This window comes from Denticeps clupeoides, chromosome 19 (genome assembly GCF_900700375.1).
Source record: "Denticeps clupeoides chromosome 19, fDenClu1.1, whole genome shotgun sequence".
NCBI lineage: Eukaryota > Metazoa > Chordata > Actinopteri > Clupeiformes > Denticipitidae > Denticeps > Denticeps clupeoides.
In genome coordinates, this window is record NC_041725.1 from 11,714,448 (window position 1) to 12,291,163 (window position 576,716).

At 45.0% G+C, this 576,716-nt stretch overlaps 12 protein-coding genes and 1 long non-coding RNA gene across 41 annotated transcripts in view; 6 read left to right on the forward strand and 7 right to left on the reverse strand.

The window, feature by feature from the left end:
- Positions 1-8,762: 8,762 nt before the first annotated feature.
- LOC114769166 (olfactory receptor 52B2-like) lies at positions 8,763-10,333 on the reverse strand. The gene is made up of 2 exons (XM_028961948.1): positions 10,274-10,333; positions 8,763-9,918 (listed from the first exon to the last, which is right to left on the reverse strand). Exon 2 carries the CDS (start codon positions 9,888-9,890, stop codon positions 8,952-8,954), a length of 939 nt encoding a protein of 312 aa, XP_028817781.1. The 5' UTR covers positions 9,891-9,918; positions 10,274-10,333; the 3' UTR covers positions 8,763-8,951.
- Positions 10,334-16,851: 6,518 nt separating this feature from the next.
- On the forward strand, positions 16,852-17,956 carry LOC114769104 (olfactory receptor 52E4-like). Its single transcript, XM_028961847.1, has 2 exons — positions 16,852-16,885; positions 17,022-17,956. Exon 2 carries the CDS (start codon positions 17,024-17,026, stop codon positions 17,954-17,956), a length of 933 nt encoding a protein of 310 aa, XP_028817680.1. The 5' UTR covers positions 16,852-16,885; positions 17,022-17,023.
- A 4,443-nt stretch (positions 17,957-22,399) lies between these two features.
- Positions 22,400-23,499, forward strand: LOC114769158 (olfactory receptor 52E4-like). The gene is made up of 2 exons (XM_028961937.1): positions 22,400-22,418; positions 22,548-23,499. The coding sequence occupies exon 2, from the start codon at positions 22,550-22,552 to the stop codon at positions 23,480-23,482; it is 933 nt and encodes a 310-aa protein (XP_028817770.1). The 5' UTR covers positions 22,400-22,418; positions 22,548-22,549; the 3' UTR covers positions 23,483-23,499.
- A 2,625-nt stretch (positions 23,500-26,124) lies between these two features.
- LOC114769633 (olfactory receptor 52J3-like) lies at positions 26,125-27,182 on the forward strand. Its single transcript, XM_028962823.1, has 3 exons — positions 26,125-26,163; positions 26,248-26,589; positions 26,719-27,182. Exons 2-3 carry the CDS (start codon positions 26,250-26,252, stop codon positions 27,180-27,182), a joined length of 804 nt encoding a protein of 267 aa, XP_028818656.1. The 5' UTR covers positions 26,125-26,163; positions 26,248-26,249.
- A 1,332-nt stretch (positions 27,183-28,514) lies between these two features.
- chrna10a (cholinergic receptor, nicotinic, alpha 10a) lies at positions 28,515-33,895 on the reverse strand. The gene is made up of 5 exons (XM_028963007.1): positions 33,733-33,895; positions 31,192-31,337; positions 30,892-31,046; positions 30,278-30,810; positions 28,515-29,829 (listed from the first exon to the last, which is right to left on the reverse strand). The coding sequence occupies exons 1-5, from the start codon at positions 33,860-33,862 to the stop codon at positions 29,165-29,167; spliced, it is 1,629 nt and encodes a 542-aa protein (XP_028818840.1). The 5' UTR covers positions 33,863-33,895; the 3' UTR covers positions 28,515-29,164.
- A 1,796-nt stretch (positions 33,896-35,691) lies between these two features.
- Positions 35,692-38,685, reverse strand: LOC114769726 (rho-related GTP-binding protein RhoG-like). Its single transcript, XM_028963009.1, has 3 exons — positions 38,573-38,685; positions 37,521-37,605; positions 35,692-36,423 (listed from the first exon to the last, which is right to left on the reverse strand). Exon 3 carries the CDS (start codon positions 36,407-36,409, stop codon positions 35,831-35,833), a length of 579 nt encoding a protein of 192 aa, XP_028818842.1. The 5' UTR covers positions 36,410-36,423; positions 37,521-37,605; positions 38,573-38,685; the 3' UTR covers positions 35,692-35,830.
- On the forward strand, positions 38,645-64,359 carry stim1a (stromal interaction molecule 1a). 5 transcript variants are annotated; one of them, XM_028963002.1, is made up of 14 exons: positions 38,645-38,933; positions 39,482-39,611; positions 43,704-43,834; positions 46,565-46,679; positions 48,163-48,274; positions 48,373-48,488; positions 51,560-51,737; positions 55,323-55,500; positions 58,630-58,797; positions 58,899-58,999; positions 59,571-59,803; positions 60,748-60,828; positions 61,413-61,794; positions 62,506-64,359. In XM_028963002.1, exons 2-14 carry the CDS (start codon positions 39,494-39,496, stop codon positions 62,993-62,995), a joined length of 2,403 nt encoding a protein of 800 aa, XP_028818835.1. In that variant the 5' UTR covers positions 38,645-38,933; positions 39,482-39,493; the 3' UTR covers positions 62,996-64,359. The 5 variants fall into 5 exon arrangements, with proteins under 5 accessions (XP_028818835.1, XP_028818836.1, XP_028818838.1 ...); XM_028963003.1 differs by having other exon boundaries at positions 39,485-39,611; XM_028963005.1 differs by having other exon boundaries at positions 61,413-61,476; positions 62,506-62,995.
- Positions 64,360-64,853: 494 nt separating this feature from the next.
- si:dkey-24p1.6 (protein sel-1 homolog 3) lies at positions 64,854-70,561 on the forward strand. Of its 3 annotated transcripts, XM_028961767.1 has the most exons (23): positions 64,856-65,091; positions 65,223-65,706; positions 65,784-65,910; positions 66,142-66,263; positions 66,340-66,455; positions 66,536-66,597; positions 66,668-66,800; positions 66,905-67,034; positions 67,172-67,309; positions 67,437-67,636; positions 67,721-67,900; positions 67,975-68,094; positions 68,173-68,313; positions 68,401-68,463; positions 68,534-68,707; positions 68,793-68,920; positions 69,009-69,092; positions 69,181-69,271; positions 69,606-69,693; positions 69,770-69,879; positions 69,955-70,082; positions 70,173-70,272; positions 70,349-70,561. In XM_028961767.1, exons 1-23 carry the CDS (start codon positions 65,032-65,034, stop codon positions 70,430-70,432), a joined length of 3,063 nt encoding a protein of 1,020 aa, XP_028817600.1. In that variant the 5' UTR covers positions 64,856-65,031; the 3' UTR covers positions 70,433-70,561. The 3 variants fall into 3 exon arrangements, 2 of the variants coding, with proteins under 2 accessions (XP_028817599.1, XP_028817600.1); XM_028961766.1 differs by having other exon boundaries at positions 64,855-65,091; positions 68,173-68,463; XR_003743186.1 differs by lacking the exons at positions 69,606-69,693; positions 70,173-70,272; positions 70,349-70,561 and having other exon boundaries at positions 64,854-65,091; positions 68,173-68,463.
- A 537-nt stretch (positions 70,562-71,098) lies between these two features.
- trpc2a (transient receptor potential cation channel subfamily C member 2a) lies at positions 71,099-77,948 on the reverse strand. Its single transcript, XM_028962971.1, has 13 exons — positions 77,810-77,948; positions 76,885-77,577; positions 75,831-76,031; positions 75,586-75,750; positions 75,333-75,507; positions 74,529-74,729; positions 74,239-74,401; positions 74,060-74,152; positions 73,291-73,483; positions 72,818-72,945; positions 72,670-72,742; positions 72,317-72,443; positions 71,099-72,182 (listed from the first exon to the last, which is right to left on the reverse strand). Exons 1-13 carry the CDS (start codon positions 77,822-77,824, stop codon positions 71,773-71,775), a joined length of 2,637 nt encoding a protein of 878 aa, XP_028818804.1. The 5' UTR covers positions 77,825-77,948; the 3' UTR covers positions 71,099-71,772.
- A 6,836-nt stretch (positions 77,949-84,784) lies between these two features.
- On the forward strand, positions 84,785-408,187 carry robo2 (roundabout, axon guidance receptor, homolog 2 (Drosophila)). Of its 13 annotated transcripts, XM_028962515.1 has the most exons (31): positions 84,785-84,912; positions 88,102-88,242; positions 258,750-259,076; positions 346,201-346,358; positions 347,851-347,971; positions 348,802-348,940; positions 356,844-356,980; positions 358,735-358,746; positions 363,212-363,336; positions 365,347-365,515; positions 368,100-368,305; positions 369,697-369,778; positions 369,852-370,017; positions 370,103-370,269; positions 371,567-371,688; positions 373,426-373,657; positions 375,985-376,109; positions 376,193-376,364; positions 377,562-377,747; positions 378,760-378,786; positions 381,634-381,676; positions 386,910-387,037; positions 387,989-388,264; positions 389,078-389,203; positions 392,789-392,948; positions 394,517-394,771; positions 395,721-395,935; positions 402,260-402,418; positions 402,606-402,872; positions 404,404-404,604; positions 405,452-408,187. In XM_028962515.1, coding segments are annotated over exons 2-31 (4,632 nt in total). In that variant the 5' UTR covers positions 84,785-84,912; positions 88,102-88,115; the 3' UTR covers positions 405,454-408,187. The 13 variants fall into 13 exon arrangements, with proteins under 13 accessions (XP_028818348.1, XP_028818356.1, XP_028818352.1 ...); XM_028962523.1 differs by lacking the exon at positions 389,078-389,203; XM_028962519.1 differs by lacking the exon at positions 378,760-378,786.
- On the reverse strand, positions 130,926-142,279 carry LOC114769478 (uncharacterized). 5 transcript variants are annotated; one of them, XR_003743220.1, is made up of 5 exons: positions 141,671-142,270; positions 133,888-133,971; positions 133,689-133,759; positions 131,524-131,863; positions 130,926-131,427 (listed from the first exon to the last, which is right to left on the reverse strand). XR_003743220.1 is itself a non-coding variant. In XM_028962530.1 (2 exons), the coding sequence occupies exons 1-2, from the start codon at positions 142,227-142,229 to the stop codon at positions 133,930-133,932; spliced, it is 768 nt and encodes a 255-aa protein (XP_028818363.1). In that variant the 5' UTR covers positions 142,230-142,279; the 3' UTR covers positions 133,783-133,929. The 5 variants fall into 5 exon arrangements, 1 of the variants encoding a protein (XP_028818363.1); XR_003743218.1 differs by having other exon boundaries at positions 141,504-142,270; XR_003743219.1 differs by having other exon boundaries at positions 133,888-133,968; positions 141,671-142,269.
- Positions 383,622-394,748, reverse strand: LOC114769479 (uncharacterized). Its single transcript, XR_003743222.1, has 3 exons — positions 394,563-394,748; positions 385,698-385,816; positions 383,622-385,270 (listed from the first exon to the last, which is right to left on the reverse strand). It is a non-coding gene; the product is annotated as an uncharacterized LOC114769479 (long non-coding RNA).
- A 21,012-nt stretch (positions 408,188-429,199) lies between the features above and the next one.
- robo1 (roundabout, axon guidance receptor, homolog 1 (Drosophila)) overlaps positions 429,200-576,716 on the reverse strand; it is a 217,170-nt gene continuing 69,653 nt past the window's right edge. Inside the window, exons 3-32 of one of the 7 annotated variants that reach the window (XM_028961526.1) lie at positions 568,666-568,752; positions 533,777-534,103; positions 471,999-472,156; positions 467,200-467,320; positions 466,567-466,705; positions 466,285-466,412; positions 462,755-462,763; positions 461,128-461,252; positions 460,261-460,432; positions 459,173-459,378; positions 458,133-458,214; positions 457,735-457,903; positions 457,263-457,429; positions 457,044-457,165; positions 455,298-455,532; positions 453,190-453,311; positions 450,217-450,388; positions 448,301-448,504; positions 445,077-445,103; positions 443,854-443,896; positions 441,254-441,408; positions 438,439-438,807; positions 437,779-437,892; positions 436,434-436,569; positions 435,614-435,844; positions 434,654-435,147; positions 434,153-434,314; positions 430,964-431,239; positions 429,997-430,205; positions 429,200-429,645 (exon numbers count right to left, since the gene is read on the reverse strand). In XM_028961526.1, coding sequence (XP_028817359.1) covers positions 429,631-429,645; positions 429,997-430,205; positions 430,964-431,239; positions 434,153-434,314; positions 434,654-435,147; positions 435,614-435,844; positions 436,434-436,569; positions 437,779-437,892; positions 438,439-438,807; positions 441,254-441,408; positions 443,854-443,896; positions 445,077-445,103; positions 448,301-448,504; positions 450,217-450,388; positions 453,190-453,311; positions 455,298-455,532; positions 457,044-457,165; positions 457,263-457,429; positions 457,735-457,903; positions 458,133-458,214; positions 459,173-459,378; positions 460,261-460,432; positions 461,128-461,252; positions 462,755-462,763; positions 466,285-466,412; positions 466,567-466,705; positions 467,200-467,320; positions 471,999-472,156; positions 533,777-534,103; positions 568,666-568,752 — 4,976 coding nt within the window. In that variant the 3' untranslated portion in view covers positions 429,200-429,630. Of the gene's footprint in view, positions 429,646-429,996; positions 430,206-430,963; positions 431,240-434,152; positions 434,315-434,653; positions 435,148-435,613; positions 435,845-436,433; positions 436,570-437,778; positions 437,893-438,438; positions 438,808-441,253; positions 441,409-443,853; positions 443,897-445,076; positions 445,104-448,300; positions 448,505-450,216; positions 450,389-453,189; positions 453,312-455,297; positions 455,533-457,043; positions 457,166-457,262; positions 457,430-457,734; positions 457,904-458,132; positions 458,215-459,172; positions 459,379-460,260; positions 460,433-461,127; positions 461,253-462,754; positions 462,764-466,284; positions 466,413-466,566; positions 466,706-467,199; positions 467,321-471,998; positions 472,157-505,276; positions 505,370-533,776; positions 534,104-556,179; positions 556,794-559,258; positions 559,605-568,665; positions 568,753-576,716 lie in introns of those variants that run through there. The other 6 variants (XM_028961524.1, XM_028961529.1, XM_028961527.1 and 3 more) reach the window with 6 other exon arrangements.

A 576,716-nucleotide genomic window follows, 5' to 3' on the forward strand; every position in this document is an offset into this window, starting at 1 on the left:
CAAGCAGCAAAGAGTCATACCATGAATTGTTTGCACATATAAATGTTAATATTATATTAAGGTATACATTTGTATATTTGCTCTATATAAAAGTTTCTGAAGGAGTCATTTCTTGTCATCCAAAATTAATGGCTTCTGTCAATTTTCTCACTGATATTTAAATTTAATACCTTCAATAATTTAAATGGTCTTTTGGAAAAGGCATTGGGAAAATATGGAAAGAAAGGGCACATAAGCATCAGAATCTGCCCCTGGGGAATAAGGAATAAGGTCCTGGTCTATTGCATCTTTACATCACTTGCAGAATGTGTCACAAGATTCCATCATGTGACTGGGAGTAACACAGAAACAAGGTTGAGTGACGTCATCACGACTCGGCTCCTCTCTCCTCGAACCCAGTAAGACCGTTCCTGCCCATCTCCAATCCTATATCCTGAACTCTTCCCTTTCATCTTGTACCGTCCTCTATTGTGCCCTAAACGCCAGTTCGCATTCGCAGAGTAACTTACAGAGGAACTTACTTGCCTCCTGCGTTCCACCGCACCGAGGTTCCTTGTCTCCTCCAACACGCGCTCACGTTCTGATTCCGGTAGCCATGACAGAATGCATTATGGCAAGCCAGCAATACTTTGGGCAATGCTCAATCATGCATTCATGTGGATGATTCTTTGACATGTGACTTTTGACAAACTGTCCACTGTCACGGTCCACGGAACCTGAACCTGAGCGTGTGTAGGAGGAGACGAGGAACCCTGGTGTGGTGCAACGCAATGGGGTAAATTCCCTCTGACTTACTATGCGAACACGAACCGGCGTGAGCCGCAATACCACAAGGATGTTGTCGTTTGCGCTAAAGTACAATTTAGGTCAAGGCAGGACGAAGTTGAGAAGAGAGGATAGGAGAACATCAGGAACGGTCTTACTTTGGGATGAAGGAGAGGAGCCGAGTCTATTTGACGTGTGTCAATCAATGACTGAGCAGCTGGCAGTGGCCATCTTGCCAATTTATAGAAGTCACGTTACCTCATTTCCGTGTTGCTCCCAGTCACATGGATGGAATCATGTGACAGTACCCCCCCTCTCCAGGGCCGACCCCGATGGCACCTGTGGGCACCTGGTGGGCTAAGATGGCGGGTTGAAATCCATAACAGACTTCAAATGGGCTATGTCTGGTGGCAGAGGAAACCTGCAGGTTATGGGCCAGCTCCACCCAAAGGAGGTAACCGGGCCAGGTGCATTGATGGTCTGACGCAAAGCACCGCAGGCATCATACCAGCTGTTGGTTGGTTCTCTCCACCTGGCCATTGGTCTGAGGGTGGTAGCCAGAGGAGAGACTGCAGGTGGAACCAATGAGGCGGCAGAAGGTCTTCCACACAGCTGAGACAAATTGGGGTCCCCGATTGGAGACAATGTCCTGGGAGAACCCATGAAGGCAGACGACGTGTTGGAGCATGAGGTAGGCAGTTGTGGCACAGGATGGTAGGCCGGGCAGGGCAACCAAGTGGACCGCCTTGGAGAAGCAATCCACTATGGTCAGGATGATGGTCATTTCGTTGGCTTCAGGGAGACCGGTGATGAAGTCAAAGGCAAGATGGGTCCAGGGACACTGATGAATGGGAAAGGACGCAGAGGACCAACAGCGGGAGTGTTGGGAGTCTTGGCCCAGGCACAGATGTCACAGGAGTCCACGTAGGCCTGTACATCCCACCATAATGAAGGCCACCAGAATGCCCGACGAATGAAGGAGAGGGTCCTTTGCCATCCTGGATGGCCCGAGAGCACAGAGGAGTGTCCCCAGTGTAGCACATCGGTGTTGGGGATGTACAAGCTCCCTGGTGGGATGTTGGCTTGGCCAGGGTCGGACGTCTGGGCAGCCGGGCCTTAGTCTCCAGGGACCACCGGAGAGGACCCAAGATGTGATGAGGTGGGAGAATGGGTTCGGGGTCAGAGGATAAGGAATCTGGAGCGTGCTGTCAGGACAGTGCATCAGCTTTTTGGTTCCTGGAACCAGGATGGTAAGATAGATGGAAGTTGAATTGTTCGAAGAAAAGGGCCCGCCTCGCCTGACCTGGATTGAGTTGCTTGGAGGCTTTGATAGTGATTAGGTTTTGATGATCGGTCCAGCAGCTCACGGTCCCCCACCCCGTAACGGCGCTGTGTCAGAGTGAACTTCCGTGAGAAGAAGCAACATGGGTGCAGTTTCTGGTCTAGACCGCATTGTGAGAGGACAGTGCCAGCACTCACCTCTGACGCGTCCACGGAAGTGAAGGACTTGGAAGTTGAAAGACAGGAGCAGTGGTGAAACCAAAGCACAGGGACTTGAAGGCATGGATGGCATCTGTAGTCAGGAGAAAAGGGCGTGTAGAAGGCTTGGTGAGAGCAGTAAGTGATGCTGCGACTGTACTGTAGCCATGGATGACGCGATGATAGAAATTCGCAAACCCAAGAAACCGTTGCAGCTGTTTCAGCGTCGTGGGTAGGGGCCATGATGCCACTGCTTCCAGCTTCTTGGGCTCCATGGCCACACCCTGGTGCGAGATGGTAAAAGCCAGGAACGTGGTGGAGCACTGGTGGAAGGCACCTTATCGAGATGGTTTGGGGTGAGCTGGAACATACAGTGAAGGCAAACGGGCCAACAAGTGCTAAACACCTCTGGGAACTCCTTCAAGACAGTTGGAAAACCATTTCAGGTGACAACCTCTTGAAGCTCATCGAGAGAATGCCAAGAGTGTGCAAAGCAGTTATTAGAGCAAAGGGTGGCTATTTAGAAGAAACTACAATATAAAACATGTTTTCAGTTATTTCACCTTTTCAGTTATTTAACCTACACATAACTCCACATGTGTTCATTCATAGTTTTGATGCCTTCAGTGAGAATCATGGTCTTGAAAATAAAGAATACACATTAAATGAGAAGGTGTGTCAGACACAGTCTCAGTGTTTAAATCCAATCTCAAAATCTGATTTCTCTGGCGTTTTGTTAAAGTCCTAGACACTCATTTCACTTCACTTTGACACAGTGTCAATTATAAAGTCCAGTTTATCACAGAGTCCCTGTCAGGATTGACTGCAGCTGGGCTCATCACCTGTGTCCAATCCTGATGGCGCATGAAAGCCGGAGATTTCCGCCCCTTCAGAATCTCCGCCATTTTCGTGAACTTGACCTGGCAACATTGTAGTGTTAGCATTTTGAGTTCTGGCAATCGCCACACGCCTGCGGGTTTGTTTACATTGTCCCCCTTTTATTTCCCTTTTCGGGCACCGCGCCATTGTTTATTTGTATTTATTTATAGTTTATTTGTAATATAACCCCTTCCCAGCATGTCCTGCCACTACGCTTCCTTCCCCCGTCAGCACGCAAGCGTGACAGAATGCTGGAGATTCAGCCAAAAATGCAGAGGAAGAAAGAAGCAGAGGAGAAGCAACGGCACGAAGGATGCAGCCCGGTGCGACGAACGCGGACGCCAGGGGAGAGACTCGGCACCCGTTCTAGTGGAACGCTTTCTCCCTGATGAGCCATGGCGCGAGGCGTCGCGTGATGACGTCACCCCCAGGAGAATCCCTGAAACACGGAAGCGACAACGTCGGCAGGTGAGTGGGCAGAGCAAAGACAATGGCGTCGGCAGCAGCGAGGAAGTGACGTGGGCAGAGAGAGCAGAGGATGCGACCCCCACGATCTTTACCATGTCAAGCCAGGAACTCTGCGCTCTGCTGGCAAGGCTCCTCGTGGACTGGGACGACATGGACGATGACAATGAAAGCACTGGAGACACGAGTTGGGCTCCGCCCATTGCACCAGTCCACGATCGTCGCAAGGTCCATGGGGACCCACGTCATTTCCAGGGGGTGAGAAGCAACAATGGCGGCGTCCCTCCAGCGAGGAGGTGGGCAGACTCCGGCGCGAATGGCCAGAGTACTGCCCATGGGAGTTGATCGCACCCTGGGTCCAGAATGGCAGCAGGGTGGACGACCCTCGGAGTCACCGGTGGGAGGACACGAATGACAAAAGCGACGCATGACATGGATTTTCGTTGGGCGGTCAGCGCCGGGATGGCTCCACCCAGCACGCGCATCTGAGATTGTCGCGACGTCCGTGAAGACCCACATGTCTTCCGGGGGTATGAGGGCGACACGGACTACGACAAGGATGACACTGGTCCAGGATCGTCGCGAGGTCCGTGGAGACCCACGTCACTCCCAGAGGTGCGACAACAGCGAGGAGGAAGGCGGCGATGCGGGGGTAAGCTGGTGGAACAGGGCGAGGTCGCCAGCCAGCAACTGCATTGCCGGAACTGCATTGCCTTACCAGCTCCAGTCCCCGACCCGCCTTCCCTCTGCTCGGTCGTTCGCCAGCTGAACGGCAGTGCATCACCAGTGCCCCTGCATGCTGGAGAAGACGTCCACAACCCCCCACGCCCACCACCATCTCCAACCAACGAGCCCAGCCCCGTGTGGGACAGCCCAATGGCCCCGGGACCCTTCAGTGGGGCAGCAGACACGGATAAGATCACCATCATCCTCGTGTGTCTGACTGGGTCAGCATGGGGCTGGGGCGCAGCCCTCTGGCAGCAGGGACAGACTTCCCGAGGTTTCGGGACTTCCTGCAGATACTGTGGGCGGAGTTTGATCGGCCAGAGCCTGAGCCAGGGATCGAACTCAGCCCCTCCACCACATCCAGTGCCAGGCAGGATCCAGGTCAATAAGACCCAGCACTGGCAGGCGACGAAAAGGTCCTGCCCCCTGAGGAGGTCCCAGAGAGGGAGCCAGACAACCCTCTCTTCTGTTTGTCTCTGTCTGTGTGTGTGCGTAGCAATTGTGTCCGTATGTCGCCCCCACTTCCCCTCTTTGTGTCCACCAGATGGCGACCCAGCAGCAGAGCCGAACCCCAGGGAGGAAGTTCCTAACCTGACTGCACTGGTCCAAGGCGAGGTGGGCAAGCCCCAAGGTACCCCTAAGTCCAGCCGGGGGGGGTGCTCCCCCAAATAATTTTTTGGAGGGTGGCAATTTGGGTTGGGGGCTCCTACTGAGGGGAGGGTAGGTGGGGAAGTGACAGAGCTGGATCCTCCGGTAGCCGGTACGGAGGGCGGGCCAGGCATTGGCCTGCGTCTGCCTCCAGAGGGGTGGAGCACCATAAAGCCCCCTGGAAGGCATGAGGACCCAGCTGGGACAGGCAGGAAGAGGGCCTGCTTGTCCCAATGGACGCAGAAGGGGCTAGCTGGATATTCTGGCAATGCCCCCCCCTTGCCAGCAGGGACGTGCAGCGAGAGGGGCTGCATGGTCCCAGAAGCACCAGCCTGGGGACGTGCGGAGACGTGGAGAGGGATCGGCCCTGATTTTTGTCTGCAAGTCCGAGAGTCCGGGGCAGCCATGCAGGACCACGCCGGGGAGCCAGCCCAAGGGACCGGGGCCGCCACGCCTGACCACGCCGGGGAGCCAACCCGAGGGACCGGGGCCGCCACACCAGACCATGCCAGGGAACCAGCCCGAGGGACCGGGTCCTCCACCCTAGTTAGGGTACCGGGCCACTGTAGCACCAATATAACACTATTTCAGTATCGGTCGTACAGTGCCTCCGTCTGGCGCTGCTTCTGTTTGTTTTCTCCGAGACACGGAATCAAGCTGGGTGGGACACTCCAGTGAAGAGACCAGCAGATAAATCCTGGTTCCTGACAACTGCTTAACAAGGACATAGCATGAAACGAACCAGAGGGTCACCACAGCCACCACCACCATTACAACTACAGCTTCAGGGATCTTCAAGTGGACCAGAAACACCATAATGGATATGTAATGTAGACCATGACACTGGACTACATTCTGGACTTCTCCACCCCTACAACTATAGTACTTATTATTATTTTTTATTTATTATTATCCATGTTCTTTCTTTCCTATTCTACAAATCATCACAAACCCTTCACTGACACCATTTGCAGGCTCACTCTACCCTGGAAGGGGGTCCCTCTCTGTTTCACTCCTTCCCAAGGTTTCTTCCTTTCTTTTTTTCTCTCTCCTACAGTTTTTCCTTGTGTGCAGAAGGGTCAAGTGTGGTGGGTGTCAACTGTAGGGTTTGTCAAAGCCCATTGAGAAATACTGTTTGTGTTTTTGGGCTATATAAGAAATAAATGTTGTTGTTGTTGTTGGTATGTCCAAAGGCCTCCCAAGTAGTGTTCTCCCAGTGTGGTTCATTACCATGTTTGTAAGTTGTGCTGAGATATCCCTTGATTATTATGTGATGTCATCCAACCATGGTAAACAAAACAGTAATTATCGTAATTAACACTAAAAGTGGAACAATACTGTTGCTACAACACACACAGAACATTAACAAATAAGCATGTGTAATGCAAAATGTAACCTGGATGTAGATGCAGAATGTGTCACTTTTGTCCAGCAATTTTAATATTTAATGTAAATATAGGACTACAATCCACCCAATGCAGAAAACATACCAGGCAGATCCACTACCTCAGCCAGATAAGACCAGCAAGCCTTATCTGGAGTAAGAAGTGTATTTTAAAACATTAAAATACATTTCTGGAGTAAGAAGTTATTTTAAAACATTACAAAATATATAGAATGCTATATTGAAGAGTTTTATGTATTGTGGTGCATGGTTACATGTGCCAAAGTCAGCATGTCATCTATCTAATGAAGGATGGCCCCTCACTCACTTTTCAACTTCTCAGTCCAAATCAGAGGCCGCCAGATCCCATCCTGGGACATTGGGTGTGACTTATTGCAAGGCGTGCACGCACACACACACACGCACACACACCATGCAGTCACATACTCATTTAATATTCACAACAGATATTCATAAAAACAATGTGACCTATTCAAAACATTCAAATCTCTAAAAAGGTTGGTTGGGCAGGTTGCAAAAGTGTGCACACTCTTAAACTACATTTTCTAACGATTCATGTTGGAATATTTTAAAGGCTGTCAAAGTATGTGAGGTGTCTTCTCTTAAGCCCATATTGTTTGTGATTTTGGGCTAAATAAGAAATAAATGTTGCTGTTGTTGTAGTATTTTGTGAACACTTCTTATATCCACTGTATATACATTAATCTATACTTAATAACAATGACAGAACAGAAACATTAATGTTTGAGGTAAAAGGGACAATTTGTCCAGAAGCCAAACAATTGTTTAATTTGAACTAATTCAGTCTTCAGAGTGTATACTGCAAAAAACATTGTGGCTTGGAGGCTTTCATGACATCTTTATGGGTCATGACCTCCAAATCCAAGGGACTTGAATGAAAGGCCATTCCCACCTTCTCCCACTGCATGTTGATCTTTTATTGCCATCTAGTGGAGAAAATAATAAATTCTATTCTTTGTTTGTGATGCAATTATTTAACAAAACCCCCCAAAAAAGATCAGTAGTCAAATACAATACAAAAGCTTAGCTCATTTTAAATAAATAAATCCCTTTTAACGTGAAACTAGATATTTAAAAACAGATTTGTTTGAAATATTCATAAGAATATTTAATTGAAACTCTGTTGTCTGTCCAAAGGTTCTCCCCATCTTTAGAAAATGCTTATGATTATAGTTATTAATATTTATAATGAGAATGGCTACAAATCAGTAAAAAGCATATTGTGAATCAGATTTGTTGAAGAATGTTAGCGGCTCTATAAATGTGTGTGACTTATTTTCATTTGTATTTGAGTAAATAGTGGTATCAAGGGTTACCTGCAGTTTACGCAAAAACCGATGAAGATGCATTGCGCAATTTTGATTGACGTCTTGTTGTCAAGAGGCTGAAGTGAATATGAAAACAACATGTCACTGTTGTCTTCAACAGCATTCTCCCTCTGAGGTTCATTATTGTGCATGTAAGCAGCAGTGAGAGGTCCTATGGGAATGTCTTTCTTTTTTCACCAGGCAGTGATTATCAGAGCTGAGTAATTATCATGAACAACAACACAGAACACTCCTGACGTTGCCAGCTTTTGATAAACATTTTATTTAGGCTTTCTAATTCTAACAGTTCTTCATTATATGTATAGATAAGCAGTGAATGATTTCAGTGTAATAGCTTCTGTGTTACTGTGTATATAAAATGCACAGACAGAATTCGTTGGAAAATCTGCCACAGTTCCTTCCAGGCCACCCTAGTTGGGGTTCCAGCCCAGTGCAGTGCAGTTACAGTAACATTGAGGTCCAGCTATTGGGTACACCCTGATTGAGCTTTGAGGAACCATGCTACTTTTGCTCAGTAATGGAGTACATCTAGGAGAAGAGGAAGCAGATATGTCAGCCGGCGCCAATATGGTGGAGGTGCCATGTTCCCAGGAGCAGCATTACGAATGTATTATGTCAACCACGTCAAATAGTGGATCAAGCTGGCACATGTGTCATTCATGGCCACAACATCACCCTGCTGAAACCAATTGAATTTAAAAAGAAATTGATAAAAAAAGATGTGCATATGGCAACCAAGACTATTAACATATCAAAGATGTGATGCCACAATGAATAAATAGTGCACACAAATACAATAGAAATTCTATACTAATTTCCATACATGACATCCCAAAGATAAAAATAAAAAATACATCCCGTACCATAAAGTTTCACACTAGATCAGAAAAGAATGAGAATGAGAGGAGGCCAATCAATTGACAAACAGGGACCTGCATAACCTAAAAAAATTAGAACTGTAAACCAAAATAAAAGATTTGTACAAAACTATCATGAAAACATACTGTATAACCGGTAGAAAGAGAACTTTTATATAATGGGATAATTTACTATATTTTCAGCCCACCCTGTATAAGAATGAAAGTTGTCTTCTAAACCGTACTGGTAAATAAATATTTTAGAAACATTAGAAATGTTTTAGTTATTTGCTATGGTTATTTAATGCAAGTATATATAGCTTGATGTTTTTTTATATATATATATTTTGTACATACATATCTAATTACTTCTTTGCCTCAAACCAGACGTAACTTTTTCTTCACCATTTTTATGAATTTGGTTTTGACTTCTTTAGTATTGATTCCATAAATAATTGGATTTAACATTGGGGGAAATATTAGAGTTGAAACTGCAATAAATTTACGTAGCTGAGGGGAAAGATACGGTAGTCTATATGAAATGATTGTAAAGAGGCCTAAACACTCGATAAGAAAAAACACTATTAAGTGTGTAGCACAGGTCTGCAGCGCTTTGGTCTTTGCATCTGTGCTTTTGCTTCTAAAGCAAGCCATCAGAATCCTCAAGTATGAGTACAGGATTAAGCCAACGATGAATGGCTGTGTGAAAGCCAGCGTCAACAGCCCATAGATGTTGTTGACCGTCGTGTCAGCGCACACCAGTTTCAGGAGGGAAGGATTGTCGCAGTAAGTGTGTGCTATAACAGACCTGCACCTAGGTAGCCGCAAGAGGAGATAAAAAAGAACCCCAATCATAAGCAGATTAAAAAGCCACATTAGCATGATGATTCTAATGAGGTGGGATATCGTCATTATTGACCCATACCTCAGAGGGAAACATATAGCAATGTATCTGTCGTATGCCATTGCGGCTAAAATGAACACGGCTCCTGTCCCATAGATGTGCATGACAAAGGCTTGGGTCACACAGACTGGGAACTCAATGGTTCTGTTATTTAACAAAAATTCTTTGAGAACTTGTGGGAATAGGGCAGAAGAACCCATAAGGTCATTGATGGGCAGGTTGATCAAGAGAAGGTACATGGGCTGATGAAGGCTCCTATTTAAAATGATGGTGAAAATCAAGAGAAGGTTGCAGAAGACAATGACCATGTATCCAAATGTGGCAAAGAGAAATGCAGGAAAGGTGGCCTCCTCGGACAAACCAAAGCCCTCCAGTATCAATAGAGATGAGAGATTAGTGATGTTGTTCATCATTGCAATTTAATGTTGCCACATTTTGACACTGCAAAGGAAAATGGCACGTTAATTTAATGTTTTACATAGTGCAACAACTTCTGAATAGAAAATGGTTTCTGTTGACTTTAAATATGGATTTTCTTTACATACATAACAGATATATTCAGATATATACAAAAACATAAATGCTGAGTAAACAATGACACTGTGCGATGAATGGATTTGTCACAGATGCTAAATTAAAATGAGTTTGAAATGAGCACAAACCCAGGACACAGAGGAAAATTCTAAATAGCAATAAACCAGTCAAAATACAGAAAGCCAACGTCAAATAGTGGATCAAACTGGCAAACTGTTTCACTAAACAAGCCTATTCAAGGCAGGAGTGAGGAGAAACCAACCTTGAGGATAAATTTGTGGGCACAAACCAACTTCCCTCAGCTTGACAAAGTTCTGTGGATGCAGAATGAAACGTCTCTACATTAAAGAAAGAAAGTCCAGTTGCCATGACTCAACTTTCAGACATACAGAAAGCCAACTGCACACTGTACATTTATCAGCCTCTGGGCTGCAGAGTTCTATATGAATGTCTGGAGGGGGTTCTAATTCTCAGTTAGTTCCAACCTGGTGTTCTGATTGGACAACAGAAATCGTGGGCGTGACTGAGAAGCATGTGTTTAAAGTTGAATCCGTCTTCTTACAGGGTTGCCGGCTGAATGACCTTGAAGAGAGATGGAACTACTTCATCATAAAAGCTCAACATAACATTTATCATGTCTGTATTTTCAAGTTCTTTGTTGTCACCACAGCCGTGATGAATAAATATTAGGCCAGTCAATCAAACATTTTAGAACACCTAATTCTGCCAAAAATAATGCACTGAAGGCACCCTAGAAAAGGTAAAATGAATGCAGGAAAATACAAAAATACAGAGACATCATGAGAGACAATTTGATTCCATCTGCAAAAGAACTAAGGCTTTGGAGATGTTCTTCCTAGCAAGACAATGACCCAAAGCATACAGCTAATGCTACACAGAGACTAAAAAAATGGGTCTGATATGACTGTCCTGCATATCTTAATTTGAAGAATCAATAAACATGATTATACAATTAAACACAATTATAAAGAAAAAATCTACTACCTATTCAAGCAAAACCATTTTAGCCCAGTTGTAGTGATTCAAGATGGAGTTATATCTCAGTGAGCAGCAGGATAGCAGTATATATGTCGTGTGCCATAGCAACAAGGATCACAAGGTCTACAGGTCCATAAAAATGTACAAGAACAGTGCACATGCAGAATATGGCATAAAAATGGTCTCCGACGAGTGCCTGTAGATAACAAATGGGGAAAATGCTGTGGCCCCCATCATGTCATTGAGGCCCATGTTGAACACAAAATAAAAATATTTCATGAATTAATGTTTTGAAATAATAAAGCAAATATGTGTACTTAATGCATCATTGAATCGTTGGCTTATATTGTGCTTTTGTTATATAACCACAAGATGCCAGAAGCAGAAAAGCCCATCTAATTGTTGAGATTTCCTCTGTTGTTATTTTCTCTTCGGAAGCTCATGGTGGTAACAAACTGGCTTGAGGACAAGGCGCTGCTCTGAATGATAAGATCCACTTGTAGGAGGCTTTTGAGAACATGACAGTGGACAATTACTGCAAATGCACTATGGGGCTTGCCCTGCAGCAGAATACTCCATGAAACCAGGACCTTGGCAGCGGTGAGTGGATGGGGTGACGTGGCACTGTGGACCACGTCCCATTGGAGTCCAGGAGAAGCTGGTTGCCACAACATGAGAAAAATTCATCTTTTTTTAGGTTGGTAGTAGCCTAGTGGGTAACGCACTCGCCTATGAACCCCAAATCCCACTTACTACCATTGTGTCCCTGAGCAAGACACTTAACCCTAAATTGCTCCAGGGGATTGAAAATCAGTAGTAACAGGATCAGGACGTCTGATAAATGCTGTAAATGTAAATGTTTTTAACTATTAGCTTCACTAACAAGAGCCTTATGTTCACACAAATGTTCAGACCCAATCCACATTGTAGCATGAATGTGGAAATACCTAAACTAATGATTATTAAACATAATTGTGAGCACAACGTTTGTTTTTGTATGTTATGATCTCCAGACATCATCATCCGGGATTGTTTTCAGATTTCACAGTGACATCTTTTCCATCTACATGAGCTTGTGTGAAACTTGTTTTCAGTAGAAATAGGTTGGCACAGGCTAATTTAATTATCTGTTTTTTTTATGTTCTGCCTCTGTCTCTGATGTATCTAATAGAAACATTCCAACCAGATAAACAGACCCACATGTCCATAATGGTGTCCCAAAGGTCAGTAAAGGGCATCAGAAATCTACTGAGATCTACCATATAAAAACAAACACTAAGTAGTCTCAAGCAGAATATAGAAACCACTTTTAGCATGAAGTACACATTCCAATTTAACAAAGTAAATTCATGCTAAATATAACACAATGTCTGCAGCTCTAGAGCAAAATTAAGACACCAAAAGAACACACGCTCTTGTCTCAATTTATGGATATTTCAGTTTTAAATGTGCATGTTCATATGTAAGATATATTATGAACTTCAAATTAAATTTAACACCTGAACATTTTTGCAACAGTTTTATAACATGTAATTGGAAAAGCACAACACAACAATTCTAAGCAACTGTCTAAACAAGTATTTACTCATTGTTGTTTGATACAACAATTAAGATTTGAATGTAGCATCCAAACCAGTAAGACATATTGTGGTTCAGCAGTGGCTAGTAGTGGCTCCTAAACTGAGGATGACATTTGATTCAGCTGATTATTAGTCTGTATCTTACATTTTTGGTGGTTTACTGTTGAAATTAATCAAATAATGTGCATAATGGCTGCTATAACCATTTATATATAACCATTTTAAAGAGGTGGTTTATGCACATTTCAAAAAGTTTTTTTTTATGATTAAATTACATCATTGAATATTTCTCCACATTCTATAAATATATAGTCCCATAATAAATGAATAATATTTTCACAATCTGAATTCAAGTACTCACTTTAGCAAAGCCAAAGCATCAAACAAATAATAATTAGCATGGGTTACCTAAATCTCAAAAGGCTAATTATAATACAGTATCGCAACAACCTCCCATAGGATTTATCATAGTTTTTTGGCATACACTGATGCAAGCCTCAATAACAAGAAACTCTCAGATGACTAATAAGAGCTATAATGTAATAATGAGTTATACCATAAACCTATTATTTCATCTTGATTGACATAAAGCCTATTTGTTTGTAAATGTTATTGAAGATTGAAGGCTTGATTGTAATTTTTAAACTAACAAAGTTAAATGTAAACTATTTTGCTGCAAGCTACATGACAATTGAAGTTTCATATTTGCATAAAAAGGAATAAGATGCTTGTAGGGAACATGGAACATGGATGTGTAGAGGGGTGTTAAGTGACAATTGTGACTAGATGGATGGGCTGAGACAACTACTACAAAAATGTTTTAAACAAAACAAAAACCATTTAAACAAAATCATATTAAAAAAATATTTCAGATTCTGATCCATTCAAGTTCAGGTTACAGTGAGCTTTATTGTAATTTCAGCTATATACAGTGAATTCGGAAATTATTCACAGTGCATCACTTTTTCTACATTTTACTTGAAGTTTAGGCAAAATTCTTAAAAATAAAAAATCACATGTAATCACATGTGACAGTTCAAGTATTCACAGGCTTAAGCTGATATAAGGTTCCACAGTTGACAGTTCATGTTAGAACACAAACACAGCGTGAAGTCAAAGGAATTGTCTGTAGACCTCTGAGCCACAATTCTGGGGAAGGGTACAAAAATATTTCTGCTGCTTTGAATGTCCCAATGAACACAGTGGCCTCCATCATTCATAAGTGGAAGAAGTACAAAACCATGACTCTTCCAAGACCTGGCCGGACACCTGCAGCAATCCAACATCCTGATCTGTATGGTAGATTGGCCAGATGGAAATTTTCTTCATTTCAAGGTACTTAAGGGACTTCATAGTAGTAAGCTAGCTGCTTGCAAAAACGACATATTCTTTGTTTTTACTCATAGATTGACAAGAAACGCAGAGCTTGTCCATGTTCTTGTAGTTAGTCATCTTACTTTTCATGGTGCTTTTTCTCCAGATGACTGGTGAATAGGGTTGGCAACTTTTTCAACCTCAAATGAGGAACACTTTCTTGCGGGTGCGTGTGCAGAGCAGCACCTAAATTTAGGCGCTTAATACATAATGACACTGTTCTGTGAGGATGTACTTTTTTCTCACTGAGACCAAGTCAAGACCGAGATCAAATAGCGTTGATACCAAGACAAGACTGAGACCAAATAGCATTGAGATTAAGACCACAAAAAATTGAACTACAACACTACTAAGCACACAGCCAAGCTATTAAAGGAGTGGCTTCAGGACAGCTATACGAATTTCCTTGAGTGGCCCAGCCACAGCCCAGATTTGAATCCGAACATCCCCGCAGAGCTCTTAAAAATGGCTGTGCGCCGACGCCTCCCATCCAACCTGATAGAGCTTGAGAGTCAGAACTAGTGTATTGGAAATGTCTTCCTTTTGAAGGAGTGTCGCTGTGTCTGAATAGGTGTGCGAAGGTGGGCACTTTCTGGCAGTGAGGGCCTGAATGCTTTACAATGCTGGTGGCTTTTGTGAAGGTTAGCGTTGAAGATCTTTTGTGAGGCTAGCTTTCTTTCTATTTGGGTTCATGTATTCCTATATATGAAATATGTCCATGAAATATTAGTAAAATAAGACATGAAATGCCACAAATGTTTAAATTAACAAATTATAATGATTTTTTTCTTCTTTGACAAAAGGCATGGGCAATAGGTCAACAGGTAGCAACACTCTTTAGTTTGAGGGTTTGAAGCATCTTTGTTTCCTGCTGTTGTTTCCCTTCCTTAACCTGCTTGTGTCTAACACCGGAGTCCTCTTCCTCATCATCACAGTACAAAGCCTACTGCCAGTATTCTGACTTTGGGAGGTGCTTATGTTTATTACATGTCCCGTTTCTGTACCTCATTCCCCATGATGCGACAATGCCTTTTGTTTGAATTCAGTTGTATGTGGACTGAATACAGAATAAATATGTCCAAAAATTTAGTAAAATATTAAATTTTTATTAGAGGTGGGCATAGATTAATTTTCTTAATCTACATTAATATCACTGTAATCTTGGAATTAATCTAGATTACTCTAGTGTAAACAAAATTAATCTAGATTAATCTAGATTAAAATGGCTCATTTGAATTCTGACGAAGGCATTCAGATTATGTGTGCTACCCAAATAATGACTAAAAGTAAGTCTTTGAGAACGGGCTTCTCAAGCCAGGTGGTGCATTAGACCAGGGGCTCATCTCCTGTTTCCAAAATGCATTACAAACTGCTTGAGAAAGCTGTTCTACTATGATAATTGGTGATGAAAATAAATTATGTTCAATAAGATGTACTTGTGTTTACCAACTGTTTATTCAGTTAAATAGCTGCATCCATGTTACCACGTCACGTTTGATGTGGTCATTTCACAGTTTGAAGACTCGTTCTCGCCCCCTACAGTGCAATTCGGCTAGGTATACATCCTCGCTAAAATATCAAGGTGAAAGTCATCATAGTGTAGCGATTCTTCTTCTGCGTTGTGTAACTTTTTGATTTCGTTTCTTGAACCACAAATGATGAGCTGACACCCAAGAGATTTTCTGTGCAAAGTGTATTCTGTACAAAAAGCAAGGTCGCGTCAGAACATCACGTCAGAACATCGCGTCTTTCTGCACCTCTCTCTACTCTCACAACTAACGCCGTGTGTCCAAGAGAACTGAACATTAACATAAAGCATTCACAATTTACAATACTGCATACCTGTAGAAAAAGCAAGGTCGCGTCAGAACATCGCATCACACATCGCGTATTTCTGCACCTCTCTCTACAATATACAGTATTAAAAGAACATAAAAAAAATATTCACAAAATAACATACATTGCAAAATATTCCTAATATGTACATAAATTAAAATGAAAGAAATAACTTTTTGCACACAAACTCCACGCACCTCTCACAACTCACGCCATGTGTCCAAGAGACCTAAACCGGATCTCAAAAACAAAATAAAAGTCTTTAGGAAATAAGAAAATAAAAGACACAAGAAAGAAGAAACATACTTATAAATGTAGTGTAACCATTTAACTTGCGTAGTATAGACCCAGCTCCCAACCCAACTCTGAATAGATTAACGGCAATATTTTTTTAATGCCCGATAAGAGTCTCACGTTAACGCAGCACATTAACGCCGTTAACGGCCCACCACTAATTTTTATATGTACTAATTAAGTTTTCAGTCTGAAACATTTGAATATATGATTATAATTTTCATAATTTTCTTTTATAAAAGAGGTACTTATAGCAAAAATCACAGAAAGTTATTTTATAAGTTATAAATGATTCATGAATAATAGTGCATTGGGTGTGAATGACTAGTTAATATCTGAATAGCAGCAAAAGCAGCTGTCAAGACCACACCTCTACAGCACTGGGTGTCTGTGTGTTCACTGTGGTTTTACTACTCTGTAATCATGGGCTGAAATATGCATTCACAGTATGTAAAAACTTGTTGATTTAAAAGACATTTATTGGTGGCAAATAAAGCAGCCATTTAGACGACAGCCAGAGCTGGTGGATTGGAAATGTAGAAGAAGGGGTGGAGCTTTGTCTGAACGTGGTCTACAGTGCAGACACATGATGTTTAGCTGTATCATACATGCAAAAGTGGGACACGGAGACTTGCAATGTCCTGGCTGCAGTGTCAGTGCACATTAAAGAATTCCCAAACTGATGTTTTCCCCGGGAGACAGAAGATGTATGCCCTATATAAAGAAATCATCAATGCATACCAATTCAGACTATCAGGACTTCCAATTCTTCCATTAAGAGATTTTCTGAGGTTAACCTTAGTATTTCTTCACAATATAATTAATGCCTTTATGCGTAGTATTTATAATAAGGAATTGTGTGACTTACTAACCTTGACTAATTTTCTAATTAATTAATTGTCTTATTGTTTTTTTCTTTGACAAAAGGCATGGACAATATGTCAACATACAGCAACGTCCTTCATTTAGAGGCTTTGGTGCCGTCTGAATTGTTTGTGATTCCTGTATTTTTTCTGATGCTGCTTGCCTACCTTACCCTGCTTGTGTCTAATATTGGCGTCCTCATCCTCATCATCACAGAGCGAAGTCTACATCAACCCATGTACCTTCTCTTCTGTAATCTGTCCATCAACGATATAACCGGCAGTTCTGTGTTATTGCCTCGTCTTCTGGCTGACTTGGTGTCAACACAAAGGTTGATCACTTATGGAGAATGTGCCACACAAGTATTTATGATCCACATGTTTGGCACGGCTTCACATGTTCTGCTAATTATAATGGCAGTAGATAGGTATGTGGCTATATGTCAGCCCTTGAGATACAGTGCAATAATGTCTACGAGAACTGTAATCATTATGTCTGCAGCTGCTTGGGGAGTGACAATTGCTTTAATATTTATTTTAGTTGGCCTGACACTGAGACTGTCACGATGCAGGTCATATGTTATGAATTCTTACTGCGATAATGCAGCGTTGTTCAAATTATCCTGTGAGGATGTGTCTGTCAATAACATCTATGGGTTGACTTTTACTGTGGTGCTTTTTACCTTCTCAATTTCCAGCATTGCCTTCACATATACTAAAATTGCAGTTGTGTGTTGGACAAAGAAGAGTAAAGATTTAAACAGCAAGGCCATGCAAACATGTGCCAGTCACCTTGTCCTTTATTTGGTAATGATGTGGACAGGGTTAATAACTATCATTTTGCACAGGTTTTCAAATTATCCATATTTGCGAAAGCTGATCCACATTTTATTTTATGTTGTTCCTGGTAACTTAAATCCAGTCATTTATGGACTACAAAGCAAAGCTCTGAGGCAGAAAATAGTACAGATATTCCATAGAAAAGTCATTCACGAATAGAAAGACAACATTTATAAGGAATTTATTTTGTATAAACAACATTTAAAAAAGTAGGTTTGCTATGTGATGTTTTATACTGTATGTGCACTGCAAATTTTCATATTCAGTGCACTGCGAATTTTCATATTCAGTATACTTTTATTCATATATTCATTCACTCTACTGAAGACTATCTTCTGTTATAGCATTATCACAACATCACAAGTTTTCTGTTATTTCAATATCCAAATGACTCGTGTTCTTCCAGGATTGAAGAATGACAAATGACAAATCTCTGTGTGACAATGCATTTACTGGTCACATTTTAAATAACGATTTTACAGAATTTACAATCTGGGTGAAACCCAATTGAAATATTACAATTCTGGTTGAAATGTCTGAATTTCAGATGATTTATGTGAATGTACGATAGATTAAAATACATCCTCTTCAGATTTCAAATGCTCTTGTCACATCTCTGGGTGGTGTGGGGAAGAAAGCGCAGAATCCAGACATGTTCCTGATTAAAGGGATTTTAATAACTACAAAAAAGGGACGTGGGTCAAAAAACAGGAACAAGGCAGAACTGAAACAAACAAATAGGACGGTAGCATAAAGCCAGGAGAAATCAAACAAAGAAAGTAAGGGAGTTTCTCCGTGTCAATGCAGCCAAGTCCTCCAGCAGCTGATCATGCAGGATTGTGCCACTCCGGGACGCCCCAAACTCCATGACTGGCGGAGGAGCAGATGGCAGCAGCAACCCCAGGGCACCTGGCATCAGAGAAACTGGACCCTGTGGCAAGGCCTCCTGACGTAGTCTAGGATGGCAGGGGGTCCGGTCCCTCAGGGTACCTGCACAAAACTAGAGGTGTGAACCTTCACTGGTCTCACGATTCGATTACGACTATCAGTGCCACGAAATCGATGCATCGCGATGCAACCATGAAATACGACCTTCGCCTGCCCCCGACTTTGAGAATTGCCTGACCCCCTTGAACTTGGACTGGAACTTCCTGGCCATGACCTCTGCCTGCCCCTGACCTTGAGGCTGCCTGATACTTCGGTTAAGACGTGAATCCATGCTCCCCTACCTTCCTGCCGACCAATACGTCCTCCCGTCCAGTCCACGCTCCCGGACCATCCTGAAACCCGCTGTCTTCCGGTTCTCCTCCGCCCCGGTACTTCCCACAGATCCCGAACTCACTCCCCAACTGCTTCCTCCCTGTCCTCATTCCCCGCCAGTCTCTCCATCACCGACCTAACGCGTCCAGTGTCCTCTCCCGGTACGACGGCTTGTCCACCCGCCCATAGCATGTCTGCAAGTGCGTCACCGGATTCCCCTTGTGACAAAAACATTTCTAAAAACCCGCATTCCAGTCCGAGGACTTCTGACCACCCTATTAGAACCCTTATCCAGAGCGACTTCAAATCAGTAGTTACAGGGACAGTCCCCCCCGGAGCAACTTAGGGTTAAGTGTCTTGCTCAGGGACACAATGGTAGTAAGTGGTATTTGAACCTGGGTCTTCTGGTTTATAGGCGAGTGTACCCGCTAGGCTACAACCACCCATTCGAACTAACGCTCCAAACCAGAGTCAGTGAATCGGCCGGTTAATTCCTCCACAGCCGAAAAATCTGCGTGTTTTCCTAAATGTCGTGTCGTAGATCTCTGGACACTCCTCCGTTTCCGCTTCGTGTGTGTGTGTGTGTGTGTGTGTGTGTGTTTCGAAGTGGCAGAAAGGAAACGCGGCCGCTGGGGTTCTATTTGTCGCGCGAGAATCTGTCACGGCCGCCGGGTGCCGCGCAGCGTTAACATGCCGATCCGGAGCGGTTATTGGAATGACCGCCCCACTGGAGTTGGACCCAGGTCCGCCTTACTGGCTACCAGAGGGTCAAGCATGGTCACTTCCCCAGATACCCACACATAAGTGTAGCCCATGGTTTTTGTACAAAATGCACCTAATGATGTCGCACTGTAACCAGCGCATAACGAACAGTATGGTAGCAGTCGTGTTTTGTTGCGCTCACTATCCCAGTACTTTCAACCATAAGTAAATGTCATGATTTTTATGCAATAATAAAAGAAATAAACACCATTCACAAAAAAGGATTGCAAGTGCAAGAGCTGTTCAATATTCTCCATGCAGTTGTTGGAAATGACGCAAAGATGAATGAAGCAAGAACTAATAGAATACTTTTGTGTTCATTTTTACATCAAATCACCAAGCAACTGCAAAGTTTCACACGTTTGTAAGCCACGGCGGTCGGTGGGGTTACTTTTCTAGGGGAGGGCTGTGAAATTCATGAGAAAGGGGAAGTAAGTTTGACGACATAAGGGGAGACATTTCAGAGACGACCGTCTGAGCTCCCGCTCTCTGAACGGCGAAGCAGAATTGCCAAAGCACTCTTTGTACATATCGACATTTGTAGCCACTGCAGGACCATAGAGAGTCTTGGGGAACTTAATGTTAAATAATCTCACAAAATGAAATGTTCATGCCAGAGGACCTTTAAGACCAGAGGTGTTACCACGGGTGGGCTGGGGTGGACACTGCTCCCCCAGCTCTGCCCACCCTGCAATATGCTCTGTCTGTCCAATGAACACTTGGAGTTGTTTTTCCAGTTGGCCTGTTTAATTCAGGGATGTATCCGTCCGTGCCTCCTCCACTAGATAGGAACCTCTGCTCACAAGTCAAATATTTAGCAGCATATTTTGAACCTTTTCAAAATAACTTTCTTCTTTTATTTTCTGGTATGTAACACCAAAGTCGGTGGCTTATTCAAAAGTAGACATCTTCGACCTCTGCCCAGCACCGCTGCTACCAACATGGAGCACGACAGTTTCCTCTCTTAGATCCTGATTTATTCACCATTTTCCGTGTCTTCATGCTCTGTGAAGATTAAAACTTGTTTCGCTAAACATTGCTTTGTCAGTGATTAGTTACACATCATCTCTCACTTCATGATACTTTAGTGTAATAACGTCCACTATATTATAATGATTTGAATTCATTCCAATAATTAAGAAAATGTTTGGTTTTATTAGCCTAATTCTCGTAGACTTAAGTTTCACTTTAAGGGGAACTCTGTAAGGAATGCTTTATTGTTGAGGACCGTATTAAGGTGAACACAGGCAGTGCTTTATTAAGTAGAAGATCCAGGAGTCAAACTCGGCGTCTAGGATTTGTTTCAGATTTGATCCAGGCTCCACACATTTACTTTGAGTTGGAAATCGATCCCATTGTGCTGGTATTGATCCGGTACTGATACCAACTTGGTTGTTTGGATTGATCCGCCCATTCCTAACCAAAACTACTTTACATCATGGAGTTCACATCACAGAGGACCTCTCCTGCGGTGTGAACACAGCAGAGCTGAGGAATAAGTCTTAGCAGAGGCTATATTTCGTGACAGTCCTCAGATAAAATAGCATCTCCCCAAACCTGCTGGTGTTCCATCGCTGTTTCATTGAGAGCATCCTGTACTAATGTGTGGTTTTCCAAAGTGGAAAACATCCTAAAAGGCTCCTCACGCCCTGCTTATGACCTATTCCAACTGCCACCATCGGGCAAAAGATACTGGAGCATGAAAACAAGGACCAGCAGACTGAAGAATAGTTTCTATCCTGTCGTTATCAGGTCGCTGAATGCCTTTACCTTTATACAACGTGATAATGTGCATAAAAAAGTGCAATAGATACAACCTCATGCAATATGTCTTGAGGTGTCATCTATGCTGAATGACTGTTGTATATTATTATGACTGTTGTAAAAATATTCTTCTATTCAGTTCTTCTTTTTAAAATTCTTTGGTGCCACAAAGACTGTGCTAATTCCACTGTAACTGTTACATTGACAATAAAGATATTCTGATTTCTCTCTGTTGTGTTTTACTGGTTCTGGTGTGTGGGCCCCAGGTACGTGGAATAATGGGACACAGTCATGTCACTTTGGGACATCATTGCGGTCCGTCTATTGCCATCCCCAGGTAAAAGATGGGAGATGGAAGGGCAGAAAAACACATGTGGCACACAGACATAAATCACATAGCATGTACACAAACTTAGAAAACAATGATCTACAAAAAACGATCTGATTAACATAATATAACTAAAATAAATGCAGGATTGCACCTTTACCTGCTCGTGCATGGGAAATGGAAATGAGAGAAGGAAGTGACACAACTGCTTAAATAGGCAGGACAGCATAGAATCATGGGAAATGTAGTCCCAGCAAAATAAACTGATTAAATAAACAATTACAACCAAAACCAAAAAAGGATTTTGTTTAATTATACACAATATCCATATATACAGCAATGCAACCGCTACGCTGCCAAGTAATTTTTGGATAAGTGAAAACGCACATGAAAGAATCCCCAAACTGACGTTATTCCCTGGAGACACAAGATGTTGCCCTGTATAAAAAGAAATCATCAAAGCAGACCATTTCAAATATCCGATCTTTGCATTAAGAGCTCTCTGAGGTAAGCATGAGTATTTCTTCCCAATATAATTAAATGCATTTGTACATACTATTAATGATAAGGCATTTTGTGACTTACTAAACCTCAACTTGTTTTCTAATTAATGCATTTTTTTTTCTTTGACAAAAGGCATGGACAATACGTCAACGTATAGCAACGTCCTTCATTTAGAGGATTTGGTGACGTCTGAAGCGTCTGTGTTTCCTGTGTTTTTCCTGCTGCTATTCGCTTATCTTACCCTGCTTGTGTCTAATACTGGACTCTTAATCCTCATCATCACAGAGCGAAGCCTTCATCAACCCATGTACCTTCTCTTCTGTAATCTGTCCATCAATGACATAATTGGCAATTCTGTGTTATTGCCTCGTCTTCTGTCTGACATGGTTTCAACACAAAAGTTGATCACTTATGGAGAATGTGCCACACAAGTTTTTCTGACCCACACATTTGGCACGGCATCCCACATTTTGCTAATTATTATGGCAGTAGATAGGTATGTGGCTATATGTCAGCCCTTAAGATACAGTGCAATAATGTCTACGAGAACTGTAATCGTGATGACCGCATTTGCTTGGGGAGCGACACTTGTTTTAATATTTATTTTAGTTGGCCTGACACTGAGGCTGTCACGATGCAGGTCACATCTTATGAATTCTTACTGCGATAATGCATCGTTGTTCAAATTATCCTGTGAGGATGTGTCTGTCAATAACATCTATGGGTTGACTTTTACTGTGGTGCTTTTTTCCTCATCAATGATCAGCATTGCCTTCACTTATACTAGAATTGCAGTTGTGTGTTGGACCAAAAAGAGTAAAGATTTAAACAGCAAGGCCATGCAAACATGTGCCAGTCACCTTGTCCTTTATTTAATAATGCTGTGCACCGGGTTCCTTACTGTCATCTTACACAGGTTTTCTGACTTTCCATATTTGAGGAAACTGGCCCACATTTTATTTCACGTTGTTCCTGGTAACTTAAATCCAGTCATTTATGGACTACAAAGCAAAGCTCTGAGGCAGAAAATAGTACAGATATTCCATAGAAAAGTCATTCACGAATAGAAACACAACATTTGTAAGGATTTTATTTTGTATAAACAATATTTTATGTGATGTTTTATACTGTATATGCACTGCATATACAGTATAAACATTAACATTATTAATGTTCTTGCTTATGTGCTTGTTTTGCTACCTAAAGATCATATCCTGCATTCCAGTAAAAACAGGCACAATCTAATGTAATAAATGGTCTCTCTGCTGAAGACTCTCTGCTCTAATACAATTGTGAACATATTATGTATATTATGTAAATGACCTGTCTGCTTCCAGGATGGAATAAAGAATGACATAAACCATAAATCTGTGCATTATAATGCAATGTATTTGTCACTATTTTAAAATCTGCAACATTCATAATTCTGTCCCACAGGCTGTTAAACATTTTTGTAGATTTTACAGATCATGGGAAGTTCTGTATATATTTGCACATGGGTTGAACAGTTTGAGTTTGAGGTTATATTTTTTATATGATTTAAGTTAATGTGTCATAGATTTGCATATATCTTTGTTAATGGATCTTCCATATTCCTCTTTCACACCAACCACCTGCATGTCCTTTCTCACCACATCCATAAACCTTCTACACCTTGTTCTTTTCCTCTTGCTTGACAGCTGTGTCCTCTGCATTCTCATCCCAGCAGAGTTTGCATCTCACAACTGCACATTTCCACACCTCCACAATCTCTCCAAAATGTCCAACACAAGCTGTCTCTCTAATGCACGCATTCCTAAACCTGGCCATCCTTTTCACTCCCAGTGTAAATCTGCACATCTCCAGCACATCTCCATATTGTCTTTTCTTTAATTCCATCTTTCTCCAACCGTTCAATGCTGGTCTCGTTACTGTCTTGTAAACCTTCCCTCTGCTGGTTACTGCCTGTCACATTCCACTCTGGCCACTCTCGTCCACCCGTTCCACCCTGCCTGCACTCTCTTCTTCACCTCTCTTTCACACTTCCTATTACTCTGCACTCGTGAGTCCAAGAATGTGAATGTGTCCAGCTCTACTCCCTGTAATCTGTCCATCCCTCTGTCCTACTTCTTATTCACACACATGTATTCATTTGCATTTATTTTAATGGAACTTATCAGACGTTCCAGAGCGACTTACAATCAGTAATTACAGGGACAGCCCACCCGGAGACACTCGGAGTGTCTTTCTCCGGGACACAATGGTAGTAAGTGGCCTGATAGGGATTTCACTGCTGTCACACTGCCCTCATATGTAACCTTCACCACTTTCACACATTTCACTGTCACTTCTGACTTACTTATAAGATACCACAGCTTCTGTCTAGGCACCCTGCCATTCTTTTTCTAAGCCCAAGAAGTGCAGCTTCTTCTGACACTTTCTTTAGTTCTCAATTATGGCAGTTTTATCATACGCCCTTATCCAGAGCAACTTACAATCAGTAGTTACAGGGACAGCCCCCCCTGGAGACACTCAGGGTTAAGTGTCTTGCTCAGGGACAAATGGTAGTAAGTTGGTTTTGAACCTGTGACATTATGGTCTTCTGGTTCACTTCCCCATCAACACCCTGAGTATAAACGTTGCATTTTTGGTACTGGCCTGAAACCATACTGCTGCTCACTCTTATTAACCTTGCTTCCACCACACTTTCCCATTATGTCATGCTGGGAGTGATCAGCTTCTTACCCCTGTAGTTTCTTCAGCTTGGTACCAGTTAACTTTTTAACTTCTCTGGGATCCTTGCTCTTTCCAAGATTGCAGTATATAATCTTGTTTAAACCTCCACCTCCTTTTCTAACATCTGCCACACCTCCACAGATGTGGCGACTCAACCATTATCCTTTCCATTTTTAATCTTCATAAGAGCAGTTCTTACTTCTTCACACCTCATCCATTTAATTCACCAGCTCAGCACACTCTCCCTGGATGTAAATACATGTCCAGAGCCATTCTTCATCGCCTTGATCTGTTGCACATCGTTTTACAGCTTGGCCCCTCTTCCTAGCCAATCTGTACATATACATTTTTCTCCCTCCTTAGTGTCCAACCTCTCATACAACACTCTGTATGCCTGAACTCTAGCCTTCACTGCCTCTCTCTTGAGCTTGTAACTACTGTCTAGTTTATTCATCTCTGTGAGTATCCCAACCTCTTCTTCTGGATACTCTCCTCTTCTGGATATGCTTTCCCATTCTACCACCAGACCTCTGTCTACCAGGCAACTCTTTCCCGCCACCTCACTTCCTCCTCCAGGATATAATCCAGCAAATCCAGCAAAACCAGCAGTAGCCCAATATACTTGGACATCCAGCATGGCAAATTCTATAGTTGTCTGCATATTGATATGGCAAAGGCTTTACACTGCTTGGTGTGCTCGATGTGTTCTCTTTGGATGATTTTTGGCTAACACAGGTGTCTAGTAACTCCCTTTGAAGCGCTATGCACTGCATAGAATGCTGTTATCATTGTGTTTTGTGTATTTCTTCCAGGTCATAAGGGTGTTTTTTTGCCTTCATGCAGTTTATTTTGAAAAGTGGAGCTGTGCATACAAGAATTCCCCAGATGATGCGCTCCACTGGAGATATTGGTTGTTATTCTTTGCTCTCAGGGAAAAAAAAAGAAACGCCCTATATAAAAAAAATCATCATAGCACAAGATGTCAGACTGTCAAGATTTTGAATCTGAACCTTGCATGAGCAGCATTTCTGAGGTTAGCATTATGAAATGTATGAAATGTTTTACTTACCTCAAATGCATTTTAAATTAACAGATTTATTTTTATTCCTTCCAAAAGGCATGGACAATAGGTCAACATATAGCAACATTCTTCATTTAGATGCTCTGGTGACGTCTGAAGCGTCTGTGTTTCCTGTGTTTTTCCTGCTGCTACTCGCTTACCTTACCCTGCTTGTATCTAACGCTGGGGTCCTCATCCTCATCATCAAAGAGCGAAGTCTTCATCAACCCATGTACCTTCTCTTCTGTAATCTGTCCATCAATGATATGATTGGCAACTCTGTGTTATTGCCTCGTCTTCTGTCTGACATGGTTTCAACTGAAAAGTTGATCACTTATGGAGAATGTGCCACACAAGTATTTATGGGCCACATAAATGGCATGGCATCCCACATTTTGCTAATTATAATGGCAGTAGATAGGTATGTGGCTATATGTCAGCCCTTGAGATACAGTGCAATAATGACGACAAGAACTGTAATCATTATGTCTGCAGCTGCTTGGGGAGTGACAATAGCTTTCATATTTATTTTAGTTGGCCTGACGCTGAGGCTGTCACGATGCAGGTCATATCTTATGAATTCTTACTGCGATAATGCATCATTGTTCAAATTATCCTGTGAGGATTTGTCTGTCAATAACATCTATGGGTTGTTTTTCACTGTGATGCTTTTTTGCTCATCAATGGGCAGCATTGCTGTCACATACATTAGAATAGCAATTGTGTGTTGGAAAAAGAAGAGTAAAGATTTAAACAGCAAGGCCATGCAAACATGTGCCAGTCACCTTGTCCTTTATTTGATAATGTTGTGCACAGGGCTCCTTACCATAACTTTGCACAGGTTTACTGAATTTCCATTTTTGAGGAAACTGGCCCAAATTTTATTTCAAATTGTTCCTGGTAACTTAAATCCAGTCATTTATGGAATACAAACCAAAGCTCTAAGACAGAAAATTGCACAGATATTCCATAGAAAGGTCCTTCAGGAATAGATGGATGTAGATATTAGGATGTTGATGGAAACTATATTTCAGGATGTTGATTGATATTTGTTTTATGTATGCAGTGCAACAATAAACCTGAATATTTTTAAACTCATATTCTGTGTTTCTGTAATACAACATATCAGTTTTTGCTATGCTATTGTTATGTAAAGTTATCATTGCAGAGTTTGATTCATTATAAAAAGCTAAAAAATGTAATTGTATGTAGTCTATCTATGATAACGTGTAACTTGCTCCATGCTAAGAAAAACTGCTCTATGTATGAGGGTCAACACCTCATAGAGATAAATCATTTATTCAGATTGGTATAGCTTAAAGCCCTATGCTATAATGTAGATGTCTTTTAGTATGTCATTTGGAGGCCTAATATAATATATTAATAAGTATTTTTTTTTTTTTTTTTTGGGGGGGGGGGGGGGCAATTGATTTCTTAACCATTCAGTAACATTTTGTGTAAATAGTAAATATACAAAGTTGCCTCCTCTAAAAAAAAACATTAATGGGCCTTTAGGGAAGTGGATAATGTTGATGTATTAATGGAGTCACTTTTTAATTAACCTCCAGAGACTTCGGTACTCTCCAGGCTGTTTGAAACACTGTCATTTGCTAATGTGTGACAACACAGACAGAGACGGCGGTCCAGGATGCTCTGGTCAATGAATTGGTGACCGCGATTATTAGATTATTACAATCTTGCATTGTAGCAATGGGCAGTGGTGGCCGGATTGAGGCTGGGTGATGGCAACCCAAACACCCTCCACGTCCCTCTGTACATTGGCCAATCCAGCCATGACAGACCATATGGAAACGGGACTTGGGTAACATCTGCTGGATCAATTATAAGGTCTAGTCTTCTGTCACAACACAGACAGAGACTGAGGACCAGATGTGGTCCAAAGAGATGCACATGGAACCAAGAGAACGACTTAGACTTAGACACAAATCAAGATATGGGCTAGATGAAGGCTCAGACTTGAGACATTACGCTCATATGCTATACAGCAACAGAGACAGGACGCTGATCATGAACAGGTGATGGAGGTTGCCAGTGCTGCCAGGATGACATAATGAAGGAAAAACTTTAAAACTAGTCTGGCAAAAAATTCTTCTGGACTGTGATTAATTGAATTGTGTTTTGGCCTCTGGTGCAAGACAAAGTCAAAATGAATGTCTCTGGAGACCTAAGAAGGATGCTGGATAACATGTGTACCAATATGTGTAGTAAGTGTGTAGGAAGTGTGTCCAGTTCCTGGAGATTGGTGAACGACTGAACATTATACTGACTTTTCTGTCATGTAGTACAGGAGGCATAACACACAATGCGGAGATGATGGCGCTTTATTAGCATGAGTAAATGATCAAAACACCAAGGAGGCGTGAACACATAACAGTTACGTGAAGGGTCTCTATGTGATGTCCTCATAATATGACAGGGCGGTGGTTGGCCTAGCAGGTAAGGAAATAAACCCGTAATCAGAATGTCAAATCCCGAACTGCCAAGGTGCTTCTGAGGTGCCACTGAGCAAAGTACCGGGTGCCTGTCATGAGTGCTCACTAAGGGTGATGGGAGAAATGTGGTGTGTCACATGTGACAACTAATCACATTCAATGACTAAAAGGTACTCAAGGCACTCAAGTCTGTCATATTAAATTTCAGAGAAGATTTAGCTGGGCATAAAATACAACACAGGGTGAGAAATGTACTTCTACAACATTAATAAAAATCTAAAAATGGTAATTGCTGTCTTCAAGACCCCAGTACGTCAGTTGCTATGTCCATAGAGCATTTACAAATGACAGAAAACAAAGCAAAATGCTGTATTGCTGTATCACAAATGACCGGAACAGGCGTAGACACTATTAATGCACTCTGATTGACAGGAAGTCACATATTTATGGTTAGGTGTGGTTAGAACATAGTTTGGCAGTCTTTACTGCTCGAAGTGATCAGTAGAGTGCCATCAGCGTGCTCAGATGGCTTTACCCATAATTAACAAGCTCATGAAGAACACCATGACGAAGAAGATCCACATGAAGCAGCGATCCAACACCTTGGCCACTTTCTTCCACTCTCCAGTTCTTTTCTGTGTTGCCCTTTGGTCGCGGTAGCAGTTTGCGATGTAGTGAACGTTTCTCAGAAGTTGCTGCTGCCGACACAAGCACTGCTGCTCTTTCCCACCATCTCCCATGTGTCCACCTCCACTTCCGCTGGCTGTGCCTGGCTTCGTGTCCCCGGCCGAGCTTTCTCCACAGTCCAAGCTCATAAACGGCATCCACTGGTTTTCTGCACCAGATTCACTAGGACTCACATCTTCAGTTTCCTCAGATATTTTCCTCGCCAGGTCTTTGTTGGGTCTCTCCACATTTAGCACCAAGTCCTCCCGACCTGTCTGACCATTCATGATGCAGTTGGACTTCCTCGGAGTTGGTGGTGCTTGTTTCTTGACTGGTAGGGTCATGCAGTTTTCACCCACTTCATACACAAAGCAGATACGGGCCAGGTACTGCAGAATGAACTTCTTAGCCCATCTAGGGACTGGCTTGGCATCGGGGCCACAGTGGTGGATGTTCATGATGAAGATGGTCAGGGCTGTGGAGGCAGTTATCATTGTCATGGTTGCAATGTAGTATTTACCTGCAGGAAATCAACAAGGGCATGTTAATAATTTAATACGTTAATAAAATCTGAAAGAAACCACCCTTTCAATCACTCTGGACTCAATTCTCAGAACTCTTTACTCTTTTTTTACTCTTGCACAAATATTTTTGCTTTTCTCTTTATACTCATTTGCACACCTTCACCCTACCTGTTACACATATTTTATATTTTATGTTAAAGACTTAAAAGTTTAATATTTTGTTGTGTTTGCAATATTTGCATTTTGGTTCATTGTATACTTGCAATATTTGCAATACTGTGGTCTGTAGCTAGTTGCTAAGTTGCATTTAGTTAGCAAAACTACCGTGTATGACTATGTATGTGACAAATAAAATTTGAATTTGAATACAAGTAATTTCGAGCAATTTTTTAGAACTTGACTGGGCAAGACTGTACCTGAAATTAACAAAGAAAGTAAACTCACCGATGAGCGGCACGTTCTCTGATGGTGGCATGATCTCAGCGACGAGCAGCTGAAAGACAGTGAGCGCCAGCATCACTGTGACACCCAAGGACACTTTCTCTCCTGAGTCAGCGGGCAGGTAGAAGCCCAGAGGGGCCAGGAAAGAAATCATCACGCAAGGGATGAGGAGGTTGAAGACGTAGAAGGACGCTCGTCTCTTGAGCTTAAGGGTGTAGGTGACGTCGGGGTAAGGGTCAGCACAGCAGCCATAAAGAATGATATTCTTTATGGCTGGCATACCCAGGACCTCCCATTCTACGTTGTCTATGAGATCAGCCAGGTCTGCTGTCTCCATGGCATTTAAAATGTCCAGTTGGTGGCCGTTGTAGGTCCACGAGCCATATGTCAAACGGCACTGCTGAGCATCGAAGGGAAAGTAGGAAACATCCACTTTACAGGAACTTTTTGTGATGGCAGGAGAGTCCCATGTGATTTTACCATCATGTCGGATTACGACATTTGTGTCCATTGTTCCTGTGAACTGGTCGTCAGCACTGAAATAATTTAAATGATTTAATATCTTGCACAAAAATCATCACCCCTGAGTTTTGTTCAGAAGCTCCATTTCAACCTACCTGTTGTATAGGACTATATCAGGTCTCCATACATAACTTCCAGGTATACGGATGGTATCGAGTCCATCATAACCATCTTTATTCCAGGTTAGATGCACATCTACCCATTCCTGCCGGATCCATAAATATGCTGTTAGAATCTGGTTACGTTCATCCTGGAGGAGAGAGAGGAACATAATGCACACAAAAAGTCACACAAAGCTGTACATAGTTGTTAATGAAATCTTCTTAATTAAATTGGTGGGAACTTTCAAGGTGGCAGATTTTTTCGAGAGGTCAGAACAAATGACAAGGTCTTACCATATCAATGATCTGTGAGAGGGTGATCTGCAAGGTCACGTTGAGGATGTCTTCTGTATCTTCCACCGGACGCAGAGCGCTCGTGTAGTTACTGAACAAATCATTCAGAAGCTTCTGGGCATATTTTGCATGGGCTCCCCAGCAGGCTACAAAACAGACAGATGACTAAAGGAGGGGTCTTGTAACTATTATACAGTGGTGTGAAAAACTATTTGCCCCCTTCCTGATTTCTTATTCTTTTGCATGTTTGTCACACAAAATGTTTCTGATCATCAAACACATTTAACTATTAGTCAAAGATAACACAAGTAAACACAAAATGCAGTTTTTAAATTATGTTTTTTTTATTATTTAGGGAGAAAAAAAATCCAAACCTACATGGCCCTGTGTGAAAAAGTAATTGCCCCCTGAACCTAATAACTGGTTGGGCCACCCTTAGCAGCAATAACTGCAATCAAGCGTTTGCGATAACTTGCAACGAGTCTTTTACAGCGCTCTGGAGGAATTTGGCCCACTCATCTTTGCAGAATTGTTGTAATTCAGCTTTATTTAAACATGAACTGCCTTTTTAAGGTCATGCCACAACATCTCAATAGGATTCAGGTCAGGACTTTGACTAGGCCACTCCAAAGTCTTCATTTTGTCTTTCTTCAGCCATTCAGAGGTGGATTTGCTGGTGTGTTTTGGTATTTTCCCAAAAGTCTTGGCAATTATTGAGATATTTTTAGCAAAATTGAGACAAGCCTTAATGTTCTTTTTGCTTAAAAGTGGTTTGCGCCTTGGAAATCTGCCATGCAGGCCGTTTTTGCCCAGTCTCTCTCTTATGGTGGAGTCGTGAACACTGACCTTAATTGAGGCAAGTGAGGCCTGCAGTTCTATAGATGTCGTCCTGGGGTCTTTTGTGGCCTCTCGGATGAGTTGTCTCTGCGCTCTTGGGGTAATTTTGGTCGGCCAGCCACTCCTGGGAAGGTTCACCACTGTTCCATGTTTTTGCCATTTGTGGATAATGGCTCTCACTGTGGTTCGCTGGAGTCCCAAAGCTTTAGAAATGGTTTTATAACCTTTACCAGACTGATAGATCTCAATTACTTTTGTTCTCATTTGTTCCTGAATCTCTTTGGATCTTGGCATGATGTCTCGCTTTTGAGGTGCTTTTGGTCTACTTCTCTGTGTCAGGTAGCTCCTATTTAAGTGATTTCTGGAGTGAAACAGGTGTGGCAGTAATCAGACCTGGGGGTGACTACAGAAATTGAACTCAGGTGTGATAAACCACAGTTAAGTCATTTTTTCGCAAAAAAAGTTTTTTTTCTCCCATAATAACATAAACCTTCATTTAAAAACTGCATTTTGAGTTCAATTATGTTATCTTTGACTAATAGTTAACAGTTTTTGATGAGCAGAAACATTTAAGTGTGACAAACATGCTAAACAATAAGAAATCAGGAAGGGGGCAAATAGTTTTTCACACCACTGTACATTACATCACAAACCATTTTGCCCGGTACTCTGGACCAGAGTTTCATGTTTGCGTTGTCATGTGCTCTTTTATTGCCTTGATTGTTTTGACCTGTTATTATTAGTAAAAATGTATTCTTGCCATGTCATGTCCTTGTTCTGTCACTCGTCTTTTTAAACCTTAATTCATGTGTTAGTGTGAGGGACCCCTGTTTCATTAGTTTAAATCCCCATGTTTGTGAGTCATGCATTTGCATCTTTCAAACGCCCTTGACAGGTAAAACTGGTCAGAACTTACTTATTCATAAACTGCCTATAGTGTGGATTTTACACAGTTTAACAATGACAAATAAGTGAGGTAAGAACAATTTTTTAGCAAAAATATAATAATAGGTATCTATAATTCCCAGTCATTTCCAAAGAATGGTCAATTTTGTGTAAAGCGTGTCTAATATTAAAACATCTCAAATGGTTATAAGGGCGATGTTCCTATGCAGATGGTGGAATATGGAACATGCTGGGACATTTAGAGTTTTCTATTGAAGCATGTTGTGAACAATTAAAGAAATTACTTTTAGAAACCTACTGAAAATAAATTATTTGAAACTGATGGAAAACCAGCCATGATTCAAAGTAACATCTGTAGCAGCTGTTAGCCATGGTCTTTATGGATTGAAGTTGTCCAGATGGCACCAGCGCTTTGCTATTTAGATAAAACCTTGTGGGACATAAATACGGATTTCAGGCTTAAGCCGCCCAGTGGGAAGATGAAAATGCTGAGAATCAGATAAAGGGCCAGAAACATGTACTGCCAATATTACAAAACAAAAAGAGTCAATGGATTCAGAAATGCACCTCTTGGTTCCATTAATATTTTAAGAATTAAAAAGGCTTAACCTTTGCTGTAACATCTAAGAATGATATAATTTCAAACTGTGGACACATTAAAACTAGATTTGTGCATACCTGAAAATACATCCGTAAAGTTTTATCTTTTTTGGTGTGCAAATAAGTGTGCTTAGCTTTTGCCAAAGGAAAACTGACATTAAAAAAAATGATAGAATCAGAAGAGTAGTTGTACCGTACCTGGTATGAAATTCATACATAGAATAAACTGGACAGATGTTTGTATTCCCAGTGGTTTCATCCTGCTGAAAACGACAGACACGCCTTCCTGTGGTAAACGTGGGATGTAGACTAAGGGGATGTTTGTCATCAGGAGCTTGTTGGAGGGCTAAAGAGGGGCGGGGTAAAGAATTAGTGAGGCTAAGAGCTCATATGCTGGCAAACATGGAACACAAAGCCCACAGCAGGGGTAAACCTGCTCACGCACTCTGCACCAAACATTGCTCTTCCTTGGGTGCTCAGTACCAAGGAGAGCTCCATCAGTCACCCTGACCATAGGCTAGGACCATATCAAAGGGTAAAACTCTAGAGGACCAATTAAATCTAACCCTATATTAAGTTTTCAGTTAGTTTACCTAGTAGGTTTTTAAAGAAACCATATAAATATGTTTGTCTTTTCACTCATTTACCCCTCGATGTACAGTCATAAGTATATGTAAGTTTAAAACCCAGCTGAGACCCAGACTGGGCTGACACTCGACACTGCTGAGTGTCATAATAAAGTGGCACTTTTCATCTCATGGGCCAGTGGTGGCCTAGTGGTTAAGTTAAATGCTTATTTCTCAAATATCCCAGCACACTACAATGTTGTGGTGTCATCAGTGAAGGATGCTGAATCTTGCTCATAGTAAATGTGTGTTTGATGGGCCTTTGCAGGTCGCGTTCGGTGTTCTGTTCTCTCAGCACTTGTGCTGTATAAATATCACCAAGTCAAAAGGGGGCTGAAAGTGAAACCACTATGCTGGTGTGTGTTGAGATCTGCTGCAGAGCGGCCAGGGCAATTTTTAGCAGGCTATAAAGTGATAAAAAAAGTGAAAGCTTGTAGTGCTCACTAATTCTTAACCTAATCCCTATAGACTTGCCTCTGAACTAGACGACCGCAAAGTCACAGGTTCAAACCCCACCTACTACCATTGTGTCCCTGAGCCAGACACTTAACCCTGAGTGTCTCCAGGGGGGGACTGTCCCCGTAACTACTGACTGTAAGATGCTCTGGATAAGGGCGTCTCATTAAATGCCATGAATGTAAATGAATTTTATTCTGGTCTGGAAAATGGAAATGCTGAGCACTGCAGTGAAAGAAGCTGAGCTTTACTTTATTGAGAGGATCTCTGAACAGGGAAGTGAAAGCTGGATTTTTTTGAGTGATGTTTCAGTTTATTATACCTGCATGCAGAGAGCAGAGCCGACCGAATACATGTATTTGAACATAATGTATATGTGATTACGATAAATCTGTGGATCCTTCATAACACTATTGGTGTTATATATTTTTATATTTTGGTAGAAAAAAATGCCTGGTCTGATTTCACTGGCAAATTAGGCATCAGGCAGTCAGCAAATTTTTCTCAGGCAAATGATGCCGAGCAGCTGAGATGGTGAATTTTGTCGCTTGGCACGAGCACATGAGGTGGGGCAAACGGGAACAGTTGCCCTGCAGCATTACCCTCCTAACAAGTCACGTGACAACGTCAATGTGAAAGTAGAACAGTTATGGTCACAGGGACCATATAGGTATAGATGCCTATTCACTAATAGAGACGAACGAGGCTCTTTTAAAGCCCGAGACTTTCTCATGTGGGCCAGAGGAAATTACAAAGTTGCACAAGAGTGGAAGCGACGTGGAGAAATGAGTGGCATGGATAATACAGCTCCCGATATATTGTTCGAAAAGGGGAAGCGGTCGCCCTGTTCTCCTTTTCTGCTCTCTTCTTCTCCATGTCTCTCTCTCACATGCTGACTAAAAGACAATCATTGAAGAAGAGAAAAAAAAATAAAACTCCGCGTGCGTAGATGAAAAATGGTCCCTCTTCGGTAGAGGGACACACTTTAAAAACGACACTTCAGCCGTGTCGCGATGCAGGACTTTATTCGTGTTTTAACACCGCCTAGCTGTTAACCGCTAGCATTAGCGAGGAGAGAGATGCCACAAGATAATGAAGCAGAGAGAGCGCACACACACACACACACACACACACACACACACACACAAATCTACTGAGAATACATGAACACGTTAGTCGTATCCCGTTGCAAGCAAAGTCAGGTTGTAACTCGACTACAAGAGGACGCAGGGCTTTTTTTTGCTCGTTTCTGGCACGGGATTGAGAAAAGCACGCACGGCCTCCATGAACACCTCCTTGATGCCCTCCTGGCTGAGGGCAGAACATTCTAGATACTTGATGGCCTGTATCTGCTTGGCCAGCGCCGAGCCCTGCTGCTGGGTGATGACGGCCTGGTTCCGGTCCTTCAGCATCTTCAGGACCTCGGGATCGTTGCGGAGGTCCTTCTTGGTGCCCACCAGCAGGATGGGCACGCTGGGGCAGTGGTGGGTCACCTCAGGGTGCCACTTGTGCTTGACGTTCTCGTAGGAGGTGGGGCTGGAGATGGAGAAGCAGATTACGAAGACGTTAGTCTGCGGGTAAGACAGCGTGCGCAGCCGATCGTATTCCTCCTGCCCGGCGGTGTCCCACAGGTTGAGGCTAATAGTCCTGCTGTCCACAGTCACTTGGGAGCTGTAGTTGTCAAACACCGTCGGGATGTATTCACTGGGGAAGGCACTGGTCGTGTACGAAATCAGAAGGCAGGTCTTCCCCACCGCGCCGTCTCCCACCACCACGCACTTTATCGTCTGCATACTGTCTTACGCGGCTGAAATAAAAACGGTAAAACGTTAAACACCAACTTTCTGAAACCAACCTCAAGAGCGCACCGGCAGGAGGGTCCGGACTGCAAGCTCCCTACGGACACCCCCACTACTTTTTTTTTTAGATTGTGCAGAACGTTAGGGCCCACTGAGACGTACTGTCTGTCCATGTACTTGCAGGATTTGAATCACCGAATCATAAACCGATGAGTTTACCGTGAGGCTCAATCTACTTGAATGGTGCCTCAGCAGCCGGTTCAGGCTATTGGCGTGGAAAAGCGCGAGAGCTGCACACAACCTTCCTCTGTCACACGTACATTTAGAGCAGCGAGAGAGCACTTCTCACAAAACGCTCGAAGCCATTGCTTTGTCAGGCAGTGATGGCTCTATCGCCTCTATCTATATATGGCTTACTGAGAAATGTATGTTACAAAGTGCGGCCTTTGTACACTTCAGCTCACAAGAGATAGAGAGAGCGAGAGAGAGCGAGAGATAGAGAGGGAGGGAGGGGTGCCGTCCTGTCTGAATAGGAACTGCTCATCGCAATATTCCGGTTTGTTACAAAATACCCGAATTTTTATGAGCAGTTGGACAGTTTGCCATGATTTCTCTCTCTCTCTCTCTCTCTCTTTTATAGCTGACATTGATTGATTTATTGTTCTTTGACATGGTACAGCCCTCTGACTTAATCGCTACAGATGTCAGAAGTCGGTGTGGGTGAGGATAGGACGGGTTTACTCAAATCAGCAGAATCAAACTTCATATTCAGTCAAAAGGGCTTAGAAAAGGGCGGCATGCTGAGATGTTCATAACTCTACAGCGTCTATTAGATGCCATTCATTTGTTTAGCTTTGTTCCACTTTTTGTCAAGGGTAAAAGTTCAAAAATGATGACTTAAAATTGACTATTTATTTTAAATAAAGTGGTTTGGCAGGAAAAAAAACGTTAAAATATTGCTGAACAGTTCCCACAAATATTTATCCATTCTCACTGAACATGAAAACTGAAGACAATAGTCTGTTCATTTTAATTAAAACTGACATAAAATATATATAAATGTGTATATGTGAATGCACATACACTGATAGGAATGAGAACTCACCAAACATACTCCTTTTCCGAAGTCAGCGTCCTGGTGTGTCAGGAACTGCGACTGAGCCGCTCTTACTTTAGACGCAAGCCGAAGTCTGGAGGAAGTGAGTACAGTTCACAAAGAGGAAGTTGAATGCAAAAAAAGTAAACCACAGTCTAATTGGACAATGGGTTCATCTTTTTCTTTTAAATATAGAATAGCTGAATGGTTTCCAGAAATTGGATTGTCAGAATCAGCAGTGAGCAATTGTTTGAATTTATTAATGTACACTTAAACTTTACACACTAAATTATTATTGTCATTATATAACCATGTTTAGTAAAAAAAAAATCTTGTTATTACTATTATAATTACTACTAGTATTAGTAGTTGTAGTAGTAGTAAAAGTAATAACAGTGGTAGATTTTGTGACATAAACCATAAAACCATCATATTATTATTAGTGGTGGCATTGTAATTTTTGGAATATCAACAGCACTTAATTCCCTGATGGGTGAAATCTTTATTAAATTCCTGCAGCACATTGCAGGGAAAATAGGTGTATGGATTTTGATGCAAGGTGCATTCCGGTGAGAACATGCCTGGCTGCAACCTTCCCTCCCTTCTTGACTTGTACAAGGCTGCATCCTTGAAAAGGGCAAAGGGGATTTTGGCCGATCCATCTCACCCTGGTTACAAATTCTCTCAGACTCTCTCCTCTGGCAGAAACCACACATCTCAAGGCCAGTTTCTTCCCCACTGCAGTTCGACTCACCAATAAGACTTGAGATGTTCACTGGCTCACTCTTAAACCATTCACTGCACATTTTTTGCACGCCTTGTAGGCTAGCCATACCTCTAGTAAGATCCAGACTGGTGGATCCTATGTGGCGACAACTCACTGGAGCAGCCGAATATACACAACGTTTTTCTTTATATAGGTACTATTGAATTGTCAACCTATTCGCACCGACCACCAAAGCAAATCACTTGAATACAACGCGCTTTGCCAATAAGCGTCGTTCTGACAAGTGGCCACAAGGTGGCAGGCTTTCGTCCCCTACACACTCCGTCGTTCGCACCTCCCCTCCGGAGCAGCAGATGGCGCTGCGGAACATCAGCAGGACCCGACACACGCCTGGCTCGCTGCAGCCGGAGACAGAAGTGGGAGGCGGCGGCGGACTCGGGCGCAGCCCGCTGCGGAACACGGAGCGGCTGCTGTTATCCGCGGCGCTGACTGGGAAGAAGGAAAAAAAAAACAAGAAACGAACAAATGCGGCGCCCTTTTCCCCGCGTCTTTTGCTGACTCCTCCTCCCGGTTGCGAGCTCAGAGGAAGCGGCCGCCGAGCTGGTGATGAGAGTCCCGCCGCACCTTCCAGTGCAGCGGAGCGGCGAGCCCAGCTAAGGAGCCCGTACCAGCGCGCTGTCGGCGGCGCCGGGGAGGTAACGTCCCACCCCATCCTACCCTCCGTCACCGACGGAAGGGACCGAGCCGGCCGACGGGCGTTTGGTGGCGCGTTAGCGAGCTAGCGGTGCGCCCGTCGGTCGGTGTTGCAACCTCCGCGGCGTGTAGACGAGTTGGGACGAGCAGCTGAAGAGATTCCTGTGATTTATTATTATTATTATAATTAATATTGTTATTTTCATTACCCCCCCCGGCGCCAAGAAAAGAGGTATAAAAAATAAATAAATAACGGCGACCGTGTCTATATTTCAGGTGAAAGAGACTAGCCCGGCTGAAATATGGCGCGCCGCGGTATATATCGTGACGCTTCTGATCCTCCTCGAACCCCCCCCCCAAGACCGAGTTCCATTCAACAGCGAGTAGTAACGCCAAGCAGCGCGGCCGATCACGCTCCCCGTTACGTTTCTTTTATCCCGTGTAACCGATTGATTGTCTCTCTCTCGAGTTTTTTTCATTTCGTGTAATGCGTGTGTGTGTGTGTGTGTGTGTGTGTGTGTGTGTGTGTCTGTCTCTGACTTTAAAACAGCAGCCTCCCGCCATGGATTTCAACTTGGTGCCCTTGTGGATTTTGTGTATGTGCCTCCTGGGGAAAACCCAGGCAGAGAAGCCAGGCCATGCCAACGGAGACCAGCAAAATGGCAACAGTGGCGTGTCAGGTAAGGGAAAATGGTAAAAAATAATAAAATAAAATAAAAAAAAACCCACGCCCGTGATCTGGATGACTTTATGCACGTTATCGTGATGCGGCGTTAAAGGTTGTGCAGAGTGAAAACTACGCCGTGCGGGATCTAAATCTGGCCAGGCTGAGAATAGTCGGCACTGTTCTCAGCGCCGAGATGCCGGACCGTTTCTCCCTCTCCCCGTCTCTCCGCTCACGCCAGCACGCTCTTCCGTTCGCGTTACCGAGGCCGAGAATGTACGCCACCTCAAACATGAGGCTTCTCCACTTTCTCGCACTTCTTGAGAGTGATAATAGTGGATTTACGTTTAGACAATTTTATGGCACCATGTTGACAGGAGAGCCGGGCCTTGCGAAAAACGATAACCAGTAGCAGAAGTTTACCCAACAAAAAGCCCATAATTACTTTTTTATTTTTGCTCCGTTAGCTGTAGCAATAAACGGAATTTGTGTGCCCTCGCTGTTTGATGTTTGCTTGCCGCAAATCATTTGCCAAATTAATAAGAGCAGCAGTTTTGTTGTTAGTCTTGCGATTGATCCGTTTGCTTTGTGCAGTATGAGTGCAACGAGTGTAAAACTTTAATTATTTATCCTTAGTCACCATAACCATGACTAATCTCTACAAAAATAATAGAAAATTAGACTAGAAAATAGTGTGTGTGGGTTCTCAATTTGGCCTGTCTTTCCACAGTCCGGCCACATAGAAGGGATGCAGTTAATTAACATGGTTATTTGACTCTGTTAGATATAATTCTTGAGTTTCTTTTTTGCAGCGCAGAAATTGTGCGCGATTGTGCGCAAGCTGGCCCACAGTTTTCCACCGACCCGTATTTGCAAGACCCAAGCGGGTCTTATATTGCAACATGTCGTTCTCAGGAAGTTACGTCAGCACTGTTACATGGTCAGAACATTCGTGAGGTTTGAGCAAAAAAAAATGAAATAAAAATCCTTAAGCTAATAACGTACATTTTTTTTAGTTTTTATTTTTGGTAGTCATCTCTGTGCTCGTGTTACTTTACCCTCGTTACTTTACCCTAATGCTGGACATTATGAGCATTTACATTTCATTTACATTTACATATTTACATTTACGGCATTTGGCAGACGCCCTTATCCAGAGCGACTTACAACGTGCTTTCAAGTTACCATCGATGAAGAGATCAATTCCGGTTCACTAGGACCCCAACTATGAATACATCTATTTAATTCACTCTGTTGTAGATTCTGTACACAAAGTTTGACAAGAAAATTACAATTTAATCTAAATATTCTTTAAAGAGGAAGGTCTTGAGCTGCCGTTTGAAGGTGCTCAGTGACTGAGCTGTTCTGACCTCGAGGGGAAGTTCATTCCACCACCGAGGGGCCAAGACGGAGAAGAGTCTGGATGAATGTTTTCCTTTTACCTTCAGAGATGGAGGGACCAGGCGAGCAGTACTGGAGGCTCGGAGTAGACGAGGTGCAGTGCGAGGTGTAATGAGGGCTGTGAGGTAGGATGGTGCTGCTCCATGTTTGGCTTTGTAGGCCAGCATCAGTATTTTGAACCTGATGCGTGCAGCTACTGGGAGCCAGTGAAGGGAACGTAGCAGAGGGGTGGTATGGGAGAATTTGGGAAGGTTGAAGATCAGTCGTGCTGCTGCATTTTGTATGAGTTGTAGAGGTCGGATGGTACATAGAGGTAGACCAGCTAGAAGGGAGTTGCAGTAGTCCAGTCGTGAGATTACTAAGGACTGAACCAGTAGTTGGGTGGCCTGGGTTGACAGGTAAGGGCGGATTCGTCTGATATTGTAGAGAAGGAATCTACATGAGCGGGAAAGATTGCTGATGTGAGTTGAGAAGGAGAGTTGGTTGTCTATTGTTACGCCAAGGTTGCGGGCTGTTGCAGAAGGAGAGAGCTGCGAGTTGTCTAGGTAAATAGCAAGATCCTGATGTGGTGAAGAATCTGCTGGAATGAATATTAGTTCAGTTTTGGTGGGATTGAGTTGGAGGTGATGGGCTGCCATCCAAGACGAGATGTCTGTTAGACATGCAGAGATTTTGGAAGCAGCATGTAGATCAGAGGGAGGAAAGGAGAAGAGGAGTTGTGTGTCGTCAGCATAGCAGTGGTAGGATAATCATTTTGGGAGTGCATAAGTTAAAATATGGCTGCCAGTTGGTCACTTCCAATACAGATCTTAAGATTGTGGTTTCATGGGTCTTGTTTTTTTTTTTTTCTACGGGACTGTTATATAAATGTGGCCGCCTGTGTATCAGCAAGGTTAAAGTTGGTGTGGCGTCGTCTCGGGCTGCTCGCAGGAAACACCGCAGCGCTCAGGCATGCAGCGGCTCTTTTTTTTTTTTTTTTTTTTTTAACGTTTTTTTTTTTTTTCTTGCTTTGCTGCACGTTGTTGCGTAAGCTGCGCGTGCGACGCGTTGCACCGGTACGTCGTTCTACTCCATTTGTAAAAGTTCCCATTTCCCCATTTCCATCCCTGTCATGTTGACCAGTTGTCTGGTTTAGTTGTTGGTTTTAGTTTACGTTCTGGTCCTCTGTAACATTTGTCACATGTTAAGGTGTGACTACAGATGATTTTCACCATAACTGGCCTATGTATTGCCTAGCAGAGCGAGTAGATCGGCCGGTGATTATAGGCCTAACTTACAACTCATTGACCTGCTGATACAAGGCCTGTCACGGTCCGTTTAGAGCTGACAAGGCTGCGGTGACTGCAAACGGTTCACCGCACCAGCAATGAGGTTATTTGTGATTTTACTTTACTGGGAGCAAAGTTTCCTGCAGGATTGTGTTTCAGTGAACGGTTCAGTCATGTTTTTTGGGGTCAGCGTGTAATCCCGTTTGAGAAAAGGGGGCCGTTGTCGGGACGTCCACCTTGGTCTGTCACTCGCAGATGATCGCTAGCGGCTGCCAGGCCTTGAACATGGACTCCTTGCTGAGACCTTGGTGTGTTACAGCTGTCGTAATTCTGTAAGGAGAGTGTGTGTGTGTGTGTGTGTGTGTTACCCTTTCCTCCTGAAATGGATAGAAAGGCCACACAGGGAAAAGGTGCCCTGTGTGAACAATGGTCTGTTCTTTTCACCTGATCAAGAAATAATCAGAAGAAACTTGACTCGCAGGAAGGGGCGAGTCTCTGACGTCAAAGCCAGCGAATCTTTGCAGGCCAGACAAGAATGGGAAGTAAAGAAGACCTGTGGCACATGTATTTATTTACACCTTGCCTTTTGAGCCACAGTGATATTCACTTACAACTAGGCCTTCACACAAACGTGGGACGTGGACCGGATGGGAACCTCGTTTAATGCACCACAATTGAGAGAGTTCCTACAAGGAATATGGCTTCCTTGGTACCCCCCTGAAGGCAAACAGTCTTTCCGATGGCTTTCTGCCCGGACACAAGAGGATTGTTGAGTTTTTTTTTTTTTTTCTTTTCTCCTCCTCCTATTTTCAATGAAACAAGTTATGATATGTAACCTGCACAACCTGAGGGTCAGGTTACCGCTGGTGGCCTTCTCAAAAGCATACCACCTTCCTCCATGGTAACTTCAACAGCTGTACAGCTTTATGATGCTATGAATAGTTTTGGTTAATTCTGCGGCTATTTTTAGGTGGCCTTGCGGTGTGCTCTGTTAACAGGAAATTTCTTGTCCTGAGGAGTAGCATTTGAAGCCAGGTTGGCCCCTTCTGCACAATAGGCGTCCTAGTGAAAGTGAAGTGATTGACATTGTGAATCACAGCACAGCACACAGTGTGTGGCACCTTGGCAGTTCGGGGATTCGAACCGGCAACCTTGTGATTATGGGGCCACTTCCTTACCCGCTAGGCCACCACTCCCCCAGCACCTTAAGGTGTCCTGCATCTGTAAAGCCAAATGAAGCTTGAGGAGGAGGGCCGATGTGCTTTCAGTTTGATAAATTAGCCATTATGAGTAATTTGAACTTTAATAATAAATCATATTAAATAAATAGATATTGTAATAGATTAGAATTGGCAATCGTTTTTTGGGTCTTAACAAGTAGAGCAGTATGAGCGCAAGAGCCTCACATCATCTCACATTTCTGTGCTTCTTCTCTGCAGACTTCTGTCGCATTGACAAGCCTCTGTGCCAGGATGAGAACGCCATCCTCAGCTTCGAGGCCATCCGCAGCATCCACAAGCAGATGGACGACGATGCGAATGGAAATGTGGACGTGGTGGAGACAGATGGGGTGAGCGCCTCGCTTCGCTCTGCTTTCTGCCCGTACTGCACTCTGCTGTTATTATTTCAGTCCTGTGGCCTATGTTTTTTTTTTTTTTTTTTTTTTGCTTATTATGCAAGACTTCATGAGGACCCCCCCCCTGCAGTAATTCCCGTTCCGGATCCACCACTAAGAAGGCCAAAGATAACGAGGTTTTCCCTTAACCGAGCTTCCTTTTAATACACTAATACGCACAGAGCGGGTGCGGGAATTAGGCCTTGATGAGATTTAGGACTTGAAAGTGTTGCCTGGTTTAACAAGCATCATGCACATTTCTGATCTCTGGAGGTTTATTATAGTCTCACAACTATAGTTAAATTGTGGCAGTGTAATTAATCAGCCACCACTAGACGCACAGTATATATATATATATACACACACACACACACACACACACACACACTCTCATGTGTGGTAATAATTATAATCTTATGAAGAAAATGCAAACATTTCACTAAATTGGTACATGTGCAGTTGACCCTACATTCAAAACATTTCTCTACAAAAAAAAAAAAAAAACTTCTCCTCCATTGTTTTTAAAACCGCATTCCCCGCCTCTTCCCTTCTTTCGGGACAGGGCTGCGTAGCCCGGCATTCCTGCAGGGAGATAAAGGTCAGGTCCAGTTACATTCTGCAGCCCCGGCTCTCCCGTCCAAATGCGGGGCTACGCCTCGCCCTGCAGCTGCCACGCGGCCTCAGCGGCGACTGGGCGACCGTGCTCCGGGTGTAAGGTGGACAGAGGTCTGTCGATGTCAGCAGTTGGTTATGATCCAGCCATACCTGCAGAACATAAAAAAATTCCGAGGCTATGCATCTGCCCCACTTTTTTTTTTTTTTGATATTTCTCCATTTTTTTTATGCACATGGCTGCTTAACTGGTGGGTTTATTCCGTGTAAGTGAATACTGGCGTGGATCATCTAACAGTTGGAAAGGCACCATGGCTACCAACGATTACGCTTGAATGTCGAGTTTTGTCTGGCCTTGCTGTAATGGAGCCTTTCGTCAAGGGGAATATGTTTTTGAAGCCTGTGAGAAAAGAAGGAATCCTTGCTGTCTGCCGAGCCTTTCTGAAATGAACAGCGTTCCCCCGAGCGGGTGCCCGCCTGGCCTCGCTGCCTGGTGTAGGCAGTGTGTTGTGTGGGCGTGTCTTGCCGCAGCAACCCTTTTTGCGATCAGCGCGGGGGTACAGTCACCTTGCCAGCATCCTGGCGCCCGTGCTTCATTTTCTGCTGATGGCATGAAAAGAATTGCAACCCTGCGGCCATGGTAGGGAAATATAGGGACAGGCTTTTGACGACAACGTCACTGTGAAATCAGACCTCTTTCAGCCAACATTTGACATTTGCACAGCACCAGGTTGCATTTGCCCGGTTCACCTGGTGTGGAAGCTTTTATTGGTCTTTTATTGGTTTGTATTTATGGCTGGAGACAACTTCTGCTCAGTTCTTGGGATTAATGCCTGAGCATGTCCAAACAAGAGATGGCATCCTGGTGCTTGAACAAAACCTGAGCCAGATGTATAGGTGTTCATTTGTGAAAACTTAGATTTAACACATGACCGTTGGTGAATCTGTGATGGGATCCCCAAAATAAACTTTTTTTTTTTTAAATTTTTTACAGCATTTTGGTTTCTGTTGTACATCAATATTGGGCACCAGTAAGTCGAAAAATCTCAATATATTAGTTTCAATATCTCACAGCATAGAGTAGCTGAAAGAAACGGTTTACAGCAACATATATACACCAATACTGTATACATACTTTTTTTTATGCTTGCATAAAAACATATTGAAATTATTTGACATTATTTTTCAAACAATGGTCAGCAGATGCTATGTCCCTTGCCTCACTAGTCTCTACTTGTGCAAGATATTACTATTTGACTTTCTCTATCTGTTAAAAAAAAATAAGACTAATGCACTGCTCTTCCACTTCAGTAAACTGTATTTGCAGCATTTATGTTTTGACGCAGGAAAATAAATGTACGAACGAGCCCATTTAAGCATAATACTTTCAACTTCATTTCTTTCCCTCAGACTTTCACTATCAGTGCGAACTCTTCCTCACAACTGTTAACATTTAACTACACCCCTGCCTTCAGCTGACTGAACTTCCCATGAACTCGGCCATGGGCGACCATCTGGCTCACGACTGGGACCTTCCATACTTTCACGGCAAACATGGCCTTTGCCCGCCTTTCCGGTTTTCGTTCCACGGTACCTGACGTCCGCCGTAATGTAGACGTCTGCTCCTATTTCTGCTGCAGCATCTGGACTATTTATGAGACTGCGTCCTGGACCTCACCATAGCCTGCAAAGTCCTTTACTGCTTCTGAATCCAGAGTGGAACATGCTTCCCGACATGCCTTTACTGTCCTAATGGCCTTTATTGAAGTCTTGTAGCGCTCCGGAAATTTGTCTTCCAGCCATTAAATCGTCAGTGGGAAATGTCGCACGAACATTAGCCTCTCTTTATGTAGGTGACATTTATTGCGGTGTTACTTTTCATAAGATGTTTTATAAGTTTGGCTCACTGGATCAGCCTCCCAGACTGCACTGCATGCCAGAAATTCCTTTCTGGGTGCAATCATTTTGCCCCCCCTCCCCTCCCCTTTCAGACTGAAAGCCCTGCGTTGTCCGCTTTTGTTCTTTGTGCTCAAATGTCTGAGATTGACCTTTTTGTATTTTCATATTCCACAGTTCTTAAGGGAGGACCTGAATTACCATGACCCCAAAGCCAAGCACAATAGTTTTCATGGAGATGACCAGTTCATCAGCGTGGAGGACCTGTGGAATGTGTGGAAAAGCTCCGCAGGTACAGATCAATCGCTGCATCTGTGGTTGCATAACCGTTTGTGTTAGAGGGTCTGCTTTCTCTGTTTCACCGTGATACTTTTTCTTTGGGTAGCTTGTTAGTGAAATAAAGCATGGTTTGGTGCTTGAGGGAATCGGTCAGCCTTATCAGGTAATGTGACGTTCAGGACACGGTAACTTTGTACAGGCAGCAGCCCACTCAGTAGGTGACATCACCGAGACTGTCGTCACCTCGGCGCCATTAATAGCGCTCTCATGGACACAGCCCCTCTTATCTTGAGATGCCAATTCAAGCCTTTCACCGTCCACTTTAACTCTCGTCTGATAACTGTTCCGGTTGTAGTTTTACTCTTCATGCCTGTCGTCCCCTGGGTGAGAGACTCAGACGTACAACTGTGATATGCTTTGCTGCATATGGCGCTGTTGTTGGTAAAACCCTTATCTTGTTCTAAAACGAATGGGGCAATAGTTTGAATAGTTCGCATGGTGCTATATAACACATCTACAGTATCTTATATTCTTCTTGAAGTAATCGAGGGATGAGAACGTTTTGGCCGGAGTTGAGGTACTGCACTGTACTCTTCTCAGCAGAAACATTGTTCAGGAAGTGAAAACGCAATTATTAAAAAGTGAGAAAGATATTCATCAAAAACCAAACAAGACTGAACACACAGAACGAGTTGGTGCCAAATAGGCGCTTGTAACTATTTTGGAAGTTTAAACGTGATGTTTAATCTCCACTGTGTTTTTAAAGAAATGTTTTAAGATGAAATTAAGCTTCCCTGTATTCAGAAGGTTGCCGGTTCGAGGTGCCACTGAGCAAAGCAACGTCCCCACACACTGCTCCCCGGGTGCCTGTCATGGCTGTCCACTGCTCACCAAGTATGATGGTTAAATGCAGAGGACCCATTTCGTTGTGTTCACTTTCTCTTTATTTCCTGCACAGTTTGCAAAATGTCACTTGTGATTTTATATAATCTTGACTTGTAGATGTATTACAGCATTTGTAGGGGTGATGGTGGCCATCAGTCCAGAGGCTTTTGAGAAACTGTATCTGATTAGTAATGTTTATAGTAATTGCAGTAACTTGTAAGACTAGATATTCTTTGTCAAATGCAACATGTGCAAGTAGAACATGATGTGAAATGTCTCGTGAACATCTCAGCGCTGCCCCTACAGTGACACTGGTAGCCAGCAGGAAACCAGAGCTGGCAGGCGGCGCATTAACACATGGCAGACCCTTCTCGCTTGAATCCTTGCCAGGGCCCGCTCTGACGACTGGATCGCTTACGCTGTTTTTCTTGCGGCCCAGCCAACGTGTGCCTTCAACATATTTGTTATGATAGAGGAAGCTTCTCTGGGCGTTTTGGTTTTCACATGGCGGGGTTCCTATGAAGAAGGCCCTAATGGGACGTCTGTCTCTTATAAATGAAATAATTTATGCAATGATGTCCCCATGCCACCGTTTTTTCTGTGTTTTTCAGTGTATAACTGGACTGTGGACGAGGTGGTGGAATGGCTTATCGCCTACGTGGAGCTGCCACAGTATGAGGACGTGTTCCGTAAAATGAATTTCAATGGGAGCGCGATGCCCAGGTAAGTTCGGGTCGCTCTGCTGCACAGACCTTACTTTTAACCAACCTACTTAATGTATACAGTTTGGTGCTTCTGTACTTCTGATTTCCCTCTTTTAGGTTTGCTGTGAAGAACGCCACTCTGACCGTTTCAGTCCTGAAGATTCTGGACCGGAATCACGGCCAAAAGCTGCATCTCAAGTCACTAGACACCGTTCTGTTTGGACCTCCTTTAAGTGAGTAGGCCTTCTAGGCGGCCATGGCTATTTCCCTTTATCAAGGAAACATGAACTTCCTAGCTGATGACTAAGCAAAAAAAGCAAGCCGTGGTGGAGAAGTTCGATAAAACGAAGACACTGTGGTATTTTGTTTGTAAAACGGGTTATTCGGCGCAAGACCTTCAGCAATTGTCGGTGAAACATCTCAGTTCTTGAGTGTCCCTTTTATAAAGGCATCCAGTTTCACTGGGTGGGTGAGGATTTAGCAACCGCATGGCTAAACGTCGGAAAGCACTGTCTGTTGCAAATAGGACTGTTTGCGACAGTGTGCTTGTGATTTGACAGCCAGCACGAACTAAAATGTGGTAAGGGAATAAAGGACGCTGTAAAAGTGTGCTTCACAGCCATGGTGGAGTTATCATTTTGTTTCTGATATTAGAATGTGTGACCCCTGTGACACACTAGGGTTAAAACACGGAATTGTGGGTAGGAGAAGGAAAAGGAAAGGAGAAGCGTGTGAGAGCGGCGCAAAGTCTGTGTCCTTTATAATGAACCAGAACCACAGCCGGGTCCAGAAACCCCATCTCGGAGTTAGTCGTGCTTCCACGCCCACTCCGAAGGACGAGAGGAGACAAGCCGGCTGCAGAGCCAACGCTGACGGGCTCCCCAATACCAGTTTGTTACAATATGCAACCGGAAACGGGGCTTGAGGCAAGGGGGCTATGGATGGCTGCTTAAATTATTGTTTGGACTTCTCCCAAGGGAACGTGACAAGAGAAGAAAGGCTTTCATTGCTGCCTTCTCTTCTCCCCCCTGCATTGTGTCGCTATTGCGTCAACGGCAATACAATACTGAACGCTATGTACCTCCCTGGTTTGGAAAGTAATGGTACGAAAAAGCGCCGTAATTGCCTTATAATGGTCTTTGTGGTTGGGCCAAATCTACGCTCACCTCATACGGTTAAATTCAGAATTAGGCGTGCACGCTGAGCAGCAGGCAGAAGCATCTCGGTATTCTGGGCATACCTCTCTGGCGCAACGAAACAAACCGAGGCTGCACCTCTCCTCGCCGCGCTCGGGCTCTCTCTCTGCCCCACCCCCACCATGCTCTCGCTGAAACACAGGAAACCAGTATGACAGCTCTTAGGTTTGGCAGGAAACTAGTATGTCTGCTTCCCAGTGCACTTATTTATTTACTTATTTGTTGGTTTATTTTTACGATTATTTATTTTATTTATGTATTTATTTATTTAGATGAATAACACTCCCTGGTTTGTCATGCTGGAATATGTCCAGTCAGCAGCTGCAGGTCACAGGTCCAGTAATGGCCGAGCAATGCAGCGGCTCTTCCTGGCGTCCGATCTGATAACGCTGCGGCGTCAGGCAGCTGCACCAGCTGTTCAGCGCTGCAGGCCGGGTGAGACCGTAGGGACTCCGTTTGGGTTTTGAGAGACAGCAAGTTGAAGAGCTCTTGGGCCTGACGTGTAATGAGAGATGAAATTCATTGCTTTCCTGCATTCCTTTTCAAAAAGGTTATTTGCACCAAGACGCCAGACGTGGAGGTTTAAGGAAGAACTGTCTGGAGTTTCTATTCCCCATCGATTGCAAACTGACACAGACACCAAGGTTGCTCCTCAGAGCCCGTACTGTCTGGGGGAACGACTGCGGGGCGTATTAATGGTTTAAAGAGACGGCGCCTGTGTGTGTGTGTGTGTGTGTGTGTGTGTGTGTGCGTCGGTGGATGGATTAGGCGGAATTTAGACAGAATAACGGTGGCCTGTGTCTGGCATGTCTCATTGTGTCAGTCGGGTGAAGTGGGCCGACCGCTTAAGACCCCAGCAGAACCGGGGCCAGCCTGCAGATGACAGTGGCACGGAGAAGCCACAGGCCTCCTGCCAGCAGCCCCAAAGGCCGTCGCGTCTCCCCAGAGCACCATGACCAGGCACCTTGCCTCACAGGCCCGTCGACTGTCAAAAGGTTCTGTAGTGAGGGAACAAAGATCAGAGTCTGAATCTCGTTATTTACACCCCCTCCTGCCTGATATTTTCTCTTCAAAAAGTTGTCTGATCTCAGAAGGCTGCCGGCTCATGGCTGCGTTCAAATAAAACTCCAGTGTGCACTTGATTGTGATGGGCGACCGGGCCATTGAAAGTGTAATTGATGTTCTGGCACTTGTGACTTTGAACCCACTTAGTCACAAACTCATGATTCAGTTGTTCAGGCTTCCGCAGGAGGATGAAATGTTGCTGTGCGCGGCGGAGCCTCGGCTTTTAGCGTTGGCCTCTGTTGATTATTAAAACGATGCGTTATGCAAGTCCTGAGTTTAATGATTAACCTCTCCACATGTTACAGAGCCGTGCTTTGCGGTAATTTGTGGGTCAAAAACGGGTTTTAAAAAAAAAATTTGGCACATTGTGAAGGTGAAGCCTGTGTTTTTTTTTTTTTTTTATTTCCTCCATGATGAATGGAGAAAGCAAAGGACCGGTAGTCACCATTAGCCTTCATTAGTGGCATGAGCTCAGTCCTGAATAGCGAGACTTGTTTGTACCTGGGCATGATAGGCAAAATACTCAGTGTCATGCAAATAAGCACACACGTGTTCAACCTCTTCTTTGCTAACCTGTGAATCAAGGAACGAATGTTTTAACGTTCCATGTCCAACGTTATAACCTCGTAGTTTCATCAGCCGTTTTAAGTCCTTGAAGGCCACATAAATGTACCCTTGCTAGTCACAACTTTAATTAAACTTTTTGGGTGGGGGTTGGGGTTGGTATTATGATTCTCCTTGGCTGTCCAGAGGACACCCGGTAAATAGCGAGAGCAGGCCTCAGTGGAAATGTCACAGCGCCATGGTGTTCATTAACATCAGTTAGCAGATGGAAATAGACGGTGCTAATCTGGTTTATCTTGGTCTTTCGGCTTGAATTTGGCACCTCTGTCACATGATATGACAAAAAATATGCAGGTTTGGTTGCGTTGTGGAATATAAGAATCATCCAAATTATTTCATGGTTTGCACGGCTTCTTATATTTTTGTATATAAAATATTTTATATAATATTTTTTAAAACCTGATTCCTCTGTCCTACAGTGAACAGACATAACCACTTGAAGGACTTCATGCTGGTAGTGTCCATAGTCATCGGAATGGGCGGCTGCTGGTTTGCCTACATTCAGAACCGCTACTCGAAGGACCACATGAAGAAGATGATGAAGGACCTGGAGGGACTGCAGAGGGCTGAGCAGAGCCTGCACGACCTGCAGCAGAAGTGAGCTTTGTGTTTCCTCTCAGGCTTCGCTTTGCTACGTTTGACACCTGACCTTGTCAGACATGCCCTTTCAGACATGCCTGAAACCCCTTGTTTTAGGTGATTGGTGGTGCATGGGTGTAGAGGATATAGCACAATGTTCATGCCGTTCACGAAGTTGGTTCATAACTTGGTAAATTATTGGGTCTCTTGAGATTCTTGCCATCTAGGATCTGGTTAACGTACCTTTTCAGGCAATTGCGTTGTGTCTCTCTCTCTCTCACCCACCCACTCACACACATACACACAGGCTGTATGGGAATTGTCCAGAAAATGATGGAAGGCTCTGGACTTCAAAGGCCCTAATACACCAGTGGTGTTTTTGGCTGCATTGCTACAAGGCTTGCATAATGCAGATAACAGTCCATCTATTATTAGTTAACAGAGCTATACAGCAAAATGTGAAATGGCGTGCCCCCACTGCTTTAAATGTAATGAAACAACATCAGGAGTTTACGGTGTGCATATGTTATTCTATGGAATCGGATCTATATTTGCAAACATCAGAAAGAACACCGTTCTCTTCAGCAGGTTCAATGTATTCTAATAAAGCCACCTTCTGACCCAAGCATTAAGTGGGCCAGTTGGCGTAATGGATGGGCAGCCCTTCCTGTGTACAGGAAGTCCTCAGAGACAGGATGCACGCTGTAGATGTTTAAATATGAGAAACCAGGGCCCCATCAGGGTCATCATGTGTATGGGTGTTGTCTCATAAAGCACCAGCTTTCTCGCTTCACCACACCATAACACTATATGGTTACACCCTTTTTTTTTTCTTTTTTTTTGTCTTCAGAGTCTGAATAGTGTTGACCCTGTAGAACAATCTAACCTCGGGGTGTAAACTGAAATGTTTCACTGTATTGGTATGTAAATATTGCACATAGCTCTGTAATAACTGTCTGTAATAACTAGGGTGTTAGTAGCCTAGTGGGTAACACACTCACCTATGAACCAGGAGACCCGGGTTCAAATCCCGCTTACTACCAGTGTGTCCCTGAGCAAGACACTTAACCCTAAATTGCTCCAGGGGGGGACTGTCCCTGTCACTACTAATTGTAAGTCGCTCTGGATAAGGGCGTCTGATAAATGCTGTAAAAAATAAAACGTCATGTATGACAGTCTGCCATGTTTGCACATTTACTTTGTAAAATAAGGTGAATACTCTTGAGTGTTGTTGTTCTAATGGAGGGCGTCCCACAACCACATAATGCACAAACTAAATTCTGTCTTTTGGTCCTTCTTGGTTTAAGTTACGGGTCGCCACAGCAGACTGTCTGCCCAGTCGACAGTGCAAGAATCTTCTTCTGGGTGCCTGTCCTAACTTTGTGGGGAGTTGCTGCAGCGTTCGTTACTCTTTGGTTGTGTGTACTGCACGACTGTCACTGAGTGTGTGAAGTACAGTTTGTTCAATGACAGCGAGGTGATTGGTGTCCGGTTTTTTTCCATCCCCAGGCCAGATCACCTTTCAGTGGCTCTCAGCTGCTGCGCCGACACGGCCCTCAGTCTCAGCTCTTGCCCTCTAAGCACCCTGCCCCCTGCTGACCAAACAGTGCAACAGGACAAAGTCTCTGCAGTAATTTCTATTCCACTTTATGTTCTGAAAGAGTTTATACTGACCTAGTCTGTTGTCTCCAGAAAAGCCTTGTGGATGGATGGCTTTGCTTTGATCCTATGTTTATGACTTTCCTCATGGGAGAGCGCAACTTACGTTGTTATTGGATTTGGTGGGAGGGACTGTGACAGTTGTCTTTATATGGTCAAGTTGGCAGCTTCTAAATGGCATGGTGCTACAGTGCAGCTTCAGTGGTCCTCCACCCCCCCTCCCCCCCCCCCCCCCCTTTAGGGGGAAGGATAATCTTGTCAAACTCAGGGCAGGCCATCCGATTACCGAATGCTGTGCCACGATCACTTCCCCTCTGCTGCTCCCTGGGATTTCAGGCTATTTTGGGCTCTTTCTGGCAGCTGCCCCTGTTGCTCCATAGATGTCATCCATTGTTTTTACTTGCTGCCAGGAGAGACCGGTTCACAATCGGGTTGATTTGTGAACATGCATAATGGGCTAAATCACTTGCAGTTTTAGGGTTGCTGCATTGGAGCATAACGGTGGTTCTCAAGCATTTCAACCACTTGGGTCAACCAGTGGGTGGGATGATTCTATTCTAATTTCAAAACCTCGAAGTAATCTAAACCCGCACGCCACTTTGTTTATTCCGACATGAGTTTTGTGGTATTTTCTGAAGCTGATTTTCCCTGGCCACCACTGCGTTATCCATGCAATTACGTCTTTTTTTACACTATGGTTCCCCTTAACATTTTCCTCCCTGTCCCCTGGTTCTCAATGTTTTTGTGTTTGGAATTTGAATGGTTGATCTTTATTATGAATTGCAAAAAAAAAGGATACATTTCTTCAGATTTTTTTCACCCCACCTGTCATGTGAAAGTGAAGTGCTGTGTTTCACAATGACAATCACATTATGGTGACCCAACGAAATGTGTCCTCTGCACTTAACCATCACCCTTGATGATCAGTGGGCAGCCATGAAAGGCACCTTGGCGGTTTGGGATTCAAACCAGGGCCAGGGTGTGGGAAACCTTTGACCGCGATTTTAATAAACGTATAAACGACACATTGTTGACCAAGTAAAGAGCTGTCGTCATGTGCACGTTGGAATAATGTGGCGAGCATTCGCTCAGCGCTGATTCTTGCTCGAATAACAGCTTTGTGCTATTTGTACAAGTTGGTAGCCGAAGTTACAACACGCCCATTTTTTTTACTTACTGACGAATGAGAACGCAGCTGCTCTTACTCCCTGGCACTGGACAATGGAGACAGGGCCGAACCACCCACCTACACTTAACCCCCATGTAACACATATCTCAATATGAGGTTGAGGTTGAAGTTTATTGTCATATGTACAAAGTACAGCGTACAGAGCTTGAAAACCCCTCCCACGTAGACAGAACAAAGTGCAGCAGAAATAAATAACATATGCAACATTGAATTATCTACATCCATCCCGCTAATTTCCCCGCACATTTCCAAGCCTTTTTCCAAACTGAAGGCTGATCAACGCGGCTCCCACTAAAAGTGAATGTAAATATTAACACTAATGCCATTTTTATGTATGCATATGTACACTTCTGGTGCCCTCCCGGCCCGTCTGACAAAGTCTGCACACCCCATTGCCTTTGACAGGTGACATGCCTCTGTCATGCTTTGTTGAGGTTTGAGTTCTCTTTCATGCACAATGCAATGACCTTCTGGGAAGTTTGCTCATAAAAGCAGAAGCTAATATAGCGGTTGCTTCCTCCAGGCCTACTTTTTTTTTGTGTGTATTGTGCATCCCACTGTTGCCACAGGTACTCGAAGGCCCTCCAGTGGGTCAGCATGCTGAATACAACTGGTTAAACAGCATTTTCATGATGCAGCCTATATCTTTTATTCATTGTGGTTTTTGTACAAGTCTCTGGTTAAGACATGTAGCAGTTATATTTATGTCTTCCACATTTTAATAATTTCTCAACATTTATTCGCTGCCACTTCAGGCTACAGATAGCCCAGGAGGAGCACCGTACGGTGGAAGTGGAAAAGGTGAACCTGGAGCAGAAGCTACGGGACGAGATCAACTCAGCCAAGCAGGAGGCTCAGCGGCTGAAGGAGCTGCGTGAGGGCACCGAAAATGAGCTGAGTCGCCGTAAATATGCAGAGGAGGAGCTGGAGCAGGTAACACGGCCCTCCACACAACAGACATGAAGGTGTGGTGCGTAAAAGGCAGCAGTTGGCAGGAACTAGGCCAACCTATTGCCTTTCTTTCTAAACTATACATTTAAGTGACCTTAAGTTCTTATTGTTACATGATGAGCAAAACTGGAGAATCCAGTGTTATGTGTTCCCTGACTAATCGTGCACTCTAATCATTTGGTTATGACCCAAACAGTGTAATTGTGAAACTTACTTTGGTAAATGCAGCCATTAGTGCTCTTCCTGTGGGATTGGCAGGAAGACTGCATGGTTCTATACACACACACAAATGCCCACCCCTATAATGAGCCCTACCATGCAGGAGAAGCAATTTTTTTTTTTTAAATCCTCTCCTCCATGGGTCATGAAAAGGGTGTTTTTAGGTTGCCATCTGACACCTGTGGAACTTCTGTGGCTTTTGATTGACCTTAATTGTACAGTAAAACTGAGAAGTAGGGAAGAACAATTGAAGAAGTCATTTTACACACACCTTTCTGCTGTTATTTATGCAGTTTACCGTGTTACCCATATCCTATTTCAACCTGATTAAAATGGAAGAGTGAAGCAATCAGTCTGTGAAGCTTTGTCAAAGTTTATTGGTTTCTCCTCTTATCAAATGAAGACTTACTCAACTCTTCCTTCCTATCCTCATCCTTTTCATGGGATTTAAGTCTTAAATTGCGTTCATAGCTGCTTGAAGTAAAAGTGTAACCTTGTTCCTTTTCAATTGATTCACTCGGTACAATGCAATAAGTATGGGGCAACCACGCCTGTGCATGCCTAGCTGAAGGCATGAGATGAGGCAATGGGGAGGGGCCACACCCCCTATTTAAACCACCTGTTGCTGTTATCTCCCTCAGTCCTTAAACGTCACCTTGCTTAAGGACCCTTTCCTTGCCTGTCTAGCCTCATTTAGCTGCTGCTCACTGTTTTGCTGGGGTTTTACCATTTTCAGCGAGTCTCTTCACATGTTTGACGGACAACAGCCTCTTTTGGTGAGTGTTTTTTTTTGTCCTGAGTGCAGATTTTGGTGAAAGTCAGTTTTGGGCAGTGAATGGGAAACCCACTGTTGGTTTCTGTCCTCAGAGCTGTGTCTTTTTCCAGCCACACAAAGGATTGCCACAATGCATGCCAGGTCTAGATGCTGAATAGTGGCGATGATGAAACTGCATGTGACTTCTGTCGGGGGTGAGCTGCAGGGGTGCACGATGACCCTCTGCTCTCCGATTCCACTGGGCCTTTCCAGCCTGAGGAGGAAGGGGATGGTGCTCCTGAGCGAATTCTGGACTGGGCCGAGACTATGGAGACGTGTGAAATGGAGGCTTTGTCCCCCATCTAGCCATGTGATTTCTCAGCCTGACTGAGTTTAAACTTTGTCTAACTTGAGTCTCAAATTAGGAGGCAGTGGATTTATCCTTCATCACCCTGTTTTGTTGAGCAACTGCTAAACTGGAGGTGGAGTGGCCTTCACCCCACTTACGCAAAAGACAACAAGATTTGCGTTTTTTTTTTTGTTTTTTTTTTTTGCACCCAGCTTCACCCACTCGAAATTGTTTGTCTTTGTTACCGGACTTCATCATGGCTCTCACCCAGTCTTGGTTCAACCTCTTTAACCTCTTTGCAGTTCCTGGATCGTGGTGGGTCTGCTCAATCTCCTAATGATGAAGCCTTCACTGGCCGCTTCTCTCATCCCGAGTCATAATCATGGGGTCGTGGGTGCTGCCACACTACCTCTTAAAGCACTGTGGCATCTCCTTTGAACAGCAGAAAAGATTCATTGGGCTCAGCCACTAATTTGATGCCATATTTGCAAAGTTCGTTTTGCAGAGGCTCTTCGCAACGTTATTCCCAGATGGGATGAGAAGCCAAGGAATCCGCCTACAATCCGTAAATCAGTACCGGTGCCTCCACCTCAGGTGAAGCGCGCTGCTCCAAATTTAACTGCAGGGATTGTTCAGAAGAAACATGCCTCCTGTCACTCAGCCTCCGAATGGACTCCAAGGCAAGAGGGAAGCCGTCTTGAGTGGAGAAGACCAGTTGTGTGAAGGCAAACGTGTGGGGTGTGCAAAAAAAGGTGTTTCTGCAGTTCTGCAATCCAATCCAGGTCTGCTTTTCCTGCAAGCCATATGCATTCCGTTGTTCATGTGATCAGCTGTTCATCTAATTTGTGAAGCCATCATGAGGCCAGCCTTGTTCAAACAGCGAATGTCACATTGGATTGTGGAGGCCATCTCCTTTTCTTATTATAGCTGGGACTGGTCTCAGCGGAGGGGGTTAGCATGCACTCTGCTAGAGCTGTGTCCTCGTCCTGGGCACTTTTTCATCAGTGGGAGACAGCCCAATATCAGCCACCTGGGCTTTGCTGCATACTTTTGTGTGATTTTTTTATCGCCTGGATGTGGTTTCCTTGGCAATGGCTATTAGTGCTTTCTGCCAACTCTGGGAACTTTTAGTCTCACCTTTTCATCTGTTTCGGTTCTACTTGTGTTGTACTGAGTGAATCGGCTGAAGAGGAACGTCAGGTTATGCATATTACGAGGTTCAACACTACATCGCCTTGCCCTGACACTGCTTAGCTCTGCGAAGAGCGGTTCTGAACTAAGGCGAGATGACCGCAACAGGTTGTTTAATTAAAGGGCGTGGCATAACCTGAATTTAACATTGTTGAAACCCCTGCGAATGAAACCTAGCTGCTAGTTGTCCTCCTTTAAGACTGCTATTTGGATTGTTGATCCAATTTTGATCCCAGCACCGCGTGAGGTAGAACAGTTAATTTTTGCACAGAATTCCTCTGTGCAATTTCCTGATTTGTAGCACTTCTTAAATAGCTCCCCATGAGTCAGGAGTCAGGACCCAGGATGGATGCCCTGTACAGTTCCTTTTGTTGACTGTCTGGTGACAAAGGCAGTTGCTTATCTTTCATGAGCCTATGAGATGAAGGCATGATGTGACCTTCTTTTGACCCCTCTTCAGAATAGCTTTACTAGAGAATTGACTATAATAATACATATTGGAATGGGGTTGAGACTGCTGTCATAAACATGATGGAAGAAAAGACCTTGAATCTTTTGCCCAGAATAGAGTTGAACTTGCGTGCATGTTCCTGTAAAGGTTCGCATGGCTCTGAAGAAGGCAGAAAAGGAGCTGGAGTCACGGGGCAGCTGGTCCCCACCAGAGGCCCTGCAGAAGTGGCTGCAGCTCACTCATGAGGTCGAGGTGCAGTACTACAACATCAAGAAGCAGAATGCCGAACGCCAGCTGCAGCTGGCTAAAGAAGGGGTGAGTAGTCATGGAGACTAGTCTCGGTCTGCTGATACAGAGAGTCTTGTGTTCCTTGTGGACCCAAGGTGTGTTCTATCTTCTCTCCTCAACATTCTCAGGCGGAGAAAATAAAGAAGAAGAGGAATACCCTTTTTGGGACTTTCCACGTGGCGCACAGCTCGTCACTGGATGATGTGGATCACAAGATTCTGGCAGCCAAGTGAGTGTCTTGAGATGGTCAGGAAATTCACTCTATACAAAAAGTTTGTTTGTATTATGAGTTTTATTGTGACCTGAATGAACTCTGTGAAGATTGAGTCTTTTTTACATTTGTTACACAAGTTTGCTGATGAGGACATGCAGTCTGTTTAAAAGCGCTTTGACTATGTTGGTTTCGAACATGGCCAAACTCACTGAAATGGAACCACACTTTGTTCAGAAAGGGTTTGTTTGGAATAATCTAATGGGATTGATGCTCCAGTGTATTAGTGGGCTGGTACGCTTGGCACACTGGCACAGCCGTAGGCTTTTGGCACTTGCGTTACGTGAAGGCACACCTTCTGATGCAATGGTTTTTAATTCCTGGACTGCAATGAAAGAATTTAAATAGTCTTTTTTTATTATTATTACACAATGTTTTACAAAAGTCAAATAAGTCTACTTGTTTTGCGGAGATATTTATATAAGCCAGCATGCTAAGCAGCTAACTTTCCGTACCATGGTTTCCGACCTTCAATTGTCAGGTAAACATACTCATTCCTGGATTTGAGCTTGTGCCTCTTTCTCTGCAGACAAGCTTTGGGTGAGGTGACCGCTGCGCTGAGGGAGAGGCTGCAGCGGTGGCAGCAGATCGAAATGCTGACCGGCTTCACCATAGTCAGTAACCCTGGGCTCCCGTCTCTGGCCACAGCCCTCAACGTGGACCCTAGCTTCATGGGCGGCCGTGCCACGCCTCAGCACTTCATCATGTCTGAGGACACGGACGACATGGACGAGGACATCTTGGCGCCGGGAGCTCTGCAATGTAAGGACTCGCCCGAATCTGAGGGCCACAAGGCCCGGTTTGCCAAAGGGCCACACAGACATTCTAAAGGGCACCTGGGAATGTCCAAACAAGCTTGATTACTGTGAAATCTGCCAGAATATTGTGTTCACTGCTGGGATGGTAAAGGGATTAACCACTGACTCTTTTTGAGTGCCATGTTCTACTGAAAGCATTTGGAATTGTTATGGATTATTCAGTCTATGCAAAGCTTTATTGCAGTTGTAGGCTTTTCCCCCTTCAAAGGGACTGTTTAGCGTGCACCCGCCAATGGACTTTGACGTTTCCTTTTTTGGATTCCATCAAAACTGTTTAGAACATTTTTTTTATTTTTTATTTTATTTGGAACTTTACCAACACCAGTTGTCTATCACTCTCTCTTCTTTAAGCAACCAAAAATATCCTGAATTAATAAAATGATGACTTGTTTAATCTAAAGTGATTTCCTTACTGTCCAGAATGTGATATCTGAAAAATATATCAAATATATTGTAGTTTTGTCTTGCACGCTATCTTGGTTAATCTTGGTAATCTTGCACTGAAGTAGAAACGTATTAAGCTTTATGACCCTTCAGAACTGATCTTCTCATTTTGCTATCTTAACTAGGTGTGTCTGTTAGCCTTTTAGCGTATGGTTTATACGCTGAATTTGATTTGGACTGCATAATGTCCCCTCATTTAGTTCTCTGAGTGTGTGTGTGTGTGTGTTTATATGTATTGATATGGAGTGGTATTCTAAATAGTTATTTTCTAATTATTGCACATTGCAGAAGAACTGGTATGTGTATCAGCATGAACCAGCCCATTTGTACGTCTTAATTCATATTTTATAACAACCCCTTCCTCGTCCCCTTTTTTTTTTTCTTTTCGTTTTCTGTTCTTCCCCCTTTGCTCCTGATTGGTCACTGGCCACTGGTCCTTTCCAGATGCCGCCTGGCTCATGGGACGTCGAGCAAGTGACCTGTGGTCCGTCGGTTCTGACTCTCAATCCTTGTGGAAGTACACTGGTTGGCCTGATTAATCAATGCTATTCTCTTCCACTTTGAACCTACAAGCTCCTCGTTTCCTCACTCTTTCCTGTCCCCAAGGCAGCCTTTGTTCAGTCCCACAGAGCATGCAAGGTCTTCCAAGAGCTCGGGAGCTTTCTTTGGCTCCTGTTGCTATGGCTTGCTTCTCAGACAGCTTCTCTTGTTATATTTCCGTCATCCAATGTACCTGTTCTCCACTCCTTAGTCATGGCCATTTATTGTACTCCGCAGTGAAATGTAATACTATGCATGTACTGACCCCTCACGTCTTGATTAAATATTTTTGATAGAGATAATTTTCAGCAAAGCCTTTACATATATTCTGTAGTTCTCCCATCAGCCAGAAACCAGTTTTTAATAGCATGTTATGTTTTCTCCTCTGACCCCAAGTGATGTTCCATGGGTGGACTGTATCCCCACCACAACTCTTTCTTTGTTTTCCCCCAAACACCGGCTTGTGCTTATTGACACCTTCCCTTTCTGTACAAGTTAACCAATTGCTCCGTACTTCATATGTGACTAGTTTTCAAATGTAATAATATTGTTCTGTGCTGTGTCCACAGCTCCTAGCATGATGTCCCTGCGCCAACGCCATGTTGATCCACAGATGACCATGGGCTCCCAGAGGTTGGTAGAGGGCTGCCTTTTGGCAGGGCATCATGCAGAAGCTAGCTCGCACCAGTCCCGCCCTAGGCCCACCCTGCACCAGTTTCGCAGCCAGTCCTTTGGGCAGTTTGATTCCATGGGCCTCACTCCTCTGTCGTCCGCTGTGTCGCATCCCTCCATCATCTGCACTTCTTCACAGCCACACTCTTCCTCTGCCTACAGTTCCTGTGTCCCCCACCCTCCCCACTATCACTCGTCTTATTTCCAGCCATTGGACCCCATCCCAGATTTTCCCACTGATGCCACCCCAACATCTGTGCGCCGCTCCGGCAGTTTTGGGTACCTCTCAGCCTGCTCCGGTCCAAGCGCTTGACGTGGGAGTGCAGTTTCTCCTCACCTTAACTTTGTGGTTCTCTTGTGGTGTTGTGTTGCAGTAGTGTTGTTGGTTGGTGGTTTTTTTTTTTTTTCTTAAGCATTTCAAGGGGTGAGAACCGTATGGGCATAAATAACATTTAAGGGCGAGATTTAGATATACATATCTTGATCAGATCCGTAATCATTTAAAAATGATTAAACTATAATGAACTAAATTACTTTGTTTTATGAACAATGCCATTCATGTGTTTTTATAAGGTTCAAGGGGTTTGCAAAATGTCACTCACACCCATATGGTTCACACCACGGTTTGACATGCTCATTTGCTGTTTCCATAATACAATGTATTCTGCCATTTTCAGCATGACCTTACCCTTCATCAAAATCCTTGTTGCATTTTATTTTTCCTGTGTGCATCGCTTATATGTGTGATTCGTGAATTCTAATATCCCTTGGAACAGTAGGGTCCCAGGGTTCCAGTTGAATTTCTGTGGAACAGTGGGAGGCACACATGCTTGTGTTTTGTGTTAGTTGTGATCACATTTGCTTGCCAACATTGTCGAGTTTAGGCCATTTGGAAAGCATATTGAAAGATCGTGATTGCCTGCCCCTGTTTCAAATACTTGTTCAGTTAGCTCTGAAGTCACCAAAATCTAAATTCATTGTCCTTTGCAGGGATCTCAACCGGTCTGACTCAGACTCGTCCCTCTGCATCTCCCAGACTGGAGAGCAGTTGCGCATGTCTGCCTCCTTTGGCTCCAAAGGGCTCATCATGAAGCCCATCTCACTTCACGGCAACAACGGGGGCAGCCGCATTCAAGATGCTGGGACCTCACTAGATGGAGGCTCTGAAAGCCCCATCCTCATGAAAAAGGTCCATGGCATTGAGAAGTCTGCCAGCCTTGGGGAAATCAACAGCACCCAGGCGAGCCTCTCCATGTCGGGGTCATCCCGTTCACTCAGCCCCAACTCCACAGACCTCGACACACCCTCGCCCACAGGCCAGCCGGGCATCGTGGGAATCAAGGGCAACAGCCGCATCCCCCAGGTCTCCTCGAAGAAGAGCCCTCTGGAGGAGGACAGCGCGTCCACAGGCGAAGACACTGACTCGGCTGCCAGCCGCAAGAAACACACCTTCAAGATATTTAAGAAGCAGAAGAAATAACAAGGGCTGTGGACTGCTTTAGAGTTGTCAGTGGTGTTGATTTATATATATATATATATATATATATATTCCACCCCACCCCTCTTTTATTCACTGGTTACAAATGGCTACTGTTGTCTTTTGAAGGTTTCGAAAGGCGCTTTTTTTTTTTCCAGGGATCTTTGGGAGCAACTAGTTATTTAAAATTTTTTTTATAATTTCATTATTGAATCTTTCTGCCAATGTGTATAGGGGAATCTAAGGCACTATTTAGCAGGAACCAATGCCAGTCCACCCACCCCACCCCAATTTAGAAACCTTTTTTGTTTCTTTTTTTGCTTTTGTCTGTATCTGTTTGCATGATTTTGATTGGAATCTTGTTGAATGCTGTTAGGTGTTGGCTTGGTTCACATCCATATCGCTGGTGTTCTTTTACTCCCATCTCCCCCTGATATGCCTCCTGTTAGTCTGTGGTGAGGGAGGCAGAAAAGGGCTGAACTATATTGTTGGCCTCCCTGCTGTGTTACGCTAACTCTCGAGTAGACAGCATTGCAAAGACATACAAACAGGTATAAAGCTCACATGTACCAAAAAAAAATAAAAAATCCTAGTCCTAACTAGACTTTGCATGGCCTTCAGTGAACTCACTTAAAACTGCCTTGAGACCAAATCATTCTTGGAAGTTGACAAAATAAAATCTTGAATATGCATAGTCATGTATATATGTTTAAAAAAGAATGTTTAAAAAAAGGGCCTTTAATTACATGATGTAATTTCTTTTGTGGGGAATATTGTTTCTAGTATACTTATACTCTAGTATACTTTTAAGTTTTTCTCTTTCTGATTTGCATTAGAAACCTTTCCCTCTACAGAGCAATTCTGTGAAAGACCTAATCAGATGTTGAGTTTACAGTTTTAAGCTGCAGGACGGGATCGGTCGGCACCCTGAAAAATGTGTATATAAAATGTGTAAGTCATCCGTATCCATAAAAGTGCCAAACCAAAGACTTCACACCTGAGACCCCTGTACTGTTAAAGAACTGGAATTTGTTTACAGCGATTCAGACTTATGGACACACATGGTGTTTTTAAATGTTGGTGTTGCGCAGGGCAAGTTTTCACCTTTGTGCTTGTTTTCTTGATCGGTTGTGTCTTTTAAAGCTTCTTCAGTTAAGTATTGGTTAAAATAATAAGCACACTTAAAAGAAATTCAAAATATTGGAAGTGGATGGCCCTGTGCATCATTTGTCGTTCGGGATTTAAAACAAATAAATAAAATAAAAATTCTATTGCTGCATAAGACACCAGCAGCTCAGCTGTAGACACACTTCTGCCTGGAGCCGGTGGTACAGATGACGGGTGTTAAAAAGTAAAAAAAAAAAAAAGGCGTTTCATCTCGCAACTTTTACTACAGTGTGTCATTTGTACCTCATTTGCACGCAAAAAGCAGCGCTAAATGGATCTTGCCGTCAGTGAGCGTGCGCGCGCGTGCCAGTCTGTCCGTTCCCAGTGAAATGCGCTGCACCCTGTCAATGCATGTTACCTGCTGCAAACCACTGTGCTGGGTCATAGGACACAGTGTTCCCCATCTCGAATCATATATTTATATCAGATTTCTCCTTTTTGAGCTTCTATTTATGATTACTTACATTTGTACAGGGGAGGGGTGGGAAAAAAAAAAGATGAGTTTTGCATCTTCTGTCATGTTCTACACAGTTGTCCAGAGTTTTATGGCACTCCTGCATGATAGCAATAAATAGTTTTAAAAGAGGTCTGTTTCTGTCTTTTTATTTGGCCGCAAAGAATGCCCCGGAACCGCGTACCTAATAAAGTGGCAGTGTAACGTGTCCCTTGTTTGAGTTGTGAGAAGTTGTGGAGGCCGAGCAGGGAAGCGGCCAATCCGCGCTGGGCCGCGGCGGCGGTAGGTTTGCCTTGACAGGCGCGGCTGCGAGCTCTGTTTACCCACCAGGAGCAGGATCTGAGTCAGGACGCAGGAGTGCTATTCCAACAAGGTGCTGTAGCTCAGCAGGGAAATTATTAAACTTTTTTTTTGAGCCATGAATGGGTTAAAATGGAGAAGTTGCCTTCTGCCAACGCTGATGCGACTTTCTGTGTTTGTAAGTATTCCTGAAACCTTGAAATATACTAACTTAACATATTTATTTAGCTTAATAAAACTTGCTGTATATACTGTATATATTTGAAATGATTAAGTTCAATATATTTATTTTGTTACTTTCTCACTGAGATAACCATCACGGAATGCCTCAGCACTCGCAGCCAAGATGATGTAAGGTTTCTTAACCCTCCTGAGGAAGTTCAGCCAAGCTACTCTCTGCAAGTCCTCTACGCCTGTTCCGACATGGCCACGGTTCACGTGGAGGCACTTGTCACTTTTGACACGGGAGAGACCGTCGCCGTCTTCGGGCGACGCTGGCACTGTGAAGCAGGCCTGCCGAAGGTCCGGACGCTGGGCTTGAAGCTGCCTGACTGGCTGGTGTACCAGCCAGACTGGAAGATCCCTGACTCGGACTGGGCCCTGAGTGGCATGCTGCGTGCCTGGGTTGGCCAGAATGGATACTTGTCTGCCGCAGCTCACGCCGTCACCCTCCTGAATGTTCGGGGGCCCTTCAGTAGGCCACCGAAGCAGCACCGGCTCTGTCTGTCCTGGGGTATGGAAATAGTGTGGAGAACACACAGGTCCACCATCTTGCAATGCCCGAAGGAACAAGGTAAAGGCCGTTGAAATTTAAACCGTTCAGGTTTGTTCATTAATATGTCCAACTAAATCAGATTCTGGTGCCCACAGAGGTGGCTGTTTTCCTGCCTCTGTTGTATGCCTCAACTGGAGAACGTTTCGGTATCACCAGGGTTCTCCATCCATTCCGCAACAAGAACCTGGAACGGTGGCGTTTTCGAGCGGTTTCGTATCCTTGGTACGCCTTAGTAACTCTCACTTCATGTTTGTGCGCAAAGGTTATGTCAGATACCTGGAGCAGTGGTGGCCTAGCGGGTGAGGAAGGTTGTGGGTACCAACCTTCCTTACCCGGGCACCTGTCACTGCTGACTAAGGGAGATGGTTAAAAGCAGAGGACACATTTCGTTGTCTCACTGTGTGCTGCGCTGCAGTGTATCACTTTCACATTCTTTTTTTTTTTTTTGCTCAGGTGTGCCTTTTCCATGTGGATTTTCCAGGCCCATCCGTGCAGGCAACGACTGTGTGGAATTTTACACCACATAGATACTGAGAATAATTATGCAACCCCTTCTATCTTTCTCAAAGACACTGGTAGGGCTTCCACCTTTATCAGAATGACCTCAAAATGGAAGGGGGTACAGAGTATTTCTTCGCACCATCCTTGCAGGTCATCTGCACGTCCAGTTCCATGGAAAAGCAGGGACATCGTCCGCGTTCCTTTCCCAGTCCACCGTGCCACTTCATCAGTGGTGTCGCATCAGGTTGGAGGTGGATGGTCGAGTGGTGAGGTTCTGTCATAGAAAACGAAAATATCCGTGCCTGCTATCACCCTCGTATCGTCATTGCAAAACACTCTTCTTCAGGCAAATCTCACCGTGGTGTGTTTGGACGGCCAGCAGCCATTAGTATATACGATGGAGCACAGGTACTAGCGGTTCGCACAGAGTGCATGTTGCAGCTTGGAAATGGAACTTAGAAATCATTTTATTCAACAGGTTCAACATTGCAGTAACCCTGGACGACACCACTGGATATTTTGTCATTGGCGGAGGTGAATTTGTGCACGGCATCGAAGGTTACTATGGGCCCGTGACGTATTACCGAAACCGGAAGCTCTCAGAGACAGAGGTATGAGCTTGGCAGCAACTTAGGCACATTCCAATTCATATACTGTATTCATATACTATACATACTATAGTATATATACTATTCATATTCTGTTTTCTGTACAGAAAGAGGTGTACATTGAACCCCCTGTTAAAATGCTGCAACAGTGGCTCCAAACCTGTCATGAGTTCAAGTCTGATGTGAAAACAAAAATTGCTGGATGCTCAGAAAGAGTCAAAAGCAAAAGACCACCTGGTAATAACCCATCTGTCCACTAGATGGCATAAATGGCAGAGAAATGAACTAAGATCAAATCATGATGTTATTAGAGCGTCACAGTTTGTTTGTTTGTTTATTTATTTTATTTTACTTACTTATTTTTTAATTCCCAGACACTTGTATGGATGTGTACAGTAAGTGGGCAGAACATTCTCTACCCACAATTCCTCAGTCTGAGCCTTGGGAAGCGCCACGTGGGCCTCAACGGCGCTACGCAGAGCGACTAACTGAGATCTTGACCAGTAAATACGGTAAAGCCATATATGTAGGATCAATTGAATCAAGCATTCAAATGTTTTTTTTTTTTATTCAGAAATCTCACAGATAGTGGAGCAAATGTATTGATAGTCAGGGGTTACCTTTTTTTTTAATAAATAGGTGCCACTGATCCATCCACCATCAGCAGGGCTCTTTACTCCCTGTCCCTTCGTAAGATGTCTCAGGATGGGGAGAGCTGTGTTGCTCGCAGGGTTATTCCTCTCCTCCTTCAGGCTGGATGCCTTGGAAACAATGATGCCCTCCACCTGTCCTCTGTCCTTTACAGCAGTGGCTTTGGGGTGAAGAGGGATCCAAGAAAGGTCTGTGAAGATGGAGCCTGTACGGACTCTGGTGAGATTGTGTGTGACCTCTTCTCGTATCTGTGTTGGCTCTGTCATCTGCAGGCCTGGCTACTGGCTTTGCTGGCTGCACAGCAGGACTGGAGACTGGCTCTACTCCGTCTTGGGTACCTGCACCATGTGGGGGAGCAGAACATCTCGCCGGATCCCGACCTGGCCTATGCCTATTATTCCAACATCGCCAAACAAACTTCTCAGGATCGGCAGAATGTTACTTCGAAACAGGTATTCGAAACAGCTGGAAAAAAAAAGATGAACCGCGTCACACTTTTTACTCTGCCTTCTGCTGTTGAATACAGACATACGTGGAGGAAGTTTACCTGAACAATGACGAGGTGCTGAAGACTCAAACCAATGAAAATGACGACCTCTTCCACTGGTTAAAACTCCAGGCGAGGAATGGAGTGGCTGGGGCAGAGGTAAAAATGGGGCCTTTTTACGTCATTATCCACAATTGCCAGGGGCGATCTGGTCATTTGTCTTGTGATTTCCTGCAGCAAGCGATGGGACGGATGCTGTTCTGGGGTCAGAAGGGGGTGTCTACAGACATCCAGACAGCTGTTAAACACTATGAAAGAGGAGCCACCAGACTGGAGGACCCAGTGTCCATGTACGACTTCGCCATAGTCCTGCTCATGGTCAGGCACCTCGTTCTTCACTCGGTTCTGGTTTCTCATGCCAGTCACACACTTAAAGTACAACTGAACTTTTATGTGATTTTGAAGGGCCGGGGAGTCAAACAGGACATTCCCCGGGCTGTCTTCTACCTGAAAAAAGCAGTAGCACAGGTAGGAGGGAACGTGTTAGCATGTGAATTTTAAAAGCCTGCATCTTCAGACATGAGTGAATCCCGTGCAGGGATTCGGTCCCGCGATGAATGCTCTGGCCTGGTACTACGAGCGCTACGAGAAGGACTATGAGCAGGCGGTCCAGCTGTGGGAGCAGGCTGATGCTCTGGGCAGCTCTGATGCAGCTATGAACCTTGGGGTCATGTACTCTCAGGGCCTGTATCCGGGGCAATCGGCGGACCAGGTCGGCTCATGATTTTCTGTGCTCACCTCCCCCAGACGTAAGCAGTGGCCGAGACTTACCGACTGCTTCCTCCGGTCGCCCTCAGGTCAGGGCGTATCGCTACTTCCTGAAGTCTGCAGAGAGACGACACGTGGATGGAGCAATCCATCTGGCCCAAGTGTGGGTCCGAGGTCTTCCCGGCCATGTGAAGAGGATGCCGTTAAACGCTGTATTGTAAGTTCTTCACTGGTCCGACCAGTTTGGTTATTCACATTAAATGATGGCTTTTCACGTTTTACCATCTTTCATCTTTCGAGCTTAGATGGGTGAAGTGGGCATCTGAACAGAACGGGTACCTGGGCAAAGTCTTGAGAAAAGGTCTGGATGCCTATTTCAAAGAAGACTGGTGAGAACATTGTTCACAACTTTTGCAAAAGCTGGACAGTTCAAAAGCTGTTTGATTAAGATAATTCCCCTCCTCTGTCCTAAAACAGGTTGACGGCTCTCGTTTATTACATGATAGCAGCAGAGTCAGGATTTGCTGCGGCCCAGTTTAACGTGGCGTACTTGTGCGAGCTCAACCCTGTAAGTTTATAGCTGATGTGTGTGTTTTTATATGATTGGTCATTTGGACCAAGTTCATTTTATTCATTCATTCATTCATTCATTCATTTATTCATTCATTCATTCATTCATTCATTCATTCATTTATTTATTTTATAAGCACTGATAAGAAAAAACAAAAAAAATCTTTATGTTTAATTATACAAGATGGACATTTTAATAAATTGAGATATTTAATAAAGTGATGTCATGTGGCATTTATAACCAGAAGGGAGTCTGGATGCAGTGACGTCGTACATTTATTATTTTTGCAATACACCAAATATGCGTGATGCTCATCATTGACTCTCGACAGGGGGGGTTTCTGACACCCACCTTTGTGAAACAGTGCATGTGGAGGTACTACAACCTCACCATTCAAAGCCAGTACCCAGATTCCCACGGTAACCCTGCATGGATTAGTTCTCTGTTGTAATACAGGGTGTTGTGTAATGATCCATGTGCACATTTCTCCTTCAGCCTTCATCAAGATGGGGGACTTGCTATGCGGCTATGATGGGTTAAATTTTAAAGACGTGCAGAGGGCTGCAGAGATGTACAAGCGCGCTGCTCTCCACGGCAACCCACAGGTATGGCCGAGTTTTCTGCGTTGTGATTTGATGTGGGCTGCAGGGTTAATACCTTTTGGCTTTTTATCCACACAGGGCTGGTACAGCCTTGGCGCCCTTATCCAGGCGGGAGAGACCTTGCCGGTCCCTGTGCTGCTGCAGCTGGACCTGCTGAAGCCCTACCTATCGAGCGAACATGAACTTCTCACTGCTCTGTACCGCAGGCACGTCCTCAGACCAGAGATTAGTTCTTAAGGTTCCTTAAGCAATCTTAATTTAAAAAAACCCTCACTTGCACCTTCTTCTTTCTGTAGATGTAGGGACTCAAACAGCACAGACGCCTACCTGCCCTGTACTCTGGCTCTCCTGAGTGCTCACCTGCACCCCAAAGGGACAGCTGATGTTGTTTTTAAGGTCTGCATGACAGTAGCCTACACCTAGTTTATACTGATGTTGTAACGTAATCTGTCTTTTCTCTGGTTGCATTTAGATCTCCAGCACCGTGGCTGTGGCACTTGTCACTATACTTTTTTTCATAAGAAGACACACAGTATTCCCAGGCCAGACCACATGACACCATACAATGTTCAGCGTTTGGTGGATATCACACTACCGCCATTAGGATTTTGTTCAATGTTATTTTCTTATTATTGGGTTGAATTTCATCCTAATTTCACTTTGTTGACAATAAAGTTTTGGTATATTACAAAGAATTTGTCTTTTTGGTTTATTCCTTGTGAATGTTCCCTGCACCTCCTCTGAATGCTGAAAACCGGACTCTGAAGGCCACACTGCACTGCATCCCTGAGCGGGGTCATCCATCTTGCTCGCAGTCTCCCCCCTTCCCCCTGGGGTCAGGGTGCCCCGGGTAATGTGTGGCAGCCGCATGGTAGCAGAGGGAGTGCCCGGCACAGGCACAAACAGCATGTGTGCAGCAAGCTGAGACCTGTACGCTGCCACACAGGAGCGGGGGAGGCCCAAGGCAATCCTTTCTAATTGAAACAACAAAGAAGTGCTGGCTAATGAGAGGACAGAGAAACAGATTCAGACCGAATGAGCCGAAAGGATGATGTCTGGTCCTATTAGAAAGATTTTTTCAGCTGAATGTAAGAAAATATACACAAGTACACAATAAAATTTCCACTACAGTAGTGCTCATTAACTATTTTATAATTGCCATTATATTTTATTTTGGTTATAAATTATTCATTTAAATGTAAAAAAAAAAACATTTGCCACAGAGAAATGTCCTCTAATGTATATAATCCACACAACAGGTCAAGTTACCTTCAGCATGGCCCACAAGCAGTAGTCCTATACACTTTCTAAATACCCATTGAAAATAATGACTAAAATTGACATTTTTAGTCATTATTAAAAGTATGCATATTTATCGCCTAAAGTAGCATTAGAAAGCGGAATAAAAAGTTAATTCGCTTACCACTTTTTATCATGATTATACAGTGTTGGGGATTTAAAATGAGATTGTCAACATTTCCATGAACAACTCAAGAAATGTAACTAAATATATTTGACCATATACTAGATGACAGCTCTTAAATGAGAATAACAAAACATGAACTTTAAAAAAAAAGCTTATAATGGTGGCAACCCTCGGCATGACCTGAGAAATTACTTCAGCTGTAAGCTAAAAAAAACTATTGAAAATATTGAATCTCAAATAAAGAAAAAAAATTAATAGTGCCAGCAGCATTCGGGCAGGTAGGTGACCACTGGCAGTGAAATTAATTCATAACCGCGGTACAGAAACTGCGGCATGTTTTTTTCTGAAACTAAGGAAGTGGTTCTAGGAAAACATACCACGCATCTGGGCATCACCTCCAGAATGTGGATGGAGCAATAAAAGATTTAAGAAATGGATCATGGATTTTTACACTCATCTTTGATGTGTTGTTACTCTCCCTCATCAACAGCAATGCTTTTCTCAGATGCATCATTCTGTCTTGTGCTCTCTGTGTCTCTCTCAGTTTGACCCTCCTTTGTCAAAGACACCATGCTGGGATCTACAGATACCTCTGAGGAGGACCCCGTCTCCTCCTCCCTGCCTTCCTCTTCCTCGTTCTGGAATGCTGTACCCTCTCCCTCCTCATGCGGGGTTGTGTTTTTTAGCGCGCCACCCATAGCCATTTTGTTGTCAAAGCCACGGAATTGGTTCTTTGCCCCCATAATGTACTGGTGGAAGAAATCGCTGCCGCTAGTCTTGGAGCTATACTCATTCTGGACGATAGTCTGGTGGAGGTCCTTCATCTCCAAGTGGAGTCGTCCGACAATCTTGCTCAGTTCTGTGATTCTGTTTCCAACATCTGTTAGGAATGAAGACACAAAAAAGCTCTAATTTAACTTCGTCCATTGGTTTCTAAACTTTTTCCTTGGCTCTGGTTTCCATCTTTCAGACCAAACAAACATTGAAATAATGATATGTCTGTACAAGCCATGCCTTTGTTTTTAGTCTCCTCAAACTCCCGCCGCGCTGCCTCGATGTAGCGCTGCACCAGAACCCGGACCACCTGCAGGCGGTATGGCACACGGCCCTGCTCTTCGCCGAGGCCCAGGGTCCTGCCAGTCTGTTGAGGTCAACATGGGCCAATCACATTTCAACCACCAATTCTCTCCTTCTAGAATGATGCATTTTGAAATAGTTCTATTTCTATATTAATCTTTTGTATTTTAAACTGTTGCACATATTGATCACTATACTTTTAAAGGGAGAGGGGTGAAACACACTGTATGTGGAAATGATCTGTAACTGTGATTGAGAATCAGCTTTGAGTAATCGCCATGGTAACCTACCATAGACTGGATTGGAGGATAGTCTGGAGCTTTCTTGTTACTGTAGCAGCAGCATATCCTTCGAAAGGCACCCCTAAAGAGAATATGAATAATGCTCAAATCACCAGTGCTGCAGTCTGACCTAAAATGGTTAAATGTAAATACCCACCTCAAGAAATAAAAAAAGGCTTTTGGGGATGGAATGATGTTAAAAGGCACTGGCATAGTGAGACCCTCTCTGAAGTAGCTCAGGTACAGCTTGGAACGAGCAAACTTCCACTCAACATCAGCATCGTCCTACCCCGGAAAGATTCATTACATACAGATGCCTGCAGACAACTATATATACAATTTATTTATATATTGTAACATAAAATGATAATGTTTGAGTTGCATTACAACAGTTAACAATGATTTTATTTATCCTTTAACAAAGACATTCTTTAACTGAGACATGGAGACAAATGCATGCTTCAGAGCAATCTGCAATCATAAACCATGGTTAAAGTGAGCTGTTCTTTTGGTTTTATAAAGATTGTTTGAACTAAATACACAGGACTCACTATACATTAACATAAAAAGTGTAGGAGGTAGTTCATGGTTTAAGCAGCATAGCAATGAAATCATTCAGCTCATGCTCACCTCAATCTTCTGGAAGGAATTGGTGATCATAGCTATGAGCATGTTGAGGAGCACAATGACAATGACCAGTGTAAATATGCCATAGAGGATTCTCCCAATGAACTCTGCCAGTACATAGTCGGGCATGTCAACAAACTTTGGGTCAGCCATGCCAAACATAGTCCAAAAGAGGAAGTTAAAGGTAACATTAAACCTGGAAAAGAGTGGCAGGAGGGAAAGACAGGATGTATCAACGACTAATTCACTTATTTTTGGAGCATTGCTGGAAGTGTGAGATTGCTGGAAGTGTGAGATGTTTTGGTCATTAACAGAAACAGGCTTCAGTTAAATAAAAAAAGGAACCTATGCAAATAACCAAATACTTTTATACTATTATGTATGTAATATGCCTTGTTACTTTTAACTAATTAACCTCACCAACGTGGATATAATAAATTGATTAAAATGTATAAACTTGCAATTTAGACAGTGACCTTAACAACAGTGTAAGTATGTTTTGCTATTATACCACTATTAATATAATATTATTTATACACTGTATTAATATATAGCATAACAAAGTCTCTACATAAATACAGTATATAAATAAGACCTCATAACCATGTAGGATTTCAAGGTATTCAAGTTCAAATTAAAGTAGTCAAGAAACCTCTGTATTTTTATAATGAGAGGGAGCAGAGGCTTGTTGCTTCCTGCTTTTATCAGTACAACAAATTTGGCTGATTAGCAGGGTGGGATTCCAATCTCATGAAGATCACTCATACTCTACCTCCCAAGCTCCGGTGAGACGATATATGGTACATATACATTGTTGATTCCACAGAGGAAGGCCGTCCCAATAATCATTAGCAGAAACATAAACCTAAATGATACAACAAGCAGTTTTTGAGTCAACCATGACATCAGTAGAGATCTGTGCACAATGAGCTGTCATCTGCTGTGTCTCACCGCATCATGTCATCAATCATCTTCCCAATGGAGATCTGCAGGGTACCCAGGGATTCGTGGGCGGGGAGGATGTACGCCAAACGGGTGAAGCTCAACATGCTGGTCACGGCGAAGAGGACCTCGGAGATGAGCTGTGGATCCTCCTGGCGCCAATCTTTCCGATCTTCAAACACACCACAGAAAGCCAGTTCCATAAGCCATGGTCACACTTTGTCACAGTTATATAACATGTTGATTTGATTGGCTACTGTAAAACGAAAGGAAGCATATCCAAGAGTCCCTGTCTTTACCTGTGTTGGTGAAGTAACTGCACTCATGCACTGCGTTTGGATCCTGACACAGGAAATACCCCTTCAGCACGATGAGTATGCGCAGTGCAAACGAGGCCAGGTACATACTGAGCACCATCATATCCAGAATGTTCCACATGTCCAGGAAGTAGCTTTTAAGGCCTTCAATCCACACTTCCTTGCATTCAAACCAGAAGAAACCTGAGGAATCATACAAGCATTTCATTTTTTTTCAAGATTAGAGGTTCTTAATTTTTTTTTTCATGAAGAACACATGAGAATATTTGTCATTCCATGAACCACTATACTATACTACCTGATTATGGTGTCCTGATCAGTCCAAGATGAAACCAATTAGGCTGGATTGATCAGGACTCCATAAGAGCATTCAGTTTGCACCCAGGCAGCCAGACTGCATTAACGTGGACAAGACTTGTGCCTTTGTGTTCATTTTGCTCCTGTCCTTGGACACACACCTTTGTGTTTCCTTTTTCTGGCCTTCGTTCCTGTTTCGTGTATGTTTAATAAAGTCCCTTTTTCCAAAATGTCCAGCTCCTGTGCTCATTTCCCCATCCAGCCCTCAGTTGCTACCCTCCATTGTTCATATTACAATCCAACATATGTACCACATTTCATTTAAACACACAGCAGCTGTGAATATTTATTCAATTAATTAATACTAATATTTAGTATCTAATAATTAGATACTAACATTTAGGGCATGGGCAAAATCTTTAAAAGATAAATATGAGGCTTCAGAAAACTTGCTGAAACTGAGTTACCCACATACTTAATAATGCTTACCAACCACCCAGACCATGTGTAGGGAGCTGTGCAGAATGTTTTGTGTGCGGGAGGCAAAGTCCTCACGATAGATCTCCATAAATATGGACTCTCCCAAAAGTGTGATGATGAACCACATGTAAGAGGCAGAATGCAGCAGGAACTTGATCACAGGGACCTTCAGCGTTTTCCCGATCTGTTAAGAAAGCAACATAGACAACTTTTCAGCGAGGCTGAAACTATACAGTTCTACAGGTATGAAAATATTATAGACCTTCGATTTTGGGGCCACCCAGTAGATGAGGCAGAGGAAGGGCATTGCGATGAAGATCCCGAGAGAAACCAGAAGCTTCCATGCTGTGGTGCTCCCCCTCCATCCGGAAAGATTTCCACACCAAATGGAGGACAGCACTTGCTGGCATATGGGATGAGTCACAAACTGCCGGGGCAGAAAACAGAATAAAGCTGAAGCCATCAGCACCACCGAGTTTTCCTCCGCCTCTCCCTCCACCTCTCTACCTGTTTCTGGTTGTAGTGAACAGCCAAACGGAGTCGGGCCAGGTTGGGGATGCCTTCCTCAAACGTTTGCTCACCCAGTTCGTCCTCGCTGTCCTCGTCGCAGTTATTGAGGATGGTGGTGACTTCGCTCTGGTTACGGCACATACTGAGCAGCTCCACGGCAAATTCCTGGCACAGCTTATCCAGACTGAGGTACTGGGGCTGAACAACCACACACACCATCGATGAAGAAACCTTTGTAAAATGTTCTGGTGTAACTTCTCAGAAAGTGTCTCATGCAAGTGAATCATACCAATAGCAAAATTTAAAGACCCCCTATTTAGATTTTTTTGGCTTTTCTTGTAGGTCTTATTGGTCCCCTAATCCTATATATAAAGCCACTTTTAGCCACACAATGAGATTTCCACAGGACACACCATTTCTGTGAGAAAGGGGAGGTAACCCTTATGATGTCATAAGGAGAGACATTCCAGATCCAACTGCCTGAGAGGCCCTTCTCTGAACGGTGAAGCAGAATGGCCAAAGCGCTCTTTACACCTATCACCATTTCTATCCACCGCAGGACCACAGACAGGCTGGGGGAACTACTAATAATGTTAAACACAAAGTGAAAATTTCATAATGGGGACTTTTAAGTTTTAACTTGAGGTATGATAACAATATTACACTTCATGTTATGCCACAGAGGTGGTAGTAGAAGACTTCAAAGTCCCAGGTTCAAACCACATTTTCTACCATTATGTCCCTGAGCAAGACACGTAACCCCGGGTGTCTCCAGGGGGACTGTCCCTGTATCTATTGATTATAAAGCAGGCTGGTTAAGGGCATCTGATAAATGATGTACATGTAAATGTTAACTGAATTCTATTGTCAGTATTGGCCTGGAACCACAGCACCCTTCAAAATATAAATTATGTTTAATTACATAATTGTAATGGCTCATATATGATTTTATCAAGCCAAAACCTCAGCTCAAGACAGTGTTGACTCATATCTCATATAAGCATTCTTGGTTCTAGGTGCATGCTGGGCCATCTGGCTGCCTCACACTCACCTTGAACTCGGGCTCTTTCTTGGACAGCTTGAGAAGCTCACGGCTGAGGTGAAAAGCATCGAGCATAGCGTCCTCTGAGGTGACAGACAGATAGGCACGGCTGGCAATGCCCCTGTAGGTGTTGATGCGGGAGAGAGAAAATTTGAGGAGGTCATACTGGCGCCCATTGTGGCACTCCAGGCAGGTGCAGGAGATGTCATGAGGCAAAGGGATGTCGTGGCCCTTCTGGGTCAACATGGTAACAATCTCAAACAGGTCTTTCTGGCATGCCAGTGTCAGGGGGGTCACGCCAGGTGCAAACTGCGAGTTGTCAATGGAGCGGTCAAAGATAGCTAAAGAGAAGGAGCGCACGTCCATCTTGTTGCCCTTCTCCAGGTCCAGACGATCCAGCAGGCACTTCACCACTCGCGGCTGGTTGGTGTCCACGGCAACAAGGAGAGCCTCGTGAATCTGACGAAAGTCAAACTTTACTCCCTGCAGTAGGGTGGACATGGTGGCCTCATTGCCCAGGCGGATGGACAGGTTCAGGGCCTCTCTCCATTGCCTGTCCTCAGAGTCATCCAGCTGCCGTATGATACCGTCCCCCGCAGACAGAAGTCTATTGACCTGGGCCGCGTTGTCTTCATGAATGGCAGCAATAAGATCGGGGGGAAAGTGCAACTTCTTGTTCACAATTTCCCTCCATTGATCTGGCTGTTGGATGAACAACATAAATACAGTGGCAGGTTAATGTCACATTTAAAACAATATATCGAAAAATAAATTCACATTTTCACACATTGCAGCAGGTATTTTCATCAGGAATTTACCGAAACATAATTTCAATGATATTTTGATGTAAATAAGACTTGCAACATGAATCTAATTTATTTTCACATTCCAAATTTGTAATGCAAATTAGTCACTCAACATCACAGAAGCTTACCGTGATGTTTTCCATGTCTCTTGGCGTCACATTAAATAAAAGTACTGTTTTTTAAATTCTCGTTGATGTCAATAGTTCACTTCATCCAAAAACTTGAGATATGTGAAGCTCTTGGTAGCTGGTAGTAAGAAGACTGACCTGTGCTCTCTGTGGTACCCTGCCCTGTTATTCATAGTGCTCTTCTGGGAAATTCTCCTTCTCTGTGTGCACACCGCACTCAGAACAAATAACAGACACCTGCCTTTGGGAGTAGGTTAATTAACACCCAAAAGTTTCATACCTCATTAAGGACATTTAATCGTCAGCTCTTTACATGCGTTAGTGCAAACTGAAAAATGCTAAATGTACAAAGGTTCATTTACAGCATTTTATAACACATCATTAAGCAATTCTGTGATGAAACTGGATTATTTGTGGCAAATATTTTAAAATGATTTCTGTCAAGAAATTAGAAATTCACATTTATGGATTATGCTGCAAGGATGGTTATTCATCTACTGTCCACTAGGTGGAAATGAAAGTCAACTATTTTACATGCAGGTTTATGCCACCAAATGTCATAGGTACATGATTACAAAGTGACCCAGTTAAACTGAGACCTAATGAACCTGTGACATGTATTCCCTGCCTCTTGTGACCCACATAAAACTGCAAAGTTCAAGCTTCAATTGCACTACTCTTCAGTTCAATCCCACAGACCGTGGCAACTGGTCAAAAGTGATTTACTGCAGATTAATATGACCTTAATATATAACATGAGTAGAACTATATTTGCCCAAGAAAAAAACATTAGCAATGTCCCGTTGGCATCCACGAGGACAGCGCATGAATTCATGCATATACTGAATCAGGTGCTGCATGGGTGGCGCAAGGCAATTTAACATGCAAACAGTGTAGACCATCTTCATGAATAATGCAAGCCTTATGCTGATAACTATATTATACTGGCAACTACAACAACAACAAAAAAATGGCATTGCAATAAAGAAGTGCCATTAAACAAATGCCTTTCAGCTGCAAACAAGTAACATCATGGTGACCATAGCTTTCCATTTAGAGTGATGTGTGTCCCATTTCAATGAGGTGCTCCATATTTGGCAGTTAAGCACAATCTGTAAGATCGGTAAGTGATGGATGCAGCCCATTATTTCAGCCAAGTCTTTATTTTAATTACCCCATTACTTATTTGCAAAGAATTAGAAGTCAGCATTAAAAGTTTTTTTTTCTCCAAGAACCACTATCTTGTTTACTTGTCAAATCAAAAGCCTACCTTTCTTTTTAATTGACTATGACCTTCTGGCACATTTTTCAGATTTATTTTAAGAAGCACACGCCACGTCCTCTGGGATGTGGCAAATTAATTACGCTGATGGAGTCCGGCGCCCTCTCTGAGCACCCTGTGGAAGCATGAGAGGGAGTGGCGCTACCTCTGCAATTGTAATGAGCGGCCATACATCACCCTAGTGACAGGTGTACATTTCATTAACTGTAAAAAAAATCTGCTGATAATATACAATATTAGAAAACATGTGGTTATAGATGTCAGGTGGTTTTTAAATATAGTCGATTAAAAGTAAATTTACAACATTGTGGGCACTTGGAGAATGAAAAATACCTCATGCAATAAATAATCACATTTACCATTGAACTATGTATTAATAATATTTTTATTGTAATTATACTTGTCCAGATGTGTGCAAGATTGCATAAGTAGTTTTTCGTTTGTAGCAACATCATGTGATTCAAATATGATTCATACATTTACTGATTATCACTTCCAAATGAAACATAAAGCTCATAGATAAAAACTGTAAATTTTTATGCTATGAATCATATGCTGTGAAGCACGCTGATATTGTTTGACCTTTCTTGGACATGGCAGTAAAAGGACAAGCATTGCAATGGAAATATCAGTCTGAACTGCACCTCGGTCTACTTCAATTTTTTAAAGAAACGTAGCAGACTGTGATTATCTTGGTGTGATAGAATGTTCATTTTATTAATAACAGTGTTATGGAAATTGTGATTGGTTATATTATGTTTTCAGCACCCAGGTTTAGTCCAACGATGCTGCATGTTGTATTGCATTCTTTTAATGTTCAAAATGAAACATCTGATAGCTGCGCAAGGTAATGAAAGCAGATGGATAACGCTTGAGAGCTATGGATAACGCCGTGTTGTTGCTGCTGATCTAAAATGTAAATGCACCTTCTGGGCGCCACCATACTAAGCCCTAGTGGACAAGTGTACTCTAAAATGTATAAAGTACATTCCAATCCAATTCATCATACTTGCCCATGTTTAAGTGCCCTGGCCTCAGGATTGCTTGCGATATATTGTTCTCTGCCATGACTGTAATGATAATAAATGATCCAGTGGGTACTAGCTAAGACAATGCTTAGTGTGAGTTGTAATGAAGAGTCAAAGAATTATTATGCTGTAACATTCCCCTAATGCTTAGTAAATAATTGAACAATAAGATAAATATGCCTGTGTCTGCTGAGCCGTCACCATAATATATATTTTCATTCATCTTTCTGTTCACCTCTTCAGACACATCCTCTAATTACAGATTTAAACATGTAACACGTGCCAGGCTGCAAATGCCACACTGATATTTAAAAAAGGGCCTAAACTGGCCTCTTAAATGATTTGCATGGTACAAAGGTTATTTGTTGCTTTATTCAGATTTTTTGGCAGTTTTTTTGCAGTTGATGGGCAAATCTACAGTACAATAATCAACATAAATCTCAGCTGCTATTTCATATTATGAGTAGGGACACAGAATTGGAGCTGCATTCTAAATTCCATTAATGATCTCCCCCAAAGAGAACAGAAAACACTCTGAGGATTAAAGGGCCTCTTCTGGACCAAAACAAAGTCAAACAGAGAAAGCCATAAAGAATCCCCTCCTGCGAACTGAGATAAGGACATCCACTCCATACAAAACCGCAGAAGCCCCCTACGTGTCCCAACGATGCCCAGAGAACTTCTGGCCTTCTTACCTTGTTATCCTTGCTCCTGACTTGTTTACGACCATGCGTTTCTAGATCTCGCTTCCCGGATTCTTCTTGTCAGCTCCTTTCTGACTCGAATGTTCCCGACCAACCACAACGTCCCTGTTGATGAGAGCACTCTGTATTTTTGAACGACTCGCGCCACCCTCCACATCTCAGAATCAGAATCAGAATCGGAATCGTATTTATTGGCCAAGTAAGTGCAAGCACATACAAGGAATTTGATTCCGGTAGATGGTGTCTCTCAAGTACAATGTTGGAAAAAAACAAAAAAACAAAACAACAAGAAGTTGTGGATTGTTTGTGATTTATAAATAACTATATATATATACTTTTTATGAATAAATAGGCAAAAAACAAACTAAATCTTATATACAAGTGAACATAAAGCGCAGTGTGCAATGATGGAGGTGATTTACAGTATCAGCTGTTTAGGAGAGAGATGGCGAGGGGGAAGAAACTGTTCTTTTGTCGGCTGGTCCTGGTCTGCAGGCTTCTATAACGTCTGCCAGAGGGCAGCAGGTCAAAAAGTTTGAGGGGTCTGAGATGATTTCCCTTGCCCTTTTCCTGGATCTTGAGAGGTACAGGTCCTGGATGGAGGGCAGGGGGGCACCGGTGATCCTTTCTGCTGTCCGTACAGTCCGCTGCAGTCTGATCCTCTCCTGTTTAGTGGCTGCTCCATACCAGGCGGTGATGGAGGAGCACAGGACAGACTCTATGACCGCAGTGTAGAACTGGATCAGCAGCTTGCCTCAGGAAGTACATCCTCTGCTGGGTCTTTTTTAGGATGGAGGAGATGTTGGTCTCCCACTTCAGGTCCAGGAACTTGAAGGTCTCCAACCTACTACCTTCCAGTACAACTACGCCACGGTAAATCCAGCTCTCTTGCTCTCACAGTGTGCTTGGTCCTCACATGCTTTAAACAATCCATCATCATCCCCATACCCAAGAACAGTAAACCCTTGTGTTTGAATGACTGCACTAACATCAGCAGTCAGGAAGGTGTTTAAGAGTTTGCCTACCGCCCCAACAGGTCTACAGAGGACGCCATCTCCCATGTCCTGCAGTCCACCCTCATCTATGTGGACAAGAAGCAGGGGAACTATGTAAGATTGCTGTTTTTTGTATTCAACACTGTAGTTCCAGCAGAATTTTTACCACATTGAAGTATTTGGGACTCAACATCCAACTGTGCGCATGGGTTTTAGACCACAGGTGGTGAGACTTGGGAACTGCTCCTTGTCAAAGAGGGTGGTTCTCGATGCATTCCGCTACCTGTTGTACTACTATAACTATACATGTGACAAATAAAAATCTTTAATCTTGCTTTGACTCCCGCTGCGGAGTCATCCCCCACCAAGTCCTTCACTTCTAACATGCTCTTGCTCATCTGCTGCTGATCCTCTCTATATTCTCTGTGCCACCTTGTCCTCTTGCGCCTGCACAGGTGCTTCAGGACAGCCTTGGTCTGAACACGTGCTTCAGGACCGCCTCGGTCTGAACATGTGCTTCAGGACCGCCATTGGAAGGTAGTCCCATGGGAGTGTCGGCCGCGACTCCAGCACCCATGCCTCTCCCCCGCTTCACGCTTTTGGACAACATCTCTCTGTCCGACTGGGCTGGGCACCCTCACCCATGCCATGTTCACTGCCACGCGCATGTCCGAACCACGCCCATGTCTAACCAAGCCATGCCCACACCAAACCAAGCCATGCCATGTATTTCACCTCCACTGGCAGGGGTTCCCTGCTGTTACTATGACCTCACCACAGTGGTCGACAACAACCAGGCAGCAGGACTGACCCTGCACAGATGACCTGGTAATTGACCTCCTCCCTGGTACACTTCCCCCACAGGGCCGTGTGAACTGACTGTCTCTACCAGAATGACAGGCCATGGAGGATGCCATGATGCATTGCCAGCAGCATCATCAGGCCATCCACATCTGCTGCAGCAAATCCCCTTGATGGCTCGGCACTGTCCTGAAGGAGAACCAGTACTCATCTGTGGTCAAGAGGTCAGCAGAACCAAAATCTTGCCCCGGCCCTCCTGTAGAACAACCCTCTTTCAGTCATTGGCCAAGGCCTCAACCTAATATGTGGTCGTAAAGTTGGCATAAACATAAAGTTGGCATAGCAAATTTGGGCAGAGAGCAGAGTCAGAGGAGAAGAGAAAAAGTAGGAACTTTCCATGTCTTATGTATAATCATCTGTCAGACTGGTTAAGATGAAATATGTCACCTAACAGTTATCAAGATAGCTGTATGAATATGAGCGTGAATGAAACATACCTCCCTTTCCGCTTTTATTTTGTTTGGAACAGATTTTAGAACTTGTATACAATGAAACTCCCAAAGGAATTTCTCCTGAGTTTGATGCATTTAAACAGCTAAAACAGGTCACTACACTGAGGTCTAATTTAATGTAATTTAATGTAATGTAATTAAAATTACCATGAGATTTACTCACCGGATGAATTGTCAAACATCTGGAATTATTAATAATTTACTAAAAGTCAAGTGCTTATGAATCAATTCCCAAATTGACTCATTACAACATATTAAGGCTCAATTTACCCTGTGCATATTAAATATGATTTATGTTAACAGGGTGATTTAGTCTTAGATTAGGTTTAATCTGTGTCTGCAACACTGTGGCCTATAAAAAGTGTTTCAATAATCAGTAATCATAAATTCATTTGAGATCACACATTGTTATCAGCCATAGCATTATTTCCACTCATGTCTGAAATGGACCAATCAACTCTCCAGTCAAAGCTTTCAGCATCGTGTTAGGCCTTTGCTATCCTCTAAACGTATGATTTGCTCTGTTTTCATTTTAATTATTAGTTTACAAAACCAACCAGTCACAGTGCATTTAGTTGTTCCTACAGCACTAGTTGTTTTATATCTTCCACCATGAATAAATACTGTCAGCATGTTAGTCAAAATTCTCAGGTTGTAGATCACCTATAGGTGCTCTGTGGAATCTGCTGACAGAAACTGTTCGTATATCAGGAGTAGTTCAGCTTGCTCCACAGTTAGAACTGATGGAACATTTGCATCTTTTTTAGTGTTTATGTCCTGCACATTTATAGATTTTGATTGCCTGGTACCTAAATTGCCAATCGGAGTCCCAATGTGACATGAATTATTCTAAATGCATAATTTAGAAAAAAGTCAACATGCGATAATTGCCTTGTGTCACACTGTTAACAAAGAATTCCAACATTGTGAAAATAAACGTCAACAAAAGAAATAGAATATTCTGTATATTACAACGATGCACTTATTGTGGCATCCAGTAAATGAGATGAGGTATGGCACACACAACTGAAATGATGCTTCCTGCCCACTGTGCAGTAAGTGCTCTGTTTAAAAAGGGCCCATGGCAATTACCCTCGTTCGCTTATGGACCCGTGCTTATCATGTTGCGGAGGGAGGTGTATCAGTCTGTGAACGCTTATCTTGTTTTGGAAATTCCCATTAACAGCTTTTGCTGAAGTGATATTGAAGCGCTGCGTTTGTGTATTAGACGCATTAAAAGCAAGTTAATTTGAGAGTCGGAGTTAGTGAGCAACAAATTGGGACAAATGAAGCACGCAGAGGCCCCGCAGTTTCAGAGAGTGCACAATCGAATCACCTTAATTAAGTCTGTTGAAATGGCACAGGCTTTTACTTGCCTTGTATTGGATTACCAGGAATACGGCCTTTCCACGACAATCGGAATTATCAAGGCAATCGTTATGTTCCCTCTTGTCTCTCTCTCTTTCGTTGTCCCTCTCCCTCCCTCTTCCTTCCTCTCCCTCGCGCACTCTCCATTCTCTTGCGCTGCTGATGCTCATGCTGAGGAGGAGAGAGAGAGGGAGAGAGAAAGCATTGGTGTGTCTGTGGTGAAAGAGACGGAGTGGGAGTAAAAGAGAGAGACAGAGAGAGAGAGAGAGAGAGAGAGAGCAGGAAACATCATCTGGCCGAGCAGAAAGCTGCTCCTCCTGGCGCTCTCAGACTTGTGGGATACTGTGCAAGTGCAATACACTTCAGAGTGGGTTCGTTCGAGACTGTGGTGCGACAGGCCCCCACTGTTAAAGGTAAGATATTGCAAACATGCTCATTACGTGATAATTTGTGATAAGTAATAATCAGGGAATTAAATATGATATATTACAATGTTTTAAAAGACCTGCTCCTGTGTGCAATAATAAATTATTACTATTAGTAATAATCAGGGAAAATGAACACGACTGTTGGGTTTAGAAACGTTGGCATCTGTAGTTACTGTTGGACTGTGTAACTAAAGTTTGCTAATAATGTATTACTTCTTCTGAACTTAAGTTGTCCATCTTGGAACCAAGTAATCTTGTCCCTAGACAGTCAACACGGGTTACGTCGGAATGCGCAAAACTAGTTAAAAGCCCAATTGTGCCAGTGCTAATGGCACTGCAGAGGTGCAACTGGAGCATTTCCTCTTGCACCGGGGAGGGCATGATTGCTCCCTGCGACGATGTCGCCATCGAAAGGCTCAGCGTCCCGGAGCCCCCGCAGCAGGGTCTGATACAATGTGGCGTGCTTTGGCTGGTGGTTGCCATGTTTGAGACAGCTTGTTGAAATGTTTGCTCGAAGTGGCAGCTTACTCCAGACCTCGGAGGATCCCCCCCCCCTTCCTCGTCGCCTCTTGGCGCCGTAGGACTCCTGCATAATTATGCTTTGACAGCATATCTGACAGCACGTCTGTGAAACCCGTTGCGAAGGGCTTGTACTGCCGGGTGTAGTTGATCCAAGACCCAGAGCAGCGCTGCTGCCTGTCACGCCTGCTCATGCAAAGTGATCAGAGAAATTGACAAGGGCATTGCCCCACTCTGTCATCAGAAAAGTCTTGCGCCGCTGTGCACGGCAACGCCAAATCGCAAACAGGTTGCTGCATTAGATGTTCGCCATGTTGATTTAGCCAAACATCAGGCAGAGGAAGCGTAGGGTAAGGAGGAGGAAAGTAATGCTCGAGCCTGCCGGTCGCCACTCGTTCTACTCCAATCTGTTTCGTCCGGGCAGCTTTCCAGCGCTGGCCCTGGCGCACAGCACAGCCACTGACCATCATTTCCCCCCCTCGGAACTGTAAATGACTATTGATGGAAAATATAATCAGTGGAGAATGGCATAAATATGGTCACGGCCTAGAGAGTGGGCTACACTTTTGAAGATGATGCATCAGAGGAGCCAGAGAGCTCCAAGGTAATTGAATAAAAACAGAGAGGCAAACAGGACTTGATGGTGGTTGGGCTTAGAGAACATCTCAGGCGCTGCAGCGCTGCCCCATTAGCCAATGTTTAGTTGTTCGGCAGGGCTTGTGCAATGGAAAATGTGAGCTTATTTTATACCACGCAAGGTCCAAATGTAAATCGTGTTTTCAAAGCACTATTGCATTTTTGAACCTGATCTGCTTTTGCAATATGCTGTAGCTCCATCAAACAAAGTATTTATTCCAGAAGTTACTTTAAAATATTAATTATGTTTAACATTTACATAACATGAAAAGATTTGACTTTACTTTTGACTTTAATGGGAGATCCTTGGATGAATTAAAGCAAAGCAAGTGAAGCAAAGGAGTTTTATGAATAATATAAAACTATTAACTCTGCTAGGTGAAATCTAATGAATACCACCTTTACTTCCTCATTTCACATATATTTGGTCACATCCCCATTCATGAATTAAGTCTAGTCCTTCACTAAAATCAGTTTGGAATAGAGAACATAATTGTATCAAGGACCCACTATATTTGGTTGTGAAATAAATTTCTGTCCTTACTTCAAATGACCAGGTTGTTAACCGTGCTGCTAGTTGTTCAGAAAGGACACTTGTACGTGTCACCCGTCACAATTATAGTGTGATGGAAACAGGTGATTAAAACAGGTGCTGTGACAGTTCTGCTCCTCTAGCTCCTCATTGTCCACCTGGGTCTATTGGCATGCTGGAAGCACATGTGCAAATGTTTTGTTCATTAGATTCTTCTTGGGGTGGCCAATTCAGGGAAATGAATGGACTTGTGGGAAAGTTTAACTCCATCGATCCATTCAGACTGTCCCCAGTCTGTAAATATCTGAGTGGACCTGCTCTGAGCAATGAGCAATTGCACTTATCGGGTCATGCCATGCAATGAACATTGCTCAGGACTCTTTCTGGACAAGGCCTTTAGCTTTAGTGTTAGGGTGCCCATTTGAATTGATGATAGCATGCCAGGGCCAGGGTTTCTGCTGAATAGGGGCCCGTCAGGTTGTGAATGATGTATTGATTGGGGGCGTGTTGTGTACAGCACTAAAGTTATGCTGTAGCAGCAGAACTTGGCAGAAGGGAACGATGCACTGAGCAGTGTGGAAAATGAGCAGGTGACGAGAAGGTGGTTGGTGTAATTTGAGATATTGCTCAACCGCAAGCACTGAGCCAAAGAATTTTCTGCCAGACTCCTCATGTCCATTGTAATTAGCATTTCTTCCTTCCATTTCTAATGACAGCAGAAATACATGCTAATATTATAACCATGTATTTATGCATTTAATACAGCAAAAAACTGTTCATCTTTAAAATACTTGTTGAGTTATTGAAATTTTTTTATTGAAGCTTCAGCAAGCTTTAAATCAACCTTTAGTCATTTACAAATAGTCTCATGTATTCTTTTCTCTAATAAAGGAAATCTAAAGTAAAGCAGCACTATAACCAATTGTTCATTCAAATAATAATGCACTCCTCACATACTACATGTGAACAGACAATGCAAAATTTAGTGTACCTGTATATTATAAATATTTTCAAAATATGAATTGATGAAAATTAACTGATTAATTCCATACATGGAATTAGAAGTGCTGATGTTTCCACTGGGTAACTGAAGATATAAACAACATAGAGAGAACATACGGTTCTCATTTGTTAGTCATGCATAACAACATCACCGTCATGGTTTTTAATGTTATAACATCTCGTTAAACACCCACATTGTGAAAGCAGACGGCTACCTCGCATTATGATGCATGGCCCTGCCACACTTTTACCTCCATTATCACTGCGGAGGAAAGTGTTTGATGGTGGCAGGCACAATTAGATTTTAGTCTAACTGCACGGTGGACATATATTAATTACTAGATAATGCTCGATTCAGTAGCACTCGTGAGTAGGTAATAACCTTACACTTAAAAATGCTAGGGGAGGAGAGTGGCCAGCCTGTGATATATTGCACTCATGGTACATAGTAATTACTGCAGTTTAATTATTCCCACACCTTCCAGCATCAAATGTTGCCATGGCGGCCGGACCGGGGCGATCTGCTCTCTTTCTCAGGACACCCGGTTTCGTCGTCCACCTCGTCCTCCTCCTCCCCCCTCTCTTCTGGATCCTCGGCCTGCAGACAGTGGAGGCTCAAGGTCAAGGTAAGAAGTTGGATGTTTCCTGTTTATGTGAAGCTGGTGGGTCGAATGCGCATTTGTTCGACTTTGCGGGCTTTTTATTTTATTTGGATGAAATTGTTTGTTTTAATGATCTCAGCGCGGCCCTACTGTGGGTTTCAGCGGATCCGTTAGAGGAGATTGATTGGATAGGTGGCTCTTACGATGCCAGACCTCGTTTCTCACTCGTCTAAGTGGCCGCTGCACAGCCGCGAGCTGCAGTACTTTTTGGGGGCACTTTTTTCATCGGCATCTCCCAGGAAGACAAGGCCACTGTGCCCTCTACTGTCACACCCCTCCAGCCGGCTCACAGCTATCCCCACAGCCAGGCTTATTTATAGCACGGTGGGAACGGTCGTACACAACCTGGTGAAGGGACAAAAACAAACACACACACACACGACACAGGCACACTTTCACAAACACCAACCAGACAAACAGAAAGACACGTGCAGGAATGCACATAACGCACCAGCAAGTCCACTCAGGCACTAAAGGCGATTTGAGAACTTACGCCTTACTCTTCACTGCCAAGTTTGGAGTGGGAAATTTAAGTAGCGACAAGGTTAATGTGCCCTTTGTGCGGCTGGACAGAAGAGTTGAAAGGAGAGTGAGCGCTTAAGCATTCCGCTCTCACTGCGCTAGGCCTGATTAATGGGCCTCAACTGTGGCACATGCCAGGGTAAAATTTACCAGGGAGAGTGAGGCTGACGGTGGAGGACAAGTGATTAAAGAAAGAGAAAAAAATAGCCAAACAAGGTGAAAACCCTATAGGTGACCATGGTTTATGAGCACAGATGCTGAGGAAATCTGATTATCAGCTAGACATAAGCTATTTAATAATTATTGTGCTAAAGTGTTAAACAATGTAGAAAATTAGTGCACACCAAAGTTAATGACATCTAGTGTTATATCAGAGTTTTTTCTTTGTGTAATTGCAAATATTATCAAGCTAATATTTGCATATTACATTAAAGATAGGTTGCACCCTATACAATATGTATTTCTTATATAGCCCAAATGCACATACAGTATGTCTCAGTGGGCTTTGACAAGCCCTGCGGTTGACACCCCCACAATTGACTCTTCTGCACACAAGGGAAAACTCCACTAAAAAAACTCTAGGAGAGAGAAAAAAAGAAAGGAGAAAACCTTGGAAAGTGATACAGAGAGGGACCCCTTTGAGTGACCCTGCAATAGGTGTCAGTGCAGAGTTGGTGATTTGTTCAAGAAAAGGAAAAAAAAACAGGTGTAGAGGTGGAAAAGTTGAAGTGCAGTATAGAGCATCTGTCCATATTTTGAGGTTCTGGACAGAGTTGGTTTTAGTCCAGTCTCATGGTGTACATTGCACATCCATTATAATCCTACTGGTCCACTTGAAGATCCCTGAAGATTTAACCGTTATGGTGGTGGTGGCTGTGGTGACCCTCTGATACGTTTCATGCTGAGTCATCTCATCAGTAGCTCATTGGCAGGGACCAGGATCCCTCTATTGGTCTCTTCATTGGACTCTAGAGTTGGTCTGGGTGCACTATTCAGTGCCTCAGAGAGAACAAACAGAAACAGCAGCAAACGGTGGCATTGTACAACTGGTACAGAAGTACAGTACAGGCCAAAGGTTTGGACACACCTTCCCATTCAATGTGTTTTCTTTATTTTCATGACCATCTAGATTGGTAGATTCTCACTGAAGGCAAAACTATGAATGAACACATGTGGAGTTATGTACTTAACAAAAAAGGTGAAATAAATATTCTAGTTTCTTTAAAATAGCCAGCCTTTGCTCTGATTACTGCTTTACACACTCTTGACAGTCATCACCTTCAGGTCGTCACCTGAAATGGTTTTCCAACAGTCTTGAAGGAGTTCCCAGAGGTGTTTAGCACTTGTTGGCCCCTTTGCCTTCACTCTGCGGTCCAGCTCACCCCAAACCATCTGGATTGGGTTCAGGTCCGATGACTGAGGAGACCAGGTCTCCACTTTTTGATAAGTACATAACTCCACATGTGTTCATTCATAGTTTTGATGCCTGTACTGTATGTGGTTATACTGGAATATTTGTGCACAGTGGCCTGGTACCCTAACTAGGACAGCCTTACCAGTGGTGGAGGAAGTACTGAAGCTTAGTACTTAAGTAAAAGTACAAGTGACCTGCAAAATATCTACTCAAGTAAAAGTAGAAGTGCTACATCAACAATCTTACTTAAGTAAAAGTTATAAGTACTTACTTTTAAATTTACTTTAAAGTATTTTTTAAGTAAAAGTACTCACACAATGGTTTGTCTCAACATCTGGGGTGTGCCATTTTGTAAAAGCATATACTGACTTATGCCTGTACTGATGTCATTGCTCGTAATAATTACAAGCAATTATACAGTATATGTGTATTGGAAAGTTTGGTGTGCTTATTGTGCATGCACTCTGCAATACTGTGTGTACCTTAGAATTATGTGGATGACAAGTTATCTACTAGGTATTACCCACTAATATACCATTAAGATAAACCAATCAGGACATGATATATCTTTAAATCATTTATGTACTTGCAAAACTATTTCAACATTTCTGTTAAGAGCAGTAAAAGGGAAACACAACACTTAAGTAAAGTACAGATACATAAAAATGTACTTGTACAAATACTTCGTTACATTCCACCACTGAGCCTTACTAACCCTGAACTGAACACTGTCTAAGCCTGACAGGGTGACTGTGTGATAAAGTGGGCTTAATAATTGACACTGTGTCTGGGACTTTAACAGAAGGCCAGAGAGAACAGATGTGTTTTCAGTTTAGATTTAAACACCGAAACTGTGTCAGAGTCTCGAACACTGACTGTCAAGTCGTTCCACAACAGGAGAAGGTTCTGCTCCCAGTTGTGACCTTCAGTACTTTGGGTACCAGTAGTAACCCTGCACCCTTCGAACGCAGGGGGCGTGGTGGATTGTGAATAAATAAAAGTTCACTCAGGTACTGTGGTGCGAGACCATTATGTGCTCTCTAAGTCAAAAGTAGGATTTTGTAGTCAGCCCTAAATTTGATGGGTAGCCAGCACAGTGATTGTAAAACCGGGGTGATGTGATGTGCATTTTCGGATTCTGATTCTAGCTGTGGAATTCTGAGCTAGCTGGAGTTTACTCATGCACCTATTCAACTGCATTGAGATCATATTTTTTATCATTGCAGTATTTCTAAGGTGAAAGGATCACGTGATCCTACATGCAACCTGAATGAGAGACCTGTATCAGTGAGGTCACCAAGATCCTTTACTTCTTTACTTGGTGAGATAGGCTATCCAGTTTACGTTTGGCTGCCCAAGTACAAGAGCCTCTGTCTTATCAGAGTTTAACTGAAGAAAGTTGGTGAGCATCCACTGTCTGATGTCCTTCAGACAATTCTCTATTCTGTTCAGCTGCTGCCTCTCATCTGGCATTGCTGATAGATACAATTGTGTGTCGTCAGCATAGCAGTAAAAATGAATACCATGTTTACGAATGAAGTGACCTCTAGGTAACATGTATAAGGAAAATACAGAGCCAAGACAGAACCTTGTGGAACACCAGTCTCCATTTACTATGTGAAGATGAATCGACATTAATGTCCACAAACTGATAGTGATCAGTCAAATATGACCTGAACCAGGAGAGGACTATTCCCTTAATCCCAACAATATTCTCTAACCTGTTGAGGAGAATAGTGTGATCAATAGTGACAAACGCTGTGCTAATTAACCAATTTAACCACTTTAACCAGCTCTGTCTCAGTGCTATGATGAGGTCTAAATCCCAGCTGATACATTTTGAATGTTGTTGCTGCTGACAGCAACCTTTTATAAAATTTCCAATATAAACGGGAGGTTGGATATCGGTCTATAATTCGAAGGCTGACTGCGAAGATCACATTTTTTTAATCATCGTTAAAAAGCATTCCGGTGTTCCACTGTAACCCTCTGTTCTGGATATTAACTGGGTAGTCTAATGTGAGACACATTCATTTATCTATTTTGATTTAATTGATTCATTTATATATTTATCTCTTCTAACAATATGCTCTTTTTAGGAGTTCGACGTGTAGACATTATGTATCCCTAAAACTTGCCACTATTGTGATGTATCACAATGACAACCACTTCACTTTCAAAATTAATGTATTCATATATATTATCCCCCCTTCCCCCCTAAATTTACACTCTGAAGTTCTGAATGTTCCTTTTTCACCTTTTGGTTTATTTTTAGCATCTTTGTCTGAGTTAGAAAAGATGGATTGCTGTCGGTGCCAGGCTGGCTGTCAGGACCATAAAATCGGTGCCAGGCGCCTGAGAAGTTTACAAGGGCATTAAATTGTATTGCAAAGCTGCAGGGATGGAGGCTGGCTTTGCTTGAAAACACATGCCGAACCTACATGACAGCTGCTGTGGTCTAATGTATGATTCTTACCGAGTTGCCTTCACTCATATGTTCTTCTGACCTTTGCGGATGTCACATATCGATTGACGGGGTTGCACATGGTGTCATTTTTGGAAGTGGTTTGGGGAGGGTGCTACCATTTATTTATTTATTTTTAAAGCACAAGGCAGGATGAAAACAGGCCATCCATCCAAGGAGGTCTCCCCTTCTGTCCGCAGCAGCCAGAGCCGCTGGAGGATAACTGCATTAAGGCTGATCCATCTTCGTTTCCCAGGCATGTTGGCTCCAGCGTGGCTCTGCCCCATGACTCTTCGGGCAGAGGAAGTACTTTACCATCCCTCGCAGCGGGGCTTTGCAGAGCCATCCGGTCAGGCTGACCTCCGTCATACCTGCTTGGGAGGGCATTGCTTCCATCAGGTTGAACCACCGTCCAGGCTCTGGCAGGACAATCACTCAACATCTCAGTGCTTGAGGGTGCTCAGAGAATAAGATGGATGTCCATTTATCTGGCCTAGGGCTGTCAGAGCATCCTTTTATTTCTGTTAAAGGTCACCACCAATCCAAATTTTCTTTCTGCAAGATTGCAGTTTTCTTTGTGGTTTTGTCTAGTGCATTAACCCTGGGACAGGCTGGAACTGATGCCTTCAAAACAACTTCCTGTGCCATTCTATATTTTTATGCTGCTACCAGAGAATCACCAAGCAACGTCATTATAATCTAACGTTTATGTTCTGCATTGTATCGTTTATAAGCCCTATGTGCTATAGTTTATTGGTTAATTATCCATTGATATTAACTCAAATTTACAAAGTATGCCATGTGCCATGTTGACTTTGTAAAGGCAATTGCCTAGATGTATACAGGAACATCATATTTCCTGCTCAAAGTGGCCATGCAAATTTACTGTCAGCATGAGGTCCTAGAACGTCCTGGTCTAGTGACAATCTTAATTTTAGCGAGCGCTGTAAAAGCAATTAAGGATTTTTCAGATGCCAATTAAACTGTCTTTGAAGTCTAAATTGGGATGGGAGGGTCATTTTTTTAAAGGATTAAGAACAAATTGTTCACATGACCAGCAAACTGTCTAATCCTATTCATAGCGTTATTTTTAACCGCAAGTAAGCCTCAAAAGTGTGCTGCGCCTCGACAGCTCACTGTGGTAACGGTTCATGTTTTCGCGTGTTTGTTTTAGTAATCGCCACGAACGCCGCCATCTGTGCCGCGTCTGAGCTGAGCTGCTCTGCTGCTGATGGAGATTTGTGTATAATGGTGGGTGCGGGGTGACTGGTGACTCGCTAGGACTTGTCGTACGCTGTTTGCCCACGTGGAAGTGCTGTGCCGAGCGTACCTGTTTTAATGGTGCGATCAGACACGAGGTGATTTATTTCTTGTGGTGTTAGTAGACTCAGACAGCTGCCCTGGCAGATGTGCTCTCTCTCCAGGCTCCAGCGAAGACAAACGCTCAAGTACACACACACACACACACACACACACACACACACACACACACACACACACACACACACACACACACACTCACACGTTCTCAGGTGCACAGCAGTGAGCCACTGGCTTTTATTTATGGCACCTTCACATGCGGGCTGGCTTCTGCATTTCAGAACATCTGCATCCCACGTCAGCCTGTTTTTAATGCTCGGCTGAGCTGGCGACCCTGGTGCATGGACTGCTGCTCTGACTTCTAACAGTTTATTAAGTTCATTCAGGATAATTAGTTACCAAAATTTACATCATCATGGGTAAAGAAAATTGGGTCACCTTGAGCTGGTTTTCCATAATTCTCCAGTATTAGAGAAATGAACAATATTGTTCAAAGCAATAATCCCCTATCTGGAGTCTCCAAAACTGGTGTTCAAACCAGGATTTTTTTAGGATTATTTTATAGGATAACTAGGAGTCCTCATTTTATTTAGCAGTATGACATATTTGAGGTTACAGGAGGACAAAACTTTTTGTTGATCAGTCTTTGTTGTCAGTCCAAGATTCTATGTATGTGTGTGTTTGTGTGTTTGCACATACATTTTCTTTTGTCATCTCCTCTCAGTCTGAATAAGCTGTCCTGTGCACGCAGCTCTGCCCTGAGTGGGTGCTGAAGATCCCCATCTGTGTGTGGGTGACAGGGTCCTCGCCTTGCTGCCGTCTGTCGAGCTCTCCCCTAAGTGTCGGCAGAAAAGGTGTTAAATCTCTGCTGGTGTCCTTTGTAAAATAACACTGCCAGAGATGGCATTGTGTCAAGGTGAACAAACTGCCGGGAAGCTGAAGCATGGCTCTGCTTTTTTGTTGTAAGGCCGCGAGTTCCAGGCTTGAGGACAGACTATAGTAAAACGTTCAAACTTTATTCTGAGGCCAAAATTATAATTATGGAACATTTTGCTAAACATCTTCCCAATATTTGCAGCATTGATGAAACTTTTCCCCAGTGCTACTTAGTAGCCTTTTGCACAGTTTGTAATATGAAATACATTATTTTCTTGCTTTATTTTCAAACATACTAAACAATGGAGTGGACAAATATTAGCGCTATGCAAATTTTTGCTTTCAAGAAATACCTAGAGTAATTAATGTCACAACCATGGTGGCATGACGAGGCAGGTGAGCGGAGATGATGAGAGGAGACGACGAGGACGCAATCGCACAACGTCACGAAAACGGGGTTTAATGGGTGTAGAACAGGACAGGGGAGACATTCGATAACATGGTAAACATGTAACATAACAAAGACCCGACGGCGACCAGAAACAAACAGGGCAGCTTTATACATTAGACACAGTGAAAACGATTAGGGAACATTACACAGGACTAAAGTGAAACCTTCCGGACCGGGTCATGACAATTAACCAATCACCTTTGAAACCAACAGGTGTTGACTGCCATCTCCAAGCAGTTCACAGTGTCCAGAAGGGCTGTACTTTGCTAACTGAGAAAAACTGTGAGAATCAATATTTAGAGAACTCTGGAGAGGAAAATAAAGAGATGTCAGCAAGAAACCCCAGGCATTTGCCAAGATGATTGTTGGTGACCTGGCCTCTTTTGGAGTCAATATTTCAAGGAATAAAGTTGTGATGGATCTTCATTGTGGTGGGCTTCATTCCAGAAGAACCCCTTTACTCAAAGAGTGGCACATCAGAGCCTGATGGAAGTTTGTCTGTGAACATTTGATAAGGAAAAATCACTTTTTCATTGCTTTGGTCTGATGAGAGCAAACTTGAACTGTTTGGGAACATGGATGATGTTTGATGATGTTTGGTGAAGAAGAGGGAGAGACCTTCAACCCTAGAAACACAGTCCCCATATTTAAACATGGTGGTGGGAACATCATGCCACGGGACTGTTTTGCAGCCACAGACACAGGGAGCCTTGTTCAGGTCCATGGCATCATGAAATTATGTTGACATTTTGGTCGCCTCTGGGTCTTTCAACAAGACAATGACCCAAAGCATACATTGAAATTAGTTCCTCAAGGACACCAAAATCATGAATTGGCCAAAATCCTAGTAAAGACCTACCTAGTAAAGAATTGTTGTCAAAAATGGTACACTTGTTTTTCTTGTTTCAACTCGGTGAATCAATAAAATATCCAAATTAAACTGAGTGGACATTATTATTTATAGTATTGTTTCCAAATGAGAAACACTTGTTGTTAATGATGTGTTGTCTAATTTCATTTGGCCTCATCTGTAGATGACTTGGAACCTCAAAACAAGCTTCACAACCATTAGAACTGCATTTTGTTTTACTTACACCACAAAAATGGAGACAGATGTAAAGACGTTTTTGGGTCAATTTTGTAGTCACATTTATATTATTTCCACAAAGCGCTTTCACTTGCATTTGTAGTTCAAAAGGCATAAACACTCAAACTAAAGTATAAGAAAAAGTCATAAAAAGGCTGTCTTTAGATATGATTATGGTAGCAGCACAATGAAGCAAAAACCCACCGCAAAGCACTTTAGGGTCTGAGTGGAACTCTAAACTCATATCCTGATAACAAACACAGAGTGAAATCATGTAGAGCAGTCAAGGAACGCTAAAACGATTGTGGGACCCAAATGGCCGGAATGGCTTTATTGTTGGGGGCACCCCAGTGAAAGCAGATGCCTTTTATATCAAATGAAGCCCTTGTTGGTGGACTACGAATTGAGGACATCAGGTACTAAGTCATCTCCCTACTATTTGCCGGATTCATCATGGAAATTGCTTGGGATTGGCCATTAAACATTTTTTTTTCTGAGCATAAATGGAAATCTGATTGATATTATGAAGCGAACTGCTGAGCAATGGCATTTCAAAACAAACATGAACAAGAGCGCCTAGACCCACATCTACCAGACTCTGTGGGTCAATTTGTAAAGTGTACTGCTCTTGAGATATTAATGCCGTGCAGACATTTTTCAATGCGTTTGTGCTAGCAATAGCTTCATATACCCCATATGTTGAACCATAAATTCTGTTTTTTCTCCTATTTGAGAGGGGCAAAGGGGGGGTGGGATGATTGGTCATGACAAATAGTGCAATTACTTTTGTTTTCCCTTTCCTAACCTCTGCTTTTGTTGAGCCATGGCTCATATTAACTCAATAGCGAATGATGGATTCTCCGCAGATGACACTATAGCACATGAGCTCAGGCCCACTGGTGTGCTGAGCTGTGCCAGGCAAATGAATTCGGTTCAGATTTATTCAGATATTTTCCTATTTGCTCTGGATCATAATCAGATTTTAAATATATATAAAACATTTAATATTGTCTGAAAGCCTAAGCTGCAAGAAAAACAGAGTGAGATGTTGTCAGCAAGATAGCAAAGTGAAAGACCAAAGTGACCATCAGCATTAAATGTTATGAGATTTCTGCCATTCAATCAGTGGAATTAATTGAGGTTCATATTTTTTTTGTAAACTTAACATTTTACACAATTTTTGTTGAATTTATACATTTTGCAAATGATGAAAAGGAACTTGAGTGTAAGTAATAATGTTTAATTATGATTCATTTGCAAGCATCCAATTAGTAAATACATTATAACATTTATATAACATTTATATACATTTTAATACATTATAACACACAATTAAAGCTTTTAACTGCTGTTACAGTGGAGGTGTAAAGCTTTGACTGCCATAGCTTCCATTTCTTTCATGACCCAAGAATTTTTGTGTCTGAGAACTATTAATCTTTACAAAATATTGCATAAAACTTACCCATCAAATCATGGTGTTAATGGATATTGCGATTTAAATTTAGAGAAAGGCTTCTCATCACTAGAACTAGCGTTTAATGTCTGGCAATAAAAACGGCAGGTTCACGGCCAGTTTCCTTCTTTTAGCTGAGCACTCAGCTTTTCTCCAGTGGCTCAGTGAGCTGCTGTCAAAATCTCCTGAAGATGAAGTTGTCTTTATTGACAGCAATTGTCCATTCTGCATTCTGGTCACAGCACTCTGTCCTGTCTCTCTGTCATATTGTGACTCATAGTTCATGGCTCCCTGACAACTTTACACTGTTCTGCTGTCAGTTTTAGGAGATTCCTCATCCCTACTTCATTATAAAGTAAAAGAACCAACATGACATAAAAGTATATTAGAGACCATAGCTGCACACTGCTCAATAGAGTCACCATTATGATGTTATTATCAGCCTTAACCACATTATAACCAGTGACATTAAAATGGAACCTGTCAAAAGGTGGGACATATTAGAGGGTGGAAGATGATACTAGAACACTGGTTTAGAACATTATAAAAAAAAACAGGATGTGTGGGGTTTTTCCTGATCTGCAGAGGTTAACGCAGACGTAAATGAGTTTGAGGAAGAACAATCGTAAGTCGGCGTGAGGGTCATAGTTTGCCAAGGATTATTGACCTATATGAAGCCCAGCCCATCAGGACCAAAACCACAGAAGAGCTACTGTTTCACAAATAAATGAAAACCCATTGGACCACACGATGCATCACAGCTGGCAGGGAAGCAGTGGACCAGTCAGAATTTCTATGATGATCAGAAGGTGGGCTGGTCTGATGACGCGCAGGTAGGAGATATTTTGGAGGCAATAAATGGATGCAAATACGACACATTTGGTTGTTATAACTGCTTTGTTAAATCTTGATGGATGCATGACCACTAGTATATTTACTTTAAGTCATCTCATATATGTTGACCTGACCTATAGCTTATAGCAGAGGCTATACATTACATTATATGTATTGTATAATTATTTCTGCTTGTATACTTTTGGTATATATATTTTTGACAGGCATTAGGGGTAAGAATTGCATATGAATGCAATTTAATTAGACACTGAAAATCTTCAACGTGTGTGAGCTCACAGAATGTGAACCACTGAGGTCCCCTTGTGTTTGTTAAATGCAAAAACACCCATAAGAAGTCCAGCAGAAACTATCCCAGCAACAGACCTCCAGAAGAAACTATGGAGCAAAGTATATTTAGATATATTAAGTAATATTTGAATATATATATTTTAATTTTTTGTAAATATATACTACCATTTATTGCCTGCTGTATTTATTATGTAATGTAATGTATTATCCCCTCATGTAATCATACTGCTATTATTACCATGACATAATAAACTGATTTAGGCCATTTCTATGTCATAAATGGGTAAAGTTATTAAGCTCTGTTTTTTTCCACCGGAATTCTGTACTCTTCACAACACACAAATAAAATCATTCTTAACACAAGGTGGCGCCCTTGTTTGAGTTTTTTTCTCACTCTGTGGCCTTCGCTCATTGTTGAAGGCATTGAATTTAACTGAATCTGCAGAGCTCATTTCTGAGAGCTGAGCAGCTACAGCAGTCGTGGTAAAGCAGCATGCATGTGTGTGTGTGTGTGTGTGTGGGTGTGTGTGTGTTGTAAAATTCTTAATAATCAGTGTTTACAAACTTCAGTAAAGACTTCACAGTCCCAACAGCAATTTTATTGTGACACCAATAATAAAAGTATTATGCATCCTATTATACATGTCCATGCTCTGTGTTATGTGTTATGTATTATCGTAAAAGAACGTGATTTTATGAAACAGCCAGGCTGCTGACATCACTGTGCTGTGAAGCTTCTTTAAACCGATCTTCTGATCCAAGGCTGTGAATGTGAAGATGTGCTGAAGAAGGCCGAAGAAGTGCTGAAAGACGCCATTCAACCTCAAATGGCTTCATCGTCACATTCATAGAACTGCCGTTTTGCAGAGAGCATGTTTATATCATTGTTTATTGCTGTGACCTTGTGCATGTGTGTGCGTGAGTGTGAACCCACCCATGCCAGTCTCTTCTACCACCCATGCCCAGCCTCATGAAACATTATGGGGCTGTACACTCGTACATGCCAATTGTGATGAAGCTGTGTGTGTGTGTGTGTGTGTTTGCTTCCAGCAAACCCCAGCAGATCAGACTCTGAATACACACACCGAATGCCAAGCACCATTAACTTCTCACAGTCTGCAGCTGGGCACTGGGAACGCCGACTCCTTCCCTAATGGCGTCGGTGATGGGCTATATTTCCATGTAAATGAAGGAGTCTTGTAAGCGAATAAGAGAAATAAGGTTTTTTGACTTTTTGCACTGTGCTTTTTGCTTCATGAGCTGATGAGAGCGAAGTGGAAAAACAAGGCGTGGCTGATGCACCATCAGCTGTGGATTTAAAGGGACGTTTCACACTATGTGCAATGTGCCTTATTAACAATGTGCCTGTGGAGGACACCGCTGTTCACATTTTTCTCTTCTATAAAAGGACATTTTCCCGCTTAATAAAAAATGTTCTCAATTCCGTGATCTGATTGAAGCTCACGTTCGTTTCCACGGGTAAACACAGGAAGCTATGATGAAACATGCCACTTCCCTCAGGGCAATGTTACAATTATACAATAAAAGCTTCTGGACGACCCTTGACCTTCGCAATGGGTGTCTTAGTGCTGCCCATAGCTCCCCTGAGACCCTGACCCGTGTCCCTCGCCCCCCACAGTCCACCACCTCGGGCTCCTCCCCCCAGCCTCTGATGTGTGTACATTTGCCCCTGATGCCATTACGTCTGGCGCCTGTGCGTTATTGTCTGAGTATGATGTGCTTTTGATGCCGGCGTTGTGCTGGGGTTTTTACATTTGTTTTGCTCTGAGCCCATTTTCTCTTCCTGTCGGGGCGGAGACGTCTCCGGGGTGACATTTGGAGGGATCTTAAACACATCACGCCCTCATCAGCTGTTGCCGGGCCCTCAGATTAATGGGACTGATGGAATGATTATGCAGGGCTGTACATCATGTCTGTCTGCCTGCTGCTGCTCCTGTCAATACAACCCTGCCCCCCCACCAACGCCCCTCCCCAGCCCGCCGTTCACCCGCCATCGGGGTCCTTACTTTTTGTCCTCGGTTTCTCCTGCGCCACACTTTTATACACTTTGTAAAAAGCTGTGGTATAAACCCCCCGGGTCCCATTCCCCCATACTGAGCATGAAGCCGCACCACTATTTTGCATCCTGCACTCCGAGCGGCATCATAAGGCATGGAAGGCAGTTTATAAATACATGGTTTCATTAATAATTTACACATCCAAAATGATTACTAGACATGCCTGTCAGGGTGAAGTACCAGACTGCCTGAGTTCTGCTGCTTTTTGGTAAAAAAAAACGAACACTGATGTCTTTCACCTTGCTCTGGGCGAAGTGAATTAGGACATAGTACACAACAAGAACTTCTTCTACTGGTCCCAAAACTGAATATCAGCTTCGTGGGCTTTATGTATGTCACACCTGCATGCTGCACGCCACATCATTTGTCTTTGCTGTCCTGAACAAGGTGCATTAGGCCTGTTGTGTGCATTTTGTGTGGGTCGTTAAGCTACCTCAGACAATGCCCCGAAAACAGCCTACAGTACATAATAATAAAACTGGATAAGAGGATGATCCATTGTTCATGAAGAAGATAAAAGGTTTTGAGGAATTTTCACTGGAGTGGTCCTCCGTGCGTGATTGTGCGAGAGGTGTGTTGTGTAGATTTTGTCTGTGGCCATTACTTGCACCAGAACCACATCATCTTTAATGGGTTATATTGCAGTAACAATAAACTCAGCTGAAAGGGATGCTTTTTTGGGAGGTTATTCTTTTGGGCTCAGTCTTTCAAACCACTGCTTCAGATTCCTGCAGAATAAAATGAAGCACAGGCTTATGTCTTCTGGCCATTCTTTGCTACAGAATTTGGCTCGTTATTCTCTCTCACAAATGCATGCAGAAATGGTCCCATCTGCATGTTGAGGTTCTAGCTGGGACTTGAAGTCTACAACAGAGTTATACCAAAAAGGCGGAGGGGGGGGGGGGGGGGGGGGGTGGGGCGGTGGGGCTGCTGCTCTCCTTCTGAAATCACTGCTGGATTGCAAAAACTTAATTTAGACATGCCAGAGCTCTGTGATTGAAGGAAAATATATGGCCCTGCAGAGCTGCTCAGACTGTAAAGCCAATGATCCATATAAGAATAAAACCACATTATCAGAATCACAGCCCATTTCTTCAGCCAGAGGGAAGATTGAAATGGAGCAGAATTTACAACCACCTGCTGAAATGGCTTGATGTGCGATTTGACCAAATTTGACAGAGCGTCCAACATGAGTTAAATTAATTCATCCTGGTTCTAAACCCTCATTTTAAGTTCTGAGTCTTGGAAACTTTATGCCTGCAACAAGTCCTGTTGGTAGGCAATCTACTATACACTCGACAACCTTCCAGAATCTTCATAATCATTTTTGCTTGCATTAGAGCTTGCTTGCCTTTTTATTTTATTTTATAACTAGTCCTTTAACTATGCACAGTCCAAACAGGGTGTTCAAGAAGCGTTTCACTGTGTGTTGTACTGCAATAACTGTGCATATGACAAATAAAATCTTGAATCAACAACGAAATAATACCACGAATTGATTAGCGGATGACTGTTTGAGTGGGTGACCCCGCTTTTTTTTTACAAGACTAATTAAAAGACATATTGTCAGTGGCGGAGAATGGCACACTTGCAGACATGGTGACGGCTGTGGTGCACACTGAAGCAGCAGGAAGAGGGGACGTGGAGCAAAGCCACTTTGACACTGGAGAGCGACCGCGGGTGAGGGGGAGACGGAACGACCAGAGGCGCGGGGAGAGGGACAGTACCGTTCAGCAGCAATGCTTTGGAGTATACAAAGGTTTAATTGGCAGGCTTAATCGGAGGCGCTGAGGCGAGGGTCATACATGATGGCATCTGGTGTGTCAGGGGCTGAGGTTTTTTGGATCGTCCGGCAGTATTTGGCCAAGTCCAGAAGGGCCGTTGAAAAATCGTTGTCAAAAAAAAAGGAAGGATCGGCTTGAAGCAAGGTCCAGAATTCGCAAAAAGTTTTGCGTCGATGCAGAAAAATCTAACAAAGAACCAGCAGCTTCCAAGATTGCCACCCGCCTTTTAACCAGGGTGTTGACCCCATCTGATCCCCATGTGGTCCCGGGGGAGGGATGGCAGCCGTGACAGATTCTTTTTCATTTTAGGTGGCACACGACACCTCGTGATAACCTTGAATTTTAAAGCTTTTAGACATTGTGTGATTAACAAGCAGAATATTTCTATCATAATGAAAGAAAAAAAAAATCGCACAGCCCGTGATGTTGTACTATAAACTGATAAAACTGATAGAGACCATTTTGATCATAGAGAAGACTGGTCCTGGGACTTGTGTCACTGACCACTGTACTACAGTGCTGTCAGCTGTAAAACATCTAAAGTAAAGTAATAACCAGCACCAGTCCAGACAGCACCAAACAGTACAACAGGTGCTGATTTACTTTCTGAAAAAGCTATTAAATCACTCAGTCTGTCATGACCTCAGTATGTCACTCGGTCATACTGTATTGCTTTTCCCTTACTTACAGACCATGTAGACTATTTGCTTTTAGCATCATCACAACATCTTAGGTATGGCCTGGAAGTCCTCAACGTGTGCTAATTCTCCTCCAAGAGACCTAAATATAACATTCAGTTCGCTACATCTACAGGTCTGTTTCCAGCTGTAGGATGAAAGTGGAGGCAGCATCAGAAATCAATGACTGTTCGCTCAATGAAGAAACCCATAATTGCTTAAACAGACCTCACTTCCCTTTAGCCAGCTCGTGAAAAGAGCTGTCTAGAACAATGACCCTGTTTTATTTTTCAGTAGCCTCGTACAAACCGGATTCCAAAAAAGTTGGGACACTAAACAAATTCTGAATAAAGACTGAATGCAATGATGTGGAGATAACAAATGTCAATATTTTATTTGTAATAGAACGTAGATGACAGATCAAATGTTTAATCCGAGTAAATGTATCATTTTAAAGGAAAAATGTGTTGATTCAAAATTTCACGGTTTCAACAAATCCCCAAAAAGTTCAGAACAATTAGCAATAAGAGGCTGGAAAAAGTAAATTTGAGCATAACGAAGAGCTGGAAGACCAATTAACACTAATTAGGTCAATTGACATAAATGTTGCCTATAAAAAGAGCTTCTCAGAGTGGCAGTGTCTCTCAGAAGCCAAGATGGGTAGAGGATCACCAATTCCCACAATGTTGCGCAGAAAGATAGTGGAGCAATATCAGAAAGGTGTTACCCAGCGATAAATTGCAAATACTTTGCATCTATCATCATCAAGTGTGCATAACATCATCCGAAGATTCAGAGAATCTGGAACAATCTCTGTGCATAAGGGTCAAGGCTGAAAAACCATACTGGATGCCCGTGCTCTCTGGCCCCTTAAACGACACTGCACCACAACCAGGAATGCTACTAAAGGAAATCACAGAATGGGCTCAGGAATACTTCCAGAAACCATTGTCAGTGAACACAATCCACTGTGCCAGCTGAAACTCTACAGTGCAAAGAAGAAGCCATTTCTAAGCAAGATCCACAAGCTCAGGCATTTTCACTGGGCCAGGGATCATTTAAAATGGAGGGTGGCAAAATGGAAGACTGTTCTGTGGTCAGACGAAGCACGATTCAAAGTTCTTTTTGGAAATCTGGGACGCCATGTCATCCGGACCAAAGAGGACAAGAACAACCCAAGTTGTTATCAATGTTCAGTTCAGAAGCCTGCATCTCTGATGGTATGGGGTAGCATGGGTGCGTGTGGCATGGGCAGCTTGCATGTCTGGAAAGGCACCATCAATGCAGAAAAATATATTCCGGTTCTAGAACAACATATTCACCCATCCAGACGTCATCTCTTTCAGGGAAGACCCTGCATTTTTCAACGAGATAATGCCAGACCACATTCTGCATCAATCACAACATCGTGGCTGCGTAGGAGAAGGATCCGGGTACTGAAATGACCAGTCTGCAGTCCAGTAGAGAACATTGGCGCATCATAAAGAGGAAGGTGCGACACAGAAGGCCCAAGACGATTGAACAGTTAGAGGCCTGTATTAGACAAGAATGGGAGAGCATTCCTATTTCTAAACTTGAGAAACTGGTCTCCTCGGTCCCCAGACGTCTGTTGAGTGTTGTAAGAAGAAGGGGAGATGCCACACAGTGGTGAAAATGGCCTTGTCCCAACTTTTTGGGGATTTGCCGAATTTTTCCCTTAAAATAATACATTTTCTCAGTTTAAACTTTTGTTCCGTGATTTATGTTCTATTCTGAATAAAATATTAGAAGTTGGCGCCTCCACATTATTGCGTTCAGTTTTTATTCACAATTTGTGTAGTGTCCCAACTTTTTGGAATCCGGTGTGTAAACCAACATCATGCACTGTTACAAATCCGACTGTGTTGCTGCTTTAGTGGTATAGTGGTGAGTGTATCCAACCAGTTTACCCGGGTTTGATTCCCAGCCAATGCAGTCAACCTTTATGGGCCAGCGGTGGACTACAATATAAGGAAGTGGACTCGTAATCGGAAGGTTGCAGGTTCGAATCTTCAAGATTCCGGGCGCCTTTCATGCCTGCCCACTGCTTCTTTCAGTGGGGTGTTGGACATGATTACTGCATATATGTGAAATTCTACAGAATTGTCTGTAATTTATTTACTCTTATTATTTATCTATATGTTATAATTTTTGCATATTTGTTTTAAAATATCTTTATTGCCTTTTTGTAGTTGTAAATTACTTTGACATGCTCCTGTTTATGAAATGTGTTACATAATTAAACGCACATGCCTTGCCAAGTCATAAATCTTACTGACTTATTGTCGAATATTCTAATTTAGAGCTTGATTTAAGGAATCATAATTAACATCATTACCAAGATATTATGTAATGTTTGATTACATGTGAGAATGTACTTTTTTATTACAAATGATTGTTTCCCCAAGAACATAACTGCAGTATTCACACCAATGCAGGTACACGTGTGTGAAAATTAAGTCCAAGATTTCAAGAATATCCATTTTAAAAAGAATATCCATTTTATTTTGTTATTTGTTAAGAACGGTGCACTGCAGGTATCTTGCATTTTCATGTCACCTGTCAACAAAACACCAGGCCTCATAAATCAGAGCTGCCCACAGCACCAGTTTCCACATCTGTGCGTGAGCGAACCCGCATGTATGGTAATGTGCCAGAGTGAGGGGCTGACATTAGAATTTAGTGATGACTAGCATTTATACTTCCTAAAAAGTGTGACGAAAGTGCCGTTACTTCGCGATGATTGGAAATAAATTAGCAATTTTAAATGCGATAGTTCATTCCAGAATAACTGTGCACATCCTGGTACTTATGGATTTGTAAAGTACCTGGTGGATTTGTAAAGTACTGACTAAATACAATCCAAATTAAACATTTGTTCACAAAGTCTGCTTTTTAAAAACACTATGATGAAGTTATCTTCCATATGAACACAGATGGGTGAGATATCTAAGGGAAGGCTGAACAAATAAGCAGAGAAGTCAACAAATGCTCACTGGCAGATATGCTGTATGCATTATATGTTAAAAAAACAGCTAGTTTTTGGAGAATGGGCTAGAAGAAGCTGATCAATTAATTGGGCCAGTTTTTGGCACTTTGACATAAACAGCATTTCCTTTAAATTTATCATTATTATTAATATAAAAAACACATAAAAACATAAACATCATGACAAATCAAATACAAACTTTTCAACTTTTGAAACATCAGTACTGAAAATTGAAAAGTCCCAGATATATGCACCAATAAAATACTAATACTGTTATAATATCAAAACTGTTAGAACTGGTACAAAAAAATTCTTGTTTTGTACTGTTACTGATCTGCCACAGCCTTGTGTGTTTTGTCTGCTGCCTGTAACAGCTGGAAAGCACTTACCTGGAACAATGAAGAACTTCTGTAACAGAGCACAACACGGATCAGTACAGATTTTAATGTTTGTTTTTTTTTTTACAATTTTGGGAATTTTTAAAAAATATTTCATTATTCTTAATGACTTTTTTTGTAATTGTAAAATTACTTTGACATGCTCCTGTGTATGAAATGTTCAATATAATCTGCCATGCCTTGTAATGTCATAATTGACCAATATTGACCAATATCCTTATTTAGGGTTATGTGATGTTTGATTACACGTGATAATGTATTGTTTTATTACAAATGCTGCCCCAAGGACATAACTGGCTCAAAAGCAGTATTTGGACCAATGCAGATACACATATGTGAAAATGAAGTCCAAGATTTCATGTCATGCATTTTCATGTCACCTGTCAACAAAAGACCAGGCCTTATAAATCAGAGCTGCCCGCAGCCTTGGGGTAACAGTACCAATTTCCAGTCTGTGCGTGAGTGAACCCGCATGTATGGTAATGTGCCAGAGTGAGGGGCTGACATCAGAATTCAGTGATGACTAGCATTTATACTTCCTGAAAGGGTGCTGAGAGTGCTGTTATTTCCAGATGACCGGAAATAAATTTGCACGTCTCTTGCCCAATCATGCACAGCCACAGTAACTATTGCATCCATCAACTGAGCCATCCTCCTGTCTCCAAAACACAGCACACAGTGACAGATTAAACGTGAAGGCAGTGATTGCCTCCGTCTGTCCTGAAGTTACTCCCCAAACGCCGGGACCCGGCAAACTGCATGGACAGCATAGGCATGTGCATGAGAAATGTTCATCAGCAATTAGATGGATTGAAACTGATATGTTACGACAGCGAAGGCTGTAACCGCCAACATGTCTGGGATGGATTCGTCATCCAGACACATTATTCAGCGCATTCTCTGGGACACCTGCACGCTACTTTACTTCAACAGCATCCTAATAATAGCAAGTTATATTTGGGTAAAACATTCATTAAAAGACAGGATAATATAAAATTGAGAAAAACTAACTTGGAATGCCTAACATGTTCATTAACTAATGTAAAATGACAGTTTGCATTACAACACTAAAATATAGGCACTTTGTAGGGCATTTGTTCACAAAACAAATGAATACTATTAGAGTGTCAGTATACACATGGCTGTTTCACAAAAAAGCTTTGGGCTGGTTGGTGTGCGGCCTCTGCAATAAAGATCATTGTAGCTTCTGCTTGGTAATAACTGTGCTTGTGTAATCAGGCTTTCTCCCTGGCAGGACAATCAATGGCTAAACAGTCCACTGAACTGAATTAGACGGCAATCTCAATCTGAAACACTTTAACAAGCCCCGCTATGAATATTTCACCTGCATGGCAGCAAACGCAGCAAAAATCAATAGGCCCGTTTCACATTTGCACACCTACACACACGCACAGACACACCACCAGATAAATGTAACCAGGAACCCGGCAGTACACCAAGTAATAATTTTCCATTAACATAATCAATAGTAATAGGTTTTGCTACTCTCATTCACACTGAAATGTATTTAAGGAGTCATTGGAAAATTGCTGGGTGGCAAAAATGCTAAACTTCCCAGAGACACATTATTGCCACACAGCTTAACTGCGGCGAACATAATGTATGGACTGTATGAATTATTTTTTCTACACACTGTCTGTCTCTTTTCAACTGCTCATCGCAACATTGCCGCAGCGGACCAACCAGCCTGGTCGTCCACAAAAATACTTTTTTACAGGCACCAAGAGTGTCCCCAGTGACTTGGTTGTCTAACACTTTTTGTTTCCCCTCTAAAGTGAAAGACGAAAGCTTGGTCATATTTTTTTTTTTGGCAAAATTATAATTTTTAAACAATATTTGTATGAAATAATACAACAACAAAATTTCAAACTAGCCCAATAGGGGGCGCTTTTGCTCTTGTTTTGGGACCTTGTTGCTTCACCAGTTTACCTTCCCTTATTTTTGCTGTTTATTGCATTGTTTAGACATCTGGACTATTATTATCTATCTATATGTTATAAGATACAATCCAATTTATAGGTACTATATAATAATAATAATAATAATAATATTGTGAATATAATATTATAAAGTCCATTTCTGTTAATTAATCTCATTCATACTTTATTACCCGATAATCACTGGGTCACTGAGTGGCACAATGTGATATTCTCAATGTCTAGAGCATAGCTCCACCCTTGCAAGGGCTTTGGGCAATCAGGGACACTGGCACCCCAAATCTAACTCTGCAGACACACCCTTCTGGTTTGTGTTGTTTGTCCAACAGGAGCATTTTTCCAATATTTCGTAGTGAAGCGTCATTATGAAGTGCAAGCATTCATTATCCCAAAGAATAATGAAAAAGAGAATAAAAACGGAGAGAGGACCTGCTGCAGTATTCACTTCATTGCTCTTGGAAGCAAAATGGAAAATATTCTTGGGTCTTTGTCATGGAGGTGCCGTTCCCATCAATAATCAGAGGCTCTTCTGCTGAGTGACAAAGTCAAAAAGGCAAATGGTGTTGGGATTTATCTCTTAGTCAGAGTCCCTTTGGACCCTTTGCTTTGATGTCGACTCTTTCTTCTCAGAAATGGAAAGGGGTGCAAACAGTAAAAGCCTCCTCTCTTCTGCCTTTCTTTCCCTCACTCGCTCGCCAGTCTCCACCTCCTCCTGTCTCTCTCTCCAGCTTTGTACCGAAGCGAGGGATGAGCAGCGTGACAAAGTCAATGGGACAGAAGGATCAGGGCTCAGAGGACTGGATTTACAATGATTGTTTAATTAGCCTTTCTTCGCTGGCTCTCCAAGGCAAACAGGGGAGATGAAAACACGCACACACACACACACACACACACATGCTGATACACACAATTATTTTTTGGCCACAGCATCTCACTCGCAGATTGTGGATTGCTCCTCAGATACTGGCAGAGTTGTTAATAGTGTCATTATCATTGTTGAGATTTCTCTTCTCCTGGATGCCAAGATTTCCCTCAGAGCTTAACAAGTTTACTTGTTCGGTTTGTAGAGTGAGGCAGCTGGTGGGGTCGCAACAGTGGTCATCAGTCTTTATACTAGTCCCATAATATGATTTAAATCTAGCTCGTCCTTGTTTTTATTACGTATGGATCACATGAGTGATGATAATGGAAATTTCCTGGACATAACATCAGTAAATTTAACTAATACAGTACTCTACACAGGGGTGCATGGTGCTTGAATGATCAAAATAAGTAGCAAGATATCAAAACACGAACAGAAATCTACTGCAAAAATGTGTTACTGTTATGCAAAAAAACCTGGCTGTGAATAGAGAGCAGTCATGAAAAGGCTATAATGACCGTCAGACAGTTTTGTCACATCACAAAAAAATCTAAATATAGAAGTTGCATTGGATATTTGTTAAAAAAAGGAAATAAATAAAGACAACAAACAGCATGAAAGTCATATTTTAAAAAACAATTTACACATAACGTCAGGTTATATGATGAAGCCCCCGACCCTTCAGCGGCTCTGGTGATACGAACCAGAGCAGCAGTCTCTCTGTTGGCTTGACTAAATGTAATTCACTCTCAGTAGCTGATTTACTGCAGATTGGAGAGTAATTCCCACTTGTCGTTTGTCGAGAGAAATTGACAGCGGAGGTGTGCTGTGACATCTGTATGTTGCAGGGAACTCTGGGTAATCCGGCCCATTTGTAAGAAACAGCACCTTGACAGTGCTGCTGGCTCACTTGCGGTTAGAACGGATTATTTCCCAGCTTTTGAAATTGCTGACTATTGTAAGAACGTAGTGCTTCACACAAACACACACACACACATACACACACACAAAATAATTGAATTCCTAGGAGCCTTAAACTGAAAGTGCCTTGATTTGTAACAATCCTGTTTTTTCTTCTATAAATCTAATGAGTTCATCCTTTCAGCAGCATTTTTGAGTTGCATTAAAACGAAGCACCGACACAATATCTGACTTCTCACTTCATACACCAGACCTTTATAAAACTAACAGCAAATATTTCCCGCAACCTTCATTCATAATTTATCAGAATTCCAGAACGCATTATTAGTGCTATCGGCCCCTGTGAAAAATTTATGCAATATCATCCCGTCGCATGAATGCAATATTGCCCAGGCCCCATCACCTACGTGGGCATTTGCTTCACCCTTCTCCTGGAAAAGATGCCTGCGAGGGGAGAAGAGAGGGTGAGGGTGAGGTAATTTGAGTGAAGGCGTCGCGGGATTGTTATTGAATCTGAAATAAAAGAACCTCGGCTCCTAATATAACATCAGAGGTTGTTCTCCTGCAGGGCAGTGTTCGTTATTGCGGCTGCCTGGGCAAGAGAGGGGTCCGGGGGGAGATGCGGCGTGGGGGCTGTCTGTGGCCTGTAATTATGGCTCTCTTGGCGAGGTGTGACAGGGCAGGGTGAGGGGCAAATGGACGTGCCCACCTCTCTTCCTCCATCTGCCTCTCCTGTGGATGGAGCCAAACTCACACTGAGACACACTCTCTCTCTCTCTCTCTCTCTCTCTCTCTCTCTCAGTTTCTAGTAGGAAACCTGGGGTCAGCAGATTTTACTTCCTAAAATTTTCTAACTTCCTATAATGTTCTCTATTTGCTCTTCATCCTCGCAGCTGACCAATGAAAATGATACTTTTCTTACATGCATCTCCTACATGCATGTTTATGTACACTGCATATATACATACGGAATGGTGTATCATATGCAGAGATATATTTACAGTACTTGAGTAGTATTTTGCTGAGAAAGGGTTTTGCTTGCATAATTTTCTAATATTTATCTAAATGTGGCTGTATGCAGTCTAAGAAAACAAATATCTATAAAAACTCCAACTGAACCAAGCATAAAGGACCATCAAAAACGACCCATAATAAACTACTCTGCCACTTGCAGTACTGCTGTAAACTAATGGTGGATTATTGTGTTTAAAACATTAATTACATACACTACATTAATGACACAATTTAATACATTATTAATTAATCAGGAATAGTAGTTCAAAAATTTTCCTGACTAATTTCATTCTAAACCCATCCCTGCAGAGTAAACCTCAAAATCATGTTATCACAGTGTGTGTGTGTGTGTGTGTGTGTGTGTTTTCACCCTCCGGGGAATCTTGAAAGTTAAAGTGTGAGACGTGTACAGTTCACTAAATGAAGTGTTTCACTGAGAACACGAACTGTCTGCTGCCGCAGATCTGCGGTGATGGCGAGGGCCGGCCAAGCAGCCAAGATCAAAGTCATCGCAATTATTGCAATCAGGACACTTTAGAAAGAGCCTTTCCTCTGCTAACCTTCCCCCGTCCCTCGCGTCCCCCTTCACTGTTTAATAACGACAACTGTAATAGCCCGGAATTGATATTTTAAATGCCAGTTGTGAGGCTTCATTAAAAGTGGTGTCAGAGGCAATAACAAATACGCTGAAATGGTGGACAGGACCGAGGCGAAAACGTGTTAAATAATGATTTTAATCAAATTCCCGCGATCACATTACACCCGCGGCCCCCACCCAAAAGCCATTTCCCTGGCCTGAGTGGCATGTACACCTCATATTTTTCTTAAGCGCGCCGCAGCCTGCATTAGTTTCCTCTCGGGCCGACCTGTCAGAGCGGGGCTCCGAGGGCCGCGTTAATACGGAATGATCACATTTTCACTCGTAATCAATATCGCTCCGTGACGGCGGCCTCAGATTTTTCACTCATTCCTTCGTCTCGCTGAGGGAATGATGTGTTGCCTCGCCCGCTGACGCCAGGCCCCTCCCGGCGAGTGCCAGATGGAAATGGCATTTTTAACAAGTGGCCCAGGAAGCTATTGATTGTCGTGCCATTTGTGACCACTGCCGCCTCTGTTATGTGCCCCGGGAACGGACATGCCGGCACCTCCCGTTCCTGAAATGGGAAAAAAGGCTGCAGCCAAAAACAATCAGAGTAACACGGCACAGGAAGAGCAATATTAAGGCAACCGGCATGACCTTCCTCCCGGCTCTTTTTTTCCTGGTTCAAATAATCCATGAACGTGTACCAGTGTAATGGCCAGTGGTGGCCTGGTGGGTAAGGAAGCGGACCCGTAAACGGAAGGTTGCCGGTCTGAATCCTGAGGCGCCGAGGCGTCACCGTCCCCACACACTGCTCCCTGGGCGCCTGTCATGGCTGCCCACTGCTCACTAAGGGCAATGGGTTAAATGCAGAGGACATTTAGTTGTGTCATCGTGTGCAGTGCTTGCTGTGTATCACAATGACAGTGACTTCACTTTCTTCTTCAGTCTCTTTTCATGTGGATTTTGTTGCAGGTTTGTGTGTGTAAATGTGTGTAAATTCTTTTTCACATTGAATGTCACTAAGCAATATTAGTCAAAAGCATGTATATGCACGAGAAACAAAGCTCCCATAATGCCCTTCTGCAGTTATGCCCTTATTGTGCAGTCGGTCTGAGTGTCTCAGTTAGTCCCCATGTAACAGGATGTTAAACTGTATTTAAACACACTGCGGCCTTAATCGCTTAAATACTGGCTGTGTGTGTGTTTAGGAGTACATTTATGTTTTGCTGTAGTCTTGGTGTATGATGAATAAATGTCATCCAATTCAAAGACCAAACATTGAAAAAAAAATTCAAACCTTAATTTTTTCTTTATCAGAGAAAATATTTTTATTGATGAATAATAAAAAACAAACCCATTCAAAAAATGATTTGTTGGGTTAACTTAATTCAATTATGACACCTATTTCCACACATTTGAATTATGCTGTTTGAAACTACTTTGAAATAGCATAAGTAAAATGTGTGGGAATAGGTGTCATAATTGAATTAAATTAACCGTAAAAAATCATTTTTTTGAGTTTAAACATGTGACCTTACTGTAGACAGGAAGGGAAAACGTGGCTTGTTCTCTGCAGAGCAATGCAAGGCCTTTCTGTTTTCACATTTGTGAACTGTGGTTAATTTCCTTATTGTAAGACCTCAGCCTCTGCTTTTAGACCTTGTCTGGTGCGTCTGTAATCTACTCCACAATCACGGGTCTCCTGTCTGAGTTTAAACGCTGGCGCCCATCTCTCGTCCTGTACGTCTTCGCAGATACACGCAGTGGCCAATCCGTGTGCGTAACAGGTGTAAAAACGAAAAGGTGAAGCGGAGCACGAAAGCAGACAAGCGGGCAGTTGACACAGCGTGACACTCTGTGAAAGAATGCCCCACACACTCACACACACACACACACACACTCACTCTTTCATCTAGCAGGTAAGAGCATGTGGGCGTGGTTGTTGTACAGCACCGTGTGTGTCAGCTGCAGATAGCTGTACTCCCCAAAACATTTGGTCAGTGACACAGTGATGCCCTTCTGTCACCTGGAGACAAGGTGAAGTTACAGAGGTCTTGGATGTCAGACGGCAAGCATCGGGGTGATGTGACTTGGATGAGACAGGCTGTCTGTCACCTTATCGTTCAAAACCAGAGACATTTTAAGAGTTAACTATTTTTCTTCTTCACCAACACTTTCCTCATTCCCGGTTCGTCAAACAACGACGCTTGGTCAGGGCCCTTCTGCTTCGTTTATTACCAATTAATTCCAATGCAATCCCATCCGGCTCTCTACCAGGCTCTCTGGGATCGGCACAGGTAGTGAGAATGTGTTGTCTTTACATGTGTGCAGATAATGGACGCTCAAGATTTTAAGCATATAAGTAATAAAATGTAAGTCAATCTATAAAAATCGCCTATAAAACTCCTCTCTTCTCACTTCTGCATCTCATCTCTGTACATTCTCTCCCTTCGCTTTAACTGCTTCCACAGGCCAGTCTTTATTAAATGGGGGCCAAATCATTTGTCTAACAAATCTGTATAAACAGACAGACTATGGTCTCATCATCTTTTCACAGAATTTGGAAAAATAGTACACTGAGAAAATAGCAGGTAAAGTAAATGAATAAACATGAATAAAACAGTCCATATTTGAATAGTGGGTGGAAAGTTTTATTTTATATAATTTCACCAACTGTATGTGGTATCAGAATAATCCTTTTCATTTCCTGCTTCCTCAAAGGGCTGGGTTTCCCTAACATTCATGTTGAGAAACCCCATGAAGTCAGGAGACAGTCTAAGCAGTGATGTTCCTCTTCATTATTTCATCTGACTAGAGATTTTCCTGCCAAAATTTGCCAGTCTTCCCATCATCTTCTTTTGGCAAAACGTATTCTTTTAGTCTTCAGTCATTTTATTTGTGATTTTCTTCTTGAGCAACTTCCATAGAGGCTGTCTGGGTATTCACAGAGAGGCCAGTTTCAGAAGATGGCTCCAAATTTAAAAATAACATTTGTTATAAGAAAAGGAGAAATTCAAACTGGCACCACATGAATGAAGCACGGAGAAATGATTTCTCCTCCACACAGGCTCACCGAAGTACAACAGAATGTTATGCTTTATTAACTCCTCGGTGGATATCAGTTGTCTGCCCAATCTAATTAATTTCGATATTTCTTTGATGGAAAACAGGAGTCATGCCAGATATTTTTCCCCTATCATCAAATGAGAAAATTCATTTTTTTAATAAAACAAAATCAACTTTTTACAATACATATACAGACAAAGTGGATCTATCTATCTATCTATGTTTTTTTTTCATTATTACAGTGAAATGCATACAATATGTACATGGATAACTTGAATTAGGGGACTAATTAATGCTTTTTCATGCTTTTTTAAATTAATTTTTAGAATAAAATGTTTGAGCCACTTCTCGCCTTCCACAGAAACACCTCCTGTAGCGTGGTTCCAACCTGGGAGGCGTGTACCCTCATGTTTATAAACATGCTGCTGAACAATCACTTATCAATGCACCACTGACTTGGTTAAAAGTGCAATGATCCAACCAGCATGCAATGCACATAACTGTTATTTATAGGACCCGAGTGCATGTTGAGAAAATGACCAGTGCACCACCAGAAATTTGGTGAAAAGCACTTAAGTTGTCAAAATAGGGCCCTCTGTGTGGAAACTGCATGGTGTCTCCCTGTGTTGATATGAGTTTCAGCAATGAAGGCTCTAAGAATCGTTGACCCTTGATTGATCCTGGGCCATTTGTATCTTGTTCCTGCTATGGATGGGACTCACACTCATTCTTCTCATGAAATCTGTGATTTAGTGCATCTCGGCATTCATCATGTTGTCCTATCTTAATACAATAACCTAAATGAAAATGGATAATACACGACAGACTTGTATGCCTGGCTTTGGAACTGCATAAAAGGTGTGGCCATTTGGAAATGTAAAATTAAGATCATTATGCAAAGCAGAGCCTAACAATGACAGATTACAAAAATGACAGTCATTGTCTCTGTGGTCTGTAACAAACCCCTCCGCCAAAATGACAGAGGCTACAAATTCTCCCCTCTAGAGCAAAAAAAAAAAAAAAACCCTTCTGGCACATTGATTTTCTGCTGCTGTGGATGGCCCTCTCCCAGAGTGCACTGCAGGTGTCTGTCCCCTGCACTGTGGTCTGCGTCGGGCTTTGTTAATGTTTTCTGTTACCAGCTCTACCGCGCGCAAGGCCACCGCTGCAGATCAACACGGCGAACCCGAAGCGAAAATAGCCGCGGCTATTTCAATTTTCCTCTGGTATTCTTTGCTCACCTGTTTTTTTCCTCCTGGTGGGTCAGGAGGAAGCCACCAGCAGGACCCTGTCCAATCATAAATCTGCCCCGGCACGACACAGAGGAGGCCCTTATTGAGCGGAGCGAGCGGCCCGGCTCTGCTGCTTAAGCACGCTTTGAATCCATCATCCTGTGTCCTTTGGACTCCTCTCTCCACTGTGTCATCCACCATCACAGCCGGCCCAACCGCTCGCTGGCTCCCTGGAAGACTCCTTCACCGGAGGAAAAAAATACAACCCCTCCACCTTATTTCATTTTCCTACCCTCACTATGATATTCTGTTGCCAGGCCTCTGCAGCCAGGAAGCCATTTATTTGCAGCATGGCGAGGACCCTGGAGCGTGTTCTTCAGACAGATGGGTGGTGAAACTTTGGCTATCCCTTCCGTGCACCTCTAAAGTGAGCTTATTTTATTAGTGCCCTTGGCAGAAGTGGGTTAGGGCGCTAGGAGGAATGCGGCTTCCAGTACAGGAAGAGGACTGTCCTACCATCTCAGCCCATTGCAGGTCATTACCAAGAATAGTTCTGGTGGACCCACTAGAACCCACTATTGTACAGATCAACGGTGTTCTCGTTCTCTTACTTTTCTCTATTTTCTTGTTTTTTTTTGGTGGTGTTATTGATACAAATGTTGCCTCGGCCGATTCATTTACCACTGCGGGTGTAAACAGACAAATTAGCCTATTAGGCACGCTAGCATTTGATACGTGCGATAATAAAAGCCTAATGATTTTCCTGCACCATCGTTCCGTCGCCCGCAGAGGTGATGTAGCACCTGTTCCCGGCATTCGTTCACGTCACGAACCACCGTCCACCCCCGGAGTTTTGCTCTCCACCAGATCAACAACAGAACCCCCAGCTTCAGGCTCTGGATTGGACCTGGATATGGCAGAACGCTTCACCTACGTGGCCCTCCTGTGGTGCGCGTAGTTACGCGTGGAGCCAGCCATGATAAGTTAGCACGGACTACCTGCGGCTCCACTCCTCCTTGCCAGATGGTGCGTGCGGCGGGCCTTCACCTGGATAAACAGATTTGCTGGGCCTTATTGTGTTAGCAGAGGCTGTAAACTCCGCCCCTTCCCCTGGAGACACAGCTGGCAAGGAACAAAATGGCACGTCTGATCCCCAATTTTGCAGTTAGGTGGGGGGTGTCAGGTGTGAGGACAGCTGACAAAGAAAGTGAGAAACCTGAGAAAATGAGATGTGACAGGATGGGGATTTGATAAGGTAAAGATCAGGAGTCCCTCGTCTTTGCATTGCACTATAAAATATAATGTATTATTTATCTGGAATATACTAAGGATCTGGGCTAGGTTGGACTCAGCCATGTGCCCAACGTCCTGGGATATGCTCTGGCATGTGTGATCTCCTTAATAAGCAATGATGGAAAGTGAGTGAGGGAATATTCTTAAGATGAAAACATCTAAAGAAGGCTACAGATAGCAGAGCAACTGACCATTCTGTTGCTTTTGTTGTTCTTTATTTAGTATTTGTATTTCTATTATTTATATTTCTCATGCATAGCTTCATTCCGTTTTGCAGATTGGTTTAGTTTAGTCTTTCTGTTCTTTTGCTAATTCCAATGATCCAAATCCTCCTTCCAATGATTTCTTGATCTGGTTGAAAAGTTCACCAGTTGACAGTGCAGACTGTGTTACATACAGTGAATTAACATCTACTCTACTCAACCTAACCTGCCTCTGGTGACCAGTCTGATGTCAAAGTCACAATGTCAAAGTCATGGAGTTGAAATTTGGAGCTCTGGAAGTTCTGTTTGATTTACACAAGCCTGGTTTATGTGAAAATACTCTTGGACATACAGTACTCTTCAAAATGTTAGGGTCAGTTAGAGGTCCATTATTTTTATATCATTTTTGATGGTCCATTAAAAGACATCAGATGGGTCAAAACCCCTGTCCAGACATTTCTCATGTTGTAAATGTCCCTGGTAGCCATTTTATGCCTTTATGTATAGAGAACAACCGAAACAGATAAATTGTCCCCTGTGGCTTATTTTGCTATGTGTCCCTTTTTTTTTAACTAAGATGTTTCCTAATGAAATGTGGGATTGGAATTTGAATGTTGTTCACTTTAGCTTCCTATGAAAGCCTCCTCCACTTGGCCTCAACCTTGGACTCAAGAAAACAAGGCACCTGTTTGGGAGAAGCCTTATCGCAAGAAAACAAAACAGTACTTCAACCTTCCAGAAATTGAGTCACTGACCTTGAAGCCACTTCATGGGAACATCCCATGGGAACCAGTAAAGCTGGCTGAATTGTCTGTTTATCCATGTCCTTTTCAGGTCTCCCATCAATCTGCAGCTAGGTAATGCTCATTACCTTGAATAGAACATCCTACTGTCCATCAATGTTTCATTTGGGAATTAGGGGCCAAGTTCTCACATAAGGCTTCATGTATTCTTTAATGTCAGATTCCCTAGTCCACCCATCATGATGCAAGAATGAAAGCACAGAGGCAATGTATGGCATTGTAAAAGCCATGGTCCCAAGAGGTCTGTAGAGCTGACCATGGATGTGATACCCTCAAGCTTTCAGTCATCCTCCCCTCCTCCCCATTTAAAAGTAAAAAAAAAATAAAAAAATTTCAGAATGTAATTACACACAAAGAAAGATAACTGAACTTCCTGGTTTGTTGTCTGAGTGAACAAACCCATGCTCTGGCTCTGACTGGGTTGATCATGTGTGTAGGGTCAACGTTTGTTGTGTAAGTTAAAAGCCGTAATAAAGACTGGAAAGAAGATATCATGCTTCTGGGTAGTGCTTACAGTCTTCCTGTATGATTTGATTGCACATGATGCCAAAAAAGGTTCCCAACATAAAAGGTTGAACACAATTACAAATAATTTCCGTTTGTGCGTATGTCCCTCAGCAGCGTTAAGCGCTGTCTTCATTTATATGCCATCACACAACGTCCCTGTCATGTTTTGCCACTTTTTTCCCGTGATTTGTAAGTGTGATGCTTCACTGGGCTGCCAGTGGCAGGGGGTCTCACTGGCCGGGCGGCTCTGCTGCTGACATTGGACTCATGAGAGGATGAGTGGCAGCATCTGCTGGAAGCAGTCTGCCCAGCGCAGGAGGGTGGTTAGCACTCTGGGCCTGGGTCTGAGCTGCTCCGTCCGGCTGTCAGCGTGTGATACCAGCGGGCTGGGAGCTGGTGGACGGGATGAAAACCCAAATGTGGCCTCTGTGGCTTCACTCGCAGACACACACACACTCAGAGGCAGGCGGAGAAAGGAGGACAGCATGGGTCCCGCTTGCCCCTGTTCAACGCTATGAAAATAACTGCAAGCAAGAGATAAAGGGCTAGAGTGGAAAGTTCTGGAACCTCCAGTTCATGCTCTGTAGCTATTCAACTCCTGCTACCAGCCATGCAGAGAAGTTTACTAGACAAAGTTGCAGGAAAGTTGTACCGTCATCCCTGGATTCTCCTCAGGAGCATGAAAGGTGCCAAAAGTTTTATGCATGGAAAAAAAGGAATCTTGAGTGTCATTGCTCATTAATTAGCTAATTACATCCCCAACTGTTTTGCCTCCAGGGCTCTGCTTTATTGACCTGGAGGCCATGCCTTCCAGCTGCTGTTTGATATCAGGCTCTCTGTCTTCTTGCGATAAATATGCTCTGAATCAACACTGTAATCACTTTTTGGTGCAAGGTCCTTTTAATGGGTTTCTGATTTTTTTAATCATTGGTATTCATTATTAAAACAGTAGTAATTTAACTAGACAATATTAAGATATTACTGCTTATGGGTGTATTGATTCAATTTAGAATGAATATATTCATATTTAAATCTGAATTAGGGCTGTCAATGGATTAAAAGTTGTAACCAATTAATCACAATAAATTTTAATGCATGTTTTAAAATCTGACAGAGACATGTGTGGGAAAGAGGCTCAGGTGGAAAAACGATCTGGCCATTTTCTAAAATTAAACACCATGCAGAGAGGTAGAAAATACAATGGAATTAAAAGTTAGAGCAAATTAGTTAGATATTCAGTGTGGCAAGGGCTGATTCAGAGGATGCATCCAAAAATGCTGTAAATCGGGTCACATGGTACAGTGTGCATTTAAATATTTTAATCTGGTCGTGCTGATTTCCACAAAAGAAGACACAGCAGGCAGATCACATGCTTGTTGCTAGAAATGTTTCACACAAGGAACAGTTTTTTGTTATGCTTCTGTTTATAGCCCAAGTGGCTTCTCAATATGTGGACTTAGTAGAAAACACAAGAATAACACACAGAGTTGCCAACTCTCTGTGCATATAATCATCAGTCAAGTGGCCAATGCGGCTTCGCTAAGGCTGCAAGAGGCTCATTACAGAAAGTAAGTAAGGAGTCTGGATTGATGCCACGAAGAAATTCGGAAGCCAGTGTGACTGCAGGGAGCCTGGGTCGATGCCCATCAAGAAACACAAAAGCCATTCGGCCCGTAGGGGAGCCCCTAACTTCCCGACATGTTTGCTCAGATGGGAGCGGAGAGCTCAGCGGAGAGTGGCGCACGGATCCGTTGACTGTGTCGGAGCCTGTTAGCTGATGGAATTAGCCATCATTCATTAGCACATTAATGAACCACCAAGCAGCATGGAAGCACGCTGCAGATCTTGCCATCTGCAGACAGGCAGCTCAGCTGGGCCGGCGGTGTGAAAAGGAAAGGGAGGGAAATGCCACGGTGAGGTTCGAGAGTGGCTAATCCCAGCAGTTAAGTGAGTTCCTAGGCCCTCGTGCATTGCGCCAGATGAGGAAGTCAAGTTTTTTTTTTTTTTTTTCTGTCTGAGCATTATGATTCTGTTATGAGAGCCTCCTTGCTTAGCAGGGGAATCTCCAGTCTGCCATTGAACCGATAATCGCATTTAATGTCCTGCCGCTCAGAGCGGGCCGGCAGTCTTTGCTGTGCCTTTTCAGCACTTTTCCACTTTAATTACTGACACCAATCAAAACTTGGGCGGAGGTCTGACAATACTGCACATGCTCAGTGTCTTCATGTTTGAAATGTTACACTCCCTCAGGGCTGACTCCCACTGGTAAACATTTTATGGGTAGGAAAATGTGTATAATAACCTGGTTATTACATATATTCTCATATTTTGAAGACATGGGTAATGACCCAGCCTACTATTTCTTTCTAGCAGACACTTAAATAAAACAACTGAGAGCTGTTCTGTAGAGAGCTGCAAACCCACTATTACATATTCCGTGTTATGTAATAGGTGGTCATGTTTTATTCCAGTAAATTTTTCCAAGAAAGGGGTGGAGATGAAAGTGAACCCTTTGTTAAACGAGGTTACATAGGCTCACATGTCAAATTATAAGAAAGCCGGTGTTGATGTAAGACTTGATGCAAGGTCTTTTGCCTCACTGTTAATTGAGCTGAAGACAACAAGAAACTGTATCTTTGGCTTCAGCCTTTTCAAACATGGTAGCAAGCTTTTGTTCTTAATTTTTTGACAAACTACTTTATATGCATGATGGACACATCCCTGCACTAAGAAACTTTTTGCAATGTGCACTGCGGCCGTACAGCACATAATCACTGACTGAAATAGAGTGTGTTTTATCTCGCATAATCTGCTCCTCTGCAGATGTGCTGTCGACCTCACCGGTGTGTCCATCAGTATCCAGAGGAGAGGTCTCGTCCTGATGAGTTTCACCGCTCCCTCTCCACCGCCCCACACTCATTGAATTTCGCCGCGCAGCGCTGCCGGATCGAAATTAAAAGTGGGGAGAGAGGTGAACAAAAGGAGCCCAGCAGCCTGTTACTCTCTTCACTTTTGCCCCCAGCTTCAGTAAGTGCCTACACGGTAAACTCGTGGCACGTGTTCGCTAACATCACCCTGAGAACACAATAGATGCTTTCAGAGTAGTTATACGAATGCAGTAACAGAAACTAGCCATCTAGCTAATTTCACCCAACGTTCGCGTTTCTCCAGGAGGGACTGTGTATGAAACCACATCAACGGGTTCATATAAATGTTGTATTTACACCAAGAGAATCAAATTATACAGGTGGGGTCACAAAAGTGAATACATGCAAAAGATACCCATCATGTGATGTTTTTTTAGCTCAGAAACCCGGAGATTTCTGCAAACCTTGCTGGACACAATTTCCAGGTCTCAAAAAAAGGACATGTCCGGGAAAAAGAGGACATCTGGTCACCTTATAGCTGGCTCTTCTAGCTAGAGCCAATTAGCATGGCAGCCTGCTGTTCACGTGTATTTCAGGAACCTCACTCGCTCAGCACCCTTAAATGCTTCGTCCTGTCACTCAGGGTTGTGGCTGCTGAGTCCAGCCCATCCCGGGACCGGAGAACCCAGAGGAAACCTGTGCCAGCATGGGAGGCCACGTTGCTAGCATAGAAAATGCATTTGGTGTTAGCCAGTGCTTCATAGGCCAGTCTTATTTGTGCTAGCATTAGCGTCATTGAATGAAACCCTGTAGTGATGCAATAGAACCACCACCTCTATTGATTTATATAAGGTTAAAAGAAGTTGGGAGAGGTAGATTGACCTAGTAAGGCCAGCTAGTATTTGTTCATTTTCTATCGCTCTCTCATATTCTTCAGAAGCTCACGTAGCAGAGGATTTGAAGGTAGGTCCAGACTCCCATTATGGACCCTGTTTGCTTTTCACTACAAGATAGTTCTCTACTCGACCCAGAGATCCATCTTAAACAAACTTACAAGGCTTAGCAACAAATCAATACCTACCACGATCAATACAAAAGAAGGCAAAGGCCTTTTTTTCATGCTAGCAAACTTGTTCTTGGGGGACAAAAAAATCCATTTTCTCTCTTCTGTTTTATAACCACTTAATTATATTTGCTGAAATACTACTGACCCATTTTCACCCTCATGGCCAACGGCCGCATAGCTTGCCGTCTGCTGCGCTTTCAAGGCGGGAATTGAGAATTCCGTAAACAGTAAGTAACTGTGGTTCTTTTTCACTGATGGAAGAATTCTCAAGGCAGTGTAGGATTCATTTATTTTCAAATGAGACAAGCTATATGTTGCTTAAACTTGCCATAAAATGTTAACCACAAGTTGTATATGTGAGCTATTAACCACGTACTATGATGAAACTTTTCTTGCCCCCAATGACTGTAAATCATAGGATTTTCTCATCTGATCTGACAATCAAAACTATAATGTGACAATCTGATAGATCCCTCCAGCAGAAAAACAGCGATTGTAGAATTTTTTTTAACCTTATCAGGTAATCAAGTTATTTCACCCGTTAGTCCTCCTATCCACTTGCACTCCAGACAGGTGGATAACCTTCACTTGACCAACATCATCATCAACCTCATCATATGACCCGTTCATGGTAACCGAAGGAAAGGAACGCTGGGTCACAGGGACACAGCTGTATGGGTCTGCACACGTGTAGCCCTAAAGCCGCCCTCTCCGCTTTTTGACATTGGCTGTTACGACCAGTGCCAGATGAGTTCTCCATGACAGCTGGATTCAGGCTGGTCAATCCTCCTGGGTCTACCTGTCAGCCTGCGTTTCCCTCTGCTGTCTAAAGCAGCGTTGGCAGTCCCTCTGTCCCTCCCCTCGGCTCCCGACTTTCTCGTCACCCCCCTCCTCCTGGTCTCTGTATCCCCACAACGGCTTTTTCCCTTTCCCACTTGCTGTGTGTCTGTCTCTCGTCCTCTACACGTCTACTTATCTCCCTTCCTCTCCCTCTTTCTCTCTGTTTCTCCCTTCATGTCGTCATGTTGACTGAGGCTGCCACGTCCAGATTTCCCCGTCTTCAGGATCCCTAAGTAAACCCTTCTCGCAGCCGTCCTGTTGTTTTCCAGCTCTATCCATCACTCCATCCCTTCTCCTCTGGGTTCTCCATTCAGTGAGGAGCAGGAAAAAGCTGGGGTTTTTCAGTCAAGTATAAATTCCTTTTCCCACAGATATTAGTTAATGTGCCTTTATTTCTGCTTCAACAAGGACTACGTTCTTTATTTAAAATGACCAGCTTGTTAACATTCTAACATTACTTTGGCTCTCATGTAATTTTATAGCCTAATCCCAAATCCCAATAATTCGTCAGGCATGCCTGCTTTATTCTGATTAATTGTTGTTGCGCAGGGTGATATGTGAACAAACAACAGGCCGCCGGCTCATCAATCACCAAAATTCACTGCAGGGGTGCACATATCAAACACAACATTGGTGTTATTAATGATGCCTGTGTTTAAACAATTAATCAGCTGTACTACTTCATCAGCAAACAAGTAACACACACACACACGCACATTATTTTTTCATTAAAATTGTTTGTGGTAGTGCATCATATTCAATATTAAGAACAAACTCCGACAGTGTTTTTTTTTTTCTAGATGAAAACAGTGCAGCAACTGTGGTAGCATGTTCCTGGTGAAGTTCTGTGCTGGTCTTAATGTCTAATCCCAGCAGGCTGACTGGGATTGTGTCTGCCGTGCTCGTGTGGCTGCTCTCATCACCATCAGCAGTAATGTGGAGTGTGTGATAAAGTCTTGCGCCGTTTGATGATCAAGGTCGGTGATGTATGATAATGCATGCAGAACCTCCAGAATTCCATCCAGCGGAATCCATTTCACCATCAGAAGTTAAAGCTCTTCGAGACTCCAGAAGAACTGTCCTCATTAAAGAAGTGAACTGCTCTGGGGTCAGAGTGTCGGCAAATCAAATAAATTGTAATTCATTTTTCTTTTTTGCATTTGACTCCTGAGCCATTTCCTCCTTGATAGATGCTCACATTTGCCAATACAAAGTTCTTCAGTAGAGCCCGTATGCCTACTGTGCTCCGTATTTCAATAAATGGTATTTATAGAGGCAGCGCTGCAACAGTATCAGCAAAAAAAATGCATGAAGCGAATATAATAGATTTCTGAAGAATGGTGTTCATTACCACCCCTGCACATATCAGTGGGGCCCCAGTTGCGAAGTGACGGGCCACGATCATTCTTTCTCCGGCGATGACCGCCGTGGCTTGTTTGGCGTTAATCCATTTTTCTTCCGGTGTTTACTTCATGCTTCTATCTGGGAAAACTGAATCAAACTGTCATCCGGCAACACGCGCCCTAATCTGGAGGCACATCAGCCTCCATGAGCAGTCAGACCACGTCCCGACAGTGGGACGGTGATCTATCGTCCATGATGGGGAATTGATTAGCGTGTATTTACTCCAGCCAGCGTGGAACAGACAACGAGTGACCAACCTGTCATTGTGGATTCATTTCAGTTGGAAGGGCAGATTTCTCACCTTTTGAAAATGATGCACGTCCTTGTGAAGTGGGGTACTAAAAAAAAAAAATCATATTTCTGGCAGCTTCTACGACAGTTTTTCTTTTTTGAAAGTCCATCCTCCTGTTGCATCCCTCCCAAAACCAGATTTTTTTTAAATACTGCCAAACAGTGTTGATCAAACCCATGCATATTTATTTATTTATTTGTTTGTTTGTGTGGGGTTTTTTTTGTGTGTCTGTGCTTTTTTCCCCCCCTTTCTCTTTTTCTGTTAATCTTTCTGGAACAGCTGTGTGACAGGGATTAGGAGGCGATGGAGAGTGCTACCGCTGGTGATTGGATGCGGAACTGTTTAGCAATAAATACTGAATTCCATCTGGAGGGAGAGGGTGAGAGAAGGAGAGAGAAAGGGAGGGGAAGAGGCTGTTGAGAGACCAGAGGCACTCAGAAATTATCATCGTCCACCAGCAACAGCGAGGCTGCGTGCCACGTCCACACCCTAAAACACACGACTTCTGAATGGACTCGTTTCAAAGAACCAATAAAGTCCTCGCTTTTGATGGAGGCAAACAGCAGGCTATTTGATTTTAATTTATTTTCCATGCTAGATATTTGTTAATAATGAGATTCTGCATATAAATATACAATTAAATAACAGTGGAATAAACTGCAAATGAATGCTTTGTATGATGCATATTTATGCAAGAAGCTGAAGAGTGGTGCATAGTTTTTGTTATGTTCATTCGTTCATTATCATGGATTCAGCCATCAAATTAACCTTTGCCCGAAGGCTGGACCAAACCTTATCCTGCACTCAAATCCACATAAGAAGGCAATCTCATTTGGACTTGTACACATTGTGAGGTAATCAATTCTTCACTCAGCTCGTTCAAAATGTTAAAGAGCCTTCCAAACTATTGAACAGACTCATCATACGGTGAGGTTACACTAGATCTGCTGTTAATGCATCTCATTGTGGAGGACATCGTGGATCCTTGCTGACAGCCTGACCTTTTCAGTGGTGGATGGTGTGTCAGTGTGTGTGTGTTATAGGCATGTTAGTAGGACTGATGTGTCGGCTTGAATGCAAACCAGCAAGAGCCGACTGTTCATTTGAAAGCACTTGACTGTAACTATTAAAAGAAAACACAAACACAGACATGTGACAATTACGTACCATGATAATGATGTGACAAATGCATACCATGATGGTGCTGAAGACTACTTTTGTCCATTTGGGTTGACGTGAAATCATTTTCAGACACTTCAGCAATCTCCTGTAGAAGTAGCTATCATCACCCTTGAAGACACCATTCCCATTAGAATAGGAATGTTTCTTCACTGGTTCAAGGTGAACATTCACAGTCACTTTCTTTAGATCTTTTGGTGATGATTCCATTTAATGGGACAAGTACAGTTAAGTTCCTTTAATTGTTGCCCCTCATTGGGACATTCTATAAATTATGAAATTATAGATCCATAAAATTCATATTGCATCAGATGTCCAAATCTGAATTGATTCCTCAATTCGGGTATGAATTAAAAAAGTCTGAATAAAAAACATCAAAAGAATCACAAAATGATCTTAGCCCACTCTGATGTACTAAATTTCCATAATGGAACAGAAGTTCCACTTGGCAGTTTCTCCCTTCTCCCTGACACTGCTTCACAGTGTAAACATGGTTAATATCAATGCTCTGCTTCACTCTCAATAAAGAAGACAAGTCACTCACACATGATAATGCATTTATTTCAGAAGTCAGAAGTTGGACAATACTGTGTGTACAATTGATTTGTGTGTGGCAAAAATTTGGGGATTTGAAGTCAAGGATGGTGAGATAAGAAGTCATAAGAAGTTCTTGCTGGGAATTCCAACTGAATTTTACAAAGTGAGGTCTTCATTCTGACTTCTCCTAATGTCGTCTGGAAAACCACACAAGTACCTTTACCAGAATCTTCATAAAGAGTCACTTTTATTTCCTGTTATTGGAAGAGCTCCAAACTGTAAATGAATTGGCAAGACAGTGATAGAGGAGAGGGGTGGGTGGTTGCAGTTATCAATGGTGTTTCCTTTGATTAAAGGGACAAATGGATGTGATTAACACCCCCCTGATTGTACTGTCAGTCTTCCAAATGGACGGACCGCTGCCATGCACTGCTTGGCTGTCCTGCTGCAAATGGCCCACAGTGGATGCCTGGCCGTCCATCTCGAGTACTCACTCATCCTAATGAACCTACTATATCTTCCTCTAAGACGTCTTCGTGTCAGGGTAGGAATGAGCACCCATGGGATGGAGGGAGATAGTGGGGTGGAAACTGAAGTCTTTTTATCCCGGTAGCACCATGATCTTGTCCTGAGAAGTTGAATTTAAAGTAGATTAAATGTCATTTGTCCCATAATAAATTACATCAATCGCTAGTACTAGTTAAGTTGTGATAAGTTGTTCTCCTTTACACATTATTAACCAAAAAAAGACATTTGAACTCTTGGAATAATTTTTTGGACTTATTTTGTAATGGTGAAACAATGTTATGAATGGCAAGTAATGTGCCTCAGGTCTCTTATTTGATATGGCCTATATTGTAAAATGCATCTGAAAAGCTCGCCGGATGAAGAACATCATACAATTGCATTGTCCTCATTTATCTGACTCCATTCATTATTAGAAATGTATTTAAATTCATCTGATGTTACCTGGACATACAGGGGCACAACAGAAGTTGCAAGAATGAATGTAAATGATGGAGGAGGAAAAGAAGAGCCTGCAACCTTCAAGAGAAACTCTTTAATACTTGACATTTGACTCCTAAAAAGGTTGCCACAGACCAACCAGATTATCCTTTAATGTTCCAAGCAGAATATATATTGTGGTCATCCTCCCACAACAAGACTTTCCTGTCATGGCACCTCAGGCCATTTGTTGGCCTTTTGGCACCCTGGTTATTCTTCATGTTTATGAGGGGAAGGCCACAGCTTGGAGATAAAGTGGGGGTCTTCATGGACCTGGAATTTTACACATTAATCCTAGAGGTTTGTGATGTGACAACTTGCATATGTCAAGGAGAAGAGAGATACACTGTCTTTGTTCCTGTCATAATTTTTTGGTCGGTCATGGGTTGTATGTAGTTGTAAACAAAAAAACAGGAAAACTATGTCACTGTTTTGAAAGTGAAGTGATTGTCATTGTGAAACACTGGAGCACAGCACACGGTGACACAACTAAATGTGTCCTCTGCTTTTAACCATCACCCTTGGTGAGTAGTGGGCAGCCATGACAGACGCCCGGGGAGCAGTGTGTGGGGACGGTGCTTTACTCAGTGGCACTTCAGTGGAACCTTGGTAGACGGGATTCGAACCAGCAACCTTCTGATTATTCATTCAAGTTTTGGCACCTGCAATTTACAGGCGTCACTAAACATGAGTAAATTATTAATCTTAATTTGACTATGAATGAACAGACTCATCAGGGTCAAATATGTAGTTCATCATGTTCATTATGAGGTTTACCTCTACCTTTGTTCATGTTTTTAATGGTTAATGTAAGGTTAATGTAACAAGATATTTTCTGTTCTTAAAAATTCCACTGAGGAGGCAAACTGGTGCAAAGAGAGGAAATGGAGACAAAAAACGAAAAAAAAAACGAAAAGTTTGGAGGCTGGTGGTTAAAGCCTGTACGAGTGGCCGTCAGCAACAGAAAATACATGTTTTGAGAGCAGATGGATGTTGTGCAACGTATTATGTTGATGTGGTGAACATCATGCATGCAGGAGCTCCTGTGCCAGTCCGTATGTCTGGTTCTGATTAGTTTCGGTATGAAACGATCTTTAGATATCAATATTTTATTGCTATTGCTTTTTCTGGACTCTATGTTTTATCGCCTGTCAATCCTTCCTGCCCTGTTTGCCGTTCACAGCCTTAATCAAGTCATTCCTTCATGTCACTTATTATTAGATTTGAATAATGGATCTCGTTATATGCAATTTTAATACAAAATTGATCTGCGTCAAAGCAGAATCTATTCCATTTGAATGATGCTGTGCAGTCTGCCTCTTTAGAGCTGCTTTTTATTGACCACGCTTATTTTAAATTCCTCTCGTGTCATGGGTCTCTGGTAATGTTTAAGTGAAATAATGACTCAGACCATGTTAACTTGGGGATCCCATGACCCTTAAGTGACCTTATTTTGAAACTACTAAAAATAACTTTCTCTGCTGTGTCATGGGAAAGAAATCCACTAGTATTGTATGACAGTGAAGCCTTAGGAGCTGTAATGTAAATAGATAACTTGCCAAATCTTACATGAGGTCAATGTCATATAATGACGTACCACTAGATGGCTCTGCTAATGTGATTGTTGCCTATGCAAGATATTTTTAGCAAATTGTTGACTGATATACTGATATATTTAATATATTGATATGTAGACTCTTAACCATCACTGCAGTGTATAGGTCTGATGCCTTGGTGTGACAGCCTTTTAGTGGTGTCTAACAGGATCATTTTCAGCCTGCACCATCAAACGATTTATGGCAAATGCGGTCCGCAGTCAGTTTGATTGTGCCTGTACAGTAAATACAACTTTCTCTTCCCCAACTGGAAGCAGGACTCTCACATTACTTCTCCTTTACCCTTTAAAAAAATGCTTCCCAGTGGAAGAATCGACTTTGCTCCACGTCGTATTTATTAGCTGGGGGAGCTCTTATTTTGTGAGAGCAAAGCATTTTATTAAAAATGGTTTTAAATGATGTAGGCGAAGGCAGCTTCCTCCAGAGTTTCAGCAACCTTAAAGTCTGGCTCGTAAAAGCCTGCGACCTGTCACCCCTGTCAGCTCAGGAAGAGAGGTGGAGGAGACTTGTCATGCTGACGAAATTTCAAATGTGTTTTGAGCCCACTGTCTCAGAGACTGCCACTCGCTCTGCTCCCCTGACAGATTTAATGCTTAACCTCAGTCCCCCGTGCCATAGGTCCCCCACAGCACAACACAAGAAAGGGAGTTTGTGCATTTTTGTGAGTGCATTCAGGTTTTCTGTGCTCTGAAGATGAACTGTTGATTGAACATCATGCAACTGTATGCAGCCCGAATGGGAAATATTATATTGAAAAGAAATACACAAGCACTGTATTAAACTCTGATCTGATGTTACCTGGACATAAAGAGGTTACAAGAATGAACAGTTTCTAACATATTAACACCGGTAGATTACTACTGCAGTTACATTTACGCAAAAATGGTACCAATATTACAGAAAAATCTAAAATAACAGAAAGGCAGCCCAGGAGAAAAAGGGAGAGAAAGCAAGATTCAGAAAGTGGGGATGGAGCAGGGAGTGTCGACACCACATCTCCCCAGAGAAAAATCTTTTATACTCTGCATTTGAGTCCCAAAAAGGTTGTCAAAGACCGATCAGGATTGTCCTTTCATGTCTCTGCCTTATTCAGAAAGATACAGGAATATGGTGGTCATCTTCCCCCGAGAAGGGCATTCTCGTCATGACACCTCAAGCCATTCACTGGCTTTTGACACCTCTTGTTTGGGGGGGTGTTGCAACCTGACAAAGATACGGACAGGGGTCCTTCATGAAAGAGAAGCAAAAAATTATTATTATATATCATTATTATAACATTATTATAACACAGATGTAACACATTCAGGATGAAATGTGATTTACGTTTAGTTTGGAGATTAAAAGTCAAGGATGCTGCAAATGAGCGCCAATTCAAAGCTGAACTTTGAATGCAGCTCTCATCTTGACCTTTGCACAAACAAGATTTTCCAACACGTCGCTTGGCCCTCTGCCTTTCAACTACATCGTGTTCATCTGCGCTTATTAAAGGGACGGTGGTGCGCATCGCCCTCTCTGCCGGCTTGTTTTCCCAGCAGAGGACATGCAGCAAACAGGCCTCCTTTGTGAAGAGCTTTAGAACATCAGAGTCCGTGGGTGGAGGAGCAGTGGCTGAGTTTTGGAGTCCAAGTTCATTTCAGCCGTTTACATGAAAAGCTATCTGGAGCTGCAGAGAAAGAGGGAGAGAAAGAGAGAGAGAGGTGTGGGGAAGAAAAATATTTCATTAAGGACACCCTGAGTGCAGCTTTCCACCACTATCATTCCAGAGCAGACGTATTTGGAGGCTGTAGCTTGGCGGTAAATTAGGCATTGACAGGCATATTATGCTCATTCAATTTGGAGTGATCTTGAGTGCTATTGAAGTGTCAGGCCCCCGGCTCTGGGCCCAGGTGATGCTGCGGATGCCAGGCAACTGCCGGTAAAGGTCTGAAAGGGGATGCGCAGGACCTGAGAGTGCCGTAAAGATGATGTGATTGCTGGGGAAGATAAGAGCTAATGGCTGCTGAGAGAGCAGGGGGATCTTCTGCCAAGCTGGGTAGCATCCTAGGATCACCGCGAGGAAACCCGTAGAGAGATCAGAACAGCGTTTGATCCATTGTGGTTTGCTCATTTGTAAATGTGTTTGTCCAGCATATTTGTGGACTGAAAATATTATGAATGTAATATTCCACTGTCTTATCAGGCCTAATAGAAGCCTAACCAGTATTACTGGATGGAGTTTAAGCTTTCCAGTATTTTATGCAGATGGATTGGTTGGTTTCATAATGGATGGCGTACATGGAATGAATAACAATGGAAGCCGTCCGTCGGGAAAGCCTGAAGTCGAGCGTAGGGAATGATGTATTTGTTGTGGCTCATCGACGTCAGTAAAAGCACAGCCCATTTCTCATGAAGTCCATTCGTTAACTTCTGTGCTTCATGTTGATCAATGTTGTGTAATGTGCAAAAATGACTGATTACTGAGCACCCAGAAAAATACTGTTGACAGCGTGTTTGTTGTTTTTCATTATATTTCTGAGAAGGAGCACCAAGAAACATTCTAAAAAATATTAATTAGTTGTTTTAATGTAATATTAGAAGTCTTATTTTCATTTAAACAATGTTACTGTTAGATTATTTTGAAAAGTTTGAAATGTATAAGTTTTTTATGTCCTGTGACCTGTTGAATAGCATATAAATTAGAATGTCGCTTAAGGGGACCTCCTTAACTGCTATGTCAGCACTGCCCTGCACTGTACCTGTAAATACTGGTTCTCACTCTAGATAAGGCCATCGGCTAAACGTCATAAATGTAAATGTTTTCTCGCATTTCTGACATTTTTGGACAATTCCTAGAATAGGAAAATTGGTGTTGAGATTCAACATGGCCATTTAGAAGCCATTTCCTCTCATAACAAAACCCAGCCATGTTGTTTGCACGGCCTTGTTCGCCAGTGGGAAGGGATAGAAGCAAATGTGGTGGGCCGAGGGGCAGTCGTTATTCGCAGGCCCTTAATTGAGTGAGCTAGATGGAGCATGGAGGAGCGTCTCTCAGGAAGAGCTCAGCGACCCTCCCAGCGAGGGCAGCGTGGTTAATTAGAGTGGTCCGCTCAGGTGAGCCGCTCCACAGCCACCTGCCTAATGGAGAGTCTCGGCTCCCCTTGAATTGAATCTCCTCATCTAATTTGAATGTGTTTGCTACTGGCCGACGTTACAGGCATATTTTTGATGGTACGCCATTAAACAAACAGTTTAACATTGCAATCTTTTTTAAACATATATTTTTGTACTTAGAAGGAGTTGCCATTTCTCCAGACATAACAAAATAGTCTAAAAGACCCAAACATGGAAGGTCAAATGCAACACAGTGGCAATAGTATATGTGTTTTAATGTATTTTTTAAATAACAAATGTCTTATTTTATGAATAAGAAACATTTCATTTAATAAAAAAACACCACAGAAAACTGGAATTCCAGCAATGAAAGAAAGACATCAAATAATTTCATTGACCTTGTTTATCTGACTCCATTAATGATTGAGTCACCCTTGTAACACTTCTTGCTTGCTTGGGGAGGCTGCAGCTTGATAAAGATACAAGGGGGGGGGGTCTTCATTAAAGATAAAGCATCACCTCGTGAGCACCTCGTGGTTTGAGGCCATTGTTTGTCCTGCTCTTTCATGGTCAGTTAGGAATTCAAATGGAGCTTACGGTGGTTGTTCGGTGTCCTTTACGATCTCCAGGCATCTGAAATCACACTTTAATGGAGGCTCCATGTTGCAGGGAACATGCCTTCTTGATAGAGATCAAACACAAGAGCATACAGAGAATATCCAATTTGATTCATAGTCTGGTGTCTGGTAAAGTAAGAGGATTGTAGATTTGTAAACCAATTTGGTCTTCCCCACACCTCTACATGTGGTTATCTGTTAAAACTAAATCATAAGCACAAAATAATGACAACAATGATCAGATATTGCTATGCAAATATATGCAAATATAAAGTGAGAATAGCTGAAAGTGATATCAAGGAATTCATAACTCTTCGAATTTGCATTGACTCATTGAGTCTAATCGAGAACAGTGACCAGATACTAAATCTGTACATATAGAGGCATGGTACAATAGGTTACAAGATTTTTTTAATTTGTTAAAGTAGATAGATTATTATTGCAGTTACATGTAAATATTGTATGTAAAAATGGTACCAATATTACAGAAAACCCCAAAGTAAAGCAAAAGAGAAAGAGATAGTGGAAATAAGAGGGAAAAGCACGGAGCCAAGCTCCAGAGAGAGAGCCTAGACCTGGAGAAGCAGGGAAGGAGAGAGACAGGGCTGATACCCCCAGAAGGAAAGGAAATGTGCAGAGAAGTGCAGCCTTCAAGAGAAACTCTTTTATACTCTGCATTTAAATCCCAAAAAGTTTGCCATAGACCAATCAGATTGTCCTTTGATGTTCATTCCTCTCCCAAACAGATACAGGAAGCTAGTGGTCATCTACCCCCAAGACTTTCTCGTCATGGCAACTCAGGCCACTTACTGGCCTTTTGGCACCATGATGACACCTCTTGCTTGCTTGGAGAAGGCCGCAGCTTGATAATGATAAAAGGGAGGGGGCACAAAATGCAGTGGACCTGGAATTTTCCATTTTACATGGTGATCTGATTCCATTTTACAAGTTCTGTGACTCTAAAATGATCCAGTTTGGAGGGAAAACTCTGACCCTGGCAACCCCACTTTTTTTGACAAACAGAATAACATTCTTTCAATCAAAGCAATATAGGCTGAATATTTCAATGAATTTTGTTTTTTTCTCTAAATTTTAAACATTTGTTTAGTAATATAAGTTCAGCTAATATAACTTTCTGAAAAGTTCCAAGTCTCAACATAAGTCCAAGGCCCAATCTGACATCCAAAGTTAATCTACGCCATAACTTACTGTGGGCTCATAGAGATCAATAGCATAACTCAGAGGAAGAGCTGGCAGACAGTACGACATGGCTGAGGCATTCACGCCATAACTCAGCACACATTTCTTGCCATTACTTAACAGTGTGACCCCATTAATATCCTCCTCTCATTGTCACCGTCATTCTGAAAGCAGGGAGCGTCATGGAAGAACGTAAAGAGAAGGGAAGAAGATTCTTCCAATTTCATTTTGTGCCAAACCTCTTTTTGCACCGCTCTGTCCAACGAAAAAAGTCCACCTGCCAATACATTCAAATGTACAGCACAGGATATTTATGTGTCCTTGGACAAAAAAAAACCTTTAACTTCCTGGGGGCACACGTAGCTGTAAATCGCTGGCGAGGCAGGTTTATTACAGGTTGTAAATAGAACAGCCTGCCATATTTTATGACAGTCATCACTAAGTCATTCTGATTCTTATTACTCTGCTTCTGCCCCAATCACGGCTCCAGCCGGCCGCCACTGACCGTACGTGGATACAGGTGGTGCGAGGTGAGGATTTTGAAACGATTTGTTGCTCATGCAATTGCGCCTTTCATGCATGCTGCCGTATGGAGCTCAATTGCTGTTTTCTCGCACCTTGTAACGACTGTGCCCTACGCAACACAGTTTCCATGCAGGCGCCCCAGAGTAAGCACAATTGGAAAGTGCGAGTGAAAGGCTAAGTGTAATTTCTTTTTCTTTTCTTCGTGTGCAAACTCCACAATCTGGTTTGAAGGACAAAATCACAATGTTGCATTTACCGAAGTGTTTAGCTGACGTGAGTTATAATAGAAATTCCTGTTCCAACTATAGCAGAGCTTGTTGCGCGAGAAACTGCTGATGCCAGCTTTTTCGCACACAAAACATATCCAGTTCGGGTTTGTTTAGCCTATACTTCCAGCAGCAGGGTTTTTTTTTTTTACGTTCAAAATATTTACCTGTGCAGGGAACTGTTGCATCACCATGGAGCTGCGGGCATGTACAGTAGCTGCTGTGGTTGTAAATATTCATGTGTTTATTGCCAAGCGGGACCCTACCTTCTTTTCTGTTTTGCCTTGCCTTTTCTCCTGCAGCACAGGCCAACATCACATTTCCTTCTGTGCACAGTCATAGTGTCACCCCCCTGCTCTGAGTGTATTGTGTACTGTCCCACCAGCCGGCCTGAGATCTATATTTTATGTGCGACCGCAGATGTTCGATGTCTTATTAATGTGGAGAACACAGCCAGCTCTCCTCCTCCCGCAGGTACTACACTTCCATGCACAGATATGGAGTTGCTGGCAAACCCTAACTATAAGAGAAGAAAAGATACATTTGTTGGTATTTCAGATGGTTCTAGTCTCTGCTGGCATCGACACAAGCTATGTTCTTCAGCCCTGTATCCCCAGCGCCTGTTTAAAGGACAGTGCATCCACAGTTGAGGGCCACTGGAGACATCAGGCCCTGTTGTACCAGCTCTATACGTTAAACATTGGCTTTTTTGCTCATTTAAAGATCAAATGAATTCTCAGAACTGACACAAATGAATAGTTTCAGAAAGAAAGAATAGTTCTCAAAATAGTTCTCTTTTCATGTAAATGAAAGGACCTGTTTGACCTCACACTAGCAGACAAGCCTCACCCTTAGCGCATAGCATATCGACTTCCACCCTCCTCCATTCTCCAAGCTCTGGTTAGAATCTGGAGTGTGGATCCGCTGACGAGTTGGAGAGTTTTTTCGATGGGTGCTTTTAATGGGGGCTGCTGCAGACTCTTGATGAGTTTAATTGAAATTCTTGCTGCCACACTGGTTGTCAGTGTGTTGCTGTCTGTTCTTGTTGACCCTTGACTTTCGCTTGTCAGTGTCTGCATTTGAGTTTCTGCTGCGTTAGGCTGGTTCCATAGCTCTTTTATAATTTTATAATGTAACAAGTAATGGTATTTACATTTACAACATTTACCAGACACCCTTATCCAGAGCGATCAGTAGTTACAGGGACAGTCCCCCCAGGAGCGATTTAGGGTTAATTGTCTTGCTCAGGGATACAATGGTAGTAAGTTCTGGTTCATAGGCGAGTGTGTTACCCACTACGCTACTACCACCCTGATGTTATAATGTTGGATTTTTGTGGTTGGCTATAGGATATTCCTCCACGTGTTCATCTTGTTGATAAGAAACCGTTACAGTTGCGCTGATAGGCTCACGTGGAAATCCAGAAGATCTAATAATAGGCGTGTGGCAGCAGTTGTTGTTTTGTACGTAGGAAGTTGCTGAGTGCTGATTGCGGCGAATCCTAATTGGAATGTTAATCACAGGCCAGATGGTAACAATGCTGGAGAATTATCATTTCAGAGGCGACCATTTACAAACAGATCCAGCATCCGCGAGAGGGAGAGATAAACAAGCCCATGCACTTCAATACAGATTTCCCCACTGTGCCAATGTCCGGCGAAGGCTGTGAATGGGAGGAATGGATGAGGATGGATGGAGGCTCGGATTAGGAATGGGGAGGAAGAGGGGGGGTCACAGATTATCCAGTATCTGGGCAGGCAGATGCGGCGAGGGGAGGAAAAGAGAGGCGCCATAAAGCAGCAGATCTCCATCAGGGGATCAATTGGTGGTGCGCCCTGGCACTTCCTGTGGAAATGTAAAAAAAAACTCATTTCATGGTACGTTTTGAGAGGTTCAGAGGCAATGCGAAGAACCTCGCTCCCTCTCCTTTGGCTCTCAGGCTGTCAGGGGGTTCTTGGTTCACGTGCAACGCTGTCACACAACCGGCGGCGGTAGTGAGCGCTACGAGGTTTAAGCGGAGAGCAGGGAGGTAGCGCTGGAACGAGCTCCGCTGCTGGCTAACTTCTCCCATCCCGACCCCCACCCTGTATCTCCTCTCTCTCTCTCTCTCTCCTACTCTCCCCCACTTTTTGCACCGTGGAAGCTCCCGGTCTTATCGTCGTCCTGCACCCTGCACAGCTGGGGCAGCGCTCCTCTCGCGCTCGGCCACATTTGTCCCGGGGCTCCTTGTCGGGGGTGATAAGCCGACAGGCTCCCCGGCACGGACCTTGGGCCTTCGCCTCTTGCTTGGCCGGGGCAGGAGGAAAAAAGAGCGACAGCGGCGCCCCCCCGTCTGTGCAGCCTGGCCTATCATCCGCGGCGCAGTCGGGCCGCAAGCTGTCCCCCCCCCCCTTCATTTGCAGTAATAAAGAAGTAAAAAATGTGCTCTGCCGCCGACACATCTGTGAGTAGTTAGTGTAATGGGCTTGAGGGGACCCTGTACAAAGACAACATGGAAGCTCTGCACTGCGCTGTGCCACTGCGTCGGTGGATTTCCGCTTTTGTTTCGACACCCTCCGAACGGGACTGCGGGCTCATCTTTCTTTTTTTTTTTTTTTTTTTTGTCTGGATTGTCACTCCCCCCCCCCCCCCCCCTCTCTGTCCGGCAAAAACCAGCCGGTGAAATGCTCGCTTGTTACCGCCGACTTACAAGCTGCTTGTAAAAATTTTACCCATCATTCCTTTTAACCCTTCTTCAAAATGTTCTAATTTCCCAGCTTTAGGGGACTCCATTGTGACAATAATTGAACGCTTATGCAAATAGCATGTTCAATTATCATACGCCTCTAAGATTACATTGTATAAGAATTGGGTGTTTGCAGCGATTTTGATTGTCGCAGTAATGCGGTAATGCATAGTAATATGCTCTAACCATGGAAAAAAAAATTATTTTATTTTTGAGTGTGCGTTTAATGATCTAATTGAATGACCCACAAGCCAAATCCAAGTCCAAAGCCAAGTCCACATGCACAGAAACTCACTGTAGGTTAGCTGATTGCATGCGGTTATGATTTGTAAGCTCCTTAGAGGTCTTGGTATTTCCATTTATGTGTCATTATGTATCTGATAGACTCTACATTCCCTAATTACAAGTTCAGTTCCCCAGGGCAGCCTAGGGTTAAGTGTGTTGTTCAGGGGCACAGCAGTCATGGCAGGATTTGTAACGAGTAGCCACGTTTTTTGGGAGCGCAGCTCTCGAGTTGTTATGCCGTTACAGGAATTTGTTCCTGAGCACCAACATTTTTAGTGCACACGCAGGCGTCGGCTGCCCTGTGCCTCTGCCTTCCCTGCAGCTTCTGTAAATACCGTGTCACCGCAGCCCATAAGCCACCTCTCCGCCTGCCACTTAACGCAAACATGACCATCTGCTCCATGGCCGCCGGCCACAGCCTGCGACCTCCGACTGCTGCCCAGCCCTAGAGCCAGTGGAACTCTTGGCTTCTTAAACCAACACACTCCCATTCAGTGACCACGGGGCGCTACCTGGCTTTGTACTCTGCAGTCCCATCTGTTCATCTGGCTGTGGGCATTTAGCAAGGAGAGTACAACTTCCTTTTATTTTCCCAAAAAGCCCAGAATTTTAATGTGCCACGAATGTTAATTAGTAATTAGGGTGGTAAAAGGGTGGTAGGAGCCTACTTTACTTTACTCTACTTGGCAGACACTTTTATCCAAAGCGACTTACAAGGAGGAGACACAAGCAACTCCCATTCGGTTTCCATAAATTGTGAGTTACAAAACTAAGAGGAAACTAGGAAATTGTTGAAATTGAGACCCTGTGAAGAGGGAGTTTTTAGTCTCATTTCGTTTGCAGACCTGAGAGGGCGTGTGGGAGCGTAGCTAACTTACAGTGTGTTGATATAAGAGGAAAAAGAAGAGTTAGTGGGTAACACACTCGCCTATGAACCAGTGAAAGTGAAGTGATTCCTGTGTATCACATGTGATACACAGCAGCACAGTGAAATTTGTCCTCTGCATTTAACCCATCACCCTGAGTGAGCAGTGGGCAGCCATGACAGGCGCCCGGGGAGCAGTGTGTGGGGACGGTGCTTTGCTCAGTGGCACCTCAGTGGTACCTTGGCAGATCGGGATTCGAACCAGCAACCTTCTGATTACGGGGCCGCTTCCTTAACCACTAGGCCACCAGAAGACCCAGGTTCAAACCCCACTTATTACCATCATGTCCCTGAGCAAGACACTTAACCCTGAGTGTATCCAGGGGGGACTGTCATTGTTGATTATAAGTTGCTCAGGATAAGGGCGTCTGATAAATGGTGTAAATGTAAAATGAAACTGATGAAATACTATATTCAGATAGTCGGAAGAAACAACTACCCATGATACTAGAAAAGCTGGAAAGCTCTTCTTCTTTAAAGTGTTCCTCAGACAGTAACAGGAAAGGTTCCTTGATTTTTGACTGCAAGGATGAAAGCTGGATTGCTCAATTTGTTCTAAGGGAATTTGTAGAAAGGTCTGGCAGAATGATCTGGGAGCACTTTTGATGTTAAAAGATAGTGATTAATTTTTAGAACAATCGTACAGCGCTAGTTTTACCAGACCGAAGAAATCTTACTTTTTCTTAATTGGAGGATGCTGAGGCTTGAAAGTATTACAAAGTATTAAAAATGATCAAAACTAATCAACTAAAAATGAAAGGCCTCAGATTGACAACTAAGGCCTTTTAATCACACATTCTTGAATGCAAAAATACTCTTTTCCTCATTACATTTCTGTGGGCTCTTGCTGGGTGTGTGTGTGCATGTGTGTGTATGCATGTGAATGTGTAAGGTCTGGATGGGGGAGGTGGTTGCATTTGAGGATTATGCATGAATACCAGATATTAATTTGTGCTGTGTTAAAAATTATGGACTTAATCAGTGATTCCTTCAGAAGCCATAATTAGGATATTTAAAACTGTGGTGTGTGTGTGTGTGTGTGTGTACTCATTCTCTCTACTCTCCTTTATGTACTCATAATGACCTTGGCAATTTGTCTTTAAAGGCCTGTTGTGACAGAAACCGAGGGTCAGACTAATTCAGAAATAGCAGGCCAATATAAATACCAGAATGGTACTAGAATGCTAGAGCTGTGTGAAAAGTTGCTTCGAGCATCAAATAAGATTTTTTTCTTCTTAGCATAATGTCCTCGAGGCTTTAAATGGCTTCGATTCACCCTTTTTTCCACAGAGGCGATTTTCCCGCTACAGCAACAAAAAAGAAGCATCTACTAAACTCTGAATTAACTTCCACGTTTGTGCACTCTGCCACATGCGCATTATTGCCGAGGTTAAAAATATCCCGCGCTGCTGTGTCGGGGAGTAGTTGTGCATGAAAAATTCAGCGGCGCCTGTTAAATATACATGCACATTTATGTAAGCTGCCGCCGGCCGGCGTGTCTCTGCGGCGGGCGAGGGGTTAAATCCCGCCCCGCTGAGCTCTAGCATCGCTGGAGCAGAACTGACAGGGTTAAAGGAGCAGGAGCGATGGAGCTCCGCGAGGCTGCCCGCCCTCCGTCTCCGAACTCCGGAGTGCGTACGGGCACGCTCCCTCCATCCCTTGACTTTTACCTCGTCCGCCTCCTCCTCCTCCTCCTCTTCCTCCTCCTCCTCCATCCGCCCATCGCGCTCCTCACCTTGGAGTTCCGTCAGCCTTATTACTATTTTAAGAGCCGCCGGCTGGGGCTGGTTGGGAGCGGCGTTCCTCGCGCCAGCGTGCCGATGGAGTATTTGTTTACCTGCCGTTTCTAGCCCCCAGACAGCGCTAATCCCTCCTTCCTCCAACCTTCCCTCCATCCCCGGCAAACTCTTCCCATCCTGGATTCCCGGGGTGGAGTCCTTCTGCGTCCCCCTCCTCCTCGTTCTTCCACCTTTCCCTGGGAGGCAGGGAACTAGTGAGGAGACGAGAGAGAGAGAGAGAGAGAGAGTGCTGGAGAAAGCTGGAGTGAAGAGAGCGGGAAACGAGAAGAGAGCAAGCGTGCGGGAGGCAGGAGCGAGACGCCGAGTGAGACGGAGAAGCATCCGGAGGAGATCGAGACAAGAGTGTCCCGGTGCACCGGCGAGGCTGGGGCCACAGCAGACAGAGATCGAGAAAGACAGACCGTGAGATAGAGAGAGAGAGAGGGGTGGGGGGGAAGAGGGAGGGAGCGATGAGTCTCGGCTGAGCGGCACTACGCACAGCCTGGCGTCGGCAGCGCGGCATGGCAGAGCCCCGGACCAGCGTCTGAGTCCGATGCCATCCCGCGCGTGGCCCTCCCCGTGGCCCCTGCGCCCCTCCCCACAGACACACCCGGCCATGTGAGAGGCACCCGGCGACGCCAACTCCCAGACATGCCGTCGTGGCCGAATCCTGGATTCTTCTCTCTGCTTGAACTCTGCTTCTTTTGCCTGCTGCTTTTTGGGCATCCCGAGCCCACCCTCCAGGGACGGAATAAGGGGAGATGGAACAAGGGTGGTAAGTGACGAGGGGCTCGCTCTGCTGTGGGTGGGGGGGTTTACAGAGAGTTTTGGAAGGTTTGGAAGCTCTGAAACTTGCTCGGAGTAGCTCTGGACCAGATGTTTGCTTCATGTCACACCATCCGGCCGGCAGGGTCAGACTGTCCATGCTAATGAATATCTGAATAACGACCACTTGAAGCTTTCAGCCATGTCTTCACTTCCAACTTCATCTGTAATTGTCCTGTTGGCTGTCTGTAATGGACGTTTTAATAATTCAGCGGCCCAAGCGATTGCTCTTTTATGACAGCGCAATTAGTGCGGAGGACTCGTCTTCCATAAGATGCCACGCGGGGAAGACTTTCTACTGTGCATTGATGTTAAGTCTGTGGATGGGACTGTGAGACTGTCCTCCATCCCCGAAAAGACGCTTTGTGCGGAAGTGTGCGGTGATGACCTGTGGGAAGGAGAAGAGTGCGTGTGGCTCTAGACGTGAGTTTTGGGGGGGGTTAAAGGCCCGGCTAAGCTTTCTGAGGGAAGGTGTTAATAATTCATGCGTGCTCCATGACGAGAAGCCTCTACTCTCTGCTCCTCACTGCATTTAATCCCCTTTGTTGGATTAAAGAAACCTCTAATCTTTGCGTGGTGAGACGGATCTGCTCGGCAGCACACCTCCCCTACACCTCGGCAGTCATCCCAGAGGCATGCGCTCGGACGCCCTGGAACGCTTCAAACGAGATGCCAGAGCGGTCCTCGGTACGGAGCGATTCCGTCACTCGCTCTCTTTCTCTCCCTCCAGTTCCTTCGTCCTGACTCATCCACGCAACTCTCGCCCCTGTTGCTTCCGGCTTCACTCCTTAAGACCCGGGGGAATTTAGTCAGGTGCGATGCCTCACACACACACACACACACACACACACACTGAGATGATGAACTGTCGGCCTGCCGAAGCACCTTGTCCGCCTCCTTTTTGGTTTTTAGTACAGTGTCTGTTTCTAGGCTCCGGGGCAGCAGCTCCCTCACACGTCCCCCCTGACAAGGAAAGTGATACCAAGCAGTATCTGTTCATTTTAGGCGTAATGTCCAGCTCCCGCAAAGCATCCATGAATTCTAATGTGTAATTCCAGAGGAAAAAAAGGGGGTCGTGATGAAATCTGCTGTGTCGCTGACCCCCGGTGAAATGAAGGGCGGTGACCTCCGGTCGTGCAATTAGGCCCTATTCCATCTGTCTGCGCGAGGCAGGGCCAATCTTCCCACCATCACGTGGAGGCCCGTCATGCGGCTTTAGCACTGCACACGCACTTCAAAAGGGGTAATTTTTCCCATGGATATGATACGATCAGGTGGAAATGGATGCATATGTTCTTATTGGCCTGGAATAATGTCCAACCGCATGTTGTCAATTTGGATTGTAAAATTCTTATAGTGGGGGCTGTATCTTACAGCAACAGTGTGGACTCTGGAATTGTCAATTTGCATGTGTAGATTAATTTTTTGCATCATTTAGGGAACATTATTTTTTGCCTATGAAAAGAAATCATACCATTCCTTTTAAAGAAGCAGATACCGAAAGGTCTGAAGGGTGGGGTCGTCTGGGTGAATTATTTTTCTAGCCACTGTGCGAATGCCCTTCTGGTGCCCTTCTAGAGACGAGGGCTCAGGTTTTCTCCTGTGGAGCCCAGGCATCAGTTGTCGCATGTGGGATTGCTTACATGTGTGCCAGTCACTGTCCCACCTCTGTGATGAAGGGCGGTTGTCATGGAGCATCTGAGGAACCCCAGCTGGGGGTGAGGAGGGAGGGGTAACCTCCACGGTAACCTGCTGCCCTGAAATGTGGACTCCCGACCCCTTGTCCTGTGGCCCAGAAGCAGCGGTGGCAATTTCCTTCTCCTGAGTGCGACTCCTGCTGGTCCTCCATCAGGGAGACCGCACAGTTAGCCACAGGCACAGGCTGAGCGATTGAACCCAGGCTGGGGGAAACCGAAAACAATCCACACTATTATTTTCATAGAGAATACCAGGCTGAATGGCAATAAGGACTCTGGCCTAGTTTGAACCATGAGTTCCTGTCGCCACGGCTACAGGTAAAGATCCATTTTCCTACAGGATGTGCCTAAGCAGCCCAAGACATGCAAGACTGATGTCCCGAGTGACCCTGGTTGTCCTCACCTATTATTATACCTCCAGCCTTCCCCTTTCAGGATGCCAAGTGTGACCAATTGGACCACATGACTCTAGAATAGTACAAAGTAATCAATATTATTACCAAACTTCCTGCACATGTGCAATTGGATATCAACTCCATTGACCAAACGAACAGCAACAGAACAACACTGGTCTATTGCAGCCCCCCTGACATCGAATGTGCATGAAGAAACACTCCTTTCCTCCCACTGAAGGCCTTTAATACAACTCCAGCACCGTGAGGCAGAGATTTGAAACGTTAATCACATTATCTATTTTTTCCCAATTCCCCGTCCCCACCTCGGTGGAGAGAGAGAGAAAGAGCAAGATGTGTTTTATTAGTGGTAATAAGTTCTCACAGTGAATGAGTATTTTAAGTTGTACTGAGCTTTTCTGTCATTTTCTGCTTTGCTGGGGCGAGTGGCATTATCAGTAACGTAGATTAAGTTTTTTTTTTTTTGCCGAAGTTGAGACAAGATTTAGAATTGGCTCTGTCAGATGCACCTTATCTTCATACAGGTGAAGCTTTAAAAGGCTGTGGAATTCACTGTGGATTTTTACTCATTTGGGCCTGAGCAGGAACAATTACGGTACTTGAATGGCCGTTGCATTTGCCGGCTCCGCCTACACGTGAGACGTGAAAACTTTTAAGAACTTTTAATTAGATGAGGCTGCTTTTCCTCTGTCATAGATATAAAGCACGTCTCTTCCAAGCTGTTCTGTCCTGTGCTGTCTTCCTACCTCAACTGCTCTAATTGCCACGTTTTCGCCCCACTCAGTTTAATGAAGCTGCAGGCTAATTGCGTTGGAAATGACGCCCAACAATAACAGTGTTTTATGGGCGAGTTTCAGGCTGATGGATCTGAGCAGGTAGATTTTACTGCCCGAGACCTTTCAACCCACTCAGCAGCCACACACACACACACATTTACACACACACAGAACACTAATACACATGCATGTGCACTTAAAAGCAGAAGCACAGTTACAAATACATATGCATGTACGTTCATACGTTCTTTCTCTCGCTCACCTGCCAGAGGAAAACCACTCACAAAAACAAGCTGCGTATGCACGCATGCTTATGCGCACTCTATACATATGATGGATAGGGGTGCGTACACCTCCCCACAAACATGCACACTCTGCATGCGCACAAAACACTATATTCTCATCTTGCACTAAACGCCTAGCGTTCTACGTCGCTGTCATGCCTGTGCAGCGGGAGACAGTGGAGCAGCGTCTTGCGGCCCAGCTCTGGGGCCGCGAAGAGCAGCAGACAGCATCACGCTGCACAGAGAGCGGCAGTGCTGCAGGCACAGCCATCATCTCAAGTTGCAGCTCACTGGATGAGAGCGCTGATGGAGTAAACGCGGAAGGGAGCACACGGCACACGCGCTCTGCACCTGCTTACAGTACAGGCAAATATTCCTTGTCAAACTGTTAAATGCGGGTTTTAAAAGTCAAGCTGTTAACCTTGTCTGTTGGATGTGTATTGGACTTTTTTTTTCTCTGCACGATACCACTTAGTTTTTTTTTGCCAGTGTCAGTTTAAGTCAGGAGTTTCAGGCTGCTTTTTAAGGGTTTTTTAGTATGTCGCAGTATTTCAGAATCGAGGATGTGTCTGAAGTCATGAGTCCCAGAGACTCTCAGCTGATGTGTCATGACCCGAGAACAAGCGCATTTCTGTTCAATCTGCTACTGCAGCGAAGTGTCATAAGCTCTTTTATGGCAGGTCACACGAGACACCGTCCCACAGTAGGAAAGGTCACTGTAGTGCTGTTAAATTTAACCGGACCCCCTTTTTCGGTCATTGCTAGGAAGTGCATGCCCCCTAGGCCAAAAAAATGTGAGTCCTTCACTTAATACTGGTGCCTCTGTGCACTCCATCTCACTCTATTATTCTCTCTATCGCACTTCCTTGCACTCCTGCCTGCATCCCCCCTTCTCTTCTCCTAGCTTTCCACCGCAATAAAACTTTTAAAGGATGCGAGGCCTTTTTTTCTATTTCAGGGTCACCATTAGCTTGAATAATGCATCGGCACAGGAAGAGCACGGCGAGTTCTGTGGAGGATAGAGAAACACAGACTTCAATTAAATTATACATCATTATCACAGCTGGCAAGCCTGGCGTGGCTGCACCACTCCCTCCTGCGCTCTAAATGCCCCGTCTTTCTGTCTTGTCCAATAGCACGTGTGGAGAAAGGGCCACTTCTCATGCCAAATCCGGGAAAGCGCTTTGCGGGAGTGGAGAAGTGCTTAAAGACGCTCTTGAGAATGGAGAGAGCTAAAAGGAAGGAGAGTAGGTTGAGCACAAAGATGGACAGTTCAATGCAATACAGGTTTGCAGGAAGAGACTGATGTGTTCTAATAGGTTCCAAAGTGTAATATTTTGGTCTAAATGTCACCTATAAAGAAAAGCCCTGGCTGCCGTGTGAATGAGAAAGAGTCAGAAGTTTGTCAGAAACAAGCCTGAGGCAGGATGCTGGTGGCTCTGAGACAATTTGTTCTTCTTCGGTTGAGTCCCACATAATACAACTTCTTCAGCAGGCTGCTGCTGACATTCCCATTTGCTCCCATGATGTGTATTGTGATACATGTGGGTCGTAGCCACAGTCATTCTGTGAAAATACTGGCCCATCTGTGGTAATGATCAGGAAACCACCCTAATTTACACAGACCTATCCCAGCCTTAATGGTGCCATTATACACATTTTTAGACAGAATTTTCCTTTTGCTTGCGAGACACTTTTTGCTTAATACAGTCTTTTAAAACCTCGTAATCCAACTAGATTCTTAATATATTTCACTGTTGTTGCTTTTGGTTCACAGGTACAGACATACATGTTAAAACTTTATTACAACATGAACAATATATACTATAGAGCTATGGAGCCATGGCTGCTTTTTGTCAATGAGCAAAAATTCATATCTTCCTTTGTCTCAAATTAAAATCCAGACGGCAATTCCTGTGCACCTTGTGACAGTGTTGCATTATTAACCATGTCCTTACCGCAAAAATTAATTAACCCCTGAGACCTTCATTTATCAGCTAATAGCCCATAATGATGGATTAAATGTTGAGCAATCAGTACCCAGACTGATAGATGAAGATACCGTCTGAGTTTATCATTCATATTTAAAAAGGGCCTTTTCCCCTATAGTTTAAACTTTTAAAGAGTATCATCTCTCAGTGAGTCTCGTTGGCTTTTGTGACAGTTTTTTTTTTTGAACATTCATCCACCCATAATTTTTTTTGTCCAAAATAATTTTTAGTCAATTTGCATATTTATTCCATCCACCCACTTAGGTCCAGCAGAAAAACAGGTCCCAACTCTCCTTTTTGTAAGGCAACAATGTTACTTTTGTCACCAAATGGGCCAGTCCTGATTTATACATGTGTCCACCACTGCATACATTATCTCTATATATACATGAGCTTGACTGCAAAATCCATTAAAACTAATTTTAATACTTTTAATGACCATTTTGACAGACACGCTGGGAATGTGCCAGCAGGGATCACATCTATGAAAAGCCACAAAGCAACACACAACGCAGTCCTTGCTGCACATTAGTCAAGTACGAAACATTTAAAGGCATTCGTTTGATGTCGTTTGCTTCAGAGGGTTTCAGCTTTTTCGGTGTGGACTGGAGAACAGTTTGAGAAAAGTCCTTTAAAGCTCGATGTCTCACTGCTGGCTAAATTTAGCCCATTTCTGTATACAAAAATAAAGTAAAAGACTTTCAGCTAGAAAAAGGCCTCCTGTTTTTTTCTGAACTTTTTTACCTTTTCATGTCATCTGAGATTCAGTTTGGGGAAGAAAAGTGGCCATTTTGGAGACCTAAGTATGATAATTTTCCTGAAAGGCAGAATCACTGGACATGTGGTTTGGAGCATGTGCTTGATGTTTGATGTTTGATTATGATTTATATTCCCATTGTATCACACTGTGCTCAGATTCTCTACATGCAGGGCATAAATATCAGCCTTTCTCTAGAAGTGTGAGAGACTGCTGTGCTGGATGAGATTAGATGAGCAGTCTTCTGACATATGCTCTCTGGAAATGAACACCGTCTGCAAAACATGCATCCACAACCAGGCGGTCTCCTAACTTTATAATTATGTCACGTCACATTGGATGGTGCTCAGAATACTGAGATATACAGAATATACGGTGTCACGTTTGCTGTATGACAGATCTATGACAAAAGCAGATAACAGCAATGAGCTGTCATCTGCAGGCATCTCTACCATTCAAACAAGGTCATGAGTCATAGTTTCTGTGACCCTGAAATGGGAACATCTTTTTACAGTTTCAAAGCTATTTGTGAGCATTGCCATAATTATGCATATTTTAAAGAAATGTAATGCGGTGAGTAAATAATACAGAATGAATTGTTGTGATACTAGGAAAAGTATGAAGTGACCCGTTCTACTCACTGTTCCTAAGCAGAGTAGCCTCATATTGAGATGTGGTCATGCCCAGAAGTCATTTCAGCCAATCAAAAGGGCCGGTTTAAAATAGACCACGCCCCTTCCCAATTCCCTGCACCTGTTTCCCTCCTTTAAAGGAGTACCTGCACCAGTGTTCTGGGTCTGGTATTTGAAATCTGTCCATCACTGTCTGTGTTTGTGTGGAATGAGAGGTACATGTGAGGATGAGGTGCATGGTATGTGTTTGGTGGGATGGCAGGACCACCCGGCACACCCGGTGCAGTCTGCACCAGCGGTTTTAAAGCATTGTCGGACAGGGGTTTCCCTGTGTATTCCTTCTTGTGTGTGTTTGTGTGTGTGTACTGTGAGTGAGGGAAGTTTCCTTTCCCCGTTCCTTACTCCTTTTCCCCAAGTAAATTCCTTTATGTTTGTATGTCCTGCTTTACAACAGCAACGTGATATGACAGATAGGTTAAGATCTCATAAGATCCTTTATTAGTCCCAAAAGTGGCAAATTTACATTGTCCTGGCAGAAAGTGGACAATACAAGATAAAAGCAACAAAAAATATATAGCATAGTGAATATGCCGACTGTATAATATAAAAAGTTCCCTTTACAAATAATTAACAGTGATATAATGTGCCTCAGTCCATTCAATATTGTTCACAGCCATGGTTACGCTGTTGGATTCTGTGCCAAAATGTTTAACGATTTTGGGAAATTTCAGATGAGACTAAAACCAAAAGAGAAGATGAAATAGTTCTTAACCATTTTTATCTTATTATAGGATAAAGTAAGTTACATGAGCTCCTTATCATCTTTGAAAGATGACAAGATGGAATTCCACATTGGACCAGGATTAAGAGTTTAATGACTGGTAAAATTGTAGTGTTGCGCTCAAGGTGACCCAGGCGAGATGAGGCCCCAGATGAGAACTGAAGGTAATCCCTCCTGCCCGTTTCCCGCGTACCTGTCACCTGTGCTGGCTTTGTCGCCAGAGCCCAAGGCATATAATTACACTTTTATTGGGCTGGAGATAACTGGCCCATTCATCCTAGGTCTAATTCCAGCCGAGAGATCCGGTGGTGGCTCACTGATAGATCATAACTGCTGAAGGGGGGCGCAGCACTGCGAATTGGCCTTGAACATGCGCGTGGGAAAGCATGTAGGCCAATTTGAGGTGCGTTCATTGGTGTTTACGCCGCTTTTGCTGCAGTCTCGCTGTGGTGAGGATAAGAGCCAGAACGGGAGAGAACAAGCGTCCACTGCCAGCGCGCCTTGACACCATTAGCTCCGGTGACACATTAAGGTTCTGTTCAGCATGTAATTTGGTTTGTCTGTCAGTGTGATGGATGTCTTGTTTCCCGGCACTTCCTCACACGTTGGAAAACGGAGGCTCGGGGACATTGTTAAACGCGCTTCAGAAAGCGAATGGAAAGACATTTATTTTCAGCAAACAGGGTTTTTTTTCTTTCTTCTCTTTATATATATTTATTATTTCTGCTTGTGACTGGGATGGACTCAGTTTTATTTGGAGCAGAGTAATTAAAGGTGAAAAGCTAATTTGGGAGACGTGGACAGGCCATGGGCATCAGGGATTTAAGTGAGGAAAAAGAACCCGGAGCAATTTCTCCACAACAGAGCTGGAGATGGAGTTGGCTGGGTGTATTTATCACCTGTCATTCCCTAACCTCACCTTCACACCACCTTAAACACTGCAGATCACATGACTGTCCACTCTCTTCTGTCTTCTTACAGCAGCCTTCCTGAAGCCGTACGATTGCTTTGTGTGTCACCCTTCGCCCTTCTGCCTTGGGCTATTTAGCCCTTTACCAATCCTGACATCAAGTCAGTCTCAATATCCCTTCTCTTCACAAAAGTCTGCTTGAGGCAGGAAAATAAATGGGGCAGTGGTGGCCTATTGAGTAAGGAAACGGACCCATAATCAGAAGGTTGACGGTTTGAACCTCGAGCCGCCAAAGGTACCACTGAGGTGCCACTGAGCAAAGCACCGTCCCCACACACTGCTTCCCGGGCACCTGTCATGGCTGCCCACTGCTCACCAAGGGTTAAAAGCAGAGGATAGTAAAGGAGGAGATGGGATGTTGCTTCTGGGCATATTGACTGGAGTGAGTTTACATGTGCAGAAGTCTGATGTATGTTGCTTGTTTTTAGAATAATAATTATTAATAATACATTATAACAAATAAATTATAAATAATTAATAGAAAGGTCTGGGCGAGAAGATTTTGATACATCCATGCATAAATGTCAATTGCAAATAGTAATTATTTTTCCATCTGTTTAATTCTGTGAATCAAGAAGACATACAGTACAGGCCAAAAGTTTGGACACACCTTCTCATTCAATGTATTTTCTTTATTTTCATGACCATTTACATTGGTAGATTATCACTGAAGGCATCTAAACTATGAATGAACACCTGTGGAGTTATGTACTTAACAAAAAGTGGAGACCTGGCCTCCACAGTCACCGGACCTGAACCCAATCCAGATGGTTTGGGGTGAGCTGGACCGCAGAGTGAAGGCAAAGGGGCCAACAAGTGCTAAACACCTCTGGGAACTCCTTCAAGACTGTTGGAAAACCATTTCAGGTGACGACCTCTTGAAGCTCATCGAGAGAATGCCATGAGTGTGTAAAGCAGTAATCAGAGCAAAGGGTGGCTATTTTGAAGAAACTAGAATATAAAACATGTTTTCAGTTATTTCACCTTTTTCTGTTAAGTACATTACTCCACATTCAACATGTGTTAAATGAGAAGGTGTGTCCAAACGTTTGGCCTGTACTGTACATTATGTGACATTTACAAACCCTCCTCATGCACTAAGTCTTAAACAGATCCCAGAAAATATCACCCACAATCTTTCCACTTGAACCTGTCTGAAAGAGCCTGGGTGTGGGCACCCCTTCCAGCCATCTAATATACATTCCCGTCTGCTGCTGTAGTCACAAGATGATTCCGAGTAGTGCCGAGTAGTAGTTATCATTCTGACGCTTCCCTGAATCTGAAACTCATTCGTCAAAATAGCTTCCCAACAACTGGCAACCCTCATTTCACCCAAGGCTTATAATGTTGTCGTATGTGGCTCTGGAATAGCAGCACCTCTAATTCAAATCTCCTCCATGCAGCGCCGGAACGAGAGTACGGCGTACGTACGGAGGCACCAGAGCCAGGCTGTCCTTGACGTCAGCGGCATGCTAACGGCTGCAGGGAGGCATTAACACCGCGGAGGTGGCAATTAGCGTGCTGAGGTGTCATTTCCAGTCAGTGGGTGTGCATCTTAAGATGCCACTAAATGTGCAGCTCACACCGACACATTATCACCATTAATGGATTTGGTGTGCAGGCGTATAAATGTGCGCGTGAGACGGTGCATTTGCAATAAAAAACTTTAAAGGCGCGGTACTTACCTTGTAAACATGGAGGTGAAAATGGATTGATCGCTGGCTGGATGCAGATCACGCTGAACAAACAGCAAATCATTAGCTTAAAAGCAAGCAGCTGAATATGAAGGAACTCAGAGCGGTTGCGCTCTTTGCAGAACGGCTGATGTCAGACTCTGAATGAAAGTCATGACACTCGTGAAGTGACCGGCACAAGCTCTAACAGTCATAACAGGAGGTCAACGTCTAAAAAGGAACTCTGTGGTCAGCCTACAAAGAACAACGACTTGCAATGGTGTAAAAAGGCCACCAGAACAGATCCAGCGCTCACCATACCGCGCGGACGAACGGACAGCTGTCTTCCGAAATATATTCCATCATCTGGCGTTCCGACGGTGGAAGAGATGCAACTCCCATTGCTGTTCGGTGTCGGAAGGTCACGTCATGATTTACATCTTTTTCATACTCATCAACCATTCTGTGACACTCGTGTTCCATGGATGGGGACACTGTGTCATTCTGAAAGACACCACATCCATCAGGAAATAAATGGTTCATTGTAGTGGGAAGGTGATCACTCACTATCACTTTGTATCCTTTTATTTTCAGCAAACTTTTTTCTTCTGCGGGAGGGGGACAAGTGGACCCAAACCGTATCAGCAAAAAGCCCCACGGATGAGTTTCAGCTCTCCTGCATTCAGGGGTTTATTTTTTCACTTTCCTCTGCATGTTGTCTACACCTGCTTGGAGCAGATCCGGGAAATGATTAAAAAAAATCTTTTAGGCTCCTTCGCATCCAACCTAACAATCCATGTACATTTCGCCCTCGGGCAGAAAAAAGGGGTGCAGACGCGTACGTCATCATCATCTGAACAAATGTGCACCCCCCCACTTATCGTCTACGGCTCCACGTGGAAAAGATAACGTGTGACAACTGAATCCTTTCGCTTCTCTAATCCATGCAGCGGGGGGATGAGATCTTATTTAGGGATCAGCGGCGGCGCATCGGTTTCACGATAGCAACATGCAACTCTGCGAGCTTTTTTAAGTGCATTAGAGGCTCGGCAGGAATCCATCAGCAAATCACCTCTTGGCACGTGCACGGGCAAAAACTGTGAACTAATAACGAAGGCATTTTTTTAAAAAATTAAAACTAAAGACTCTACTGATGCACCCTTGCCTGGGTTGCCAGAACGGATACTTGCCGTAATCTCCTCATTCTTTCACAAAATAGTCTATTACGGCATGAAATCGTGGCAGCCCTAGAGTGAGGGGCTCAGGCGATCTTGAGAAAAAGAGTCGGGGGGAGATTATTCAAATGTCGGGGCTGAGAGAATGAGCTTAGCTTTATTTTGCCAGCGTGTTGCTTTTTTCTCCCGACGCTCTTTTTGCCGATGAAAAAAAGGCCGGCTTAGCGGAATGCGCCCGCAACAATGAGCGTGTCTTCTGTTTACCGTGTCTGCGGCCGACTGTACCCCAAATACCATGTTGTTTGCAGAGTTGGGGTAGCTATTCAAAGTAAAAAAAAAATAATCCCTTACATTTCACTTATCTCAAACTGTGATTAAGTAGCAATAGTTAATTACTCACTAATTAAGCAATAATACACAAGAGGCAGCACTAAACCGTGCGGCGCTTGTAAGATTATACCACAGTTTTCACATTAAGGTCCATTCATGGCTGTTGTGACCTGCGAAAGCCTGACACGCATCCCACCTGTCCCTCGCGCTTCAGCCTGCGGATGGTAACGTGCAAATCCAACCCAGACCCCGCTAAAAAGTTTCTATTGCCCTTATCATACAATCAGTAGTTACAGGGATAGTTCATCATGAATAAGACCTCTCATCCAATACTAAGAGCATTTTCAGTGAAAGTGAAGTGATTGTCACATGTGATACACAGCACACGGTGCACACAGTGAAATTTGTCCTCTGCATTTAACCCATCACCCTTAGTGAGCAGTGGGCAGCCATGACAGGCGCCCGGGGAGCAGTGTGTGGGGACGGTGCTTTGCTCAGTGGCACCTCAGTAGCACCTTGGCAGATCGGGATTCAAACCGGCAACCTTCTGATTACGGGGCCGCTTCCTTAACCGCTAGGCCACCACTGCCCCTTTTCAGTCAGTAAACTCTCACTTTTCAGGTTTTTAAGATGTGATCCGACCTCAGGGTCACCTCCCCAAATTTAGCCCTGGGCCAGGGTGCCGGCGGAGGCCTTCACATTACACGCTGCCCTGTGCTGAGCGCATGTCTGCTGAGGAGACGAACGAGGGCCACTCCCCCCTGCCGCTGCCGGCCACCAGCACTTACCTGCATGGGAAATGAGGGTCTCGCCGTACGGTAAAAAGCTGTCGGAGACGCTGTCATGTCCCATAACAAGTGACACTCCAGAGGGGTCCGACTCCATGAAAGTAACAGACTGAGAAAACCAAAAAGTTCAAATCAGGTGTACACGAATTGTGCAAAACCGAAAAAAGCAGCCCGATGGTCACATTTATGCTGCAATTACTCCGGTGGCTGCTTTTTGAAAGGGGGCCAAGTTCCCCAGCGCTACTTGGAATATCCTCAATAATGCAGGGAACAACAGTTGATTAATGGCGGACTAAATCTTTAGGCAATCAAAGGGCATTTGTAATGAGGCAACATGCAATTAGGGCATTTTGAACAGCGCTCGCGCTAATGAAGATCGTTTTTTGGTGAAATTGCTCATGATCTCTCAGCTATCTCTCCGCTAGATCACCGCAGATGCACACCACTGCCAGGCAACAATGTTAGCTTGTCGAGACAAGAAAAGTTGGATAATAACCACGCGCACTCGTGATCATCCGCTAAGCGACGTCCGCGTAGACACAACATGTTTTAATTCCAGCGGAGGCCAATTATGTAAATGCTTTCGGTTTAAAGCGGTACAAAAGCGCTGACGGACGCTAGCATCACGCGGCCTTTGATTGGAGCAACAGCAAGGTGTAACGCTAAATAGGTCAGAGCAGTGGGGGGGATGAATATTTCATGCCGATAGTGTGTGTGTGTTTTAGTGAGTGCTGCTCTTTTCTTAAGCCTTTGAGCTTCGTTTCCCACAGTTCCCCTTTTTCTGCTCAGTTCTTTGGGCATCAGACACTGGCTGTGACCAATCAGGGCTCAGTGTGATTGTGACAGTAAAAAGCCCACTATATTCTATCTCTTTTAGCATTAAGCAGTTTGTTTAAGAGTTTGGTTTGTGTTGCATGTGTTTCTATCCCATCAGACATCTGACACAAGGCGTATAGTGTCACGTCACGCTGACGGGCGAATGAAGCACAGAGGCGGGACATATGGCATTTTAGGAAAATGTTGCGAGGGCCAAAAAGAGTGGAAACAAACGAAAGAACAAAAACGAACCCACAGGTATGTGGCGATTGACAGGAACCGAAAACAGACACAAGGTAAGTAACAGGGTCCACATAAAATGTCGCAGCCTCGATGGGCTGCTGTCATGCAGATTGGTGCCAGGTGCGTTTCCAGGGTCACCCAATTGTGACTTCAGAACTTTTCACATTTCAGAACTTAGTAGAGCGTGTTTCTCTGCATGGGGCCTTATTACATCAAGCAAGCCTTTTAAATAAATAGATACAATCAAGAAAGGATAAACTAACATAGCTAACTAATCCAGTCCTGTCTTAATTATGTGTAATTATCATTATTATGACTCATAATTATGACTTTTTTGAGAAAACATCATTTGGTACACCACATCCTATTGTACATATGTTTTTTTTAATTAAAGATAATTGTGATAAGGTGGCTGTTTTTTTTTTATTATTAAAATGAAACCATTACATCAAATGCAAATTCATGTTTAAGATTACTTGTAAGATGACATAATTTCCTTACATGCTCAGGTGTTCTTCACCATTTCCGATAAGCTCTCTAAATTCACCCCAGGGTACACAGGAGCTGTCACTGGACATCGCAAATGCTTTTTCCACTATGGTCACCTCGAGACTGTGGCACTTTAATGCCAGCTACGCTAACTCATGCTCATGCACTTGTTTAGCTCCAGGAAAAACATGGTCCAGTAACTCAGTGTAATGACTTTATAAAAAGAAAATAATTATATAAAGAAATGCGTTTTTGTTTTTAATTATTGCACCTACATCTTGCTACAAGGAGGCCGGAGTCGGTGCGCTGGTTCTGCAAATCCCGGTGTACATGTGCCTGCCCTCTGATAGGCTGTGACCCTGTTCTGTAGCGTGACTCTGGATTCATAAAGTGAGGGTAATTAGTTCATTTTTGGGCAGGGTTGCAAGCTTCAGTGGTCACACCCAGGCCCAGAGTAAGGACTGCGGTTGGCATTAGCTGACGAATGCCGAAATCTCAGGGAAGGCACTGGTCACTCAGGCGCACAAAGTAGAACGACCCGAAAATCCCTTCTCCAAACCCCCTTTGCCACTGTGCAGTCCTTAATTACTGCCGAATCTCACAGTGAAATCCACTCTACGTCATACGGGCTGCGGTTCACTTGTGTGCCGTCGCCGAAGTGGTCGTCGCGCCGTTGCCACCGGGCTCGTTCTCAGCTCTGGGGTTCCCTGAGCACAGATCAACCAGGCGTAGGAGCAGCGCCATTTCAATTTCTCACTGTTGCAGCACACCGCTGCTGCTGCTGGGTACCCCCCCCCCCCCCCCCCCCCCTTCCCGCATGGCTGGCAGGGGGGCTCTGAGTAAAATCTGAATGCTGTAGGCTCAAATAATGACTTTATCTCGTCTGTCATCTCCGGTTAAATCTTATCCAGATATCAGACAGGATGTACGCCTTGTGTGGGTCATGCTATAAAAATAAAACTGTTAATTTTTTTTTTGATAACCAATATGTTAATTATGAAACTGACACTGATTGCATAATGGCTTCATGAGTAAAGAATCATTTAATTACACCAATTAAATATTGTAAACTAGGGTTTTTTGACAACCTGGGCCAATCAATGAACTCACATGCAGCACTCCAAATATCATTGTTTACAGTGTGCAGTTTATGTGAAAGTATTCCCAGTATTGATTTGTATCATTCTGCTTGTTTTAAAGCTTTTCATACTTGGGAAAATCGGACATATCGATCTGTGTTATTGGTATTAAACATGGCTCTTTATTCCATATTCTTAGGAAGTGTAACTATCTTGTCTGCCTCAGTGAGATTAATTTGCTCTGTCTGGTTGTTTGCACCCCAGGTCATTCTGTTCACATGGATATCGACCAGTGCATGTCCAGCCTGGAGAGCGGGTTCAAGAACCCGAGTTGGACAATGTGATTTGAAAGCAACATGAGAGTCTATTGCACCAATTTCCAATCGTAAACATATATCTTAAGACTATTCCATTTATAACACATGAACATGAATACATGAAAATAAAAATTATCAACACTTATTCTTTATTCATTAAGTAAGACTAATTCCATTAGTTACATGAACTGCAGAAATGTACAATTTACAATGTTGATTCACAACGTTGAGTTTTTGCTTTGCTGGCAGATGTTCCTTGTGGGATATTTAATTAGTGTGTCACAAATTAAGCAGTTAAAATAAAAATATCTTTATGTCTCTGTGATGGCTTCCATGCTCACTGAAATGCATATTTTTATACATACAGTACAGGCCAAAAGTTTGGACACACCTTCTCATTCAAAAGCAATCTATGAAAATATCAGAATATCAGAACATTTATCATAGGGGCATACACATACACCTTATGCCTGATTCTCATGTGTTTTCTTTATTTTCATGACCATTTATATTGGTAGATTCTCACTGAAGGCATCAAAACTATGAATGTGGAGTTATGTACTTAACAAAAAGGGGAGACCTGGTTTCCACAGTCACTGGACCACAGTCACTGGACCAAGGGTGTTAGTAGCCTAGTGGGTAACACACTCGCCTATGAACCAGAAGACCCAGGTTCAAATCCCACTAACTACCATTGTGTCCCTGAGCAAGACACTTAACCCTAAGTTGCTCCAGGGGGACTGTCCCTGTAACTTCTGATTGTAAGTCGCTCTGGATAAGGGCGTCTGATAAATGCTGTAAATGTAAATGTAAATGGACCTGAACCCAATTGAGATGGTTTGGGGTGAGCTGGACCGCAGAGTGAAGGCAAAGGGGCCAACAAGTGCTAAACACTTCAAGACTGTTGGAAAACAGTTCAGGTGACGACATCATGAAGCTCATCGAGAGAACGCCAAGAGTGTGCAAAGCAGTAATCAGAGCAAAGAAACTAGAATATAAAACATGTTTTCAGTTATTTCACCTTTTCTTGTTAAGTACATAACTCCACATGTGTTCATTCATAGTTTTGATGCCTGATGCCTTTGATTTTGGTGTCCAAACTTTTGGCCTGTACTGTACATACACAAATCATAGAATTATTTTGGTGAATTGTCAGTCATTAGTCTCACCACATCAAGTATTAGTCTGAATTTGCTACAACAGAGCACAAGCACAATGCCGAAAGAACCAAAAACAGAAGCAGGGGTCTTGTTGTGGCTCTCCGAGTCTTCATTACATTTATTCAGAATGATAACTCAACGAAACAACACAGTGTTTTTGCCCGCTAAACAACGCTTTGTCAGCAGGCATAAAAGATGCATTTCCAGCCTGGCATGTAGACAGTCCACACCTTGCACCCGCTGCCACAGCTGCGTTGAGGTGCACTCTAAAAACCATCCATTCTGAGTGACTGGGGATAAGGCTGCGTCGCATACTAATGATGTTTACCCACCGCAAGTGATTTAGACCCCGCTTTGTCACAATGTTCCCAAATTCTCCATTTAGCCCCCATGTGCACTCATTGTGATTTAGCCCTCATGTGAAAGTGAAGCAGGCCCTGTAGTCATGTATCAGTGTGCTTTACTGTGTGTTGGGGGGTTTTCTGTTTTGCCAAATTCTTTTTTTTTTTTTTTTTTACGTATTGAGGAAGCTGGTGTCATGGTGTATATATCTGGGTTATAAATATCTATCTAACAGTAGCGAAAAGAAGTGTGATAATACAGAGCAGCAAGAAATCTAAATTTTTATAGTCAAATAAGCTCTCAAAAATAAGACAAGGTGTTACGGAAAATGGATATCTGGCATTAGTCTACTACAGTAAAAGGAAGACATATTGTACTAATCCAAATTTTTTCATGAAAATGGCATTGACATATAACTGGACTTACAAAACTCATGTTTAACATTTGGTTTATCAAATTTTCACATGAAACTATTCAGGCAGCTATCATTAACATCATCAGTGCAGAATATCAGATAATGTGCTAGCAGATAGGCTGGCAAACTGTTGCGCTTTCCTGTGTCGCTGGTATGTCTCATGGACCTGGATTCATAAATTGAGTGTAAACCAGTGGCATAACAGGTACGAAAGCGGATTCAATCAAATTATATTGTCAAGGTACCTTCCCCACACACTGCTCCCTGGGCACCTTCATGGCTGCCCACTGCTTTCTCAACGTGAATGGGTAATTGCAGAGGACACATTTTGTCGTGTGTACTGTGTGCTGTGCTATGCTGTGTATCACCTGAATTAAAAAATGTAATCTTAATGAACTGGACCCCAATTGGACTAGTCACTCTCTCCATGCTTTTGTCCAGAAAATGACAGCATCAGCCTTATGAAAAATATTATAATAGTAAATGGCCTGTTGCTTTCATTCTTATGTAATAGGAAAACCCAGAACAAACACAACACTAACGTGCTACCTAACGTGCTTAATGGATTACGAATTTCATCAGTACATAAGTTGTTTTGGACAAGGACTCCGGCAGAGTCAAGTCATGATATAATGATTGAGAGTGAAGATTGTTTTCTCCAGCAGCTAGAACCTTTTATTCATCATTAAAGATTTACTCTATGTCTAATGCTGTTGGTATGCATGTTTTTGAGTGTTGGGGTTTTTCTTCCATGCTTCACCATTAATGACCAGTGCAAAAAGCGCGGTGGAAATAAACTCTTTTCCAGAGTCGCTTCAGGAGACAAGACGAAATGATGCTGGCTGGTTTGCCGATGCTCCCTGATCACCCATCCTGCGTAGCCAACTTGTAACAAACGCATGCAAAACCAGTAATTTTGTGAAAAATGAGACAGCAGAATGCAACTGATGTTGTGAAAGTCACCGTCTGGCATTGCGCATGTGAGTTTGAAACTCCATGACACAAGCAGAGAATTGTACAGGGAGATCAAAGCGTGCTGGGGGGGCTGAGTGACATGCAACACCCCCTCCTCTGCCTATAGCCACCCTCCGAAACGCGGTGGAACCAGCTCTGGGAACAGATACCTGATGATGAATAATTTAGATGCGAGAGCTGTACGTGTGAACGAGGAGGCGGAAAAAAACACAAGGGGAAAAAAGCAACGTTTGTGTGTTTGTGTGTTTTGCTCTTGCACGAATGGCGGTAGCATCCAAAAATGGACCAGGCACACTTTCTCTCTTTATGTCTCCCCAGCATCGGCATCATAGGGAGGTTGCTTTTCAGAAAGATGTCTCTGTCCCTGTGCCCCGTGTGAGTGTCGCATCGACCTGTGTGATCTCTATCGTTGACGCCGTTTTATCAAGGCGAAGCGGTTGTGAGAGTGCAGGGCTCCCCCATCGCCCATCACCCACACTGCTGGAGCACCGCTGCTCAGATTAGAAGCGGCCGCTGCCGCTCCAGCCTTTATCTCCATCCCTCCTCTCCGTCTCTCTCTCTCTGAGAAATTGGCTCCAGAGGGCAGCGCTAGACGCTGGCTGAGACGGCGCGGGCGGAGACGGGCTTTGCTTTGCTTTATCTCTGTCAGCTGGAGACATGAAGTGAAAAATCCTGCTGTGGAGAAGTTCCCATTTGCTTTTGTGAGGGTCAGGGCCACAGAGTGGCATTAGGGGTGAAGAACCATGACTGTGAAAAGTTCAGTGCTTTGGTTCGCTTTGATTGTGCATGGAACAAAAGCAAAACGCCACATATGACTGAATAGTCATGAATAATCATCCCTCCAAAGTTCTTGATCCAGTTCAGCAATCTATGAATCTATGAAAATATCAGAATATCAGAACATTTATCATAGGATCACACTCATACACCTTATGCCTGATTTCTTCAGAAGTATGAGAGATGCAGTGGATGGGAAGTGTTCGCTAATATAATATCGGCTTCAGAATTTGCAGGAATAAACAGAAATAACTAAGACACATTTGCTTGCTGTCACAACCATCTGGCCTGACGAGGCAGGTGAATGGAGATGATGAGAAAAGATGAGGAGGAAGAAGGACGCAATCGCACGACGTCACGAAACCAGGGTTTAATGGGTGAAAAACAGGACAGGACAGGACAGGGGAGACATTCAATGACATGGTAAACGTGTCATATAACAAAGACCCGATGGCGAACAGAAACAAACAGGGCAGCTTTATACATTAGACACAGTGAAAACAATTAAGGAACATTACACAGGACTAACGTGTGGAAGCAACCCCTTCCAGACCGGATCATGACATTTTCAAAGTGATTCAAAGTGAAGTGATTGTCACTTGTGATACCCAGCAGCACAGCACACGGTGCACACAGTGATATTTGTCCTCTGCATTTAACCCATCACCCTGAGTGAGCAGTAGGCAGCCATGACAGGCGCCCGGGGAGCAGTGTGTGGGGACGGTGCTCTGCTCAGTTGCACCTCAGTGGCACATTGGTGGATCAGGAGGCCACCTTCTGATTACGGGGGAGCTTCCTTATCTGCTGCACCACCACTGCGCCACCACTTGCTAGCTCTATGAATATTTTAAAGCATAAGCTACTCACCCACCCCTTTTTGATGGCATGGGATTATTTCTGACACCAAGTTAAATTTAAACTAATAATTTTTAATTTAAACTTCACGTCTCCTCAGTTTGCCCTTGTTTGCCCTTAATTGCTCATAAAACATCATCATAGGACCATGTCCACTATCAAACCAAATGTGAAGATTATCAGCACTTTAATTCAAGTGTACTGATTGGTCAACTAGTGAATCCAATGTTCACAAACATTCCCCATGCACTATATCATATGTAGCACCTCCCATATATTCCCCCTGGGCTTAGTTTACTGTTGATGATACACCTTGCCGGCAAACCTTTGGAGTGTGTGAGGAAATTGAAGCACAGTGAAGAGTCCCACGTGAACACCAGGGATTCAATCCCAAGGCAACAGAGTTACTTTGCATAAATGCTGCACCAATATAATATAACTTTTATAATATACTTTTTCTGTGACAAGTAAATTCAATTTCAAAACTACTCTTCTTCCATTGTCAATACTCCTTAGGGTTATTTGATTGAATGATGTGGTAAACTTTGTGCCAGTTCTGCCTTCGGCCCGCAGCTCACATTTCAGCACATCACCTTTTGTCAGTCAGTTGGCATCCTGTATCTAGTGTTTACGCTCCATTTTAATGTACGAGGGATTTTCTTTGATATTTTAGACGGTACAAACAATGACGACGTCTCAGCGTTCACAACGGGAACATTTGCCAAGCGAATGTGACTAATTGTTGTGTTTTGTGTGGGCAGCTTTAATAGCATTAGCATTTTTACTTACTTCTGGGGGTTACAGCATTAAAGTAGCACAAATGAAGTTCAGCTACATGATTTAATGGTTAATGAGATGCCGTTTGACACGGTTTACATGCCGCATTACCTCTAAATGTGCACAATGCTCATCTCTGAGACAAATTTTGAGGCAATTTAGAATGGATCATTTTTTCCGTAGTCTGTATGGCTCAACGTCTCTGGCTCACACCTTCATTAGCAAATCTGTTCTTTTGACAAATTGAAGCAACGGTGAACCAATGTTGGTGAGGCCATTGAGCTGGTGTTGAGGGGTCAGCTGAGATTCTTTGCTGTGTGAACATCATCCAGTTTAAGGCCCCCAAAGGATGTCCAAGGAGGAACTGTTCTCTCAGTGATGCTCTCCAGTGTGCTCTCCTGAAGTCAACCTCCAGTTGGTTTTGAGTTTAGCGGATGTAGCTGGGTTATCCAATTGTGTAAGAATTTATGGTCCATGATTTTCAGGTTCTTGTAGCAGGACCTTAGAATAATTACATTTTTGTCACATGACCCGTTTCTTCAATTTTCCTGTCTGCCAAACCTTCCCATTCTAATAAGGCCCCTAAACCCTTGACTGACAGCTTATGTTATCTCCACATCTGTGCTATCTGGCCTCTGTAGTTGGACCAGGAGCCTATCGGAGCACTCGCTATCTCCCGTGCTCGCAGCCAGTGCCGGGGATGGTCCGCTTGTCCTCTTATCTCCTCAATTTTTAAACATCCCGTAATCAGACAGCCTCCCCAGCATCTCCGGGCTAATTGCTGTAGGACAGTAAATTGCAGAACAGCAGACTCCCTCCAAAACCTAACGGGCTGCAGGTATCTTATCGTCTCAGCACTTAGCCACCAGCGCTGGGTGCCTTCACTTCTGCACAGCTTAAGTCAATGCAGACGCTGCAGTTTCCAGCAAATATGTTGACCCAGTTTAGCAATGAGCAAGAAATAGAGAGAGAGAGAGAGAGACTCTGAGAAACTGTAATAATAGCCCAGTAAACCGGCCGAAAGAGAGATTGAACGCACCGGTGGGCGACCTTTCCCATTCCACCCAGACCCAGGCTGATTGCACTTAAAGTTTTCCTTTCAACCATTTCTGCTGCCGTTCCTTGTGATTTTCATGAGCGTCTTGCTCACCGTGACGCCCTATTTACACGGAACGTGATTAGGCTTTTATATTTCACAGATTACATCCAAAGATTTTAATTTCTCTCATCTGACTGTGTGCTGCTGACATGGTATATTGTTGATTTCCATATTGATTTGTTGCTCATTTGAAAATGTTTTGAAAATCGGCTGGATGCTGTTAATGCGCCTTTTGATGGAATGAAAAGATTCTAGCGGATTTGAGATCCTTTCATAATCTGCACCATTCCTGTGTGTTTGTGTGTGTGTGTGTGTTGACTCTACAACTGTGTTGGATAATTAGCCAGCATACACGCAAAGTCTTAATAATCTATCTTAATTGCATGTAAAAGAGATTGTTGCCTTTGGGTGACTTGAGATCTGAGCTCCAGCAGAGCATGAAGGCATTATCGGCTTTTGTACTCTTGTTGGGTTGCACGCAGTACAGTATTTTGCCGGAGATTAAACAGAATGGATATATTGAGCTTGAGCTCTGTGTGGCTCCTGCAGCCTAATAATCACGTTAATAAGAGACTTGATGCATTTGATCATAGCAGGACAGGCCATTATTGCTCCACAATTATGGATGATCTCATCGTTCTGTGGTTATCCACCACACCGGAGAGCTTTCAGTCCACCTACACTATCTCTTTTATGAGCGCATTACTTCCATCGTACCTCCATGTTCAAAATCCACCACCAATCCCCTCGAATCCACCTTTCCTCAGGAAATCAACCCCCCTCTTGACTCACATTTTCCTTCCATCCCGCTCCTTTCCATCCTCCTCCTCTCCGTTTTCCTCCTCTGGGTTCTAATTAATGTGAGGAAGACAGTGGGCGCGGCGGCGGGTAGCACCTCTGTGGCAGCCTCTCCTCACAGGGTGAGCTGGAGGAGCTCGTCATTGGCCCTCCCGGTACGGATGTGTCCCCAGTGCCACATTCATGCTAATGTGTGAAGTGCTCTTTTAGAAGAAAGCTTTTAAAAGTGTTGAAGAAGCAGTTTTACATCTGGGAGAATGTAGCCTTTAGGTGTCTCTGTGAAAATTCAATATGTTAATCATTGTGTGTTTCACTTTCGTGCTACATAATGAGTCAAAAGATTCGGTTTCAGGGCATGTGAGAGAACATGCAGAAATAATTGTAAATAATTATTTCAGTGGTAGAAAAGAAATCAAAGACATTTTCTTTTATTCAAGTCTACTGGCAGTGTGGCAGTCTGCTCATGGTTAAACAGGAATCTAGGAATTTGGGGTTGCAACGAAAGCATAATATCAGTTAGATATGTTTTCCCAACACAAAATCAACACATAGAGTTTAAATTCATGCCCAGCCCATCTAAAGTTGTCTTCCATCTGTAGACTCCTGTAGCAGGTTACACTGGGGGTCATGTAACTCAGCATCTGTTTTATTGGGTCAGTAAGGGGTACAGGAATCACTGTTGCACCATTCACACTGATGTTGAAATCAATGCTGCAATAATCCTAACATTAATCACATTTCCCTAATCTGACTAGAACTATTGCATGGTGTTTTGCATTTATTTGTTCCAGGCTGGTGTATTGAACCAGGACATTTTTGGGTTGGATCCGTCAAAGGTCCAGCAAATAGTCCCAGACAGAAAATGACTTTTCCTATGCCAAAACTCATTGCACAATTCTGTTTTTTATATGCTCCGGTAAAAGCTGGAGACTCTATTTCCATAGGTTACATCATGTAGGACAGATCTTCATAGGCTTCTTCCTCTAAAGGCCCACAGATTAAGACACACCAGCAGTCTGGGTCATGTGACAGATCTAACTCTGCATCAGTGTGGTGGTCTCAGAGTCTTTTTTTCGCTTATGACCATACCATTCAGCAATTATTGAATTAAACCAAGTCAAGCAGCCAGGATCACCTGACCTTCAGCAGCCTGCATGCTGCTGGAGCACTGAAACGTGCAGCCGTGTAGATGTACCCCGGGGAGAGAAATATCCAGATGTTCCCTGGTATAAAGTGCTGAACAGACTCTCTGTTATTTTAGCAAAAAGAAGTGAAGCTACAACAAAAAGGAAGAAGCTGTTCCATATGTTTGTGACACTTATGAAGTTTTTAGTGTGTGTGCATGTGTTTGAGTTCACATAATAAATCCCAATTGACTGCAATTGTTCATTGAATAATGGCTTTCAATTTATCGTACAAAACAAGAGGTAAATTAGCTGCAGGAGCCCAGTGCTGCAAGGAATTTCTGAAAGGGACCTTTCAAAAGCACTGTAACATGCTTTAAACTACAGCGAGGGAAAAAACATCCTGTTTCATCAGGAATACAGTGTTCGAGTGTGCCTATTGTGTGTGAAGTGGCTTGTCGGGCATCAGAATACAGTTCCAGCTGAGTCAGAGAACAGAGAGCTGCTACTCCGGTCCAATGTGCACCCAAACACTGGGCGCTGAGAACAAGGACATTGTCGTACGTTCCTCCTATTGTAGGTGCGCCGCACTCCCATACACACACACACACACACACACACACACACACATGCAAATTCACTTGAGATGCATTGTTTCCAGGGCAAAAGACAAGCCTCTCTCAGATCATCATGTTGCTCCAATGAAACGTCCCTGCCTGCTCAGATTATCTTGAAGACAGTGCTGAGAAAAGAAACGATGTGGGGGGAGAAGATCAATGTGTTAGAAAAGTCTAGAATTAAACCACTTAATTATGCATCCTTCTCACATTAATGTTGCATGATTTGGGAACTAACATTGTGAATTATTCAGGGCTGCAAATTGTAGGAAAAGGTTGAAGGTAGGAAAAAGAGGAAGAATCTGAAGAACGAGGTATAAGAAGACAGAACACTCAGCGTTTTCTCCCCATCACGCATTTCTCTGCTGGCTCTGTTATCGACTGTCACACTTTTCCTCTTTTCCACTTGATCTTGCGCCCCCCCCCCCATGTGTTGTCATTATCTGGTAAATGGCACGTGAGTTTTGGGGCTGTTTGCTGGGTGTAATTACCTGATGAAGTGTTAATGGGGAAGCAGAGGAGGCCGATTCCGGCAAACAGATCGGGCTAAATGGTGCAGGAAGGATCTGCGACCGAAGAATCGCACTTGTGTGCCGGGAGCGCTCGCACCTGTGGGAACGTGTGTACGTGTGTCTGTGCAAATGCACCCACATTTTCCAAAGACTGGCTTGTTGTCTCTCTCAAGCGGATAGCATGTTCACTGTATTCTCCAATAAGCTGCAGATCATCGTGTTAAAGAAGGCGTGGTGGGGTTGAAATTCAGCTAATAACAGACATGGAATTGGCTGTCTAAATCATTCAAAGACATTTTTTTTTATTATTATTACTGGTCTCCAGAGCTCTGTACATATGTGCATTGTTGATCTGTCCTGGAGATTTCCTGGAAATGCCTTTTTTTTAGCCCTGACCATTCACACTGGCAGAGGCCCCGGGGAACAGGGGTGCATGTTGAATAAAGAAGCCCTCCCTCAGAAGGGAAGGTGCCCCCAATGCGGATGTAAAAGCTTTGTGTCTGTTCGTGTGTCTGTCTCTCAGTTTAGCGGGCTGCCTGTAATCTTTCATGGCCTCGTAACCCAGCTACACAAGCGATAAAGTGAACAATCAATAACGGCCTTCTCCGTGTTGGCAGATGTGGCGGGGCTACGCTCTATTTGCATCGCGACAAATGGTTTGAAGAACTTCGACTCAGCAGTTTCTTCTCCTCTTTACGACATCCCTTCTGATTGTCACTTCAAATGACTGCATTGGTAGAATATGAACCCCCTCCCCCCGACTCTCTTATGGGTGGATGAACTGGTCCAGATAAAGGGATGTCAGGGAGGAAGGCCTGCAGGGGGTCATCCTGGCATCTTGCAGTGACCTCCCGGTGCAGACCCTTCTGTTTCCCACCGCAGACCTGCAGAACAAAGACCCTGACCCCGGCCAAGAGAACCTGGCCTTGATCTCTGGTCTGAGGTGTCCCTGTACACACAGACCCATGTGCACACACACACACACATTCACGTAGTGAAGCTCATGAGGTGACCGCCACTCCCGCGAGGGTCTTGGCCTGTCATCTGACAGAGGCCAACAATAGCAGTGAACAGATGCTGGCTTCTGAGAGCCAAGCAGATGGAAAGGGCCAAAGTAGCTTTGGAATAAGAATGTCCTTCCTGGCCCTGTAGCGGCCGCTCTGGGCCTTTGGTGACAGAGAGGTATGTTTTCAGATAAATTAACACAGCAGGATGAAAAACAATGGGTGCTACTGAGGTCCTGGAACAGCTTGCGCAGGAGTGGCAGCCATGAAAGAGAGAGAGGGGTGAAGGCGAGGAGGAATGAGACAGAGGGAGAGTGGATTCTGGATCCCCACCAATCTTCATATCTCACCCTGGACCCAGCAGGACAGTGGGGTCCGGGTGCCAGGAAAGGACTAAGATATGAAAGGAAATTGAGCGAGAAGAGACAGGATGCTGGGTGACCTCAGGAGGAAGATGAAGAGATTGGGATGGGGGGAAGATCTGAGATGTAGGTGCGAGGGGGTGGTACGGTGACCTGAATGGAACACATCTCTTACTCATGTAACGTTGGTGTTGTAATAATATTGACCCCACCTGCCGATTAGGCCTCTGTGGTGATGCTGGACTAATGGAGATGTAGCAATAACACAGTAGTTAAAAACCCAGTGCAATAAGATGGTTTATGTTCATGTTCTGAAGAATGTAAAATTGTTGTAAAGAATAAAAGTTGCAACATGTCTGTGTTTGTTGGAATTGACATTTGACATTAGAGAAAATAAAAATTTTCATGGGGCTTGAAGAACCCAACTAAAAAGGTAAGCTGGTCCCTAATATCCCCATTAGAGGCTAATGGCTGACATCTAACAATCTCTGTCTTACTCTGATTGTATATAGTCAAGAATTCCTTAGTCGTCTGCATAGAAATAAAATGACAATTCAATCCAAATTTCTAAACATGGTCCCAAGGGGTAGCATATGCAATGAAATTAACAGTAGCCCCAAAATAGTGCTCTATAAAACGAATTAAAAAAGAGATGAATTGATAATATTTAGAATACTTGGAGAAGTGAGTTTAAAAATCCATTTACTAAGCTTTGTGAAACAATGTCAGAAGTGGTCTTAAGACCATTTATAAGATGAATAAAAGAAAAAGAGACACATGTTCTGAACTGGTCCAGCGTAGCACTACACAATGAGCATCACAAGCAGGAGGAACTTTTAATACCTGTCCAGAGTCAAGTCAGGACAGGACAGATGGAAACACAGGGGTTCAGAGTAGGATTCACTTCATGATCTAACGTCCTCGAATTATGATGATTTATAGTCACCAAATGAGAAAAATAGTCCCTTTTAACCTATGAGTCATTCAAAAGATATCTGCAATCTATCCATTTTCCATTTTATGCTCATTGAATTAATTGTTTCAGATTAAAAACATAGATGAATATGTAGTCATCCATGAAGTAATAAAAAAATGAAATCAATACACAACATTAATTAGAAGTAATATGGCAAAATATATTTCTCACCCCTTGGTTTGTGTATTTTATTGGATATTAAATAATGTGACAACGTGCACTGTAAGTGAAATCGAATCCAACATATCATGGTTTCATCTGGCCTGTAGTGTAATTTCATTCAACATTAGTTCATTAAAGAGCTCTAATGCATTCCACAGTGTATCAGGTTTTGAGGTGCTGAAGTTTTCTTTAAAATATTGAATAGTTGGAAAACCTTTTGACAGTCAGGTGAGTGTCCGGTAAGAGGACATTCTATCTCCGGGGCAAATTGGAAATGACGGGAAAAGCAGAGGTCCCCTTCAAACACACCGACGCCGCTGACTTTGCTGGTGCTCTGATTTAGCCCGGCGCTGCCCACGAGAGGACCTTGCCAATGACACGCACACACACACACACACACACACACACACACAAATACACATGCAGATAGGCGTAGCATGGAGGTCAGTAATGGGCCAGTGTGGTGTGGAGAGGATGCTTACGGAGGGTAATTTAAGAGCAGGGGACAGACGGATGGGACTGGGGGCAGAAAGGAGACTCGGGAGGGCAACCGTAATTAGACAGAAGGGCCCTCTCGAGTGGAGAGATGGAAGTCGGCCACCGCCTGAGCCGACGCACTCACCACTCCCGCGGCCCCCCCATTACGGAGCCCGTTCACGTGTGATGACTTTGGATGCTGATGAAAGCTGCACTCGTGGACACACCAGCTTGGATTTTTGTAAATGTGCGCCTCGCATGCAGCACATGCCTTAAAGCAAAGGAATTAAAACTCTTGCCTTGACCTGGGCAGCACAGGCTAGTAAATCAATGGTGAACAGGTAAATAACTGCCAGCGGCGAGTTTATAAGGCTGCGTAAATTTATGGGCAGGGTAATTGCATTGTACAAAGTGAGCAAGGAGGAAGGTATCAAGGAAACGTGCCTTGCCACGCACCTTCATTCCCTCAGTCAGAGGCTCCCTGCTGTTGGTCATGTCAGACTTGACGTTAAATTTAATGAGATTCAGTCAGCAACTGTCTCACGAGGTCTGAAATAATGTGCCTGAAATGAAGCCGATGCTCGGTTAAGCACTTTCGCTCTTCACTCATCATTACGGCATGAGAGGGTGCATGCAAATTTTCCTCTTCAGTGGGCGTTTATGAGTGAGGTGAGGAGCATGAGTCTTGTGTTGCAGGTCATGCCGTGTGTCAGATCCAAAGGAAAACATCTGTACCCGCAAAACATGATGGGTGGTATTGTCTCTTTGTGAAACCGCCCTTCACTCTTCTCCATTAATCCTGTAAAATCGCTGAATGTGATTCATTTCCGTCATGTTTCCTAGGATTTGTTTTTTTTCTCACCTTATCATGTACCGTGGTCACATTGCCCAGTGAAAAAAGAAATACCGGCTAATAATATGCACAAATGGGGTAAATGTACAGTGCTTTATGTCAATACATTTTTTAAACATACTCTATAATTTAACTTGTATGAGACAGTGGAAGTCTTATTTTGGGATTAGGTTGCCTTTGGGCTGAACTGTTCTTAACTTAACATAATAATTGTAGTACTGCTATTTTAAACTTTTATCTTTATTGACCCATATTGACTTCCTGTGACTACAGTTTTTAGCACCACCCATCCACACGAAAAGCAATTGAGACATGGCTTCAATTTTTTTCTTGAACAGATGACGGAACATCCAATTTTGGAAAATGCAATTAAGTTCAACAACAAAACCAAGCTGTGTATCTCCTACATTTAAGAGAAGTAAGAACATTTAGATGGTGATGAGTGTTACAGGTCGGACATTATCTGCCATGGCAAGGTTGACAATTTCACACTTCACTTTAATTGCCTTGAGAAGCTTTGAGAAAAGATAATTTATAGTGGTGACATTGAACATTAAAAGGCTGCCTAATTAGCAGCATATCATACAGAGAGAGTGCGCTGAAGGTTTACTGTTGGCAGGACGATTGAATGTGGCTAGATGTGTGAAAGCATCAGAGAGAGTACTTACGACTGATGCCACGACCGTGTATTCATATGAATGGAAGACACACCCATACATTGTGTTCGAGTCATAGAGATGTTACTTCTGTTTATTAAAGAATACATTCATATGCATCAGAAAAAGGCTGTGAGATGTGTTTTTTTTTCAGTGAAAGCCCCATTTCCACAGAAAGACTGCTGATATAGACATACCAACATGAATGAGTGATGGAACTCATTTAATGGGCCATTTTGCTATAATGATTCGGTTCCACTTTTTTATTTTACCAATTGGAATTAAAGTCTCCTGTGCTCAAGCATTTCCAAATGCCTCCATCCAAAGGACACACAAAGGGCATTACCTTTAATCGTCATCAAAACACCAAATCTAGAATATTTCTTTTAAAAGAATGGTGGACATCACTCTTACAGCATAAATGGAGACAGGAGCTACAATGAAAAAAAATCACTGAAGATGCTCCGGTGGTTCATCGTGGCCCAACACTTTACTTAACCATATTTAACCATATTGATGTGGCGGACGCAGTTCCTTTCTCCAGGCATTTATACAATCTCAACATCTTCAGGCCTGTCTCCCTTGCCATCCGTTCCTCTATCTGCCGATCTCTCTTTCATTGAAGGGTGCGCTTCAGGCAGCAATCGCAGAAATATCAGGTACCTGGTCCATTGAGAGACTGTGACCTTCTGTGTCACGTCCCTGTATGAATGCATCCATCTCCTTATCTTCCTGTGACCTTGTCACCGCAACCTGAAGAGTACAGTAAAATTAACAGTCCGACAGTGCATGGGAGACGCTTCTGAGTGCAACGCACTTAAACACGGATGTGTCCCAGTTTTTGTGATTTGCGGGCGCCAGTGGAACTAAATATCCCCGAAGGGCAAAACTCCTACACTCTTAAGTGTGAGAACAACAACAGCGATGGCATAAAAATAGGTGGCTTCGCTCGGAGGCACGTGGGCCACACGGCGAGGCTTTTTGATTCGTAGCTGCGCCTTTGTTTTCGGCGTGCCTGTGATGCGACGTCCCGGACGCTTTTGTCACGTGGAAGTGCACACACCGGTTTGGTGGGAAGTGGGCCTGCGGGGTGCTTCTGTGCAGGGATGTGAACTGCGTGTGATGTGCTGTCTCTTTGCAGGGGGACATGACGCTAGTGCCTTTATTTTTGCCCGGGTGCTTTTTAAGTCCATTTCCTCACTCATTCCCACGCTCTCTCTAGACAACTTCGCCACGGTGTTCTCCCCAGAGTAATCCGGCTTTTGTCTCAATGATCCCCGCTCGCGTCCTTACACCGCGCTCACGCGAGACGGGTGATATTCCTCCACCTCACTTTCCACATCCTCTACACGCTGCTACAGAGGTGAGCCTGCCAGCGTGGCGAATGGCATTAGCCCGCGGGACGGGTCTGCGTGGCGGCGGGAGCTCCACCAGACGCACTGGGCAGATTAGGCCCTCTTCCTGGGGCTGAGTGGAGCACGGAGGGATGATGCAGGCTGCGGTTGGAAGAGGGGGAGGAGTGGGACAATAGTGGGACAGCTCCCAGAGCCTCCACCGCAGGGAAACAGGGAGCCGGAGCAGAGCAGAGGGGAGTGGGCACCGGACACCCTCAGGCGATCTGGAAACCAAGCAGAGTCGGAATCCCCCGAACAGCCTTAACAAATCAGCAGCGGCGCTGGAATAATTCCAGACAGTGAAAGGATCCCCTCGCTCCAACGGAAGGACACCCATGAGTGTCCCACTGCCCTTGTGGCATGTCCTCAACCGTATGCGATTCTCGCCAAGTTTCGCGTTTTAATGAGACCGTAATCAACACAGCTTGAAGTGGATTCGGAGAGCGATGTATTTACAGCTGATTAATTTACGAACAAGTTTTGCAAATTTTTGCTCACAGTTTGCCACTGGCCATGTGCTATAAGGCCGGATGGCACGCCCGATCTTTTCATCTCTATCAGCGTATTTAATCAGAACGGGCTATTAATGGCAAGCGTGTGACTGCGGGATTAATTCATTCGCGGCTCTCTCCCGGCTAACTCGCCCCATATTCCCCGAAGTTCTTTAAATCATCCGCAGCCTAATTATCCGTTTACTTATCTCCCGCTCTTTTCCGGCCGTCCACCTCAAAGGCTCCTCTAGCATGCTGGGCTCAGACGTGAACAAAGCCAGGGGTGTTTTAGCATAGAAAAAGGACCAAACCACATTTTCATTTTCAATTAAGCTGAAGTCTTTGCACAGCCACACTGCCGCCCATCCAGCACTGGACAAAGCACCACGCCCACATTCTATTTTTAGTATCAATGCAAGGAATTTCAGAATTTGGATATCATCCTTGGATTGGGAAGGGTACCATCACACCAGTTTGACGCAGGACCATGAAGCTCCTCCATGTTTAATTGCCAAGGAAGGGTGGTGGTGGCTGTATCAGACAGAGCACCTCTTCTGTGCAGAAGAGACGCGACGAAGACGCCTTATGTCTCAGTGCTGGCGTACGCCTCTCTCCGCAAGCATCAGCTTTCCGTGCAGCTTGATGGAAAGGAACACAATTGATGTGATGCAGCTCAAACGCTGTGCAGGTTTTATGTTCCTTGCCATGTTCTGGCACAGCTGTTCGTCCCTCTGTTTCCTCTTTTTACCTCTTATTCAAACATTATTTCTCTCCCAAATATTGTGTCGACCGCAATCCCATTTTTCCTGCACCTCGGCGCTCTCGGCATGGCAACTACTATTGTATTAGCCCTTAATAACCACCATCGGAGCTTATGAATATTTCACAGTGCGCCAAACCCTTATTATATACCATTCACAGCCTAAATGCTAGGCACATAAATTTTGCGAAGAACAAACACACCACGGCGCATGCTAGTTTGCACAGAAAAGTGCAAGCGGGCAAAGGTGAGCCCATTAGTCTCATCAGCAGTCATTCATAAGGGTCAGGTCCATAAATAACAGCGCTTGCGTCGGCTGCAGTTTGAAGGCTGCTGGCGTTTTTCTCGCAGCGGCGCAGTGAAATACAGCGTGTCTGGATGGCTGGATGCTGGTACTGCAGAGTACAGGGGAGCAGTGCAGTCCTGGGCTCGCTGTACAATGGCGACATTCTATTGTAACACAGCGGAGGACAAATGGACGACGAAGGGCTGAGGGCCACTGGGTCACCTGATCATCCTCATCTCCATTAAAATGTAGTGTAAAATGTAGGGTGCAATAAGGACCTTTCATAAAACACTTTGGAAGTGGATTGAAACTAACTGCATTCGGAAATGACAACAGGCATCCTTTCCATTAAAACCCATACAATGAAGGAGTACTGGGTTCATTCCCACAGCACTCTTGGGCTTGTCATGTCCAGATCGAAATTCAATTTGTAAAACCATTCGCTACAACTGCAACCACAGTCTTTCTTCTATTAAAGCTTTTTGTCAGTTGTCTTCTTCTCTTACCTACATCCTGCATACCTTTAAATGTCATGCAGACTCTTAAAATGGCAAGAGACAAGAGCAGCCACCCTTCTTTTTATTCATGGAACTGAAAAGGACAGATGAGCATCCCTGGAAGTTGATTGACGGGGAGTACAAGTCCATCACTACTAGAAGAGGAAGCTTTTCCATAAACTCTCTATTCTCTTGTTTGCTATTTGTTGTGTTTAGGAAACAGTTTCTCATGATATTTTTGCAGTCCATTAATTTCAGCTCCACACCTCCAGGGTCCGTTAAAGTGGAGTTTGCATGCTCTCCCCATGTTGGTGCAGGTTTCCAGCGGGTTCTTCGGTCTCCTCCTGCCACCCAAAGGCATGTACACTACATGAATTGGTGATGGGAAATTGGCCATATTGATTGGTACCCCGCCCCTGTGTGGGTCCCCACCCTGTGCCCAGTGTCTTTGGATAGCACTCTGGCCCTGCTTAGGATTCAGTACATATGGATGGTGAGTAAATAAACTTTCATTAGGCCACAATTAAAAAAAAAGCTGAAAGCTGATCACATGTAGATACAATTTCTGTTCCACATCATACATCTGCATGCATCTTGCAGCCCTCCTGTCATGCAGCAACCGCCGCTACTGTTTTAATCTTACGGAGCTCTGATCAGTCATTCCAAACACAATAGGTACAATCAGAGGACTCCAGACAGAGTATTTAAATGAGAAGTACAGTCACTTCACGCCCTTAATTAAATACAAATCCAGCAGGCCTTCTGAGACCCTCTCAACAATTAGTTTGAGGTTAGCCGAGGTTATCAGGTAAGCCTGTGGGATTTAGACAGGTATCGGTCCTGCCTTCAGGTCCACTTTTTGATTGAAGTTCCTTCTTTGTTTTTTTTTTTTATTAGAGTTTTATGTCTTTTTCTCCAGTAAAGTCTGCCAGTGTCCGTCATTATGGTTTGGTGAAGAGTTATTTTTATACATGCTTGCCTGATTGGAAGGACCTTGCTCACTTAATCTGGCCTGAATAAATCCTGCAAGTTATTGACAATTGTCTGGTGATATTATGAAATCATTGTCATTACAAATGGTCATTATAGAAAAAAACGAAAAGGCAATACTGCTAGATGGGGTCATCTTAAATTCAGGCTTGTCTCAAGTTCGATCAAATACAGTATACAGTAACTGTGGTGCTTTTCCAAAGCTGCTTTATGTCTCTTGCCCAGCATAATAGAAAATCCCTAGTCCTATGTGGCCGTGAAAGTTTTGGTCATTGTGTTCCACAACAAAATGTGTCCTCTGCTTGTAACCCATCACCCTGAGCAGTGGGCAGCCATGGAAGGCACCTGGGGAGCCTTCCTTACCCGCTAGACCAGCACTGTCTTGTACAACAATGTTAAGTCAGGATACAAATACATTTATTTGTTAAAGTGATTTTTTTTTCTAGATTAACTTCTTACAACGTGTATCCTCTGTCAACAACATCGAAGACGAGCCTGAAACCGGATGGAATCTGTCACTGTTTCAGTGCTCGTGAGGCTTCATAAGTTTTGTTTCCTCTCTTGGCCCCCCCAAGTATAGATCCCAAAGAACAGCGCCCCCAGAGGCCTGGAAGCCGCCTGCTAACAAGCGCAGGAATTAGGCCAGCCAGCGCTCAGGCACCATTATGCAAATGCACTCCGTTTCAGGGAGGGGCTTTGTAAAGTATACCCGCGAAGATGAAGAATCGTAGATAATTAACACCGAGGCATTTTGTTTGAACCCCCACGATTTCTTCGGCTTGGGGATGCGGGAGCGGAAGTCGGGTGATAAACAAGGAACAAACAAACATTTGAGGGGAGGGGAAGAAATGAGCCTTTCATCTGGGAAGCACGGTGGAGATACGTCTCTGAAATAATCAGCGGTTCCGTTGCTAAATGCTAGCTTGTTGTACGTAGGCAGCAGATAAATGGGATGGAGTGGAGTGTGGGGGGGGGGGGGGGGGTCTTTAGAGCTGATTGTCTTTGTGGCTTTCTTTGCTAATGTAGATGGATATGAGGGGTGGGCAAGTGCCTTTTGGTGTGTTAACTCCTCTCATTTGTGGATTAAATGGAGGCTGCGTTTCTGAAATGTGTGTGTGAGAGAGGGAAATGGGTGTGGGGGGGTCTCATCTCTTTCTGGGTTTCATCGCTTCCATCCCATTTCACAGCAATCATCTTCACCCAGAGAGCGTTTTTTTTTTTTTCCTTGGGCTTCGCCTTTGTCACTTCAAGGCCTTGTTTTTATCTGCACACCAACTGCATGTGTGTGTGTGTGTGTGTGTGTGTGTGGATGTGTGCTGATATTTCACGGCAGCAGAGTTCAGGTTGAAATGCCTTGGCGACGGATCTATTTTAATGTCAATCCAACTATGGCCCTTGTCAGAAAAAACAGCACTGGTTAAGCGGCAGGCCTGCAAGGCACCTTCATAGTACAGCATCAGAAATGAGGCATCCTTTGTCTAACATGGAACCAGGAGCTGTGGACCTGGACCTCTCAGGCCATCCACCAATGCGTCAAGCAGCTTTTTGTGTGAAAAACGTCCATACGTGTGCATTGGAAGTGATGGAAATAGCACGGCGGTGCACTGGGAGCTGGCAGATGGAGTTAGCAGACAGGATTCATGTAATAATATACAGATTCCATCAATTCGTCCTGCACCCCAGGAGACTCCCGTAATTGCACTCAATCTGCCGCCGCAACTCAGCAACAGAAACACTCGCGGGCTGTATTATTTCTTTCTGGCCAACTTTAAGCATTAATTTTTTTAAATACAATAGGAGACGCGGGTCGCGAAAAACAATGCACTTTTTTCGCATAGCGCATAATGAATCTGCAATAAGCAGCGAACGTGGCCAAGAATAAGTCCAGCGCCTGTGACAACAGCATTTGTTGTAGTTCATGGCGTTTAATTGGCCCTCGATTACCCAGGTAGCATGACTACAGAGCTAATTAATCTCCTCAGGAGCCGTGCGCTCACTCAGAAACAACTGAGGCCTATGGGCACGTTCACACACACACACACACACTCATCACACACAAATGGGGCCCCCTCATTTGCACGCACACACACACCAGGGTGATCCATCAGCCGGAGACACCCGTACAAACATGCGTGCGGCAATGTTACTGCCATGGTGGCTTTCATCAATAAGGTAATTTGTCTCTGGGGCTGGGCGAGGCTTCACGCGTCCTCAGCCGTTTACCCTCATCGCTCCGCGCTTTATCTTCCTGCCCACCACTTCACCCGGCAATTACAGATCTCGGGGCGCTCCCTGTAGAAAGCAGAGCCGCTTTCAAAACTCGGAGGAACTTTCTAGAAAGCCGCACTTGTGTGTGTCGCCTGATTCAGCCTGTAAACGCCCACATGTTTTCCATGGCAGATAAGCCTGCCACCGAGTCGGATTTAGCCCTTTTTTTCCGCGGGCTCGGGTGTGTGTGTTTTCCTCCATCTTTCACCCTGCAGTCATTAATGCAGCTTTGCATGTTGCTCTCAACTCAATCTTTCATCCGTCTCTTCATTTTCACCCCGCCGCCTCCCTCCAATAACGCTTTGAGAGAATTGATAAGGCAATAAGCACAACAATTGAATTATGTGTTTAAACACAATATCATCTCACACTTTAATTTCCTCACTCTTGCACACACACACACTCACACACACTTTCTGCCTACTTTCTTTCTGAGTTGAGCTCTAGCCTATGTTTTCTGACTGCATGAAGAATGAAGCCGCGGCAGGTTCATCTCCTGTTATGTCTGGATTCCAGATAATCTTCTTACAGCTCGACTCATTTAATGAGCACCTGATTAAAAAAGAAACGTTCCAGGAAAAAACAAAAAGCTCCTTTTCAAGTATGAAGTGCCCTCCAGAAAAAAACTCCTTTTTTATATCTCTAATTAAGCCAAGATGAAGATTTTTATTTTCTTCGTTCAACAAAGAACTTCCAAGCATCAGTTCCGTACTGGATTAGTGCGAGTGACAGTTAAGTGTCCTCATGACTAAACATTTTGTAAGATCCGTAGACCCAAGGTGCATTGCATGAGTAGCTATGAACTCACACCGTGCACTAATGACACACGTGAGCATCACAGAGAATTACTAAAAAGAGGGTCATGATCCATAGTCGTTGTGTTTCTAAAAAAGACTTTCCCTCGTCAATACTGAACTTATAACAAGATAAAAGTATGGTGGTAGTAGCCTACTGGGTAACACACTCACCTATGAACCCCAAATCCCACTTACTACCATTGTGTCCCTGAGCAAGACACTTAACCCTAAGTTGCTCCAGAGGGGGGACTGTCCCTGTAACTACTGATTGTAAGTTGCTCTGGATAAGGGCGTCTGGTAAATGCTGTAAATGTAAAATCCTGCTGTGTTACCAAAGTGAAAGAAAGTGACGTGAAAAGCATGTTCTCATTCTGTAATAATGTAAAGACTGAAAACAGGGGTGGCAATTCAGGCGGCATTAACAGACGTTGTGTGGGAGAGGGTGGGGTGCGCACTTCCATTACAGCCATCAGACATGGTAAAGATGTGTTAGCGGTAGCAGCTATTAACCTCGTGTGCGTGCTCATTTCACATGTTTAGTGTAAAAATTGTAAGGAACACATGAGAGGGATAATGACAGCAATGAATTGTCTGTGTGTGTGTGTGTGTGTGTGTGTGTATGTGTGTGTGTGCTTAGAAATGGGATTTCATAATTTGCTGTTGGCAAATGTGAGATTTGCAATAAAGTCAAAATGTCCATTCATAACGAGTATATAATAGTGAACATCATTTGTCATTTGTCCAATGGGTTATAATGGGGCTGAATAAGACTTTCAAAAATGAAAAGAATTCCAAAAATACCAGCTTCTCTGGTAGCTTTTTCTAGCTCGTATTTATTGTAGTGAAATCAGAAGGCGTTCTTGATGCAACATTAACAAGTACCGTTTCATAGTGGGAGGTGACAGACGGGAACAGAAGGAACGGGAGGAGTTTGGGAAAAGACACTCTTTAGAGCGAGAGATTTAAGAGTTCTGAATGGAGAGATAAAGAGGTCTGCATTATTGATGGAGAGCTGATCTAACAGGACGCGCGAGGATGCCGGCGGTGTTGCCTGTGCGTTGGAGAATGTGGTGCTGGTTGTGCATGTTAATGTGAGTGTGTGTTTCAGCACTTGTCAGTGTGCCCATGAATACACGTGAAGTATTCACATGAGTACACGTGAATTTACATTTTCCCAAAATATCCGGGGTACAGTAAACAAGAGTCTATTTTTAATCCCCTTTGAACAATCGAAATGAAAACATGAATCATTTCTGGTAATAGAGGAGAAAATACAGGGTTACTTAAGACTAACTTTACTGTGGTGGTCAGGTGGCAGTGGTGGCCAGGGGCGTGTGTGTGTGTGTGCGTGTGTGTGGGTGAATAGATGTGTGTGTCAGCCCTGGTGTTGGATTGATGACTCTCAGACAGGTCATTTATGACCTCTCTGCCTGGCTGCCGGAGAACTCGGCTGACAGACGACCCGCCCTTCAGATAAATAAGCGCTGCTGGTCGTGGACCCCGAGGCCGGTGAACCTGTGTTTGTGTGTTTGTGAACGGTGCCATTTGGTCACTCTCTCACGCTCCTCCGCTTTCTCCCTCTATACGTCTGTTTATACGGCTGTATACTGTCTGCTATGATGTTTGTCAAATGAATAATTAAAACATTTCAGTAGGTATATGAATATGTCCAGTGGTCCGTACCATTCTTTTCTCTTTCATGTGAGCCACACCCTCTAAAAACCTGTAGCGTACAAGTGCGGTAGTAGCCTAGTGAGTAAGACGCTCTCCTGCAAGACCCAGGTTCAAATCCCACTTACTACCATTGTGCCCGTGAACAAGACACTTAACCCTGAGCGTCTCCAGGGGGGGACTGTCCCTGTAACTGCTGAGTGTAAGCCGCTCTGGATAAGGGCGTCTGATGAATTCCGTAAATGTAAGTGTAGCTACTCTTTGTGTGGGTCAAATAATAATGGCCATGTATTTATTATTACTTTCTACCCGGTGCATTGCTGCAGCTCCCTTCTTACTGTGGTGATGAATAGCATCTAAGTAACACCCTGATCTCTGATCTTCTTTCTGCAAGTCAGGACTGTATGTGCCGCTATCTGTCTCTTTCTCTTATGCAATTTCTTTTTTCCTCCCTCTCTCGGTTCTCTCGCTCCCAGCAGGTTGTACACGGCTCAGACACAGCAGCCATCATTTACAGAGATATGGTGTGAAATCGATCTCATAGAGGAGGAGCAAAGCCCCGCTAGTAAATTCGGGCTGCTGGAAGATTTATCCCACCCCTCTCCCTGCATATGCAGCACCTCAGCCATAACCCAGAACGCATTAGCCCACAGGAATGGGCGTGTTCTCATTTATCGGCGAAGATGGGAGGAATTTGTATTTCAGGCTAAGCAGCAACATTCTAACCATTCACCATCATTCCATGCGTCCTGCTGGTCTATCCCTGAAGCGAGACTCTGGCAGGCTGTGGTTAAAGGGAATGTTTTAGGGAAAAGGTTGAGTCGGGAGGTGGGAATGACACAAATCCCCGGGAGGCGGTGTCATTTACAGCAGGCTTCTGCTGTTCTTCTCTCTCTCATTTTCCTTTGGTCTCTGTAATGGTGGCGACTACGAGGATGATAATGAATGTGCGGTGAATGTCGTCGGTGCTTCTGATGTGACCAATCAGATGTGACCCCTAGCTAGCATCCACATACACTGTCTTATGCTTCTGGGGACCCTTCCTGTGGCTTTGATAGCATCTGTTTCTCTATTGCATGAAGGGAGAACATTATGGCACTATTAAATAAAAAAAAAACACTCATGTAGCAAGTAGGCTGGTCAAAATGATCATGTTATTTATTTTAAATATATAAAATATATCAGCTCAATATACCACGTCCTGTGTCAGGTCTGACCTCTGACACAGATGCAAAATTCATCCTAGTCAGAGACATTCCTTGCATGAATTTCAAACGCATGCCAAACACAGGAACAGCATTTTATTTTTTCAGTAAACTGCTCTGCAGAGAAAGTTAGTTTCCTAACTTAATGGGGTGGGTGTGCTAGAGAAATGTGTTTTTGGCCAGATCCACAATTCGCTGGTGTGCAGGGATGTGACACTCCTCCACCATCTTACATACAGTAAAATAATATGTGTATATATATAAATAAATTAATGAATGCCTTTTTATTGTCACTATACATGTACAATGAGATTAAAAGCAACTTCTCTTGTGCAGACATATATAAAGGACAAATAACACAAGATAAAGAGAATAATGCATGCATTTCTGCAGTGCTATATGCATGTGGAAAAGAGTAAGAAAATAAATACGGTTTCCTGCACACATTATTTAAATATTTCACAGTAATGATGGTTATATAAAGCAAGTAGTAGATATTGGACAATGGAAATAATAATATTGCACAATGTTTTCAGTACCAAATATTAAATATCGCACAGTTCATGAATAGAAGGAGTTCCAGGGGTCAGGGGGGTTAGTCTATGTAGTCTATGCCCATTCATGGGTTAACTTAGTTAATAGTCAGACTAATAAACCTCATACTTGTTTACATTGTGAATGGCAGTCTGACCTAGTTCAAACCCCACTTACTACCTTTACTACCACTGAGCAAGACACTTAACCCTGAGTGTCTCCGGGGGGACTGTCCCTGGAACTATGGATTGTATGTTGCTCTGGATAAAGGCGTGTCATAAATGCTGTAAAGGTAAATGTTAATCTGAGCATCCTCACTCTTCATTTTTATCCCAGTCTTTAAGTCCCTTACACCTCCTCTGGCACTTGACCCTCTACAAAAAAGAACAGCAAACCCAAACCAGATGTCTGGCATGGCATCATTGGCACATCTGCCCCACTCCAACTCAGTTCACCACACCCCCTCTTCCTCTCCCACTAAGAGCCGGACACTGAACCGGAGCTCTCAGCAAGGCAGAAACCGGCGGATCAATACCCGCTCCCCATCTGCGGCCCCCCCTGAGAGCGAACACCATCCCTGGCCGTCCCCAGCCCTATCTCATTACATACTGTTTCACATTTCTCATAAAGCCATGATTTTTTGAGGGCTATGCAATAATGGCGGAGAAGGATTTTAATAAGAGAAAAAAAGGCCCCTTACCTCCGCCCCCCCTCCCTTCCTCCCTGTTCCGCCGGCACTAACTGTGCGTCTTTCATTATTGATGTCCTGCCCCATGCTCCCTGTTTGTGGTGAGAGGAAGCAGGTTGGGGCAACAGGGTAGAGAAAGCGCTGGAAGCCGGGCCGAGTCGCAGTGCCGAGTCGCAGGGCCACTTTATTGCTCTGCGGTCGCACTTGGCGTTTCCTCACCTTTATTGGCTTTATTTGTTTCATCCCCTGTAAACTGGAGCTCATCACGCAAACACTGTGCAATATTCATTCTCCCATCATTTCATTTCCTTTTTTCTTCTCTCTTCCAGGTTTCATGTACAGACCTGCTACGTACTGCTACATTTTTGTACTTATTAATGTACTGGAGTTATGTACTTAACAAAAAAAGGTGAAATAACTGAAAACATGTTTTATATTCTAGTTTCTTCAAAATAGCCGCCCTTTGCTCTGATTACTGCTTTGCACACTCTTGGCATTCTCTCGATGAGCTTCAAGAGGTCGTCACCTGAAATGGTTTTCCAGTCTTGAAGGAGTTCCCAGAGGTGTTTAGCACTTGTTGCCTTCACTCTGGTCCAGCTCACCCCAGACCATCTTGATTGGGTTCAGGTCCGGTGACTGTGGAGGTCAGGTCTCCACTTTTTGTTAAGTACATAACTCCACATGTGCTCATTTATAGTTTTGATGCCTTCAGTGAGAATCTATGTAAATTGTCATGAAAATAAAGAAAACACATTGAATTAGAAGGTGTAACCAAACTTTTGGCCTTTACTGTATTTGCTGGCAGCCCCTTAGCCTACGAAATGATTTTGTTAACAGGTCACCTTCAGGCACCTTCCAGCATCTCCACTGCCATCATCTGAATACTGAGGGAATATTATTTTCGAAGTGTTCATCCTTCTGGTAGGGTGACAGAGACTGGAGAATCACCCCAAAACCAAATTACAGTAACAGTGCAAACTGGCTCCTACAATAAAAATGTAGAACCTCCTGGACCCACCACATGGAGTCACTGCTGTGTGTATTGTGCTGATCACTAAAGGGGGTCCACCGTGGGGTTCTTCTTCAACCCTCGTAGACTTCTGTTTGCGAGACACTTTATGGTTTCACCTCTCACAGCATGGGTATGTTCTTCCTAAAGCAAGGCCATGATTAAGCGGGTTTTGGTGTAGGTAGTGGTGGTTTGGGGGTGTCAGAGTCTGCATCCTCTTGAGGGCGGGTGGAGCTGTAAGAGGATTAACCCACTTACACTTACACAAGCATTTTATGTGGGTGTTGCTTTAATCCAGGAACACATAAACATTGCAATGCGCTACTTTCATGTTTTTCTCAATCTCTTCTTAGATGGATGACTATTTTTCAGAAAAAAAAAAAAAGACTTCCTGTCTGTGAGGCGTCTGAGGGTCTCATTTTCCTAAAAACGTTAATTGGAAGATTAAGCGTTTGTCTCAAGAGCGAAAAGAAAGGCGGTGATTTAATTAAAGTGAATGTGTTTTTTCGCTGAGGAAGAAAAAGGTATGTTACTTAATACTTGAGTGGGAATGCCGTCCCACTCCACTGGCAATACTGCGGTTCATGTACATAATCAAACTGCAAATTGTCATTGCTATTGTACACGGTTTGTACAGGAAAAACGTTTTGGGACACCTATATTTAAGATCTGCAAGATCAGTGCTTAAAAACATTCTATGGTGTTGCGTCTAATAATGGTAAATTGATCTAGGGTAGTAGTGGCCTAGTGGGTAACACACTCACCTATGAAACAGAAGACCCAGGTTCAAATCACACTTACCAACGCTTTTTACCAACGCTCCAACTAAATATCTGTACACCTTCATCATTGCCGTAGGTGTATATTCATATATGAATTTATACCTATTCAATTCCTGAGTGACCTGCTGCCCACCCTCATGGCCTCTGGCACTTGTAGTGTGTAAGAAACCGCATCCATTCATCCTGCTCTGCCACCAAGCTTTAATGAGGGACGTGGGGCAGAGGTGATCCCGGACCCCCTGTGGTCAACGGGTCACCCATAATTAGCTGGACTACAGCCCAAGGGCCAGAGAAAATGGGAGGTAGTCACCTCAATCTCTCTACATCAGGACTAATCTTCTCCTCAAGGCATTTTGAAAATGTGCTTAGTGACCCCCAACAAAACGCTTCAATAAAGAAGGAAGCAATATTCCGAGGCAGTCATGCATTTGTCATATATATGTGTGTATTTTTTAAATTCATTGTTTGAATGTTTGTGTGTTGCTTGAATTGATGGTTTGTACTTTGTTTGTTTTTTCCCAACTGATAGATGGCTTCTCTGTCACAGTGGCAATAGTCTCAGGAGCAATTTTCACACACAGGCTCATAATCCCCCCTCATTATGCACATAAACCACAGTTCGTCATTAATACAAACCTTTTTACCTAGCTAATAATAATAGATGGTGTCAAAGCCTGGTGCCATCGCTGGAAGGGCTAATGAGCGAATTTGAAAAGTGCTTCTGTACCGCAGCCTTTCATGGATCATGGCTCTACCCTGGTGCATGAGGTTAAGTGCCAGGGAGGTGTCATGTTTTGCATTTGTGATCATTAACTGCCATGATGAGATACATGCAGAGATATGCTTATTACCTGTTCTGTTTAAGGTGAGCCAAAAGGGACTGGTAGCATGTCAACAATCTGCCTCTGCTCAGACGTCATGTCATTCACTAGTTAGACAAGTTGAAACAGTCTGGAGAATGCATCATGTTAAAGGCCAAACAATTGCACATGTACGCTACCTTTGAAAAGTTTAAGATCGTTTAGATATGTCCTTCTTTTCCCTTGAACAAAATACATTAAATCCAAAATAATTGTAAATGGTCATTGACAAATTCTGACGTTGTGTAGTGAACCGATGCACTAAATTTATGTGTTGTTTTTACCTTAATGGCATTTAGAAAGTGAAGTGATTGTCATTGTGAAACACTGCAGCACAGCACACATTAAAAAGTTAAAGTGAAGTGATTGTCATTGTGAAACACTGCAGCACAGCACATGGTGCACACAACAAAATGTGCCCTCTGCTTTTAACCCTCACCCTTGGTGAGCAGTGGGAAGCCATGACAGGTGCCCAGGGAGCATTGCGTGGGGACGGTGCTTTGCTCAGTGGCACCTCAGTAGCACCTTGGCGGATCGTGATGCAACCTTGTGATTACCATACCGCTTACTTAACCACTGTCCCTAATATTTAGCAGATGCCATTCATTTTGAAGCAACTTAAAATCATTATTTACAGGGACAGTCCTCCAAGAGCAACACAGAGTGGAAGTGATGGTGGAGAGTGGTTGGATTTGAACCTGTGACTTTGTGGTCGTCTGTTTCATAGGTGAGTGTGTTACCCACTATGCTACGACTATCGCTAGAAACTGTACTAGTACTGTCAGACTAGTACAGTTTTATTGCTTCTTTAAACGGTGCTGCTGTTTTCAGCAGTACTAAGATCATTGAAACGGGTTTTCTAAGACAGACCTCCACTTAACTAACTGTTGCTGATAAAATTCCTCTCTAAATGTACGCAGGTATTCCGTCATTAACAGTTATTAAGAGTTATTTACAACATGAACAATGTTGAACAATGTGTCAGTGGTGAAGGAAGCAAACTTGTGATCTGTAGTTCACAGCTGAATCCACTAACTCTCAAGGTGCCACTGAGGTCTTTGAGCAAGGTACCATCCCCACACACTGCTCCCCGGGATGTCAGTTAGACATGCAGAGATGTTGGTATATCACATATGGGACAAAATCGCGTATCCCATTTCTTTTCAAAAGCTGTTGAATGGTGGTGTGTTTTGTGACAGAATATGAAGTCACTGTATTTCTGTGGCATTTGATGAGGTGGCATCCCATGTAGGATCCTTCCTTGACTCGACACCTGTGTGGAAGGCAGTATATGTGTGTACAGGTAAACACAGTAAGGGTGAAGGGCACGACAGGACAGGAGAGGAGATGGCAATGTTGTTTATAGAATATATAGAATATGATGAATATCTGGTGGGTGAAGTGCCAAAACGTAATAAAGTATTTAAGTAATTAACAACTATTTAAACCACCACATCATAGCATTTTTATCTTCATGCAGATATGGTTGGTTGAGGGTCTTGCTTTTACCTGCCAGTTGCGACTACATGTTCACTGAATGCTCATCCATTCATTTGAAAACATGTTTAAAGCCTTTTCAGATCTGATTTGCATTCTTATGTATTTGCATTTGCAGTGTTTTTTTTTTATGCTGATCACTCTTAACCGGTTGCAGGATCAGACATAAACGGAAAATCAAAAAACAACAGCAATTTGTTCAGGAGGTGTTTCAGATTTCAGCTGGATGTTCAGCTGGTAAACTATAAGAAGGTGTTTTTCCCCTCCACCCACCACCACTTCTTAATAAAATAAAATAAACCCTATTCTGTACAGCCTGGCACTTTTGTCTTCCCCCTGCATTTATCTCTTGGCCCTTCAGATACTCGGCCAGACGCGTCTTTTACGACTATTATTGGAAGTGGTGGTTGCCTTCAGAATCTGACACAATGGCGTGAGTGCTCCCCTGGGCACATTTTCATATCAAGGTTAACCTAAAGTGATTAGGATAAGAAGCTGAGTTGTTGCCATGGGGATGAAGCGCCGCTGCAGAGCATATGAAAGCATGTGAGCCAGTGTAGTTTGGTGTCTGTAGTGTGTGTGTGTGTGTGTGTGTGTGATATCCACAGGAAGGTGGATAAGCAAGGCCTTAAACTATAAATTTTATGCTAAGCTTCGGGCTAATTATTTGTTCTGTTACATTTTAATAGCTTTGCGCTTGTAAGCCATACATCACTAAGAGGTGCTGAGAGTGTTTAGTAAATGTACTTTCGGAGTTAAAATGTCACGTTTCGTTGTTGTAATATTTGCAGGCTGACAGTAAATTAACGCTGAAATATGTATTTGGTTTTATTTTTTATTTTTTTTATTAACCTGCATCCTTTCCTTACTCTAAGCACACAATAGCCTTTAGGGAGCAGAGCCAAATATGGCAAAGGACAGGCCCATTTAACGGCATCCGTTTCAAGCGAGGTCTGCTGGTCATGGACTCAATCAGACCGGCCGAGCAAAAACAAACAACACCAATGCGGCTCAGTGTTGTCCTACACCGCAATTTGGTGTGGATCAAAGAACGGATGCTCTGTAGTGAAGATCAGAAGGCTTCTTCTTTTCACTAGCATCAAGCCAGTTTTAGCATCAAGGTGCTTCATTATTCACTGTCAATGGAGCGCACAAATGCAGCTTACTTCAGAGGTGACGCTGAGATGCTGAACATTTATGTGAAAAGCTGTCATGTCAGATCGAAATCCACGTAAAAACCGGCGTTCGTTGCTGTTGGCTTTTGTAAAACCATCTGGGCACCTTAAAGGCCACAGATGAGATTGGATTTCTAGAAAATTCAGCCCAAATTATATATGTATTACAAGCCGATTAGCCTGAATAATCTGGCCTTAATCTCAATCTGTCACTATTAGCCTAAAGTAGTAATTTGGCTAACGAATCGGCTGTTGTCCAGAGCAGAGTGAAATGAAAAAGATTTTTTTGTCCATAAAAATTCCCATAATAAAGCATGTTCATTAAGGTGTTAAATAACGCTGGTCTCTCTGGCGTCTGATATCCCAGCTGTGGGGCTGGCATTGTGCGCTTGAGGCCCGGAGCAGAGCCTCGCGCTCGGGGACTTTCCGAGAGAATTCCCGCACATCCCACTCAGTTCCAACCCCGGGGCCCTCTTCCTCCCCAGTGCCATTCCCGGAACGTTCCCTAATTAACGAACGGCCCTATCACAGCAGCGTTAGTTATGAAGGTGCTCATTTTTGCGTTAGGAAAGGCAATTAGCATTTAAAAATGTTTTTTGTATGTTGACAAGGAGAAGGATTAGGATTTAGCCAAGTACCTAGCCGACACGCTCGAGACCCGTGTCTCTTCTTTTGTTCCTCTCTGTGAGGGGGGCATTTGGCAGCAGCTATTATCGGTCATCACGCTAATACCCGCAAATTTTGCATCGCCAGTTTGATGTGGTGCATTTAATTAAACTCGGGAGAGGCGTGACAAATTGATTGGTGACAAATTGGAAAGCGGCGTTTAAAACACGTCCTCGCCGCTCGAGACCAGATGACTGAGTTACGAGGGTCAGGACAGCTTCCGCTCGCGGCACTCGCCCCCGTGTCGCTTGGCCTGCTAGAGCACCACTCAAATTTGGCAGCGCAAGGATACGTGCTTGAAAGTCGCGGTGAGAAACGGCGCCCTGTTTCTATAATGAGCGTTTCCGTCTCCCCCGCTGCCGCGCCAGGGCCCAGATGCAGCCCTTCTGTCATGAATCAGTGAATTCTGTTTTCTAAATCTCTTAATTTTCTGCAATTTTCCCGAGATGAAAACGCACGCACGCGTACACACACTGCATTTGAATAAGTGGCAATATCACCGCCTCCGATGGCGTCGTTTGTTTTATCAATAACGCTTTAATTTGACATTCCGCCTAATGCAAAAGCAATCAGGAGCCCGTAATCTAATGGCGAAATGCTCAAACAAGCAGCAGTGCAGAATAAATAATACTGTCTTCTGGCATAATAATTCATAATAATTAAGCGGGGGGTGCGAGGATTATGAGACATGGTGGAGGGCGTGCCAGATTGTCTCCAGCAAGGCTTATTGGGACATTTTTTAATCAGGCGGCTGTTTGATAAAGAGCCCAGAATCTGATTGCCGATATGTGAAACAAGTCACAGACCTGCTGAACTGAACTGTCTTATCATTTTGTTAAAAAGAAAAAAAAAGAAGAAGAGGAAAGTGGGAAAAAAAAAAAAGGATCGCTTGAGCATACTGCAGTTCCATTTGCAGCCAGAAGGTGGAGCTTTCAGTTGCCTCCACAGTTGAAGGCAACACAGAGAGGAACAGGAGCACGGTGGTTGCCAGATCGGATGGCTGCACCCCAGATCTGTTTGTGGGTTGGGCCCAGCATGGTTTTGCGCACCTCGAGTCGCACCTGCTGAGACAACGGGGCCGGGCCCGCTGGCCCTATCAATATTTCACGGCCTCGGGGACAGAGCAGCGCGGCCTGGCCCATTTCTGCCGCTGCGGGGCCGTGGTCACCACCTCCTCCGACTGCGCCGCAGCTCATAAAAATGTAAATCCACCACGTGGGAGAAAAAACAGGCACTTTATTTAGAAAAAGCTTTTTTTTTTCCGAGGAGCGAAACTTCTGCAGACATTTTGATTTGTCTCTTTGTGGTGCAGCTGCCGTGAACCGAAAATAAGCATCCCCACCCTCCACTTCTCCGTTTGGAAAGCTGCTCCTGAATGGGGGGAATTTGTATGTTTTTTTTTTTTACCTTTTTTTTAGTTATGAGCACAGGATTAAAGCAGAGCACAGCGACAATGATGCTGGAGCTCTGAATTAATGCTCAGCAGTTTGTGGGCATTTCTGTAATCTGTGGGGGCTCAGCTGAGAACTTCGTTTTCTGCATGCACTTTCCATTAATCCACTTGAAGGTGTTTTAGGACAACACTGATGGCAGGAGAACCAGAAATGTACAATTTTCATTTTAAAACTGAAGAATATTGTCACTTTTTTTCTATATATTTTTAAAGCTACATTTTGAGAAACTTTGTGCACGTTATACTCCAACTGTGGGACTGAAAGGATGAATGAATTTCTCCATCCGCAGGAATAACAGGCAATCAGGGATGACATTGTCATTAGTAATTAATTAGTAGTGTTACTAGTAATTAGTAGTAAGAAAATGTACCTTTAAGAGTGCAGACTTTCTTTAAGACTCCTTCTGTCTTATCAACGCTTTGTCACATAGAGCAATATTATTTATTATCTGTACATGTGTGATATCCCGGCACAGCGTCTGCGCAGTGTGTGTGTGTGTGTGTGTGTTTGTGAGCGAATGAGCACGTGTGGCATCTGTCCTCCTCTGCCGGTGTCGCAGCAAATTGAATTTGCCACAGAGCACTTGCCTAAAGAGCTCCCTGAATAAACGCACTAGAGGAACTTGCGCTTGCCTCATGTCAAATTAGGGCTGGAAACAAAAGCAGCGCCTGCCGAGAATGAATGGCACCCTGTAGTGGGGGAGGTGGTCTTCCCGTCTGCCGCGTACCTTCCTGTCCACGTCCCCACCAGGAATGTCTTGCACTCATCCAGGCTTTCCCTTTTCCCTGCTTCACTCCGGTTAGTAATGACTTGCCTGGGGATGATTAATGCAGGTATTGATCCCATTGTTAAATGTGAGATTAGATGCACAAGCTCAGATGTCATTTATCACATGCATTGGCATATAATTAAATTGTCAGTTCATGCTTTATGGTTGTGCACATTTATTAAATATTAAAGCTGGTGGTATTATTCTGCCCCGAGAGTCTGAGAAATGATATTTACATTAAGAATGTGGTGGAAGTGGAACCGATGACAGACTGTTGACTAATGCAACAGTCAAAGGTCAAGGCTTAAGCAAGCCATGTGCTTTAGAATGGACACATCCTTCCAGCACCAAGCGGCTGTAATCGGTCACGTAAGTCACATTCACGGCCCACTGGATTATACTGTACATTCACGGCTTTGAATAGCGGGGCTGAAGCCACGTACTTCCTTTTTAACAGAACACACGATAATGTTTCTGCGGCCAAGACCCTGAGTAGAATTCAGCGGTAATGAGTAGCGAGTGAGTATAGGACAGCTTGACTTCCTCTTAGCTGCATTGCGTAGTTACCAATTTTGAGTGCATGACACAGCAGACCGGGGCATGTCTGGCTGTGTGACATAATTGTTGATGCACCAAGCTCAAACCAGGCTTTAATGGGAATACTGACAGGGTCCCAGTGCATCCATATTTCAGTGTGGACTAGTATCCTTTATGTCACTTCATATCTTGTCTGCCGAGGCAGCATGGAAGATCTTGCCTCTCCGGTAACTTGTTCCTGACCTAGAAACAGAAATGCCTGTGAGAGCCTTAGACGAAGTGGGGATTACAACAGGAAATGCAGCTCTCCTTATTGAGTACGATAATCTGTATCAGTTATCGGTTTCTACACCATCACACTGAATTGCCTACATCACAGTGCCAGGAAATGCAATCTAGAACTGGTTACAGACTCCAAATTATAATTCTTCAAATATTCAGTGCATTTGTGTAGTTCTTTTTATCATATAAATTATATATGACAAGAGGTACTGGCCTTGTGGTAAATCATAGTTACCTCTTTTGTTTTCATTTTTTGCATCCTTGAAGGTTGTATTGTTAATAGAGATTCAATAAAATATCATTCTTTTTTGATTGTTTTGATGGTCTGCCATCACCTAAGTAGTAATCTGGGAAAAGTCCATTAGGAATTAGGAAATAGGGTGACTTCCAAGCTGCATTTTAACAAATGTATGTGCTTAAATGCTTGAAATGCATTCCACTCTGACTGCAGTTACCTTTAATGTGTTAACTAATGTGATTACATTATGTTATCCAGATAACACATATTCAATCCAATTCAAGGGGTGGGTATCTATTTAGATACCTGTTTAACCCCTTATCAGAATAAATGCTCACACACACACACACTCTCAAGCCGAGACCAAAATACTTATTGTCGTATCTGTAAGTAATATTGTGCTTGTGTCGCCCATGGATCTTTTCCCATTATAATCTGCTCCACCCCCTAAGCACCGCCGCGATGCATGGCTAAAAGCAAGCCGGCTTTGAGCTGCATGTTTGTTCCTCCATCCATTAAATCTCCGCCCGTGACTGCGAGGGGAGCTAGGTAATGCTGCCAAATGAATGCCAACATCACACTAACAGCAGTCCTGCAGCACATATATGGCACTAGGATAATTGGAGACCCGGAGCACAAGGTTGTTATGGCAGGATAATGGGAACGATATGGGCAAAGGAAGAAATTGTTGGAGGAGGCTTTAGTGTCTCGTTTAAAAGCCTCGCTATCTAAATAATGTAGCAAAGGCCTCATTAAAACTCAGGCTTGGAGGCTGTGGAAGGAGTCTTCAGATGACCCCCGCACCGAGTGGAGTTCAGCGGAGGAACTGCTTCACGCGCGTCTCCGTACACGCCGATGTACTATCTGGCGGTAAACTGCCCGGGTCCGTGACTGTTCGGCGCTACCCAGCCGCTCCACATCAGAACGGGCCCCAAAAAATGTGTGTCACCTGTCACAGCTGGCTCCGTGGTGGGCGGGGATGTCTGAATGGTTTGCGACTGTTCAGCTCAGGCCTGCTGTGTGCTGGGCTCTAATGGTCTCCTGGGCGCACCGACAGTGTTTTCGCTGGCAGGTCCCCGCCGCCGCAGCTTGGCTGGACGCCGTTCCCGAGCTGGAGTAATGAGAGGTGCTGGGGGACACGGGGGCAGGTGACGTCGCTCAGATGTTGCAGTCCCGCAGCGCAGGAAAGACTCGTCTTCTTTTGCTCTTGCTGAGTGTATGCGATTTGAATAACGCGTGCAGTTGCTCTTCATTTGCCGTTTTTAGGAACATATGATAAACCACAATGTTTAGTTTGCCATTAACAAGAAGATCTCATCTAGTCTCATCTATGTACATATTCTGTGTAGCTATGTATCTATAATATGCAGCTTTAGCTGCTTTAGCAGCAAGCCATTCCGTCATTTTAGCCAGTTATCGTGTGTGGCATAATAGCTTAATGTATAGGTTGAGATCGTAATTTGAAAATGTTTTTTTTGAAATATGAAACAAATTATGCTCACTGCCTGCAGAAATATTTCAGAAAATATTTGTCAACCTTTTCTTATTAAGATTGATGGCTTATTGATGCAATTTGTGAAACATTGCCACTGCATTTGCACTCCATGGAACTGGGCTCAGAAAATAAAGGTAGTTGGACTTACATGGAAATGTAACGCCAACATCCTCAACATCCTCAGAATTAACACTTCACTTCTGGTAAACAACAACTGTATTTTTCTGTAAAACTCACTAAATTTCATTTTGTTTCCTCAAAATACTCTTTAAAAAGTCTAAAAAACAAGTGCTCTAACCCTAGAAGGTGCCAAATGTGATATTTTGAAACAAATGTTTTAATTAGCTGTGAAACTATACAAATTTGGGGCATTTCGTCACTGCAGAGGTCAAAACTGTCATCACAGCAACACCAAGTGCAAAAGTTTCCAATACAGTAACTTACTATCACCTCTTATAGTACAAAGCGGTAAGTGGATGGTTGTTAGCTGTTTGTCATACTAACATCAGTTCATATCTCTGCACCACAGTAGACAATGTCTCTGGCATAACTTCAAAAAAAAATATTCATGTTCTTTTGATCACTTCTGAACTGGTTAATTCTCGTTTTTTTAGAGCTTTAAAACAAAACCCTTTATTTTCAACTGGAAATCAGTGATGACTGAATGAGGTTTCACATCATGCATAATGTCTGTTCCTTTTCCCATCCTCCTCCCTTCCATCTCATCCAAGCTTGCCTCACCCCCACCCTTCCCGGTGATTTGAAATGGTGACATCATACCAGTTACCTCACTCCCGGTGAGTCTTCTGTTCAAAATAAAACCACAACTTCATAGTCTGTCTACTGTGAAGAATTGTTCATTCTCCCACTCTCCAGTGTACTGAGCCATGAGGGATTTATTTTTTCAGTAAACAGGATGCACATTTCTGAGTTTTTTTATCCAAATGTTTTTATCATGTTTAATCCATGACGATTAATCTCTTTATCTAATTTGATCATTTGCCTCCCTTGCCTTAACCTGGCCTGTTTAATTCATTTGGTCACTGGAGAGCTGTGGAGAGCATGATAGCCTAGCCTGATGAGAGGGACATCACTGTCACCATAGCAACTCTCCTGCTTGACCCACCGTTGCGTGCTGTTCAGGTTGAAAATCTTTGGTTTAATTACAGGCTTTTGCAATGGATGCTGCCTGACCCGCCCCCTAATCCATGCTCTTCTTCCCCTGTCCCACTTGTAATAAATCAGCAGCTGGATGAAAACCCTCCACCAGAGGGCTTTGCCCATTTAACTTATGCCACTCGAGGGGGCCGAGCAGCAGGGTCAAACAGAAGGGCCGCCCATTTCCTGGATCCCAAGGGCAACTCCTTACCCATGAGTGGGCACTCTGAGCTGTTAAGCCCTGTGCCCCATAAGTGATTATCCCATCATTTAGACCCAAGGCCGTAATGAGGCAGAGCTTCGTGGTCGGAAGCAACAAAGGCCGGAAACAGGTTGATGGGAAGATGCAAGCATTTATTACAATCTGCTCTTTCATCAGGCAACCTTTCTGATGTCCCAGGTTGAAGGCGTTTCACTCCCTCCTCGGGAAGATAGACCTAGTTTCTGAGTAGGTTTTCTTTCCTGATAGAGATGAAGTAGTTCTCCCCAGTTTGTTTTGTGAAGAGCTTGAAGAGCGGCCCTACAGGAATATATCGAGGCGTGAGCATTAGCCATTCTCTGCGCGATGCTCAGGTTTGCCCACTGCCCGCCGTTGTTTTCCCTATCACTTTATTTTTCCAGTTCATGCTTTGGTGGCCACAGCCAGGTCCACTGGTGCCTGTGTGTGTGTGTGTGTGTGTGTGTGTGTGTGTTTGTGTGCACTGGACCCAGCATGACCGATGCAGCAGGTCAGCCCAGGAGTCACTGGAATAGAACCTGACAAGATAGCATAGAGGGACTCGAGTAGAGCAGGTCGGACAGAAATGCTCTCCATGGAGGACGAGAAGGGGCATGCGCAGCATGCACGAGCAGCATGCGTCATCTGGGAGCACCCGTCCTCCCTCACCAGGCACTAGTTCAAGTCGGTGGTGGAAGAAGAAAGATGAGGGTTGAGGGACTCTCCGCTGATGTGCTTACACAAGCAAGAGTCGGTCCCCCGTCCGCGGCGACAGCTTACGGTTAAATCCGATCCGCGCAACTCAAACAGAGATTTGCCGCTTGGCTGCAGTAGGGGCTTGGTGGCGACGGGGCTGAAAATCGCAAGTACGGGATGGCGGATCGGGTTTGATGCCGAGTTGATTACTTCTCATCCTCCTGGTCGTAATGCAAGCGCACGTGTCAGTAGCACCAAGAGTGTACCATGTATCCTGCAGCCCCTTATTTCCTGCGTTCTATCAGCCGTCAGGATCTTGTCTTCCGCTCCCCCGGCGGCCCAAACAAACCAACACCCCCAAAAAGCTGTCATCCTTTCTTCTGTGTCTTTCTCTTCCAAAAACCGAAGTCAGATTGCGCAACCTCTCGGTGTTTTTCTCCTCATCCCCCGCCAGCCCCTCTTGCGCCCCAGCTTGCTCTCTCCCGGTACGCTCCATCGCACTGTCGGCTGGTGACAGGCTATTTGGGATTTAGCTTTGGCTGCCACGCATGTCTCCCTCCCTTTCTCTCTCTGTTTTCGTTCCCCCCCCCCCCCCCCCCGCCCCATCGTCCTGGTAGCTGCGCGAGTCTGCCACTCGTGCCCCTAATCCCGCTCTCCTGAAGGCGGTAATTGAGCAGTGCTGCATGCTGGGATTACGGTTGTTAGTTCAGGGTATTATCGTCGCAGGAGAAATTTGATGAAAGTGAGCCTAAACGGAGGCCATTATGAGTTTCTGTGACGGGAGGGGCTGGGGTGTAGGAATGTCAGGGAGGTCTGGGGAAGATGGGGGCCACAACCCAGCCCCTTTCTTTTGACAGGGTCAGCGCACTGGCCGCCTCTGATGGGCTACTGGAAAGATAAAAAATCCATGTGACAGCTGGAAGCCCTCCACACCAGAGTGACTTTACATTTCACCAGTCGTCATGCCGTTCATGTCACCAACTAGAGCTGCTGGTTCCATTCGACCATGTTGTTGGGGAGACCAGTGTTTCAAGGGTCTGAAAATGGATGACAAAGGTGAAATGAAGAGAAATGAGTTTAGAAATATCTGTTTATGTATTAGTTATTAAATGTAGTTATTAAATAATATTAAAATGTGGTAGTTTTAACTCAAATTAAAATATGTCCATCTGTCCAATGGGAACCGGAGAATCAGTTACAATAATAACTTAATGGTAGTCCAACCCATTACCAACACACATAGGTTTTTTCTTAAAAGTGTTACCTCTTATACATGCAGTGCTTTGACGTTCCGTCGAAAATAAAGAGGAGAAGGGAAATTGTTTTCATCTGAATGTGCAGGATTTGGATGCACTAAGCAATTAATATTGATTGCATACCGAGGTCTTAAGCTCCTTGGTCCGGCATCAGTGAAACATGGTGTTCCTCTCTTTCAGTTTGTGCAAGGGGCTGGAAAAACTGGAGGAAAAACAGGGACATGGCGGTCGATTTCCCCTCTTTTGCTGTTTTGTTGACTCTGTTCCAGACGAGCTTTCAATTTCTGAAGTCAAAGTGATTAGAATCGAGCCTCAGATTGAATTAGCATCTTGTTTTGTCTGAAGTAGATCTGCAGAGAATTAAATGCCTGTCCTAGTTAAATATGCAAATATTTCCTCTCACCTTTCGTTGAAAATGTTTGATTTCTTTCTTCTTTATTCACACTTTTATAATTAGGTGCCAAAACATTCCTGACCAGATTGGACAATGATAAAATAAAAAAAAATAGCATTTCATAAAATACTGCCAACATCTGCCTCTAATCATCGTGCCACTGATTATACCGGGGTGGATTGCAGCCTACATCAAACTCATATGGATTTGAAGAAGTTTACTTCCTCCGCGTTTTATAAGCAGCTTATGGCCTCCAACGGCTTACGTTTGCCATATTAGCAGCACCCAGTAAGACAGCGCTGACAAATGCCCTCCTCCATTGCCTGTCTTGAGTTGTCTGCCTGCATGTCTATGCTAATGTGAAAATCGCTGGAGGGGTTTTTTAAAAATCTCATGAAAAGCTGCTACTGTCAGTTATAAATATCTGTATGAGGATGTGTCCATGCAGAAATGGGGTTTCTTGGGAAGGGGTCACTTTTGATTGGATATAAGCTTTATGCCAGTAGATTGTAGAAGACGGTCCTCCCACAATGACATGGATCAGAATCCGTTTAGCACTGGCAGCTCCCCTGACCTCCATGTGTTTAGACCAGGCCTGGAAATTGGCACGCTTGACCTTCCACATAGGTCTGATTTTGAGCGTGGTGGTGGATGAATTTGCTTAACCTTCCATGCATGGTGGTGTGCAAATAGAAGAACCTTATACACATAAAAATGGAAATTGTAACCCAGGCAAAAGTGCAGCTGGTTGACTGTATATGAATCTGACAGTTTGTAGAAAGAAACTGTACTTGTGAAAATCTGGAATATGAATGCAGTCTAAATCAACCTCATAGCAGCAGAATATAAAGTGAGATAAAATCTTTATTGTGAAGCAAAGCAGGAATTAGACTTTTAAAGGTTTAGCTAAGATATATTCACATCCGTTTGGGGATCTTCTCATTGGGTCCACAAGATCAGATTAGGCTGGAGGTTCTTTGATTTCCTCCATAGCAATGAACGGGAGGCTTCCTTCATCCTAAGGTTTAGGATTGTGCATATTATTTAAGATGAGCCTGTCACAGGTAGCAGAATACCTCTGTGTTCTTTCTATCCATCTCTTTAACACCCATAAGCCTCTTACCTAACAGATATATAATGTCAGAGTGGGTTTTTGCTCTTTTTTTCACCTCCATCCAAGACAGATTGTGATTGTTTTGGTTTTTTTTTGTCACTTATGATTTCTCTGGTAATGTGGAGGAATACATTTGGAAGACAGACAATAAATGTAATTTTATTCATGACATGGTATATATTGTAATATTTGTGCTATGAGTCGGGCAAGGAGGTCTCTTGAGGTGGCAGCAAATTTGCCTGGGTCCGTAAAAAAATATATATTTTTTTGCTTTTTTGCCTTTTTTTTTCCCATCTTTCAACGATATCTCAAAATCCATTCACCAGGCCAATGCCCTCGAGGAGATTTCCTGTTCATTAGAGTTTAAGGGGACTATCTTATAGCTTTAGTGTAATATAGATTGTGTAATGTATGATTTGTCTGCGTAATGAGGACAGAGTAAAGCTCGGAGCAGCGACGCCCTCTGTGCGCGCCCTGATTGATTGGACCACGCTGTAACAAACCCGCCGCATTCGCGCCTTTTCCTAATGTGCCGCGTCGGGCCCGGCAATATTAGCCCACATGTATTACAGTGAAATATTTAGACTGCCTCGCCCTATAAATCATCAAGTAGGCAGAAATTACACTGGAGTCGTTTTCCCCTCGTTCTCTCCTTTCTCCCTCTGTCTTTTTCCCCCTCTGTTTCTTTTTTCTGATGGGGTTGGAGGTATAATGTGTCACCTGTCTTTCTTCCTGGTTAAAGGGTTGCGTGTGTGTGTGTGTGTGTGTGTGAGAGAGAGAGAGAGATCAGGAGAAAAAAATGTCATAAACATACCACTGGGTGGGGTTGGAGGACCTAGAACCACATTTACAAGTACAGAACCACCACAATGAAGACACCCAGCATGACGATCTTCTCTATCCATGAGTGCGTGACTCTCAATATGTCGCCTCTATTCTTCTGAAAACCTTCTGATTTCTGATTTGTCTAGTCTACCTCAGATCTTTTCCCCAACCTTTCACAACCAAGACGCCCACGACGACACCTAAATAATTTCCCATAATTTGTTCCAAAACAGGTGTTAATATGTCGCTGACTGGCTGACGCTGTGGGTAGTTATAGAGTTGGTGAATAATTGAGCTGCTAATAATTTACTGCCACTTTTACTAGCTGTTAGACCTTAATGTTCAGCAGGTTTCTTAAATTGACACAAACACAGACACACAGCCTATTACAGCTATTCCCAGTTCCGGCTGTTTAGCCTGACGCCCATAAACACAGCACTATCTCTGCATCTCAAGCCCCCACCCAAAACACACACACACAACAAAAGACAAATGGACTTCAGATTTGAATGTCAGCACAGTGCAATTTCAGCATGACTAACTGCGGAGGGTGTGTAACTTATCATAATCCAACGGCCTTGCCGCCCCGGCCGTTGAAGTGCAAATGCAGCGGCAATTACAAATAAAAGAGGGACAGAGATAGGGGGGAGACGGCTCAGGTAAACAGATCATAATTATGGAAGTGGCGTTTTTTGGGCGTGGCACGGGATTTACGGGGCCTGGGTGTCCGTGGGGTTGCAGTTTATGGCAGCATCCCTTTACACGTGTCGCTCAGAGGGGGGGACTCTCCCTCATCCTTCCCTCACCGTCACCCGGTTCTCACGTGTGACGAGGACATGAGCAATAGGGACGAAAAAAAGAAATTAGCCATTAGCCTGGAATTGCAAAGCCGGCAGGAAAGAAACAAGGAGGCGTCTCTTGTTTTCAAAATTGCATATTGTTCCACTGAGTGGCGAGCAATTTATCAGAAATAGAGGGCCGGGCTCATCCACCCATCATACGGGAGATTTCTGAATCGCCTTTGTGCGTATGAATGTGTCATGTGATGGAGGGATGTTCCTTGCAAGGCCAGCGTCTTCTGAACAAACTGTTTACGAGACGTGCTGACCCTCTGCGACTGAACTCCAAATGTAGCATTTAAGGATGATTCCACTACGCGCTCGCCCGTGGTTTTTAACAGGCTGGGCGGTGAGTTAATTAGCAATGCTCTTGTTTGGTATTTGCATCAGCCAAAACTCATTTTTAAACCCGAACCTCTGTTGACGGAAAATGCCACCATCGCCTGGATCAGCAGTTAAGACTTCACCGAGCAGAACTTGCACCCTTGTTACGAAATAATGTGATTAATGGGCAACAGTGTCACCCGCACACCATTTACAGCGAGTTGCGTTCAATCCCGTTCAATTAAAAATGTAGAAGTGCAGGGATGAAAGACTTCAAAAACAAGATGAATGGACTTGAAGAATCACATTGTCATGCCGCACTTCATCAAAAGATCAACCAATCACAAAAACAATATTTTTGAGGTGTAAGACTGTTATGTTGTTTTGCTTGCATAACTGACCACTAATGCCAACTTCACAATGTCACTGGACGGTTGTGTTAATGTTAATGTCAGTCTTTCTTTATCACGCACACTGTCCATCTGAAGCACATGACCAACCTTCTGATTACGGGGCCGCGTCCTTAACCGCTAGGCCACTGCATTCGCCTGCAGGTAAGTGTTAAGTGCTGGCCTATCGGTTAAGAATATGGCCCCATAATCAGAAGGTTGCCGGTTCGAATCCTGATCTGCCAAGGTGCCACTGAGCAAAGCACCGTCCCCACACACATGGCTGCCCACTGCTCACCAAGGGGGATGGTTAAAAGCAGAGGACACATTTTGTTGTGTCACCGTGTGCTGTCTCACAATGACAATCACTTCACTTTCATGTGTTTGTGTCTCAGATGTGAATGGTAGCAGATTCAACAGTCAGAATGTCGCAAAGTATGTCACAACGTGTACTTTGCAAAGACCAAAGACCTGAAATTAGAGAACCCCCAAAAAAACCTGCAGAATCCAGGGGGATTTCAGCGTGGCCATCCAAACAGTAGCCACCCAAATCAACACCCACTTCACGCAACACCTCACCTGAATGTGCGACTCTCCTCCTACATTTCTCTGCTCTCCCCTTTTCTTCCCCCTCTGCGTTTTACCCTCCGAGAAGAGCAGAGGGGTCTCTGTGGCTCCGCTGAGGGAGGGAGTTTACTGAGGAGCTAACAGGATTAAGAGCCTGAGTCCACCCCCATCCCGTCTCATCCGGTTCACCCACCGCACAGACGTGCCGGAGGGGCCATATCTATGGAAATGCACTGTTTACACGAATGAGGAAATTCTATTATTTGCCTTGTGAGCCATGAAAAGAATGGCAAATTGTGATTTTGCTTTTTCTTCCCACCTCTCACCAGATTCCTATCATCTTTTTACCCCACTTCCTTTGCTGCCTCTCCCGCTCGTCCAAAGGAAAACAAATTGATGTCCATGCACTCGATGAAACAGACCCCAGGGATGGAACATAACTGAAGTGCAATCTCCATTTCGCATCTCTTATCATCCGAAGGGAGCCGGTCGCTTCGCCCAAATGAGTTTGTTTATAAATCTCCCCGCAATCTAGAGCTTTTATGACCCCCCTCTCCCCGCCCAACTCAAATCTGCGTGACTGCACCGGGCCGGGCCTGAGCCGTTGTGCTGAGCCTAGTGTTTTTCAGGACAGGCTGTCTCTTCTCCGCAAGCCGTCACAGAGGCAGTTAAAGCAGACGCCCGTGGCATTTAATTGGCTGGCATTGTACTACACCGAGGAAGGGCTTCCCTGGGCCCGCGCCGCTCTCCCCAATAAAGACGTCACGTCTAATGGGCGCCGCCGCCAAAACCCGGGGTTGGCATGACAAATAATGCTATTAACTCCTCCTCCAAGAGCGGCCATTTTGATTGATGTGAGTGTGCGAAGGAGAGGGAAAAGTGTGTGCATGTGTGTTTTCTTTTCACAGTGGTCTTTGTTTCAGTGACCTTCTGAATGCCATCAAAATGCAAGAGGCCAGCGGTGCCACGCGGCCCCAGCTCCACAGTCCGGTCGGATCAATGCGCAGATAAATGCCACGGCCACACCGTGTCTGCTACAGAGCCAGGTCCGCGCTGAGGCCGAACGTGACGAGGGTGATGCTGTTTCTTACCAGCAGGGGGCAGCACTCAAGTGCATTATAAACTGTGGATGTCTGGATTTTACTTTTTTTTTTTACTGTGAGAAAATGCGCTAGACCTGTCATCAACATCACTGCAGTCAATAAAATCCTTCTGAATGTCGTAGCGCACAGATCCATCACTGCCATCCATTACCCCCCCTTCCCCCAGGCCAGTCTTTGATTAGACCGGATTGGATAACATTTCAGTGACACAAACAGTGGGTCAACTGTCACCAAATTAACGGGGAGCTGTTATGTGTTCATAAAATGGCCAATCCGCATATCCACACACAATGCCAATATCCGTATGGAACCCCTCCCACTTTCCACCAAAAATTAAAGTCTGTTGTCAAGGGAGGGGGACTGCCAGAGTCTCATAATTAAGAAATGGGAGGCATTTAGTGCAAATGAAATTTTAATGCTTTGTTAATAATTTACTCCAGCAGATGGACTTGTTCTCTCATTGCACAACCCAGCCATCGTCAGTCCAATCTGGTTCTTTGCAGTACAGAATCTATATGAGAATGTCATCAAGGTTCTAAACACGTTCAAAATCTCTGGATAATTCTGTTGTTTACCTTTAAATTTGGGTCTGTGTATCAGGCCAAAGACACACACGAAGACACTCTTCATCTGCATGTTCTTGGGCCACATGTAAAGCAACCATAGAACTATGCAAATTTTCTGAGAGTGTGTGATTTTACGCCATTTATCAGATCAGTGTGTGAGTCAGGGACGAGGTTTGTGTACGTCTGTTATGACCCTGTCGAGTCCTGAACCCGGCCACTTTCCGCCTCTATCCGATATGGACTGCATTATGGATCCTTATAGATTCTTTCCACAAATGGGGTACATCAAAGACAATAGTCATTTGGTTCTCTGATCGGTAAATGGCCTTTAATACTGCTCTGCAATGGCAGCGGCAAATGGCCTTCACCGTTATAGGCACTTTGTGTTTGATATTTTCCTCCACATTGACAGACGTATTTAAACACTTCATTGATGAAGCCATGCTTGCCAATGGCATCAATGATTAAAGAGGGGAAGCTGAAAGGATGGCCTTGCCAGAGTGGTTGCTAAGAGTGAGCGCGAATGGTAAAGACGGGAAATGAAAAGCGACAGATGCGGGAGGCGCGCTTTGCCTCCCTGGCACAGTCGAGCTCGATGCCCTTGCAGCCCTTCATGGATGTATTTGTCCTCAGTGTGTAAACTGTCATTAAGCAGCCTGCCAATTAGTACACACCAACCCCCCTCCTCGCATTCACACGTCCCCACATTGCCTGAAACTGTGATAAAGTAGAGCACGGAAAGAAAGAGACTGTAGGAGCCACATTGCCGGGGGTCTGGAAGGTCCGTAGTGGAGAGTGTGATATTGGTGACATGTGGCCATGACGAAGGAGTGTGTTTGTGTGTGTGTATGTGTGTGTGTGTGGGAGCCTGATTGCATTAGCTGCTGCGACTCTGTCCCCGTGGAGGTGCTGGCTGCTTGCTGCGCCCCAGCTGCTCCTCCCTTATCCTAGTCTCTGTGGGACAAACTCAATCACTGCAGGTTCTGCACATGTGGCCTGTGATTCTGTTAGAGACACCTGCTGCATGTGGACACTGGTTTTGTGTGTGTGTGTGTGTGTGTGTGAGATGTTTTTAGATAACAGCCTGTACCTGTAGAAACAGATGCATGGACCCTCATCTCGCTGAACGTTCGCGGAGACAATCTGTTCCCTCCTTAGCATAGGTGGTAAGATTAAGTTTCACATATTCTAGGTTCTTGGAAGCAAACACAAATGAACAAGACAGGGCAGCTAATGAACTAATTAGCTTTAAGTGCCCGGCCCGCATTTTGTGGTGTGCTGGATTCCGTTTGGGATATGTTTAAAACCATCCGGTGAAAGATCTTGCACGCGTCTGCTTCGTACGAGTCCCGCTTAGCCCCGATAAAGCACAGCCCCTGCTCTCTGTCTACTGGGAGGTTAGGTGAGGCGTGTGATGAGCTTTGATCCTGATGCTTTTACAGGCACAGAGAGTGAGACGGCACGCGGGGAAACAATTACAGCCTCGTACGAGCCTGCTTTCATAAAAAGCCCAGAGCTTTTGTCCGCCCCGGCTCATTTTAACCTGCCAGATGGAGACGCGGCTCAGGGGTCAACCGTGGTGTTAATTTCTTCGCTCCAGAGGTGCCCGGAGTGTGAGCGCATCCATTTTTATTTATTTGTGTTGATTATGTTTTTTAGCGCCGGAGGCTTTTTGCGGTAATGGTGCTGCAGGCGTGCCAAGCCGGGGGTCTGGGTGGGGTGGGCGAGCGACAGAGAGAGAGGGCATTTTTCCATTTACTTTCATAGACGGAGACCAAGAGCTTCCATTAGCCGGCAGTCAGGGTCTGCTAAATAACATCTCCGTACGCCCAGAACCCAAACAGTTGAGGAGCTCCTTTGGCCCCCCGTTATACACATCGCTTTCAATTATGCTGCTCGGTCAATTTAATGCTCATCTCAATATGGCCAGCCGTGCCAGATGGTCATGGAATAAACCATATTTCCCATTCAGCCTCTGCTCGGAGGCCGTGGCGTTTGTTTAGCATCTAATGAAAAAAATCTCCCATCATTCCGTGCATCATGGCCCTGTCTCATTCTCCAGCGCTCCCAACGCTCAGACTCTATTATGAACGTGAGTCGGGCCTTTTCAGGCCCCAATCTTCCTCTTATTGTCCTGGCTGATTTCGTTATTGTTATCAATTGGCTGGGAGGTTTTCTTTTTTTTGGGCCATGCCGCTACACTGAAGGCATCAGAGCAATCCTCTATAATTAGCCAAATTTTCTGACAGCTGGCTGGAAGAAGTGGGGTGTTGCCTGTTGTCTGCAGGGACCCTAAAGTAAAGAGAGATAAACACACATTCAGCAGTCATGAGCAACACACGTACTATACACAATGCACACTGCGACTTTTTAATTCACGCCACAACAATAACAGCATTACAAGATATATGTTAATAAATCATTTAAATGTACATTTGTAAGGCAAAATAGCAAACCAATTGTCTGCAGGACATTTCAACTGCAAATATGGTGGCACCGTTTTCCTTATAGTCTCTACAAATGAAAATCAAAAGACAATTTAGACAAGAAAAATGACATAGGAAAATGGGCAATTTTGTCAGTGAAACGTGTTTAATGGCAGACAACCAGCAGGGGCTCTAGACCTGTGGTGGCTTCACTTTGCAAGAGCTGTGTCCATTCTTTTGCAGCTGAGTTTCCAAATAAGTATGATTGGCAATTCTTCAAAATCATAGTTATTTTAGTAGTAGATTTTAATAAAAAAACAGCTATGAACGTTCATTTGACACTTACTTTTCACACTAATTCAAACTACTGGCTTCCATACTTGCCAGTTTTGGCACAAACTCATGCAAACTCTGGCTGTCAGAGGACCAATCATCCATTTGCCAGATGCTCTTGCCCTATTTATAATCTACTTCTAAATAAAAAAAAAACTATCCAAATACATCTGCTCTGAGCAAGGAGAACTCAAGTTCCTGAATTTTGGCGTTTTCACACCCGTTCCGAGCAACGACCGGCTTGTTCGGCAACAGCTGCCCAATTAGCCCCCCGCCTCCAATTCCACGGCATCACCCTAACAAACGACTCCACCGCACCAGTGTGTCCAGGCCAGCATCCAACTAGCCAGCAGGTGACCAAATGGAGAGCTGAACCCTGCATAAGATTAATTACTGGGCCAATGCCGCAGAATTGAAATCTCAGGAATAATGGCAGTGCTGATGTGATACTCTTAATGAGTGCTGGCCAGCAGAGCAAAAGCACCCTCCCAGCTGGTCACATGCCTCTCTTTATATCCAACAGGGTCATTTCCGGCTCCAGATGTTTGGTAGAGGTTGAGGTGTCCGTGTATTTGAGACATTTTAACAATAATTAGTATATTTTTCTGGGTGGGAGTGGTACTGGTTGCTTTGTTATCCATTTTGTTGTTCAAATGGATCATGTTCTTTCAATGAGTGGCAAGGTTACAGTGTATGAAAGCTTATGTCTGGCTATTAAAGGAATTTTTGTGTGTGAATTTGCTTGTTCCCTCCATTGGGATTTCATTAGGTGCTCGAGTTTCCTCCCACAATCTAAGCACTTGGTAAACTGGCAACGTTTAACTGGCCCTGATGAGTGTTGTCACTCTATCATAGACTGGAGCCCTGGCCAGGGGTTGTTGTTGCCATGTGCCCAATGATTGCTGGGATAGGCTCCAGCTTACCAAGACTCTGACCTGCATAATTAGGGCTTAGAAAATGAATGGATGATCCAGGATTGTAATGATGCCATATGGTCCTGACTGGTTGTGCAAGAATGGAACACTCAAAGTTGTTCAATAACTAAGGGACAACTGGTAAACATGTCTTACATTCATGCTCTATTTTTCCCCTCATTGCCCAGATACTGAAAGACAAAGGACAGAAAAAATGGCACAGTGTATTGGTTGTAATCCCTCCAGAATAGTGCAGACTCCTGTGGAAGACAGCATGGTGTCACAAGGAACTCTTTGTTGTCCCTGTGTCTGTGTTGTAAGCCTGATCTCAGGCCGCTATCTCTCACAGAGCTCCTTGCAGTGCTGGAACCCTGCAGATTCATATTCCATTCCATTCTCACATGCATGGATCTCTGCTTTCATACGGTGCCCAATATTTTTCATTTTCCTATCTGGTGCAAAAAGTCGATTTTTTATAACCATGTATAGTTTTTAAGTGCATGATACCAAGACAGTGAACATTTAATAAATTAGTTCACTTTTAAAAAAGAACATCTCTTTGTGACCAGGCTGCAGCATGAAGGACGTTGGTGTTCTTCATCCTGAGATCTCTCTGAATAGGTTTACAGTCTCTCAGATTACCTCCTTGGTAATGTTCAGACTAAATCACACAGATTTGAGAATGCATGTCTTCACTATGATGGCCTGGCTCACAACATTTTTGGGGTAGGCTCCATCTTTCCCATTACTTTGTATTGACTAAACAAGTATGGATAGATTTTACTGACATCATCTTTGTCAAATACTAGATTGTGATGTCTGAAGAAACAGAAAAGTCTTCTTGATTTTATAGAACCCTACATGTTGATTGATTTTCTAGGGTGAACATTTGTGTATTGATGGTTAGGACACAGCCACCATTTTGGTAGAACAGAAACTGTCTATTCTGAGTGTATTCCACCAAACTACGACTGAAAAGCTGGAACAACTTCAGCACATGGCACCAGGGTCTGGATTATACATTTCTCAGGACCTGCTTGCACCATGTATAACACCAGTTCCACACACCAAGCAGACAGAGTAATTTCAAAAGCAAAGCTGCCTCTGATGAACTTCCAGCATAGCATACATGGAAGAGGGTTGCATGGGAGCAGACATGGGATCCCATATTTTAGTAGCACATGATCGACCGTGCAGTAAGATCCAGATGAGATGCATTAGAGCTAATCGCCGGCTGTCACCCGTGCTGAGCCAGTGATGTCATGGTGCTCCAGAGAGTTGTGGAAAAGACTTGGGCTAGGGTTGCCATGGTGTCATGTGTGTCTTGGAGACCACCAGTGAGGTTTGTGGTTAAGGGCAGAAAAAGGGGGGAAAAAATCATGCTGGTGGTATTGATTGATGTTGTGTCTACCATCAAATGATGCTTAAACGATAAAGAGGCTTTGCAGGAGTCCCTTTTACAGAATTTACCTGCTCCATTCACAGTAAATTGCCAGTTTGAATAGTTCCACTTGCTGACTATGATATATTATCAGAAACCAAGCATGCCTTATTTAGGTTACCTTGGTCACCTTATTTTCTTTCCTTTGTTCATAGAAATCCATTGTGTGATTGCATTCCTGTGGTCCTTTGTTGCCCCTACTTATACAAGCTGTGGTATTAAAATATAAATAAGCATATGATGGAATGCTAAAAAGCATTTTAAATATTCATTCATACGCTGATATTTACTGAAAACAAATGACTCCCCCCCAAAATTGATCCTACTGTTTGATATGTGGCTGCGATCTGGTGAATACATTATTAATATGATTTAATAATGGCACGTACTTGCGCCTTGCAGGCATCAATGCACATCGAATGATGGTGCAGGAAACCGCTAAACAGCCTCGCCATGTTGAACACCCCTTTGAAGAGAGAGAGCACTCTTCAGCAACACAGTTGCCCCTGTAGCAATGTTCCCACTGAACCAGACATTAATTTCATTAAGGATCAATGGGGAGGGGTTGGGTCGAGTCTACAGAAAAAGGTTTGATCCATATTGTATTTGATTTGAAGTCGTAGACAAAAAAAAAAAAAAACACACACTGGAGAGCAATCAATAGCTATTACTACTTAACCCTAAAGCACAGAAATATTACATTCAGAAGCAGGTTAAGGAAAAACATGTTAACACCCAAAAGCATCTGAGAGAAGACAAAAATGAGAGGGTGATTTTGCTGGCCAGGTAATGGAGGATGACTGCTGGCTCCAGTCTGTACCACCCAGCCCCGGCGGCCCCCTCGGCACTGGATAACACTTCAGGCGTAGTGAGAGAGGAGGGTGGTTGTGCTGGTTGCAGAGGGGATGTGGCTTTCGGCCCTTGGAGACTTCACTTTATCTCCCAACTCCAGCTGGGCTAGTCTCTTCACACAAACACACACACACACACACACACAGACAAGGCTCAGCGATGAGATTGAAGTGGAGAGCTGCAGTCTGCCGTGTGTGTTAACCCTGCAGTCATTAAAGTTGGGCTGCAAACAGTCTGGGTGACAGAGAAAAGATGGAGAGAGAGTGAAAAGAACGCAGAGAGAGAGAGAGAGAGAGAGAGAGAGAGGGCAGGAGGAGAGAAAAAGTCTGGCTTTTCTACTGAGCCAAGTGTGGCTTAGCTCAGCAGTCGGCAGCTCTTCCAACATGGCTGGCTTCACCGTGGTAAATCCTTCTGTCACAGCCTCTATCCACCGTCACGGCCTTCTGTTACACCCACACACAATCACAGACACACACACACATGCACTCATGTACCACAAAATAAGTGCACATGCAGTCTATATGGTCAGGAATGAGAACTCATATGGTCCACCACGCTCTCACACAACACAAGAGAGAATCAGTGAATCTAGACAAAGTAAGGAATCTTGCATTTACATTTACAGCATTTATCAGACGCCCTTATCCAGAGCGACTTACAATCAGTAGTTACAGGGACAGTCCCCCTGGAGACACTCAGGGTTAAGTGTCTTGCTCAGGGACAAGTAAGTGGGATTCGAACCCGGGTCTTCTAGTTCATAGGCGAGTGTGTTACCCACTAGGCTACTACCACCCTACTCACCCTACCACCCTACCAATTCCATTGCAACTTTAATAGAAAAATAAATGTGTAGCAATGAACACACACACTATTCTGGTCATTTTGCATATTTTAGATGGCTTCATTGGTTTTAATTAGAGCTCATACTTCTCAAACCATTTGTGTATGTGTGTGTGTCTGCAATCTCATATGAGAAAAGGAGACTGAGGACGTGAGCAGCGCTGCCCTCCCCTGTCCCCAGTCAACAAGTTAATTAAAGAATTATTAGCCCATCTCCTTGGACTGACGTTCGGTGGTGATTAAAAAAAAAAAAAAAAAAAAAACGAACCGCATAGCGTTCACGTTCCTTTCAAATCTCTACGCTGGCGAAGGCCAGTGATTAATTAAAAATGGGATTTAGCAGAAGATTGCAGTTTCAGATCATCATTCTCATCTTAACTGTGATAGATATGCTATAACTACATTGGTTTTTATTGGTGCTAAATACCAACACGCAGAAAATGACGGATAATAAGGATTATTTAGTAGACATCAGAACACCTCTATCAGTCTAAATATTCATGTCCGTACATGAACAGTTGCTGTTTGTAACATTTCATGCATCTTTTATTCCCATCATGCCGTTCGCTTGCTGCTGGAGTCTGATGTGTCGCTGCATATCATGGAGCTGACGCTTAAGTAAAAGGCCTGTCAGTGGAGCTGTGCACTAAGGCAGAAGAAACAGGAAAACAATCATCCTTGCTGGCTGATGACCAGAATAGATGTCAGCTGCTGTTTTTTTCTGCTTTTCATTGCTTCTCGCAGCTTGTTTCATGAGACAGAGTGACACCCAGTTTAATAAAAACTACATCCACTTCTACATCATTTCTACATCATCACATCATCACTGTGGTGCATTAACACATTTCCCCACTAATCAGCCCCGTCAGTTTGAAGTGAAAAAGCCTGTTGCGCTAATTAAATATCATAGAGAATTGTGGGATGCACAGGGAAGGCTGTTATGGGTGGCCTTCAAAGGAGGCAAATGCATATCAAAAAAATCTTTGATGTGAATGAGTATGCAAATGAATAAGCTAGGGGGGGAATTTCGTCGTGGTGTGGGGTCCGTGAAGTGGCACAAGCCTCAAGGGTACGTGGGGCCACGACTGCCAGTGTGGCACCGCCCTAACCGGCTCAGCACCGACTGTCAAGTTCGCATCACCCTTTCCTCCTCGCAGGATTTATGATTCGCCTTGAATGCCGAGATTGACTTTAAGGACTCTGAGTGTGACAGGGGCTTGTGGACTTAAATTTAGAGCATTAATTTAATTCTTCCATCTGCAGATTTCAGGCCACCACACTTTATATTCCTTATCTTACCGTCCAGCTAATGGTACAAGTAGCATCTAACCAATTCCATTTCGATCAGTACTCCTACTATTACTGCTCTTAGTGCTGATAATAGTTATTTATAATTACTCAACTGCAATAATTGGGGTCCAATATAATTCAACTGCAATAATGGGTGTCCAATATAATTCAACTGCAATAATTGGGGTCCATGTTTGATGTAGTCATTTGTTAGCACAGTTCCAGCACTATTCCTGTTCAACACATACATTTTCATGGAACTGTTTGGGTCTGATGTGCCAAATAATGCAGAATAATTGTAAAATTTGCATGCTTCTTCCAAATGTCAGCATTAACACATGATGTACATGTATATCTGTATATCTGTGATCTAGATCATTTTATCATGTTCTGTTTTGGACATTCCTGTAGTCTGGTGCACCAAACATTGCATTCGATCAGCATTTAATGACAGGATCAGACTGTCATTGGGGCACATGGGGCAGTGGTGGCCTAGCAAGTAAGGAAACGGAAGGTTGCCAAATCCCAAGGTGTTACTGAGCAAAGTACCGTCCCCACACACCGCTCCTGAGTGCCTTTCATGGCGGCCCACTGCTCACTAAGGAGATGAGTTAAATGCAGAGAGATTTCATTGTGTGCATCGTTTTCTGTGCTGCAGTGTTTCACAAATCGCTTATTTTATTTTTCATAATGGTCACCATGTTAAATTGTGCTGCACTTCAAACTTCGTCAGAGAGCAATACGCAGAAATTCTCAGTCGTGGATGATAATCGAGGAACACAAATGACTTCCAACAATCAATACGGATTATTAGGAAGTGTCATGGGGCACCACAGACGCCAAATTATTGTTCTTTGATTATGTCAAAATGCATGTCAGTCTTCAAACTGAATGCTCCTACATACTGCAAAACCGCATCAAAACCCCGGCAGAATCCAGATAGCTTGTGGTTCATGTCTTGAGCTTCTTTCTAAAGGCTCCTTTCATGCTCCAACAGAGTATGCATGAGAACATGGCTGCAAACTAATAACAGGACAAGTAGCATTAGTGGTAACGCTTTAAGCTGCCGGGAATTAGCAACAGTGGCCGGTGCTGGATTTTGTAAACTGTGTCCCTCTCGTGTTGAGAGGTTAGCCAAACGGTCTCGCTCCCCTCAAGCGCGGTGCCAGTGTTTACCAGCATTAACGCTCTCTTATTTACTGTCGCCACTCCACAGGGAGCAGTGCTAATCTGCCTGGTGAATATTCATTTGCTGCCAACACCTGGGACCCACCGGCCCCTGACCCCTCACTTCCCAGCCCTCCTCCCGGCTCCTTTCTTAAAGGGCACAAATCGGAACGCCGCTCTAAGCTTTTTTTTCTCATTATAAAAGGTAATCACTGTTCAGGTACAGTCAAAAAACCAATAAAGAAACCAATCATGTTAATAAAGACTAACGTTAATAATACATATTTCTATATGAAAATGCTAAAGAGAGGAAAACGACAATCATTGACGTTATGATAGTCGAACCCGCATTTGCTGATGCACTGGATATTGCACAATTGTGAATTTGGCCAGTTTTATGCCTTCTTTAGTCAGTACCAAGATCATTGGAAATTATTTCCTAACAATGAATGATGCTTTTAAAGAGACATACCTGGGTTAACAAACACAGAAAAACATTGGAACACAAAATTCCACTGGAACTGATAATAGGCCTTTCTACATTTATACAGATATTCGATTCATTAAGAGCCATATCCAGCTACTAATGTTGTAATTTACTTACAGCATAAAATGAGTCTTTTAATGGACCAAAAGTCACGTGTGTTCTTTTATTCTTGTGTCCATTCTACAATGTCTGGCTTGGCTGTGAAAAAGCTCAGAATACAGGCATCAAAACCTCAAAACACTTTCTAAAATGGTTGGATGCCTTCACACAGAGTGAGATTTACTGAGAAAAATATTTTCCTTTTTACCTCGGCTGCACTGAGCTCCATAGGATTGGTGCCTCGGGGTTATGCAACCACACTTGACAGACTGTTGATGGAGAAAGATCCTGCTCAATATCAGCGGCAAATGCTTTGCTTTTCCTCAGTTCTGTCAGTCATAGGTGTTGTTTTCTGAAACAGAGGGTGGAGTATTGTTTAACCGGCAGGACAAAGCCATTGGATGATCACATTTGTCACATGCATTTTCACAGAGATTAATTTGTGCATCATCCACAGACAATGACTTCAAAAGTGCAAGGCTCTGGATCTCACCAAAAGACCTAACTAACCAGGGGTTGTCCAACGAGTCAACTGTTCGTTAACAAACAAAACAAACATGGTTTTGGCCTTGCAATATTAACCCAAATCACACTGGTCATAATTAACTGTAAATTAGTCTCAGATTAAAGCTCCACCAGTTTATCAGGAAAGAAAACTTTTTCCACCCCCTAAATACTCTTCTTCGCAATATTCATGCTCTAAGGCCAGCATGGCATTTCGATGTCCTCTGTTTGCATGGCTTAATTAACCTCTGTTAATTAACCTCAATTAACCCCTGTCTCATTCAGGGCGACAAGAGAGTCGCTCTGTCCACCGAGGCCTATTGTGGTCCTGTTTATCCTAATTGCAGTGGGCAGAAGAGCCAGGTGCATTGTGGTTTGGGCCGTATCTTCCACAGCTATTGGATTGACATTATTGAAAGTCCTATCAGCCCTTTATTGTATGAGGAATAGCGATGGCATTCAGCGTTTTATGAAGCCCATTTCACTCTGCATTATTTTTGATTAATGTCATCCCTCACGCTGGTCGGTCCGGCACTGTATTAATAATTGCATTGTCCGTATTGATCTCTATTGATGCTGCAGCGCCGAGTTGCGGCTTTTCTGCAACTGTTGTTGCCTCCAACTGGCCTGACCCTAAATCAAGTGGCACCTCATTAGCGGAGACAGGGTTCTTCTAACAGATTGTTGCTCGGTCATAAAAATGGAAATGTGATTGGCTGGAGACATAAAAAAGTGGATTGTTTCCTCATTCCTTTCCAATATGTCTCCGTGTGAATTATTTAGGGTGCCTGTTTTGAGGGTTAGGGAAGGTGCCTCTCTCGAATATGGTCGATACTTTCGATCTTGCTTACTCAGGGCAGTGAGTAAATGTAACAGCTTAATCAATCTGACAGTGTCAAGCTTATGTTATTGGGCATTAATTCCAAACATTGCACTCATGATAAAGGCCGGGATAAGTTAGTCGGCTCTGTATAACCAGCAGACACATGTTGTCAGATACAATGGCGCCCTGTCAGTCATTATTCAACAAAATAAAACAGCAATGCTTCCTAGAAGTATAATCCATTAAATTAGACGTAATCCATTATATACAATATATAATGACCCTGAAGCCTTACAATGATTTGGAAATGTTTGCTACCACCGTATGATGTATAGTGTTGTATGCAGTGTAGTGCTATATTAAGAAAATTGCTGTATGATCATCATTTGTTCATGTCATATTGCAAATGTACTGGCTCGGTTGAATGTGAGCTCATAAAGAAACACATAGCAACTTTGAAGTGAAGTGATATCATGATCTATGATCTGCTTTTAACTATCACCCTTGGCAGCCATGACAGGCACCCAGGGAGCAGTGTGTGGGGACGGTGCTTTGGCGGATCGGGATTCGAACTGGCAACCTTCTAATTACGGAGCTGCTTCCTTAACTGTAATTGTATATTGTGTTTTTGACAGAGCAAAACCTTTGTGCATTTCAGATTTTCAACCATTTACTTTTTGAGTTACATAAATAATACCAAAAAAAAAAATTCCAATAAACACACTGGTACTGTGATGTCGAACAGTGTACGGCTTGTGCACCACCTGCACTTGATCAACGGCACTCAAGGACTGAGCCCCTCATTTTCACCCACTACACCTGCCCCCTTCCTCATCACCACCCTTTAAAGTTCCCGTGCACCCGCTAGTGTGGGTTCGAAACATGACCGGTCATTTACATGACAGTTATATCAAAGTTATGTGATCCAGTTGGCCAACCTGCATATTGTCGAGGTCATGACTGTACACAAACCTACTAGAATGTGCTGTCAGGTAATATAGTAGCGGTGGTAATATAGGGTGGTAGTAGCCTAGTGGGTAACACACTCGCCTATGAACCAGAAGACCCAGGTTCAAATCCCACTTACTACCATTGTGTCCCTGAGTGTCTCCAGGGGGGAACTGTCCCTGTAACTACTGGTTGTAAGTCTGATAAATGCTGTAAATGTAAATATAAATCCACACAGTGTAAATGTGCACCACTACCCTCTCTTTTCATTCATTTACTCATCAAAGAACGTCCACCTCTGACCACCTCTTTGGGTCACTGCCCCCCTTTTTGGCTCCAGCAAAAAAAAAAACAATCTTTGGCCGAATCTAAATGAGTGTTTAGCGATGCAGGCTGGTGCAGCCGTGGTAATGAAGCAGTAATGACATTTTGGCTGAGGGTGCAGGATAATGTGCCTGAGTAATGCGCCGGGAGACCCTGACATGTGCTCCGTCACCGGCCGGCCGCCGAGCGCGTATTAATCTCCCACAGGTTTAATATTTGCCCGACGCCTGCCTGGGGTGGAAGGGGCCAGAGCGACGCGGCTCTGTGTTACGGCTACCTGATAAAGAATTATTGACTGGGCCTGGACCAGGAACACGCACCAATCCCGCTTCACACCAACCCCACCAGCAACAATGCCCGGGAATTATTTATGAGATAAATAATAAATCTAATTTCTCCGTCGCTCAATAAATCTCTTTAATTTAACAATATGGCCCGTTAGCCACCTCATGGCCCTCCCCTCCCCACGCCTTTTCAAATCTCTGTCAGCCTTTTTTTGCTGAAAACAGCAAAAGCGGCAAGGCTTGTTTTCCACTTTAATAGTTATTAGATTTGTAACGGAGTGGCGGCCCAGTGCATCGCAAAAGCTGCTTTCTTCTATTAGTATTCGCTGCCTTGTAAATTCCTTTCTGACTCTTTGCGAATTGAAAGCATCAATTGTAGCATTGACGTGCGATAAACTGGAACAGTACAGTGACATACGGCGGTCGCGTTGACACGTCGCTGCGTGGGACCTGACCACAAACCAACCTCGGAGACACGAAACCAGCATTCGTGCTTAAAGTTGTAAAAGAACGGGGAGAGTAGAGTAAAAAACTCTCTCTCTACACACAAAAGCACCGTATTCAGACCAATCCAACTTGACGTTACCTGGCAGAAAGAGGCATGGCACAATAGAGGTTAAAAGATGAACAGTTTCTAATTTATTAACACCAGTAAATTATTATTGCAGTTACATGTAAATATTGTCAAAAAGGTACCAATGTTTCAGAGAAAACCAAAATGAAAGACAGGAGGAAAAGATAGAAAAAGACAGAACAGCCTGAACCAAGTTTCAGAGACATCATCTGATCCAGGAGAAAAATGGGAGGAGAGAAAAGCCGCTGAGAAAGAAAAAAGTCCCATCCCCCACACGGGAAAAAAGTCCCATCCCCCCATCCACAACAATCCTTTATACACCTGGCCTACAGGAAGCTGTCACAGACCAATCAGAACCTGTTGTTTCTGACATCACGCCAGACAAAGATAGCAGGCGGTCCCGACGGCCGGTACCTCACACCTTTGACTCGGGGGAGGGCCGCCAAATTTTGCAATGCCATTCGACAAACACATGTAAAAATGGAGGTGTTGAATCTCCATGCACAAAAAAGCACAGAAATGTCATGGCTCCGTGACGTCCCATCTTACAAAGTAAACTTTACTCTCCCTAAACACTCACTATGCAAGTGGGCTGTCAGCGGCCGTACACTGAATGGTTGGCATTAAAGCGACAAAAAACAAATAAGTTAAATTTTCCATTAAGGAAAAGGAAAGAGGTTAAGGAAGCGGCCTACATGGCTGCCTACTGCTCACCAAGGGTGACGGGTTAAAAGCAGAGGACACATTTCGTTGTGTCACCATGTGATGTGCTGCAGTGTCTCACAATGACAAACACTTCACTTTCACTTTCATTCAAACCTGTATTCAGAGTAAATCAATTTTTCTTTTTCTTTTTTTTTACTGTAAATGCATGTGCTTGTCATGGGTTTCAGCTTTCTATGTGAAATGAAGTTCCCTTCTGAACCTGTGTGCATTGCCTGTCCTCGTTGCTCTTCGTAGAGGCATGTGCCCCAGATCCTACCGTGGCCCCTGCACCTTGCTGTGATGACATGTTTGGCGCCCGGTGTGGACCTGGTGGGCAGGGCGCTGATGGATTGGTGTAGAGTGAGGTCGCTGTTGGCCGGGACCAAGGCAGTCGAGTAATGAGTTGTTCAGGGACGAAGATGAAGGAAGATGGGCGCGCAGTGCCGATGCTGGAGAGGGAGAAGTCGGCCGATCCGGGGTTCACGCTCTTACTCTGCCCCCGGGGGGCTAGATCAGAACCAATTACAGCACCTTGGCTGCCTTGGCCTTTCCGCGCTGGGGTCTGGGTCAGCCAGGCGCTGCTATGCTTGTTCCCACATGGGACCCCGCTGGTTCAAAGAATAGGAGAGCGTCAGTACTGAGCTGGAGCCTCATTTCCCTTTCAATCCCTCAGGTGATGTTATTTCACATCCTGGCATGGCTGTGAAGGCCAGGACCGCGCCCCAGGACAAGACACGTTCACATAATACATAATACAAATATGACCCCCCCCCCACACACACACACTGTTTTTTCACTGACACAAACAGTGCCGTCATGAAAATAGCCTGTTTTAATGCATGGGTTTCACTGACATATTAATGTGCCTTGTGTTTCTGAACCAGTGGTAATAAAAGCAAAAAAAAAAAAAACATAAAGGAAGTATAATTCATTCCACTCGCAGCCTGTACCACTTTCATAAGCGCCGAAGAGAACGGCTTTAGTCTGGCAGACGTTTACACGGCCCACACACCGGCCTCAGCAAGATGGAAACAGCTTTGACAATCTGCCCACCTGCGTGCGTCCCACCTTGGGTCAGAACACGCAGACAGTGCTGGCACAACAGCGCGCCCCCTCGGCACAACAGCCTGTCATTCACCTAACAAACACAACCGCGCTCTCACCGGGTCGTCTCTGACGGCCCAGGCCTGCTTCGAATATTTAGATGGTTCATATGTCGCTCGTGGGCTGCGCGTCTTTGATTGCTCCGTTCCCTTTTCTTTAAACAGCACGGCCCTCAACTTCAAGCCCCGGTTCGAGATGAATGACCGATTGCTTCTATTCATGCAGACCGGAGTGAACCGAAACAATAATGCAGGCTCTGGTTTTAAGGCCTCCCTTTGTCCAAGCTCAGCATCAAACTGTTAACAATAAAGGATTTGTCAACGTCTGGCCTGTTTTCTGTCATTTTTCTGTGTCTGTATCATTTCATCTTACAGCGTATGACTTTCCTAAAATGCTTTTGGTTATAAAATAATGTCCAACTAAAATAAGGGGTCGCATGGTGGTTAGCGGGGTGGCTTCGAATCCTGGCTCTGACCTTGTGTGTGCGGAGTTTGCTTGCTCTCCCCGTGGTGGAGTGGGTTTCCTCTGGGTTCTTCTGCTTTTCTTCTGCTGTCCAAAGGCATGTGCACCAAGAGTACTCTGAATTGTCTATATGCGTGAGTGTGCGAGTGAATGGTGTGTGTTTGCCCTGTGGATGCGATGGGTCCCTGACCTGGGTGAGTATCCACTCTGCACCCTGTGTCTCCGACTCCACCAGCCATGACCCTGCGTAACAGGACTACACTGTTATTGGGAGTGAGTGAGTACAATGGCATACGGGAATTAAATCCAGATCCCTGAAAAATAAGAGTAACAGTGCAATGGGGGCTGATGAACCACATGAACCAATCTCATTATTCCACCATGCTTTTTTGTACCTCATACATCATGGTGAGAAACAGGATCTGATACACGGATCCTGAGAGGTCCTTGATTTGGGAAAAAATACCGCCTGGCCAACAGCAACGGATGATTTAAAGTTATTGGTCAGCTCTAACACTGAAATATCAAGCCACTGATCCGTCCAGCCCAGAGCGCCTGAGTCACGTTCAATTCCGGAAAACAGAAGATATTCAGCAAACCGTGGGATATCCGTGTCCATATAAACTGGCAGGTCAGGCAGACTGGACAGCTGAAAGAATCATTCTTTTTGGTATTGTGTCCAAATGGTTGACACACGTTCACAGATTCACTGCAAATAATGTTCGCAAGATGGTTAAGTCTTTACTGATTGTTTCTCGGTTTCATTTATTTGGGCTGAGTCATTAGTTCTCCTGGCAACACCCCACTAGTTGGGATGTGGGCTTGACTGGCCTTTTTGTATTTACCTTAACCCTGATTTACTAGAGGGTCATGAGCTCCTCTGTGGCCTGTTTCCTGCCCAGCGGTCACATACACCAAGCCCATCAGCTACAGGGATATTTACAAGAGCCCGTTCCCTCCAGTCTGACTGGCCTGGCAGGGGTGTGCTGTCAGTGGGGAGGAGGTTCCTTCTTCAGAGGTCAGATAGTTGGAAGGGATAGAGGAGGTGTGCTGGTCTGAGAAAGAAAGCAGCTGTTCTGGGATAATGAAAGCCTCTCTCTTGCTGCCACTATGCACTTGATAATGATGACCCCGCATCCCATTAGAGCCGGGGAAAGGGCGGAGCGGACCTGGGGTTAAAGACCAGGAACCCTCTCTGTAATGAGAGGACTCACTTGTTTTGGAGCCTGGGAGAAGATTGGGGATGGGTCTAGTGCTTTCTACAGGAAAGAAAGAAACATATTTCTCAGAATAACAAATAAGAGAGAGGATTTTAAAAAAAGATAGTTGGAGAAGTATCAGTCCAGCAGGAACTATTGAACAGTAACCTTCAACCTATGGCAAAATGGTCACAGAAAAATAAAACAGGCACCATCATCCCCTCCCCCACCCTTTGTGCTTTAAAGGTCTCCTATTATTAATAAATTTTTTGCTTTTATATTGGTCTTAGTTGTCCCCAATACTGTATCTGAAGTCTCTTTCTGGAATTCAGCCATGGTGGAGAATTACAGCCGCTTTTAAGCCAGTCCCAAAATGAGATTTTGACGCATCCCAGGATGAGCATTTTCGGTGTCTGTAGCTTTAAATGCAAATGAGGAGGGGAGAGGTGGGACGAGGAGGAGAGCGGCCTATAGAAGTTGAGGGGGCACTCATGGAAATGATGTCATCAACAGCATTCACCAACCACAATGTTTGGCGCATGCAGGAAGTCGTTTGTAGAGAGAAAAATGTCATTGAGACGTTGTTTCTACAGCGTTTCACATGACGGAACTAAAAAACACATTTGTGCTCATTATCACATCCAATCACCGAGCAACTGCAAAGCTTCGCATGTTTTCAAGCCATGACGGTCGGTGCAGTTCCTTTTATAGGGGAGGGGCAGACAAAGCATGAGAAAGGGGAGGTAACCTTTCCCCTTATGACAATATATTGGGAGACATTCCGACAGATCCGACCATCTGAGCTGCTTCTCTCTGAACGGCGAAGAAGAATGGTCGCAGCACCATTTATACATATCGCCATTTCTAGCCACTGCAGGACCATAGACGGGCCAGGGGAACTCGCATTAATGTTAATATGGCTGCCTTTATGGTGGACTATACAAGAGTCCAGATACTGTCATGGAGACTTACAGTGCTGACATCACACTCTGGCTCCCCTTCCACATCTTTTTTTTTTCTTTTATGGTGCCGCACATCCAATTTTGGGACGGAACGAGGAGCCGTACTTCAGCCAAGCTGACGTTTTCATCAAATTGCAATCTGCAGTAGAATTTTTATGAGAGACATGTTGCATCCACCTGGGGGGGAGTGTTCAGTTAAAAAAATAAATGCCATGGGTGAGAAAAAAAATCATACACCTAATTCTTTCTATTACATGCATTGCTTTAGATTTAGAATTTAGTTTTTGGGCACGAAGCAGGAAATCTGGTAGGCTACCTGGCAATATTTTAAAGATTTATAAGAAAATGCAGCAAACTGCTAAATCAAAAAATGCTAATTTGTTGCATTTACATTTACATTTTGGGGCCTAGCAGTTAAGGAAGTAGCCCCGTAATCAGAAGGTTGCAAATCCCAAGCTGCCAAGGTGCCACTGAGGTGCCACTGAGCAAAGCACCGTCCCCGCACGCTGCTCCCTGGCCACCTGTCATGGTGCCCGCTGCTGAGCAAGGGTGATGGTTAAAAGCAGAGGGCACATTTCGTTGTGTCACCGTGTGCTGTGCTGCAGTGTATAACAATGACAATCACTTCACTTTCACATTTGAGGCATTTCACAGACGCCCGAATCAAGAGCAACTCACAATGTGCTTACAACTCAAGTACCGAATCCGTGTATCAGATCCTGTTTCTCACTAGTTCGTATCTGGCACAAAAAAGTACGGTGGACAAATTACTGTGAAAAAGAGATTGAATCATGTCCTTTTATCAACCCTCATTGTCGCAGCTATTTGTCAGGGTTTTGCATGACAACGACATTGACAATGTGTTGCCAATAGCATAGGCTCTTTTCTGATTAGACTGCTTTATTTCCCTGATTGAAAGACTGCTGTTTCACATTAGTGATGTACACTGGACTAGAAGACACTGACCAGTAAGGATTCTCTGTTTTGAATGGTTATTTACAAAGACGGTGGTCATTATACTGACAAAGATAGCCAAAGTTGTAAAATATGACAGCGCAGTCCCTGAATGTTGATTACAAGCACTGACATGGACTTCAACTGTTGGCAACAACAGTGTCAGAACAACAATGTCAGCCACAGTAAAGGTACTCCATGAAATGAAAGAAAGTGAAGTGATTGTCACATGTGATACACAGCAGTACAGCACACGGTGCACACAGTGAAATTTGTCCTCTGCATTTATCCCTTCACCCTGAGTGAGCAGTGGGCAGACATGACAGGCGCCCGGGGAGCAGTGTTTGGGGACGGTGCTTTGCTCAGTGGCACCTCAGTGGCACCTTGGCAGATCGGGATTCGAACCGGCAACCTTCTGATTACGGGGCCGCTTCCTTAACCGCTAGGCCACCACTGCCCCTTAAATGAGATGAGATGAGCTGATCAACAGTCTCGACAGACTCCTTCTTTGCTAAAATTTATACAGACAATATGAAAGCGCATCCTCTCAACGCTGCTGATTTCTTATTAGTCAGTCTCGCTTCTAACTGTCTAGACTCCCATAACTGCCATATCCCCACTACGTATCCACCTACAACCAACACTCAATGCTTGCATGGCACCTGGCCACCGCTTCTTATAATTCGCATTAGGATTAGATTCTCCAGCCCCTTTCTCAGGGCACTGGCTTCTCCGTCTATTATTTGAAATCTCATCTAGGCCTGGCCGACAGGCAGCTGGGTAATGCAGTTTATTAAAAAGCAGCCTGGGCCGCTTTTTTATATTTTATTGGCGGAGGGTGGGCGCAGGGGTTGTGCGGGGTCATGGTGAGGACTGTAACCTGTGTCATCTATAATTCATTGCAGGAATATGCCCTTCTTAGCCGGATTAAAGTTTAATAACTCGCGACAGCGGCTCCGTAAATACCCTTTTGTGCGCCCCTGGTAGCGGGCGACGCGAGGACGCGGAGGTGTCGCGGGCGAGGGGATGCCGTGGGGATGGGGGGAGCTAAGCCCAGTTAACGCTGCGGCGAGCCTCTGTCGGCAGGCCGGGGCTTGCAGGTTGCTGCCGAAATGTGCTTGCTTTTAGATAAGGGATTCATGTGAAGGAGGGCAGGGATGGCGAGTGGCTCCTATCTGTGGTGGGCGTCATTGTGCACGGCCCAGATTAGATTATTGGAAATGTAATACCTGCTCTGAAACAGGCTGGATGAGCCTTTTCCGGAAGTTTCCGCAACTTTCTGAAACTAGAGAAAGGTGAAATCTTCTTCTAGCCCTTGGTCTTTGTTTTAAGACCTTGAGATGAAACCCACAAAATGAACGTTTTGTTGACATTCTCTAAACGTTACCCCTTCCCCCCCAACAGCAGCCCATTGAAAGGTAAGAGGCCTGTGTTTGTCAGTCCCTCTGTCATTGTGCTGATGGCTGTCATGTTTTACAGCTTCCATTTAGCTAGCGGGCCAGGCCTTGGATAGCCGTCCTCGCTGGTCAATACTTAGAGTGCACGTCAAGATTACAACTGTCCTTCAAAACCCCCTGTCCATGCCCTGTAATTACTGACCTTCTCCTCTCCAATAAGCCGTGCAGACAAGCAGTGTCATCCCCACTCATCTGCCTGCCTGTCCGGTTCCTTTGCAACAGACGTGCATTCGCAAAGGACGATAATAAGGCTTCCTTCCTGGGAGGGGACAGCACCGACCCCTTTGAATTTTAGGGAAATAACAAAAGTAAATTCAGACGGTGATGGGAAAGCTCTTTGTGAATGCAGATGTCTGCTGTTTTACAGAGCCTGTGGACTACTTCGGCACCACTTGGCTCTAACCCAAGCAATTAACCCCGGTAATTGGTCTTGAGGATTGTGGATTAGGGATCCCGAAATCCAGTTTGTCACATCGGGATCCCATGGCGGGGCTAGCAGCTGGAGCCACTGAAGAGCGTGTGGCTGAAGGGACCCTTCATTTTATTCTGCTTGAATCTTTCACTCCATTGTGATTTTTGGCAAGGCTATAGAGTTCCGGCAGGGTAGCATCTTGACGCGTCACCATATTCAGGCTTCGTGGGCTCTTTCCATATAAAACCACGGGCATGTAAATGCATCTTTGATTTCCCCCCTCAGTGGTTCCTTTCATTCCTGGCTTTATAGAGCAGATTATTGCCTAATTGCTTTGATTTGGGTCTCGCTTGTAAAACCTAACTTGGAGTGGCACCGTACCTCTTTCTGCCACCTCTCATCACTGCTCCATGCCCACGTCACAGCGGCCTTCAGGGAGCAGAGCGGGGTAATGAGACGGAGATGACAAATGACCGAAAACAAGTTTTTTTTTTTTTAGAACTTTCCACATTGTGCCGCAGTGAGGACATTCATCCAGACAAGATCAAACAGTTTGTGAGGACCCTGTCTGACACGCACTTTGGGGGCTGGGTGATTGCAGGCGTGAGGCTAAATGTACATTACAGAACCATTACCAACGCTGGCAGGGGGCCGGCGGGTCTCTGGGGTGGTGACACCCTGACACCTGATGAATTGTACACTGGGGGGGTCATCTGAGGTCAGCAGCTGGCTCTAATGTATTCATGGCAAATGTGGCTTGTATGTGTGTGTGCGTCTGTCTGGCTGAGTGCTGCTGAGTTTTAATTTGCCCAGCTAATTAAGAAAGCCGATACACTTATGGCTGCATGGCGGGGACCAACTGCTATAAAAAAACGGGCTGAAAGGAAAGTTGAATGAAAATAGAAATGATTTCTGTTGTTCTAAGTCTAAGTAAAAAGAATGGAAAACACATACTCTTACAACACACGACTAGAACTTATCTTCGCTGATAATTAAGCAGCTGATATGCAGCATGACCAGCAATAATAACACAGGAACATGATCATATTACACAGTTTCACAAAACAAAATGAAAACTGAGAAGGTGACGAACCAGATAATAACATTTAAATAATTGCCCATTAAAAAAAAAAACACACACACACACTTAAACAACCATTTTAATTTAAATATGCTGTAAAGTAAGTTGTGGTGTTTTAAAACCTCTCTTATATTGCACTCTGACTGAAATGCCTTTTAGATACTTTTAAGAAACAAAGAAAGAATGAAAGGCCTCATGGGTAATTGCATTTCTTCATTTAAAGGCCTTTTTGGATGCCACCTCCATCCCCCATTAAATCACCAGTGGCTGCAGGTTTTAATGCTTCCCTCCTCACCTGGGACCATTGTGCACAATAACAGCCCTTCATTTATCTTAATCCACAGAGCAGCGGCAGCGACACTAAACATTTTACCCTCCTACATTTCCCTAGGAGACCCCCACACATATAAGCACGTTAGTCTGTCTGAAATAACATCATAAACATGTATCTGTCCATAAAAGAATATATAGAAAACATATTAGTTTTATACATTCTGGGACACAATGCTGCACAATTATTATCCAGCTGGGATGTTTTTGGTTTTCATTGGTCTAAATGTAATCTCTAGCGCTCAAATTTTCAATCCATATTCAGGAATGTCATTTTAAATGTATCAATTGTGAAAAAAAAACAAAAAAAAAAACAGAAAATGTGTGAATCGGTGTGAATATATAGCCTGTGAATAGGTCACATGATCACCACGTTGAAGTAACAGTGTACAGCAATGCTGTTCGTTTTCCAGCAGAGGGCCCATTTCTGCCAAGCATCTGGTATTTCTCCCTCATGCACCATCCACAATCTGCTCCAACTCACTGGTTAAGACACATTAGTCTGTTTTCCTTTCTATGTTGAACTCAAGGTCAATAAAAAAAAAAGAAATATTTTTCTCTCTTAGTCTTTTTTCTGCTGTCACCAGCACAATATTTTCTCAGAATTGTCTGGCTTTGCTGCTAAAGTCATAAGGTCAGAGAAATGACTTTTGAGAGAGAACAGCATGTTGGTTGTGAATGTCGCCTCAGAAGCAATAGGCGTATGTTGCCATACCCTGACCTGCAATGTGCTCATAAGACCCCGGCCTTCCCTGGACCCTTTATGGTTTGCTGTAAATCAATCCAGGTCAACCTGTGTGAGTTAAATTACAGCACCAATGTCACGCTGTTAAACACACGCGCTGTAACAAAGCCGCACACTTACATGCATACGCGTTCAATTTTCATGGCCGGAAAGGGACAGAAACTGCCGCTTTGAGGGGTTTGCAAATAGCAGCACAGCGTAGCGAACCAGAAAGGCCTGGCTGAAAGAAGATCTTCTGTGCATGCAGATGGCTGTGAAAGAGCCGGGCAGCATGTAATGACTGGATTGAATGTACAATGGGCCGGTCAGGTCTTACGACAGGTATTTAAACGAACAGAAATCAGTAAGAGACCTTTTGTGATCAAGTTGCTCACCTCTTGACATCAAGTCACTGGTTGAAAATTCTGTTTACAGCTAAAGTAATTCAATGTAAATGAATTACTTTATTTGTTTGATCCGATTCCAAGTTATTTCATGCTTTACAGTGACAGTGTTTATCTACTGTGGCAGTTCGAAGGAAAAACCCTGAAAGTGAAATCAAAGTGAAATCATATCCCATTTCCCTTTATCATATTTCCTCAAAGCTAAAAAAATTGTAAAAAAGAAAAGAACGGTCATAGCGTTTCTCTTGACCTAAATTCCTTGTGGTCTAGGCTGTTCTCCAGAGCTGTAATCAAGCTTGCAAGGGTGAGAAAAGTCATTACTCATCATCGGCTCATCCCAACTTCCAACTACGGATGGAAATGTCATAACATGTTTGCGCTATCACTCAGCACCCTGACATTTCACGACATCCTGTGAGTTTAAGATAGTTCTACAACGATCCGTTAAGAAGATCTGCTACTTTATACAAACATTCCATGTCCAGATCACAGTTAGACATTGAATATGAGGAAGAGGGCATTTTTTGGCAAATATATGCTAAAAACACATCTTTAGCTGGCACCTGGATCGATTATTCAAAGCCACAGCAGAAGGCTTTTGTGAGGTTGCAACCCAAAGATTAACTGGAAAAGGAAAAGCAGCTGGAATAAACTGAATCATTTTCTTATCTTTATTAGAAATATTAATGTATTCCACAGGAAATATTCATACATAGAAATATTCATTCTCCACCACATGTGTCAGGCTCTGTATCAATGCATGCCTCATACATTCATTCCAAGACCGGAATCATACATTCCGGTCTTGGATCAATGCTACTGTTAGCTTTTGTATTATCATAGCTGAATAAATAAAAGGAGCGGGGCTAGTCTGCCGGGAGCCATTTTGTCAATTGTACATTTTTATAGCTCTGAAATTGATGGCAAATATTTTTCCACGGTTATGGTTACACAGTTCTTTAAAAAATGCAGGAAGTCTGCATTGATCAGTGCAGGAGGACTACTGGCTTTGGTTGCTCTGCCCTAGGAAGGTTGTTTGGAAGGTTTTTGGTCTCCCCATGCGGATGAGCAACAGGGCGTTGTCCTGGGGTAGGTTTCTGCAACATGCTGGTGTCTGCGTATCACACCGTGCCCCAAATTTCCCATACACCGCTGTTGCCATGGAAATGTGGCATGTTTAAAGAGAGCCATATATTTACTTAATGTCTCCCAGCCTCATATCTGTACCAGTGCCATTAGTCTTTTGTGGTGGTGGGGTTGGGGGGTAAAGACAACGGAATTTACTGCGCCTCCCGCAGGAGCTTAACAACTCCTAAATGACCTCTTTCTCTCTCTCCCTATGTCTATCCTTTCTTCTCTCCAGATCCCTTCTCCTCAGCAAACACAGATGAAACACTGCCACTTTTCAATTTCCACCGGCAGATCGAAAGCACGCTTCAGCAAGTACAGTAGCAGGCTCTCGATTCCAGTATCCTTTACACTGGCTATTGCCTTCTCGTCCGATTCATGCCCATTCCTGCCCGCTGTGTCGAGGGTTGGTCGAGGGTCCACCTCCCTCTGTGGTTCTGTTCCAGCACAGCCCTCTGCTCCTCTCACCCAAAACATGCATCAGGCCCACCATTAGCCCCACTGCGCCATTACCGGAGCAATAAGGCCTCTTTTTACAGCCTGATTATATCCTCAGGACAGATCAGACACCAACCACCTTCCTGCTGCAAACTAATCAACTCCAAAAAATTAGTTATTGATCCCAGCGCTGCGTACAGAGAGAGGGATTTAGTGGCCGGGTCAGAGGGAAACACTGTCATGGTGTGTGTGCATATGTCTGCACGTTGTGGCATTCCAGTGCGGTGCATGAGAGGAGGCCTAAATCGGCCAATATGAATCGATTACAGGGCAAAATGTTCCTTTAATAAGCTTTCCCTTTGAATAACCGTCGTACGGGGCCCGGATGGCGGCTTTTGTCCACGCAAGGCTAATAGACACACCCCCCTTTGGTACACTTGTAGGGTCCCTGCCAATTCTTCTCAAGAGCAGAAGAAGATGGAAAATGGATTTTTCATATACGGAACATGCTGCTAATATGATACAGACTAATATGATGTGCCTGCGAGGTGTTGTCGAGAAGATGCAGTTGATGATGAGGTGGTGGTACTTGTTTGACTGAATTGGACTTTGCATTCGCTAACATCACATCAAGTACATCTTCTTGGATTTCAGATATAAATGCACATCATATTATGATGTGTTTGCTCCTGCATGCTTTTTCCCTCGGACGTTATCTTCAAATGTCTAAGGGAACACAACATCATCAAAATGGAAGAGCTGTGTTCCTCCCTACTGTAGAGTAACAGTGTCAAAGAACCTTTTCCTGCTTTCCAAAAATAAGGAAGGCCTCTTGAATTTCGTTTGACATCCCACACGTGTCACATTGTTCATAGTCTCTTCTTGTGTGAAGGACATCACAATGAAATGTCTATCAGAATGGTGCCCTTTGTCCATTGTTAATTTCATAGAGTCTGGCAATAATATCATGAAAGTTTTGAGTCATGGCATGTTCCTGTCATCTTAATCATTCAGCGTAAGATGGTAAACTGAGCTGTCATTCGCCAGTCTGTTAGAGTAGGCTAAATTGTGACATGCATTGTCAACAACCGACAGTTGAGTTCTGGGTCTAACCATTTACATTTATGGCATTATGCAGAGCAACTTACAACGTGTTTTCATGTTACCATCCAAACTGTTACCATTACCAAAAATCTAAATACTCTCAGGCTTACCTTTGGATATGAGAAGGTGAGAAAATATACTCTTTCTGTTGAAAGAGTTTTCTAATGTACTGTATTCAGTGATTTGGTTGTTCTGTCATATGGGACCTCATAATAACACTATTTATCGTCCATTCATTCGATTGTCAAAATTAAATGTGTGTGAGCAAAAAAAGGTTTAATTCAGCAGGTAACTGCAGCTGGGAATTTCTTGAACAATGACGTTCGGTAGCTGATAGTATCAGAAGACTCTGCACTTGGTGAGATTTAGCCTGTATCCCAGATTTGTTTCTTGCTGGTGAAAATAAATTTATGTTGCTGTTCTTTAATACGGATGATCGCGAACGTATTTCTGTACGCTGGATGTGGCAGAGTAGAAACCTATTGCTCAGTTTTTATCCATTTCTGGGAGATATAGGAGTCTTAGCCATATCCTGTCAATGTGTCTTCACTAATCCATGATGTCTGGGATATTTGTCAGGGATGGAGAGGGAGATTATACCTCGGCCGCCTCAGATTGTATGGCAGGCCTAATTCCCATGAGCACTGATCGGATCCACAGGAGATGAATGGATTAATTACCAGCAGGGATAGCAGTGGGACTGCAGTGTGACCGAGGAGGGGACTACAGAGCAGAGCTCCAGGATGAAGGGAAGACATTAGAGGAAATTGGACATATTAACAAACACTGCCATGCCACTGACTCCTATAACCTCCGTATTCTTTGGGTACTTCGACCAGGCTGGAGACTCTTCTGTACTCTGGGATGCTGGATGAGAGATGGTGGCACCCTGGGGAACCTTCCGAGACTCTTTTCTTACCTCCATCGTTTATCTGCTGGACAGTGCTTTCAGGATCTACCTCTGAATTAGCTGGCCACTAAAAGTCCCCTCGCTGCTGGCCTGATTAGATCAGAGATGGTGTGTGTGTGTTTATCTGTCTCTCTTATCTTGAGTTGTAGGCCGCATTATTTTTTTGTACAAAGTTACTCCGAAGTGGAACAGAAGTTTGTGGTCATGCTTATATTGAATAATATAAATGAGTTTAAAAATGATTGGACTTCAGACGTGACTTCACACTCTTGCTAACATCTTCACCCACGCATCAGTGTGCCAAGGATTGGTCTGCAACCCTGACTCACAATCATCTGTAGGACTACACTTACATAACTGTCCAAAACTTATTTGTCATTAGAGTGACTAATGGAAGCAGAGATCTGATCCAACTCAACACCAATGAAGTTTGAAACCAACCGAACATTTTATGAACTGAACTGAAGCCTATGGAAGATCATCTCCCGTCCCTTTATATCTTGGTTGAAAGTACATATTCCGTGCACTGTTTGTGGTCAATTTGCAGTATTTTGCATTCTCACTGGTTGTCACTTCATTCTCAATCGTCTCCACTCTCAAGATTTGTTTGACTCACGTACTTGCACACATTCCACCACCTGCGGTTATTTCTCCTGCCCCTGCTACAAGTCTCTGAATTTCATTGTCTTTTGCGTATGCCCCTTTAAACGCTCTCTCCACTTTCATAAAGCTGTTTATGACAGACTAAGGTTCTTCCCCCCAGCAGAGTAATGGAGACTGCAATTTTTTTTGTAGATCTTGTTCAGACACTTTATTATTTTAGATTTGGCACCTGTATATGTCATTATGTTTGAATGGTAACAGAACAGTCCCTGGTTGCATGCAGAAGCATCTATGTGATGTTGTGACATGGTTTGCATGGGCATCAGGCGTGCCCAACATTTGTTTTCATAAATGGGTTTTGAAGGCAAGTTACCATGGTTTTTCTCTTTGTTAAAGCCAATTTGGCCTGAACTAAAACACCACTTTCAGCCTCACTTTCACTGCCTCGCTGTTTGTGTGTCTCCTCTCTGTGGAAGGGCTGTTTAAATCTAATCTCGCCAGGACTATTACTCCACACAGACACACACATGCAGTCCCTGACTGATTGTAGCCACTCATAAAACCCTGATATTTCAACCTTATTGATTTCTCTGGCAAAATTGGCTGGAGAAGTACAATATTCTGGAACTGTATGCTGAATTGGCTCATCGAAAAGCCAGGGTCACCTTGGATATTATTCTTTCTTTTTGTCCTGGCTAGTTTCTTTTTGTTGTTTCTGTTTTTAAGTATCATTGTTCTGATAATATTAGCATCGCATTGCAGTTTGTTCTCTCTTTTCTCATTTTTGTTCATTTACCAATCAGGTTAAACAGGAAGCATCCAGAATGTCTCCTCAATCATGAGGTCAGACCTTCCTTTTTGTCCTTGTGTTTGCCCTAAACAAAAGCAGGTGAATAGGCTTTTTAGTGACAAAGGTAAATGGCTTTAGGGTACGACCTTCAGTCAGCATAAAACAAGATGAGAAACATTTTTGTGCTGCACACAGCCCAGCACATTGTTAAAGAGCTACTGCAAGCATGAGTAAGAGCTACGTTATTCATTCCCAGATCACACCATGAGGCTGACATTACTTCCAGAAACTCAATTACTAGTGAAGGTATCACTGCTTACAATAGGCCATTTACTGCAGCAGCCAATCTCCCTGACCCCCTATCTGACACTAACAACTGTCTGTCTTCGGTGGTCACTCCTTGTTTTCTGTCTCCTGTTTAGGTGCTTTGTTTTGCATGGCCGGTGACCCAAAGTCCGCTAATGTGGTCACTGGTATCAGCCTGAACTACATTAGCGAAAATTATTTTCATAGATCAGACCAGTGAGGCATCTTTTACTTTCCTTATCATTGGTATTGTCATTGCTGTTTTAACAATCAGCTTTCATTGAAATCGACCTCAGCCTTCCACAACATTGACAGCCTAGAAAACGAATGGTTGCATTGCAGAGTGTGACCCGAACTTGGCCTTTTAACCCATCACCCTCCTACTGTCTGCATACTTGTTGGCTTGTCAGTCATGGGATGCAAGCTAAAAGACATTTGAAATATATATAATAAAATTTCAATATATGTGATATGAGCACATGTATGCAGATTTATATGCAGAGTGAAGTTTTTATCATAACCCCTTGACAATCTGCTTGATGTCCACATTGATTATCAATAATAATAAAGGCAGTTATGTATTTGACTTTGGTGGCTTTAATCTTACTACTATCATAATAAAACACTCAAAGCATCGATTTTATCAGATCACACTAACAACGGTCATGATGGCTGTGATAAAATGACTGTAATGAATGTCTTTAACCACTAACTTCAAAAGTCAATCACTACAAATTCCAAGGAGCAAAATCAATTAACGATTATGTAATAACTAATTATTGTTACAATGCATATTATTAGAAGTCACTATTTGCATATCATCTGTGGTAGTTCAGCATCTGTTCTTTTGTGTAACATATGTAACATAAGAAATAAGTGTAACATAAGAAATAAGAATAAAATGATTGTATTAAATTTTTTAATACAATTATTTAATAACAGTATAAAATAAAAGTATTTTTGATACAGAGATAATGTCCCTTTGTTACAGAATTCTACATTTTGCCCCCAAGTCATGGTCATTTGCATCCGTGCAGCCTGTCCCTAGTGAAGAGCGGCGGAGTTTGAGGATAAGACTGCATGTCTGTGGTACAGAATCCATGAGTCTTTGTTTGTATGTGGAGGCACGGGCTGCAGGGAAAACTCCCACTTGATGGAAACAAATCGTCAGGGAGAGGGAATAGGAGGCACACATGAGCCCCCAAAGACACCCGGTGCTTCCAAATGGCTCAATTTAGCCGCACTCTTCATCGGGGATGGGAGCTGGCCACTGCCCCATGAGCAGTCAAAGGGAAAAAATCAATAGGTATTTTCAGAACAAGGGGTGCTCATTAATTTTTTTTTCTCTTTTGGTATGGTATGTGTGTCCGTGTCTGTGTGTGTGTGTGTGTGTATGTGTGTGTAAAAAAACTAAAAAACAAACACTTCACACGGTCAAGTTGTGTCCATCCTTTGTATTTTTTTTACTTTATCCTTTGGATGTTGACCCTCAAATTGACTATTTGAGTCATCATCCTTTCCATTAGTGTCCCTTGGATTGCTTCTCTCAAAATGCCATTTTCAGATAAAGTCAGATAGAGACAGAATGCAGGACGCTTTCAGAGTTGAACGACTGACCCATAACCCCTGACCCCACAGGCCATCAGTCCAGAAAACACTGAAACAACGTGGACCTTAGGGTATTTCTCTTTCTTCAACCTGCTATTTGTTAAAAGTAGTGTCTACCACAGAAGGGGGGGGGGGGTGACTATATATATATATATATATATATACACACACACACACACACACACACACACACACAGCCGTGAAATTTCATTGGCTGAAATTATGACGGACTTTTCCTTAAAAAATTGCTCATTTAGATTTTATGGCCTCATAATAGCATAACAGTGTTTAGGTGTTGGGCTGCAGAGCCTGCTGACAGGGTTTAAATGGCTGAGTCTTTTGAGCGGCATTTTATTCTTCCTTGTGAAAAAGCAGCGCGGCAGCAGACCCGCGGGCCCTGAGATGTGCAGTGCTGTTGCTTTTAGTGCCAAAATGACCTTCTCTCTTTTATATGTGCCGCGCTAACGGTGCGCAGTAAAGTCACAAGGCTGGCAGATAGAGCTGTGTGGCCCTGCTGCTGCTGCCGCTGTAGAAAAAAGCAAATAACACTATTGACCTGTGCGCCTCTGGCCGGTTGCATGCCCACACATGGCAAAGCAAGGCCACAGACCGCTGTAACACTGCTGCAGGGTCTTGCTCCACAGCGGTCAGTCCCTCTTTCATTCATTTATAGCTGCTATTGAAAAATGATATGGAAAGTCGTGGTATATTTTTTGAATTTATAGGATGCTAGGGGATGAGGCTCTAGTTGCATGTGCTAGCAAATGGGTTCAACTGTAGATTGCACCCAGTGCGCCACAGTTATTTCTAAATAGGCAGGGAACATTCCTGTATCCCAGAAGTTCCACTTTCACTTTGACCCAAAGAAAAGTCACAACAGAGAAAGACTTCGTCCCACTTTAGCTTCAGGCTTTGAATGGTATTTTGCATTACCAATGGATTCTCATCATTATTACTATTAGCACCACCGGTTCGACTCGAGACTGGTGTGTTTCAGAGATTTCTCTCCATTTTGCTGGCTTACCTTCACAGAAGTGTCACATTATCCTTGGTTGACTGGCAGATAGTTTTGTCTCTGTTACCACTTATGGAGACACATAACCAAATAAAAACTTTTTTCTTTTAACATGACGCCACCCTGACACTAAATGTATATCCGCCACTCCACAGCTGATTTGACAGTGTTGTATTCCAGATAAATGTGGCAATGGATTGCTGATGTAAATCTGCCACACTGAACCTGTCAAGGTGACAGGGCACTATGACACGTCTGATGGAGTCATGTTGGCTGTGATAAGCCATCACGCCCCCACATCTTGAAACTTGTCCTCCTTCGTTCAATTTACACTAAGACGGGTGAATGTGTCTTGTAACCCTGAACTAAAACACAAATGAGGAGAGGCTGTGTGCGATGGGCACTCTGGAGGAAAGACAATTGAGGAGGTGGGTGGGGGGATGCTCAGCGTCCTTGATGCAGATGCCAGTCCCCCAGCCCTGTCAACTTGCAACAGTAATAATCTTTTTTTCCCGTGCTAATGATGTAATGAAGGCTGCTTTTTTGACTGCTGGAAAATGTCTTTAATAAGGAGAAACTGGACAAAAAAGCACAAGAGATTGGAGCAATTATGTTCTGTTACTTATTATTCCGATTATGTCTACATATTACACAAGTTTTTGCAAATAAAGAACAAATCATTGGAACCAATCAGTCTTGACAGAACCTAATTAATTGAAGTTGCAATAAAGTGCATCATGTGCAGGTTGTGTGATTAATTAAATGTATTATTATTATTATTACTTTATTGTCATGTCATTTAACATACAACACAGCAAAGTAAAGGCCATGAGTGGGTGTATTCATACATGAATCTTTGGTGTGCTCTGAGTCTTGGCCACTGTGGTCACAAACCAAGAACAGTGGGTCTTGGACTCCACAAGGTTTTGTCATTGTCATGCAGACATTGCTAAAATATTGGAAGGAGAATTGGCAGCTAAATACAATGTGAATAAATATTGGCAGCCAAACACAATGTGAATAAATATTTGTTAGTCTGTAGGTCAGTGATTCAGAACATTCAGCTCAAATAAACAGACAGGGGAGAATCAAGCTATGAGAAGTGCCAGGAGGAAGTTTCCATGACTAGCCCACATGTCCTCTCCAATCATCTGCGCATCTATTCCATCCACCACATATTTAAGTGCTGCACTTACATTTACCCAGAATACAATGCTTAGCTAGCCTGTTAGCTAGTTTGATGACCCAGATGGTCAGTGGAATTTGGAGCCTTTGAACTTGTTTTTGTGTTCTTTAGACCATTCTGAAACCATCTTTGCAGCATAAAAGGTTGCATTCTCCTCGGTTAAGGCAATACCAATACCGGAGTTACCATCAAAGGACAAACTTAGCCAGCAACAACGTTTGCATGTTCCAACTTCACCCAGTAAAACATTTCCAAAAGCTCTGACTCCATGTATTTTACATTTATACCATTAATCAGACACCCTTATCCAGAGCAACTTACAATCCGTAGTTACAGGGACAGTCCCCCTGGAGACACTCAGGGCTAAGTTTCCTGCTCAGTCACACAGTGGTAGTGAGTGGGGTTTGAACCTATTACTTTGTGGTTGTCCGGTTCGTAGGTGAGTGTGTTACCCACTAGACAAAGTGGAAGTAGTGGTAGTAGCCTAGTGGGTAACACACTCACCTATGAACCAGAAGACCCAGGTTCAAATCCCACTTACTACCATTGTGTCCCTGAGCAAGACACTTAACCCTAAGTTGCTCCAGGGGGGGACTGTCCCTGTAACTACTGATTGTAAGTCGCTCTTGATAAGGGCATCTGATAAATGCCTTAAATGTAAATGCACTAGACAAAGTCCCACTATGCTACTTCCTTATTTGCTGTCTTGACATCCCAGAGTCTTCTATTGATAGGTAATGCACACACACCCAGCTATCCACATGATGTGAAAGAAATGTCATTCATCATATCACTCAATTACAGCAACAGTGGCTCTAATTTACTCAACTACTCACTACGGGGCAGTTGTGGCCTAGAGGTTAAGGAAGCGGCACCGATCAGAAGGTTGCCGTTTCGGATCCCGACCCGCCAAGGTGCCACTGAGGTGCCACTGAGCAAAGTACCGTCCCCACACACTGCTCACCGGGCACGTGTCATGGCTGCCCACTGCTCACCAAGGGTGATGGGTTAAAAGCAGAGGACACATTTCGTCGTGTGCATGTGTGCTGTGCAGCAGTGTTTCACAATGACAATCACTTCAATTTCACCACATGGTCATTTATGTGTATTCTTAAAAAGGTGAATCTCAGAAAATAAGCCTAGAAAGTTCTGTCTTTTGTCTATGCCCCCTTCTTCCGCACTTTTAGTATAAACACAATTACATGCTCAATAACTGCCTGTGCACTGTACGTTGTTATTCTGTGATCAGATCTGCTTTTTTACATGCTATTTCTGAGTGGTGCTGTAGAGTACTTGGTAAACCATTTGAGTGCATTAAAATGGAAAATTATACACTTAGTTTTGAGTCCAGTCAAAATAACATTAGGTCTAATTTATTTTATTTTGTAAGCCACCTAAAAGGGTTCTCTGTAACACAAAATGTCAGGGTCATGCGGAGATGAGTGCTTGTTGAGACAGGAAAATGTTATATATTTTACTTTAACATGTCGAATTTGATTAAGCAAATGTCAATGAGAAATATGAGTGAGCAGTAAAATCTGCAGATGCGTTCAGCATGCATTTGTTAGTCTGGATAACATCAATCTTTAATATATGTTGAATATTTAAGATGTGCAGTTCTAAGGAAGCTGTATAAACATTTTTTTATGTTCTACCATGCAGAGTAGACTTCAGGGGCAGATTCTTTTTCACCATATTCCATTTTGCTTTTTTTCCGCATCAATTACACCATCGGGCATAATGTTGGTTACTTTGTAAACATACGCAAATTTATGTATATTGGGTTGTTTATGTGCCCTTATTTTCCACCCGATTGTATTTACAGTGCATCGGGCCAATTACACTCCCACAAAACACCATTAACAATGATTTGTTTACAGTTTTACCCGTTTGTCGCTGTACACTTTTTTTAACACTTTTAAGTAATTACGCAGGAATCATGTTTTTGCATGATTATAAGATTAACAATCAGAACTATTCTCTTATTTTGCTAAGGAATTGTCTATGTTCCGTTTTCCTCAGGGCGTTGCCATCAGTCTGAAAGCGTCTGTAATGGCTCCGCGGGGATGGGCCAAAGAAAGTGCTTCTTCACTGCTCATTACGGGAGCAAATTGAACTGGTTTCCCATCCTAGGCTTTGTAATGACCAAGTCCCACTAGACATTCCAACCGCCAATGTCATGCTTTCCTCACCCTGTCCCTCTGTCCACTGGTTCCTTCTCATAAAGTGCAGTCGAGGGAAGCCTCTGGAGCTGTAATTGTTGCACTCTGCCTCTCTTCTGGCTATTATTTGGACACAGAGCTGTGCTCTTTATTGGTCCACAGTCGGTCCCAGAGGTTTTGAAGGCCATTGCACCCCCTGTTCCCCGTGTACCAAGGGAACAGGGGCAAGCCTGCGAGGGGATCAATACGGGACAGTCGTTAACTGGATTTGTTGGCACTTGCTTATGAGGCAGCAATTAGAGTTTAACGCAGTGGGGCAGGGGTCCAGAGAGAAGGGGTCCAGTTCGGACCTGGCCCTGGGGGGGATTCAATGTACGGCGAATGTGGCTGGGTTCATTAAAATCTGGGGAGACAATGGGAATCCATACTGTCTACTTAAGTCACCCGCGGGCGTTGGACGTGATTTGTGCACTCTGTTCAGGGGAGGCAACAGAGGTCACAGGTGGGGAGCAAGCGTGGTCAACGGTCCTTTTCCCAGGTCACAGGCACCCTGTGGAATCAACGTACATGCTGCCGTTGTTTTATTACGTGGTCCGGCATGGCCAAAGAGCAGCGTGACCTCTGCGGCCCACCGTTTTCTCGACACGGTGGCCATACCAGGGGACTACAAATCAATTATGAATATGGCAGCTTTTAAGGTCAAGACCCCAGGGGTTTATTTCAGGGTACTGAACCTCATTTTTCTGCAGTTACTCATTTACACAAAAAGACAGAGATGAATGTATTGTGTACAGATTTAGTCTAATTTGGGTTGAATCTGTGTGCATTCATAGTAGCAGGCAGCCAGATCGCTGCTTAGTCAATTTTAAACAAATTTTAAGCACAGTTCTAGATGGAGAACACACCGACAGTGGGGACAACAGCTGAGGGGACACTTAGACACACATCTGTCCTTTGGGGGGGTTCTGTCACACTGTCCTTCCACAGGATGGGGGTTATCCTAAAGTGCCCAAGGGCCTTGCCCATGACCTCCATTTTGTCGGGCAGTTTAGCTGTGGACGCTGCAAACATTTCCCCCGTATGATGCATTCAGCCCGGAGAGCCGCACCACATGTCCACAATAACTCAATGACTCCGGCTCAAGGACGCATACCAGACACTCTAATGCACTCTAGGTGGAATATCATTTCCCTGGCCTTGATTAGACCCAATCCACAGGCGAGTGGAGAAGGGAATGAGGGTAGGGGGGCAGGGGCGGGCATGTGAGGCGAGGGCAGGTTGGGGAGGAGAGGAGTAGTAATAGTTTTATTCTGGGCTCGGGTCCAACATGGAGCGCACAGATGAGAGGGTAATGATGCATGCGCCCGGAGTGGGGAGCACACAACGATAACAAAAATCTCAGCAGGACATGCAGCCTCCTTATACTAAATAACCAGCACGGAGGAACCCAGACCTGCTGCACACTGGAAAATAGAAGCACGGACATATCGAATATATATATATCCAAAATAGCGCACAGCTTTCCTTTTCAATGACAGCCATAAAATCATGATTACTTGTCACTGTCAGACTGAACCTCTTCCCTTAGCAGCTCCTGTTGAAATTAACACTCATCCTGTCACTTAAGCAGGTCATTTATGGGCACACTAGACAGAATGAGAGGTCCCTCTCCACAGTGGGTTCAACAGTCAAGGAGTTCACTAAATATTCTAAAAGAGAGAGTGAGAAGGAAGAAATGTAATGTAAAAGCAAAAAAAAAACAACACAGCAGGAAGGAAAATATTGTCCTGTTTTTCTGTGCTTTTTTAGTTTCTCCAGGCAAGTGGAAGTGACACCCCACAGCACAGCACCCATTGCACACAGTGAAATGTGTTTTCTGCATTTACCCCTCCTTAAGATAGCAGTGGGCAGCCATGACAGGTGCCCAGGGAGCAGTGTGTGGTGACGCTCCTTTGCTCGGTGGCACCTTGTCGGTTTGGGATTCGAACGGGCAACCATCCGATTACGGGTCTGTTTCCTTTCCCGCTAGGCCACCACTGCCTCTGCTAGGCCACCACTGCCTCTCGGCAGGCGGTTCTGAAGACAGTCAGGAGGGAAGCCAGTGGCTCATCAGTATTCTAGTCGTCTTTGTGAACCTTTGAGTTGTCAACAATTAAGCCGCTAATTACCCAAAAATTCAATGGAGAAGGTAGCTCCCTTTGATTTTGTGGAGAGCAGAATGTAAACCATACGTGCTCCATCTTTTTTTTTTGTCTAGGCAAATGTAGATTCAAGCTTCTTTTTGCCCGGACGTAGACCTGTCCTTGGCTTCGAGTATGGGAGGATAAGACAGATTGGGGTTGGTATGCAATTACTCATGACTGAGCTTCAAAATTAGCATTGCGACATTCACAAAAGATTTTAATGACGTCTCCATATAGGAGGGCTAGAGACCCGGTCCATTCCATCTGCTGATAAGACAGGTTCTCACCCCTCTCTCCCTTCCTCTATCTTTCGCCCCCCTCCCATCCCATCCCCAGGACTCAGATCAGTGCTGGACTATTCACTCCTCACTCATTAGCGGCGGCTAACCATCACTCACTGGATCGTCTCTGTTTACATGGCCTGTCAGGACAAACAGCTTGGCCGGCGTTATCTCCTTCCGCCCAGGCTGGAGGAATGGCAGGCATGGGGGTGTTTGGACAAATGCAGATTAAGACGTTTATCCCAACCTCCCAAAGCAAAGCACCATAGCCTTGCTAATGGGGAAGGAATCCGCGTGCTCAATGAACAAAGAGATGGGGAAGAGGGGAAAGTCCAGGCAGATGGGAATGTGGCTGGGGTGACTAGAGAACAGGAGCAAATTAAGAAGAGAGGGGAAAAACGGCAGGTGGTGTATTAAGTGTTTTCTCGTCCCAGATTGACTTCTCCGTCGGCCATTATTTCATTTATTTATTTTTAATGAGGCCATTGAGTGGGATCCTGGCTCCGGGTGACCATCATGCACCTGTCTGGAATGGGGCTCCTAAGATCCCATGAGACAGACGGTGCAGCTCACCTGGGGGAATTCCTCTGCACTCAGGTGTGAATTATGGGACAATTATACGGCAGATCCCAGCCTCTCTGCTCTGTCATTACGGCAGCCAAGGATAATAAAACCTGCCATTCTCCCCCACACACCATCACAGGTGGAGAACAGCTTGGCTCGCCGGAGCACATGTCTAGGACCCATATCTGCTCAACGGGAATTTTAATGGCATCGAGTCTCTTGTTATTTTTGGATGAGAGCAAGCACATCCTTACACTGAATTCCCAAAATAGGAAACATATGACTACCGCCAGTCAGATTTCCCTCCCACTTTTCCTCATTCATTGTCTGCACAATACCCTATGCATGTTTCATAGGTGGCATGAGCTCCTAGTCATTGTCAAGGGCACTCGACTTCCAACGAGATAAGGAAAGAATCTGTGTCATAAATCAAGAAGAATCCCTAGACAGTTGGTCCTTGGTTGACTTTTAGATGTGTGGGCTGTGGGAATCAGGTTGTGAACAAATGGCAGAAAGAGCTGGAAAAGGAAGCTTGAAACAAGCAGAGGTGCAGGAGAATACGAAAAGGATGTGATTGGTGGGTGGTGGCAGAAAGTGAACAGAAGAAGGAAGATGGATGGAATTTGGAAGCCGCATCCGTTTGTCTAGTCCAGGCCAGTTGGAGTTGAAGGCCAAGCGAGGGTAATCTCACAGGCTCAGTTGTATCTTTGGACGATCCATCTCTGTGCTTTTCTTTCTCCCTCTCCCCCCTCTGCCTGACAGATCCTGTCAGGAATACCATATGAGGAATCTAAGGCCTTCTTGTCTGTGCTTGAATGCCATGGTATGGTGGGTATGCCAGCAACCTCCTTGTTACATCACAGCTGGGATTTCCCTCTAATAAACAGTAATTGGGGAAGTCCACAAGGACTGTGTGGTTTCGTCTTGCTTATTCCTTCCCTTCTCTTGTGTTTTGTTTCCCTCAGTTTCGGTCACCATAGAGATGAATGTGTTTTTTTTTATTTTTTCCAATATATCTCTTGAAAGTAGGAAACCCTTATTTTCACCAATTAAACAATATGGTTGCACACTGTTAAAGAACTGTTAATATTGATCTGTGAAAGATTTTGACGCAGATCCATAACATTGTTTCTTTTTTTGAGCCATGCACAAATCTCAGGTGTTAGTCGGTTCTGGTGGTTTTCTCTACCTGGTTTCTCCTTGTCTTCTCCCACTGGGAGTATCATAGACAGTAGGCACGTGTCACACGGCCCTGTTCACAGGAAACCACTCCATTTTTAACAGAGCTGGATAAAACCGGATTTCATGACGCAATCAGTGCCATCTTGCAAAAGCACACAGCTCACAAATCTTTCCCTCCCACCCCTGCACAACAGAAGCGTGGCCTTAAAATAAGAAAAACAGGTTTTCGGGATCGTGATTCGTTTTTCCCTAGCTACTAATCGGGCTGATTTGCGAGGGACAGGCATGGGAGGGCTGCATCCGCAAACTACTTTTCCAGACCAACCTATTCATTCATGCACCTGTCTCCGGGATAGAGGAACTGCCATTAACAGAGATATTTCCATTCTGCCACCTCGCCAAAGCAAACGTGGTTACGGAAAAAAAATCATGATTCATCTTAGGTTTACATTTTATTCAATTCTGCGGGCCATAACTAAAAATAAAGCGAGAGGAAGAGGGAGAGAAATCAGTCACCTGACAGGTCCTTTGTCATTTCAGCAGCAGACTGTTTTACTCTGTAAGGGAATCTAATTTTACTGTGTGTGTGTGTGTGTGTGTGTATTACCAAAAACAGACAGCCTGTGTGTGTGCAGCTGCTGAGCGTGTATTGCAGAGCAGCGCAGCTTAATATCCATGTGTGACAGGGTGGCCCATTAATAACAGACAGATCCAGGCCCGGTGACAGAACTGCTGACAGAGGCGGATCAGGGGGAAGAATCATGCCCTGCTGGGCTAGACTGGGCCGCAGGTAGGGTCCGCGCTGCCTTCCCAGGTGTCATTACGGATGCCGTGGACAGGGGCCGTGGGGGTGGAGCTGCCACATCTGACATCTACATTAATCACCCCGCGCAGACCTCCCCACCCACCACCCGCTAATCATCTTAGCCCCCAAACCCCGGTAAGCGATACAGAGCTGTGAAAGATGTCCACCAAAGCGCTCCCAGCTCACCTCTCACATCTAAGCATGACGAATTGTGCTTCCTCAACCCTCAAACCCCCCCCGAGCGCTTATTACACCAAAGTATTCTTTAACCTCATTCCCAACAATCTACCACTCATTAGCCTCGCCTTCCTTCTCTTCCTTTTGAGCGGCACTCTGCTTTTGATGAACGCTCGCCCTAACGAATGCTGCGGGTTGCTTACTGATCACCCACCCCACCCACGCCTCCTCTCCCCATCCCACCACACCCCGCCATTCTGATCAGGATATTTTAGCAAAAGCCGGATCCCACCTGCAGGCCCCCGACTGATTGTTCCCTGCTAATTACAAGCAGAGTGCTTCATTTGCATGCCCAGGCATTGGACTCTCCTCAGCCACGTTCAGGAATAATGACAGGGTGGGCTAATCAGGAACTTCCAAGCCGCTGTAGTGCAGAACCACCAGCTCCCAATCCTTTTCATGGGCCACACGCTCAATTATTTATCAGGCCGCTGCGTTTACGTAAAATGAACTCGATTGCTGTAAGATGACCTGCGGATGTGCGTGGCGACAATAAGGCCAGGCCTATATTCTAATATGAGGGTCCCTGTGAATATGAAGATGGAATGAAATTCAATGTCATGAATAATATTGCTGAGAAAGCCTCTGGGGGAGATGTCAGGCGTAGACCCCGTGTCCCCAACAAAACTGCCTTTCATGACCAGATGGTCGTTCAACAAAAAAGGAGGAAAATGTCCGATTTATTATTGAGTTTGATCTAATTACACGCACGCAATTGCACAAATGAGTTGACAGTGATTGCGAGGTGATTTGTTTAGGTGGAAACAAATGACCCGGTGGCGCATGTGGCAGAAGGTGCTCGCGGTCGCTCGCCCTTCGGTGAGACCGTGGGCTGGAAAATAAAGGAATAACAATTGTTTGCGTGGCGAGGGGCTTTTGCACGTGAATCGCTTGGCCCCTCCGCTTCTCGGCCGTGCCTTTTCCACATGGATGCTGATTTATTGCACCTCGGCGGAGGCCCGGCGTGTTCGGCAGCGCTGGATGAATGTGCGCCTTTTGTAGCCCCTCTGTAGAGAAGCGCTATCAACTCTGCCCATGAGTGCAGTGTACACGAGTGGTCAGGTTATGGGCTCGTGGCTCAGGTTCTTTACTCTGAAGATAGTAAAGACCCTCTGGCCATTTAAATTAACCACACAATCGTGTGCCAAGAGAAAGTACGCAAGCTATACATTCTAGTCCTAAGGTGGTTGTTACATTGAACGCTATTAATTGGTGCTTCAAAAAGGGTGCGGTAAGACACTGAACCGATTTTCCATGTCACTTCCTGTTTTATATTCAGAATAGAGCAATTCCTTTTTCCATTTATCAGAGCATTTATCAGACGCCCTTATCCAGAGCGACTTACAATCAGTATTACAGGGACAGTCTCCCTGGAGCAATTTAGGGTTAAGTGTCTTGCTCAGGGACACAGTGGTAGTTAGTGGGATTCGAACCCGGGTCTTCTGGTTCATATGCGAGTGTGTTACCCACTAGGCTATTACCACCCTCAGTAGATGCCTCCCTAAGGGCGGAACCTGGTAAAATAAAACCTACCGCCCCAGTTCCCTTCTTCTCTTTTCTCTTTGTGGAACCTGGGTGTTTTGTACCTTTGTCAATGCCAACTTAATTAAAAAAAAAAAAGGTGCATTTCCTCTGCTGCGGAGCCATGGATGGGCTCAGAGGCAACGCGCTCATAAATTAACGGTGGCCCCGCTTCGCACAGGAGTCTCGTTCTTAAGTCCCCGACTCAGCCCTGTGCAAACACTTGCCTCTTTTTTTTAATTAAAATAAATCCACGTTCAGCCGATATTTAGCACCCCCAGGGACAGGCGCAGGGCTAAAGATACAGAGATATAGATGGCAGATTGAAAGCCAGGATAAAAAAAAAAAAAAAACCAAGAGGACGGGAGTCACGTCTCTGAGTTCGGTATCCATAAACCCATCGCCTGCACTGTGTATTTATTTCTGTGTCTTCCATCTTACCACCGTGCCCCCTTGCAACAATTACAGCTTTCATTTGCTTTGGCTATGCACAGACTGGAGAAGCTTCTAGATTGGTGTGCGTTGGAAAGTGCCGCCAGGGGCATAAATATTGTTTATTGTTTGGGATGTTGCATGGAAAGGAATAAAACATGTAACAGTGTATAATATAATATAAAAGAACAGGAAACGAATTCTGTTGTGGTTGTTGCTGGATCTGCGCTGGCTTTCTGTTTTTGAATGGGTTTTTTTTTTATGTGTATTTATGGCAGGGCTCATAGGCCTGAGAACACGCTGAACATCTAAGATCTTCTGGGAAATTTTCTGGCTTGTAAAAAGAAGACATATTTAAGATTCTGTGCTATTTCTGAGACGCCAATTCGGTTTCCACCAACATTGGTCATTGGAATGTTCTCACAACACATGGCTCATTGGGTTATTGTACAAGTTTCAGGAGACCATAGTCACTGTCTACTGCAAATAGAAGTAATAGTGTCACAACCTTTAGGCATGATGAGGCAGGTGAACAGAGAGGAGGACGAAGAAGGACGCAATCGCACAACGTCACAATACAGGGGTTTAAATAGAGAACAGGACAGGGGAGACATCCGAGACGTTGGTGAATGTGTAACATATCAAAGACCCGATGGCGAACAGAAACGAACCGCTTTATACATTAGACCCAGGTGAAAACGATTAGGGAACATTACACAGGACTAACGTGAAACTCCGATCCGGATCCCAGAACCCTTTCGGACCGGATCATGACAAATAGTAATTCGTGGAAAACCATTTTCACTCCTGGCCTCAGACATCTGAAGCCCAGTATGTTGTCATTTACGCATCTAGGCCAAATGCAGTATGCATCTTACTTGACTGATTTCTGTTGCTGTCTGTTGTGTGTTCTCTTTGTGTTCTGCGTCAGAACACTACAGAACAGCCAACAGGAGCACATGTCTAACTGGGCTTTTGTCTGGATTTGAAAGTGGCTGCTCCAAAGGCCATGTGGTGCTGAGAGAAACAGAACACTGACGAGAGGGGATGAAGAAAAACGCCATTTTTCACCGGATGTTCACAAACACGCGTTGAGCAAAGCAAAACCAGTGTGTCTGGCTGGCGAATAGAGAAGCTGCTGCAGATTGTAATGTGTCATGGTCGCAGTGGTCGGGTCCCCGCAAGCTGTGACAGGCTTCCTCACACGGCACCATCAAAGCCGGCGTTTTAAAACACCCCACGCGGTGAAGTCCTCTGGAGGATGTCGCTTGTGTGTGTCTGTGTGTGTGCTGGTGCGTTCCGGCATGGCAGGTGGGGTTGACGCTGCAGCGTAACCTGCACTTCTACGCGTTGTGTCTGTACAGGTACCTTTTTGATGCTCTCCTTTAATCACTCTTCCTGCCTCAGGTTATTCAGCATTGGCTTGTGCCTGTAAGTTCAAAGTTTACACACACACACACACACACACACACAAATATATATACAGTACAGGGCAAATGTTTGGACACACCTTCTCATTCAATGTGTTTTCTTTATTTTCATGACCCTTTACGTTGGTAGATTCTCACTGAAGGCATCAAAACTATGAATGAACACATGTGAAGTTATGCACTTAACAAAAAATGGGAGAACTTGCCTCCACAGTCACCGGACCTGAACCCAATCGAGATGGTTTGGGGTGAGCTGGACCGCAGAGTGAAGGCAAAGGGGCCAACAAGTGCTAAACACCTCTGGGAACTCCTTCAAGACTGTTGGAAAAGCATTTCAGGTGACGACCTCTTGAAGCTCATGGAGAGAATGCCAAGAGTGTACAAAGCAGTAATCAGAGCAAAGGGCGGCTATTTTGAAGAAACTAGAATATAAAACATGTTTTCAGTTATTTTACCTTTTTTTGTTAAGTACATAACTCCACATGTGTTCATTCATAGTTTTTGATGCCTTCAGTGAGAATCTACCATGTAAATCGTCATGAAAATAAAGAAAACACATTGAATGAGAAGGTGTGTCCAAACTTTTGGCCTGTACTGTACATATATATTAAAGTCAACCTAGCTTAGCTCACCTCAATGCTTTATATGCTGCATTTATAAAATGTGCAGTTGATGACAAAGTAATTGCTTAATTGAGCAGGAATAGCACGGTCATCACAACTATACTGCATGCTGGCATTTTTTTTTTAAACAGAGCTGTAAGCATCTCTAACGAACCCAAGACCGTATTGTAACACAAGGCGATGTGTCGCCTTTGTGTCATTGTCAAGGTGCAGTGGCTCCTCCGCAGCTGGCATGCATTTATTGCGGTTTACGGAGCTGTGAAGGGATAAGTGCGTCTGGACAGGAGGTATGATGGCAAAAGTGACCGCCTCCCCTCCACCCCAAGCTGAAGTAGTAACTCAGCCATCAAAAGCAATCATCATCCTCCAGCCTTTCGCTCCTGTAACTACGGCCCGCGGCTGTCAACAAAGGTTGCCAATAAAATGTTTTCAGCCTTCGGTCTTTTCCAACCCGCTCTGATGCCAAGGCTTTTAATTATTAGTTGACAGAACCTTCATTCTGCATGATGTGTTCATCCAAAGGAGTCGCAGTGAGCGGTGGGGTTATTAAAAATCATAATGTCTTGGTTTAAAGTGCGAAGGAGCGGTGCAGGACTTGTATACCTATCGAATGCCTTTATTTCTGTCTATCATTTCAAGAAAAAAATATATATAGCCTTTAAGCAATGGCGCAATAAAGGTTTGCACGTTGTGACACGCTTAGTGATTGCGCAGCCTGCGCGTCTACTGGTGAGTGCCTTGTCGCCATCGGGGGGCGCTGTAAGCCCACTGTGGCACTTTACTGGGACCGTAAAACGCGCGACAAGTGATACGGGCCCGGATAAAGGCGACCATAGGAATCCAGATCGCTTAAACATTTCATTGTTATAATGCAAAAAATAAAATAAAATGTACTTAACAATCTTTCGTTGAAAAGGAGCGTGGAATTATCATATCATCGTTACGTTTAAATAACCTCTGAAACAGGTCGGGATCTTTCGTTCTTTAAATAAGTTATGACATTGATTCTTTCCCTTTTTTTTTGGAACAATATGCATTCCAGTGCCGCTTCCTCGTTTAAAGGGGGATTTGCATATTTGACCCGAGCTTCGCCTTAATCTCGGCGGCCCGCGTCTTTAATGTCCCCCTGCAGATGAGTAATGGCGCCGTCATTGCCCGCCGCCTCCTGCGCGACACGACGACAAGTAGTAATGAAAGGGAATAATTAATTACGCACTATCGAGCCATCTATGCAACTTTTTGGTTCGCTTTATTTAAAAAATGTTCTGTGCTGCGGGCTAATTAACCTCCATCTATCAATCTATCCATCTGTGCATTTTTTTTTTTTTTTGTTTTTGCGACGTGCGCCACCTTCCATGCGTCCACAGTCGACTCTGTTTCAACTCCCGGTGTTGCAATAACAACACCCATCCATCCCTCCATCCCTCCCTCCATCCATCCCTCCCTCGCAGACCCTCTCCTCCCCCTTCGGGCGCTCTGCTGCTGCGTGTGTGTTGGTGGAGGCTGGACCTACTGTAGATGCGCCGGAGAGAGAGAGACATGGAGAGACAGTGAGAGAGAGAGAGAGAGAGAGAGAAGTGAGAGAGAGAGAGAGAGAGAGATGGAGAGACAGTGAGAGAGAGAGAGAGAGAGAGAGAGAGATGGAGAGAGAAAGACAGTGAGAGAGAGAGAGAGAGAGGGCTCCGCTGTGCCGAGAGAGAGAGAGAGAGAGAGAGAGAGAGAGAGAGAGAGAGAGAGACAGAGAGAGAGAGAGAAAAGATCGCAGCAGACTGTAGGTCCGGGGCGACTCAGACATGGAAGTTTGGAGCGCGCTGGCCGGGATTTCAGCCTTCCCACAAGCTCCGCGTCCTAAAGGATCCGACAGTGCATGATGGGATGCGTTCATTAAAACAAATAAAGGGATAGCTTAGACAGCCGCATTCAGCGAAGATTTTCTCTCTTTTTGTTTTCTCTCTTTTTTTAAAATATATTTTTGGGTTGTTGTTGTTGTCGTTTGAATTTTTTTTTGTAAATGAACGCGCGCGCGCTTTCTGGAATACCGCACGAGGCTCCGGCGCGCGCGCCCCGCTGGATACGAATTTCGTCGGGAATGTCGCGACTGGTCCCCTGCGCCCCTGGACAGTGACAGCGGCAGCCGGGAGAGCGGCGGTGCACCTCTGAAAAGAGCCTCGCGGTCGCCACGGTTCGTTTTCGGCGCAGGGCTCGCTGGGACTATGACAGGATGGGTCCGCTAGCGCGCATCTTCCTCTGCGGACTACTCTGCGCGCAAGTTCGCGGTAAGTTTGCGGGGTTTTTTTGGCGCCTCGCGGGGAATAAGGTGCTGGCATGTGCTCCATGTGCCAATATGCCGCTATCGTAGGGCTTAAAAAAGATTTCGCCGGACTGGAGGCTACGGGATTCTTTTTAGGTGAAGTGTGTGTGGTTGCTAACCCAACTAAACTAACTAATGTTCTCCGTACAGAAAATCGGCGCGCCCACGGGTTTAAAACTAAAATTAAAAAAGTCACCCAGCTCCTCTCGGTTCTGTACCGGCGGGAGGTCTTGGTTTAGAACAGTTCTGCAGGTGGAACGTGGTGAGATCATGGTGTGCAAAGCAAGTGAAGGTCTGAGGCCAGATTGTGGTCTTCTGACACCTGCTGTGTGCATGGAGCATGCTGGATCTATCTATCTATCTATCTATCTATCTATCTATCTATCTATCTATCTATCTATCTATCTATCTATCTATCTATTTAATTCATTAACCATTTTGATGGCTATAGGGAAATTTGTACATTGTTCACCAGTCTGTGATGCATTCAGAACAGGAGTTAATAATCTGGGGGGCGCGTTATTAATCATTAATGGTGACGCTGTTGCCTCTTTTCCTTATCCAGACCCAATACAATTAGGCCTCACTAACATGCATTACTCGTGTGTGTCTGTTTGTTTTTTTTTCCCGTTTGGACGTGTATATTAATGAGCTCGAAAAATGTATTTGCTGTTGCACGCCTTCGCATTAGGAGTGTTTGCTCTTTTTTAAAAATGGCGCCGGGACGTGCGCCTTACGTGCCGGAGGTGAGCGGCTGGGCTGCTTTCTCACCGTCGCCCCCTGCCTTTGTTCGCCTGCCTGTGGCTCTCACGACTGGAAGTTTCTGGCGGCCCTCGGACCATCTCTCTGGAGTCGGCCAGTCTGATCTCCTGGTGCAGAGACACAGACCCTCCCTTCTCTCTCTCTCTCTCTCTCTCTCTCTCTCTCTCTCTTCCGATTGTTGCGCCATGTCCACCGGTTGCTAAGCGCTGGCGGATGGCATGGCCGGACAGCTGAACGGAGAGGGGGGGATAGATCGCTCTCTCCGGGCAGCAGTGAATCATTTGGCTGTCACCCTCCCACCCCGTTTCCACCCGAGCCGCCGCACCACCCATCAGCCGGGCCCTTTGAGAGGTAATCCGCGGCTCCTTGGCGAGGGAGGAGTCGCCTCTGAGGGTCCACTTAGGCGGACAAAAAGGTCTGGAGTGGCATTCAGCGGCCGACAGCGGCAACAAAGCGGGTTTCGGCTGAATGGCGTCAGTCAGCGGCGCTCGCGGCTCCCACCACCAATACGGGCCGTCGGTGGAGAAAAGGGGCGAAAAAAGAGTCCGAGTCCGGAGTGAAGAGTCCGGCCTAGAAAAACAAAACCGGAGAGAGATGAAATAAAAAAAAGAAGAAGAAGGGAGGGAGCGAGGTGCAGAACACTCTTCCCCGGAGGAGGTCAGCCCCCTTTCTCGGCCCGCCGCGCGTATTTACGGCGCTGTCATGCGCCACGCTGGAGCGAAGGTTGCCGGACATCTGCCACAGACATGCATCTCTGACCCCCGCGCTATTCTTAGCCCCCCTGTTGCCGGCGCTGCGCGCTGCGAGCCCGGTGCCCGTCCTCGGGGTCCCCGCGCCCGTCCCCGGGGTGCCCGGTGCCCGTCCTCGGGGTGCCCGGTGCCCGTCCTCGGGGTGCCCGGATCTGAAGTTTCGTATCTAACCGGCGGAGAGCGTCTCACGGTTCCATAATTGAAAGGGAGAGCATCAATTAAAACGGTTACCGGCGGCGAGCGTGGTTCATCGCGTCACGGCGTCTTGCCCAAATGTGATTGTTCCGCTCGAGCTGGCAACGCCGCAATCGCGCCTCATTTCCAGGATGGAGCTGGCGATAATGGCGGGCCGGCCCTCGCTCTTCTCGGCTCGGAGCGCCTCGCCGCCGCCGGGGTCCGGGGCCCTGATTGAAGAGAGCGGTGGAGGTCGAGCGAGGCCGGCTGAGAGCGCAAGATGGACGGAGAGAGCGAGACAGGTATAACAAGGTTTATAACAAGGCATGGGGGCTTCTTTCATCAGCAGATGGTTCAGGGCCCGGCGCTCTTACGCCATTCTGCACTCGGCAAGTTTTGATTCGGTAATAGAAGTGTCCAACGCAGCGTAATGTGCAGCGTCGGGACGATTTATTTACTGTGTGTAGAGGACGGGAGACAATACCGTCCCCGGTAGTTTTTTAACTTTGCTCCGCTCTATCTCATCCAAGCACGTCCCTGACATTTGCAGCGGAGGCGAAGCGGAGCGGCTCGTCCTGGAACTCCGCCTTCCGGTTTTCAATTGTTATGTGTCCCCGGCCCCGATGAAGAATGCTTTTTACGAAATGAAACCACGAAACATGAACAACGCGGCCCTCATTACCTTTAATGCACAGTGGACGCCGAACGGAGCCGCGGGGGGGGGTTCAGTTCAAGGCCCCCCGAGATGATTAATGACACCGCGGGGCCCGGGCGTCACCTGTTATACGCACCTGAGACTGTAGACTACACACACGCCCCCACCGGGCCCCCGGGCACGAAGGTAGGCCGACGCTGAGCATTTTTTATTTGGGGTGGACCCGAGCCCTGTGCCGGGAGACCGGAAGCGGCGGGGAGCCGAACATCTCGGGGGCCGACCGCAGCCGCACTCGCTTTATCTCCGTTTTCATGTTGCAGGCTGCTGATTTGTGTTTGGGGAAGCGGCTAATCACCCCGGTCTCCCATTGGCTTTGCTTTGCCCTGTGGTTGGCTGTCTCTCGGCAACCCTCTGATAGGAGGGATTTGTGTCAAGGCCGACTGACTCACAATAACACTCGCAGTGCATTGTTAGAAGCACACACACACACACACACACACACACCATTTACTTGAACATTTGGGTAGTGGTGGTCAGTGGAATTGTCGGTAAGAGAAGTGCGTTTTATTTGCGTTGTACTGGGTGGTAGTAGCCTAGTGGGTAGAACACTTGCCTATGAACCAGAAGACCCAGGTTCAAATCCCGCTTACTACCATTTTGTCCCTGAGCAAGACACTTAACCCTGAGTGTCTCCAGGGGGGGGACTGTCCCTGTAACTACTGATTGTAAGTCGCTCTGGATAAGGGCGTCTGCCAAATGCCTTAAATGTTAAATGTTAAATGTATTATTTTCACACCTAGAAATAAGATGTGCCCGTTGATTCCGCAGAAGAAAAGTTGGGACACCTGAAAATGTACGAGGCTCTGGGCGTGGACCGGCGAAGACAGAGCGCTTGCACGGCGCTCAAGCGGCCATTCGTCACGTGCGGCGGGCCGGCAGGGCGGTGATGCAGCTCGGAGTGGCGGAGGCAGTGAATAAAGCTCCGTCCTCATGCATCATCCCGCCCCGACGGCCCACGCCGGGCGCCGTTTTTAATGAACACATTACCCGTACCTGCGTGAAGGCGCGCCCGCGTATGCAACGTGCATACGTAATGCAGCGGGATGGACCTAATTACCCCGAAACAGACTCGAGCAAACAAACGGCGGAGCCCAGGTCATTTAAAGTCCCCAAAAATCTCAGATGCTTGTATTAAAAAAGTGGGCTGTACATCTTGTTCAGAAACGAACGCAGTATAGGCGTGTATATACATAAAATACATGTGTATTATAAGATCGAAGCATATTATGTAATGCATGTGTCATGCCACTCGGTTGGGGACGTTTGGAGGCGCACACGCTCAATATTCTGAACAAGAACATATATTTAACAGAAAAAAATGTCACAATGGCCTGAACAGGGAGCGAGGGAGAAACCAACATATAAAGGGTTCTAATCAAGAGACCGTGTGCCGTGTCTACATTGGTGCATTTTTGGGTGGTGCCATCAACTAGCCTTTCAGACCCTGAACTAGCACCGTTCTGTTGCATTTAAACTCTCAAGTCCAGAGTGTCCTCTGAAATAGGAATTTAATAAATCTCACCCAGAATTTATAGATGCACCGGCCAGCCAACCCTTGACCCCTTCAACCCTCCCCAGAGCGGGGCAGACGCGGCCAGGTCCGGGGCCCTTGATTAACTCTGCCCTCGGTCAGCTCAGTATATATCATCCGAGGGGGTCTTTGACCACAGGCTAAAACGGCCCTGCCCGCTCCGTCTGAGCGCCAGCGTCCAGCCCGGCACAACGTGGGCGGGGCGCCACATGTCCCGCACTGGTCCAATTACCCACTCATCTCTCAGCACCAGGGATCACGGCCACCTGAAAGGGCCTTGGCTCCCATTTCCCGAGCAATAAAGCTCTTATTTATTTCTTCCCTATTCAGGTTGCCGGGGGGAGGGGCTCCCCGCCACGCAGGTTTGAAGTAAAGAGATTAAAATGCTTGAGGGAGAGTCAATCGATGCCATTCATTTACGTCCTGAAGGAGGCTGGGTAGGGGCTGTTTAGAGAGGGCGGCACTTGAAAGGAAGACATTAGTACAACACATCACAGCCCACCTGGTCACACACACGGGGTGCGGCGTACCAGCATAAGCGCGGCAAACATCCTCCAACAATGCCACACCTGCAAGCACCCACTGCGCACACACGCCCCGTCGCATGTCAGAATGTCCGCGGCGGGGCGGCATGGGGGTCCTTTAAACTCTTGTCCTGTTCAACTTTTTTTTTTTTTGGGGGGTGGGGTGGCGATAGAGCCTCGGCGGGAGAGAGAGAGAGCTGGGGGGGGTGATCGCCCGTCGGCCTCGCACGCCCGAGCGGAGCGCGCATTGGAAATCATTTGATCTGCATCACACAGTTCAGCGTCCCCGCCAGCAGCCTGACAGCCCCGCGGCGCGGCCGGCCACGGCTCCCTCGCACTAATCAGCCCACAGAGGAGGAGAAAAGCGCCTCTCTCCACCGTCGAGGAGAGAGAGAGAGAGAGAGAGAGAGAGAGAGGGGAGAAAAAAGAGGGATGAAGGAGGAGGCAACGCAGCCCTTCTTCCTGTTTCCTCCTCTGCTTACTTGGCTGCTTTGACAGGCCGTCTCCTGAAGGGAAAAGATACCATCGCGTCAACGCGTGATGGCCGCAGATTGGAAGAGACAGGAGGGAGAGAGAGAGAGAGAGAGAGAGAGAGAGAGAGAGAGAGGTGGAATCAAATTAAGGAGAAAAGTATGGAGAAAATCACAGCCTGAAACGGCCGATAAGAAGGAAGTGTGTCTACTGTAGAAAAAGGAAGGCGATATGGGGGAATGAGTGAAGGCAGAGATTGAGACGGACAGCCAATGCAGTGAGAGAGAGAGAGAGAGAGAGAGAGAGAGAGAGAATGGCTCTTTGTCATGCCAGGTAGGCATCATTGCCCATTATGGGAGAATATAATATTCTCTTTCCCACAGTTATCTATTTATGCCTCAGAAAAAAAAAATACTGCATAATGCGCTGATAGGAAGTCAATAAGGAAGCAGCGACTGCAGTGTTTACAAAGAGAGCGAGCGCTGCGATCCGATCGTCCTCATAGCCCGTCAGCATTGCCGAGCAGCGAGCTTCTCCTGGAATTACTTCTGTGTTTGATCTCAGCATGTCCAACCGAACAGCGAGAGGGGAACTGCTTGCAGAGCTGTTGGGCTGGAACATGGCCCTGTGTGTGTGTGAGAGAGAGAGAGAGAGAGAAGGAGTCTAGTATAGTCCATGTAAAACCATAGCATGTGTTTTTGGGCTGATATTCTTCTACGTATTATTTCCGTATAAACATTTCTAGAGAACTTCCTTAGCACTTGTGGTCAGAAGATCCGAGCTAGGCTCTTAAAATGTTTTCATAGCAATGATATACATGATGGTATTCAATGTACTGTACCGTTTCATTTAAACTAGATTAATTTGAGAATATGAATATATACATTTATTTATATGTTACTCAATCACTATAGCGAAGCCACTTGCTGATTCTGAAGGTTTCTGCTGTGAGTTTTTCTCACACTTTCTGGTCACCACACTGGCTGCATTCAATCACAAGTTCACTCTTGCGCTCAGTGTTCTGGAGACAGTGGACACATGTGTGTGTGTGTGTGTCTGAGAGTGAGGAAAAGAGAGAGAGGCATGTGACAGTGTCCTAAGGAAGATGAATCTGGAAGAAGATGTGAAGATACAGGGGACAGCGGTGCAAAGGCAGAGCGCCATCATCACCCCCCCCCCCCCCCCCCTCCTTTTTTTTTTTTTACCACATTTCCTGCAGACGACATAACTGATGTATCCCCATCACCCCTTCCAGACACAAGATATCCATCTTCAGAAAGTGAGCGGGCGACCATAGAATCCATTGAAAGATAGAGAGAGTCTCCTGTCAGCTGGAATTGAATCCAAAGAAAGAGACCAAGTCCCAAAGGTCTCTGAGAGCTTTGCAGTCAACCTCTCAGATGGTCGTCCTCAACAGTTTCACGCTGTCAGCCGCGTTAGCCCTTCCCCATCTCGTTTCTCAAATACTTTACAGCCCTGTCAGCAGGAGCAGGGGCCTTGTGTTAAACACGCCTCGGCCGTGAGGGGAAATTGGGGTGAGGGATCGGAGGGGGAAGCCATTCTTCATATCGGGATGCTTTTTTTTTTTTTCTGGAAAGCCCTGGCCCAGTCCCGAGGTTGCCCTTGGATACCTCTGATCTGCACACGCACGTGTCCATTGGTGGAATAAGTGATATCTCTTTGGGGAGCCTTTTGCTTTCATGCACCGAAGGAGGCTGGTGTGGGATATTGATTTGGTTGGTGGGCCGGGATTTCTCTGGGGAGCTAATAAAAATAATTACAAAAAGATCATCAAAGGGCCGACCTTCTGCTCTACACATGAATAAATATGTGACAAAGACAATAAAAGCAGCCTCGCTACTTGTGTGGCCACTGCTTAGTAAGGCTGTGAAGGTTCCTGTGCACATGGAGCTACAGCATTACTGGCAACAAGCAATCGTTTGGATACAACGAGGCTTAGAAATATTGCGCAAATATCTTGCCAATTTTTTTATATACTTTGGAACTGTCCTTTGCTTGAAATTTGCAGGTAGTTTGCGTGCTGCAACACTTCGAGAAGGTAGAGACCATGCCTGCAGGTGGGAAAACTGTGGTGTCGTCCCACAGAGCCAGAGAACCATCCATCTTGAGAAAGTAAACGAGTTCGTCGGCTTTCCTCTGTACTGCGGGAGGATAAGCAGACGTTGCTGTGGGATAATTTGAGGTTTTGTGTTTTTCGTAACGGCCCCCGTGGCCACCGTGGGCGCCGAGCGAAGAGTTATTGCTGTCGGGGGGGTGGGAGGCCGTTTGATTGGAGCATGTGCCCGGAGCCCGGGTGAAGTGCACTCGTGTCGGCTCAGAGAGCACTTGATTGCACAACACCGGCGATCGCATTAAGGGGGCAACAGAAAGCCCATTTACGGTAAAGGCGGCGGGAGAAAAGGGGGCCCGATAGGAAGCCGCAAATTGACTTTCTTCCCAGCCGGGAGGGCCGCAGGGCCTGATGGCTGGGTGATGTGAAGATGCATTAGCCTTTCGCTCTGTCCTCTACTGGTCCACGAGCATCTCGGGACGATACGGCGGCAGATCGGACCGGAACGGTGGGCAGTGCCATTTATGCATTAAGGACTTGCCCCCCGTGCCAGGGAAACGACAATTGCACGGGCATCTGCTGTGTAAATTTCCACCGCCGTTGGGAGGGGAAATAAATAAATAAAAATGCAAACTGCGAGCAGATGGAGATTCAAGGTTTAAGCGATTAGGTGCTGTAGATTGGAATACAAATTGGATTAAGAGAAATTAGACTGATGCAAATCGAATGGAGCCACAACGTTTTTTTTTTTGTTTTTTTCTACCTCTCCAGCATCCTCGCCTTCGCCCTAGCGCCCGGGCCCACTGCGAGGCCCAGTGGATTATGGGAGCGGCAGATGCTCCGATGAGATAGGAATTAATGTGCTTTTGACATTCCATCTGGGGGGAAGCTGGGGGTCTCTGAGTCCTTCCCCTATCTCGCGCCTCATTTATCAATGTCATAATGTTAATTAGTACTTCATTCATTAAGGCACTTACAGGCAGAATACAAACCGGCCCCTGTGCCCCACCGCTGTCAGGAAAATTGGCTGTGGGGCCAGAGGCTGGCGCCGCACTGTGCGGGACCGTCTACTGACACAGACTTTCATTTTCATTTCTTTTTTATTATTATGTCGCTGTTTGTAGATCAGCTGGTCATGTTCACGCCGCAGCATCCCACTCGGTGATGAACAGTACAAATGATGCTGGGACAAGACAGAGGAAACTCGTCCTCGGCCCCACTTAGGCTGTAAACACCAGCTCTGATCACTAATCAATGAGACGGAAATGGCCGGAATTAGACCAAATTATGTGACGTGTGGGGCAGTCAGCCGCCTTATGCTGGGAGGGGGGGGTCAATAGTACTCCGTTTGATGCTTGACCCTCACAGCAAGAGGACAAGTCGCGCGGCCACACCCAGTACAAAGGCACGTATTTGTGCTGAGTGCTCACCCGCAGATTCTCCGCCCTCCCCCGCCCTTGCATGGGACGAGGGGCATGGGGCGCTGTTAAGATCCTGCTCGGTTCCCACCGCGCTCTAAACGCCGGCGCTGAGTTTCTGCTGCGCTGGGCGTAATCCATCACCGACTGGGCCGCGGTGGTCGCAGGTGGACGCCATGCGCTCACACACCTGCCTTTCTCGGTCAAGGACACAATCCGGTCCCCTGCGAGCTTTCATAGCCAGGCACAACTCGCATTGATTACGGATACTGATTTCTGTCGCAAACTTCACCCAAACCCACTCAAATGCCGTTCTATCAGAACGCCACATATCGTGCCGGCTAATTAATGACGCATTTTATAAACTGAGATCTTAACAAAAAATACGGAATCGTAACCTCTTGTAAACGTGTTATGAAAATATTACATGTCATTGTCGTTAGGAATTAAGAAAATAATTCCCATTTTGAAACCATTTTAGTTTCATGTTGGCAGATGTTCCAGAGCGGAGCTTAATCCGGAGTTGTTAGTGAAGCAGAACGGGGCTTTTGGTTGCAGTTAAACCTTTTTTTTTTCTCCCTTTTGTCTCTTGGTTTCCCAGCTTCAGAGATGCAAATGCCGCCCTGCCTCTAGGTTCTTATCACCGGGGGTTAAGACCTGGTCACAAACACACACGGGGGACGTTTTTCCTCGGGAGGTCATTATCATCGCACCCAGACTCCTGTAGCGGGCCCGGCGTCACCCCGAGAATAAAGAAGAAGGGTTGATGTGGGGCGGCCCCAGGGATTATCATTTTTACCCCTCACACCACACGGCCCCATATCACACGCGTGTCACCAGGTCGTATGGGGTTTTCCTCGGGTCCTTCGGTGACGGCATCTCGGAATGTTTGCTGATCGTTATGAAAAGTTCAGAGGAAAGTGTAGGGACACTAATTAATCGGTGAGCCGGATTAGAGCCAAACGCGAAGGATTACAAGAATAAATACACTCAGCGTTCATATTGTAACCGCAGCTCTACCGTTTCCCCTGCAGGATCCCGTCTTCGCCAGGAGGACTTCCCGCCCCGGATAGTGGAGCACCCCTCTAACCTGATCGTCTCCAAGGGCGAGCCGGCCACCCTCAACTGCAAGGCGGAGGGGCGGCCCACCCCGACGGTGGAGTGGTACAAGGATGGCGAGCGCGTGGAGACGGACAAGGACGACTCCCGCTCCCACAGGATGCTCCTGCCCAGCGGCTCGCTCTTCTTCCTGCGCATCGTCCACGGCCGGCGCAGCAAACCGGACGAGGGGGCCTACGTCTGCGTGGCCCGAAATTACCTCGGCGAAGCCATCAGCCGCAACGCATCGCTGGAAGTGGCATGTAAGTCGAAATCTGCGTCCCTCGCAGCTTTTTCTCAGGTTTTGCGTGCAAACATGTGACCACAGCCTTGATTCCACGTGTTTTTTTTTGTACTTTCTGAAAGAATTGGGGATTCACTGTGGCACCAGTGGCCTCTCGGAAATCTAATGTCTTGGGCTTCTGTCTGAAACCACAGATCAGAAGAGCGATTGTTGTTGCTGAGCTGCGCTCCCTCTTCAGATGCCACATAATAATTTCATTATTCGAGCAAACAATTTCGGTCTGGGTTCAATGTAGGAAGTGGCTTGTAATTTCGCTCCCGAAAATAAATCAAAATCCGGGTGGAAAACCCATTCCCACGTCAAATGGACACAAGCCATGTGTAATTACCTACAGAGCCGGTTTCAGCCTCTCAGCCTGGAACGTCCTCCGCAGCTCAGCGCAATCGAGGAACGATGTGTCGATTCCTGCCGTAAGCAGCATGGGGTTCAGAAGTTTGTCAGACGGGGGGGACCTGTCATTCGTAAGAGAACCGTCTGCGCATTCCTTTGTGATGTCACCGAGTTAAACTCAAAAGTGACAGCTGGGACATGGCCAGAGGAAAGGAGGTGGGTCCAGAGCTGAAGATGAAAGGGAGATGAGGGACACCCGACACTGCAAGGCGAGTGGGGGTTCGGGGGCAACATGGACATCTTACCTTTGAAGCCACCAGCAATAGCTCCCCCCTCGCTGGTACTGCTTCGGGACCAAGGAGCCCTGAAAGGCCACACCTGTCCCGGTGTCTGGCCCTTTAGGTTGAATCGTGGCTCGTGATCCTTCCTGTATCTCTTCCTGGCGGCGTCCCTGGGTGTGAAGGGGGAGGCGGCGGCTCTGCCAGATTTAAGTCATTAGAGATGAAGCGGTATTGGACTTGGCCCGTGGGGGAATTTGCCGGAGTTGCCGCTTAAGTGAGCGGCTTTCATGAAGTCTGTTCCCCCAGCTGATCAATACCCCTGCACCTCCTTGTGCATTGTTATGAAAAGCAAGGCGGGGTGATCCATCTCCGGAAGGAAAAATGATAATAATGTGAAAACCTATTGAGCCGAGGCGGCTTTCAAGACGTAATTGGTGTGCGTGTGTGTGTAACCGCATCAGTGCGAGAGCAACAAAGCACAATAATCAGCACGAGAGCGGCCGCGTCGCTTCGGTTCTGTCGTCCCGCACTGTGATTATTATTACGATGATCTGGTCCGGGTGAAAACAAGTAAAAGGTGACTGTGTGTGTGTGTGTGTTTGCGTAGTACCGTGAGTTGCCATGGTGAACCGCCTCTGATCTTCTCACTGGCCCTCCCCTGAGTCGGCACTTAGCCCCCAGGTGCTAACTATGCGACAGCAGCTTGAACTATTGATCGCTGTAAGAGGGTCTGCTTGCCTAAATGAAAATGCATGAAAATTTGATGAAGCCTCCAGATTATTCCTTTATTTTTTTCCAGCAGGCGGTTTAAATGAGGTGCCGCCGGTGGGGTGGGGTGGGGGGGGTCAGGTGTCACAAGGTCAGGATGAAGAATAGCAAGTTTTAGGGCAAGGAATGGAAGCGACGTCATAACGCCGCTGTTCAGAAAAAGTCCATCCCTCTTCGGCAGTGGAACAGCTTGACCGGCCTGATGGGCCGCTGCGGCTGAAACAGTATTAGTTCCAGTGTCGGCGCGGAGGCAAGTTTGTATTGGAGAGATATCCACCACCACCCCCCTTCCTTCTCTCCCACTGACCCCACTGCTGCCCCCCTTTCACGCGAGTGGCTGAGCAGGACCCCGGTGAGATAATTGAATTGCTGCGCCAAAACAGATTGAACCCAGGGTCTGCACAGCCGTGGCAAGCCGCCGCTTCACAGACATCAAGCTGCGGCACAGGAAGAGGCGAGGCGAGCCCTGAAAAGAAGGCCCTGCATTATTAATGTCCACTCCGGTTGCAGGGGAGTGTACATTTACTGGGATTGGCTCTCTGAATGGGGGCCCCGTAACACACATTACCGAATGAACAATGGCCCGCTACATAGATGAATGAGCAGCTACTCCATGTCTGTGTGAGGGTGAACGCGGAGCGCAGCGTGTCTCTGTGTACAGGAGGTGAGGTGGAACAAGGATTCGATTCACATTCTGTGAATCGGTTCAGTTCACGATTCGATTCACAATAAGGGGGCTCAGTGATGTTGCAGCAAAACCAGAAGCTGTTTCACCAATGAAACTCCAAATATTCTCCGCGGACTAGTTGGTTTAGTCTTGTTTCATTGATCATGTGAATTACCATGGATTACTCATTTTTATTGGAGGTGCAAATGATTTTAGTCCATCATATTTCGGTCCTTCAGATTAGTTATTTGCTGTGTAAACTTGGCTGTTATCTGTTAAGTAGACTGACGTGCATGCGGTATGTGTGTGTGTGTGTGTGTGTATATATATATTTTTTTTTTCAAAATCTCATCGGGGATCCACACTGCGGCGCTTCTCGCGTTTGCGGTCGGGCAGTTGCTGAAAAGCGTGGAGCAGACCTTGGAACCTCGGACCGCCTGGCCGCAAGGCACTTTTTTCCTTTCCTTGATTTCATTTTCACTCACGCTCTTAAACAGGCCGACTCTCTGCCAGCGCGAGGTGGATGAATCTGCCACAGATAAGAGTAAAAGGCACTTTTCCTCACTACTTTCCTTCTCTCCCTTAGACATAAACTGGGTCAATGAGCAGGTCCATAAATCATAGTGAAGCACGTGTCAAAAAAAGAAAAGCTCCGGCCGCAGAGTTGAATAAATTTGCTAGCGTGGCGGATCGGCGCGGGCATACGTACGTGGAAAGTATTTCAAGCCGCACCCGGGGCGCTGGCATTGGATGGGAAATGTTAATTAGCCGCTATCTCCGCCGCGTGCGGCATGCCTCGAGCTGGGGGACGCGGGCGTGTTAACTGGGGTGTCCCCGGCAGGCTGCTTGGAAGTATTGCGTCTGATCAGTCGTGTCTGGGAACAGTCAACAGGCCCTTCACGCAGGGCGATGTGTGTACATGCATCCATGGCGCCGCCTGATCCGGTTTCACTTATTAATCTTAAAATAAATGAATAAATAAATAAATTACTGGCAATGGTGACAAATGCAGGCTCCTTAGGTATTTGGTGCACCATGGGCAAGCTCTGGTGGTTGTCATTCCATTATCATTCATGGATTACTCATAAGAGTATTAATTATGACAGGATCATGATATACAACATGCTATCTATTTTAAATTGTGGTATCATTGCATAGGCAGATTTTTTGAAATATGACGATCAGTTCATTTATGTTCAGACAATTGAGTTAAAATAACTTAAATTACTAACACGAGGCATTGATTGCAGGTTCAAATCCTGAACGGCCCAGGCACCTTTCATTGCTGCCCACTGTGCACTAAGGGTGATGGAATACTGTGCTGCAGTGTTTAATAATGACAATGAGTTAGGATAAAATGACAATTTGATATGTATTTGATAAGGGTGGTAGTGGCCACGCTTGCAGCTCCAGGGGGACTGAACCCGGTGAAGCTCATTGTAGCTGCGTGTGAGAGCGCGGCCGCATCCGGGGTGGAATGTTAGGCTGCGATAAGAGGGTTGGGCTACTCGGGTCAGAGTGTCGGAGAGACACTGAGAGAGAGAATGAGGGTGGGACGGGGTAAAAGGTGTGGAATAAAATCCCTGGTTGAACTGTACTGCTGCGGATAGCCCCCTACATAAAGAATGCCTTTTTTGGTTCAGTATGTTACACACACACACACACACACACACACACACACACACACACACACACACACTTCTAAATCGCGAATTAAATTAATTGGAAATGACCTTTGTTGACTGATTTGTTTATTTGCTTTATAAGAATTTTCCTAATTTCTTCTGAAGTCCAGTAAATGTCCTCACTTTTACTGAAATTTCATAAGTTCTTAGTGTAGAAACGTAATACTCACTGAGAAAGAGGAGCAAGGACACACACTCTGACCTTCTAATGTCACAAGAGCCTTCTCGGAAATCATCTCCAGAACTGGAGTGTGTGTGTGTGTGTGTGTGTGTGTGTGTGTTGTGTTGATCAAAATGACTGCAGTCATCACGTCACCTCAAAGGACTCAAACACACACAGAAGCAGTGACATCGAAGTTGCATCACGTGAGCAGAAGCACACCACTCCAGGAGACCAGGAGGAGAGATGGGAGCGGTGGAGATGAAGGACGTGTCAGAGTCGGGGAGAGGCAGGTGGAGCGGCGGAGGAGCGAGGGAGAACACCGTCGCTTCACTCCTAATGAGCTCCAACGAGCCCCTCCCCCGTCCCCTCCCGCGTCCAAACAAGTGCGAATACCTGAGCGCCGGCGCGGTGCTCCATCACGGCCGACAGGCAGCGCGCGAGTGAGTCGTCATCCGGGCTTCTGCTGAGCCAGCTGCTTCGCGCCGCCATTACCGCCGGGAAGATGAAGCGCCCGCCTCGCTCTGTTGTTGTGTTGGGTTTTTTTTTTTTGTTTTTTTTCCCCAAACTTCCTCAGCTCCCTCTATCTCCCTTTCTCTCACTCTTTTTCACTCTCTCTCTCTCCTGCCTCCCATCCCTTTTGCCGCACAGTTATTGATGGCCCCATCGCATCTGACACCACCACTTGTGTTTCTCCTCATTTTCCACACCCATGAATATACATACACTCTCTCTCTCTCTCACACACACACACACACACACACACACATACACACAGCTGTCTTGACTCTGAGCTGGGTCTCTCATGTTGCCTCCTCTGGAGAGCTCATTTGTTTGTTCAGTAGCAGAGCTGAGTGCTGCAGAACTGCAGTCTGATCTCGAGGAGACTGTGTAACCCTATGCTAATGACTGTAGCACCACTGCACACACACACACACACACACACACACACACACACACACACACACACACACACACCAGTATCCTGAAACTTTTTTTTTTTATGCGTGATAGCGCCTGTACTGAGTGTCTGTCCATTCAGCTGCATCAAAGCTTATCTGATGTAGCCAGTCGTAAGAAAACTCGACTCAGTTGTAAATAATTAACAGCTCCCCTGGTCTTTTATTGATCTTCTTTAAAATCTGGATTTTTTTTTGGTGTTTGCATGGCTGCCTGCTGAACACACAGTGCTGTTTTTTTCATGCCCTTTTAAAATATTTTTTTTATTATTTGCTTGTGCTGTTTTTTAAAAACGTTCTTATACTGCATGGTAGGGGGACTAAACTTTGAATGGTGACAGTTTTAATAGTTCAATTCTTTGCCTCATTTCAATCAGATTCCAAACCAGTGACAACCCTGCATATTTCATACAAGTACATAAATTAATATGGATTTCTGCTATTATTCTGTTTTCACTGTGACCTCAGACACATGGGAGTCTACAGAAGGAACCATCTATAATAAATAAATGCATGAGAAAATACATAGGAATATGAAAAGAAAGCCTGTTTACCGTTACCATATGAGCATTAACTCCTATGAACAATAATCAACTGTGAGAAACATAATCTTGGTTGAGATAAATATAACACAGTTAGATTAAGTTTGACCCCAAACAAAGAATCCCCAGTATCTGCTGCCACCGTTTGCTTTCTCTCGCAGTTCAATTGACACCTCAAATTTTTGGGGAGGTCTTCCTCAGTGGCCCAGTGGACAAGGCAGCAATAATAATATTAATCAAAAAATCTGACCCCATATCACCTCCCTGGAGGGCGGCTGGCATTCTGGCCAGTGAACCCGTCACCGTGTCCAGCTGCGATTGGATTGGATCCGCTGACCCCTGGAGAACCCGCCGCAGCCCCCCTTCTCCCCAATGCTATCCCGTCGCCCATCTCTCTATCGCTCGTAATTCCCTCACCCTCTCCTCCCCTCGCACATCCCCAGCCCCGACCCAGACAAGCCCGTCTCCCCGCCGCGGGCCCTCGTGGGACGAGATAGGGGTTCTGTAATCCATCATGGCGGGCAGCTGAAGGAAAAGAGGGGACCGCAGGACCGACGCAGGCCGAGGAAATTGATTCACCTTCCCGGTCAGAAAAGCAGTCGTGTCCAGTGTGTGAGCGTGCGTCACAAACTTAACACAAGCCTCGGAATAGAGTGGCGATGTTTTTGAGGAGGGGGGCAGTCAGGTTTGAGCCTGTGTCATCATGTGGCCATTTATCGCTGTCTCCGGGTCAGGGCTGCCATAGCAACCTGCCTCAGTGATGGATGGCGCGTTTTCGGAATTCGCCAGCTACACTGCCGCATTTTCACAGGTGCCTTTAAACACACACACACTTGAACGGGCGACTTGGCGAGGCAAATCGTCCCATTTGTAAGACCCTCGTAGTCGTCCATCTTTGAACTTGAGAGGAATCAGCCCTGCTCGGTTTCAACTTTACAGCCTTTTGGCACGAATGTCCAGACGCCAAGCCCTCAAGCCCCGCCTGGCCCCCTGAGTTATAGCCGGTGCCATTTTGTTATGACTTGTGGTGATCTCTCCATGGCACAGGCCGATATTATGTTTGTCTTGGGTTACGCCAGCCGTAAACGGACACCGCTTGGACGCAGCTTCCTCCCGACAGCTGCAGAGTGTTGCCGAGGGTAGAGAGGGTCTTTGGATGGTACGTCACCTGAGACCCTCGTCCCTGCATGACCGTCCTCCCGGCCCCAGCTGCCGCTCCAGCCCTTCCTAATCCTTGAAAATAATCCTTGACTCATACTTTAGACCCATAATTTCCAGTTTTTTGTGGCCAGTCTTCCAGTCCAAAATTTCCCATTTTTTTTATGCTTTCTGGAACAAAGACGGAATGTTTTGTGGGTTTGACGACCAGTTGACAACAACTCTGGCTTTTCTGTCTGAACCCGTGTACTGAACATGGTCGTACTAAGTTGACCTAAAGCGTTTCAGACAGTAGGACAGGCCTGTCAATCAGCAAATTAGAAACAATTAAAAACATTCTCTTGGTGTAAGGAGTCTTCCTGGTCTCTGATAGTCTTAGCCCTCTGCAGTGTGTACTGTACTGAACGCAGCCTTATACCAGTGGTCACATTTTCTCATGTTCCTGGAGCCTTGCCGCCTTGTTTTGCGGCTCTGCGGCGAATTTCTGAGCATACAGAAGTACAGACAGATTGCAAGTTTGACAGGGAAGATAGAGGACTGCACATGTCTTGGCACCAAGGAACAGGCAAACACACACACACACACACGTTCTGTGGCCAAAGACCAAGTGCCTAGAAATCGACGCGCTCTATTCAGATGCAAAGCAGAGTCTTATCTACACTGAGCTCTTTACTGATGCCTGTGCTCAACCCTGTCCAGGGCAAGCCTATTACTCATAGCGCTGAGTGTGTTTTTGTGTGTTTGTGTGAGTGTATACGTGCATTCACAAGCACATCTAGAAAAGTGTCCTGTCTTTAAATTGAAGACAGCACAAGATGGTAAATGAAGTATGTCTTTTGCTATTCTTGACCTGCTTCCTTGACCGCTAAAGGCATGGATTTTCTATTCAATTTTTCTGTTCTATTTACGCTCCTCCAACTGAGTCTTTGGCCTTTGGCTGCATGTGGTTTGTCATACTCCATTTTATTCAATACTGACTGAGCATTGAAAACATTTTTCCACTCTTAAATGTGCAGAGTGTCATAGCCAGGAACATGGTAGGTGGCCAGCGGGCAATTGGTGTGAAATTGGTGTGATAATGCATTTTTTATATTTGTGTGTCACTGATTTGATTTCCCGACGCGATGAAGGTTTATCCCAATCAGATTGCACAATGTGACTAGAACAGGGCCTCGGCATCATCTGCAGCCTTCCTGTAATTGTGCGTGTTTGTCTCCCTCGCACTGAGAACATATTAATCCGCTGAAAATTAAATCGAGGTGACGTTGAGTAATCACATGCAGGGCCGAGCAGGCTGGCAAGGCTGCCTCCGCCAGGCCTCTACGGATCTTTAAAAACCATTAGCGCCTACTCACGTTTCGGGAGGGAGACACCCGCTGCACACTGTACGTTCAAGTGTATCAGTGATTGTGTGTTATAGAAGCTATAGATGCCCCATTCCATGCCATGGGACTGGCATCCGGGGGGGTGGGGCCGCACCATGCTGAAACAGCACTGTGAAGGAAAACGATCCCCCAGACACTCCAGTGTAGCAGCTCTGTGCACAACAGCTTAATTGGCCCACATAAGCAAAGATCCAATATTAAACATGAAATTTAAGCACTTTTTCCCTCATCTTGCTCCTGTCCTATTTTTAAAGGTCCCTGGTGGAATTTCGCCGCTAACAGACAAATAAATTACAGCGGTGGCACTTTTCATATGTGTATGGCTGTGGATGCTGAGAATACTATGAAAAGTATTAAGCCCAGTGCTACAACAGGGGTGATCAGTAAGGCCATGCAATTAGAGAGCTGATACCATAAATGATTGCCTGCCTCCAAATGGAAATTTGAATAATTTCCCATGTGAAACGGGTCTACGAAAAAAAAAAAGGCATTTTGTTTCAATATTATGGGTTCTTCCATATAGAAGTTTTTATGATTTTCACCTTTAACACACGTTTTATATATGTAAAATAAGCCATAGATGATGGGTGATTGATGATGTAAATATCATGGATGCATGAGTGGTTGTGTGTATGTGAACTAGAAATCTGTTCCTGCCCATGCCTGTAAGAGGCTGGATCCATCTCCTATCACCTCTGTGACCCTGAACAGGAAGAGCAAGTATGGAAAATGGATAAAGGGATGGATGATAATAAACCAACATAAGGTGTTGGGTAGAGGTGTGAACCTTCATTGGTCTTACGGTTCGATTTGATTACTGGAAAAGAGAAAGTAAAGTGATTGTCATTGTGATACACAGCAAGCACAGCACACGGTGACACAAGGAAATGTGTCCTCTGGATTTAACCATCACCCTTGTTGAACAGTGGGCAGCCATGACAGGCACCCGGGGAGCAGTGTGTGGGGACAGTGCTTTGCTCAAAGTACGGTGCTTTGCTCAATCGCTTACGATTGAGGGTACTTTACGATTATCAATGCCTAAATTATCGATGCATCACGATGCATTCCATTAATTTTCTACATTAATTCACATGAGGTTTTCAAATACTAGAGTTTTGTACACCTGTGTGGATGATTTTATTTGCCACAATTTGGCAGAAAATCACCAGGCAATGTCAACATGATGCAATCGATTATTTTCTGCACATTTGCATTTATTTCAACACCCCTAGTGTAGGGATCATCACCCACATGTACAGCTTCATCTTGGTACAAACTTTCCAGTTTCTGTTTCTTTGCTAGAGGGATGGAACTGAAACAGTTACATAATGGTGGTCGGGATGCCATCTCTTACATCTCTCAAGAATCTCTGGTTTGCCTTGAGATATGATGACTGCAGATTGTATCACATTGTCATTGTGCCCTCATCTTGATAGAAATGTTTCATCACAGGATAAAAGTGATCACTCACATTGATTTGCGTTGTATTGATTTGCAGTGACCTTTTTCTCTGAGGAGACAAGTGGACCCAAACCATGAAATTGATCTCAACAAATGATTATCTAAAGACAATATTTTCTAATTCTCACCATTCATTTCTTTTCCTGCTTTAATGGTTCATATTTTGATTTAGGAGTACAATGGTATTACCACCCTCATATGAACCACAGTTCATCAGTCACACTGAAGTAACACTCTGCCCTCCTTGAGGACCTTTTTATCGACACATTTCTACACTGCTCAAATGCCGGATTACCAATTCCTACATGAAATTACAAAAGCTTATCTAACAATTTTTCTTGGAGAACAGACAGAGAAAAAGCGACCCTGTTCAGCTTGTCAGTCAGCCTTCTGCTTGCAGGTGATAGGCACCCTGGCTTTGACATTTGGGACAAGATAGCAAGACCTTGGATCATCCCTGGATATGACCTCTGATTGGCCATTGATTGACCCTGGCCTGAACCCTGGTTAATAGACTGAATAGATACCCCATTTGTGTCTTTTTGCTCGTTGATGAAGTTAACAGTGATGGAGGATTTTATGAATGGAGACATGGATGGCTTGTGGTTCTTTTATATCCTGTGCTAAAGTAAGCAAACAAACTCAGATTTGAGTTCATCTGCTGTCTTATATCTATACATTAATTTTAAATGTTTTTTTCCTGGTGGGTGATTCCTGTCTGAAGTTATATGTCCATCCTACAGTTGATCACATGATGCTTTGTTTTTATTATATATGTGTCAATTAGGTGTGTTGAAATTAATCGAAAAATTGATCCATCATGATACAGGCGTGAACGATTCTGCATCAATGAATTAAGGAAAAGCTGATCGTAACAGTCTCTGAATGTCCAGAGATCTGCAACACAACATTTTCATCTTACTGAGAGTTTAGAAAAACTATACTCCGGTGCTGAGCCCCGCGGCGAGCGCATGCCGGGTTCGCTTTAGATTTTCTCCAATGAGCCCAAAAATGGTCTCTGTTCAGGTCAACCAGGCATGCTTTTGTCCTTGTGGCTTCAGGTTGTAAATGGTTTGAGTTGGTGTGTAGTGGAGAAAACTCTGGTGAAGCATGCAGAGAAAGGAGGCCTGCCGGGGAGAAAGAGAATCTCTATTTATTATGCTTTATTTACCTGGGTAAATGTCGGGGACATTACACGTACCCAACATTACTGCTTTTATGTAATACAAGATGAAACAATAGCGCGACCACAGGAGCTTGGACCAGTCTGCTCGGTTCCTCTGCTTGGTGGAGAGTCGTTCTGCAGCAGGACTGAAGCAGACGACTAACTCCGCCCACAGCATAGTGCCGTGAGCATTTAAAGAAGAACTACTAGTATATACGACTGTTACGATGTGAACACGGACTGAACGGTGACAGTTTTTCTGCTCACTGTAGCAAATCCAAGCGTCCACACAGGCGTACGAGACCTTAACTCTTGTATTTGAAAACATCATGTGACAATGTAGAAAACCAGTGAGGTTCACACCTCTAGTATCGACCCCCTTCTTCTCCTTTATCTTTCCTCAGCTTCTGGCTTCTGTTTCCCAATCCAACCCCCCGCCCCCATGTCCCCTTGATTATAGCTCCCTGACTGTCTGCAGATGATAACCATTTTCCATCCAACACTGAGGGATCCCTGCCACATCCCCCACCACGCTTCTCCGGGACTTGAAGAGTCAGATAGTGGAGCGGCGCGCCGACGAGGCCGCTAATGAAATTAGCCTCATTCTCATAAGCTTTAATAAGTCACTCGACTCGATTAAAGGCGGTTGGGGATGGAACAAGAGGGGAAAAGCAGTGAGGAGGGAGGGGGTACGTAGGGATGTTGGGGTTTGGGGGGGGGGGACTTGAATCATCTGCAAGTCAGTCCATTGCTGCCAAGCAGGGTGTTGATTGGCATAAATATTCCTCCCCCCTAGTCCCACCACCTCGGGGCGAAATACAGGAGCCAGGAACCCTCAAGCACCCACATCCTCCTCCCTAATCCCCACGGCATCTCCCAGAACAACCTCCTTCACTCCCTCTCATTTCTGATGCACTGGCAGACAGAGGGGGAGGTGGAAGTGTGTGTGTGTGTGTCTTTGAGGGACTCTTCCCTTGTCTAAGGCATCATTAACTCTCAGAAAGCAAGGCAATGCCATGTCCCTCTACCACTGTGTGCCCCGTTACTCCTTGAACCCACATTCTTCTCTGTCATCCCTGTACCCTCTGACCTGCGAGACTCCCGGATGCCCGCTGCACTGCAGGTGTGTAGGTAGGAAACCTAATGCCCAGCCGCATTAATCACATGACCTGAAGCCAGCCATCACGTAGCATGTTCTGAGGCAAATAGCATGGTGACGCTGGGAACAGACACGTGAGAAACCCTCATCCCCGCCTTCTTCCTGTCTTCTTCTTTCTTGTACCCCACCTCCCAGTTCTCTGTTCTTCATGTCTGCTGTTTGTAAGATGGTGTGCGGTGAGGCCGAAAGGGCAATGGATTTGACAGGGTGTCATGGTGACTCTTTGATGCAGTCGAATGTCAGCCAGTCGGCTGGCCACGTTGGGGCTGTCAGCGTGAAAAGGGGACCCCCGCCACGGCCACCAGCCTCATTCGCCCCACATTTTTCTAGGGAGAGTGGACCTAAAATAAGAGGAGGAGGAAGCCAACGGCAGAAGCAGTTTGGGATGGAGAGCTGGTTTGGGGACAGTGAGGGGCTTTGTTGGGGGTGGGGTGGCGTTTTTGGGGCTGGGAGCAGATCTGTGGTCTAGTTGTGTCAGGGCCATACAGGCCGCCTGTCATTTGTGCTCTAATTGGATAGGGTCAACCCTCCGGAGGCCTGAAGCTCACTGACCCTTGGCCACACACACACACACACACACACACATACACACAGCAAGCATGCAATGACACATCAACACAAATGCATTCACCTGGGTTTCACAAACAGTACAAAATAAACACTACAACAAAAGACAAATTCAATCAAATACCACAATTAAATTTATTTGGTCATTTTGTCAATTTTGTATTTCAATCAAACCCCCAAATCTGACCAGAATTTAACAAAGTAATTTGTTAAATGGATGTTTTGTCACACTCAGCATTACGACTCACAGGTTTCATGGCAAAATTGATGCAATCTAAAAATAAAGGAAGTAAAATGCAGATATATGGGCACTTCACTACATACTGACAGAATTTATTATTTATTACCTCACAAGGATGGCCTCCACAGGAAATCACACGATGCAGCCAACCCCATAATGACACCTGTTAGGTAGTAAGCTGAGGTAACGTTTTAAGCCCGTAGTTAACTCTGACGGGCACGTTGTAATGGCACATCTTCCTCAAACCTCTAGTGAGGTCATTACTCGTCGGTTATGTCTGTAATGTGTGTGTTTGCATGCAGTCCCTGTGTACCATCAGAGTAATGGCAGTGTATGCTGGGGTCAGATCCGATTGGATTCTGATTGGAGAAGAGATTGATCAGAACTGAGGTCATCCCTGGGTCAAACACACACACACACTAGAATAGATCTGAGGTCTCTTTTGTCAGTCCTTGTGTTGTGTTGTATCCTGTATTTATGAAGAGGACAGTCTTAGCCCAACCTTGGAGATAACAGGTGGTCCTTTTTTTGCGTTCTCGATGTCCTTCCATCTCTCCTCCATCTCTCCTCTCTGATTGAAAAGGGGCCGAGTGGACGGACGAGGCCGTCAGATTTACAGCCCCTCCAGAGGTGCAGGTGGGTGGTGAGAGAGAAGCGTGTGGCTGATGATGCTTTAATTGCGCCGAGGTGACCTTCCCTCGCTGTCGTTTTAACAGTTTTGGGGTGGGTGGTAATGGGGGGCTGGCAGATTAAAAATCCGCCAGTTGACTTGATGAAGGTGAGGGGGGTGGGCAGCCCAGCTGCTGGACGAGGGCTGATGGGGCCGGTGATGTATTGAAGGGAGGACGCAGCATGGGTGTGAGTGATGGCTCTGGTGATTCACTGGTATGGCCTTCTGTCGTGTAAGGGCTGTGTCTGTGTGTGTACGTTTCAGGTTTCGATGTGGTTTCGATGTGATTTCAAGCACTAAACTCTTGTAATGATGGTAGGAAAGCCACCAACAATCTGAAAATATCAAATATTTTACACAGCTAACACAGTTACACAGTTAAGTATTCAGGCCGTTTTTAACCATTAGTCAATGGTAGAGCTATCGCAAGAAGAATATTTGTACATGGTGTTTATTGTGATTGTTGCGGCTCTGACTTTGAGGGGTTCGTTGTGGTGCTTATTCCTGATCGTGTTTACCTGGCGTTATGTGTATAAAGCAGTCCTATTGTGTCCAATCTGTGCCGTGTCTGTATGTATGTCTATGTACCTTGTGCTGTGCTCTGGGCTCTTGTTACGAGAGTAAATCCCCAGGAGAATATTGGAAATAATTATTGCTTTATCGATATCAAAGCATACTAGCAATGATTTATCGTAATATTACAATATCATGTGCAGTCCTGCAATCTGCATATTTCCATATGTGTATATAAAGGATTTGTGCTGGTGAGCATGATCCCCACTGCAATTTTCCATGTGTGCGTATATGTCTGGGTGCAATCACACAAACATTATCATGCATTTATATTCATGTCCATGGGCGTCTCTGGCATGGGAATAAGCGTGTGAGTGTGTGCCGCTCAACCGGTTTGTTTCGCCGCGCTGGCTAAAGCAGCTTATTTTGCCAGGGCACATGGCCGGAACCAGTTCCTGCATTTTTATTGGACTGAGTGACCCCGGCTTCGTGTTCCTGGAGAGGGCTTGCTCGGCGTTTGAAGTGGCAGGAGCAGAGCCGAGAAGGCCGCCTCAGAGTAATTGATCCCCCTGTGGGATGTGCCGGGGACGGCGGGGCTGATGGAGGGTCCTGCTGCAGTGGCTGCTGTTCCCGCTGTCCCATGTTTGTTTTATCTATCAATTAGTGCAAAGCTAATATTAGCTCAGCACTCGGCAGCGTAAACGGAGAATAAAGCTGCCAGGAGCAGATTTAGCCGCTCGAGTGTCACATTACCCTAATGGGTCAGCACTCCGCAAGCGGCTAATCTCAATTACTGTCCAAAAGTTTCATTGTTTAGGATTCATGTGTCTTTTATTTGACTGATAATGATTTCCGTTGCTTTGCTCGTCGGCAACAGACAGAATCGCGCTCACGTCCACCTATACTGGTATATAATGACCCATGTGGACACGCACTCTCACACACTGGTCACGGTGGTTGTGTAATGGGTGCAGGGGGGCTAGTCGAGTGTGACCTGCTTTTGTGGAGCTGAAGCTCCTGGGCTCTGCTGTCTCTCTGTCTCGGAGGGGGGGGGGTCCCCAAACGGCCTTCGCTCTGAACAGGTGTGTTTTACAGCCCTCTCTGCCTCTGCCCCTGTACAAGCGCGTGTGTTCACGTTTTGTACGTACACTCTCGTGTTTGTGTGACTGTGAAGAGACCCTGTCGGGTACTTCTTACAGGCACAATATTTTTTAAATATGACTCTGTGTGTGTGTGAGGATATTTTTTCTTCTTTTTTTTCACACAAACAGATACATATTTAGAAATATAATTGTAAGAAGTCTCCGACAGAGTGGAGACTGTGTTGGCCTATACTTAAGTATGTTGGGGTCTACATATTGTCACGTCCCCGACTAGGGGTTGGGAATCATGACAACAAACAAGGGGAATGTGTGCGGTGGGAAGACAGAGATACAAGGCCCAAGTGAAATATTGTGCTTTTTTTTACAGTGAGTGAACATTCAACCAAACCTAAAGTGCTATATAGTGCTGCACGATTAATCTAAACGCATTCGTAATCGCGATGTCAGTCTGCGATTACATGAACGCAAAAAGCTGCGATTTAAATGATTAGTACATGGATTGGATCGGATATGTTGCCGATCCATTCTCTCATTCTCTCAAAGTTGGCGAGCTGACTGAAGTCTCACATCTCACGTCTCACATCTCAATCGGATGTGACGTGTATGGTCACATGACTTTCGATTCGGAGACATATGGGTAGACGGCGCATGACGCGCTGCATCGTACGTCAACGTCGCCGTCATATTGCTGTGGCGTGAAGCATATACATGTCTATGGAGAGAAGTGTATAAAAATGCCTCACTCTTGTGCTGCTTGGGGCTGTACAAACCGCTGTGCTAACCTTAGCTAAGCTAGGCTAAGCTAGCGAAGCTATGCATTCCTGTGTTCAAGTCAGCCTCCAAACAACGTTTTGGCTAAACGTAGGCATTAACTATTTAGACTGTTCTTAGCTGTTTAGTTAACTTTTTTCAAACTTTTTTCAAAGGTTTCCTAAAGAAATTCACCTCAGTTTACAAATCTTAACCTTAGCTAAGCTAGAAAAGCTATGCATCCCTGTGTTCAAGTCAACCTCCAAACAACGTTTTGGTTAAAAGTAAGAACTATAATACGGGATTTTATAATGGCCAAACATAATCAAAACAGTTGTTTAGCCTTACCAGGGTTTGTCATTTGACAGTAGTGTAAAGAGTTTTTTGTGATTATTTAATATTTTTTGTGATTATTTTATATTTTTAGTGACTATTTTATATTTGTAGAATATTGTATTTTGAAAGCACTGGACATTTCAGGTTGTTATAAGTAGTTTGTATGTTTCACTTTGAAATTCAACATTTTACTATTAGTAATTTGTATGCGACTTTTCATTGATAAACAAGCAAGTGTCCTTTATCATATCGCAATATTGATCTCAATAATCGCAATATGTCTTTTTCCCCAAATCGTGCAGCCCTAGTGCTATATACAACAACTACACAACAATTCACAGGAGGACAACACACCATGAAAGGAGAGACTATACAAATACACAACAAAGCCACAACTAAGAACACTAGCCACTCTTAACACACAACAAAGGCTTATCTCCAACTCTACAACTCTACAACACTCCAAACTCCAAAAGTCTCCAATCGCTTCCTCCTCAATGAGCCCCGACTGGTGGTTGGAATGGTCCTGTCCTTTTGCGTTGATTGGCTGGCAGTTGACGAGGGAATTGGTGGGCGGAGCCATAATCCCAATCTCCGCCCAGCAGACAGCCTAAAAGAGAAACACGCACAAACACAGAGCACCCCAAACCATTTTACGGCCCAAAGGACGTAACAGTATACGTGTGTATGCATATGTGCTGTGAATTGTCGCGTGCGTATGTGTGTAAGTGTGTGTGTCTTGGTCACCCCTGGCAGCGCAGGCGGTGGGGTGCAGGATAACGAGGTTTGCGGGCAGCTGAGTGCTTTGTGCGACGCAGCCGGACGCCTGGCGCGGCTCTGCTGGCCCGTCTGCTCTTTGTCCCCGCGCTCTTCTCTGTCCCTCCCGTTCCTGGCAAACAGCGGAGTGTCGGGGACGGCAGGATGGTATCAGGTGGGAGCTTTGTGCCTTTGTCCCCCCACTCTCTCCCTCTCTGCCGCTCGCCCCTGGCATGTTGAATGGGGGCGAACAGCGGGTTGTAAACTCCTGGACAGTTGAGTGGGTCTCATGCTGGTTTGAGGATGGCTTTTCCATTCGGCCCCTCCCGCCCGCTCTTTCTGTGTATGGTTGGGAGTATTCCAGCTTCCTCGCTTTGTTTTACTCCACTCTCTCCATTAGGCTCCTCTCTGCCTGTGCTTGTGTGTTTTAGTGTGCATGTACGTGTATGAATTTCATTGGCACCCATTAAGGCTCAGTGTTTTTTTTTTTTTTTTTATTAATAAAAATTTTATGCTTCAACACACCTTTGCCTTGTGTTTTTTCCAGCACATTTTTTTCAGGCACGCAAAATATGCACTGTGTGATGGGGAAGTGAACACTTTCCACGAAGCCATTGTGCCTTTTTATTCCCAGCTTCCTCAACCAGGGGCCTTTCAAACGCATGTAGAGCATCACGTAATTCCATCGTTTATTTCCCTCCATCCCTCCAGTGACCGGCTATGTTTCTTTCCTGGCAGACCTCGGCGTGTTTGATCCTCCATCAACGCTTTTAACAAGACTCTTTTTTTCCCAGCATGCACTTATCATTCATTTTTGCAGATCAAGGTATTTTAGTTTTATGACAAAAGGGGTTTTTGTTTTGTCCTCTTCCTTCAGTACTGACCTGGAGGAACAAAAGTCAACAAAGTTTTGACTGTTTTCAAAATGTACAATGTGTTTGGCTGGTCTGAAATGTATTTTAGATGCTAATACTAATGAGGGTTATTATGGTTAATCTGCAAAAATCTTGCTTTAATCACAGAAATTGTAAGGCATATAGTATAGAACCTACATTGTGTGTAAATGGCAACATTTATCGGCATCATGTTGTTTATCAGTCTAAATCGTTGCAAAATAATAATTTCTCAAATAAATCAAACATTATCTGCTTTAACCCCAGCCAGCAGAAACGGTTCACAACCTGCATTACCCCAAACCTCGCGCCCCGTAATTCTGACTATCGCCGTTTACACACCACTGAAATGATTGGATTAAAATTGCGGGAACAAGAAACGGAACAAAAATTGTGAGGAAGAAAAAAAAACAAAGCAAAACAAACAAAACAGGGTACCGCCAAATCAGAAAGAGGTTAGGGAGGGATTCCCAAAGGACGACAAATCCCTCCTCACAAATCCCATTGTTAGGAAACCATGAAACTGGATTCCTGTAACAAGACTCTGATCAGCGGAGCCGAGGCCCAAAGGAGTCAATTAGAGGAGAACGACCCTTTCTGCCCGCCTTTTATTTCTCCCTCCCTCGCTATCGGCCTCTCTGTGTGACTCTCTCACACATCTGATCCTTTTGTGGCAGGTTCCGAACATGGCCACGCACCACGCCGACCAATATACGGCCTGCCCCAATCAGTTAACCTGCACAGCAAGTGATTTCCACTAAAAAAAAAAAGGTCTGTGTGTGTGTGTGTGTGTTCCAGCATCTTAGCTGTGTCTAAATTTATTTAGGATGCCTGTTTGAATGAGTGTATACATGCATAAATGTTGAATTAATATGTTATATGTCAGTAATATAATATATGCAATATTAAGTAAGTCTTTTTTGGTAGTTTTCTGCAGTGCACATGTATGCGTCATTCTGCACACCAGACGGTGTTAATGCGTCCATTTGTTTAAATGTTAATTGAGACGTGTGTTTGGAAGTGTCACGCAGCGTTTGTCTGAGCGCTGTGGTGAACGTAACTGGCACGTATGTGGTGTCTAAAAGCAGCCCGTCACGGCGGGAGCTCCACTTTCTCCAGCGCTCCTGACCTATAGAACGTAACAGCAGCTATTAAACGACATCATTTCACCATGCCGTTTATTCCGCCTTCTCTCCCGCATTACGTTTATTTGCTGAAGATGTGCAGACTGCCAGATTTATGGCCGCACGTGTTTTTCGTTTTCATGTGTGGCCGTTTTTTTGGAATTTGTCTTGAGAAGGGCTTCCTTTCCATGTGCAGAATGGTAATGTCAGAGTTAACCCCGCTGGCCTCCTGTCACCTGTGGAACGGTGGCCATTGGACCATGCGTTCCACCCGAAATCCACTTCAGTCTTATAGCCACACCCCCCATCACATCGCCAGCAACAGCTGATGCACATATGGTCAATAACCAATACTTTCTGGATATTTTTCTCTTTCTCGGTTACAGAAAAGTGCAGAAAGTCCTTTTATTAAATATCGACTGGATGCTCGGGCCAATACTCAGGCTTTGATTTTTAATGAACATCAGTCAATAGCAATACGGTCACCAATACTTCATGCATCTGTAGTCGTGAGAGAGGGAGGTAAAGAGGGAAGAGATGGGATTATAGGGGATGGCTGCGAGGATCAGCTAAAGAGGATCAGGACGATGGAGACAATGAACGTGGAGGATGGAAGGACAAGATATGAGAGTGGGCTGCTTTCTGAATAGCACAAGGAAGACTGTGACCAAGAAGATAAGATTTTCACTCTGTGAGAGTGTGTATGTGTGTGTATGAGAGAGAGAGAAAGAGAGAGAGAGAGACCTTTAAATTTGCTGCTTAAGTCGTATGTATTTATAGCTGATGTAGAATATATCTGTTATGTATCATGTGTATCCATGGCATATGTGCAGCAGAAGTGTCGGCTCAGGCGGATTTTCCCCCACCTACAAAAGTCAATTAGAGCTTCATTAAAAGGCAGAATGAGTTGTTATAGATTTAATCAGAGAGGTGGGTGGGTTTGTGGGGGGGGGTTCGACTGCCGGGCCGAGCCACTGAGACTACCCCCGCAAGTCCGCAGGGAAATGACAGTGCCTCCCTGCCAAGGCCAGCAGTTAATGGTTTCTGTTTAGTCCCGATAATGCCTGATAATTACTTAATCAAAGACAGCGCTCCTCTACATACACCTAGTGCGTTAGCACTCCCTCAGTGGCTCAATGAACAAAAGTGTGCGACGTAGCGACACGGAAACCTATTGTGTGACACTGGACACTTTTGTCTTGTCTGACCGAGAGGACCACCCTCCACCCAAACACCAAAATGTAGGATTAAGCTTAATCTTGGACTGAAATCTAAGATCAAATGGCTATTGGGTTTCTGTAATTGTTGGCAAGATTAGCCTGTTACATGCTCAAACTGAACATCCAAAACATGTGCTCATGTCACAAAGTGATCAATTCAATCCCAGATTTAGATTTATTTAAATTTCAGCATCTTGGCGCAATCAGAATAAAACCAGGCCCGTGTCTGGGTGCCAGCTGAGAGCGTCTGAAAGATCCGGCGGGCATTGACAAACTGTCCTGCAAGCCCTTGAGGCCGCCATAACATCATGAGTAATGCCCTGTTTTTCAGCACAGTCAATTAATAAGCATTCATTAGCAGGGTTGTTCATTATTCGGCCCTGCCAGGGACTGCCGCTGCCTGGGGGGGTGGGAAACCTTGTTGTTCGATTCTTTCCACACCGAACATTAGTTTAAAAGTGTTAGCTGTTAGCATAGCATTGCTTAGCACTACCGTCTATTCAACAAATATGTAAATAGCCTTAGTGCAAGTAGTCAAACTCAAAAATAATAAGTGTCTTTATCTAAAAATCTTTATTATGCCTCATTTCTTTTTTTATTTGCTCATAAATAAGGTATCATGCTTTATTACTGCTTATTGCATGTGGTACATATTTATTGTGATGTTGCACTGCCTGCATGGTTTACTACACCTTGTTAATACATCACGGTTGTCAGATGTCATATTTCAGTCCTGCTTACTTCATGCATCCATCATTACCGCTGGGGCCTGGGCTCGTTTGCCGGAGTGTGGGGGTAGCCTGGATAGACTTGTGTGCTCACTTGTGGGGAAACAAGACGTGGCGAGGAGTTATGTTTTGGGCCAAGCGAGATTAAAAGAGCGGGATATTGAATATGCTGATGATGGATGAGAACTGTTGGGAGATCAATTAAACAATAAGAAATTAATTCTGCTGGCGACACGCTCATTAGGGACATGGTGAAAGGGGAGGGAGGAGGGGAACTTGTGCTCCCCCCCCCCATCTCAATCATTCCATCTCTCCATCTTCCTTAAAGACTGCCGCTGTAAGTACGAGGGGCCAAAAGCACCAACAACTGCATTCACGAGGCTCCATTTACCATGCTGTCAAAAGAGCATCGATCTGGCTCTAAATGCACAGTGATGGATACATTCTACTTTGTATCCAGCCGAACCCCCAGACACATTATCACGCCGCTGCTCGAGCGAAGCTCTTTATGGGGCAGAATTTGCCTGAAATTGAAGGTGACACTGTCCTGGTGAATACATCCTCTTTCCTCCACTCAGCGACGCCGTGTCAGAACAGGACTGTTTCTGGCTGGTTTAATACGACATGTCACCTGCCCGTCTCCCTTCATTATCTACTCCCTTTTGTTCGGCCCTTCGGCCCTGCGTCGTGTGATGGCGTCAACAGCATGTCAGGCTCTGGTTTGCTTTTTGGGGAAGGGCCATAAAATCTTCAGCCTGGCTTAACAACCGATTAATGATAGCACCTACACAAAAACATTCTGTCTTTGACTGTAAAATAAGCAACGTGCAGAATGTCAGGGACGATGTACAAGAGAAACTAAAAGTGTGATACACAGCAGCACAGCACACGGTGACACAGTGAAATTTGTCCTCTGCATTTAACCCATCACCCTGAGTTAGCAGTGGGCAGCCATGACAGGCGCCCGGGGAGCAGTGTGTGGGGACGGTGCTTTGCTCAGTGGCACCTTAGTGGCACCATGGCGGATCGGGATTCTGATTTCGGGGCCGCTTCCTTAACCGCTAGGCCACCACTGCCCCAAACTGGTGAGCTGATTGATTAGTCTGAAGAATTTTGCTGCATCAGTTACAACTAATTGTCATCTTGTCTCCTGTTACTCTTCATTCCTCTCCTCTCATCCCACAATGGTTATTGTTACTGAAGAAATGTAATGTCACGCTGGAAACAGCAGCGCTGGGTGCTCTTTTCGAACCCGCCGGCACTTGAGTCGCTCTCTGCTCCTTTTTTATTGACTCTCCTGTCTTCTAGTGGAACTGGACTGCGGGGAGCTGAGTAAAAAGCACAAGGAGCTCGCAGACGCGAGCAGCAGCTGCCACGCGGCGCGTCAAAACCTTCCCGGAGCTGTCGCCCCGAATTTGGCGGGAGAGCGCGCGCCCGCCACGCTCCGAATCGCGTGTTGTCTCAATTCATTTGCGGATGCGCGCCTCGGCAGCCGGCATGTAATGGAGCCTAATATTAAAACACGTGCTGCTTCCAGCATGCAATTAGCTGCGCAGCTCCTGCTATTAGCACGCCGGTATTAACGAAGTCTGCGCGGGCTTCCCCCGGCCCAGGCCAGGACTAAAAAATAAAAACGCCCGTCCGTCTGGAGCGGCGCGCACAGCTTGACTGCCGCCACCCCCCCCCATTTTGTGCCAACGTGCAGTCTCACTGCGTCTACCCCCTCTAGGGGGTGTAGGTACCATGCTGTGACCAACCTGGGGGGGAAGGGAGGGACCAGACGGGCAAAAGCCCACAAATATCTGCTCGCCAGTTCAGCTGAAATTGGCTGCTGCGGCACCTCGTGGGAGTTGGCGACGCTGAAGGGGGCGTCGCGGTTCTGTTCGTCATCCAGGCTTGTTTTGGTCGATGAGGGGCAGCGAGGTCACAAAGGACACTAATGTGTACCCAGCTGTTGAATAGCTGTGTCTCTGTTTATGTGAGGGACTATATGGTTTGCTATGGTTTCATTTGACAGAATGAAAATGTATAAAATACATGTCTAATGTTTATTATAATTATGTTAATGTGGTTTTTATAAACCTGGATGTTTGCGAATTGGAGCCTCAGTGTGGTGCACTCATACGGCATCTACCTCCTACACACCTATGTTACTCAACTTAACTTACTTAATAGGATATGTATTCATATTTCTTACCCGGTTGGCCGGACTCATAGTCATATCCCGAACCATCGAGGGTGATGGTTAAAAGCAGAGGACACATTTCGTTGTGTGCACCGTGTGCTGTTCTTGCTGTGTATCACAATGACAATCACTTCACTTTCATATGTATTTATATATATGTGTGTGTGTGTGTGTGTGTGTGTGTGTGTGTGTGTGTATATATATATATATATATATATATATAGATAGATAGATAGATAGATAGATAGATAGATAGATAGATAGATAGATAGATGACAGTGTATGTCTGAGTATGGATGCGTGTGCTTCTGAATGTGGCCCAGTGGTATTTTGAAGTCGCTTTATTTCTTCACCACCCGTGCCGTGAGGTGTGTTTCAAGGTGCGTCAGGGTATGTGTGTGTGCGCCCTGCTTGCTTGGTGCTCGGCGATGCGCAGTGGTAAACAGATTGCAGTCTTCATTAAGCCGCAAAGCTGCCTCGGCGTCGGGCATATGCTCTGAAGCGCCGCAGCTAAACACAGATAACACAAAATAAAAACATATAATTATTGATAATTGCTGTTTTTTTTTTTTTTTTTGCTCATTGCTGTTGTAATATTAAAAAAATAAATGACTTGGTTTGTATCTATGCTGTGTTCTGCGTCATGATCAGACCCGGAATGCTGATTAAACTCATGAGCCGTGACAGGGCCCTGAAAGAACACACATACACACACACACACACACACACACACACACATATAATCGCAGAATCGCAGAGGATATCACACAGAAACACACATATTAAGTGATACACGGAGACAGGTCAGGGAATTGAAACAGAGGAGAGGAACCGAGGAGGAGCGGACAGCCGCTGGCTTCTTCTCTAATGCCCTTCTTAATTAATCATAGTGTGATGAAGGCTGACCCCCCCCGTCTCTTTCTTTCTTTACATCCAGATTGGGTAAAAAAAATATATATTTTTGGGGGGGTTACAGAAAGTCACCCCTTTAATAGGCCACCGTTTTATGCGCCGTAGTTTAATTATGGCTGCTGGTGTTTATTTATCCTCACAAGTTCGGCTTCTCATTACCGTCTGTCCAGGATGGAGCCTTACTCCTGAGGAAATAATTACGAGTGAAGTGTGGGCTTATTTATAGTACGTCGCTGCGAATTAGTAGTGAGTAAACATGTCTGGCCCCGCGGCTTCGTGAATAAAGTGACCCCCCTCTGCTCCTTCAAGAGGTGCGTCGTCTTGTGTTGTCACGTTGTTAGCGTTTTTGCACGTACCGTGGCGAAGCCCGTCTGAAACGAACAGTATGGCTGTCTCGAGAACACAGCAAGCTGGAGCTGGTCAAAGCGGTTCTTAGCTCGTAGGACCAGTTTGAAAACATACCAACTTTACCAGAGGATTTTCCATATAAGGTATTTGGTTAAAGCTGGTCTTAGACTTTTCTGGGCCTTGTGAGTGATATTGCCTACATTTTTGTGTTCCAAAAATGATCATGTAGCTGATGTCACGGACATCACAAAATGTCACAGACAGAGGAAATTAGAATTTGGTGAAATAATAAATCCAATTGAACATGAAATTGCTCAGTTTACTACAGGCCACTTTTCATAAACCTAGATATTCAAAAATGCTTTCTAACTGAAAGTGAAGTGATCGTCATTGTGAAACACTGCAGCACAGCCCACAATGGAATGTGTCCGCCGCTTTTAACCCATCACGTTTGGTGGACAGTGGGCAGCGATGAAAGGCGCCCAATCTGGTTAACATTATGTCCCTTATTTGAAGCACAAGTGTACATGAAAGGTAACTTACTGAAAATGTGTTGTTGCTCCACTGAGCTGAAATTAAAACAAGATAAATTAAAGAAAATCTCAATTAAAAGTGTTGAACTTGGTTATCATGTCAGTCTAATTTACCGGTTCCCAGTAAATTGTAAATATGTAAGTGTTATTAAGGAGTGTGTACAAAAGAAAGCCTAAGTGGATGCAGAAATAGGCAGTGGGGAAAGCTATTGTTGGGTAACGACCTCTGCCCTCCTCCTTTCATTTTCTTCATCCATTTGTGTGCCGGAGTGATATGGTTACACTAGATTCATAAGTATATTTCTATAAATGTGTGCTTTGTGTCTTTTATTTTCTCATTTTCTAAAGACTTTTATTTTGGTAACTTGTATTCTGGTGTGGGTGAGGGAATTATAGTGACAATCCGGGTGTTTGTTTAATTGTAGAATGTCGAAGTGTGTTAGTGTTTCTGGTTATGTCGTATATGTTTCTGTATTTTTGTTTGTTCAATTTATGGTTATTATAACAAGTTATGTGGGTTATAAAACTTTGACCACCCCTCCGACAATTGTTTGGAAGTGGCCGTGCCCTTGGGTTAGTGGGTTGGAGACCCGGTTCAGCTCTCTTGGACACATGGCGTGAGTTGTGAGAGAGAGAGGTGCAGAAAGACGCATTGTGTGACGCGATGTTCTGACGCGACCTCGCTTTTGTACAGAATACACGTGGCACGGCAAATCTCTCGGTGTCAGCTCATCATTTGCGGTTCGAGAACTGAAATAAAAAAAATTACACAACGCAGAAGAAGAACCACTACACGTGCTGAGGTTAAAGAGCATGCACAGGCTTGTTGCTTTCTTCTAAAGAGTGAAACAAAGGGACATACACACAGAATCTGCTCCACCCTTCTGAGGCCACAGTACAAGCTGGGAGAATCCACCCCCCCACCCCTTCACAACACTGCCAACCCATTCCATATCTCCAGACCCCCGTAGACACACACATCCCATTAAAAACCCAACAGACATTAATGTTAGATGAGAACGAGGGAAAGCGAGGAGAGGGCAGTTGTAAAAGGGGGCAGCGAGTGGCACACACACACATGACAAATTCATGACGAAGGGGATGAATTCGCTCTCCCAAACAAACACACACACATTTCATTTTTACACAAATGAGCTGCAGCACACATCTGTAGAGTCATCTGGACTAAAAAGGGTTCTTGCTGTTGCATGTGTGGCACAAGAGAAGGTTTTGGAACTACACTTGTGCTTATGGGCTTGAAACAAAGAACCCATTTAAAGGGACATCTGTCAAAATAGCCAAATTAAAGCCACCAAATTAAAGCCACAAATGACCTAAGGTGCTGTCTGGAGAATGTCTTTAGAACATTTAACAGATTCACAACCTCAAACCTCCATGTAGTTGTAAGAATTTTCCAACATTTTACCAGAAATCCTATTATAAAGAAATATTGGTAGACAGATGGAGCACAAATACACACACACACACACACACATATAGAATTGTGCCCAAATCCTTCATACTCAAGGTCCCAAACACACTATGAATCTTTTTGCTATCGTTTTATTATAATCCGATGACATTTAATCATTCCATTTTACAGCTAATCCTTAGGTCACCACGCTGGTCAGTTCCCTGCATCAATGTCCACTCCAGAACGGCATTCCACTCGATTCCATTTCAGACTCCTCGATGGCATTGGCAGTTCAGTCCATTAAATCAATGGCATCAATGGAAGATTGACCCCGGCTCCGCTCTGCGCCGTCTGCGGAGGGAGAGCATGTGCTGATGCGATGATACCGGGGTCCCGGTGTGATTAGCCCCGGCCCCGAGTTATCTGTGAAGTCGTGCTGTTTTCAGTTGGAGGCTAATATATGCTGCGTGTGTGTGTGTGTGTATGTGTGTATGTGTGTGTTTTCCTGAGGCTTGACGAGAAATAAAAGGAGCTTCACCCGCTGATTTCTCATTGGTCTGACCAAATTTCTTATTTCTTTATTGGCGTTTACACGCGTGTTACGGTTATTACGCACGGCCCTCTTCTCCGGAGAGCCGCTGTGCCGGGCAGCAGACGGCAGCGCTGTGGCCCCGCAGCGGCGGGGAGGACGCGCGTCTGCAGGCCCCGTCTGGGAGCGGCCGCGTAATGAACGGGATCCCGCGGCGCTCGGTTAAAGCGTAATTACCGCCACCGAAGGCCACCCCGTTTCTCCGCTCCAGTGACGTTTAAAAAAACCTCCTTCCTGCCACAGTCTAGTTGTACGTGCCGAAGTGGCTTTCAGAGAGGTGCGAGGCGAATCCTCCTGCACGTGCTGTTTACGCTCCAGGCAGGAATTTTAAAGCCCCTGTTGCCGCTCCCTCGTCCACGTACCATCGCCGCCCGCTGTAATTTACCGCGTGGACCACAACGCGGCCGCTTTGGCTCATTACTCGCCTCGTTTCTCACTGTCTGGGCGCCAGCGTTACTTCCTGCGCTCTGCGCCGGGCCTTCGCCGCTCATTCGCGGGGAAGTAGGGGACGTAGAGAAGTTGTAATTCTGATGAAGAAAATGGAAATGTCACTGTTCCGTTTGTCCCCGTCAAGGCTGACATTCTCCTTGGCTCGATCCGTCAAAAGGTCATACCTGGGCGCGTCGCTGTGGAGGAGACGGACCGGGTTGAGCGGGCGCGGGTACCGTCTCGGCGGCCCCCTCCCCGAAATTCAGTCCCACGCCTCCCTCCCTCCCTCCCGCCAGCTCTGCTGGGTTTTCTCCCGGCCCTGGTGTCGTTGGGAAAAGGTCAAGGTTGCGTTTCGGAGTTTTGGCGTGCTGAGCGGACTTTCTGTTTGCTGTGCACACACCCACCCCTCCCACCCACACACACTGGGACTTTGGGACCAAAGCAGGGCACCGATTGCATGCGCACGGTTTGTTTGAGTTCTCCCTAATTCGTTTTTGGGGGGAATTTATTCCCTTATGAATCTATAATTTGAAGATGCGTCAGTAACTGGAACAAGCCTGTCGTCAATCTGATGCTACATCCCAGAAAATTCCAGACTGGACTTTCCCCCAGATCCTGTCTTGTCCCTGACTGTGTCCGTGCCACTTGCATCAATCCACTGTCGATCATGCTTTTTATTGCATTGTTTCAAAGTCTCATTTGGTGGCACTGGTGGCCTAGCGGTTAAGGAAGCGGCCCCGTAGTCAGAAGGTTGCCGGTTTGAATCCCGATCCGCCTCCCCGGGCGCCTGTCATGGCTGCCCACTGCTCTCCAAGGGTGATGGGTTAAATGTATAGGACACATTGCACTGTGTGCACCGTGTGCTGTACTTCATTCATTCAGTTCCTTTTCTTTTTTCTGTTCACGTGTTCAGTTCCGTGGAAATTGAGGTCCCCCACCCAGTGCAGTGGTACACTACAGTAGCTCGGTTTCCAATGTAAATACATAATTATGCAGTCGTTTACTGCTTTGTTGTGAGCTTCGCGCAGCGCACTTATTTAAACATGGCCTCCAAGCCTACGTGATTTCAGTGGAACCCTCTCGACGTCTCCAATCAGGCTCATTAGAGCTGCGCTGGAGGGAGGACGTGTCACGTGCCACCGGCTGACGCTCTCAGAGCCCGGGGGAGGCCATCAGCGGCTCGCCGGAACCCGCGCCCGCGAACAGAGTGGGCCGCGCAGCCACCGGTGCACGTCCGCGTTACAAGGTCACCACGTGCGGGGACACTCGGGGATGCAGGAGCCGTACACAATAATTGTCACCGATTAGCTTTTTGGAGCTGTGCCAGCGCTGATTAGCCTTTCAGGATGGATTTATGCAGTGTGAATTTGTGTGATTGTGTGTGTACAGTGTGCATATTTTTCTGTACCACCCAAACATGGTTCAGGAGTGTGTGTGTGTGTGTGTGTGTGTGTGTGTGTGTATATCTCCATGTGTTATTATTCACAGTGACTCGAGACTGATAAGATGGGCTTAGTCGTAATTGCTACAACCCTCTGCCAGTTTGATGTGGCGATTACTACTCTGCTACCGCTGTAGGTTCTTTTTTTTTATTATTTTTTGTAACACAGATAAGCATGTGCCACATCCCCCTCTTCCTCTTTCTCTCCCTCGTTGCACACATGAATGTGTTCTTCTCCTCTCAGTGGCCCATTGTTTCCTCCGGTGGCTGCATTATCTGTGCCAAAAGTGTCTTTATTATTATTTTTTTTTTAATCTTAATCTTCTGTCTGGAGATAACTAACCAATAATTAAACACGCGATTCATGTGCAGACAGACAGCCAATACGCCTACTAATTCTTAGGGCCGCCAACATTATAGGAAATTATAGAGTTGTGTGTTTTTTTTTATTTTTGTTTTTCATTTACTATAAATGTGAAGAAGGAAAAGCTCGCCCCGCCGAGCTGCGTCCACTTACACAGCCAGGTAAACTGCCTCCCACTTTACAAGGCCGGGAAATATAATATCTGCCGAGCCGACCCGGCACTTGAATCTTGGCCCCGATGCTGGAGAAGCTAATGATCGGAGCTGTAATTTTCCCGCTGTAGGTGCCGCAGCCGCTCTGGATGCTTAGCCCACACTTTTCAGGCATCCGGAGGGGAGGTGTGTGAGGGGGGTGAGAGAGAAGGCTGGGGCAGCTTGGTTAAAGCTGGGAAATGGCTGATCTCAGCAGCCCTGGGCTACATTAGTGAGAAACATCGAAAAGATAAAAAAATAAAAAAAACGGCTGGGAGGGAAAAATGCTTATAGATTTATTTCGGCCGAGATTGGAATTGGCTGCAGTCTGTTCTTTTCTCTTTTTTTTTCTCCTCCCTCTCCTTCACAAACTTTCACATCATTCTGTGCACGCTGGTCTTGCAGTGTCTTGGATTGCAAAGCCTGGTGTATGTGCGCCTGTGTGTGTGAGCACACGCGTGTGTGCGTGGTGGTATTAATGCATTGCGGCCGATTGGCAGAGTGACAGGGCACTGATAAATGTCACAGATGACAGCGAGTGCGCCTCGCCAGCGAGGTGCCCTTTAGCCATGTCCCCGAGCTGCCCTCCACGCAAGATGAGCTGAGACCTGAGGATCCATATGCATGCTGCGCCCACACGTGAAACACACCTCCTACCATTATGTGTGTGTGTGTGTGTGTTTTGCGTGTGTTTTTGCCTAAGGCCAAGACAGATATATTGCTGACGGAGCACATGGGACCGGCTGGGGCATTATGAAAAGAGATGATGGACTGCCTCCGCCACCCATCCATCACCCGGCTCAGGGTGGACTGAGAATGTGCCAACTGGATGCCAAGCGCCGACTTCATCTCCAAGGCAGTTAACGCTACCTGGGTTTATCCTCTCCGCCGGTGCCAAGCGATTTGTTAGGGCTCGGAGCTGAACGCCGAGTCCTGCCAGGGTTCCAGTGTTCAGCGGTGTGTGAGAACCAAGTCGTGGTTTCATTAACCCTCAAACGGCACAAATTGAAGTTGGTAATAGAAAAGTGAACTCCTATATATCACAATAGTAACACTTTCCTTGACGGTTTCACATCACGTCATTCCCGACCGGATTCCCAGTCATATTTTAGCACAGACTTTGACCATGTGGTGAGAGAGACCCAAACAGCAGAGGACCAGCGCTCTTTATCTGCGCAATTAAGCATTTATTTTTGCTTAATTGCCTGAGCAGCGAGCCGTGGAATCAACCTCTGCGATCACTTTTATTTCCTCCTCATTCCGCAGGTTAATACAGAGCTCACTGCGTTCCGCATTTATCTGTCTGTCTGTCTGTCTTCTTGCCTTCAGCATGAGATTAAATGTAATCTCTTTTTCAGCCTGCAGTTTGTCTTTGATTGTTAAACGTTTTATGCCTTTTTCATCCGCGTTTATATGCACACTCACCTCTTGGGGCTGTTTGAAGGGTTCTGTAAATAAACAGGCTTTAAATAATGGCGGCGCAAACCCACTAATGCAACACTTTAGCAGTCATAAAAGGAGCAATCTGTTATGGAAAGTGCCACCACCAACATTTAATTAATCTTAATTGCTTCCGAACACGACACACACACACACACACACACACACACACCGCTGCGTAGCCTAATGCTCTACGAAATCGCCTTCAGTAGTGATGAAATGCCTATTCACCAGTTATCTGTCCCTTACGCTGCTCTGTTGTGCCACGCGCGCCTCGGCTTCAGGTGAGGAAAAGCTTTTGGCGGCTGCCAGGAGAAGAAGAGAGGCGTGCTGATGCTTGGCTCCCAGGCCATTTACCATTGTCTGCGGAGGGATGAGTAATTGTCGCCGCAGCGGCCTTATCGCCGCTCTGCACACCTGCACTCCTTTGAGCGCCGCGCTCGTAATTGCGGGCCCCCGTCCGCCCGTCCCGGGCCCTCACCTCATGCTCGCTCACGCCATCCCCGGCCCTGGTATCTGACACATTCCTGGATGGAGACCCTGTGTCTGTGACTGCCACTAACTGAGCAGGATTTATGGCCCTGCCAGCAGCTGGGCCGCGGAACGGCGGTGGTCTCGGAGGCCGAGGGACCGAGGGCCACGGTTTATGAAAAGGTTACCGTGTGCATACACAGAAAATATCAGAATGGAGCCCGAGATATGGATCTGGGACGTCTGTATATGGCGCCATTGTGCTGGAACGTCAAACACAGATGAGCAGCGAGGTGGGCCGCAATGAGCAGAAATGAGGGATCGCAAACAAGTAAAAACAGGCAAATGAGCCTATGACAAAAGCAGCCACATAGCCAGATGTCAAGGGTCGGGGTGAGGTGAAGCCAGGAGAGAGAGATGCCCTCTCACGCAGCCGCCATATTGAAACGCGTGGCAATGCAGGAACTCCTCCGTCAGCCTAGGGTTAGATCCTTCAGGCAGATCCAAGCATCTTTTCTTTTTAACATGCATTTGCATTTTTTTATGGAGTCATTTTAAAAAAACATTTCAGGGCCACAAGTGCACAAGAACCAACCAACCTGCCAGCAAAATGTGCTGATTATCCGATCTCAGCTCAGAGTCTCTTACTGCAATCTATCGCAGAAAGATCAAACTACAATACCACAGCAAGGGTTCTAGGGTGACGATGGTCCATGTTGTAGCATTTTAAGTCTATCGTTAGTTCCTTTGCGCTTCTATTAAAGTGAAACCTGGTTTCAAGCACTGTATTCTCACAGTTTTGTAACCACTGTTGCTAGACTTGGGCATCTCTTAACCTCAAGTGTTTTCGTAATGAAACCATATATATAACCATATATGCAAGTGCCACTTTAGCTTTTCTTTTTTTTTTTGTTACGTCGTGTAAATCGGCCCAAAGAATCTCTGACTCCCATTCATTAAACCCCAGTAGCTGTTGCTTTCTTGGTGGCTTCCTTATTTTCACGCTTATTTCCATTCGTCATCAAGACCTGAGGACCGAAACGCAATGGCGTTGAAGCTTAAATCACCCAACATTTTACCTTATCGGTAAAATACCAATGTAATGTGAGGCTTCAAAAAAAAGTCATGCCACCGAGTGGGTGTGTTACCTGTTAGTGGCCCAGCAGTAAGCACGTCTCCTCCAGGTGCAACATTACTCTACACGGGTGCTGAAAGGTAATTGGCGCTGCACTTAGAGCCGCGGGAGTTATGAATTTCTCAAGCTCCTCTTTCCCTGACAGGCCAGTAATAGTCTTGTCTGTCCGACAGCAGGAGTCCATTGGAGTCTGCAAGAACAGTCTGTGGTTGGGTGGGTTGGCGGGGTGGGGGCTGCGCAAGGCTACAAAGAAGGCACAGCTTCTTCACCGGAGGCTGTGATTGTGGCGTAAAGAGGCTGTTTCGTGGCCCATTCGCAGGTCCTCGGTAATGGAGGCGCCGACAGTGGTTGAGCTGGGCCTATTTGTCTGGGACGTGGATGCAGCGGCTATTTCCTTCCACTCACATTTATGTCTTGGGTTTCATGAGGGATGAATAGAAGACACCATTCCCCATTCTCTTGTCAGGTCTCTCAGGGTTATTAAAGAATGAATAAGGACAAAAAGAGAGTCTGAGAGAGATGGATTCAGAGAGAGAAAGATGCTAAGTGCTTCTTTGTATCGGCCTGATTGCTGGACACTCTGGCAGCCAGGCAACATGCTTAAGCCTCGGCCCCGAACTGCTGTGAAAAGCGTCCGCTTTTGTGTCCCTCCCTAATGGCGAGCTCCCTCGCTGTGCAGGCGCATCACCCAGTGGCCAGAGCCATTACTGGACGGGCCGCCCTTCCAGCTGGACTTCAGCAGCAGCAGAATTGCACTGTCCAGCACAGCCTCCTGGGGTCAGTGAGCCGCCAACTGGTGGCTCCCCTTCCCTGGTGATGAATGTTCGGGAGCTCGCCGAGTGACACGGAATTTTTCATCATTAATCCAGGTCATTATGAGGCAGTTTCCACCAGTCATTGATCCCATCTTGCACCTTACCCTTCCAGCACCGCAGCTGACGCAGCCCCTTTAGGCTAGAGAACGGGGGAGGATGGGGGGGCTGAGGTTGAGGCGATGAAATTCGATAGCGCAGTGGCCAGTGATCGGGTTGCCTAGGTTAAAAGGGCATATGGACAAGGAGACAAAGTGACTCTTAAGTGTTTGGGTGTTGCCACATGTCACTGCAAAACAAAATCTAGAGATACGTTTACGTTGTCATTGTCCATGAAATGTGCCAATTCCATATTTTTTGTACACTGTCCCCACTACACCTCCCCAATAAAGCTGAGGATGCATGCATATTCCTCTTATATTCCTGCTGTCTCACCGTATATGCGACCGGAGACCTGAGGGGAATGGTGGAATGGTGTCCCTCGTATGGTCCTCTACACCTGTGTAATGTCACCGAAATACCAGATGGCAAGGTGATGATGATTTTTTTGGTGGGGGGAAGCGGAGGGACAGGAGCGGGCTCCAAAACTGCAACAGCGTCAACCTGTCCAGGTGCGGTGGAGCAGAGGTGGTTGAGTCATATCAACGCGTGTGCACGATGTATAAGTATTTGATGGGGGTGGGGCGGGTCATCTGGACAGTGTAATTACCCGGATCAGTGAGCATGAAGGTGGGGACCGTTTGCTCCTGTCAGCCCCGGGGCCGAGCCAACAGCTTGGGGTAGGGGGGGGTGGTCAACAGCTGTGCAATCGCAGCCATGCAGCCCAGCCAGGCCGCCGGTCACCTGCCACAGACACCACCCTCACCTCAGCCCCCTCCACTGCCCAGGTGGGCGCTCCACACACGCACACACACACACACACACACACACACATACACGCACTGTCACAACTGTCACGACTGTCACGAGCGCTGCCAGGTGCTTATGAAACGTCAGCATAGTCCCTACCTGGGGTTTCAAATGAGAATTCACCTGGAGCCTCTATACTCTGCCACCAATATTCTATACTTAATAAAATGAGTGTGTGTGTGTTTCTTTTTTTTTTTTTTTTTTAATCAAAATACTGGAACTACTGGGTAGAAAATAAAAAAAGTTAATGGGAGGCAGAATGCCTGCTGCTTGAGTTATTGCAGTGCTGTTTCCCTAATGGAGAACAAATGACATTATCAACTAATTTGCAATAATGTCGGCGGTGACCCGGAGAGTCAGCTGCTATTTCTTGGAACGCCGGGCTCCTTTGTGAAGAGCCTCTGACTCACGCGATTGCCGCTGACTGTCCTGGGGCAATAATACAGTTGGATATGGGATTAGTCATCACGATGACTTATGTCGTATTAAGGTATTTTAAAGCAACAAAGAATTGCTATTATTTCCTCCCAAAAGATGATGATTCGTGAGAGGGTTCATGTACTTTGCTATCTGAATTTCCATCCAACAGTTAATGCCGGTCTTCCGTTACTCATAGAGTTTTTTCCATTGCTCTGCAATCAGTTACAAAACCGACTTTGTACTCCGGGGTCATTGGCCCAGCGATACTGGAATGATTGATGATGGCCAATCTGTAAGAAAATTGGAAAGATAATCATCTCTCTGCCAATGTGCCTTTGCTTTTATTCCATGGATCCATATGTCCTCAATGGAATATTATACATACACATTGAAGCCTGTCTGTACACTTGACTCCCTGAACAAGCAAAGTCTGTAATCAGAGATTGTGTGTGAGTGTGTGTGTGTGTGTGAGTGTGTGTGTGTGTGTGTGTATACCATGAAAAACATCCCCTTAAACCGGTGCCATCTGATTGGCCATCTGAAGCTGTGAGAGGAGATTGATTTCCATTTACCCCCCATTAGACGTTAGGCGTCTGTCATGTTGCCTGCGTCTTCAGTTCTCGTGATTCCTCACGGCACTTCCTGTCTTGAATATTCAGGAGCGTTTGCATGTTCCTCAGCACCCCTTCCTCCCTGTCAAAATAGCTTGACTTGTGTCTAATTTTGAAAAGGGGGGACGGGCGCCGACGCGCTTTTGACAGACAAATGGAAATCAAGCGGCATTATTTGACGCGACCCTGCGATTGTCTGTCCTCTCTCCCATCCCCGCCCCATCCGCACACCTCCCCAGTAATGGGGGTCTCTCTATAGTCGTGCTCCCGAGGTCGTGCGGAAGCTGATGTCAGGATTGTTGTCTGTCAGAGCTGCAGGCCAAGCGAAAGGGAAGCAGAGGAGGAGCGGGCACATGAAAAATGCATGATAATCATGCCGCCACAGTGCACACAAAGGCCTAATTGGAAGGGGGGGGGCTCTGTCCCCGACGTTTGTGTACAGGGCAGCTTTGGGGGGGGGAAGCTGGCATGGCGGAGCTCTGTTACAAGCTTTTGTTTTTATCTTATGTGCTCAGACTCTCATTCCTCTGCCAGGGTGTGACATCAGAGCAGCCACCACAACAAAAGCCGGGCTACCGGGTCCTGTTTCTGCATGTTTAGAGTATATTTGGATTTGGGCTCGGCGGAGGGGTTAGCATTGTGTGCATTCTGTTGCGGGACTGGGGAAAGATTCCTGCATCAAATTCCAGAGAGCTGGCTTGAAGGCTTAATTTTGCGTGATGTTCATATTTTACTTGGCCTCAGACTCCAATTGGGTTCAAATATGAGGAACAGAGGTTTGGCGAGGGAGAAATCCCCTTCACTTGTCACTATCACATCTGTAACTATAATATGTGTCAATAATGCAATACTTTATCAGAATAGCACATGCTCGCTATAAATCAATTAGCGTCCATGGCCCTTTCCCCAGAGCAGCGCGTAGATATCAACACTTGTTCCCGTTTCTCCTGAGAACAGTCAAGTTAATAACAGCAAGTGGGTAAATGCCCTCCGTCCTGTCTGCATACAGATTTCGTTCCTGAAATGTCTGCAGAAGCTTGGGAGTTGCATGTGGACTGAAGTGCACTACTAGTTCTGGAACATTTCTATCCTGTAGACATTCCCCTTCTGGTCTGAATGCAAATGAAAGAAAAAAAATGGATTTAATTAGCACAGGGAGCTAATGACTCTGCACCCGGAGGTCTTCTCCTGTATGCACTACATGCTTGGAAGCACTTGCTTGTGCGGGAACAAAGAAACAAATGGAGCACTTGGGCAAACGGAATAAACTAAGAAAGAAAGAAAGAAGCATGAAGTGCAGAGGTCAGTCTGCAGTCAGAGGGAAAGAGTCAGAAAAAGGGCCGGGAGCTTTGGTGGTACTGCATCACCAAATGATAATGCATTTTTCGTGTAGACAGGCAGTCTTTATATAACACAGACACGCTCGTGTCGCATTTTTAAAGCGGGAATCCATAACACTTCAGTGAAAGCCCGCTCGAGTGGAGCAGTTTCTGGTCCGTGTGCGTCGCTGTTTACAGGCTTTTCCACTTCATGGACTTGATGACTGGGGCCGTTCCTCGGGAGCTTTTTTCCTGTTGGCGACCTGTACTACTCTCCTGTCCTCTGAGCTTTGATGGTCATGGGTGATGATTGGGTGCCAGAGTAGAGTCATGTGATGCTGCTGGTGCCTGAATTTCATGATTTTATGTCCTGTCATAAATTCTCTCTGAAGGATGGGCCTTATTCATAAATTTCCTCTCTTCTTTTGCTCTTTCAACAAAGGCACGGCCACCTCAAGGTCGCATGCTGTGATTATTCCATACATGCTCATCCTACTCCCACTTTTTTCCTCTCTTTATCTATCTCTTTGTCTTTTTCTTTCCTTCTTCTCTCTTATCTTCCTCTTCCTCCATTCCCTGAGTGGTTGTACACAACAAGTGTGTGGCATCTGCCCTCCAGGGAGCTGAGGGCTCTTAAGACGGCAGAAAGGAAAGTGGACCAAGTCTTATCTTCAGCTCACTTGGGCAAAGTCAAGAGGCAAGAGGGTTGGAAGCCTGTTGTTAACTGCGGGGTGCTCATGTTGGGGTAATGGACGTTCAGGCCGGTCATTTCTGCGACAATGACGAGTCCTTCATGCCTGGGTGGCTAGCCGAAGGAGAAGATAAATGACAAGGGGGCGAACATAAAAAAAATCACCTCCACTCTTGACCCTTTGAGGGATAAGGTTGTGATCCTTGATGTGACCGAAGACTAGATGGAGATCTGCTAATCCGCTGTCCCTGGCGAAGGCACGCTTTCATGCTAGACTGTCCCTCAATAAATAAAATATAGGTGGTCCAGCCAACAAATGTAATATTAACCTGTTCTTCCCCAGTGGAGGGGACGAAAGCACAGAGAGACAGGTTGTGTAGGGGGCTGGGGGGGGCTGCACGACTAATGGATACACACGTAGTCTCTGTTTGAGGATTAGGCAAGACGGTGCCTTTGGGGAATTGCTGGCTGGGATGGAGGAAGGGAGTTTGAGTGAAGGCATCCTTTCTGAAGCTCAGACTGCATCTCATTCTGCGGGGACCGGTGGCAGTGGGTCGCTTCTCAGTGAGAGATCTGATTGGTTCAGCGTAGGCCCTGGAAGGGGCCGCGGGAGCCCGTCTCTGTGAACCCGCAGGATGCCGTTCCCTTGGCCAGTCACGTGTACCTAATATTGACACCTATCCTTGGATCGGTCGCCCGCGGCCATCAAGAAGAACTGTGAGCCCTGTGGTTCGATGAAAGAATTTTGCCGAACAAACAAGGCCTGTTTGAAGGCGATTTCTCATTGTGCGGTGCCATGATAAAACTCCTGCACGGCTCCTCTGAGAATTCGCATAATTTTAATACTTACGAGAGATAAAATAGCCTGCCAGAGGCATCGGGAAAGATGTTTTTAATGGCCGCCCCTAAAACGCCCCAGATTCCCGAAATGAGTCATTGAGAGAAGGAGATCGTTCAAGTCTTTATCTTCAGCTTTCATTACCGCAGCGTTAATGGAAAGATGCTGAGAAAAGAATGTTAATTATCGCTTCACTCGTTTGCTTGGGATGCTTTTCCGAAGAACAAAGGACGGACTTATTGCTGGGCTGGACCGTCGTTGCGAATGTTTCTCGTGAAGCAGACCTCTGCACGTCATGCCGGCATTGCCCCCGATTGCCTGCTTATCATGTGTTGCACATGGGTTAATCAAATATGTCTTTTTTTACTCCTCATATCCATTTTACACCCGTTTAAATGGAATTCTGTAGTCAAACAAATTGAAACCGGCGCTAGATTAATAGCTGATGCAGCTGCTCCAGTCAAAAATGAATTCTGCATTTAAATTGCTGGTAATTTTTGACAGACAGACAGATAAAATGCCAGCCAGCGCTGGCAGTATACAGGAATGCAGATGTTTTCCCGGTCAACCCATTCTTCTCTGCAGTGGACTAGTCCATAATTCAAGAGCAACCCCTCCTCTCTCCTGTAGAAGTGTTTGGGCGTGTCTACCGTCTGTCTGTAGACGGGGATGCCATGCGGCACGCCGCAGGGATGGAGAGGGGCAGTTGTATGTGGCATAATGTGCCAACAGCACATCTGTTAAACCCATACTCCCCTTATATGGCGTTACGAGAAAAAGGCAAAGTTTAAGTGGATAGGAGGGCGGGGAGGAAGGAGGTCAGGCAGAGGGACGGTGGAAGGGCCATTAGCCATGACTGCAGACTGAGTGGTGCTAATGGGAGAAAACACTGACACTGCGTAGTCGTTCAGTGGGAGAGCGAGGCAGGAGCCTTTAGGCTTCACCTCATTAGAGAACAGCACAGGTTGTCACGGCGGGGACACCTGCGACACACGGAACAGGTGCTTGTGACCACGGGCCGCTCGTGTCTGAGTGGCTGCAATCGTGGGGACGAGGTGCCGTAACCTTTTCTCTGGACTCCAGACATGCACCTTGCTCGACTGCTTAAAATAGCTTTCTATACACCCGGGCTTGTTTATTTCTAGGCTTGGCCAGGTGTAGACGAGGCTAGCAGCATGCTATCACGCTAGCCCTTTCCCCCATAAAACCATTTCCCCCGCCCTTCCATTTCCCAACAGTCACCAGCAGACACAGCCACTGTAATGATTTATTTATACGCGCATTATGCAGAAACACAAACTCTCAAGCTACACACACATCAATTATTCAGCGCTCGCCAATCTTCAGTTATATTCACAGCTATATGGAGAACTGTATGAATTAAAAATACATTTAAAAAGGCCAACGACCTGCTTCAGATATTAAACCTGTAGCTCAGCGCGTATGAATGAATGACTGCATGATTGAAATGTCAATTGATGGTCATTGGGTTCATGTTGGCTACAGTACTGTGGATCAGTATATCAGTGGGGAAGGGGATTTATAGGATACTCACTATACTATTGTACGTTAGGGATAAGATATTTTAGCTGGGCTTCTGGGAAATAGTGACAGCAGAGTCAGATTGAGAATAAAGACACGGTTATGGGATCCAGACAACTGTGGAAAAAAAATGAGTGTGCACATTACCTTCAGGCCACAGCCCCACGCCATTGATCACCATCCTAAAAGCCTCCACGCATCTGTCCAGCAATAGGGGTCAGGCGGACCTTTCCCCTGGGCATTGACGCAGGTGAGGACAGCAATGGGATAAAATGCATTCCCTCCCCAGAGCTCCGGAGACCTTCCAGCCCCCCTCCATTCAAATTTCACTCGTGTTTATCTTACACACAACAAGGTGTGAGGTGAGGTGTTGGGAGCCGCGTGTTTGAAATGTAATTGTATTTGTGAAGGTACCATAGGGCCGAGGGATTAGCCCTGTTCGTCCCTAGCGGGTGACCCTTGCTTTTTCTGCATCGTTTCAAGGGTCTCTCTGTTCCTTAAAAGGAGATTAAGAGAAGGGTTGGTGTCTGCGTGTGTGTGTGTGTGTGTGTGTGTGTGCATGAGGAGGGTAATTTAAGAGGGCGGCCTGAGGCTCTCTGAGATCCCATCACAGGCTTCACACCTCAGTGCCTGTCCCTTGGGAGCCGATAGAGGGGACAGGGCTTGACTGTTGTGTGTGTGTGTGTGTGTGTGTGGATATGATTTTGTTCTCCTGGATAAATGGCAGTAAGAGGGTAAAAGTGAGAGGTCATGTCAGCTCCAGTCACAGAATTTCAAGCAAGATTCCTAATTTCTTATTATTAGGATGACAGTGGTCCCACAACTTTTCTCCAGGGCCTCCATTTTTGTATATAAGAATATTTTCAGGCCAAAAGTTTGGACACAGCTTCTCATACAATGAGTTTTCTTTATTTTCATGACCATTTACATTGGTAGATTCTCACCGAAGGCATCAAAACTAAGAATGAACACATGTAAATGGTCATGAAAATAAAAAAAAACACATTGAATGAGAAGGTGTGTCCAAACGTTTGCCCTGTACTGTAAGTAATGGATCATTTTAAAATTAATGGAAATATAAGAGCTTTTTTGACTGTTAATATTGTAAGTGTGTACATATTTTTTGCTGCATGGAAAAAGTGTGTAATAGACACTCAAAAGTTGACAGTCAACTATGCTGCTGCAGGTCCAGTAGTCCACATGTCCTTTAGACTGTCTACAGTCTTATTTCTAGATCAGCCCCCCGTCGACCTCCTCCTTTCGTCTTGCGCGCTTTTGATCTTAGATGGATGAATTCTGCATGGCTGCATCTGCAGTGGAGGAAAACCCAACGGTGGGTGAGCTGAGGTCAGCGAGAGAGAGAGAGAGAGAGAGAGAGAGAGAGAGGGATGGAGAATATGCAAAATGGGGAATCGTGCTGGTGGTTGTGTTGCGCTGAGGCTTGTAATGATTCTTGCGATAAGAGACCTCATCGGTCCAGAGGTCGGATCCATCCATCCGATTTTTGAGCTTCTCTTCCATGTCGGGAGCCTAGGTATTTACTCTTGAATTGTACTGTTTACTCCAGACAGTAAAACCTACATGAGGAGCGAAATGATCTAGCGCTGTAATTTAGCCACAGCTTCATTTCGAAACTGGAAAATCCCAGATAAGACATCAGCTTCCATGTGATTATCCAGATTATGTGCGATAATACTGCTAAAACGACCCAGTTATCATTAGTCTGTATGGGACATATGTTTTGCCTGAATTCTTCACTTGTGTCTGTACGTGTTGTTACATTTGTGAGTGGCTTGTCCAGGTCATGTGACCCCCCCCCCGCCTGTTGGCCATCTGATTCTGTTCATATAGCCCAGGCCACCGTTGTTGTGTGTCTCTGCTCTGAAGTAGGTCACCGAAGAAAGGTCATTCTTCAACTCCTCCCTCGCTCTCCCTTTTCTCTCCATCTGCCTCGCTCTCCACTCTCCTCCCCTCCGCCTTTTCTTCCGGTTTCTTGAGCTGCTGTCCTCCTCTCCAGCCTGCCCAAGCTTGGTTGCAGATATTGATCCGATGGGGAAAGTAGGGTGATGGTGGGAAGACAGGGCTGAATGTCACCAGAGAAAAATATGTAGATGATGTTGCTGCTGGTGTGTCGTAGGCTCCGGGGACACTGAGTTGCTGTCATGGCCATTTCAGCCGAGGGGCCCCTGGTGACAGGTCTTATCCACAACTCCTGCCAGGGGTCACAGCAGGTTTGTTAAGACTTTCAGCACCCCGGCCGTGGACACGCGCCTGACAGAGCCCCAGAGTCATGCTCCACTGGAGCACAAGTCAGAGGGTGACTCACCCCCCCCTACTGGAACCCTACCTTCTCATTGGCTGAGCTAATTATACCCCAGATATGTACACTTAACAATCACACTTGTACACTCTGCGGTGTCTGGATTGAAGTGGTTGTTTCATTTGAAGTAAACTTTTAATGGCTGTGGTTTTATTCTCAGAGTCCTTTTGAGGAACTAGTCACCACTGGAATAAGTGATTGGATATGTGTGTGTGTGTGTGTGTGTGCATGCATTAGGGCTGTCAACCAATTAAAGCATTTAAAATAATGAAATTGCACATGTTGTAATGGATTAATGATTAAGTCATTGCACAGAAATATGTTGATATTTTAAAATGGCAAATGCATGATGTCTCCATCTTTATTGACTATGGCAAGGATGAATTCCGCTTCATACGTCACACTGCACACATGAAGTAAACATTACAAAACTCTGTAATTTTACAGTCTTTACACATACATATGTCCATACATCGAGTGACGTGCTTCTCTCTGCTTGCACACCCACAGTGACAGTTGATAAAGCTCAGCCATGCACTTCAATCAGCCAATCCCACGCTGGCAGCATCATGAATAACAATGAACCCTTTCCAAAAACGGCAGCAACCTCTGATAATGCCGGTCCACCAGGACCCACCACTGACGCTGCATTTGCATTAATGATTTCTGCTCTCTCTCTCTCCCTCTCTCTCTCGCTCTTTCTCCCTCGGCATTGTCCCTCAGATGTGTGGACGATAAGCCCTGCCGTAGTTAAATGCCCCTAATGTAGCTACAAAGGCTTGCGCTAAAAGGTCTTGTTAGGGAGATTGCCCCGCGCTGGCCGCCAACCCCCCTGCACATGTGATTGTGTAGCTGGTGTACAGAGATAACTCCCTGCTGGGAAAATTATGCATAGTGTTTGTGCTCCGTGGGTGACCCGGTCAATTCCGTCACTCGGGTCTGAGGGAAAACGCAGCCTGGAGACCTGGAGCATCTCAGCATTTAAAATTCATCACAGTTGCTCCTTCCTTGTTGGTTTTGCATTAAACTAATTTTTTCTCTCTCCCTCTCTTTTTTTCCTCCTCCCTGGTGCTGCCTTCCCATGGCTCCTTAAAAAGGTGAGTAAAATTTATTTTAACATAAATCACAATGCTGAATATCAAAACAGGTGTGAAAAGCAACTGTGCGTCGCTCCTTCTGCGCCAGCCACACTCTATTACACTCTGAAAGCTGTAATATCCTCCCAGTTTTAAAACAGCGTGCAGAGATGTAACCATTTCCAAAGTGCCCGCTCCCTAATTTAAGGGTTAGAAAATGGCCACATATTCATAGCACCAGGCAGCAATGATAACCCTTTTCTCCCTCGGCCTGCTGGGCTCCTCATTTCCCCCTGATCCCATCTGACCCTCGCTCAGAGCTTCCTAAAATTCTTCCAGCTCGCATATTCTGCACACACACACACACACACACACACACACACACACACACACACACACACACACACACACACATATATATATATATATATAGATCGCTTTTGTCCCCATCTTCATTCACAGCCCTTATCTTGTGTGTGTGATCAGTCTGATACTGATCTGAAACTTGCATCATAAGGGATACTTGTCCTTACAAGCTTTTGTTTCGTGCAGTTTTCTCTACACAAACCCTTTATATTTATTAATTTGTGTGTGTGTTCTGTGATTTTTTTTTGCTGTTTCCACAAAATAAGTCATATTATTGATTTCTGCCAGACCAGCGGTGTGTAACAGTAGATGCAAACCCTTGTCATTTTTTTCAGGTGCGTCTGCCTGCATGTGTGATCACTTTTCCCACCCCCGTCTATAAAGCCCTTACTTGTGGGGATGTTATAGAGTGACAGGGATATTTACATGGCTTAATGACTAGGGATCAAGATAAGGACAGGACCTGTCAGAGTGGCTAATGAGACGGGGGGCTGTAGCCCCAGGGCATGACACGGGGTGGGGGTCCAGTCTCTCTCAGCCTGGCATCTGTCTCTTCTGACACAGACCACGGCCATTACCATGTAAAACAGCACCCGAACCCAGTCCAGCTCAAACCAGTCGCTGCTTCATCTATTTGAGAATAGGAATCTGATGCATCGTACACCATCACAGTGGTTGAAAGTTGTTTTATTGCTAAAGATTGCTATGAAAAGGCATTTGTAATCATATGATGACTACACAGTCAGCACATAGATAACCAAACCCAAGACATGAAGGGCTCTATTTTCAAACTTGTACTATACGCAGCATTACTCGTCAAGCACGTGGCTCTTTCACTAGTTTAAAGTGAAAGGCATCCTCAGGATTTACGTGAGTAGATAAAGGTGAAAGATCCGCTTTTGAAGTTTTGAAGAAGAGACTATGGTTTCTTGTTGGTGGGTAATTATTTGTCACCCAAAACAAGATCTCTGTGAACAGAATGGCAGACGACCAACTCTTGTCAGCTGTCACACATGCTAAATCTATGCCCGTAAGTACATGCACAAGAATCATTAGAGATTAGGAAACAGTGCTCTAAGCTCAGACAAAGTGTTATAAAGAGATATGTAATAATTATTGAAATGTGTTAAGCTGTGAGAAGTCGTGTATGAATTACACAGCTTGCATGTGTAAGTATTGTGGGGCGACGAGTTTGTTTTCCCGTGCGCCTCTGGAGCTGCGAGCTCTAAATTGTGTGGTACCTGTGGGGCTTTACCCCCCGCGGTTCCCGACGAGTGTGAAAACGGGTGACGGCTCTGATGTAACGTCACACTTTCGCTCTAATCCCGGCGCCGAGGGGAGCGTCGCTGACGAAACCACATCCATCATGCAGTAAACAATTCACATGATGTAATCAGCGCAACATTTGCTGCCAGTTTGTGTGGCCGTTAGTGAGAGGAATAACAGAAAATCATAGACATAGTCGACTCTGTTGCCTTTCTCAGTCAGGTGTCAATACAAACATTGACAAGGGGACGCCTCCCTAATGCCTAGGCTGATACAGGAGATGATAGGAAGTGCATTAAGGCAGGTCACTGAATTGACCTTTGACACTGGGGATTTACCCAAAGCATGAGTGGGCCATCAGGAGGCCATGAGGGATCTCCCAAAGCACAGAGGGACAGTGCCCTGTCCGCACATGCTGGCGGCTTCAGGCCGGTGCAGGATGCAGATGAACGTGCTGCTAATGACCGGACGGGACCCACCAGGATTAACCCCCTTTAAAGGCCTGATTCCGGCCACCCTTGTTCCATATGCTGCACTCAGGGCATAATCAATACTCCGACCGTCTAGCAGGCTGGCAAAGATTTCGGTTACGCTAACTGGGGTTGCATCGCGCAGAATGTGTCTGGAGTCTGAACTTCAAGCAGCAATCACGGAGCAGTAAAATTTCTGTTTGCGTCTGTGTTTTTCCCGGGTCTCCCCGGGAGACTGCAGGCAGAGCGGGCCACAGGGGTATAGGGTAACCCAGGGCCCCTGATGTGAGCTCAAAAGGCCCGGAACCACATGCTCTGCACGGCCAGCCCTACCCCGACCACACCCCAGCACACCCCGCAGCCGGCCACATCAAGGGTCCGGGCCTCCCCCCACTGTCCTGCCTGCTCACGGCCCACGCTCCGCTCTGCCCCTGCTCTAATTATACCAGCCAGCCATCCGACATCTGTAATCTAGCAGCCCAGAAAACACTGTAATTAAGAGACCTTTTTTATAGGACGTTGTAAATAATGTGGAGGCCCCATTTTTAAAAGCTTTTTCACCCCTCGGTTTTTTTTTTCTCTTCTTTTGGTCATATGTGAATAATTGTGTGTGTGCGCGAGGTTTTTTTTTGTATGATAAATGCCATGAATGTGTGTTTGTGTGGTCCCGGCGTTGTCCTGGTCATCACGCAGCACTCTGAAACAGCAGGTTGCGTGCTATGAGCATCTCACACTGTTAAAGTATAGGGACTGTGTGTTTTCTTTTTCTTTCCTTTTTTATCGCTCTGAAGGAAGGAGCCATTTCCAACTGCGGTTAACAAGCCCTGCAACCGATCCTAATATACTTGTGTGTAGAACAGTGATGTAATTAATGACTGTACCAGAGGGAGGGACGGCGAGCCGCAGAAAAAACACGGAGGAAAATATAACCCTATGGAGTAAGCGCTTGCAGATTTCCTGCTCTGAGAGACGTTCTGCAGCAGCGGGTCCGATTCGGTCCGCTGAGGACCACCATCTGTAACGAGACCACCTTGCAGCACTTTCTGACATACGAATTTTCATCGGAATAAAATGAAATTGAAGTGGTGAGAAACTTCTAGGGCTGTCAAAGTAGCTTGCCAGCGCAGTGCATTTTAACTCCAGTTCTTCTCGTAGTGATTGACGCGTCTGAATAACGGCAGTATTACAAAAACGCAAGCCATTATTTACAGTGTACCTGTATTCAAATGAAAAACTTTATTAACTCTGACAGGCCTAATGAAATACCTAAAGTTTCTGTTTCCAAGGGTCACGCGGAGAAAAACAAAAGTATTAAAATACATGTCTTTGGAATTAATAAAATTACTGCATTAACTCTGACAGGCCTACTTACTACCTGCTGCCTCTGTCTGTTCTCAGGCACAGCGTAACTGCTTAAGGTCAAAAAGGATCGCTTGTAATTTTCCTAATTTGTACTCTGTGAGAATATTATTGTGGGCTGATGGTACCCCACAAACCATCTTACATCTTTTTTTAAAGTGATGTGCAAAGATACATACATCACTTTAAACATGCTTTTCATGCTTTTCACAAAAAAAAATACAATAGGGACGGTTGCCAGATTGGTCTCTTGTTACACTTGCTGGGAACCACACCTTCCCATTTGACCGCCCCACATTGTGGCTTTCAGTGAATCAAACGTTGTAGATGTGCATGTGTCATGAAAAGATTCACGGCCACCTGCGACAAAACAAGTAGCAACCTGTTCAAAGCAAAGAAATAAGAAAAACCTCCTATTATTACGGAGCGGCACAATTACTCTTTCATGCCTGTCTTGGTTTTTCCATGTTTTTTTGCTTTGTTTTGTTAGAGAAGGACGCGGAGATCACAGATCTGAGGGCCGGTCCACCGGGTTTAATCATCCATATTGTCTGAAGTTTGTTTATCATCTCCCTGCTCTGTTGCTGCTGCTCTGTGATGGATGTGGCCGTGACCATGTCCCTTCACAGAACAAAAACAGTCAGCAGTGCAGTCTTGTCACAAGTGGCCAGTGAGTGTCCCATAGACAAACTTAACAAGGAAGACAATGCAAAAAGAAAAAAAAAAGTGAATAGAATGGCTTCACCTCGACAGGGGAGGGCAGCAAATGTTGTAGAACATTGAGGGGTAGGAGAACAAGGACTAGACAAAACTCAGAGGAGGAACTGAACAGGGTTGCGGGGAGGTACGATGGGAACATTGCAGCAGGGCCCCACGTCTCTCCACAAAAGGCTCCTCCCTGGCACCCTGTTCCAGAGACCCCTGCAGACAATGGTCCATCTGCTGGAAGAAAATACACACACACTCACACACACACACACATACACATTCGGAGACTAACAAAAAGATGACTCCCTCCCAGCAGTGCTCTGATTCACTCTCCATTTCAGACCACCCGGGCTGCCACACGACCTTCTCGCACCCAAATATCCATCTTGTCCGCTCCCAGTTAAGAATAAAATCGACATGGTCCAAATTAAACATTTGTGTAACGCTTTGGGTTAAATGAGCTTTAATCCACACTAACATCTGTCTGGTAGAAGTAAAACGGGGAGAGCGACTAATCCCAAATCTGCCCCTTGTTTTTTCCCTTTTCTGTATGTGTGTTTACTTCTGAGGGTTCTGTCAGTGTGTGTGTGTATCCTGTGCATTAGTTCTTTTACAGCAAGTGAGTGTATCATGTATTGTGCCTGTTTGTTTCTATCCGTGTGTGTGTGTGTGTGTGTGTGTGAGCAGTGCTCTGAGCTCTCGGCCACTTGAGAGACAGTCCAGGGCTATTATCCACTCCCTCACCATGCTGTGCTCTTTAATGACAATATGCTTACCAGGGTGCTGGCAGCTCCTGAGAGGCTAAGGGGGAGGTGTGTGTGTGTGTGTGTGTGTGTGTAAAGGCCCACGCTGTTGTGCTGGTAGCCAGCGCTCAGAGTGCTAACGTACCCCAACTTTATCTCCCCTGGGCCGAGAGGCAGCAGCTGATTAGAAGAAAAGCCCTGAGCTGTTTAACAGGCTGCGCCTCTGTCACTGCCGGACCCCTCCGCTGAGATTACACTTTTTCTTTTCATGGGCCTGCAACTGTTCAGCAGCCCTACCTTACTGTCCAATCAGCCATCCAGACTTTATTAACAACCACAGCATTTAGTATATGTGCCTAATTAGAGGAATAAGGGGAGGCAGTAAAAACCAGGTCTTCTTGCATATGGTCGCACCCCAGCAGAATGGGTGTGAAGGCCGTGCCGCTTCTTTGCAGCAGATTGTCACACACGTGCAGCTGGCAGTCTGCCATCGGTTACACTCAGATACAGTTAAGGGATAAGGAGGGTGTGTGTGTGTGTGTGTGTGTGTGGAACGAACACTCTGCAAAGAGAACCGTGAAGTAGATGGTAATCCTCCAAACTAAGCCGGCAGCTCTCGGGTATAATTTGAGCCGGCCCTGGGTGAGATGCGGGGATGGCGCTGGGTAAATGCGGGGTTTGCGCCTCTCCCAGCTTCCTGTCTGTGGAGTCTGTAATGGTATAACATGTTATGTACTCATTATTACCCTTCATCTAGGAGGTGATCATAGGGCTCTGCAATCACTGCCATTAAGACTACCATTATTTACCATAGTAACCTCACACTGTATATGATGGCAATTTAAAAAAAACTTTAGGACACATTGATATATACTTTATTAAGTATTTTAATCCATTCTGTCATTGTTATTATTATTATTTTATTTATTAATATTCCAGTGGGACGGTCATTCATTAGTGTTTACCTCTCACTTGTGTTGAGTAAGCAAGCATGAAATCATAGATGTGCTGAAGTTCGCGTTATCAGTGCGCTGTGATAATTACTTTAATGACGAATAATGAAACCGGGTAGTGGGAGCGGTGTGGGCGAGCCTGTGTGCAGGCTGTAAAAAGAACGGAAGCCCCGGCTCTGTATCTGGAGGGAGAGGTTTGATTTATTTGCTGTAGAAAAGGCTGCCGGGCTTCTCCATTCTGCTCTTTCTCTTCCAGGTGCCCAGTGGGCCAATTAACCGGCGCAGTAATCTGGACCCTACACCTTACTGGCTCTCAGGAGATCACACACACACACACACACACACACACACACTGCACACGCTCTGCTCTGCCGACTGTCTGGATTTCTTGGTGTTACTCTCACTACCATAGACAAATACAGTGAAGCAAAAGGATTTATTTTTACAAAATGTCATTAGCGATTGATTTGGGCATCAATTAAAATCATTGTGGATTGTAGACTCCTAATTTCAAACAGGATGACACGACTTGGGGCACGAAGGGGAATGAAGCGCAGGAGCCGGACATAATAAAATGAAACAAACAGGCACGTGGGCCTAAATAAAAGGGAAAATATACGAACTGAAAACAACCCTAAGCAGTTAACAGAAGGTAAGGATAGTCTCTCCATATTAATGCAGCTGCCATGTCTGGTGGCAGCCTACTGCTTTTAACTGGTCCTGATGATGCTCCTGCTCCGTAGGAATCTGCTGAGAGCCACCAGGACCTGATAATCAGGCACACAGTTGTCTGCTGTGCACGCCCAATGATCTATGGGCAATATAAATATTCTTTATTCTAAATATTCTTTATATTCTATGGAAATAAGTCTTGAAGCCTGTGCCTGCAAATTGAGATCTTAATTATTCATCAGTTCCAATTCTCAGCTCTTTCTGAGTCATGTTTCCATTAAATTGAAACTGCAAGTTGTAAATACACAAAGTGTAAACTCTTTTTATACTGGGGCAAGGGAGTTTTTCAGGTGGTTTGAAAAAGAAATATTTATCTCACTTTTACAGGTCACATGACATTCAAAAATAAATGATTATGTCAGAATGGTCTATCACCTCCAGAAATCCCTGGCCAAAGTGGGCAGTCCTACCTAGACACGGCTTGTCTGTCCATGCCAGATCGTGGTGGTCTAGGGGGTAAGGAGGTGGACTCATAACCAAAATACAGTAGAAATAAACCAGTTAATATCTAGTGGGTTCTGACGTCCATCGCCATGATTCTTGGAATGATGTCACCCAGGGGAGAAGACACTTTTTCTGATGGCATAACATCACTGTATGGAAAGTGATTTTCAATATAGTTTTGTACAAATCTTTAATGAAAATGTGACACACACACAAACACACACACACTTTTGTCTTCCTCTTGATGTTCTTCATGTGGTCACATGTGGGCCGTATGGCTGGTGCCATGCTCAGGTAATTAGTGCTCATTATGGAGGCACTAGTGCTACACTAATTACCTGGCCCTGTTGTGCCATTGTACCCCCCACCTCTCCATCCCAAATTGTCCCTGTCTGGGGTAACTGCTGTCTAACCCGCACGGAAACGCACACCTTCCCAAATCTGGCGGCCAAAACACACTTGGCCTGTGAGGTGTTTGCTCGGACCGGGGGCCGGCAGGTGTCAGACTCTCCTGCCCTCCTGTCAGGAGCGACGCTCCTCTGCATTTAGCAGGTCATCTGCTCCACCCAGAGGAGCAGTCACCTTCAGCCGAGACTCGACTGGTGTCCTGACTCACCTGGACGCAGTTGAAGCGGCGGTGAGTGAACGCGCGGCGTAATTAATCAGGATGGTTGGGTGGTGAAATGAACGGCTCCTCCACTCTCAGCTTTGGTGCCGAGGTCAAGTCGGGGTTGTGCAGCGTTACCGTTAACCAGCTCGGAGCGCTGTTGGCGGAGAACAAAGAGCCCCCTTCTCTCCACCCACACAGATCCTTAAAGCATGTGCATATTTAACAGAAGCGCAACAGAAGGGTCTCGGCATCCCGTTGTTGCCGCCGGCCCTTTATGAATGGGAGGTGGGGGGGCATTAGCTACCAGTGTCAGTGCAAGGGCGAATCTGGGAGGGGGAGATAGACGGGTCTCTGGGGATGGGAGGCTACCGGAGGGGAGGTTCGGGTTCGGGCAGGGGGAGCGGGGAACATTCAGAAAACACTCATAATGCTGCAAGCTCCACTCTGCACAAGTTCAAACAGTGTGTTCTATACAGTGATTAGAAAATCAAGAAAAAAATCACACAATATGCATGTGTTGCAGGTCATGTACAAAATATTATTTTTTTCTAGAAGGAGAGCATGTAATTAAACCATTAATAATATTGTGTTTCTGATTAATATTGTGTTTCTGCAGTTATTGATATGCAGTTTTATAATTCATAAAACAGGGATCATTCAAAAATTCAAAAAACAATTCTTCTGTGGACCACCAAATGTAGATTTGTATGGGAAAATGGGGACAAATCTATTACTAGCATTTACTATTACTTACTTACCCAGTGTATGAAAGTCCTGCCCTGCCAAAATCAAATATATAATAATGGTTAAAATAAATAAACAAACACAAAAAATCTACAAATGAAGTATATCATATCTATCTCATAAAAATCAATATGGCTGCCGCTCTGCAGAATGCCGTTGTGCCGCTGCGATATCGATTGCAGTGCAGAGTTTAGGCATAGAGAATCACGGCCATTGATCCCAGTGTGGGGTTTGTGTTGTGTAAATCTGGTTCCTCTCATCTTCATATGGGGCCTTTTTGCGCTTACCATGAGCCGAGCGCACGGGGAACAACCTCATCGCGTGGCTTCCGCGCCATTGCCAAGGGGGACCCCTGTCGGAACAGTCCTTGTCATGAGATCCCTTTGATTCCGGCACACGCCCATTAGATGCTCTGTGTTCCTCCGCATTAGTTCCAGTGTTGAGTGGGGAGAACATGGCTCCCACAGCGGTGAAACAAAAGGAGGTGTGGGAGGGAACCTAGGACGACTGGAATTCTGGGTGGAGAGGGCGGAGGCTCTGATTAGCAGCGCGGCTGCCATCGTTCTTCCCAGCAACCCAGAAGATCTTTCCTTTTCTGTGCCTCCCCTCCACTTGTTATCCTGTCCCACTTGGCCTGGTTTGGAGAGTATGGGAGCATGCGGAGCGCGCCATCATTATTATGCCCGTATGGAGACATGCATGCATACACAATGAGCAGCGAATTCCTTCGCACCTGCTCCCACTACCCCGCCCACTCTGACTCCCCGTGGTTCTTCAGCTCCTCCGGGGAGAAAAAGTGTAGAGTGGATACCCTCCTGCGCTCTCCTCGCCTCTCCGTCACACCCCTGTCTGCTTACAGAAGGGTCTCTTAAGATTATACATTTTTTAAGATGTTTACATGTAATTGCCAAATTCCCTATGGTTTATTATAATAAAACATACATATGACAGATGTATAGCTGCATATGTTTAATTCTCACCCCGCTGCTCAAGCATACAAAAATGAATGAATTCATCGATTTTTGCAGATGTGCATAAATAAAGTCGATTCAAGTCCCCGGTGCACTGCTCTCCTTATCCTGGCACATGCCCATGGCGCTCAGTATATGGCCGTGCCCTGCTCAGTGCCAAGTCGTGAGGGTGTGGTCTCACTTTAGGCAGGGGCCTGGTGTGGACTAATGGCCTGTCTTCTGCTGCAGTAGCTTTTTCGCGTTCTCCTCGGCAGGCGTGGAACGGATTCATCCATGCTCACACTCACATATTTTGCCAGCCGGATTGTGGCATGCTTTAGTCAGTCGTGTTCATTTAGAGAATTCATTTGCTTCGTAAATCACGCGTTCTTTCATCGGGGATGTGAATGATACGGGGGACGCTGGCAGACTCTGTGACTTTCTCTCGACGAAGCCTGCTCGTTTTTTTTTTTTAATAAGACAGGCCCAGATTAAGTCACTGTCATTAGCACCCACTCCACAAACCCACCAGGCAGCTCTCCAGCGAAGCCCATTTACAAATTTAGCACAGAAATCACAGAAGGTTTTCTCCTTTTTCCCTTCTTCTTTGCGCTTTCCTTCTTGCTCTTCCACTCTGTGATTAGAAATTCCGCCTTTGAGAAGGAGGAGCGGGAGCGGTACGCACCTTTGGTCAGTGCTGGGAATGGAAGGAGGGGAAGAGTATGAGTTGAGGCAACGGGGGGTTGGGGTGCTCTTGCAGACAAGATGGAGAGCCGGAGACTGATCAAGAGTTTCACAGCGGTGGGTTGCCGCAGCCTTGATCGAAGGAGGGAGGAATAAAGGCGAAAAAGGGAAAGCGAGATGATGAAGAGGAAGAGCGGGGGGTGAATAATAAAGCTCTCACTCGCTCATTGTCTTACCTCTCCCTCTCTCCCTCCCCGTCCCTGGCAGGCGGCCATGCAGAATGTTAGGGCAGGGTTTGGAGGAGAGGGGAGAATAGGGGCGCTGGATGCAGGCCAGGGCCTTTCAGTGCCTTTCTTTTTCTCCCCGCTCTCTAGCGTACACCTTCGCGGTGCCAAGATCTTTCACCGCCAAGTAATGGAAACTCCCCGGTAGCCGACCCTGCTGGATGTGAAGGCAGCAGAACCGGTTTTGTAAAAAAAAAAAAAAAAAGTGAGTTTGCCCGTCGGCCAGTATCACTCCATCTAACACCAGGGCCGGTGTTATCACGCCGCTGATCCCGTTCCCTGATACTCTCTCCACACGATTGCCTCCATCTGATAGCAGAACCGGCGTCAGTCACGCTGTTCCAAGATCCCTGACTAAGCAGCAGCGGAGTAGAGGCTCACGTGAAATTAGCTTTCACCATGTACTCCTAATACCTGGCGGAGCAGGATGCAGCTCTGGAGTGCATATGGGGGCTTAACTCCCTCTCCTGAAACAGAGATGTTCTTTTTTTCTCCCCCCCTGCTCCCTCCTCTCTCAGACTGACTTGAGGGTAGTTGCCATAGTGATTGGAGGTGAAAAAGATGAACCGTCTCCTTGTGGCCGTGCTGCCTGACCCGTAGGCTGAGGGGCGAGGGGGGCTCCCTGCACTTTTACACTCGTTTCGGCAGTAACAAGCTGCTCCCCTCCGTCTACAGTGACCTCCTCTCGTCCGGAGGCTGAGACGAGTCCCCGGGGCATCTCCCTTGCCAACACTCGGACACAATACATCTTTTCGTAAAGACGCGAGTTTCAGACGACAGTCACAAACTGTCCACTGTGATAGAATCAGTTCAAATACAGTACAATTCCCCTTCTGAATAATACTGCGGTACCAGTATATTACCATCATAGGATCAAGTGCGGTACCACCTGTGTTGCTGTCGATGGCTCATGTAATTAAGGCTCAAGCACCGGTAGCGCACTTACGTGTGTAATAATTATGCTAATTAACAAACAGGTCTTCTTGGAGGTTAATGATTCAGTGTTTAATTATGTATCCTCCCAAGATTGGCTGTTATCTCGGAAGAGTCTTGTTGAAATGCATAAGTTCTGTCATGTCATTAGATGGGGGATGGACGTACTGCACCAGGCTACACAATGTTGTGATGGTAACGACCCACTGAAGCATTCGAATGAGAGAAGGACCCTTAGGTCAATCAGTTACTTTAATTAAAGGAGTGATTATGGTTTTGCAGTGAAAGCACATAAAATTCACCAGAGCTGGTGCATCTGAGATACACCATCTGTGATACACTGAGATAAACAGAAAATTATATTTATTTACTTATAGTTATAGTTATATTTATGTACATATTTAAACACTTTTTTCAAAATGTCTGATGGTAGACCAATTTCTGTATGTGTCAGCACTATGGTCTCGGTGGCTAAATAGTTTACAATGTATTTCTGAATATTGTAAGGCTATGCAATGAATCAAATTTTTAATTCAATTTCCATTTTGGCTGAACATGATCACAAATACAATGTAATCGACAAAAACTTTTTTTTTAAGGAAAAGTTTGTGCAATAAATGCAATGCGAATAAATGCAAGGTGCAATAAATGCAATGCATTTGTAGAATCATATACTAATTATGTTAAATAATCGTGATTTCAATATTGACCAAAATATTCATGATTATGATTTTTTTTCCATAATCGAGCAGCCTTAGTGTATAGTTAATGGACACATGTGTGTGATTCTGACGTGTCTGGTTTTGATGCGCGGTTACGCTGGAGAGACGGCTCTTCAGCGTGAGGGTCTGCAGCAGCCACGGCAAAGAAGCATTTATCTGTGATTAGTGCAGATTGGCTAAACTAATCCCTCAGAGTAAGCAGCTTCAAGGGGCTCATGGCTCCTCCACGGGGAGAGGGGCTTGCGTGAGCTCACTAATACCTCTCAACTTCACAAACATACACACACACGCGCAGAGAAATATATATGAACCTACACATGCTAATTGCTAGCACGATGACACATTATCACAGATTAATACACACACAATATACTGCACACTCACTCATAGCCCCTCCCCGTCCACCACCTGCTAACAACTCCCATGATGCATCCCTTTCTCTGGCATCTCATCAGGGATTAGGCAAATGGCTCGGAATGAGGCAAATATGTTCTTTGACAGGCCTTCTTTAATTTCCATGCAAAGAACACGACACAGCTGGAGACCGCCTCTGGAAGAGGAAACAAATCCCCCGTAGGGTTTCACAACAGGAATGACAATCAGCATCCACATTTTATTTTCAGCCATTAATGGGTGGCTAGCGTTGCCCAGACCCTACTGGAAAGAGAGCGGTGGCAGCCGTAAGCTGCCGTAGCTGTTTTAGGGAGAAGATCTCAGAGCGTAGCCGTTAAAGTACTGCGCCCCACCCCAGATGTTTACAGGCAAATCGACGATTCAGGATCCAGTTGTTGTTGCAGCACGTTCAGCTTCTGATTATCGGCCGCGGTTCGACCTGCTATCTGTCTGGGTGAATTAAGATGGGTGCCGACTGGCGCTGGGGTGAGCGATGTGTGGGTGAGCGATACTTAGTTAGTCAAAATGTCACCGAGAGACAGATGTCCTGCATATGGATTACCACAGTGCAGCCCGCACCCTGCCACAGCGCAGGCCATGCTGTCAATGTCGGTGTATATATCTCCCCATATATCTCTACTTCCATCTTTCAGCTGCCCCGCCACCAACACACACACACACACACACAGTACAAAGCAATTGGTTCAGCTTTATTCGTTACACATTTAGTCACATTTTGAAAAAAATTGTAATTTTGCCAGTTATTTTGATATCATTTTTACTCTATTTTCTTTTATTATGGTTCCAATTCAAAATAGTAATACTTTCTAGGTGGCTGTTTAAAGAGACACAAAGACAAACCCACAACACACACACTCACGCAAGCTCACATACACACACAGATGTCTGTTTTAATGATGAGGACTATTTAAACAGGTCCTGCAGAGGGAGACGGGGTGAAGACAGATTGATGTGAAGGAGTATGCAGATATTAGAAATGAGTGTAGAAACCTTTAAGGTCAGGGCAACCCCATTAAAGTGATCATCAAACATGATTTTTACTCTGTCTAAGATCGAAATAATGAGCCGAGTATTGATATTTAATAACGGAGGTGTGATTCTGGTTATGCAGGATACTGCATGTACCGTAGTACGGTGTAATGAAGATAAAGGCCAGTTCCTGCACTTGAACATATCATGCAGCCAATGAGAAACGAAAGTGTCCCATCTTGCTGTTATGTGTTCATGCTTGAATCACAGTCAAGTGAAAGTGACGTGATTGTCATTGTGAAACACTGCAGCACAGCACACGGTGCACACAAACAAAATCTATCCTCTGAATTGAGCAGTTGGCAGCCATGAAAGGCACCTGGGGAGCAGTGTGTGAGGACAGCACCTTGCTCAGTGGCACCTTACGATTACGGGTCCGTTTCTTTACCTGCTAGGCCACATGACCACTTGTCAGTAAAATACTTCTTGCTGATGGTAAATGTAAAGCCAGTAAACAGAAACCTGTAAACAATAAACAGGTATTTGTATGCTTAAAGGTGTGTGTGTGTGTGTGTGTGTGTGTGAGCACCATGGATATTTTCCTGTTGTTTAGGTGCTTGAAAGTAAAATGTGCTGCTGAGCACTCTTGACCTCGTCGGCATAGACTATCAAACTTGTTTTAATGTGTGTGTGTGTGTGTGTGTGTGTGTGTGTGTGTGTGTGACATGGTTCCGAAGCGTAAAAAGCCCGGAAGCTGAGAGTTCATCTGTAAATGACAGGGTGGAGAATATCTGGTGGATTTGGAAGAGACCCGGCCAAGAGCCACAGCCAGGGCCGAGCAACTCTCCCCTGCGGTTCCGATCGAATGGACATGTACATTTCCTTGGCAAGCCGGCGGCAGGACAAAAATAACAGCGGGCAGAAAAGAAGGGAAGTAATTATGGTGCTGGGCTGGCATACGCACGGTGCATTACGATGACCCCGCTCCAGCAGCGGCGCCTAAGTGAGACGTGCACAGCTCATTGGCTAAGAACAGAGGAATTTGTTACCGGGGAAAATGAAGCGGAGACTTACATCAAAACAATTTGTCCACTTCAGACAACCAGCACTGTAGTGCAACAAACTATCTTAAGCAGTTTAATGCTCAATGCTTAATTCATCTAGGCAGGGGACGCAGTCGAGCTGGAATTTGTTTAGTCTCTGTGTATGCAAATGAGGCACAATACTCAGACTCCAACCTCACAGTTTTTCCCTACGCATAATTTTCTAAATGCAAAGTCAAGACGGAAAAAGAACAAATTTCTGTTCCTTTCCATTCACACGACTGACGAATGGTTCTTGCCAGATTTGCCGATGAACGGATTTAGCACAGTACTGTATCATTTCAGGAGAAACCGTAATGGCTAAGCAGACCGAATTGAAGATAATTGTGTTTTTATTTCTTTGCATGTGGAACAGGTCGGTGTGTGAGACACGCGTTTTGCTTACGCTGGACCTTGATCAACCCTGACCGAAAACGAGTATTGACACCTTGTGCTCTTTTGCCACCGTCCCTGTCCCTGTGATCGCTTGTCTAGGTGTTATTTGCAGTGATTGCCATCCTCAGGAGGGAACGTGACATGCACTTTTTTCATTACCTTGCTCTGGAACATTGATTGGGCAATGACACCCCGGTCCATTTGGCCGTTTTTATAGCATGCGGCCATGTTGCCTCATGCCTCCTCCCATTGAGATCTACTTCCTGTCACCTTGTTCTCCCATCAATGCCCCACTGTCCCATCATGGGGACATATACACACACACACACAGAGTGCTTAGGACCTGTTTGCTGAAGGATGTCTCATCTCCTCTTATCCTGGGAGGTTGGTCAGTAAGCCATCTTATTTGAGAAGATAATCTTCATCTTAGGGTGCAGCCAGCCCCGAAATCAACGAAACTCTGGTTACCCCCTCAGAGAAGATCAGGTCAACCAGAGTTCCTACCCACATTTCTTTCACTTGAATTTGACAGTGATCCTGTCCTCAGGATAGGCCTGGCATCAGTGTTCTGCCATAATGCCCACCTCAGGGTAATGGCAACAGGACGGTGAAAGGGGCAGCATGAGGTTGCTGCGAAGCCCATGAATTATAGATGCGGGCGCACGCCGTCTGCGACGGTGCCAGAGTTCCTCAGCAGCAGGGGCATTGGGAGGGGCGGCGGGGTGGTGGGGGGTTTCACAGTCATCTCCTGCCCCCGAGGTCAGAGTGCACAGACGGGGCGGGGCGGGAGCGGACGGCTCCCGTCGGCTCCATCACAACAAAGGCGCTTGCCCCTGCTGGAGCTTTAATCTCCTACAGGGTGAGCAGATTCTCTGGAGTGAATTTGGCTTCGCCCACCTTCCCACCCCTCTGCTCCCCTGCCTTCCTTGGTCCCTTTCTGCCTCTTAGGGCTTTTTTTTTAACTGGGCCTTGGTACCACCTTCACTTGATTGACAGAACAACATCCCAAGTGTTTCACATCATTCACAGTTTTTTACTACACGTTACCCGTGTTGCTCAGAAGACGCCACGAATCACAGCATAGTTCCAGATCGTTCTGCAGTTCTCACGTCAGTGCGGCTCGCGGCAACACGGAAAGAACCAGATCTGCCTTGCAAGCCGCAGGTCTCTGACCCCTGCCTCTGAGTCTTATTAACTTTGAGGTGAAAGCACTTCATTTTTTTTCCGGGGTATAAAAATTACAGAGGAAAATGGAACATTGTCCCCATGTCATTTCTTTGGAATTAGCAGGGTGCCGGTAAATGTGAAGTCTGCCATTTAGGCACGGGGCCTTTTATGCCGCAATCAGCAGCGACACAATGGGCCAGAGATTTCAGCTGGAAATGTGGGGTCACGTCGGTCAGAGGGAAAGTTCTGCAGAATTATCTTCGCTCTCCGTAATTTCTATGGCCCCGGGATGCCAAGGAACGCTCAGAACGTTTCTTTTTCCTTCACTGGCATTTCAGAGCAGTGACAAAGCAGTACAGTGGAGATTCATTTACCAAAGAAAAATCTGTCTTGCCCGTGATCTCCTCTGGCTGAATGGTATGAAGGAGGATAAAAATCTTGGTCTTCAAAAGTGTTTGATTTTCCCGGCAGCCTGCGGAGCCGGTCTCTTCTGAATTGGTGGAGTGTCACGGAAATAGGCTCGGTTCTAGTGGTGCAGGTGTCTGGCATTGAGAACTGAAGTTGTTGAGTGAATGTTCCTCCAAATTGAAGCACTCAGTCTTTTTTCACACTCAACCCGACTCTCAATACAAACTCTCTCCAGAATTACCATCTATTCCTGCCAATGAATGCCTGTTAAGCAAGACATAGTGATGTTGTAAGGTTTGTGGATGTATGGATGGATAATTCCTTGGGTCCCTCATTCCTGAACACCGTAACTCCATCAAACCCATCAGACCCACTCCTCTCTGTCTTCCGAATAGAGAATTCAAGGTGGGGAGAGCAACTTTCCAGGTCACCCTCTGAGGACAGGTCCTTTCTGCCATGTTGCTGGGCTTCTCCTTAGATATTCTGAGGCTCTCAGATGACAAGCAAGTGACGTGTCCTCTGTTAGAAAGGAATATTGGGAGCATAGTCCCATTTCATAGCAACAGAGAAAGCATTGAGTAGTCTGGATGTGTGTATATCCACTAATATTAAATTAATTGAACTTAATTTATGTGTCTTTTCTTCTTTTCCATGCACACTGTCCACACATGTTACCATGGTCTTCAACAGGTAAGTGTCTTTTTCTTTCTTTCTTTCTTTCTTTCTTTCTTTCTTTCTTTCTTTCTTTCTTTCTTTCTTTCTTCCAGTTAATATTCAAGGACGTGCAGTGCTAAGAAGTAAGGGGTGAAGTGCAGGGATTTTGGAGTCAGACATGTGGGTCAGGAGGGGAGCAGCACCGGGGCTAATGCCCATAACAGGATTTCCTACACTTGCTCTAAGCCTTCCCAAAACACACTGACACACTCAAATCCAGTGTCAAGGGTGCGAACAGTTAATATTTGTTCTTGAGACTAGTGTGTGTTTTAGCTGTGGTGTGTGTGCCCGTGTGTGTGAGAGAGAAGTGAACAGGAACGTAGAATAAAACCGGCTTAATTGGTTTACTTTAAGCAGAGAGTGAAGGAACGGATGTGGATTGAGGTGGGTTTTACTTGCTGTGCAACATGGTAAACATTTGTTGATTCAACATACACACACACACACACACACACCATTGCTTCATCAATGGGGCCGATTGTAAAGGTTTCATCAAGGCTCCGCGGTCCCAGATTGTCCCCCGGGGAGAGAGGGAGCTGGAGACAACCAGAGGGCTTCATGCCCGACGGGTAGAAATGGAGGCCTGGAGGGACCGTTAAACCTCCAAATCAATGCCACCCCACCCCACCCCACCCCACCCGACAGCCGACCCACGTTTCGCATGCATGTATCCTGTGCAGCAGGTCGCCATCCTTTGCACTCTCATGGGGAAGAAATAAAAAGCCACAAGGCCCTGCGGTTTTTCTGATGTTTGTGATGTTTGTTGGTGCCGAAGTGCTGGGGTTTGGCGTTTCCACAGCTGGTTCCCAGTCCTCGCCTCTGTTTCTGGATTTCACTTTGACATCACAGCATTCCTGCTGCGCCTTTTTCCCCTTTTCTTCTCCTGCTGCTCTTCTTCCATCCCTCTCTCTTTTGTACTTCCTCTCCGATAACAAACCAGGGATCATCGTCAGGAGAAAATGGATGCATCACAGGCGTGGTCCCAGCTTTGGAGCCTCCCTTTTGTTTGCGTCTGGTTCTTAGACCTCAAATCGTCCTATTTTACCAGAGCACAATGCCCCCCGGCCGCGGCTCGGTAAAGTCATAAATCCACGCCGGGTCGGCCTCGGGGGCCTCAGTCGCCTGCCCTCCTCCATATGGACACTAGCGGGCTGGGTGTGGCGCCTGCTGGCAGTAATTTATACTGCCATCAGCTCGCATTGGGCCGTACACCGCCGCTGCTTTTTTTGGCCGTAGATCGGGTGTTTGTGTTGGCCTGTTCTGAGTGTTGACTGTGTGGCGTGACGTTCTCCACATTGTCAGAGAGACAATAGGAGCTAATAGGCATCGATCTGCTCTGTCATGTTTTTGAGTAGATGTGGCTGGGAGATTGGTTCATGTATATTGTGTAGTGTAGTCATTACTCTGCTTTTGATGGCAGGAGCAGAATGAAGGTATGTATGTATGTATGAAGTGTCAGTTTCGAAGAACATGTTTTAAAGTTTAGAACCTTATAGTGTGTAGCGAGGGAGCACATGCGTGACAGCGGGTGTCGGGGTGACAGCTCTGGAACAGACACCCTGGGTGAGGTCACTGGCCCTGTTTGTACCTGTGGTTTGCATTCTTGTGGAGGAGTGTGGTTGCTTTCAAGCAGGAACACCAAGGAGCTGAGCGCACGGCTCACACCACATCACGTTCGGGGGCGAGACAGATTGTGAGAACATGCCTGCTTCTCCATATCAATGGCTATCCAAGTGTATTGTGTGGCTGAAAGCATAAACTGAGGATCACCTTGAACAAAGCCATTAGAGTAGCACCATGTTGAAAGAACAAAAAAGGAGCATGGACTCGACTTTGAAGACCAAGACAACTCATTTAGACAACATTGTCAATTGTTGCCTCAAAAAGAGACCGTGGAGCAGTCACCCCGTGACAGATATTTAAACTCCAGCACACAGAAGAGGAAGGGCTCAGGTAGAGGACAAGCTGTAACACACAACCCTGTGCATTCCTCAAATCGCTGACAGCACCAGTCAAGGGTAATTGTTTATTGTAATATTACAGGACATGACAGATTGACAGTAGAGATTGTTCGCTAAGCAAACAAGCGAGTGAAATCACAGCAGAGACGCTGGGTAATAAATGATTGTTGGCCCAGCGTGTCAGAGCAAGGCTCCAGTACTACGTCTGTTTCTAACCGACTCCGCCTTTCCTTCACCCCCCCTTTACCATGTAACCAGACTAAACTTTAGCCAAAGAAGTGCATTGGTGACGCCACATTGGGGAATTAAAAAAAAATTAAGGAGTCGTTTGGGTTTAATTTATGCTGAGGCACAGCCTTCACATTCATCTAAATTCTTCATTTTATTTTAATTGTTTGTGTTTTTGCGATCGCTGCAATCATGACAATTCCGATCGATGCCTCTGGAAATAAATGAAGTCCTTCAGTAGTCACTGGCGGCTAATTAAACAATTAGTGCAGCTGGTTTCCATACTCTGTTCTTCTGACTCATTTGGTGGATGGAAAGATCGTATATATTTTTATCCTGGTTTTAAGTATGGCCATTCGTCCATTGCGGTTAGGAGTCCTTACATATTTTATTGAAAAATGAGACGCGCATCGTAATCATTGCGATTGCCTTTGAAGTGGTGAAGATGTGTCAGATGGACTGGGGACAGATCTCGTCTCTGGACTGTCTGCACTGTAGTCTTATTGCCTTTTTATTACTTTGCCCTCTTAACGAGAGCAGACGAGCCAATTACGGGCGTGGGCCATCAGGCAACATCTCTCTAATGGCGCTTATGTTTGAGAGTGTTATTATTGTTCATTAGGTGACGCCAAGGATCCGCGACGCTAATGAGAAAACGGGCGCGCCCGCATGAGGAAGTGCTCCTGCATCCGAACAACTACCGCAGCTCAATTAATGAGAACGAACTGCCTCGTGGATCCACCGGAGAGAAGAAGGCCAATCACATATCTTGTCCCCATTGCCATCTTCCTCCACTCCTTGAGGAGTCAGAAGGAGCCTGAGGGGAGAGGTGGCGACAGTGTTGCGTCCACGATTGCTTCCATGTGTCTTGACGGGACAACGTGGTGCGTTGCCAATGTTTTGTTTGTTGGAGAGCATCCACTGTTGATACACTGGTGGTGTGGCCTACAGCCAGTGGGACTGGGGACCGGACAGCTTTTCTGGAGGAAGATATCACAAACATTTGCAATTTGTGGGGCTCAACCCTTTGACACACCACACTAGGACAACTCTGGGTTCAGGCACTCTGGCACAAAATTGTGCCACGAAGACAGGCAGCTGTGGAAGGCAGGGTGGAGACAAATCTGTCATAAGGACCAGAATCTGAATATTTTAAACAAGCAGGCCACCAAAATGCTGAGGCAGTGGTCCAACACTCTTCATGGTGTTCAGAAAGTCATGGACTTTCACTAGCCTTCCATGGCAAAATATTCAAATAGTCAGCATCCATCCAGGATCCATATTTGGACCCAGCAAAATGAACATGTGTGTCATAGCTTTCAAAGCAGGCAGGACGTTCATTATTCTGTGATCTGTTTCTCTCAGACACATGCATGGGGAGTATGCCTCAGGTGGCTGGGGGAGACAACCACCTTGTTCCCCATGAGACCTCCCCAATCCGTCCCCCACATTCTTTCAGGTTGGAGCTCCCGGAGAGCTAATTAGCACACTGCCGGCACAGAAATCAAACTGAGTAATTGCACTAGGTTAGGAAATTCCGCCCCTGGCAACCGGAGACTGGGTACACACAGGGGCGGCTGCTTCCATACGCTGCCAGGGTGGCAGGAAGCCATTGCAGTCTTCCCCCTTATTTACCCTTCCAATCAGCCATCCCACCACTTATCATCGTCAGTTAGCCTCTAAATCTCACACTGCTAATTAGATTTTAGTGTTCCTTTGGTCCATCCTCTCCATGCTCTTTTCTCGGTTGTTATAGTTCTGTTTAATTTGATATTCGGTATTGATACTTTTAAAGTCATTATTTTTCCTTACCCTAATTTGAGAAGACTTAAGACAATAGGAGCATAACTATTGCACCTCTGTGGAGAATTGTCTTGGGAGGACTAGCAGAGAAGAGCTGATAATTTACAGGTTAGAGGCATGACTTCACAAATGGAACATTTGTTTCCCTTTAAAATCAAGGTTCTGCTCGTTTATTGCATGCAACCTCATAATGTACACATTTTCGGACTTCAGTTTCAAGCCTGAAACACACACACACACACACACACACATTGATTGAATCAAACAGGAGCAGACATGAGTCGTTTATGAAATAAATGGAGAGACTATTCACTCCCCCTGAGACAGCAGTATTTAGCAGTGTCACCTGGGGCCGCTCAGGAGGGCCAGGAGGTGCTGGCCATGAAAATGGACTCATCTAACCTCGACCATCGCTCATCCTGATCACTGCTGAAAAGGGATGGAAGAGGAAAAGAGAGAGGAGGGGGGCAACAGGGGCCTTCCTGCTATGATGGATAGAACGTGCTTAAAGGGAGGAGGGCAAGATCGGCGGTGGCAGCGGATTCGGCAGGATTGGGGGGGGGGGCTTGTTGTTTGGGTGGAGGGGGCAGGGGCCATATAAAAAAAGAAGAAGAGTGAATGAAATGATCCAATACCGGGGGGAAAGGAATTAGTCTGATTGAATAGCCAGTGAAAGTGACGGAGAAAGAATGCCGGAGCGAGAGAGAGGTAGGCGGGAGCAGAGGTGAAGACTGGGTAAAAGAGGCATAAAGCTTGGCAGCAGATGGGGACTTGGCGAAGAATGTTAAATAATCTGCCTGTCTGTATAAAGGGGGAGGGGGCCGTTTCTCTTTTCTGGAATTAGATAACTAAGTTAAGATGAATAGGTGTCTGTTTTTGTTTTTTATCATTCCCTCATGGCCCTGGGAGATAAAGCCGGAACAGCTTAAGACTCAGAAGCATTCGTGGTCTCCCTCCCCCTTGGTGAAAATCGGCATGATTTTCCAATGAGTCCAAGAAATTACCAGATCAATCAGGCCCCATGAGCAAACCTTCACACTGCTGCGAAACCCCCAAAAAATCGAAAGAGTGAACAAAGAAAATACAAAACAAAAAAGGAACAAAAGGTGGTGATTTTAGTTCCTTGAGCCGTTCCAGTCCAGAGTAAATGTTTCCCTTGTTCATTAATTTTACACTTGGCTGTGTATTGTAGCTGGAGGTGATGTATGATTTATGGTTTCTGGGGTGTCAGATTCTTTTTCCCGGCTTGCACCAATATTTCGAAGTCTGTTGCCAAGGTAGCAAATGATAGGGTTGGCTGCAAAGGAGTCTATGGATTTCCTAAATGGTTCTGGCAACCTCATTTTAAGCCAATCAGAACCTTTTGTGATTAATCTTCTCAATCAGTTTTAAGGAATAGCAGTACCCTACTCGACCTCACGAGTCACAAGTTGCATCGTCTTACATGCCGGCGTCTGGAAGGACCTGCGTTCTTCCTGTCTGCCCGGAATGTGATGCATCACGGTGTGTGATTGGCTTTGATTGTGTGCAGGATATTGGGTTACCGCAGTGGGCTCGTATCGGGCTTCCAGGTGCGCACGGAGGGGCGGTTTTGTCCACTTCAATTTGACCCCCCACCATCCGCCCGTCTCCTTCTGCACGGTGCTGAAGGACCTTGGGAAGCGTCTGGCGGCCAGACTCCCTCCTCCGGCCTCTCTTTTGTGCCTTGCCAGCCTACCCAGCCATCAACAAGCCTGTGGGCAAGAACACCGGCTCGGTCTTAATTAATTATTCATCCCGACACTTGATCGATTTCCCTACAGCGGCCGTTACAGTAGACAGAAAGAGACAGGGGGTGAGAGTTATTTTTCTTTTTTTTTGGCTACCTCAAATCCTTCCTGGGATTAGTGCTCGATGGCTCAGTTCTCTCCCCCGCCTCTGTTTCTTGAGGCTTAGCATATGCAGGGTGGTTACGTTAACAAGGCGGAAAGGACAAAGGGCGGAGAAGCTTGCGGAGTCTCCGCGGTACGACCGATCTGTGGGCGTATGTGAGCGCCAGACAACGCGCTGCACTTTAGACAAAGCTTGGAAAAGAAGGTTTTGCCATTGAGAGCTGATGAACACTGCGGCAGATGACGTCTGCGTTTTTTTGTTACTATCCTGCAGCATTGTCAGCCTGTTCTTTTTGTTTGAGATGCTTTTCACACGTCTGTGTCGTCTGTAAGTGTGAGCGCGGGATGCGTACGCATGTGTCTGTGTGTGTGTGTGTGTGTGTGTGTGGTCCGACCGTGGAATGAAGAATGAGAGTTAAGTGCTGCTAATTGATGACGGGGGCTGGCCATTAGCAAAGGTCTCGTTCTCTTTCAGTCTCAATAAGGGCCAGTTGACAAGATAAGCAGATGTCACTGAGATGGCCAGCGCTATTCTTTCAGCTTTGAACCCCGCTGATCATCTGACCCCCTGACCTGGATCGGGAAGGTTTGACATCAGCATTACTCTGACATAGGCTAAACCCCAACCCTAAAGCACCCTCAGCCCTGGGGCTACATCAATTAGGATGGACATCTCCCAGTTCCACAGGCTGGAGTGAATGCTCTTAGTATCGCAGCGCCATGAATGGGCTGTGCATTTATCTTCATCAGAGGCCTTCAGACGTGGGGGAGCTTTCCACTTCCACCTTTTCACCTGGTCACATTTTGCTCATTCTTCATTTGGACTGATGTTCATATCTTAATATTCCTTAAATACCTCACATAAACTGATAATAACAATAAGGTATAAAAAAATATATTGTGAATATGGTTTCTAATGGCTTGATGAAAAGAAATACATTTTAGCCACACAGTTTAGCCAAAGGACATACTTTTTATAAATATTACTGCACTTGGACTTGTTCGGTGGTTATTTTCCATTCAGAGACCATGTAAAACTGGCGGTGAAGAAATATAATAACGGAGTCATTTTAATGGTCCTTTCACCACTTCAGACCAAGAGTTTAGTGCTCAGTGTGTGTGTGTGTGAGAGAGAGAGTGTGTGTTCAAGGATGTGGCTACCTCCCCCACCATTCAAGTACAATACCTGTCAGCCAGCAATAAAATTACGCTGTCTTCCCCCATCCTCGGAGGTGGACTTGTCACCACAGAGATGGAGCAAGGCCGTGTGGTCAGGTCCCAAGGCGCTTTGAGTGGAAGCCCATTCCAAAACATTTAAGGTTTGACACACACTCACACTGTCGAGCCACAATGACCTACAAAGAGCCATACGTTCCGTCAACATAACAAAGTATGCGTTCAAAGCACCACACATACACAACATGTCATCTGAATAGGATCGACTGACAGGGACCATGAAAGCAAAGTGAAATGGTCCCATTTTATGAGGACCAAAGTCCTTCATCTAACAGTTATTATGCTGCTGAATTAGTTTAATATTATTGTGCGTAGCATAAGGACTTTACTTGAAAAAGACCTGCATATACTCATTAACCTAATTCTAACATTGGTGTTAAGAGGTGCGGTGTGTGTTGCCCTGGGTCTCGTGGATTTCTGTCAACTGGGCAAACTAAAGTCCCAACGTTTTATATGGACTGCACAGAAGAGGGTCTTTGGCTGCGCCCAGCAGAGTGGCCGAGCGATGCTCCGAGAACCTCTGTAGACACCACGGTCAAACCTCTGCTGCTTTGACGCATCAGCAACAGCAATAGAGAAAAAAAGCATGAGAATTGGGTTAACCACGCCTACCTACTCGCAACAAAAGAATTTGGTTCTAATAAATTAAAGAAAGAATTGCAGTCAGATGCTTTTTATTTGCTGTAATCCACGGGGTCTCTGGCCGTGTGGTTGTGTGTGTTCAGCTAGAATGTACTCGATGTACTGTAGTTACGTTATTGTGCCGCAGGCGGTGTGTTATTGCACGCGGAGCTGTTTTGGACCATTGTGCGGCGGGATTTGTGTCATTGTGTCGAGCTGTAAGGTTTTTTAGGACTGCTGTAAGGCTTTGAATCTGTCTGCTGCATGGCTCAGATGAGCTGTGTGATTGGGGGGGTTACTCGTGTGCGAGAAACGCCGGCCACTCACGTCCCCGCTTGCCCCTGTCACCCTGGGGGGACACACTCGCTCCCCCTTACACACATGCACCGGTGATTAGGAGCGAAATGGGGACTAATTAGGCCTAATCTCCCACCTTTTCTCTCAGTCACTCTGCTGGCACCCGGCCTGGGTAGCGCCCCTCTTTTCTTTACTTTTCCCAAGAGGCACTGTTCTCCCATGCTCCCATGGTCACGTTGCGCTGCCTTTTTTAGCCAATCAAAAGACAGGAAGATTTCTCCCTTTTTCTACACCGGGATTTGCACAACAGTGTGTAAATTTGATAATCGTATTCACATGGCCCATAAAAACTGTCCCCCAAGGCGGACTAAGCAGAGCGAGGGTTATGGTCTTCTTGTTTTTATCAGGCTTTTACCTGAGCGGCTCGCCTCCCGACGCGTTAGAGGTCAGTGGCCCGGCTCCCCTGCTGCTGCACTTAAACGTCTGAAAGCCTTCCCCACTTTTTACTGTTGTTTATTTATATATTTATCTAGGTGTTTTACAGCCGGGCGTGTTTATAGCCTCTTCCGCAGCGCCCCCCTCCCCACCTTCTCCCATTTTGCCCTTCCGCAGTGTTGTCCCATAAGCCAGCCTTGGCATTTAGAGCGGTGTCATATGAAGGAGGGGACCATTGATCCCAAATGGTCCAGACAGAACGACTCCACAGAGGAACAGAGGGAAGAGTCGCCTTCCTTTCCCCCTGCGCCGCTTTCCTGTTTATCGCTACATCTGCGGAGTCCTTCTGTTGTCTGCGGCTCTGAAAGTGGCTTTAAACCTGACGCCATCCAAGCGCAAGTGTTTCCACAAAAACGTTGATTCACTGTGAATAATGGACGCTGAAAGACAGAGGGGAGGAAAAGAAAAGGAAGAGAGATCCTTTGGTTCCTGGCCATTAATAGCGGCCGCCGCTGACAAGCCGGCTGCAGTCGTCCAGGCTTCATTTATTCGTCGTCTGCCGCCACATACAGATGGTGCCCGGCTAATGCCGAGCCTGTCACGGCGAGTGAGAAAGCGCTGGCCAGCAGCTGGGAGCCTTCCCGCTCCGGCCATTATTCATGGGACAGCCGGGATGCAGTGGGACCTTTGCTTCCATCCTGTTACCTCTAGGTGTGGATATTTGGGTATAAAAACTGAGTTTGACTTGTCAGATAGTTAGCAAATTAGCTTACACGAAATTAGGAGCTGAGTTGGGTCTGTTTTACATATAAATTACTATGTGCTCATTCCTCAGTTTTCTTTGCTTGGGTTGTCGGGCTTTATGAAAAATTGATTGATGTGTTTTTGAGGGCCAAGTCACTGGGAAGCCGGTACGAGAGTGCTGGGGTGTAAAAAAAGAAAGAAAAAAACTTCTGTCCTGAAAGGTTGTACTTCAACATTGACTAATGACCCATTTGTCTGGTTTAATCATGCCGGACATTTAACAAAAACCCTGCTGACCCCTCAACACCTTTGCTAGACACCCGGGAGGTTCAGAGGCAACAGCCGGTCAAAGGTCACCAATTCAAAGAATCAAAGATGGCATCAGACCTGGGAGGTAGCGGCCTCTGAAATGTGCATATTTCATCAACGAACATCAAGAAAACCGGCGGCCTGAAACGTGTGACCACTAGGGTCCTTTCAGCACTATATACACTATAAATTGTGCTTCAGAGAAGAAGTCAGACAACGCCACACACTGACACACACCTGCAAAGAAGGCCATTCCCTTGGGTTGTGAAACAGTCTAAAATTTAATGCCGCAGTGAAAGTTTCTCCAGACAAGGCCTGACAGCCTAACGCAGTGAATGAAGAAAATGTGGGTCAGAGATTGTTTACCTCTCGGGAGTGCTGCAGTACTGCTATCTAGGTCAGTCGGTCCAGCTTTTACTCCAGACTTGAATGCAGCTACCAGGGTGTGTGTTGTGTATCAGGTGGTCACTCAATGAACGTCAATCGCGCTCATAAAAACGGGAAGAAATGAAGCCTTTAAAATTCATGCATGAAGGAGGTAAAGGGCCGATCCATGCTTTTTCAGTGTCTACCATCTTGAGGCTCCGGTATCTCGATTGATTCAACAAGAACAGGTTAATTCCCACTTATGTATGTAATTCATTGATTTTGATTGAGCTCAAGCTCTGTATTTTGTCTCTTCTTTCCAAGCAGACTTCTCTTTAACCTTCTCCGCGATGCTAATAACAGGTAAATAGTAATAGATTGGCCCTTGTTAGAGGCTTTCAGGCCCCTTAAAGATCCACAGAAGTAAGAAGGGTCCCATATTGGCCCGAGCCTCTTCAAAGGCTGAGCCTCTCTTTGACCCAGGGGAGGGGGCCACCCTGTCACTAATTACTCCAGTGGTTCGGTGCCAACGCTCCTCGGAGGCCCTGCTACCATCTGCACAGCACCCGCCTGTGCACACTGACTGAAACACGCAGGCCTCGGCAGAGTTGAGCTGAGCTGCTATCGGGGAACAAGGTGGAGTTGAAATTTTTGATTCAATTTTCCCATAATCAAATTCATTTGGGCCGTCTGAAGCTGACACTGGCAAAGATGTGCGAGCGCTCGTGGGATATGGAGAAATTAGCCCTCTTTCTGACAGTGTTAAATATGCCATTAGTAACTTCCTTCACTGACGTGGCCTAATTAAGGGCAGAGCTCATTACCGAATGATCTTTCTTCCCCCTCCATTCCGCGATGCAGAGGCACTTGAAATTCTCTTTGTGAGGACAGACTTCAAAACACGAGTGCTTTGCCCATCAGCCTGCGGTACTCGAATCGATCCCTTTTAATCTCCCGTCTAAGCTGACGGGACGTGGTCAGCAGCCAAGCCGGTTTCTCACCTGTTGAAGGCGGCGAAACAAGCTATTCAGGTGACTAATCGTGGTTTCATAATGGCTAAAGCACCAGACATCCATTCAACCATTTCAAAAAAATCCCCCTTGTGAAAATGCATTAGTCGCTGCCGGTACCGTGGTAAGTTGAGCTGTGATTTAAAGGCTCCTTGAACGCTCCTTTTTTTCTCGATCCCTCATTCCAGCTTCATTTAAACATCCTTAGTGAAGGAAATGGGTTGAGCCGTTAGATTAGGAACATCTCTAATTGCGGTGTGGTTTACAGTGCCCCTGTTAGGAGCCATCGATCTCTTGGGGGTGTTGGGGGTTGTAATAATAAAATGAAGGTAAAGTGATGCAGGGTAGGTTGGGGTGGTGGATGGGGCTGACGGCAGGGTGCAGGCTCTTTACTGAAGGAATGACATATTGATCGTGTCTGACAGGCCGGCGCAGGCCCATCGATCCACATGCGCAAAGGAAGCCTGTTAGAAGATTTTCCCGGGGTCGCCGGGTCACCGCGACAACGGGCACCCAGAGAGAAATGAACTCGTCACGCGGGACACGATGGCAGGTGTGAGGAAAGGAATGTCCAGGTGAGAGTGGGAGTTAGACGTGGCCGTGGCACCTACATCCCAGGGTCATGCAGTCTGGAAGTCTGGAAGAAGAACCGGAATGCTGAGGACAGAGCGTACCTGCAGGAACAAAGCCGCTCTCAGGACTCTTCCCCCAAAATCCCTATGCTAATCCGATTACTGATTGAATCTTAACTAGCATCAGCATTCTTTAATACACTTAGCGCAAGGAGTACATTTACAGACAGTGTGACAGACTGCTAAAGGAAACCGAAAAGAAAAATGATCAAGGTGGTGGACAAAGAAGGGTTGGGCATGATAGAGCACTCTAGGGAGTGTGGCTCCAGATAAACCCTGTTATCTGACTTCATGTAAATGCACGCATACACACACACACACACACACACTAGTCATAATTGATTACTTTATATTAATTGAAGCATGGCAGTGAGTGGTGACCCTTAATGACAGCTGAAATGTGCTCGCCCTGGCAGTAAATTGTGGACTGACCGCAAAGTTCTGCAGACCCGGACCCAGAGGCATTGTCAAATTGTTGAGCAAAGTAATTCCGATGTAGCATTCCCATAAAAATCCCACATGCGCAACTGTTTTAAGCAATAGTTGTATTGAATAAATTTTATTTGAAATATTCTAAATTTCCAGCTCTGATCACAGATCACAGCGTGTTTGGTCACAACTTGCTTCAGTCACAGCAAAGGAACGGCAACCAAGGCTCTAGTGATGTTTTTTACAAACTACAAGAAAAATATATAATATAAATTTGGAAATCTTAATGAGAATTTCAGCAAAAAAAGTTCAACCTTGTTGGTCCACCTTTGCCTTTCATGGGAGCATGCAGTCAAGCTGGACTGAAGCCTTATGGTCCATCTCAGCGTGAGTGATGCTTCGATATTATTACATGTGGTACATCAACAGTAACATTTCTCTTAAACTTCACACTGTAAGGACAAGCAGAAGTGGTATGACTGGTGAGGCCATATGGAACATTTTCCTGCACGTCCCGCATTATCCTCAGACCAGTGGGCCCTGCACTCACCACCCGACACCGCAGCACAGCCGACAATTTGCATTTGGTCCTGGTAATTGCCGACATTAATAGCAAACGCATTTACCCAGCGTTGCCAGGCGTGAACTGATTATGGTAATCGCCACATGTTTGAGTCCCTAAAAGCCCCTTTTAACCGGGAAAATGTCCTTAGTCAGCTCGGCCAGCTTCGGTCCTGTGCCCTTTGTGCAGAAGCATGTGGCGGGTATCATCATCCACCCACCACATAATAGTGAGGGGCGGTGGGGTTTTTTTTGATGGACACAAGGCATGTCCCATTGCTGTGACAGGCTGGACACTGTTATTTGAGTGTTTAGTCCATGACTGGGATTATATAAGTAAAAATGACCCGTGTTGATGGGTCCTTTCTGTGATGAGGGTGTTCTCAGGCGGCCTATTCTTCCACCATTCAACGAGCACTCGCATGTCAATGTTGTACAGCAGCCATTAAAGCCCCGACGGGGCCCTCCAGCTTCATGAATAATGGAAGGACCCAGAAACCACGTTCTGGTCACTGCATCTTACTGGGCAGCCGCTGAAAGAGGAGGACATTGTGATGATCACATCTCTTCCAGGATTGATTACGTTTGTATGGTTTAATACATTGGACGACTGGCGGCTGGTGATTTTTTTTTCCCACCCCCTCTTAGTATTCCTCCCTTTTCTAGTTTTTCTGGTCTTTTAAAGGGCTCTTTCTCCACTGATACAGCAAGGGCTATGTAAAACAGATACGCATGGGCAGGCACAATCTCACAATTTTAAAGGCAACGTCTGCAAGATGAATTTCTTGCTTTCGGATACGCTCCCCCACTAGTCTGATATGCGCGGTGAAAAATCAAACTTCATCTCCTTCAGTCTCAGATCGGTCATTCGAGACATTAGCCACGGCTGAGAATGCGGAAAATAGCACAGGGATTTCTTTTTTTTTGCTGTTTTTGTGGCACAATTGCAGCAGCGTCTTGTTCCGGTATGCATCCTTCAGCTTGATTTCCTTCCAAATTCAACATCGGTCCGCTCTGCCTATTAATGTAGGTGGGTAATGTTCCTCTATCTGGTTCAGCATCTTCGACTGACTCAAGCAAAATAAATAAAGTAATTAAAAATGGCCTGAAATGAGGGTGTAATGTGGAAGTGTGTGCATGTGTGTGAGGGGGCGTTAGCTCCTCCAGACCCGAGGCAACACTGCAGCATCGCTATCTTGACAGTGATCCGTACCTTCAAAACCTTCAGACGTGTGTAGACAGAAAAAAAAAAAACACCATTTCTTTTCCCTGACAGCGCTGGCGATGACACAGCCACAGCCGTGACTCCGGCGAATGCGATTGCAACCAGACTCCTTTTTTCTTTTGCGGCTCTTTGAAGTTCTCGCCGGAGATGGAGGTATTTGAAGCGAGGGATGAGGATGGCTCCGCTCTTCCGTCAAACAAGCGCTCCTTCTGCAAGAAGATTCTGTTTGAAACAGGAAAATAAGGACAGACAATTTCGACACAACCACAGTCATAGCCTTGGTTTAATTGCACACAGAACACAGCAAAATATACAACGCCTGTGCAACAATGTGTGTGGATATGCTAATGTTTCTGGAAATTACCATATAAAACATATGCACCAGACATAAGAAATAAGGAAGGATCACTTGAGGTTTTGACTTTGACCTTTGGATTGTATTGTCTTTCATGGCAGAGTTGTACCACACCGCTGATGAAGCCTTCGCTGTGTATTGTCAGCAAGCACATTAACCCCCATCACAATGGTCTCACCCAATCATTTCTTCATTTCAAATGCCACTTTAGCCCGCAGCTCCCATCGATGCCATAGGGGGGCGACAGACTTGCTGGCAACAGACTGGTGGCGGGGGCTATCCAGCCATCGTGGCAAAGATTACACCATAGTAACGTTAATCGCGTTTCACACCGGCCTCCTTAACTTCTTCTTTAGTCTTGTGATGTTTGGTCTCCCCAGCTGTTGCTTATTGTTCATTTTCCACCTCGGACGAAGAGTTGCCGGTCATTGATCACTCCGAATCCCAGCATTTTGACGTAGGGGTGAAACAATCCCACAGTTTATTTACATACTCAGTTTCTCCCCCCTCCTCTGGTTAATAGCTCCCCAATGGCCCCCTTTTGGAATTGAAACAGGCAATTGAAAATGTCGCTGCACCACTATGGCCCCTCCATGACCTGGAAGTAATCAGAAAATAAGCGTGGCTCTTTGTCCTTTTTTCTAATGCTAAAATGCCTTTTCTGTGAATTAAGGGAAGTTAACTCCTGCATGCTTCTCCTCTGAGATCAGGCTGCTATCGCTGCCGCTTTAGCCATTCATCAAAATCAGTTAATAGAAAAGAGAAATCCCCCATCTGAGCGTGTATAAGTAAGGGGAAGTTCCATTGACGGAACATGAATATAATGGGAATCTGTTGAATATAGTAGGTGGAATGCAGGTGGTGAGGATATGGATTTTAAGACATGAGATTTTTATCAGTGTATTTCACACAGTAATATTTACCTACGTAGCCATATTAAACTTAAATAGATTCGATATATAATAAAAAGGTTATATACATTATAATTTGTTTTGCCAATATATCCCACCGTTTAATTAATTACTAAAATATATGACATATTGAAATATATTATATATTAAAGTATGTATTTATGCAGCAATGATTGATATTTGGCACGTGTCTTGCCATTTTACTGAATTTCTTCAGTTCCTCTGAAACTTCCCTGCTCAGGAACCCCATCCAAGATTCAGCGTCCGATCTCCCCCGCCTCATTGCATCTCCCTCCACTCAGAAACGATTCACTAGCCAGGGCTTATTGAATTATTGCTAATTGGAACCAGAATCATTATTGATTCCACTTTTTCTTTTTTCAAGGTCCGATCTTAGCATTCTACAGCAGGTCACTAACTGAATTTTCCCTGGCGCTTAATTGGACTCTTTATTGGAGGCCTTGCCATAGCAGCACAGGAGACAAGTGAATGACCAGGGCTGCGTTGCGGGGGTCAAAGTTAATTTCTTTTCAGAAGTACCATGCATTTTTTACAGTAGTAATAAAAAATTATTCAAATTCAAAAAGAGAGAGAGACTGAGAGAGGAGATGGTTTCTGTGCACAAATAAAACGTTCAGACTCCAGCATCGAGCGACCCACTTTTTATCAGATTGGAAGCCCGGTTCAGCGCCCCGCCAGTTTACTTGCTATCTTGTCCCTGATACGAGGGTCCCCTTTTAACTCTGTCTATCTTATCCCGTCTGCGCGCGAGTCAATAAAGTTCTGGGAACTCCAAATATCTTGGATTAGAGCCTGCCTCATTAGGTTTGTTCATCGCCCTAAATGATTAACATTAACCTAACAGGGAAAAACTGCCCCCAGTATTGAGCAATCTTGAAAGAGGCTTGGCTCACACTAACACAAGCTCGGCAAGATAAAGAAAAAAACACTGCGCCAGATAGCACGTGTAGATTTAACATGACCTAGCATGCTTTCTGTATAACATTCTTTTTTTTTCAAATGTATTTACATTAAGAAAGATTAATATTTGACAGAACAAGCTGCTTATGATGAAGCTGAATCTGCTCATGATGATGCCACTAGCGTGCAAAGCAGTCATGACACTAAACAAAGATGATCAGAACACAATTCACCAAGTGTACTTTATTTACTTTTGTTAAATTTTTTCTATCGGGCTGTCCTAGATTGCATTGCACTCTACAGAAGCAGCAAAATAAATGATTTCCTCATTTAATCAAGCATTCAACTGTGCAAATCTACATGAAAATTGAGCATGAAACGGACTGACATTGCTACACAATGTCGGGCAGGCTGGCTGTAGAATGTGTGTCTGTGTGGAGTCAGCATCTGCCTGCACTGCGGCAGTAAGCTGATTACAGACCAGGACAAACACAATTACCGTGCCTGACTGTAATGCAATTAACGTGAATTGGATGGAGGTATGGGTGTCAGTACGCACTACAGCCAGGCTTTGGGCGCGTTGCTCCTGTGATCCGCTCAAGCCCTTCGGGAATCAGGTTTACCAGGCACCTTAATAACCCATAAATCCTGAATGAATCAGCACCCGAGTGCAGTGTGGCCGGCGACCGGGCGAAGCATTCCCAGACGCCACGATAACCCCGAGGCCAAACTTCACTCTTAGGCTCCACTGTAATTTCGCTGGTAGATTGAGATGTTAGTGGTGGGTCAGTTGGGTTGGGTGCGAGGTATTGTACTGTAGGAAATGGAGAGGAGTGGATTTTTCCGTTCCAGCACTCAGTCAGGGTTACCAGAGCATGACGTTTTAGCCTATGTGTGTGTGTCTGAGATTAGGTGTGCCTAATGCATTTTTATTCCAGACATTTAACAGTAATGCGCGTGTGTGTGTGTGTGTTCTTGATTTCAGTTTATAGACATCATACATATGCAATAAAACTCTTAAGTAGACCCGTTGTAGTATAGATAAGAAGATCTGCGTATTGTTTCACCATCACCCATTTAGAGACATAAAGACTGTAACGCCTGGCTGCTGTGAGGGAGGGTTAGCGCCATAAAGGTCATCTCCGTATTCAGATTCATTTTCACTCTTCCTCAACTGTTAAGATCTATAAAGGAATCAATAAATCTCTTTTTTAATGTCTCTGCGTCTGGGCTGGCTGTGATTTAACACCCGTTGCCTCCGCATCCTCCTGCCCACCCTCAACGGGCACGAGAGAAGAAGGAAAGATACAAAGGGGAGAGATAAAGCAAGATGGAGGAGAACAGGAAGAATGCAGGGAGTCGGAAAGATGAAAAGAGGCGCGAGGGAAGGCGAAAGAACGGGGTGAAAAAGGTCCGTCGTAAAGGGGAGAAAGAGGGAAATAAAATGTGCCGCTTCCACTCAGACCGCATTGATTGCGGGAAAGATGATCTGAGAGCGCCATTAAGGGGATTGAGCAGTGTGGAACAGCGGGAGGACGAGTGTCCGTAATGAACACCTCTCTAGTCATCAGGCCGCAGCATGAGTCCGGCGTGGGCAGCGGGCGCCCAGCACACGTCCCGGCTGTAAAACAGCTTAAAGGGCGGACCGGCGGCCATCACCCTGCAGCCTGGACAACCAGCTGCCAGTCACTTTTCTTGGCAAGTGAGTTAAGTTGTATTTCCACCATATACTAAATATGCACCATAATGGCACTACATTCAAACTCCCTGATCTGAGGCACATCCATCACCAATCAGCTTTCTTTCAGCCTAAAACACGGGTTGATGAAAAAGGCAGGGACCTCACAGAGCATAATGGCCATTTCACTTCATAGTGCCATGTTCATCTTCTTTTAGCATAGTTTTTCAGAACTAGTCACTGTGCAAACGTCCTGTGTCACTTCTGGTCACATTTCTCGACAAAACTTCTGGAGATGCAATGGACCAATTGGGGGAAGGATCAACATCGCATTGACGTACAAACACAGAAGATGATATATAGGCATCCGGAATGAGAGTGTGCAAGTAAAATCCTGTACACAAGGCTACAGTGTCGTGGCATCAAACATTTATACTGAGCACTCACACACACTGAGGCGTCTCACAGATTTCACACACGCCTACTTTTGATGTCTCTTTCCCATACTTACATTAGGCAAGACTGACAGAGTCGTGCACTGAAGTGTGTTGGGTGTAAAGTGTCAATTAGGACATAATGCAGAAGTGATGACTATGTCTGTGTGTGTGTGTGTGTGTGTGTGTGTGTGTGTGTGTGTGTGTGTGTGTGTGTGTGTGTGTGTGTGTGCACATGTGTGTTTATGGGCGTGTCGTATGGTGTGCAATCGAGGTACAGGCTCATCAGAGCACGACAGATTAAAAAAAAAAAAAAAAAAAAAAAGTGGCACCCATCTCCAGCCGAGAGTTTAATTAAAATAGGGGGGGTGACTGCCACTGAGGAGTGACACCTTTTACAAGCTCCGAACGCCTCACAACTCCTGCCACCCCTCTTCCAATCTAATTACAGCCTGCACCACGCAAACACCCCAGCCGCGCGCTGAGGAGGAGAGAGGGACGCCATTAAAACAGCACCTCAAGATCCCTGCCCTCCTCAAACTCGGAATCGGGAGCCTCGCAGGGATTGTCTTTCGCTCCTGAGATCGCTTAGGAGCTATTAATAGGCAAGTCTGATGTGAAAGCAATACGTGAAGGATGGCGGCAAGGGCAAAGGCAACGCAGGGGTATGAACTGAGGCCTGATACGCCGCAAAGCAATGCCAGGCGGACTTTAGGGTCGATGCAGCTAAACTGAGACAGACTTTTTGTTCCCCTTTGCTATCCGACATTCAGAGCTAATATGAAATATCAATAGTGCAGTCATGGTGAGATGATGCGATTTCACTGTATGAAGTTACTAACGTCCTGAAATAAACAGCATGCGACGTGCTGTATTGGACAATGTTATTCTGATTCCAGCAGCCTATTGAGGTAAAGGAGGTTCTAGAGTATATATGTAGAGTGTGTGTGTGTGTGTGTGTGTGTGTGTGTGTGTGTGTGTGTGTGTGTGTGTGTGTGTGTGTGTGTGTGTGTGTATATATATATGTATGTATTAGTATATATTTAGTAGTATGGCTGTACCACACAACCAATATGGAACTATGGGCAGTGTATTTTTGGAGCATTTATATGATGCTGATCCAGAGTGTCTTTCAATCAGTAGATACAGGGACAGTCTCCCTGGAGACTTTCAGTGTCTTGTTCAGGTACACAATGGTAGTAAGGGGGGTTTGAACTTTTGACTTTGTGGTCTTCTGCTTCATTGACAGGTGTGTTACCCACCCTATGGGTGATTACAAAAGCCATTTCTTTGTTAGAGACAAGAGGATTTGGGCATTTAAAATGGATTCATGGTGCTTGAAATCAACAAATATGTGTCTGATTTGGCATAAAGCATCACACCTGTCTGACTTTACATGTAAGGTTGTGCTAATCCACTGTTGATGCTCATTTGTTTCTGGTTATTGCATGTTTTGTGAAGTTGAGATCGGTCAGTCATACAGCTTATCACTATGTCTCAGCAATCTGGCCCTATATGAGTGCGGCTGCAGCTGGTGTTCGCAGCACCCAGCAGTGGCTCTGTCACCCAACATCATTCACACCTGAATGCCTAGCAGACAGTACTCTGTGCCAGAGCAGTAACTGGTGTGTGTGTGTGTGTGTGTGTGTGTGTGTGTGTGTGTGTGTGTGTGTGTGTGTGTGTGTGTGTTTCATCTCAGTCTGGGTGGAATTGGTCCTTGTGTGGTGTGAGCCTGGAACATTATCCCAGCTGGATCTTCTCTTCTCCAGCTCTCTCCTGGATTGGTCCTGAAGGGGTCCAGGCTGAATTAATAAAATATGAAGAAGATTCTTCTCAGTTTGTTTGCTCCAACGGATCCAGGCAATGTAATAAATACTGAGTATTTATTTCTGGGTGGTTATTCCCATCGATTGCTTGGCCACGCATGGCCAACTCAAAGGCCTCACAATTTCACGCAGTCTGTTATTCCGGACAGGATGTGTCCATTTTTACATCAGCTACATTTTGCCAATCATGTTGCCTATATCCACAATGCAAAGACTTCTAGCAGCAATTAGCTATATATTATTATTTTAATGTCCATGTCCTCCACAATGTGGTTTTCCACAACACCCCAAAGTGGGTATAAGCGCATCCTCAAACCGGTTGGTTCGCCGGTTTTATCCCAGTGAGAATATTGTGAAAGAATCTTTCGCGTGACTTGACTTTGTAATTTTTATGGTTCCTTTCAGAAATTCCTTGAGAATTTTTCTAGCACATTATATCAGCACTACTTCAAGGTCACCCCCTTTTGTGGCGCAGAAAGGCAAGTCAGAGCCTGTAGGAGGTTTTCGTTGCACTGATGAAAAAACAAACCCATGCTGCTTCAGCAGCTGACGTTCTTGTGATCATCATCCTTTTGCTTTCCACCTTAAAAAACCTGGTCTTCCATGCTTGGTAGTCTGTTTGATCCCTTTAGCCGAAGTGAAGAGAAGGTGAATTCAGAGAGAGCGGAGAAGCTGTATCACGTCAACCAAAGCTGTGGAGCTGCTCTCCCCCACCTCAGATCCTTCATTAGGCTGCTTGATGTGGTCACCAGGCACGAATTCCAGCAGCGCTCTGCATCGTTTGAAAAGGCCGGTCGCCTTGCACACCGCCGGCCTGCTGCGATTCTCTCCTGAAGAGCCTTACTGCGCCTCTCAGTTACATACCTTAGTTCTTCCACATTGGCCTTGACAGGAGCTTCAGAAAATTAGAACCATGTTGGATGAACAAGCAATAAACACCATTAGGACCAAAGAAATGTACTGCACTCCATCTCCATTATGATTAAGGAGGAGGTAATGGAGGTAATGCAAATGCAGAAAACATTACCAATGTAAAGTACATCGCCAAAAGTCTGGCAGCCTAGTGACTAACTCAGAGTAATAGGGCACGGTGGCGGCAGTCTGCATCTCAACACGCTCTTCTGACTGATGATACAAGAGACTCGCAGCACAGGACACATAGAATAGACCTTATTTGGTCTATTGATGAATGTGGTGGAGATGCTTTCGAAGATATTGGTCAAGATTCTCCAATATATGACTTATTGATGTTTGAACGGGGTTGCCTGGTTCTTGCATCATCGTCTCGGGTTGAAAAAACAAACACACAATCACAGAATATTTCTCATTTGATTCAGGTTTCCCTAAAGTCACATGTCCACATCAAGGACTAACATGTGTTAGCACCTCCATGCCTGGAGATGTTACCATAGTATCCATACAATCTGGTGAGTCCATTGGACAGCCAGCAGGAGCTGAAGGTCCAATTTTCTCTCAGCAACAAAACCAAGTTAGACCCGAGTTTGTCCATTGCATCTGGCAGCAAATCTGTGATGCCATCTTCTGCTCCCAACCCCTCGCCCCATCTCCCTTTGCTCACCATGGTGCCCATTTTGGTGCCGTCTGTGCCACTCAGCCGTGTTATCAGGGGGCCAACAGCACTACGACCGCATTGTCTCCACCATATCAAACCGTGCCAGTTTCTCCCGGCAGCTGGCATCCTCTTCAGACTCACAAAAGGCCACAATTTTTTTGAAGCCCGAGACACTGCCTCATTTCAAGAAAAAAAAATGTAATAAAAAAAACTCGAGTGGCCCCCCAAAAAGATTTTTTCCCAAAGAAGAGAGGATCTCTTAATTGTAGTGCTTGTTAATTGTCGGGTGGCTCCACCGAAACGGCATTGGCTCTGCAGATTTCTTATGCAAATGAATGCTGATGTTTCGTCCCGACTCTTTCTTTCTCCCGCTTACAATTAAGCGATTAGAAAGTCGTCTTTCTTTCATTTCTCCTTTTTTCTCCTTTTTCTTTGCTTTTCAGCATATTACAGTAATGAAGCCATTACTTTGCCAAGTGAATTTTAATGAGTTTTTAACTAACATTTTAATGAGCTATACATTACCATAAAGCAGGGATTAGGCTAAATTGCATTTGGGGAGAGTGTGTGCAGGAAGTCGCGAGTATTGAGGTTCATTAAGAGTTAATTATATTGTTGCACAGCGAGCACACAACACATTTTCCAAGGCGCCAGGTCCGGTTGGGTCGGCGAGCCACCATTACCGCTCCGGTCGGGGGAACTCCGCTCTGTTTTTGTGTGTATTTTGCGTGGGGACTATCATTACCACCTTGGCCAAGGGAGATGGGGCTCGTTAGGTAAAACCGGGGAGACTTTTTCCAAATGAGCTTTGATGTGTGCGGCGTGTTTCTGTGCGAGGGATTGTTTGAAGGCGAACGAGGTGAGGGACGCAGTGGCTTCATCAGAGTTCGGTGGCGAAATGGTTGGTGGCCATTTGATAATTAGGTCACAATGCCCACAGGTGTATGTAATTACAGAAAGACATTGTCTTAACACACACAGAAACACACACACACACACACACACCCACAATGCATTGCAATTAACATAACAGCACTGTTTCTTCATTCTGCCTGTCTGAGGGTATGCTTGAAATAACTAAAAACGTTGCTAGGGTTGTAACCAATTTGATGATACGTGAATCGGACTCTTTTAACAAACCACTCAAGTTTCACCATCGATTGATCAGATAAGATTGAATTTGGAGACAATTCCCTATGCGCATTCCTCGGTAATATGATTATCTAAAAAAACGCTAATAAACCGCATAAATGCTTCTGCGGTGGTGGGATTTGTTTCTCCTTCACTGCTGTATTGGATTTAGCTGAACTGAGTTGGTGTGTTGGAGATGGAGAGATGGGGAGACGGGGGACGAGCCCCTCGGGCAGCGGCGGCGGGCCGTATTTGTGCAGCTGTTTCCCACCGATAGGCTCCTGACGGTCAGAACTGGAGGCGGGTGACTGGTGACCCCAGAAGGTTTTTTTTTGGTGTCGGACCCATAACAAGGTGACATGTTGGCATGTTGGTGGTTGGTTGGTCGAGCTGCCCACCACGAAACGGCAGCTGGGCCGCGTTCCATAACTCCGCATGGTGTAGCTGCGGGGTAGTCGCCTGTAAGTAAGGACCTGCCGCTCCTGGTTTCAGCGCGATGATGATGTGGCTTGCTGGATGAAACCAGGGACAGGTGTAATGAAAGAAATCTGATAAATCTGCGGATGGTAATGCGCCACACACTACAACACAGCCCACCCTAAAGCGGCGCATTAGCAGAGCCCGGGAGAAAATATATATACACACACCCCCTGAAATGACAGATATTTTCCCATCTGTCGTCTCACAGTGAGATGCGAGATTGGAAATGGTCGCACTGTAATAGCCCTTTGTTGTGTGGAGAAAAAACACTTCTGGCCAGCACTTAAATGAAATGTTATCATAGCTCGGAGCTTGTTTCTGTAATACTATCACTTTATATTTACACACACACGCACGCGCTGTTGTTTTAATCAGAAACGGGGTATGAGGTATCTGGGTCTGAATGGTGTTTTTATGGCTTCAGGCTCCGGCGGTTCTTCAAATCCCAGCGTGTGTTTCCACTCTGACCCGGGAGGAAATGTATGCAGGGGAGGCCTGCCATAATGGCAAAATGAAATAAGAAATAAATAAACAGGCAGGAATATTTGCCTCTGTGATTCAGATAGATCGCCTGCAGGCTTGTGTGCATGGGTCGTGGGTGGGTGTATTATCTGCATGTAACCTACTCGGTTTTCTTAACGCACGACTCCACGCATCTGAAGCGTTTCACATTAGCTGTGGCGAGTGCGGAATGCGACGTCGCCTCGCCCGTGATAATTATTATGTAGGAGCTGCTGTCTGAGGCACGTCGGCACCTGAAGCTGGAGCTAAGACTGGGCAGATAAACAGTAGTTTTTCTTTTTACAGTCAATACTTCAGTCAGTACTTCAGAGTAAAATATTTGATCAGATATAAACTGATATATGATCAAATTTTTTCATGGTAGCTGTAGTTTCACAGTTCCATAATATTCCAAATCACCTGAATGTACTGATATGAACTCAATACACCGATATGTCATAATTCAGCTCTGCATATATTGATATGGTAATGTACGTATCAGTATGCATCTGTGCTGATATTTCAGTTACCATGAATTCGGGTACCATTATTCTGTACAGGGGCAGTGGTGGTCCAGCAGGTCCTGTAACCGGAAGGTTCGAATCCTGAACCACCAAGGTGCCACTGAGGTTCCACTGAGCAAAGCACCGTCCCCACACACTGCTCCCCGGGCACCTGTCATGGCTGCATTTCATTGTGTCACCGTGTGCTGTGCTGCAGTGTTTCACAATCACTTCAATTCACTTACAGTTGCATACAATTATATATTTTTTTCTTTGTAATATTACTGAGAATGTAAAAGCAGCAGGGATGTTGCTCTTGTGCATTGAGTTCTGCATTATGAAGAGGCCTCCAATAAACAGCCTTGACGTTAGACAGACACCACCCCTCATCCGAGCACCGCAGACGTGGGGAGAGACGGGACCCCGAACGCAGACAGGTGCCTCTGGCGTTAACCCAGCACGCCGGTGTAAAGCGCTGCACGCCATAAAGGAGTGTATTTGTGTGTATGTCTGTCTGTGTGGGGAGTGTGGGCGCATCACTGTGCACGCCGCAACCTGATTGCGCTCCCCCAACGCCCCCCCCACCACCACCACCCCGCTTCCCCCTTCTAACGTTAAAACTTTGACAAGGCGCCAAGCCGCAAAGCTGCCAATTTACTCAGCTTTACCCCCCGCCTGGCGCATCCCCTATCGCCCGCCACCATCTTAGATGTGGAAGGAGCAAGGGGAGGGGGTGGAGATATATTAATAAATAAATATTTAATCCCGAGGCGCAGGAAAATTTTGCAGATATGCAATGGTTCAGCCTGGAGCTTGATTGGCAGATGTAGCCCGGGTTCTAGTGAAATATGCCAAAAAGGTATAAATATATAAATATTAATCAGAGGGAGCCAGGCTGTCTTACAGGAGGGCCTGCGTCTGCCCGGCAGCCAAGGTGGTGGAACTTTTTTTTTTTTTTATTTTGAAGGATGAAGGGATGTGAGTTTTGGAGGGGATGAAAATGCAATTACCTCACGTCTGCCCAGTGATACGTGTAGCCATGCCTCAGGGCTCTGAAGTCCGAGTCGCTTTAAATCCTGCATTTATGCCGCCCTATTGGCTTATACACACATACACACACACACACACACAGGGCTGGGAAGGTGTATGGCTACAGGTAAATACAAATGCACAGTAGGGCTGCACAATTCTTGATTAAATTACAATTTACTGGCTTAGTGATCCTCACTTATGAGTTTTCAACATGACGTGAATGTAAAGAACAAATATTTAACGTAACACAGGCAGGGCTCTTCCCAGATTATTGGAACGTAAGGAGGCATGATTTAGGATCTTAACAGAGTTAAGGATTCCAGATAAAGGCACCCACTGGCATGGCATCAGAATATTTTCTAATAACCTATTTTGGAACGTTTTGTGTGTATTCATAGTTACTCTGAGATAATATGTTTTTAGGCTTATAAGGCAATTAAAACTGTTGTACCATAATGTACCAATTATCAAACATATGGATTTTTGGAAATGTTTCTGTTGACTATCATTATTGTTAAAGGTCATTGTAAAGGTTTTTTTTTTCAATTTACTCTTGGCTCATTACTTCCTTTTTGGGAGATCAATGATCTGGACTGATACCGGAGGTCACTTTACTCTCTGGACTATAGGAATCAGAGCCTTTACAAGTATTTTAAGCAGCAATAAATTTGCTGCTATGCATAATTCAGAATGAAGGATGATTTGGATGTGGCCAATCATGTGAGCCTAAATGTGAACTGAAGTACCCAATTGAAAACCAAGTCTGAAGCTTGCATTATTTTGTATTTAGCTTTTTTTTTTTTTTTTTTTTTAAACTGAGGCCTGCTGGGTAATTGGTCTCATTCAGAGAGAGTCTTAGGGGAAGCTATACAATGCAAGCCATCCGAACAACTTTTGGCCGATAATGCGCACACAAGGCATCGCAATCAATTACCAACTCAGATTAGAGGCAGCAGGATCCCAATTTCTGCGGTAAAGACACAGAACAAATAATCTGTGGCAAGTCTGGCCTTGGTTCCCACCTCAAAACGGCCTCACCTACTGAGATTTCCACTCGGCTTGTGGTCCACACTGGCTGAAACGACAACAGGGGTAAAGCGCTTTGCTTTTTTGCCGATTTCTTTGTGCCTTGTGAACAAGTGCGATTTTCAATTCGCATCACACGCACCATTCTGCCATGTGTCGTCCCAAACCCATGGATAATTGGTTTGGAGGCTCCTTTCCTTCCCCGTCTCTTTTCTTCCCATCTTTTCTTTTCACTCCCAACTGATAAATAAGAGGACGGCTGTGCCAGCCCCACTTTTGTGAGGCAGCTGAGAGGCGGCAAAGGGGAGGCATCCTGGGACCTGTTATCCCGCAACAGTCACCCCTGTCTCTCCCGCTGCCACTGCTCCCCATTTGCATAGGAACCGTCAGTGTCGCCCCGTAATTTAGCGCTCTTCAAACACGCTTCTATTCCCGCTTTCATCCGACAGGGGGGCACACGTGTCCCCAGCGATTCCCGCACTTGCACGTGCACGCATCCCACTGGTTTCTAGCATCTCAGTGTCTGGCTTCATGTGTGTGCTTCTACTGTGGGCTACAGTGGCGATGAATAAAAGTCAGAGCTGGGCCAGGGCTGACCTGAATCTGGAAACATGGCAACATCTCACAATGCACTTGGTCCTAGTCTGGCCACGATTCCCAAACTGGGTGTATCTGGGAAAATAATATCACATATATGAAGCTTGGATCTGAGCCGAATGCTCAAACATTCACTGCTTCTGGATCATGAAGCTTCCATGCTGAATTCCGTACCCCATTGATTTTTTGACAAATTGATTGGTTTTAATGAATTCATTGGGCATAATTTGATAATGGTGTGTGTCGTGTGTGTTTTACTTCACAATACAATCAGGTCAAAGTGCCTTCTTCTAATGACAGGATTACCTGAGGCTAGATAGGCAGTGTGGTGGACCACCCACCGGCTCTGTTTGCACATATATGTAAGAGTGTGTGTAGAATGTTGTGTGTGTGTGTGTGTGTGTGTGTGTGTGTACATGTGCTGTATTTTGAGTGACATCTGGCTCCAGGGCTTCCGTTTGTTCTCCTCTCACTGTTGGGAACACCATTAACTCCAATTAGATTTTAGGGGTGCCCAGTCAGATGAAACCTGCAGACAGATGGATGTCCCCCCCGTCCGCACTGCGTGTGCAGAGGGGTGCTGTCGCATGTAATCACCCCCCGCGGCATCGGTAGCAGGGTGCTAACACACCTCCATACGTCTGTGTGTGTTTTGCAGTGCTACGGGACGACTTCAGACAGAATCCCACAGACGTGGTCGTGGCGGCAGGGGAACCTGCCATATTGGAGTGCCAGCCGCCCCGAGGCCACCCTGAGCCCACCATCTACTGGAAGAAAGACAAAGTGCGGATTGACGAGAAGGATGACAGGATCAAGGTAAACATTGAGCATGGCTGCTAGAGCCATGTATTCAACAGTTCTGCAATGTAATGTACATAATAATGGAACTCTGACATGAATAGGAACAAATTTCTGGTTCTGGCTGAGTTGCAGTACCTCACATTCTTGTATATATTTTATTATGTTTCCTTGGGACAATGCTAAAGATATAACAATTTAATACAGTGTTAAGTATAACAGTGTAGATTTAACTAAATCAATATAACTAAACACACATCCATTAATGTCTAAACTGCTGGCAACAAAAGTGAGTACACCCCTAAGTTAAAATTAGCCATTTTCCCTCCCAGGTGTCATGTGACTGGTTAGTGTTACAAGGTCTCAGGTGTGAAAGGGGAGCAGGCATGTTGAACCTGGTGCTGTTGCTCTCACTCTCTCTCATACTGGACACTGTAGTTCAACATGGCAACTCATGGCAAAGAACTCAAGGGATCTGAAAATAAGAATTGTTGCTCTATATAAAGATGGCCTACGTCAGGAAGATGTCCTAGGTCAACACTGTTATATTACTCTAACTCCTTTCTAGCTGGTCTACCTCTATGTACCATCCGACCTCCCAGTAGCTGCACGCATCAGATCAAAATACTGATGCTGGCCTACAAAGCCAAACATGGGGTCTCACCATCCTACCTCACAGCCCTTATTACACCTCGCACTGCACTTCGTTTACTCCGAGCCTCCAGTACTGCTCGCCTGGTCCCTCCATCTCTGAAGGTACGAGGAAGACATTCATCTAGACTCTTCTCTGTTTTGGCCCCTCAGTGGTGGAATGAACTTCCCCTTGTTGTTTGAACAGCAGAGTCACATTTTCAAATGGCAGCTCAAAACCTTCCTCTTTAGAGGATATTTAGATTAACTTGTAACCTTCTTATTGTCTGACTTATGTATAGAAACTACAACAGAGTGAATGAAAATATTGTTTTAATAGTTGGGGGTCCTAGTGAAGGAGAATTGATCACTTCATTAATGGTAACATGGAAGCATGTTGTAAGTCACTCTGGATAAAGCATCTGCCAAATATCTTAAATGTAAATGTCAACCTTTAACTCTAAAAGAGCCATTTGGAGCTGTTTTTCACAGGAGTGGAAGAGGATTCCCGGTAGCAACCTGTAAATCTCAAATGCCCATGAAAGTTAAGGCAGTGTTGGAAAACAATGGTGGCCACACAAAATATTGACACATTGGGCGCAATTTGGACATTTTGTTCCCAGCAGGATAGACATTAATGGCTGTTTTTTTAGTTTTTTTATGATGGAACATCAAATTTGTACTGTAATACAATCTGTACACTAACTACATTGTATCAAAGTGTCATATCTTCAGGAAAGATATAATGAAATATTTTAAAATGTTTGAAAAATGTTGAAAAATGTGAGTAGTATCTAATTTTTGCAAGATACTATAGGTTTGAATTGTCCAGTTAATTGTCCAGTGTTTGGATAGAAATGTTGTACCTTGTTCCTGTTAGATACGAGGAGGGAAGCTCATGATCTCCAACACCCGGAAGAGCGATGCCGGCATGTATGTCTGTGTTGGCACCAACATGGTGGGGGAGAGGGACAGTGAGACCGCCCAGCTAACCGTTTTTGGTAAGTTCAGCCCTCAACGTTAAGCAAGGATGCACATGAGGGACCTGCAATGAAAAAAAGATCCTTACTGCAGTAATATATTCTTTTAATGTTCTTTATATTCTTCAATCAATATCAGAAAAGATCACATTTGAATTAAAAATACAGAAAAATATAATAATGCTAAACAAATAATTTAAACTAATTTATACTCAGTATTAAATAATATAATAAAACACTTTGACTTGACCTTAACAGTCACAACCAGATTAATTAGATTAATTAGAGAATGAAATAGAAAAGCATTTTTTTCTTCCCAAAGCTGTGTATACCATTTTATATCAGCATGTTCTGCAGCTACAGGCATGAAATTTGGCTTTCTGGGATTAAAAAAAGGCTCATGGGCACAATCTCACTGGTGGTGTTGTTGCTTAGCAACATCATCCCGTCTTTTTCCTTTGTACAGTAAAACAAGGTAAATAAGGTGAAAGGAACATTGAATATATGCTGTTATGGTGCCCAGATTGTAGTAGGCCTCTCAGCCTATCACAGTGATATTAAACATAAAAAACAGGAATTTTTCTAAGGAAGTTGGATATATGTTAGAGATGGTCTCATTGTCCTCGGTACAGAAACATGTGTCATGATCCTAGGCCTCATTTCCTGCACCTTAATGCAGCAGATTAAACAGGGCCTGCTGAAACATGGCCAAGATCAGTCAGTATCCCCACACGCGCGGACCACATGAAACGCTGAGCGACAGCATTTATTACTGATTCGGTGCGTTAATGCCATCTACCTCTGCGGCTATCCTGCTAACCCCGCTGTTCCTCACCCCCTCAAACACACAGAGCGGCCTACATTCCTGCGGAGGCCCATCAACCAGGTGGTCCTGGAAGAGGAGGCGGTGGAGTTCCGTTGCCAGGTACAGGGGGACCCCCAGCCCACTATCCGATGGAGGAAAGACGATATGGACGTCCCTCGTGGGAGGTAAGGAGGTCTTCTCTTCCATCTGCTTAGAACGATGACTGGTGTAAAGGTGGATTGTTTCTTTGTCTGGGTACTGCTGCCAGCCTTCACCCTGCTACAGCAGCCAAAGGGCTCCTGACAGGACCAATTAGCCGAGCTGTCACAGCAGCCGTCACTGAGAGCGGCGCCGACACGCAGTCGCTGAGGCGGACCGTTCGTGTGTACTCTGTTAACATTCAAAAACGAGCACAGAATGGACTTTTCATTTCATTCTGCTGTCAGTGCCCAAGTCTAGGTCAGCTTGCTTACGTTATTGAGCACAAATGGTCCACAACACCACATCACCTGGTCCTTTCACCTGCTTTAAAGTGAAGCTTCACCCGTAGTTTTGTGAAAGTAGAGCACAAGATTTCTATGCATAGTTGTATATAACAGCCAACTATGTTCCATCATTGGCCTTGGATGATTTTTTCTTTGCATTCTGAACCATTTACATCCCATTTTTGTCAACATTAACTCCAGCATATATTTTCAATTAAAAATATCTCGCAATTTTTGGTAGACTGGTATTAGACTAGAGGTTTAGACACTCGCCTATGAACCAAAAAGTCACAGGTTCAAAACGCCACTTTGTGTCCCTGAGCAAGACTCTTAACTCTGAGTCCCTTTAACAACTGGTTGTTAGATGGTCTGCAAAATCACATAAATGTTAAATACGTCTGGAAAACAGAATGCTAATAATACAATATTTTTGTATTTAGAGTACGTGGGGAAGGTATAGCGCATGAACAGTTTATATCACCTTCTGAGGATCAGCTGAATGTTCACCATCATTTAGCCCAAGGGACATCTGTCTGGCCAGCGCTGGCCTGTCCCTGCGTCTTGGCTGGATCTTGCCGTGAGGACAGGTGTGCGGAGGCCCTGCCAAAGACTCTCGTGTTGCGCGCACATGTGTGTATACGCCTGTATGTGCAGGTGAGCTGCTGGCATGAACTAAAAGACACGGTGGGTAATCCCCAACCCAAGCTGCACAACAAAGCAGCTATTGATGTCCTGCCGCCTTGAGTCAGCCTTCAGAAAGAGGGAGAGGGGGCCGGCAGCTGCTCCTCCGCCGTATGGAAGCGAAACGCTCCTCGCTGATTTACGGCCGTCGCCAGTCACGCTGCATTCGCCAGGGCCAGGACTCATATCGGAAGATAATACTGCAGACTTCCCACACACTCCGCTGCGAGTTCAACTCCACCGCGCGTTTCCCCGCTGACACGTCACCTCCATCTCGGGGCCCAGGGTCTGACTGTGCCTTTAGCAGCACCCTCTGACACCTCCATAGAGCACAGTGTTTGTCTGAGGTAATGGAACAGAAAACTCAGGTGTACAGGGCACCTTGTGGCCAATGAGCTTCGTCCTTAGGGTTTACAGGTTTGATGAGAAGTCCTGGTTGCATTTGTGCAGTGTGTGAACACGTGGAAAGTGCAGAAAAGGGGGAGTTGGGATTGGGGGAGGGGGTCAGAGGTCAGCATCAGCACTGCGGTCCACTGTTTGCTTCAGATAGTACAGGGGTCGGGAGCAGAAAGTTTGTCTGGGGAACTGAGTAAACTGTCAGTCGTGTTAATCTCTCCCGTTCACACACTAACGCCAATGTTTTTTTTGAACTCTAAAGCTTGTTGGTAGTACAATTTCTGATCTACTTTCATACAGTCTTACATTAGCAGTCACGCACTGCAAAAAAAATGCAATACTGGTACATGCCAAATTGGATATTTTGTTTTAGTAATGAATATTTGTATTAATATATATATTTCTGCCAAATAAATGCTTCCCTAAACATAGAGAGCAAATACGCACTTTTATTAATTTCTTTTGCAATTCAAAGAATTGTAGCAAGTTTCATGAAATTTATGCCAAATGCATGTGCGACTGAATACTACACTTATCACTATCACATGTTCTGTTATGGACATGCTCATTGTCAGTGCAGGAAGTGTTTTCTTCTCTTAATTGCGATGGCTGTATTTAAATGGCTTTTGTTCTACCTGTTAGCACCACGTACTGCTTTAAAGCGCTGTGACGTCACCAGCGTAGTGGCCTGAATGCGTGAAACAATCACAGGCAAGTTATTAAACGAATCATTATCGCTTCTGCTCATAGTTGCGGTTTGACACCGACGCCCTGAAAACGCTGTTCTCTATTATGGTGTTGTCCCCTGCCTGCCTTTGAAGCGGCACGAGCGGCGAGAAGGGGAGATTATTTTAATTTTGACATTCTCCACCATCTTTGTTGCTTCTGAGAGCGAGCTCTTCTTTGTCGGGGCTTCTGTGCCGCCTACCGCCAGCCGCCTTCTTATCTGCTGTTCTCACATCAAGCCATCTCCACGTTTGATAGACAGCTGTGTTGCGGAGAGAAAAAGCTACACAGAATCAATACAACGTGGACTGCCTACAGGTTATCAAACGGCGTGCATACGTGTGCGCTACATGGGTTCACACACCAGTGTGCAGTCTCACACACACACACACACACACACACACACACACACACATTATGCTAATCACGGGAAATAAGCCCCAGGCCCGTACCAACAGTTTTTTTTTTCTTCAGTAAGGTAAGCAGATGCACTTTTAATTACTTCCCTAACATAGAGAGTAAACACACACACACACACACCCCACACACACACACACATATACTCCATGCATCTTTATTCTTGCTTCTAATGCAAAATTCTGAACACAATTGCCACTATTGCTGCATGCATGTAACTGACTTGTATGAATGATGTTTGATTGTGGATGACATGTACATGCATACTGCACTTCATTTTATCAGATTATTTTACCATTCTACATCATTCTATACCACAGTATAAAATCATGTTATAAAATATACTGTTTTTAAATAAAAGCGTACTCTTTGTGTCGATATTGTTGGGCTACCACAAGAAAAAAAAGACAAAAAGTGGCTGTTATAGTAATTGCAGCCTCCTGCGATTAACATATTGAAAGAGTGAAAATTGTGATTCTGATTAATATGTGATTAATTGAGCAGCTCTAAATGCTGCTGAGGTTTTTTTTTTTTTTTTTTTTGCCAACTGTGCTGTGGAGGATGAAGGACACCTCTTCACTTATATCTGAATTGTGTGTGTGCTTGTGTGTGTGTGTGTGTGTGTGTGTGTGTAATTGCTGATCGGGGGGTCGGCTTTTTGTTTGCTTTTCATCTGAAAAGGTTACACTGTCCTTATTAATATGATAAGCTGGGATGCAAAGGGGAATTACCTCCCCCTTTCCCCCCACCATGGAGTGGTCTGTGGCACTCATTCTGCACCACCCACCTGCTGGCCCACCCCCGCCTGCTGGAGAGGGTATCGGCTAAACAAACACCCCCCTCACACCACACACATACACACACAGCGGTGCTCAGGAGGAAAAACACGGCAGCGGCATGAAGATCGGGAAGATCTCACTTACAATAACACCTCCCGCTGCGGGGGACTCGCTGGCCCAGTTGTGGAATATTTATGTGGTACCTTGATTTCTAGGGTCCCTCTCACTTGTATTGTCTTAGCTGAGGCTGCTACCGGGGGGTAGAAAGGGAAAAGAAATCATCCCGGTGTAAAGTACCAACAGGCAAGGCCAGATATATGAGGGCTGTGTTGAGATTGAGACTTCTGGCTGCACCCCCCCACCCCCACAAGAGATTCTGTGAGTTCCTGTTATCAGCTGGTGTGTGTGCGTGTTTGTGAGTGTGTTCTAAATCCCCCTCTCGGCCGCTTTTCTTCTTCTCCTCTCTATCTCTGCAGTCGCGTTGCTCTGTCCCCTCTGTGCCCTCGTCTCTGTTATCAGTGCCCTGTGCCCCTCAGGCCAATCTGGATTCAGACCCCGGCGTCCCCTCCCGACCTGCCAGTCAGAGCCCGGAGCGCAGCACTAGTCAGCCTCCCGAATGCCTATCCCCTTATTTTTTACCACCCGCATTTTACTCTTAAAATTTTCATGAGTGGCTACACTCTTGTGCGTGTGTGTGAGTGTGTGTATTAACCTGTGATTTTGTGTGTGTATGTGTGTGTGTGTATTTCCCAATTCAGAAGTGTCTGTGTGTAAAAGAACTGTGAAACGTGGTGTGACGGGCGGCTGGTGATGTGCTGACCCCTCTCTTTCTCTAATCTTCCTCCCTCCGCAACTCAGCAGAAATGTAGCTACGGTCAACTGCAGTATAAATAGATACATCTCCTATTCATGAGTATATATGGTGTGTGTGTGTGTGTGTGTGTGTGTGTGTGTGTGTGTGTGTATGTGAAAATGAGTCCCTGTTTGTCGTATGGTGTATGTCGGTGGACGGGAAGCACCAGCTACAGCAGAATTCTGTCTGAACGCAGCCAGGCAGTGGATGAACATACACATAATTATATGCACAGGTACACACAGTTTTGCAAGGTAAATATTTAGCACATGTATAATAAATATGTAACAAATGTTAATGTCAGATTTAATGTAAGTGTCATGGACTGATATTAGGGTTGCTCCGGATTCGCATACAGACTGGAGATTACTGTGGACTGTGTTCCCTTAATTCCTGAGTGTCCTCACCTCCTGTTGTCTGTATATAACTGCCCTGTATGTATCCATGTCTTTGTCGGGTCATTGCGTGTGCTATATGTCCTATCCCATGTAACCAAGTGTGTTTTGTTCTATGTTTGTAAAAAATCCCCCCCAAAAAATCCAGCAATTGCGCCATCCATGTCCACATTGGCACCGGTCCCCTGTTACAATAATAAAAAGAGACACAATCACACACACACACACACACACACACACACACTGAGACCTGAAAAGACCTTGCTTGTGATATGCACCCATTCACTGTCATCGGACCACTCAAGAATCTGCTGTCGTGTGGGGGATTGTGTGTGTGTGTGTGTGTGTTTTCTGGAGTTCAGTATGTGTTTTATAAAGCTCTGGCTCCCCACAGTACACTGTGTGTCTGTGTGTGTTCTGTCTCCACGTTAACGAGCTGGAGAGACCCGGCACAGCGCTGGCTGCTGTTTACATTCCTCATCAGTCCTCATTTCACCGCATATGAAAGCTTTTAAGGCCTTGTGGGAGGCTGTGTGAATGTGCAGCTTGTGTTTTTCTGTGTAAGACCTTACATACTTAAATAACTGTGTGTGGATTTGCATCTTTATCTAGTACAAGCTTGCACCACTTTATTTGTTAGTGGTAAGTGTGTGTCTCTGTGTGTGTGTGTTCTTTTCCGCTACAGAGAGAGCCAGCGGGGTGAAGTTGGTTCGAACTTGCTCTCCCTGCTCCCACGTGTTGCATTCGTAATTACATTCCCATTCTAATGGACACCAGAGCTCAGCATCAACAGCAAGAAAGAGCTTCTGTTTCTCCTCAAACAAAACTCGATGTACATTGCCCTTACATCTCCACGTACTGTACATGTACTGCGTTGGTCGTTTTAGAACCAGCTTTAAATATGCCGGAGGAAAACCTGAAAAATAGAGGTTGTGGAATCTACATCACCTTGTTTATGGAAAGTTAAATGTACTTCAGTCAACTGATTTCAATCTAGCTGAACAGGACTGATGTGTATGAACTTTTGATTAGGGTGAAGAGTAAAGTTTATAGACAGGAGAATCTGTGATGTGAGAAGCACTCATATGTCACAGGTTCAAACCCCACTTAACCCCATTGTGTCCCAGAGCAAGACACTTAACCCTGAGTGTATGGAGCAGGACTGTCCCTGTAACTACTGATTGTAAGTCGCTCTGGATAAGCGTGTCTAATAAACGGCATAAATGTAAATATACTGCAGTAATGATGAGACACTGACAGCCTTGCAATCTTACCAAAATTGATTCCTACTACCAATGCTAATAAGACGCACTGGGCACAATGACAGGTCCAGAGCTACATGCTAAGTGTGTGGCTTGTTCGCTAGTCTTAAGTCAAAGGCCCACTGTGGAGTTACATAAGTAGATAAAACAGGGAAGAAACACAGTTCTCTTTGTACATGTGACTTTTTTGGACGGAATTCGGGTTTAAATCATACAGAATGAGGAAGTAGCGATCTCAGGCTCCTGCCATTTTAAGATTGTGTTCTTATCGACAGAAATAATTAAACACCACCAAAAAGTGCAGTTACTCGCTCTTCTTCAAGATACAGATAATTACCCATCATTTCTTTATTTTATATCCATTTTATTGTATATTTATCCACTTTATTATATATAATATATTACCATTTAGGTAGCACCTCATGCTTAGCATTTTCTGCTACACTTAGCACCAGTTTGAAAATAGTGCCTAAAACCCACATTGTATAGAATGTCGGTTAAACATGAATAAACATAACAAACTAAAAACTACATGTTGGCAATAGTTGTATCATTCATAACCAAAGCTGTTATCTGTTATGTTAACTATCCCATCATTCCATTTCCTGCCGTTTTGTGTTCAGCATTGTTCTGTGTGTGCTGTTGTTCTGATTCATTGCCACCCCCGTCACCCCAGTTTCACCTGTCCGTGTGCCTCGCCCTCGTCACCCCCGGCTTCCGTCTCTGCCCGCGGCGCTGTCAGGAAGGGCGGCTTTTCCCCGGCTTTGCTCTGCTCTGAAAGGGCTCGTGTCACTCTGCCCCATCTCCGCGTTCCCCCACTTGAACAATAAAAAGCTTTATTTGAATTCTGAAACGTGCTCAGACAAAGCGTTTAGCCGTTACTCATCTGAATAACCATTATGTTATTTATTTTTTCAGTCGATCGAGGTAGCTGCCCCTCATCGTGCAGGAATGCTTGTTAATAAAAGGGCCTTTGAAACATTTTCCCAGTAAATGTCATTACGGAAGAGGGGGGAGGAGCGGTGGGGAGAGGGGGACGGGACAGATTGGTTTTGCAGCTGCTGGCGATGGCAGACCGCCACCGTAGCACCTGATGCTTCGATTACTGGCTACAACGTGTCTAGTGTGGGTTACCCCCGGTCCTCAAAAGAGCAGAACAGGTTCTTCACGGCACCGGTTGCAGAATGAGGGTTAATAAAACAAGAGTGAAGGGACCTGGCTGGCAGCAGTCTGCCTTGGGGCGGAGTGGCATGGTGGTGCAGTGGTTGGCGCTGGGTTCTGGGCCCCGTCTGGTATCACTGCATGAAGAGCTTGGATGTTCTCCTCATGTTTCTTCTTGGGGTTCTGAGATCCTTCCAACACATACAGGACAACTGATGAATTGTTGTGTATGTGTGAGTGTGTGTTTTCTAAAGAGGTGTCTGACCGGCAAACCTTTCCTAACCCCACCTGTATTCCTTCAGCCTTTCCTGCCATTCACACACACGCATGCCAACATGCGCACAGACACACACACCTTTTCTCTAATTATAGACTAGTGCATGAAGGGAAATCGGCGTCCTTCCCTTGTCAGTTACTCCTCACTGCTTCACCATTTTCCACTCATTTACACACAAACACACACCCCGTGTCGTGGTGGGCGTGGACCGACTGACACCTCTTCACTCACTGTGGCTTTTTAGTTCTATACAAAAATACTGGCCAGTGGACACAAAAAGACACCACAACACAACCTCACAAAAGCAGCTTGAAAATAAGGGCGTGTGCACGCATGCATGTGTGTGCGGTGCTGAGAACGGAATATACAGCTGTATACGGGGGGGAGTGTGCAGGATGACATACACAGACAGTTTTTCATAAATATTCAGGCAGTGTGTGGTTCCTGCTGAAAGCTGTAGTCTGTCTGTCTGTGTGTGTGTATCATGGCTGAATAATTGATCTGCTGTCTCCCTGCTCCAGATTTCTGCCTCTTCTCCAGGAGGCATTGTTTCCTCTCGGTTAAGACGTGTCTCCGCCATGACCCCGTCCTCGTTTCGATTTTTACTCTTTGTTTACCATGGTAACACTCATTTGCCTTGTGGTTCTTGTCCTCAGGTATGACATCAAGTATGATAAGGAGGATTACCTGCTGAGGATTAAGAAGGCTTCAGCAGGAGACGAGGGGACGTTCACCTGCCTGGCAGAGAACCGTGTGGGCAAAGTGGAGGCACCAGCCACCCTCACAGTCAGGGGTGAGTGACGCCCTGTACAGCCAAAGAACTGAGACTTATATAGCAACTACACACACACACACACACACTGCTGAAGGGAGGTGTAGACATTCTATTCGTTTTTATGCTGCCTGAAAGAACACCCACGGACACTCTACCTACATATCCATACAAATGCTTGCTTACACACACACACACACACACACACACAAATCTGTTTCTGGGTTTCATTTGGCACTGCTGGTGGCACAGAACCTCAGATATGTCCTTTAAAATACATAACACATAAACTAATACAAATTCACACTTGTCCAGACGGGAGCAGCCATGTTTTCAACATGCGATATGTATATATGTAAAAAAAAAAAAAAAAAAAAAAAAAAAAAGATAATCATGAAGATGGTATCAGTAAGAATGACTTAAATGTCCCTATTATTAAGAACACACATGTAAACACAAACCTATTCTGTCTCTGAACAAAACAGAGGCTCAAATACACTCACACACACACACACACACACACACACACACACACAGACGTACATACACACAAAGCCAATGAAATCATTTCACAGTTTACCGGTGCAGGCTGCGCAGTCATGCGGCAGAGGTGGCTAAAGGTTAATAAAAACATTTTTGCCGTAATCTCCCTCCCTCCCTCCTTCCCTCCCTCCTTCTCCTCCTGTGCACATTAAATCAAACCATCAGAGGCCTCCGCCAAGCGCTTTTAATGTCCTATGGAGAAGGCAAGAGAAGGAGGGAGCGAGGGAGGGAGAGGTAGAACAAGCTTGTGGGGTCAGCTTCAATTTTGGGCTCTTTAGAATTGGGGATTTGTATCAAGGCGCAGAGTGCCGCACCCTGACGGGAGGGTCAGGGTGGGAGAGAGGGAGCTCTGCAATTCCTAATATCAGTGTGGCGCTCCATCTCAACAGTTGTAGCGCTGAATTAAATATGAAGCGCTCCGCTCTCATCCCTCGGTCTCTCTCTCTCTCTCTCCATCGATGTCTCTCCGTGTGACCCTCACTTCTGTTTGTTAGTGACAGACACACCCTGCCTCTCGGGTTCAAAATCACTGTAAGAGCTGTAAGGGTCGTTAATTCTGACGGAGTCGCATCCAGTATCCGGCAAGCAGCGCTGCTTCTCCAACAGGAATCATTTTAATGAGGAGCGTCAAACCTGAGATAGTGTCAAACTCCAGCTGGAAGGCAACGCTGGCTCTCCAGCTTCATTAGGGTCGATGTGAAAGTCCCAAATCCAAATTTAAAATTTGATCTCCTTTCATTTAAACGAATGAAATCAATCTAGCATTCCAGAATAAAACGCCGTGCTAGCCAAGGACGTACATTTTCTGTGTCAGTATGCCAGCGTAAACAAAGAAGCAGAATTTAAACAGCAATTTAAACAGTATAATGAATCAACTCACAAAATCCACACATTTTCATGTTAATTCCTAATTTTTAGTTGGTAGAAATTTTGTTGATCCTTCGGGCCCTTTTCCCCACATCGTGGAACTTTATTTGTAGGCACTGATTCACTCAGGTAACTGTTTTCAACTCCAGGCTACTCAGACCTACTTCCCACGCTAAACCCTGAGACAGAAATATGTGCCGCAGACACGTCATTGATCATTCTGACTTTGATTTTTCTTTGTCTTGTTTTTTCTATTGAAATCACATTTCCTTTATTTACGTTCATTTCCTGCACTCATGTGTTTTCTCTGTTTTCATTTTGTTATTTATTTTTTGCTCACCACCACACCATTGTTCTGTCTCCAGCTCGCCCTGTAGGTAAGTACCATCCTTCTGTACAGCCTCCATAATGCATGGGCTTCCCAGACCCTCTGTCCTTTTCTCACATTCCTACACACATGCACACGCACACACACACACACACACACGCCGTGGCTTGCATCAGACGGCACTAACCCAGAACGTCCCACACTAACATGGGCATCGCTCTCTTGTCACCGTGACTCTGAGCTCCAGCACCACCTCTCTAACACAGTGCAAGGGATCCCACCTTTCCCCCTCGACTCACGCTAACCTGCTATCCGCTAAACTCCAGCCCTTCAGGACGGATGCTGAGGTACTGTAGATTAGTGCTGTAGTGTTGTTGTCCCCCGCCTCCGATTCCCAGTGTGCCAGGGCGCATCCTTGGAAGAGGCCACCTCAGCTGACAATGGGGAGGGAGGGATTTTGTCTCGATCCTGGTTGGGGAGACAGGCACGGCGTTGGGTTTTTGCCTGGGAACGTGTTCGGAGGAGGTGTGTGGCACTTCAATAAGGGACCAACAGAGAGGGAGAGGTGAAGCGGCATCGAGGGCAGCGTGTTTGTACAAGCCTGGCAGGAAGCAGAGACCCCCGCCCCACCAGAAGCCCAGCGCTGCATCAATGGCCGTCCTGTGGCTGTCAGGGCTGTCAGGCTGCCGGCGGAATGGTAGAAATTACACATTCAGCCTGCATGAGGGGAACAGACAGTAATTGCAGCAGCCCCCTGAATAAAATATGATTGAATGCTGGGGCTTAAAGAAGTGACAATGTTTGGGGTGTGTGTGCATATGTGCTGGCATGCATATTCATATTTTGTGTGTGTGTATGAAATTTCTTAGGCAGAGGGGCATATATGTCAAATTGTGTATTAAATATGGAAAATATGGTCTCGATTGTTTCTCTAAGGGTGTGGAGAGATACAGGAGCCTTGCCTCAGCCCTGTCATATCATGTGACACACATGCTTCGATTTTATTTATGTCAGTCTGCAGTAAAGGAGATCATCGGCCCATCTGAGCTTCTTTCTCTGTCAAGGTTTTAAATATGCAATATAGCAATTTTCAGTCTGAAAATAACCAAAGTGCTGTACAAATAATTACAATTCATTAGTTGCCAAATGCACAATTAAACAGTAATATATATCACATTTGCCACCATCTACCAGGATTGAGACAGCACATTTTCAGTCATACTTTTATTTTTTTTGAAATGTGTGTGTTTTTTTTTTGTGAGTAAAACACGTGGCGGCCTCTGTTTTGTGGCCTCGGTGTACATACAAGTGAACGCGTGCATGTCCAGATAAAGGTGCCGGCCAGCGACGCCGGCGGCGACTATGGAGATCAGCGGTTAAACAAACACTCTGATTGACTGGAGGCGGTTAATGCACTGCCGCTCTGACTATCAGTGGAGAGCAGAGGAAGCCGCGGTGGCGCTGCCAGCCCGTGATTTAAGGGTTTGGTATCGGATCCCAACTCGGAGAGGTGCAGCGCTGGCTCTCTGCAGGAGAGGGCCAAAATGGGTGGCAGTAAATCCATAGCCATCTGTGGCTGGCCCAGTGGTGTGTCTTTGACAAACATGTCACCACAAAGAAGCGATGGGAGGGATAAATCAGACAGATGCCAGGAGCCTTGCCTCAGAAGTAGCCAGCTGTGCTATCGGCCTGTTCCAGAGATACCGGACCAGGAAAGTTTTCTTTGCTGAATAAGGTGTGTTTATTAGTAAATGTTAGAATAATCATGATGGGTGAGTGATTGGTTTAGACCATGAGTAAAGTTGACAGTAGAGTATGTTTCCATGTTTAATTGTATTGTGTTATCACTGTGTGGTCAGATTTTTTAGTTAAATGCCGTGATCATAATCAGGTTGTTGAGGTCAGTATCATCCTTTGTGATAATAAAACCGCCACCCTAATATTTTGTAGGCTCTCCTGTGGTGCCTTACAGTAGTGGTTTAGACACTTGAAACCCCTCTTACTGCCATTGTGTTCTCAAGCAGGACACTTAACCCTGAGGGTCTTTAGGTAAGGGGTGTCAAATTCATGCATCCCACGACATCACTTTATAAAGATCTATTATTATGACCCAGTGATATGCAGTGCTGATAATACACAAACTACAGCAGTTTTTTTCAGCAAATTGCTCACTGCATTATGGGATATGTAGTTTGTGTGTTATCAGTTCTCCTAACGCCAGGCCATAATAATAGAGTTGTATTAAGTGATCTAGTGGGATGTGGCCCGTGGGCCGCGGGTTTGACACATGTGCTTTAGGTGGACTGTACCTGTAAGCCCTGATTGCAAGGTGCTCTGGGTAAGGATATCTGCTAAATGCCGAAAATGTAAATGCAAAATATGTCTGACCCATATGAGGCATGGACTTCATAAGACCTTTAAAGTTGTCCTCTGGTATCTGGTACCAAGTTATTGGCAGCTTTGTCATCATCAAACCATTCCTGAACATTTTTGGAGCATGGAGAGGCACGTTGTTAAAGATGTCACTGGTATCAGGGAATGCAATAGACACAAGGTTGAAGAAAGTCTTTAGGTAGGTGGTACGTATCAAAGTAACATCCAGATGAATGCAAGGTTTAACAGGAGAACTTTTTACCATCCCCGCCCAAACAATATTAAAGGAAAGCAGCTATGGTTGCAGAACTAGTGTTAGTTCACTCCAATTCACTACATTTAGCTGTGCTGGTGTGATGGATGCCCACTGGCTTAGAAAGTACAACTGAGTAGCATCTGTCACCCTTGTGTAACAACTCTGTGACAGGCTGCCATGCATTCATCTTCACTCTCAGTTTCCTGGGTCTGAGTGACAGATGCAAACGTGAAGGACAGCTTGACCTTTGGAACCCATAATTCTACAGCTTTTTTTGCTGTCCGTCAAAGACAAGAGCCTCTTAGAGAAACTTGCTCTGCTCCGCTCTGAATTTCGATGGCATCTTAAGGTCGCGGGTGGACGAGGTATGGACGTGATGGGTTTTAGCTGGACTGTTTGAGTGTGTCATGCGGGGGCCTGCTATAGCCGTGGTGTGGGTCTGGTTCGATGAAAGAGCCTGTGGGGGGTGGATTACACACCTTGAGCCTAAGCCTTTACACCACGGGGGTCTGGATATGTAATTCAAGGAGGAAGATCTGACCTGGTGTTGCACCCTTGTTTTCAAAGAGGTGAGCTGGGGCCCTCAGGGTAATTAAAAGAAATGAGACAGAATTGCCTGAATACCCACGCACGTCCGCTGGGCTTAAGGCTCTTGTGTGTTAGGAAAAAAAGAAAAGTTCTTTTGACACATGGTTATTAGAAGGCAGCAGAACGGCAACGATCCACACGTCGAAGGTCGACTAATTGGCTGCAGGGATTTGCAACGGATGAAGCCAGCTTGTCATGGCGTTTATACTGGAAAGGGTTACAAAAGACTACACAGGGCACCCATTAGTTCACGTAATTAGCTGTTTATTTGTGAAACAGAGTCAGAACCATGTGGTGTTGCTTTACCATCATCCAGCCAGACAAATTGCATCATACTGCGAAGCAGAAGAGAGTTGCAGTGTGGCGGGAAGTGTCGGATGACCTTTCCTCTCCACACTGTTGTTTAATTGTACGTTTGGATGGATGGAGAAAGAGGTGCCAGGATAAGAAATGGACGGGTCTTTAAGCGGGCATGTACTCCCACTCTCCCTGCTGTGGGAGTACCGGGACTGGTCAGCTACACGCATCGGTCTGCCTGCCCTCTTTTCCAGCCATTTATTTGAGCGCTAATGGGAAACGCTCACTGTCCAGCCACTCCTAACACGGTGCCGGGAGATATGGATGGGGTCAGAACTTTCATCATGTGAACAAGGGAATTGTGAGCAATGTTCTTACCAGGTCCAATGCACTTTTTTAGTGGGGACAGTATTTTTAAAAGGGTTGTCTGCTCTGAATGCATGAGGATTTTTGCATATTCCTAAACAAGCAAAACCGACAATAAAACATGGCTATGAAGCCATTGACTTGCCAAATCTGTAAGAATTATGCGAAATAATGTAGATCTGTCCTCTTGTGTTTCCATTTCCGTTATATAAACTATGCAGGTCCAAAAGAGATAAAAAATGATCTGAAGGTCCTTTGAGTTGTGACTGTACCCGCTTTGTGGCTGTATGTCAACACCGTGCCGTTATCATGAAGGGTGACTTCCTGTCATTCATTCAGCCTGGATGAATGGCCTGCCTGGTTGCTGTGACGATGCCCCTACCCAACCACCAACGTGAACCCCATCCCTCTTGCTGTTTGTCCCCAGTCAAATCCAACTGACAGAATACAGTGGGCTGTGATGCTGTGCATGGAAGCGCTGTATTGTGTTTCTCCTCGTGACCTTTGTCCTTTGGTTGCCTGTTGCTGCTTGAGCTCCCACCGCAACTTCCTGTTGCTTTTTTATTAGATCTGTTCCAAGCGATATCATACTGTTTTCATGACAATTTTTGTTCCCTTTTTGATTTCACCCTAGCCGCCCCTCAATTCGTGATCCGGCCACGTGACCAGATTGTGGCTCAGGGACGCTCAGCCACGTTCCCCTGCGAGACCAAGGGCAACCCACAACCTGCGGTCTTCTGGCAGAAAGAGGGCAGTCAGGTGAGATGCCATGATGACGCTGTGTACCAAAATTGTGACGCATTTAACAGGGTGTGACAAAAAACTGGCTGCATTTGTTATGCCCCTTGAGTAGAGAAAATAATGGAAACCAATTCGGCCTCCATGAATATACAAAATTGCTGAATCCCAACTGAAATAAGGAAATCATGAAAATAATCACATGGAAACATATATTAGTCTCATTTGTAAATGTTTTGAGTGGCATGTGTTTATGCCCTCCATTTATTCTACTATCTATTATGCAATCTTGTATTGTCTCAATAATTATTGTGATGCAGTGAGATTCCGCTTGCAGTGTCTGCCTTTTGTGAACTTGTAATTGCTTATTGAAGGTAAACAATTGCTATTTTGTTGGTAGCACACAGAGAAAGGCGTTGTGTCAAGGCACATTTTTTGCAACAGTTAGACATTTAATGAAGCCTATTATTCTGCCCCGCATTGCAATTTAATTTCACTGTTATTACACCACAGCAATAATAATAATATTATCAACAATAATGAAAATAATTGTAATGGCTATTAATGCAATACAGTCCTGTGGAGTCATAGGTTCTCTGCATGTGTGTCCTTTTCCTCTGTTACCCTGTGGCTCAGATCAGTTCGGGTCTCTTATCAGTATCTGTGTCTCAGACACCCCGGCTGTTTGTTCAGAGAGACTGGTTGAGCGCTAATCAGGATCTTGTGACCTGCGGTGCTGATAACAGTGATCCTCTCCCACCTCCCGATATCCTGCTCAAACACCTGCATGTGCAAGCATTGCGGTGGCAATTACCATCCGGCCTGATGATCAATGAGATAAGAGTCAACTGAGGAGATGCCACACTTACACACACATGCATGCAAGTATGCAGGCCTAGGTGAAATTAGCGGCCATATGAATGCTGTAAAAACCTCACACTTGTTCCACGTTGTTATTGCATTAATAACAGTTTTTTATAACATTGAAAAGTATTAGGGAGACACCCCGTCCTGGTTTTGGACACTAACAGAACTGGAGCACCTTGCATGCATGGGCATGCATGTTCAGAGTGTAAATCCAGAACTTCCTCCTCTAGACCGCACCCCACACTCATTTGCGTATTAAATAAGATATGAAGGTATTTGTTAAGAGAACAAATTAAAGGGGTAATTAAGTGATTAGGCTAGAGAAAGGTGTTCTGTCACAGTGGGCATCTATCATGCATGGGTGATTCAGGGGTGGGGAGAGATGGAGGGAGGTAATTAAAAAAAAAGACATAATTTGCTGCATTACAGTCATTAGGTGTAATTGAATTCGGCTAATGTCTCATTTCTGCTCGGCGGCTTTGAGGAGAAAACAGTGGAAAAATGAGGGCAGATCTGCAGAGAGATGAAGGATACAATAGCAAGGTGGAGGTTATGTTTCCATGAGACGGCTGTCGCATACATTAACGGCCGCTTATGGCCTCTCATTAGACCTGTTAATTAGAAAGTAGCCCCCCCCCTTTTGGCAATGGATCTCATCACACATAGGAAAAACAGAGTTTGTTAACAAAGCAGAAGGAAGTAATTAAAGGGAAGAGGATGCGGGCCACACCCAGAGCAGAGCTGTCAGATGTTCACTATATATACCACTACACCACTGATAATTCGTTTTATGTTAGATGTCTGAATATGATTTGTTTGGGCTATATTAGAATACTAAAGATCTCAAAATTTGAACTTTCCCCCCCAAATTTAATTGAAAAAGGTAAACCTTCATGCATTCATATGTATTCATTACCTGTCTTTTTTATTTTTTATGATTATGCCTGATAGTTCATGAAAGATATCCGTCTCTCATGATTAGACTATAACCTCTTATTGATCTAATTAAGGATTCACAATACAGAATTGTCCAAGTGTCTTCATTTATAAAGTCTATATACTTGGTTGAAGCCGAATGATATATGACAGCCACAGTTTCCACATGTGTGTATTGTCAGCAGCTGCCCAGTTTGTTGAATCCATGTTTTTTTTTTTCTCTTTCAGAACCTTCTGTTCCCCAATCAGCCCCAACCCAACAGTCGTTTCTCGGTGTCGCCCAGCGGCGACCTCACCATCTCCTCAGTGCAACGGTCAGACGGCGGATACTACATATGCCAGGCCCTGACCGTGGCCGGCAGCATCCTCGCCAAGGCCCAGCTGGAGGTTACAGATGGTGAGTGCTGGGCTACGCCTAATGACCTGTAGCCCTACCTGCTAAAGCTAACGGCCGCCTGGCATGTTAGCTTTTTTTTTTTTTTTTGGCCGACAGGCAGGCAAATGTTAATTCTCTGTCACTCAGCTTTTCATCCCACTCTCACGTGTATCACGCCAGCACTTGGAAAGGCAATTTAATGCCTTTTGTGATTTCATTAACAGCGGCGCTGAATACCTTTGCAGCCTTGAAGTCCCCTGCAAAGAATTGGTACCTTTTAAAAAGTTAGAGTTGGCTTTCTGTCTTAATACATGTTTATTTTCAATAGTTCAGATTCTTTCTCTCAGAGCGAGTATTTTTCCATTCCAGTTTCCCCTCTTGTCTGTGAGAATAATTGTCGAACTAAATGAAAGCTGTGCCCTTGAGTCCTGTCATACTTTAATGGTCAATATGCCAGTGGCAGAATGAATCTGCAACCACAATCGCAGCACTTTTTGAAAGAAGGTTGAGACGGTGGAGGCGACGGAATGATAAGTGCTTTATTTGCAAGGCCTGCCATTAGCCGAGGTGAGTAAATAGATCGCCCTCCAGAGAAGTGTGCTTGGACGAATTGTGTTTGTGGAGGGAGGGTGGGAGAGAGAGACGAAAATCAGAAGAAAGTAGTATTGGACTCTCTATCCATTCACTTACCATGAGGCTGAAGGCTTCATCCATTGCAACCTTGACAATTGACCCCGCCCGTCATCCATCAACATCCTGTGTCAGCATTTCATTTTCTTCCTCTGCAGTTTGTTAACATCAGTTCATGCAGTGTGTCTGTAAGTCATGTTGGCTGTAAATATTAGTGTATGTGTGAATGTGGAATGCAGAGAAATGTGTAGCTCTGAATGTGGTGTCGCTTTCCCGTGTACAGATGGTGTGTAACTGTATTAGATGATATGAGATGAGTGTAAGCACCAATATCAGGTCAGGTCCTGTCTGGCAGCAGTGTAGCCTGGGAGATTTACTGTCCAGTGGGCAGCCAGCCCCCCTCTAAACAGCTCCTCCTCCCCCAGCCCAGCAAGTTCAAGGAGATCCGTAATGAGAAATTACTCATGCAGTCATCCAAGGCCTTCGCCGCTTCTCTCCTTCATCACTTCATCTTGCCATCCTACCATCACTCCATCGTCTCATTCCCATCCATAGGCTAAATGATTTTTACCCCCCTTGCTACAAACAGGAAGAAAAATTAGTGCGGCTCACACAGCCCGAAGTAGCTGAGAAAAGAGTTTCAGAGTAATAGAAGAGCTCTGATAACGGCATCCTGGCCATTTTGGCCTCGCATTAAGAAGATAAGAGCAATGGCGATTAGTGGACTCCCAGTATTGGATAACGAATGGGTGCAGGATGAGTCAGGGCCGTGGGACCAACAGGGGCTGATAGGAGCCTGGACCGTTTGTGTTCAGCTCTCGGGTTTGCACTCAGGCGCGGTTTAATCCCGCCTGATGCATTACAACTGTCTCCCCATGTGCCAGGGGAGTCCAGATAACAGCATTCCACCCAATATAAACATCCTCCACCAAGAAAAAATGAGGGCTAGAAGGGGTCTCCAGGTGCTAAGATGTTCTGTTGCTGAATATTGCCCTTTCTGTTTTATTGCACCAGTGTAATAATGTGAACGTGCCCACTTTTTAGTGCTTGACATCTCGAGGCCATCTCATTGTAGCTAGAGGAATTCAAAGTTAGCCTGCTAATTGGTGCTCCAGGTCCAGGTCCAGCACTGCTGGATAATTCAACTCCTTAATTAATGTGTGCGACGTGGCTCCTTGAGAGCCGGCGTTGCTCACCCCTGATAGATGAATGGCAGCTGCAGAGGATATTATCGTCACCCCCCGGAACCAGTCCCACATCGCTTAACTAGAGCCTGGAGGGCCTTTTAACACAGCACTAATACATATATTTATCTTCCCCCCACTGCTAACCTAGAGACCAGAACCAAGTGCTTCGATGGAAGTTAATGGCTATTTTAATGGAGTTAAGTAAGACTTTGGCCGTGGCTGTTATCATAAAGGAAAAAGAAGGTGCTGGGTAGGCAGTTCTTTGTCTCTTGCCACCCTTTCTTGCCCATAAAACATGGTTGATGTGACATTAGTAAGTATACTCCAAGTCTTGCTGAATGTCTGCGTCTGGGACTAGTTAGCTTCAGGTGTGGGCTGTGGTTAGGACACTAACCCCTGACCACACTTGCCTGTTCATCATAATAAAGAGTTGATCTGAACCCCTCTTCTCAGCCAATAGGCTGACGCCGTGCAGAGAGCCACAAAAAGGCAACGAGCCAATGAGTGAGGCAGGAGTGGGACATGCTGGAAGCCAGGCGGGTAACTGGAAACGGCTCAAGCTGGAGCTGCCACATCAGTGGTCTGGAAACGCACAGCTCAGCTATTCTCAGCACAGTTCCCAGAAAGTCATTCTGGTGTGGTGTGGTCACAAGTCTTCTAGACTTAAAAAAAACAGAGACAATTTAAAGTAAATTTTACCCTTAACATCCATGAACAAATCTGTTAGACATGTCTTATAAAGTTATACATTTATTTCATGTTCAACAGTAAATTTTCTCTGATTACAGTTCTGACAGACCGCCCCCCACCCATCATACGCCAAGGGCCGGCCAATCAGACGCTTGGTGTGGACAGCGTGGCGCTGCTGAAGTGCCAAGCTTCAGGAGACCCCATCCCCAACATCAGCTGGCTGAAGGATGGCGTCAGCCTGCTGGGAAAAGACCCACGCATGTCCCTGCAGGATCTGGGCAGCCTGCAGATTCGGAGCACACGGGTAAGGGTCCTACCAGGCACCCATCAAATTTTGGAAGGATCTTTCCTTGTTTCTGGAGGTTCTTCAAACAGTTTAACTGTTTGGAAGTATATCATTGTATCAAACAATGGACGCGTAATAACAACCTTTTATCTAAAAAGTTCTATTTTCTAAGTATCAAACTTGTCAATGATACCAATGTTCCACAATAGAACAAGTCCACAAGTGCAAAAGCAAGAAATCAGCGCAATAATAAATTGAACATACATTGGAGTGGATAAATATTATATCATACAAATGTGCATTGTATGTTCCATCTAAAGTGTGTGTGTGTGTTTAACAAGCACTGGGCAGTGTGATGTATAGGCTTAAAGGAATTCATGCAGAGGTTGGTTAGACATAATGTGGAAAGGCATGTGGCATCATATTGCATTAAAGAGATGAATGGGAAATATTGATTTCCTTAAATTGTGTGATAGCATCACTTAGTGACAGAGCCCCGTCTTATGCGGATCAGCCTGGAATAGCCTGGATGGCTTCCAAGTGCACACACACTCACACACACGGGTACACATTTAAGGAATATTGAATTTAAAGTCGGCACACCCTCCCCTCCTTGGAACCTCGATAGAATATCATTACGAGTGACAAAGCTGCCAACCACTGACATTTTATTTAATAAATCCAAGCGAGACGTGGGCGACGAAAGCAGCACATGGCAGCAGAAAAAGGTGCAGAAATTGGGGGGACGGGGCAGTTGGGAGTGTCTCGTAAAAATGAATTAGCCCACCTTTATAGTTCCGCTTAGTTAGCCGGTGGGAGTGCTTATCCGGGGAGGGGCGCAGACGTGACTTGTGACCTGACCCCACTCTGCCACCACAGCCTCCCATGTAAACTCCCAGTGATGCAGACATACAGCGCCCTCGCGATGCCCGCCTTTCTTTTTTTTTTTTATGGGTTTTTCGTGCGGTCTGTCCATTTTCCCCACCCTTTGTTCACCGCCGGCCCCTCTAGCCTGAAACGCTTCTGAGCGTTTTTTCCCACTTTCATCTTTTACTGCGGATGATAACTAACCCCTGAACAGGCACGGAGTGATTGCTTTTATACCGACACAGTTATATCCGGGTTTGTCATTATTCTTGCCCCGCCGTTCCTCATGATGGAGTTTCTTAATGCAGTCACGGTAACAGTTTCCATCAAGCTCATTCGAATGCGCTGCTATGCTTTACTGGCTTTTATGAGGCTCTAATATCAATTTATGCTAATAAATGCCTGTTGTACTTTATACAGTTTTATCGCTTTATCATTAAAATTAAACGGGGACCCAGCGACAATGCTAACACATGGTTTTAATGCTGCGTGACATGCTTGCACGCCTCCTTTATGCAGATTGTCTTTTTGTTTCTTTTCAGCTTTCTGATTCTGGTATCTACACCTGTGTGGCTGCCAGCTCTAGTGGGGAAACATCATGGAGTGCTTTTCTGGAAGTGAAGGGTAAGGCCTACATTCACCTTGTAAACGCTGAGCTACATGCTAATGCATCGTTCTTTCGAATCACCACTAACAGAGGCAGGTGGTATCATGGTGCTGAAGAACAGGGATGAGAACGAGGTTCCTGGACCCCCCTCCAAGCCACAGGTTACTGATGTCACCAAGAACAGCGTATCATTGTCCTGGCAACCAGGGCTGTCAGGGGGGTCGCCCATCTCCTCATATGTCATTGAAGCTTTCAGGTCGGTATCTGCACAGACATCATGAACCATCGTATACATTTTCTGTATGTTCAGTGGCATCTAATAACATTTCTGGTCTGTATAGCCAATCAGTGAGCAACAGCTGGCAAACCGTGGCAGACCACGTGAAGACCACACAGTTCACGGTCAAAGGCCTGCGACCCAACACCATCTACCTGTTCATGGTGCGCGCCATGAACAGCCTGGGCCTGAGCGACCCCAGCCCAATGTCAGAGCCAGTCCGCACACAAGGTACACCAGCTGGGAAACGATGCCGAAAGAAACAGCAATGTTAGCATATGTAGCATAACCTTGAAAGAGCTTAAATTCTGCAATACAGTCCTTGGAAGGAAAGGCTAGATTCAGCTTCCATGATCCATGAAAAACAAAAATCATTCGGCCATCGAAAGTCATTTTACAGTGTAAGTAAAACAAGGAAAAATAGGGTGGAGTGATATTTAAAATAGATGTTGTCAGCATTCTTGTAATGATCCTCAGAATGCAAGTTCAGAATAAATGATGGTATAGTATCAGATTATTGGGAGAACCAAGTACTTTTTTATTTTCAAAAATTTTGAACTGTTGTTCTCGGCTCCATTAATTTGAGAAGAATTTTTTTTACGATCTTAATCGTCATAACGGAGACACATGACTGGCTCTTAAAAGCCTGTGGTGATTTGATTAAGCATCCCACAGATTCCAACCTGTTTATCGGGTTCTGTGTAATTAATCCAAGCAATTCCAAGACTTTTATAACCTTTGGCTGCGGCAAGACTCTATATCAGGACCCAGAGCCAAGATCCTGAAGCGCGCACAGGGAGCAAGGCCATTTCCTTCATCCTCCATCCTCCTAATCTACTGAGGGCCCAGCGTTAACACACAGGGACGCTTATTGACAGTGGCAGGCGCTGGAGACGGATGGCTTTTTCAATGTCTTCCTGGCTGCATTCGACTCATTCTGCTGTCCTAGCAGAGTCGATGATTCATGGCTCGCTCTATATTATTTTCCAAGGCGGTTGTTCTAAATGGCATTTGCTGTGGCTAATCTCTCCGCAGTGCATCGTCTGAATTACTGCAGAATATGCTATGCTTTTTTTTTTTTTTATAAATGTTATCATAAATTGAAGGGCAAAAAGTACTTTGAAGATTTTCACATACTCATGCAGTCTGGGCGGAGCATGCTAAAGTCAAGTTGTATTTATTCTGTGTGCTTTTGTTCAAGTCAGCCTTTTAATGTCACATTATGTCATTCTATCTACCTCACGTCACTTCAATTGGCTTTTAGCACAAGTGTTACTCGCTCTTAAATTCCAGCAGGCTCACACTGATAAGCAGGCAGACCTCCGCAAACAAAGAATCGCTTTGCTCGATGGAATTCGGGACGGGAGGTGAATGGAGTTTAGAGTTGCTGTTCAAACATCGCTTAAGGCCCCTCACTCTCGCCACAGAGATAAATGAAGACAGACCTTTATATGTATGCTTGACAAGACTAACAGAGAATAGTCAGGCCTTTCTTTTCACTTTTTCTTTCTCAACATTTCACATTAAGACATTAGCCCACCAGCGCAGGGTGTGGACCACCGGCACGTGCAAAAGGAGCTGGGGGAGGTCATTGTGCGCCTTCACAACCCCGTGGTCCTCAGTCCCACCACAATCCAGGTCACATGGACGGTAAGACTAGCTTTGATCGGTCTGTTTGCTGGTTAAACAATCCCAGAGCATTTGGTTGAATTGTGTTAGTTGGTGCAAGGTCACACATACACAGGGTACACACAGATATTATAGCAGCACAACATAAGCATTATCAGGGCTCTTAGTTTGTATACTCGATATTCTATAGAAATCGATCGAGAATTGCTGGTGTCTTCCCATTGTAAGTCGCTTTGGATAAAAGCGTCTGCCAAATAAAGTAAAGTAAAGTAAAGTAAAGTAATGAAGTCCACACGGCTTGTGGCCCACGTAACCATACGTCTCAATCACTGTTTTTTTGGGTGATTAATTGGACATCACTACCCCCTCAGAGAGTGCTTATGTGCAAGATTAGCCATTCAGGTTTTGTCTGTGTTTGCTGTGATCTACTAGTTGTTAGGGCACCTAACTCGTACAAGAGAAATCTGCAGACACACACATATTTAGCCGCTACTGACATCAAAACACTGTTATTGCTCTCTTTCCACTCACAAGCAAAAGAAATTGACACTGGGGCGAGTCTTTGAAGTGAGGCTTTACGTTCCACTTTTCTTTTTCTTTTTTTTTGTTCCTCTGATAAATTTTGATTGCTGACTTGAAATAAATGAACATCAAACGGTGATGAAAACAGGGGATGTAGGCGGTATTGAGCATGCCAACATATGGCACTTTATCAGTATTCTATCAAACGTCTTTTAATTGAATACTGTAGGATGAAGACAAATGCATGAAAGAGAAACATATATAGATTTTAATTAATTGTCTGGCGGGACACGTCCCACGCCTACTCATAGCCCCCCCTTCACACTTGGCATGGGACTCCTCATCCTCCATCTTGAGATTGATTTTTCATCCTGCTGATTGTAACACAACCCCCCTCCCCAACTCGCACCCCGACAGTCGTCTGTGTCTGCCTCACCATACGGATGGCGGTGTCAGGGTAACACTCTTTTATTCTGGTAGATTCTGCCCACTGTGCCCACTGTTGCCAGGATTGGCTTGGTTTGTATTTTCCTTGATTTTCAGTTATTCTACTAGACATTTTTGACAATTCATGCACATGGAAAGATATTTCTGTCTCCTCTGTCTCCACCTCTTGTCATGGAGGAGTAGTCTAGGGTGGGACTCCCTCTGGCCACCCCCAGAGTCTGTATGCCTACTGATGTGCATGATGGATTTTCCCCCTGTGGCATAAATGATGCCATAGAGTTTTATTTATGATCTGTGCCTGCATCAACACTAGCCTCTCGATAGGAAGGCCTTTTAAAAGGCTTTTAAAATGGAAAAAGGCACAAAGTGATCCCAGGGAATAGAAATGCATCTGCTGAACACTGTTTTCATGTTGTCGTGGGTGCTGTCCAATGAGAAGAGGGCTTTACTCTTCTCTTATCAGCACAGGATTAATGCACTACATTAGATGCTAATGATCAAATGCTTTAAATAAGCACATAGTGCATATTCAGTAATGATACAGCATTTATGTCTTCTGAATTTACATAAAGTTATACACACAAGAAAGGACTGGCTCTACATCTTGAACATTTCCCTCTGTTCTTTTTGTTCGTAATGCTCCCTGTCTTGGCTGTAGACATCTCAAATTCAAAAATGTTCATTTGTAAACTGAGGAATGTGATATTAGCAAACATGCATGAATTTTTCTATAGCACCGGGAAAATATGGCCCTTTATTAAAATCTGACAGTTTCTTTTTGTTCTGTAGGTCGACCGCCAGTCCCAGTTCATCCAGGGCTACCGGGTTCTGTACCGGCAAACGTCAGGCCTGCCCTCTCCAGGGCTCTGGCAGACCCAGGACGTGAAGGTCCCTTCAGAGAGGAGCGTTGTCCTCTCCGGGCTCAAGAAGGGTATCGTTTATGAGCTCAAGGTTCGGCCATACTTCAACGAGTTCCAGGGCATGGACAGCGAGTCGAAGACTGCCCGTACCACCGAAGAGGGTGAGGCATTCTGGGAAATGACTGTGTTACTGCATCATGCCGGCCCATATCGGCTTCTGTCTCACCCCACGGGGCAGAAACCTGGAAAAAATTATTCTCATGTCTAGGTGATGCCGCTCTGCTTGAGGGCATCGACCTTTTCTTTCTCTGGTCATTTTGTGTCTCTGTGTGTCACACTCTCTGCATCCTCAGCTGTGGATGTGAAACGGGTCAGTCATTGCCTGCTGTCGCCCTTAGCTGAGTCAGAATGCATGAGGCAGAGCAGCAGAAGCCAACGAAACACACACAGACGTTCAGTTCTCTCCTTTCTGCAAATTGTTTGTGGCTTCTTGTGGCCAGCAAGTCATATCGCCGATGCTCATGCTGTACAGAGTTCTCAAGAATCTCCACAAGCTCCTGACGAACACATGAAATATCGCGCCCATGCTCCAGCCCGCTCTCGCCATTCGTCTTGTCGTATCTTAAGATAGGTATGAGCACATGGAAAGCCTTACGCTCTGACATGGGCCCGGTGTGGTTAGATGGCCCTTCCTGCACCCCGTGTAATGCAGCCTGGAACAGAAGGGTGGACGGTTAAAGTCCTGCTCTTTTGACAGGCCCATTTATTTTGCCCCGGTCTCTGCGGAGAGCCTCGTATCTCCTGTGTGCAGCAGCGCCTCTGCACCTGCCTTACCTGGGCTCCCCCCGCAACCCCCATTTTAAAGGTCTCTGCCATCTCTGCGTCGGATTGGCTGTATCAGCTCAGATGCTGAACGTCTCCGGGGGGGGCGGCAGGAGTGGAAGATTTATTGCCCATTGCCGAGCGTGGAAGTGATAAAAATTCCTCACGTCCATTAACACAATTAGAGCTGCCTGGGAGACGGACCGCTCGAGCGTTTTCCCCCGGATGTGTCCCACTCTCCCCGTCTCTTCCTAGCCCCTTGTTCCATTCCTTCTCCATCTGTCTCCATCTCTCACCCTCTGCTTTTTCCCCCCTCGTCCCTCCTTTCTGCCAGTCTCTCGCTGTCGGGCATCTGTGAAAGTGGCCCGAAATGTCGGACTGCTGGCGGCAGCTCAGCGCATACCAGTCATGTGAGCTCCTCTCACAGATTTCGGCTGAACTGAGGCATCCATCCGTCCACTGGGCACAGACTGCTCACCAGCCAGCTTCCTTTCTCAGACTGTCTGTCTGACACAGAAAAGAAACTTCCTTCCATATTCACTTTCAAAGAATCTTGGTAATAGAACTGCAGAGCAAGACAGAAAAATACAACATTACGCAAATGAGGAACAAAAACCCGTTAATGACCTGTCATGCTATATTTGTCTAAATATGAATAGTAATAGAAAATGTAGCTTTAAGCTGCTATGAAACCCTCACTGAACTGGCGTCGATCTAAATGCCATTCCTTCTGGCAGCAACCTTGTCACAGTTCCATCAGATGCGATGCAGTAGGAATGATGGAAGACTTCCCCTCACGTCCTGTTTTAGATTTTAATGGGCTGCAGGAGCCATTATGGTCTTTGCCGTGGCCTCTGATCTGATGAAGTCGCTGTCAGGGATGAGCCGTAATGTTTGTGGCGAATGGGGCTCTGAGAGGTGGAGCGGGAACTGGAGAGAAGGGTAGAATGGGGGGCTGGGTTGCGGTAATTGACCTGTCAGTGCTTGGCGGTGCTGCCGTTCCCAAGCTGACCGCTGAGGAAATGAAAAAAACATTTTTTTTCTGTCTTAATGTTATTGTAGCACAGCGCACTGTTATTATTTATTTCATTTTTCTTGTCTGCGTTTTGCTAAAGTAAATTACTTAATCTCACAGGCCTCTGGCTTCGATATGGTGGAATCTGAATGGCTGGTGCAATTTTATTTTTTTTTATGCGAACCTATCAGATAGTTCTGCTCCGGCCCCCTTTGAAAGAAAAGAAAAAAAAATCTTCCTTTCCCTCCAGAAGTACTTTATTTATAATTTTTGAGGGGGCACAGGGGAAGGGAAATTGAATCATTCTGAAATTTTCAGTGTATCATATGTCAAGAACTGCCAACGTTTCTGCAAAATCCCCAACTAATGAAGTTCTGTGAGAGCAGCCCGTTGTGCTGAACACGGCCCTTATTTTTTAATATCATGCAGGCGCCCGGCTTTGAGCTCATCCATGCTGAAGGATGGAGGCTGTAAATACGGAGGGGAGCGGAGCAGTGGATTTGTAATCCTACAGAACAAAGAGACCCTTTTTAACACCCTTGCCCGCTCCTGCTGTTTATTATTTTCCGCCAGTTGCAAATGTTCTTGAAGGTGATTGACATACCAATTTCATAATAATAATAAAGGGATTGTTCTCTCTCTCCATACCAGCTCCCAGCGCTCCTCCCCAGCAGGTAACAGTGCTGACAGTGGGGAACCAGAACAGCACCTCCATCAGCATCTCGTGGGATCCCCCTCCTCCAGAGCACCAGAATGGCATCATCCAGGAGTACAAAGTAGGATCCCCGCTCTGTTTCAGCCTAAATCTCACAGAAAAGCGATGAGGGTGGTTACGTAACCCACTTCTCACCTCCCTCAGATCTGGTGTCTGGGGAACGAGACGCGCTTCCACGTGAACAAGACCGTGGATGCAGCCATCCGCTCCGTGGTGGTTGGAGGGCTGCAGATTGGGGTCCTATACCGGGTGGAAGTGGCCGCCAGCACCAGCGCTGGGGTGGGGGTTAAGAGCGAGCCACAACCCATCAGCATCGGTAAGAGCGGGGATTATCCCAAGTTAGAGATAAACTCTTAGCCATTCAAAAGGTATATTTTGCAAATAAGAATACACTAGTTGGACAGTCAGAATTCACAAATAAAGCGCTAATAATTTTTCTCCAAGTCATGGGCCTTACATGTGGTAAAGAGAGCAGGAGAGGGGCAGGAGCCCTACACTCATTGTTGAATTTTATAATTTAGGAAAAATTAATAGTTTAATCCTGAACTGCCAAGGTGCCTCTGAGCAAGGTACCGTCTCTTCACACTGCTCCCCGGATTGCCCACTGGTCCCTCAGGAGATGGGTTCAAAGCAGAGGACACATTTTACTGTGTGCACTGGGTGCTATGCTGTTGTGTGTCACTTCACTTTAGTTTATGACAATTTCATTAAAGTTTGTCATTAAAATTTTACAAATGAAAAAACTCGATTAAATACCCAGGACAGCTGAAGCGCGTTCCTTATACACGGACGCTCTGCTGAATTCTGATTACTTGTAGGAAGTAAGTTGAGGGTAGGTATGTGTTGACGTGGTGGTGGTGATATAGATCATACAGGGACCTGTTTAAAATGCATTGGGCGCAGCGCGGCTCAGTCGAATTTGTCGGTTCGGGTCGAGTACTGACTGATTTGACCGGTGTAACTGATGACCTGGCCACCGGCGCGCTCTTATTTCCCCAGTGACACAGTAATCATCCGTCTCTGAGCCCTGGCTGCAATGAACCAGAGATGTAGTGTGTGAGTGTGTGATGTGCTTGGGAGTGTCTCTCATACACATCCTTATTACTTATAAAGTAGCGGCAGCCTGAGTGAAGCGCTGGATCAATACTCGGCATAACTCAGCCACACAGCAACGCGGGGTTCTCTTTATATCCCTCCTGCTCCCTGGAAAAGCAAGTTAGTGTTGATGAGGGCTTTCACTTGAATCCAGTTTTTTTATTTTAAATCATGTTTTTTAACTCATTTTGGTTAATTAGGTACCCTATTAGGACTGTTCATATTATATAACATGGATTAAGGTTCAAATGTTGTGGTGACATTTTACTCTTTTCACGGACTACATGAAATTCCAGGACTAAACTAAAACTGGGTCGTCACTGGACAGTGATCTGCCCTGGTCATCTTGGTCCCCTCACCTGAACCACATGCAAAAGTCTAGTGATGATGTCTTGTGACCCCCCGTTTTTTTGCTCAGGTAAAGATTTCCGTGAGGTAATCGTGACGAACAAGAACAACAGCATCACTGAGCAGATCACTGATGTGGTGAAGCAGCCGGCCTTCATTGCTGGGATCGGAGGGGCATGCTGGGTCATCCTCATGGGCTTCAGCGTCTGGCTCTACTGGAGGAGGAAGAAAAGGAAGGGCCTCAGCAACTATGCAGGTCAGACACAAATTTACATGCCCTTCCAGAATCACAGGCACATTTGTTCATATGCATATTGATAGGTGACAAATTAAAGAAAAGTACTTGGTAAGGGCATCACAGGCCACCAGAACAGCTGGACAGTAGGAGTAGACAACATTATGAAAACACTTCCACTCATTTGGTGTTTGTAATGATGTGGGTGGAGACACTGTCTAGACACTGTCCCAAATATGAAATGTTCACTGAAGGTCATATCATATGACTAACTTCATTTTCATACTCATCAGCCATTTAGTGACTCCTGTGTTCTGTGGATAGGGGCATCCTCATCATCCTAGAAGATAAAAATGGTTCCTTATTAGATGGATTACTCACCAGCAGATGATTCCCCTCTAAGGCACATGTGTCAAACTTGTGGCCCACTGGCCACATCCTGCGAGATCACTTTATATAGATTTATTATTATGGCCCGGTGATATGAAGCACTGATAACACACAAACTACAGATCCCATAATGCAGTGCGCACTTTGGTGAGAAAGAATTTCGAGCTGCTTCACAAGCCATTTGTCGTTGACATGGAAACTGCTCCTGTACAGTTTAGCTGCAGTGTAAATATTGCATTTGGGCAAGGTAACTGAAGCACGGTATTGTGAGATCTGTATTTTGTGTGTTCATATCACCCTGCCATAATAATAGATCTATATAAACCGATTTTGCAGGATGTGTCCCGCAGGCCATGAGTTTGACACCACTTCTCTAAAGAGCCAAAAAAATAGATGATCATGTTTTTCGTTTAATTTGTCACTCTTTTGTATGTCAGAATAACACCATTAGTCCTTCTTTTGTGTGCTGCCACACTGTTTGCATTTGCGCGTGCCACCCGTGTCTCTGGCTGGCCCGCGTGCCAGCTGCTTATTGGGCTGAAGAGGTTGAGTCATGCTGCCCACCCTCACACCCAAACCACGCCACCCAGCTGCGCAGGCTGTTAACACGCCACCTCTTCTCTTCTGTCTTCTTGTTTTGCAGTTCAGTCCTTCACCTTCACCCCTGCAGGTACTGTTTCATTTGTCCCGTCTCCTCACCTCCTCACCCCACTCTCCCCAGAAATGCCCGCTCTCGCTGTCCCGAGCAGCGCGCTTACCCCATTCCAGCGCTAGGACTAGGGCTTCTGTGCACCGTTGAACTGAATTGCATCATCTGGATCGCTGTACTAATCTTGATGGCTGCAGGCTCTTGCCCCATCATGTCATGTATACATGTGTCTTATCACATTCTGTCTTTTGTGCATTGTGATTGTTGGTGTTTTAAGTGGCATGGAATTCTGGTAAAAAAATGGTGATTTACACCTTGACTTTGCATAACTGGCTAAATTGTTGAGCCTAACTGGCTGAGAGACATTCTAAGAAAGCTGAAGCCTACTCCTTTATTTTGCTATTATTGGCTAGAACATAAAAAGAGAAGCATGTGATACAGAATGATGTTGCCAACAGATTAGTTTCAGTTTTTACTCATAAAACTTAAAACAGTAAAACAACAATAAACCATTTGAAATTTGCATTAGTTATCTACATAGAGAACATTAGGCAGAATGCTGCCCTACCTTATATGCATCAGTACATATATCCCACAAAGTAGGTACTATAATATATAGTGTGAAGAACTGTGAGAAGAACTGTTTTTCCAAGACATTCCAAAACGTTTCGAAAAATTTGGTAAAAACACAATTGCAAAATGACTGTTTCCACAGTTGTGCTGTGCAACAAAAATGTAATAATTTAAACACCACACTGTGTATCATTATGTATTAATGTGACCTGCAGTTTTCATAATGCATGCCATATTTTTTTCAATTTGTTCAATTTGATGAACCGTTGGCATTGGTTTAATTACCAGGTTTACCTTATGTCCATGCCGCTGTTGTGCTTGTTTGTCCTGTGTGGCATGTGTTTCTTTTCTTCTCTGCAGGAATCATGCAGCGCTCCTCTTCTTCCTCATTCTCCTCTTCCCTCTATTGACCCGTATGCCTGATAGCATAACAATAAGGTTCTAACAAGCGCCTTTGATGCTGAACCTCTTTTGGTCACCCTTGACCTCCTCACACCCAGTCGTGACCCTAGATCTCCAATGTAGATTGCAGTAGAATGGAAGATTAGTGGAGTTGGCAACACGGGTGAGGGAGTAATCTCACCGTGTTCACCTGTCCCGGCCCTGAGGCTTGTGTGGACAGATGGATGGATAGATGTGTGAGCGCGTGGACGCTTGGTTGGTCAGCGTTGCGGTGGAGAGTCCGAGGCAGAGTCAGAACTCCATTATCTACCTGATGAGATCAGGCTGCTGGCTTAAAAAAGTATCAGTTCCCCTCCAGCGAGCCCCAGCCAGCCAGCACTGCGCTGAGCCCGAGTCAAACATGCTCCTCAACCCCCCCTATCTCCCTCACTCCACAGAGTCCCATCATGGCACGTTTTCTCTCCGCTGCTCTGTTGAGAAGATAAGCCCTTAGATCAAACACTTTAGAGGATATACAGTAGATGTGGGTTTTCTGTGTGGGTGTTGAAGATGTTAGCGAGGAGAGGCAGCAGATGGAAAAATCTTCTTTTAGCCAAAAGATAGACTTTTCAATAAGTTCACAGCAGTAGGTGTGTGTGGAAATCAAGCATCATGGTCCAAAAGTTCCTTCCCATCTTTTCCCATGAGTCTGGTGCGTAGACTCTGAACTGGTCAGTAATTATCCAACAAAATCCAAATCCAAGGTTCTGAGGGTGTAAAAGGTCTGGGAGGACATGTTGTAAGCGATACTCAGAGCATCACAGAGAGAAATAAACACTTTAACACAGAAAAAAAGCCTTTAAAAACGTAAACGTTTTATTGGATACCATGGTTACAGATTTATAGTCCAATTATATTTAATACAATATGCTTGTAAGTCTGCTTTAGTCATGTATTGATTTCCACACTGCAGCACTAGCATGTATTCTTCTTCAGATTCAGTTTTAAAAGGCTGCAGCATCCACACCTGTAAAGCGTTGCATCCTGTCCCAACCGTGTTCCTTTCATCCCAAATCCTGCTGTGACATGCAGGAACAGAATAAGGAAGCCACGGTCGAAACAGCCCCTCCTTCCCATCCATTTGTGTTTTTCTAATCTTCTTCCATGGAACAAATGAGACGATTTACTATCAGAAGTGATTTCAGTTCAAATATTTTTTTTTTCCTCCTTTTCCTCTCATCTGTGGTATGTGGTGGTTTCTGAAACTTTTCTTTCATTTCCCCCCAATTTTCCCTTTTTTTTATTCCCTTTTCTTTTAGCCCACAGGCCCTGTGATCTGTTGAAGGTTTTACATGCGCTTGCCTCTGATGTCGCCTTGTCATCGGCGCTGCATCAGCGAGATGAAACGCGTCCCTCTCTGGGCGAGATGCGGCTCGGCTCTAACTGCTGACAAAGACGAGCCCTTATCATCACTAGATCACTTTAATGGGCCAGATCATCCTCTCCCTCTCCCCCTCACCCCTCTCTCTCTCTCTTTCATTGGGACTCTTTAATTCATATTGATTAACACCCCTCCCCCCACGCCTCTCCCCATCAAGCTGATATCTTAAAGATGTAATGAGTTTTCACTTTTCCCCCCTCTGTGTTCTGTTAATGCCAAGCAAGACCACCACGCCGGCGTGCCTTCATTTTACCTCTTTATCACACACTGTGTGGAATCCGACGGAATCAGGCGATTTAAAATAAAAAAGCTTGGTTTAATCAGTGTCTGTTGGTGAATATTTCTGCACTTTAATTTAAGGAGGAAAGGAATAAACTGAAACAGGCTGATATGACAACTCTCTCTCTTTCATTTTTTTTTTTTTTTTTGTTCATATCCTGCACGTGATTCCATCCCTCTTCACATCCCTGCAGTGACATTCCAGAGGGTTGACGGCGGGCTGATGAGCAACGGAAGGTGAGAACATTTCTCTTTCTTCTAAGCAGCTTCTGACCTGCACACACCGTGCCTTTTTCCTTTCATTCAGCAACGCATTCGAATTCCGTCCATCACCCTGCACCTCTGCCGAAAACCTTTATCCCCCACCCGCGCAGTTGTGACCGGAACCTGTCACCATGGCGTGTCCTTGGATCGGTCTTCACATCATTTGTATGTCAAAGCCAGCGTGTGGTGTTCATACGTGACCGATGCATGTAGCGATAAGCGAAACGCGCTCACGTGCTCCGCATGCGGAAAAGCGGTGAGGCTGGGCGGGGCGGGCACGCGCACGTTCATGCGTCGGTAGGCCCACTCATAAATCTCCCAGAAAGAATTAGCAGAAACAATTTAAGCGGAGATAGGTTTTATTTTATCATTTATCTTCAGCGCCTCACGCCCGAAGCCCCCGGCCCCCCAGAGTGATAAATTTGCCTGTCACCACGTACGGGTGGCAGGAATATGAGCATGTGTAATAATGTAAAAATAATTACCCAGGGGAGAGGGTGCTGAGAACACCCCCCTCCTCACCCCCTACAGAGACCGCCTGGGCTGGGTATGGGGGGGGCACCGGAGGGGTCTCGTCTGAATGACACCGTTTGCTGTCTCAGGACGCCGATGCGGGAGCCTCCCCCGAGAACAGAGCGCACCGGATCTTCCTGGGCCTTGCCTGCTCCCCTTCTACATCCTTGTCTTATCCTTGATCACACCTGGCTAGATAAATCCACTCAGCATCTAAGCTAGTGCGGCCCGAGGTTTCAGATTAATTCTGACCTTTCTTCTGTGTGTGTGTGTGTGTGTGTGTGTGTGCGTGTGTGTGTGTGCGCGTGTGTGAGTGAAAGTGTCTGTTTCTGATTGTCTGCTTGTCTCATAAGCCGCGTCTCCTGGGAAAAGGAAGTAGCTGCACTTCTCTCTGCTGCTGTTTCCATCTTAATTCTGTTTAAATAGCAGGACGGAGACGTGAGCTTTTCTTTTTCTAGTCGAAACCTTACAAGACATAGTGTAAGAATATAATTTAATTACTAAAGAATGGGTTCTAACTGTAAATTAGAACCCATAATGGAACCTAAAGTCTATGGTTCTGTCTATAATAGGCCCTGCACACACACCTATACACAAAGACACACGGTGAATGCCACAACATAGAATAGAATAGGAAATGTTACTGATAATGATGGTGATTATTGAATACTTGTTAATTTCATGAATAGAGTCATTAATATATAATTATTATATCTGACATCCTTGTTTGATTATGAAAAATAATGAAAAAAAAACCTATATGTCTCTTTAGAGGTTTATTGGCCTGACAAATACTACTGCTTTCAAAGCAATTGATGTTGAAACAGAGTAAAGGTATATAATCCCATTGTGTGGATTTACACTAGTAAAAAGTTTTCAACCATTATACATTTTTCTGCCTCCACATCATGGATCATTCAGTTACAATTCTTCACACCACAGAAGACACACCAACATCACCTTTAAATGTCCAGACTGATTTTTGGCAGCGCTGAAGGGCCCAGATGTTTCGCTCTACCCCCATCTGCCCGTCGAGTTTGAGAGCGAAGCTGAGGCCCAAGCGGCAAAAATGTGTTCATTTGTTACACGCCATGTTTATTGCATTAATTAGACAATACAAATGAAGCCGCCTCTGTTCCCGGACTCTCATTGGCTGCTGCCAAATGGCTGTGACTGAGCAATTGTGCTTAATCGATCACAGGATAAATGATTCATGGAAGATGAATAGGGCGCAGATTGGTCGGCACGGGACGGCGCTTCGACTTTGGGCGCTCGCTCGATTGAAATTGATAAGACGATAACAACTCACTCCTCTTTCCTCTCTCACCAGTGTGGGGAATCTTGTCATAACTTCCTATTTACACCTCAAAAATTAAATAGCCCACCCCCTCCCCCCTCTGTGTACTTCGGGCTTGTTGCTATGGAGATTCCGTCACATCCCGGGACAGCTGGTGATGTGACATAAGGTCTGGGGGAACGGGGCGGGCTTTGGCAGGCAAGGGGCTGTAAGTGAGCGTAAATCTAACATGTAAATGTTCTCGGCAGAGAGTCCAAACTGTTGTTTAATGTGTGGAGGGGCTTTTACTGCAGCCTTGTCTGAGGGGGGGCGGGGCGGGGCGGGTCTAATTTATGGGATTTAGGGGGATTAACGTTGCGCTGTTGAACGTTAGTTGACCTGGAGTCGGATTAAAAGTTTGGATCGCTGTATCACCCCAGACTACTGACACCCACTTAAACAGAACCAGCGCCCCGCCCACCATGTAACAATATTTCTCATTCTAATCATCGGCCCTTCCTCCCCCACCTTGCCTCGCCACCGGTGATGGATGCAAGGACATGGCAGCCATTTCCAATGTCAACACCATCATCGCCCTCACTTACAAATGGCATCTCCTGCAGCGCGGGCATGGGTGGGGATGGTGAATTTAGGGGGGTGGGTACTTTTGGGACTCCGGCTGTGCTTCTTGTCCAGAGACAGAAAATCGAATTGTTAAACGCTGGTAGATACCCTTCCATCCCTTCCATCCACCCTCCCTTTTCCATCTGCCAGATGTGGAATGTGCTTGCACTGAATGGAGGGTGAGGAGAGGAGGAAGGAAAAGAGCAGGTTCATGAGAAGACAGAGCAAGACAGAAAAAGAGGAAGGGTGGATTGTTTCAGACAGAAAAGGAAAAGTGAAGAGAGGGGGGGTTGTGATGTATTACCCTATAAAAACTGCATGTGTTGGATACGCACCCATCAATTTGAATGACTTCTTCCCCCGAGGGTCTGTTTTGGCATTCACCAGTGTGTGTGTGTGTGTGTGTGTGTGTGTGTGTGTGGGTATATGTGTGTACAGTGAAGAGGGGGGCTTGGCGGATCTCCTCTCCTCTCATTAAGTCCAGTAAAGGGGAGACCTGCTACAGAGCTGCCATTACCTGTCAATGCCCCTGAGCGCACCCCCTTCCAAAAATCCCCTTGGGCAAAAAGGGAGATGTGGAAGCACACACACACATGTTGTGTGCAAATATGTGTCAAGCAGAGCTGTGGAGGGGCTGAATACATCTTGTCTGTCAGCAGCGTGCGGGGCTTGACCGACCATGACAGAAGCGGAGAGAGAGGAAAATTATACTTTTTCCACTAGAAGGGACCTTGAGCAGAACAATGGACTTCATTGCTATATTCTTTCACACACACACAACACTCACTCTTTTCTGTCTCCATACCTCCCCTTCACTCTCCTTCATTCAGGCCCCCTCCCACACAATACCCTTTACCATCGGCTTTCTCAATCCTCATTAACAGAAGCATTACCAACCATTATAGAAGTATAATACAACCATTACACAGAGAGTTTTTAATCAGCATGTTTGATATTGAGGCCCAGTGGCCCCCCATATCATAAAAAAATATATACAGAGAACCTGACATCGCCACCTCTCGTCGACCTCCATCTGTGTTGCTCGTGGTAACGAGCAGCCGACGTGATTGTACAGTCAAGTGGCCCTAATGGCCTCCCAGCAGTCACCCATGACAGGTTAAAGCTGTAATGGCGGCTTTTATGGCTCCCACACCCTTGGGAGAGAGACACAACACCTGTTAAATGGAACCATAACCTCCCAACCACACACAAATACACACGAAAACAAGGCTTTCAAGTGGCGTGTATGTGTATGTGTCTGTGTGCGTATGCCCATAAACTGGTACTAGTTACTGTTACTGGGTGCATGAGATTTTGGACAAATTTAAGAGCATCTCAGAGTGGGTGGGCATTAGGGGTGTTGAAGGGGTAGCAAATCTACAGCCGCTTTCAGAACAAACGCACCCCTACGTTCACCACAAGGTGTGCGCCACTGTACTCAGATCAGGCCGCCACATTCCCTACCGGCCTGATCTGAGTACAGTGGCGCACACCTTGTGGTGAACGTAGAGTTTGTTCTGGAAGCGGCTTTAGATTTGCTACAATGAGAAGAAATAAGGTCGACGTTTAATCCACACTCACCTGAGGCAATGGACGTCTGCCGTTTATGCCATCAGGTTAGCGGACAGAACACCGACCGTTTTTCTGCTTGATGTATTGATTGTTGCAAATACATCCACACGGGTCACAGCTTATTTCTTCTATTTGAAAACATCATGTGAAGTAATGTAGAAAAATTATGGCATGTATTGTGATGCATCAATAATCGAGGCATTGATAGTTGAATCAAATTTTGAGACTAGTGAAGCTTTATATCTCTAGTGGACATCAATCAATCATCAAGTTTTTGTTTGTTTGAAAGCTGAAAGTGAAGTGATGCGCAATTTGTCCTCTGCATTTTACCCATCACCTTAGTGAGCAGTGGGCAGTGAAAGGTGCCTGAGGAGCAGTGTGTGGGGACTGTACCTTTAACCAGCAACCTTCCAATTATGGGTCCACTTTCTTTCATTAAAAACCTGGAGAAGTCATGAAATTTGATGTTTTGGAATACGAAATAATAATGTAAAGTTTTTTTTTACATTTACAACTACAACATTTAAAACTTTCACAGGTCCTTAGTATCTTTGCTACATTTACGTAGTGAACCACGTCACATGGTACTGCGTGCATTGCTTAAATATTACATTTACAGCATTTATCAGACGCCCTTATCCAGAGCGACTTACAATCAGTAGTTACAGGGACAGTCTCCCTGGAGCAATTTTAGGGTTAAGTGTCTTGCTCAGGGACACAATGGTAGTAATGGGTCTTCTGGTTCATAGGCAAGTGTGTTACTCACTAGGCTACTACCACCTATTCAAGCAGCAGCTATTCAAGCAGCAGCTTGTGTCCTTTTCAAAGTCATGTAAATTACATTGGGTGATCTTTGCTCAAACCTGATGGAGGCCCATGGAGGCTCGAGCTTGGGCTTGTGCGAACTTGGAGGAACAAACACTGTCATTTAATTTAAGCTTTTTAGTTTAGTGTGTTTTATTTATTGATTTATTTTTCCCATTTGCGCAGAAATTTCAGAGAATGCATGGTCATGAAAATTTGCCTTAGTATAATTGAAAAAGTCATGGAAAGTCTTTTCTAAAAACAGAACACTGTTACCCGCTAAATATTTGTAGTAAATATGCTTTATATATAATATATATGGGGAAATGCGTGTGTGCAAGAGCGTGTAAGCTGTTTTTGGGGATGACTGTCCCAGCCTGCCCTCCTGTTCTCATCTGTCTCCTTCTTTCCCAACAGTCGGCCTGTTCTCCTGAACGGCAGTGACCCCACCTACCCCTGGCTGGCCGACTCCTGGCCTGCAACTAGCCTGCCTGTCAACAGTGGCTCTGGAGGCCCCAATGACCTCAGCAACTTCGGGCGTGGAGGTGAGTTGTGGTTGGGGGTAGGTCAGATGCAGCTTGTGGTCTGTGTTTTTTTTATACTGGCCCCACCAAATAAAGTGTCTGTGTGTGTTATTTATATTTGATTGAAACTACTAGGTTTAATATAGGATATAACTTAAGTTGGATCACACAAATGTTGTAGGTGATAATGTATAATGTATTACAGGCCGGAGCTTCAGAGCTTTTAAACAAAAACATTAGAAACATTAAAGGAATTGAAATGACTGCTTTTCTGTATTTTAAGGTGATTTTTCCACAAAGTCTGAAATTATTGGTTGTGTAGCAAGACACAAAATATGTTCACTCGCTTTCACTTTGTTTATAGACTTATGTACAGCAATGTACAGTATGTTTAAAGTTTATTTAAGCCATTTATGAGCAAAATGAGCAAATTGTGCATGTGGTACAAGTGGTAGATGTGTCGACAAAACCTCATGTCTTTTGTTCCTGACCCTTGCTGAGGACTACTCCTGTATGCATGCGGTCGTGTGTGTATGAATACACACTTATACATCACCCTTCTGGCGGCAGCATGGCCAACTGTGTTACTGCAGGCTGAGTAATGGGACAGCAGCCTGATGGACTGTCACAAGGGTCAGAGAGTGAGTGTGTGTGTGTACGTGAAAATATGGTCTCAGGCAGTGAATCGTGAAGGACAAGCACTTCACGGCTGGAGCAGATGTGGCCGCTTCCACTGCGCCCGTACATCATCTCTCCTCTGTTGAAACACTCACGCATGCAGAGTGCCGCCCATTATCCTTCATCTTGTTGAAATCCCAGTCTTCAGAGCCCAAGGTTAAGTCTCTGGGGATTGGTAGGAGAGCAAGTTAATCGAATAGAGGTTTAGCAGCACTTCGGCACCCAACTGGGTGTGTCAGGCTTTAATCTGTGGTGGTAATATCGATAATCCTGTACCCTGGCCCCTCTCTTCAGACGTGCTGCCCACAGGTCAGGGTGACAAAACAGGCACCATGCTCTCTGATGGAGCCATATACAGCAGCATCGACTTCACCACCAAAGCCAGTTTCAACAGCCCCAGCCAGGGATCCCAGGCCACGCCCTATGCCACCACCCAGATCCTGCACTCCAGCAGCATCCACGAGCTGGCCGTGGACCTGCCCGAGACCCAGTGGAAGACCTCCATCCAGGCCAAGCAGGAGATGGCCAACCTGGGATACTCGCTGCCAGACAAGAACTCCTGCAACAACAGTAAGAGAGGCTGGGAACACTTTCAAAACTCTGTGTGTGGACATATGACCATTAGAGTTTGTTAATTAAAGTTTATGTGTGTAAATATGTGAAAATACATGTCCACTGTGGTAATTATTTGAGTGGCATTTTTCCCTCATGCCATTCCAGCTCCACTTGAGTGCAGCACAGCTTTTTCCAACTTTTGAATCACTTATCCAGGTTATATAAACAGATTCTGAGGGGGGAAGTTAAATAAATCAGGTATAACCTTTTTCATCTCTGGATTAAGGGATTTGCCATGTGCTTTTAGAGCTATTGCCTCCATGGCTTTTACACAAATACATTTTTTGCTAAGTAATCTAACTTAATTATGTGAGATTAGGGTGAAGGAAGTGTGCTCTTTTTTGTTTTTTTTATGGGCTCTTTGAAAATTCATTGAGTTTCCTCGCTCAAGAGTAATGGGTATTCTAAGGCAATGTGCACATTTTCTTATTAATGATCTCATTCTTCAAAGGATTACAATACATTAATTATGAATATTTTGCTAATGTAATGTAAAATCAAATTGCTGGTCTTGCTGGCTTCCGTGCTATTTTTAGCGAGAATTGTTTTGTTTTTTTTCTTTATTTTTTGATGTCAGTAAAGCTCTTATAGTTTATTAGTTTTATATATTTTTTTTTTATAAATATTTGGAGTGTATTTGTCCATTGTATGTGTGTGTTTCTCCACTGCTTGCCTGGTTCTCTAACTGCATGTGCTGCATGTGCCTACCGTGCTGATCACTTCACGCCACTTATGACCTTTGCCCTCTGACCCCCCTCCTCCTACTAGCACTGCTTTTCATTCCTGACTACCGATTGGCTGATGGATTGTCTAATAGAATGCCCCACAACCAATCACAAGATTTCAGCACCACCAGTTCCCACAACAGCTCGGAGCGGAGCGGCAGCTTGTCAGGTTGGTACCTCCTGGGATGGATTGGATAGATGGATGGGTGGATGGAAAGGTGGTTGAGTGTCCTGGATGAAGAACTGTTGAGCCCCTCACGTCTGCATGGCTGTTTAACAAACCGAACATCTCAGAGTCTCTAACACCTCTTCCCCTTCCACCGTTGCTTTGCCTCCCCAACGGCACGCGAAATGCAACTAACCCGAGCGAGGTGTCTGTGTGCATGGCAACCTGTCTGAAACTTCACAGTACAACTCTGACCAGTTGCTCAGAACTAACGCTGTCCTCAGGACAGTTCAGGTCTATGGATTCTCTCTGCGTGAATAAGCATGTGTAACCTCTTTAGAGGCTTATAAAGTTGCCCAGTCAAACACTGGGCCAAGAAGCAAGAACAGCACCTTCATTCTGCAGCTAATGGTTAACACAGACAATAAAGCCCATGCACTGAGTCATTTATAGGGCCCTCCACCCCTCTCTCTCTCTGTCTCTCTGTCTCGCTCTCTCGCTCCGCTCTTAAAGCCATGGCCGGAGCTGTTCATTGCTCTGCAGTGGACTTGAACAAAAGGCCTCCCACAGGTTAAGAGCTGCATCCCCACCGTGGCGCAGCGCACAAATGCTGCAGCGCGGGCACCAGTGTTATTACCATCTGCATGGAGCACAGTCACTTACGAGCGCCAGGATTACATGTGACTACGTAATGTGGAGAAGTCAGGGGAGAGGGGTGCTGTTTGCAGCGAACATAGACAGACAAAATTAATAAACGCAAACAAATAATAATAATAAATGATCATTTGCTTTTTTAAAACAGATGTTGGTTTTAAGGAGAAGGATCTGTAGTTGAATGTGCACTGCCTTTTTTTCCAACGATGGTGTTGAAGTGATTTGCATAAATATATTAAATGTGTTTTGTACATTGGGGATTAGGGACACATTAGGGATTCCTTGCAATATGTATTTGAACAAATGTGGAATGTGCTGTTTCTTTGCAGTGTTACGGTAGTATTGCTTCGACTGGCATGCAGACGATTCTTTTTTTTCTTGCGTGAAGGTTGCGGTGTGTGTGTAATGAGTCCCTTCAGTCTCTGTGGGTGCAGAAGGGCTGAGCCACTTCCTCACACGCTCCGCAGTGCCTTTACACACCCATTTCTTTACAACAAGGCCAAACCCCAGGCAGCCCTGACAGCACCACATTTAGCCTTTAGCATCTCACTTTAAAAATATGGGGCTGCCGATACAAGCATGATCTCCCTGACCTCACAGAGAAGATGGGTTTAAAAAAGCACAAGAAACCGGATTGCTCAAGACTAAAGTAGAGCCCTTACAGTGACCTCTGTCCACTGAGAGTAAAAAAAAAAATGTCAGGGAAGGGAAGAAAAAATGAAGGCGTGGCGCAGCTATGTTTCAGAGGAGAAGAGAGGAAAGGAGGCTGTAATGAAAGAGGGATGTGTGTGGGGAAGAGAAGAAAGAGACACCCCACACTCATTAAAACAGCAACGAAGGCAGGGAAGTTTTCTGTTCTGCCTGGGTGTAGAAAGATCTTTGAGATCAGGGCTAGTGTTTGTGTGTCTGTTTCCTACACCTGTCTGCATTATAAAGAAGCGCAACACTTTTCCCAGGGCTGATCTAAAAGTACACTCAGCAGATGTGGGAGTTTGGAGTTGTGCAAACCTTTAATAACCCGAAAGGAAGACAGGCCTGAATCCATCACCATTGGATGGCTGGTCACTGGCTCAATGTAGAGCTGCGGTCTATCCTTTCTCCCTCATCCTTGCTTTTTTCTCGCACTCTCTACAAACAGCAGCAAAAGTGGCCAGCAGTTGCACATAAAAAGCCATTCCTGTCCACATTTATGGGTGGCAGCTTGCCCTTTTGAAGTCGTTCCTAGTGTGTTAAAGTGGAGAGCGAATCGGGGGGATCGGAGGCGGGGTTCCGTTTTCTCATCTGACACACGGCTCACAATTTCGGAATGTTCTCCAATTCTTTTTTTTTCACTCTTGTCTTGCTCTCCACTGAGTCTCATTTGCAATATTGATGCTCGTCGGCCCTATAAAGAAGCCGGGTGTGATTGAGCGATCGCGCCATTCGCCCCGTTTATTGCGGAAAGGGCCGAACGTCGCCCGGAGGGACAATTAGGAAAACCCAATTACTGCCAGACTACACTCACGCCACTCGTTTGCTGCTTGGGGCCTGTTGTTATTTTTTTTATTACTTACGCTCTTTATTAATCTTATTTTGACACCCCTCGCTCGCTCCTCTGTCTCTTAATGCCCCCTTGACGCCATAACAATCCCACTTAGTCAGCTAGAAGCGCATCGAGGACAATACGAGGCTTTCACAGACCCACACGGATTTCAGATACTAGAAAATACATATGTAAAATCTAAATATTTCTTTTCTATCTAAAACTTTCTTTAGAAGCTACTGTTTAATTTGTACTGTGTAGTTGAGAAGCTGTCGGCATTATTAGACATTGACTTGATTTCACAAGCCACAGGATGCCGGATTCCCTGAAATGGAACATTTTGGGCAGGAATAGATTACAGGGCACTTGGCACCGATTTCCAACCAGAAGATGACATACAGGCTCTCCGCAGAAGTGACTCTCTGCCAGTTTATTTTTTCCCCTTCTCCGTTGCTAGGCTGTGTTAGCACTGGTTGGGCGATGTGAGCCGGCAAGGACTGGCACGCCTGGCATTTGACTGGATGTAAAAAGGTCTACCAGAGGTGGGCGGTGGTAATTGACTCTAATCAAGCCTGTCGTTCTCGGCGCCCACCCTGACAGCCATGGCCGGCAATTTACAGAAACCTTCACAAGGCCACTGTTGAATAAAAGTAGGAATTAAAAGGAAGCGGGCAGGTTGGAGAGACGTTTAAGGTTGCAAAAGTTCGAAAGCCGTAATGAACTTCAGGGGAAAAAAGTTCCCACCGCCATTCAGTCCATCTTACTGCCAATTAAACCTTGCTTTCTACAGACTGCCTTATGGTTTCAGTGGACAGAGTGAGAGAGAGAGAAACGGTTTTCTAGCATGTGTTGGAAAAGTAATGTATGAAGTGCATTGGCCATGTGCTGGAATTGATTAAAGACCCTATTCGTTCCCCCCGGTGTCCTCGGGAAATCTTTCACAGCGAACGCTCGCTTACTGTACATGAAGGAGGAGGACTGGAAGGAGGAAGTCTTTGGCAAATAGTTCCTCTCCAGAGCTTTCAGCTCCATGTGAGCCCTTTTTTCCCCGCAAATCAGTTGCTTCGGAACGTGGCCTTTTCATCAAGCGGCCTTGACGATCTCCTTTTGTGGCTGCAACTAGACAGGGAGGCATTGAAATCCGACATTACAGAGTGTGGATGATTTCGAAATGAGATGGGGGGGAAGCTATTTCAGCGATGGTGCAAATGTCGAACTCTGCACGATTGGCTTTGACAGTGAAGTTTTCAAAGCCTTCAATTAGCCGGTAGAATGTAGTACATGCTCGCCTTTGTGGTTGAATTAATGCTCAATGGAGGCTGAGGCGCATTGAAATTCCGTGTGTGTGTGTGTGTGTGTGTGTGTGTGTCTCTCCCGTCTCACGGCCGCCTACGTTTCTGCTCTCCGTAAAGGTGGCAAAGGAGGGAAGAAGAAGAAGACGAAGGGTGGAGCGAAACTCACCAAGGCCAACGGCTCCAGCTGGGCAAACATGCCCCTTCCCCCACCCCCAGTACACCCACTCCCAGGCACAGAGGTGGAGCACTATCCTGGAGAACATCACGAGGGTGGAGGGTACGATGCCTTTCACACACACTGACTTTCTCTCCCACATTTCTATGTACATCCTCTGGTGATTTTTAATATTTTAATATTTAAACGTATGTTACATAACTCTGAATAATAATGTCTGCACTTGGCGCCGTTTGAAAAGCTGATGAACGCCTCAAGCTGTGTTTTGCTTGGTTACGTCTTCTTTTTAATCGTAGAAACAGCCTGTTTTTGCATGCAGATAATTATTTAGGTGCATCTGGAAGTAGCGAGTGGCATCAGCGAGCCGACGGAGCAGATGGCTTCAGATTCGTTTATTCTGTATTCACGTCTAGATTAGCCCAGTCTTCTTCCTGGACTGTTAGGAGGATATATCGCTTGCTTTTTTTTTATGTCACGCCCACACTAGTTGCTGTCTGATAACAACCAATCAATCAAGTAAAATAAAAATGATTCAACAATAAGTAAAAACAAGAATGCTACATTAACAGCATTTATCTTATCCAGTCGCTCTTATCCAGAGCGACTTAGTTACAGGGACAGTCCCCCTGGAGACACTCAGGGTTAAGTGTCTTGCTCAGGGACACAATGTAAATGGGGTTTGAACCTGGGTCTTCTGGGTCTTCAGGCTACTACCACCCAGTGTTCTTACATGAGGAAACAGCAGAGGCAGGGAAGTGGTTAAAATGCAAAAAAAGGTGATGTTATAAAACATTATTTAATAAAAAATAAACTATATTATAAATTATTTTAAAATAAATGATTTATTTTTAATAAATAAACATTAAACAAAAAACAAGGCAGAAAATCCATGGTTAATTATGAGTGGACTGCAGGCAAGGGATGCTCAGAATGTACACTGCACCTCTAGACTCATTTAAAAAAAGCTCAGCCAAAGACATGCCAACAATCCCAACACGGCTGCACTGAACTACCTCACACACCAAGGCTTTGGGTTTTATATCCCATGTGTGGAGTACACAAACACACACACACACTGGAGTAATGGAGTCCCTCCTTGTATGAGAGGCGAACTTGTTCTTTGTCCTCCTTAATTTGAGTCCAGGAAAGTCATCTGGCTTAATAGGCTATCTGGCAAATGAAGACTCCTCGGCAACTGTAAATTCAATGCCAGGTCGTAATGGCTGCTGATTAAAACTGTTATGTCCTCTGGAGTGTGCGCTGACAAATTTCTTTAATGAACATTTTCTCGATAAGCCGTTTTACTGCGGCATGTACAAGCCATTCCCAGGGGAAGGGAGCACCTCTGCACAACTGGTCCAGCGGGTGTAGGCTGTGCAGCCACTTGATAAGTTGCATTGGCCTAGTGGTTAAAGAAGCGGCCCAGTAATCAGAAGGTTGACTGTTCTAATCCTGAACCATCAAGGTGCCACTGAGCAGAGCACCGTCCCCACACTCTGCTCCCCGGGCGCCTGTCATGGCTGCTCACTGCTCACCAAGGGTGATGGTTAAAAGCAGAGGACACATTTTGACAATCACTTCACAAAGCCAATTTGAATTGTCCATGAAAGGTTACAAATCAAATTGCTTCTCTTGCAGTAAATAGCACCAATTTTTGTTTCTGTGCGCAGCTATGAAAGTGATGGCTGGGGACCACCCTTGCCGGTACAGACCTACCTCCACCAGGGCCTGGAGGACGAACTAGAGGAGGAGGAGGAGCGTGTGCCAACTCCACCAGTGCGCGGGGTGGCCTCGTCCCCAGCAGCCGTCTCCTTCGGCCAGCATTCCACCGTCACGCTCACACCCTCTCCTCACGAGGACATCCAGCCCATGCTCCTGGACGAGCTGACCCGGGCCTACCAGCTGGACATGGCCAAGCAAACATGGTACAGTCCAGAGACTCCACCTCTACTCACCGACAATACATGGATCAACATTTTTTTGCTTGCGCTGGAGAAATCCTCAAATGGGCTGTTGGTTTTATGTTAGCTAAATGTTCTGGAACGTTCTGTGTAACTCACTGTGCAGTGTTCCTCAGTTCCAGAAACACTCATTAATCATAACGAGTTCGTGGCGTTACACGCGAAACCCCGGCGCTGCTCATTTTGACTTGAATGGGATGAAATTGTGCGATGTGACGTATTAAAGTGATCATTTAAATGCACTGGCCTGCGTCTGGGAGACAGTAAAGACTACAGTAAAATTCCATTTGTGCGGTGCTCATGCAAAGCAAATGAAGCCCATGTCTCATCCTGTCAGAGAGCGAGAGTCTGGCATCCTTTCATTAGTACACACACATTCATATCCATGCGCGGAGGGATACACAAAAACACTCAGACACACACACACACACACAGAGGGAACAAGGTTGAGCTGTCAGAAGGGCGTACTGTCGAAATGATCAGGTTGGGAAATGCACGTCTTTGACAAGAGGAAAGAGTGCTGTAATCACCAAGCAAGTCTGCCTCCACAGACCGTGTTAAAAGAGCACACACACAAGTACTGTCAGGAGCAGGCAACATTCATTGTCCCATAGATGACATCCCCAGTAGAGACAGCCCCAGTTTGACTGGCCCATTGTCCTGTGCCTGGAGCATCCCGTGGTTTTATTGTGTAGGGGGTGGCAGGGGGAACACTGAAAAATTAGCCGAATTGTCAGTCCATTGAAAACACGCTGAATGTGCTGGGAAGCACAAGTCACTTCCCCTCACCACATCCTAATTCTCTGTGTAGTTCACCGCTGCCTTTTCATGTGTTTTGGCAAAGGATTCAATGTGAATCTTGGCTTTTTGTGTTATATAGCACTAAATAGATTTTTTTTTTTTTATGAACCAGGCACATGCAAGGTGGTCCATATCCCCCCCAGGCCCCTGCACCCCCAGTGGGTTACGTGTCCAGCACCCTGGTGTCTGACCTGGAGACCGACATCCCTGATGAAGATGAAGAAGAGGAAGAAGAGGAGGATGAAGGCTACGAAATGTCCCGGCCTCTCCGTGGCATCGAGCACACGCCTGGGTCCAGCATGGACAACTTAGACAGTTCTGTCACAGGTCAGTTACATCAGGTTGTCCCAAACCCTGCCCTTACATTTAGGAATAAACTCAATTTAACATACACATTAACTTCAGTGATCCTTTATGGCATCTTTCTTCCCAGATAGAGTCTCTCTTATTCTTGTAAAATGTTCCCCCAAAACTGAGTTTCTCCGCTCATTGTTTGGTTCTACTTCATTTATGTAAAACGATCATAAAATTTGCCATATTTCTCAGCTTTAATCATCAAAGCTTTAAATTAACAGCAGAACCCATTCGTCTACAGGATTAACAGTTGGAACATTCCCAACTTAAAAAAAGTGCAAATTGCCTCTGTAATGGGGGGGAAAAAGTGAGGGCAGAAATGGAAAAGTTCATTTCAAAGACCAGCTATCTCCGCCGAGCCTGAGATCACAGAATTATTATCGACCTTCCGATCGAATTACAGTCCAAGCAGAATATGAAATGAAAGGCTGACAAGCTGGCCGAGGCCAGACTGATCTTCCGGCATAACCGTAATTGCTTCAGATATCAATGTGACAGTATTTGTTTTTGTTGACACGTTGGTGCATCCTGTTGCCTCATGATATAGACTTGCAGGACACCAGGCTTGGGACTCCCCTGGATGTTAATTCCAGAATACACATTTTTCTCTACTAAGCTGGAAACGAAAGAGTTTAAACTCGGTTTATTCATGCACTTTGGCCAGACTGGAACTCATAATTACTGTTTCTGGAACTGATAAGAAAGTCCAATGAATTTTAAAAGGAGGATGAAAAGAGGAAATAGAGGAGGGTGAGAGAGAGAGAGTCATTTCAGTTTTTTCTCATGCTCCTGTGCCACCTGTATCTTGCTGAAGGTATTTGAAATAAATCACATGCAGAGTTTTTTTTCCCGTCTCTGCCTTGATTCTTTTTTTTTTTCCTCCCATTTCCATTTTTACTGCTCACAGTGAAAGGTTTTATGGCCGGCTGTTGTAGGGGACATTTGAAGGATGTGACATTGTGCTGTCGGAGGGAGAAACGCCCACACCACTCGCTGCTCTCTGTCCTTCTGAATGCTGGAACAACTTTCTGGCCGTTTGTTTAAAATGTACAGTTGGCAGGCCTGTCGTGTTTGGGGTTACGAAGTCTCTGGTTTCAGTTCCAGGGTGAAGGGTCATTTGTAAAAGAATATGAGAGGGAAGATCCCAAAATAGACACAATGACTGTATGTGTGCCAAAATTCCAAGTTTGATGTCACTTTGTAGGCGGCTTATTAGCATTTATGAACATACATTTGCCTGAGGATATAGCAAAGTTTTGCAAATTGAACTGGTCATTAAAGAATATTTTTCTGGCCAAAAAATATGGCAAAGTGTTTAGTTGGACAATCAAAATATAGCCAATTCATCAGTGCATCCCGGCCGGCCACTGTTTGGTTTAGGTGAAGGACGTGGAGCTGGAATCCATATATCCACAGGGGTCACCAACCCTGGTGCTGATTGAGCTCAAGAAATGGGTGGTAATGAGCAGAGGGGTTGGATCAGTTGTGCTACATGTGTTCTAGTAAATCCAGTTCGGGATAAGGGCCCTCTAGGACCAGGACAGTTGCAACTTGTGTGACTAGTGTCCCACTTTGCATTGTATTGTGCAGCATTTCCATTCTTGGTCCCACATCACAAATGTTGCAATAATGCTGAGCGTTTTTCATCGATCATTCATTTTCTCAGACAAACATTCTGTGGAGAACAGACATATCCATCCAGTCTTCATGAGCGGCTCCATCAAATCAAGCCAAATGAATTTTAGTTGTTTGGTGAATAAAGGTGCAGGTTTATTTACAGTCTGGTATGCAAAGAGAAGACTGAAGAAAACCAAAGACCAACCACCTTAACGACCAGGCATCAATAAATATACAGATGCACATGGTAGCAAGCTGCTGCACCACTGCTACATTCAGTCTCCCTATATAAATGCACCCCACCATCTTCCCATAATGGGGTGCGTTTATTATGGATTGATGCAGTTGTGCATCATTCAGTGTGAATATATATATATAATGCCACCATCAATAACCCCTCCATAACGCATAAGACATATATTGCTACATATTAGAGGTGGGCATAGATTAATTAATCTACATGAATCTAGATTAATCTAGATTAAAATGGCTCATTTGAATTCTGCCGAAGGCATTCAGAATATGTGTGCTACCCAAATAATGACTAAAAGTAAGTCTTTGAGAACGGGTTTCTCAAGCCAGGTGGGCCATTATCTCCTGTTTCCAAAATGCATCACAAACTGCTTGAGAAAGCTGTTCTACTATGATAATTGGTGATGGAAATAAATTATGTTCAATAAGATGTACTTGTGTTTACCAACTGTTTATTCGGTTAAATAGCTGCATCCATGTTACCACGTCACGTTTTATGTGGTAATTTCACAGTTCGAAGACTCGTTCTCGCCCCCTACAGTGCAATTCGGCTAGGTATACATCCGCGCTAAAATATCAAGGTCATCATAGTGTAGCGGTTCTTCTGTGTTGTGTAACTTTTTGATTTTGTTTCTTGAACCACAAATGATGAGCTGACACCCAAGAGATTTTCTGTGCAAAGTGTATTCTGTACAAAAAGCAAGGTCGCGTCAGAACATCGCATCACACATCGCGTCTTTCTGCACCTCTCTCTACAATATACAGTATTAAAAGAACATAAAAAAAATATTCACAAAATAACACACATGCAAAATATTGTACATATTAATTATGTATGTAAAATTTAAAATGAAAGAAATAACTTTTTGCACACAAACCCCATGCACCTCTCACAGCTCATGTGTCCAAGAGACCTGAACCGGGTCTCAAAAAAAATAATAAAAGTCTTTAGGAAATAAGAAAATAAAAGACACAAGAAAGAAGAAATATACTTATAAATCTAGTGTAACCATTTAACTCTGGCACAATAGCTTGCGTAGTATAGACCCAGCTCCCAACCCAACTTTGTGAATGGATAAACGGCGATATTTTGCCGTTATATCGCCCGATAAGGGTCTCACGTTAACGAGGCACGTTAACGCCGATAACGGCCCGCCACTAATACATATACATATACACATATACTGCTACATATATTGTCACTGAGATCCCAAGCTGGAATATAAGGGCACTGTCCTCCCATGGCAAGTAAAGTACAGTGTGTTGTGATTATTTGGGAATGCTATTTTAAAGTCAGCAGTTTATGACGTGTAGTCAGTTTAAGTGACAACAGACAAACTGAACAGCATCATGCAAAAAAGTATACACATGATTCTTCTCTAGGTAATAATACCATGTCAAAATGAATCACCACCTTGTGTTTCTTAAAGCCACACCCTACAAGGACATCCCCAGTTGTCACCACAGGGGGTGTTTAATAGCATTTGCTATTATATTGCTTAATCATTCGTTTACATTTTAAACTATTTTTAAAAAGAACATGTAAAATGACTGGAATGCGCTCAGCGTTTTTGCAGCAGAAATAAAAAAATTGATGTATGGAAATTAGGAAGTTATCGGCTACCTTTTTTTTTTTTCTTTGTTCACGGTGGGATGATGGAGCCCTGGCCAGGCCGGCTCTGACACATGACACTGCTGATATATATAGTAGAATATAAAGCAGCGGCACTCGTGTCTCCCTGCGCTGCATTACTCTGCAGACAGCACTATTTCTCCATATCGCTCAGCATCCTCCCTCACCCCACCACCGCCGCCTGACAACCCCAGACTTGGTTTTTGGTGCTGGGAGGAAGGGGTGGGGGGGTGCTGGTGGTTCGGTTATTGCACGGAAAATATTTCTGCCACTGGGTCTACAACCCACGGCCTGAGAAGCTGAATGCAGGTCACTCATAGTTTCTATCACATGGAAATGGCTCTTCAGATGCTGAAGATGTTTGTAGGTTTACCATAGAGAGATTACACTGGTTAGTGTTTTGGGGCTGAGAATTTGTGTTTTATGGGGAATTCGAAGTTGTAAGACAAAGTTGTAATACGTGACCCTTATCCGCACCCTTTGAAAAGTGTAGAATGTGATTCATGTAAAAAGAGCAACGTGTCCAAATGCTTCGTGTAAGAAAGGAGTTGGACGTTGCCAAAGACCCCAAGAATGCAGAGGAGAAATGGGCACTTAGTGTGAATGAAAACTCGATCTATCAGATTTGCTGAGCTGTCGCTCTGATGTGGAGAAGTGGTGTGCCTCGGCGAGTAGGCTGGCAGTCGAGAGTTCATTACCATCACTGTGTCTCTGAGAGATTGTCCCGTAGGACCGAAGCAGCCCACCTTCTCGGTGGGGGGAAAAAAGGAGACTGAATGTTCAGGCTGGAGAAAAATAGTTTGGCAGTGGGTCTTGTGTCAGTGAAATAAACCTGGAGCATGTATGATTTTTTTTTATTGCCTAATAATTAGCAGATGCACCCACTGGATTAACCACATGAAAACACACGAGTAGAAATGTTCATGTTTTTCTTGTTTTTAATGCATCTGGAGATTCTGACCAGGTCCAGTTTGAGGGGTTAAGGGCAGGTTTTCAGATGACCTCCCTACCACCCCTGATGTAAAGAATCCATTTTACCCTAAGCATAGAGTTAACAGGATTATAGTGGGACCAACGTGGGGACCAAACCCACAACTTATTCTCTAATTTCAGAAAGTCAAGACTCTCAAATAAACATTTGATCATGGACACTGGGCCATTGGTGTCCACTAAATTAAATTATTAACACTAAACTATTTAAGCTGCAGTGGACAGTTCATTGAATGTGTTCTGGCTTCTGCCACTCAGGAGAACCTTGGCTTGCATGTTATAAAAAATGTGGAAGTTCGATTTAAAATTTAATAAGGCCTCACATGTCGATTCATACTGAGCGGAACGCTTCCTGCTCTAGCCGCTGTTCGGTTGTAAGAGTGACGGCTGTATGTATACTGTAATCTCTCTCTATTGCTGGAAAAATTGAGTATTGATTTTTTTTTGTATCTTTTTATCTGTTCAAGTCCATGAAAATGTGATTATAGGTCTAACCGTTGCCACTGTTTTAGCCTTGAGGACTGTTAATAGGATTCTTTCCCTCGATCAAACGGACGCCTTTGAGGTTTGTGATCTTACAGATTTGACATAACACCTATGAGCGCTGGAAGGGATGCACGGGGTTTTAAACCATTAGCGCTTTGATCCGCCTCTGAGTTTTGGTGTCCTGCCTTGGTCTGTTACCTGGGGGCTGCAGAGCACAGAAGCCTGTGTGCAGGTGTGCATGCTGCTCCCCTGTCTCAAGAAAAAGCCCCACAGGTCACACATTTCTTTTCTTTTTTACTTTCATGTGTTCAGGAAGTGTTTTGAAGTAGGGCAGGCCACGTGAGAACAGAGAATTAAGTGTTAGAGAACACAAGTTGAGACCAGGACTTCGCAAATATGACCTGAATTAACAATTTACATTTACTTCATTTATCAAGTAGTAGTTAGTTACAGGAACAGTCCCCCCCTGGAGACGCTCAGGGTTAAGTGTCTTGCTCAGGGACACAATGGTAGTAAGTGTGACTTTGTGGTCTTCTGGTTCATATATGGGATCTTGATGGAATATGCTCCAATGTAATGGGCAGAACCAGGAATTTCACCAATTATTTTGTGTGGAGTTGGATTGTTATGTTCTCTGAAGGTACAAACTTAAGGAGCACTGTGGAGCTGGTATGTAGGCGGAAAATGCGGTCCTCTGAGCTTCTAGTGGCGAGTTATAAGATTCTATACCAATGTATGGTGCACTTGGGCAACGAAACCTGTGTCCTGGATCTGTGTAGTGGTACCCGCTTAAATGTTCTGGTGTCCCTCAGGATCCATGGTGAACGGCTGGGGCTCGGCCTCCGAGGACGATCGCAACTTCTCCAGCCACCGCTCCAGCGTGGCCAGCTCGTCCGACGGCTCCATTTTTGCCCACACCAGCTTCACACAGGCGCTGGTGGCAGCGGCAGACAAGGCCGGCTACCGGCTCAATGGCACCAGCCTGACCAAGCCAGGTCTGTGGCCCTTTTCAAGGAGGCCAAGATTCCCAGCGTCGGCTGGTTTGAGAACGCTCTTTACGAGAAGATGCATGGCTAAAGCTCTTTTGGGTTCCCTCAAACTCCTCCTGCTTACATCCTATCTCCTCACTCTGTTGGTGGCGGATGTACTTCTGTCTCTTTAAAAAATGTTTATTTTCTTCACAGGGCTGTGGTGTACTGCTTGGCAATTGGCTGCTTTGGGCTGTTATATTTTTCCAACCCTAACAGAATGCAGCTCTGTTCTGATCCAAAGATCCTGGTTTTCGTGCTTCTAAAACTGTTCTTTGTCTACACATGCAGGTAAAGGCCACCACCAGCGGCCACGCCCCAGCAGCCCTTTTTCCACAGATGGCAGCACAGTGGGCACACACAGCCTGGGCCACCAGAGGGCAGCGCGCCCTGCACGAAAACACAGGGGCCCTGGCACGGCACCCCACCGCAGAGATGCCAGTGCTGATGGTGAGAAACATGAAAAGATCTTGAAAGAGTCTGAGGACAGTGTCTCAGTCACTAATTTCCGGTTTTCTCAAGGAAAATGAATCTACTCCTGTAGCAGACAACAAAACTCCAAAAATGTAACGTAATACCAATCTAATTGGCTAAGGCAGTTTAACTGATGATGCATCTCCCTGGTCCTGCCCTCTAGACCTACCTCCTCCCCCGGAACCTCCACCCTGCCAGGGAGTCCGGGTCCAGGGACCACGCAGCATGGGGGGCCTGGGCAGCCCCGCCGAGCGCAAGGCCTCCTCTCTGGAGCGGCAGCACATGCCGGGTCTGGACGAAGTAAAGAGCTCTCTGGAGAGACCCTCGCGCACCTCGCTGGAACGGCACCGCCACGCCCAGGAGAGGATGGGCTCTGCGGAGCGCGGTGGGGACGACGGCCGGCGGAGTCAGAAGAACGGCCCGACCTCAGGTGAGATGCATGCTGCTGCTTTCCCCAGACACTTCCAGTGGGCTAGAGGGCTCTAGAGAACTCTGAAATCCAATATAGACACATATATAAAAACAGCAGCAGGCTTGAGAAGTTGGCTGCAGAGGCCACCATTGGACAGCTCTGGAGGTAAACGCTGGTGTTCCATTACCCCTCCTCCTGAGTTGGGGGACGTACGCTGCTGAACAGATTGTATTTTCGACCCCTTCTCCACCCAGCAGCCAAATCCAACAGCAGGCCACACACAGAGACACTCGAACCGTCTTAAACAGACTCACAGAACATACTTCACCCATCACATCAGGAGACATCAGCATTTCCACAAGACACTCTGTGCCAGGGAGAAGGAAGCTTCGGCCCCGTAGAGGAACGTTGCTGTCTGAAATGTCCCAGATCTTGATCAGGGACAGGGCTGTGATGTGTGCTGTCATCGGGTTCCTGCAGGTTCACAGCCTTTAGCAGTAATTAGCTGTGCAGGCACCAGCTGTTTGATGAAAAGGTCACCAGAAGAGGGAATAGTGTGAGGTGGTGGGGGTGGGGTCATTTCTTCAGAGAGTCCTGTAGAGCTTACCATTTCTCTCTCTCTCTCTCTTTCTCTCTCTCTCACACACTCTTTTCCTGTTCTTATGGGCTTCAGAAATGTGCAGGAGCTCTGAAAATAACCTGAAGAACAACAGAAGCTTAGAAATTATATAGAGCATGCAGAATTCTAATACAATTTCCTTTGTTTTCTACACAATTGCCAAGCAAGCACACATCACTCCACCTTTTTATTGAATGTAGTACTGTTACATTTGTACTATATGAGAATGAAAATGACATTGGCCATTTAGGGATACAGTAACCGGTAGTATATTGGGACACGGTTTCTTACACAGTCGTACTATTAAAGTAACCAATCCAGGCACAGACCACGAACCTGTTCAGCAGAAGCTCAGAAGTATTTTCATTTGTTTTGAGTTTGTCTCAGTCAAAAATGCAAAGGACATTGGAACCCAGGAGCAAAATGCTTTCATTGGAGACATTGGAGATTTTAGGATCTCACACAACAGCATGGTGGTTGCTTGGCGGTGTCAGTGCTTTCATTTACCAACTCTGCCTTTTAAGGTGCATATTTATTCCATAAAGCTATTTAAGTTTAGGCCCTGAAAGAGGTCCATTACTTTAGTGTTCTAAAGGGAAAGTGTTTGAGTGATGTTGATTGTATCCTGGACCCTATTTCTGACAGTATTGTTATTATATAGGTTTACATTTACATTTACTGCATTTATCAGATGCCCTTATCCAGATAGACTTACAATCAGTAGTTACAGGGACAGTCCCCCTCTGGAGCAACTTAGGGTTAAGTGTCTTGCTCAGGGACACAATGGTAGTAAGTGGGATTTGAACCTGGGTCTTCTGGTTCATAGGCGAGTGTGTTAACCTCTAGGCTACAACCACCAGGTTTATCAGTAACAGTGAAGTAAATACATAGTTGTGAGATTATCTTCTTTTTCTGTCTCGGTTTTTGTAGAAGAGGCCATGATGCCATATTGCAAACCTTCATTCCCTTCCCCTGGGGGGCACAGCTCCTCTGGAACAACGTCCTCCAAAGGCTCTACGGGACCAAGAAAGGGTGAGGGCCAGCGGGGGCAGCACCAGCGCGTGGCTGCTGACTACGCAGACGGGGGCTACCTGGGGACCAATGAACAGGGCCAGTACTCTGGGGACTTATGTAGGTATAGCAGCTCTGCACTCTGTTCACACTGGTTCACCACATACAGAGAAAACCGGGTTCCTTACAGAACTGAAGGGGGTTTTATATACAGCCCCAGAAAAAAAAGTTCTATGTCGAACAGATCATTGCACGGAACCCATTTTAAAGCAACGGCTAATTGACTACACCCAAATCCCAAAAGGTTCTCATTAGAACCATTAGTAATGACTTGTCATGAGCGTGTGGGCAGCAAAGACAAATGAGCTGAAGTGTCGATGTAATCTAGTTCAAACGTGTTCTGCGTCTCCCCGTAAAATCTGACAGATTTACTGGGGGCTTTAATGTGTTTCAGATCAGAAAGAGTCAAAAACGCCTCTGCAAATCGGCTGTCATGTTAGTGATTAAGTACGTCTTAGGGCAGTAAATCAGGCTCTGTGTGTTTACTGAAACAGTGCATGTTGGTTATTATAAATTTTCTCTCGAGGGGTGAGAGCAACATGGGCACATGTGACATTTTGGGGGAACCATCGAATGAAAGCTCTTGATCAGCTTGGGAAAAGGACATTCTCAATCATTTAAACAAAACAAAAATCAAATAAAAAATTTTGAATTGTAAACTAAAAATAAAATGTATACAGTATCATTTATTGTATTGTCATCCATGTTTTAAAAAACACACGCACAGTTAGATCAAAATATTTTATGGTCAGTTTTTGCGGTCCTGTAAAGTTGGCAGAATGTCACTTATGCCCATACGTCCAAAATATATCATTTACAATATATTATATTGTTTGAAATATATATTCATTGCAAATTATGCATTTAAATCAACCTAAATTCAAAAGTTTTTTCTCTTGCCACACAGAGTGACCTGCCATGGATACTGAGTGGGTGAAAGCCCTTCCTGTCCTCAATGACATGTTGCCCTGGCTGTGGGAGCACTGGACGTCTCACCAGAAGGAAAAGAGAAAAACATGAAGAAGACGAAAGAAAATATCACAGTGACATAACAAAAGCTTACTGTACATGTAATGTAAAGACAGGACATGCGACCACACAATGTTGATTTGAAATTTATGTCCTTTTGAGAAGCGATCGCCCACCTTCCACCTTAAAGGGAAAAGACTGAAGAAAGGGTTCAAAGGTCATGACATCAAGAATGGAAGTCCACGCAAGTTAGCCGTCTCTGGAGAGAACTTTTTTTTCCCCTGTAAATATGTTCCTGAAGTTGTTATTGCATTGCTATGCAAGCATTTTTTTTTTTTTTATGCAGTTGGGTTTTCAGATTATTTGTACTATATGTGACTGGACAGGCGGTGGTGCCATAAAGTAATTATTTCATCATGCTCCATTTGTTAATATTTTCCATTGATTAATAGTTGTTATTATTAATAATTTTTTTTGCACTGCAGTTTTTGGTGATAAGCACAAAAAGCATAGCTCCTGCTGACATGAATGACCGGAAGGGATCTGTGAGGAGGAGTTCCTGTACTGTAAAGTAGAGATGAGAGATATATTGCAATGTACAGAGAGATATTAACGCAGTCAGGGGTCGACGCGTCAGCCCACTCGTGCACAGTGTTGGCATCATGATTTTGCCGCCTGAAGGCCGTGATTAAATGGTGTTCGACGGGGGATGTATGAGGTGTTGCTATGGGCGCGACCCTCGAGGAGAGTTCAGTGGGATCGTTGGAGTCCCTGTAATGCTTCTCAGAAGCCCACCAGAGACGCAGCTGATGCGTGCTAAAGTGGCCTGATCTCAGTAAAAAATAGGCAATTCCTGCCCCCACCCCCAGGCTCCAAATTTTTACGCTTCACTTTTTTTTTTTTGCTTCACCTCAGTTGGCTCGTTCTCCCAAATGACGACTGGACATTGATAAAACACGCACGTGGACAGAGTCATACAGTAAACCTGGAGAATTCTGTCTCTGTATGATGTCACACCATCACTCATATCAGCTATGAGTTCTTCTGGTTTATTTTCAGGTCTCGACATCACTGCCACGGGAAGAAGCCCAAGCATTTAGCTAAGCGGCCGCCCGTTATTCAGACCCTGCATCCCAAGGGTCATTTTACCATCGTTCATGTTAACAATAAGAATAATTATTAAAAACAAAATGTGCTTTAATAAAGGTGCTGATAGGCAAATTGAGTTGTTTTATTTATTATTGTGGTAATTATGTTTTAAGCACTTATAATAACCAAATGCACAATATCACCGAGGCCTGCACCAGGCGTACCAGAAGGAGTTGAGGCCACAGCACATAATGAGGCTCAGAGGTCAGCGGGGGTCAAGGCCGAGAAGGAACTCACCAAACGCTGAAACGTCTCCTACTTTCTTGGTTGCCACAGCAACAGGCAGACCATAATGCAGTCTCCCACAAAAGATTACTTTAGTATGGAATTTTTCAGGGTTTTTACTTTTAATATGTTATTTTCTGACTTTTAATATTTTTTTGAAGAGCCCCCTCCCACACAGATAATAAAAGCTGCTTTTAAACAAAAAAAGAGATTTTTACTGTTAAATGTTCAGGATTTAATGGTTTTATGACTGTTTTGTCTCCTTTTTTATACTGTACGAATAATGTCCGTAAAGGTGGTCTGGAGCTAATGGCTTTGACGTTCACACCACACTCATCCCACTTCATCTCAATATAGTGGCCAGTCTTCTGAAAATGAGGTGCACAGAGTATCTCAGGTTCTTTTGCATTTTTTTTTTGTTTGTGGTATTTGTGTGTGTGTATATATGTATATATATTAATATACATCCTCACACTTTCATGAAACCTCATTCCAGATTAAAATGATGGACGATACCCCCTCATAGAGTTTTTTTTTTTTCTCTCTGTATTATTGCCAGTGGGTTTTCCATTTCTTGGATTCTCGTCACACAATGTGCCGGTTCACCCAGTGACCTCCATCTGAGAAAGGCAAATGTCCGTTACAGAGCAAAACCAAATTAATACCAATATTTGTAATGTCTAATGCATTTAATGTCTTTTTAATACTAATTGATTTTATTTCCTTTAAAAAAAAATCACAGTGTTGTTTTGTATTTATTAAAATAATAAAATGTATATTGTGAATAACTGAGAAAAAAAAGAAGATTTGTTGAATATAAAATGTTTGCCCCTTCCTCTGTGTTTCCTGTCAGTCATCAAAAGCTTTGCCACAAGGATTCCACTGTCTGGAGATGCTCGCGTAATGTTAAGTCGGCAGAATTTCGGTGCTCCTGGAGTCATTTTTGTGTCCTGCATGCAAGCCACGCAGCTTTGTCGCCATTCAAACAAAGTCATACTGAACACAGAACCTGCAGAGATGTTAGTTCCTGAGACAACAGGACCATTGTCATTTTTATTTTTCTATTTCCTTTGCTCCTTTTGGAAGTATCAGATATCCTTTCTCTTATTTCTCTATATTGTCGGAACTTTGTAGCCTGTCTGTGTGTTGCCTTTTTGCTAAGAAAAAGGATTAAAAATACGATTAAAAAAAAAAAGAGAGTTGTCGGGTGATGTCTGTTTACAGTTCCAATTTCCAAAACGGGTGGATATGCTCCACTCGCAATATCATTTCTACGTCTGTTCTTTTTCTGTAAAGAAGCTTCTATATTCACCTGCATGTCCCCAAAAAACGACAAAAGAAACTTTTACTAAACATGTTCTGTAAATTCAAACTTTTCTCTCCTTGTTCCTGGATCACTAATGGCAAATAAAATATTTTTGAAAAATTGAAGATGTTACGTCGAATCCATTACAGTAAACATTGAGATTTGGCTTCTGAGCATATACTGCCTGTACGTAGCTAAGGCATACATCAAAGCTGTTGAAGATATGCAGTTTCATGCACACGTACACAAATGCACATCCACCTACACACACAAACTAATCCACATTCTGCTCCTGTTGGCAGAGGAACATCAAACAGAAAGCTAAATGCCTCAAATCACTGAAACGGCCTTCCTTGCCTTTGAAGAACTCTTAAAAGAGACTCACAATGAGTAAACGCCTTTCCCGATTCTGCTGCCTCTATCTGCCAGATGCTCGCACTCCTCACTGCAGCGCCACGTGGGCCTGCAAATCGTACGACAAAACCGTCATGGTTACTGCAGGGGAAGTGACATCAGATGGGCACACGCACAAAACATGAATAAATTCTGGCTGAGCAGCAATCGTGCCAGCTGGCCAGGATGGAGAGGTGCTTCACAGTACCCATGATGACCCCTGCTCGCTGCCAAAAGCATCAGAATGTAATATAATGAGCTGAAACACGTCCCACGTACACAAAAAAAAAAAAAAAAAATATTTAAACAATCAAAAATTGTTTAAATATCTGTCTTAATCTGTTTTAGTGAGTGCTTCTACTATGTGTATCAAGGTGTTGATTAGACTTACTTCGTCCTGTTATACTGTGGGTACGGAAAGGGCTCATACCCCCCTTAAATTTTTCACTTTTTGCTAAAATCATTTAAGGGGGTCTGAATACAGGACAAAAACATAATGCTACCTGCATTTAAAGGAGCAAAATTAAGCAAATCATTTTCACACATGGTCCTAAATATGGTCAATGACATTTGATGTTGAAACAATCCCGTGATGTATATATATGCGGTCAGCATATTTTTGGTAGGGCACTATGCTGGTATACATTATACTACACACTGTCATAGTGTGTGTTTGAAGAACAATGGGTGCTAATTTGGGAAAATGGAAACAGTTTACTGTGATACAGATGAAAATGGGAAAAACAAGCAACACGCCTTGTCCCACTCACATGCTCTGGTGTGCCTCAGTCAGGGCTTTGCCAACTTCCACAAGTCCTAGGCCTTGGACAAGTTAATGAGATTGTCGTAGTTTACTGGTATACGCACGGCCCAGGAACCTCCTGCGGCCTTCACACGATTCTATATCACACAAATAGACATAACAACAACAACGCACAGCACAATCTGGGCTTTGGCGCAACAAGGGAAGATGGGGAGCACCTCGGGAAACGCGTTGGAGAACAGCAGATCCCACAGGCTTAAGTAAGGGCCGGATGAGACCAGAAAGGCCACACCTGACACTTGTTACGCTGTGAGAAGGGACCCACAAGCCGCAAGTGACATCAGGGTTATCGCACACTACAGGGACAAGTCGGAGGCCATGTACGCCACGACATGGTGACACTAAGCCCAGAGGAGTCGTGATATACACAGCGTGTCGGGCGGGTGGATGGAGCCGGCACGGACGTGACACACACAACTGGTTGAACTGGTAATCATGCTCTGTTTTGTTGGACTGCATTGTTAATGACCCATTAGCTCAGTAATGGCGGCAGGGTGCAAAACTAGACAGATTGCTGTGATGCAAGGGCTTTTCCGGGAAACAACTGGAAAATTATGTTTATGGCAAAGGTTCAGTGCTTCAAAGTGACCCTTTAAGCAAACCTGTCAATGGCAACAAGACAAGTGTTGTTCTCTTCCAGCCTCCTATTTCACACCCCTGCCTTTGCCTGCAAGGCAACAGGATTAATGAACGGCTCTCCGACTGCTTGCCAGCCAAGCAACTTTGCCGCCTTTTGTGATTTTTCACTTCCTGTTGTTTGCCTTGCCTCCGTTTTCCTTCATTTTTCACTGTGCTTCTCCAGCACTGGCTTCTGTTTGCGGTGATTGCTGCAGATTTCAGCTGCATTCAGCAGATACCTCACCAGAGTTTCATTATGTCTGCATGCTGGATTTAGCCTCTTCTCTGTGAACACAAGAGTGAAATTTAAATTGCACCAGCAACAATGCACTGGTTTAAGGGTGTGCATACCCTAGCAAATATATTGTAGTTTTTTTTTTGTATATTTTTCAGTTGAATTGTGTACATTATAGGTCACATTATTAATTGTGGTCTCATTCTTTAACAGGGGTGTGCACACTTTTTCTATCCACCATAGTTACCTGGTCTCTGGCAACATTTGCAGCTTGCTTTTCATGCCAATAAAGCCTTTCTTTAAAGGAATGGCAGAGATAGAGTGCAGGAGAATGTGCTTTTCGCTGGTATGTAGGTTAATTAAAGGAAGCATCTCTGCTGCCGACACTGGCTTTCCTCTCCCTCTCCCCGCTCCACCTCACTTTTGTCTTTGGATTGGTGACAGTGAGAGGAGTGCGAGGGCAGCCGCGGCACCACAGCCCCATTCATCACTCACGTCACCCTGCCCCAGCCAGCTGCTGCGGCCCAGCTCAGAGAATTAGCATTTTTCCCCGGTGCTTTTCCTCCCGTCTGCCCTCCATCTCTCACCATCTCGCCAGACTGCCACTGAAACCTTCCTTTTGGAAGAGCTGATACAAACACGTTATAAACGCTTGCAATGAGTCTAAAGCAGAGGTGTCCAAACTACAGCCAACTGCGCTGGCCAACTGTGGCCCATGATCCATTTTTAATAATCCATTTAAATATAATAAAATATGGCTCGCACATAAAAATGGGTTCTGAACTGCATTAACAAAACTTTTCCAACGCTAGGGCGGATTTCCGTCAAATAAAAGCTGTTCACGTGCCGAAATCATCCAGCACAACACAGGGCAGTGCTCTGAATCCCATCGTTTTTTGTGGGATGTGGGCCTGAACACCCAGCACAATGTTGCTGAACTCTGACCTTGTGACATAATAACCAATAGAACCAATAGAAACAAAGCGTCAAAGAAGGTTCAGCACACTTGAGAGCCATGTGTAGGAACTGTGCCGTTGCTCAAGGGTACTCTGGTAGCAACCTGGTGGTTTGGGATTCAAACCCACAACCTTTTGGTTACAAGTCTGCTTCCTCAACCTCTAGGCCACAAATGCCCACAATTGATTTATTATTTATTAAAAAGTATGAATATGAATGTGAATTTGCTATTGCTTGGCTTTAGTGAGGTAAGTACACACAGTCTGAGACATAACACAAAAGATACAAAATACTGGCATAATAATGTATTTTTTATTTACATTGTTTTTTATGGGATGTACATCTGAAACCTCTGCAGATACCAGGTTGACAATTGTTCAACTGGCTCTTCAAGATGGAGGAGAGGTTGATTTATGGCAATTTAATTAAACCGTATCATCTTGCCGCAACACTGTGAGGAAGGAGAAAAATGTCAGTTGCTGTAGGTCTGTTTTTTATTTCATGTGTTTTGTTTTTTATTGCTATTCCCATATTCATAGGTGAAATAACAAGACATTACACATTATTCATGTGTTAATAAAACAAATTACTTAATTTAGCCAAAATGAAGTGGATTTTCTAGTAAGTGTTATTAGATTTCTTAAAGCATATTAAATTATAAAGCATAACTTTCCACATTTGATGGGTTTTACTAACATAATACACTAGATGGGAGCCAATATCCGAGCCATTCATATATTTTTCTATATGTGGCCCTGACTGAATGTGTGTATTTTGTGAACCAGATGGAGTTTTTCACTGGGATGCTGGAAAAAATTTGTCTCAATTTAGAATTGTGCCTTAGTGTAGTAATGAGTAAAGCAACACAGAATACAAATAATTTAATGCATTTTAGACATCATACTTTTAACAACCACTCTGTGGTAAAAGTAACCATTATTAGTTCAGCAATTGCACAAATTCTCTGTTAAAAATTTTATTAGCAGAAATTTGAACACCATTCAACAGTGTCATTCATTGTCTTAAGCTGCCTGATGAACATCTCTTAATCAGGATATAATTGTTAAGCATGAACCTGAATGACCTGGCTAATGGGAACATCCCTGATTAACGATGTGTGTGCCCAGACACAGTAGGAGACACCCAAAAATCCTCAATTCATTAATTACAGGAAGCGGCGGCTCCATTAGGAAAATCCTGCAGGCAAAGCAGAAGCACGATGAGTTTTACATTCACTGGAGAATAATTACAGGCCAGCTTTCTCCATTTCCCCCCTCAAAATCTTCTCCAAATGGGCAATCATGTGTAACTTTAAGGAAGACCAACTGTTCTGCATACAAGCTGAGTGCTATGATGCATCTGAAATATGAGAACTAGCGACGAAAAAGGGGCTGATGGGAAACAAGGAACCATCATTAAACCATCACTTAATCCTAACATCAGGTATAGGACTGACATGCCCTATGGGTGAGGTCTGTGTCCCAGTCAGGAATCAAGGGACAATTAATTCATCAGACACCTCAAACTGCAGCCTTGTTGGTCCGTGGGTCGGTCTCTTCTCTACAAAAATGCTGGCTTCTATCAAGGCTGTGCGTATGAGTGGTAGTGAACACAAAGCAAACACACACACACACACACACACACACATGCACACACACATACACATCTGTTATAAACACAGAGGAAAATACACCTTAATCATTGTCTCATCATTGTATTTTCAGTCAAGGTTCCTCTATTCACAAAACCACAGCTATTCAGTTGACCACGTTATCATCAACTTCAAATCCATGCGGCAAGGGCTACACCACGAACTGTCAAACTGAGTTACTGGTGATCACGTGACATTATATTCTCATATTTTTGTAAACTGGTGGCCTTACTAGAAAACTGTTCTTCAGAAAAAAATCTCCTTACCCCCTGTAACCTGGTAACATGCAAGTTAATCGAGTTTCATGATGAGAGGGAGGGAGGTTACACAACTATATCATCACTTCGTAGATGGACAACGACTTCATAAGTAGTCAAAGAAAATCGCCTTGGACACCATCCATTAATAGCCATCTGTGGTGGTTGATTTATTGGTAATGCACCTTCGGTCAGGTTCAATTTGATCAGAAGCCCATCTGATGAATGGGATTCTACTCGTCTTGTCACTCTTGGGGTGTACGGTACGTCATGGCAGACGTGCTGCTGTCAGATCTGCTCATTCCCAGACCTGCACCATTAAAGTCAAACTACGATCACACAAGGAGAAGCTATGAACTGATTTTCACCCAGCAGAACGCCAAGAGGATCAGGAGCTTTTTATTAATGTGAAATCATTTGTGCATGTTGTAGTTGGGTGGTAGTTGCCTAGTGGATATGCATTTACATTTACGGCATTTATCACACGCCCTTATCAAGAGAGACTTACAATCAGTAGTTACAGGGACCGTCCCCCCCAGGACCAAGTTAGGGTTAAATGTCTTGCTCAGGGACACAATGGTAGTAAGTGAAGTTTCCCATCGGTAAAGAAATTGAATGGGCCGAGGCTGTGGGCGGAGCTGGCCATTGCATTCTGCAATGAGCACCTTCTCGACTGTGTGGAGAAATCATCCTTATCATCCTTCAGTAAGGATGGTTTCATTTATCTTCCACTGAGTGTTGTCTGCTGTTATCATTCAAAACTGGTTTGATTGGGCCTGGTCTCCTAAGGAAACCCTGCACAGACACATTGCTAATAAATTGAATGGCACTTTAGCAAGCGAATGAAATTATTCTGTGTTATTGGACACAGGGGTGGCACGTAGGGTCATTGGGGACCAACGATGCATGCCACCGGCTCAGGAAATTAACATTCTCCTGGGTTCGCCTTTACACCAACATAGTGGGGAATAAATGGAAGGCGGGGGGGAGCTACAACACTGGTTCTCGCTCCTTTTCCACCTGAAAGGATGTTTTCATTCCATGGCACCCTGCTTTCAACCTGCCCACATCCAGCCTATTAATGATGCTCTGGCCCTGGTTACGCAACAGAATTGAAAACCACTGGGCTAGAAGATGGTGGAGGGGCGGATATTTTACAGCAACATGGTGGCTGAATTCTGGTTCACAGGATGACCAGATTTATCACGCCGAGACATCTTCTAATTATTTCACTGCTGTTCTTCTGAAACAAAAGCATCAGTGCACAGAGTCGGCACAGAGGCTGTTTGTTGTCAGCACCATAGGATGGAATTTCAGGGCTTTTGAGGATTTAAAAAAAAAATTAAATGGCCACAGGGGTTTCTCCTCTCATATCTTTTCCTTCCTGTCCGTTCTCACAGTCTTTGCAGTCTTCCTCTCTACATCACCGCTCTCTCTCGCATGCTGTTTCATCCGTATTGCATCAGCTTTCAACATCCCTTCCTTTCTGTCACTCTAACAACATTCTTCTTAGAGATAAGGGCTTTCTGAAGGTGTGCAGAAATATCCTTGTCTCGCAGGCCTGTCATTGTCTTTTTATGTGCTCGGGCTGCTCTGATCTGTTTGCATGTCCATGATGGAACAGTTCTGAGTAACAGGCTGCAGGTAATAGACCAATTTTTTTCTCCCCTGAGAAACCTCACTTAGGAAGAAAAGGGGCAGCAAAGAGCACACATTAAATTCTGTCATTTTAACACACGTACCTGTACCTGGCTTTTCTTCCCCAGTGCCGTACATGGACTGAGACCAAAACTTTCTGGTGCATGTTTAAAATGGCAGACGAAGATCTGGTGAAAACAAGACACCCTGCAATCTCCAACCCGAAATAAAGTGGAAATAAAAATACTGAGAGTCATGTCAATGTGCATTTAAACATTTTCATCTGGTTGCATCTGATTGTCACTCTGCCAAAGGCCAGACATCACACAGGAAGTAAACAAAACGCATCTGCATTGATTACATTTTTATAAATTAACCCATGTATGTAATGCAATTTTGACAAACCCAATACTTTATTATTTTATTTAGTTATTCTCGAGCAGTTGCATGAATTCCCTGTCGTTTGTGAGAGCATGGTGTACGCCATTAGGTGTTTCGTTCTAAAACTACACAAGTGTAATAAAGTGATTTGAAAATGTTCAACAACAGCCTTTTTTCTTATCGCTTTGCAAATATTGCCTCGGAGGAATAAAAATCGCATCACGCTAAGATCCAATTTGTGTCACACTCACCAATTACTTTCACGCTCGGGTTCCCATCTAATACTGAAAGGCCAGATTATCCGTTGGATGTCTGAGCTCCACTGCTCCTAATTAGAAACACAAATTGGAAAAATGCTTCTTGTGAGGAGAAAAGGAAGAAGGAAAAAAGAAGAATAAAAAGCAAGTTGTTCACTTTCATATGGAATTTACACAGTGTATTCTCTGATAAGTGAGTGCCTGGGAGTCTTCTCTTATCGCAGGTCCTGCAAGCTGTAGCAGATGCCTCGCCTTCATTTGTAGTTTAAGTTATTTTCAGTTTGCTTCTGTTAATGATGATGTGTGGGATTGAAAGGCCCCCGAATATGAATTAAATATATATTTCACAGCAGGAGTAAATTATTCTTTGAGCAATGTGGTGCTGGGAGACCTTGGCCACTGAATTCATGTAGATGTTACACATGTCGCCTTCCTAAACATGGCTGCTGACCATGTACACCCCTTCATGGATTATGTGCCATGCCAAACGGCAAAAAAAACTCCATCATAATATTGTGCCACCAATTCATTGAAGCTACATATTGATAAGTTTACTCTTTACTTTAAGAGTGGGTCTAGGCGTCATGTAAGGAGAAGCTCTGGTGCTGACTGTGAAGATGAAAGTGATGTTCTGCATTCCGTGATGATTCCAGCAGCAGCAAATCCAAGCCAACAGCCCTGAACACCAGCCACGGAGAGGGAGTAGGACACTAATGCATGTGAATCCTGTGTCAGATCCAGTAGGAGCTCCATGTTAATCATGCTAGTCGACACTGCAGTGGAGAGGCAGCGATAAAGCCAATCACTTTGGACAGAACGCTTTACACCATAGTTGGGTGTTTGAAGGTATCGGATTTCAAGTCCTCATATAGGAATGTGCTTTGGTAATAAGGCTGATTGAGTGGACACAGTGACCCAAATTGAGCTGCATTAACCCATAACTTCTCTGTCGCCTCCTGACTGTGATGTATGACAGGTAATAATTCATGTTCATGGATTTAACAGATTAGAAGGCTTGGATGGATGGATGGTTTATTTTGCTTTCTGATAGTTGGACTTTGTGTGTCACCAGTAAATCCTTTATTGTCTACAATATTAATGATATTAAGTTTAATTGCATTAATTGCATACTTAGTTTCCATTTCATTATGATTCTCATCATTTTGCGGCAAATTGTAAGTTAGAAGCAAACATTTGAAAATCTTTTTGACTCTCTATAAACCCAGACTTTTAATCTCAAAGAATTTGCGAAAAATCTAACTTCTGAACGTTGGAGCAACACAGCCAGCCAATGTGATTGATAGTCGAGTAACTCCTGCATGTACTCCTGCAAGTTCAGCTGGACTCTGAGTAGGCACTCGGTGCATACGCCATAATTCCTTCTCCGGGCTTTTACCCAGAAGTGGCCAATATATAAAATACTTACATCTTACAGCACGCATGCAATGTACAGAGATTTAAAGCTGTCCTGGTCTCTGCCAGACATTTTATCCGCCACCAGCTGAATTGTTCGTTGTTTTGGTCTGTGACATAAGTGATATAAGTGCAGTACTAACAAGCAAATCACACTGATGACCTATAACCTTAACCGGCATGGATTTAGGTAGAAGCGGAGAAGTGTAGAGAAGCCTTTTATTAGCTAGCACCAACCAGGTATCAGCTGAAGAGGTTAACAGCAGAACAACAGGAGAGTCATTCACCCAAGATCATTATACGCCCCTACCTGCTCCAGTTACTCCCCACTACCAGGCAAAAACCCACTAAATCCCCCAATACTCACCCTAACGGTGGGTACAACTTTTACCCCACTAACCCCAGAGGCGGCCCTTATGCTAATCAGGCCAGCCCTATTGGCTGCCAACGCTACAATACAAAAAGTATGATGATTTGTGAAAACCACTAGGTGCACCTAAATATTTTCATTCAGATGTCTTAATCATTTTTTCACAGCCACTGTGCTTCCCCCTGACACGTTTCATTGACAAAAACCCAACTTTGCCTGTGTTGCTGTAATTAAATGGAGCGCAGATTAAATCTGCCCTCAGTGAACGCAATAAAGAACTGATATGCAGAAAGTCCTCCATCGTTTGCTCAGCCACCTCCTGGTCCGTCTGGTTATTCTGTGGGCCGAGCTGCAGATGCTGCAGAAGCTCTAAAGCGATTTGCGCAGCGCTGTCAGACGGAGGGAGAGATAACAGCTGTCGGCGGCAGGATGGATGAGATGGATGAGGGGAGGAAATGAGGGGAGGAAGAGGGATGCAGGCCGGGTGGATGCGTCCGGCACAAGGACACAGTGAAGATGAGACACACTCGGATGGACGGCCAGGCCGTGGTTGGAATGGTGACTGTGGACTGTGGAAGAAAAACGGAGGAAGACCGTGGCCCGTGACAGGCGTCATCCCCCATGGATCGTGCAACACAACAAGAATCACATCCACACACCCAACCGGCTGAGAACTGATATTGCCCCATTGTGCATTGATGAGACCACCATGGGACACACCATCTACACACAGTGTCCCCAACAAATGCTTAAACAGCCACAGCAGCTCTGTGCCTCTATAGACGTGACATGTCAAAGGCGGAGCGTGACCAATGCCCCATGACTGGAATACACTGGTATATGGATTTTGTCAATCTGGAATAATGAAAATTCATCAATATGTGTCCATTGTGTTGTGTTATTGGATGTGTGCTTTTTAAGACAACTTTTCAAATCAGACAAGAGTTTTCTTTCACAGCATTAGAAGTATTGTTCCACGTTATAAATCTCAAGTTAATCTTTTTCTCTTGGAAGCCTGTTTTGGTAGGCATGTGTTAATTCACATAACAGCTACCCTAGAAATGAAAAAATAGCTTGTGATAAATGTGATAAATGACCCCAACTATGAATACATCTATTTTATTCACTCTGTTGTAGATTCTGTACACAAAGTTCAACAACAAGAAAATTACAATTTAATCTAAATATTCTTTAAAGTGGAAGGTCTTGAGCTGTCGTTTGAAGGTGCTCAGTGACTGAGCTGTTCTGACCTCGAGGGGAAGTTCATTCCACCACCGAGGGGCCAAGACGGAGAAGTCTATATGAATGTTTTCCTTTTACTTTCAGAGATGGAGGGACCAGGCGAGCAGTACTGGAGGCTCGGTGCAGTATACGAGGTGCAGTGCGAGGTGTAATAAGGGCTGTGAGGTAGGATGGTGCTACTCCATGTCTGGCTTTGTAGGCCAGCATCAGTATTTTGAACCTGATGCGTGCAGCTACTGGGAGCCAGTGGAGGGAACGTAGCAGGGGGGCGGTGTGGGAGAACTTGGGAAGGTTAAAGATCAGTCGTGCTGCTGCATTTTGTATTAGTTGAAGAGGTTGGATGGTACATAGAGGTAGACCAGCTAGAAGGGAGTTACAGTAATCCAGTCGTGAGATTACTAAGGACTGAACCAGTATCTGGGTGGCGGATTCCTCTGATATTGTAGAGAAGGAATCTACATGAGCAGGAAAGATTGCTGATGTGAGTCGAGAAGGAGAGTTGGTTGCCTATTGTTACTCCAAGGTTGCGGGCTGTTGCAGAAGGAGAGAGCTGCGAGTTGTCTAGGTAAATAGCAGTTGGAGGTGATGGGCTGCCATCCAAGACGAGATGTCGGTTAGACATGCAGAGATTTTGGAAGCAGCATGTAGATCAGAGGGAGGAAAGGAGAAGAGGAGTTGTGTGTCCTGTCACTGTCACAGTGTGTGAGGTGTATGAGTGCAGGTGTCTGGTCGGTGGGCCGGCGGGGACGTGGTCTGTCCTGTGATTTCCTGCCGTGTGGCCCTGAGTTGGTATATCTCAGGGTCTTGGTGTCTTGGTGTTCGTGTTAATGGTTTGGATGTGTTGTGTTTTCAGGTGGTGTGTGTGCGTGAGAGTGAACCTTTCCTAAACTACAGTATTTGTTGCTTCATCCTGTAAAACAATAAACCCTTTTGTACAAGCGCCTGTGCCTGGGTCCTCCCCTTCCTTGGTGTCATGACAAAATCTAACTGTCCCCATCATGCCTTGGGCCAAAGGAAACAGAAATGGAATGAACTTAAAGGCGTGTGACACAAGGCCGGGAACATAAAGACTAACTGAACGTCAGGTGAGGTAAATGTCCACATGCATGTACATACACTGACATACACAAACTGGAGTCCTGATCTATCAAGTCTAATTGGTTTCGGCTTGGATTGATCAGGACTCCATCATCAGGTTTCTTGGCTGCATGCGCCCAGCCGCTCCTGAGCGTCCCAGTTCCCCATCATGTCATGGAGCAGAAAGGTCACCGTGTGCCAGGTCTGTATTCAGCAATAACCAACATTGTGTACAATGTGAGCAGAAAAAAACGAAGTAGAGGTGGTGACATTTATCCAGTTCTGTTCTTCTTTTCCGTTTATTATCTTGCATCAAGTGCTTAAATGAGTTTCTAAAACCTGTCCAATTAAGCTGAAATCAGTCTTGATGTCTAGATGGGATATAATGACTCAAAATAGACAGAAATAGCCTATGATAAAAGATTATTCACTCAGATGAATAAGAAACAAGTCTGTAAAAAAATGTAAAGAAATTATAAATTTTCAGATATGTAGCATAAGTTGGCAATCGAACGATAAAGATGGCCCAAAACTCTTAAAACAAAACTTAATTTCAGCACCAAAGTATATTTGAACTTCATTACTTCTCATCCCTGCCTTAGCATGACCATCCACTTTGGTCAAATCAGATTGTAAGTGTGACCCAAACTTCACTCGCTCACCCTGCTGTGAATTTTCGTTTAACGCTGCTTCATTAAGCCTGTATAATCACAAGTAGGAAATTCCTATGGTTCACCCAACTGCCACGTTAAGCGGTTCTGATGTGACACACAGTCCTCTTCCTCTGGAAACCTCGGCTTTTGAATCTTGAATCTCGAGGGTGTGATGAGAACCGACAGGACTCATCGGCAGCCCTCAGCCAACCGCGGATGCCCGCGGCAAATCCCGGGCGAGCGCCGCCACCAAGTCAGGCAGATCATGGCGTGTCCCTTTAAAGTGGATATGAAGGCGTCCCCCAGCCCAGGTTGCGCTGATGCATTAATTACTCCTGACACTAAATAAGCTTCGACGGGCCCTCGCCACTGAAAAATGAGATGGAGAAACAGGTAATTTCCTCTTTCTGTCTCTGGTGTAATTGTGTGTGGTGCTTGGCGAGTTGTGTGGAGGGGCAGTTATGAGCGCCACTGTACTTCTTTTGTCCTCTGAACGACAGAAGAACACTTTCATTTGGCCAAATTAATCTACGAGATAGAGGCAGGCCAGGCGCAGAGGAAATTGCTCTTTCAGGACAGGATCAACACGGACCAATAAAATACATGAATTTCATTTTTTGGACTAAATGCAGTTGAAATGATTCCGTTCAAGGACTCAGAAAACAGCATTTAAATATGTTCTTAAAACACAGAGAGCAACCTGAAGTAGCACCTCACATCAGGTGACTCTCCCCCAACCCTTCATACAATCATCAGTGACCTTGACCTTTCAGCACCAAAATCATGAGTAATAGTGAACATTTGATTTCTTTAAAGAAATCCCCTTGAGGTGTTCATATTATATATTGTGTTCAAAAGCGACCTTCATCTTTGACCAACAAAATCAAAACGGTTCATGTCCATGATAATAGTACTGTGCATGTTGCCAAGTGGCCACATGTGTCACAAATTGAGATTTGACCTTTGACCACCTAAATCTACTCACATAAATGAACATAAAGACCATAATTTATAAAGTAAATAATTCAGTAATTTAACAAAAGCAATTATGAAAAAAGTCCTATCAAAAGACATACCTGGCCGTAACATTTTTCTACAATTATTCAACAGTTTTCATGCATTAATACGTACAACACGTTACTGAGTCCAATTATTATTTGGAAAATGTTGCAAAATTTGGCCGAATTTGCACATTTGGCACGAATGTGAATAATTTATATGTATTCATTACATATGGCAACTATATACGTAAGTTTATAATTTGTAAAAAAAAAAAAACGGTCCCAGTTATGCATCAGCTGGTTTGTGTCCCAGTGTATCAGGGGACGTCCCAGCAGTGGCACAAACAAACGGTTGCCAGAGAACATCTACCAGCAGCTACTGTGGTTACCGTGCCACTGTTGAATGGGAGCTGACGTGACTACACGCAGGTGAAGTTACAGGTGAACGTGTATACACGCCCTTGAAACACACACAAACACGCGCACAGACACGGTCAGATCGTTACGACTGCTTCCCTTAATGAAGACAGATTTGTACAATCCATTCAGTGACAAAGACAAAAGGAGTGACGCCTCCCATCTCCTCTCCGGTGTCATCCCAGCGCCCTGCTGTGGTGTTGAAGGTGACAAACCCTCCGCGAGTGGCTGGAGGAGGTCGGAGAGGAGAAGGAGCAAAAAGGCCAATGAATCCGTCACCTCCCTCTCCGAGGGCAAGCGGGGAAAACAATATCATTAATCTCTTGGCATTTCAATATTGTATTAACCTTTCTGGCAAAAATAAGGGATCTCATTAGTCTTTCGGCGGTGGGAGGCCTGGCTGAATATCGATAAAAGCGCCGCTCTCAACAGGGTCGTGAAATATGCTCTGCACACGTTCAAACATCCTCAACACGCGCCGATAGAACACGAATCCGCCTTAACTAATTACGCCTCATGCCAAGAGGACGGGCCGCTGATTTCTTTAGTGCTAATCAGCTGGAGGGCTGAAGCTGGGAACGGTTAATCCGAAGTGACGTGCCCCGAGCGGGATAACTAATGGGCAAAAAGGGGTTCAAAATAAAGAACCTTCGTCTCAACCCTCCCCCTTTTCATTTATTTATCTACCAAATCAACTTTTTTTATGTTGCAATTAACCACTCACTTTACCTTTACAATGTCTCCAAACTACACCAAAAAGAGCACCTAAGGAAATAAGGAAATGTTGTTTAAAAGAGGGACCCTGACCTTGGGTCACCATGGTTCATTGTTTAATGTGAGCATACATTTTGGAATGTTATGAATGTATATTTATTTATAATTATCTGGGCCTAGGACTCTCAATGGTGTTTATGATCATACATGTTTCTTTTTGGGGTACAATACAGTTATGTCTCCATAAACATTAAACCTTTTATCATATTCATGAGAATAGGTAATTGAGGATATAAATATAATAAAATGCTCTGTGTATAGAGCAAACACTCCACACATGCTAAAAATAGAAATGCACAACAAAAAAAGTGTTTTTTCTGCACATCACTTATTGTCCTCACGCCAAGGTTCAATCGTTGGTGTACTAATCTCACAAGCTATGCATTCTATTGAACGGTGGGGGTTGCCAACCTTCAGACCAGCCCCCACCCCTCCACGGTACATTCACCCCTGTCCACACCTCAAATCCATCACTGCTTCCCCGAGAAAACAATCCAATTTAAGCCTGTTATGCACTCACATTCAGTGTTTAACTGCAAAGACCACCGGTGTCAGGGTCACGACACGAGCCTGCCTCAGCTTACATACACAAATAAGAGCTTCCACGAGCCTCGATTGTGTGTTTGGACAGAATAATGACATAAGAATTTAGCATTTTAAAGATTTTAAACTGCCCCATTACCAAACAATATACACTGACATATCTGACAGATTAAAATAGATAAAAAATATATAGTTTTTTGCTCAACTATAAATTGTGCAGGTACTTCTATAAACACTAAAATGCTGCAAAGAAGAGGGGAACAGTCACCCCATCAAGTACCTTACTCTTGCTGGAAGACTATTTTTGGACTATTACTGACATTTTTTCCCACTTTTTTCCACCAATGACCAAAAGTTATTCAATTAGAAATATTGTTGAAGTAAGAATTGGGATGAAGAACATCTACACCTGCAAGGCCAGGAATTATTGAATTGGACTTTAAGTTTTCCTGGGCCAGTGGTGGCCTGGCGGTTCAGGAAGTGGAGCCACCAAGGTGCCACTGAGTAATGTGCCGTCACCACACACTGCTCAACACACATCACCCTTGGTGAGTAGTGGGCAGCCATGACAGGCACCCGGGTTCAAATGGTTCAAATCAGAGGACACATTTTGTTGTGTCACCGTGTGCTGTGCTGCAGTGTTTCACAATGACAATCACTTCACTTAATGCATCCCATCGTCCAGACCTCATCGTGGATCTTCAGTTTAATTCCATAATGCACCTCCTCGTTAGAAACGCTGAAGGAAGCAGCATCGTCAGCGCGGTGATCGCCGCCACCGCAACACGAGGAAGACGATGACAGCACGAACCAACTTCCTGCCAATCCGCTGCAATTCAGGCCTCGTTTTATCACCTCCATTCTGAAAGTGCAGATCTGACTAATGGCATCGATGATAAATGAGAGGGAAATGCAGTGAAGTTTTATGACATAATTGATGAAAAAAGTCATAATAAAGTCAGTGAAAAACAGCAAGGCGTTACGTCAGACTACATATTCGACTGGGCGTGGTGAGAAGAACCCAGGAGGAACGCTGGAGAACTTGTCCCTCGGGGGTTAATTGCTCGGACCCGGCGAGCACTAAATAATGCCGATCGGAGTGACTGCAGCCGCTTTCGCGGGGCTGACGTGCAAATCACCGCCGCCCCGATACTGGTATTAAAGGCATTTGGATTTGGTTCCCCTCCAGCTTCTCGCTCTGCAGGCCGTGGTCACTGACAGCCGTCTTTATGTACAACATAATCATTAGTGCTAAACTCAGCGCTAATCGCCAAATGCGGCCAGACCGCTGCCAGTACGCCGGGACGTAATCGAAGGCGGAAAATGAAAATGTTTTCATACAAAAGCGTATTGATGCTCCTAATTTCCGCTTCCATCTCCGCAAATTCATTTTAAAGGCCGTTTCCACAGCTGCGGCTGGTCCAGCGCGGACGTTTGATGGACCGCGCCGAGGCGTCCTTGGGGACGGCGGTGACAGAGAGGAAGGAAAGTTGTCAGACGTTCAGTTAATTACCTCCACGTTTGTGCATCGGGTTAATTAGCCGGTCTGGGTAGAGAGACAGAAAGCGAGAGAACAAGCAGCATGAATTTGCACAAAACAAATGAGATGGCACCGGCAATACTGGTTACCCAGTAGAGCTGTAAAAAGTGGTGGAGTTGTAATGATGATGGATGTTGGAGCTTCTTAAAGAGCTTGGTGGTATTTGCGGAGCAAAAGAAAACAGGTCCGGAATTTTCCGAGCGCAGCAAGCCACGCCGGAGAACGTAACGTCTAATCCAACTGAGGCCAGATGCAAAGTTCCAATGCGCTGAGATGCCCCCACATATTGGGCCTTCACCTACCCAGTGTAAGAAAAGCCTGGTTGGGCTGCACCTTCAGTAGCTCACACTCAATTATCATTATCAGCAGCGTAGATTTGGGGGTACGAAGGTCCACATGTGGTTCATGAAACGGCTGTTCCTGTGCCAATCTGTGGCCACGAACGTATCCGTCTTGATGAAGTGTGATTTACAACAAGAAGGAAGAAATTCCTCGGAAGATTACAACTTTTTCTAGTAATAATCTTGCACTTAAAGCACAAAAAGACGCTGACAATGTTAATTAATTCAGCTGAAGAGCAATAAAATTGTGCCGTTTGGCGTCTTAAAAAGCAGATTAAAACTTGTGAAGAATTCCATGTTCGGGATCCCATGACCATGCGTCCGGGACTGTTGATGATGATTTATGACGATTCAAGCAACTCAAATATTGTTTGTCCGGAAGTGTGTGTGTGTGTGTGTGTGTGTGTGTGTGAGAGTGAATGGTGTGTGTGGCACCTCATCCTGCCCCAGTGTCCACAGCCTTGAGATAGACTCGACGGTTCTGGACCGTGAGTGAGTGAAGTTAAGAAATGTATGAAATGCAGATGAAACTTCAACCAACCAGCTACATGTATCAACATATATCAATACACACACACACACACACACACACAGTATCAACATATGTCAACATGTGTTGATACTGTAGCTGTAGGGCACAATATTTTGTCTCCTAATTTATCACATTTATTATTTTACTGTCTGTTAATGTGGAGTTGCTATGTTGAGACCATCAGAAGTCCAACATCTTTGTAAAAAACACTTTTTCAAGCGGTTTGTGATTTGTGAAAAAAAATATAAAAAACTGTGGACACGAGGAAACCTTTAATCTTGTTGCGTGTGTTCAATAATAGATGAGTGTAGTTGAAAGTGCATCTGGCCACTCATCCTCATCATGTCACTTGTGGCCCAGCAAGGACGTAATCTGAATTGAGACACGTAGAATAATCCCATCTGCTGGACGGCGAGGTTCACCACAGAATGTTCCAGAATGTTCCTGCTGTCTGGCTCCTTAATGAACTGAAGGCGAGCTGAAGTCGTCCACACCGGCGATCCTCTCGCGCAGGACATGCGGCACTTCCATAGGGCCATAGGACCGTAACCATGGCAGCCCGTGTCCCGGCCTAATATCCATAATCACCTGCAGCTTGTGGTGAGGAGGAGACGCGCACCTCCGCTCATTAAAATGATGGATGGAGGCGCGAGGGGACGCTCTCCCTGTTCCAGATTTGTTCTCGTTTAGAAAGGTGCTTATTAGGGAACACCTGGGGGATCCGGACGGGGAAAGCGGGTTCGGCACCAGATGTAAATACGGAGCCAGGAAAAACGAGCAAGCGGCCTGCTTAAACATGACTTACTGTTGCTATATTTAATTTCAGCACGATTGATGTTAATGTGCCGATCGCGGCCTTAAAATAAAACAAATCTGCATGTTGTAATAAAAGCGGCGGGTCGAGAAGAGCGATGGGAGTTGGGGAATACGATTCTTCTACTTCCCGCAGACCTGACTCGACTTCTAAGCAGGCGAAGGCCCTTAAGTGTAATTATGTGGGAGCGTCTGTGTTCTCTAGGAAAGAGAGCGATGAACCCGATCGGCTCCCAAAGGTGCGCTGTAATAAACCGGAACAGATTTTTCCTTCTCTCCCCTCTCTGCTCTTTCTGGCGCCGGGTCTCGGCGGACGAGGCCGCTTCCCTGAGTAAGCAGGTTTGATGGGAGCAGGCTGGCGGAGCCGGGCCGGGTTATTGGTCGCGGAGCTGCGCGACGTCGGGATTTCTTGTGTTTTTTTGCGGCGGGGAACACCGCCTCGCGACTCAGAGAGTCATTAAGCGCCGCCATTACCGGAGGTAGACTTCGCACTCTCTCGAGCGCAGATGGATTTTATATTACTATATGATGGAGCCTGAAACATGGGGCTGAACAGCTGCAATGTTTTTCCATTAGGCCAATGATGAAAAGGTCAATAAAAGTAATGTCATCTGTCACACGTGTTTTCTCCGGGCGCGGTGACAAATTGTTCCGCGCTGCAAATTGTTGTTCCGCTCATTTGTACAGTGGCGCGCTGGAGATTACCATATATAACGATCCTGCGAGTTGGTAAACACAGCAAAGTAAATGATAAAAATGTCCAGGATGGACATTTGTGCAAGATGAGATATATGAAACTCTGTCAGATGAGGAAAAATACCTGAGATTGTTCAATTCATATACTTGAAACATGTCAGCACTAATATGGTGTTGCACTAATTGAGCATCGGTTAATAATAAAGGATTGCTGGAGAAATTTAATAATACGAAAACATGGTTCGAACTCCAAGGCATAAGAATCGCTGTTTTGATAAACCCTTGCAAAGATTGCAACACATATTTCATCAATTCATCATTAATTCTCCATTGTTCTCCAGTGTTCTTCAGCACAAAGATTCTCAGTGGGGTTAAGGTCAGTCGAACCATGAATCGTGGCTGTGTCATCATGCCCGTACAGTCAGGAAAGATAATAATATCCATTGATAGAAAAGCGCAGCCATTCAGTAGATTCCGGCATTCAGCGGAACCCCCAACCTGACCAACTGAAGCATCTTCATGAGGTCGGTACCCTAATTTGTCCTTTGCTTCATTTTTAAACGAGTGCACATTTTCTACATTTCAGGCATTTCCCAGACGCCCTTATACAGAGTGACCTACAATCAGTAGTTACAGGGACAGTCACTGTGGAGCAACTCAGGGTTAAGTTTCCAGCTCAGGGACACAACGGTAGTATATGGGGGACTTTATGGGATTTCATTGGTTTCTGGTTCATAGGTAAGTGTTTTACCCACTACACTACTCCCCCTCTTTCTAATGTTTGAGTGTTAGTCCGATGGCAGTCATTCAAGACCACATTTTCACAGCTGAGATGATGCTTTTATACATTCATTCATGTTTTAATAATGTGTTGGACAATCCTTAATATAATTTTTAGCACATTTCAGCAATAAACTTATTTGATTTAGGCAAATCATTTGAGTCTTCCAGGGTTTCTGCAGGTTTAAGCAAGTCAAATATAAGACTATTTAAGAAATTTTTTAAGGCCACTTTCATCAAATTTAAGGGGTCCTCAACTAGATCTGATTGCCAGCGTTTTTCTCGGCAGACAGTGAGGGCCAGATGCTCTTTTAAAATACAATATTAATTGTATTTTATCTGAAGTAATATATTATTACTTGAAATATTAATTACATATCAATATTATTATTTGATATATTTTTTTGCCTTGCTCCCTGGGCGCCTGTCATGGCTGCCCACAGCTCACCAAGGGTGATGGTTAAAAGCAGAGGACACATTTCGTTGTGTGCATGTGCGCTGATGACAATCACTTCACTTGATTTACTGGGTCTGCAGTAAGACCTTTTAAGACTTTTTAAGCATTAACGGAAACCCTGTCTTCAGAAATACTGTGGCACGTGCCTTCTGACATGGAAGAAATTAGAAGATTAAATACGTTGCCAGCTGAAACTGGCCACACACCTAATGCAGCACATTTTTGGGCAGGACAGTGTAGACTAGTGAATTAAATTAACACACACATGAGCCATCCCAATATTTTTTTTTGCATTTATTTCTTACTTTTTGTGTTGCCTTTTTTTTTTTTTTTTTTTGCTTTTACAAAACGAATGTTTGCAGATGAATAAACAGCCACGCTCTCCCACCGGAGAGCAGGCAGGCCCTCTCAATGTGACCCCCAAGTACCACCCTCCCCACCCGACCTCCAGGAAACAGTTTCTCTGCTGGCCGATCATGTCCGCTCCTCGTCACCGTGCCACGCCCCCTTCCCTGTTCCTCAGCATTGTGTAAGTGCATTCGTCGACAAGTCTGAATGATACATCAAGGCGGAAGTAGGCTTACAGTAAGTGAAGATTGCTGTAACTCCATTTTTGGAAACAAAAATATATATTTTTTTAAAAATCAAATTCTAGGATACTGTTTGCGCTCCGATGAAAACTAGGAGAAGGACAAGACCAGCTAACAGGGATTATGGTTTCCATAGCAACCCAAGGTAAAGAGTTTATCGTTTTTACCTATGCCATCAGGATTAACAAGGCTCGTTGTTGTACCTGTACTCCTCACATAAGACAAAAAGGTTAATAGATAAAATGGTTTAAAATAAAGTTTAGTGATTGTGCTTTTAAAACCAAAGGAAAACAAATAACAACAAACATTGACAACACAACGACATAACAGTGCATTACAAAAAAACAAAAAAAAAAAGAAAAAGAAAGAAAATGTGGCACTTTAACAGGGGCGGATACATGATATAACAATTTTCAACAAAGACAGGAAGGATAAAATAATTAAATTTACTGGGGTAATAAAATTAGAATAATTCAAATACAACAAGGAAGACAAATCTGAAGTACCACAATGGATTTTTCTTTTTTTCCTTTTTTTTTAAAGAATAATAACGTGTGTACACGCGTATTTACAAGACAGTCCATCACTTTTTTTTCTGTTTGCAGGCAGCGCTACTGCAGTATCACCAGTTTCAGCTCCTTCCACCGGTGTAGCCAGGGCCTGCAAAGTCTTGGAACAGTCGCCGGAGTCAACATTACCCCGTATTGCATCAAAATTACACACAAAACGCTACTCCTCAATTCCCTCTTGCACAAATTCCTTTTGCATTCATATTTTTTTTTTCCTCAACCGGAAACAAAATGATAAATTAAAGTAATAAAAAAAAAAGCCAAAGAAACGGACAGTTGATGTGTAATCCTGATGAAAAGAAAGGCGAGTTATGTCAGCAAACATGGTGGTGAGAATATAAAATCCAACAGGGTTGAAGGGCGTTTCCCTCCCATAATAGGATCTCCAAAGCTTTTCCTGGTTGAAGATCCTCAGGTCTTCAGCTCTCCACTAACTATAGGGGAAAAAAGCAAGAGACTGAAATTAATTATATTCTAGCAGCACTTTATATAACTTTGAAAAAATAATGTGTGCTTGTCAAGGCTCTATAAATCGCTGGACCAGAATATTTTGGTCTGAAACTAGGTCACATTGTTTGGTGTGGTGGGAAAACAGAAGTTTAATGTAATTAGGAAGACTGTGGGCTTCTCATCAATTATATGCTAGCAGAATGTCGCAGTAATTTACTCCTTACCCCAGATACACACAATTCTCCAAAGTAATTCAAAATATATTGTATTTGTATATTTGGGAGTCCAGACCCCTATAATAAAACCAGGATTATCCCTGCTACGATCCAGCGTACCTCCAAATCATCCTCTCCTAGTTGGAAGGCTCCCATGGTGTTGAGGCCTGTGTTGGCAGGGTTTCTTCGGAGCCCCGGTTCTCCCTCTCCTCTCCGTCGTCCCCCTGATCCCCGCGATGACAACGAGCTGGAGGAGCCAGGGTCCCTGTCGCGGGGACTGTGGACTGCGGGGAACGATGGTCGGTTGTAGGGTGGAATATCCTCTGAGCCTGTGTGGATAATGGTCAGAGTGTTAACACACATGCTACTAAAGGAAATTTATGTGCAGACAAATGGCCGCGTGTATAATGGAGTAAGTGCAGTCGAATGCCACAGTGGATCCAGCAAAAAAACAAAACACACACAGTACAGGCCAAAAGTTTGGACACACCTTCTCATTCAATGTGTTTTCTTTATTTTCAGGACCATTTACATTGGTAGATTCTCACTGAAGGCCTCAAAACTATGAATGAACACATGTGGAGTTATGAACTTAACAAAAAGTGGAGACCTGGCCTCCACAGTCACCGGACCTGAACCCAATCGAGATGGTTTGGGGTGAGCTGGACCGCAGAATGAAGGCAAAGGGGCCAACAAGTGCTAAACACCTCTGGGAACTCCTTCAAGACTGTTGGAAAACCATTTCAGGTGACGACCTCTTGAAGCTCATCGAGAGAATGCCAAGAGTGTGCAAAGCAGTAATCAGAGCAAAGAAACTAGAATATAAAACATGTTTTCAGTAATTTCACCTTTTTTTGTTAAGTACATAACCTTACCCCACCATCGCTGCCTCATTGTGAATGTATTGCTGTTTAACACTTACCTATCATGCCTTAACAATGTTGTATATGTAGTTTTTATTGTCTTGTATAGTTGCTATAGTGTTGTTCTTGTATGAGAAAATACAAGAACAACACTATAGCAACTATACAAGACAAGTGTGATCCATTCGATTATCCAGACTTCGATGTGAGATGGGGGTGAGTACCTGGGTGCTGGCGGGTCTTGGCGTTTGCTTCGCTTTTGCAGCCCTTTCCTCCTCGCTGGGCCTTCTGCCGCTCCTGAGCCTCCTGCCGCTCTGCAGAGCTGGTGCGGGTGTCGGAGCCGTCTCTGGACCGGTAGCCTCCTCCTCCTCTCCTCTCTCCTCCCCGGGGTTCGGCAGAGGCGCTCTTAGGGGACATCACCCCTCGGTCCAGCACAGCTTTGGACGGATGTGTGGGGGACTTGAGTGCAGCAGGTGGTGGAATGGGTGGGGGTGGCAGTTCTGAGGAAAGACGGAGTTATTTGTTGAACATCTGGAATATTAAATGCCATCTTGATGTCGTATAAATTGAGGCATTTGATCAAAGACCATTTGTTTGATTAAATATTCATATCACACTGGCGTGGGCAGCATACGCTTCTTAAAGACAAGCATGAGTGAGGAGGCCAGTTTGTGCTCTGGCAGCAGCGGGCACCCTGGAACTTTCTCATTAGTTTGGCACCTGCCAGGCTACTGGAGAACACAGCTGGAGCCACGCGCCACCGTCCTTCAGCACGGCCCGGCCACACTCGACTCTGTGTGTGTGTGTGTGTGTGTGTGTGTGTGTGTGTGTGAGTGAGTGAGTGTGTGTGTGTCCGCAGAGGATCGTGACGGTCAGTGCTCTCACGTCGATGAATCAATGCTGGCTGCCCTTCAACCATTATTCATATCAACAGCCGCGGCCCCCGTACTTCAGCAGAGACGAGGGAGCGGGGGAATACGGAGTGGAAAAAGGAGGGAGAAGAGCCACACCCGCCAGCGATCAATGACTTCTCATCTTTTAATCAGCCCTCGACAGAGGGAGTGCGCTGCTGGCTTTGCTGGTGAGAGGGTTTTATGTGGGTAATAAACATGGCGGTCCTATGGCTTTTAAAACACATACACACACACCAACTGAATGTTTGAGGAAGGCAGGAAAACTGCCCTGTAACAACCATGCAAGGAAAGGAATAGACTTTGTCCACAATTCCTTAGGTTTGACGCAATCGTAGCATTAATCTACTTCCTGCCCTCTCCGGGTAACGGGTAAACCTGAAGGCAGCACGCTACACTCGGACAGGTTGATAGTAACTTTTCCTCCATAATGCTACATTAAAAGCAGAATATAGTTTGCAGGCTTTAATATGGTAGTCTACGTCCTTGATACTATACATGCATAACCCTATAACCCTGCCTGACGTTGTGCAGGTGCTCAATTCTCTCTCTCTCTCTCTCTCTCTCTCTCACTCACACTACAGCCATTTTAATTGGTCCTAAAGTAAGGTGGAGCACTCCCACCATCAGATACGGTTTCTTTAAGCTACAGAATAAGTGATCATCTACAAGCTTATGCAAGCTGCGCAAAATGTGTAGAAGAAATTAATCTGAAATATGAGTGGCAAAATGATGCAAATGAGCACACCAATTACACCCCTTAAATAGCAAGTGTGGAGTCAGGCATGGTTTGGTTCCCTATTTGCTGGGGCCCAAAAGTCCCAGGAAGTTTTCAATGGAGGGAGATTTTACTTTTATTTTGAAACATCACTCTTTGCCGCTGAAGAAGCAAGGCATGGATCAATGTTGGCCGTCTGAATGGGCCGTCATGGAGCAGCATGCTAATAGTCCGCTCTGCCAAGACAACGCAGCAAGATTTAAGGCGAAAAAAAGAAGCAGATGAATTCATAAATCCTGCCTTTAAATCACGACTTAATAAATAACCCCTTTCCTAAAGCCGTGAAGAGACACTATGAGAAATTATTGCCCTGTGTCAACACCAAGCTTTAAGTGCTGATCTTGGGCTAGTCCAAAATAATTTTGCTTAACGGACAAAGCAAGAAAAGAAAGTAGGCACAGGTATTTGTCAGGAATGTGATAATATAAATGCAAATTTCTTTCTTTGGGCACAATTTTTAAACTGACATTAGGTGCAACGTTGCAATGAGCCTGGGGCTTGTCTGCTAGTGTAAAATCAGGGTTGTATATAGAAAACAAGAAAAAAACCCACAATCTTTACTGTTTGGATATGTCACGTATTGATGAGTAATCATCTGTCTCCTCCCATTTAAAACAAATATTCATAAAAACATGAACAAAACGAGTCGATGCTCTTCGAGCTACCTGACTGTCGGAGGAGGAATCTTCTATCAATCCGGGCACAAAAATCACTCCACTTCAGAGATGGAGCTTTAATAATTAAAGCAATGGCGGGATGGAGGTGTGCAAAATGTACCCAAAGGCCAACAACGTTCCTGCAAGCAATAACGACCCTTGTCTGAAGGGGCGGGGGTAAAATAATTAGTTTAAAATGAGCAGCCGTAAGCTCAGATCAGCGATAAGTACGGGGCCCTGGTAGATAGCTGTCACCGTCCCCGTGGAGAAATGGTAAAGAGAGAGAGGCGGTGAGGGGAGAGATGGATGGGCGGGAAGATTAGAGCAGGGATAGTGGGAGAATATGGCGAGGGGGGGATTTATAATATAGCTGGCCAGGGTTGACAAGATATTAAATCTCTGTGTCAACATACAAGGACAACAGACACTATGACGGGGGGCAGCGTATGGTCACACACACACACACACACACACACACACACACACACACACACACACACACACACACACACACACACACACACAAAAGGCAGTTTATACCTGTATACATATTTGTGTATACATGCTACTGTAAATACACACACGATCACACACACTCTCTGGGCATGGCTGAAATGTGTGTATGCGCTGTGTGAAGGATGTCGCATCGATACGAGGCCGCAGCGCCAGGGCAATTTCATTAGTATCTGGAGTACGGAGATGCCCCGGTCACCCAAGAGACAGACACACACACACACACACACATCAACACACCAACCTCCATCTCTGCCTGCTCAGCATCGGGACGGTGAAGAGATGATTACAGTAGTGGAAACACACACACACACACACACACACACACACACACTGAGGAGCAGGCAGGCAGCTGACAGGGCTCCGGATCAGCTGATCTATGAGACTTTCATAACCTGCTCACCCCACACGCTAACACACACCGAGCCGGGGCGGAGACAATCAGCACCCGCTTTGCCTCCACCAGCACTGCTGTCGTGCCGAGCGCCGAAATCCTGGATTGCTGTTAATACTGGTCAGGTTTAGTTTGGGTGGTATGAATGCATGATGGGATACCTTCTGTATAAGCGTCTCGGCGCTGATGTTGTGCGTGTCCCGCCACGTGCTGCTTGTGTTTTTTGGGCGGCCTCTTCTGCAGCAGCGCTGCGCTCATGTTGCTGTCTGTGGACACTGGGCTGGCTGGACGGTGGCCAGACGGGGTTATTTGGTATTTTCGCGCTGAGAGGAGAAAAGATGATAATAACCATAACTAGAACTCAGGAAGCACTTGTTGTCTGCAATTTCTAAGTAATATAATGTGTATTTTTATATGTTCAAAATAAGATCAAGAAAGCTCAAAATCAATCAAATATTACAAAATATTTTTTACACAGTAATAACATTGTAAAAAAAATATTGTTCAAAATTAATGTTTTAAGACACGACTCAGTGTTTTTTCCTAATGTCACCCACACCTAAATCCCCCACCGGCAAGAGATCTTGTGCACAGGGCTGATTGGTAATGTGCATCATATATCATCATCGTTCTCATTATTTTACACCGGACACTCCTCTCACCTCCACCAGCGCTGTGGTCCGGTGCTGGATGTGTGGGGTACTTTGCCACCTTCAGGCCAGCGTACTCGGCGGCGGCCGCCACGGCCTGTGCGAAGTCTGCATCGGTGAAGAAGGATCCATCCGACGAGCTGACGGCGCTGGAGCGTCCGGACGAGGCGTTGTCCTCCTCAGACGCCGAGCCCCAGCCGTTGATCATGGAGCCGGTGACGGAGCTCTCCAGGTCCCCCATGCTGGACGCTGGCGTCTGCTCCAGGCCGCGCAGGAGTAGCCTCCTCTGGTGCGGCGGGTGCTGGCCATGGTGGAGGTGGCTGGGATGCTGGTTCTGCCGTCTGTGGCGGTGCATCTTTGCCACTTCTGCGTCTGTTTCGTCGCCTTCCTCCTCATCCTCTTCCTCCATGCCATCGGTGTCCAGCGCAAGTGGGCTGGATATGTAGCCGTAGGTGTGTGGGGGTGAGAGGGGACGTGGAGGGGCTGGGGGGCTCGCCATGTGACGTCTGTGTAGGGTAAAGTTGAGGTAAAAATGGGACAGTAACACTGAAACTTACCCTACAGCCACGTCAAAACTAAAATGATAACAATACAGTTTGTGCACATTGACGTTGCCGAATATGTTTACTGTTGCATTATGAAATGTTAGATCAAGCATTTCAAGATAAGTACCAAATTAAAAACCACATCATGACATCATGACTGTCATTAAAACATATGTTAAATAGGTGTAGACATACAGGAATTTTATTACTTATTATTTATTACTAATTGTCACCCACTGGAAAACCTAGTTTAGATAGAAATCAGTAAACGTTCTGTCAAGGATTCTTATACTACAAATATTAGTAAATGATTATTTAATAAATTCCAGAGTCCCAACTTCCAACTGGATCCCATGTACCACCAGTTTATGAATGACGGATCTATAAAAACTCTAATTAGAATGTCATTATGGAGGTAAAGGGACACCTGTGCTCATGGTCACCCGTGTCCTGGAGCATGGGCTGCAGCTCCTCCTGCGGTGAGGGTGTAAGGGTGGCTGTGGACTGGTGACTGTAGGACACCGCGGCCGGAGAGGAGGCTGCCCCTCGGACGGGTGGCGTTGGGCCCCGCTCCATGTCCTCCTCCTCCTCCTCCAGGTCGTCTGGCTGCAGGTACATTCGCGAGGGGGGGAGGGGGCACTGTATGTCGGGGTCGTAGCTGGGAACACAGAGGGGTGCTGTGAGTGTAACGTGGGTTAGAGCTAAAACCGGGCCTAAAAAGTTAAGCTCAATCCGACAAGTACAGCTTTCTAAAAGCCCGGCTCTCTTTACGTGATCTAGACAAAGAGGGAAAAGAAAATGCGCGGGTTTAAAACCTCTGTTTCACCTCGCTTTCACATCTCTCTTACGATAATTAAAGTGCATCACCTGACGACGGTGGCCAACAATTGCAAATCAAATAAAAATTTCATTTAAAAATTTACCTTTAATATAACAAATTTACAACATTCGTAAAAATATTTTTCCAATCACTGAAAGAAATGTACAAATAGAATCATACGGAAAGGATAGGTTTTATAGACCAGACGTTTGCGAACCAATCACATACCGCGCAAGCTCGACCTGACCCGAGCACGACTAAAATGCTAGAAATTGATGCCCAACTCCAAGATTTACGGCTCTAGCATGGGGGGTGAGGCTGCTGATTCAGATGCCTGACGGGGTGGGCACCTTTATCGACCGGTGATTTATAATAATGCTTACAGAGTGTCCATGGGTGTGTGAGGGTGTGTAGGGTGGGAACACACCTCTCGTCCATTGACAGAGTGTACTCCTCACAGGGGGGTGGGTTAGCAGGAGGAGGTGGCAGGAGGTCTGCCCAGTTCATTGGATTCTGTTTGGGAAGTTTGGGGGTCCGCCCTCCTTTCTTCTGACCGTGGCTCCCTGAAAAATGGTGTCATTCAGTAATGCAAGGACACAAAAACAGACGCGCACACACACACACACACACACACACACACCACCCTTCACCAGCGAGGTGTCTCCACTGTCAATGCAACTGCTCAATAAAGCTGGAAAACACGTGACGAATATCCATCAGCATTCACTGCTCGTTGTGATGGTGACACGGATGAAAAATGATTCTTTTACACACGAGAGGACCGGTGCTAATGGATGGCAGCTCGTTAAGGACACTGCACAAACGTCCACGAGCATTATCTCTCAATTTGTAATTAAAGTCAGGGAAAAAAAAAATTGTGAACTATTACAAGAAAAGGTCGACAAATAATAAAAAAAAAAGCCAATTATCAACAAAGAAGCAATGAGCTGTGGGCTCCCAGTACACTGAAGTCTCCTTTTTAATTGCCTGAACTTCAGATACAATAAAAAAAAACAGATAAGATGCATTACATCGGCAGCGTTGCGTGCCGTCTGCAGCGGCGGCCATTTGTCCTTGTCCAGAAAACAAACGCCGGCCCTCTGACGGAATCATCACTTCACCGTGCCAAGATTAGGGCTGCGGTAATTAACGCCTTGCCCCAAATGGAGCCACGCTGTGTGAACGGGAAAGTGTCCAGAGATGCACCATGAGGAAAAAAAAAAGACAACGTCTGTGTCTGTTGCTTCACAAAAAATTATGAGGGGGAAAAACATTAATAAAGGAAAAGAAAAAATTGTGTTGATAAGCTCTATTTAAAGTGTAACTTTTTAAAAAAGGAATATTTCGAAATGTTTGATTTATTTATCTTTTCAAATTCTTCGAAATGAACAGTGGCCAGCTCTGTCCCCCACAGATGGACCGCACCTTCGGATGCTCATCTGAGGCGTTAATGAACAGCTTCTCCCAGATTCCTTTGTTTCCAGGAATCTCCCCTTTTAATTTCTCCGCGAGACGAAGCGGGTCGGTGTGAGGCAAATTACCATTTTTAAAGCTTTGTTTATTATTACGATCGCGCAGTGATTTATTACCTTTGTGAAAATGATGAGTCGGGAATGGAGCTTTTACAAAGCTAACTGTGATTAAACACATTTCATCTATAATGATGAAACAGAACATAATGAACACAGAGATGACACAATGCTGTGTGTCTGCCGTGTGACACACACTGACGTACACACCACACACGCTGATGGATGCTTGGACGTGCTCACCGGACGTGCTGCTGGTGCCCCGGTCTGAGCTGTTGTAGGAGCCGGTGCTGGGTTCTGGACCCTGGTTGTAGGGGATGGTGGGGGGCAGAGGACTCTCTCCACCTCTGTAGTGGTCTGAAGGAAATAAAAAGGTATTCTAGAATGCTCCACAATGCTTCATGCAAAAGACTCTTTTATGACAGCGATGTGACTAAGGTGGTTAATAATAACACAACAGCATGTTAGTTGAAATTATAGCATGCATTCACTGTAAAAAAAAAATTTAAATAAAGACACCGACTGCTTAGACTATCAGACAAAATCAAATGCATCAGTTTTTAACATGCAGTTCTAACAACAAATAATTTTCAAATAAAGGTGTGTTATTTTACTGATAAATCTAAGTGAAAAAGACTTTAAAGATGCTAAGAGGTCTGGGAATGCAGGGCTGCCTGTTTAGAAGATGATATTCTCCCATCTCTGTGATACCGGACACTGGAGAGCTCGTATTAAAGGTAAGATGCAAGTATAGAGGCCGGAATCCAGATCAGACGTGGTTGACGGATGCCTGCGTTCTTTGTGAGCTTGGAGTAAGAATTTTTCAATGTGCGATGTTCCACAGATAAAGAAGAGACTGGGGAGGAGTGTTTACAAAGGTTAGGTTCTCCTTCAGCCACTCACCCTTGTTCAGCTTGTTCTGTTCCATGATGTTGTACTGTAGCTGTGATGTCACTTCCTGCTGCTTCTGCTGGCCAGCGGCAGGCTTCCAGCAGTGCTTCTCGTTGACATCGCCGCCAACGCTCCCGCTGCCCCCGCTGCCGCTGGTGTTGATGTTATTTCCCACGATGCTGGACTGGATGAGCTGGGTGGTGGCGTAGGGTGTGGGCTGCCCCCCAGAGAAGCGTCCATCTTTCAGGTTGGGGCTGTTGAAGGTCTTCATTTCATTGATCTTGTTGGACAGGTCCACGTCTCCGTACACGCCGTGCTCTGGGGGCATCAGGTTGGTCTGCTTGTTCTCCAGCTGGTTGTTGTAGTTGGCGATGCAGTCGGCTGGGTGACAAAGGGACATTTAGTGTGTGTGAGTGTGTGTGTGTGTTTTGAAAGACCCAGCAGGAGATGGCGTATTTATCTCCCCCGCGCTGTCATTCAAGCAATAACATCTGCGAAGCATCTCCTAACCTAATTCAAGACTCAATACAAATCAGTGGAGTCGTTCATCGCTCCTCATGTGAGCGCAGTTATCAGCTGGGGACAGGTAGATACCTCTGCGTGAACAAATTCATTCTGTTCAAGGGGGAAGGGGGGAACAAAACGCCATTATCTGGGGGAAGTGAATGGCCGGTGGTGGTCTCTCTCTCTCTCTCTCTCGCTCTCTCTCAATAATTTACTCCTCTCATTCAGCGCGTCAATCCCGGCTTCACTCGTCGAGCGCGACGTCGCAAGGCGGCGGCAGCATCAAAAAGAGCTGAGCGTGCCGCGCAGTAAAGAACACGCTCTCCTGACAGATCCAATTTCCCAGCCTCATAAAATATTCAAATCCTCCAATGGGACGAGAGGGGCAGGCCGGCAGTAAAACACCAAGGACAGGCGTTAACCGCAGCCTGGGTGGGTGGGGTCTGCACGGGGGGGAACCACACACATCAAAAGAGACACAGCATGTTAAATAAGGCACCTTAAAATTATCCCGCTTCGCAGATGTCACCTACCCTGTGATCCAGATAAACGGCGCCCTGAGTTTGGGCTGGGCGCACAGCCCCCCCCCCCCTTTATTTTAAAAAGCACCATGCAATGGGTGAGGGCAGCATTCAGCAGGTTGCCATGCCCACACACACACACACACACACACGTTAAACACTCCACAGCAGCTCCATAGCAAACAAACCAGTGCCAATATCAAACAATACAGAGCGCAGTAATAATTATTATCCATATTATGATACAGATGAACTGTTGCTTCAGTATTCCAGCTATTGGTGTTGCTGCTCAGGCACCGAGCACCTGTTAAGAAGAGCGGAACGCTTCTCACAGCGGCATTAAAAAGTGTACAAAAATAACCGGTGGACTCAAACAATGAGATATTTTAAAATGGTTAATATTGACTTTTTTAAATTAATAGCGTACTGGTGTAATAAGAGCCTTATGTACAGACTATAGTGACAGTTTCAAACTTCTATGTACTGAATCTATCATACACTACCAGTCAAAAGTTAGGACGCACCTACCACGTGGCGGTTATGGAGACTAAAATTGAGTATTTTTGAAAAATCCAATGCAAAAACATTTTTTTGTAGCAGGAGAAACTGAAGTATTTTTGATGGATCTGTCTTTTGCCCCCTTTTACCTTCACGACTGCTTTGTTCACTATTGTCATCATGAAAAGCCACTGAGTGAATGATGAAATGCTGCCATCACAGCAAAAGCTGCCTGCTTTGTAGAGACGGAACTTTTTACCGTTTGCTTTTTTCCTGGTTATTACATAACCTCGCTTGTTTTAATTCAAAGTCCCGCATCCAGTTTTGTTCAATAATTTAAAATCATGAGGCGTTGAACAGCAATCCCTGTATATGTATTGTCAGAGTGGAGTGGGCACTGGTTTAAACGAATTTCACATCTCAACAGCTCCCCTCCTGGCGTAAATCTAACCACACAGGTTCGTATTGTTTGTATGGGCTGAGCGTGGACAAAGCTGTGTGTATATGTGTGCACATTCCTGCATCTGCCAAGGGGCTGCTGAGTCCAACTCCCAGCCTTTTGTTTGCAATATTCCTGCTGACTAAACTGAAGGCCCACCTGGAGGAACATAACTCTCTCCTGCCCAGTTCTGTCTGCCTCCAGACCCCTCCCAGCAGCTGCTTCGCCCTGTCTCTTCGGGGGAATGCAGGGATACGTTTCCAACTACGTGCATCTCGTTGGCTGCAACACCGACTGCAGATAAAAGCCATAAAAGCGAAGCTGTAAAAGATCAAGAGCCCCACGCTGGCCGGATGCAGTGCGGCGCCCCTTCCAATGAGAAAATCTTCATGCCTCTTCTAACACCTCAGCTGTCTTCTCATTTATCGTGTCTAATTAAACATTTTTTTGCCATTTTTGTTTCCTGCCAAAATGGAATGGATGGAAGAGACCAGCAGCAGCACCTGCATTGTGAAAGATGTTCCAGGTCCTCTCTCTACCCCACTTTCGCTGCTGGCAGCCACTGGCCAGGCTGCCCTGACCTTCCTGGGCTGGGACACATTTCTTAAATAACTGAGCACTTAGGGGAAATTGCATTAAGGGCCATAACAACAGTATGGAAATCAGCGCGCCAATTGGATTAGCAGCTGGGGCACGAGTCTGTAAGGGCCACATCCCCGAAGTTCCTTCCACTTCCTGCCTGCGACAACCCCGCTTTCACCTCCACAAATCAAACGCGCGCATGTCAGCCCGCTCATACATGTCTGTGTGTGTAACCCTTCACTGCCTCCGTCCGAACCTGCGTTCCACTCGGGGTCGGACTCACCGGGGCGGCTGTACGTTGCCAGGTTGCTGTCACTGTTGCCGTTGCCAGAGGTGCAGCAGTTGATGCTGCAGTCTTTGTGGTTGGAGCAGGCGTTGGGCCAGGTGTCCGCCAACCAGGGCTGAGTCGCGGAGTCACCGATGTTCAGCAAGCCGGGTCTGGTCGAGGCACAGAGCACAAGGCACAGAAGGTTTACATTCGTTCACGTATCTGCATGAAGTTTGGAGTCAGTAATGAGCGCTGTGTTTTTTTTTTTTTTTTATCATGCAGAAACTAGAGCAGGTCTTTCATGCAGTCGCAGCTCCCTCGCTGGACATTAACTACGTTAAGTAGATCTCCCGAGTTCGAATTGAGCGTTAAATCTCCAGGCAGATTACTGCCATGAGAATGGGTATCCAGTGCGTGTGTGTGTGTGTGTGTGTGTGTGTGTGAGGGAGATCAGGCAGAAATGCACGTCAGCACTGAGGGATGAGAGTGTGGTGAGCGGGCGTCAGGGAGCATTGCTGTGATCACCAGTGTTAAGAGACGTAAAGATAGAAGCAAGTGTGTGTGTGTGTTTGTGTAAGACAGTGAAAGAGCACAATGCTGAACTGAACTAAAAACAAGCCGGATCAAATAAGTTATGTTCAACTCTCCAGCTTCAGAGAAACTTCAGATGAACATCTTCAGTCTGCATCTCCCAACTCCCCCAGCCTCGCATCTCTTTTTTCCCTCCTCACAGACTCTGATGACTGCTTTATCTGCGCCGCGCTCTCTGACAACTGTGTATTGCCACAGAAGAGGCTTAAGAGTCTTTCTCGTCGATTCGCATCTCTCCTACAGACTTTTTATTTGATCAAGTTTCCACAAGAAGGCGTGATTTGTGTCTTTGTACGGTGTGCTTTACACTGGCACTCTCATCGAGAGCGAATTACATCCACTAATTACAAAGATGTATATTGTTCGTATGCTTCAAAAGTAAAATGAGCTGATATATAACAGCGTTATAGTTTAATATCTATAATCTATAGATATCTATGGGTGAAGAGTGCCGTGCTACTGTCCAAATATGACAGCACCTCCTCCAAAACTGCAAAGTGACTGTGAGTGCCCTTATCCAGAGCGACTTACAATCAGTAGTTACAGGGACAGTCTCCCTGGAGCAACTCAGGGTTAAGTGTCTTGCTCAGGGACACAATGGTAGTAAGCGGGATTTGAACCTGGGTCTTCTGGTTCATAGGCGAGTGTGTTACCCACTAGGCTACTACCACCCTTCACGTTTTCTTGCTACCTACAGAATGCAGAGAATGAAGAGCTACTAAAAACGTATGTTCTGCTGAGGCCACGCAACTGGGTGATAATGAACAGGGCCTCCATGTCTTCATTCTCCCAGTTCTCCGACGCTGTGCATTGCACCCCATGGCGTTGAGTCAGTGCCCCACGTAGTCACATCAGTCTGCTTGACAACAATGGTCCATTAAATTAAAAAAAAAAAAGGCGGAAGCCGACACCCACAGCCTGCAGCACAGATGACAGGCTGCTGCCGCTAATGATCCCTGCGACGCGCAGCATCCCCTCCCGGCCGCATGCTGTACTCCTTATACACAAGCCACGCCGGGGTCACGAGGGCCGCCCCTCCCTCAATGGCCGGTCGGCCGTATTACTTTTCTATCGCACAAAGGGTCTGTCTGACTGCTGTTTATATAAAATAAAATAAGAAATAAAGGCGTGGCCCCATGTGTGAAAGATGTAATGCTGCACTTGTAACCTTTTTGTTCATTCTGTTGTTTCAGGGGCTGCAATAAAAATGCGATTCTGAATTCATGTGAAATCTAACTGGAATTGCACATTGCTGGTGTATTTAATAGTTATACGTTGCATTATTGTGCCAATGCAATGCAATAAAATGGCAACTGTCTGCCACTGGAAAGCCACTAAAGCTGCTTTGTCTTCTCCTTGTTGTTGTGTTTGGGTGGGAGACTGGAGACAGACGCAGACGCCGCCCCTCCCGCAGCTATCGGCTGAAATGATATTACCCCACTATCTGTTGGCAAATCACTCTTTACCCCACCCAGCGTGGAGAAGGGAGCTTTCTGGAGTGGAGTTGGTCTTTTGTTTTCAGTTTTCTCTCCCTCTTTGCCCTCCCTGTCCTTTAGGAAACCCTCTATAAGAAAGCTCAATACTTCCCCCTAGTGGCCGGCAGGGAGGTGTGCAGCACCCTGAATGCTATTCAATCACTCGGCCTATCTCTAGCGTTCTTTTGTGGCTCTTATTTTTTTCTCTTCCTCCAAATCCATCACGTCAACCGATAAGAGATTTGCATTCATGCGCCATACATCTGAGCTCCTAAATGAAAAATAAAGCTTTGTCCGTGCCGGGAATGTCGAGTGGGCGCATTTATGATGAATCTACGTTCGGAGGGAGCGAATATCCTTCCTACATGTAAATAATGAGCGAATTTGCAAGCTGCTTCATAAACAAGGACGGCGGACAGAACAGGCTGGTGGAACAAGATAAACATGCAGACAGACACACACGCAGACAGACAGAAAGACACACACACACACGCGCGCACACACACTGACATAGCTCAGGGAGACGGCGCTGATCACGTGGCTCTTTACCTTCCTGCACTGCTCACTGCCTCTCCTCCTCTCTGGTAGGACACTGTAGAGGATGTGTGAGAGAGAGAGAGAGAGAGAGAGAGACGTGAATAGACACAACAACAACAACACTCTCTGACTCCCAAACTGTGCACCATCCCTGGAGAAAAGATTGACTCCAGCTTAAGGCACGGAACTTTAAAGATAAAATGTGTGTTTCTTTGTCTGTGTGTGTGTGTGTGTTTGGTGTCTAATGGAAGAGGCTGAGTCATTCTGAGCGGTCTGTGTGTGTGTAAGGAGCTTAGAACAGGGTTGTGCGCTGCTTTGGTCTCCTGGCACGGCTGCTGTGTGTTTGAAGCGCCATGCGCTGGCAGTTAGACTCTTTCAAGGGGCTCTAAGCTGCTGCTGCGAGATAAACTTCAAACTTTAATTACAATCTCCTCACCGAGGACGGGGAAGGCGTCTCCCTCTCTCTCTCTCTCTTGCCTGACTCTCTTACTTTTGTCTCAACAGATTTGGCCTCTGCAGAGCTTGTTCTTCTCGGGGTTGAGTTTATTCTGTGACATACAGCAGAAGTCTTTCTGCATAAAAAAATGATTCATGCTGATCAATGAGAACACAGCATTCCCAACCCCAAAAGAGGTGAAATAAGTGCATCACTGAGCGGAAAAAAAGTACCAGCGTTTGCACGTGTAAAGAACATTTGTAAACGGGAGTGGCGTGAACTTAATAGGTTAACTTGAGAAAAGTTTGACCTTTTCATTATGCAAACTATTGAGGGATTAGCACTCGAGCATTAACGTTCCTGGCAGAAAAAGACAGGAAAAATCTAGAAAGGCCACGATAAAAAGGGAACGATATAAAATAAACGGAGGAAGGAAGGGCTGAGATGATGAGGATAAATTCATTCGCAGTGCAATGCTCTCTCTTTCATGCGGAGGTTAGAGAGGGCCATGAAGTGCTCTCATATAGCGTCATGTTTAACCTGATGATGCTCTGGGATCATTGGATGTGGTTTGTATATTTTTCTTCCATTTCAGTTTATCAAAATCTATATGTCTTCACATGCACACCAGTATCCTGGTTATGAGACTTTATGATAGTCAAATTTTTTCTGAATAATTGTGATTAATTCTACAGACACAGGCAACTGTTACAGAGACAAGTGAGGGAAAGAGTCAGGCAGACAGTGCTTGGCCACGGTGTCTCTCGATCCTAGGAATGAAAGGTTGTGGAGGTCTTACCTGTGGGAGTAAAGGTGAAAGATGGCACTGTTGGTCCAAAGACGGCAGCCATGTAAAATAAAAGAAACCAACATTTAATTACAGTTTATTTCACTGTGTTTTCATTCGGAAAAAAAGAGAGGCATAGATGTAGCCATCTCAAAATATTACTCTCTCTCTCTCTCTCTCTCTCTCTCTCTATATATATATATATATATATACACACACACACACACACACACACACACACACACACACACACACACACACACACCTTTTTTGTGTTTATAAGCCTACTGTGACTCAAGAGAGGAAACACAAAGGAGCCATACATCAACAGGCTGAGATAACTGCGCCGTGTTCCCACCAAAAAACAAGGAACAAAAGACTCCCCTGCATCTTCAAACACCTCATGTTTGCCCCTGTTTCTTTCTGCTCTTGTGTGGCTCTTAGTCGACATTTTCTTTGAACCCCCCTCCCCACCCTTTCTCCCGTAACCCCGGGCCCAAGAGGCACGGAGTCCTGCTGGGTAAGGTGAGCTTCAGGGCAGCGGCAGTTTCAAATCCAGACCCAGGCTGTCAGAGGTCTGCTGAGCTGGGGTCAAACACACACACACACACACACACACACACGCACACACACTTTACAACAAAAAAATTAATGATTGGATAGGGTGACCACACAGTCTCTGAGACACACATTATTTAAAATGGTCCTGTGTTCTGATTGGCCAGTTTTCTATGGTTTGCTAAATCCAACAACAGACCAGCAACACTAATCAGCATATAGGTTCTTATATCAATGAGGTTCAACATCTATGCCAAATGAAATGAGTTAATGGTTATTAAGAGAATGATTATATATGCATATAGTGAATATAATATAAATGAACACACTTTTAGTTGGATATTTCTGTCTTGTAGGTACTCTTCCAATGATCTACTATATCAAGGGTTTCAAGCAAACTAACACACAATCTGAGTCTCCTGGAGTACTGTGTATACCGTAGTTTAAGTATTAAGGTCATTTAAGACAATTTAAGACATTTTTAAAAATGAATGGTCTGATTAAATGAGATCATTTTCATGGTATAATTTTATTTTTAGATGCAGTCATTTATGGCATTTATTTGTATAGTGCAGCATACAGTGATGGCCATCTGCTCCTGGCAACATCAGCTGTGTCAGTTTCTTTATTTGTGTGTTTGCCGTAATCTTATTTTAAAACCTAAAACCTGGGGCAGTGGTGGCCTAGTGGTTAAGGAAGCGGCCCCGTAATCAGAAGGTTGCCGGTTCGAATCCCGATCTGCCAAGGTGCCACTGAGGTGCCACTGAGAAAAGCACCGTCCCCACACACTGCTCCCCGGGCGCCTGTCATGGCTGCCCACTGCTCATTCAGGGTGATGGGTTAAATGCAGAGGATAAATTTCACTGTGTGCACTGTGTGCTGTGCTGCTGTGTATCACATTACATTTACATTTACGGCATTTATCAGACGCCCTTATCCAGAGCGACTTACAATCAGTAGTTACAGGGACAGTCTCCCCGGAGCAACTTAGGGTTAAGTGTCTTGCTCAGGGACACAATGGTAGTAAGCGGGATTCGAACCCGGGTCTTCTGGTTCATAGGCGAGTGTGTTACCCACTAGGCTACTACCACCACCACTAGGCTACTACTACCACGTGTGACAATCACTTCACTTTCACTTTAAAACTTATTTTAGGTTTACGGCAACCATGTACTCCAGGCAATGCTTTATTTGATTTGACTCCCCTTGGCTCTTATTACCAGAGAAACAGATTTGGTTAATCCCACAGGGGCTCTTGTAAAAATTTGCAATAACAAAAGCCGCATGAAGTATTATGAAATAATCATACGTTGTAGCATGGCCAAGCCTGACAGCGAGCATCACAGCCGAAGTTGTCCTCACTCCCTCGTTTGGAGGTATTTATGGCCAAACAACCTTTCAAATCAGCGGCTGGCACGTCCCTGAAATGTCACATTTATCTCGCGCCATGTGCATCTCCATTTTGCACAGCTTTGATGTAACCGCATGCAAAAGACGAGCCTAATAGATCTGGGCATCTGATGGGTTTATCTGTCTGCTCGTTGGCTTTGAAGGCGTGGGACAGTGGTGCTCGGCCTGCCAGGGATGCTGCCCTGATGGAAATAAATAAATCAAATTACCGCAGCCGAAGCTGAACGTCAGCACCGCTCGACTCCTGCTGCCGTAAAGCCTCCCTGACCGAGACCCTCACACACACACACACACACACACACACATATATCCTCCCTCACCACCGCAAAGCCACTTCAGTCCCCTCCACCCCAGAACAGACCCTTGTTTCATGTGGTCACCTTCCACATGATCCGTCTGCAGCTCGCTGCCCAGACTCGAGTCTGTGGGCTTTTTCAAGTGCTCCAGTGTCTGGGGACGACGGGGGTGGGAGCATACTCCCCCAGCTGTGGCCACACACAGGGGCCCTTGTCTGGGGGTGCGTGCCCATGCTCTGTTAAGAGGGCCACCTCTGGAGGTTGGTCAGTTTCCCTTTAAGTTTCATTTGTCTGTGTTGGTGACACTTGTGAGGTAATCGCAATAGATAAAAAAAAGAGTGCAAAACAAACCGTAAAAATACCAGTTGCCTTTACATGTATTTTTTTTTTATTTTAATTCAGTTAAAATGCACTGAAACATTTGAGTGTGAGATCTGAATTTTTTTTTTTTTTAAAAAACTCATTATTTTGTAATAATTCTATTGATGGGTGTTTTCATACTTTCAGCATAACGGCAACAGACCCCTCAGTTTTATGCAGCTTGACACCATGGTTTCTTTTTTTTAATGGCTTCAACCTCTTGAGGTACTTCAGCGTCTGTGCCGGATGTGAGTGGGCCGTGCCATGAAAGAGCCACGAATAGATGTCTTAACTCCCAGCCTTCCTCCCTCTGACTCTCGTAAAGGCCTGACTTCACTTTAAAAAAAAAACCTTTTACAGATGATACAGGAGCTGAGGTTGTTTTTTCTGGCCAGGTTTGTAAAAAAAAATGACCAGCGCTCTACTCCAAGCTCTACAAACTCCCGATGAAATGTCACAATAACCAATCCAAGCACCTGAAGAGGGCTGTGGCAGAAGAAGCGTGAGAGGCATTCAAACGTCTGTTACGTCAACTTAGTTTGCAAGAAAATGTGGTCTGCAGTCCGGCTAGAACTTAGCAGCAGCTGTAATGCATGTGTGAGGCCTACGGACCCTTGCGGATGCCAGCGTAGCTGCTGCTCAGGCCGCTCCTCTTCTTGCGGTGTCGGTAGAGCCACACGCTGAACACCATGAGGATGATCCAGCAGGCGGCGCCGATTCCTGCAATGAAGGCCGGCTGCTTGACCACGTCCGAGATCTGCTGCTGCAGGGACTTCTCCGGGTCCTCCATCGCCCGAACGATCCTGCCGGAGGGGTCTGGGGAGAAAAGGGCAACTACACTTCAATACAGGTTTATTACGAAGTAAAAGTTAAAGAAATTAAAGTGACAAGTGAAATAGAGAAGAAAAACAGAGTAAACACATATAAACATCAAAGAAAGAGTGGTGTCTTGCCATAAGACACATCAATGTTCCTCTCTGTAGGTCTTTAAAACATCAGGTACATCAGACATTTTTGAACCAGTAAAAAAGAGGCAAGTATTCATATCATTGCACATGAACATAAGTTGCATTTTTAAGCCAACAATTTGCCACAGTTTAACACAATTTAATGAGATTGCTGGGCAAAGTGGGATTCGCTATGTCTCATTCCCACACATTAAAAACCCTGTCTGTCCCCTCTTCCATTCTCGCTTTTATTTGTTTATTTGCTGCTTGTTAGTCACCTGTTTCTCCAGGGATTTTCCGGCCAGCATCAACATTACGTCCCCACTGTCTCTCTCTCTCTCTCTCTCTCTCTCTCTCTCTCTCTCTCTCTCACACTCGCACCATCTGAGCAGTGGCACAGATGCACCGTGAGTCAGTGAGGCGGATTCTCCATATCGCTCTCTTCACAGATTCCTACCTCATCGCCACACCACTGTCTGGAGGGTCCATCTGCATAACACCCCACTTAATACTTACTCCTGTACTGGTACCTGCTGGAGGGCTGTCTGTCCAAATTCCCTTTCAAGGCTTCTTTTTTTGGGGAATTTTCTAAGGTTAGGTGTTGTCCATTAACATTTTTGGGGGGGTTTTGTAACTTTTGTAACTGTCTTTGAAATGTAACTATCAAAATCCCCCAAGGAAGGATCCCCCTATTCACTGCTCCTCTCCCAACAGAACATCTGGACAGCTGCACCTGTAGACTCTGCGTGTAGTTTTCTGTATTCAGAAAGAGGAGGATTCGGTCTGACATTCTGTACACATCTTTGCGGGCTCCATGCTGAGCGAAGTCCCTTCGCACGCAGCTGTCTGCCGAGCTCAATGAAGACATCGGCGTTTGGGAAACAGTTAAGTCATAAACGTCTCCGAGCTCAGGGCAGCCTGACAGCTCACAGCATTTACGACTCCGCAGAACTTCCAACCAGGAGCACTAAAAGTTCCACGACTGCAGCCGGGCAGGGCCCAGCACGTCGCAGCAGAAACGGTAACAGCGCTTTATATCTGCTGTGGTTCCGGGAAAACTTATGGAAGGGCTTCTCAGAAGGGCAGTAAACATGATATTAGGAGTGCCTTCGTTGATCAGTTATCAAGAGAAGCGACTGCAAGGGTTGACAAGGATCCGACTGAGCCTCGATTACGGAAATAACACGTCTGATCGGCAAAACATCCAGGAAGTGAACCAGCTGGACCCGCTGGGTATTCGCTGCTTTATTGAGTCATTGAGTCAATTATGATTCATAAATGTAAAGGCTTTGAAGCATTAAATGGGCCTGAACACAGTGTGGGTGTGTTTGTGTGTGTTGTATATGACACTGTGAGAGGCAATGATTTGAATAATGGTCACATCAAGAAGACTGTGCTGACTCGCATCCCTCCACTAGATGGCGCATCTATATCTGAGATCATCAGTCCCTGTCCCTTCACTTACTTAAACCTCTTAAAGAGAGCATGTCTTAAGCCAGTGTAGTTGTTAATAAAAATAAATGACTTAATAATAAGTAGGCGCAGGTTTATGAAACAGATCTGGTCAAGCCGCCCACTCACCGAGCTGAAAGTAGATGAGCTCGCTTCTGACACCGGCTCCGGCTGATGTGCTGGCAGCCACCTCCATGCTGTAACGGACCCCTGGGACCAGGTTGGGAATGACTACTGATGTCACGGACCCCTCCACGGTGCGGTTGATGTGATACTTGCTCTCATTACCCAGACACCAGACCTGTGGTAAAAAAAAGATCCATAACCATTTATAAAAATTTACCTATGAAATGAATGTGCAGTATGAAACCATTACTATTCTAACAAATCTTCAAATCTACTAATTAATACAAATAAATTAATTGTTACTACTGAATAAATGAAAATGAAACAATAACTGCATTATATTTTTTTCTATACAACCTATAACCACTTAATGCCAAACAAGCCATCCTGGGACCCAGGGTGTGGCACACAAGTACATTTACTCGCACCTATAGGCAGGTTAGAGTCACCAATCCACCAAGCTTGGGAGGAAACTGGGTGGTAGAAGCCTGGTGGGTAACACACTCGCCTATGAACCAGAAGACCCAGGTTCGAACCCCACTTACTATCATTGTGTCCCTGAGCAAGACACTTAACCCTGAGTGTCTCCAGGGGGGGACTGTCCCTGTAACTACTGATTGCAAGTCGCTTTGGATAAGGCCATCTGATAAATGCTGCTGTAAAAAAAACAAAAAAATGGAGAAACTAAACCCGGATTTGAACCCACGACCTTAGAAGTGTGAGGCTATGATCTTACCTGTTTGTGCCCGGAAATGATAAACCTCTTATTAAATACAGTCAGGGGACCACTGAGTTGTACTGTTTCACTGATAATTGCTTTGATTACACTGTGCACACTTACAGTTTGTCTTTTGTATAAAAGAACTTCCTTTGCATTTGATAATGTTGGACATTATCTGCACAAAATCTGGAGGTTCAATTAGTACAAGAACAAGAACCCATCATTATGTGTTCGTTAATGTCTTCAACAACTGATGCTGTTCTTCCCCCGATTTTTCAAATCGCTTCCAGCCTCCCGGTGTTTTGTGTATTTGCCCCACGGTTGATTCCATGCCAGTGTCAGATTTCCGCAGAGGGTTCAGGCAGCTATCCTTGTTTCCCCTGAAAGCAAATGCCATCCAGTCTCTCTAAGCCCCAGTAGCCATAACACCCTGCCCTCCCTGAACGGCTGTGCCCTAACCCATAGAAAACAAGCCAGGATCTGTAACCGGTAGAATATTGTAATTACTGAGGGGGGTGATGCTCCCCCAGGCTAGAAAAGTGATCTCTATTTCCACCGTAAACTCAATTTTGTTTTTTTACGACAAGAGCGGCCGTGCCCTTCCGTGGCAGGCCTTGTAAATCCGCCATGCCCGGAACGTTCCGTATTTTCAGTGTTTCTTTTTTTCTGAAAGTAAAAATAAAAAACCAGGAAGGTTTTCCTGTACGGTTACAGCGGCTCCATGGGCCAGTGCCTTGCCGGGGAAAAACGCCGTAGCGAGCCCCAACCATCGCGCAGGACTTAACAAGCATGAAATTACTCTCCACCCTATTGGCAGATACATTTACCTGGAAAATGAAGTGCGCCTTAACTTTTCAACCCCGCTGGCATCCCGTGCCGAGCTCAACCGCAACCCACGATCCAAATGAGGGACAAAAAAATCTCCATTCAAGCATAATTTGTAAACTGAGCGGGGCTCTTGTAGGCCTACACAGTAAAATACAGCTTTGTGATCCATAGCAAGCACAGCACATGGGGCACAAAGGAAACGTACCTCAGCGGCACCTTGGCGGCTCGGGATTTGAACCCGCAACCCTTCAGTTACAAGTTCGCTTCCTTAGTCGCTAGACACCACTAAGAAGTAGGAGAGGAGGAGGATATGTTCTCACTTCTTAATTGGAATTGTAGATGGAAATATTAATTATTAACTCATATTGACTTTTCAGTACAAAATGAGCAACTAAGAAAAAACAAACTTTGTCTTTTACGAAAGAAAATAGCTTTTATTCTTTGAAGGGAACTCCCTGTACTCTTTGATTGTTAAAAGTTAAAGTGAAGTGATTGTCACATGTGATACACAGCAGCACAGCACACGATGCACACAGTGAAATTTGTCCTCTGCATTTAACCCATCACCCTGAGTGAGCAGTGGGCAGCCATGACAGGCGCCCGGGGAGCAGTGTGTGGGGACGGTGCTTTGCTCAGTGGCACCTCAGTGGCACCTTGGCGGCAACATTCTGGTTACAAGGTCGCTTCCTTAACCGCTAGGCCACCACGCACTTGGAAGAAGTGCGTGAAATTAAATAAACTTTTCTATGTTCAAAATATGGAGGAGACATGAATCTTTTTCACTTGTTCTGACTTTAGAATATCTGAAAGTGAAAGTGAAGTGATTGTTACTGTGAGACACTGCAGAGACACGGTGACACAACAAAATGTGCCCTCTGCTTTTAACCCATCACCCTTGGTGAGCAGTGGGCAGCCATGACAGGTGCCCGAGGAGCAGTATGTGGGGACGATGCTTTGGTCAGTGGCACCTCAGTAGCACCTTGGCGGCTCGGGATTTGAACCAAACTTCTGATTAAAACCTTCTGATTACGGGGCCGCTTCCTTAACCACTAGGCCACCACTGGCCCTGTATATCTGTAGAAATCTGGGTCAATCAAAAGGGACAATGCATGTGAGAGCATGTGGCCTCCAGCAGATGGTGCTGTGCCCCAACAATCAGCACTAAGCCTATCTTGGATAAACTGTAGGATATTTATCCCACCTCAAGCCTGCAGGAAATGAAGATTTGCTCCTTTTGTTCAGTCATAAAGAATAAAAATTGATGTTTGATAAACGATGCTTGATTCTCTGGGGTAAAAATTTTTTTTTGGCTCAAATCAATATTCAGACTCGATAATAGACATCATCCTGGCCTCAGGGAGAAGATGCAGGAGAGAAAACCTTGTTCCACCCCCTCCACAAAGGGGCAGAAGTGGGATGACCTTTACCTTGTACTCTTGAACCACGCCATTCTGCTCCTCCTCAGGAGGTGGTTGCCAGGAGACCAGGACGGCGGTGGCGTTGTCGTTGCTCTCCTTCACTGTAACTTCTCTGGGGGCAGCGCTGGGGGCTGAGATAATACACACACACACAGATACAAGATAGTGGGATGACTTTTGAGTCCGTCACACACCCTAAACCGAGCAACAGCACCTGACAAAAGGCTTTATTTTGCAAAAACAGTTTAAAACAACATATTAAAAGCCACCCAGCATGTGCACACTTGATCCCTGCGGTACTTGAGAGCCAAAGCTGCAGTAATTGATCACAGGAGAGCCTTTTAGAAAAACGCTGTTGACAGAAAACAGACTGGTCGTTCCTGTTCCCCACCAGCCGCTGGAGAATGAATGCAGGAGGGGGGACAGCGCGGGTGCGACTGAGCGCTCCACTGAGTCGACAGGAAGTCCTGCGCCTGTTTGTTTATGTTGAAGGGGGGCGCGTGCGCATCTCTAACCAGCCCGCTGACTTGGAGGAACGTAGATGGCGGCGGGTTCGCTCACCCCAGCGCCTCCATCCTCTGCCTCTCTGGTGACCTGTGCTACTTATGGGGGACTGTAGGTGTGAGGGAAGCCAATTTAAAGATTCACGTTCCGGTCCAGGTAAATGTTTGACTTGCCGATGGGCAAAACTCACTCTACTGAGTGAATGAATTATATATATTTATTTTAAGCTGGTGACATGAGAACTGCGAAAGTGAAGTGAAGCGATTGTCATTGTGAAACAATGCAGCACAGCACACGGTGACACAACGAAGTGTGTCCTCTGCTTTTAACCATCACCCTTGGTGAGCAGTGGGCAGCCTTGCCAGGCGCCCGGAGAGCAGTGTGTGGGGACGGTGCTTTGCTCAATGGCATTTCAGTGGCTCGGGATTCGAACCGGCAACCTTCTGATTACGGGGTCGCTTCATTAACCGCTAGGCCACCACTGAATCCAACAGCTGTTTATTTTCTCAGACCAGAACCATTAAGCTGCAGAAAACTGCATGTCATGCATTTTAATTGGAAAAAGATTAAGGCAGCCAGCGCTAGTGAATATGGGACCGTATACAAACTACTACAAGTTAATACGTTTCTTCAGCCGCTCCGAGTCTCATTTGACTATATTAATGTAATCTACAACAACGCTGTTTTTAGACATACAGACCATTTTAAAAAATGGATCTTTACAAGCATGCGATCAGGTGATGTCAAACTGCCTTGAAATGGCCCGGTAATATAATAAAAGTAATTTCTACATGTGGCATTACAAGCATGCACTAGAGAGCAACTAAAAAAAAAAAAAAAAAGTGACGATTAGATCTTTGAAAAAGCGATTGCCGCTAGAAAGCGGAAAAAAAAAAAACACTGAATCTGTGGGCCAATGAGACTCCTCAACAACAAACTGCGGAGAGACACACTTGTTGCACATTTTAATACTTAGTAACGCTCCTGACCATGTACCGTGGAGCTGTGCTGTGGAGGAGCTCGCCCTGGAGGATGAATGCAGTGCTGCGCTGCAGCCTAATTACTTTCAGCAACAGCCTGGCTCTACTTCCGTGAAAAGGCGGGAAGAATTTGTAATAATAATGAAAAACATGGTGGTTGCTCTGTCTCCAAGGCTCATAAACGCATTTAACAAAAAAAAAAAAACCCCACCACATTCTGATGCTCCAAGCCTCTCCCCACTCCATCCCTCTGCCCTCTCCTTCCCTTGTTCTCTCCCCCTCTCTCCCACACATGCACTCTCAGTCTGAGCTTTCGAGCTGGTACCGAACCAGATTTCCCAGAAATAAGCCGCCACCACACCCTAGGAACAATTAGTAAGCCGTTAATTTCAGCTTGTTTTTGGTTTTCCTTGCCTTCAGCCTGGTTTTCTCTGGTGGTGCTATTTCAAACCAGTGGAACTCCCTCCCTATTTTCTTTGTTGGTCAGAAAACCACATGAATTCGTTCAGCAGAAATCCTGCTCGCTTTGAGCCTGTGGCCAAAAGCACGCAGATGCTAACACACAGACATCAACAAAACAAAGGAGAAAGCAGCGGGTGCTGGAGAGGCGGGTGGGAATGGGCTTCTCCTTACCTTCCTCTATGGTCTTGGCCACTTTGACGTCACTGTCGGTGCCCTGGAACTCGTTGAAGAAAGGCCGTACTTTAAACTCGTAGGTGGCGCCCTTCCTCAGATTGGGGACCACTGCGTTGTCCTCTGCAGGGGTCCGCACCTCAAACACGGCCCAGTCCCCCCGCGCCTGGCCGCCCTCCGACGACGCCCGGTACAGCACCTTATAGCCCTGGATGTACTGGGACTGCTGCTCCACCTGGTGACAGGAAGAGACAACGACGGCCATTCATTTGGCGTCCAGGTCTGGAGCCCATGGTGGGGACAGGAGGGCAGCCAGCCTCATCCCCCATGTCGCCGCGGTAACTTATCCAGCCAGGATTCCCCGTCACAGCCCACCACACCACGGGCCTGTAGCCTGGAAGGTTCCATGCTGTCTGCTTTTGGTTATTCTGGGCAGGCGCACTGCACCACATACCAGCCAGAGCCACAGGCACACTTAGAATCAACAGCCACAATGACCCACAATGCACTGCAACATCGGAGACGTCTAGGTTCTCTGTTCAATCCCAGTATATTTTTTAATACAATCGCTTACTCTGTACTAAACAAATGTTGCACGTATTTCAATCAGGGTAACAGGCTCCTCAAAAAACACTTTAATCTAATAGTGAATTAACAAAATATTTATATTCTTTTCCATAATTAACATTTAATTGACCATTCAACCTGCAGATAATCCTCTGCATAAAACTGAGCAGTATTACATGCAGCATGCGAATGTCTAAGTAAAACTATTATACTATATTATTATACTATTTTCTAAAAAACAAGTAAATAATATATTTTCAACATACGTAAATCATCAGTAATCAACATCAGCACCAACGAGCTCCCGGTTGTGGTTTGTATATAAGGTGAACATCTGATATGAAGTGAAAGTGAAGTGAATGTCATTGTGAAACACTGCAGCACAGCACACGGTGACACAACGAAATGTGTCTTCTGCTTTTAACCATCACCCTTAATGAGCAGTGGGCAGCCATGACAGGCACCCGGGGAGCAGTGTGTGTGAACGGTTTACTGCCAGGGTGGTATATCTGGCAACGTCTGCTGTTCTAACACCACCTGCCCTGTTCCCTACTCTCTCTTTTCCCATCATGCATCTGCAACACATTCAGAATCAAGTCTCTTCTCTCAGTACTGCGCTCTCATGTTGACACTGGCGAACACTTTGAACGTGACTCTAAAGTGACGCCCCGATTGCCAGATGGCAGACGGAACACATTAGAGGACTTATACACAGCTCTCCTCTGTCCTCACTCAGAAGGACAGTTGCTCTCATGCGGCAGAATTGCAGAACTGTGCGAGTGCGCCGCTGACACCGGATCCGCGTCCCACACCGGCCTGCGTTTTTAAAAAAAACACTCTCTCCGGTATCAGCAACATTAACAAAAACATGCCTGCAGATGTAAGCACCGATATCAGGCTGAATTAGCCAAGGATCGCGTGTCTCTGCAGTGTTTTCCCAGACTTTTACAAACAGATTAATGCCACAGCGGATAACGTTGAGAAGGAATTGTGGGATTGGAGATGAAGTGCGGGTGGTTTAACATTTTTTTTTTTAAATGGCCAGACGAACTCCTCGCCGTTCACTCTCTGAGACTCTTTCCCACATCTGTCATTCATAATATGCATTATAGCAAGCTTAATTAATTGCGAAATGTGCGATTATTTTGCCACATTTCACGAATGTCTGTTGGAACTCACCGTCCACTGCACCCTGACTGAAGAGGATGAGAGGATTGTGGGATTGTGGAGGTGGATTACCACGTCCCCAAGTTCCCGCTGGATCTGACGGTGGTCCACACCCTGACTAGTTGGAGGAATATCTGCAGACACACACACATGCACAATGGCAAGAAACATGAGCTTATTTATTTGTTTGTTTGTTTGTTAGTTTTGATGGTTATTTGATGGTTAGCGCACCCTGCGTCTTGATGGCATCGCTGATGGGGCTGGGGTCGCTCAGGCCGTATGCGTTGGCGGCTCGCACCAGGAACAGGTACACAGCGCTGGGCTTCAGGCCCTTCAGCATGTAGGACTCCATCTTGACATGCTCCGCCACCGTCTGCCAGCTGCTGCCCGACGCGTGGCTGAGGTCGAGGATGAAGCGAAGGTGAAGAGATTGTCATTGTGAAACACAGCAGAGGGGTTGAAGAGGACTTTATTATACTGACTGAACTCTACATTACACAACCCCTAAATCTCAAAAAGTAAGACCAGAGGACAGATGTCCCCCACAAGACAGTGTCTTGCTTAGTGTCTGCACACCATATCACCTCTTTTTTCCATCAGTAAATAATTCTCCACTTTGCAGGATGATACTAGGATTATAGAAGCACCAGAAATCCACGATTAGAAAAAGATATGAAGCACATGATGACATGTTATCACTCACCTGAAGGCCTCGATGACGTAAGAGGTAGGGGTGGCACCGGAGTTGAGGTTGGGCTTCCAGCTCAGGGTGACGGAATTGCGGGTGACCTCGGTGACCTCCGGTTTGGAGGGAGCGCTGGGGATCAGGTTAGGGTCCGTGGGTCTGACTGGTTGCACTGGCATGCCGAACTCTGAATGCAAAGCACATCACAGATGTTCACAAAGTTCATGCACAGAGCAGGTTCTACCCATACAATACCGCAGGGCGAGAGCAAAATTGCATTTACAGCATGTATCAGACGGTCTTATCCCTTATGCAGAGTGACTTACAATCAGTAGTTACAGGGACAAACACACACACACACACACACACACACACATATATATATGTATATATATATTTTTTCCTGTTAGCATTACCTTGCACCTCCAGATATGCCTTCCACGAGGCCTCCCCACTGGGACTGGACGCTGTGCATGTGTACACACCTGTGTCCCCCAGCTGGGAGAAAGACAGACAGTTGGATTACAAACACAAACATATATGTGTGACTGCAGTAGGGAACAGAAATATAAATTGAATTGGGTGTGTGGAAGGTGTGAATGAAAAGGTGCGTCACTGTTCTGTCGTGACGGGGCCCATTGTACCGCTGGATGAAAGTGACAAGTTCATTAATGAGCCCCCGGGATGGGACGGTGGGTGCCGTGGAAACAACATCCGAGTCCTGTCAGCTCACAAGGCTGCTGTCAGGGATTCGCACATCTCCGTTAATTAAACATGCTCTGACTGTGCGGCCTGACGTGACCTGTGACCCTCCCCAACACGCCCATCTGAAGGATGTGCCAGCTCTATGTAGTATCCCTGCCTGGTGTGTGTCTTTTGTTTAAACACATAAGACACATCAATGTTAGATGAGCCAGTGTGTAATCTAAAACTAAAGCTGTGTGTAATGCTGTACATGAATGTCCATAATCTTCTCAGCTACAGGACAAACTTAATCTTAATTGTTAAATAAGCTCCAAAATGTCTGTAGGGATCCATGAGAAGGGTCACATAAGGTCAGGATGTGGTCTACAATAGCATACGTTGTCGTGGCCACATTGCGTGAGGTGTGAGCAGTTAGTGGTTATAGTCAAACTCATACCCTGTAGGTGTGTGTGTCAGTTGATATTATTTTTTAAGATTTAACACAGAGTTCAAACCTTTGCAGAGTTCATTTCATGACATGATTTCTTTCAGTACTGATCATTGCGCAAACAATTTGTAGTGCTTGGTTTTAAATGAGTCATTTCCTGTGACACTTCTCACAAATTATATCGAATCAGAATGTTGTTTTGGATCCACAATAGACAAGTCGGGGCGTGACTGAAACTGTCTTTTGAACACCTATAGATCTGATCACAAAGCAGCATTGTGTGTTGTATCTTTGGAGTGTGTGGTGGTTGGGCTTCACCCTCACCTTGGCGTAGCGGATCTGCAGGGCTCCAGTGTCCAGCTGTTTGATGCGGGAGTCGTGTGTGGACACCAGCACCCCGTCCTTACGCCACAAGATCGCCGGGGCAGGATTCCCCGTCGCCTGGCAACTGAGGACCACCGTTCCATCAACAGAGACCGACTGATTGGTGGGACCCTGCCGGACCACTGGTGGGGGTCTGTCTGACACCACTGCAGAAGGTAGAGTATGAGTGAGAGCTGAGATGTTTGGCTCCAGAATCCCATTTTCACAACTGGAAGCCATGTTCGAATCACTAAGCAGCAGGGGCTGCGCTACAGCCAACACACACAGAAACAAGAACAACAACACACACATCAAGAGACATATAAACACATGAACACACATGCAGCGTTTGCATAGTACTGCTGCCAGCTGAGAAATGAGACACAACCTGTATGTGTGTGGAGATTAGGACATTAAAACACACCCACCGACATGTGCATACACACACATGCACACGAGCACATGGGGGAGGTGTGAGGCTATTCAGATAAATTAAATCCACTGAAAAGCAGAAAAGCACACACACACACACTACATACTAACCCACACACAGAAGCACATGCGGCAAGTCCAATAAATAAGAAAACACAAATGAATCAAATAAAAACCCAGCACACACACATATTCAGTCACACCTGCAAACACACACCTCTCCAGATAGAAGCGGCTTCGCCGCTCAGCGCCGGACTGTGGTGTAATTACAGCGGCAACGGCGCTGTGAGCTGTAATTACCAGGCCTGGCCTGGGAGCAGACATCCCTCCTTCATAACTGCTATTATTATCCCTCTATCCTGCCGTCCATCTGTCCCTCCTCCCTCCTCCCTCCCACGGTCCAGAAAACGGACACCCCGCCCAGATTCACTGAATCGCCCCGGTTCACTGTTACCTCTGCTGAACTAATTATAGCCTCAAACAGGGCAGGACTTTCTGTGCGTGCGTGACATCAGCCCCTCTAAGAATGATGAAGCCATGTCCGCTTCGTTCATACACATATTTAATGGAAACGGTTTTATGAAACAATCCCATACGTCCATCCATGTGACTCTCACCATCTGTGACTTCCAGCAGAGCTTTGGTGATGACGCTGCCGGCAATGTTGAGGGCCTGGCAGCTGTAGTAGCCCACGTCTGAGCGCTCGGCGCTGGTGATGGTCAGGTCTCCCGTCTGCGAGACGGACACTCGACTGCTGGGCTGAGGCGGCTGAGAGGAGAGGATCAGGGTCTGCACAGAGAGTACAAATATTACGTATGAAAGCTTAATGATGGTGTTATATGAACCCTGCATTTGTATCTCTACTGGACTGCACCCCTCACCATTACGATACATACACGCCTTGCTGACAGCGAAGTCTGAAGCCTCCACTTACTGTAAATGCTGTAAACGGTGTAATTAAGCAATACTACAGGAGAGGGGGTGTAATAACAGGCACCAGGTCAAAGGCCATGGTGCCACAAAGCTGCACACCACTGGCAATATCTTGCATACATTATTGTGAGTACAACATTAAATATATATAAATGGTGGTCAGTGGTCAACGAATTGTAAATGGAATAAGGTGGTAGTTCAGGCTGCCTCTCCCCCTGTGGTACAAAGTGTTCTTTAGATGCTGATGAGGACAAAATTTACATTTTATTCCACAGATATTTCCCCCCACACTGCACGACATGTCACTAAAATAGGCGGAGGTGCTCATAAAACCACCACAGCTGGGCCAGTACTCCCCATCCAGTCCATTAAAGAGACATATTGGCCTGAAGGGGGTGTATTCAAGTGCCGACCCCCCAAGGCCTAATAAAAAGCTCCCAATCAGAGAAAAGATAGTGCTGTGCTCCTGGGTAATCACCTGCGACCAAACAACACACACACACACACACACACACACACACACACACACACACACACACACACACACTCACCTGGCTACCCTCTCGTTGCCAGAAGATGGCTGGCTGGGGGCTGCCTGTAGCTTCACAGTGGAACGTGACGGTGCGACCGACAGCAACCACCTGGTTCCGAGGCCTTACCACAAATACTGGGGGCACTGGTGTGTGTGTATGATTACGGGAAGAAGGGAGGAAGGGAGAGTGTGTGTTATTCAGGGCAAAAAAACACAAAAAAAAAGGCAGTAAAATGTCACATCAGAGTGTTCAATAGCTTCAGTGACAGCAAAAAAATATCCGGACTGTGTGATTTTCCATATTTCAAAGTGGTGGTTGGAGGAACAAACATACAGAAAGTCGCTCGCTCTGTAATGCCGAGGAGATGAGAACAGATGTAATGAATTGAAGGTGGAGGGACCAGATTAAAAAAAAAAATGGGTGCGACCCCTGCGCCTCTTCATTTGCATGGGCAAGGGCACCAACCAATAAAACATGGGAATGGGAGGATAAATTCGGGCCATCTGTGCAGGCTGAAACAGTCGGGTGGCGGGATGTGAGCTGTACTCATGCATATTAAAGACCATCTACGTTGCAGACGAAGTGATGTGAGCGAGTAATTGTGTTTAAACGGTTGTTAACAAATGGCATGTACATGGTGACAATTATAGAGAAAACCTGGTTAAATAAGAAGAGAAACTGATTTGAGTCATGACTTTATTCCACCAGTCTTATTAGAATAATAATAATCTTTATCTACACTGAAAAAAGTGAAAACCAAGAAAGACAAAAAGGCTTGCTTTCCAGAAACAAATTTAAATCTCTAGTGACAAAAATGTAAATTTCAATTATATTGAGTCAAACTGCCACTAAATTAGTGTCAAGAAGTCCTGCCATGCAAATTGTGCTAAAGTGACTTTTTTATCATTCATAGAAGTCAGTTTAAGCAAAATGACGGCAAATTAAGCTTTTCCCCCATCATAGAGTATTTTGTAAAGATGATTTATCTATGATGGCTTAAACTTAGAATGCATTCTTGGAAATAATGCCTTATACTTTCTTGAATACATTTTTTTTACAGCGTATGAGCGAACTCCTATGGAACTCCAAATGAACTTTCAATTGGATGATTTTGGATGTTAGACAGCTTAAAGACATTTCAGTGCCTATTGCAATCACTTGTTTTGACGTAGAACATGACAATGTACTTCCATATTTAATGTGTCTTCATCTAAACCCGAAATTTGTTGTCCGCATGCACACTGGTAAACGTGTTAAAATTGTTTCATATGCAATGCAATCCCCGGAGTGGGACACATGTCCCATTTGTTCCCTGCCTACATGAAAGCAATCTGGGAGTCTGTCACTTCCCCTGCATATGTGATTTGTCCGGGCTGGCGGGGGGGAACCGGGTGCTTTGCAATGCATGAGGCAGCTCAGAGCGGTAAAATAACAGAATGAGAATGACTGGAGTTACCTTGGGCGCTCAGACCGAGCTATTTCTGCTATTACCCGTTCATTTCCTTTGTCACTGTTGCCGGTGATAACTGAGACATGGGTTCTGATTGGTGGGTGGACAGAGGTGATGGGAGGAGGATGAAGTATGTTCTGACAACTTCCTGCCGCTGTCAATGGTGAAAAGGTGGCGGGTGACAATTCAACTTACCAGACATGACTATAAAGGAAAAAGAAAAAACAAACACAAACAAATCAATTGATGCTAATATAAAACAGCAACATGGCACAAATCAGACATGGAATGAGAAAAAATCAAATCACGACATTGATGAGCGTGAGGAAAGCTTTGTGTCCAGAATGAATACAAGGCGTGGCTGTTGGCAGTTTGGCTCAGGCTGAATACACACACACAACACACACTCAACGTGAATACATCAAATACACTGGATCCTATATGTATAACTTTCCTATGTACAATAAATGTGTATTGATGATGGGTATTGTATATTAATGAAATGTGAAAATACAATTTCCCACTTGTACACAATACCCACTGTACTCCTCCCAATCGCAGCTGGATTACCTGAGATGACTAGTGTAACCTCACCTAGGACTCGCCTGACTGTTTAATGGCAGCATTGAGAGTTCTGGTCCTCAGGTGTGTGACGGGGACAATAGGAATGTAACTAAAGAAGCGACCTCTGGCCATATACACTGACATGATTTAACCAGCAGTACCGGTTTCACACAGCCCTGTGTGCATTCTGCGGTCAGATTTAATGAACAGCAAAATTCAACAACAAAGAAACAATTACATTCGAGGGTTGAAATACTTCGACAAACACTGCAAATTAATGTAAAAGTTTTACACATTTCTGATCCTACTTTTGTGTGTTTCTGTGTGAATATGGTACATGCTGATGTCTGACCATCAGCAAATTATGCCTCTCTCCTCTGCTGACTGTCTCAATCTGAGAAGATGACGTGGCATTACTATGACATCATTAAAGACCAACAGCAAACAATTAAACAGAGGCCCCTGGCTGGTAATGACCCCCACATAATGCGTCTATTGAGCCCCTTACAGTGTGCGAGAGACAGGGGGAGAGGGAGACAAAGTGTGTGCGAGACAGAGCAGGAAACAGAAGCAAGACAAGAGCGACACACACGCACACGCATACACAGACACACACTAATGAGGCTCCCGACAGCTTTCCCCTGCCAGGCCGAGTGTGGGGCTCTTGTTCGAGGGATCTGTGCGAGCGGAGGTGATGAGGGGGCTGTGACATGGCCGAGCCCGGCACACCGCTGGCACACCGTTCACGACGCAACCGCCCGCCATACCCCCTTCACACGACCTCTCAGCACCGAAGCTCCAGCCTATTCTGCAGATAAATCATCTCTAACGACAAAATTACTAGCTGACAGAGCCCGAGCATGGCCAGGGTGCAGAGTCCTGGCTTTATTACTGTGATATGGTCTTTAATAGAGACTAGGGGCCATCTTTTCCTGGTGCTTTATACGATGCAATGCATGGGACATGTTCACTAATGTCACATTAAGTGCATTTTCTGGTTTTACAGAAATAAAATAAAGGTAAATAAAGTCTACTATCCACCTATTATGATACTTAAGGATGTTTAAAAAGGGAGGATCAAGTAGACTATGTGCCATGTTTGATTGCACCACCCTCCCTCTTGGTAATTTCATAGTAACATGTATTTAACACCAATAAACAATTATTCGCACCATTCACATTATGACAGCACTATTTTTGTAAAATGTGTGTCTGTGCGTGTTCCATTTTAAGGTTTTTATGCATTTTCCAGTAACAGTTGAGGTACAAAACACCACATTCCACAGGACAAGCGCTCTATTCTGCTAATACGACTCCGGAGTGTATTAACAATCATGACCCTGAGTGCAAAAACCCCATCAAAGAGAACACCGGTGCGTCCTCGGTAAACAGATAGCCTGTTTGGGGCGACATGTTTATGGGCGCAGGCCTGCTGTTACAGACAGGGGAACATGTATGTAAAACAGTAGTTCGGTGATTAAGTCGAGGGCGAGGGCTTGTAACGAGAGAGAAAGAAAAACAGCTCCCGGTGCTGGGGCACAGTGTGGACATTGTTCATAGAGGAATCGGCCTCGGAGGTGTGAAAAGCTCACACTCGGCTGAGCCAAGCTAGCTCATATTTCAGGAGATGTTGAGGGGGGGAAAAAAAAACGCAATATTTTGTTGTAAGTTATTAAATTAAATCAAAGTTGGAAAAGTACGTCCCTGTGATGGCTGCAAGACAGGAAGCAGATTACCAACCGGGCACCTGGGGGTAAGTGAGTGGGCAGTAATGGGAGAGTTCTGGTTCACCACAAATACCAGCTTGTAAGAGCCTTTTCTGTAACTCCTCAGTTCTCATGTCTTGCTATGCATATAAGTTATTTACATGTAAATCAATTAATTGATGAAATCAAATTAATTGATTTCATCAAAAAACCTTTTGCTTAGCAATAGTTAAACTAATTCATTTGAATGCATCCAACTATGTAAGTGGTTTAGCAGGTTCCGATAACCCATTTAAATATTTCTTTTTGTAGAATAACCCATTTTATTTTATTCGTTCCAATCTTTCCCATCTCACTCGCTTCTTTCTTTCAGTTCGCGCTCTATCTGCATATCCCTCTGTCTCGCTCACTCGCTATCTGACTTCCTGCTCTCCTTTGCCCATTCAGCTCTTCAATTACCCAGCTTCCCCTTTTTTCCCAGGCTCCTGTGATTAGAGGCGTGTCATTTCCTGGCCGTGGGACTGGGGGCCCCTGTAGCCTTTCATTATGTAAGGCTCTGATTGAGCGGACCCCCGTTGCTGGTGGGCCCATGTGAACCGGTGCGAGGAGAGGGACATACAGAGGGGTCTGTCCCCGCTTGTCAGAGCTCAAAATGGGCAGAGCTGGGAATGGACGCCCTGGGACAAAAGCGTGGGGTCTTAATGGCTAAATGAATGGATGTAAATGTAAACCGCATAAACACTGTTATCTCCATGATCACAGTCAAAACAGTCAAAATTTCTTTTATTTGGTCTACACTGCACACTGAAGACGAAATGAAAGTTTTCCTTGACATGTTCAATATTCCAATGAATTCATTTACATCATCTCAAAGGTGTGTGTTTTTGCTCAAAATTGGAATCAGGGGAGGAGTGTCTGCCACAGCTTGAAGGAAACTGTAACGTCTGGTTGCCTGTGATAAAAAGATAACCACACCCTCTTTCACACACCTAAGAGATAAATGGATCCCACCCCCTGTCCAAACCCTCCCCACACCTCATTACGTTCCATTTCAGTGGCATGCACATACACACACACACACACCTCCACGGTTCCCATTAGGTCAGTACTAAATGGAAGCAGTGTTTCTCCTGGCTCTCTAAGTAGACTGGGGGGATTCTGCACCCCGTCCTGGACCCCAGCCCCCTCTGATGAATGTCTTCTTTCTCTGTGTTCACACTCTGCGAACCCCAGCTTTGTATTCCCAACATCTCAATAGGGGACATTTAACAGAGCAGGGACCTTTCTACATTTGGGGCGATGCTTGTTCTACCCGCTCGGCGCACATTCAGCCACATGTGTAGGGTCAGTGATTTTAAAACACAGGTATTAATGCGCAGGGTAACTGTTTATTAGTTATGGGTGTGAATAGGGGGGATGGGTGTGTAAGTCAGGATGTGTGCAGTGAGGTCCTACCGTGGACGGTCAAGGTCGCAGACGCCTCAGCCTTGCCCACCACGTTCTCTGCCACACAGGTGTAGGAGCCCCCGTCTGCAGCGGTCAACCGACGTACCTTCAGGGTGTGGTCCTCACGGATCTCATACCTGAGTTGCGAACCCGGAAACACGCATACGTCTTAGGAACACTGTACTGGTAATCCAGAAAGCAACATCTAGACAGAGATATCCAAAACATCCAAAAAAGAATGGAAAATGCAATTTGTAGAATGATAGTAGAATGAAAGAGAACTGAACAGACCTTCCTTTGGGCAGCTCCCCATCCTCCTTTTTCCACCGAACGGTGGGGACCGGGTCTCCCCGTGCCTCACACCTGAACTCTGCACTTTGGTCAACCAAAACAGACATGCTGCTGGGCCTCTGAACGAAGCTGGGTCGCTCTGCAAGCACACACGAACACAGCGTAGCTGTGATTCACTAAACCGCTTAATACTCTGACATTATTCTCAGCCCTAAACAAGTGAAGGCGTGGCAAAAATGGAGGAAGGAATATGATTTACATTAACAATGTGTCAGAAGACAGGAAAAGGGAGGGATGGGAGGGGCTTTATCTGAGGTCAGTCCCATGTCTGAAATGACCCAGCCCAGTCTGGCCACGGGGTCGAGGGTCACCTTCAGATAAATGGGCCACAGCTGGCCGGTGAAGTGGGAAATGTATCGGCTGTTTGTGTGTATATTAGAGTTCATGGTCATCGCTGCATGCACAACCGGGGTCAGCGACACTGTTTAGTCCCCATGGAGACGGCAACACAAACCCACAAATCCACAGAGCAAAACATCTGGGAGCTCGCCGCCGGAGGACAAACAGAGGGGTGTGGAAGGACACAGGACGGATGAAAAGCATGACAAGGAGGACGGGAGAAAGGATATCTACCCAGCACAGTCAGCTCGGCCACCTCGCTCTCCCGCTCGCCCACCATGTTGGTGCCCACGCACACATACTTCCCAGCATCACTCTTCCGTGTGTTGGTGATCATCAGCTTCCCACTCCGTATCTGTGGGTTTTAAGAAAAATAAATAAATAATTGAAAATAAGAACAATGTGTGGAAAAGGGCAAACAATTACAGAATACAGAAGCAAGGTAAGAGAAAACATATGGAGCAATGATATTAATATTGTTGTAGCTTAAATGGACATAACTATATATTAAAACTAAGATACATCGGAACTCAAAGCAAATATTAGCTGTTAAATGGTATTTCATTTAAAAAGTCTTTTAATGAAATGAGTGCATTTTTTGAAGTAATTTGCAGGCTATCGTTGACATCAGATCTCTGCTAATTCCCCCGCTGTATTACTTTCCCAGCAGGGTTAATACAGTTAAAGCAGGTCAAGGCGCGGCATTAGCACTTACTCTGAGCGGGTCCCTGTTCAGACAAGACTCAACTGCATGAGTCATGTTGACGTAACTTAATGTTCCTTCTGACCCATAAACATATGCTGTAACAGTAATGAGTGCTTGCCCTGGGGCCTAAGACTTTTAAGCTGTTCACATACCAATTCAAACAAAAAAAAAAGTGTGTGTGTGTGTGTGAATGCAGGTGAGCCTCCTGTTATTTCCCAGGGCTTTGATTACAGGCCCGAGGATCTGCTTTGTACTCAGGCACTCGCAGTGTCAGCTCAGGTCCTTTGGTTGTGCCACTTGTGTCGTGGGACAATAGCAGCAATGGCTCCCCCTGCCCCTTCACTCCAGGGGATTAAGCACACCCCCACTCCGCAAGAGTAACGGATCCCTGTATTTAAAGACCACAGGGGTGAGCGGAGTCAATGACGGGGAGCTGCGGGCAGCCCAAGCAAGGAACCCCCTGCTTCTTCTCACTTTAGCGCGGCGCGGCACTTGTGCCGGCTTTTTTATGGGCCGCTACGTTCTGACTCATTGAATCCCACTCGCTGTGTTACGTGCTCAGTCTGCTTGGGCTGCAGGTGCTGTTGAAATTTAGAGCATGGTTCCAGAAGCATAGCAAAAAAAGCAGGTCAGATTAGTGTATAATCTTCACAACTCATCTACAGGACTTAATAATAAATGATAAGGACGTGAAGGTTTCCTGTTGTACAACGATATTATTGGTGAGATATAAGCTTTCATTCCACCTCTCAAGAGCTAAGGTTGTTCACCATCCATCACAGCCAAAACCTCTATCATAAAATAATTTCTACAACTGAATCTTCAGCCTTTGCATCTACAAAAGCTACAAGAAACATGGGTGTCATGACTTATGAACATCTCTTATGACTTATGACCTTCTCTGAACATGTAGCATCTGTGTCATGGTCCTGTAAACTATGAGGAAAGAAAATCAGACCTTTCTTCCATCAACATACCACCCAAGTCTTGGAATAGCCTACCAGGTCTAAGCCTGTCTCAGAGGTCTCCAAGCGTTGAACCAGGTTTCCTGGGTTGAATTATAAGGACTTCATCTATACTCCATCTAGATCACTGTTCCTCCAAAGAACGTTTCCTGGTGTTGCTGACCCTACAGACCAGGCGATCCCAGTCAAAGGCCTTCTCTTCCATGATTGTGGATTGATGTTTCCAACTGCCATCAGATCGGCCCCAGAAGGAACTAATGTTTCATGTATTCAGACATCATTTATTCAATTGTAGATGACAACCCCCAAAACTTAAACCCAAACTGCTGTGTTAATTGGCATCCAGTACAGAGCTGGAGGACAGTAGAGCCCTTTCGCAGTTCCGCTGCATCTATTTGGGCTGGTAGAACAATATGTTTGGGGAATTATGCCAATATTTTCCATACCATCAAAATGAGCCACTTTCAACACTTTGGGGTCCTTTGCCCTTCACACGCTGAACAATATCAGGCTATTCAGTCCGGAATTAGAGGGACAAAAGCGCCACCCCCTCCGTCCCCTTTGTCTCGTGTCACTGGCTGGAGCTGACGGTGCACAATCCTCATTGGCTGCCTGTTGAGTTGGCACCCGTTCAGACTCTTTGGCCAGAGCAACACTAAACAAAGGATACATGAGACAATGTGGTGCATGTGCCGGCCATTTGTGGACATGCTGACTGTCGCTGCTGTCAAACGAGGGTTGGCTCGCTCCAAAAACGGTTTATGCTGAGTGTGGAATTTTGCTCCTTTGGGAAAACTCCGGCACAGGTGGGAACAGTTAGCGTCTTCCAAACACGGCAGAGAGGCGGCGGCGGGTCCTTTCTTTGGCACGATTACCGGAGGCGGATGCCGCTTCTCTCGTGTCTCCATCCCTAAGTCGTGCCAAAGTGAATGAAAGCAGGTTCCACTTTGGCAGGTGGGCCCCAGATTGGGCAAAAGCCAGAACTGTGCATTCCGACATGTTCACTATATCCAAGGCGGAGCGGGCCAATCAAAACAGGCCCACCGAAACCGCAAAGCCGAAGACAGGCTACAGGGGCAGCTCTGCTCTTCTCATTAGCAGATACAAGTTTCCTCTCCTCACTTATCTTCTCTTACCCATCCATGTGAAGCCCACCGTCCCCCGGCCCTTAAACACGCATCGCCATGGTGGTCCCTGCCGTCCCATTGCCTCATCTGTTAAACACTTTTGCTGAGCCACTTGTACATACGCAGGCATTATGACACACACACACACACACACACACACACACAGAGCCCTGCGGCGAAATCGGTCTCAAACAAACAGCACTGTTTTTATTTCCTCAAAACCGGCCAGGCATTTAGCTCGGGTCGTGTAGCTGCAGGCTACGCTCTGCGTCAGACGAGCTACCGAGGACTTTAAGGGGCAAATCTGAAACATTTCCTTGAAAGATTTCACACGGGGGCTAGGAGAAACGAAAAAGAAAATACATTTGGTAAAGTTTTTTGTTTTTTTAAACGACCCCCTCTGATCCCTAGATCTTGTGGCGGATGTTATCGTGGAAACCCGCTCACAAACAGCAGCCTCTGCCAATGTGTGCAGCGTTCAGAGCGAGTCCAACTCAATTATGGGAAACGCTGTCGACGGCAGAGTAGTAAAAAAGCCGCATGACAGTTAAAAAGGTCGGAGGCCAAAAAACGTTTTACAAACAGGTTACAATATTAATCAAGAACAGCGTTTGCACAGTGGCTATTGCACAAACCATGTGACCCATGATAAGTTCATTTTATACTACTTTATCCCATATGAAACCGGGGAATATGTAAAAGGGTGAAGAAGCTGGGACTGAGCCAACAATAAAGGTGTATAGAGCCATGTGAAGGACTGAGAGGTTGTCTCCAATACCTGCACCCAACTTGGCCTTCCATGGATCAGGTTCAACAAACATATAGGCAAAAATAAAGGGTCAGATAGTGATAACCTGTCAAAGCCTTGTACTTCTATTAAAGCACAACATTAACTCATTCACTCACTTTCCTTTCCTGTCACAGATAAAATATTAAAAGATGAGTAACATACATTTTAATTCTAGCCTCTATGAACTATGCAAAGACTATGAGAAAAAATTATATCAAGTTTATGGATAGCACTAGGCATAGAAACAACTTTTTATGTAAGGTTGTAATTTAGTTGTTACATGTCTTCAGAAAGCAGTGAAAAACCAAACGCGAGTGTGTGTACATGCGTGCAGGGGTATGTGGGTGCACAGCCACTCTGATGACAGGCTAAAGCTCCCATTGTTCTCTCAGGCGAAAGGTAGAGATTACAGGTCTCAACAAGGTTGAAACAGTGACACGCTCTTACACACATACACACACACACACGTGCCAGTCACAAACTTCGCTACCGAAGCTATCGCCTTGCTAACCGCTGATTAAAGCCTTCTTCTTCAGCTCCGGGCACTTACTTCTTAAATGAATGATAATTAGATTTAATTCAGAACAGATTAGCCACTTGTTTCTTTAAATTAACTGCAGGGCAGTGGCTATTAATCCAGCCCATGCATGGATGGCAGCGGACGATGGGGTTTTTTACGAGATATTTATAAGATTTTAACAGTCTAACCCTGACCAATCAGCTTTGCCGGGCAGAATGGGAGTTTTTGAATCGCCTTTTTGAAACGTCTGCTTGGAAACAAGTCTCCAACGGCAGATGTGGCCGTCAAGCTCAGGTGCGATGCCCTGCCGGTGCGGTTTCATCCCGCCTCCGGGCCAGAGCAGCGCGCTTCCTGTTGACGTGGCCTTGTTAAATGTGCTCCGCCGCTCGATCTGATTAAACAACGACACACTCCAATGGCTTCTCCCTCAGTATAAATAAATAAGAGGAAGTGCAGCGCCGTGCCAGGACGGCCTCGGGTCCACCGGGGTCTGGTCTTTTTTTTAATGAGGACAGTCCGCTGATTGATACAGAGGCTGCACACAGCAGAGTCTTAATTAAAGCTGACTAATTGGTGGCAAGGCATCAAAGGAGCAAGCAGTCAATCAGAGACGGAGGGAAGTTTCCTCTCGGCCCAAACTTTCCGACGTGATCATTCTCCCGGATTCACACTCGGCTCATTCCAAGCGAAGCTCGCTGTTCCTCAATAAAGGAAAGGCTAATCGATGTGCGGATGCTTAGCTAATGGAGCAGCAATAATGAAATGTCACACACTCATTAAAACACTTAATAAATGAAAAAGAACAATTAAGAAAAATACACTTCACAAGGCCGGACTTGGTTTATATGTGGCCAGAAGTGATCGAGCTGCATGTTGTTTCCCTGGGCTACAGGAACAGAACACGTGTCCTTCAAACCAGTCATACCGTGATGCGCTCGTCCCGATCGTCTATGTTCGCTCCATCCTTCTTCCATGAAATAGTGGGCTCCGGGTGTCCCCGAGGGGGCTGGCACTCCATAACGGCCGGCTCCCCCGCTGCCACCATCACATCGCTGGGGTTCTGCCTGAAGTCGTCTCTGAGTACTGCAAAAGCAAAGACATGAGAGGTCAGTCTACAGACTGTCATATAGTCAAGAAAAACACACGTTCACTGAGGTCATTCTAAGAGAAGAAAATGCTGATTTAAAATGAAACAGATAAAAAAGGCAGAAAGAGTAGAAATTGGACAATCATAAATGTATGAATACATATTTATTCAAAAAAGTACTTTGGTGATTGGAAGAGTTAGTTGATCGGGCAGTCTTTCATGAAATGTATTAACTGCTTGTTGAATATTTTTCTATTTTCTTTTTCACACCGATGAAGCAGATGTTCAGTTAGAAGTTCATCAACCATGTGTGTTGCAGTTATGGCTGTGTGATTATAGTGAATAGGTGTGTAGAATGCCCACGATGTGGAAAAAAAAGCTCAGAAGATTAAAAAAACCCTGGCCTCAAAAAGAGGACATGTACTGTGATAAAAAAGGATTGAAATATCAAATCAATATGTGAAAGTATAATGTGATACATTTTTGTCATATCATCTAGCCCTAATTGCAGTGCATATTTGGCTATTGACCAAGACTAATACATAGTGATTATTAATTATGACCAAGATATAAAAAAGTTAACTAAATTTGACTAAATCTAAAGAACTCCGAAGGCCTGACGAGTTAATTCTCTCCTAGGCATAAAAGACACAACTCCAGCCTCTAAATTTGACTCTAAAAAGACAGGAAAGCGGCTTCATTAACGCATACGGAGCTGGGAGACGCAATTTTTATAACAGCCGCGAGTCACGCAAAACTTCACTTATCCTCTGTGTGCACAGCGCGGCGGCTGGTCACTTCTTCCCATTTCCGGAGCACACAGCAGCACAGGCACCCGGCCATCTGCACGGATTTCTTTAAAGTGCTCCAGTTAACGGAAACACTGCGGCTTTTACCGACATCGCGGGTGTAAACAGGAGGCAAATGTGCCTGCATTTCAGGCCCGACTGCTTCTTAGAGCGAAACGCGCCGTTAGTGAGGGCGGGCAGACGGACGAGCACCTCGGTATTTAGCGTCTAATAGACAGAGAAGCATCCGGAGTGAATGTGATGGCGGGAAATTATGCTTGAAGGAAAACAAATGAGATGTGCTGCCGTCTGTTATTCCGCGCATCCGTCCTCTAAACTCATTTATCCAAGTCAGGTTCGGTGGAACAGAAATGCTCACAATCACACCCACACACACAATAATACACATGTGGGAGGAGACTGGATCATCTGGAGACCCTCAGAGGAAACATCAACTTTTGGTTTGTATGGAAGACGCTCCACCCTGGAATAAAGTAAAAACTTTTTGATTTGAGAGAGAAAAAGACAGTGATGATGGAAAAAAAAAAAAAAAAAACTACCACCCATCCAGGAACAGCACGGCAGTAATGGCTTTCCCAGCCGGAATGTATCTATACTCCACATAAAACCACTCACATAAACTCCAGACTCCCGGGATTTTCTCTACACTCACACTAATATGTGATAGGGAGGTTTGTGCGAATTATGGCTTTGTGTGTGTGTGTGTCTCCTTGCTGAAGATAAACAGATGCTCCAGAGGCTTATAACACAGCATTATAATGCAGTGACAACGTACACGTGTGTGTTCCCGTGTCTGACAAAATCAAAGACATAGAACTAAGAGTGAAAAAACATGCACATGTGTATGAGTGATAATAAAATAGTGTAGCTGTGTGAATGAACACAAGAGTGATTGATAAATTCTGCATGTAAAAGAATGTGTGCATTTGTATTGAACGTGTGTGTATGAGATAATAAGAAGAGTGTGTGTGTGTGTGTGTGTGTGTGTGTGTGCTCTCCTCTCATGCCCTGGTCGTGCTCCCGTCTCCTCGCTGAGTCTCGGCCACAGATCAAAGTCAGGATCCCCCTCAGAAACCTGAACTCCTGACAGCCAACAAATTCCTGCCTAAACCCTCTAAGCACTTAATTGGCCGTCGCTGAGCCAACACTCCGCTCTCCGCCGTCTGCAACTGCACAGCATGAAGCACTTCTCCCCCCATTTTCTCCACCGAAAAAGAGAAGAAGCGACCCTACCTCAACACAGGAAATGGCCTTTAAAGAGGAAGGGGAGTTAATGATTTCTTCCATTAAACTCTCACACCACCTCATGTAAACCAGAGTCATATCACTCACATCTTCCACAGTAACTGGTGTACATGATGTTTGATGCACTTCAGGTTCCCTCTCCTTTCTATTATTCTCTTCAGCACGGTGAAGCTTTTTATGACTTCACTTTATGAAGGTTGGACTTCATGGATGACCCCATGACCGGAACAGAAAGGGTAGAAAATCTCATCAAGAGAGAAGAGAAAGGAATGAGTCTTGTGTGAGTGTGTGTGAGAGTGAGCGATATTAAATACAAAATTAAACTTTTACTTTAACAGAATTCTTTTTTTTTCAGTCAGTCCCTTCACAGCCTGGTAAAATATAAAATAGACATAAAACAAAAGAATTACGATATTATGATACGATAATAATGCTAATAAATTCAATATCAAAGCACTTTCATGTATAAAAGAGACATGGCATAGATTGTTCCAAATTTCCCGTTAAAATGTACTGAGGAAAAAAAATGATGGCATCACATAACCCTGGATGAGATTTTTGCACTCGGCTTGGCTTGTTGTTCTCCAGGACTTGTGGGTGATCACCCGCGGTGTTCTTGCAGTGTTCCTCGCGCACAGTTAGGGAATCAACTCCAGGACCTCCGTGATCCCTCTTTACAATGTTTACAGCAGAGCCTTCGCCTCCCCCCCGTCCTTTCCCAGCACGCAGCCCAGCTGACAAAAGCACGGTCACACAAGAGTGCAGCTAACCCCGAACATCTGCCGTCCCTTTCCCTCAAAACACAAACCCTGAGAGTCCAGGTCTGACACACGGAGAGAGGGAGGGAGGGAGGGTGGAGGAGCAAGAAGATGGAGGTCTCAGGCCATAACCGCCGGAATTACTTGCCCTGCTGGAGAGCGCAGAGGGTGACGGTCTCACAACCATCTCGCTGACGATGGACCTCAAAGTTCTAACTCTTCACCTCCATCTCGTCCCCCTTTCTGTTTCTTCACCCGCCCGCGCTTCATAGCCGTGTCTGCAGCTGTCCCTTTTCCAGATAATGTTTCCACTGCCGCTAAAAAGGAGGAGTGGGTCTGCGTGTGTATCAGAAGACCTTGCCGTGAAGATGCCGCTTTGTCTTGGCAGCCGTGTGAGAGTATTTTGGAGGGATGGGAGTGTGTGTGTGTGTGTGTGTGTGAGCAAAGTTCCCAGTCACTTCCCTTCCTCACTCAACATCAGGAAGGTTTGGAAGTTTGTAGGACATCTCTTATCTTATCAGGAGTCATGTTTTTTTCAGCCATGTTAACCCCCCCCCCCTCTCTCTCTCTCTCTCTCTCTCACCCACTCCCGACACTTTTCTGTGCCGCTATCAAGTCCGGCCTGAAGCCACGCAGTGCTTCTGTCTGCAGTAGGACACATCTGCCGGGCTCGACCGTGGCCCAACACGTCTGACAAATCGCGCCGCAGGTCCACGGTAGCGCCGGGGCTGCGTGCTAATCGCTGGCTAATGCTTCCACCCCGATTCATCATTTCAGGTCGGACTGGATGTGAAGGGGGGGCGTTCGGCCTCCGGTGGTTTTCTCCTCTTCCTCCCATCACTCTCTTGCTCTCTCGTCCTTTCCACACAGGCTAAATTGAAAACAGATGCCCAAATGTCAAATTAAAATGAGATTCCCGTGCTGCGGCTCTGATATTAATGAAAATGAGGACGACTTAATGCCGCACACAAGCCGGCGCGGGGCGATCAAATGAGCTTTGTTCAGAGGAAATTAAATGGATTACGGTAAGCTTCCTCAGAAATCTTCTGGAGCAATTGAAAAAAAAAAAGGCCACTGTGGAGAATCGGAGATCTGATGAAAACGCAACAACAAAATAACAAGTAAATAAATTAAATAATAATAATCCTAAAAAAAAAAAGGATTTTGGCCATGACAGGCCATGGAGCATTAAATTCTTTTAACTTCTCCTCTAGAACTGTCCACCCCTGCACTGTCTCTCTGCAGTAGTCCCTTCATCAGCATATATACATATATATATATGTATATAAAACATGACAATAGAGTGCAGCCTTATAAGGGCATAGTGTGGGTACTCTTACACTATAAAACAGTGCCGTTCATTATCATTCAGTCAAATGATTGAATTCACAACATGAGTCACAAGTTTCCACAAACCTACTCCATGGAGGCTATGGAGACCACGAAGAAAGACGTTTTGGAAATAGGGAATCTTCAGGGTCTCTTCTATCACCTCTTCCAATATGTTCTATCACCTCCAGCCAACGTGTTCTCAACACAGGAATGCTTTCAGGACTGTTGGAAAACCATCCTCATCTCCATTGTCTAACTTGACAGAGGACATCACAGCATACGTCCAGTGCATTGAAAAGCCTAAAATATATCAGAATATCAAATTCTGCTTTGTATACAATTTTTAGTGTTATTTTATTTGGGATTTCTGTTGTATCCTATATTTGCACAGAATAAAAGGGAACATATTAAATTAGCAACATTTGTGGAAGAAATAGATTAAGTTTTTTTTTTTTTTTTCACAAAGAAGAATTTTGTTGTTCAGTAGGTCCAGCCAAGGGGTCAGAAAACGGCCATGTGCAGGAATGAGTGGACTCCGTGGTGAGCAATCAGAAAAAATTGAACTGATTAATTGCTCCCACATGATCCTCAGTTCCCCTCCCCGGCCTGGCTGGATGTGTACGGTGAACAGGCGACGGAAAAACACAACGTACTGAAGGGACAACAAACTACAATGACTTCATCGGTTGGCCGGGATAGGCAAACCCCTCGCATTCTGGGGTCCACCACTGCACATGTCAACACCGCGAGACGACTGTGGTCAGATGACCAGACACTCCGGCGTTGTGTTCTGAAGCGATGCTCAGAGATTAGAGGGGTGGCGTGTGATTGCGGCGGATTTGTCGAAGCCCGTCTGGCTGCTGCTCCCCTCCCAGCTCAATCCGCCCGTCCTACAGGGACATGCCTTCAGCTGTGCGTCACGAAATCCCCCTTTTTTGCCAATAACGTCAGATCTCACGTATAAAAATGTGAGACGTTCAGGCAAGACTGACTTCTATACGCGGTTTATACTTCTTTCTGTCTTTTTCTCCCCATCGATCCCTATTCCCCATTTCTTTCCTCCATGTCCACTCCCAGGCACCTCTGGTTTGCATTACTCCTCTCTCTGGTTAAAGGAAATGGCAGCAGGGAAACCTCGGGCCGCCCCAGAGCTCTTTCTGGCACAGGGCACAGATCGATACAGCTTTCTCATTAGCAGTGGAGCAGGGCCCGGCCTGACAGAGATGAGCCGTGGGACAGAATCCTTCACAGTCCCACCATCTCCTCTCTCTTCCTGCTCTAAAATCAACTTTCACCAAACAGTGTTTATATGCTCCTTTCTTGTCTGTGAGGCTAGAAGGTTCTTGAAGTCTTCCTCATTGACCGGGTTCCATCCCGAATTCCTCAGCTCTGAGCTCACGACCCCTCCCCCACTTCTCACGGCAGCGGACCCGGCGGAGCCCAAACCAAATTACGCACAGAAGTGTCACGCGTCTCGCAAACGTTTCGTTGCATCGTTCTCAACAAGCACGCACGGCCCTTCTGTCTTTGAACACACCCTCCGCCAGGGCCAAACGTGGCCATTAAATAATGACCCCCTTTCACCAGCCCCTCTGCTGCCAGTTGGCCATGAGGGAGTCTTGGGAAATAAAGCTGCAGGTTTATTTTATGTTGCCATATGCTGTGGTTCACAGACAGACCATCTATGAAAGATTTTATTATCCTGGATGCGCGCTTGTTTTTTTGGCAGGGAGCTGGCATGAGTTGAGTGGTGCGGTGTGTCAGCCAGGTGATTTGCGAGTATTAGAGAAAAAAAGAAAAGGTTCTGTCATAAATTTTTAAATGAATTGAAATGTACTTGTAAAAAAAGGGAACTTTAAAAAAAAAACATTATTAAAAACAGACATCAAAAGCAACCATTGAAAAAAATAAAAAGTTGATAATAAATAATTTGGACAGTAATAACTGTGGGATAATTAATGGGAGAGGGAAATTATCCCCTGAAATGCTGAATGCTCCAGTGTGCGATTATAAAACAGTGGTTCCTTTTTAATGGTGCTGGAACGTAGAAGATGGGCCAGAATGGTCCGTCCGCACCCCAAAGTGACACTTATGTCATCAAACGGGAGGCCATAGGTGGCCCAAAGCAGACGGCAGCCCTCGCTTCTCTCCGCCGCCGCAGCTGGCACATTGGCAGGAGGACCTGGGGGAGACCCGCAGCACCCTGACCTACAAACAAGAGGGTCCTTTCACTCCCTCTCTCGGGGTGTTTATTTAAACGGACGTAACTCATTTCATCATGCGGGGTCCGGCGGAGGGGGGGTGCGTTGGAGAGAGCGACTCGGCACCTACAAGTTCAATAAACAGCCTCCTTTGGACCCGGAGTGGCAGGGAGGGCGAGCGGGGGGGGGGTAAATAAAGAAAGTTCTCGGATTCCTCCACCAATCACGGGCGCCGCCACCGCCCTGCCTGGCCTTCCGCGCCCTGGCCGTGCCGCGCCATTCATTTGGACAGGAAGTTAAGCGCCAGCGACATCTAATCACACGGATAAACAAGAGCAGAAATGGGAGCTCCTCCATCATATTCAATTTCTGAAAATGAAAAAAAAATAAAAAAATGAGAAAGGTCCTGAGCTCACGTGTGACCGTTTAAGTCGGAGCCGTTGCCGGATCACACCGCGAGTTATTATGGTTACCGGCTGCAGTGTGATATCCTCGCGGAGGCCCGGGCGCGGTCCGATCCAACGCGAAGTTTTCACAACAGTGATGCTGAGGCCCAAACACCGCAGGGAATCAAGAAGTAATAACCAGCTTTGATGAGCGAGAGGTAAACGAATAACAAATGGCAATAAATGATCAAATTCTATATCCATATTTCTCAAACATGATAGTCCCAACAAGTGAACAGGTGCAGTAGTGCTGGGGGCACTTGTACTACAGCTCTAGCGAGGTGGCTTGTCTTGCATGTACATGTTGTGCATTTGTCAATGTGATAAGTGGCTCGTATGGTTGGGGGGGCTGTGAAAATAAGCAGTTTGCTTATCAAATACGGTCATAAACCAAATATGTCAGAACTGATTCTGTCACCAATTTTTCTGGTACATTTTTTTTTTTATATTATTTTAATAATTAAAAAAAAAGATGACATGTTTGCTATTATCTAAATAAGCGATACATCATGTGGCTCACACAGCACAGTCCTTGTCTGAAGTTCACCATTTCTTCTACAAACATGTCCAAAATGCATTATCTCATCAAACAGCAGAGAGGTTATGTTAAAATTTATGTTAACGTTAAAGGTTATGAGTTTAATAGTGATAATTTGAACATAAAACAACGTTGTAGAAATAGTTTATACTTATAAAATCTATTTTAACAAGCACATATAATCTTGCTGCCGCACATTAAGGACTTTTTGTTCCGTAAAGTGATTGTCATTGTGAAACACTGAAGCACAGCACATGGTGACACAGTGAAATGTGTCCTCTGCTTTTAACCATCACCCTTGGTGAGCAGTGGGCAGCCGTGACAGGCGCCCGGGGAGCAGTGTGTGGGGACGGTGCTTTGCTCAGTGGCACCTCAGTGATTACGGGGCCGCTTCCTTAACCACTAGGCCACCACTGACCCGTTTCTTAATGAGATTAAACTTTAATGGTTTAAACACACACATACGGACGGACCCCGCTGCATGTGAAAACAGCAACAGCCCCATGTTCCGTGCCACACAGCAGGTTTACCTCTTCAGCACTCAAAGCTGCATCAGAAACATCCATCTTGAAAAATTCCCCCGTGCTGGAGTCCCAGGGCTGAATTAGCACACGTTGGTGGTGGACTCGCATGAATCAACTCTAAAAGCAACGTGCAATTTGCATGCAGACCTTGGTTGGTGGTACGGTGCTCATACTGGGAGCGCACCGGCGGTGCCAGGGCCTCCGCTGGACGCCCTGCGCTGGTCTCTGCTGGAGAACTGGGTCAGAGCAGAAACTGCTGCGCTATGAGTTTTCACTTGGAGAAGCGACTCTTAAATCATCTTCCGATTCCTGCGTTACTGAACGTTATATAGGAAAACATGCTGGGAGAGTAAGAGTTGCCGATGTTCAGCGCAAACCACACACACACATACACACACACTACTGCGCCACCCACCCTCAGAGCATCTGCAATGCGGGTCTTATTAAAACAATCGCTCACAATTAACATTCCTGCCCTCCATATCCCCCCCCCCCACCCTACAGCACCCAGCCCTGCAGCTGCACCCTAGTGAAGCCCAAACAGGGGCCTATGACGCTGGGAGAAGGAGGAGAGGAGCAAAGCATGGGGAACAAAAAAAAGGGGAGAACAGAGAGCCAATTTTACTACTAGTTGATTCCAACCCCAAAAAAAGCATAAAATATTGCACCATTAATTTTCTGAATTTTAAGTGTTCTAATGTGAAGGAAAAAAAAAGTCAGAAAAGAATGAATGAGTGTTGTAACTTTTGCCTGGTGACATATCTCCAATAACTGTTTTGTTAGCATCACTGCAGTATTGTGTAACTAATAAAGCCAAAAGAATAGTTCCTTCATATGCAGAAAACAGCAGCCTGGCTTCATTTCTGGATCGGATGTTTGGTCAGGGGAACTGCCCACGCTGTCAGTAAGCTATAAAAGACAAAGAGTGAGAAGACGAAGAATATCTTCCAGAAAGTGAGGAACGGGTGGGTTTCCTTATGAATGGCTGTCATCTTTACACACACTTGGCATCTGCCCACAGAGCCGGGCCTGACCCCGTGCCTTTCTTCTGAACATGTGCCCTGCAACCAAACATCTGCTGGGAGCTCCTCAGTTAAGTGTAAACTGGAGATTTCATAACCCGGCTGTGAGAGAGGAGCTGCTTATTGGTGATTCATGGGATCTGGCAGCACTTCACATCTGTAAATGTAGATGGACACAGTGCTACAGATCTGAACAGAATAGTGTGTGTGTGTGTGTGTATGTGTGTGACTATGAAGGATTCTCTGAAGTCACAATTTTCACAATTTCAGATATAAAGCAGCGAGAAGCACAAACACATCCCACCCACTGGCAACAAATGATCAGTGCACTACACCCACATGTTTAACAAATAACAGTGGCCAGTATGTGTGTGTGTGTGTTTGTGTGTTTTAGTGTTTATGCCAAGCATGTGTTAGAAAAGTGTTTTTCTCAATGTGCAAATGTCTGTGTGTGTGTTTGGATTTTGTGAAGGTGCCTTAGGTTCCTTCTGACAAAGACTCAAAAATTTATGTGAGTTGGAAAGTGTGTGTGTTTATATTTATGTTGCCTAAGGTTTAGGATTAGGTTAGGCATATTATATAGACATAAACACACATTTATAATACACATGTTTCATATTTAAAGCTTTCTATCCCCACATAGACATTAAAATGAATTTGCGTGTGTGTGTGTGTGTGTGTGTGTGTGTGTATACAGGCCTCTGGGTCTGTTTAGGGGTCTGAGGATGAGACCATGTCGTTACATCAGCAGGCAGGAAACACGATCCAGGCTGTTTAAAAGAACGGACAGAAAATCAAGAGGGGGAACGAAGGATGAAAAAAAGGAGAGAGAAAAGGAAAAGAAAAGAGCAGATCCTTCAGTCGTTCGTCATGCCCACTTTGATTTCATGACACTCCAACCCCCCACAACCACCCCCCAATCTCTTTACCAGACACGAAGAAAGAATGCATAGAAAGAAAAGAAAGAAATGAAAAAGAAAGAACTGATGAGTCACTGAAAAAAGTTGAGTTTCAATTAAAAAGAGGATTTTTCTGAATCTAGGGAAGTCAGAGAAGGAGAAATGGAGAGTAGGATGAGAGGGAGGAATGGCAGGAACGTTCAAATGGTTGAAACTAAGCAAATAAGTGGCCAGCAGCGGCCGTGCAGCAGAGGAACATGCTCTGCACCGGGAGGACATCTTTGTCTGATCAGCATGTGTCCCGCTGCCAATGGTTTCCACATGTCCACTAAACTCTCCCAGACGCCCCTGCTCGGGATGAAAAGATGCCCTCGATCCCTCTATCTTTTAAAGGATCTGTTACTCTGGGAATGCGCAGATGGGCAAGGGAGGAATTTGTATTTTTTAATTTTATTTTTATCTGATAAATGCTGTAAATGTAAAAATGTAAATTCTACTAGACCTTTGGCGAAGACAAGAACAAATGAAGAGGAAGCGCCTCTGAATGGAGGTAGTGAGGGAGAGCGGGAGGACGGGAGGGATGGAGGGTTTACAGAGCAGGAAAAAGTGCAGTCAGTACAATTTTTCCCCTCCCTCAAGTTTATGGGCTGCTTTGCTACTGTTAACATCGCAGAAACACGCAGCCGAATGATTTACCACCCCTCTCCCGCCATGGCACAGGACTCAGCCTCGCAGGAGACGAGAGCGGCGGGGTTACGGCCAGCCTGCCAACATGCAGCCAGGCTCCAAAAATATCCACCAAATTTATGGACATGGGAGAAACGCGTCCTCCCCTTTCCACTCAGTGCAGTCATTTGGATCGGCTCTAACACTGTACAATAAAATGTGTGTGTGTGTGTGTGTGTGTGTGTGTGTGTGTGTGTGAGTGTGCGTGTGTGTTGTCAGCTGTTTACAGCTGTTAGAAAATGACTTGTTCCCTAAGTGTTTATGAACAAACAATGAATGCAGAACGCAAGAAAGCGGCCTCTAGTAAATCAAATGAACATTTTTGGACAAGTTGATTTGTACAGATGGATTCAATGAAAGTTTAACACAATAGGATATAAAAAAAGAACTGGAACGGCACTCATGTCCAACTAATCAAAATCAAAACGTCCGGACGTCCATTGTGGCACACAGCCGTTTCTACGCGCTTTCGTTGGACGCCAAGCCGAGATGAATGCCATTCCCAGCATCCCAAAGCATGTGGTTGCCTGAAGCCCCACTGTTGTAGCAGGATTCCTCCGAAGGGAAACCAAAGCCCATCTGGACGCAAGGAAGAAAGCAGACAGGGAGAGAGGAAATTAAAAGAAAAAAAAAAAAAAAAAGAAGGGAAAGATGGAAGGGCTGCAGATGTTCTTTTTTTCTTTATCAGTGCAGGTTGGAGAGAGGTGAGAGCCTGCTGGTGGCCCTGAGCTGACAACACTATTTAATGAGCCAGAGTGACTGACGGATGTAGATCGAATTTGGACCAACATGACAAGAAATATGTGTGTTAAGCATGTGTCTCTCTCTGTGCCCATGCATTTGAAGGCCTACACAGAGTCTTTATGTACTAATTAGTAATTACACGTTATACAAACCAGTCTGTGGGGGGCAAGGACACTATGATGGTGGCAAAAATGGGACATAAGGCTTCATGGTGAATGAAAGTGAATGATGAATGAAAAGCACAGAGAGTGTGTAATGCTGCCATCACAGCACAAAGCTCACCACTTTGAAACATTTAGATTTTACTGTAAACATTTAAACCAAAAAGCACCTGTGTTTGTTTCAAGAATTCAGTTCAGCTCCTAGACTGAGACTTGTTTAGCTGTTTCCAGTTTAGACCGGCAGGAAGTCAATATTTGAGTGAAAGCCAGTTGCTTTAAATCACGGCTCTTCAGCTCTGGAGTCCAAATCAGTAACAAGCTGAGTGTCCGGAAAGGTATACTCCAGGATCCGGTCCAGAGATTCACGTTCGTCCTGTGTAATGTTTCCAAATAGTGTTCACCTGTGTCTGATTGTATAAAGCTGCCTGTTTGTGTCTGTTCACCGTCAGGTCATTGTTACCGGATGTCACCCCTGTCCCGTTCATCATGGATTATGACGTTGTGTGAATGCGTCCTTCTTCCTCGTCCAGTCTTGTCATCATTTCAGATCACCTGCCTCACCATGCCAAATGGCCATGACACTGAGAACTGAAAATGAGGCGTGGAATTGGATTTCAGTGCTCAAGAGCAAAAAGAAAATCCTGTTGCAGCTCAGTGTCCTCCTTGACACAGTGCTTATACATTTAAAAGAAACCTGCACCAAAATATACATACGTATTTCTCAGTAGGTGTCTCTGACACTGTAATACCACTAAATACCTGAGCAGTTGTGCCTAGCATGATGATCCCAGCATGTAGACAGATGAAAAGAGAGTGGATGTGCATGTTAGCAGTTATCATCTAAATGGCTGCCAGGCTGTGTTGTGGCGTATAGTTCCGAAAAAGCGGAAACCGTATCGGCAAACACGGCCACACCGGATAAGACACGAGCCATAACTGCTCTACACCAAACGCTGAGGACGAGTGGCAGAAGATACAGGACTTGGGGTCAACGTGTTTGCCCGAATGCGTCGGATCTTGTCGCTTGTGTTGTGGACTGTGAAGGCTGGATCTCAAAGAGGAAGTCCACACCCAGACCTAGATACCTGGACAGGTTTTTTCTTTCTTTGATAGCCACGTCTGGAGGAAGCCGGAGATAAACTCTCCCTTCATTTCTCCGTGAACTGGAGAGATAAGCTTGCACACATGCGTTCAGATATCTCGATTATATTTTGACCCCCTAAAAATGAAAAACAAGAATGCGATAAGAGCAAGAGATGCTACACTGTATTCGCCACAGAGCATCTCGATTTGGCCCAAGGATGCGACGGGGCATGTCAGAAAAATTGGCTTGCAGGGACTTCATTCCTTGTCTGCGGTCGAAAAATAAAAAAAACGGAGAAGAATGCGCCGCATGCGGGCCAAAGCTGTCTGAAGGAAGGGTTTATAGGGGCAGCCGATAACCAGTTAACTGGCACACAAAACTCCAGAGTCAGTCTCTTCTACAATCATTGGAAATTTTCCCACTTCCCCACTTTTTTTCCCCTCCAAATCTGCCAAGCCAAAAGTAGCAAATTAGCAAAGTCGCCTTGAAACCAACATTTGTGCCCAATTAATGCCGCCCCCACATTTGCATACCAAACCCCACTTGTTTTGGTCTGGCTGCTCTAAGAGAGCGCGTCGATAAAGATCTGGAGCTCCTGGTGCAGGCCTGTGGGCCACTCCAGTCTACGAAGCAGAACACCTGCACGGCACACAATGGAGCAATGCGAGTTAGCCCGCCGACGCTGGCCTTTGATGTGTGATTGGATAGGTCCTCAATGGCCTCTTCTGTCACGCACTGCAGTGTACGTTCCACGCTTTGTAATGAGAGCGCTTTGAAATTTGTGTGGAGAGGTTTGTGAAGGATGTGCAGCAGGACAGCAAAAACTCCAAGTGTCTGAGATGCTGGGGACCTCCGTGTTTGACGGAAAAGGTCAACTTGATCCTGACCTGGTCAGAGATTGAAGATGGAAGGCTTACCACGATCCCTCAATCTGGGAAGTTGGTGTAACTCAGGCAAAGATCAGGGAGGTTGGGGGAAACGTTGTTTGTCTTGGACGATGCAGGGAGGGCTTGGGACAATGACCCGGCTCCCTGTTTGTCTTGGAGCCGGTGAAAGTCCCGGCTCACTGTAGTGCCTGGGGATAAGGCGCTGCACCTCCGCGTAGCGTCGTATCACCGTTACACCACTGCTTGTTATTTTCTGACTTCTGCTGCTCTTCTGGCCTTCAGGGTTGAGCGTAATACAGCAGTTATTAAGCGCTAGATTTACATTTACATTTACAGCATTTACCAGACGGCCTTATCCAGAGCGACTTACAATCAGTAGTTACAGGGACAGTCCCCCTGGAGACAATCAGGGTTAAGTGTCTTGCTCAGGGACACAATGGTAGTAAGTGGGATTCGAACCCGGGTCTTCTGGTTCATAGGCGAGTGTGTTACCCACTAGGCTACCCAGTAGCCACTAGGCTACTACCACATGGTAGTTCAAATGGCCCAGGCTTTATTACACAGCCATTGTCTCTGGTGCATGGAGATGTAGTTGCAGGTCGTTTTAAGTCACATTCTGGGCTTTCTTGCAAAGTCTCTCTGCAAAGCCCAAGTTTTGCTTTAAAATCACCAAGCTGCAACAATCGAAGTCATGCCGTTTCCCTTTTTGCTGTTCAGAAGACACGAAATTCACCATTGATTGTACATTACGCAATGTCCTTTTTTAACCCTACCAGCTAAGTAAAAAAAATAATAAAATACATGCTAAAGCGATGCCATAGGGCAATACCAGGGAGAACATTGCTGGCAGCCGAGTATGATGTTGGAGAGGCGGTGGGCTGAAATTTTCGTTTACTAAGCAAGACGCTCCTTTCAACAGCCATCTTTCAAACAGTCTTATCCCTTTTTTTGAAACATTTTGACCTGTCTTTTGTCTCCCTGTCCTTCTTCACCTTTTGCCAACTGCTGTATAGTTTGTCGTCGACTCATTGTGGCAAACGAACGCGCTTCCAGAACACGGCGTGGCACTTGGAGACGAAGAAATGAGGGCCTTTATTCCATACAGGCATCACCTGATCTGTCCTGCAGATAGACAAGGGTCTGTCTCTCGGGTGGTCCTCACCTGTCAACAGAATATCGTGGGACTCGTGTGTAATATCATCCCTCTGCATGCATTCAGGCCACCATTGTCCCTAAACTAACACAAACATCGTCTCAAGTACAAGTTCACTGCATGCATGTGTCCACACAGACCCACAGCTGTAGTGCAGCCCTGTTACCTGCCTGAACCCAACCCACCCTCCCCTGACTGCAGATTAGGGGTGTGGGGGGAAGAAAAAATCATAAGCACAATTTATCATATATTGATTAAATAAAAACCTTCAAGGCAGGATCCGACGATGATAAATGATAAAATGCACCAGACTGCGACTGTATGAACTGAAAAAAATCTGTTTATTTAAACTACTGGTAGTATATTCTTTATAACAGCACAATTAGATTTAAAAATGAAAGGAAAATATTAATTTTACATACACAATGTCAGATATATCAAATCATAATCATGTATTGTGATCTGTATCGTAAGGTTCTTGCCAGTACACAGCCCGACTGCAGACGCTTAGCGACAGATGAGAAATGAGTGAAGGCAGGTTGAAACTGAAATGCATGAAAAGTTAATTTCCTGACCCAAGATGTTTTTCTTTTTTGGTAATAACTGCAGTAATAAGACTGAAAAATGAAATAACAGGAGCGACAGATGGAGCATGACAGTCATTCACAAGTAGACTCTCTCTCTCACACACACACACACACACACACACACACACACACACACACACACACACAGAGAGATAGCTCCGGAGGCTACAGCGGGATTCCAAGACCCCGAGCAATACTCTGGCCTCAGTCTAGAATAATACACTCCATGTCCAATCCCCCTTCCCCTGTGGGACTGTGAACCGGCACTCTGAGTTCGAATAGCCAGGAAGCAAGAAAACACAGCCACAGCCAGCAGCAAGGTGCTCGCCCTAATTTGCTTCACTAAATCCACAACTGTTCAACATCCAGAAGTATAAAAATAAGAAATATGCTTGGCACAGGCACATACCCACACACACAATATAATCGAAGGAAAGGGGGGGCCTCTGTTGAGTAGCCTATCTACAGGCACTTGAGCAAAAGAGGGAAAAAACATGGTCTGGATTCAAGTATCTCTCTCTACCGCTGCCACACACACACAGAACACAGAACACTCAGTACTCCTGGTCCTCTCAGGCCTGGGCCAGTGTGTAATGAGCCCCAGAGAAAACATGCTGAATGGCAATCGGCCTGAGCCCACTCAGGAGTGTGTAAGCGGGCGAGCGAGCTGAAGTTGTGTGTGTGCTCTGTAGACGTGTGTGTGTGGTGTATGTGTGTGTGCACTAATGAATGCCGATGCTTGACTAGCCAGCAGTGCACCATTTTACAGATCGCCTTTGTGAAAACAGCACATTGCTATGTTGGTTTGAAGTGTTCACTAATTATAAAAATAGTGCTAAAACTGTTAAAAATTAATATTGCATTTAATAAGACTTACCAACGTATTTGTTTTCAGTTTAGTTGCTATTCTTAAAGTGTATACTGTGTTTTGAGTCTAATTTGCAATCATGGTTGGGTAAAAAGCATTAATACATGTGATTAAGTTAATGAGGTGCAGTTGTATTAAAGCAGAAATGATATATTTCCAAAACATTATTTTTTTATTTTATTGTTCAAAGACCACACATGTATTAATTTACTCTTCCACAATCTTTCCAAAATCTTTCATAAATCCTATCATTTATCGTGGTCACAGCCTATTATTGTGGATTAACAGGATTCACTTTTTCAAGTTGACTGACAGAGCTGTAATTAATTAATCCCTGGCATTTTACAAAATGAATTTGGCCTCCGTCATTATATCATAAATATCATACGCTTTCAAGGATCCCGAATGAATGAACACAGTTGTGTACGTAAACTGACAACTGAAGGATCACAGTTGAAAAGTTCCTAACGCATAATTCACTAATTATCTATATCTCCTCAAGTCACGGCTTGCCCCCGCCGTTGGTCCCCGCGCCGCACCGTCCAGGTTTCATGACTCACTGTTTACCCTAATGAGCCGACTGGGGCAGGAGTCGCTCGAATCCCGGCAGAGAAGCCAGCGCGGCTTTGTGTGACGATGCCAGCACAATGGCACGTTTGTTACAGTCTGGACGCGCTCGTCTGGACTTTATTCTTCTCCGCTCTCCAGGGCCGTTTCAGGGGAACAGAATAAAAAAAATGAAGTTGATTTTCCCGACAGTCTTGCCTGCCCCCATTTCTCCTTTGTCACAGCTATTATTTCATGAAACCCGACGCTGAATGTTCTGTTTCTTTTCAATTTCCTTTTCAGCGCGGCCCGACCTTTCCCCTCCCCCTCTTCTGCCTCTTCACGGCGCTCAGAAAATCGCTCCTCCACTTCAACACACACAAACGTGTCCAACGCGGTACAATGCAGTCGGTTATTTATTTTCGTGTCGTCGTTTCGGCAGACATCGTTATATTTTCGGTGCCACAAACACCGCTGACAACCACCCAGAATCCAGCGGGTCCCTCCGAGTTCAACTTCCTCTTTTCACGGATTCAATCGGCACACACACACGGGATGGCGGAGGCATCTAATTGGCTTGAAATGAAACTAATTGGCTCCTATTTGCTGACTTCCTGACCTTGAGGAAAGGGGGAAGCGGCGGACAGCATCATTAGTCAGCTCTGGGTGAGAGGCGCTGGACGATCGGCGTGGCCGCAGAGCTCGGGAGCCGCGTGTCTGAGCGATGGCCATCACCGCGGCCCACTTACCGACTCATTTGTTCACAACTGTCTGTCGTTAATGAGAAGGAATGGACTGTGAGAGGACAGGGCGGTGAACCTCTAAACAGCCATGATGAAGAACCGTGTGACAGGTGACAGGTGAAGGCCACAGTCACAGGTTCAAACCCCACTTACTACCATTGTGTCCCTGAGCAAGACACTTAATCCCTGTAACTACTGACTGGGACAGCAGGGACTGTGGGAATGATTTTGCTTAATATCTGATATGTTTTTGTCCTCCTCACTTACATCTAAAACCGTTTCATCCCAAACACCTTCCATATTTTTTATACATGTATATTGTCTATTTACATGTAATTGAATTAGATATATTATTAGGGCTGTCAAAGTCTGTCACATTTTTAGCAACCAATAAATGGGATCAATCATGATTACTCAATTAATCACAATGCATCACAATTAATTATTAAGCTTTAAAATCACAGCAGAGACAAATGTGGGGAAGGGGATTTCACAGTAGTTCAGTAATTAATACATTCCCATTAAAACCCCAAATTTTCATTTCTACATATATGTATCTATAGGTATTTCTGATGGATCTTCTAGGCCTTTAGGGCAGTGGTGACCAAGTGGCGAAGGAAGCGGACTCTGAAGGTTCGCGGGTTCAAATCCTCTGAGGTGCCTTTCATGGCTGCCCACTAAGAGTGACGGGTTAAAAGCAGAGGACACATTTCCCCGTGTGCAGTGTGTGCTGTGCTGCAGTGACAAAAAAAAAAAACCTCAACGGGGCGTGGAAAAAATTTGCCATCATTTCCACGCGGAATCCCTCACAGCAAACATCACATCATGCCAGGAACATCCAGAACCGACAGCCAGTCTTATCTGAAAATCTCTTTCAATCAATGAATACAGAATGAAGGCATGAAAGGCAATAAAAAAAATTCATGCATCGTTCAAACACTATCCAGTGGAACATGACCTGAATCAGATTTTACACGCTTCACACAGCCAGCGTGGCAGCCCTCGGTGGACGGCTCCGCGCTTTAATTGATGCTGAGATAACGCGTGTTTTGTGTCGGCCCTGGATGTGCAGTATCAGGTGAGGGGACGGAGGCTGACTGGGTTACATTAAAGGCATTCCTCTCGGCCCGGCTGGGTCCCCGCCGTCCAGTCCAGCCAGACACACTATCCTCACACCTCTTTCTTTCCCGGGATCCACACAGATGCCCCTGTCATTGTTCCCAGACTCGGCTTTCGGGGGCGCAACTCGACACCCGATGACTGCGGGTGTCACTAGCTGCCCGAGAGTTCTCCCGCGTCACCCGATCCCTCTTCTCCTCGCAGGAATGCGCGCCGTGCTTTCTCTCCCTCGTCTCCCTCTCTCTTTCTTTCCCCTGAACGCTTTTTCACGTCCAGTTGCCCTGGGGTCGTCTGGACTGAACTGTCCCCTCTCTGTTCTCTTCAGGAGCTGGGACGGCGTGAAACCTGACCACGGTCTCCCTCCGTCCAGAAGTTGTCCCCTGACGTCAGAGGGAGAGTACAGCAGCAGACAGCGTCCCACGGAGGTCACGTTGTCTGCGGGTTAGGAGGTGCCGAACCAGCGAGAGGGTTTAATAAATAGATATGGGGAAGCAGCCTGGCTGAGCCACGTTATCTCCACGTCATTAAGAACCCCTCATCGCCACTGAACTGCACCTACGGAAGGTGTCAAGATTGTGTGAAAACCGCACATGACGGATGAGTCAGTCAGACGACGCCATACCACCACCAATTTAGCATAATCCACCACGTGATTTGCAATTTGTCTGGAATAAATGCGCCCACCCTTTCATTATTGAGAGGACTGCTTTAAAGAACACTGCATTACCATTTCAATGAACTCACCATACGGCACCAAGTCAGAAGCTGTTTGCACAGTAATTTCCTCCATTAGGCAAAGAAAAACCACATATGTGTTCATGTCTGAGAGTCGATAACATCATTACATATGAAAGCAATATGGATGCTGCCAAGGCATCTATGTTTCACTTTGATGCCTGCTCAGTACTGATTAAGTATCTACTGCTAATATTAATAAAGGTATTTATGAAATTTATAGCAACAGTGCATTTGTGTACTTTACATGCATCGTTTTACAAAACACATGCATATAAATGCATGCAGAATTAACACAGATTTTTTGTAAAGTTAACATTTTCATCACTATAAATTCATACTTCCCATCTTTACATAGTACCTGTGTCAGCCATCCAGTCTGTTCAAAATAAGTAAACAAATCGTACGATTTGTATTGGATTTTTAAATGACATTACATATTATTCCAAGCCACTGCTGATCCCTCTCTCCTTTTCCACATGTTATGCATGTTTGGGAGGTGTTGGGAATCTCTCAAGATGAAATAAATACAGAGTATGTAGGTAATGTGCTCCAGGCGGAGCCTCTTTATACCCTCTCTTGTCATGTGGCTAAAAGGTAAGGTCTGAACTGTGGTCTGTTCAGAATTTGTAAGGTACGGTTCCCACATAATGCCTTTAAGAGTGTGTTAAAACCTGGCAGGCGGTTCGACTCACTAAACCGTTACAGCCTTGTACCGTGGCCTTTACCTCGGTTTTACTGAAATGATGTTGGGGGGGTTGTCATTGGCAGTTTAACCCACACGGGGTGGCGCGAGGCTCATTAGGCAGCGGAGGGCAGCACCGCGATTCCCCTTAATAAATGCGTCTCAGAAAAAAAAAATGGCGCCTTGGCCCGACAGACGGCACGTCAGACAAATGTTAACAAGCGGCAGTGGTGCAGAGAGCGGTGATAAATCTGACGGCCTCCGCTGCAGCGCCACAATTCAGTCTGGCCACCGTGATGAATTGAAAAGGTTAGCCGAGTCCTCGAAGTGAAGGGGTAAGCAAGTGATGGCACACCTTGTGTGTGTGTGTGAGTGTGTGTGAATGTAGCGCAGCCTTAAAAATAAATGAATGCCATAAACCTTCAGCTGGGCCTGCATGAAGACGCAATTATGGCTGTTGTTCGTTCAGCATGCAGCCTGGCAAAATCAGATTGCATGAAAAAGAATTGCTACATATTGCCCTGGATTCTATCTCAATTTCCCTCATCCTCTTTGGTGAGTCCTTTAGTTTAAAACTGGGCAATTTGATCAAAATACTATAGTTTTTTTTTTTTTTTTCACAATAAGCAATTCACAATAAAATCCAGAAAAAGGATGTTGGCAATTTGGCAATACAACAAAGCGAACCGATAGAGAAAAGAAGTTATCTTTCGTGTGTTTGTCCGTGCATGTGTGTACAGAAGACACGCCCTTTTGCTTCCGACATCTGAAAAGAGGCTTCGTCACCACCTCCCCCTCCCAAATTCCACATAAGGCATGATTAACATCGCTCACCCTTTCATTTGCTCCCTCCTCTTCTTTCTTATATTCCTCCCTGTTGATTGACCCCATCTATTAGCCACTCAAGGTTGCTGAGGCACAAGGACGTTCCATTCAGCCAAGGTAAGTGAAAAATCAGCCTCACCTTGCCGGTTGCTCAAATAAGACCCAGCACAATAAAACCATCAAGCACCCTAAAGTTAGCAGCATTTATATTTTATATAAATGGCCTATACACAATTTTACCCTTTTTTCAGCTTTCAAAAAAATCCTTTATATGATTTTGACCATGGTACCATGGGTAATGTTTGTATTATTTCAATTTTATCATTATACTCAATATTACATTACTGATAATAGAATCAATAAATATTGCTCAATCCCAGCTGGAATATTGCTTAAAGTGAATAAACAATGGACACACATATTTGGAATGGAAACTCTATCCAGCATATTCATGCTGTGAAAGACTGATGGATCGCAGAGGACAGTATCATGTCACTAGACTGCAAGATGAGGTCAACGTTTCAGTAAAAATAACTCATGGTATGACATGATCTCAGCATGTTGACTCTCTGTGTTCTGGCAGACGTGATCGTTTTATAGGATTTGGATTTAATGAACATGTAGCTCAAGGTATTTAAACATTACAGACCAAGTTTAAGCAGAAGCTCTAAATAAACATGGCGGGCCGTCTGGGCTTTGTCTATTGTTTCATTAGTGTCCCCATGAGAAGAAAAGGCACTAATGTGTCTTCCTTCACTGCTTCAGGAACTAATACCTGATTTGTATTACACTACTGACCCCCACAATGGTGGCATCTGAGGGTTCCTCTGCCCCCATCCCATTCAGTAGCCGTATCACGATGTCCGACTCTGATAGTGTTACTGTTGTCCCTGGGGTTTGCCTCCAAGGGAATGAGAAGACAGTTCTGCCAGAGCAAATTGCCCACAGATGGTCTGTATCACTGGGCACTTTTGAACAAAAAAAGCCTCCTGCTTTCATCGGCTCTCTTGGCTCCCCTTCAACTCTTCATTCCACAGAGTCCAGAGATGTCGGGGGGCCCTGCTTCAGTTATCTCCAGTAAGTGGAGCTAATTATCATACTTCAACATGGTTCCTACCCAGCTCACTCGTTTTAGCAAAATGACAACATGGCGCTGGATAAACGCACGACCCATGAAAGGAAAGGGCCGTAAAACGACTCTAAGCCTCACGTACGGTGGCCTTCCGCAGCTGGAGACCTGAGGGCCCTGGGTGAAATGTGAGCGCTATGTCATACGGACCATCAAAGGGTACAACGCGTTTGAATTCTTCATAATCAGAGGCGCCCAAGCATGCCCAGGATTCTTAATAGAAGTGTTCAACACTGATGGCTGACACCATCACTCAGTGCGGAGGCAACCGGTCTGTCAGCACAGGTCAACAGCGGTCACCGCCCCCTGCGTTCAGGGGGCCGCTTCTCCCTCGGCCGTCTCCTTCTCCTCTTGTCCCCTTGACCTCTGACACCCAAGGCGCCTCATACGCGCTCCGGTTTCACAGTGGCTTTGCTCCCACCGGTGACGGGTGGCACAGTCGCTCTCCTCGTGGTAGAAGGTGACCGGGCTGCAGGATTTTGTGGGTGGCATTGATATTTACAATCTATTACCTTCTGCTGTACCACTTGCATGAATAATTCCATCAAGAATTCCCTCAACTTGGAATTGATTGCCTCGGTATCCGTGGATTAAGGGCTGTGATGAGAAATCTCGAAAAGGTTCACCCACATTTAGAACAGACGGCTGGGTTCTCTTCTCCTGCGGTGGTGCCACCGTATTCCCTTTGATTTGGGGGCGTGAAAGGGAACCCCCCCGTAGAGGAGACCATGCTGGGATGGGAACAGAGCAGGATCCACCCGCAGGCCAGAGATCCTGCTTACGGGGGGGGAGTCTGGCCCACACCAGCCAATTATATAACACCTAGACACGAAGAGGAGGCCTGCAAGGCCGCAGCATGATGTCGCCCCAATTAGGAGACGATAGAAGCAGGTGGACGGGAGGTGTGGCGTATTTGTCTTCCCATCAAACACACAAACACACAAATGGTCAGCTTGCCCCAGTCTCAAATACCCCCAACGTGTCTAAAATATAGCAATAAAAAAAAAAAAAACAGATTAAGTTTTCTGGAAGTTATTCAAATGCAACCTAGTTTTGGTCACTGGTTACATCGCCTCTGTATGATTTTGACCTGCTGAAGATTCAGTGTTGTTCTTTATTGAGCCTGAGTCCCTATTCCTTTATTATCCCCATTACATGTCTGAAATGGCCATAATGGTGTTGTCAATGGTCCAGGAACATCTCCATCTTCCTAATCCCTAGTGTTTTTGTCATGCATGCTCACCTACAGCAAGCTTCCAAGGAGATGCACACTGTAAATGGCAAGGGTGTGGCAGACAGTCCTTCATTTGGTCCCCCATAATCATAAAGCCCCTGCTGGTTGGGCCGCACTGTTGTGCTTCAGATAATTGCTAGTTTTGTGCTTGAATCAATACGCTAATTTTGTGCATCAATCAATTCCAAAGCAATCAGTCACTTGATAGAGCCTGAAGAGCTTTGTGAGAATTAATGGAGTCTCAGGTATAGATAATTGGCGCTGTAAAGAACCATGAAATTAAAAATGCATTTAACTCGACACACGTGAGTTAAGAAAGGCTTACTTTTTGTGGCTACCATAACAAACGCTTGGTAATATGAATTTGGACACAATCGCTTGGGTTCTGCTTTCCTATTACAAACCTTGGAGTGATTGTGGCAGGAAACCCGTCAACTACAGCATTCTGACACGTTCGACCAAAAAAATTTCCAAGCAGGTTAAACAGCAGAAGACAACTTTCCTTTCAGGCATAGGATCTTCATGCTTGTGGCAGGGCCTGTTCGTAACTCTTCTTCCCTCGTATATGTTTATTCGCCCCCATATTTCATTTCAGTTTTTGCACATGAACGGTGTGCATATTTGTTTCAGACATATCAAGTGAATTCCAAGTGATGCATTTACGTCAGGCCAAATTGATGGGTAAAGCCTGCAACTGCAACCAATTTGAGTCAAAACACACTCGCCTCTGGTTGCAGATGACAGTGTGTGATTTCCCCCACCGCAGGAATGGAGACACCGACAATGGAGCTCCTTCTGTCAGGGGGACAGAAATATCCCACCAGATTTCTTCGGCAGAACCCGAAGCTTCCGTGTGAGGCTGCAGTCACCATGAAGAGCTGCAGATGTCCAATGTGTCAGCCACGAGACTTTGGATTTCTGCACCGCAGTTAAACTAAGACGGGCCCAAAGTTATGCAGGAATTATGCGTCCCAGTCCACCAGCTGGCAGACGTAAAGACGCAAAAGACAATCTTCTGCAATAATTTGCAAGCAGTTCCACTTCACACAAGCCGCGGTGACCTTCGACCCACGGTTCAATATCGCTTCCTGTGCTCCTATAGGAGGGTGTGTCCAGAAGCTGTCCTTTGATCAGTCCTTGGCTCAGATGTTTAATGCATGCCACCCCATTAGGCCTCCCTTTGAGCTTTAATGCATCATCATTTGTAGATAACCATGCCAAGGTCAGGAGGTCCTCATCTCTGACCTGGGAAGAGCTGTGATGCTCGATCAGAGGCCGGGCTTCTGATGAAGCCAATCGGGATGCTGGGGGAGGGGATATGGCGATTTTCACCCAGTCTGTCTCTGAATTAACAGTCAGTGGAGGAATAACAGGGCTATCAGTTCAAAGTCCCTGAGGTCTGAAGACACCAACAACACACACACACACACACACACACACACACACACACACACAAACAGCACACTTTAAGCAATGCGGTTTCTTTGTCTCTTTGAATAAAACTGTATGAAAGTAAGTAGGAAATTGTGGAATATAGAATCTCGCATTTGTGTGTGTGGACGTAACCGCGGGCAACGACTCCTGCTTGCTGCAGCTGCTCCAGCTGCGCATCCCCCGGGCTTGAGCGTGTCACCGGACTCACGCAGTCGATCTGTGCTGCCCTACTTCCTCCAGCCCCACAGTGCCGGGCACCAGCCACCGCACGTCATCCTCGGAGCCTCCGTGTGGATGTGATCTCATTCGCCACTCCCTGTTCATTCCCAGCATCCTCCTGTCTTCCTTTCTTCTCCCACAACCGTAATGCCCCTGGAATGGCTCGACGAAACCACACGTCTGGTTTGAAGACGTTAAAGTGGCACTTATAGAACATTGCGTGGCATATTTCTCTCACGTTCGCCCGGGAAGCACAAAGAGAAAATAGCCAGAAAGGATTCGAGCAGTTTGAGGTCACCGGCGCAAGGAATTGAATTACGGCACAGAGACAGATGGTTTTCCGTATAAATCACTTGGGGGGGGGCGGCGTGGTTATACAATTTGTTGATGGGGAATCCAAATGGGGGGCATTAATAAAAATTACGGCTGAGGGGACATTATGAATTCAGCAATTACAGGCCAATTGAGTTTTTCTGCGGGACGAGGCAGCTACGGGCCCTGACAACACGTCGGGGGCAAAAAAACGAGCGGCCCACTCGCTAGTGACCCCGGATGGCCGAGAAGCCTAAATCAAAAACAGGGGTCGACGGAGGAATAACAAGAAGGCAAGAAGGAGCCAGGATACCTGGAGACGTGAGAAGAACGTCTACCGTCTCGGAGGCCTTGCTGTTACTCCGGCGATACAGCCACCAAAAAAATCAATGAGATTATTGACCAATCAGTCTTCAACTGCCGTTATTCATAGCAAAGGGCCAACAGGGGCGAGAGGCGGGGTTAACTAATCACCTGAATCACCTGACATCAGCACAGTTTACTGAATCTTTCACACACACACACACACACACACACACACACACACACACACACACACGTGAAATGTGGAACACCCACACATGCACAGAGCAGGTTCAGAAGGCGTCAATATTCATCCTCTGGGTCAGCACAGTTCAGCCTATCAGCTTGGAGTTGAGAAGATGTCCGTTCTGACAACATCAATAATACACTTGCTGGTTTCGCTCATTACAAAACAACACTGGTGAGAACCATGGCAACACGTATCGACGGCAACCGTCTCCAAACCCTCCTTTTTTCAAACTGAGCGCATGGCCATTCAGGCATGGTGTTCCCTGCCAAACACCAGCTCGCCCAACGCTACCGAGGAGCTAACGGACCTGCAGCAGATGAGCGAAGAGAGTGACCTATAAAAATTCCCTAAACCAGGCAAGGCAAACATGCTGCCGATCCGAAAGGTGTGCCGACTACTGGTGGCCTCCACAGGGATAGCCGTGAAATCTTTTAAATACCAGTCCGAATTAAGCAGCCCTTGCAGTAAACCAGCCGCCGCGTAATTGCAACATGCATCATTCATGCGGGCCGCTGCTAGCCTCCGATAGGCTGAACCCGTTCCAGAATTCCTAGGTAACCGCTCAGCCTGAATGGGGTGACCGAGCAGAAGAGTTTAAAAATACAAATTGCTTCCAGCGGAGTCTGTTTCCCCTCAATTAAAACGGGGGGATGGGGAGGGCGAGGGACCGACAAAAGCCACGGAGGATACGGAGCGGGCGGCTTTAAAAGGACTCCATTATTCTGGACGGAGGATGGAGGGATCAAAGAAGGAGCAATTAGCCAATTCCCCCAAACTGGGTGGCGTGACTAAATCTGCAGTCGGCTCCTCTCTTCCGTAATGTCCACAGGTAATGACAGAGCGCATAGAAATGAGGATGCGCTAAATGGAGAGAAAACAAGAGGAAGAATACATCGTCTCAGCCGTCCGTTTCCCCTTTGAAGGTTCTATCCGTCTGCAGATGAAACAGAGCTTTTTATTTTTTATTTTTTTACATTGTTTTCTTGGTTCCCGCTAACGGAGTCGCATTTCAGACGAGACCGCTTTGCAGACAGCTTTCGGGACCGACACTGTAAATCTCATTATCTACACAACATCTGCCGGTGCGAGGGTGCCAAGATGATATCCGAGGGAGGAAAACACTTCATTAATGATTTTTAATTTTTTTTTTATGCGCCTCTTTCCCCACCTCTGTTGATCAGTATCCAAGTAAAGTTTTTACAAGAGATGTGCATCCTGGGAAATTTTGCATATAACAGCTAGGCTTGGATTTCAGGTACTGGTTGTACACCATGAAACACGAAATCAGGGTCGGCCTGAGGTCGGCAGACCACAATGTCTGTGTTGAAATGAGATATGAATGGACAATCTGACCAGGTAGTTCAATATTTGATGTGCAAACAAAAGCTGACGGGCACATGCGGCAATTAATAACACGCCGGTTCTCGAACCCTAAACTCTAATGCTGCGAAGGATTATTGGCATTAATAGACCGGAAAAGACTGAAAAAAAGAATCCCGGTAAAACTGCGGCCAGTTGATTCAGGGTTTTGGAGTCCCGGTGACACCAGGTGCAAATGGCCCCGGTGATGGATGACGGCTATTTGCATTTATTTATAGGTGACATAAAGACCGCTGGTCCGGCCCAGCACCCTGCCAACCTAATATTAATCTTCATTCAGTCCGCTCACTCCTTCCAATTCCAAACGCACCGACCTTCCGATTCACGGCAAAATAAACACACCCTCCTACCTCGATACACACAAACACACACACACACACGCATATTGTACATGTTATTTCCTGGTTATTCCTTTGTTTTTGTCAGCTGGTTGCAGAAATTCTCGTTTTGGGAAAATAGCCGTGATAAACCAAGCTGAACAGATAGATGTGACAGGGTTCGTGGGAGAGTCACACAGGCTCATATATACAGCATACTGCACAATTTCACGTAAGAGGGTGGAGATGTCACCTTGAACTTCCCTGTCAAAGGTAAAGGGTCATGGCATCATGTTCCAGTTCAAATATAGAAACAGATGAATATGACATCCACATACACAGAAATCAACAGTATATTTTGTTATGAAATCCTGTACCGCATACCGTACAACGCTGACTGACATTTAAATAGTTTCCTCTCTGATCTGAAATGACGTGTAAACGTTTCAGCCATGGGCCTCCTTTCAAAATGCTGAAAAGTGAATCTAATTCAATTGTGTGTTTGTGATGAAAATAAATCTCCTTCATGATGAAAAGCCAGTTGAAGTCAACTCCGATTCTGATTCTAGCCATGCTTTTTTTTTTAATGCAGAGGGTTGTAGTTAAAGGGATAATGAAAAATATGGGCTAATGCAAAAAACTACGCGTGTCCTTCACACCGCGCCGGTTTCAATGCCAGCTTCCGTCGCCTAGCTCTGTCAGAACTGAGATACGGGGTCGTGAGAAAGCTAAACAGGTAAACCATGCAAATCATGGCTGCGTTAGACATAGTGCAGTCGCACAATGGCAACCTTGGCTGCTGTGTTCAGGAGTGATGAACTCTACCTGTGCCGACAGACCTAACTATCACCGAGTGGAAAAATGGACGTAAGGAAGTAAAGACCTCAGGCCCCGCCCTCTGTTCCCTGCTGAAATCCCGCTTCCTCTCATCACTCTTCCATCCCCCGGCATTTATCAATCGCTCTCCCCTAGCCCGCCTCTACAGGGAGGACTTCCACCGCGGAGAGACATAACTCAGGGCTAACGGCTCCCCGCCGGGCGGGCGGGCGGCCTGATGAATGAAGCTCCCCACCGTCTCTCCGCTGCCTCTCCAGCAGGGATAAACTCTGTCGCCCGGGCTAATGCTAATTACATGAGCCCAGGTTACAGCCGACTGTATTAGTTACAATGGGATATGCTGAAAGAGAGAGAGAGAGGTGAAAGTAGGCCCCCTGCGGACCCTGGAGGTGTGAACCCGGCTAAGGGACCTTATTAGATGCAGGTGAGAAGGGATTTCTGGGCCCATGCTCAGCCATAGACGGGAAAACCAAGCATAGTGACCCTGATTTAACCCTGGCCCTACCGATCAATCAACCAGCAGGTTACACACACACACACACACACACACACACATGCGAGGCACATAGCTCAGGCCTGTCAACACATATCCAGGTTCCACCACTGGGCTGTGCCACTGGAGTCCATTAACAGGTTACCAGTGCTTTTAAGATGAGGGATCCTGCGGAGCGTCTCAGTCCACACAGGGCCAGACACCACGGCCAGCACATACCTGCCAATAAAGATCTCCTTTTAATAACTCCTCATTGCCATGGAAACGCATCCTTGGTAAGAAACGGATTCAAGCTGATTTCCATCTGCGCATTAATGAAGAGAAACTGAGCACACATCCCCTATTTAATGAAGCGGCACTCGAGAAAAATGTCTTTCCACCTCGGCTTACAGTCCAAGAACGGTGACATCACTTTCTTTCAACACGGGCAGCTGTTAAATATGCAGCTCAGATGAAAGCAGGCACGGGAATATCGAAATGGACAGCACATGGAAAGCACTAGTCTTTTGTGAAATGGCTTTCATTATTTGCATTTAGGATCAGGAAGCTCTTCTGAAATGAAGTTTTTGACGGACTTGTAAGATAAGACACTGGCCCCTTTTTCATGAATGAAGAGATGAAGCAGATAAGAAATCAGGCGGCTGGTCAAGTTAGGTCGCCGAGGAGCAGGAAAGCCCTGCCATTGTCTCGCCCTCTTTTTCATTCTGCCTCGGTTCACAGAGAGGTGAGGAAGCCCTGGCAAACCTCCCTTGTTCTGGAATGACCCATGATCCCAGTGTGTCCATTATCAAAACTGTCCGGGCTCAACTCAAGGACACTATACCCTGCAGGTGTCACATCTGACCCCAAGTCCTGACTCACAGATGTAACCTCTGACCTCGAACCTGATGCTCACATAGGTCTGGAGAACGCAGCCAAATCGCTATTGAGTTTTTAAAAGGAGAGAATGTATTAATATTGTGCATAAGGACATAGCGGTATTTGCATAAAGAAATAGCTGCTACAGTTTGGAAAACACATTTGGAACTATTTGCCCTTTTGTACAGTTGGCATAGTCTTTATGGTATGTATTTTTTGCTGCTCTTATCTTGTTATGTCCGTTTTTTTGCCTTAAATTTTCCCAATATAACTAATGACAAAGATGAATATCTTGCAGAAGAGAAACCAACTACTTCTGTTGGAGTGTAATTATTACTGTCATCCAGGAGACGCTCTTTACAAGAGTTCAGAGTGGGAGCCAGTGTTGATTGACAGCTCTCACACGTGCTACTTCACTCTGGACAATTCAAATCTGAGCCCATCTTTACGTCACACTTGTACAGTAGCACAAACGGTGTTGCCAGATACCTTTTCAACCACACACAAAACTGCGAAATCAAATACCTACATTTACCAATATTACTTAACATATTAGTTAATACTATCCATTACAATTTCTCACAAATTACCAAATGCAAAAACCTCAATCTTAAACACTCTTTATTAGTACTGGAGAGTAAAAAAATTCCCACACAACACAATACTGTGTCTCTAGCGGGCAGCGTGCTAGTTGTGTATTAACCATAATGAAATGACCAGTCGGTGAGCTCGGTAATGGAGCCCTGCTGTGACCTGCTCCATGAGGCGTTCAGTCCATCAGCAACTCGCCACGTCTTCAGACGCCACTCATCACACTTTAGCCTGTCACCTCCTGACACTTGATAAAGTGTGTGTTTTCATTTGCCCCGTCTCTGCGATGGCATCCCAACCCCGCAAATAAAGCAAATTCCCCATGGGACACTCCGCACTCCCCTCCGGGCCGTAATTGGGGTGTCTGAGGCAATGATGGACTGATGGATGTGTGTGTGTGTGTGTGTGTGTGAGACCTGACAGGCCATTACCATTCAACCATGTCTGAGGACATTCTCATTTTGTCTCGCTCACTATCTCTCTAGGAACTAGGGACGGTTTGTTATAAAAGAGACGGGTAGTCTAGGTCGGGCTACCAGTTTAGTGGCAGGGGCAATTACATGCACTCCGCCCACCCACCCATCTATCTCTCTTTCTCTCTTTTGCTTGATCCCTTGGCTTCTCAGCCCCAGAGAAGGCTAATTAGTGGACCTGAAGCTGGTCTGGGTCCCTGGGTTCACACACAAAGACACACACACACACACACACACACACACAGGCAGATCACAGTGCTGCTTCCAATCCCAGGGCTCCATCCTTCATTAGGATTCCAGGACCAGTGTGGCGTGTCAGACCCATCACACGCAATAAAAGAGCATTCTGATCCACAGCACCACGTCCAGTGGTGGAACACCACAGAAAAAAGAAAAAACCAAGCACTCCGCATAGCTTCATTCCTCTGAGCAAGGGGACAGAGGCTAACCGGACCTGACACCATCTGGAGGATGGCTGTAGTTACGGCACAAGACGAGACTTCAAAAGCAAGAAGCTACATATCATGCATGTTTTATATCCAGTCAAATGAAGAGAGACAAGAAAATCAGAGAGATGAAGACAGTCGTCCTACAGGAAGATTTTTAATTAGCTGCTCTCTTCGGTCTCCTGTGCAAACACCCTACTTGTCCCCACACAAAATCACCACAGTGACATATACACACATCCCGCAGCGCCATATGCACAAACGTCATATTGTCATGTACTATTTCCCACAATGCAATCTGACTGAATATGGCTTTTTGTAGATAGAACACATCAGATAAGGCCGACTGAAGCGTTTCAGTGTTTAACAGACTTCAGGCCCTGCAGCGCTTTGTTAAGGACCCTAATGAGAAATTCTGCCCCGCCCATAAGCAGGCCATTTCCTAAAGGTGTTGCTGAAGCATTCATCTTCATTACCATGGCAGGGAAGGGGGGTGGGTGCCAAACGGTAGCCAGTCGGGGGCAATCATGGGTCATGAAAAAGAAACTCTCACACTGGGTCTGCTCCCCTTTCAGTGTGTTGACAGTAGGACAGAGTAACACGGAGCTCTCATCAACGTGCCGGGGGCGTGCCGGACCCCACAGACCTCCAGAGCCGGGCCGATTACAGGATGGCCATCAGCAGATCAGAGAGTTTGGGGCTGCAAGAGACACTCGGAGCTCCATGGAGCAGCGTGCAATTAGAGGCCCTGCCAGTCAATCGTACTGAGCAGTGCCATGCCAGCACCACGGTGGTGAAAATGGTTCTCAGCAGACAGGAGGCTCCCCCGCCTCTCTCTCTCTCTCAGGCCGGACTGTCAGACCTGACTAGCTGAGCACAGAGAATTTGCTCTCATTAGCTCATGTCCAGCCATGGAAGAAGGATCTTGGGGTCAACGTGTGTGTGTGTGTGTGTGTACGTCTGGCACTAGATGATCCTTGTGATGGAATGTGCTGCTGAGCTCCAACAGTTCACTAATGTACACAAACCTGTACATAAGCACCTATGCTCAAAAAATTGATTATCTATTATCCAGCTGTGATTAATTTTATTGATCCTATTTTTTTACCGTAATGAGATCATTTTGTTATCTTGAAAATCAAACACAACAATGGAAATAATAAGTTAACATTAACATATTACATTTAGATTAGATTATCCTCAGTGGTGTTGGTCATGAATGTACGCTTACATGAGAATCACCCACACACAAACGCAACGACACAAACACACACAAGGAAAGTCACACACATGTTAAAAAATCTCCTACATCTGGCAGACAGGCCGCTCCTGTTGTCCCCTCTGGCCGTTGCCGGCCACCGTCCCCTGGTCTGAGATGCAGATGCGAAAGTGCGACAGTAATGTTGGTTCAAAAGGTTTGAATGGAGGGGGGTTCTCCGACATCAACAGCCACTTATCATTTGCTTCTTTCCCATCATGCATTGCACTCTTCAGAAACATTACAGACTAGCACCCCTTTTTAAAGGATTAATGTCACATCAAGTATGTCTTTGGGATTTACAAAAATAGTTTTACAAACCTGGGAAAGGAGGAATTAACTGAATCTTTTCTGTAACCTAATATAAAAAACATTGGGGAGACCTAGAATACAAAAAAGTTGTGCTCACTTGCATAATGAACTGGAAGCATGATAGTAAAATTGCGTTTTTAATCAGCTGGTTTTTAATCAGCTGGTGCAAGTTGTCCGGATTCGACACTGACGGCCTCTTCGCCATCGCCACCGCGAGTTTACATTGCGTTGGTGTGTGCGAAAGTCCTGGCTCAAAAGAAAACACGTGTAGGGGGCTGAGCGGCAAGAAACGCTAAATATACGCAATTCCACGTTTTAAAGCGGATTCCATTTTATTTGATGGATTCCGCGATTTCGTCTGCGTTTTCCGCATCTCGGAAATCATAGGAAATCAAACCTGTGGCTCTCAGTGAGCCACGCAAAAGCAAGAACATGCAGACAAAAAAACGACGTTGCACTCAAAATAACAGCATTCCTTCCCTCTGGTCTTTACATTTGCTGTCTGGGGTGGAAAAATTAGAAAAAAAAAATGTAGCCCCAAGGTAAGTCAAACAGATTTGATTTCAGTGGTATCCAGTGTCTCTCTCTCTCTCTCTCTCTCTCTCTCGCTGATCTAACTGTAACAGAATCTACCTTGTTCAGGAGCCTCGGGAGAAATCCAGGGCTTTTTGGAGCACCGAGGAGCCCAAGACGGAGGAAGGAAAAAACAGGCGCTGCTCGCAGCCAGTGGCGCGCAGTCTGCGGGGAGCGAACTCATCGGAGAAGGGGGGGAGGGGAGAAACTGAGAGGCGAGCGAGATGCTGGGAAATCAATAAGGCAGCAGAGTGGCGAGCGTTTCACTGACACAGGGCCCGTCCTTTGGCCTCCACTCTCTATCTCTCTCTTGTTTCTCCTCTCTCTGTTCCATTATCTACCTGCCCCTCTCTCCATGGCGGTGATACACTGCGGCGCTCCAGGCTCAAGACCTCAAGGATGATACACTCTGCTATCTGTGTGTGTGTGTGTGTGTGTGTGTGTTTATAGATGGCCAGGATCAAAGCCTGTAGTCAAGATGTTAGTACCTGTGGTAGGCAAACCCCGGCAATCAGACGGATTTCACACCAATCTGCCAGGACCCTGACAATGTACCTTATCACCAATAAACACACCCCAATGCACCACAGGAAGGCCTGATGACATCTAACATTCCTGACACAGTGATAATAATAATAATACTGAATCATTTCGATGTACTCGCCGGTCCGTGTGCCCCTGGAATGTTGAGGGAACCGCATTAAATCTGCACTTTTATCCTCCCCCAGTCTGACGGGTGCACATGTCACGTGTGTGTAGGAGCTGCATCGCCGCGGTCAAAATTAAAAGCTCCTCATTACCGGCGACAGCCGACCCTCCCGGGGGGCAACAGGAGGCGAGAGAACAAAGACCCCGGCAGACATTAAAATAATCCTCAACAGAGATACTCAGATCCAAAGGCTGCCTAATCGGTCACAAAGTCAAATTGGGGTCATGGCTGAGGTGGTGGAGGGTTGGGAGGGGAGGGGGGACGAGACGGGAGACGCACTAATCAGTCATGTCGCCCTTGGTGTTAAAAGGCTAATTCCACGAGTCATTAGAGGAGAATGCGTTCGTTGGGACACTTAACCCCGGTCTGGAGAGTCGGGGAGAGACCTTATCGATCCTTTGGAACGGAGAGACAAGAGGAGGGCAAACAAGCGGCCACCTTTTTGCCTGCAAGCCTAATTCTGGGTTCCTCCCAAAAGGTCAACACCGGCGCGATAAGGAAAGAATGGAAGACAGAGGAGAGGCCACCGACGGCTCCAGGTGACGACGGGTGGGAGGAAGAATTCCTGTCTGTCCTGTTCACTCCTTCCAATTCACAATCGCAAATCCTGAAGATCAAAAGGAATAAGATGTGTTGGTGATCATCCAAAAAAAATGGGTGATGCTGATTTGTGTCTCATTTCAAACACACGTATTTGGAACTCACATCTTCGGAAATATTCTCTGTTTTTTATCACCATTCACAAACATGAAGTTTACAATATTTTTTAACATTAGTTTATCTTACATTTATATTTGCCTCTTATGTTAATATTCATGCACTGAGCTGAATTATAATAAATTTCACGTTGACTGTCGTCAAAGTTGCAATCTTATCACACGACAGATATAAATGAGTGGCAGGAAGAGATAAAAGTTCACACTGTGCCAGACTCACTCACCCTCCGCCTGCCTTTCTCGACACACGCGCTTAGCTGCAAATTGAAATAAATTTAGATTTGATTACTGAGTTGAAACCGATAGCGGCTTGGTATGTGGTTAATACCTTAAGATGAAAGGGACTTGTTGAGCGTGCCAGAACATTAAGGCAACTGAGACTTTGGCGCTGGAGAGGGCCGAGAGGAGGAAAGTTTGTCAGGCCCTGAAAGAAAGGGGGAAAAAAGCTTGGTGTGTTGCGGCGGTCTAGGGTTTCATGCAATTTACTGCTTTTCTTTCATATTTTTTTTGGTTTGGGATGCAAGCTTGCAAACAAAAAAAAAAAAAACCCAACAACAATGGCATGTTAAGCGTAGTGGGAACATGCAGTAACTGAATCTGTATTATCAGCTCTTCCCGGCAGCGCCGTGTTTCTTCAAAAGCCCTTCAAAGGGTGCAGTAAAACAATGAACGCCGCTCCCGTACAATGCCACTCATTGTGTGGCTGCTGGTCAACGTAAACGGAAAAAGGGGCCGCAAAAATATTTCACACGTGGAATCAAAGTGTCCAGGCGTCCAGATACAACAGACAGGGCCGTAACCAAATATCAGGGCGCCGGGAACGTCCAGGCCTCACGCCATGTGACATTTCTGCTCATCCGAATGACAGCGAAAGCAAAAGTTTTCTTTTTTTCACTCGACCGGCTTTTACTTTGGCCTTTATTGCTGCACATTTCCACATGTTTTGGCCCCCGTTCTGGCGTTCCTCAGTTTAGCTCTGGTCAAGGCTGCGTGGTTGTGTTTGGCCTGAGGCCGACGAGTCCAAGCATCCCGGCCAACACACACAGAGCACGTCTATAACTCACTCAAAAACGGCCCCTTCAGAGAGCAGTGCACTCCCGCAGCTACGGATTTGCTCCGAGACGAAGGGATAAAGAGAGACGAGATCCTCACGCTCGACTTTTCTCTACTCCTTCTTTCGCAGGAGAAAAAGTGAATTAGGCCTGGCCTGATGGAAGGTGGAATTTTGCCACGTTCCATACGTGACCAAATCCAGTTAATTCCCTTCAGTCCTGAGCGAGCGCCCCGTCGTCCTCGCCCCACCAGGCGGGTGTCAGCCCCCATTTCACCTCCGTTCCTTCAACCCCCAGATACCTAATAACCTGGAATCACATTCAGCAAGTGGAACTCGGCCACAGACCCACGACTGCTGGCAGAGAAGCAATCAGGGCCTGATGATAAAACAGGCAGCCGACTAATACGACCAGACAGGGGAGAAGATGGAGAAGATGGACCTCTGGCTACTTGTGTCTGCATCACACATTTTATTCCACACCCCTACAGATAAAAACATACATAACAATAGACTACAAAAAAAGGCAACCGGGCAGAATATGCTCGTTTTCACAATGACAATAAAGGGAAAGTGATTAGTGAAAGCGATATGATGTCACATGTGACACACCCCAGCACAGCACCCATTGCACACAATGAAAGGTGTCCCCTGAGGGAGCAGTGGGCAGCCATGAAAGGTGTGTGGGGATGGTACCTTCCAATTAAGGATCAGTTCCGTGACCCACCAGGCCAGCCACCACCACAATCAGTTTGGCAATAAAACATATTAAATAATCATGTATGAAGAAAAGAGTTGGATAATTCCCCTGGATAAACAAGTGGGCCAATTTTGTCTCCACGAGTCATCACCTGGATTCCATGCTGATGACGACTGGTTTCTTCTGACATCCACAGATCAGAGCATTTGCACTCATCGCCATCAAAACAGAAAATGACGGGAAATATGACGGGTGTTAGTAGCCTAGTGGGTAACACACTCGCCTATGAACCAGAAGACCCGGGTTCGAATCCCACTTACTACCATTGTGTCCCTGAGCAAGACACTTAACCCTAAGTTGCTCCGGAGGAGACTGTCCCTGTAACTACTGGTTGTAAGTCGCTCTGGATAAGGGCGTCTGATAAATGCTGTAAATGTAAATGTAAATACAGCGTCCATCCGTCCAGTTACAGAGCTCTTCTGGTTCTACATCTCCAGGACATCCCACATACCAGCCGCCCATTCCTCTAACAACCTGACCAGACACCGCCTTCAGGCTGGCTCAGACCTCAGAAACCCAGTCTGGGGGCTTTACCATACACTGGTCCCAAGTGGCCTTCACAAAATCTACGCTAACAGATAAATGTGCGGAAACCAGAAAATAAAACAAGAAGATGCCTGAAGTGGAGGGAGGATTTTCTTATTACAGTACATTTCTCTCTCGGATGTCTGCAGCCTCCATTAGAAACTCCTCCTCGGCCTGTCAAGAGATAAATCAATACATTCTGAAAGCACTTTTAACGGAGTGTTACTTTTTATGAGCTGGCGTGGTGTGTGTGTGTGTGTTTCTGATTGTCCATCGCGTCTCATAAAACACTGGACAGCGTCCAGCTAAAGGAACGAAATAGGATACACAGAGGAAATGAACGGCTAAAAAAATGAGAGGCCCTATAGGACATTATCCACACTTAATATATCCACAATAATAAACCCGCGCACACAATGCTGTACTAGCATACCCTCTTTCATATGCAGTCATCCTGTCCTTCATTTAGTATTAATGAAGACTGAATAAGAGTATATTACTGTGCATGCAAGAACAAGCGTGGATAATGTCCTATAGGTCCTCTCATATAAATGAAACTACACAAACACACATTGAGGTGAGAAAAGCCCAGGACTGCAGGACACAATTTTGAGGAATACTGTAATTGCTAAGAATGTGTGTATATACTTTTTTCAGTTACACTGTTCCTGGTAACCTAATGCGCCGACTTCCTGTTGTATACACTCCACAGCCACGACCAAAGCCATCACGACGCGTTTCCATAGAGCTGCCCGGAAACGTGCACAGGGAACTCGATTGCACAAGGTTGTCAAAAACAAGAGAGCGAGAGCTGCGCTGCCTGTCCCCTGCCAGAGAGCCATCTGGGTCCTGAGCAGGGACTGGGGGACCTAATGAGGGGATTAGACCCCTCCGTGCTGCTCAGGGACGTCTCTGCAGGTGCAGCTGGCGGCAGCCCGGCCTCCCCTGCGAGCCGGAGAGGAAGGTGCATCGATCTCAGGCTGGGTGTCTGGCTGGTACTTCGCTCTTGGCCTTGCATGTATGTGTGTGTGTGTGTGTGTGTGTGTGTTTCTGTGCATGAGCGTAAGAGGGGGTGACATTATTGCTGCGCGTGTTTAAAGTATGATGTTAGCGTTGGCAGCACTTGAATCAGTCGTCAGCAGCGGGGACGGCAGGGGACCCATCCTTCAAACCCTCCTCTCCCTCCGTCCTCCCGGTCCCCCCTCTCCTCGCTGCGGAGCCGCCGCTTGATTAAAGGAAACGGGGACGAGAAAACAAATCTGCCCCGAGCTGAAGGGGAAACAAATTATTAACCCCCCGAGTGGACTTGTCTGTTTAACACTCACCAGCCCAGACTGGGACTGTTAATCAGAGTCTAGTTTAACGCTGCTCACCCCGCACAACGGGAAACAGGACATTCAGGCCACAGAAGGCCTCTTCCTCGTTAATGCCATTGCCACCGTTGTCACCGCACTGACAAAAACGATGACAGGAAGAGTCACAGGACAGCTGTACCCTGATACAGGCACCGGCGGTGCACTGCGCCCCACACGCGCGTATCGGTGTCCAGACACACAATACGCCACCGGGGACCGGCGGCCTGGGGCTGCGCTTTCTGCAGGCCCACCTGACCTCAGCAGAAATGGACATTTAAACTGGTTTAAAAAGCATTCAGCCTAATCGATGACCAAAAAGCGGTGACGCACCGAGGCATTTCATTCCCGCGGAAAATCTGATCAATGTTTTCATATACTCATTTTTAACAACACACTGTGTGAAACAAGAGCCTAGGCCATGGCGTGGCAGTCTTTCAAAGTACAGCATAATGAACAAAACGGTCAACGTATTCCAATGAACTGTGGAATTCTCGCGTAAATCGCAGGCTTAGACCCGATATTCATTCCCGGTACAGCATCATGTCTCCCATCACCGCGCAGTTACACGGACTTTTACATTTACAGCCTTTATCAGACGCCCTTATCCAGAGCGACTAACAATCAGTAGTAACAGGGACAGTCGGGGTTAAGTGTCTTGCTCAGGGAAACAATGGTAGTAAGTGGGATTTGAACCTGGGTCTTCTGGTTCATAGGCGAGTGTGTTACCCACTAGGCTACTACCACAGACACAGTAAACACTCTCTCCACTAAAACCCGGCTAATTATAACCGTGCGGCGGACCGCTGGTTAGCAACTTAGTCTCGGCGTGCGGACAAAGCAGCACCTGCAAATTCTGGACGCATGTTCATGTGACACCAGTAGAAAGGCCACCGGTGCAGAATGGCAGTGTGTGATACGTTCCCCACCAAAGCACACACACACACACACACAAACCCAAGTCTATGATCAGACCCTTCACAAAGGACGATAATGACTGTTTGGACGCTCATCAGAGATTGTCCATTAAAGCTGGCCCCTTCTGTGACCCTTCCTGCTTGGCTGAAGAGCTGGTATTAGGCAACTTTTGGCAGAGCCAATCATCTGTACCTGGTTAATCACAGATGGCGCTGTGTGTGTGTGTGTGTGTGTGTGTGTGTGTGTGGTATTTTAAGTGCACTGGACAGCATCTGACTTTATAGTTACATTCAGGACAACCTGAGAATAAGAGAAGTAAAAGCCAAGTTCGGTGCCTAACATTTACAGCCACTGTAGACCTCTGGCAGCAGGAGAGTCTAGTGCCGGAATTTATTGGTTTATACGCTCGTTTTTTTTGCTCCTTCCCGTATGTGTCTGAGGTGAGCTTTGGTGGGGGAACAGTGGCGGCGTTGTGTAGTCGGCTGGCCCACTTCCACGCGCCCCTCCAGCCAAACGGCCACATTCACACTCTTAATGAAGCCTGATGAACTGCTCTGTGTTTTATGTGTGGCTGAATAGGCTCTCTCCCCCTTTCCTGCTCTAACACACACTAAAAAAGTTGAATGTATCAATCTAGCCAGCAGCGGTTTCCAGAAGCGCTCGTCCTTCTTTCTGCTCTCTCTCTTTTTCTCATCCATCTCCCTAGTTGTATTGGTGCCCGTTCTCTCTCTCTCTCTCTCTCTCTCTCTCTATGCATAAGGGCAGAAGAGGAAGCCAGAGGGCCTTAAATGAAAGTGACGGAGGTGACATCTGTAGCCCACGGAGTGGCAGGGGCTTTGTGGCGCGCGGACAGGAGGCGGGGGCCGGAGAGCCCTGCCACTCACGCTGAAGGGCCAAGCTGAAAGAGGCCGCTTGTGGAAACAGTCGGGGCCAACAAAAACACGGACGAGGACAACAAGGGTCCCAGTCAAACCCCAACAGGAAGAAATGCTCTCGGAGCCAAGTGTCAGCAAAGTCAAGGACCAGAGCGGAGAAGAAGTAAAGGAAAGGAACCTGGGAACCACCAGGAACCATGCCTGCAGACGGGGCTGCACCTGTCACTCAGAGGCCACAAGACCATGAGTAAAAGTAAAATCACAGATTAAAGTAGCAGTGACAGTAAGGTGGCGGAAACAAGGGTCCGTCGAGGGAACGGCAAAACCAGGAAAGGGGGAGGGGCATTCAGAGAACCATAGAGAACTTTACACCAGCTTCCTTTCATAGAATCAGAAAGCACAGATGGGGAGCTATCTACACTACAAGAAACCACATGAAGTGTAATGGAACATTTTTTAATGCGTCTGACAGCCTCCCAGCACCTTTACAAGCATGGAAATAATATGAATGGCTAGACAAATGGCTACAAACTATAAAAATATTTTTTAGAATTTGTTGATTTCTGTAGTTCTAATGTTCTAAAAAGATTTTTTTTTAATCATTAGAATTTTAAAAGGTCAGTGCACTATGGATGAGGGCGTGTGATATTTGTTGGATTAAAAACCTCTACATAAATCCGGGCTCAATTTAAAAAAAAAAAAGAACAGAACAGTCACCACATCGACCATCGACAGTTGGAAAGAGTGTGTATGTGTATGTGTGTGTCAGAGAGAGAGGCTGTTATTTCGTAGACAGGACACAGCGAATAATTACAGTCTCCGAACGAAATTTGTCCAGTTCACCATGTGCCAGATTCTCTTGCTTTCCAGCCATTTCACAGTTGTCAGAGCGCAGTTAAAACAACCTCACAAGTGTTAACCGGCGGCCACACCAGCGCAGGCGCCAGCTCCGCGGCCATAAGCACCACTACAGTGTATTTATTTGAAGAGAAGCTAGAAGGCAAAAGCATGTCTAAATTTGTCCTGTTCCTTACGACAGCATCCCAATGCAGCACAAACATTTGATGTCTGTGTCTCACTTGCAATAAGACAGACCCTTTTTCTTGTATACGAGGCATTTGCTTTGTGACAAAATGTTATTTTTTTCCTTTAGACATTTGATTGATTATATTGATTGATGGATTGCTTCATATTATGAGCATAATGGTTGCTGTAACTCGAAAATTAATGACATTTATCAAAAATGTATAGTGCATACGTTGTTCATCCTTTATTAATGGCACTTGGTCGATATGTTGTCACCTGACATATGTCATATGTGGAGATCTTAAATTAGCTCTTAGGCCTGTGGTGCAGGTCTGGACTGCTAACAAGGTCCCGAAGAAGTAAAAACGTTCTGCAGTTTCAGTTCATGTGCGCTCAAAGGGCATCAATGCAATGTTAATGTCCACAAAAAATTGCAGTAACCCCCCCACCCCCCACCCCACCCTGCTTTACCGCACATGTGCATCAGCGTTCATGGTCAATCTGTGGCTGGATGCCGGGCCAAGAATCTCGGGAAGGATCTCTGCACTTGTGTTGCCGCTTGAATCCGGAATTACGCAGATTAACGAGCTTTGTTCCGGGGCGTATATCAAGAGCTGAGCACTTGAAGGCGTACCTCGGAACCTCAAATCAAATTGCTCCGCCAGCCTGTCACTTTGTCACGCTGCGGAGCCCATTAGTGTGAGCGCCCCTGTGCGTGTCCATGCTTAAGTGTGTGTGCGTGCGCTTTCGCCGAGTCCATCAACATCCCACTAACAAGACAAGTGGGTCCCAAAAACGGCGGAGTGACCGAGTTGAAGACAGATGCGCGCACACACACACACAAACACATCGCTGGCCGTTGTGATGACAACCACAGCTGTTCGCTGTCTGTCAAAGCGCCTGTGGGGCTGTTTACGCTGATCTCCGCTCACTCTATGCGGAGGCCACATTTCTGCGTCTGGAAGCCACTCCCTGTCACCGTTCCCAGAGACGGGACACCTGACGTGGGTCTGTATGGCGCTGGGCTTTAGGGACTTAGGTAAAGCATGCGCGCAGTTTCTAAAATGGCACCCATGGGGGCACCCAAATCTCTCGCCCCAAACAAGGACACTGTCATCGTCTGACACCGTCCCTTCACAAAGGATTCTGCTGCCAACAGCCAACAGCAGCTACGGCAGTTAATTGGTACCTAATTCATTTAAAATATTTAAAAGTGTAAAAAAGTATGGTAGAAGAGTAAGTGAAGGTGGTAGGGTCAGGGTGTTGTAGGGGTGACACAAACTGGAACGCGCAAGGTGGCAGAAGTGATGCATGGGCCATCCATCAACTGCATAGCTGTCAGCACCGGGTGCCTCTCTTCAACTCTCAGAATGCGATCGTCCTGAACGTCCCCGAAAAGCCCCCTGCCCCTCACTGCCCCGCATGTTGTAAACTTGTCTTATGAAACGCTGATTTGTTTTATGAGATGTTAATTTGATCTCCACGTCTAGGCCAACGTAGTCCGGTGATGCGTTTATTTACCACACATCTAAACATGCCACATTCCACACGTCCATTTCCTGTCCCTCTGAGTCCCCCTGTACTTGTCGGGCTCAGGCTGAATTCTGCTCCATTGCATGGAGTCTAAAAATGAGGGCTTATTAACAGCTGCCCAGTTAAACCATTAGGGGCCCATCTGCGATGCCGCGCAGGACAGGGCAGGTATGCGCCAGCGCCGCTGCAAGGACAGGGTGGCTGCCGTCCAGAATGGGCGGCATGTGTGGCAGGTGCATGCTGGGACGTGAGGGACCAGCTCGCCCTGAGATTAAGCGTCAAGGGCAACAAGGGAAGAGCTCAGCGGAACATGTCCTGGGTCCCAGTAAAGCCAGACACACACACCAGCATGCAGCAGGGTGGACCGACTCCAATGCTAAGTGCTGTGGTCACAAGAGGTGCCGCAAAGTTAGCGTCTGTGGGTTCGCTTTGCATCGCTAAAGCCTCCAGAGGGGCTGGTGGTTTGGGAGGGGATGCAGAAGACTTGGCCAGAACGTGGGTGGGTGGGTGTGTAGGGGTTAGAAGACAATCCAACTGCTCTTGCCGGTCCCTGGTGTGATATAGTCTAACGCTCGCGCTTGACCTAAATTCTGCATCAATTTGCTGCTGCTTGTTCAGTGCTGATAAAAATCTGAGGAGAGGAGAAGAAGACCCCCCCCCCCCCTGTTTTGTTGATGGTCAGTTTCATTCCCTCAGGGCCTACAGAATCAGGAGAGCGAACTTTCCAAGAGCACTTTGCCGCAACAAGGTTCTCACACACATCCTGTTTTTTTTTTTTTTTTTTTACTCTCCATCTTCCCAGTGCCATTTCTTAGGTGAATAACAAAAAGGGAGGGAATTAAGAAAGAATGGAAAAAAAGAGCTTAAAGCGAGGACAAAAGTGCTAAAAGAAAGACTGCGGAGGGAGAGATAATTGATGAAGGTCTGCTTGGACCGGCACAAGCCTCAGCAGTGGGACTGGCTGTCCTACTTCTGCTGCATTGTCAGCCCGCACACGCCCCAACAAAATGAGCACATTACAACCTCGGTTTTCCCGAAAACGCCCCCAACGGCAAATTAGTCTCCGCGACAATGCCGAGAGGAACAGGCATCCTGGTCACACCTTTTTTTATATATTGAAAGAGCCAATTCTAGGAGTATTAATAATAAGTTATTAGTATTTATTATTACTTCCTCCCTTCTCTGTGTATCTATAAAAAAAGGGCTTTTCCTGTGCTTGATGACATTTTTTATTTAAAAAGCAGTCCTTTATATGAAAATCTTCATGATCATTATTGCACTCACACTATTTAATGCACTAGCAATGTCACTTTGAAAATCAAGCATTCTAATTAAGGAATTTAATTTGAAAAAAAAAAAAAATACATGTTGCCTTTTATTGTGTCCAAATAATTGATTTACAAGTGTTTCAACTAGCTGATTAATTGGCCACTTAAAGAGTCGTAGTTCTAGAAATAATAGTACTGATCTAGTTTACTGAAGTTGGTTAAAATTACCATCAGATGCAATGAAAAGAAAAAGAGAAAGTCAATTAGCTGAATCACAGCGTGACGAGTTGTCGCAAGAACTTCATTCTGAATTCGATGCCCATGCCGCCCCTACTTCTGTCACAGCTTCCTGCCCACTACTTTGTGTATTCATACTGAGTTTTCCCATCTTTGGAAAACCACCAGTCGCAACACTTTCCCCAACAAAGGCGGGCACCATCTTACTACAACAGGACATAACGATGGCAGCAAGAGCGGCACAGCATCCTTAATGCAACTTAAAAGGATCGCAATTCCGCGTGATGATGCTGGAACAAAAGCAGCAAAAGTGGTGTTTTTTTTTTTTCTTCAATCCGCTTTTGCCTCTTCGATCCCCTGCCTAGGAGTTGGGATGGGAAAACACTCACATCCTCTCTGTCTCCTTCACAAAGATTACACTAAATTGCTTTAATGGTGCACGCGAAGACCCTGCCGGTACCTTTTGTTGTCGGCGTACCTCGCGCTTCCGCCTGCCTCATCTTTTCTATCCGAGACCCCAACTCTGAGCTCGCGCCGCAGTCTTTTCTTTGTTGTTGTTTAATGTACAATGCAGCGCAGTTGTCCATTGGGAAGCCCGTTGGCGATGGTCTGGAGTTTTCCGCAGATGGAAGCTCTCACTGACCCCCACTCCAGACCCTCTCAATCCCCAGCCCCTGCTGCCTCCTTCACCTCCTCTCCGCCTTTGAGGTTTCACGGGGACTCATCTTAGCTTGGCTCTGGTAGCTGGAGGGGCTTGTGTGAAAACCACTGTTGTTCCAAACCGCGGAGGTCACATGGGAATGTAGTGAAGATGGAAGCGCTGATGAAGAGCGCTCAGATGGAAATATTCTTCCTCTCTCTCTGCGCTTCTCAGCTGACCGGCTTCCCATCTCCAAGCTGAGCCCTGCACACCGCGCCAAGCCTTTCAATTAGTGAATCTTGGCAAAGAAAAGCAACGCAAATGTAACTAAACTGCAAAGTGATCCTCAGGGAAAGTGAGCTCCTCATCGTCGCATTAAAAAAAAATAATCCTGGCGCTCGGAATGAGTTTGTAATCTGCCTAATTAGCGCTGATTATTCTCCGCCGGCAGCGGGAAAATACACAACAAACAGGCGAGAAACAACCGGTTTTAATTAGAGATTCTTCATCAAACAGCTCCTCTGTGCAGGGAGGACTTCATTTACTCCCAGGGTCTCTCAGGGAAGACGTACTTTATGCATGCAGAGGACAATGGAAATCAACTCGAATTGACTCTGCTTTAGGTTTATTAGTCTTATTCCCGTGGAATCACAAGGCTGAACAGTCAGGTAAAAATCTGTAGGTGAAGTGCATGACCCTCACCTCACCTCACCTCACCCACTCCCTCGCCCCTCCTCTGGCATTCCTCAGAGCAAAATCCCTTCTTTCTTTCCACTAATCTTCCTCTGACGATCTCAGACAAACACAAAGGGGGGAGAAAAAAGAAATGAAATAAATAAACAAACAAACGCACATCTCCGCCGATTCGCCTGCCGTATCCCCATTTCAATCACGTCCACGGATGGAAACCAGACGGCACCAGGGGGTCAAAGGCAAGCCAAGGCTCAATTAGACAGACTGGCGCTGAGCGGCCGGTGATTATTTTAAATCCCAGGACGTCTTTCTCCGAGCTGACAGTGCTGTGCAGGATCCCGCGAACCCTCCCTGGCTGTCAAAACGTATAAACTTTACAAACAAAGACGGGCGGGGTTAAAAGGTGCAGCGAAAGAGGTCGCAAGAGGACCAGGGAGGGGGTGATCTGGGAGACTGAGGACCTCCAGCGCTCCTGTTGACGGATGGTACTTGCCCTTCAGTGGGGCCCACCGAAAGCTGGGGTGCCCCACAAAGAATCACTTCTTCCACGTTAAGCCTTAAGCCCAGAGAAGACATTTAACATTATATATATATATATATATATTATATACACACACACACACACACACACACACACACACACACACACATTATTTAGCCATTGGTACCAAACAGAAGAACTAGCAACACTAGTGCAAGTACAGCATACTTAAGGAACTGCTTCAGATGGCCTGCATTTCTGCTCCTTTCAATAGTCAACAAGCCTTAATGCGGATTTGAATTCCACATGTAATTGGCGCATGTGGTAACAATGCGCTAATTCAAAAACCAAGGGGTCGACATGTAATAACGGCCCGAGAGTTGGGGTGGCGGGCAAGCTTCACCTCAAAGTACTTCTGATTACCCCGATGACATCTGACTGGGCGCCTACTGTAACTGAGAGAGGCAGGACAGCTGGGGAGCACTTGCAGGGTCACCCTTCACAGGGACAAGGGCAAAGTCTCTCCTAGCCTATCCAGAGAAGCTTTTCATTATCCCTAACCCTATAATTTTACCAAATGTGGTGATGGCACTTTTTTGGATGACAAACAAAGGAACATTAATAATGATGGAGCAGAGGACTGTGTTCATTTATAGATAATGCAACTGTGGAATCTCATAAGACCCCACTTTTTTTGGGTTCAATTAGCAGCAACAGAAAAGTTCTATGGTATCTTGGCCCCGATGCCAGGCTGGGTAGTTTCTACTTCGGGCTGTGTTTAGTTTTAGAGCTCTTGTCATTGAAGGCCAGAGACAACCAACAGTTGGTGTCAGTCAATTATGGGTCTGAGCTGTCAGTGGAGCCCGGGCGTTTGCTGAAGGCTTCTTGATGCATGAGGCCATCCGAGGGCCCATCTCCGATTCTGGAAGCTGGCCATAGCTGGCGACCCTCTCCCCCCCTTCCTTTCAGACTAGCACTAACACTCACGTACTCTCATTTTCCCCTGGGTCTCATTCATCTCACTTGGCTCTACAAACTGATCAGTGGAGAGTTTGCCGAGAGAAAGACAAGGAATCCTCACGCTGAGTGTCTGTTTATCTTAGCGCTGAACTCGCACCGTGCAGCACTCCTCAGCACCAACTCGGGGACTTTTAGCTGTTGACTTTGGCCGATCGACCTATCATCCTGTGCAGAGAAGAGTAGCCTGTGCAACTGGGAATTGCATCTATTTAAATTAAGCATATTTACATAATGTGAAATCTAAAAACGGGAACTTCCATGTCGAGATAAAATAAAACTAGAAATGGAAAGTGGTTAGGAAATTCGATATTAATGAATGATTTCCAAAGGGAATAAAATATGTTGTTTTATTCTACTGTACACATTCCAATTTCTTCTGGCTTGTTTGTGGCTGTGTTCACCAATGTTCTGTTTGTACAGCCTGGTGGTTCAGGAAGCTGCGCTGACCAACATCTTGGCTAGCTTAGTCACAAAAGCCATAATTCTTCCCCAACTGCTGGAGAGATTATCGGCCAGAGCCACGACAGGTCTTATCTCACCTTGCAGTCCTAAATCAGGTGGCAACCTTCACTGCCATGCAGACCAGTCCACACAACTGCCAGATGCCGAAACAAACGGCGGGCACTACTGTTTGTCCCTCAAGCCCTGTTTATGGCTTCCCGGCACTGCAGAAAGAGGAATTGCTGCCCACTGGCACACCACTCCAGGGGCCGCTTGGAAAATGATTGTTGGTCACCTCATCTGTTTTTCTGTGACCATTCCCAGAAAAATCAGGCTGGGGAGCCACTGAATGCACAATTCCTTCCAAGTCTTAAAAAGTCAAAAACTGTGCAGTCAGAACAATTGAGCCATTTGAACAAACAGAAACCACAGAATCAGGTAACAGGGGGTGTGCGTTTAATGGAAAACAGGTGAGCAAAAATAAGTGTCCAGCCTGAATACAATACTGAAGGGAATAATGGGACACAACAAGTACCGCTAAATACCTTAGCTAACATTAAAAACAGTGGTGTGTCTCTGCCTGTCCCGCTGTCCATCTGTTAGACTGGGCTTAAGGACTAAAAGACCAAATGGCAAATCGACAGAAAAAGCCTGGAACTTGGAGACAGCTGAAATAACTTGAAGTCCCGGGGAAGAAAAATCTCTCCAGAGAACAAAGTTGGCTTTAAGAGTTTGTCCCCCGAGGAGGGATGGGAAGTCGAAAACTGAGGGGGATGAAAGGAACCAATATTTCATAACGCGACCATCTCTGCAACAGAAATGACTACGCTGGAACAAAAACAGAATAATGGCTGTGTCAGGACCAGCAACAGTGGCCCTATTGTACCGGGCATTATGCTTAAACACAGCAGTGTTTATTCTGGAAGGTTCTGTCAAGGCTGTGTCGTTTCCTCTTCCGCTGTCAGGCCATTCCTCCCCCAGTTTAAAATGCATACGCAAACCCAGATGCAAGTACACTGGCTGCACTCTTCAGGAACACGAAGACGAGAGGCACGCAGGATGAAATACGAGATGCTGCGAGGAGCGTACTAGTATGAAAGTGTCCATCAGGATTAGCCCGAGCTCAAACATGACATCAGGTTCCAAAAGGAAAACCATGCATCCTCTGGCAATGCCCTACATTAGTGCTTTAGTAGTGCGAACCAAGCTGAGTTACACATCATTGCTTGACTCATGCAGGAAAAACAATACGACGGTCGTCCATGAGAGCCAGACTGCCAGTTTTAGTGTGACCCATGAGAAGAAATTAGCCGACATAAGCGACCTTCGTTCAATCAACAGCGTCCGTCCCTGCGAGGAGCCTCACAGCGTTTTTCTTGTCAGCAAAATGTTAAAATGACAAGGAAAGCACATTTATCTTCTCAGATGCATAATAAAATGCCCAGCCACTTTGTCACTGATAATTACCTCAAATGGTTTCGGGACCAAGCTGTTGGTCTGCATCAGTATTCCTAACAACCAGTTCGCTCAACTTTTCCCACTAAAGGCGATTCGTGATTACATTACTTATGCTATACATCACTCATGTCCTGGGTGGAAAGGTGAGAAATCTTGCCGGGAAAGCAAATAGGGCCCACAACCTTTTGCTCTGCATTGCTAATGAAGAGGCAGAAAATTCAATTTTCAGGGTCCGTAATTGTTCAAACGCCCCTCCATTTTTTACCCCGATAAGCAATTAATTAAAGCGGCATGGACGGGCACAAACACTTTCTTCAGCAATCAGGAATTATTGATTTATACAAAAGAGAGGGATACATTTTAAATGCAGGGGGCTTTTATCCAAGATGATTGGCTGATGGAATGAGGGAAAGGACCGTACCCTGGACGGCTGATAGATTCCCTGGGCAGACGTGATAAGAGTGTGTTCAGTGGAGTGGGGCAAGGGGTTCAACACAGAGGGGGCTGAGCCATCTCAAGTGGGTTCGGTCTTAAAATTCGAATTTTAACAAAGCATAGGATTTTTAGGAAGAGATTTTTGAATGGTTTTGCACGTTCAACAAATAATTTTATCTGATTAGCATTTAGCAATAAAATTAATTTTGCCATTAAGCTATATAATGCACGTCAGTTCTATATTCCATAGGGTTCCATATTGCTCCATATGAGTGACTGACACATACAAAAAGGAAAATGAAGCTTGACAGACAACCCAAGGAACCTTGATTTTATATACAGAATGAATGTGCATGTCGATGAGCAGAACTTCTGTGTGCTTCTGCATTCTCAGGTTAGATGATACCCTATGGGGGGTAGAAACATCAATGAAAAAGGTGGGGTCGTCCCATCCTCTTATCCTTTTGTAAGAGTAAAAGGGAGGGTAGGAGGTTGAAAAGAAAGGGGTCTAAGTTCAAAGAGATATGACAGAACGCAGAGTATAGAAGAAAGCCAAGGCTGCCACGGTAAATCATAAACAGTTTCCCATCTGAGATCAGAGAGCTTCCATGTCAGAGGTTTGGGGGCTAGGTTCAAGAGTGTGTGTGTGTGTGTGTGTGTGTGTCCCCTCCCTCTAACATAACCACATCAAGAGCAGACAAAGCCAATAAAATGACAATGATCCACGAACTGAGGTAAAACTAAGTATTGACAGTGGGGTTTGCCAATCACTGAGCAGTACAGTGCCTGTTTGCCAAAAGCAAATAGCTGCCAGAGAGCCCTTTTTATATAGTGTGCCATCTCATTCCTGCAAACAAAGCGGCTGGATGACAGAGGGCACTGCATTGCTCAAACAGCGAGCATTACAAACAATGCTGAAGAATAAAAAAAATAAATAAAAGGATGAAAGGAAAGATATTTTTTATATATTACACAGTTAATACACTGGTTGATACACACACTGTAAAACTGGTAAAAAAAATGTACACTATTTTTTAAATAGAAAATATTTCTTTCTGATATATTTCAATGTATAGAAACCGCACCACCGACGTGGTTATTTGGAAATGAGAATCGTAGCGAAAGTGAAAAAGATTGTTTCTGTTATCACTGTGATGACAAAACAGCACAGCTCACTGTGCACATGACAAAATGTGTCAGCACCTCAGTGGCACCTTGGCAGATCGGGATTTGAACCCGCTATCTTCCGATATCCAGTCCGCTTCCTTACCCGCTAGGCCAACACTGTCCATTGCGGCTTTTTCTTGGACGTCCATTATTAAAACTCCTGTTTCGTGCGAGGATTGCACCTTTTTGACCTTGTGTATCTTTCTGTCACCGACCCAATGTTATCCCCCTCGCCAATTACGTCAGAACGTAATTTACAAATCACAAATCTCTACTAAGTAGTAATCATCTTCAACCATTAATATCACACTGTGGTACTGTTTATAGGAAAAAAAGAAACGTGTCCCGTCCTCTAAAAATCCTGCAAGAGAGAGAGAGAGAGAGAGAGAGAGAGAGAGTGCTGGCATGAGGTGGACCACTGCCAAGTGCAGCCTAAAGAACACAGATCCTCACGGAGCAAGCGGAAAATGAGCCTGACCTCGGGGAGATGTCTTAGCTGGCACAGGCACAAAGCACTACCAAATACAGACACACACACACACACACACACACACAACAAAATATTTCAAAGCGAGCCAGGCGAAGGCCACGCCGCGACTCTGCAGCTGTCGGGAGTTCCTTTAAGGAACAGAAAACCACCTGTCCCCTTATCTGCCTGCTACAAGCAGTGCCGGACTCGCTCCTCTTCCTGATATCTTCCTCTCGCCGTGCGTTTAAATCGTCCTGCCAAACTCGGCCCATTTCTCTCTGTTCAGCCCATACCGCTCGTCCCCACCCCCGTCTCTCTCTCTCTCTGTTTCTCTCCTTCTTCCTCCTGTGCCACAGCGTTAATTCCCAAGATTCCGGAGCGAGCAGTGTGGAGGTGAGCACACTTTTTTTTTTCCATATCTCTCTGGGCAGTGGAGGATTTAGGCTTTCGTTAGCAGGGCCCTGGTAGGGTGCGGCTGATAAGGGCAGGCTTGTTTGTAAGAGGTGGCAGGGCCGGGTCGTGTGGCAGGCAGATGACAGATGAAGCGCAGCCCTGTCGGGCTCGGGGTAGGGTTGGGGCTTGCAGGCTTTCTATTTACACCGTCCCGCGCTTCGCCCCCCCCCCACACCTACCTCCTTCCATCATGACTGTTTAGCTCTGCTTAAAGCAGGCATGCGGGTGCAGACAGGCTGACATTTGCCAGACCGAGGAACGGACCCCTTTAACTTCGAGCCCCCTTTAACCACCTTGTCCCGTCCGCCTCCACACACAGACATCCTGGAAATTTCTCACCCGTGTCACCCCCACACCGCAGACAAAAACACTCGGGCATATTCTCGCACGGAGAGCACACCCTTGAACACATGCACACATTTACACATATCAATGCAAACTTATTTATACAGAGACATCCTTAAAAATAGATATATTGGAAAATACCAACAGGAAACTAATTTCAACCCATTTCTTAACCCCTATTAAGAAAAAGAAAAAAAAAACTACGCGAACTCAACATGTATGACCCATGAACTCTTAACGTTCCCCTGTGTGTATGAGGGATGGTAATCCTTATGGACCCAGCTGTGTTCAGTAAACTGGCTTTCCTCCTCTTCCTCTTCTGATGACTAGACCAAATGTACCATGCACCAAATTGTACCCCTGGGCCGCTGGTCCAATAAACAGAGGCAACCGAGGTGTAGGCACCGGGTGACGTGTGACGGCACTGACGCTAATGGCCTTCAGTTCCTCGCAGGGGAAGCACGCTGGATTTGGGGTCCGGCAGCTTGACTGATGAACCAACCAGCTGTCTTGGAGGCCTGAGTTCTGGGCTGGAACACCCTGACCGTCTAACCAGATGCAGCCGGGGCGCTGATCAGCACTGCAGGAGTACGGAGAACGATATTCTCAAAGATATTCATCATTGTCTAGCATGAAAGGATCCATTTTGACATGAACGCCTCCATTTTTCCTGATGCCACTTTTACAAACACACATCCATGAAAAATGTTGAGTAGCTTTCATGCAAGCTTTTCATCATTTGCTGAGTGGAGCTTGACAGAGTGCAGGGGCATTACTGGAATAACCGTAATCACATTACCGTCTTCGAGTGACCTTCTTCAAATATCAATCACGCAGGTCTATTAGATATGAGGGCGCTAATGTTATCATAATATAAAAAAAAAAAAGTAATTGCGGGTCGCAATTCCAAATCCTCTGACACATTTACATGGTCAGGATGAGCTCCTCAGCAGACGTGATTGAGTTCTCGTTCGGCGCAGAGCAATGATTAACTTATTCTCCCCTCTCCCCGGCACCCGACAACGCAGTCGCTTGCACCTCACTTGCCCCAATCAATAAGCTATTATAGCTCCAAACAGCGGGCTAAATTAACTTATACCAGCGCTTGCCGAGTCGGCACTTGGCTAATCCCATTGGCAACGTCTAATGAGGCCTTGAGAGCACCAAGCCAAGGGATCGTTTCAATGACTTTTGTTGAGTCCACAAGGACAGTCAACACTGAGGCTGGGCGATTATACAAATGCGAGTAGCGATCGGGATAATACTCCGGTTCTCAGGTTATTCACTCGATCGCACATGTCAGAAATTTGCGCAAAACCTGCAATCTACACCTTTTTTGTACAACATCTGCCATAGCACCCTTTCCAGAGTACCTCCAATTTGTGACCATATACTCACATGTACACATTGTGCCAGTGCTTCACAATGGGCGTGTTTGCTTGCTGGGAGCACAGGAGTGGCAGCCAATCGTTGTTTCTCACTTGTGGCCCCACAGCGAGCTTAAAGGTCCACTATGAAGAAAATTTCACTTTGTGAGATTATTTAACATCAATACGAGTTCCCCCAGCCTGTCTATGGTCCTGCAGTGGCTAGAAATGGTGATGTGAATAAAGAGTGCCCTGGTCATTCTGCTTCGCCATTCAGAGAGCGACAGCTCAGACACTCGGATCTGGAATGGCTCCCCTTATGTCGTTGTAAGGGTAAAGGTTACCTCCCGTTTCTCATTCTTTTTGTGCCCAGAGAATTTCCCACCCCTCCCATAAACCATTATCTCCACCAACCACAATGGCTTCTAAACGTGCAAAGGATTGCAGTTACGAGATGATTGGATGTAAAAATGAGCACAAATGTAGTTTTTTAGTCCCGTCATGCTAGACTGTGAAGAAACAATGGGTTAATTCTTTTTTTTCTGGAATAACGCAGACATGACTTCATGTCTGTGTCAAACATTGTGGTTGGTGAATTGTGTTGAATGCTCCCTCAACCTCTATTGGCCACTCTCCTACTCATCCCGCCTCTGTTTTCCTCTTTAGCATTTAAAGCTACACAAAACAAAATGGTGCATCATGGGGAACTCTCATTGTGGGACTGGCTAAAAGTGGCTGTAATTGTGCACCAAGGCTGAATTTCAAAAAGAGATTTCAGATACAGTATTAGGGGATCACTAAGAAAAATAAATTAATGTCAAGAGACCTTTAGCAGAACTGATTGGCACATGTTTGAAATGTAAAAAATATCTTATATCTGCAGGACGACGGACCTACAATTCAAATGAGCATAACATACTGTCTGAAATGAATGTCTGTAACTCTGGATGTAGAAGAGCTTCCTGAGGTTCAGCATTGGAAGCTAAAACGGTTTGTTGTTCTCTGTAGGGGACGGAGGTGTTAAAATGCAGAGGCTGTACAGTCACCGCTCACCTTCAGCGAAAAGCACACGTGGCAATGCGGTGCTGGCACGAGCACCAGCATCCCAGGTGAGATTGAGTGGGGGGGGCGGAGCGCGGCCTCTGAAGGTGAATGAGGGTGGGCTGCGCCGGTCCGTCCATCAGAGGCTATTTGTTAAATGGAGCTCGGGGTGGATTAGGGCAGGCCTAGCAACTCTCTTTCTCCTTCAGTCGTGAGAGGCGGATGAGAAAGTGATACGACTGCGTGCGCTGGGGGGAGGAGCGGGGGCGGGGAGGGGGGGTGTAGGTGGGGAGCTGTCACCCAGGAAATAGGAGGAGGTCGACGCCCACGCTGGCAAACACAAACACACAGTCGACTGGTCACCTAATCCGTGGTTTTACTTAATCTGGGTGACAGGGTAGCCCTGCAGGCAGCTCAGTATTTTACATTTTATCTATTTAGAGCATCGCCTTCCAAACTCCCTCCACTTGCTTTAATATTTTTTTCTCATCCCATCCCTAACACCTTTCTTTCTGCCTCTTGCAGTGAGCTCTCTCAAAGGAATGCTTTCGTTTCATGGCCGCGCCCAGTTCGGTACAGCCAGCAGTAAAGAGACAAAAGAGCCAGAGTTGTGTTTGTCCTCGCCAAAGCTCCCATTCAGGAGTCCATTTAGGCCGTTTCAGCACTTTCTGCTCTGGTTCCCCTCCAACAATTTCCGGAAATGTGTTAATTACACAGAGCGGGACATGGATGTGCAAAGAGACAGGAGGTATCAGTTGCAGTCTGCTGCATGTAATCAGCTGGTGTCACTTCATTTGACTCGAAACCCTAGATTGTGCTGAGATCAACACAGTTTAACCCCTTTGTCTGGTATGTGGAGTTCACTTAAGAATGGAAAAGTTATGTTCTGCCGATATGTGACATCAGAGTTCCGTGTTCTGATGTTATTTTAGATTTGCCATCCTGAGAAAAGAGGGACTTGTCCCTAATCTCTTCTGTCACAGCAGAAACCAAGGACGGCTGTGCAATGCAGCATTGTCCCTCTCTGCATCACGCCTCCTCTACTAGGATTAGCACCATGGATTGCATTTTTTGTGCAATGGCTGCTTCTTTCAGAGATAGATATTTCTGCCCAGAGTTCCAGAAGTCTCCCTACCAGTGTATACTTCAGTGTATCCTCATCTATATGACCCCTCCTCTATCTCATTATTACAGCACATGGAGGACAGAGACAGAAAAAATGCGGAACCAGTCCTGTGTCGTAAAGGCAAAGTCGAAAAGTCAACAGTCTATAAGCAGTGTCCACTGAAACTCGTTCATCCTGTTCTGTCTCTCTTCACGCTTCTCTTCTCTCAATACAGTCACCTTGTGTTTGCAATCCAACGATATTCATCGACTTGCTTTCACTTTAATATGTGAAAGACATTAACAAAAAGGTCTAAAAAACTAGAGTAAATAAAGACGCAAAGGAATGTCGGGCTGACCATTGCATTGCGTGCAGGAGAAAACTTCTGCTGGACCTGTAATGCTATTTCTTGGCCCGCAGACACCTTAATCCTACCCTGCCCTGGGCTCCTCGAATGAAGTGCACTGATCGAAAGCCTCAAGCCAGAGCTTAACCCATGTTAAATGCACAGTGCAAGCTCGCTGGAGCAAGACTGCATCACAGAGATTTTAAAAAAAGAGAAAGAAACAAGAATCTCAACCCTCAACCCTACAGGGCAGTGGACACCCTCAAACCAAGAGGGGGATTAGGGCCCAATGGCCAGCATAATACTGCAGTCCTCCACTCAAGAGGGAGAAGATTACACTGTGTAAAGCATGGACACTCTTCTACTGAGAGGGTAAACTTATAATCACCAGCATTTATCTCAAACTCTCAAACCAGGCCTGGGGACATCACCTCTTTCAATCACCTCTTGTAAACAGAAGATTACCATGTCTGCACAGAGTAGATGCTGTGTGGAGTATCAGGTGGCCCTCGTGTCCTCAAAAGAAGCCCCATCTCTACACCGCATATCATCCACTGGAAAGCAACATCAGGGCAGAAGGCTCTCCATCCAAGCAAACATCTAGGCTGTACAGGCTAGGTAGGCAGTGAAACTAAATTCTATGCTACTTCCACTACTCTATTTGTAGAACCACAAAACCAGAAATGACCTCAGGCTACACTTTTGTGCTTACCAGACTCTCAAGTGGTCTACTTGAAGCAAGGAACACTCACTGCAAACCCCACACCAAAGCAGAACAGAGATCAACAGTAACCAAATGCCACTTATTGTGGGTATGCTTGATTTGGACGTATTCTTTTTTTTAATATATTTCTATGGTTCTTAAGCAGACAGTAAGATGTTATCATATGCAACCAAAACTGTCTATAAACAAGATAAGGTGGGACAAGCCTCCTCTGGGATTATCTAGATTAAGGCTTTTATTACGGTTCAAGGAAATAAGTGACACTCGGATACTGATGCCACAAGCAATTTGTTTCCATTCCATAGCGCCAAGAGCTGTCAATAGCTGGTCAAGTGGAGTGTGATTAATCATACCAGGAGCCGAGCCTCCAGAACTGATCTCTAAAGGGTCACAGCTCCATCAAAGGACATGCCGCCCATCACTTTGCATCATTCACAATAAAGGCACACATCCAGCAGATGCAGATCAATGGCAAGAAGTCGCTGTCCTTCAGCTAAGGCGCCAGGGCCTTGGCCTGTCTGTCCGAGCTTGTTAAAATGACAGAGGCGCCTGTCCTGAAGATGTCACCCGTATGGATCTCTCTATTCCACATGGCCTCTCTCTTTTCTGACCTCTCTGCTGGAGAGTATACCCCTTCGTCTCTCTATGATCCTAGCTGTCGGGCGCCTTTGTCTTCCTTGCCTTTTGCCAGAAGATAACAAAAGCCTGAGAATTCATACTAGAATCTGTTCTTGGCAAGAAAAAAAGCCCTCCCTCCTCCTTCTGCGGTCCCAGTTTGCCGGTGTCCAATCCAATCTTCTGTCCCCGACCCCCCACCCCCACAAGTATTCACTGGAGGTGAACGGGCAACCATCACCACGCTCTAAAAACCCCAAACATCAGGGACGCTTGACACAAGTCAACGTGACACAAGAGGTCTCACCACAGTAGGCCCAACGATAGAGCTGCACAGATTCAGGGCTTTCATTTTGGGTCAATTAGCCGGAGTAATGTTCAAAATGTCAATTGCTTTTTTTTTTTTATATGGCCTACAAAGAAGCATGAAACATTTGATAAAAAGCACTGGAGTTCTACACTGTAAACCGTCAATTACAGAGGAGCAACTGAGCACACAGACTAGGATTTCTCTCACATCTTTGAACAGGGAAATGTTGACAGATCCTGCTGTGGATTTCCTAGGGCGACATAATTAAATGCTGGAGGCTCACTTCCTTTGTCATTACTGTTAAGTGACTGGAAGAAATGGCCCTAAAGTAGGCCCACACCCATCAGGTAATTAAAGAGGGGCTGAATCAAAAGTCTCTCGATTTAGAAGACACATGATATTAGAAGTGATGACTGGGTTTGTAGACATACAGTTTGAATGGAAAAAAGGCTCCAGCGATGCTCAAGCCAACTTAGCAGGAAGGAAGGTCGAACGAAGGTCTTTTTCTTGCCAGCACTGGCTTCAGTAATTTGCCCAAAAATCTACAAAGATGAAAAGTTTTTTTTTTTTTAAATAGCCCGGCCTGTTCTGCCTTCAGATCCAGGCAGACGGCCAAAAGCTACCGAGCTGCTGCCTCCCTCTTTCCCGTCTCCATTCTCATCCAATCAAATCACAATTAAACCACTAAAACAATGTTAGGGAAGAGGAGTGGAGTGGGGGGGGTAATTTAATTGAAAAACGTTAATAAGGGAGTTCGAGTGGAAAATGAAGAACAGGGATGTACTGGCTAGCGGACCACACATTAGTTGCTGTACTGCGCAAGGTTTTTTTTTTATATATATAATGAGTTAATGAAATCTAAACATTCTTGCAAATAAACACTAATAAATGAGCAGCCGTGCGGGTGAGGCGGGATGATGTGGTGATCCGCTTCAAAATTCCTCAACAGACCACAGAAAGTTGAGTTTGGAAGCGCATGGATTTGATGCGTTGATAAAACTGGGATGGAAGTCGGTGGGTGGGGCTTGGTGGGATCACATGAAAACCGCGAGTCATTGTGAGCCAACAGATGTACTACAAGGGATTTCCTGAGTGGGAGACAGTCCGAGTGCTCCAAGAGGCGGGGGTTGGGATGAACTTGGCGCATGCCAACTGTCCTTCGCTTCACAGATGACCTCCCTCGCCCGGCTTTTGTCTGACACGTTCAAATTCGAAACACCCCCTCTAGATACTCCCTTATTCTAAGAAATGTCAGCCGACTGGCTTTTCCTACCCTTCTGACCTCTGCTGTCTCCACAATAGGCAGGAATGCAGCAGTGTCATCCGAAGCCAAAAGAAGAGCAAACAACACAAAGCAAAAATAAAAATGTTTTTTTTTTTTTTGTAGAAGAATGGGATTCTTAAACCGAGCAGATGGATGCTCTCAGAGAACAGCCTTGGAAGGCAGTGAGACAGGGCAGTCCACAGTTGCCCTCAGACCTTTACTGCATCAAAAAGAACTCATTGTTCTACACGCTCGGCTTTAAACGAAGAGCGGAACAAGTTGAACTATTTACATTTCACTAAAAAACTGTTGCAGCTGCAACACGACATGCAACGGGACACCAAGCTGCTGCATGTGAGAAAATTCTAAATGCTCATATTAATATGGGCAAAAAAAACCTTATTCAGCCCTGGCACGTTATGCCTACACTTTATGGAAAGAGACAAAGTTTTCAGATTTCTATTGGGAGAGAAGCTCCTGCACCATGACCCCTTTCAGTGGGTTTGCATTATCACACAAAGTCAGAATTCCAAACTGGCAGGAGACACGGATTACCATTACCTTCTGAAGGAGGATCATCTGAATACCTTTGCTGGATTTATATCAAGCGCCCATTACAGTCTGCGGCTTTGATCCTTGTTTTCACAGCTGTCCAAAGTATGCAGGTGCCAGGCACTTAATACAGGCAAAAGGTGGGGAATTTCAGTCGGGAGCTTGATGGGGTGCACATTACGTAAAGTAGCCTGCAGCCAGTGCGCGGGCCGCCAGAGCTCCTCAGAGGGGGACCAGAAAAGCCACGGCTTTCTTTTCACCATTTCGACTGCTCTACACTTACTCTGTTGTCCTTTGTCGTCGGCTGTGGGCCATTATCCGTCAACAATGGCCGGCTAGTTTGTGGCCTATCCATTTCAAATTCAAAAAGAACATTAAACAAAAGGCGACAAGAAAGCCCACCTTGAGGTTAAGGCAGTGCACCTAAGGCAAACAGGTAATGGGAGTTCAGGAATTAACCCAGACGTAGTTGCGGCATGGGGTCATATCGGGAATATGCGGTTGATGATAAGCCAAAAAAATCTCGGCCAGGCTAGCATGGCCAAACAGAGCTTGTTGAATGTAGTATTAGCACTGCGGTCATTCTAGTACCAGACCCTTGTATTAAAAAATATATGGGTGACATTTTGTCAAAAAACATCCTAAAAATTACCATATTTTGATCCAAATATGTGGGTTAATATTTTTACTCTAAACACATGGATGACAATATACGGTATATTAGTCTATAGTCACAAAAATGCTTCTGTGTTCAGTGTCATTTGTTTTTAATGAATAACTCTAATAATCATATTCATAACCTTTTGCCAGTAGACAGCGCCTTCATTTGGTATGTATATCCGAATTTCGGCCACTTCACTCCCATATGGTTCTTACCCCTCGTTTGGAGTTTTTTATTTTACGGAGGTTATAGAGGTTAGGTAGTGCAAACATACTTTGTAAGCCAACTTCCCCTTTCAGAGTTTTAATAGAGAAAACAAGGGCTTGAGACCACTTCAGACGCTTTGGTTCTCGGGCGCACACATCAGCAAGTACATGTTTGTGCTGGCTATTTTAAATCCCAGTGAAAACACGGCATTTCATATCAAATTCAGCAGCCTGCTCTTTCATTCGCAAGACCTCAGTGCTTTTCAGACCCTGCAAGGGGCTGCCGACTCTGTGCTGAGGGCTTGCGACGCGGGTTGCTGCGGCAACATAATTATATGTAGAGAAGCGCAAGCGGCTTGGGAAGAACCGCACAGAAGGAGCGCTGGAGATCGGGAACCATGTCATTATGCTTCTGGTTGATCGCTCTTCAGCGTTGCAGCCAAGCGGAAGCACTGTACTTCTGGCTAACTTCTTCTCAAGTAAGAGGGGGGGGGGGGGGGGGGGGGGGTGATGAAGCCACTTCAATGACAAACATTCCAACGCTGACTTGAGAACATATATATATATATATATATTTGATCTGGACGCTTTAGAGAGACACCCAACATTTGCCTTGGCGTAACTTTTTTCTCTGTCATTTCTAATAGGGATACGTAGTCAGCGTAGATGAGGGAAAGTGCAAGCAGATGGGAGCTGAAGCCGGGGGGACGACCTCTCCACCGGGGTCAGAGAGGATGCGTAGCTAAAGCCAGCCTTGCCCTCAAGCTCTGCCCTGTAATTTTTTTTTTTGCCACTTGCCAGCCATGTATAATCTGCAGAAGATAATACCGGCGGTGCTGTACGCTTAACGAGTGCATTTGTCAGACTGCATTGCTTGTTAGCCGTCTTGCAGGACCTTTCCGTAGGTTTCCCGTAACACGTAACAAGCATTATTTGATCAGCGCTTGCACGAGCGTCAGGCAGGACATTAAACGCACAAGGACGAATCTGATTCTGTGGTTTAGGTATCTGATAGTCATCCTGTCTAACATCTTGGGCAAGCGACACCCAACTCCACCCGCTCCTCCAGCATCAGACAGACATCAGTGTCCTAAAAAAAACCCCACCATCGACTTCCCCACCCCGCCTCCATCGTCCTGGTTAGATTACAACAAGGGCCTCGGTGACAGCTCCTGGGCATGCTCAAAAAGTGGTTGATATCCGAGATACCTCTTCATCAGCCATCCAAGGCTCGAGAGAGGTGGAAGGTTATGTTGTGCGCCAGTCAACCCCTGTAGGACATTTAACAAAATGTTCCGAAAAAAAAACTGAGGTCAGAATATTCTTTATTTTGGCTTATAAAGTAGCCAAAAGCTAATAGCTAATATTTTTTTTTATAAAGAATACTCAGCGTACCAACTGCCAGAAACAAGAACAACAAGAACAAGGGCTTTTGTCTTCTTTGTATCTCCTGACCACCTACCAAGGAGCCCATGGAAATGCGGTCACCGAGGCCATGATCGGACCCTCTTCCTCCGGCCAGCCTCGACGGGACCCGGCCGGAGCTGGTGGCGTGGACACATCCTGCCTGCGTCCCCCCGTCCTCCGTCCTCCTCTGCCGAGATTATCCGACCCGCTGATCCCATTCAGCCCAGGAACCCAGGAGGAAACTGGACCTTCGCCTATTCAGCGCGGTAAGCCAAAACCTCTCCATTCAGAGGCGGCCAAGACGCATTGTTGGAAAGCGAGGGGGGACACCGGGAGTTGGCGGGAGAGACGGACAGTCGGAAATACAGACGGACAAAGCGGGGGTCTTACTTGCTACTTCCAGCGAGGCGTTGTGGCTGACCGCTTCGCCGAGGTAATTCCGCGCCACGCAGACGTAGGAGCCCTCGTCCGGTTTGCTGCGCCGGCCGTGGACGATGCGCAGGAAGAAGAGCGAGCCGCTGGGCAGGAGCATGCGCTGCGAGCGCGGGTTGTCTCGGTCCGTCTCCACGCGCTCGCCATCCTTGTACCACTCCACCGTCGGGGTGGGCCGCCCCTCGGCTTTGCAGTTGAGGGTGGCCGGCTCGCCCTTGGAGACGATCAGGTCAGAGGGGTGCTCCACTATCCGGGGCGGGAAGTCCTCCTGGCGAAGACGGGATCCTAGAGATGAGGAGCATGAGGAACAAAATCAAAAAACACATTCCATCTTGAAACCCCACGTTCAAATGTGCCCCAATTCTTCAGTTTTATTCACTGTATGTATTCAGATGGAAGTTTTAGCGATTAAAAGGAACAGAAATGCACCCAGGATTCTTAAAGGGGAGCTAGGTATGCTTGATGCTGGGTCCCCGTCCTCCTCCTGACAGGTGCTGGTGCTGCACATATGGTCTGAGCGCGCATAAGCACAGGATCTCCCTTTAATTACGGCAACTTCTCCTCTCCCGAGCAGCTGAACAACGCTGAAGCTTTGGGACTGTCATCTTAAAGGCTTCCATTTTCCCAGATCAAAGCCCAACATGAAAAGAGGGGGGGTGGGTGAGACGGAGAGGGAGCGACGGGGGAAAGAGCTGCATTCAGGCCGAGGCAGAGTCTAAACAAAGTCCATTAAGGAACCAGGAAAAAAGGGGGACAAAATTAGAGAAAGAGGCGGACGGAATGCTAATGTTTCAGCAAAGTCATTACAGTGAAATGCTGTAAGGCCTGGTCTAAATGCAAATGAGCGTGTTGCCGTTAGCGCCCGAGGGCTGGAGAATGACAGTGTGTGAGAGTGTGTGTGTGTGTGTGTTCATCTTTGGAACACGTTCAGCTCCAATTAAACTGAGCTGAGCGTAATTGCCGGCACAGGGCCACTGTTATTTTCCCAGTGTCCTCTCGCCTGGCCAACACACACACACACACACACACACACACACATACAGGAATGATGCTGAGAGAGCTGAGAGAGCATCTTTCACCAACGGTGCCCGACCACTGGTGAAGTCAGCAGAATGCCCCTGCCCGACAGCAGGATGCTATTAATCACTTCCTACCGAGCGGAGGAGATGAAAGACATCACGACCCCCCCCCCACCCAAAAAAAAAAATCCATCACACATTATGACTACTGACCTACTGTACCTGCGCCTGGTTACGGCAGCGTAAATCATGCATGGTGATCACACCCAGGGCTGTTCAATCGGTTCAATCACAGTCATTATTCCAAATACGATTAATTAAGGTCAGCATTAGCTCGTCATAAATAATTTATGGACAATGTTAGACTGAAATTGAATGAAGCAGCAGAATGAAACCAGAAACCCCGCCCCCCTCCTTCCATCTCTTACTGAATAATGCTCAAAAATAGTTAACAGGTTTTGAGACTTCTTGGTAATTTGGCACACTGCAAGGACTCTAATTAACCCCCATTCGCAACCCGCCCCCCCCAGACTGCATGTTAACCAACACACACGCACACACACACACACACACACACACACACACACCACGGCTGCTGAAACACTGCAGAAAGAGCCACGCTGGGCTGTATGTTTTATTTAAGAGCCCTTTGAACCCATCCGGCACAGCGCGCCGCCATCTGATCTGCCCCCAACCATCTTCCTTCCCCTCCATTACCCAGCAGCCCATGCAGGGATGTGAGGCTCACTTACTGCAGGAATTCAGCTTGCCACTGACTCGAAGGCAACTCACTGTAGGTTCGATTTTACATGTTTTAAGCCGTTAAGTTTGTATTATTGTAACATCCTCACATGCAGATTTATTTAAGAGACAAAAAAAAAAGTAAGAAATCTCTGTGTGTGTGTTCGCCGTTCAGAGGGGGGCAGCTCAGACAGTCGGATCTGGAATTTGTCCCCTTATGTCGTCATAAGGGTCAAGGTTACCTCCCGTTTGAAATGTACGAAGCATTGCAGTTGATATAGTTGCATATATTCTTCCCTTCTGTGGCATGAGAAGCGAGTAGCGCTTTTTTTTAGTTTGGATCAACAACATTAAAATATATTTATTTCTTTCAATTATTAGTTTACTTATTTATTCATGTATTTATTAACTCATTCGCTGGTTATCTATTAATCAATTGATTTATTCATGTGTTTATGTGTGTATAAATGTGTGTAAATATTTATGGTGTTCTGACTATTTTTAAATATTCTAAAAATATTATTTATTTATTAAATTATTTAAAAGGTCCTGTTGTTTTTCTCCCCATATAGTATCGAAAAATAGTACCGAGTATCAAGTACCATCCTTAGTATTTCAGTATCGTGACAAGCCCAGTGTGTGTGTGTGTGTGTGTGTGTGTGTGTGTGTGTGTGTGTAGTGGGAGGTGTCGGGCTTCTCTTGTGAAAGAACGGGAAGAGCTAATCCCTAAGATTGTGGCGTGCATGACCATCAACACACACACACACACACACATACACACTCACACAGTCTGTCTGATTCAACTGAGTGCAGCTTCATCACATCTTCAAGGAAAAAAAGAGAAGGCGGGGACAGGCCAGATGAGAAGAAAGGCAAAGAATGACAGAAAGAGAGAGAAACAGAGAGTGGAGGGATTACTTGTCATCTGAGAAAAGGTCCCACGCCCCCTCTACAGGAGTGTGTGTTCCCTCCACTGTTGCCACCTGAACCCAGGAAACAGGAGAAGACCATGTGTGTGAGTGTGTGTGACCCCCGTGTTCTGTTAGACGTTTTCAACTCTCTCTCACACTTTGCTCTCCCCTACTCATCTCTTCCCTCACCTCCTCGTCCTCGCCAGTTCCTCTCTCGCTCTCCCTGTTCCTGGTAGAGAACGTGGGATAGGCTAATCTGATTCACAGCCTCACCTCAGAGTACCCGAGAGCCCTGCTGCAGAGAGCTGATCAATCAAGAGTCAGAAGCCATATTCCCTTCCTCCTCTCCCTCTCTCTCTCTCTCTCTGTCTCACTTTCACACACACACACACACACACACACACACACACACACACAGACAGGCTTCTCAAAATACATCCAGAAAGCTGATAGTGTTTTAAGTCTCCATAGAGGTAATAGCAACACTTCCACGACCCCCCACGCCCATTTTCCCTGATTAAAATTCACTGCACAATCATGAAAAAAAAAAATGTCCAGAGTAGCGAATGAGGAAGACCAACATAAAACCCAGAGAGCGAGCGAGAGAACGGCAGCTCCAACAGAGCAACGTTTCTTATTCTCAAGGCCATTTTTCAGAAGAACGTCAATCAGATCATTTTTACACAACAGGAAGTGAGGACAATCTGCTAAACAGCTCCCAACACACACACACACACACACACACACACACACACACAGGGCTCATCTCCTCTGATCTATTCCATGTGGTGTGATGCACCATGCGTGGGAGCGCGGAGACACACAGGAACTGTACTCATTACACACAGCAGAGCAAGATAACTTCTCCTGCAAGGCGTATTCACTTTCTTTTGTTTGTTTGCTTGAGCCTAATCAAAGATGGAACGAAGGAGAACGATGAACATAACGCACCTTGTGCCGTCTCATTTCTTCTTTGCCGTAATCCGAGTCATGGGCAACAATGATAGATTGAGTTATTAGCGGCAAAGTCCGAACAAGCGGGGCTGCCAATAACGACGCAGAAAACCAGCTCTTTTTTTTATGAGCTGATCGATATAACAATGTAGAGGGCAGTAGCGCTCACTCCCTCATCTCACTTTACATTTACCATCAACTTCCCGGATTTATTAAGTGACAGACACAAACCAATAAAAATTAAATTAATACTTATTTTTTTAAATGGTATACTGTGTGTAATGCAGTGATTCTCAGCATCATGACAGGTGCAGGTAAAGGCAATGTGGAAAAAGTAATCTGGAAGTAATATTTGACATTAATCTTTAATATTAGAGTCATTATTACAGCGTAACAAAGACGTAACCCGCTCCCATGACAACACAGCCGACTTAACTCCGACTTAACCTAACGGATTGGCTGGTGTTTGTGGTAGGTCATTTGCATAAATGCCACTGAATGGCAAGAGGATTTGCATGGAAATGGGTCTTATTGGCTACCGCTTGCACCGCGCTGGGAAAAGTTACATGAATTTAAACGTTCTGCCTCAGGCAACGCAAAGTGACAAACCCGTAATTCAGTTCGGCTGCATATGATGTCACCCCACTCGACATGAATGGGAGGCGTTCATAATTCTATAATTATTTTTTCCATTATTTTCTACTATTTTCTACATGTATATATACATATAAATAACATTATCTATATTTGTTACGTATGTATCTATATGTATATATATATATATATATATATATATATATATATATATATATGTATATTATGAAACATAAAGATTAAGAATTTGCAGAGTTAAAATGAAAAAGGCTAGAAACAAATACCATGAGTTTTTTTAGAAAAGAGCACATGCAAGCAGTAGGCAAGTAGGTAAGAGTCCATCTGTTTAACCTTCAGACAGTCTGTATATCATTACTATATCTGTATGAATTCTCCTGGCAAAAGAAACTTGAGACTCGGAGAAGGAGATAAACACGGAGCCAAAAACGAGCGGCTACTTCATCCTCTTCCCGTCAGCTGCGTGCTGCAGCGAGTCCGAAGTGGGAGACGGGAGCATTAACGCATGCTGATGTCCTCCGCCCACAACTTCTTTTTTAATATTTTAAGCTGTGTTAACGGCGTAAAGAGTTATTTCCTTTCCCATTTGCAATTTGCTAGGAATTTTTGCAATGTGTCTTTTCTTTAGCAAAACAAAAGCCCTGTTTGTGGGTATTTATGAAAGGAGCGTAAGAAAAAAGAGACAGAGGAGGAAAGACAGCACCAAGGATCAATACCAAACCCCAGGAAGCAAGGAGCGGAGCCCAGCAGAGCTCCATCAACCCACCATAACAGCCAATACCCCACAATTAAAAGCCCACCGACCCCCACGGGTTAAATTCATACATACTGCACCTTTATTACAGTCAACACCCCGCCCAAATGAATTAACAAGGACACAATCACAAATGGAAAAAGAACAAAAGAGAAAGATGAGTGAAAGAATAAAGAAAATGTCACCAGGTAGCTATGATAAGTTCGGCTTCGCTGCTTCTGCTAACTTCAATTCACACATACACACACACACACACACACACACTGAGAAAAGTACAGACACAAAGATGACCCACATAGGCAAATAGGCACTTAGGCAAAGTGAAGGCCTAGAGGAGGATGTGTGAGATTGAATAAAAAGTGTGTACCGTAGTGACAGATAAGTGAGGCGGTCACTCGTCGTCTTATCACCAACAACCGCGTGTGTGTCCTCCTTCCCCCCTCTGATTACCCATTAACCTTTGAACAGCGAGGCACTCGCCCTGGTTAATGTTCACCTTGCCAGCTGATCCTGGCACGTTCAACTGTAATAGGGTACAAGCTGAAAGCTGATCCCAGGCCAGCTTGAAATGTCCGCGCTGGGCGCCAGACCCTCTGCCGGACCCGTTAAAGACGAGATGGCCCACTTAGGCCGAAATATTGAGTTAAGATAAGAGACACGTGGGCCACGGCAGGTTGCACCCTATCTGCAAAGCCATTAATCTGCAATTAGGGACAGTTTAGCATGATTTACAGGCCAGATACGACCAGGGTGTGTCTGTGTGCAGCAGGTTGGTGAGCGATAGGCATGTCCTCATGGTCAGTTCCAGGCAGACCATCAATCCATTCCTATGTAACATCCCATTTTAGTCATTTCAAAACAAAATATAACTGTAACAAGTGAATCTGTCACACCTAATATCTTAACACTGACGTAATATAAATAAACAGGTTACAGCAGGTTTGACTTACGTCAATGCTAAAATAAAAGGTGTGACAGATTACTGTAATTTTTGTAAGTTTAGCCAGTGTTCACTTTTTACAGTGTATGAATGCACTGAAAAAGGTAAACCTGTCATGATCGGGTCCAGAAGGGACAACTCAGGGTCCGGAGTTTCATGTTGGTCATATGCTATTATGTTTCCTGATTGTTTTCACCTGTGTCTGACGTTATAAAGCTGCCCAGTTTGTGTCTGTTTGCGGTCAGGTCATTGTTACTTGATGTCTCCACTGTTCTGTTCACCATGTATTAAACCCCAGGTTTCATGATGTCGTGCATATGCATCCTTCTTCCTTGCCATGTCCAGCCATAGTTCCTACTGCATAGACATGTCAAACCAGCGTGACAAAACCATTTAATGTGTTTGCTCTCCCCTATGTCACCAGCCATAACATTAAGACCACTTGTCACAATGGCACCTGGCAGTGCATGATACAGATCACCAACCAATGAATCATCTATGGAAGGTTCTGACCTATGGCTACATCTCCTCAGAGCATACAGAATTTGCAACTAACCACAGGGTCTAGTGGAGCCCTTCTTTTGGTAGAGTGAACATTGCGTAAATTTGCCATAGCCTTTAGGAGAAAAGTTGAGGAGGGAACACTTGCCTGTGTGAAGATATTAATGACTGATGTAAGAAGGGCGTAAGTGGCATTTCACATTTTTAGAGCTGAACCAAACAAATCACTGTCTTAAATCAAGCTGGTTTAGAACACATATATTTTAATTTAGCTGCTTTATCTTTAACATGAAATGCCATTTTTGTCCCTCTTGTATTCACCTCTCGAAGTAATACTTCCCAATTTTGTAAAAGGAAAACCATTTACACATGTCATGGCTTTATAAGGAAGTGTCTCCATTGCAAATATGAGACTAAATGACTGCACAAAATGAGGTCACAAATCACTCTTATTTTACTCTTGTGTCTTCATGACGGACCCTGAAGGGACTTTAAGAAGATATTGGCGGAGACAACAGAGAGAAAGAGAGGGACCCTCTGACCCCCTGAGGCTGTTCATACCAGCGGCTTGGTCTGGGTGGAAGTGGAACCACGCTCCCATCTGTCAGCTCTGAAACAGATCCATGGATGGATCTAGCATCAGGGGCCAACCTGGAGCAGTAAGAGAAGGGTTCTCCAGGGAGGCTGGGGCCCATCCTGCACCGGGGAACCCCAGTCTGGAGCTGGAACAATGAGAGCTGTATGTTTGCCCACCGACCCCCCATCCCGGCTCTGGTACCCTTTTCCCAGATGGAAAATTCTGTGGCTGGTGATGAGAGTTTTAAAAGCGAGGTCAGGGTGTAGTTTTCATTCCATGTCAAATGGGAGAAGGTGGTCTGGGACGAGGGAAAGTCTTGATGGCAGGATGATGTTTCAATGCTTTTATCACCGGCTGTTCAAGACGCCAAATGTGAGCCGAATGACAGCTATGCATTTCTTTAGATCTGTGCAGATAGGCACGCATCAAGATGAGGACACCTTCTCCACATTGCATTTTAAAGAAGGAACATCAGTAACGATAGGAAATATTTTTTTCTCCATTAAGATAGACCCTTGGGGAGGTCTTCAGAAGTTACAGCTCCTACTGCATAACATCATTACACTCAAATAAAACCTGTCAAAACTCCCCGAAGGTGCCAAAGGGGGCAGTTGTCTTTTCTGGAGGATAAATCACACCGATCCTCCCCCACGTCACAATATCCGTTCCATGAAACAACGGCGCAAATTCATAACAGCGGGACTAATGGGCTTGTTAGAGGGAGACGGCTGTGACAGCGCCTGCAGAACCGCAGCAGATGGAATATTCCGGGGTGTCGCCGATGCTACGCAGGAGCTGTCACTCACCCTGGCTCGGTCTCGTTCATCATCCGGCCCGGAATGTTCCATAAGCATCTACCGTCTGTATGTGGGAGCGGCTGGCTGAGCTTTCAGGAGACGCCAAAAGACCTGAAAATGCTGCTCACTGTGCACAGGCTGAAGCGAAGCTGCAATTAAGGACATTCTTAGCGTGTGTGTGTGTGTGAGGATGTTTGCGTGTTTTGTTTACGTCCCGAGTCGGCTTTTTATGGGCTTTGACCGATGTGATCTCTGCTATACATCAAAAGCAGCTGAAAGCAGCTGGAGAGTTGTTCTGCTGGGTAATTGAAAATGCAGGAGCTTTTATTTCCCAGCAGGGAACCCCAAAACAACACCCTCTACACGGCCCTCTTTGCTCAGGCTCAGGTACACACAGTGATAAAATAATCCCAGTGGCCATTTAAAAACAAAGGAGTCGTAGAACGCTGACAATTCTGTTGGTTTTTAGTACAATGGTGGCCGACTTATGGATACATGGCAGGGGTTCCACACGTCAGAGGTCCCCGTGTCACATATCTGGCCAGTTGTGGCCTCCTTTCAACCCACATCCAGCTCCACTTACTTGAAGAGATTTTATTTTGTTTTTGATTAGACAGATACATTTTTTGTATTTATATTTTTTCATGAATTAAAATACAATTTCATTATAAAATGCTTTTTTAGGGAGCAAATTATATTTAGAACAGTTTATATTAATGAATTAACATTTTCCGCAAAGTAACTTTTTTTTTGTTAAAAAATACATTTATAATAATGAGAAAACTGTAGTGTAAAACTGTGTCGAATCTCAAGATGAGTGCATCAAAAAAATTCTTTATCATTACATTGCAGTGCGACATTTATTCGAACGGCGGCGGCTCAGTGAGAGAGCGGCTGTTGCAGGGATCAAGCCGAGGACGTCGTCCCGTCCGCCAGCGGTGGACAGCAGAACGTCAGTTCCCAAGGTCGAGTGACTCGCTGCGGCACTGCGCTCCGTCCGCTGCAGGAAAGCAAGCGTGACCAGAAGAGCAGGAGGATATATGGCGCTCAAGGCTGCGTGCCAAGAAAAAGAAACGCTGCGTATAGGACGTTATATCCCTGCAATGAACCCCTGTTCATTACGGTCGGTCCCGGAGCAGACCAGGTGTCGCGGGAGGGTTTCAGAGGCCGGCCTGGCTGCGTTTGGGGACTGCGTGAATGTTTTAACCTCTCGTGAGACTTTGCTCAAGGACCCAGATTGGGCTGCAGCCGAGGCAGGGAAATTCCAGAAGTGGGACAGTACCGCACAGTAACGTATAAATACGAACAGAATGGATGCGGTGGCATTCAGAATTGAAAGTGGAGCATAATTAAAAAAGATGCAGCAGCCCACTCTTTATCTGTCGAAAATCCATGAGCGAGTTCCTGAAGGCTTTTAGGAGCCGACGCAGATGTATGCTTACCCTGGCATGAAAAGGACATTTCCAGCCCCGGAGCAAGGCTTGGGATTTCGACTCAATTCCGCCCTACGGTAACATTACTCTAAGCCATTCAAGTCGATCAGATAGGCACCCGACCAGGTACTCGATTTGCGTAACTGTGACAAACCTTTTTTCGTGGCCAAGGGCACACAAGTACCCTGCGGAAGTGCTCTTTACTCTTTTTTGATCTTTACAGAAATTCACTTTCAACCAGATGAGACCTGATTCCATGCTCCTTAATTACAGTATAAATCAAACATTGATAGCCCTTTTCATTAATGCCATTCTACCCCCTGAGGACAGATCTTCTGAAATTACTAAGATCATTAAAAAGGTCCACAAACGCTTCTACAACCACGACAAAGCACTCACGCACACTGCAGTCCACTGACCGTCCAGATAACCATTGTGAGAAGTATTAACTTGCTAAAGTGGTTTGAGATGATTCTTTTGCAACATGTAGCCCCCTGGACCTACTGGGGGAAGTAAAGAGCGCAAAGTTTAATCCCGTCTTTGTTCTGAATCTGTCTGCTAGTGAAACCACAATCCCAAAAATCCCAAAACGCATCAGTCACCGCCACTCGAGTCGCGGTAATGGGGAGAATGTAATAGCTGGAGGCCTGCTGCGTTAAACACTGCTGATCCGGGAGAATCAGAAACATCATGTGCCGTAATGTTTGTCACAAGAATGGTGGGACAGACGCCAGGCCCTCAGCCAAACAAGCTCATCTTACACGGACGTAGCCAGACCTCCACCCGAGAAGTCGGTATGCAAGGCCGGAAGGGGCTCCCGCTGAAAGGAAAGGCACCCAAGAAACGCATTTTTCCAACTCCGAGCTAAAGCTCACGTTTCATCGAGTGACATAGGAACCCGGTGGAGGAAAAACTACTCAGGACTGTGGCCGGCCAGGAGCCACAGAGGATGGAGTAAATACTCTATACAGGCCACAGCCTCACAACAGAGGCATGACGGAACCTACAAAGAGCCTGGCGGAGCCGGGTTCCGGGACACTGACTGGTTTAATCAGGAAATATGGCACAGTCAGTATCAAACTGCCCGCAGCACACGCATATGCTCTGTTATTTTACATTTTTATTGCCCTTCATCCAGAGGTTTAACTGAGATAAAGGGAAGATTGACAAGATCAAAAGCTTCTGTGAGAATAAGTGTCGACAGTCACACACAAGCACAAGGAAACGCACACGGCAGCCCTCACTTGTTCTTTTTGCCCTTATCATCAGAATAATTGCGAACTGGAGAAAATGTCACCCTTCCTGCTGGCCCCTCAGCTGACAGACTGACATTTAGCATTTTATCAGATATCAAGTCTTAAATCAGATTAATGTGTATGAAACAGAAGGGGGGGTGGGGGGGGGGTTATCCAATTATGCAGACAGTGCAGCGAGGTGAGCGCGCGTCCGGTAGCGTCCCTTACAGTGAATTTCAAGGTCACAGGCTCATTAATTATCTTGCTTTCACCAGTCCCCAAAACACACGCGCACACACAGAGAGAAAGACACAAGCACTTACAGTGACGAGGTAGACCCTGAGGCACTAATGTTGACGAAGCTTTTGAGAGGAAAGGCCGCTTCATGGTACTCGGGCCAATGCAAGGACGCGGAGAGCCATTAAACACGATTGAAAGTGAAAGTGATTGTTTTTGTCATTATGATAGACAGCAAGAACAGCACACAACAAAATGTCTCCTCTGCATTGCCATGAAAGCACCCGGGGGTCAGTACCTTGATCAAGGGGACCTCGATGGAACACCTTGACGGTTCAGTGTTCCAGGTCTGAAGGACAGAAAAGGCCACTGAGGGACAGGACGCAACATCTATAGCACAATGTATGCATTTGGTGGTGAAAGAACACGTACACTGAATTTGGAATATTAACTACACATGTTACTACACATGACAAATCAAAGAAAAGGAAGAATGTACTGTTCTTTGTTTCTAAAATGCAATAAATCATAATTAAGCTTCTATAAGGAAAACATTTAAGATGAGTCTGGAATTAAAATAATTAATTAATTAATAATTAAATTAATTAAAATAATTGTGAGTGGCAAGCTAAATTTCTATGTCGACATGGTTGTTCATAAGCTATAAATGATTGACCAAGGTCCGAACTATGGCCAGTGTGTTCCTCCACGTTCCTCCACGGAGACTGAAAATGCATTTAATGAATGGAAATGCATTCATTCAGAGGAACAGATCAAAATAAATAATTCAGGTCCTTTGTGTGAATGAAGAAGCTGACAGAAGAGCTCTAGGTCGAATACGTTCCAAGGAAAATACAAGAGAGTGCCAGACAGTTGGACCAAGAGCAGCTTAACAGTACAACTGTCAGTGATAACAACTCAAACAGTAAATCTCTCTTTTTGTGATAAATTACAGTTGTGCAACTGGGGAAAACAACAAAAAAATTAGTTTTAAGAAAAAAAACTCTTTATGTAGCCGGTTTGTCTGTCGCACAGTTTATGATTCCGGAGAAAACGTTGTTTTGTTTCACCGTGTACTGTCGTACATGTAGCTGAAATGACAATAAAGCTAAAATTGAACTTGAACTTGATTTTACATATAGTAACACATATACATATAGTAATAATAAAGTTCACCTTTGCCGGATGCCATATCCACACCCACCTGAGCTGTTGTTGTGACGTCACACATATGACCTGTAAAATGTGCTTTAAGAGAGCAGCGCTGTTGTTTGGGGTGGGTGTGGCTTTTATGAAGTTATATTTGTGCCATATTTGAGTGAACGTAACGTGCACAAAAATGTAATCCGAGCAAACACAGCATCCTCAAATAATCTCTTTTATTTGTAGGCAAACTAAAATGGCAGGCAGGCCATGATATGAGTCCACGCCAGTTTCGGGTGTGACGGGTGTGAGTGCCACTGGGCGGTAGTCATTCAGACTGTTCTGTGTGGGGTGTTTTGGCAGTGGAACAATGGTGGAGGACTTGAGGCAGCATGGGACAATGGCCTGTGACAGAGAGTGGTTGAAAATCCTGGTGGAAATTCTGCAATGCCACATCTGCATTGTCTTTCAGTACTCGTCCAGCCACACCGTTGGGTCCTGGAGCCTTCCTCGGGTTCAGCTTCCTCAGATCTCGCCTTACCTCACACTCCTACACCCTGATAGTGTGGCTGTTGTGGATGGGCGGCTGAGGTGGAGCTGCTGTTGGTGTCACCTCAAAGCAGGCAAAGAAGATGCCCAGTTACCCCTGGTGGCTAAGGAGTTGTTGGATTTGTAGCTGGTGATGTGCTGGACACCATGCCGCATCTGCCTGGTGTAGATTGGCTCTGGTTGTCATCCAGGGCTGACATTGTCTGTGCAGAACCTGATGTAACCCAGGACTGCTGGAGTGCGTTTCTCCATGTCCTGGTCACCAAAATCCTCCCAGTCGGTTCTATGGAAGCAGTCCCTGTGCGCCATGTAGTGACAGTCCGGGTGATGATAGGGGCTTGTTTTCTGAGGGGGGGTGTATGTAGGGATGCAGAAGCAGGGACATGTGATCAGACTGACCAAGGTGTGCTAGGGGTTTAGCCCTGTAGACCTTCCCCATGCTTGTGGACAGCTTGTCTGTTATTTTTCTCCCACCTGGTTGCACATTTTCTGTGTTGATGAAATTTGGGGAGGACTGCTTTCAGATCTGCATGATTGAAATCCCCAGATGTTCATAGCAGTTAGCAGTACGACATTGATTATTTCACTGGCAACTGGACTTGTTATGAATCCTTTACAACGTTTCACCCTTCCATTCCAGAGGGCTTTCTCAGAGGGCTTTCTACAGACTTGAGAAAGCCCTCTGGAATGGAAGGGCGAAACGTTGTAAAGGATCCATAACAAGTCCAGTTGACAGTGAAATAAGCGTTTTTGATATACCCATGACCTGGATGACTGAGAACCTTCACAGATATTTAGTTCGACATTGAGGGGAGGTATACGGGTCTCCATTTAACAGTCATAGGCTGCATGTCATTTAGAGAGAATGACATAATATGAGAATGACATAATATATTGTCACTTCAGTCCATGTACTCATTATATAAATTGCATAAATTTGCGTTCATGTCATCACAAGCTCCGACATTGTTATTGTGTGGCGCTGCACTTGTGAACCCGGAAGTGTGCATTACTGACAGACTGAAGGCTTGGTTCATTTGATTTAGAAAAAAAAAAAATACAAGTAGGAACATACTTTTCATGGCTAACTAATAATATCAGAGAATTTTTTTAGTGCAGAATTTAGCCGTCTAGCTCCATAGGTGGTTCCGCAAATTCCAATATCATACATAAAAATACAAAAGACATATTAGGAATTCGGCAAATTATTTAGAGGTTACCCGTAAATAAATGTATTGGCTCTGCAGTATTGTGTAGACCTTTATCTCTTTTTTAAAGACATTTAAGGACTTCATTTTCGAAAATCTTTATAAGGGTCCGCGAAAACCCTGTATATGTTGGCCGGTGTATGTAGAAGAAGCCTGAGGAGGAGCTGGGGTGCCACGCTGAAAGTCGCCCATCATTATTCCTTGTGATCTTGTGTCCCTTGGGGTTCAGTGCGCTACTGCTCCTTTGGGATAGGAGTCACAGATTGTGAAAAAAAGCTGACCAAGTTAAAGAGCCAATCCGTTACTAACCCCACCCCCCTATGTGTAGGTCTGACACGGATGCCGAAACACGGGAACACCACACGTGCGCTGGTCACATGTCCCGCGTCTCAGGGCCTGTGAGGTGGTCTGGATACCGACAGCAGGACCACACGCAACATGGTGGGGGGTTTACTGGACGCTGGTAATTGGCAAAATCGCATACCCAGAATGCACCGGGGGGCTGAGAAGGATCAAGGGTGGACAGTGCTGGGGAGGGTTGTAAGAGATGAAGTGGGGGGGGGATCCATGTCTCTAAATCAACTAATTAGCGGGCCCCTCTCTTTTTCCCGCTAATTTAATCCACTCACAATTGTGCCTCAGCTCCCTGACAGAAATCTCCAAAGAGGAGGTGTTTTTAGCATTTCGAAAGTCTATCCAAGCCCACCACTGAAGGGGGTGATGGGCAGGCCGGTCACCAGGGCAAGAAAGCTGATCTCTGGGAGAAATGGTGAAAGAGAGAGGGAGAGGGGTGGGATGGATGGATGGAATGGCTGTCCAATGTCATCTTTCACTCTCCCCCTGCAATCACAGGAAAAGAAAAAGGGAGAGAGGCGCTATGTTCTTAGTCAAAACAAAAGCTCCATTTTTGGCTTGCCAGAGGTCATACCTCATAAGAGGTCATCTTGACATGCCAACATATAAGCCAGAAACTACTGTAGTAACATGGTATACCCATATATGATCCAACACTATAAAACCCATTATAAGTGATGTACATGTCATATGTCAACTACCTTAAATTGGATTATGGGTGCTGAAAATGGAAACCAGCAACCAAATAAATCATACCCCGCAGCTATGGTGACATGGCCCATATTGAGAGTGAAATGCACTGTGGGACGGAGGAACCTCTGGCTACGTCAGTGGCTGTCGCGCCGACCCCATTCACTACAACCCAGAGCACCCGCCCCTCAACTTCATCAGCAACCCCATCCCTCCTCCGAGCTTCACAATTCCCCTGTTGAGGCGACACAATGCTCACTCCTCCCTGGCAGACCCCCTCCCCCTCGTCAAAACCGGCTTTCTTTAGTTAAAAAAAAAAAGTGTATGTGCTAACCAGCAAAAACAGATAGCGAGAGTACAGAGGAGACCTCCTTTCCTTCCCCATCCCACCAAGGGAACAAGGCACGGCCAATGATGAGCCAGAGAGGAGAGAGCAACACAGAGTGAGGAGGACAGAAAACATCTGTGAATAAGAGCAAGGAATGGTGTTGAAAATCAAAGCACACACACACACACACACACACACACGTAACTGATGTCAGCAAAATGCAAAAGCACTCAAAGTCAGTCTAAACCTACAGGAACGTCCTCAAACCTTCATCCCATCATCACTGTGCCTCTTGAAGACATTTTCAACAAACCCTTCTGCGATTCTGACACCTCCCAGCTTGGCCATGGAGCTTTATGACATGTGAATGACCCCCCCCCCCCCCCCCCCCCCCCCATTGAGTCCCCAATTCACTCGTCTCTCCCCCACATCACCCCCCTCGGCCGGCCCTGTGACAGCGAGAGGTATGACTGCATTCCACCGGGGTTTAAAATACCGACCGGGGCAGTGGGGTTCTGGGGGAGCGAGGGCCGCCTCTCTGGTTCGGGGCAATTATCTGAGTCGAGTCATCTCCGTCTGCTGTGACTCCCATTAGACCGGCTTATCAGTGGGAACGCAGCCCAGCGAATTACAAACTATTGGTGTTAAATAGATCTGCTAATAAATCCAATTAAAGATCTCCTTTTATGGCCTATTACGAGAAGGCGGAATTGAAAGGAAGCGGATTGTTTGTGCCAGCGATACCCATTACAAAGCACTTTGACAATGTTTATCTGCTCTATCCCCAGGGTCAAATGTCATCTATTTAGTCATGGTGTTTCCCAACCTGGAATCATGTGAGAATAAACTGGACAAAACACATTCCTTTACCCCCTATTTTTCCAGCAGATCCTTCAATCATGCTAATCCCCCCTGTTAATTCTACTTAATTAGAATTACAAACACATTAGGTGATTTTTAAAAGAGTCAATCACACACTCACTCTCTCTCACACACACACACACACACACACACACACACAAACAGAAAAATGTGAATGTTAAACAGTTCCTTTGATTCTGAAAGGTAGAAAGGCTGAATAATAAATAAGCACTGTGGACAGGTAAAACAGGTAAAACACTTTTAAAATCAATAGTGGCTTAGGAAGTGGACTAGTAGCTAGAAGGTCACGGGTTTGAACCCCGAACCATCACGTTGCCACTGAGGTACCCTTGAGCAAGTTACCGTCGCCGCCCACTGCTCACTAAAGGGTTAAATGTGTGCACCATGTTCATCACAATGACAAATCACTTTTCAATTTATAATTACATTTGCAGCATTTACAATCAGTAGTTACAGGGACAGTCCCCCTGGAGACACTCAGGGTTAAGTGTCTTGCTCAAGGACACAATTGTAGTAAGTGGGGTTTGAACCTGTGAATTTGTTTCCTGAGGGCGGTACAACTCGGAATTCTAGGATGGGATCTTGATGGAATACGCTGCAATATGTTGTAAATCCTGGATCACATTGGCCAGAACTAGGAATTTGATATGAATGTTCTTTGAAGGTACAACAAACTTTTAATTATGATTATTACTTTGTCATTTTATTTGAGAATTTGGTTTCATGTGTCTGTTTACAAAACCGGTGAATTGAGACAATATTCCAATATTCATAACATGAAAGTTCATAAAAAAGTTTCATCAGTAAATCCTCTGGCCCTCATCTGCTCTGATTACGAATTACCCAAAATATGTCAACATCACGATTTGGAACATCCACCACCAATGATCCTATTACAAAAGTATGTCATCTCATACTTTATAATCAAATAAAGGAATTCAATAAAAGCATGAGAGAGCGGGACCTATAGACGAATGATGACATTCATATGATATGTTTTTTTTAGGTTTGCAGTCTATAACAGTGATGCATTACTGGCACATGGTCCATTTATCAAAACCTGGACATTAGCCAGTTAGGCTGAGTCATTTATAAAAACTTAATTAAAGTTGTTTTCCTGCACTCAGCTCCGTTGCCTAACCTTTAAAATCAGTAACATTCCGAAATTATTAGCAATTTGAATCGGGAAAAGAGAAAAACACACACACACACACACACACACACAAACATTGGCCATCACTGGCCTACAATGCTGGGAGACAGAGAGAAGGATATTGGGAATCAGAAGGAGAGCAGGATTTATGGGGGGGGGGGGGGGGGGGGGGGGGAAGCGCCGAGGCGGTAAGTAATGAGTGCGAGGGCCAGGGGGACGTGTGTCGTGGACGAAGTGAAAAGAAAAAGAGCTTCACCTGTGGGCTTCGGACAGTAATTGGCTCTGGTGTCAGGGGAGCAATTTATTATCTACACTTAATAGGCAATTTTTCAAGGCCCCGCTGCTGTACCCTGTGATGAATGCGAACCTCAGGACGCGCACGCCCACACACCTGTTGCAAATCCTCAGAAGACACCAGAGGAGCTTTCCAACCATAAACACTGCAAGAATGTCTGGCATCCGCAGCAGGTGAGAGGAAGGGAGTGATAAGGCAACGCCAGGCGGACCGCTACATCAGCCCAGGCTCCCTTCATCATCAAACCCTCTTATCAGGAGACATCCATCACTTCCAGCACTTTCACCGTGACAAAAACGAGCAAACCTGACAGGAAACAAGTCCCGCTTCCTCATTTCTACCAACAGCGGTGAGGGCGCCATAATAAACTAGTGCTGACAGCTCCATACAGTAGAACAATCGGCCTACTGTTACAGTACTGTGTCGGTAGGTGTCCTGGATCAGCGCAAAACCATGAAGAGGGGGAAAAAAAACTGTCATATGACGATTTGATTAAAGTCATTATTCATTTAAGAAATAGACAGACAGAATGACTAAATCCACCTATTATATTAGTGTGCATTTAGTATCCATATATTAGATATATTTATTTGCCAAATCCTAAATGTTGCAGTATCGTAACAGCGTCATAAAATTATCATATTTTGAGAATAATTATCATCCACATGCAATTTCTATTCTGATGTTCTCATACAATCTGCTTCAATGACACATATCATCAAAGACTGTGCATATTATATTGTATAATGCAACTTTTACCTACAGAACATTTGTAAAAACCATCTCTGGGCAGTGTGATGCTTACTCTTTACGTCTTCCGTAACTGCAACTCTGCCAAGCAAATCCGTGCTTAAACCACTTATGGCAGACTTAGGAACAGCTTTTTTCCCAGAGCTGTATCCTTGCTGAACTCCTCTGCCCCCCATACACTCCTGATAACCACTGTACTACCTAATCTTGCACATTTTTGCACATAATCATTGCACTACATTGTACATAGAATTCTGACTTTACACTATTTTTTCATATTTATGCATCTCCTGTACATATCACCTTATGTATATACATAACTTATTTGACCTTTATCCTGCACTTGCTGCTTATTGCACTTCTGGTTAGACCTAAACTGCATTTCGTTGCCCTGTACAATAAAGTTGATTCTAATCTAATCTAATCTTATCATTGTCAAACTCGCACAAGGGGACAAATCTTATGGGATCGCATTCAGCAAGGCAACTGAAGCACTGCATTATGGGATCTGTAGTTTGTGTGTTATCAGCGCTTTATATCGTCAATTAGACCCATACCTACTTGTTACATCATGCATTGATTGGCTGAAAAGGCACATGGGACGACTTAAACAAGCCAAGCAGCCAGATGAAAACAGAGATCCATACATGCTAATAACTTATACATATGATGAGGGGGAAAATTATCGTACATTATGCGATTTTTGGAATTATTGACTGTACAATTTACAGGGGGTAAAATTCCCAAGTTGGGTAAATGAGGAGGGTTGCATTGAGCGGACAACCAGACCAACTGGAGATGCCAAAGGGAGACAGACTCAGATATTCCTACATGGATTTAACATGGATAGCGAGTGAACGGGAAAGAATTGCTGTTATTTAATGGTGTTACAATGACAAAAAGTGCCTTATACTGGCTGTTTAAGAGGTCTTCCGACATCCTACTTTGACTGAGATGCTCATTCATGGACCACAGAAACTCAAAAGGGTGTCTAGTGTTGACGTTTCTGGGCATCCTTCACCTTGACTCGAGAGGAAGCTCAAGAGTTTCAGTGCATGAGTCAGCGCTGCTGAGCACCTGACTAATGAGTATCAGACACAGATAAGAGCCATTTACAGTCTGGAAAAGCCAATGAATCAGAAGATAAGGCGACGAAACGCGATGCATGTGGGAGCCGCTTTACAACCTGAGGCCAGAGCTCGGAGCAACAGGTCCTGACATGCCCTGAAGTGGGCAAAGATCGTAATGAACACCTGCACAGACATGCACACGCAACCTGCTGTACAGAGACCAAGACCGGGAGCAACACTGCTGGATTTGATGAACGGTCATTTAATATTCACTAATAATTACTAGTCAACTCTCTTAAATGCATATAAATACATATAATTAAGTAAATAAATTTACATTTGCATTTATCAGACGCCCTTATCCAGAGCAACTTACAATGAGTAGTTACAGGGGACAGTCCCCCTGGAGCAATTAAGGGTTAAGTGTCTTGCTTAGGGACACAGTGGTAGTAATCAGGATTCGAACCTGGGTCTTCTGGTTCATAGGCGAGTGTGTTACCCAGTAGGCTACTACCACCCTGTAAATAACAACTAGTGTTAAACGACGCCTAAAGAAAACTACCAACTTGGTAATCACACCAGGTAAAACACATTTTCTCTGTTTTTCGGCAGATTTACAGATGCAGTCACAGATCAAGGGCTTTCTTTCATAAAATTTACTGCTCCTCGTATCTTCATGCACAATTGTTTTATATATAGCAGATATCAAAAGTACTTTGATCTTTATTGCGCTTAGCATCTTGACCACAATTCAATCCAGCTTTTGTGCAGCTGTTGGCTCCCTCGCCAAAGACAACTGCATGTGTCGTACAAGGCAACTCCCAGCCATAATCGTTAGCGCTCGTGGCACGGATTCATAATGTGCCATTAACTCCGTACTGAAACGAAAAGTAATTGGGGATCGTTTTCAGGCCCTGAAACGAGTCCCGCCCTCCCCGACTCCAGATAGCACAGGCATCCAAAGCATCAGGGGTAATTAGAGCGCTCGGGGGCTGGATGGATGCTGTCAGAACAGAAGCCTCCTCCCGACGCCCTGAGCAGAGATCGGCCCAGCAACGCCGACTGAACTGTGACCTCTGACCCCGCCTCCCCGCAGGCGCTTGTTAAAAGTGCTACACTGTTTCCTCGACCAAACGATGCCTTGAAGGGGAGACTGCGCCTGTTACCCCGCCAATTCACACACCTCAGCACAAACAGCGGCGACCCCGCCAACGGACGTGCGAGCTCGGCAGAAGCCTTCTGCTATCAATCAAACGCTATTAAAAATAATGATTAGTCATTAGTAGCAATAAGCACAGTCTACGACCATACAACACAAGAAGAGTGGTGGAAAACTGTCAGTTTCTATGTCTTTCCGTTTTTTATTTTTCCTTCGTAATCTCAAACTGGCTCTGTTGCATTAGGAGCAACTGAGCTGCAATATTTTTCAAGTCTTAACTTGAAAACAATTACTCAAGACTTTAAAAGGTAATTGTAGTAGAGAGAAAAGAGTTAAAATTTGGCTCAATGCGCTCTTTATCGAGCCTCTGTTGTATTAAATCGCCAGCGCTTTGGAAAAAAGTAATTTAAAAAAAAAAAAAAAAAAAAAAAACCCAGACGCTATGCTGATGGGTGTGTGAAGACTGCGGTCTAAATTTCCAAACTAATTACACCAATTTTTCTGATAACTCAGCAAACCAACGAAATAACAGTTACACACACAGGTATGGGGAAAATATCCACCACAAGGTGTCCAGCGCTTACTGCAAAGTATTCTCAAAACCAGAAAATTATTCAAGAAATCCATAGAAAAAAAACTCAAATAGACTATAATAAACTATAATTCAGAACAGGACACTCAAGAGTGCTTAATAAACCTGGAGAATCATTATTAGACTATATTACTATAGTCAGTATAAATTATAACAAATTATAATAAAATTGAGTGTAGAAAACACTCCATTATTACAAAGTAATTGACTATATTACTAAACAGAATGCTCAAGACTGTTTAATAAGGCAACACCAGTGACTCATTAATACATTGACATGCAATAATTTATTGATTGTCAAAAAACAATACACATAGTAAAAGAATTAAAATACTGAAATCTTCATTGCGCTCTTCATTATCATAGTTTTTAAAAGCTTTATTCTACACTTACATAAAAATACGCATTGTATCTCAATATGTCATGATATGTTGAATCGTCAAAGGCATTACATTTACGATAGAGCGTATGGAAATGGACAACAGTGGTATTTTTCCCCTGATATGCTGCTCGTCCATTATTGACAGTAGATTTGGTGTAGCTCTGTGTTGCTCCAAGAGTGATTTGGACGTACTTTTGACAGATCACAGTGTATTATTACTGTATTTTAAGCCTGGGACAGCCTGAACAGAAATGAATATCTGTGATACAAGCAATTAAACACAAAAATATGTTACATCTGATCTGTCTCATTTCCGATCTCTTTGTGTGGGGTCTGCACATCTTCAAGCTCCATTACCATCAGTTCAGTGGTTTTGTACTGGGTAGAACAACGCTAGAATAATGTTTCCCCTGCAGTATCCACCAATAATCCGAGCATGTAAGATTCAACTACACCCAGTACAATGCGGTGCTGCAAGTACACCCAGACGAGACAAACAGAGCAGGTTCACCAACACCCCCCCTCCAGTACGAACAGCAGGAAAAAAGAGAGAGGAATAAAGAGAGAGTCCCATTGACATTACACGAGGAAAAAAAAAAAGATTGAACAGATTACAAAATTGAACCTTTTTTTAAAGGTTTTTAACCAACAACCACACTCAAGTCTGTGTGTAATATATTAATCAATAGCAGCATAACAAAAGTACAAAAAGAGAATGACACGTGAAAAAAAAGAACTACAGAAGACGAACATGGTGCAGAGTCAGCAATATTTAAACCATTAAACTGAACACAGTCCTCTCATTAAAAAAAAAAGAAAACGAGTTTTCCTTTTGACAGGCCGTGGTAATAATAAGTGAATTATTCACTAGGCCACGTCCTGATGGCAGAAGACTCAAATGATTCAAATGATTCATTGACTCGTGAATTGGTCTCACGGAGAAAAGATTAAAATGTGACCATGTTCTGTGTTTCCTACTAAAAAAACCCACGGAACTTGGAGCATGAGTGGTCTTAGCCAGCCAGTTGCCTCGCGTTACGCGACATTTATTCCATTTAAGCGAGTGTGCGGTACTTTTGCTTCGGAAGAACCCACCTGAGCAGACGTGTACGATCCCGAGCAGCACCGACAGAACGGGAGCGCGCAGCATCGTCCCCAAACGCGGCAGGGGACAGGAGAGAGGGGACAAAACGGCGACTGTAATCCGCCAACAAGCAGGCTAATTAAATTCCACAAGGCTGCGGTCCTTCATAATACTACAGGAGGCCGGAACTTTTATTCCCGTCTTTCGGCTCCCAGAAGCACCTCGGCGGGGGGAAAGTTGCCGCTTCGCCGCCGGTGAAGACCGCGCACCTCACGCAGGGAAGTCGGCGAGTTCGTCACGCAGAGCATCACAGTCCCATCCGAACCCGGAGTGAGGAGAGTCCGGTTAAAAAGTGGCAGCAGTCACGGACGCAGGCTGTCACATTATGTCGCTGCTCTTTCATCAAATGAAAAATAAAACACAATAATGACAATTTCGATTCTTTGGAACTTTGGGTCTCCTTCCTTCACCCCCGTCCACTGCGCATCCCCGCGGCGGCGGCGCAAATCCAGCCCAGGGCCCCGCGCGGCACTACAAGCTTCCCCCACCAGAACTGCGGCGGCTCCGTCTGCGGTTCGAGTCCCAGCGAGCGCGCCGCGGCGGACACCCCCTCACCTCCGGCGCGGGGATTTGAAACGACGGCACCTCGCTCGCTGGAGCTGAATGGTCGGGACGTTGGTACGCTCCGCGGCCACCCCCGTTCTCGGCCGCAATGGATCGTTCCGTTTATCCCCTTGCGGGCTTGACGGGAGCGCGCTTTTGTGATGCTTTAACTTTCATTCGGGGGTGAAGGAAATTAAACGGCTTTTATTAATAATATCAACAACGCAGAATGTCTTTATCATAGGTTAATTGGGAATTAAGATACTTTGGTTATTTTAATGGTTATTTTTTGCATGTTATGTTAGAACTTCAAATATTCTTAGCATATTTAGAGCAACTCTAATTAATTTTTTTTTACTACAATTTAGGGTTTGACCAATAGCTTCCTGTTCCCATTTAAAACCACTGCGCCTCGGAGGTTACATGGAAAATCCCGTTTGCACGGCCTTTAAGCCCGATACGATCTTAATCAGTCAATTAAAATTCACTTTAAATGCGATTAGTCGGGATCTGACCGCCCTAATGCCTTGATCAAAATCTGCTTTAAAAAGCGCCGGTTTCACAGTTACAGCGCCATTAAGGTGGATTTCGCTCGGGCAGCCTCGGCTGTGGGTTTAATAATCTGTTCACTTTGAGTGATGCAGGATCTCTTCCTTTTTTACCAGTAATAACTTGTTTCTTTTATTTTATTTATTTATTTATTTATTTATTTATTATTATTTGCTTCATTTTCCCCTTTCCACCCGCCCCCCTGCGGTGGATTATTAACCCAACAGCGCCCTCTGCCGTTCCTCGCTCGCCGGCTCGTTATTATACAAATAATAATAGGAAGAACAAATAAAAGAACATAAAAGTCTGGTTGCTTTGAACATTCCAGGCAAGAGCTTCACTGTAACCGACTATATATTAATAAACAGAACAAACAATTCATAAAAGGTTTATAAAGCAGCATATTTTATAGAGCTTTTTTAATGACCATGTGTGAAAGTGAATTATTCATAATCACAACGTGTGCAACTAAGCCCACAGCTTTTAATTCTAATGTCAATACAGTCATTTCAAATGAATAAAAGGATCCTTTGAATGAATATTGAGATTTAATTAGAAGAGCAACTGGATATGCAATAAGAATATTAGGGTAATAATGATTTCTTATTTGTTGAATGCATTTTGTCAAAATTTTAGAGCAACCACAGTAAAGCAGCAGTAAATTTAATAGCAACATTCAATGGTTTTTCCCAAAACCCTCTCACGCACACTTACACATCGCCCCTACCCTATTTCTCAAGCCTACTATTTTGTCCACATCTCTTCATCAAGTGTGCGTCTATTCTTCAACATGCATCTCCTGCCACAAATCCTTTAATTGCCCTGGATCTGCCACCGGCTGCTCAGCTGAATGCGCTCGGATGGAATAAGAAACTTTTTCTGCAGTACAACACTGGCGACACACAGGCAATTACACAGTGCCCATTTCAGGCCAGCAGAATGGGGCCCAGTAGGAGAACAGCCGTCTGGGGGAGTGTTCGCTGGCTGCGGTGGGACGTGTTCAACATTCTTCCGAGAAACCGGAAAGTGCGAACGGCACTGCAACAATGACGGCCAAATTATTGTCTGCTGCTTGTCAGCAAATTATTCCCTTCTTTCTCCCTGGTGGGGAATAGCCGTCTAATGGGTGCAGCAGAAAGAGCTTTTTGTTGCATTAAGTATTATTCTGGGCCAAAATACAGCTTTTTATAATACTTTCTCCGTCATCCTGTCTCCCTGTGTGTACTTTCAGACATAGAAACCCACACAGGCAAGTTCTAATGGTAGAGATTATATACTGGCACTGACACTAACATTCATTTGAAGCGCATAAGTCTTCCGAGACTGGTACCATAAACTCTCCACTCATTTCTTGTTGATGTTTAGCAAGCCATCCCTTTTTCATGATGTATTTCTTTTACATAGAAATAAGTGATGCTTCACAATATATAATCAGTCCACTTAAGATAACACTAGCCAGGGCAAGTATTGCAGTCAGAATACTGACAAAAAAATTGGCACATTTTATTAGTATTTCTTATATATATTTTTTGTTTTGGAAGCCTGACTTCCTCTTTGCACTTTCGTATCTAATTCGCCATCTTAACTACACATGGGGAAATCAAAACTGAAAAAAAAGAAAAGGAAAGTTGACCAACAATTTCTATTCAATGTTCAGCTGAATATTCCATCAACCTCTACATTTTAATGAAAAATATTAAAAGAATTACCCAAACTGCATTTGGAGTTTTGGAGATGGAGTTTTTAAAATAAAAATCATTCATATTTCACAGCACAGTATTTCACACAGCATAAATATAGTGGACTGATAATGTTGTTTTGTTTTTTTGGCTTGAATAAAGACTCAGACTTTTTACTGTAATGTTAAATATTAAAAAGAAAAGAGAAATGAAAGGATCGTGACCATGGTAATATTACTACTGTAGAAAAAGTACTTACTGTGAAAAACCTGGTCACATTTGTGTGCCTTACTGGTATGGCGCAACGGTAGGGGGTCCGAAGATGGCCCCTCAGACTCGCCTTGATGTTTCTTGCACCAGTGCGGACCCCGTAATCCAACGTGGCGAGTTGTCCCTGGGGGTCCGCGGTGCTCAGACCCCAGTCTGACCAGTACCGCAAGGATCGCCACTCCAAAGATCATGGGCCACATTTTAACTCAAAGCTTTTCCCAAAGAGGGTCAGATACCTCCAGGCACTTTTTTCTGTCGTGAATCTGTTCTGTTTTCCTCATGCAATTGAGGCAACCCAAGTGTCAGTTCCAGAAGAAAGTTCTAGAAACATACCGAATATTTGCCGGGGTGCATTCCCAAACTATGCCAAGAATATGGGATGCTGATCCTATCTACAAGAGCGGCTGTTTCCTGCTCATCCCCTCCAAAAAACTACAGGAGCAATGGTTACAGGAACACACTGCATCCTCCCAGTACATCATCTAACTTTAATGAGCGCAGACAATGAGTTTGTTGCTCACACTACCCCCCTCCCTGAAAAAAAAAAAAAAAAACGATTTCCCCCATCTTTCCCCTTTTTTCAACATTCAAAGTGAGCTTGTGATCGTTTTTTCTCTTGTGAGGACCTCTATGCAGAGAAGGATGAGGGATTCCATAAAGGCACCATGCTGGGTGTCCTTTTCTCCACAGGCGGACCCCGCTCAAAGAAGGGGGGTCAGGCAGTGGGGGCATGCGGTACTGCCCCCCACCTCCCCGGACAACCACAGAACGTCCTCAACTGAAGCTATTTACTGGCTCTCATTCATTCCCACTGCATCAGCTAACAAAACAAGCGGGCATAAAACAAAACCATTCCCGGAGAAAGATACTCCCCATAGTGACGTGGGGTGGGGGGGTCACCTTTGACCTCACGAGCAGGAAAAATAAAACAGCGCGCCGGAGTGCATGTTGCCTCTTGCGTTGCATTATAATATTTGTAGGGGCAGAACGAGCGTTTCTGTGAGAGTGTCTTTATCATTTATTAATCTATATCCAGTCTGAGGCTGGACAGGGTGCTGTTCTGAAGTATCGCTCCTACTTCTGCTTGACCTGTAAGGTGGCCGCAGTCGTTCAGTCCCAAGGTGTGGCTAAAGGTTAACCGAGTCGAAATGTGAATGTCCTCTTATAACGACAACAATCGTAATAATAAAGTTGTGGCTGAGACAGAGTCTGTTTAATTTGTAGCTGTGAAATGCTTGCCTCTAATAACCTACATTTACATGACCAACATTTATGGCACGTGGTAGACAGTAGGGACAAGGACGGTCCAGCTGGGGCAGCTCAGGGTTACGTGTCTTGCTCAGGGACACAGAAAGTGGCAGTAAGTGGGGTTTGAACCTGTGACTAAAGGGCGTGCTGGACCCAGACCCCGATTGCAATGAAAGGAACAGAGTAACGTCCCCCCCCCCCCCCGTGGTCTCAGTGGCACATATTTGCTTCCGGATGCACAGAAACAGAGACAAAAATTATGATTTTCCTCCAGCAGGTTGTATCTTGCTTGGAGACAACCTGAGGTGCCAGCGGCAAGAAGCAAACACAAATCATCGCTGATCCGACAGTTTATCTGATGTGAAATAAATCTGCAGCCATCAAAGTTGGGGAAGCACGTCCACTCGGTCTGTGTTTCTGAGAAGCTGAGAGGGACATCGAGCACCCAGAGGGACACGTGTCGAGAGCAGCACTCCGATCCATCATGCAGTCTAGCACATTTCTTCAGCGGGCCGTCAGCGCTCCTTCGTCCTTCATCCTTCACTGACGTGTCCTGAAGAGCCCCGAAGTTGGCGGTCAACACTGCAGCAGAGGGCCCTATTAAAAACGCAACCTTTTTCCTGCCTTTTATTAGTTTTCTTTTTTTTTTTGTCATGTCCCTGCAGTGGGTTTTTTTCAGGCTCCGTGGACCTGCGTGTCACAGGGAAAGAATGTGACTCACGGCCCAAGCAGAATACAGTAAACCAACACAACTGAACCTCACCGATGGGCCAAAAAAGTATTTCAAACGCCGGACAAAGCTAGAATGGCTTCCCTCAAACCCACAAAAGAGAACTCGTCTTCACCAAAAAAAAAAAAAAAAAAAAAAAAAAGCATGTGAGGAAATCATAAAAGAAGAATGATGCAAAGAAAAGGAAAGAACACGCAACAGTACAGAAAAGGTCTTCTCTGCCGGGACTATGGACCCTCTGTTAGGCCATTCAGACGTGATTAAAAACGACAGAGGAAAGAGTCTGACGACAGACCAAACAAATCTGTTTCTGTTTTGCCATTCAGCCGGCGTCGGCCATGCATGACACACACAACGCAGAGTGTGAGAAAAACACAGAGAATGGTGACAGGGGAGAGAGAGCGGGAGAGAGAGAGAGAGAGAGAGAGATCTCACAGGCCTCTGCAACGAGGCTGCGCCATGCGAGCCGGGCCCCGATAAACAGGCCGCCACGTTTCTGCACGCCTGCACACGCTGAATGCCCCCTCGCTGCGTCTATTTAACAGGCCGTCGCATTAGCATCTGTTTACCACCACATTCGCGCAAGCTACGGACGCCCGACAGCGGTGGCAGGCATGCCATCAGCCAGAGAGACCAGAATGATGCCACTTACAGCTTGATAGGTTTCTTTTTTTTTATCTCATTATTGTTCAGGCTTTTTAATCGGTACGGTAGTAATTAGTAGTTGCGTTGGTATTGGAAGTAGCAGCAGTTGCAGTCATTTTTTTTAGCTAAAAACAAGACAGAAGCAAAAGCTGCGTTGCCTCCACAGACAATAGACAAATACTTGCACTTCCATTCAGTAACGGACACACTGCACCTTGAATATGAAATGCTGTCCCACACAAGAGGAAGTTATTTATTTTTCCAATGAATGTAAAAAAAAAATTCATACAGAGTGTGCAAGGAAGGATATTTGGTCTAATAACGGAACATCACGCTGCACACAGTTACAGTTGGCAATGGTGGCATCCCATTTGTGTAGTGGAATGCATGAATGCATTTCAACAGTGAGCTCAATGGGTTTCAATGCAATTAGAGAACATAAAAGTGTTGCTGCTCAGTCGCACTCTGGGACGTCCTAAGCCCCTTCCCCTCCTGAACTTTTACCATCAGCATAAACACCCCACCTCCCAGAGCCACTTTCTCTGTTCTGCGCAGCGGCCACAACGCGTCACATTGTCTTTTTTGGCTTAATTGGCCTAATTGGTTTGCCGGCTGGAGAGGTTTTAATGAATGAGCTGGTGTTTCCGAGTAACTGAGCCGGGCGAGGCCATTGTCTTTCGCAGGCAAGGGGGCTCCATGCACAGCGAGACCCAGAGACAATCAAAGAGCTGCAGGCTGTCAGACAAGACCTTGATCAGCAGCGGCCCTCGATCATTAACACTGTCCAACTGTGCCGCGAACAAGCGGCATCCTCGCATGCTGACATCGCGCTGGTGTCATAACTCAGCCGAAACTGCCGGCAATCCAGTCAAATTCACAGAGCAAAATATGAACGCACAAACAGTTACTTCATGAAATAAAACATCTAAAGTTAACATTGGATAATCGAGAGATGTTTTTAAGGACAGAGTTCTGCCTGCCATGTCTATATTAGTCCATTGTAATGCAAAACAAAAATGACCCTTGAACCCGGAACAAAAGAGCTCAGCTTCTTGCCAACAAAGTGGACTGAAAGGACCAGTGGTGGAAAAGGCGGCCTCCACACTGGGAACGTGACCTGCAGGAGGAGAGTGGCGCCATTAGGGATGCAAAGCCCCTATGTGCCTGGATTAAACTGTCAGTGTTCTAAACTCCATGACAGGAGCTCATTTTTGGGAATTATTACACATATTGTATTACTGGACACTCCAGTGTGGGTCAAAACAACTAATATATTAATGTGTGTCTTTGGTTTTCTGTAAAATGTATTTTTATTTATTTATTTTTATTTTTCTGAGCCATTAATTTGATTGCAGTTCTTCATACGTCCACGAGGGGGCCGGATCATTCAGTTCAACACAAACTCTCATTAATTTAGTCCCTAAATGACTACGATAAGATATGACGCTTCTATCAATACTGGATGGTGCATTATATTTTGCAATAGAATATGTGCATAAGAGTAATATAAAATGTAATAATGTATGCTATAAAATATATGGTTGTCTGACAAAACCTCTTCTATCTTCCTCAGTCAAGATGTAAATGAGAATATGACAGGCTGTTTCAAACGAAACAGCCCTTTTTTCACACACACACACACACACACACACACACACACACACACACACACACACACACACACACACACACACATACACACACACACACACATATATATATATATTTTTTTTTTTAGATTTTTTTACAAACATCCTTGAAGATCATGACTTCAAATGAGATATGTAAAAAGATATAGCCTGGGGAAGGAATCATCAATCAAGTGGGGTTTTTTTTGTATTTATTGGCTTTCTTGTTTGGTCTTATTTTTAGTTTTTATTTCTGCAGACAGTCTGGACTGCTGGGAGTCCTCATCACTTTGATTGATCTTTCTCTGAGGAAGCACCACAAATATTATTCTCCCACTTTCTTTTGCTCCTTTTTCCTATCCTCTTCTGTATCAGCCTGTCCTTCATTAGCAACCTTACACCCTACAATGAGCAAATTCTCACTCCTCCTCCTCCTCTCCTTCCTCACTCCAACCGAACACATTCTCGTCTCTCAGTCTTCCCGGCGTGATCACCTGCCAAAACAAACCAGCACTGTGATGAGCGCCGTAAATATGATCGATGGGAGATCTGGTACAGCTGACCTCACAGCTCGAGCCAAAGTCATGGGAGCAGGTGCTGCGCGGATTTACGGCCCCCATCACGTGATCACATCGCAGAAGACATCTCAACCCACTCAACCCACACCAAGACATCCGCCGTGATGAGGAATAAGCCCCACTCGTCTGAGAGCATTGTGCGGACGTTCATCAACCCTCAACATCCTTTGGTTTGCTTTGCTTTTCATGTTTTTGGTTGTTAAGGCAGAGCCACACGGTGGCCTCACGCCTCCAAGGCTATGAGCTCGAATCCCAGCTCTCCTCGTGTTGCCGTGGGTTTCCTCCGGGTTCTCCGGTTTCCTCCTGCTCTCCAACGCCATGTAGACTAGGTAAACTCTGAATTGTAAATCAGTGCGTGTGTGTCCTGCAGAAGTTGGTAATGAAAAGATGATTGGCATGAACAGTTCAGTTCACTTTCATAAATAAACATCTTTTTTCATCCTCATGCTCATTATTATTATTTTTACAACTCACATTCACTGTTTCACTTTTTTATGTTCTAGGACTATTTATTTGCTTATTTGTACATTGAACCTTTATATTATACAGTTGCCATAGTGTCTGTGCTATTGTCTTATCTTGTACTGTCCACTTCCTGCCATGACAATGTAAATTTCCCATTTGTGGAACTAAAAAGGATCATCTTATCTTATTTTATCTTATTACATCTTCATAGTTTCATTTTTTTGCCTAGTTATATTCTAAAGAATATATAAAGAAAAAAAGTCATTTCTCGTTTTTGCCTCAATGCCATTCTTCAGCTGAAGAGCCTTTAATGTTGGTTATTTCATCACTTTACAGTCTGCTTTAAATTATTAAATTACAATGGTTAAATTTACTCGGTTCAGTGCACCTTTCTGGGGTTTGTCTGAAGTTCAGAGAACAGCACTGATGCAAAGTGTGAGCCATTAGCACACATTTATGCATACACACACACACACACACACACACACACACACACACACACACTCTTACCCTTTCTTTTCCCACTCACTGCATAAAACACAGCACGGACCATAAAAATCCATGTGAACCTCAGCAGGCCTGTGCATAGCTGAGATGATTTGTGATGGTCAAGCCTAGCTGACCTGAACCATCTATCTGGCTATTCTGTGTGACCAGCATATTGATCTTGGAGAGCTCTAGCCTTGCCAGATGGTCAGGGTGAAAATTCTGTTCTTGAATTGTAAAGTATTTCATTATACTCGATGCAATGCATAATTATGAACAGTAATGTGATTATATAAATCAAGGGAAGGCAGTTACAGCATTCGAGGTATTCATTCATTCAAGTCGGACCCCTTTGATTAATTTCGACAAGAGGAGCAATTTTAAAAATATTAAAATATGATGAGAACAAGAATTGGCACCAGGAAAAAGTACTTTGAATACGTAAAAATACACACACACTTATATGTATATATTTCCATACAATTTCATATCGCTAAAATTTACACGTTAACCATTGTTATTAATAATATTTTATAATATAAAAATAAATTAAAGCTGTTTTTTATTTCCATTTACGTACTGTCAGTCATCATGTCCCCATCATCTGAATCTCTTTTCCACAATTATCTCTTCAAAGTTTTAAATATCCATTATAGCTAGCTTTAGTCTTAGGAATTCAAATGAATCACAATTATTTGATTGCAAAATGTGTGATTAGTTACTTTTTTATGGCCTTGAATAGGTGAGAGAAAGACCATGTCTTTCAGCCCTAAACCCCAGCTGAACCAAGACCCCGTCTAATATCTTTTAAATCCTTTTCTGTGACATCAGCTTTAACAAGAATGACGTTTAAACAAAGGGGAAGGACATTAATGCCAACTTCATTACTAATTGAAGTCACAGAGGACACCCGAACAGTCAAAAACAAAAGGGGTGTTATGCTTCCCATCTGAGAACTATACTCTGCTTAATGCTGCACGCTTTTCTCTTTGTGTTTTCAGGAAATGCGAGCAGTTGACAATCATGATTGCACCATATGGACGTTCGAGCAAAATACAAAAGAGGTCCATTTAACTCCCTCCTCCCCCCCTTTGCAGATGGGGAGGGTGAAGGCCACTCACGACTCGGGCAGAAAATTACACCGCTGTCTCCACCTTTCGACAGCATGAAGTGGATTGGGAGTGGCGGATCAGACAGCCGTCTGTTAATACTTGGCAAAACTCAAGCCTTGCTTATGTGACCTTGTCCGTGCTAATCGCGACAAGATCGGCAGTAAAGCCAATCCAGTCAGTTCCACACTGCAAGACGGACGTGGACGTGAATAATTATTCTTCCTCTCCACTTGTGGTCCTCTTGGCAGCATTATTCCTCCCACCTCCTAAATGAAATGGTTAATAGAACTATTTCCTGGGAGTTAAGCTCTAGGATCAATGAGATGAAAAGAGGCTGAATGGGATGTGGGGTAAAAGGTGCAAAATGGACTCTTAGCCCACACTGCAAAGCTCTGGGGAAGCCTTCCGCTGAGTTGGAGGTAATTATATCTAGACCAGGATCGCTTCCCGCAAGGCTTAGCGTCCCTGCTGCCACCCTCGGGGGAGGCCGAGTGAGTGCTTTGTGGATCGGATCTTCTGCCCGTCTCGCTGAGAGCGACACAGTCAAGGGAGCGCTCAGAGTTTAGCCTACCAGCGGTAAGCAGCAGGCTGACGTGCTAGAGAAGAAAAAAAAAGCAGTTCCACTTAGCAGTTCAAGCACGGTCATGGCGCGTATAACTTGGCGGTAATGAAAGTGAGGGGAACGAGATGAGGCTGGTCTCCGAGGTCAAGGCTCAAGGCTGCGGTGGTGGCCCGTAATGAGGCTCCGAGGAGGCTGGGCGGACGACAAATAGAGCGCTCTGTCTCCAGCTGTCAGGGCCGCACAGGCCGCCACAAGGATCTCCACCCGCTCCCATAAATAAAAAGGACACAAGTACATCTCCTGCACCGGCGTGACTGCCAATAACTGGCAGAGACGAGCACTGCATGCAACGAACATCCTGCACAAAAGAATCTGTAATCTATTATGGCCAGGGCCCCATGGCAGCAACGTGGAATCATTCATTCAGGTACATTCACCCGCAACATTCAAGCAATGCTCACATTCACAACTATTAATGCAATGTGCTACAGTATTATTAGTATAAAATGCAAAAGTTGACAACTAGGACTGTGCATGCTCAGATGACATCATATGTCTGTGTCTGTGAAGTTGACGCTAATAAATGGTAAGGGGTTGAAATGAAATAAGCTCTGGACTGCAACCTCAATTATCTGCAGACTTCAGCAATGCCGAGTGAGAACATAGAGCTCATTATAAACCAGAATAAAAAAAACAGGAAACAGGTCATCACCATTGGCCTTTTCCAAAAAGAAAAATATGTACTTTATTCAAGACTAGTGTACCGATGTTCTACACTGATAGAAGCTCTTGCAGACCCTGACTCCAGAGTATCCTTGGTGAAGAGATAAACATAGTGCTCTCCTTCTTCACTAACCTCTGGATAAAGTCTATGTTCTGGTGTTACATACTGTTTGAACCTTTTTCTCTGTCACATTCTCTCTGCGGCAAATTCAAACCTCAAGAATAAACCCAACATACCCTTCATGTCTGAAGGTAAACTCAAATTTCACTGAATTGGCAACTGTTTAGGTTATCCTGGTACTTCACCTCGTCTAAGTGAGCCAATCTCTGGAAATGGAGTCCTTGTCTGAAGCTATATTAGACCACATTTGCCTCATTTCCAGGTTAGTGACAGAGGTGGGCGATATCACGAGGATTAAAATGCTGTTTTAAAGACTTTGCCCATGTTTAGTATGATAAATGTTATCCTGTATATGACTGAGGCCTTAAACTGCCTGCCAACACTTGTCCTACATAGACAATTTTACCCATTTGGCAAAGTAGACCGATGCATAATTAATGCATTCAGTCAGCACCCTGACGCATAGGCAGCACCCCCGAAGACTCTGAAAATAACAAATTTAACCACTGTTTAACAGGCATGCATAGATGATAATCATACCCGCAGTTTCGTAGCCACCTTTAATCTGCATCATATCGGTTCATGGTGCACAGCAGAAACAGCATGCAATGCTACTTCTGAGTAGACTCCAGAAGCAAAGTCCATACATTTTAATGACATCCATGCACCATGCAAGTGATTTTGCCTTAAAGGAATCAATCAAACAATGACACACTTTAATATAGACTTTAATATAGACAATAAAAGTCTCACCACAAATGGTCCCCAAGTATCAGCATTTTAATGTCACCACATAAATGTAATAAGGTGGAATTATAATATATATATATATATATTTTTTTTATTAGTCATTTTACATTTATTATCACTCCTCTCAAGCAACCACATCACCAGGTAAGAACCACTCACAATTCAGTAATTACGCCACTGCCTCTACTTGTAATTATGTATTTATTTCCTCTGAGATAAAATGTTTTCTGATTCTGATATCCACTATTCCTGGAAATCAGGTTTCACCCCAGCATGTCTTATTACTTCCACAACATTTTTATGAACAAAAATTGAGCAGCACAACACAAAGAAAGTAAGAAACTGTACCTGTGTAGCCCAAGGAGTTGTCGTCTTCATGTTCAGAGGTGGTGGCCATTGTGGGCCCATCACTTGCCACATCTTGAGTCCCCGTGTCTGTCGGAGACAACACGAGAGCAACTGAGACCCCGAGTATACTGTCAACCGCCAGGGCCTGAGATCCAACACCTCTTGCCCCCAGACACAGGCAGCAGCACAGCAGAGAGACAAGACCCACGTTTGGAGACCTGCCAGTGAACTGCTTTCCAAGCCTCATGCTGTAGTTAAGATCCAAATAAAATATTTCTTCTGATCGATCCAAACTCTAGCAAACGCTTACAGGGCAAACAGCGACCCGATTAAAGTCCCATTACAAGTGGAGGACAAGATGCTGTAGATTGCAGAAGAAGACGTAGCCCTGTTTTTGACGACTGCCCATGGATGACGAGATGAAAAAAAGTTCCCGGTTCTTGCTGTGAAGGTGATGACTTGGCATGAAGTTAGATCTGCTCCTATTCTTCTTCCACACCAAGAATAAGGGTGTCCCTGGAAGGAATCCTTCCTGGACTGATTTGTTGCTAAATGAACCTACTAATCGCAATCAGTGCCCATTCCGCACTGTCATTCTTGCCACCAAAGCAGAGTGACAGACTCATCTTGGATGAGAGGAACATTTGGGGCCAGAGGGAGGGCTGGAAAGAGGGGTTGGGGGGGTGGAGGGCCCAACTGTGCCCTCTTGATGGTTAAGCGTGGGATAAATCAAGCTGGACCATACCCACTTCCATTGTGGGGCAGTGACAGGGGGTTAATTTGGTACGGGTGGGGGTGAGCGAGGGAGCTAATAAAGGGCTGTCTAAAGACTCCAGATGACTGGGAGGCCGTCTGTCAAAAGTGTCTGTTCCCTAAATGAGGACTGGCATTGCTGGAGCCACAATGACAGACAGGGTGACAGAATAGTTCATTTGAGAGCACTTAGGATCACTGGAGTGTACTGGAAAGTGACCCCTATCTTCCCCATCCTGGTTCAATGGAAGCCATCCAGCGCATTTAGGAGGAAACTGGTGTAGCACACAACAATCCATGGACGCTTTCTGGGAGACTCTGTGGGAGTTTTGTACCTTCCTCGTGAGGTGCAACCAGTACAAAGCATTCACAATATAAAGAACGCTATCCTATGACCGGCCTCTTCATTCTCTGTGCCCACACAAACAGTGCAAAAGGTACAGTATGCAAGCACATTTTTTTAAATACATAAAACTGGTAAAAACACATTGGAGCAACAAATAGTGTTGTCTGTCTGTCTGCATCTTGACACCATTCAGTGAACGTCAACTTTATTGTCATCTCACCATATACAAGTACACAGAGAGATGAGATTGCGAAGCAAAAGACATAGAGCAAACACAAAAACATGACAAAAGACATTGTGCACTGACCCATAATATAGTGCAAGTCAAGACAAACCAGGCGGACGAGTAGCAGCAACATGAAAATATATCAGTGTATGGATATATTTAGTATATATAGTGTATGCAATATATGATATACTTTGATAACAATAATAGTAGTAGTAGTGATATGACATGGTGTGATTGAATGATGACAACAATTATACAGCAGGGACATCCTTTTGAAACTGAATTGAATGAAACTCCAATGGAACATTGATTATTCTTATTTTTTTATCTTTTATCTTTTTTTATTTACTGGTCACATGCATGGTTTCAGCAAAATGTCACATGGCTTTCAAAAATGCATGATGTGGTGTATCTGGATGGATTATCAGCTCCCAGTAACCCTTTATAAATGGCTCATCCCACATACTGAATGTAAATGCAGTCGTTTCACAATTTTGCTCCATGAACATTTTTATAAACTATATGCAACATCCCTGACAAGGATTTCAGATGTGAGCATGTCCGCGGCACCGTAAAATAGATACCGAACGAAGGGTGTCGTGTGTTTTTAAACACTTTGGATTTCTCGTGCCCGCCGGGAGGGTGGCACGCGCTGCGCCAGCCCTCCAATTAAACCGCACTTCAGAGCACATTAACAGGTGGCGTGCCCAGCTGCCCCGAGGGCTTGAGGACAAAAAGGCCAGACCTCCCCACTCAACCCCAGCCCACTGCTTCTCCCCTGTTGGCTAATTACAAGGGACCCGCGTGCGGATGGATAGAACACTGCTTTTAAAACAGATAGGAAGAGAGCCCCCCCCCCCCAGTCGACATGCAAACACAAAACCAGCACAGCCAGCTTTCTGGGTCAGTGAGCGGAGGAAGGAGGTAACGTCCAACACCGAGCTGCACTTGCTGCGCCGGACCTCATATTACAATAAAAGCCGTTCCAGGTCGGTCACCGGCTGCCAAAACAACTAAATTGCCTTAAATGCATTTTGTCATTTGGAAATGGTTATTTAAGTTTAAAAAAAAAAACCCTATCCAGAAGTGCCCAAATATTAATGTATTCCTTCTCTGCAGAGATGATCGCAACCTTTAGTCAACACTGAACAAGCTGATTCAGCCTCCTTTTCAAAGAGTTGCATGGACTTAAGCAAATCTTGCATCAGTGATCCGCAGATCAGTGTTAACATTTTTGGAAGCTGTAGCTCGCCTCACCAGGCTTTCACAGGATTGGCACATAAAGATCTGACAAAGGGTTTGTTCATGTAGTCTGCGCGTTCTGTTAGACAAAAGCCAAGGAAAATGAATGAATTGTTCCTCACACAATGTACAGTAATAGAAAAAAAAAGAACATTAAATAGTTACGCAACACGAACACAACAGAAAAAAATACACTAGAGATACACTAGAGTTGTATTGAAATTCCAGTCCTGACATTTTTTATGCATGAAGAATCTGTTTCTGTCCTGAAAAAAAAAGTTTTATTTGCATTCAATATTTTGGCCCTTTGATTTAACATTGTCAAAATGGAAAAGAAGGTAAAATAAACATGCTCTCTTTGCTTTAGGTTTAATTGCCTCTTTGCTCTGGGATGTCGTGAGGCAATCACCCCACTAATAAGAAAAGAAATATCAAAAAATGGAACAGTGCGCTACCCGGTGCTCTTTATTCGCTCATTTCCATTTTGATTACAATTTCCCTGTCTTAGTCAGGGACACAGACTGATAATGGGCTTTTAATCAAGCTGTGTGATTGGAAACGCACAAAAGACCAGACTGCTGGAGGTGTGTGTGTGTGTGTGTGTGTGTGTGTGTGTGACACCAGGAGAACCAGAAAGGCAAAGACATGAAGCAGATCTGAATAATGGGTAGGGGAACATCACAGAGGAGGAGCAGTAAGGAGCACGGCCCGTGTTTGACGGTTTGCATTCTAAACCAGCACCATGCATGAATGACTATATTCATCCCAGTTATCAATATATTGTAATGTTTTGTAGTAAAGGAAAAAAAATCCCATTACAGTATTTTTGACGTAGTATTCATATTGTCACATTATATTGCATGTTTGTAGAATTTCATGAAAGTGCAGAATCCATATCAGACAATGCTGGACTGGCATTTTTGTACTGTGAGTCAGAGGAGTGAAAAGGAGAATTAAGTTGAGGAGCGGGTTTATATCGGAATATTATCACATCTGAAGGGGCAGGAGTCTGCGGTGGGCCGACTCCCTGGTGGATGCCACTGTAGGTCTACCGGAGACCGCAGAGGGAGTCTTTCTGGGCCTGATTAGCCCTGGTCTTTTTGACTGGACGTGAAGGGATTATGCATATGAGCACACAAACACACACACACACTGAAATACAGTGACACAGACACAAATACAGTGTGTGTGTGTCTCTAATTACCATAATGAGGGGTTAGCCGGGTGAACCCAACAGGGTATTCCTATTGTGACATGTGAAGGGGCTGTGTGAAAGCGGAGATCTGAGGGGAACTTGATGGGAGGTGAATGGAGGGCTGGCCATCGAGGCGGGAGTGGTCTGCAGGGGGAATTCTCTATAGTTTTTATATCCAAACAAACCAAAGGCTCCTTTTCTCCTTGACCCCGTAACGTTTCCAGACCCTGTGGGTCCTTGGCACAACGGCAAGAGCCTGTCGAAGCGGGTGAAGGCACAACACGGAACGTGCGGGACAGAGCGGGTCGTGAAGGGTGCCTTTGTGCTCACAACAGCCCTGGCCTGGCACCGAGTGCCTTCAGCACGCCATGAAGAGGACCGCTGTGTGCTGCGCTGCACCCAGCACCGTCGCCTGATCCGCTTTTCAGGGGTTCATGTTTCACAGTCCAGGAGATCAAGGCTGACGACTGGCAGCACAATAACACGCAGACAGTGAAGGCAGCAAATGGACACCTAGCTGTCATATGAACCGACTGCTACCGGTTTTGTGTGAGTGGAAGAATTCCCCCTCCTCTCCAACCGGTCTCTGCCGTACGCAGACAGTTGCAACTCTGTTGTGGTGCAGCTCCCGCTTGTGATAAACTGCTGCAGGCTTGTCTTGCGGCAAAAAGATCAAGCCCCATGTTCTTCTCAGGCACGTAACACCACTGGTTCAACAAGATAAACTGCGGCCCGACAGCTCGTAAGATGACTCCAAACTTTTTCACATCTTTTATACCTGCTCTGATCTAGGCCAGTCGAGAGAGGAACGTAACGCGTCAGAGTCATTGATCAATAAGAATGATACAGAATATACAAGGGCTTCATGAAAAAGAAATTCTTGTTAAGACCCTCAGATCCCAATGGAGGAACGGCACAGCTAACGTGACCCCTCCCAGCAGAAAACAGAGGAGGAACCCTAAATCCTGGAGAACCTGACCACTAGAACAATTTTTTTAAAGTGAAGTGATGAAGTGATTGTCACATGTGATACACAGCAGCACAGCACACACAGCGAAATTTGTCCTCTGCATTTAACTTATCACCCTGAGTGAGCAGTGGGCAGCCATGACAGGCGCCGGGGAGCAGTGTGTGGGGATGGTGCTTTGCTCAGTGGCACCTCAGTGGTACCTTGGCAGATCGGGATTCGAACCGGCAACCTTCTGATTACGGGGCCGCCTCCTTAACCGCTAGGCCACCACTGCCCCTTGGAGAGTGTACAGTGGACAAGCATCCTTTATGGTTTAACATTTTATGTTGAGAAATGCACTAGGCACATGCTGCTTCCTGACCCCCACACTACAGAGAAATGTAGTGCATATATGAACGATCAGGGTCCAGGATCAGGGATCAACTCCAGTTCAACTGTCACAGACACCCCAATCTATATTATGGGAGAATCGCATGATTTTTCAGGAGAAGCTTGTGACTGAACATCTATGACATATTCTTCATATAACAAGAAAATGAAAATGATTATGTGGTATACCAGTAATATGATGTTTTTAATTCTCCTTTAAATAACAAAAGATTAATAAAGAACGTATCGTTACATCACAAAAATAATGTGAATAAATCAATTAGATGTCATGGAGCTGTCCCATTTTCTGCTTTCTCCAGCAAATGAAAGCCAGGCAGGGTTATTCCAGGCGGATCCCAGCAGCCAGAGCAAACGTCCCGAACAAGCGCAGCTGATTAGACACCGAAGTGGAAGAGGCGGAAAATGCGAAGCCAAGAAAAGCCACACCTGAGCAACCAGCACTTTTGTCACGGCTTGTCGCGAGCGGCACAACGAGGGCCGCGCTGGTTTCAGAACGCAGGTGGCCGCCGGCCGCCTGCAGCGATGGCACCGCTACAGCATCGAGTTCCAGCACGCAGCGATGACACGTACGTCAACGCTGCTCATGCTAAAGAACGCGCTGAGCCAACAGATGAACCCTAAAGCTCCGCAAACAAACACGCGAGGCCGCGCAAAGTATAATTAAGCCGAAATGATTGCAATTTGAAGGCTCCTTCGCAGGTACGGGCCTGCCTGGGCTGGCACGTGAGGAGCCATGGTGCAGATGTCCGTCACCGATGTGCGCGGCATTCCGCATCGCGGCGGGCACACGGGAGGAAGGTCTGTCCAGGCAAACCGCCGACTTTCAACGTTCTATAAACACGGAGGATGAATGGCCCTGTTTTCAATTCTCTTAATAAGCCTCTCTTGTTGCAAATACAAAAATGCCGATCAAGTGTGTTTACTCTGCTCAGTCTCTTCTTCTCCTTTACACAATCGAGGGCTGTCAGCTTCCGTTGAAAGCCAATCAGCATTGAAAAGCTGAAGGAAACGTGCGTCGTCTATAGCCTCACTGTCTAGAAACTGTAAAGGCGCCATTTGGCAGCGATTCCATCCCACGATTAAACGAACGTGATGACAGACTACCCGGGGCAGGACCAGAGCCAGGCAGGAGGGAACGTAAAGCCAGGCTGCCCCTGCGCAACTAGAGCCACCTTCCTTCGGGCGGCTCCTGTCACCTGCACCGTGTCAACAATGAAGTGGAAATATATTTCGAGCTTTAATTAGGGAGCGGCTCACATTTCTCTCGTTTATCCTGCACATCTGCCTTTGATGTCGTGACAAATCTTGCATCAGTGCCACACAAAAGGAGGGATGTTATGGGATAAACAGATGAGGTATGACTGAAAAGGTGCAGATTTGGACGCCACTGCATGCTGCCCTCGCCAGTCAGCCATCATGCAGATAAACGACCTGGATAATGATGGCTGTGTGTTACAATTTAGTGGTAAGCTGAAGAGCACATATGGTAAACAGGGACGTTCAAACAGTAATGACGGTAGCATGTGTGCAAATAACAGCCCATAACTGTAACTAACAAAGAACAGCTGCTTTAATGACGTCACTATTTTATTTTATTTTTTTATTTTTTCAGAGATGGTTATTTTTCGTGCATTTGGCATCGAGTGACACGACCATTGACAAGAGTGGCAAGCAACATTTTTGTCATAGAGCAGATACCATCTGATCCAAGGTCAGGCAAGTTGACCAACCAACACAACACTCTACAAAACTCTCACAAAGATCAAAATATAAAAATATTTTTTAAAAAGATGCATGGCTGTTGATGAATGAAAATGACCAAATTTTAAGAAATCAGAATTGTAGTGGAAAGCCAGATCATTGTTCCAGAGTGAAAACATTCTTTTCAGTTGTAGATGAACTACGGCCTCGTCCAGGTCTCCTGATGTACTGGCCTGTCTCCTGGTAGCGCCTCCATGCTCTGGACGCTACGCTGACAGTCTCAGAAAACCTTCTTGCCACAGCTCGCATTGATGTGCCACCCTGGATGAGCTGCACTACCTGAGCCACTTGTGTGGTTTGTAGATTCAGTCTCATGCTACCACTAGAGTGAAAGCACCGCCAGCATTCAAAAGTGACCAAAACATCAGCCAGGAAGCATAGGAACTGAGAAGTGGTCTGTGGTCCCCACCTGCAGAACCACGCCTATATTGGGGACGTCTGGCTAATTGCTTATAATTTCCACTGTTGTTTATTCCATTTGCACTGCAGCATGTGAAATTGATCGTCAATCAGTGTTGCTTCCTAAGTGGACAGTTTGATTTCAAATAAGTGTGATTGACTTGGAGTTACATTGTGTTATTTAAGCGTTCTCTTTATTTTTTTGAGTGATGGAACAATGGAACGAAAAGCACAACGCATTTGCTGATATACCTACAACATAAATATTTGCAATATCCAGCAGACTGTCATCCAAAGGAGCCTGAGAGTGGGTGTGATTCTTGTGAAAGATTTAGGCTGTGAGAATTTACAGTCGGCGGAGCTAAATCATTTATGGCCTGGTCCCGTGGCAGGCGAAAATGCAGCGTCAAACCATTTCTGAGGCAAGCGAGTTAATCTCAAGGTGGCAAAGCAGGTTTCTATAGTGCAAGCTCATGCACCCCAACAAACACAAGTCTTCTTTCAGTGGGAGCAGTGCTAAATCACACTTTATTAGAAAGTTATAGTTACAATTATTTCACATTACTCACTCTGTCAACTCTTCAGCCCAGTGCATTACCAAATCCAGACTTGTTTTCATTGCACTCCCTGCTAGAGGCCTTTCAAATTATGGACAGCATAATTACAGATCATAACAATACGCGCCTCCCATACCTGCTGCTTCTGAATGAATATAGTGGAAGGCATGAAGAAAAAAACCTCCCAGGGCAGGTAAATATATTATTAT

Bases quoted from the DNA above. Each gene is read 5' to 3' on its own strand.
- LOC114769726 (XM_028963009.1), bottom strand. From the start codon at position 36,409: ATGCAGACGATAAAGTGCGTGGTGGTGGGAGACGGCGCGGTGGGGAAG.
- chrna10a (XM_028963007.1), bottom strand. From the start codon at position 33,862: ATGACAAACATCCCCTTAGTCTACATCCCACGTTTACCACAGGAAGGC. The intron at 31,338-33,732 runs GTACGGTACAAC...TCTGTTTTGTAG, and splicing joins ATGTATGAATTTCATACCAG to CCTGCTGGGGAGCCCATGCA. The intron at 30,811-30,891 runs GTAGGTTGAAAT...AAATTATTTCAG, and splicing joins GATATAGTCCTATACAACAG to TGCTGACGACCAGTTCACAG.
- robo2 (XM_028962527.1), top strand. From the start codon at position 88,116: ATGGCGGCCGGACCGGGGCGATCTGCTCTCTTTCTCAGGACACCCGGT. The intron at 368,306-369,696 runs GTAAGGGTCCTA...GTTTCTTTTCAG, and splicing joins TGCAGATTCGGAGCACACGG to CTTTCTGATTCTGGTATCTA. The intron at 401,936-402,259 runs GTCTGTGGCCCT...CTACACATGCAG, and splicing joins CACCAGCCTGACCAAGCCAG to GTAAAGGCCACCACCAGCGG.
- stim1a (XM_028963002.1), top strand. From the start codon at position 39,494: ATGGATTTCAACTTGGTGCCCTTGTGGATTTTGTGTATGTGCCTCCTG. The intron at 48,275-48,372 runs GTAAGTTCGGGT...TCCCTCTTTTAG, and splicing joins AATGGGAGCGCGATGCCCAG to GTTTGCTGTGAAGAACGCCA. The intron at 55,501-58,629 runs GTAACACGGCCC...GTTCCTGTAAAG, and splicing joins CAGAGGAGGAGCTGGAGCAG to GTTCGCATGGCTCTGAAGAA.
- trpc2a (XM_028962971.1), bottom strand. The intron at 74,402-74,528 runs GTAAAGACAGGG...GTGTGTTTGAAG, and splicing joins CAGTTACTTCACCAACACAG to ATCGGAAAGATTGGCGCCAG. The intron at 72,946-73,290 runs GTGAGCATGAGC...TTTCCGGGGTAG, and splicing joins ATTCCTTCCAGAAGATTGAG to GACGATGCTGATGTTGAGTG.
- LOC114769158 (XM_028961937.1), top strand. From the start codon at position 22,550: ATGGACAATACGTCAACGTATAGCAACGTCCTTCATTTAGAGGATTTG.
- LOC114769478 (XM_028962530.1), bottom strand. From the start codon at position 142,229: ATGGCCGGGTGTGTCTGTGGGGAGGGGCGCAGGGGCCACGGGGAGGGC. The intron at 133,972-141,503 runs GTAAAAGTCAAG...ATCTCTATCAAG, and splicing joins AGGAGGAGGAGGCGGACGAG to AAGGCATGTTCCCTGCAACA.
- LOC114769633 (XM_028962823.1), top strand. From the start codon at position 26,250: ATGGACAATAGGTCAACATATAGCAACATTCTTCATTTAGATGCTCTG. The intron at 26,590-26,718 runs TAATTATAATGG...CTTTCATATTTA, and splicing joins CATGGCATCCCACATTTTGC to TTTTAGTTGGCCTGACGCTG.
- LOC114769104 (XM_028961847.1), top strand. From the start codon at position 17,024: ATGGACAATATGTCAACATACAGCAACGTCCTTCATTTAGAGGCTTTG.
- si:dkey-24p1.6 (XM_028961766.1), top strand. From the start codon at position 65,032: ATGAATGGGTTAAAATGGAGAAGTTGCCTTCTGCCAACGCTGATGCGA. The intron at 66,456-66,535 runs GTGAGGTTCTGT...ACTCTTCTTCAG, and splicing joins TGGAGGTGGATGGTCGAGTG to GCAAATCTCACCGTGGTGTG. The intron at 67,637-67,720 runs GTCTGTGAAGAT...TGTCATCTGCAG, and splicing joins TGAAGAGGGATCCAAGAAAG to GCCTGGCTACTGGCTTTGCT.
- LOC114769166 (XM_028961948.1), bottom strand. From the start codon at position 9,890: ATGATGAACAACATCACTAATCTCTCATCTCTATTGATACTGGAGGGC.